General features: G+C 38.7%; 3 protein-coding genes across 9 annotated transcripts; 1 reads left to right on the top strand and 2 right to left on the bottom strand.

Annotated features, from left to right (window-relative positions):
• Positions 1-196,413: 196,413 nt before the first annotated feature.
• TENM1 (teneurin transmembrane protein 1) lies at positions 196,414-441,317 on the top strand (the record flags this gene model as incomplete). 4 transcript variants are annotated; one of them, XM_084293821.1, is made up of 31 exons in its annotated part: positions 196,414-196,630; positions 224,567-224,827; positions 279,611-279,881; positions 293,034-293,272; positions 304,201-304,350; positions 309,565-309,764; positions 311,223-311,433; positions 314,872-314,973; positions 316,103-316,297; positions 319,608-319,808; positions 339,200-339,385; positions 340,509-340,532; positions 342,377-342,523; positions 356,282-356,498; positions 363,329-363,448; positions 365,200-365,461; positions 368,606-368,873; positions 375,111-375,254; positions 379,978-380,227; positions 381,166-381,186; positions 385,353-385,585; positions 397,190-397,344; positions 414,523-414,889; positions 416,681-417,191; positions 421,833-422,005; positions 425,585-425,820; positions 431,873-432,169; positions 436,240-436,627; positions 437,294-438,514; positions 439,023-439,165; positions 440,559-441,317. In XM_084293821.1, the coding sequence occupies 31 exons, from the start codon at positions 196,414-196,416 to the stop codon at positions 441,315-441,317; spliced, it is 8,169 nt and encodes a 2,722-aa protein (XP_084149947.1). The 4 variants fall into 4 exon arrangements, with proteins under 4 accessions (XP_084149947.1, XP_084149945.1, XP_084149948.1 ...); XM_084293819.1 differs by having other exon boundaries at positions 304,198-304,350; XM_084293822.1 differs by lacking the exon at positions 340,509-340,532 and having other exon boundaries at positions 279,641-279,881; positions 304,198-304,350.
• Positions 441,318-449,094: 7,777 nt separating this feature from the next.
• On the bottom strand, positions 449,095-463,509 carry SH2D1A (SH2 domain containing 1A; the record flags this gene model as incomplete). The annotated part of the gene is made up of 4 exons (XM_084294039.1): positions 449,095-449,223; positions 449,550-449,685; positions 451,087-451,150; positions 463,373-463,509. 4 exons carry the CDS (start codon positions 463,507-463,509, stop codon positions 449,165-449,167), a joined length of 396 nt encoding a protein of 131 aa, XP_084150165.1. The 3' UTR covers positions 449,095-449,164.
• Positions 463,510-499,973: 36,464 nt separating this feature from the next.
• STAG2 (STAG2 cohesin complex component) lies at positions 499,974-575,165 on the bottom strand. 4 transcript variants are annotated; one of them, XM_084294154.1, is made up of 34 exons: positions 574,967-575,165; positions 539,968-540,112; positions 538,141-538,219; positions 537,292-537,453; positions 534,725-534,821; positions 533,338-533,414; positions 531,618-531,822; positions 529,339-529,490; positions 526,988-527,061; positions 526,749-526,872; positions 525,505-525,603; positions 525,321-525,400; positions 524,701-524,808; positions 523,813-523,924; positions 522,788-522,905; positions 521,992-522,095; positions 521,016-521,108; positions 520,715-520,804; positions 519,496-519,699; positions 517,968-518,038; positions 517,540-517,627; positions 517,360-517,440; positions 514,888-514,980; positions 512,123-512,297; positions 511,557-511,696; positions 510,353-510,454; positions 508,353-508,501; positions 507,682-507,810; positions 507,127-507,332; positions 506,521-506,710; positions 506,324-506,437; positions 505,125-505,251; positions 504,715-504,792; positions 499,974-501,873 (listed from the first exon to the last, which is right to left on the bottom strand). In XM_084294154.1, exons 2-34 carry the CDS (start codon positions 540,009-540,011, stop codon positions 501,850-501,852), a joined length of 3,789 nt encoding a protein of 1,262 aa, XP_084150280.1. In that variant the 5' UTR covers positions 540,012-540,112; positions 574,967-575,165; the 3' UTR covers positions 499,974-501,849. The 4 variants fall into 4 exon arrangements, with proteins under 4 accessions (XP_084150280.1, XP_084150283.1, XP_084150281.1 ...); XM_084294157.1 differs by having other exon boundaries at positions 506,324-506,407; XM_084294155.1 differs by lacking the exon at positions 574,967-575,165 and adding an exon at positions 543,454-543,479.
• Positions 575,166-576,716: the final 1,551 nt, after the last annotated feature.

Raw genomic sequence — 576,716 nt, 5'->3', positions numbered from 1 at the left:
CTCTTTACAATTGTCTGTCTTAATCAAGAGAATGCAATGTCATGCTGCGTGCTATCCTATTTGGGGTTTCCTGATAGCAGGAAACTCAAAACTGATTTTATTGCTGCTGTTTGACACAGAAGTGAGAAAGATTGAACAGCTGAGGTTATGGCTTCATCCACCAAAATAAGAATCTTCTGGCCAAACTGAGATTCGGAATAATTCATATTCGTAATATCATGTGAAATGCTGACATTACTCTTTGATCAGGAGAGCAAGTAAGGAACTGTTCTGCAAATGGAAGCCTATTTTATCAACAGGGCAGGTCATGAAATCTTTCCAAGATTGACAAACTTCAAAGCATTTCCATTTGGGGGCTTATGTCCTTTCCACTTTTGTGTGCTTAAGATCTCCTAAGTCTCATCACTGTTAGTACCATAAAATACTGAGCAGGTTGCACCAATTCAGAGCAGTTCGGAATTAGTGATACAGCTATGCTGGTGAGGGACAAGATCTAACTGTCCTGACAGATGTATGTTGGAGGTAGTGAAAGATCTGCAATTTTGAGAAACAAGGATGGCTGAAAACTGTAGGATTACACTTATGAGGAAAAGTTTTCATAAGCCTCAAATTGACTTAAGTGCTCAAGTATTGCTTTCAGGCATGATTTACTCACTTACCAGAAACCAAACCTGAACTAGGTGCCTGAGTAACATTTTAAAAATTACTTTTAAGCTCCATGCATAATTTAGCAGTTTTAGAAAATTTAGCTAGAAGTACTCAAGGGAAACATATGTTTCTGTAATGTCAAAACTTTATTATTACAAGCACAATGTTCTATTTTGATTCTGTTGCATTTTTCACCTTGCTCTATAAAAACTTTCATATACATGCTGCTTGGCTTATGATATTTGCAGCCTACTGACAGATGCCTAGTCTCAACTGCTTCATTTGCATTTGTTATCTTAAAAAAAAAAAAAGTGTTTTACAACTGATCTTAAGGCATTCTGAGAAGGTAATTATTATGGTGAATAGGCAACTTGTATCAATTTACTCCATAAAATATATAAAACTGTTTTATATAAAACTTTATAAATCAGTTCAGAAAATGACCCTTCAAGTGTACCTGCCTCACATGGTGAGAATGGTTTCTCAGGAGAAAGCTGAAATAAAGCCTAATGGTTCATTTAACATTTTTATACCTGCCTGCCCAAAGGGGACATCCACCTATGGTGAACATGAAAATATAAGTGCATGTATGCACTTGTCTAAGTAATTAGGATACTGCAGTATTTACATTACTTCCCGATCTTTTCAAATAATTAAACTAATAAGCAAGTTCATATATAGTAGATTAATTGAGAAATGTTTGGATGTGGTATTTAAGGTACAGGCAATTGAAGGCAGAAAGGTAAACTGAACAGACCTGCAAAGGTAGTCTTTCAAAATCTTTTTCAAAATCTTTTTATTCATTTAGATATTCAAAATGCACTCAATTCCATATTTTTTTTTCCATTAAATATATTCCATTCTATTCAGCTCTAAATTTTTGTATGTTTTCCTATTGAAATTAATCTCTTTATGCATTTTGACCTTTTCAAGAAAGCCTGCTTCATTGTGAATTGTGGGTGCATTAGGAAGGTATATGCATTCAGTACTTGTTATCAATGAGTTTGGATTCGGAAAGTCATTGTCAATAGGTTAATCCTTTTGTACAGACAGTCTCTTTGGCTAAGAGGCATCTTAAACAAAGAAAGGTTTTACCAAAATGCTAATTTCTGTGTCTTTCTGTCAATTGTCAAAGAACAAATCTCATCGGAGGTCTTAAAATTGGTTATTTCTAGCTTACATTCACTTCATGTAAGCACAGTTTCAAAAAAACTTTTGTATACAGAAGTATAGTCACAGACTATTTGTTGCTCTGCTCAAGAAATCATTAAAACCTAGGATTTTCTTGGAGTGCTTTATGAGGATGAAGAAAAGGATAAGTTTATCTGCCTTCAACAAATATTTACAAACATCATGAATAGCAAGGATAGCAAATTCAGCAGCAGATTTGCTAGGCACTTTAAAAGAAAAGAATTTAGCTCAGTCTGTTTAAACATCAAGTAGCTCTTGAACTCCATATCACATTATCATTTTAGACTACTAGTTAAAATATGGGAGTAGAAATTAGGGATTCTAAGAGAGAACTGACATAAAACACCTATTTAATTTTCAAAAATCATGCACACAAGTTCTGAAATAGCTAAGGTGAGGCTGCATATTCAAGTTTTATTTCAGCTGGTCCGAGAAATCTTTCATTGCTTCACACTATACCTGCAGCTTCAGTAGTTCTGTTTATTTCTACTTTGGAAATGACAGGCAGCAATACTGCTGAGGAATATGTCCACCCATCCTGGTATGCATTTAAGAGAGTCCTGATGAAATACAAAATGCCAGCAATTGTTTTATATTCCTAGGATGAACAATCCCAGGAAACATAACCTGAGGTCATGAGTGAGAGCCACAGGAGACCAAAGTTACAGTGAAGATGCTCCTCACTGGAGCTTTTTCTAGATGCTGTTCTCCATGAGCTACATATAGATGATGTCCCCCTACATGTCCACAAATTTTCAGTTTCTTTTCAGTTTCAGGGTAAAGTTCTCAAATTTCCCTCCCACACGTTTTTTCCCTTTTTAAAAGAGGACATACATCTTCTCCAGAAATTGAATGAGTCTGTAGGCATGCATTTTAAAAGATTTTTTAGACGTTTCTTACATGAAAACAGGGTTTTCCATATCGTGTTCTTATCCAATCCATAGCTCTTGCATTAAACACCCTATTTTAAATACAGTTTGCATGCAATAAGGTACTTCAACAGACAGAGCTTTCTTCTTAAAAATTGCAGTACTTAATACTTATATTTTTTCTAAATTAATAATGTGTTATACATAAGATACGCATTTATTGCAAAGTTTATGACTGTCAGTGCTCTGTTAAGATGTAGTAAATATTAGAATTTATGTATTAGTTGGTCAAAAAAATCAAGCAGTTCCTGAACTGCTTCAACCTTTGGATTGATGAAGGCAAGCTGGAGTAAAGTCAGATGACATTTGCTGAGGATGTGATCTATTGCCTTCTCTTGTATCAGTCTTCATGATTTATGTTTTCCTGGAGCTTTTCTTACCAGGTCATCATTTACTTATGGCTTTTTAGTATACTTCATATTTGCATGCACATTTAATTTTTTATTAAATAGTCAGGACTTCATACAGTATGGCTGGCTGAATGCTAAATGATTGACTAATTTGGAGGATAATGAGGTGGATTCAGCTGGTACTGGAACGTGCCTTTTCAAAAGTCAAGGTGCGTACCTGTAGCTGCTTTGCAGAGTTTGGACCCAATTAGCATCATAAAGGTCAAGAAGGTGCCAGTGCTTCTGGGAATAAAAACGTGCTTCATTTAGCTTCTAAAAATGTTTTTATACACCAGTAGATAGAATCTAAAGATGATTTCTGGGCATATTTTGTTTCCCCAAGGAACATTTTTACAGCATGGATTGACAGCTGACAGTTCCATAGTGGCAAGGGAAATAACTTAAAAAACAAAAACAGTGTGGAAACTGGTCTCTAGGCAGTTCAAATTGCTCTGTAAAGTGAGATTCTTCTGGAAAGTCTTGAAGCACTTAGCTTCTATTGGAATAGAGCACAGTCAATAATTTTATTAGTTCCACAAGCAGTGGCCATCTTCAATTTCAATATTTCTTCACAAACTTATTAACAGGTTAATCCAGAAATAATTATTGCAAATACAACAGGAATTTCCATTAGTAAAGCTGAGGGCTGTACTGATTGTATGGTTCCTGATCCGTCTGTCTCTTGAGCTGTGTATGTGATCATTTTCAGGTGGTTGTTGTTTTTTGTTTGTTTGTTTGTTTGTTTTTTGGATTTCTAAAGCACGCAAGCAGTAGCTACACAAGAAAATAGAAGAAAGTCAGTCCCAGAGCTGACCTACTGAATGCTGGGCTAACTTTTAGTTTGCTTCCCTTGACAGAGCAGATAAAGGAAGAATGGGCTGTATTTTTGTCCCAGAAACTGCTTTCCTGAGGGAGGCATTTGTTAACAGCCTATATAGCAGCAGGTCATGATCAAAATGATGTTCTAGTGAGAATGTCAATAGCAATAGATATATTAATAATTAGGTCAGTGATAAGTAGGGATAACTTGAGCATGATAACAGGCACAGAAATAGTCTGAGATCTGGGTGCACAGTTTGAAACAATATGGCCCCTGGAAATATGAAGAAAAAAAAAAAGTATTATTTATTTTTTTATTTAAAGTATGCATAAGTAGATCAGTGTATTGAAATTTATTTATTTAATGTTTGTATTGTGTGAATTCAGCCAATAGTTTTACAGAACAAAGAGACAGAAGTAAATCAATAGAATATTGTTTAAAATCACAGCTTTCTGAGCGTGATAAAACAGATAATCTGGTGTTTGCTCTGAATTCTGTTTATTGACTCGATCAGTGCAGAACTTTTGCTCATGGTTGCCACTTTTCAGAGCAGGCACTATACATTCACACAGAGAATATGCCTATATTAAATATAGGCATGAGTACACAGATAAGAAAATGTTATGAAAAATATCTGCTTATTTTTTTGTTTGTTTTTAAGTATGAAATATTAACAGGTTAAAAAGCTGTGGAGAAAGGAACAGTACAATTAAACATTAATTCTAATTTGAGTGAATGAAAATCGATTAACTGAAGACAACAGAGAATGGTTGGCTATAGAATTTTAATAGCATTAAAACAGTATTTCTGGGTACACCTTCACCACCTTCCTGCAAGCTCTTCCTTATGTGCCTTTCTTAAATGTGTGATGTCTCATTGACTTCAGTGTGGACCCACTTGCCCTTTAAGATGAGGCAATACCTAATTTTAGGATCTTGGAGAGTTAATATAATATTTTGATTTTTGAAACAAAACTGTTTCCAAAGTTTTGGTCTAACTAGTAATGTTCCTTTTTTCTTTTCTTTCTTTCTTTCTTTTTTTTTTTTTAATTAATATACTATTTAAATAGAAAAAGAGTTGGAAGAAAATGGTGATTCATATTAAGCTGGAGATAGCCTGCAAAAATAACTAAAAGTTTGCATACCACCTACTTGCAAGCAGACCAAGGAATTTAGAAACATCCCAAAGATCAGAGAAATGTTTGATTTGAGAAGACATATAAAGAGATGTTTGAAATCTAGACATCTCAAAATAAAGAATAGTCAGACCAAGATAGCTATCTAGTCAACAAAAATCATACTACAGACTATTTTATTTTTTCTGATTAGTATCACAGTTGCTGCTGAATGTTCAGCTGAAACAGAAGATTTGGCATAGTTTTAATATGAGATGATAAATATCTGAGTGTTTTGTTCCAGGCTTTAAGCTTGTAAACCAAATATATTACTCAGGATGCATACTAAACATGTTTTCATCATAAATACCAGAAACTGTGCTACTAAAGGATGCTGAGTCCAGTACATAGAAGCTAAGTCTTTTCATCTTAATAAAATTCTCTATCCACATGCAACATTAATAATAACAGGTATTGGTTATGTTTGCAGTTAAGTCACTTGGCTGCAAAATCCACAGAAGCTGGCAAATATGGTGGCAACCCATCAGTACTGTTTTGCAGCCAGTTATTTCAAGCTATATTGGTGTGTACCTGCTAGATCACAGAAGCATTACAGATGCATCTTTTACATCTGAGGTTTTATATTTACCTATAGAGAGACCTCTTGTATGTTTACCAATATAGCAGCACTTGCAACCCATCCTAGGAAAGATAATGACTGTAATGGCAAAATACTTCTTTTTCTGGTGTGGGTTATAATACAGTTGGGTGTAACCAGTGCAGGGATGGACAGGGCTGCACAAAAGTTCAGCCACTGACTTGTCATGGTGCAAGCTGTATGCTTTGCACCACACAGAGCTAATGCGTGGGAACCTCTCAGCCCAGCTGGTGAATCCAGCAGTGATTTGTGCCTTGCCTCGCTCCAGTCAAAGACTACTGTTTTGGTGTAATAACAGCTGGAATACTGCATTATTTATTATGTAAAACTTTATCTATACATACTCAAATTTAGCCAATTTAAACACTTATGAATTGTTAAGGACTTAACCAAATATATTGAACAGGAAAAAAAATGCTTTAAATTTCAGAAAAACTCTCCATATTCTGTTAAGCTCCATCTCTATACAAAGTTCTTGTTGCATGAGTAAATTTACATAACCAAACCATAATCTCATCTATTTTGGTAACGGTGAAGAAATGACAGTGCGAACATCAGCCCAGGCTAACTGTTTCAGTAAGTACTTTAGGTTCTTAGTATGCTCAAGGGTTGCTCTTGCTATATCTTCACAGCTCTTGTTATCTAATCTAAGTTGCATATGTCTAACCATGCTGTTGACAAGTCTCCTGAATGTATTGGAATCATACCAAGATGCAAAGTGAACTTTAAATAATCTTGAGCTAGCAAATGAAAAATTAGTCTTTAAAATTAAGCTTCCATAATTCACTTTCACTGTGTAGCTTTGACTTTCCTTCCTCAGGCAGAGACCGTGTGTCAAATGCAATGTATATTTGAAGCACGAATATATTGATGGGTGTTTCTGGTAATCTATAAAATTGTAGATTTAGAAATGGTTAAAAAATACAGAGAAGCAAGATGAGAAATATTTTCATTTTTGACTTTCAAAATGAAATGGAGATACAAGAGGTGTTTTAACTTGAAATTGAGGGTTTCTAGGCTGTTGGGAGCACCACAAAATTTAAACCTGGACCTCAATTGCTTTTTCTTTTCAGTCAATTATTTAAAGGTTTTGACCACTTTTAGGCCCGATCTTTTTCTAAAAGGCACAGAAACTGTTTCCCACAGACTAGCGATTTGTCCTCACTGCTCACTAATCTACAGATAGGACGGGACAGTTGTATTAGTAGATTCCAATGCACTTCATCATAGTATTTAATAGGATATATTGTTTGTTGGATCTTGAAGAATAGGGTAGAAGTAAGTTGTGCAGAAGAAGGTAGTGGAGCTAAACAGGGATCCATAATGACAATTCCAAACTAGAACAATATCACTTTGTCATACTCCTTGACAGATGCATTTTTCCTTTTTTAAGGAACTGAATATATATGCTGTAAATCACTTGACAGACACCAGGAAACTCAGTTCATGTCTTCCCTAGGATATAAACCTCTGCCCAACACATGATTTTACACTGCTTGAAAAATGTCAATTATATAAATAAAAGTAAATACCATGCAATTTTACAGTTAGGTTTTTCATGGAGGACACGTTATGACAACTCAATCAGCTCTTAATAGTTTGATCACCATAGTCTAATATGCTACAGTAATATGAACCAAACACAATTTTCTTTCTCATTCTTTCACCATGCTTCTCCAATCTTTTTTCAGCTAGTGATCTCAAAATACTGCCATATGCCTACCACTGCATATGATTGTATTTTGCATATGCCATGTCATGCATATGCCATAAATCATATGCCAGCTTTGTCAAAATTATTTAATTCTTGTTATCTGGGATTTCAGTGAAGATCTAAAGATACTCTGGGAACACTTGTATTAGTAGAGTCAAACCTCCACACCATTAACATCTTCCTGCCTTTATCTTAGGATGTGTTTGTATTCACCCTGTTCTGTCAAATATGAATACGTGGGTTGGCATTCGCTCTCCAAGTCCTGAGAAAGCAGGTTAGATGAAAATGGATCGTGATTTAGTCCTGTGGTTAAGGTTCAGCTAGGAAAGCGTAATTAAAACAGTTGAAAAGAATTTCAATGATGATCTAAGTTCAGGAGGGAAAACTTAATAAATCCTTCTATCTTATCAATGAATCCAAGCATTTAATGATCCCTGAGGTGAGAAACATGTTTGAAACAAAAAATTGACTCTCTCTTTAAGTACTCTAATAGATGGGTTTGTGCCTTTCAGATGGACAGAAATTTAAAAGAGAGAGACAGAAAAGGGACCCCCTGTTCATTCTGAGAGCTCCACTGTACAGCCACTTCTCCTATACATGATGCTCCATGAAAGGATTGTAATGATTGCAGACATTAGCAACACACTGTTGAGTGCATGCTCTAATTTTGATGAAATTGATACTGCATGACCTGAATGAGAAAAGTGACATTTAATTCAGGTGCACTTGAAAAGATAAATTGTTTAACTCCTTAGAGTTCTTAGCAGAGGGACGCTCCTAACTCACTAGATGATCCTTCAAAGAAGTGGCAACATATATATATATATATATTTTTTTTTCCATCATCTTTGATCCTTTAGCGTAAGAGATGCGTTAACTATAAGTGAATGAGCTATGTTTTATGAAAGTCAATATTTTAGAAAGCAGAATGGTAAACAGTGCTATCATAAAGAATTTTGTTACTGACTTATGAAAACAGCACAGTATTCGGTTAGCAAGGGGCTAATGCTGTTGAGATTAAATAAATCTTCATTATGGTTGCAAGGAAAAATGATATAATGGTAATAAATCTGAATGTGCAGGAGCGATATTTACTATGTAAATGTTGACTAAATAAAGATGGCAGTAAATCCAAAAAAACAGAGAGCAACTCCAGTGAAAGCCAATGTTTTATACAAGTAATTACTGGCCATTACTGTGGCATATATGTTATAGCATATTTCCTTTGAGATAGTACGAAGGTGAAAGATTTTGAAAGATTGCTTTTCTGCAGAAGCCCTGACAAAAGATGCATCAATATTTGGTCAACTGGGAGAGTTTCGGAATAGAAAACTTTGTGAGTTGCAGTTCTGAGAGCTTTCTAGGTGCTAATGACTTTGAGAGGGCAAGACAGGGCAGAGCGAGAGGGCAGGATTGTCCATCAGCATTCTCAAAAGAGCTAAAAGGCCCCTAGAGAGATGACATTTGGCTTCTTAAAATGCAGTTCATGTGTTATCACCAATGTGGTGACATACATGCCCTGGGAAGACTAACAAGGGTTGCCAGATATGCTGCAAGGTAAACGTACATTGTCAGATCTTAACCAGGCTTGGAATGATGTCAAGTACAGATGTGCGCTCGAAAGATCCTTCCTGAAATCAGTCACAGCTAATTTGATGTTCTTAATCCTTTTTCTGATATCTGTGCTGAGAGCCATGTCAGTATTTCAGCCTGCAGTCTTTTCAAGGTGATTTGGACTGTTAAAAAGATGCAGCATAAGAGAGGTGCTTAATTATAGATAAGCACATGAACAAAGGATGATGTAAAGCAATAGAGTTAATAAAAGAGTGGTGACTAACACAATAATAGCGATATGAGTTTGTGATCCGTGTCCAGTAGACTTCAGATATGGTTGATAAAGATCCTAAATTAGTTTTCTAATTAATTGTTTGGAAACAAAATATTTTCATTTTGCTTCCTACTACTTTTGCTTGATTGCCATGTTTTCGTTTCAATTCCATGTTTCCACTTTTCTGCTCTATTTCTTCTTTGCAATAATTGCTTCTGCTTCTTTTCCTTTTGCTTCCTTTCTGCAATTTTACATTGCAGCTGGTCTTCAGCTAGAATAACACACAGTGTATCCACTTATATAACAAATGCCACCAATCCCTTGCATTGTCACAGAGGCTGGTGCCAACACAGAAATTTTGTGTTTTTTATTGACCACGGGGCGCTTTACTCGGTACCCAGCCCCCTAACTGCAGATGGGTCCCACCTGTTTCGAAGGGGAAAACAGACACTAGCACAGGAGCTGGCAGGGCTTACTGAGAGGGCTTTAAACTAGGTAGGAAGGGGGACAGGGAGGGAATAAGGCTCATTAGAGGCATGCCAGGGAGAGCAATGTCAGGGTGGGGGTAGCAGGCAATGGCCTAGCTGAAGTGCATCTACACTTATGCATGCAGCATGGGCAACAAACAGGAGCTGGAAGCAATCGTGCAGCAGGCAGGCTATGATTTGCTTGCCATCACTGAAATGCAGTGGGACCACTCCCATAACTGGAGTGCCGCAATGACTCCATAGTCTCTTAGGCTCTTCAGAAGGCTCTTCAGAAGGGACAGGCAGCACAGAAGGGATGGTGGTGTGGCTCTATATCAGAGAGTGTTTTGATGTTGTAGAACTCGAGGCTGAGTCTGGGAATGATAAGGTTGAATCCGTATGGGCTAGGATCGTCAGGAAGGCCAACAAGGCAGGCATCCAACAAGGCAGACTGCCAAACCAGGATGAGGAGACGGATGAGGAATTCTATAGGCAGCTGGCAAAAGTTGCAAAATTGTCAGCTCTTGTCCTCGTGGGGGACTTCAACTTCCCAGACATATCCTGGACATGCAATGCAGCTCAGAGGAAGCAGTCTAGGAGTTTTCTGGAGAGCGTGGAAGATAGTTTCCTGACGCAGCTGGTTAGTGAGCCTACCAGGGGAGGTGTCCTGCTGGACCTTCTGTTCACAAACAGAGAAGGAGTGGTGGGAGATGTGGTGGTCGGGAGCTGTCTTGGGCAGAGTGACCATGAAATGGTAGAGTTCTCTATTCTTGGTGAAGTCAGGAGGGGGACCAGTAAAACTGCTGTCTTGGGCGGAGTTCGTGCTGTTCAGGACACAGGTTGGCAGAGTCCCTTGGGAGGCAGTTCTGAAGGGCAGAGGAGTCCAGGAAGTCTGGGCGCCCCTCAAGAGGGAAATCTTAAAAGCTCAGGAGCAGTCTGTCCCCATGTGCCCAAAGACCAGCTGGCGTGGAAGAAGACCAGGCTGGCTGAACAGAGACCTCTGGCTAGAGCTTAAGGAAAAAAAAAATAAAAAAAAATAGGGCTTATGATCTTTGGAAAAGAGGGCAGGCCACTCAGAAGGATTATGAGGATGTTGTAAGGATGTGTAGGGACAAAATTAGAAAGGCCAAAGCTCATCTGGATCTCAGTCTGGCTACTGCTGTTAAAGACAACAGAAAATGTTTTTATAAATATGTTAACTGGAAAAGGAGGACTAAGGAGAATCTCCATCCTTTACTGGATGCGGGGGGAAACAGTGATGAGAGATGAGGAGAAGGCTGAGGTGCTTAATACCTTCTTTGCCTCAGTCTTTAGCGGCAAGAGCAGTTGTTCTCTGGATACCCATTACCCTGAGCTGGTGGAAGGGGATGGGGAGCAGGATGTGGCCCTCACTATCCACGAGGAAATGGTTGGTGACCTGCTACAGGACTTGGATGTACGCGAGTCGATGGGGCCCGACGGGATCCACCCGAGGGTACTGCGAGACATGGCAGAGGAGCTGACCAAGCCACTATCCATCATTTATCAGCAGTCCTGGCTATCGGGGGAGGTCCCAGTTGACTGGCGGCTAGCAAACGTGACGCCCATCTACAAGAAGGGCCAGAAGGCAGACCCAGGGAACTATAGGCCTGTCAGTTTGACCTCAGTGCCAGGAAAGCTCATGGAGCAGATTATCTTGAGTGTCATCATGCGGCACTTACAGGGCAAGCAGGCGATCAGGCCCAGTCAGCATGGGTTTATGAAAGGCAGGTCCTGCTTGACGAACCTGATCTCTTTCTGTGACAAAGTGACGCGCTTGGTGGATGAGGGAAAGGCTGTGGATGTGGTCTACCTTGACTTCAGTAAGGCTTTTGACACCGTTTCCCAAAGCATTCTCCTCAAGAAACTGGCTGCTCATGGCTTGGACTGGCGTATGCTTCGTTGGGTTAGAAACTGGCTGGATAGCCGGGCCCAAAGAGTCGTGGTGAATGGAGTCAAATCCAGTTGGAAGCCAGTCACTAGTGGTGTCCCCCAGGGCTCAGTACTGGGGCCAGTCCTCTTTAATATCTTTATCGATGATCTGGATGAGGAGATCGAGTGCACCCTCAACAAGTTTGCAGACAAGACCAAGTTAGGTGCGTGTGTCAATCTGCTCGAGGGTAGGAAGGCTCTGCAGGAGGATCTGGATAGGCTGGACCGATGGGCTGAGGTCAACTGTATGAAGTTCAGTATAAAGGTATAAAAGGCAAGTAAACAGTGCTGGGTGTGCGGGGAGTCTATGCTCGACCAACACACACACACGAACATCAAACATTCTAAATACATGTATACAGAACATTGCTGTACATAATAACCCGAGTATGCCTATACATATATACAATCAGGATAGGTAACAAACAATCCTTTAAGTTCCATAACTTAAGTCTCCATTTTCCATTCCTTTTCTTGACACAAACAACAGTCTCCATTTTCCATTCCTTTTCTTGCTTCAGGCCTTATGTATCCCGTTCTTCCCAGATTGAAGAAAATCTTGTCCATCTCCTTGTGAAGGCCAAGAGGCCTGGGTCAAAAGGCACATCCAGGTCAGCAGGGGGCATAACAGCAAAAGCCTTCGATGGCTGTAGCAGCAGAGAGGCCGATGGCGATGGCATAGCAGTCAGATCAGTAAAGGAGCCCGCAGCTCCCTCACTGTCTGGCAAGCCACACGTTTGTGATTGTGGTCCCACATGGCTCTTTAAGGCCTCAGAGATTGCTCGCCAGGTGCCGAGCAGTCCCACGGCAACCTTGTCATTTTTAGTTGCAGAGTCCCACACCTTGACCTCAGTTTGGTCCCATACTTCAGGCTCATAAACTGTCCAACTGTTAAGAAGGAGAATAAGCTGTAAGGTTACCAGGACAGTCTTTGTTCCTAAGGACGTATGATTCCCCATAATGCGCAGCTGCTTACCAACGAGAGGCAGTTGTGTGCATGGGTCCGCTTCTCTCAGCTCGAGCTTCTCTCCAGCTCCAGTGCGCCTATTTCCAGCGACTTTCTGTACGAGCTTCTCTGAGCAGTTTGCTGAGTTTGGCCGAACCCATCTTCATGAGGCAATCAAAGTGCCTGTTCCCGTCCTGGTCTCCATTCTGCCAGCCTGTTCCTCTTCACTTCTTTTTCCTGCTTCTTTATTGATGTAACTTCATCGTGTTGCCTTTTTCTTTTTTTATATTGAGGGCAGGCTCCCCTCTTATACCCTTCTCTCCACAGCAGTTCTTTTCCAAACAACTTTTCATTGGTCAGACAACTTTGAATGTAACAACAACAGCAAACACCCAGAAACATCCATGCCTTAAAGGCTGGAGAACAAGAGAACCAGCTGGGGAACAAGAAACCCGAGACTGCATGGAGTCTCCTGAATCACCCTTCTTTGTCCCCTCTAAACTCTTTTATATTCCTGATGGCCTTGTTGTTAAGAGTCTAATGTTATCTTAACCATAGGGTTTTCCAACCCCCATGGCCACATTCCTAAATCTCCCCCTTCTTTATTAATATCAACAATTTTCTCGACACGAATTACCACTCCATATATAACAATCCCATTGTGAACTATTATTATGATAGGAATTTTAATTTTCTCTATCTTATCCTTTAGAAAGTACATGTCTATACATTTTTTCAGCCCACAGAATAATTTTCTACTGGGGGGGGGGGTGGGGTGGGGAAGGGGAGGGGACGAACATTTTAAGGGTTGATAGTTTGGCTTCCTCAGATGTTGTGGTTGATAGTCGCTGTCTGAAAATCAATTAACATCTCTTCATTTTAAGAAAAGGATTTTTTTAAAGGTTTGCATATTGGCACTTCTGATTTCAGTTTATGAGAAGTACTTATGCCAGTGCAATGGGAGGGATGTGGGGCAGAGACTGGGCAGCAGCTCACCCCTGTCACTGTGCCTCGCATAAGGAATGCAGCACCACTGTTTTGAAAAAGCTGAGGACTCTGAATTAAACGTACAGACATTTTATATGTAAACTTGTTTTCCCATGGAAATATTTTCTTCTAGAAGCAAAAATTGTTAATCTCCTGATTGCATAAACCTTGTGTGAGCCCTGGGTACAGGTTGCTTTGTTCATCTTTAAAAAATGTGATGTAATCGTACAGGGCCATGAGGGAGCTCCTTAGCTGGATGTGCAGTCAGAGGTCATTGAATGGGTTAATTGCCTGCACTTACCTTTTAAAGCAGAGACATAATGTTTAGACTAAACCCTTTTATAAAATTCAGTTCTTCACAAAGTTGGTAGAGCTTTTAGTTTCCAAATGTACTAGTGCCAAGAAACTTTATGGCCTAACAAAATTAAAGTGCCGTATCTCATAATAGTCTTATTTATTTATTTATTTATTTATTTATTTATTAACCTCTGTAAACTGTAAATATTAAAAATCCATTTATATTATAAAATGTTATAAAACACTTATTTTTTTGCCCTAGAGATATTCCAAACTCTACAAATTCATTCACTGTGTCAAAATAAAGATGGGATTGGTGTAATTTGGCCTTCCTCTTGTAACTCATGATATTTTCTTAAACTGAATTTAAAATTGTAGGTTGCTATTGTTCCATTCTTCTTTTCTTGAAAGGTATATTCCTGGCCTCAACCCACATTCTTTTATGCACCAATTCTTATCATAGGCAAGCCTTTTTATTTTCAAAAAGCCATTTGAAGTTAGTGGTAAAGTGCTTCTCCCTTGTTAAATGTAGTGTCTGAACGACCCAGCTTGAGTTTTGTAAGACAGGTATAAGTTGAATTGTTGATCTGTTGTTCTCTCAATGTTACGCTCTGCTATCAATATTAAGGAACAAAACTATAGGACAATATACTTGATTATTTTCCTAACATCAATTAGTTGTTAGCTTGCAAGGTATTTTTTCCATAAACACACTTAACTATTGGTATGGTACTCATTGCAAAGTCAAGAGTTAAATACTATTGTACTTCAAATGGAGTTTGATAAAATTGATTTAGCCAACAAAATGGGCTGTGTGCTCAAAAGAGCAAAATTTTAAAACTTGAGATATCATTCCGTTTTATAATCACGGAGCTTTTGGCGTTAAGTATCCTGGAGAATTAGAAAATAAGACACTTATAGAAAGCTGTTGGATGGTATGAGCCCTCCAAGACTTGAATGACTTGAAAATGAATCCTGCATTTTCTTCAAAGAATAATTTTCATAAAGATAATGCAAGTTCACAGTCTAACTCCCAGTTTTTATCTGATAAGAGATAACAGAAACATCGTACTTATACTAGTTCTGGTCTTCTAAAGGCAATGCTGTTCATGCCAGCTGTGTATGAGTTATAATGTCCTGAAGGCTTTCGATTTATTTTAACTTTTTTCATATATTAGCCCATTTCATTTTTTTAGACTTTTGGCATAACCAGTTTTCTTTGAATTATTATAGAACAAACAGCTAGTGGCAGGTAAATTATTCAGAAGAAATTAAGCGGTACCAGAGAATTTAAAAAGACCTTTTGGCTTTCTTTGTTGTAAATTTGCAAAAGTAATGCAACTGTGGAATTGGAAATGAAACTTGAATACTAATGTGTTATTTACTCTCCCAGTGTTTGATGAAACTTTTTCTTTGTGTCTCTTCGTAAGAGTTTCTTACAGTCGCTAAGCCCATCCATGAAAGTGGATTCTTACAAAATAAAAAGGAAAAAGAGAGAGAGGGGAAATTGAACGAATGGAAAGATACTCAAGAACTCGGCTTGTTTGGTGATTTTTTTTTCTTTGACTGTAGTTTGTCTTTCAAGCTGTCAGTGCACAGTATTGCAAACCATTGTCCTTGCTTCTCTGCCTAGCCAGGATGTTATTAATTACTATTATTGACTATTGCTTAAGCCCATGGTTTGCTTTATGCTGTTCATATATAGGATATGGCTCCTAGGAGTGCTAGATTTGGAGGAAAACCAAGATGTTGGTGCATGCACATGAAGACCTAAGCATATTTTTGTCTCTTTCCTTCAGAAGCATAGCTGAAAAGGTAAAACACATGAGAGTGAAAGGCAACAGAATAATGGTGACCCTAACACATAGTTTAGGGCTTTTAGTCATCTCCTCATTGCTTCCTGCTCCCAGGCCTGCCAAGGATCTCACATATATTTCACTGCTTCCTTGCTAGAACTCAATAATGAACTACTGGGGTAGTTCTACTGAGAATTTGGCTTGTCTGCTTCACTAATGTATAGAGATAATGGGCACCAGCAGTTGAATACTTTTTTTTTTCTCTCTTTTTAATTATTAAATGGGGTGGGAACATTAAATTAGAAAGAATAAGAAGTTTGAATGAAAAGCTGATTTTTTTTTTCTTTTATTCCTCCTCTCCCCCCAGTAAATTAAAGCTAAAACATTTGGAAGCTGTAAAACCTTTTGCTTGGGCCAACTCTACATCTTTTGGCAATATCAGTTCCCTCTCCTTCCCTCACCCCAGTTTCCACTATAGCACTATCTTTATAAGGTTGCTTATCAACTTCTGACCCCAGTGATTACCCCCGCAGTTTCCCCCAGCAATCTCAGAGTTGAGAGAGGTCAGAGTTTGCTCTTGTACTTAAGGAGCGTGTTGGAACAGTCATTTTAGGCTGGAGAAGTCATAATGAAGGCCAGAAGCTAACAGCGGGGTGCTGTCTTAACTGTCTGCCTGGTCTCTTGTATTGGGTATCCATCAGCATGGGTATATTTATGAAAGCAATGAGTTCTCCCCATTTTGTTGCCTGGGGTGTTTCCGCATATGACCTGAGTGATTTTTGTTGGGTTGATGCTGTTATAAAACACCAATTACATTTATGTCAAAGCAGAGAACCACCACTTCTTGTCCCTTTTCCATCAGATCACACTGCCTCCTGGGAACTGAGCATGAAATGAAACAGGTACCAAGAGGTTTCAGTAACGGGCATGGTGAATGGAAATGAAAGCTATGAACATACAAAGGCGGAGAATATGGCTTTTCTGAAATGTAAACAATGTTCTGTGTTGATAAATAACTTTCAAAGGGATGGAGTGTTAACACCTTGTTAGTAAGCTTTTAATCCTCTGCTGGAAAAGCAAGGTGAACTGCCAATACCTATATGCAGCCAGCCTGTGCTTTACTACAGATGTGAAATGAGGATTTTAGATTACACCAGTATTACTTGCTTGTCTCTTAGGCAAATGGATCTTGTGGCTTTTGAGTTAAAATGCAAGAATCCTAAGAAAGTAGGCTCCTATCCCACCATCAGCCCAGGAAGAGCAATGTCTATCCTTGTAGCAGCTGAGCAATTTGAAGAAAAAATTCCTAACCCCCAGAATGATATAGAATGTGTCGTTTTCCTGAATGCTCTTTTACAGGGTGATCAAGAGGCTTTCATTTAGTGAATACATTTGCTCACTCAGTTTTGGAGAGTCGCCCTTCATTTATTCTTTCCCTTTGGAAGTACTTTCGAGTGCAAATTACTGCTATCAGAAGCCTTGAACTGAGAGGCTATTATTCTCCATGCTCAGATTAAATTAATTTTGAACAGTTTAATGCAGCATGTCCAAGCTGCAAGTCCAAGTGGTGTCAAATCTATTTCTCTGCTTTTTTAAGCTGCACCTTCAAGGGCAGTATGATTCATGGTGAATGTGTTCTTCTAATGTCTTTTGCTAAGCATTATTATTTTCTTTCATTTGCAAGTCATGAGGCAAGCATGTTAACCATTTTCCTCCTAAAATTATATAAAGAATGCTTGATTTTATAGCAGCTTAATTTTCCAAAAGAAGCTTATTATATTTGCTTGCTATACATGATATAAAGGACAAATTGACATGATGAAAGAAAGAAGCTTAAAAAAAATAATGGAGAAAAAGGAGGCATTTCAAGACCCTGCAACGTTCTCATTGTGTTTGAAAGAAATTATCTTGATCGAGGCCCCTGTAATAAAATTAAGTGTTTTTTTTTTTGTTTGTTGTTTGTTTTTTAATGATTGGCTATATAACTCTATTTGTGTTTTGCAAGCTGCAAAAACAAAGTGTGACATAAATCTAGTTATCTTTTATCTTCAAGATGGAGCAATCTACTGTCTCTTCACTGCTCCTTATTGCTAAAGTGTCATTGAAAGGCAGTAATGAAGCTTTCCGCATGTTTTTGGACTGTAAATAGTCAAAAAAATGACATTCAGTTTTCTGCAGGGTAGAAGTGGAGTATTTGTGAGGCTGACAGATCCAATGTACTTGCTGTGAAGGGTACTTAATGGCCAAATACATGTACAAACCTGGATTTTAAAACCCAGTCTCTAGCTTAGCAATTGCAGTTAGTGTTTCCAGTCTTGCGTGCTCAGATATTGTTGTATTCTGATATCTACATATATCAGTACTTTCTTGTGCGTTGGAATACTTTTTCAATATCATGTTGACATATGGTGTCCCTATTTTTACTTCATCTTACATGTCAACTGTTTCCATGATTGTATGAATCTTTAACATTTTTGTAAGACTGATAAAGAATATATTTGCATAGTCCTAAATAGCTGCTTGGCTACTTCATAGCCTCACTATAAAATGGGGTATATACACAATTACATTATGAACATAAGATGAATATGACAGTCTGACAATCAAAATAAGTAACTGGTATTATGAGGGACCTGTTGTAGTGATAACTCCTGTAGTAACTGAACAAAGGGTATATGTAGTTCTGCTGAAAAGTAACTCTTCCTTTTTGAAGAGTGTCAAGGATGTATTTCTCTGAAAAGTCCAGATGAATTTTTATGGGCTGGGAAGAGAAACTGTTCACATTGAGCAACAGAAGACTTAAATGTAACAAGGAGAAGAATCTGTTGTATAAATTACATGATACGAGTTGCCAAGATCTGGTCCTATATTTGTTGCCAGAGGAATAGCTATTTACCTGATCTATACCTTTAAATGCATTTATTTTTAATGGATTACATCACCAGTGTTACAGTGTTTATGGGTTGTGTATTATTCACACAAGCTGACAAGTAAAAACGTTTCACTTCAGTAAGCTGTTTTTTATCCATTAAACATTGGATCAAATAGTTCTGTGTATGATTTTTAGTATATAGCTATGATATTGGCAAAGTCCTAGAATTCTTCTAGGACAAGGATAAACCATGCAACAGTCGATAACATTTGGACATTTTATCCACCATGTATTTTGTTTTTATATTAGGATGAATATTAATAGTTTCAAAATACCATAATCATCCATGACATCAGAATATCTGCAATATCTCTTCTTTATATTTTTCTTTCACTTCTCTCTCTATGATGTTTCATTTATCTTAACCTTTTTTTGAAAGAGAGAGGCAGGGGGAGGGAGTTTATTATAAGGAATTGAATCAAGAGCAGGTCAGACAATCTGATTATTTGGTTTGCACATGAAAAGTTGAGTTCCAAGATAATTTGGCAGTATCATGGGATGTTAATTGCTTGGACAAGAAAAGCTGCAAGGGCACCTTTTGTGTTGCAAGTGCGGAGTGATTTGCATCATACCAGAATCAAGGGTTTGCTGATTGTGATACAGCACTGTAGTAAGAAATCTGTTGCTGTCAAGAAATAAGAGAAGAGACAGTACACAGTGCTTATGAGAGTGGTTCTAAGAATAAAACCAAGGTACAAATACCTTGGTAAGACCTTTAATTTTCATGATTTTGAAGAAAAGCAGGAAAGTAAAATGAGACAATACCATGAAAAATTACACCAGTGCTAGCCACAGATAGAGATATTGAAGAAGTAGCTGAAACCACAGTTGTTACACCAAAATAAGGTAATGGATGACAAACAGTGGATGCATTCCTGCTGTATTTACTGCAACCTATAACAGAGATGTTGCTCAGACTGTTCTAAAGCAGTTTGAAGTATACTTACAGTACATTTATGGTCCTTGGCCAAGTGAATTTTCAGGCACCTAGTAATTAGGAAATTAATACAGGTAAAATGAATAAAATAAAAGTTTTGATAGGAGGGCTGTATGTAAGACTGCTGGGACTTTCTACAGACTAATTCTTTAAATTCTTTATTTTCCTCCTCCATTAAATTCTTGTTATCTTTTAAATAATTCTCTGTATTTTGTGGGAAGCTAACCTGGATTCATCTGGGCATGCCAACTGAAGCACACTCAAATGCATTTTGCTTAGGTGCCATGGTAAAATGTTCAGTTTCCAGGATGTACTATAACATTTTTTATCAGAGAGATGCCAGGGACTGTTTTGCAGTTCAGCAGTGCCAGGGTCTGTTTTGCACTTCAGCAATGACGTCCCAGTTCATCAATTCAAGGAGAGAAGACTACTGAACAGGCTACTATGATCCTGTGTATCGTAACAAACCTAATTAATGTTCTCTATGCAATAATATTCAGTGTATCAGCTAGTCTGTATTTTCCTTTCCTGTGTTGAGTGCTGCAGTTATTCCCTACCTTCCTGCTCTAGATAGTCTCTTCTAATAGCATCCACAAAACAGGCTTTAGTTAGAAAACTAACAAAGAGCGGTACTTCTGATCTGTCCAGGATGAGAAAATTTTGTATTTCATTTAAATCCTGTCTGCCACTTTTGCAGTTTTGCACTTTTTTGACTGTCAAAATACAGGAAAGATTAAGTCAAATGTCTGTTTCTATCTTTGCCCATCTCGTACCACAAAGGAGTTCTGGATATCTCAAAAAAGAAATCAGTTCATTCTCCCTTGGGATGATTGGATGCTTTTTGTTAGGATAACCTATATGAAGAAAATCCCGAATGGAATCTTCCCGTGCCTTGTGAGTTAATATTGATGACTGAGATTTCCTTTTCTCATACACAGTTCTGACATCTCTCCTCCATTACGGAGGAGACAGCACAGTTAGAGTAGAAGTTCACTTTGTCTTCCCTTTTAAAAATATGTCTGAGTGAAAACATTAAGGTTTAAAAGACAGATCAGCAGTTTGTATTTCACATCACAGAGAGACTGCTCCAATTTCTGTTAAAGGCACTGGACACAGACCCTTGGTTTCGTAATTGCATTTGGGACATAGACTGAAATCCCTCGAGTCTGGTTGTGAGGCTCCATTTAAAACAAAGGAAAAGACTCAGACTTACCTTCCCAAGTCTGACTTCTGCCTGGATTCCAAGCCTCATTTTGTGTGTGTGTGTATGTGTTTTATTTTTCCTTATGCTGTTTTGTTGATATCGTACTATTCTCTTCTCTACCCTTTAGTGGATAAAGATACAAAAGTGAAACAAACACCATCTATTTCTCACAGTCCATTCACAAAAAAAAAGTCATCAAAATTATTTACTATCTTAGAGCTTTTCTCTCAGCTTTTCAACTGAAAGTCTGAAGCTGAGTGCACAAGTGTCAAATAAGACTTTGTAATAGCCAAAATAACCCATATTTTTTTCATTTTCTTATATTTCAAGTAGAAACAAAGATTGTGGTAAGGACAAGAAAATATAGCTACAGTGATAATTGGTAAAAGTACTTTTTACACTTTCATTGAAGATTCAGTGTCCAAGTATGTAAGCAATACATGCGTATTTGTAATCACACTTTTTCTTATCATAGTTTTACCCAAGTTATTGGATTACTCTGCTACAAAAGGTGGTAGAGTTTTTGTTGTTGTTGTTGTTGTTGTTTTCTCATTAATGATTGAGCTGCTCTTGGCTCACATCTTCATAAGAGAACTCATCTTGAAAGAACTCAAGCATGTAATTTTCTAAATGTATATGCATTTCAGAATTTATTTGGGCTTACTAATGGTACGTAGTTTTTGTAGTCATTTTTGCTACTCAGATTGGATTTATATTTGCCCATAGATGTAGGTAAGTCACAATAGCTCTCTGCTGTTAAAGAAAGTCCTTTAAGGAAAAGTGGTTTGGGATGTCTCCAAAAGGTGACTTTTTAATATTTTTATTTTTGAAGGATTTGATAAACAGGAGATGAGATCATCTGGCAGTTGAAGCTAGGCAGAGAGACCATGTACAAGCATAGCAGAAAAAAATAATTATATTAAAGAGATGGAAAGAGGAGAATGTCAATGAATGCAAATGAAGAAATTAAAAATTATTATTGACAAGTGAAAAAATAAATTAAAAAAAAAGGCACAAGAAAGTCTTAGAAGGATATTCTGATTAGTTGTTAACATTCCTCTAACCTTGCTGCAGCCCTCTCTCAACCTGACTATGGAAAGACACCATCATGAACATTGGGCTGCACATGACTTTTCGTGTCTGAATAGTCAAAGAATATTTGTTCTAGATTTTCTTAATCCACTGGGATTTTTGAGGTTCCCTTTTGGATATTCCTTTATCTAGTTGGAAACTTTCTGTGCTTTCAAAGAGTCTGGGCCTTTCCCAGTCATGACTGAGCTGTTCTGTTCACTCTGATGTCCACACTGCTCCAGCACACTGTTTCAGGGTGTACCTGAAGCACAAGCACAGTGCACCCATGGGGTGCTGGTGTCCTGGAAAAGTCAGACGCCAGAACAGGTTCTAGAATAAAATCATGGGATGTAAACAGGTTCACCTGTGTGAATTGGAGTCCAAAAGGGTGTTCAAATGCTAACTACAGGGTGTGTCTGTATTCTTGTGACATCATATAATTCCTGTGCTGTTAACATGATGTGAGTCTGATTTATAGCAGCAATTTTCACAGGGCATTTTTGAGCTCCATACCATTCTAAAAGGTTTGGTCTCTAGGAACAGCATAATGAAATCACTAATATGATCAGAAAATCTCTAACAACATAAACAGAATTCTCATTCTTCTTCCTGTCGCTAGCAGTGTTGAAAATGTTTGTGTTGCCCTCCTCATCAACCTGCTCTCATCTCACAGGGGGTATATTTGGCAGCTTCAGAAGCTGTGTGCCAAGTCTGGGAGTGCATTTTTCATGTGTTAGTAACTAGGTCTAGTGCTGGCTGTGTGAGAGCTGAGACACTCATTTATGTAAATCATATGTGATTTGTGAGGAATTTAGTCACTGTTGCATTCTCAAGACTACAGTTTTTCACAAAATCCCTCATGAGCTCAGCTTACAAGGTCATGTGAGAGCACTTAATCATGGGAAGATATTGTTTCTGATGCTAACATTTGATGCAGAGACATGCGGCTGAGTCTTTAAGCCACCAGTGCCCCTTTTACAGTTTACCTAAAGACTGAGTTTTTGTTTTAGTATGAACTTGAAAAAGACATTTATTTTGGTGCTCTGGCATGAATCCCAAGGAGACCAAAGAGCAAAAAGCATAAAAAATACAAATACAAAGATTATCTGAATAGAAAGCACAGTCAAGCTGATATAATATGGCATGACACTACATTAAGAATCTAATTAATGTGTCCTCTCATGGTGCAGCTGAAGCAGCTTCTGAAAGCTATGTCTCAACAGAAGTCAGAATGAAACAAATTACAAGGTGTGCAGGCACCAGAGGCCAGCCGCTGTGCTAATCACTTGGCTATGAGCTAATCACTTGGCTTGGGGTGTCTGAGAGAAACGCGTCCCGAAGAGATGGCGAGGTAAAGTGTTGACTTTACTCCCATTTACTAGGACAGCCCTCCTGTCCCCCAGCCTGTGGGAGTGATCCTGGGACACACTTGTGCCAGAGCCAGGAAGAATCTCTAGGGTGTATTTCCATTGGGACACACATCTCTGAGAGGGGCTTGACCAAAGATACTGTGAAGGGGTTTCAGAGTGAGTGTGGCTTGCAGGTATCATGGTTCTGTGGATGATGACCTATTGGAGGAAGGCAGAGATGAAGCAGGGATGGCTGGAGCATAATGCAGCATGGGCAAGGAATTTAAGAGAAGCTGCGAGCTGCTGCTCAGCTGCTAGGTGTGCAATAGGCTGAGGAAAATGGGTTTCATTAGCACAACTGTGTACAGTACTACTTGCTTCCTGAGGCACCTTCTTTTAAGTAAATCATATCCCAGTTACCTCATTACCTCTTCCATGAGATGTTGGAATTGCAGAATAAAATCTTGCAAAGTCAGAAGCTATAAACATACCAGATCACTTTTTTCCCCCAGACTAATTAACTCAATGTTTTGCTGCAATCATAGATTGAAAGTATCTTCTGATCTCTTAGTGCTTAAGTGATAATAATACCAACCAGAAATATGACTTGCTTAAAGCCACTTTTAATGTTGATTTAAAAAAAATCTGTAATTAAAATATTTTAAATGTCTTTATATATGAGTTGAGACATCCAATAAAATAGGGGAAAAATAGATACACTGACTTGTTTTTAAATACCAACATCATATTGTGATTTTAGATGTTGAGAGAATTGTTTACATGCATGTAAAATATGTCTGGAATCATATGCTTGTGTACACATGGTTTGTCTGTTTTTTTTGTTTGGTTGGTTGGTTGTTTTTTTTGTTTGTTTGTTTGTTTGTTTGCTTGCTTGCTTGTTTGTTTTTCTCTACAATATAACTAAAACCTCATTTTTTTAATAGCTTTTTGCCTCCTTACTTTTCTTCTGGGAAACAACATTAGGAATTATGTAAATAAGAGTAAGAAAATCTTGTGTCCTGAAAATGAAAATCATAGAATCATAGAATGGCTTGGGTTGGAAGTGACCTTAAAGAGCATCTAGTTCCAATCCCCCTGCCATAGGAAGGGAAATCTCTTTCCCCTACCATAAATTATGTTCAGATCATTTCACTAAAACCTTTTTCATTGTTGAATGTGAATGGCCTGGTCCCCTCCACTGAGTTAATCTTCATATTCCAACCATGCAGCACCAACAGAATTGTTTCATATCAGGGACTCCTATGGGGATAAATTCAAAGTGTAGTTAAAGAAATAAAGAATAGTTTGTAAAATACAATCTCTCTCCATTATCTTACCAACATGTAAATTGATTTACAGCTAGGCTGAAAGTCTTGCCCCCATTTTCTTGCTAACCCGTCTGCTCTACACAAATTGTTCTGATGCAGATTTTGGTGAGGTAAAAAGTATAGTCTGCATGCCAACTGGAGATTCCTCTTTTCTACTGCTGATTTTTTTAGGGGCAACCTGAAATAAACAATCTTTTTGTCCAGTGCAGATTAGAAGTCAGCAATGGTTTTGCAGTTTAAAGAGACACTATAAGCTTGATGCAATTCTATACATACAGAAAGTGATAGGAGCAGCTTGTCTCTTAGTTAAAAATTCTTCTAGTTGGCAAAAATAATTTGCTGCTTTGTTAAAATTTTGTGAGGGTGAATCTTCCTGTCAGTTTTGACACTGGAGTATCTCTACTTTTAAGAAAATCTTGACTTGTTTTTAGGAGGTGCCAAGAACTAGCAGTGTATGTGTTGGGAAATGAGTGAGGGGGAAGCTTATGTGCCGTTTGTAATTTCTCTTCACATTCCACACAATTTTGCTCTTGTGGTGAAAGAGAGGATAGGAAATGGGAGACAAATTAGAAGGCAGGCCTGACTCTGAACCTGACGTTCAGAAAGATGTACATAGACACTACAACAATGAACCCAAATTGACTCGTCACTTTTTATCACCTTTGAAAAGGAAAGTAAATGAGAACTTTACCCTGCTAGTCATATTTTGAATATATTCTGTAAGAAGGATCTGAGTCAACTTTGTTCCCCTTTCACAAACCTATTTCAGCTCCTAGTTCTGCATTCTGAGATCAGAATAAAGTATGTTGTTTAAATAAGGAAAAAAACAAAACCAAAAACAAACAAACAAACAAAAACTTCAAAGCAGCAGTTACATAATGAAAACATAAGCTTAAAACTAAAAAAAAAATAAATCTTTGCATAGAGGTTTATTTTAAAAACAGTATGAATTGTCACTCATCAGGAACCATTGAGATTATATTGAACACCTTCAAAAGATCAAAGAACTTCCATATTCTGTCAATTCTGCAGTTTTAGCTTAACAAGTACATCAAATAAATTATTCTTTGGCTTTTATTTGAGTGTGAAGTACAGTAATCGGTGCTCTAAAGCAAATCTGATTATGTGGCTTATTTCACAGAAGCTGTTCTATCTCTTTCAGTGAAGATTGGTGAAAAAATCACCAAATTAGTAAAAGTCTAATCTTTTTCATGAACAAATGTTGCAAAAAGCAGCAGGTATGGTAATTTCCTTCTGTATTATTTTGGGGGCTTATGCTATGGGTAAAAATGCTATGAAAATGCAAATGAATTACTAGAGTACTTAAGTTATGCATAGCATACAGCTATTCTTTCAGAGGGAAATTTGCTTTCCTTCCTCATCACACATCTGTTTTTTGTTCTACACAGTTTTGTGTAAGATTTGTATAAAATGCCTTTTGGATTTTGAACATCGCATTTGTAAACCAAATGCATCTACAGTTCTGAAATTGTTGAAGTTCATCTTTTGGAAAATAGGAATTTTCCTACCCTCTTTTAGTAGTCTTAGCATAATGCCAGCATGGGAAGATATTACAAAGAATATTTCTTTGGTTTGGCCACAGATGAAGGTGTATTTACTTTTTTTATTTCTTTCTGCTTCCCTTATCATGAGAAGCAGGAATTCCAGCCTTGTTACTCCATTAAAAATACTAATATGGTGCAGTCATGCAATTGTATATGTCATGAGTTTTTTTCCAGTGTATAACTAGAAATTTCTCTTTAGATCATGATTTTTTTGTGTTCTGTTTAGTTTTCATGTTTCAGGGGCTGATGTGGAAATTACCCAACAAAATGCTATGGCCTGTCTTATGCAAAACAGCAGATAATTGTAATGATCCCTTCTGACCAGAAAACCTTTGGGATGCTTTGCTCTGGCTGTCCTGAAACTGTTCTTCTCTTCTTCATCCAAAAATGAGCACATCTGCTCTCATTGAAGTGGGTGCCCTGCTGTGTGGCAGAGAATTTACATTCATGATAGAGCTTAGCAGGGTACTTCCTGCTCTGCATCACATTCCAGCTGTGTTCTAGTTACCAACACTGGAACTAGTTTTCCTTTTCAACTCCTTCAGGGCTGTGTTTTGACAGGAGAGAAGGATCATCTCCCTGTTTGCTTACCTTGTGTTCTTAGGTGCTGGTGGGTACCAATCCAAACAGCCTGAAGTTTGCTTCCATTCTGTTATTGCTCAACCTTCAATGACTCCAGTGAGTAGTTACTGATATGCCCTTACATTTCACACATGTGACATGTAGCAATAATTTATCTTATCCCCCTACATGCTCAGAGCTTTGTGGGAGAAGGCTGAAAAAGACCCTTTAGTATGGCTGTCTCCTGCAAATTCACTGATCCACTTTTAAAGGCTCACCGTTGGCCTAACAGAGGTTAAGGTTTGGATGAGTGCTGCCAGAAACATGACATACGAAGAGTGAAATATTGGCATGCTACCCAGAATGTGGAGAATAAGGGAAATTAAAATATATCCAGTGCAAACAAAAATAGAGAGAGAAATTGGTGGGGAACATTCATTTTACCATCTGATGCTTTTCAGACACCGGGGCTGTGCCTCCAAGGGCAAGCTGCACCTGAGACACTGCTGCAGGCGCAGGTTGGCGGTGCCCAGCCCTGCCTGGCCCTGGCAGCAGCCACCCTTCTTCTGAGCCCTGACGCCTCTGAAACAAGGCATCTATCTCCCCTCTACCTCCTGCTCTGTAGGACTGGGGAAGGAAATGGCTGAGCTGAAACTAATTGTTAACCCTTTGGGAAATAATGAGGTGATGGAGAAAGGATTAAAGCTCACAAAAGGAACATCATCACTTCTCACTAGGTCTGGCCATCACATGGAGGATTTGATTCCTACCTTCTGGTCCTTCTGTTGAGCTTGTCAAGACTGCGTTATCATCTGTGGACACTGTCCTTTGTCTTCTCTGGTGGACAGTTGTTTTAATGCCTCTCACACTTTTTGATCAGAGTTTCGGAGTGGAACCGTACCACTCTTCAGTGACGGCACACTGCAGGAATTGCACTTCAGACATTGCTAACGCGCTTTCCTGTCTGTGTGGGCACTGGCTGTTATGTCCATCTGTGTCTGCCTGGGGAGGCTGATGCAAGATTTGGCTGATAAGTATCATTTAGACAGCCAATGCACATATGTATAGGCAACTTCACAGTGCTCATGTATTTCACAGCTGGAATTTCTTTTTCAGGCATGTTTTATTTATAACACTTTGAATTATTCTGTCCTTTTGTGTCTGTAATAATGGGTAATTTCTGATGTGCATCCTTTGGCAGAATTTCCTTTTGTCTTTGGTCACATATGCTTCATACAGGGTAAGGAGGTATCACCTCCTCAAATAAGTCAGAATATAGAAGTTGCCAAGCAGAGCAGTGGCTCATCTTCTTGGGTATCCTTTTCTTTGGCAGTAGACAGTGCCAGATGCTGCAGAAGAAAATAATTTGTTCCAAACCTCATCTGGGATCAAGCTTATGCCCTGAAGTTCATCATTTTCACAACATGTGTCCTTTGAAATGTCGCATTTGCTTTCTCTACTTATGGTTTTAGAGTTGTGTCAGCTCTGTAAATCATCTTTGCTTGTCTGAGTTTCAGGTTTTTTAATACCCTGTGTTTTTCGTAGTTTGCGCCCTTGATAACCTTGAGTACTTTTTGTTAGTTTTTAAAGTGGTTGTTGTCTTTGCCGTAATAGTTAAAGTGCAATTTTCCTACAACACAGGTCAAGCTTTTACAGTGAGTGTTTCTCTCTTGTGCATGTAGCACTTAATATGAAGTTTCTCTGCATGCTGACATACCTCTATGTTAAGAAGTGGGGGGGGGGCCCTGAGACATTTAATGGTAGCAAATCCTTTAAAGCACACTATTGATTTAGACAACCATGCTTTTACTTTCAAAGAATTTGCACTTCTTGCTTTAAAAAAAATAAAAAAAAAAAAAGGGTTTACAATCTGGAGTTTCCCTCATGCCATTTCTAGAGAAGGAGCCAGGGGAGCCAAATTATGAAATTAGGCAGGATAAGTATGTTAGGCAGGATAAGTATGTGCTTGTGTCCAGTGCTATAGTAGCTGAGATCGCTTTTATAATTTGCTTATATTAAATAAACAAAATAGGTGAAAACAACAGGAATTCAATGTTGCTAGGAGACCATGCATGCGGATTCCCCAAACTTTCCTCTGGCGCAAATTACAAGTGTATAACTGTCATAAGTTTGCACTTATAGCAAATACTATCAGATATTCTGCAGCTTAATGTCAGAAATAACGGATGTTTAAAAATAGGTGGTCTTAAAATTAGTATTTGCCTACCTAATAAATAAAAGTAAAGCCTGTTCCAGTTTTGCCTATTGGCTGTATACTGAGTATGGTCAACTTCTTCTGGAGAAAAAAAAAAAAAAAAATCAGTTGAGAAGTTTTAGTGCTTGCCTGAAGAGTCTCTTTTCTCACTAGATTAAATATTGAGAAATAAAAACAAAATATGTAAATATAGTATACCCCAAAGCAAAAAATTATTTTCCAACACAGATGGGTTTAGGGAGGTTGGCTGCCAAAAGATTTTAAAATTCTTGTGCCAGGGGGCAATTTGCTTGCAACAGAAGAAAATGTATCCAATTACCCTTATGAAATTATGAGTTTTGCTCCCTAACCAGCCATTTGATGGGGTATTTGAAATTAAGGTACAAGCACTGGCTATCTTTCTCATACTCTTGAGAGAATAAAAGGTTCAGTCTATTTTGTTTTCCTATGTCCCCAAAATATAAGGAAAATAGGCAATAAGTATCAGAACTTGACAAACATTACACTGCAGATAAAAATTAGTATTTTTTTTCCCTGTATCTGCTATACTGTCATTAAAAATTAACCTTGCCAGACAAGATGATACCTGCTATACAATGTGTTTCATTCCATCCCATAATCTTTTGGATTTGCTGAATGAAATCAGTCCCTTTGTTATACATCATATTCCCTACAGTCAGGGAAAGCGACAAAGCAGAAATGTTTACATGGGCATGTTGGGTGGGTATGTGAATAAATGGTGGGTATGTGAATAATACTTGGTAAGCTTTGGGTCTTTCCTCCATGAAATTATTCTTGCTTGGCTTCTCTGTTGCTCATCCAAATCAAACCTATGCCATTCCCATGCAAGTGAAAGTTCGTTAAAAGCTTATTCTGATAGCAGATGTGTAAGTGAAGTTGGCCTGCACACAGTCCATGTCTATTTTAACTTGACCTCCTTTCTGCTGCTGTGGTTTTTAGTAGTCAGATCCTGGCACTAAAATTCCATTTTTAGAAGTAATTTATCAGTCCTTCCACTGAAAACCCTGAGTATGGAATATAATCACACAAGATGTTTTCATATTGATTTCCTTGTAAAAAATCATGAATTCCCCACACTATGGCTTTGTACAGGCTTGAGAGAACCACAGAGTAATGGTGGTTTTGTAGAAGACGGTTGTCAAGCTGCCACCAAGAATAGCAGAGTCCCAGAGCAGCAGCTGTATATACTTGTGTGACTGTTCTACTTACGGAATGCGGAACACTGTTAAGGGATATCTGTGCCCTGATAGCACCTCAGGTTTTGAATTCTCCATGGGTCTGGTCAAACTAATTAGACTTTCTTCCCTTAATTTTACCTATCTATCAGACACTGTCATTCAATGTGAGTCTCATATGAATTTTGTGATGGTTAATTAGCAAAAATTGTGGAATCAGAAAGGACTTGGCAATGGAGAGGAGGAAAACATACAGAAAAATGAACAGAATTGGGAGCAGGAAAAAGAGCACAGAAGAAATGGGACAGAAATGAAACATAGGAGAGAATCCAAAGACCAAGTATAACCAAAGGGTGGAGGGCATTGTATGTATGGCAGAAGTTGAATGAGAGACCTGAAGAGCTTGTTTTACAAATAAAGACTTAATCACTGAACATGAATGAGGGAAGAGGCGGTTTTATACAGATGGCCTGAATGAGCTCAGAAGATTTCAAGTGCGTTAGGCATTAAGGTTTGAATAGATTATTGTTATTCTTTGTCAGACAGTTTTGAGCAATAGGGTTAGTTTGCTTAACTTTGCTGTATTGATGTGTTGAAGTATTCTGTTCTAAAATAATTGCAGAAAAATGGAATAGCAGACACAAAAGTATAATATATATAAAATCTTCCTATTGTATAACTTGCATACAGGTAGTCCCCATGTATCACACATATATGAGATACACAAATTCTATGTATTTGCTTAAACTTACAATGACTCAGTTTGGAGCTTTACTCCCTGCACACACACACACACACCCCTTGCATTCCTCCTGTTCTGATTTAATTTTGTTGACGAGGTCTCCCACATCTTTAATATGGATCATTGTTGGAAAAATGTGATGGATAGATAAAATGGCTGGTCAGCACAGAAAGTCGTCTCAGATAAGCATTAAAAAGTGAAGAAAATCCTTTCTTTTATTAAACCCTCATAGGATACAGGTGGTCCAGAACATATACTGGAACATTCCAAGTCTACAAAACACTGCAGAAACTGATGAGAACTGTTGATTCGCTACTTAGTGTGAAGAATGATTTCTTGCATGTTTCTTTATAGTTCAATTTGTCATTTCATTGCGTCTACTGGCAAAGTGGTTTAAGAGTCTGACAAACCCATTAACCTCTTAATAAAAATTTCCTCAAGTTCCCTTTTCAAGTGTTTCTTTTTGAAAGGACTAGAACATATTATAAATCTAGTTTCATTATGACTTCACTTTATTCTCCCTCCTAACTTGATACATTTATGTTTGTCTGAACTTTGTTGAAAGACAACAAGGGGTGATTATCTAAATGGACAGAGAAACTTTCATGTTTCACCTGACAAGGCTCACTAGGCTTCTGTCCAGGTAATTTTCAGAAAGAAAATTTCCTTTCATGGACAGAAACAAAAGACTCCTAAGCCAATGTTAAAGATTGAGTGCTTGCAGCATTTTATATAAAGCAAGCAATCCATGCCATAAGATATACTTGACTTAAATATTGTAAGATCTCAGAGAAAAGTGTACTAACCTGAACCAGAGCTTTCTCTTATACCATTAACTTGCATCTTGATCTGGATTTTACCATTAAATTTTAAGCAATTTATGAAGTCATATGTAACACTAACTTGCATTTGCGTGACACATTTTCCATCCTCTGTATTAGTTTCGTTGTGAAAGTTTAATTTATTCCTTTGGAAATTCTTAATAAATCAGTTACTTCATTCACATGGCTCCAAAGGGATCCAGTTCTGTCCCCTTCAGCATTCACAGAAGAACAGCAAGAGTAAGAACTTTGGGGAACAGAATTTAGCTGAACTGAAAAGTGGAGAAAACAGACAATAAATAAATAAATAAATGCTACCAGTAAAAGAATCAAGCACTGCAAGAGCTTTCCAAAACTCATGGTAGCTTTAAATCAAGACTGGAAGATTTTTGTAAAGCTCACTGTTTTCACGAAAAGAATACTTCAAGGAATCCAGTGTTTGTGTCATTCAGGAAATCAAAGTAAATTATAACAGTGGCTCCCCTTATTTATAATTTGTCATTTTAGAAAATATATCAATGATTTTGCAATCAAAAGAATTACATTGATGATAGTTAAATAGGAGGTAGAATTGCAAAGGAAAAGTTTACTTGCTTATGAGACATTTGTCAGGAAATAAATAAATAAATAAATAAATAAATAAAGAGCTGCGTTGAAAGAAAGCTTTCAGAGTTCCTGGAGATAATCCATTGTGCGTCTCCTCCCTCTTCCCACACAAATTGGGATGCTATGGCCCACATTTATTCTGAGATCCTGGGCAACCAGAGGTAGTAGCTATCTGCCCTTCTCACAGCAAATTGTTATGAAGTTTGCTTTAAAAAGATTCTGCTCCACAAAAAAGTGGGTAGTCTTGCATAGTTCCCTTTGCTGATAAAATTGTCATTGACTTGTGAAAGATTAAAGATCCATCCTTTACTTAGTTTTGAGAAGAACACCGTATTTCTCCTATTAGGAATATATTTTAAGTTGAGGGTGAGAGGGTTTCATATAGTGACAATTATTTCATGTATGTCCTACAACATTCCTTTCTTCTTGTGCCACCAGGTTTGACCCTAGTTTGTCTCCTAGTGATAACACTATAAAATATATATTTTGTAGCAGGTATTTAGAATAGGAACAGCTAGAATTTAAAGAGAGTATAGCAGATGGCTTCAGATTGCCACTCAGTCTTCATCTGCTAATTTGAAAAGATCTTCATTCAAACCTTCTCTGCATACAGAAATCAGATTTGGTGCTGTAGTTAGATCATGTAACATAAATTTCTGTGGATGATGCTAGGAAGGTATACAACTCAATAACAGGACACATTTGAAACACTGGTAGTCAGCCTCTGCTTCTGCAATACATGCCTCTCAAGCGTAACGTGTTCGACATTACAGTACAATGAGAATGTACCAAGCTTAGAGACGGAAGTGGTGTAATCTACTCACATGGGTGATGTGAGAAATAATTATTTAATGTTCATGAAGCAGACAGAAAATTAAAAGTGCTAGAGTGGTTGCTATTAAAAATCTTTACAATTTGATTTCACAATTAGATTATGTTACCACAGCATTCCCCACTTACTCAGTATAGGGACATCTAGGGAATACTACAAATCCAGGAATGCAGCAATGGCATTAATTACTTGAAAATGTAATTAGAAAAAAATCTAGTGATCTCTAATGCTCACGAAGTACATATTTACTAGAGCAACTAGAAATTGGGGCTGAAAAGATGGCATTTTATAATATGATTTTATATGTCAGTTACAAATTATACAAAACCTTACACTTGAGACATTTCTGGTGGTATTTCTGTAGAAGATTAAAAAAAAGAATCAGATTAGGAAGTACTACACACATTTAAAGTAGCCCTGAAATACCCTTTGATGTTAGTAGACAAAGTTTCATCCTTAGTCACTTGCCAAAAGCTATGTAGCTATCTGCCACAGAACTGGTGAGTATTCTGGTTACAGCTGTGTGGAATATTTGCAGGGTAATTCAGAATTCTTAAAATGTTCCAGTTATCAACCAAAGACCTGAAAGTAGATGGATTTTGAAGTCTATCTTAGTAAAAGAATGTGTGACATCTTAAGAAAATATTCATGTTTTCACAGAATCACAGAATTTCTAGGTTGGAAGAGACCTCAAGATCATTGAGTCCAACCTCTACCTAACGCTAACAATCCCCACTAAACCATATCCCTAAGCTCTACATCTAAATGTCTTTTGAAGACTTCCAGGGATGGTAACTCCACCACGTCCCTGGGCAGCCTGTTCCAGTGTCTAACAACCCTTTCGGTAAAGAAGTTCTTCCTAACATCTAACCTAAAACTCCCCTGGCGCAACTTTAGCCCATTCCCCCTCGTCCTGTCACCAGGCACGTGGGAGAACAGACCAACCCCCACCTCACTACAGCCTCCTTTAAGGTATCTGTAGAGAGCAATAAGGTCGCCCCTGAGCCTCCTTTTCTCCAGGCTGAACAAGCCCAGCTCCCTCAGCCGCTCCTCGTAGGACTTGTTCTCCAGGCCCCTCACCAGCTTCGTTGCCCTTCTCTGGACCCGCTCAAGCACCTCGATGTCCTTCTTGTAGCGAGGGGCCCAAAACTGAACACAGTACTCGAGGTGCGGCCTCACCAGAGCTGAGTACAGGGGGACGATCACCTCCCTAGCCCTGCTGGTCACACTGTTTCTGATACAAGCCAGGATGCCGTTGGCCTTCTTGGCTACCTGAGCACACTGCTGGCTCATATTCAGCCGACTATCCACCATCACTCCCAGGTCCTTCTCTGCCTGGCAGCTCTCCAACCATTCCTCTCCCAGTCTGTAGCTCTGCTTGGGGTTATTGCGCCCCAGGTGCAGGACCCGGCACTTGGCCTTGTTGAACTTCATGCAGTTGACCTCAGCCCATCGGTGCAGCCTATCCAGATCCTCCTGCAGAGCTTTCCTACCCTCGAGCAGATCGACACACGCGCATAGCTTGGTGTCATCTGCAAACTTACTGAGGGTGCACTTAATGCCCTCATCCAGATCATCGATGAAGATATTAAACAGGACTGGCCCCAGCACCGAGCCCTGGGGAACGCCACTAGTGACTGGCCTCCAACTGGACTTGGCTCCATTCACCACGACTCTTTGGGCCCGGCTATCCAGCCAGTTTCTAACCCAACGAAGCGTGTGCCAGTCCAAGCCAAGAGCAGCCAGTTTCTTGAGGAGAATGCTGTGGGAAACAGTGTCAAAAGCCTTGCGGAAGTCAAGGTAGACCACATCCACAGCCTTTCCCTCATCCACCAAGCGCGTCACTTTGTCATAGAAGGAGATCAGGTTCGTCAAGCAGGACCTGCCTTTCATAAACCCATGCTGACTGGGCCTGATCGCCTGCTTGCCCTGCAAGTGCTGCGTGATGACTCTCAGGAGGATCTGCTCCATGAGCTTCCCTGGCACTGAGGTCAAACTGACAGGCCTGTAGTTCCCCGGGTCTGCCCTCCGGCCCTTCTTGTAGATGGGCGTCACGTTTGCTAGCCTCCAGTCAACTGGGACCTCCCCCGATAGCCAGGACTGCTGATAGATGATTGAAAGTGGCTTGGCCAGCTCCTCTGCCAGTTCACTCAGTACCCTTGGGTGGATCCCATCTGGCCCCATCGACTTGTGCACATCCAAGTGCCGTAGCAGGTCACCAACCAGTTCTTCGTGGATGGTGAGGGCCACATCCTGCTCCCCATCCCCTTCCACCTTTTTTGCACCTTTTGGAGAAAAAACTTTGATCTCACTTTTCACCTTTCTCCATTTTTTTTTTCTCTTCCTGGTATTTTATTCCTAAAGCAGAATTTGGAAGCCTGGAGTGAAATAAGATCTTAGTGATTTTCACATCATTCAACTTTTAGTTAATTTATGTGATCGCTTGACCATGACTTTTTCTAATTTTAAACAGAGACCTGTGCTTCAGTTCACAGTATTTCAAGGGAACATATACCTTGATCTGAACGTTTTTGATTCCACACACCCCTAGCACAAAATCAGCAAATTTAAGATACCAATGTGGTACATGTGCTTTCTGATATGATCCAGTGACTGCACAGTGGAAACAAGTCTGTAGGGCTTGTACATGTTATCTGCTATATAGTCCAAATAAAAGTCTACTAATTTGCACTTTTAAATTAATTACACTATACAATTAATTATACAAGGACAGGTAAATCTGACCTGTGGACACAGGGTGGTTATGGTTCACAGCAAAGGTTCTGCTGGCACCATAAGTTATAAAATACAAACAGAAAATATAAATGCAACTTAAGGAGCTGAGGGTGAGGGTGAAGGGAACAAGCACAAATTACATCTGTATTTTTAGATGGTAGTATTCATAGTTATTTTTGACATACTAAGAGTCTTTGAAACATTTTGAGTAACTCTATTGATGTTTCACTGCTACTGCCAAGGCCCAGGCGCAGCTGCTTGGATGCTGTGCCATGCTAACAATGCCATTTCTCTCTCAGCAGTTTCCTGCTCTGCAAAATTTAATGTGCATGTCTTTGGGGTGATGTTTCTTTGCATTGGTTCAACTTCCAATGGCTTCTAACAATTTAGTTATCAGAGGCTGCCAGGCAGGAATAGGGCTTGTTATTAAGACAACGGCACAGCGTTCGGGGCTTGTTTGTGGCTGGTGACTGCCAGAACATGTCTTTTAGAGCACTAGAGCAGGTGGAAGAGCAGGAAGGTGAAATGTAGTGTTGCACTGGAGGCAGTGGGTAAGCCATTTGTGTTCTAATGTGTGCCTCTCTGTAACCTATTTGATATTCAGAGTGGTGTTGTGGGCAGATATGGGACTCATTCATCTGAATGCTGTCCACACACATATGTTTACATTTGCAGGAACTTGCATTGTTTTATGAATTTAGACATAAAGTATTTATTGTCTGATGCCATAGAGGTTCCCGAGGTATTTAGAGTATTAAACTGCAGACGAAAATTTCCCAGAGAGCTGCAGTACCCTGAGCCACACAGGCTGCCTACCCATTTTGCTGCTCAGGGAGGTAAAAGCTCTGCATTGTGTGGAGTGATGCTGTGGATTGACTTCACTGTGCTTGCTCAAGGATTACTATGCAATACTCCCTAGGATCAGCAGCAAGCTTATTTAAGTTTTTCTCCATTTGAAAATGAATCAGAGAGCTATGCCGTTCAGTAATGCTTCACATAATGTTAGTTGCTTCTGGCTGTTGTGAAGATTTTTTCTTTTTCTTTTTTTTTTTTTTTTTCCCCCACTAAATACAGCATGTGAGAAGCAGTAATGCTGCCGGTAACAATAGCATAAGCATAACCTTCGATTAAGCAAAAACACTAGAATACAGAACTTCACCAGTTTTGCATTATGAGTTAAAATATTCTTTGTTATACTTTCTTAAGAAGGCCTTTAAGCTTGTACTTAACATGAGCAAATTAGTAGCTGCTTTCGAAGAAACAGTTTATGGTTTAACCTTTGTGTATTAGCTCCCACGCTATCAGTTTGCTTGAATAGCTTGTCATCTACCCACTCTCTAGAGTGTGCGCCAATTCTTTACTGAGAACTTTTACAGTAGCTTAAGAGTCAATATGAAGGTCAGGGTTTATCAGTAGCATAAGAAAGGCAAGATTTTCACAAGTCCCTGAAATTGATTGACAGTTGCCTTATGGCACCACACATATCATTTATAATTCCTATGGTACATATTTCTGCAGTACCCTGCAACAAAACAGCAGTCTAGCACATCAAGGGTGCTATGATTTTTTCTGATGCTTCTTGTCAAGTTTCTTATTTAACAAGAATGAATTAAGCACACATACATCTAAAATCAATGCATGAGCATTCTGATATTCATAGATAAGCTTTCTGAGCACCTTCTGCATATTTACACACATTCTTAAGCATCCACATAAAGAGACAAAAGCTGGAGATAAAATTATTCTCAGTATTGTGCACCTTGATTATCTTTTGAGTTATTGTTGTGTATTTCAGCTGAATGCTAAGCAGTTACGTTTAGCATGCAACTTTGATCTGGTTTCTGTATGCAGTTAACTTACAGTTTGTTGCTGAAATGTGAGGAGATCCTGGGGATAGGAGTGCAGTGTGCAGTTGTGCCTTCAGCCGCTAATGGTGTTTACAATTAGAAATTTACACTTCCACATTTTTCCCGTTTTCCTGTCTTTGGCATACAGGAGTGATATCAGTCCACTAACTGCAGTATTGACAGTCTTGCATTCAATCTGCCAATTAATCCATCTCCTTCGGTGTAACACTAAACAATTGCACACACCTTTAAATAGATTCCACATGTTACAAATGAAGTCTCAACACAATCTGAATTTTGTAATATTTATACTTATAAAATGTCAAAATAAAGGTATAAAAGGCAAGTAAACAGTGCTGGGTGTGCAGGGAGTCTACGCTCCACCAACACGCATACGCGAACATCAAATATTCTAAATATACAGAACATTGCTTTACATACTAAACCCGAGTATGCCTATACAATCAGAAAAGGTAACAAACAATCCTTAATAAGTTCCAGGACTCAAAAGTCTCCATTTTCCACTCCTTTTCTTGATTACATACAAGTCTCCATTTTCCATTCCCTTTGAACAATATGTCTTGCTTTAAGTTGTCAAGCAACTCGGTCTTCAGGCCTTATGTATTCTGTTCTTCCCGGATCGAAGAAAAGCATATCCATCTCCTTTTCATGGCCAATAGGCCTGGGTCAAAAGGCACATTCAGGTCAACAGGGGGCATAACAGCAAAGGCCTTCGATGGCTGTAGCAGCAGAGGGGCCCATGGCGTAGCAGTCGGATCAGTAAAGGAGCCCGCAGCTCCCTCACTATCTGGCAAACCACATCTTTGTGATTGTGGTCCCACATGGCTCTTTAAGGCCTCAGAGATTGCTCGCCAATCCCACTGCAACCTTGTCATTTTTAGTTGCAGAGTCCCACACCTTGACCTCAGTTTGGTCCCATACTTCAGGCTCATAAACTGTCTGATTGTTAAGAAGGAGAATAAGCTGTAAGGTTACCAGGACAGTCTTTATTCCTAAGGACGTATGATTCCCCATAATGCGCAGCTGCTTACCAGCTTGGGGCAGTTGTGTGCACAGGTCCGCTTCTCTCAGCTCGAGCTTCTCTCCAGCTCCGGTGCGCCTATTTCCAGCGACTTTCTGTACGAGCTTCTCTGAGCAGTTTGCTGAGTTTGGCCGAACCCATCTTCATGAGGCAATCAAAGTGCCTGTTCCTGTCCTGGTCTCCATTCTGCCAGCCTGTTCCTCTTCACTTCTTTTTCCTGCTTCGTTATTGATGTAGCTTCATCGTGTTGCCTTTTTCTTTTTTTATCTTGAGGGCAGGCTCCCCTCTTATACCCTTCTCTCCACAGCAGTTCTTTTCCAAACAACTTTTCATTGGTCAGACAACTTTGAATGTAACAACAACAGCAAACACCCAGAAACTTCCATGCCTTAATGGCTGGAGAACAAGAAACCCGAGACTGCATGGAGTCTCCTGAATCACCCTTCTTTGTTCCCTCTAAACTCTTTTAGGCATCCTGCTCTGAGGAACCTGCTTTGGCAGGGGGGTTGGACCTAATGATCTTTCGAGGTCCCTTCCAACCCCTACAGTTCTGTGATTCTGTGATTCTGTGATATTCCTGATGGCCTCATTGTTAAGAGTCTAATGTTATCAAAACCATGGGGCTTTCCAAACCCCATGGCCACATTCCCAAATCTCCCCCTTCTTTATTAATATCAACCATTTTCTCGACACGAATTACCACTCCATATATAACACACAGTTTTAAAGAATTGCTATGTACAGCTAAAAAAAAAAAAAAGTCCAAAAAAATTTTCAAACCTTTACTTTAAAAAGTGAAAAAGAACATGTCATAATGCTGGAAGGGTGTAAGACTGTGTGAGGTGAGAAAGATTTGCATTAGAATGACCTGCAAACTTCCAGGAACAGTGATGACTATTTATTATAATAAATAGTCACTTTGTTTTTAAATTGTTAAAACTAATTAAAAGTTGGGGGATCCTTATTTCAGATCCCAATCATTGCACAGAACAATTCTACCAGAAAAGCTTTCAAACTGATTGCATTCGTGTTTGACCTGTAGTAATGGCTAAGCAGCTATTTAGAATCCTGTCGAACGCTACTTCCAGCAATATTTATGGTTTTTAGCTGCTGAAAGTGTGTCCATTTATATGTGCCAAGCTGGCTTGCATTTTTTCTATAAATATCTGAATTGCTCTGGGCATCAACCCTACTCTTATGTATTTAGTAACTAGCATCAGCATTTACACACCATAAATGTCTGTACTTTGATTAAATTATAAATAAACATTATCAGTATTTTACTACAAGTTAACACCTACATTATCAGTATTTTACTACAAGTTAACACCTGAAAAAGTAGTTTTCTTTCTCTTTCAAGTGACCACAGTATTTTAATGTTTCAAGTAAGTACATTAGCTAACATGCTCATAGATATGAAGCATTTATCTCATGGTAGAAATACAGAAATAATGGAGTAGTACATGGTCATGACTTGCAAATATCACATTAAATGCCATTTGAACTCAAGGGTTTTGCTGTTCTTGACTCAAGCAAAGGGTTGATCATTTCTTTTATTCTTCATTTTCTTTGTGTAAGATTCTTCTTAACTGTTACATGTTAGGACATTTAAAAGAAGTAATAACAAGAGGGTTTTTCAGAGGGTTTGGGCAAGGATATAAGACAACACCTGGAGAGACCTCAGCACATAGTGAGATCCATAGCAATATTAGGTTTTTAGCAGTTGTTTTTTTTTTTTTTTTCCTCTTTAATTTTTTTTTTTTTTATGTATGTAATTTCAATATTTTGATATAAACAAAACCTTTCTTCCTAAATGATTGACCTTTTTTGTTCTGTCTGCTCACTTTGCAGTATCATGTTTGGTACCTTCTTGCAGTAAATATAGCTACTATGGGACTGATTAGAGCATCACAAAAACTGGATATATAAACAACTGAATGAAAATCCCTATAATCGATAAATTATTCTCTGTGCCATTTAATGCTAAAAGAGACAATACAAGGCAGCATTATATTCCCATGCTCTTTCTTTCTTACAAAATGATGTAAACTACAAAAAATAAGTTGAAATCGATCTTAATTTCAGTTATTTTTATCATTATTTCTGCTCAATCCTTTCTTTTTTATTTTCCAATTTTTTTTTGGCCTTGGATAGTTTCTAAGCATTTCTGTATAACAGCAATTAATTTGTGTTAGTACACTGGATGAGGCACAAATTGGTCCAGTCTTGGTGTTATTTTTCTTATTAAGTTACGGATGATCTGGAGGAAGTTGTATGAACTCTGTTCACTTCTGATTTCCCATCTGCATGCAGAAAATACTTAACGTTGTAGAGAATTTTTGAAGTTAGAGAGAAAAACTCAGGTGTCAGTGTGCACACGAGTAGTGCTGTTACTATTGGCCTGAACAGAAATATTCACTCCCTGTAACAAAATATAATGACATTTTTACTCATCAGCTAATAAGACAAGGTGAGATATGTCTGGAATAATGTGAATTTTAAGGATAGGAAATGGCTTTCATGTTCTCACCTGAGAGCAAGTGAGGTGTCTTCTCCAGAGATAACAGCGAATGTTCACAATTGATAAAAAAAAACAAAACACAGTTTATAGAAGTGATAAACTTTGTTGGTGTCACTTGTGCCTGCCCCACATGATATTATTAGCTTACAATTTTAATAGGGTCAGCACCATACGTAGATGAAAAGTACAGAATATTTTAGTAATTCCCTTGTGCAATTAGTTTTGTTTTTATTTCAGTAGATACGTATTTCACGTCTGACTTGAAAACCAAAGTCAAATAAATAAGTCATTTTGACCTTATATAACAAGTATGCTTTACTGGTAAAACTATAGCAGTTCAAATTATAAAAAGAAAATTAAAAAAGGCAGAAAAACAATTCTTCACTTCTTCAGCCTGTCTTTGGTGGTTGCTGGAAGATGATGCTAATTTTACCACTACTGATCTTACCACAAACTATATCAAAACAGTTTAATTAGCACTAACATACTCAGTTCTCCCATGAAAGATATTTATTGAAGTGTAAAAATGAATTTTCTCTAGGCTCATACAATATGGATAAGTATAACAACAATCTTTTTTCAATGTATCTTTTTGCATATCTAAAAGTACATTTTTAGTGCCTATATTCATTGGTCTTTGGAAATCTCAATGAAAACACAAATCAGTTATGTTTTTATTTAATTAATGCATGTATTCTGAAAAAAAAAAAGAAAAAAAAAAAAAAAAGCTAAACTCATTGCATAGCTCAGCAAACAGCATTTAGATTGCATATTTTTCAAGTTACTGTGGGTATCCAGTTTGCAGTGAAGCATTTTCATTGCCAGCACATTAAGCTACCAAAGCATCCTACTATGACAGTGTCTGGCTCCCTAGGTCACAACAAAGCCATTTAAACTATTTTCTTAGATTCTTAGTGAAAAATAGATGCATCTTTTCTTCTGTCTTTTGATTGTGTCTTGTATCATTGAGTCCCCAAGTATTAGGCCATTACTAGCTTTGTAATACATTTATTTTATTTCATGAGCCGTACGTTGAGATTAACCACCTAACCAAACTGCACATGAAGTTTCACCAGAAGAGAAAAGCATAAACTTTTGAGTTGAAAGATGCTTTTGGTTGACAGGGACACTCACCTGAATAAAACTTTATTTTTAATTTGCTGACTTTAAAAATAAGTCAGTGAGCGTAGAGCTTAGTATTCCACCGATAGTCCCAGACTAATGATGTAGAAACTAAAACCCATTGATACAATTCAACACTCATTAGGTCTGCTAGATGTTATCTTGAAAGATCATTCTGAAAAAAAATATGTTCTACTCTGCTGAAGATGCAGGGTTGGAGTGAGATGCTGCTGTAGGAAAGAAATGTGTACAGACCTGAAAAAATTTTGTAGCAAATAGTTAATCGCTCCTGTTAGTGTTTGCTGCCCTAAAATATTTGTTCAAGGATTTATGTGATGAGACTGCATCCTCCACTTCTTTTCTTTTTGCAGTCTGATTCTCTTCATCTGATGTTTATTGTTCATAATTAGCTGTTCATTGATGTTAATTAGTCGCATATTTCTTACGTGCTGTTCTTTCTTGCTCTGTAAACTCCATGTGCATGAAAATTGATTACCATTTCCCAAAAGTGCAGATAGATGAGAGAAAGTTTGCTATCAATGTTAATTTTGGGGTTTTATTGAAATATATTCCTTAGATTTTTCTTTTCATACTCCACACATGCCTTGTATTGGTTCTGGGTATATAGTGGGTAATTAAAGTTGGGCTGGCTTTAATGAATAGGCTGATTAATACAGAATATGCTACAGACAGACAACTTTACAGTAAGTAAAGAATTATAAGGTAAATGTAAGAAATTAGGTCAGTGCCAAATCAGTTTGGCATCTCTTTGGCATCTGCATAGCATGCATTGTTTTCCTGTGTAATGACTGAAATTGTTGGACTCAGATCCAGCAACACTCCCCGAGCTCTGGAGGGAAGTGCCTGGTTAAGATGCATGAATCAGTGCCATACCGTAAACTAGAAATGGAATGAGACTGCATGGCTCTGATGACAGCATTAGGGCAAAGTGATGGATTGAGCTAGTGTAACCGAGGTAGGGAAAGCTTTATATCATGAACGAATGGGTAGGTAAGGAGATAAAACAATGCTGTGCATTGTGTAAACAAGAACTGTGAAATGTGTGAGGAAATACTTAGAATAATTAAAAAATAATATATATGTATGTTTTAATGAATTTTCTCTTTAGCATGCTAGTCTATATCAATTCTGTTGGTTACTGCTTGATGCAAGACTTTTCATATATAGTTTTTCTTACGATTTTCTTATATGCTCTGTTTGGTCATATGTTTAAATCTCAGTCCTTCAAACATTTAGTGCTTTGTAACATGAAATGATGTCTGCTGTGGCAATACTGGCAATAGCAAGCAGTAGGCTTGAGGAGTAAGGGATTCCTAGACTGTGTTCCTCCACTTTATTTTGAAAAGTTCATGCACCAGTGTGTCATTTTTTCTTTTAGAGTGACAATCACATTATAATTAAATAACATACAAGTATAGAGTGACTGTGTGCCGAGAAATACTGCTATAATGATTGCTATGCAGTCTGCACGTTTGTTTTATGATTGCTAAGATGCATCACATTACAGATGTCTCCGAGTGCTCATCATAGAAGGTTAGACCTGAAAGTGGTCTCAAGAGATCCTCTAGTTGATTCTGGTATCCTAAGAACAACTGTGCCACAATTATTCCTGAATAATATTTGCCTAACTTTACACTCTGAGTAAAAGAAAAAAGGAAAAACGGGGGTGAGGGGTGGAGGGGTGGGGAGAAAGAAATGTGGAGTCTATTAACTTATTTAATTATTTATTTGGGGAGGGGGGAGGGAATAGTTTATTAATTATCTAATGAACAAGACAAGGAAAAATAACTGACATTTATTAAATCACAAACTAAACTGAAAATTTTTCCTTTCCTCTTTCTCCCTCTTCTTGTCCCTGTGTTTTTTTTTCAGTCAGATTTCACAAACTGTACTTCTATATATGTTCCCTAGTGATGTTCAAATAGTTTCTATACAATTTTCATCTGTTGCACTATTTAATCTGAAATATTCATCATTTTAATTAAAGCATTACTGCTTTTCAGAGTTCGTTGTATTTCAGTTTTTTTTCTGTAGTTGAATTTTCAAACACAACTCACTACATATATTTTTCTGCAAATTTCCATGAAACTATTTAAATATTGATAAACTTAATGATATTAATTAATATTAAGCTTACTGATAAGCTTAAATGTCAATTTTAGTATAATTTAGTGACAATCTAAAGAGAAGCCAAGTGTGTGGACAAATGTACAGGCATCCTTTTTCTATTGTAAGTGGGTCAGAAAGCATCCCCCAAGTCAACATTACCCAGCTCCACAGTCAGACCTAGTTTTTGCATCTGTATCACTCCTCTTAAACTACTCACACTGAATTTTTACATAGAAACTCTCTGCCTCCATCTGAATTTGCTTTAAAAAATGTCAGAAAAAAATACTATACATGTCCAGAATGAGACAAGGGGAAAATATATTGGTTTGCTCAACTAAACGATAATCTGACATCTCATAAATGCCTTCCTCAAATATTCCTAGAAGTAGGCAGGAGGAAGAGTGGCTGTTGTATCCAGGGTGTCAGTGTTGAATACTTAATATGAAACTCTGAAAATTAAATCAACTTTAAAACTTTCTGGTAAATTCTGTTTTCTCAGACTTCATTTTTGCAGCTAACTTTGTAGAAGTTTTATTCACAGTGGGTATGATCCAGCCCTGGAGCCAAACAAGACTTTTTTTTGTTTGTTTTCCTTTTTTTTTTTTTTTTTTTTTTTGCAACTGCAGCTTTTGATTGTGTAGGTTTTGCCAGAAGAGACAGCATGTAAGGAAAACTCTCCCTCCTGTGTCCTCAGTAGCCCCTAAGCAGACTGGATGAAATAGCTGAATTTTCCTATTCTTCAGCTGTCAGCAAATGCCTGAAACCCAGCATGGTAGTTTTGGATCCTTTTCCAGAAATGGTCCACAAAGAACACGACAGCTCTTGGATTTATGTGATGGACATACTTCCTAACAAGTACTGGGACATTATATGGTTGCAAAGATGATAGCCTGTAATAAGGGAATTTAAGGGAGTTTTGGCCCAATAAGGAAGTCTTTTTTTATTTGATTGATTGTTTTTTAAGAAAACATAAGGAAGTACTTTCTGAGTCAAGAAAGGGGCTGATCTTGGCCAATATCCTCTGCAAAGGGTTGTTTAGGGAAGAGCTGAGCAGGAGTACGCAGTGATGCTCCTCTAGAAAACTCCAATTCTGTAGCGTTTTGTGGTCCACTGATTTCTGCAGAAGTAAAAACTGTTTGGTTTCCTTGTCTTATTTATTTCAGCAGTTGAATAGGTTTCAGTGAATGAGGCAAGGTGTTACAGGAAGAAAAAAGATGGCCTCATGGTTAGTGACCTGGAGAATTGGTTTTCTTCATGCTCCTGACACACAGTAATGCTATGCTGGTTACTAAACCAACGCTTGATAAGGAGTTTACCTTAGCTGCGTATTTTCTGGACATCTGACTTGGGATTGTAATATATACTGGTGCTAAGACCTCACGTCTACAAGTGAAGTAAATTGCTCTGCCTCAGATATATATAATGTACAATATAACACTAAATCAGATTTTAGATTTCTGACATTATGTCTCTTTAGAATAACAATATGCACTTATCTCAGATGGTTGTTATGAATGTGCTGTGAAGGAGCTAAATACTGAATTGATGAGTGTCACAGAAAGGCTCTGAAGAAATTAATCATTTAGTCCATGGGGTTTGAATAGCATACAATAAACAAGGCATGACACCATACAGTAAACAGTGGGGATAAAAACATAATATTGAGCAAGTATCACAAGGTGATTTATTCCCATCTTGTGCACTGATTGAGGGCATTTATTTCTGAGACTATGAGCTGTGTAGGATATATGAAAGTTGCCTATCCAAATCATGATGCTTCCTAATTTTTGAGTGTTTGATTTTGAAACTTCAGTAATGTGTGTTTCTTTGCACATAATTTATTTCTAGAAGAGGAATACCTTTTGTTCATCTGACCTTGTGGAGCATGCAATCATTTTATATGCTTTGAAATATATCTATTATTTATTATTTGAGCTGTTACTTTTATCACCTATGAAAGCAAATCTTTTAAGACTCTAGAGAACAATTTTATTGAGAGATGATATGTACATGCAAGTCCTAAAGACTTTACTGGATGGTGTGTCAACTTTGACATCATCACCACCACCAGTTTTTCTTCTCAGTCAAGGGGAAAAAGAAAAATCTAAAATGGGAAACAGGTCAAATTTGAGCAGTAAGATCCCAGTTATTCTCTTATGACTCTGTTATAGTCAAGCAGTAACAAGAGAAGAGTATGATGTTTTATCTGCATGTAGACAAGTGACTTTCTCTGTGAATCATGCTTGGGAAGAGAACTTAACAGCTGTCAGTAAAGTAGCATTTTATTGAGCAGGTCTGTTGGCTTTTTCATACAAGAAGTGTGAATTTCCCAAAGGCCTGGTGATTTGGAGGCACTATTTAGATTCATTATGTTAGACTCAGTCTGTGTCATGCAGACAGGCCCCAGGTAAAATGTGAGCTTTCTGTGGGAAAGTCAGGAGGCTGATGAGTTTCAGGAGCTTATTTGCCGATATTCACTTCTCTGGTGAATAGACCTCTAGAGCTGCAGTATTTATTTTTGTATTGTCAAAAAAAAAAAAAAAAGAAAACAAGAAAAGCAATAAAATGCACATTAAAGTCCCCAGAAGATACCAGACATTGGCTTTGTCTCCATTTGCTCTCAGTGTGGAACCCAGCAGGGTTTGCAGACCTGTATTTCTTTTTACCATTCTGAAGCCAAATTCAGGGAGAAGGGAGGTATGGTATTGTTTGTGGTGTTTTGTTGTTGTTTTTTTTTTTTTCACCACAACACAGATTCATTCGTAAAACAATACAGAAATTCAGTATTTACCACCAAGCATTTTATACAAAGTTGTATGCTTTTCATTTGGGTCTTGTCTACAGCAAGCAGGTAAGTTGATTTTTAAACTATGTTAGCTAACATTTTTTATTAATACAACAGTCAAGAACCTGTAGTGAATATACACAGATCAATTTGTGTTCAAAGTATACTGAGCTCCTTGGAGCCACAATAATGTTGATAAACTCAAAGAAGCTGCCAAGCCATCTAAAATAAACTGCAGAGATTAATAAATAAATAAATAAATAAATAAGATCATCACTTTATTTGAAATATTGTAATTTTAATAATAAAATGTTCCCTCTTGTCTTGTTATTGCCTTAAACATTCTGTTTATTCTGATATGACTTTTTATAAAAAGAATTTATTGAAGCTTAGTTCAAAACCCAATGAAGTAAAAAAATTTTACATTGACCTCATTGGGCATTGCTCCTTTACTATTCTTGAAAGTGATGTGAAGCTTAGCACTGTGCAATAATTTCCCCCTAAACACTTCTGAGTCCTTCCAAGTGAAAGTATATTGCCTTTAAAGTTGCCTTTCCAGAGCTCAGTGTGAACAGCTTTATTCATTATGGCCCAAGTAAAACTGATGTGTATTTGTCACTTTATTTATTTAACAAGTTAACGAGGATTGAAGGTGATTTTTGGATGACTATGAAAATCACACACACATATATATATATATATTTTTTTTTTAATATAAGACTTGGGATTGGATTAGAGCAGCTTGAGTCAACTCCTGCTGATGCAAGCAATTGTTCACAGCAGAGCCAGCTCCTCTACCAAGCATCCAGCACAAAGGAAAATGGTATAGCATGAGGGTGCCAGGTATTGCATACCATGAGTATGGGCAGTAATATATTTTTCAGTTCTGTATTTAGACACTATGATCTTGGTCTAAATAAATGCTGTTGCATTTCTTGGTTCAAATGTATGTAGTATGTTGGACAACCTGTAAAAACTTGTGTAGATTTCAGTCTCAATCTTTTGTTGCTTTGCTTGTAATCTATCCACAGTGTAGTAACTGTTAGCTACACTGATAATGGCATGTAACAGATGGCTGCTTGTGAATATAGGGTGAAAATTATTTTGAAAAATTTAAAAGTATGTGGAATTATAGTTGTCCACAGATTTTTCAGATTAAAGCTGACAAACACACCTGCACACACATACATGTACATAAATACCTTGCAGTATGAATTAACCTAGCTGTTTATGCCCCTGTCCCCTTATAGTACATATACTGATACTGTTACCCAGTTAGGGTATTCCAGATTAAATGAAATGGTCCAAACGTCTTACAGTAATTATGAATCATTCTTTCTCTATGTAATGTGCAGTACCAATAAATATATTTTGCCTTTTTAAAAATAAACGTAGCATGTGGCAGTAGTTAGAAGACCACGCTGTTTGGATTTTAGAGCCAATATAATCTCTCTCTACTGATTAAGTACTGTAATGTCTTCTGAGGATCTGAAAAGACATTCAGTCAATACCCCAGAACTATAAACCTTTTGCATTGCATTTATCTCAACAAAACTCTACAGCACTCTGCAGTATGTGGAAATCCTTGGAGCCAGTTTATAATTGTAGTAAACCCTTTCTGCTGTCAAGGAATTTCTATACAGCTATTTCAGTCACTGATGCAGAGAAAGCTGTGTTGAGCATTACTGAGTGTTGCAATGGTAGTAAATAGTTTCAAGAAATCAAGTGTTATATTTAAAAAATATTAGTCTATTTTTGTTGTTGTTGTTATATAATTAAATTTCAGTAGTAAAGCTTCAGTGATTTGTATTTTTTTCTTAGGAAGAAAGGAGAGAAAATATGGAGTTATTAATTTTTAATCATAAATTAGGAAGGTGTGTTGACTAGTAAAAAGGAGTTTCTATCATCCATCTAAAGTTCTTCCCATACAGAAGGCATCCACTAAGCCTGAATAGCCTAAACATTTTGAAAAGAAAATTCCTACAGGTAAAACATGTTGGAACATGGCAATTAAGAAAATAATTTTAGAATATTGGCAAATATATGTCAACATATGTTGCAGGCTTTCTGCACCACCTTGAGCAGGAAAGGATTCCCTGTGGACAAATAATTGCCCTGCCAACAAATCTTACTTGCTTCGAAATAAAATGTTTTCAAAAATAAACACAGAATTGCTGGAGTATGTGAGCAGAACACTGCTCTATAGTAAGCTTATTGGACCTTAATGTCAGTAATCTGTTACTTTTAATTTCCTTGCTTTATTTCCCCCTGGACATGAGTTTATTTACATTCTTCCCATTGGAAGAATATAGGGATAATTGAGGAAAATATTTTTTTCTTCTTTTCTTCCTTACTTTGACTGTCCTGTAATTTCCCTTTCCAAAAGGAGAAAAGAATTTATCAAAATCAACAAAGATTATTTCCAATTTTGTTAACACCTTCATAGATCTGTGGAAGCTCTATGGATGTCACTTGTGTTACAGTGATAAAAAAGAAAGCAAATTTTGATATATTGGGGACAGATGCTGAGTGAGGATAACAAGAAAAGGCAAAATAGCACAGTACTTATGGTTGAACAGATTATTTAGGTGTACTGTGTTCTGTGAGCAGGGTGAACAAGAATAAAGAATTGGAGATATCCCCAGGTACTCTGCAGAACAATGCGGGGTTTACTTGGCCTGGAGGAGAAAGGCAGATTCAGTTTCCTCTTCTGCCAAAGAGCATTCAAGTTTTCAGCAGCAATCTCACAGGAAAATCTGAATATTGAATGCTTGTTGAGAATATGTGGAGTGATTCACATCAAGTTGTTTTCAGTCTGTACTGTTGATACTCTGCTATGTTGTATAAAATACTTAAATATTTAATAAAGCAGAAACCAGGACCATATCCACTAGGCACTAAGTAAAAATAAGTCCCAGGGCCATCATTTTTAATTTCATGTTGCAAATGGTGTTTTAGATTCATTTTAACTACTTTTGGTTTTGTTAATAGTGTCAAAAATTACATATTTCATTTAATCTTTATTTATTTATTTATCTATTTATTTAGTCAGGAGGAAAAATCATTCTGGTTTTCCTCAAATTTACCCTATTTTTTCACATGACAGGACAACCCTTTATTATTTAGAAATACAATTTCCAAGTGCCTTTTCCCCCCTTTGGCCAATCTAATGGATTAATCCTCATTTTTAGAATTTCTGCTTGTATGTTAGTGCCATTAACACTTTACTTTTTACTGCCATTACACACTTCTGCTCAGAATAGAAATAAAAATAAGATGCTACTTCTGCACATTTCATTAATGAAGCTAAATATGTGACTGTATAAGTCTTAGAATCCCTCTGCACTATGTAAGTGATCTTTATTTTTGCATACATACTTCTTCAATTAATTTTACATATTACTTAATTAAAAATGCTTGATGCTTTTCAGTTTGAGGAACTTAAAAGTTTTCTACAATCTATACAAATCTTTCAAAGCGGTATACATACAAATTAACAAATATGTTTATAGATGTTTCTTTTCAAGTGCCATCTAAATAATCCTAAATTACCTTTATTTACTTTATATCTAATGACTAGTTAGAAGTTTGCCAAACATACAGAAGTGTAGAATACCTCTAATAGGTCTTTGTTAGCAATTGAGAACAACAGATATTTTTCACCAAACACAATACATTGCCAGTACTTGGAAATTATTTATCTGGACTCAACTCTTTGACTTTTACTTTGATTTCATTTTCTCAAGATATACTGTCTCCTGAATATATTTTGGGATCCTGCATTGTAAATTTTTTTAGACTAGTCCTCCTAAACAATATTTAAAATGACATTTTTATTAAGTTGGCATGACGCATGTTGCTGAATTGCTTTTAATATGATAATGTTTGCAGTGTACTATGCTATAAGTGCAGCTTGGCACTGGAGTTTACATGAATATTTCATCCAGAAAAGGCCATGAGTTTGTAATTAGAAATAGACCTGCTCAACAGAAAGAGATGGATGATTCCATAGCTACAAGGAAATGATAGCCAATTGAAAACCAGAGGCAGAGATTTCCAGCTGCAGAGAGACATTTGCGGATAGGTTTAAACAATATTATAGAGCTGTAGCTAGTTCTCATAGCAGGATTCTTGGGGTTGGTTGTGATGCTCACATTTTGGTGTCTTGGCTTCTCCAGCTGTTTTTGCAAAAGTACTGGCTCATCAAGGAGGTAATGGAAGGCCTTCTTCATCCTCAAGCCTTATTTTATTCACCAGCCCACTTTGCTTTACCTACCTAACTCTAATCTCTGTATCAATTATTTCAATACTTTAAAAATATAATGCTTGTAGATATATGGGAAAGATTTTCCTGATTGTTACTTGTTACTTAAAGCAAAGTAAAATTAATTTTAACTTGTTGAATAACTGTGGTTTCTTAAATGCCATTAAGGGATGAACATGCTAAGAAACCTGAGTGTTCAGTTAGAAATTCTGCTGCTATCTCTAGAATAGGTATTGCAGCACACACAACACGATCAGTATAATGGAAACTGTTGTGTAAGTTCTCTGAAATCCCTACAGTGCATCAAGGGGAAAAAACAAACAAACAAACAAACAAACAAAACTCAACCATACCATCTTACTTTGCTGCAACTGTGCCCAGTTACGCTCAATGGTCAGATTTGCTTCTTTACACTCCAAAATCCTTACCTTGTTATTAAACTATATTTAGCTTTGATGTCAATCTTTCTTTAAGTTTTAAAATTTCGAGAGAGAGCTAAAACTGAACTGTAATCAAGACTAAATAATAAATGCTAAAGCTGCAAAAATGTATTTACATTCATGATTAATCCTATTGTAATCTATTGTTTTAATGTTTTTATTTTTGTTTTTGCTCTGCTATTATGAAAGAAAATTTAGTGCCAGCTCTTCCAAGCACACACTCAAGTGACTTTACTTATTATGTGAATTCAGCCCACTGTAGACAGTGCTACACATCAGCAAGATTACCTCTGATGCCTTTGGCACATTGCTAGGACTGTCCCTAAAGTACCTGGTAAAAGAAGTTTAGGTAAGATATACTGAGAGAATGAAGCACCATGAGCATGCCACTGTGGTTATTGATAGGGGAAAAATCCAGGGCAATTTTATCTGACAGCTGTGGTATTAATTGCTATGGATACATACAAGAGATACTGAAGCTGTACTGTAATGCTATCTGTGACCATGTTGTATTTGCCATAAAGTACTCTGCTGTGGCTTCCAGCTCTGTTAAAGCCCAAAATTTTGCCCTTGGTTGTACTTGTGCAATTCCCTAGAAGTTAATAGAGTTCTCTTATAGTCCTTGAGAGGTTTCTATAATATCACATATGAGCACTGAGAAATGAACAACTGTGGCAAGAACATCTTTAGGTGTTTCCAGATAGTCATTTCCAAATATTATTAAAATAAAAAAAAATATATAAAATAATAAAAAAGACTTTTAATATGGAGAAAGAAGCTAGAAGAAAACTTGGAAAGGAAATTAATGAAATGGGAGGAATATACTGTATGTGTTTCTGTATATGTTTGACAGCTATATAAATAAGGAATAAAGAGCTATAAGAGTTGAATTCTCTTCTGAAAGAACTAAACAGAGTAGAGAGGTTAGAGGTTAATATTCCACTAATGTTAATGGTGAGGCATCCTTTAACTTTAATAAGAGCTAGATTAGCCTCGGAAGTAGTTAAATAACGATAGCAGGTAAATACGGTGATTGTGGAAGAAAAGACAGTGTACTGGAAGGATACTGACTGTGCAGGTATGTTAGTATGAAAAGAAGGAAGGAAAAAATATAAAGTATTTTCAAATATCATCCCTGGTTTTTAAATGGAAGAGAGGGAAATGGAAGAAAAGACAGAAGAAGGGCGGGGAAGTTGAGATGTACACTTTGGGTTGAAGCACGGCAGGAAGGAGTAAGATTCAACAGTCTCGGGTTGATGGCTGATAGAAAATTTTTCAAACACCTCTGCAGTAGATTTACATTGAGTACCATGGGAAAATTAGTGTACCAACCTCAAAAACTGAGATGTTATATTATACACACACTCAAAGAAAAAAAAAAAAAAAAAAAAAGGCACAAAAATATCAAAAGTTTTAGCTTAGCTTTCCAAATTGCTATGTGGTCTTTAGCAAACAAAATAACCTCTCCTGTCTTGGATCTCTAACAATATTTGGCTGTTTCATACATTAAATATTAATGTTTTTCAGTGGTTTGAAAAGCATAAATTGCTAGAAGAATGCTTGTTTATTGTTTGATTGTATTCCCAAACCTAGAAAAAATTTAGACTCTATACCATATTTTTCCTAAAGCAAAAGAGAGTGTGCTGCTATAGTGTGAAGTGGAAATAAAAAGCATTATTTTATTTAATTAACTGTTCCCTTTTATTAGTATTTTTAATTCATGTGAGTTAATGCAAAATAAAAACACAGGAAAAATATTTTGCTGTTTTATATGACAAATCAAAAAAAAAAAAAAAATCCTTACAGAAACTCTCACTAAATGTTTTGGTTATCTATATCTATTTGTATGCATCCACTTGGTAATATTTCTTGAATGTTTTTGAATTTCAGCAAAGCTTTCAATACTGTTTCTCAGAGTAATCTTCCTTGAGAAAATGTCCAGCAGACAGCTAGGCAAATAGATAACATGATGAGTGAACAATTGGCTGACGGGTTGGGCTTAAAGGGCAGCTGTAGATGGTGGCCAGTCACAAGGGGGTTCCACTTTAGGGACAGTTCTCTTCAGTGTTTTCATACTTGCCTAGGATGCAGGACTTTAAAGTATGCTAAGTTTGCAGATGACACTAAATTGCAAGGATCTATTGAGGGTAGAAAGGCCTTGCAGAGAGATCTTGACAAATTGGAGGGCTGGGCCATCACCAAATGCATAAAGTTTAACAAGAGCAAGTGCTGGATTCTGCACCTGGGACAGGGCAACCCTGGCCATACGTACAGACTGGGGGGTGAGAGGCTGGAGAGCAGCCCCACAGAAAGGGGTCTGGGGGTTCTGGTTAAAGGTGAGCTGAACATGAGCTAGGAGGGCCAACAGTGCCTGGCTAGCCAGAAGTGATCATGCCACTCTGCCCAGCCCTGCTGCGGCCTCATGGCGGCCTGCAGCTCCCTCACGAGGGGAGCAGAGGGATGGCGCTGAGCTCTGCTCTCGGGACTGCAACAGGACTCGAGGGAACGGCATGGAGCTGGGACAGGGGAGGGTCAGGCTGGCGTTAGGAGAAGATTCTTCACAGAGGGGTGGATGGGCACTGGGACAGGCTTCCCAGGTCAGTGGTCATGGCACCAAGCCTTACAGAGCTCAAGGAGTGTTTTCAGACACATGACCTGACCATGTGGTCCTGTGCGGAGCCAGGAGTTGGACTCAAGGATCCTTGTCAAGGGATTAAATATCCCTTCCTATGTGTAATGTTCTGTGATTCTATGTTTTTCCCCTACATCCCTTTTCTGTTTTAATCCCATTTATGCCAAGTGTTTGAACTCAAAGCCAGAAATACTTTGTATCTCATCCTTTTCTCCTGCCTTCTGAATTCATTCATTGATGTCTTCATGGGCATATTTTCTTTATCCATAATGAATGTACACTTGATTTAATCTTCTTTGAATGTCTCTGCTTTTCATAAATATGCCTTTTTGTAAATGAAGGATTTTTTTCTGAAAGAATTGACTTTTAATTTGCTCAAAGACTTTACTGTGAAAGCGTCTTGTCAGAAATACTGTAGAAATGTTTCTTTTTTTCCTGTTTCTAAATGTTCTTCTCCAATAAATGTTTGCATTAATACAGCTGGAAAAATAGTTTCTTAATTTTAATAGACTGACTGCATATGGAAAACAAAAAACAGGTATCTTAAAAACAGCTAATAACCAAAACAAACTTGCAGTGTAGGTCAGGAGTTCTCAGATGATTCATTTTTATTTCATTAAAGAGCAGGAAACTGTCAAGGCAAATTCAAAGAGATTCTGAAAATGGAAGGCCTGACTCTGCTTTGATTTACATTTTACAAAGCAGAGGCTTGAAATTTGGCAGGAGAAGGGAAATCTTTGTGTTAGAAATATGTTTTGCTATTTCTGTGAAAATCCATCCATAGTTGGTGAAATACTAATGCTTTGAAAAGTTTCTGTGCATGCTCAGAAGAGATTTGTTAGATGTGAAAAGGAAACACATGGCTCTGAAGCTTCTCCTTTGACCGCCGTGGGCAACTCCTGCAACCTAACACTGCCCAGCTCCAGTTTCCATCAAGCGATTGGCCATATTTCACCTCCAGTCTGTTGCTCCTAACTGCAACATGCTGTTGAACTGGTCATGTTTTCCAAAGAGATGCTCAAAAAGTGAGGAAAACTGTTCTTTTTCATGTTCCATAACGTTGGTTTGGGGATTCTCTTCAGACTTCATGCTGAGCTACGGATGCACTTGCAATGCAGAGGCAGGGAGGGAAGGTGGTTCTCCATATAACTCATAGCACGCATACTTCAGTAGGCTGTATTGATGGGTGGGGTGAAGTCTTTTTAACAGGAAAAATTAAAGAAGGCAATCTTGAATCTTTCTGAGGGCTTCCTAGCAATTTTTCTGTGGTGAAGTCAATCTGACCAAAAGTGACATGCCCTTCAACTGATAATAATACATTTTTAAAATATCTACAACCAATGAAAATTTATATGTGTTACCCATACAAGGAGTAAAACAACCTTTTTCAAAATGTAGTGTACTTTTCCTGAGAGAATCTTAAAATGTGTTTTATGTTGCATTCTTTCTAATGCTGTTTTCTTATGCTGCCATCCATAACTGCTGTTGGTGCATTAGGCTACAACTTTGCGAGACTAAGTTCAGGTCCATACACTGCCGTTGGTTTTCTGTGGGAACATTGACCAAATCAATGATCCCTTCTGTATTTTAGTTTCCACCCATAAAATAGAGCTGTTACCTTGAGGACTACTATGACATTAAATACATTAAATTTATTTATATTCTTACATAAAAGGCACCAGTCAGGTTTTTGGATAAAAAGCAGAAATAATCAATGCTTTTGTAATCATGTGAAAGACATTCTGTAGTAAAACTGACATCAGTTTTTACAAACAACTAGTTTGAGTGCATATTGTAGTTCTGCTATTAAGAAAACATAGAATATATCATGTCAAAGAACGATACAGTAATTGTATTGCTGGGCTAGGATTGCTACTCAGGCTTCTCAAGAAGTTTCTGTAGACATACAGAGAGAAAGAACAAAGTTGCTGGTGACTTATTAATGTTATTATAAACAGTCCAAGTGTTTTAGGGAAGGAGATACAGCTTCCAGCTTTTTGTGATAATAAATCCTTGAAAAATTACATCAAAAGCATGTGATGTGCCACAGACCTCCCCTGTGATTTCTTTTCCATCCAGTTTGAAGGAAAAATTATGAAGAATAGTTTTTTTCTTCAAGCATAACCTATACCTTCTACTCCTTGTAAAATGTGGTTAGCTACTCGTACTGTGCTGAGATCAAAATCCATTTGGGTCATCTAGGCAGCTACTGAATCATCTGAACGGTACTTAACAGATTTATCTAATTCCACATTTAATCAGCATGTGAATTTATTAGCTAACCTGTAACTAACTAGCACTTAAGAAAGCTAGCGTACACATTATCAAGGATTCAGAGCAAGCTGTGCATTCTGGTGTAAACCAGAAAAAGCCTGAGAGGATCCAGTGGGTTGTCAATGGGAAAGCTGGAGTGCTGCAGATGAGCAGAGATTTCATTCCCACACTGTTTACTGTGACAAGTGAAAAAAAATTAAAATGCAATGTGCTTTTAAGTCAGAGTCATGTCTGTTTTTTGTCTGCCATAAAAAAAGAATAAAAAAAAAAAGAATAACAAACACTGTGTTCACTTTTAGTTGTTGTTCATTATATGCAACAAAGATGAAATACAGCTTTTTCCAATAGTTGTCTGATACTTATTACTACCCTTTGTAGTTTGTTCATCTCTGGTCTAACACTTGTTAAGTAAAGAGAGGGAGGCAGTAACTTGATGGAAAGACCTTGCACGTACAGTTCAGAGACCTAATTATGAAATCTTATAAATACATGCCCACATATTTCGAGCTTGTGAATTTCTAGCTTGCATCACAGAGTTCAACCTTAAACCTCTTTTTTTTTTTTTTTTTTTTTTTTTAAATAGAGTGCAAAAAATCATAGAAACAAAAGATTTTTGTTTGTTTCTCTTAAACCAAAAACCTGTACTGTGCTTATGTACCCTTGTATCAGAGGACAGGACCATATCTCAGTTCGGTTTCCTACATAGAAACCAACCTTCGTGTAATCTGTCCTTGTCAAAGTTACTCTGAGGAGTACACATGTCAGTGGCTTCTCCTTAGCTGCAATGGGCCCATTCATGTGTAATGGATGCTCCCAACTACTTCACTCAAATCTAGGAGCTAAAATTTAAATGCTCTTTAGTGTGCTGCTTGCCCTCATGTATACATAAAATTGCTCGCTAGCATCTGGAATACTCTATTTATTTTGCTTCCAGTCTAAATTCATGCATTTGACACCTGATGGGTATTTTTTTATGTCCAGTCTTCAACTGAATAAACTGTATTTCTGATTTTTAGAATGTTTATCAGTTTTAGTTAATTGTTGAAACAAAGGAAACCATTATGAATCCCAGTAACTGCTAACATTCCTACCACAAATAAGTTTACCAGTAATTTTTTTATGGGTTCCTGCACTGTTTAAAATAGGTTTCTCAATATGCTCAAGGCAGGGCAGAGGAATGCAGTATACTCTACATTATTTTTTGATGATTACTTATGCTGAGAAAACATAGGAATGCTTGCACTATGAAAGATCAGAAATCAGTTATAAAACAAACAAACAAACAAACAAAAAAACACGAAGGGACATGTTTTCTCAGGTATCTACGACATCTGTGCATTTATGTTCATTTCCTGCCTTTGGAGAGATTTCTACTGAGGTTATACTATTGGATCAAGTCTCTCTATTGTCTCATGTCATTGTTTGCTGAAGAAACAGAGGGAAGTATGGGCAAAGGTGGCTTGCAGGCAGTTTACATTCTCGGGGGTTTTCAGACAATTTTAGGGATGAGTGGGGTGTCACTTTTCATCAGCTAAGAAAAAACTAGAGGCAGCATGCATCCCCAAAGGCTGCTTGTGCCTCCTGCACACATGTGACAGCAGGGACAAGGGTGCGTTGTGTGCAGGGTGCTGGGTTTGTGCCTCGTGTGTGTGTATGTGCGCATCTGAAACTGGAAGCTGGCATTCAGCTGCACTGATGTTAAACTCAAAAACTGTGGTTAGAGTCTGTAATGTGTCATTTGATAGTGATTTTTATACAGGATGCTATGTATGGTAATTCTATTGATGCATGATGGGTTTATTAAACTAAAATGGTTCCATACACAAGGTTTTTTCAGTGTAATTATTCTTCTGTCTTGTCAAGTAGAGGAAATTTTGTTTGAAATGAGAGATCCTGCATGTTATTATTTCACATCTACCCAAACAATTTAAGTCCATTATTTATTGTGCATCCAACACATTTTCATAGAAAAAAATGTTACTACATTTTACAAGCAAATCCCAAGGTCTCAAATATTGTTTTGTATTTTATGAACAGTATTTTCTGGAAGAGATGCAGCTGACTCCCTTAAATAAATAAAATTAAAAAAAAAAAAAAAAAAAGAAAGAAAGAAAGAAAGAAAAAAAGCAACTGTGTTGAATGACTGTAAACCATCATTAAGTGATGAGAAGTGCCTGACTGAAGTCAACAGAGGTGCTTTAACATTCATATATATGTCTTCTTCCTGAGGAAGCGCTATCTTTTGCTTCTTCTACTACTAGGTGTAGACAGCAACGTAGTTCTGGTAAGCAAAAAAGGGTCCTGGTTGGCCATGATCATGAGAATTGTCGTAAACGTGTGGTTTCTACAGACAGAAATATATATATTAATATTCATAAGTGTGTTATGCAAGTGCTTTCCTTTGCTAATAGCTGGACTTAAGCTTGATGCTCAAGAATTCTAAGTTGAATTATTCTCTTGATATTAAATGAACTGTGATATGAAAGTTGGAGCAGGATAGAGATATGAAAGGCATTAAGTGTTAGTCTAAGGTGTAAGATTAGCTTTTATTGCAGTCTTTATCTGAATTTTAATTAACCTCATAGGGTGCCTAGGAGAAGCTACATGCTTCTCCTGTGAGGATATGGAAAACCCCACCAAAAGTAGCAACCCCCCAAATCAGCAGCTGGAGGCATATTGTGTTATATATTTGAATCCTAAAACTGTATGGATGACTTCTTAAAAGCAATGCTATGGGAAAAGACTTCCTTTGAGTTATTTACTTGCCAGGTTTCACAAAATATGAAGTGATTTACCCTGTCAAAGGATAAACTCTGTTTTAGAGAGCATTAAATGTGAAAATTATATGCAAATGAATGAAAATTCTCTTCCTGATTGAACATATCACTTGCTTTTACTTTACCCTTTTCTTCTTCTGTGATTACTGATGTCAGTTGTTCAAATGTGTATTTGGAAAAGTAGAGGAATGATTTTATGTGTTTTGTGTTCATGCAAATTACAGAATAGCCAGCATACAGTGCAGTCCTGGAATTGTGAGCCAGGCTTTTCTAGGATAGGATGATTTCTGGGTGATATTTTTTTTTGATTGGACACTTCTAATCTTATTTTGTGGTAAAGGTTTCTTATACCATGAAGTAGCATAGCAGTTTTTAGTAATATGTTCAGTATGTTCTTTGTTGCAATAAAATAGTGGGGTGTGAAAAAATCTTAATTGCTTTATGTCATTCTATTCCAGAAATAGTTAACTTCATTGAGTAACTTAGCAGCACTGTGCAATAGTATAGTTGGGTTCTTTTACAACCCTGCCTTTTCTATTTGCATTTTTTGCTTGCTATATCGTATGCTTAACAGGAAATTCTTCAGAGGGAGTGGACCATAATGGACTATAATTTCATACAATAGGATCTGTAATGTGTTTTCCTTCAGTATTTCTTGGTATAAATATAAATGGCAAATAATTAAAAGTACTGAGATTTTAAGATAAGGGTGTAGTGTTCTATAGAGAGAATGGTTCTTTTATGATGTGGATTCAGTTCTGAAGATTCCTTTAAAAACCTAATTTATTCAGTGGTGCTTAGAACAAATGTTTTGCTTCTTTGCTAAATACTGTTGGCTTTCATAATGAACACACACAGCTTTTTATTTCTGAATTTCACGACTTTAAGACCTTTTTTATGTTTTAAAGAAGTATTTTTGCCTAAAATAAAGAATACATAAGTTTCTCATTGAATTAGGCAAATAAATTAAAGAAGCTTTTAACCTATAATTTTTACTTTTTTACTGTATATGTCACGTGTTAAACATATATGGTTTTCAATAACAATTCTTAATTCGTTCCTCTCACTCTAAACTTGATAGTACTAGCTGTGTTAGTAAGTCATTTGGGAAAGAAAGAAAAAAAAAGGAGAGAAAAAAGGTATTTATTTAACTACCTTTGACTTGAAATTTCTCTCTGTGTAACTCTAACACAGCCTTATTGCTTTGTCTTTAGTTTTCTAACAGCTAGTATTGCTGCAGGATATTTGGGAAAAGGTAGAGAAAAAAATGAGTGGAAATGGAAGAGAAAAACAGAGAAAGAAATGATACCAAATGATGAGATGAAGACCATTTTTCTCCTTTCATTCATAGTGAATTTCAAACTTGTACACAATGACTTAAAAAAAAAAAAAAAAAAAAAAGGTGAAATTAATTCTGAAAGGAGATTTTTTTTTTTTCTTTTTTTTTTTTTTCAGAATACTGTACAGTTTGAATTACTTAAGATTAAAAATTTAGGTGTAAGCTGATGCCTAATGTAACTTTGTATGATTATATCAAAGGATACCTTATTAAATTCAAAACGCCAAAGTAACATTTTTTATTGAGTAGAATTTGACATTAGAATGCTGGGACTTTTTTCAGTTGCATGTGGTAGCTAATCTAGACTGCTCTGGTAATTTAGTTCTTCTGTAGCTGTGTGATAGATATTAATAAATAAATGCAATCTATTAAGATCATGTGAAGTCTTTCCAAAAGATAGAGAGAAATGAGGGCTGCTGAGGGCATTAATTTTATTTAGAATAGTGATTCCAACTGGTCATTCTTGTTCAAGAGAAATGGATTTAAATGAGAAAAGATGGAAAGAAGCACAATTACAGTGATTAAGCAAACCGAATCTATCTTATAAAAATAAATTAAAGTGCTTTATATAATAGTATGTACTTGTTTAGCCTAGTAAAATGAAGGCAGAAGTACACAATCCATCTTTGTAAATAGAATCAAGGGTTAAACGCAAGGAAGGAGAGGAGGATACTGCTGGCACTTGAATACATACTTAAATACTAGCAGGAATGATTGTAAAATAGAAGTGTCAGAAGTCCTTCAGAAACATATCTTGGATGCTGGAAGACCACCATGCATTTCTAAAGTATTCTGGAAAGAAACAGGTGTCACCACCTGTTCTTCATCCCATTTCCAGGCAGCAGCCCAAGTCAGGGCTCCATCTAACTTAGTACAGTAAGTGTAAGCCAGAAAACTGTGACATCAGAGGGACTACCAAAAATTTTAATAAGGATCGTTCTGTTAATAAGTTTTCTCTTTATGGTATTGCCTCAGGTGGTTGGGGGTGATGGTGTGCTTTTTTAGTTTAATGTTTTGTGTAACATTGCTAACAGAAAAATATTACATCAAATATTTGAAGAAGTGTTAGAAAAAAAATACATATATATATTAAGGCAACCTAAAATTAAGTGTAGTATAGAAACAGACTATACCTATCCTTTATACTTTATATAGTAAAAATTTATATACTCTACTTTTTATAGTAAAAGTAAATTGTTGATGCAATTTTTACTGTTCTAATGCATCTTTGATACCAAAATCTCCAGGAGGTTAAAAACTGTCAATTTACTTACTGTTCTTAAAATGAGAGCATCCATCAACAGGTTGAAAATTAGAGCCCTGTTAAGTGTGATGCGTTTAGTATGCTAGCAAAAAAATATTATTTTATGGATGTCAAAAGGATACATTTAGAAAATTACATCTTAAAGAGCATGAGTCAGCAAGGATTTCTGAAAGGTGAATCATATTAAGCAATTAAATTACTTCTTTAAAAGTGAATGGAAAAAGAGAAAACGCAAGGTTTGATATTTCTCAATTTTGAGAAAGCTTTCTTTTTCTGAAGTTTCATACAACAGATTTTTTGTATAACCTGTCTGAACATGGGATGAATGCTTATGATACGGAATAGTGATAAGTAACCATACAGTATGGCACAGAAAGCTGCTTTCTTTGTTGGAATTTTTCAGTTTAGTATTTCAATTATTGGATTAGTTGAAGTCAAAACATGTAAGACAATAAATATTTCAAGTGATACAGAAGTAAATAGATTGTTTAAGTGGCAGGTGGTTGTAGTTGCTTTACAGTATAATTTTGATAAATTAAATGAACAGACCAGGAGGTGGAAAATTAAATGCCATACATCTAACTGTTAAGTGTGCTCCTGGGTTGGAATATTACACAAGTGTAGTTGAACTAGATATTGAGTTAGGTGATAGCTAGGAAGTTATGGTCAATACATGCTTATTGACAGATTCAGTGTTGAATGCTTACTTCGTTGTGTAGCAGCAATAAAGGCTAAAGTGTCAAAATGGACATTTAATATGAAATAGAAATTTATAAACCAGTTCATATAGAACAATCATTAGACCAAATTTCCCTAAATTCCAAATTTGGTCATCTAACAAAAGCTGAAATATCAGGAAATAAAATAGAAGCATATTCAGAAGTGCAGTTGATAAACGTGGGAATATTTGGTCTAGGAGGTGGAAGTAAACTAATATTCAGTGAGGTTGAGTGTGGTCCCATGTGGACTGTGAAATTAATAGGAACAATTGTAAATCCTGCTTTGAGGACAGAGTCTTTGAGAGAGGACTGGATTTTTTTTTTTTCTACTTATAGTTCTGTCATATAGTTCTGTCATATATCTTGTCTGGAGCCAAGTCCAGTTGGAGGCCAGTCACTAGTGGCGTCCCCCAGGGCTCGGTGCTGGGGCCGGTCCTCTTTAATATCTTCATCGATGATCTGGACGAGGGCATCGAGTGCACCCTCAGTAAGTTCGCAGATGACACCAAGTTAGGTGCGTGTGTCGATCTGCTCGAGGGTAGGAAAGCTCTGCAGGAGGATCTGGATAGGCTGCACCGATGGGCTGAGGTCAACTGCATGAAGTTCAACAAGGCCAAGTGCCGGGTCCTGCACCTGGGGCGCAATAACCCCAAGCAGAGCTACAGACTGGGAGAGGAATGGTTGGAGAGCTGCCAGGCAGAGAAGGACCTGGGAGTGATGGTGGATAGTCAGCTGAATATGAGCCAGCAGTGTGCTCAGGTGGCCAAGAAGGCCAACGGCATCCTGGCTTGTATCAGGAACAGCGTGACCAGCAGGGCGAGGGAGGTGATCATCCCCCTGTACTCAGCTCTGGTGAGGCCGCACCTCGAGTACTGTGTTCAGTTTTGGGCCCCTCGCTACAAGAAGGACATCGAGGTGCTTGAGCGGGTGCAGAGAAGGGCGACGAAGCTGGTGAGGGGCCTGGAGAACAAGTCCTACGAGGAGCGGCTGAGGGAGCTGGGCTTGTTCAGCCTGGAGAAGAGGAGGCTCAGGGGTGACCTTATCGCTCTTTTTAGGTACCTCAAGGGAGGCTGTAGCGAGGTGGGGGTTGGCCTGTTCTCCCATGTGCCTGGTGACAGGACGAGAGGGAATGGGCTTAAGTTGAGCCAGGGGAGTTTTAGGTTAGATGTTAGGAAGAACTTCTTCACTGAAAGGGTTGTGAGGCACTGGAACAGGCTGCCCAGGGAAGTGGTGGAGTCACCATCCCTGGAAGTCTTCAAAAGACGTTTAGATGTAGAGCTTAGGGATATGGTTTAGTGGAGGGCTGTTAGCGTTAGGTTGGAGGTTGGACTCGATGACCTTGAGGTCTCTTCCAACCTAGAAATTCTGTGTGATTCTGTGATTCTGTGATTCTGTGATATTATATTCTATGACAAAACTTCACACCTTCCTGAAGTCCTCGAATGTGAATCTCAAGGAAAAGACAGTGTTGCTACATTTTAATCCCCTTACTACGTTGTGTTTAGTTTAATGCATGAGTTACCTTTCTAAGATTACTGCCACACCTTGTATATCTAAAGTTCCTGGCATGCCTATGTGTTGGCAGAATCAGGTGTCACTGATGAGCATTGTATTTAGATGTAACCACTAACCCTTTCTGTGAGTTGGTAGGACTCTTTCCCACTGCTTGTGGAATTTGATGTATCTATCAGGAAGGCAGACCATTGAAAACATAAACTAGTTTTAAAATGTGCTTCTTCCTTATCAAACTGCCCAGTTCTCTGAATTTAATTCCCTGGGAGATGAGTGAACCTGGCAGGGTTAGCCACGTGACAGATGGGATGGTGTCCCGCAGAGAGAGACCATCCTCTCCATGCAGGCGGGGAGGCAGTGAGGCTGGTGTCCTGCAGTCGGTGGGAAATGTAGAGTTCAGACATGGCCAAAGCCGTCTCGTGTTGTGAGCAGCAAAGTAGGCTTATGCTTTTCTTCTGAACTCAAAAGAGGTTTTCTCTTTGTAACTATCTAAAAAGCTGAGAATGACTCTTTTAAAAAGGATATTATTGTGGACCCAAGAGATCAAGCATCATGATCCCAGTCAACCTATGCTGACAATTACTTGGAAAAAATGAGTATGAATAATGAAACACTTGTTGCAGCTATAGGCAGTGTTATTTCAATTGATCTATTTGTCTTTATTTCAATTGATCTATTTGTCTCCTTCTATAACTTGTTTGGAAATTTGTATCCCTTGTATATTAGAAATTTAGTTCTGTTCAGAAGGAATGTATGACAAGATAAGATCTTGAGGGTAGGATTTTCAAAATGAATGTTTGCCTATGTAGCTCAAGATAAAATCAGATGCTAAATAATAATTTCTTCCTTTGATTACATGAAATACAAAGGTGTTTTGAGCTAAGCTGTTGGCAGTATCAATGTGAATTCTTCATAGGTCTTTTCTGTCTTATTTAAGCTTTATTGAAGATGGTCTGCGATAAAGCAATGCCTATGCTTTACTATTTTGTATGTCTGATCTGGTTTTCCTGATTTTTCTCAGGGATTAGTGATCATTACAAAATGATAGCATGAACAAAATGTGCTGCCATATTTATATATGCAGTACTGTTAAATATCTATTTTTTTTCCTGTTAATGCTGCACGTACTATTTGAATGTATGTCTTTGATTTAGATAGTAACAATCTACAACATATTTAGTATTACTTATTAGAAAAAATATTTTTAAGATACCATTACTGTGTTCAGTGGCTTGGAAAAATATTATAAGCATGCAAACTCACCATTCAAGTTTGATTCTTCAATGTTTTACTGTCCACTGGCAGAAAAACAAGTGAATTGCAGCATGACATGGCTTTATTTTACTACTGTTCAGCAATTCTTATATACTGTTTCTTTTTATAATTTGAGACATGATAATGATTTTTTTTTTTTTTCCCCCTAAGAATTCTTACTGATGTATGATGCATTTATTTAAGCATCAGTGGACAAATAAAGTTATCCACAGGTGACTAACAACCTTGAATAAATACCATTTCACTCAGCAGCTATCCATAGTACCTTAGCAATGCAATTACATGCTGGGACCTATTATCCCAATTAATGGACTGTTTTATATTCACTGTGCATTATACTTGAAACTCTTTAGAGGCCTGGCCTTCACTTAGCCAGAGGCAAAAAAAGAGAAATGTGTAACAAATCACCAAGAAACAGCTTTCATTTACTTTCTGAGATATGTAGCGTGTAATTATACTTTAAGCATAACTAGAAAAGCCTCAGAAATGCCCTTTGATTTAAGTTACAGTAAAGCCATATATTAAAACCATGATTAGATATAGCTATCTTGTTTTCCAAGGTTATTGTTGGTAACTGCAAAAGTAGGTATTTTGCTATCATCTTCCAATATCTTTTATTTGTAAGCGCTTTCCAATGGTTAAGTTTGATTACTTTAAAGATTCCTATAGCTTCCTTGTTTCCAAGCATATGAGATAAGAGCAGCACATCATGGGGGCGTTGTATTTGCTGGATGGGTGAATAAATAAAGGAGTCTACTAAGAAGTGTGCAACCAGTACTGTGTTGCCTGTTTGTAAAACATCAGCCCTGAGCGATTCTTTGCCAGGCTGGACTCTGACCACGGGAGTTTCACTTGACTCCCTCTGGTGGTTTCCAAAGCTGCATTACCAAAGCGATAAAAGCAAAGCACAGCTGTATTTCTTCTCCTTATTGTAAGGAGCATTGATTGCTTCTCATTGTATATTATAGCAAAGGGGCAGTCTATTACATAAATTTATTGCATTTTCTTCATGATAATTACTGGAAGTTATTGAACAAGGCAGGGAGTTATGACCAGTAAGTTCCTGCTAGAGCTGAGGAAGCAAATCCACAGATATTTAGTGGATCTAAACAGCTGTAAACAACACATCCTGTTTACAGTGTAGTAGGAATTTACAACTTACAGTGTATTTGAGGATTTTTTAGGAATCCTGCTCCCACTACTACAAATTCAGGCTTGAAATATGAACTGCTGTAAAAAGGCATGTTATGTTGTACCATGTAGGTACTTTTTGTCAAGCAATTTGACAGCAGTTAAAATGACCACTAGGTTCACCATTTCCCTTATTCAAAAATGGCATTACTATTTCATGACAGCTGGTTAGGGAGCCTCATGAAATCTGCATGCATACATTAATGCCCAATCACTCGCTTTACCATTCTAAAAGGAATCTATCCACGGAAAAAAATCAATAATGTAAGTGTCCCAGTAGGTCTGTGAATTCCCATAAAATACAATCACCAAGTCATCTTTCTATAATGTCTTTTCAGAAATAATTTGTTCATATATTTAGTGTCCATTGGCAACTGTGTCCTGCCAGCTGTGGGCCCCACACCTTTTGCACGCCAGACTTCCCTCGTACAGCACAGCAGCACTGCCTGCAGAGCAACTCCAGACAGCTCCTGCTCTGCCTGCAGCCCTGCTGTACCTGTTTAAGTCCATGGCTTTGCTACGTGTGCACATTTCTATCACCTATATCCAGGTGCCACCCTTCCTCAATGCAGTCTGACTCACCTAGTAGCCAGAGGAGCTCTGAGGAAGAGGTTAGTTGCAACAGCCAGAGCAATCACCAAACACTGTTCCCAGATTTTCTGGGGGAGCCTCGTTTCCTCAGTCCCTTCCCCGCAGAGTGGCTGGATGTGTCCCAACAGCGATCTGGAGAGCCCCCAGTAAAAGAGGCTGAGCAGGTGCCTGCTGCCTGCTGGTTGTAGCCATCACCTATGCTGCCTACAAGTCTGATTTTAAATGATAAATGCCCACCTACAAAGTGTACAAATTCCAGTTTCTGTAATAGTTTTTTCTACCCTGGGTGAGAGAAGGGCCTGATCTGTGAGATTGTTTCAGATCCCAGCACCTTCACTGTACTCTCGAGTCCTGAGGCATCAGTTAACATGGTGCTCGGGATAACTGAGACACTTAGATTTATTGCTGAATTCAAACAACCCTTAAATTCATGCCTCGAAAAAAGACCCTGAGTGGAGTTGTAGCTCAAGCCAGTGTTATAATTGTCTAACTATTGCGTAAACATAAAGCAATGGTCCATAAACATATGTAGATTAAGTGTTTTTACTGACTTAAAATTCCAAAATTCTAGGTTTTATTACTTGTATTACTTCTAAGACATAAGAGAGGTTTTGTTAAAATGCAGGCCCACTATAGCAAGTGTCAGTGCATTAACAAAGCAGCTCAGCTGGCCCACCATAGGAGTGCTACAGGTATAATCCAAGTATACATTTGAAGATGGTGAATAAAAGCCAAAAAGAAATTAAAATATAAACCAGTAAATCTAGAACTTTGTCCCTAAATATATGAACAAACTTGTACAGTAGATAGAAGAGCTGGCAAGTATATTAACTCCAATTAAATGTTGACGACTTTGATAAATGTTGCAATCTGAATAAATATATAAGCGATCTTCACATTACTCTTCATTTATTGACATTCTTGTACTATTTTGAAGAAGATTCATATTCCACCAAAGACTTTTATTGCTATAATATTTCACAACTGACTAGCCAATTTCTTCCATTATCTTAATATTCACAGACAAAATAAAGAAATAATGGTTTCCCTAATGACTATCTTTGTCAGATATGAAGACAGCGAGGGGAAAAAATAAAACTTGGTAAAGAAGATTTGTAGCTATTGGTCACTGTTTCTTACTTTGGTTTCAGATATAGCACTGAAGTGGGTTCAGATTTTTTTTTTTTTAATTTCCTCCTATGTATTTTTTTCTGGTGTTCCTCTCAGCTTTTTGCTTTTTGAAGGACAGAAGCTGAAGGTGGCCTTTACTGAGTCTCCAAAGTACTTAATGTTTTTTCTACTCCCTAGGTAGAAGTGTAGGCAATTTAAGCACTTTAATTTCCAGAATTTTATTGGAAGAAAAATCATTTACAAAAATGAAAAATTACTTGTTCCTATTTAATTTTGAAGCTGAAACAAAGATTTAAGTTATCTTTGGCAGTGGCGATAGAGCTGGACTAGAACATCAGTTTCTCAGTTTTAGCCACCTGTCAGAGAAGAAAGGAAGAGGAGGGAATAATGTGGTTGGCCTTCTGCTGGACGGAGTCAAGTCTTTCATGTCTGGTTCCACCACTGCTGTACAGGCACATGCCCTTGATATGTACTCTGATGTATGGCTAAAATCAATAGGATCATAAATGTCAAAACTTCTTCCTGTCTTGCAGTGATTCATTACTTTCTGAGCTTCTTAGTTACAATAGTCTAGACGGAATATATTTTTGTTGTCTCCAAGTATTAATTTTAGAGCACTATGCATAATAAGAAAACTTAGTATCACTAGTATTGGTAATTGTCCAGTAGAAAGAATTCGGTAATAACAGCAGAAAGGATTTCTGGAAAAAAGTTTACGGACATATAAATAAATTGTGATTTCTTTTCCTCCTTCCATGGTATTACCAATTTTACTAATACAGAAAGGGTGCCAGCCTCCTGTCCAGAATTTTACTGGAAACTGAGAGAGCAATTAATGTATTTCTGGTACACAGCAATGTGGTCAATATATATATATAATGCATTTTATAACTATCAAATATTATTACATTACACAGTTAATATTCATATTAAATAATTCATTGGGTGTTTCTCTGCTTGTACCTCAGAATAATAGGAATGTTGGTTATTTTTCACTTACAATCATGCAGAAATACTCAGAGTATGTAGATGAAAACAGCTGTTCTATAACAAAATGAGCTTTGGTGCTGTTTCATTATCACAATAAGACATTTCCAAGAGTGTGGTATTGTAAGATAGTCCTTTTATTGGATCATTTGAGGCTAGTGGGGCATGTGTTATCTCATTTTAACACACACCTTGTGTTTTTTTTTTTTTTTTTTTTGTTTAAGTAAATGATGGATGTTTCCAGTCCAACAGTTTTTTTGTGTACAGAGCAAACTAAAGAAAGTGAATAATGTGACCGTGGGAATCTTTTAATTTAGAAAGAAATGTTTCTTAATTACAGATAATCACAGAAGCTTGGCAGGAATGCTCACTGTATGAGCAAATCTCACCAGCTGCATTGTGCCTATATGGAGCAAGTACTATTTATAATACACTGCTTTTTCCTAGCTCACTTTTTTTTTTTTTTTTTTTTTTTTTGTAGTGATTTCTTCTTACTACCTCTTCGATACTGACTTTTTTAAGTCTATGCTTGCACAAACTTCATTAATATTTATGTTAAATAAATATATCTAAGTGTAGATATAGCAGTTAAAGAAACTCTCCTCTCCTCAGGGAATTGAGGTTGAGAGAGGAAAAAAAGATAAAATATATATCTAAGTATTTAAAAAAGAAAAAAAGCCCCAAGTGCTGTGCTGCTGGGAAGCTAGTACAACTTTACCCCATGCTTAGTCTTCACTTGCTCTGATCTAATTCAGCTCTAGAAATGTTCGGAGAACTTTTGTTTCTCCATCTACCTTCTACTTAACAACCCCTTCTGCTCCAAGTAACACCTTCAGGCTCAGCATCTCATTTCCCACCTTGCAGCTGCACAGTGCTTTTGTTCAAGCATGATAGGTAGAGCGATGGCTGATCCAGAGCTCTGCTTATAATCTTTCTTCAGTTACCGAAGATACTAGCTTCTGCCTCTGATTGCTGAGGGATGCTCTGCTATGTGTTTTCTTTCATGCTCACTATTGAATTTGGGGCGGAGCTTTTTTTTTTGTAAACATCTGTGAAGCCACATTGTAATTCTGCCTCAGATCCTTACTGCTTTGTATTGTGCAGTCACAAAAACAAACAAACAAACAAACAAACAAAACTTGGAGTGCTTTGGCTACTCGTATTCTAAATCCACCACCTACTACTATTCTGACCTCATTTTTTTTTTTTTTTTCTGTGACCATCTGTTGTATTTTGTGTAATATTCAGAGTGCTAGCTCTTTGCATATCTTCCTCCAAGTGGAAATTGAAAAAACAAGGCTGTGACGTGCTTCCGAGCTTTAAATTGGGAATTATTAACTTCTTGAAGTTTATGAAGTGTAATTGATATCTGTGAAATTTGTGAACTATATATTCACAAGGAAAAGCAGGGATGTCCAGTAGTTATATAATATACAATTACATTTAGCATTGTAACTGATGTCTTTCATTGCAAAGCTTGGAGTATCACTTCTTCCTTTTATTTTATAGTATTCTTTATTATATTCTGTCAGAGGGTTAAGGCAGAAAAATGTGAACTATTGTAAAAAGAAATTGAGGCTGTGAGTGGAGTTGTCCCCTGCTCGCACTTCCTTTAAAAGTACTCTGATTTGTTGCAGCTATAAATAACTTTGAAAATTCCTTTGAAAATATTCCTTCCACTTTGCCATTACATAGTAGTGAATTGCATGCAGCCTTCATATTTGAAGGAAAATAATGAAAAGGAAGATACAATGCTCACAGAAGAAACAAAATGTATCAGGACTTTTTCTCGTTCTGTTTTGGGGAGAGGTTTTTTTTGTTGTTGTTTATTTTCATGTGAGTGTGTTTGTGTTTTTTAGAAAGTACAGCTACAGTACTGGTCAAAATCTATTACCGTCAAACTTCTCACTTCAGATAAAAAATAACAAAATATCAAAAATAGAAGTAACTGCACATGGAAAAACATATTATATATGTTCATCACTTGATAAAGCAGCCGAACCCAGTATTAATAGAGATTGCTATTCATTATCTGAATTTGTATGATTGACCGCTTAGAGAAATTGCTAGTGCTATGGAAAGGCTTGCAACTAAAAGGGAAAAGTCATTTAGTTCAGGGAGGTCTTGTAGGCCTCATAAAATAACTGTTGATTATAATTATACACTAATCTCTGAAATATTCTCTTGGGAAGTAGACAGATAATGAACAGGAAAAAAGAAATGAGCTCAAGCTGATACACTTTACTGTTATCAAGAATACAATTTTGCAGCCTATTGCATATTGTGAGAAGCTCTTCAAAGCTTGTTTTTTGCTAACCTCTTATTTCATCTATCTAGTTACTTATACTGTGTAAGGCAGAAAAATGTGCATTTTCAAAGTCACTTATATAGACAAACAAAACTATTTTTGCATTTTCTCAGTTGATGTGCTTTAGAAAAAAAAAGGGGGGGGGGGGAAGGAAGGCAAGGCAAGGCAAGGCAAGGAAAAAAGTTTTAGCTGAGTGTTTAGACCTAATATATATAAAAAAATAAAAAATAAAAAATAAAAAATAATAAAAATAAAAACAAAAAATAAAAAAGACCATAAGAACAGATCTGACCGTAATCATTACCATGACTTTCAATGGTATATTTTCCACTGGCAGCATTACGATTCTGTGTCGTGAGAAAAATATAGCTAGTATAAAGATTGCATGTGATTTTAACATCTTACAAATTTAATGATTTGCCCTGCTGCTTATATAGAACCAGAAGGGCAAATTTATTTCTGCTCTGGTGCAACACAGAAGGAGCTTTTCCAGTTTTGACATGGAAAATTTGAAGTCATGCTGAAAGTCAAAGTAGGGAATAATCTCAGCTCTCCCTGATCTCGGAGTCAACTGTGTTGACACATCAAAGGCATGTGCCTGCATTATTTTCTTATTAATTAGAAAGTGTTCACGAAGAAATGGAGCTAGTGAACACTGATCTGATGCTACCATCTCTGATGTGTTATTGGAATTTCAGGGTAATGTTGTGCACATCTGGGAGAGTATAACAATCTTGTGTGCTTCCTGCAGAATTAAACCTATAGCGGAGAGAACCATGGATACATTTATGATGTTCTCATTGCTTTAGATGTTCTTACTTTGCTTGGCTGTAGAATTTCTGAAATTTATAAATAAATATCCTATTTCAAGAAACGAAAATGCCCAGCCACTCTATAGCCTTAAGAATTGTGTAATTTTAGCAAAATGGATGACAATCTTCACATTTAAAGTATCTTTAGCATCTGTTTTAAGCATTGTTGAAATGAAAGCAAATTCAGTAGGGCATCACTGTATGTGTTGCTTGAAACAAATTTCAGGTGGCAGACCTTCTTCTGTCTCTGACAACTAGGATCTTCTGCCTTTCAAAGAAATGGAAAGAGCCTGGAAAGCAGTTGCCCAATACTTCTCAGCATAGTGCTCTGTATAAACTATGGGCAGTATCGCAAGTGCTGTCTCTTAAATATAAAAATAGAAACTCTTAAGTTTGATCAAAGTCTCTCTTACTTCCTTTCATATTTTCTAGAATTGCCAGTCTTGTATAATGTTACAGCTTGAAAAAAAAAAATAATCAATTTTAGCTGTGCTAATTTTATAGATTAAGATACTATATTTTCATGATTTACAATTTTATTGCTGCTACTCAAAATATCCCGTAAGAAAAATAATGTTCAGTGAGCTCGTATCCATGGAGTTATACTTTTAGCTATATTCAAATCCTTGTATTTTATACTTCTGCCTCAGAAATATTTATGTGTATTAGTGTATATTTTAACCTTCACAGGATAGCATGGCTCTTCTTTGCCCATTGACCAATGATGACTAAATGATGTGGAAGATACACAGGCACAACCCCCAAAATCATCTACGTTGACTTGGTTCTTTTACAGTTTTGTTTCAAAATTTATGAAAGGATCTAAACATACATATAGTATCTGTCAAAAGTATATTGTGGATTAGAAGTTCACTTCCCATAAAAGCATTTTTTCTGCCTATAGGATTCAGTGCTGTAGCAGGCCGAGTGCTTCAGTTGGATGCTGAGCACTTTCATTATGACTCATGGCATGGTGCTCCTCAAAAACCATGAAAGATTAGGTCTTTAATGTGAAATCCAAATGGAGTTCGCTGCCTCCCAGGTACAACTTTATACTTCAGTGCAGTTTTAACACAATTGACCTCAGGACACTGACAGTGGGGATGAATTTAGTCACTTCAGATGTGTTGTGTGATTTCCAAAAAGGAACAATGAATTCCAGAGGCTGAGCTATTTTATTTACAAAGTGCCATACTTTACATTAACTATCTATTTTGATTTGTGGTCAAGTAGATGTTAATATTGTAAATCATATGTATTTATATGTATCCATAGCAAAACTATATTTAACTAGTGTAAATAACTATATATCTTATCTATAGTGCCAATGTATCTTACATATAGTGGAACTTAAACTGTGTTAAAATCTGATATGACTGGGTAAACAAGAAGTGTACGCTGAAAAAGTTGAAAGTAGAGGAATGTTCTGGCTTTTTGCAGAGGTCAAGTGTGATTGGCCACAAACCAAAAACTAGCTAGAAGTGAACTAAGATTCACCACCACCAGACTGATTTGCTAGAAGTGAATTTGCATGTGTTGCACATGTCCAGATGTTCTTTCCAGTTTGTTATTGGCAAACAGCCCAACTTCTCTAAATCACATCTAATATACAGCAGTTTGTGGTAGGTAGAAAGAAAAATACATATTTTGTAAAGTTCCCATAGGAATCTCTCTAATTGTGATTGTCATTTAGAATGACCTTTAGAGCATAAAAAAAAAAAGGATGGGAGAGGAAGAATTAAATTGGTTGTAAGCAATTATTAACAAATTCTGAACCTATTGCATGCAGTTTTCCTGTGCTCAACTTTGAAAGATACTGGTCAAAGAAATTAAAGGAAGAGATTCTACAGTTATTATGAATCCACTTATTCAATGTATTCTTTATGGCTCGCATGAATTGTCAGCAAGGGTCACTTTTTGATTTTAATAGTCATAGTCAACAGTTGAAATGCAATGTGTAGGATGAAGACTGAGTTTGACCAGCAGTCTTATGGTGTTTTAGTTCCCTTCCTGGTATAATTATCAGTGCCATAACCATCTACTGACTGTACAGTATCAGAATAAGAGCTCCACTGGAAAAGCACCAATACCTTGTGAGCCTACAAACATGTGCTGCCTGTGCAAAGGCTACTTAAACTCATGCAGCTCTTACCTAGAGCTCTATATTTGGAACAACACACATTGTGAGATCTCTGGCTTGATTGAAGCTGTCCTTTCTTGTACATAAGAGGCATTGTACATGTATATGTTTCCTTGGAAGATAAGTGCTGTTTGGCACCCAGCTACTTTTAGTAGTGCTCATGTAATGGACAGAACAGTGAACCAGGACTTGAGACGTCTCTGTGCCTGCCTCAAAAGTGAGGATACTGGTACTCATCTCTTTGCAAAGTTCTTTGAGATGGGGGAAATGAAAACCTCCGAATATTAGCTAGTGGATAGTATTGCCATTATTCAGTGAGGAGATGCAGTTCCAATTATTGAATTAAGAAGTATGTAGCAGATTACAGTGCAAATTAAGGATGCAGTTTTCTATTTATGTGCACTTCAGAAATTCTCTGTGATGTTTCATACAGTGTAAGAATAAAGTAGAACATAGGAAAAATATTGAGTTAGATATTTTTAATACATTGATGAAAGTATGAGCATACAGTGAGATAATTTTTAATCAAACTTACATTTTTGACTACAGAATTACATGAACTCATCTTACACCCTTATAAAGGGAGATGGATTATGTGTGCTGCTTGAGAGGTAGGAGCTTGACACCATGGCTGAGCCCTGTTGGTCTGCATACATCTTTAGTTAGCATGGTGATACTCTGTACAATTGACTTACCTTTTCATGGCTTTGAGCCAGATGTAAAGTACTGAACTAGGCAGAACTGTCATTAATATTGAACAAATACAGGTGTAGTACCTTGTCTGAATGTTGATTCAACCTATTTCTCTAGAAGGAATAATTTGAATTTCTACTGCACTAGCAACAGCAGGCTGTTTGGAAAGAGACTTTAAGGTCAGATATGCTACCTGGCTAGCAATGTAGAAGTTAGTTGGGAAAATACACCAAAATTACAGGGGATTCTTTTGTGGGGACAGAATATCACATAAGTGCTCTTGCTTTTTTTTTTCTTTTTTTTTTTTCTTCTTTTTTTTTACTTTTTTCATCAGAAAAGTTAGCATTTGTAAAAAATAAAAAAAAATAATAATATTTTCATCTCAATTTCTGTGCACTAAGCATAGTGTTAGAGTATAAATGCATTTGTATTGAAACTCGTAAAGACATGCTAGGTAAGGGAGCTTTTTGGTAGTGGTCAGATAGCCATCCTGTTCCTCTGCTGCATATAAGAAATAAAGATATCTTCTCTAGGGCTGTCCAGCAAATTAAATCTTCAGCAAGCAATCAGGTGTTATGCTCTGAGCTTATTCCACTGGAGCTCTCTGCTTCACAACCCTGCTGTGATTGGACAGCTCTCAGAGTACCCAGAGTGTTAAACTCTGTAGAAGCAGCACATATCATTCACTGCCTGGACTTCTGGAGTAATATTTAATATACTCAGGGAAAGTGTCAGATTTATGTTGATTTATACCCTTTTTCAACTACACTCTGGCTTATTTTCTCCAAATTCAAATTTAGCAATATTCCTGTATCTGTATTAAGGGAAATGCACAGAAAACATTTTCTGTTACACTATTTCAATAAATAGTTTTCTACAAAAAGAATATAAGCTTTTTGTGATCATCTGTTGCTTCTGGAATCAGCATGGTTAAGGCCATTTTATGTTTAGTAATCCAGAAATTCCTTTTTTTTTTTTTTTTTTTTTTTTGTTAAAGCATAATTGTTTGTTATTCCATGTACAAGATGTATAGTCTTGTTTTGGTCATGATTGCTCATGCTACCATATGGGAGTTTGTTCATATTCTAGTTGAGCTAAAATCTGTTGCCATGTGTTTGACTACTCGTATTTTTTTTAAGGCCTGTCTGTTTTTCACAGCTACATTTGAGTTTAATTTCTTGCTTTTTATTTCTTTTCATAAAAGATAAGAGATGAAGTCAGATGTAATGATAGGATAGTAAAAAGGATAGTAAAAAAAAAAAAAAAAAGAGAGAGAAGTTCCTTACTTCACAGTATTGCTTCTTATATAACCAGTTTCAAAAACTATTTCAGAAACAGGAATGAATACTTTTTCTGAAAGCCACTGTTAATGCACTCAGCTAATTACAAAGCAGGCATGGCCAGATGTGGCCGTACTTGAAATATCCCAGAGCCATTGACTTCTTATATTCCTGAGATTAACAGCTGATTTTTCACATATCCTTAAACCTGGCCGAGCTTTAGAGTTGTGTGTGGTCCACATTCCAGGGAGGAGTGTGGAAGTACTGGGAATGGACAGAGATGCAGTGGTCAGACCCACTGATGCTGTGCAGTAAGTAGGATCATGATGAAATTCACCACTGTTTTCTTTCGTAAATGTTCTTTTGGTATTACTGTGTTAGATAAATCAAACAATTCAGTGTGCGTGTGTGGGGGGAAATGATGCGATTCTTGTTTTGTTTTCTTTGCTTCCTAGCAGCTACACTAACAACAGATTATAGAAGACATGCTGATATTAGATGTATATTGGCTTTGTTTCCCAAACATTCTGCAAGAATAATTCTCAACTTTTTAAATATAGCTTTTTTATTTGTCTTCTCACCTATATATGTGAAGGAAGAGCTTTTTTAATTCAGTTTATTGTTGTTCTGATACACTGCTGTTATTCAAGAAATCTGGTTCTGGTAGAGTTTTGTGAGGGTTTTGTGTGGCATCTAGGCATAAGTTGGAAGAGCCTATCTGTGGGAGTGTTGCAATGCAATGCTCATACTTACTAGTTTCCTTTGCAATTCAATGAGCTCAGCTAGACTGAAAATAGGTCTGTCAAACAAAACATGAAACTGATGACTGAAAAACAGTTTAAAGGAAGGCAGAAGAAAGATATTCCCAATCAGGTACCTAAGCTAACTATATTATCCCTAGCTTGCCATATCACAATGTAACATCACAATTCTCTGCTGCTTTCTTAGGCCTAGGATGAGACAAAAGTACTTAAACAGAGTTATAGGTAGTGAAGACAACTTTGAAAATTATATGAACAGAATGGAATAGAAGGATAAAAATAAACCTGAAAACAAACAAAAAATAAGGACTGGATATTTTGCTTTTAGAATAAGAGTCTTGAGATCTAGTGAGCGCTGCTTTTGAGAGCTAAGGGTGCTTTGATGTTTAATTTTATTCAGGTCTTACAGAAATATGTGTCAAGAGATTGTACAGATATTTCCGTATTATACAACATTGCTGTGGATGTGGTTTCATCCACCCCATGCTGATGGACCCCAAACCAGGTGGAGAGCAACACTGCCAGTACCAGTACCTCATGAAATCTTTGTGAATCTCATAAAATCCCCTTATTCCAACCAATTCTGCCTTTTTGTTTTGTGGAATCAGAGATTTTTTCTATTGAGAAAATAATTACAAGAAGACATTGAGTGATTGTTTTTTTCCCTTAATTAAGACTGCTTCCATTTATCTAGAGCAATTTAACCTGAAATTAGGTATGAGGAAACACTGTCTGTACCTTTTTTTTTTTTTTTTTTTTTTTGTGCTAGTGTTTTTTTGTTTGGTTTGTTTGTTTGTTTTTGTCTTCTTTTGTGTTTTTTTTTTGTTTTTTTTTTCAAATAGTCTTTCTACTCTAGACCCCTCTGGAAGCACAGATTATTTTGCTAGCAGTGATTAACAGTAAGAAACTTTGTGAGTTAATGACCAACAATCCCTACCTTCTATTCATTGCAGCTCTGCTACACAGTCCTCTGACTTTTCTGCCACAGACCTGACATGAAAAGAACCAGAGCGCCTTTGACCACTGTGAATTTTTATAGCATGTCACGATTGCAGAAACATCTGTGCACATAAACATATTAAAAATTTGCTGACAAGACCATAAATCACTGAAATGCTAAACACCAAAATATCAGTTTTGCAGTCAGTCATTAAACAAAACTCATAATCTATGCAATTATACATTCCAGTATAAAATCCAATATTTCACCTCACATTTGTAAATCTAGATGTGCACTGCTCCTTTTATTTGCAAACACAAAGCTAATCAACAGAGATATTTCTGTTGAGGTAAATAAAGTGGCTCTATCCATCATTCTCTTGTCAGAAATAGATACATTTCTAGTTAAACCTTATTTTTCTCATACAGATTGTCAAATCCAAGGGACACAGTCTACATTAGTTCTGCTTATCTGAATCCCAGGCACATCAGTAATAAGCACATCAGCACATGGATAGCGTGCACAATGTTTCTTTAGGAAGGAGTTCAGGAGCTAAATTTTTCAAATTGATAGAGGACCTGTTTTGAGCTCAAGACTGTATTCATCCCACCATTCACGCTCTTTACTGAGTCATTAATATCCTGTGCTCTGTAAGTCAGTTCTGCTGGTGCATTCCAAGAAAAAACTTGGGTGCAACCTCGATTTGAGAAAAGATTCAAGGGCATACTTACAGTCTGGTGGTCTTCTACCTGGCTTTGCTGTTTTCAGGTATCTCTTCTGTCCTCAAATCAATGTCATTAGGACTGGAAGTCTTTCCAAGAAGGTGTTTTGATATCATCTGCCACAAAAACAGGTTCCATCAGTATCCCATGTTAAGGTGGATGAGTTTTTTTATGAGAAACATGCTTTTAAGGCACTAACTCTCTTACACTTGTGGGATGGAAGTGCAACACATTGCCCCTGTGTTAGGTATCTACTATACATTGAATGTTACAACATTTCTGCCTAAATCAATCTATGTGCGTTAACATATCTATGTATTTTCATGAAGCGTAAAATTACCAGATAAAATTACCTTTGTTAGAACTTTCTTTTTTTAAGTATCATCAAATGTATCATCTAGTTTAATCCAGTAGCTGCCCATAGGTAGTAAGTCATAGTCTGACTGTAACATGCAAACTGAAAAATTGTTAACTAATTAGTAAAAACTGTAGCTGCTTCTTGCATCTCATCTGAAACCTTATGGGTGAGGTCATTTGAAATAAAAATGTTATTTTTTTCATCCTTTAGTAGAATTTCACTCTCTATAAAACAGGTTTTAGTTCTGGGACGAGTGTCAGAAGGTCTGCTTCTGAAACAATAAATGTAGAAGAGCATATCAGAGTATATGACTTGCCATCCTGACCTGCAAGTCTCGTGTAATTTCGCAGTGTAAATGTGAGTCAGTTTAGTATTTGATTGAAAAGAAACTTATTTGAGGTAGCATGCAAGATTCAGGGTTGTAACATCAGGAGAAGATACAAGGGAGTTAGCTCAGCCTCCACTGGTGCTTCTCAAGTATTGCTGTGAGGCTAGGGATAAACTGTTACTTGGAGGATTTTCTGGATTTCATAAAACTAAGCAATTATTTCAGTTACTGTAAGAATCTTGGGAGAAAAATCAGTTTACATGTAGGCAATCTTCTCCCTTCTTTCCCTCTGTTACAGTTTCCTTTTTCTCACTTCGGATAGGCTGCAAAATGTAATTTTACAAGAAACAGACTAAGGAGAAAAAAAGTTTCTGTAAAAATTCTATCTTGCCTTTGGGGAAGAGGGCTTGGGTGGTGGAAGAGCTGAGATTCTCAACAACTGCAGTCAGTAAAACACCACTGAAACTTTTCACTACTAAAGCTACATTAGGCTAGGTACGTTCATCACATTCCAATATGCTGTTTAGTTTTTCTTGCTCTTCCATCAGATGTAATATTCTGCTTTACTTTTTCCCAGAACTGTTGTCATCGACTTCTGTGCTGTTGGATGCATTTCATCTCGTAGGTAGTAGTATTGGAGAAAGTGGGGGAAAAACAATGCCACTGCATTTACAAATTCAGCTTTCCCTCCCTCTACCCCCCCCAGGATATCCATACCCAAATGTAGATACAGTTCCGCAGTGGGAATGAAGCATGTGTTCAGTAGGGAAATCTTGAACTTTTCAGGAAGCATACCAACTGATGTTGAAGAACATACTATGTTACTAAATGAAATTAAAGACTAGAGAAGAGAATACATCTTTCTAAGTATTTTCTTCGTCCTGAACTAAAAGCGAAATGATAGAATAAACTTAAAATAAATGAGATTATACCATAAGTTATAAAAGATATAAGATATAAAAGATATAAGATATAGAAGATTCCCACTGGAGGGAATTCTACATTTTTGTATATTTTAAAAATCCTCATCTCTGTTTAGAATCCCAGTTACAAGCCTGATTACTGCTGCACACTAACTCTGTATCTTTGCACTCTGTTTAGTTTAATGTCAGATTGTAGACTTGCACACAAAATATATAATGGAGCATTTCTGAATCCCTTGCATGCTGGGATTTCAATGTCCTGAATTAATAGGAGGGGCTTGCCTGAGGTGATAAAATAAGAAAATGAATCACCCCAGAACATTCAAATTAGTTGCATGTCTCCATAAAGCAGAACAAAAATAAGAGGTAACTGTCATGAAAGTAAACTCTGTCTATGTTGATTCCTCAAGTAGATTATAAATACAGGAAAAAAAAATATGCATTCAATTAATGGAATGCTTTACGTCTTGAAGGACTTTGTAATCACAAAGTGAAAAGACCTAGAAATGGGATGAGTGATCAAAGCTGTTCAAGAGGGTATTCAGGTAATCTCTGAGTTCTATTAACCCTCAATAACTGAGTCTGCTTATCACTCTTTTCAATTATTCTGTTTTTCTTGGGTTTGGTGGTTCTTGTTTTAAAGCAAGTTTGAACATGGAAGCAAAAAAGTCAAAGGATCATAGGATAGGCCAGGTTGGACGGGAGCTCGGGAGGTCACGGAGTCCAGCTTCCCACCAAAGCAGGGTCGGTTATGAGGACTAACCAGGCAGCTCAGAGCTTTATCACTGGGTCTCAAAAACCTCTGAGACAGAAACTGTGCAATCAGTTTGGGCCCCTCTTCCCCTCCTTGACTGTCAACCCGTGCCCTGAATCTTCTAGTTGATCTTACCCTTTCTGCTTTCCAGCATTGGAAAATTCAGTCTGCGAGTGAAGTGATGAACTTTCTTGTGCTTTGTTTTGTAAAAAGGTTTATGTACTATGCAGAATAAAAATGCATGAGATTTCATTAATTAGAGTACTCCACAGAGAACTGGAGAGGTGTTTGTTTCCAAAAAGATAGATAAAAGCTAGTCTTTGACAGCTGGCGAGAGACTATTATGGCTTGGAGAAAAAGGCAAAGGAAGATTTTGGAGTTTTAAAAATAAGTAGGAAAAGGTCTCTTTTTCTTTGTTTTCTTAAAGGTAGAGGTTTTTGTAACCAAAATAACTGAACGTTAAATCTATGTTCTACACAGCCTATGTTGTCCAATCAGTCTTTTCCAGACAGCATTTTTTTCACTTTTCCTCACTGTAGGACTTGTCACTCTGTTTGACTGCAGGCAAACTCCATAGTCATAGGTCTCTGAAAATACTCTGAGGTACAGCAGTTGACAATGTCAATGTTTTAAATGTTCTCATTAAGTTCCAGTCTTTGGTATACTGAGGAAGCACGGAAAGCTCTGGGACATTTGTTTCAGACTTTTCACGCTGAACAAAAGAGCCTATTAATGTTAGGGTCCAGGTCAAACATTTCTTTCATAATAAGACAAGACACTTAAATATATATGTGTATACGTGTATATGCCCATATATATACACGTGTAAGAATAACATAAAACAACTGATTTAGCGTTTTCTGAGTCCTGCTTCACCACTTTAAGCCTGTGGTATCCATGAGAGTTTTTCAGAGGTGGTTTTGGTTTTCTGCAAGTCACCAGGAATAGTTTTGTTTCACTTCAGTCTAAGCAGCAGCTCTCAGCATATTTCCTGTGTCGAATATTTTTTTTTTTTTTTGGGGGGGGGGTTGGGGCGGTGAGAAAGAAGTTGCTTTTCTGTCATTCAGTGGCAGATTTGGGGTCTCTTACATTTATGTTCACTTTAAAAAATAAGAAAGTGAGCATTTAATTCACCTTAACTGAGTTTAAGGTAACAGACAGGCAGCCTTACTTGGCTGCAGAGGCTCCCTCTGTTATTAATAAGTATCTCCAAAAATAGCCTTCCTTTGTGTGCTTATGCACTCACGCATCCTGAATAACATTTCTATAGCAAAGTATCTGTGCTGGGGAGTTCTATTTCACAACAGCATGATTCTGCTGTTCAGCGTACTGGCATGAATTAGTTCTCCTAGGCCCAGTTCAAATAGTAATCGCAATTCTGTGTAGCATGTTGTAGTCAAAATGCATAAAACCCATGAATTGTATAGATATGTTGTACTTGACTTTGCTGATAGCTTGGTACCAGTAGCTATAGCCATTTTGCACTGGACAAAAGCAAATCAATAGATTCTGTGTGCATTGCAGTGTTGTTTTTCCTTGGCTTGTGATTATCACCTGCAAATAATGTTTCTGCTAAGCACCTCATTTATAAAACCCTACGTGACTTACAGATTATCAAGGTTTAAAGAGAAGATTGAGAATAGTGATGAAAATAATGCAGTGCTGGCAAAGATGGACTAGGTGACCTAAATAGGTCTTTTACATTTCTAACTACACTGTCCTATGAATTATATATTTAAATCTAAGCAAGCATATGAAAGGAAGTAATTGAAGAAGTTAATGTAATATTCTTGTTCAGGTAATGGCTATCTTTTTTGTTACTCTTTTCACTGGAGCTTAATAGAAAAGTATATTTATGTCATTTTGAGGTCAAAATTTTTAAAGCATTTCCAGCAAAGGACTGCAGCTAGGCTGGTCCTTTTGGAAGGAGGTAGCAGTGCCCTCCCAGAGAAGTCAGAAAACTTGCATGTCCTAGCAGGATTAGACATCAGTGCTGAAACCTTTGTTACTACTTGGGTAGGTAGACCTACAGGGATCCTAACAAATCTACATGTAACTGCAGCACACGTGGCAACTATGCAGAAAGCTGGTGTTTCTGCCTCATTTCTTACATGACAAAGTGGGTTGTTTTGGCAGAACAATCATGTTTGAGCTACATCTCACTGGCTTTTCCCTCACCCAGCCTGAGCCAGGTGAGCATCCCTGCTCCCTCTACAGCCCTGACTTACTCCAACAGTGCTCTTTATACTGAAAGAGAAACCTAAAAGTTTCTGCTCCCCAACATGCATTCCCCGAGCTCTCCAATTTGGATTTGCCCTTCATGTCTCAAATGGGGAGGAGAAAAAATAATTAATTTTTCACCAGGCTGAAATCATATTAGATATTACTTAATGTCATGCTGGAATTAATGACCATTGCTGAATTGCTTTATAGGCACAAGGGTATTCCCCACCCAAGCATGCACACAGAAGTCCTCCTTCTGAGAGCTGAATGAGTAGCTCATATCTAGTTTCCTATAAGATGAAGGGAGGATTGCTCATATATACATACCCTAAAATATCCTCTGCATATGAATGTTTGTAAGGGAAGACTTTCTTGACTGACTTGCCATTCTGCAAACTTCAGGCCCTGCTTCTAGGAGCACACTGGGGTGCTGGCTTCAAGCAGTTTGGCAGAGCTGCCAGCACAGCCAGAGCATGGGTCAGCCTTGAGCCAGCACCCCAAAGCTGCAACTGCAGGGTGAGGTGCCTGAGAAACCTCTGATGAGCTGCTTTCCCAGCTTCTACTTGGTAAGAGTCCTTGGGTCTCTCTTACCATGATGAGGCTGTTACACTTAGAAATAATAGGAGACTAGACTACATTTTCTATGCAATTTAAGGAGATGAAGTCTGCAGGGATGATGTCTTGGTCACCAGGCTACAGGATAGACAAACAGGCAGGTCATAATGCCAGAACTGGACGAGCAGAAGACTTGACCAGTTTCGACAGCTATAAATAACAGTAAGATTTTCTGTAGCTTTGAGGTCTTTACTGGCTTTAATAATCTAAAGTGATTCTGTGGAAACTGTAGTGCCAAACATTAATGTCTCCTGGAATTGCTCAATCGACGAAATATCATAGAATCATAGAATCATAGAATATCCTGAGTTGGAAGGGACCCTTAAGGATCATCAAGTCCAACTCTTGACACCGCACAGGTCTACCCAAAAGTTCAGACCATGTGACTAAGTGCACAGTCCAATCTCTTCTTAAATTCAGCCAGGCTCGGTGCAGTGATCACTTCCCTGGGGAGCCTGTTCCAGTGTGCAACCACCCTCTCTGTGAAGAACCCCCTCCTGATGTCAAGCCTAAATTTCCCCTGCCTCAGCTTAACCCCGTTCCCACGGGTCCTGTCACTGGTGTTAATGGAGAAAAGGTCTCCTGCCTCTCGACACCCCCTTACGAGGAAGTTGTAGACTGTGATGAGGTCCCCCCTCAGCCTCCTCTTCTCCAGGCTGAACAGGCCCAGTGACCTCAGCCGTTCTTCGTACGTCTTCCCCTCCAGGCCTTTCACCATCTTCGTAGCCCTCCTCTGGACACTCTCCAACAGTTTCATGTCCTTTTTATACTGTGGTGCCCAGAACTGCACACAGTACTCGAGGTGAGGCCGCACCAGCGCAGAGTAGAGCGGGACAATCACCTCCCTTGACCTACTAGCGATGCCGTGCTTGATGCACGGCATGACTTTATACTGCAAGGAACTGGCAAGTATGTGTGTACGCCACTGTCCTTCCCTGGCAGGCAGTGTCTCCTCTTCTGTAAGACATAATGAGATTCTCCTCTGACTTTGGTGACAGAGATCTGTGCCTCTGTTGGGGAGAGTTCCTGAAGATGTGGTATGCAGCATAGCTGGGAAAGAAGATATAGATGGGTAACATGTAGAAGATACCATTAAGAATTGTTCATGCACATGCAAACTATGATAATAAATATACGCTGCAAATTAAGGACTTGAAGGCTGGTTAGAAACTGCTTCTAGTCTGGCTGCCGATGAAAGGAAGGATTCCTGCTGGGGTCTCTAACAGAAGGAGTAGACTTGAATCTTTTTACAATTGGAAACAAATTCCTGTGTTTTAACAATAGTGATGCAGATGTCCATTGGGTTGATGTAGCTCTAGAAGATCTATGTTCAAAGAATAATAATGGCAGCACATTCAGACAGCTGAATAATCCTATCAGCAGAACATTCGAATTATTTTATGATGAAATATAATGTACGATTTATATTGATGCAGCAGGTGCTTAAAGACCTCCAAATTCACTGCCCTTGGATATATACAGAATTACAATGACAAGAGCATGGCAAATGTTAAAATTTTAATGGTACCCACTGCACTTGTAATCGTGTAAATTCTATTAATACTGAGAAAAAACTCAAGTCTGTTCTGAGCAGCAATGTTTTGTAATATCACCTCTCACTTATATTTTAGTTCTTATTTGTTGGTATTAGTAACTAGCATGCTAATATATAGTAATATATACTATAGTAATATAGAATAGTGGTATTTCAGTACTTCAGTTGATGCATGTGAAGGGGCATATGGACTATTTTTATTCGGACTTTGTCTTGTTGATAATAAATTTTATAGCTTGATCACTGAAAAAAAAATAATCATTTAAATTGGTTGTCCAAAGTATTTGACTCTGTAACCTTTTAAGTGTAAGTTTAGAGATCATATAAAATGACCAGAAGAGTTTCAGATAGCACTATCAATATTCATTTGACTTTATCGTTGTCTATCAGGGTTAGTTTACATAACAGTTTTTCAGTTTCTTTAGCAAATTTCTGTTTATATGGAAATAAGAATTAGCATGTAGTTACAGATGCTACAGTAAATAGAAGTCTTTTGCAAGACGTAGCTGAAGACTGCTGCAATTAAACAATGTTAACGGAAAGGCACACAAATAACCTTACATTGGATAAAGGCATAGTTAGAAAAGCTAGAGATCTGTCCCATAGAGTTTACAGTTTTTGCAATTAATTAGAGAACATTAACATAAAATTATTCTGGCTATACTCCTGTGATAGTCTGTTCTCTGACCTGTAAAAGACTTTTGCTCTTTCATATAAGTTACTTAGTGAAGTATAAACAGTCAAGATATGCTTGTACTAGTGCTGAGTATGTTCACTGTAATATTGCTTATAACTGGAGGAAATACTAACATTATATTCCATGCTAGTATAAGTTCAGTCTGTTATGCTGGTATGTTTAGTGTGTACAAGAAATACAGTGTTTCTGTGCTTGTTTCACATCACAGGTTTAATTTTTACTGCTGCAATTAGGGCTGAGCATAGGATCCAAAATGGGGAGGTAATCCTCTCTTATTTTCTGTCTAACAATTAGTTTGCCTGTGAGGGAAATGCACCCAGTTTAAGTTTGCTTATCAACAGAAAAATGAAAATGTCATAGTTGCATTAAATTTGTAGATTTAAAAGAAGTATATAACACTACAGTATTTAAAATGCTTTCAGCCACATTGTTTAAAGTGCTTTTGGTTATAAAAATGCTACTTTTAGTAATTTTGAAGGGAGTTTGCAAACATGTTTTTTTATTTTTGAAATTAGCTTGAACATTGGGAATGTCACATTGAATGCCACAGGCAATGTAAAGGATCTTATTAAAGAAGTACTAATAATAACTCTTACCTTAATTATATTTTCTTTTTGAAAAACAAACAACCAACAACAAAAACTGCTTTATCATCCTTGAACACCCTTTAAATCAGGACACCACTGACACTTTGTTTCCAATTAACAGTAAAAACCTTCTTTGATCCTTTGACTTTTTTATGAGATGAATTTATATTTTCTAGACTAACATGCATGACAACATAATTCTCCACACTCATTAATATTCGACTTCTTTGCTTTAATGAGGGAAATGAAGAGGAATGGAATGTCATCTGCTTATCTAAAGCAGCAAGAACTTTGTTAATATTCACAAAGAAACCGTACATTTAAATAACATTAAAGCTGGGACACATTTGGCCAAAATCAGGTCATTCAAACTTAAGCCTGACATTTGGAAATCTTTGTGTATGGTTTTCCAACATAAAAAGTTTGAAAATCTGATTCTACTCACTGATTTTTCTTTCATATTCTTTAGGATTTGTAGACAGGGTAGTGAGTTTATTCCTATGAATTTCTGGCATCTGCTTATTTCTGTATATTTTCCAGATATTCAGTGACCAAGCCTCAGTGGATTCCTTAGAGGTTAAGAATAGGCGCAACACCTTATTTCAACTGGACTTCTTGACCCTATGTATCTCTATGGTAAAATCTATGGTAAAATGTGAAATAGAAGGCACATTTTAGCTTTGTCCCCATTAAGACAGTTCATGAGAATTCATGTAATCCAAATGTTAGTGTTAATAGGTATTACTGCTGCATGTCCCCTGTAACTTGATTCAAACAATGCATATACACATCTTATATTCAGTCTGCAGTGGCATAAAAGTTTTCATTGGTAATTTTGCATTTAGTTTAAATGCCAAATGTTTTGTCAAAATTAATCTAAAATCACCTTTTGGAGTATTTAGATTAAATGGAAGATGTCCATCCAGAATCCCAGTTTCTCACTATTAATAACAGATTTTATAGAACAAGAATATGAATTTTCTGTCGCAAGTTCTTAAAGCTCCAATTTAGAAGGCTGGCTATCTAAAAGTACCCTTTAGTTATTCCATAAAACTCAGCCTATTTAAATGCTAGTACTAATACTCCAGTAATATTTTAATAAGAGTTCAGTTAACCCATGTTGATTTTAGCAGTTCTAGAATGATTTTCTCTTTTGTGATAGAAACTGTAATTTTTCCATGGCTGTGAGAATTTTTTGTCATGGAATATTATGAATCTTTCTAAAGAAACAGAGATCTATACTAGTAATACCTTTTTAGTGCATGATGGAAAGTCTTAGGTCAGTAGCATTACAACTAAAATGAAAAACGCTGTACAAAACTGTCAGAAAAATTATCCATTAACAGCAAGCTTGAAAACCTGAAAATAGATTTGACACTATTAGTATACAGATGGAGTTAAAAGGAATCCACAAAGCTTGAAGTAAGCTAGGGACAAAATAAATGAATGTTGAGATGTAGTTGAATAAAAAAAAAATCAAAATTTAAGTCACTAACACCCATCTTAGATATTGTTAGTGTACTGGAATCTTTTTTTTTTTTTTTTTCTTTTCAATATCAGAGAAGTATAGACAAAAAGAAACTGTTTTTCTTTCTTAGTGAAATATCCTTCTGGGGATGTCTATTTTGCAGCAGTTTTCCTCATACTGGATGCTCTTCATTTTATGATCATCATCTCCTGATATCATCAAAATCTGCAAGCTTCTAGAAAAAATAATGCTGATTAAGAACTGTAATCATATTTTGAATACTTCAAAAAGTAGTGAATTCATTTGTTGTTTTTCTAAGAAGTGTAATCATATTTGAAATACTTCGAAAAGTAGTGAATTCATTCGTTGTCTTTTGATATCCCTTTTTATACAGCTGACACTTCTAGTATTGTAATGTTGGACTTTTACAAACAGTTGTGACCAAATCTTCCACCTTACAAAATCACTGAATCAATCAGAAGCATGCTAGCAGTTGAGGTATACACAGAGGTCCAGTTTCAGAAATGCCTTATTTTTTGATGGATGGAGGGACATGGCTGAGTTGACTGGGAGAAAGTCTGAAGTATGTGCTGCAGACAGGGTTATTCTCAAAGAGCGTTGCAGACAGTTTTGTTGTGTGTGAAGATATCTTCAGCTTTCTGACATGTAACTAATTTGTCAGTTAACTTTACGTTACTTATGGGATGCTAGGATAGGAAAGAGGTGAGAAAGTGCCATGAGAGGGAGCCTGGAGATGTAGGTGGAGTGCTAGAAATGGAGGAAGGGGAGATGCTATGCTGAGCATCTCAGTTGTTTTTTATGTCTACACATAGAGATCCATGCCTCCAAAGTAGTAAATAATAATAATAATTTAAAAAAAAAAAAAGCAGAAAATGCCTTATTAGTCATTATCATACATCTCATACCTGTATGAAGGATTTGCCTGAGGTTGTCCTAGGCCCAAGATACTATTCTGCTGTGCTCAACATGCAGCAAAATAGGGTCTTAATTTTGGGTGATTCATTGGCCAACCGGAGAAAAAGCTATGTAAATATATTGCTGCAAAACAATTCAGTATTGTTCATCCTCTTTTTTTACCTCAGGGTTTCAGTGTAATATCTTCCATGATATGACATGGACAACAAATTTAGGGGGGAAGCAAAAGATATAACAAATAGATTTTAAAGCAGGAGCTATCAAAACGCTGTGAATCCTGGAATCCATTCAGTAAGGGTAAAGAAATACAGATCAGAATTCTTAGATAAAAAAAAAAGGAATAAGCTGAGTAGAGTAATGAAATGATATTCACTCCTCAGTATTCATTGGCACCATATCAAGCTAAAAGACCTATTTATATTTACAGATTTAAGCATATTTCAGATGATATACTTATCTTCTAAAAGTAAACTTTAATGCTGTGAGAAGTCTATATTTGCAGCACTGAAAGGCATGTTTTCTGAAGAGCTGACATAGCACAGGTTGCAGCAATGGAGCTTTCTCAACACTAGTATGCTAGGACCTTAAAGTGTCATCACTTACAAAACAGGATAAAGTTTCACATTATCTCCTTTTGTATTTTTGCCTCTTTAATAGTAGTTACTATACTGTGAATGATGTGGATATCTACATCTCCAAGCATTGCTGTGATATGGGCAGCTCATGGTCAACTGGCATAGTTGCAGTGAGAATGATGGAGCTTTGGGCTATTGCTGAATTCCTAATTTTCATTGCATGTTACAGTAACAACTATTTTTTTTTCTCAGTTGTTCTTCTTTTGTGCAGCTTAAAAGGAATACAGTACATCTCAATGTACAGAAAGAACCTGTATGTGCAGGGCTCTTGTTATCTGAGGTGGTGGCACACCATTGTTAGACATAGAAGCAAGGCGTGTTTATGCCAGCCATGTGACTTTAGTCACGCTTATGCCTGATATTAGCATGGTGCTGCTTCTCTGTATTCGAAATGTCCTCTGGATAAAAATTTCCATCAAAGCTGCCTCAACCAGTTGACAGAATGTTCCACCTGAGGGTGCAGATGTGCAGCTCACAGAGCTGAGATGGATGGCTTCTTTCAGCACTGAAGAAAATGAGCATTTATTCCAGCCGTAAACTGAAAGATACTGTCATCAGAGATGAGGTTCACCAGTTCCTAGGAAGAAAGGGGTTCCTTTTTTACACTGATAAATTCCTATTCTTGATGTAGTCTACATACCTAAAGCCACACTATGAAGAGTACCTTTCTACATGGAAATTAATGATAATAGTTTATTGGATATCTTCAGTAGACAGCAAGCAAAGAATGGTAGTAGGAAATTCTGTAATAAGCAGATTAGCTTCTGTAGAAAATTAAATAATCAAAGAGTATGTATTTTCGCATGTGTTGTAAAGGGATGCCAGAATAAACCTTTCCTTGTCTACTATGCCTTTTCTTTTGTATATCCTATCAGATAAGATACTTTGCAAAAAAAAAAAAGTGTAGTAAATAGTAGAGAACTTGACAGAGATCTGCATATTGTAGATCTTCCATGGCAGTAGAATTGCAAATAGTGTGAACAATACGTGGGTTATATATAGAACTTGCAGAGGTACTGCAAATCAATGGGGTTTTCCAAAAGGAACACAAATTGCAAGACAAAGCACCGTAAAGAAACTAAAGGACTAAAGGGAAAGTGTGGTACATGCAAGAATGTCACTTAAAAAGTAACCATTGTTTTAGTGAGCTATACATTTTATTATGCGCCACTTATGAATCCAGGAGCATATCCAGGTCATTATAAATGTGATGTTTGCTTACTCAGCAGTACTGCTTTCTGTGCATATCTCAGTGACAAAAATAATTCTCCTAGTTAGGAGAACAACAAAAGCTCAAAGATTGAACTGAATTTTATTCTGGATATTGGATTAGAAATGTAGTTGCTGATTCTTGCTTAGTTCTTTCCAGATAATTCATAGCTGAAAAGTCATGCAAAGGCCAGAGTTCTGTGTAAAATACAGAAACTCACAGAATGAAAATCCAAGATATAAAGATGTTTCTGAAATCTCTTCTCAAAACATAGGCTGTCATGTGCAGCTTTACAATTTCCTGTTGAAGTAGAAGGCTTGGTACTTCTCACATTAGTAACAGAAATACAAGCGCTACATTAAACATTTTCATTATAAAATATTTCCTTCCTAATAGTGTTCCAAAAGGGTAGATTAAATTGGTGATATAATTTTAAAACAGTGGGATTATAAAATAATAAATGATGTGTCATTTTCTTCCTCTACAATCTCTGGGTAGATTATGGTATGATGTTTTGAGAGGTTGATCTTTGGACCACAAAATTAATTTTGTTCCTGATAAACATACACCATTTTACTTACAGTAAAGGAATATAATCTGGAATCATTGTGGAAAGATAAAAATACCACAATGTTATTTAAGGAACCATTTTTCAGAGTTGCTTGCTTTCTGAGATGCCCAAATTAAATTAATTCCACATAATGCATGGTAGTACCAAAGAATTCCTCTGTATGAAGGTTTGGAATTTGGTGAAATTATGAAGGTCAGTATTGCTAAAGTGAGAATGAAATGGATAATACTTTGGGACATTATATTATTATATAAGTAATAAAATTCTTATTTGGGGCCTTTCTCATGCACAAATACACCCTTTTGCTTTTGAATACTAACAATACATAAGAAAACAATGGACTTTTTTTTTTTTTCTTTAAATTCCTTATTCTTAACATAGTATAAACTGTAGTAACTGTCACATTTTTAAAGGTCATAACTCAGAAGGCTTGTGAAAGTTGGATGCTCATAGAAAAGTGTGTCTATAACTGCTCTTCCATCACAGTCCCTTAAGAAAGACAGCTGTTCTTACAGGAACAGTTCTCTTGCTTTCCCTTTACAGATCCTGGCTGTTTTAAAAACACTTATTAAAACTATATTTTCTGTTACTTTCCTATTTCATTCTTTGTGTTTTCTGGTGGTCAGGCACTGGAACAGGCTCCCAAGGGCAGTGGTCACAGCACTGAGCCTGCTGGAGTTCAAGAAGCATTTGGACAACACTCTCAGACACTTGGTCTGATTTATTTATTTATTTATTTATTTTTTGGGGGGGAGGGGTGGTTGTGGTGGTCCTTTGGGGACCCAAGAGTTGGACTCGATGTGGGTCCGTCCCTTCCCTCGAGGCTGGGAATGACAAGGTCGAGTCCCTTTGGGTTAGGATCGGCAGGGACAACAAGGCTAGTATCCTGGTCGAGGTTTGCTATAGACCACCCAACCAGGATGAGGAGACGGATGAGGAGTTCTACAGGCAGCTGACAGAAGTTGCGAAATCGTCAGCTCTTGTACTTGTGGGGGACTTCAACTTCCCTGACATATCCTGGAAGCACAACACAGCCCTGAGAAAGCAGTCTAGGAGGTTTCTGGAGAGCGTGGAAGATAGCTTCCTGACGCAGCTGGTTAGTAAACCTACCAGGGGTGGTGCCCCGCTAGACCTTCTCTTCACAAACAGAGAAGGACTGGTGGAGGATGTGATTGTCGGGAGCTGTCTTGGGCAGAGTGACCACGAAATAGTGGAGTTCACTATTCTTGGCGAGGCCAGGAAGGGGACCAGTAAAACCGCTGTATTGGACTTCCGGAGGGCTGACTTTGAGCTGCTCAGGACGCTAGTTGGTAGAATCCCTTGGGAGGCGGTTCTGAAGGGCAGAGGGGTCCAGGAAGGCTGGGCGCTCTTCAAGAGGGAAATCTTAATGGCGCAGGAACGGTCTGTCCCCACGTGCCCAAAGACGAGCTGGCGGGGAAGAAGACCAGCCTGGCTCAACAGAGAACTGTGGCTTGATCTTAGGAGAAAAAAGAGGGTTTATAATCTTTGGAAAAGTGGGCAGGCCACTAGGGAGGACTATAAGGATGTAGCGAGGCTGTGCAGGGACAAAATTAGGAAGGCCAAAGCTCATCTGGAGCTCAATCTGGCTACTGCCGTTAAAGATAACAAAAAATGTTTTTATAAATACATCAACACAAAAAGGAGGACTAAGGAGAATCTCCATCCTTTACTGGATGCGGGGGGAAACTTAGTTACAAGAGATGAGGAAAAGGCGGAGGTGCTCAATGCCTTCTTTGCCTCAGTCTTTAGCAGCAATACCGGATGTTCTCTGGATACCCAGTACCCTGAGCTGGTGGAAGGGGATGGGGAGCAGGATGTGGCCCTCACCACCCATGAAGAACTGGTTGGTGACCTGCTATGGCACTTGGATGTGCACAAGTCGATGGGGCCAGATGGGATCCACCCAAGGGTACTGAGAGAACTGGCAGAGGAGCTGGCCAAGCCACTTTCCATCATTTATCAGCAGTCCTGGCTATCGGGGGAGGTCCCAGTTGACTGGCAGCTAGCAAACATGACGCCCATCTACAAGAAGGGCTGGAGGGCAGACCCAGGAAACTACAGGCCTGTCAGTTTGACCTCAGTACCAGGGAAGCTCATGGAGCAGATCCTCTTGAGAGTCATCACGCAGCACTTGCAGGGCAAGCAGGCGATCAGGCCCAGTCAGCATGGCTTTATGAAAGGCAGGTCCTGCTTGACGAACCTGATCTCCTTCTATGACAAAGTGACGCGCTTGGTGGATGAGGGAAAGGCTGTGGATGTGGTCTACCTTGACTTCAGCAAGGCTTTTGACACTGTTTCCCACAGCATTCTCCTCAAGAAACTGGCTGCTCTTGGCTTGGACTGGCGCACGCTTCATTGGGTTAGAAACTGGCTGGATAGCCGGGCCCAAAGAGTTGTGGTGAATGGAGCCAAGTCCAGTTGGAGGCAGGTCACTAGTGGCGTCCCCCAGGGCTCGGTGCTGGGGCCGGTCCTCTTTAATATCTTCATCGATGATCTGGATGAGGGCATTGAGTGCACCCTCAGTAAGTTTGCAGATGACACCAAGCTATGCGCGTGTGTTGATCTGCTCGAGGGTAGGAAAGCTCTGCAGGAGGATCTGGATAGGCTGCACCGATGGGCTGAGGTCAACTGCATGAAGTTCAACAAGGCCAAGTGCCGGGTCCTGCACCTGGGGCGCAATAACCCCAAGCAGAGCTACAGGCTGGGAGAGGAATTGTTGGAGAGCTGCCAGGCAGAGAAGGACCTGGGAGTGATGGTGGATAGTCGGCTGAATATGAGCCAGCAGTGTGCTCAGGTGGCCAAGAAGGCCAACAGCATCCTGGCTTGTATCAGAAGCAGTGTGGCCAGCAGGTGTAGGGGAGTGATCGTCCCCCTGTACTTGGCTCTGGTGAGGCCACACCTCGAGTACTGTGTTCAGTTTTGGGCCCCTCGCTACAAGAAGGACATCGAGGTGCTTGAGCGGGTACAGAGAAGGGCGACGAAGCTGGTGAGGGGTCTGGAGAACAAGTCCTATGAGGAGCGGCTGAGGGAGCTGGGCTTGTTCAGCCTGGAGAAAAGGAGGCTCAGGGGCGACCTTATTGCTCTTTACAGATACCTTAAAGGAGGCTGTAGTGAGGTGGGGGTTGGCCTGTTCTCCCACGTGCCTGGTGACAGGACGAGGGGGAATGGGCTAAAGTTGCGCCAGGGGAGTTTTAGGTTAGATGTTAGGAAGAACTTCTTCACTGAAAGGGTTGTGAGGCATTGGAACAGGCTGCCCAGGGAAGTGGTGGAGTCACCATCCCTGGAAGTCTTTAAAAGACGTTTAGATGTAGAGCTTAGGGATATGGTTTAGTGGGGATTGTTAGCGTTAGGTCAGAGGTTAGACTCGATGATCTTGAGGTCTCTTCCAACGTAGAAATTCTGTGATTCTGTGATTCTGTGATTCCAACTCAGATATTCTATGATTCTGTGAATAGCTTTCTTTCCTGTTACCTTTTTACAATACATTAATTTTACAAGAGATACTCCTGCCATTTTTATGTAGAATTTCTTGGTATTTTCATCTCTGTTTGTGTGCTTGGAGGTAAAGTACAGGGACCAAAGGGGATTTTGCTTGAACTTTATCATTTCTGTTGTTCCAGTCATTAATGTTTTTCCTGCATCTTTTTGTAACACTCTTGCATTAAAAATATATACACAACATCAGCTTATTTTAAAAGCTGCACCTGATGTTACTGATCTGAAATGGAAATCAGGGTTTTATGTTTGCATTTTAAAATCTTAATAGTTTTCATGCAAATACATTAGTCCTTTACTTAAACATAGAGTTTTCCACCTTTTCCCAACTTCATTTTTTTTTTTTTTTTTTTTTTTTTTATAAAGCAGTTATGAATGATTCCCTTTAGCTTGCCTGTGCAGCATGGGAAAATAAGATTTTTTCCACTTGGGATTGGAAAAGATAACTTCAATCTTTTATTGCCACTCTACACGCTAGATTTTGAAATGGTATGTTTTCTAATGTAAATTGGAAATTTTATCATATTTGTGGAGTATTTCCTTCTTTTTATACTTTCATTGTGGAAAACACTTCTCTATACTCATACCATCTGTGTGTATAATATATTTTATAATATAAATTGTAGAAGACAATAACAGGTTTAGATACTGTTGATTAAAGGCTGCAGTGCTAACACCACCTCAGAAGAAATGTCCTAAAATGTACTTTGATCTTACATTTGAAATCTCAGGCACTGGAGATGAGCAAAGTGATTACTTATTTCTGCTAAGTATCTGGAAATCGTAATGTAGAAGATTCTGAAGGACAGCAGAGAGGAAGAGGGGTTTTGCACAGCCAGTGCTATTGTAACCTGTGGAACATGTGGTTTCAAATGCTGTCCAGCAAGACCAGGCAACCCAGGCAAATGATTTAATATGAGATTTTTGGAGATTTAGCTCTCTATTGGCCCTTAATTATGCACCTGCAGAATAGGCTCATCAATGTTTGCTGATGTGTTTTTATCTGATTTGTACAATCTAGATTAGTGAAATGAGAAGATATTCCTTTTTCTCAGTCAATCAAATTATTCCATTGACTTTACATAATTTTTAGGATTACAATTCTCCTTCTACTTCAAGAGAAACAGTTTACACTGAAATAATATATTCAGTGATATTTTACAATGGCATTAAATAAAATGTTGCTTCCTTTAAATGAATTATCAGAAAGAACCAGAAAGAAAGGGCAAAAGAAAGGGGGAAAAGTAAATAAAATTATACCTTATGGAAAGAGAAAGCTCTTGATAAAAAGAAAATAAATTTTTGATTCATGACAACCATCTGAACAGAAAACACACTAGAATAAGATGAATCAGAACACCCTAGGCAAAGCAGCAAAATGCCCATCTGAAAGCATGTACTTCTTGAAGAAGAAAACCCTACAAAATCAAGAAGCAAGATAAATAATTGTAGGAATCAAAGTCCTTATTATGTACATTAAAATCAACTTACAGAAGAAAGTTCCTAATTCACAAACACTTGTCATTTATCAAAATGCTCAACAAATATGAAGCATTTCTTAATGGAATTATTAATGCTCCAAGATGATAGATTTATGGCAGATAGATAAATATATGGCCAATCACCATCAGAATTTCACTTGGCTTTTAAATAACAAAACTTGATTGGATTCAAAACTAAATTAGTTTTGTTTGTTTGCTTGCTTGTTTTTTTTTTTGTTTTGTTTTTCTTTCTTACTCTAGAATTAACACACAATAAAATATTGAGAAACTTCAGAGCTACCTAGGGTTGTAATGATACACCTAATTTCAGCTTTCTTATATTTCCATCATAGTCATGTGAAAATATGAAGCTAATGTACTTGTTCTTCAGGACTTCAAAGTATATAAAGTAAAAATTGTCTGCTTTTCACTGCCATGCCATAATTAATATAATTACTTCCTAGCTCATCCTCTGTTGCTAATTCTAAATGAATTTTGACAAATTATAAAGTATATATTGTTGTTAATATAGTCTATGGTTATTATATTATATGTTAATACTGTGTATTAATGGTGTTAAATACCCAGAGGTGTAAACTCCGTGTAAGGGAGTATGAACACTATAAAACAGATGTGATAGATAACTGTCCTGGTTTCAGTTAGGATAGAGTTAATTTTCCTCCTAGTAGCTGGTAGGGTGCTATGTTTTGGATTAGGATGAGAAGAGTGCTGATAATACGCTGATGTTTTAATTGTTGCAGAGCAGTGCTTACACCAAACCAAGGACGTTTCAGCTTCTCACTCTGTCCTGCCAGCAGGCAGGCTGGGGGTGCAGCAGGAGCTGGGAGGGGACAGACCCAGGACAGCTGACCCAAACAGGACAAAGGGGTATTCCATCCCATCTGGGGTCATGCTAACAATAGATAGGGGTGGCTAGCTGGGGTGGGGTGGGAGGGTGGGGGATGGTGGGCAGCTGCTCTGGGAGAGGCTGGTCAGTGGGTGGTGAGCAATTGCATTGTGCATCACTTGTTTGTACACGTTATTATTAGTACTATCACTATTATTATTTTCCTGTCTTAATAAACTGTCTATCTCAACTCACAAGCTTCACTTTCCTGTTTCTCTCCCACATGCCAGAGAGTGAGGGGGGAGGGTGAGTGAACGGCTTTGTGGTGTTTAGCTGCCAACCGGGTTAAACCACAACAATAACTAAATTAAAAAATGTCTATTGATGTAGGCTTGAAAATGCTTTTCATATAAATTGAATATATCTTTCTAAGTTAAGATATCTAAATAATCTAAAAGGTCAGATAGTGGCTTTATGTAACATCTTGGCTTCTTTGTCTCTACATTAATTCCTGTGAACAGTCAGTCCACTTTCTTTAGGGTCCAATCTTCCAAAGTGCTGCATGCTACACAGAAAGGGTTACATGCTCTCACTTTGTACCTTGAAGACGACAGAGGAAGTGTTCAACACTTTGTAAGCTCACATCTTGAATAATCAAACTTATTGATATCAGTAGCCTTATTCAATATTTAGAATTGCAGTTTAGAAATGTACTCATTTTTCATGTGAAGAAAAGAATCTGATGAAAGTCTACAGGGCACTGATGTGCCTCAGAAATCATTCTACTGAAATGAATTACTTTTTTTTGACTGAGTAACTTCAGAAGGCATTCACATCAATATGGTTTATAACATGTGGAACGGACAATTGACTAGAATTCTTTGGAAAATAGAGGCAGTACTTCCTTGCTACTTCATAAACACTGAAGGGGCTGGTACTTTCCATGCCACCCAGCCTTTTCAAATGAATCAATCTTAATGAAAACCACAGAGATGCAAAGGTATTAAATGTTTGAGGAAAGGACGTGGTTGAGTTTGGACTGCATTGTAACAGAAGCAGAGGAGCACATTAGGACAAGCTCTTCTCCATACCGCTTTTAGTAGGTGTCCTTTCTAGAAGATTGCTTCACTCAGCCCATTTGACAACCAGTTCCTTCCCTTTGCTTTTGACAATGCATTGACATTTGCCCTTATTTCTGGAAGCACCCACACAAATCCAATAGACTGGGGCCAAGTATGGAAAACAGCAGTGTCATAAAGCTTAATTTCAATAACAAGCTTCAGCAGCTCAGAAAATGCATACTCTTCATTCCTCTTACAATGGGAAGTATCATTTAGCCTCTAACAAGGAAAGAGGTAATGAGTTAAAGATTTAATGCTAGTGTTTATGGGAGGCCTGTGTGAGATTATCAATTCACTCAGGGGCAAAGTTTGGTTTTGTTTGATGGTTTCTTAAAGCATTTTTCCAGTCATGTTGTAAAAACTTAAATGTATCAGAAATAGCTTACTGTCAATTGCTTTTTCTTTACTTTCTTGGTCCAGCAAACATTTTATATATATATCTTCATATGTATATATATCCATAGAGCTAAATACCCCAAACGTTTTTTCTAAATTTCTAGAGTGATTGATAATTACATTTTTCTCCACTGTTCTTCCACACAATACCAATAGAGCCTTTTCCCAGTCATACTACATACATTTCATTAGTAGAGGCTAATGCTCTTTGTAAAGGTCAGTGTTGTTCTCAAAAATGAAAAAATTAGGTCCAGAATATGGTCTGGTTTTCAAAGTGGGAGTAGAATCTAATTTGCAGAGACCTAATTTAGTGCTTGTTCCCAAGCCAGTGCGTCCCAGTGACGTAGTGACTTTACTTATTTTTGCATTATTCCCACATCATCAGTCAGAAAGAAAGCAAGTAGCTATAGGGCAAGTCAGACTTTTTCTTTTTCTTTTTCTTTTTCTTTTTCTTTTTCTTTTTCTTTTTCTTTTTCTTTTTCTTTTTCTTTTTCTTTTTCTTTTTCTTTTTCTTTTTCTTTTTCTTTTTCTTTTTCTTTTTCTTTTTCTTTTTCTTTTTCTTTTCCTTTTCCTTTTTCTTTTTCTTTTTCTTTTTCTTTTTCTTTCTTTTTCTTTTTCTTTTTTTCTTTTTCTTTTTCTTTTTCTTTTTCTTTTTTCTTCTTTTTCTGTTACTATTCTTTTTCTTTTTCTTTTACTATTCTTTTTCTTTTTCTTTTTCTTTTTCTTTTTCTTTTTCTTTTTCTTTTTCTTTTTCTTTTTCTTTTTCTTTTTCTTTTTCTTTTTCTTTTTCTTTTTCTTTCTCTTTTTCTTTTTCTTTTATTTGCTATTCTTGCCAAGATTGATTCCAGCACAACTCAGTGCAGTAACTCCCTTGATCCTTGCAGGTTGCATCCCAAGCAGTCCTGGTGTTGCTGCTTCTTACCTCCATCAAGGACTGAGGGAATAGGATTCAGAAAGATTGTCAGCAGTGAATCTTGCTCCAAAAAGGTTGAAAACCATTGCAGTTACTGAAAAGCTTGACTAGTTGTCACTTTTACTAGTTTTGAGAGTACATAAATGCCTGTAATTCTTTGTTCTCCATGATCACTGAGAGATTCATGGAAGAGAAGCTCTTTTTGCATATGATAGGTTATCTAGCAAAAGGATAACTATCTTTGATGAGGTCTTCAAAAAAATTTATTCCCTTTTTGCAACAACTTTTGTGAAATTGTTAAATAATGGAGAAGCATGACAGAGTAATGCAAGATATGTGAAGGAGAAAAAAAATGAATTTAAAACCAAAAGGTATAATCTTCAGTTGTAAAAATTTGGTCAGACACATACTGCTTAGCTATGTTGTATTGCAAAGCACAGCTTCAAGGAGTATTAACGTGCTTTTTCATTTATCTTTCAACTAGGACTATAGCTCACTATTATTTCTCCTTGTGAGTCATAGTATTTCTATATTTTTCTACTTAAATTGATATATCTGATTTATGCTCACACCAAAAACAGTTCCTATGCATTTCCACAGACAGATATTAGTCTCTTTTAAATAGTATATAGGTTTAATTTAAGGTCCTGTCATCCCAAATTCTATAATTCAAAGTTCAAAGAGCTTCTTTATGTATATTCTAGTTGTAGACCATAAGATGTGCAGTAATTCTACACTACCTTACTGCTACCTATTATGTGTATACATGTGCCTATCAACATACAAACAGGTAAATGGAATGTAATTCACTCAAACTGACCTCTCAGCCAGTCATTAGTTTTTATACCGCATATTAAGCTGGATTGGTTAGGAAGAGTAGAATCAGTGTGAAACACTGTGCAAATAATGTAATGAAGCCTCAGGTTAAAGGAGCATGAGGAGCTCTAGAGTATTTCAGTTCTATTTCTCAAGAGGCTGTTTCTTAACCATTGCTGTAGAGTGAAAATTACAATTAAAGATTTTGCAGTTAGGATGAATAACACAAAGGTTAAACTTTACCTCAGCTACAGCAAAATTGTAGGTTTAACATAGTGTCCCATATCTCCACACATTATGTAGTCAGGTTTACATACTTAACATATTTTCCCAATGGCTATTGCAGATTTACATTACAGTCTGCTTTCTTGAAGTACTTGTGTGTCTGCAAAGTACTACTGATAAAAATTATATATCAAACAAACAAGATGCATGTCAGAAACCTATAAATAATGAATTAAATACTAGTATACTCATAAATATTACAAAAAAGACCAATAGGTTCCAAAAGAGTATTTCCCTCATAACTTCTTACTTAAACCGCAAGGGCATGATGCTGTTTAGGAGACTAAATTATATATATCTGGATTTATAATTAGTTCAGCTATTAACCTTTTCTTCAGTTTCTCTCTTTGGTGATATACTGTACTATAAATTTCATAAGAGATTACCTTGCAGAAAATACGCTTTTATATAAATGCCCCATGCATATTTTATAATCATTTTTAATTAATTTATTCTAGGTCTGATTCTCTACAGTCTTGTACTGGTGCAGTCTTATCTGTGCAAGATGAATATGAACTGGACAAAACCAGAACTTTCTGATCACTTATAACAAACACGCTTTATGTATTTTTGAATAGATTTGCTTTAGGTAGGTTCCACAGGGTTGAGGCAAAAATTAAGTTTGGGGTAATGTACTGTCATAAATTGCAAACCTAATAGTGCTACATCATTGTACAACAAAAGCAGTAAATCTCATTCATCCCGAGCTAATTAGTGCCTATCCATGTGTGTAGATTGGTATGACTTCACTCTGTTTTATAAAAATAGGCTGTGTTCACCTTTGCAGTTCTGTGTTTACACATATGCTGGGATTTCTGCCTATGACCAGTATTTCTGCATGCAGTTCTCTAAATTCTTTTTAAGGAAGTTGTATCAGAACCTTCTGCACAGTGCTGATGACAGCCAGTAAATGGGTGCACGTTAATGCTGCATTAGCATTGTAAAACTGCAGCGCTTCACAAAAGCCTGCCAGAACATAACCCAATCGGACTGTTAAAATGCACATTGGTAATTTGTCATCCACTCACAAGCCAAGAAGAGAGAGTAAATTATCTAACATTTTACAGAAACTTTGCCTGAAAAAGCCACATGATATTGTTATGCACTAACAATTTAAAACATATTTGCAAACAAGCGTTAGAATCTAAAACATGTTGGAAAGATATTTTAATTCATGACTGTTATTTTATATTTTTAACTTTTAGAATAGTAGGTTTATGTCTATAGGGATTTCAGAAGTCAAAACTGACAGTACATATTTAACTATCATAACCACCCGGCAATTATGTTTTGCTTCTGCATTCTCCTTTAACTAGCCTCGCAATCTAGGAACTTCTGTGCATACTGGGATTTCTGTAGAAGTTAGCATTAATGAAATAAAGTATTAAATTTCCCTAGGCTCAACCTAGACATTAAGAATATAAATGTAAATTAGCAGAGAAGAACTAGCAGCCTTGAATACTAACACTTTCATCATGTTACCTTTAGTTAAAAAAGTTCTAAAGACTGTGGAAACTAGTGTTGTGCACCTGGTACCCCCAAACAGCTTAAATATTGCAATCAGTTATCATCTATATGTTATAATGCTTTAAGACCCAAGCAGCTTCTGATGACCAATTAGTATTTGCTGTCTGATAAATAACAGCTCTCCAGTTCAGTTCTGTCTTGAAGTTTGCCTCTTGTATATATATATATCTTTGCTCTAAAAGCAGTGTCAGAACAGAGGTGGCCACAATATTCTTCCTATTTTGTTTTTGACTGGCAATACAAATCCTAAAAATTCATTGCTGCTTCTTTACACTTATATAGGCACTGCAATATTAATTTTCATTGCAGTATGATTTCTATGATTGGGTGTCTGTGCTTCATTTTACTCTTTGCTTGACTCTCTACCCTGTCATTGCAGCTAGTGTGTTCTGATGGTTAGCAAATGAGAATAAGATAAACAGTGAGAATACGAACCTGTTACAGGTGCTATTATTAGCTTTAAACTATTGTCATGAGTACTACCAAGCTGTCAGTTCTAGTTATAACAATTTAGATTTGTATTCCAAAGGAACTTATCCTTTTAAAGCTTTAAGCCATGACATGCATTGTTGTTATGGCCAATTATATGTTTTAATTCATACTGATTTAGAGTGGTTCACCTCTTTAAAAATATGCTGATAGTAATGACCCGTATTGGAAGACAGTAATTCACTGAAAGGGTGGTGGTGATGTAAACTGTACTCTTTGAAGTTCAAGAGATGTGCTGAAGTTCAGGTTTCTGGATGAAATTTTTGTTGTTGTTGTTTTTGTGGATATTCAGGACGATTATCTCACCAGAAGAATGGGTTGAAATGATAGGTTTTGTTTTGAATTTGTCTAGAATAGTTTTTTTGTTGTTGTTTTTTTTTTGTGTGTGTGTGTATTTTTGTTTTGTTTTGTTTTGTTTTGTTTTTGGTTTTGGTTTTGGTTTTGGTGTGTGTGTGTGAATGTGTGTGTCATGAAAAAATCGATCAATTTTCGAATCATAAAATAACTTAAGTTGGAAGGCATCTCTGGAGATCTTTGGTCAAACTCCCCACTGGAGGGGTTGGATGGTCCTATTAAGTTTGAATATTTTCAAAGACCCATAGTCTCTTTGCACAGCCTGTTCCCATATTTGAGGATTCCATGGTGAAAAAATTCCTCCTAGTATGTCATTCAAATTTCTCACATCCCAACATGAGTCTTCCCTCTTGTCTGCTCCCATCTTTCTAAGCTCACTTCAGTAAATCCATGTCTTTCTTGTACTGGGGAGCTTTTTCCTTTATTGAACTTGACAAGGTTTCTGCAAGCCCTGGTACATGTAAGGACCACTCATCATAGCTTGGTACTATCTGCAAACTTGCTGAGTGCATGCTCTTGGCCATTGTGTGGTTTGTTAATAGACATTAAATGTTCTTCCACCGTGAATATTCAGTAATCAAGTAAAGAATCTGACAGGCAACTATGTGGAATGCTGTGTTTTTCTGTATCTCCAAAGTGAACTGTATAAATTGTCGCTATTTTAAAAGATGAAAAACTGGAACTTCTCAATGAATCTTGAATAAATCAAAATAAATGCAGAAGTTCCTAGGCACCTGACTGATAACTAAGCAAAATATCAAACAAGTTTTTGCTGTGAATTATGGTATCTTAAGATACTATCTCAAAGAAGGTATACTAACCAGTCTCACAGGTATATTATTGACCTGAGGATTTTGTGGGGGTCAGACGATCGAAGTTGATAATGGACATAAAATTGAAAGAAAAATGGAGTTCATTTTACAATTTGAGATTGTTTGCTCCAGTATACATAGTGCTATCTAAGAGATGAAGTGCTATCTAAGGGGCAATTTACTACAGTGACTTTGGAAATTTTCCACAAATATTCCAGAATTTTGCCCATACTATGGACTTTTTAATAGATTCTTTTATAAAGTTGTTTATTTTAAAAGATGATACATTTTCAGTGTAGCATCCTTTTTTATTTTTTTTTTTTTGTTGTCACTTATCAATGCTCTGATAGTTTAGGCCTCAGTTCTGAAGAGTTCTGTCTTCATATCAAGTAAATTTTGGATTTGGATTTTGAAGTTGCTAGAGAATGGTAGCAAATCAGGACTGCGATGCTTCATTACCTTCATTATAGGACACTTAGGATACTAACTTAAACCATAAACTTTATTACTGTTTCTTGCTAAACTGGAGGCAAACAAGAAAATTCAAGGCATAAGAATTTTTAGTGAGATGACCCTTAAAAATTAGTCATTTAGTTTAAAAGTGTTCGACATTATTTAAAGGTATTTTTTGCAAGCTTGCCTCCTGGGAAGTACTTGGGTAGTCTAAGTAAAATTTGAATGTTTATGTTTTAAAGCACTTTTAATGCAAGAAATCTGTGTATAATTATCTCTAATTAGTCGTCTCTTCCACTGAGATTTCTACTAAGCATTTAGTTTTCTCTTCTCTACATTAGCTCTACATCCCAGGCTTCTTTAAGAACTAGGACTGTCTGACAAGCCGATCTCTGGATACGATTTCAAACTCAACTGATTCTATTTTACCTGTTGCTTTAGGACATTTCTTAATGAGGCCAGAGTTACTTTCATGTCTAATTAAGCTGAAGAGATTAAGATATCAAGGTCTTTTTTTTTTTGTATATTTTCCTAAGGGAAAAGTAAATACATGAGCAACAGCAATCAGCACAAAAAAATACAAGAAAAAAAAGAAAAGCAGCAGACACACTGGGGAGTATTATGTAATAAAAAGGAATGGGAAAAGGAAGCAGCAGGTTGGGTAGATGATATTTCATAAAGTATGTCCACTTTCAAATGCCTTAAAAATACTGCACATTGCTGAGTCAGAATTCCTCTCTAACATTGTAAAACACAATAATTAGGTAATTATCAGATGAACCTGACAAGAAATGTGGAAGAAGGCACTTTGTACACTATATCTGAAAAATACCCTCCTATATCATTCCTATGAAATGAATTACACTGTAGACTAACCACGAGTTTGAAACAATTGATCCAAAATCCTCTATGAAACATGACTTTGTTTTTTATGTTCCTTATCTTCTTCAGTGTCAGCTTTCAATGCAATGAGAAGTTTTATTATTATTTTATTTAGGAAGGAAATGATATCTGCTATTTGGAAGTTTAATCTATCTTGAATTGTGCTTTACCTTAGTTCCACTCTAACGGGTAGGTTGATAGACGCAGACCTCTTTTAGCATGTACTCATATTCAGGGATAAAAAAAAATAAAAATTAAATAGTTTTCATCATTTGTTTTGTGTAAATTTCTACTTTAGATGCACCTTTTTGCAGTACCAAAGGATTTCCCCCCCAAGAGCAGGAAGGCATTTAAACTGATCTTTTCCCATCTATAGCTCTTTTCAATGATCTGGGAAAATACTTGTTTATATATTTGTTAGTTTCATGTAAATATATTTTTTTAATCCTTTCTTGAGAACTGAAAAAATACTGATGCTCTTAAGATTTCTTCTTTTTTTCTTGACCAGGGCATACAACCAGTCTGTTTGTCCAATTCAAGCCAAATCAACAAAGAAAATATTTCTCTATGAATTGGAAATTGATTTTTTTTTTTCAGTTTGCAAAAACAAGTGCTTATACTAATTTTAATCAATTTCTTTTATTTTATTGGCTGTTACTACTTTTAATTAATTTAAAGAAAATATCAGGTAGACCTGCTGTGCACCAGCTACCATCACTCAGGTAAGTCTTAGTGGGCAAGAGGAGAATCAGTACTGGTGACAGGAGCAGTAGCACCACCTTGTGTTCATGTGATAGGAAAATAATAAGTAACACCCCACTTCAGCCATTAAAATCGCAACACTTTTGTTCTCTCTGCTGCATATTAACGAGGGAGCCATATTTGTGGAAAAGGCGCATATTTTTGGACGTCATAAGTTTAGAACCACCAAAAATCAATACATCCATATAGATGGGAAATTACTGGGCAACAAGTTTGCGGTTTTGGACAACATGCTAGGCAGTGGACATAGCATAAAAACAGCTTAATTATTGCCATGTTTTTGGTAGGCATCTTTTGAACAAGATTGTTTAGAGGTGAATTTGGAAAAAAGGTTTGCACTTGTGTACAGGAGTTCTTTCTGAATGTGAGAGACAAGGTTGTTAAAACTTTGAAGGTGTTTTCTTTGAAAATTTAAAAAGTGAGCAAAATAGACAGGCATCATTAGATGATGGAAAGCCTTAGACAGGTAGTCAATATCGTAGGTATGCATTATTTTTTCCAAAGTGTGTAAACGTGGCACAAGGCAGGTTTTCTTTCTTCAGTCTTTTGTGTAGTAGAAAATGTTTTGTAAACAAATCTGTTCTGGTACACTTTTCATGAAGATGACTTCCAAAATACATTGTTTTACATTTCTTTTTAAAAATATCTACGTCTCTTTAGTCATTTTCTTGTCTCTTGGGGTGACATTTCTGAAGAATGGTATTCCATCAAAAATTGCAATTACTTCTTTCTTAGCTCTACTATGACACACTGTTTCTGGTGGACAGTCTGGGGCAAAAATTGTTCTTGCCTGGAACTGGTAATAATACAGGATTGCAATTCATATATATTTTTCTCTGTTTATGTTATTTAGCCTAGCTTAAAATACTCAATTTTTCTCAGTGAAAGGGAAATAGCAGAACAAATTCCCCTTTCTGGACCCTTCTTTTGGTCCAGAAAGTAAAAACTTCAGCTGTTTCCTACATCACTTTCTTCTTCGTAATCTTTTACAAATTTGACTATTCCCAGACTAAGGGCAAGACTGTGCATGTGTGTCACTTCAGTGGAATGGATCCTTTTTCTGTTCAATAGGAACATAACTATAAAAATATATAATCATATATTCAAAACTAATAAAAAGTGATCCTGATTTTCCTTTCCATTTCAGTTTCTGTAATGATCTGTGCCTTGTCACAGTGAATGAGCATGAGGTGCAGCTAGAATTTTGTAGTTTTGATCATGCTTTTATCCACATCTCATAAACATCTACATCAGACAGATGTAAGGTATCATTAAAAAAAATGGCAATGTTCTAAAACCACCGTGCACAACTACAAATGATGAATCAACTTCATTAGCTTTATCAGGTGTAAACAACAGGATTTTAAAAATAACTTAAGCTTTTGCCATATGCTTGGGATCCCATGTTGATGTATGCAGGAAAGAAGAACTATCTCAGTGGTGTCCTTTCAGAGTCTGTCTCAAATAACTTTTTTGGTTTTGTTTTGGTTTTGCCTGTTACATAAAAGCAGGGCAATGTTAGTACTACTCACCTACTTCTGTCACTTTCTGGCAGACAGTTTGGATCTCAATGCCCTTCATATTAGCATAGTTTTCTACCAGTATTACCAGTATGAAGGGACTTAATGTAAACGTTTTGTCTCCTTTTCCAAGTAGTTTACTCTTAGTTGAAAAGACCAAAAGAAGTCAATCCTTGTATTTCAAACAAACTGTGTTATATAGGATAAACAGTACAGGAATCCAGCTGACTTCACGCCCCTGTTTTTTAAAACCTGTTAGCTGTGTGAAGGAGTGATTTCCATAAATGGCACACCAGACAACCACTTCAATTGTATGGGGAAGTATCTCATCCTTTCTTAAACCTTTACTTATCCTTTCTGTGTCCAGAAAACAGACACATAGACTAGGAAAATTCCCCTAAAGTTCACAGGTAAGTTTTTGAGGACTTCATCTGATTGTAAGAATAAAATGCCAAAAATAGTAAGTTTGTCAACATTGTTCTCAGAATCACATTACAGAACCCCTCTACGCGTGGTGACACCCTATCCTGGGCTGGTTGAAAATGTCCTGTTCAGCAGTGGGACCAGCAGCTGGGTCTCAGGTCTCACCAGGGATTGTTTTAATGCAGGCAACAATTACTATTCCCACAGGAGGCACAATGATACATTAAAACCAGTGCTTCAGCATAACTCTGTTACCAATAAAGCAAAAGACACTGAATCACTGGAGACTTTTCTGAACTGGAACTAGCCAGAAGGTGTAAAGCCAGTCCTAGGCATCAGTAGAGCACTGAATATTATTGCAGCTGTGCACTGCAGGTACTATGCTTTGCCACTCCAAAAAAACTTTTAGTGCAGGGAGCTGCAATACTAAAAAACCTGCATGCATTTTCATTCAAGGGAGTTCCATTCAGCACCAGCGTGTCTAACCATTTTTTATCTATAGTTTTCTTCTCAGCCAGCTTAGAATACATTTTTTTTCTCTCTTTTTTTTTTTTTTCTTTTTTCTTTTTTTCCCCTCAATGCACTTCTGATACATTAAAGTGCTTAAGGGCCCTCATTTCCAGTTACAAATATCAGTGTTATAATTCTTGGAACAATCTGTGACTGTTCTTTCTACAGGGATAATTCCTCCACAAGAAAGTCTGTCATCCAGTTGGTGTCATCTCTCTTTGGAATCTGCTCCTAGTTCTGTTGGAGTATGCACATAGCAAACCTGAACCATCACACCTTCCAGTATATATTTCTCATGGACTAACATGCAATACCTGCATAGTCCTCAAAGTAGACCTGTTTGGTTTCCCAACATCCAACTCACTAGGGAGCATCCCATGGGTATCTGAAATTACTGTATATGCCAGATCTTCCAGTTGATATCTGGCAATGATTTTCCACTATCAAGACTACCAACTTTGGGTCATTTATCTCAGTAGTGGTTTAGGGAGACAAAGGTATGGCTGATTGTCCGCCTTCACTGTTAGTCTTTTTATATCTTTTCTTGATGAAATTACAATCTTTTTATGACTACCATGTGTTAGTGAGTACAATGGGCAACTTCAAAGCACTGCAAACACAAGGCCTAATAGTAATTTGTGATCTTTATGTCTACTAAGAGTGAGGCAATATTTAGCTGAATAAGATAGAACCTAAAAATAAAAATAATAAAAATAAAATATTCCTGGACTGGTCAGCTGCCCTGCTTTGTTTCTTTGACTAACACATCAATTTCATTCTAAACCACCTTCTGGTTTTGGATTTGAACTATTTCTATGTTCAAGCTGTACCATCTCATTTTTGTGTTAATGAAAAGCAAATGTTAAAGTCTATCCAAAGAGAGAAGAAACCAAAACAACCACATCTCCTAGGAAGGAAAATTTACTCTTTCCTCTAGACTCAGGATTGTTCGTGACTCTTCTATATTGCTGAAGAATTATTCCACCTACTGGAACTAAGTCACAGACATTTGAGACAGACTTCTGACAGATGACAGTTCTGACTTGAAATGGCTGATTTTTAGATTCAGTTCATAATGATGTTTGTTTAAGGACTTCAGGATTCACAAGAAATGCATTTGGGTTTTTACTTTTGGCCTTTCTTAGAAAGTAATGTATAGGCAGTAGTTCAACACTTCCTTTCTGCTGCGTAGGATACTTTAAATCCAAGAAAGAGAGAATGTACTCCCTAAAGTACGCTATATTTACCTTAGCATCTTTACAGCTGTGCTTTCTTTAGGGAGAGGCAGATTTAGATTTCTGAAATGTTTTTCAAAGGAGATTTCCTTCTGAAGGACTAGACCAACTTCTTCATTTTACATAGTTTGGATTTGCATCTTTAGAAATCTGTAGAATAGAAGTGAGCATTTATCTTCTAGAAAGGAAGGTACAAAGTCAGTATTTAACCTTGTTATTCATGCAAATAATATTTTTTGATGCTAGATTTGAAGACTTGATCCTTCTTCCCATCTTTTCCATCCTTTGTTTTTCAAGGAGGCTATCTTTGGAATTACTATAATAACCTCACAAGATTTCTCAGAATTGGGTTACAGCCTACAAACCGCATCTACATTTCATATTTATGCAGATTGCAATATACACATTTTGGAAAGGGGGTTGTATTTTGAGCCACTTTCTTCATCATCTTTTTAATGCTGTTCAGAGTGCCCTAGAAACTAATTTCATTAGCAGAAAAATTGTTTTGTATATGAAAACCCTATCTTGGAGGTGTTTTACCTGTTGGACCAAGACATTAATGACTCAGTAAGATTTCTTGTAGGCACCTAAATGTTATTTCTCTGATGGAGCAAAGTCAGAACAGGGTTGTGTCCAAGAGCAAAGATTAAAAATGACAGAAAATTTCCATACTAGCAGTATGTTGGAACCATGGATGGCCTTACCTGGCTAATTCTATTTTATGTATGCACTGCAACACATTCCATTGGCAAAATTGTAATTTCTTTTTAATTAAAAAACAGTTTTTAAGTTCCCTTTATATTTTTTTTCCTACAAATATTTATGTAAACAGCATAAGCCAACTTCCTAAGTGAAATATATCCCCGGACCAGAGTAGGAAGAGGAACTGGACTTTAGGACTTTTTGGACTTTTATGTATGTGGACATCCTATGCCTTCTTTATATGCAAACAAATAACAGGACTTAATAACTTGTGTCCCCTGTTGCTGTATACACAGGCTAAGCAACATAGGTGACCACAGTGTTTTTTTAAGGGGTTAACGGGTGCGTGGAATGCAACATGGGCTCAGGCTGGAGACTGCCTGACAGGCAGGGTCCAGGCTGGGATGTGCACTGTTCCCAGTCCCTCGATTCTTCTGGAAAAAGAAAAACCTTTACAATAACTGCAGATTTGACTGTTGTATGTCAAAAAAAAAAAAAAAAAAAAAAAAAGCAGGTGGTAATCACCTTAACGCCAGTGTGTATCCTCCTGAGGATACCTAGTGTCTAAATGGTGACAGCACGGAGATGTTCCCCTGCTCCGCGACCGGGGGTGGCCGCCGGGGACGCCCCCGTTCGCCAACTCAGCTCGGGAACCAGCAGCAGCACCGACGAACCGACATCTCCCCTTCCGCCCCGATCTCTGATGCCGCTGCCGGCCTCGCAAGGTAAATCACCTCAGCGGGAGGCGTGCCGCCGTCCTGCCGAAGGCGGGCAGAGCCGCCGGGGGAGTGGGCTCCGCTGCCCTGCTCCCTGCTCCGCTCCCTCAGGCGGGGGCAGCCCGTCGACCCCCTTCCCGGGCTGTGAGGGGGCTGTGGTGGGCTGTGAGGGAGATGCGAAGGGCTGCGAGGGGATAAGAGGAGGCGCTAAGGGGGCTGTGAGAAGGCGCCGGCAGCTGCCGGATCGGGCCCCGCCGCCTCCCCTCACAGCCCGCAGCTGCGGTCGGCGCGAGGCGACTCGAGGCGCGGCGGCCGTGAAGGCGCCTGCGCGGCTCTCCCCGGGCATGCTCATTAACGGCGAAGGAGCCAAGAAAAAAAAAAAAAAAAAAAAAAAAAAGGGGAAGGCAAAAAAAAAAAAAAACGGAAAAAAAATCCACCACCCTGACAGCGAGCGGCGGCGCCGCTGACACTGAGAGGAGCGGCTCCGGCAGCGGGTCTGCGCCTGGCCCCGCTTCCCCTCGCACCTCGGGCAGAGCCGCGGCGGGGGGGACCCGGCGCTGCCCCCTCAGCGGGCTGCGGGTGGGGGGCGATGGCAATGAGGATTTACCGCCGGAGAGCGGGACGCGGGCACCGCGCCTAGAGGCGATGGGGGGCGAGAAGCCGTCTGCGGGGCTGAGCATGGGGCGCCGCTGAAAGTTGAGCCCGGTGGCCGCGCTCGGTAAGTTTCAGGCGAGAGGCGGGAGCGGCGCCGCGGGTTCCCCAACTTCGCCTCACGGCGGCGGGGCGGGGAGCCTCAAGGGGTAAGGGGGGGAGTTCGGGGGTGCCGGTTGGGGTCGGTGTGGGTTTGGGGTTGCTTTGGGGTTGGGGCGCGGTGCGGGCGGCGGCTGCTGTCCCCCCCCGGCCGGTGCTGCAGCGGCGGGCGGGGACCGCGGGGCGGCTCCGCTCCGGGCTCGGAGCGCGGGGACGGTTCCTGAGGGCGATGCCGGCGGGGTTGGGCGACCGAGCCCTCCCTCCGAGTATTTCTGGCCGCCACGAAGCCCCGTGGCCGTATTCCGGCTGTGAGCGGGGGATCGGGGACGCCGAGCGCGGCCTCCCCGTGCTGCGGGGACGGAGCCAGGCAGAGCCGTGGGTTGCTCCCGGGGCGCCCCTCCTCAGAGAAAACGGCGGCTCCTTAATAACTTAATCAATTTTTCCCCTCTCTCCGGCACGCATCGAGCAAATCGTCCACGGGGGTTGATGTATTTGCGATCCAGCTCGCTTCCAGGAGCTCCTAACGGCTTGGGTTTACAGGAATCGCCGTGGGTGTTATCTTGCGTGTGTTGTGGCACGATTGTGTTTCAGGGAATGATTAAAAGTTTTCTGAATAACGTGTTCCCGAGGGGTTTGGGGCTGTGAATGGCTGGTCTTTTAGAAGAGGAAGATAACTACAATTAATGCGCTTAAGTACAGATCTTTCCTTTTAAAGAGAGATGTGCGTTCCACTTGCCACGTTTGAGAACATGTAAATGACGCGTATAAATCAAAAAAAAAAAAAAAAAAAAAAAAAGAAAAAAAAAAGAAAACTTGCTAAAAACATCTCTTAGGAACGTGGGAATGCCAATTCCTCTTTCCTCCTCGGAGCAATCAGGTGTGGAAGCAAATGAATGCATTGTATTGATGGCTATATATAAAAAAGCTATTGAAATGTATTCAGAGTCCTATAAAGGCAGCATCACGTGAGAAAAGATGCAGCAAAGGAAATGTATTATTGCTCATCCGACGTGGTGTTATAATTTGGAATGGTAGTTTTTAAAAGCAGAGAGGGCTTGGTTTTAAAAACAGGCATGGCTCGGCTGCACACACGTGTGCCCACCATCACGCGTGTGCAGAGACGCGCGGCGGCTTTGCCGTGCCTTGTGGTCTTGGGACCAGGTAAGTGCCTACTCTCTTCATACAGAGGAAGAAAATGCTGAGCCTTGGCATCGATGCTGATTGCAGCAGGCAGGACGTTAGCTCAGCATCACTCGTCAGGTCCAAATGGTATGAATTTGATTTTTAAATGACTGTAATTTGAAAACACTACTTGAAAAATGCAAAAGGAATAATGTCACCTACCTAATTGTTTGCTCAGGGCTTTGATTATGGAAAATCAGTCATCTCCATGTAGTTAGTAATATTTCCCGTTCCCATTTTACAGACTGGGGAACAGTGTGCCCCATCTTGGCATCCCTCAGTGTATCTGCCAGCACCTCACTATGGTTCTAGCGGGGCTTTAAATGCTTTAGCAACTGAATAAGAAACAGGCGATGGCCTGCAATGGAGCTTGAGGCGTTTCTGCTTTCTCGTCTGCCACTTGCTCATCTGGAGTCTGTCTGCTGGCTGTGTTTCGCAGTTTCAACAGAACAGAGCTGATGTTCGGCACCGCACAACTGCAAAAAGCACCAAGTCAGGGCAAGTCCCGCAGCAGGGCTGCATCCTGCTGCCCGGGTGGTCCCGTGTCCTGTGCACTTTACAGGGCATTTGGGGCTGAGGGAGGCTGAGAATCTGCAGTGGTGTTACCTCACCTGAAATTCACAGGTCTTAAGAACAAGATCTGTTGCAACTACTCTTTATAACTTAGAGAAATACATATATGCATCTATATTCCTATAAAAACTTGAATACGAGTAGTCTGTTTTTTTTTAATGAGAACCTGTCTTTCATTAAACTTTCCAGTAAAATACTGAGGTTACACAAAAACTCAACTGCAGAAAAGTTTACTAAATACTCAGTGCACTAATCTGTACAGGGAAAACAAGTCAGTTTCTATTGTGCTTCCATTTCTGCTTTTCATTTATTCTATGAACAGTGTTTAAAGGGTTCTAAGCTGCAGCTTTGTATTTTTTTTAATAAATTTTCTACGCTACAGATTTGAACTTCAGCCCATGTATTATTGACAAAAAACTTTCCTTCTGTTGCAGTGATTTGTTTTTATTTTTTTATCTGTATTTTTTAGAAAAAACAAAGATATATGTTGAGTATTGATCTCTTTGGCTGAAACTACTGTGCAAAGCTGTTGTGTTGTTTCCTACTTTCCAATACAAAATTCTTCTCACTTCTGAGTTTTAGAAAGTGAGTAGTGTGTGACATTGGAGGGAAAAGATCCCTTCTGGTTAAACGTTGTCTGAAGCACGCTGAAATCAAAATGACCATTTTGAGTTGTGCTTAGTATTGGCTTCTTGCTTTGGAAGCCTTCAGCCAGCAGTTCTTGTTTTCTGTAGCCTTGATGAGCAATTACTGCACCCTTCCAGTTCAGAGCCTCTGTTAAGTAGATATTGCTGCTCGTTCCAAACCGTAGATGTATTTTTCTGGTTTTCCCATAGCTTGGTGGGGCACTGGGTATATCTATTTCACTGAGTGCACACAGATGTTTGCCAAGGGTTATGAAGAATCCATAAACTCATATTTTTTTTTAATTTTTTTTTTTAATTTTCTTTTTTTCTGAGGTGTAGCAAAGGCATTTGGGGTCTTAGGTGTGACATTCTGCTGTGGTGTCTGAGTGGATCTCTGTCTTCAACAATTGGCAGTGTTTTGACATGTTTTGAAGAGTTCATGGTTCTGTTACAGAAGTGTTAGTTTTTAAATCTGAAATGGGCGGTGAGCACGTAGTCCTTCCTGTAGCTTGGTTTCAGGCAGAGGAACAGTTTTTGGAATGCAATTTTGGATGATGTTTCCATGCAGTCACTCCTGCATCACTTTGTGCTCTAAGCGCTGATTGGTTGAAGCATAATTCGTGTGAATGCCCACAGGCTGAGAGAGGATGCTTGGGTTGCAGGGGAGGCTGCTGCATATCAAAGTGACCTCTAAAGAAGCATCTACTGAAAGAGAGGTCTCCTGTGGTTTGAGTAGCCCTTAATGGACTACTGACTGCAGTGTGTGCATGTGCCTGGTCTGCCAAAGACCTCAGAGTTGGGTCACCTTAACTGCAGACACTGAGAGTTGGGCAATTGGGTGGTGAAGATCTTTGGGTGGCGTCCGTGAGCATTGACTTCACTTTGAGTAATGTGTCGCTAACTTGACCAGTCCTTCTAAGGGTGCTGCGATTAAATGCTACCATTACTTTAGTTTTTCTCCTGCTAAATCAAGTTATTAATTATTCTAAACCCAACTTCCCAAGTTTCTCTCATTTCTGTGGTAACAGGTGATGGGTGGGCAGTTGTTGGATCCAAACTGAGCTGTGCTCCCCTGCCTGGTTTGGGGCTTATTTTGCACGGACGGCGCAAGGCAGCAGCTGGAGCAGGGGCTGTCCTGGGAAGGCATGGGGCAGAGGAGGTGTTGTTCATCATGGGCTTCCCAGTGGCCAGGTAGAAGCCTTCCTGCTGCTTCCTGGAGACGTCAACAGCAGCAGTTTCTTACTCCTCATAAACACATACCTTCTTTCAGTCTGTCCTACACCCATGTAGCACCAGCTGCAGGGCCTTTTCTACCTCTTGCAGATCATGCTGCCTTCCTGTAGATAGGTGCTCCTGGTGCTTCTTTCACCAGCTGCTTCCTTGCTCCCAACCAGTGCTGAGTAGGGGGAAAGTCAGAAAACACACCAGAGGCGTTTTCCTGATCCTTTTCAGGTTCCTCCTACTCCAACTTCTGCACAGTGCTTATCCGTTCCTGTTCAGATTTGTTTTGTTCAATGTGTTTTATCATCACAAAATTCTGATCCCTTCTGTCTCAGAACTAGGCTCACAGCTCTAGTTTTTCCATAAATACCTGACATGGTTTCTAAACCATAACCACCGAATATCCCTCACCTGTATGCCCGTGCTACAGAGGCACCTATGACCTTACTTTAATTTCTTTTCATTTTGCTCAATTGCTTCTCCAGCTCTTTTCTCACAGCTTCCACTTTACCCAAAATCTCGTTAGCTCTTCTGCAGAGCTCTGTATCATCTTGTCTAGCCCTGCTAGTCTTTCATGAAGTTCAGCAAATTGAAATCCACGCAGTTCCACTTCCAACTGTTTTCTTCACAATTTTGATCTTACCCATGGACAGCCTGGTGTTGTTTCTTCTTCATTCTCCTTTTAATTGAAGTGACCAATTAGTTACAGAACAAAAGCCCTGTAGTCAAAGTAATAGTCAAATCCTGGATCTTTCCTCTTCTAGGACAAGATGGGTTTTAGAGCATATAGGCTAGCTGCTATTCTTGGCAAAGATGACCTTTTTGGTTTTTGCACAGAACAGAATTTTTGTCATTACTAAAGTTTTTAGGTACATGGGAACTCTCAGGGATACAGCAAATCTTCTGAAGTTATTCAGCGTATTGTTGTAAAAGATGCCTCTGGCATTTGGCCGATAATGTGGTGTTTATGAAGGGCTCCTTATCTGCGCAGTGTGTTTTCGTGCCTGCTTGCTAGTGTGGGAGAGCCAACCTCTCTTACAGTGCAATTACTGCGTTATAACGCTTGGGCTTGTGTCAGCCCATTAGCTGTACTCCAGATCTCCATAACTTCCACAGATTTCAATAAATCGTAGTCAACATGGACCTAACATCTTCGATGTGTGAAAGAGTAAAGGTTAGTAGTAGCAACTATTTTGGGTATTAAAAATGCCCAAAGATGGCAGATGAGGGTGGGAGCTTTACCTTTACCGCTGGCTGCTGTTTGGAGCATTAATAGTTCGGTGGTGCTTATTATCAAAAGCATTAGGTGAGAGGTGTAAAGAGGCACATGTCCACAGAGTACTGGTGAAGTTGTACCAAGTGGTGCAGCTGAGGATCTGATCGCAATGTGCTTGCCTAATTAATAGCTTGAGCAGGGAGCAAGAGGAAAGGGATGAGATGGCTTTCATCGGAGCTTCTGTAAATGCAGATGGATAGCCATCATTTCTGTGACATGCTGTGCTGTTTCACTGGGGATCCAGAGCGGATTCTTACCTCTGCAGACATACTGGAGGGAAGAGTTAATGTGGACATAATTCAACCATAATTCAATTGCGCAACCTTTTAGCGTTTCATTAGCACACTTTATTTAAAGTTACGCCGTCTTTCTTTGGAACTGTTGGATTAAATTGGCTGCTTAGATTAAGCGACTTTAAGTCTATAAAGCACGATAATTCTACTTATGGTCAGCAACTTTAGCAATCACCATAAAATATACCAATTGTTTTAATTTCAACAGACTAAGTTGTCAGTTGATAAGTAGTCAATAGTAAGAAGAAATTGCCTTTTAATGTTCCTCATATTCAGTTTGTAATATTTTTGTAGTTGATTACGAGTTAGAAAATTGAATTTTGGAGTCACAAAGCATATGTGAGCTATATTGAGCTACTCTGAGCAATTCATACTAAGCTTTCTAGAGTATCAGCTACAGACCAGGAGAAATTGTTTTATATGTTGATGTTTCCATTCCTGAATGCAAGCCTGTAAAGTATGCAAGAGATGACCGTAAATTACTGTACTGCTATTTTGAGCCTTCATTTAGATAATATATCAACAAGGTCAGTGCTGTTAGCAATTGAGTTATGTTGGGTTTCTTATTTTTTATTTATTTGTTGTTCGTTTGTTTTTTTCTTACTTTGCTTGGCAATTTGCTTTTTTTATGGTAAGCATAGAAGCTATAGGTTGTTTTTGTGTTTGTTTTGGTTGTCTTTTTTCTTGATAAAAACAAGTGGTATAAAACAAGACTTATCTTAAGCACTTAACTCCAGGTCAGAGAAATAACTGTCCAGTGCATATGGTAAAACTTAGGGTAAATGTTCTGTTTTCTCTTTTTTTTTTTTTCTTCCCTCTTCTTCCTCTTCCTCTTCTTCCTGTGTTTCTGTTGTTGTTTTTGTGTGGAGGAGGATCTGGCATCCTACGTCCAATGCCAGTTCTTTACGTGAAAATTGAGAATAGAACCCAAAGCAGGAATGATTTGAAGTTTATTTCATGAACAAATTAAGAAAATAAAAAAATTGGGACGTTTGGTGGTGATGTAAAATGAAAAACTAGAAAAGTTTCAAAAGCATTTTTATTTTTTTTCTTGGCCAATATCTAAAGAAGTAATATCTTTTTGTAAATATATATATATATATAATAAAAAATACCAAATTGTGTCAGAATTTACCAAGAGGTTTTTATCAGTAGCAAATTGCAGAATTCGGTGCTGGGACCATTCAGTGATGCAGCTGCCCAGCTCAACCAGCCAGCCCGAGGTTGTGGTGGAACACAATACAGCTTCAGAATGAATCTCCTAGGTATTAGGAAGCGTGTTTTATTCTTAGTACAAACTGTATTTACTGCCTTTAGCTGTGTGTACAGGAGCCATCACCACACCTAATGCATGGTAGCCCGGTGTGGTAATCTAATGGAACTGCAGCAAGCGGTAGCTAGTAAATCAGCATCCCAACCACTGCCCTCAAGTAAATGGTTCTGGGCTTCTTGGGACCTCAGCAACTAAAGCCAATCACAGAAGACTTGGGAAGTGGATTTATTATAATCCTAAAAATATTTTTAATGGCTTAGTTATTGCTTTGAAATTGTTGGTCATAATATTAGAAAAAAAAGAAAAAGCCAGTGCTTCTGTATGTGATATTATTTATTTTCACTGTAGTACTGAATCATTGAGAGAGTTTTGTTTCATGTTTTATGTTTAGTTGTTTCCATTTGTGATATTGACATGCAGGACCAGTAGTGGAAACCAACTTTGTTTTCGTGAAGCCAAACAGACTTTTAATACAGTTTTGCTTTCTTGCTAAAGCCAGAATCACAGTCCCACTGATTTGAATTACAGGGTTTTTTGCATTTGAAATTAGTGAAAATGGGATAAAGACAGACTGCAGTTCAGGAAAGACTGGTGTAAGCAATTTTACACATAGTAGTCACCGTCGCCAGGTGGCAAAGACACTGGGCATGGAAACACTTTCGCAGCTCCAGCGGGGCAGGGAGAGGAGATGCAGCCAGGCTTTGCCTCATCTCTGAGCCCTGTCAGCAGCTTCCCATTCCTGGCATTTGTGTGCTCCTCTCTTAGCAAATCCTGGCCTTGCTCTATTACACGCTGCACGTGCAAAAGCCATGCAGGGCTTACCAGTACAGGCCACGATGTAAAAACTGGTCAATTTGAGCCCTTTGTGTTGATTCCAGTGTTTGACTACAGCCTGCTCTACTGAGTGAGAAGGAAAAGAAAGGTTGTTGTCTGAAAAACTGGAATGTTTTGCTTGAGAAATCGTGTTGAAGATGAGACTTGCAATGGCTTTGGCTAAGGAATAGAATATTACGTTTTGAATTTGGGGGGATTTTTATTGTGTAGGGTCAATTAGAATCCTAGGTGTGCTCACCTTAAATTAACTTTGTTGTTCCCTAACAGAGGTTGATTTGTAGTACACCCATCTCAAAACAATGTCGCTGATTCTGAAGTCCATCACTCACTACCAGTGCTGTGCTTATGTTGGGTATGATACGCGTTTGTAGTTGACTAAATAGAGATCCCTCTGCAGAACAGGCTGGTGGGACTCTAGCTTCAATCTCAGCAGTACTTGAGCCAAATCACTTGAGTCAGTGATTCTGCAGTGCCGTGGGATAAGCCAGCCGCTGGCATGTCAGCCTCTCTGGTAGCTCCGCCAGACCAGGGCAGCGTTACTGAGTGCCTTTACACCTTCACCGTGCTGGGATGCCGCTCACCAAGAGCTCCATCTTGGGTTTCCTAGGTAGAGAGCTATTCTGAATGGTCAGAAGTCTCATTGAAGCACTGGTAAGTGGCACATTCAAAGTTATTAAAAACAGTTAAAAGTTAAAACAGTTAACACAGTTAACTGTTAACACAGTTAAAACACAGTTAAAAGTTAAACAGTTAACAGTTAAAAACAGAGATGGGCTTTGTCCCCCCCAGTGTACCAACTGCTTCTATTATTTCTCGGCCAAGGGTACAGTGTAGTAATACTTGTGCAATTATTCCACACATGCTACTTATTACACACATTCCACTACATTGCTGTAGTGTGTTTCAGCCGCTGTGCTGGAGATGTTGCGATGCCTCCTTGTGCAAGCTGTGCACCAGCCTCACTGCATCGCGCCATGGTTCTGCTTTCCATGAGTCAAACAATTAGCCAAGACAGGGGCATAAAAGTGCAAAGTGTAAATGGGTCTCCATGAATAAAATAAGAGGGAAATTATGTTAAATGGTTCTTCTACCAGAAGGAAAATAAGATTTTCATGCTGCTTAAGTAAAACAGAGAGGCTTTTTAAGGTCCTAGTCATGTTCCAATCTTAGCACCTTGGCTAAGTCTGTTCTTGAGAATTTTCCATTGCATTTTATGATGAGAGACTGTATGCTTCAATTAAGACATTTCAATACTACATAAATATTAGTCCTTTTAAAATATACATACATCTTTACTGGTAGGCTTACAAAGCTAGTTCATGTGGATAAAGCTAATGTCTGCTATCACAGACAAACTTTGGAAAAACTCTATTTTTATTTGTTGATGTTTTGGCCTCTGTTTATTGACAGGTATTTGCTTGAAAGCTCTTATCCAACTTAAAATTTGGTTTAATATAATGTGGAAATCTTTGTGTATAAATTATGGCTGCAGTTGGCATTCTGTAGCACAGTAATGTCACCAGTATTTACACTTGACAGAAGATGTAATTTAGATGCTCCTCTGCTTTTGAAATAGCTTGTAGGTGTTACGTGTTCAGTTAATTCACTGCATTAAATGCTATTGGTTTTACCTTAATATATCTTTAATAAATTTAAAAACCTGTTTGAGAAACAAAAAAAACAGCAGAAATGTAACGTTAGTGGAAATTGAAATATTAATATCAATGATACAAGGTTAATTAAATGTCAGGAAAAAATACTATCCAAAGGATGAAAAATGCTAACTCCTTTCTTGTAACTTGTGTGTTGAGAGCAATTTCAAGGTATTTAAAAAGCTGAAATGAGTTCTAAAATGGTGGGGGAAATGCATCCTAGAATGTAGTTTGTAACTTAACTGTTAGCGTTATATTTGAGTAGGAAATCTAAAGCACTTTCCTGAATAATAATGAAATAAGGCATAGAAATTAATCTCCATAAAAAGTTCCCTGGGGGAAAAAATGACAGACGACTTTGTGACGAGTGTTCTGCTGTGCGAGAAGACACGACATTTCTCGTCTTCATGTGGCTGAGCAGTCCTTATTTTCTTGCCTGAAGTAAGTTTTCCTTTTCCTTTCTTGAGTCAAGGAGGATTGCCCTTCTGCACAGAATGGGCTTGTTAGTTGGGTGCTGTTCTTTCCAGCCTTGCTAGATCCTGACTGCATGTCAGTACCTTACCAGTGTTTTCAGTGTTTCCCTGCCAAAGCTCCAGTTAGATTGAAAGAATAAATTGTTTTCTGCCAAATTTGCTCACCAATAGCACTAAAACCTTGTCTGTTCTTGATTTTGAAGCTTCTAGATTGAACTGAACTTGTTTCCATTTTCTCTTGAGCAGAACAAAATCAGCACAAATGTGATGTTTAGATTTAATGGCTGGGAATGAGGTTGGAGTGTTGTGGAAGGGAACTGAGATGTAGAAGATGTTTCTGTGTTCTGAATTATTTGAATGTTGGATTTCTGGAGTTTGAGTGAGAAGTGAAAGGAGCAGCTTCTCAAGCCCCATCACGTGTTCCCCATGTAGCACTTTGGGCTTTTAGCTGTATAGCCTTACCTATAGCCTGATGTTTGGATATTCAGCAGTACTGGTAGTATTGTACATGTGTGTATGTACACGTGCTGTTACATTAATCTGAGGTCTTAAGCTCAAATTTATGAGAATAATCCAATACAAAAGTGATTTTATATCAGAATTCTCATAAGGTGCATACTACAAGGTAGACATCTGTGTCACTGATGTTAAAATTTTCTTGAGGTTTTCAGCACCCAGAATTTTTTACAGACTTCTGGCTGCGTTGTATTTTATCGTTAGTTGTTCCTCCAGTGCTCTAAGTCATCAAGGCAGTACAAACAGGGGCCTTGAAGCGTTAGTCATTCCAGTCCCATTCTTCATGAGTAACTGTTGACATTTCAGTGAACATCATCGTGCTGGATGCTAGATGTACTGTCTCTATTGTTATCAGATGGAGACAAGTTATGTTCTCATGTTTAAAAGAAATTACTCGAGGTCAAATGCAGGAATGATGCAAGAGAAATGGGTATTGCCCACTCCTCCTCCTCCTCCACATGTGCTTTTTTGTGGATAAGTAAAGGGCTTTAAATGTTTCAAACAAACAAACAAACAAACAAAAAACAACAACTAACCAAGAAAAAAAACAAACGTGAGCAAATGTTTGCAAGCTTTTATTTCATCATAACAATAGCTGTGTGAATACAGGGTGAACTAGTATCTGGGGTAATGACCAAGAATACGGCTGTCAGCCAGCCAGAGAAGCCTGGCACCTTTATTGGAGCTTAAAATGTTAAACCTTGTTAATTTGGACCATACAGGAACCCTTCCTGCATATGTAATGTAGTACTAATCTGTTACCGTAAAAAGGCAGGACATTATGAAGTATAAACAATTGTAGTGCGAAATGACGGTGGACTCCATATCAGAACATGGAAAGGAGCAGTAAATCTAAACCATGAGTTCATATTTTAGTAATGTTTTTACCTTATTGATTGGAAATGCAGTGTAAATAAGAGTCACACATTTTAGGTTAGCAGATCTTCGTTGCTCATCATCTTGCTGATCAATGGCCTAATTTAGGAAGAATAAAATATGTCTCTGACATCTGTTTAAAATAGATTGCTTAAATACTGTGTGTTCAGCTTTTTTGTTTTGCTTTGCCTTTTTAACGGTGGGGATTACCGTGCACCTAAGGGATAAGTGTAGAGCTGCAGATTAAATCAGAAATGTAATGTAAATGCATCAAAGCATTCTGCAAGCATAAGCACCATATCAGTTAAAAATATTGCATTAGAAGAATATTAGGGATCTGGCTTGTACTCCCAAATGAAGTCACTGAGGACCTAATGTTCTGTACGAAGGGGCACGGCAGTTCTACCAGGGTACCCCAGTAGCTGTCTTTTGTTTCAAATAAAAGTGAACAAAAAAACCTCCAGATCTTTCTTTTTTATTATTATTTTTGTTGTACATTTGTACTTCCTACATGTGAAAATGAAGATGGTAGCTTTCAGGAAGAGTTTTAAATCAGGTCTGAATGCTTTTTTTTTTTTGGCACTGTGTACCACAAACAGTATATATTCAAAATAAAAAGCCTCAATGAAATAACACTCCTCTTCTGCATATGATAGTACTTTATGAAAAATCTACAGTGGCCCTTTCTCCTAAGTGTTTGTAACATCAAAAAAAAAAAAAAAAAAAAAAAAAAAGCAAGGGAAATAAAAGGGAAATAACAGGTGAGATTTAAGGACACAAAGGGAAAATGCTCGTAGAAGAGTGTTATTGCTTGCTGTCTGTCCTCTGAAACCACCTCCTGTTTTTATTTGTGAGAAGAGCTGAGGGCTCAGGTTGGGCATCAGTTAGAGGAGCCTGGGGGAGAAAGGAGCAGTGAGAAACAGACTAGAAGGGAAGGAAATCAGCTGCATTTGTAGGCCTGTGCAAAAGCAAAGATGCTTAAGGTGATCTGAAAACAGCACAGAAGGAAGAGGAGAGGTGAGGTGGAGCTGAGGAGTGTGGCGGCAGAGCTGGAGCAGTAGAAAGGGCGGGTGGCTTTGGCTGCTGTGTTCCAGATGGGCTGCAGCAGGCAGATCCGTGCTGCCTGTTTCCTGATGTCACTTGATAGAAAAGTACTTTTGGCAGATGTGAACAATTCCAAATTTGCCTTGACTGATGTAATCAAACGCTGAACTGCTTGTTTGCAGTGACATGTATGCGCGCTTCCACTAGCTCTGAGTTTGGGTAACAGCGTGATCTATAATTTTTTGTGTATTTTCTGTGTCTGTGAAAGCTAATGGAAAGATTCGTGGCAACAGTGTCAGTGACATCGACAAACTCGACAGCTTTTTTTGGAACTAGCATTAAATTGAAATATACATTGATAAATCAACTGTGATTTGCTCCAGCTGGAGTTTTGCTGGTCTTTGTTCTCTTCTTTAGGTGGCTTCATTTTATCTTGGATTCTAAATTTGAGTTTCAGTGTCACAAATTCTCACCATTTTAAACAACTTTTTTTTGCTCTTAGAAGTGCTATGAAACTTGAAGACGAAAGGGGAAGTGGAAGGCATTTTTCTATTTTGTTTACTGGAACATCATTACTTACGGGTACATGTGCGTATTTTGTAAGAGGACTGCTAATAACTTCCAGTCTAGTAGCTAGGTAGGTAGGAAAGTAATTCCAGTTTTTCACAACAAATGAGAGCAATTTCCTTGAGCTGATGGCTCACTTGTGTGTTCTGGTGAGGGTTGTTTTCTGTCATAGAGGGCTTGAGATTTCCCAAGGCGCTTTGCAACTGTTGTCTTCTGTTAGAGTAAAAACTACAAAGGTATGTTGTACAATCTATCCATCATCAGCTGAGATTGCTGTGATTTTTAAGGGAAAAACTACATTTTGTTAAGTGCAGGAGTTCTATTTGTTTTAAATGAAGTGTGACCTGCTTCACAGATTTCATATGAAGAGTGAGGGAGTCTGAAGGAGGAGAGCAAATCTCTTACCAATGTTCTGCATTGTTATTTGGAGCATGAGTTCAAGACTAAACGATGATATTCCTCAGAAAATATATAGATATACTAATGGGAATCCTATAAGTGACAAAGTTGGAAATAATTATAAGTGGAAATGGTATTTTACAAATAGAGAGAGTGCTACAGTCCATGTCTGTTCATACTAGAAACTGATACCCAGAAACCACTTCAGTACTCATTTCCTACAGTGACAAAGAATGGGATCAATTCAAGACTATCATGCCTTGAATCTACAGGCAGCTCATGATAATTAAAAGTAAACCTTAAAGTTCGTCTCTCAGTTCGTCTCTGTTGCCTCGCCTGGGGGTCAGAAATGTCTTTACTGTCTTCAGATCTTGGCACTGGAAGACTTAAGTGGAATCACTCCTATTAACAGAAGTTGTTTGTTTGCATTTGAGCAAAATGCCCTTCCAAAGCACAAGTGATTAGTGTTGCAGCATAAAAGGGCTGTGGGATGAGAAGGCTGTTAATAGATGAGAAGATGGCTCTGTGCACCATGAAGAAGACTATGACTACAGGAAATTCAAATCAAAATGCTTTAGGACATAATTGTGTAGCATGCAAACTTTTATAAGGTTATTTCCATAAACTGTTAACAAAGCTTGTCTTCTATTATAGTTTCAGCTATTAGGAACAAAAAAACTTACTATGGTGTCTGCTTTGTCTGCAGAGCAAAGCAGGAGCTCTGCTCCTCCCTGTTATCCTGGGAGCTGAACATGCTGGTACATTCGAGTTAAAATACGGGGTAGGAACAGATTCTGAGGTGGCAGGGTTGTAAAGCATCACATGGAGTCTTTGCTTATAAACAGAGCAAAAGAAACATATAAATGCTTTGTTGAAGCCTGAAGCTCTTGGGACAACTTGTGAACCTTTGCAAGGAGATTGGGACGGTGGAAGTAGTTTTAGGACCAGAGACCCGCAGTACCAAACAGGCGTCCAGTTCTGCATTTGTAGTCATGACTGAAAGACTGAAGAGATCCCTTTTAATTCTTTCCTCTGACAATTTCCCAAATAGCTTTGAGCTGATGAACTGATGAAATTCTTTGCTCCAGGGAAACAAACAGTTTTACATGGGTAGGGGGATAAAATTAGGGTCAGATGTAGGGTTTGCCATACCAGATCAAAAAAGTAGATGACCTAGTTCAGTGTGGTGCTTCCTGACTGCAGTTATCTGACATGGTCATTGAAACTGAAACACAAGAAATGGCTGGAAAAGCAGATGGAGTATGCTGCTCTATGGAAATGAAAATCTTAACAATGCTGCTTGTAGAACCAGGCTCTGGACTCGATATGTCTATATGAACTCTTATGTCCTTTAAGGTATATGAATCTGTATTTGTGTGTGATGGTGACATGTTACAGTGGATCTCTTCCAAGTTCCTATAGGTCCTCAGGCAATCGTTTTTGTAAATCAGGATTGGGGCGGGGGTGGTTGTTTTACCTACTGCTGGGTTGACTGCAGAGGCAGACACACCAGGGCTCTATTTAATGGGGTGCCCTGTTGTTAATAGACCTCTGCTCTGAACAAGCACGTATTTATAAAATATAAATACATGCATTTAGAGAACATACCCTTAAATAAACAACCATGTATTTAAATGATAAATCCAAGGATAGATATAATTGGCTAAAGACTATAATTCCCCCAGAGATTATTTTTTTAACAAATGGTGTTTGAGATGACAATTGTCAGTTTGAATTCCAGATACTGTAGATATTTGCCCAGAATTTTATCTCACTGAAAAATTAATTAAAAGCAGTTCATTCTCCTTTATATAGACAAAAGAATTTCAGTGGATGTCAGAAAAAAAAATGTTTTCATAGTAAAAGGTTGAAAGCTGTTTGTATGATGAGTGAAGGGAACTTAGCAACGAGTGGTTTTGAACATTTATAAAACAAACAAATAAATAAGAAAGACGTGAGGAGGTTGGTTGCTGCAGTACAATTTCATCTTCTCTTCAAGTTGCCTGATAGAACTGAAGCTGCAGTTGGTAATGATAAGGTGACTGACTGGCATTTAAAGCCCCTTTTCTAAGGGAATTTTAAAGGTAAGACTTATCTGCGTAGTTCTTGAGGCAGTAGACTTTCAACTTTTTATTCTAACATAAAAGAATGTCAATATATTTTTCAGGTTTGGATAAGAGAGAAAAAATATGTATTGAGCCTTCAGGAACAGAGTAGTAACTTGTCTGGGAGGTACACCAGGCAAATAGCCCTAACTTCTGCAGGCTTTTGATTTTACATGATGTGCAGCAGCATACTGCAGCTCACAGACCTCACGTCTATGTAAATTAAAATATATATATATATTAAAAAAATGCCAGAGAACTTCTGCTCTTTGTTTTGAGGGTCACTGACACTACTCCCATTGTTCTTCTTGAGCACCTAGTATTTAGCATGCAACACAGAAAACACTTTTTATGTTAAGCAGAGGAACTGTCCAGCAGGAAGTGCTGTTGCGTACTTGTGCCATCATCACCAGAATTTGCTGCTGTTTCAACACACAATATCTAGACTGTTTCACAATTATTCATGCAGTTAATTTTAAAAGCATGTATCGCTGATTCTTTGCTTTGTGCATTTCTAGGATTTGCAGCCCTGAGGGTTGCCCAGCTACCTCTGCCTCTGTGTTTTGCAAGCCTTCCCTCAACCTGTCTGCTCCTTTGCTCTGTCTTGTTTCGTCTTCAAGCCCTTCTGTTCAACTTCAGTGTGAGCCCTTTTGTGTGGCAAGTGCCTCTTAACACTTGTGTGGCATGGAGCAGGGGTGGTAAGCAGTGCACTGTCGTAAGGCCCGTCTCTGAAGCATCACCTCTGCAAAGCCACTACATTTTCTGTTTCTAATCTACTCTGTAATGGCTGCGTTATGGTTCTTGAAGCCAATTTCAACGGCAAACCTTAATTTTATCTGGGGAAAGGGAGGACATGGGAGGAAATCCTACTGAGTATACATATTCCGATGCTGGACCCTGACATTTATTTTTCCTCCTTTTTGTTGTTTTGATACCAGCGTATTCTAAGACTGCCGATAGGCTTTGTTGTGTTGCAGGGTCTGGTGCTGTTATTTCTCATCTTAAAATGAAAGGGACTGTATGGGTATCATAAAGGCAGTTTAGGGCTGATCTTGTGGTCTTTCTGCTGGAACTGCAAAACTCCTGTTAGGGATTGTGTGGTAACTACTTACTCATGCATTAACATTTGAAACTAGGTTAGTAATTATTTAACCACTAAATAGCTTCAACTTGTATGGAGGAATATTCTAAATGATTGTTACGCTGTTATACTCATGAACACAGGAAGGCATGTGGAAGGAACAATTTCAGTCCCACGCTACTGATTGTGAGTAGCAGGTCTTGCTCAAGGTTTGTCCTCCTCCATCTTGTTAGTCAGTTTTTTTTTCCTTTAATTTCTATACTTCTTTCCATAGTTGTCCACCTATTTGACTTCTCTGTATTGCTATATTGTTACTCCTAAAATTTCACTAGCATTTTTCACTTGTGCTATTATATCTGTCTTTGCAGCTTTGCAAAGCTGGACTTTTGGGCTATCTTGTATGCTTCCCCCCATGATGTTCTAGTCACTGTATGGATCAGTTTGAGCAAGAGGCTCTCTGCAACAGGAAGGAAGGTTATTGACACTTTGCAAAGGAATACAGCAAACATCCTTGGAATCCTATATTGAATATTTGTGGAAAAACAATATATACCATATTATTTGTGATTTGCCTTTTCTGGCACTTGTGTGGCACTCTTCTGGCACTTTCTGCTTTGGCAGGGGGGTTGGACCTGATGATCTTTCGAGGTCCCTTCCAACCCCTACAAGTCCGTGATTCTGTTAGTATTTGCAAATCTTGTAGACGGAATTCCTTTTTTGTCTTTATTTTAATCGCTATTTATTATAGAGCTGTGTTGCTTTATTAACAGTAATATTTTGCATTTCCATTGATGGCAACTTTTCTTTGACAAGCTTAGTGTTCTTTACAAATGCTAGGTAGCTGTTGAATTCTAGCTCAGAATTTGAATTGTGTGCCAGTCATGTTGTTACGTGCAAGTTGTTCTGGAGAGGCTACGGGACCCAAAGGTTAATGGGAATTAGGCACTTGCATGCCTTAAAAATAATCTGTCTTTAAATATTTTGTTCAAGAATTTCTGAGAAGTTAGGGGAAGGCTCTGAATATAGCTCTTACATTTCTCATCATGGGCTAACTCCTGTTCACAAGATGGTTTCACAGAGGAAGACCAGTCTGTCAAACTCCTTCCTTGTTTTTTCCTAGGCCGTAATTAACTTTGTAGTTCAGTATTCAAACAGCATATCCTGTGGGCACTGGATATACTTCTGCTAAATACTAAAGATTTGTGATCACAAAGTGAAAGTGTGTGCACTTTGATATACTTGCCATCAATAATATAGCTGGCATTGGTGCTGAACTGAGTGCAGAATTACTGTGAAATGATTGATATGTTGATATGTTGATTTGATAACAACATTAACTGATGAAATGATTTTTCAGCATAATTTGGAAATAGATACAGACTTTATTTTCAGTTGTCATAATATTCCAATTTAAAATAAATATACCACCCGGCAATGATAAATGCCATTTGTACTCTCATACTCTCATTTTGAGTCATCCTGGTATTATTTTCATGTATCACTTGTGTTTTAAGCCCCATCTTAAAGGCAAACCTTTCCTTGCTTTATGCTTTGTCTTTTAATTTGGGGAACCCTTTGTGCTGAGTGTTGAATAGTACAGTTTGTTGGTGGCTAGGTAGAGTATGTAGGAATAACTAATACAAATAATACCAGGTGCCTGACTTTAAGTAGTGTGTTTTGCGTTTTATTTAGTGGCAGTTTCACAAAGAACCATTATTTTTAAATCAGTAGATGTTAAAAGAAACCCATAAGTTTTGGACTCTAATTGTCTGGAACACTACCCAAGGTATTTGCCTGGCATCTTTTTAAACTTGGGCACTGGCAAACTAACACAAAAGGTACTTTGGACTAACAGGATCATCAGAAGTCTAACAGTCCGTTTTTTCATTCCAGGTTATGTAGAGTGATGCTTTCCTACCTCTTCCTTCAGACTGCAGCAAGGCTAGTTCTGCTTTTTGCCTGGTACTGGACATGGCACCTGGGATTGTTGGTCAGGGCTGTATCTTAAAGAGGAGCTCTAGCCAGAGCTCTGTTTGGCTCTTCTCTTTTCTGTGTCATCTCATTGGATCTTGTTTTCCAAAAGACTGAAATGTCCTTTTCCCACAAATTGTATGTGGTTCCTATGACGTTCTTTTCCTCTACTGTCTTTGCTTTGTCACTAAATTGTGATTTTGTACTAGAAATTTGGGTGACATGGAAGGAAAGAGTTTATACTTTTCCATCTCATTCACCTACACCTCATTTTTTCTGTTTCTGTAGAAATAATCTGTCTATAGTCCATTCTGACCCACTCTTTACAACTCCAAAGGCTTAAACTTTAGGAAAGCGGTGTTCTTCAAATGGGGTTTCATACCTATTTCTTGGTTTTAGAAGAAAAAGAATATAAGATAACAGCCTTTTTTAAGATAAAAGGAAAATGAAGTTTTGTGTATGTCTCCAATAAAGTATTAGTTTTTCCTGAAGTGAAGAAAAGATTCATTTACATGGAGTTAAATGTGGTTTATAAAAGGAGAGAGAATTTACTTACTACACTTTTGTTACCACTTGCACATTAGGATTGAAATTTATGAACACAAATGCAAAGCAGTTGTCTTCCTCTAGATTGAAATTCCTTTTATTTTTAATATTACTATATAAATATTTGGTAAATAAGCAAATATTTAGTTCTGATTTCTGGCAGACTTTGGTGGGAAGGATGTTGGCTCACTTCTAATTAGAAAAAGCCCTCCTACAGAACTGTAAAAGGTATTCTCAGTCTTTTTCAGCTTTTGAATGTACATTATACAAGTGACAATGGCCCACGTTCTTATTAGCCTTCTGTTTGCTTATGAGCATCTCTCAGCTCCCATTCCTCTCCATTTTGTGTCAGCAATAATATTGTTTTTATAGAAGAAGTTTACTGGTAGTTTTTTATACCTGATGTTTTTTTCCTTTTTTTTTTTTTTTTTTTTTTTCCCATAAATTGAGTTAAATGCAATAGCCTCCCCTTTTATCTGCTCTTTTCCAACTCATAGTAAAATTTCAGGGAAGTTTTGTGCCATGCTTCATGGATGGAAGGATTAGGATTCATACAGTGACTCCTGTTTTCTGGGTACACCCATGTTAGATATATGGCTGCTGAGATTTCTGCTGTAGCAGACCGCAGTGACAATTATGTCTTGAATTTTAGTCTTGGACTCTGGGAAAATATTTGGGTGCTTTGGTCTGATGGAAAGCAGCTTCTCTAAAATGCATCTTTGTACCGTAGATACTGCAAGCAGCTGCTTCCCTTCTATCTTTCAGGATTTTTTTTCCTTCATGGCACTGGATTACCCATATGTTCATATTCACAAATAAACAGATAGAGATGCACACTCATCCACAAACATAGCAGCACACGCAAGTATTTTTTTTTTAAATTCTATCTGCATTTAGCTATTTTAATTCAAAACTGATGAAGAAAACATCATAGAACAATGTCTTAAAAACAAACAAACCACTAAACTATCACTGTGATAACCCCACAGAATGACTGAAGTATCAACAGATAACCCCACTAACCCCCTGTGCTGTTTCTTGCTGTTTGTGTAAAGCTCTTAAGAAGGACTGCAAACCTGAAAGCAGGAGTGTGACAGTTCCTGGGGTGCTTCCAGATGGGTCTCAGGACTCCGATTAAGTGAAACACTTTAATATTGAAATTCAGTCCTGAATGGCAGAGCTACCTTACACTGTATTTGTTTAATTTTTATCTTTAGGGTTGAGCTTACTGAAAAGTTTTAAATACGGTTTTGTGTAAGACTGTAATACTCTAGCAGTTTTAGAAATTCAGATTTACTTTTTTTAAGGTCTGGTATTTTTTCCTTACTTTTAGACTCAACCAATTTGACATGATTGTAAGAAATAAGGCCATGTGGCCTAGAGAAACTATGAATCAGTAACAATACTGCATGGGCAGTCTTAAAGATTTAATAAATATAACTAGTTATCCAGTGTGTCAGGTTTTTAGTGCCCATTTTTTCTGTCATGTTGGGAAGGGAGTTTAAACTACAATGTTCTTCGCATTGTTTGGTTGATAATATATGTGTGTGTGTATACATGTATATTCAAGTATATACACATTTGTTTGAAAGATGTGAACTTTGATATGCGTATTTTTTTCCTGTGTCCTTTTGAAATAGGTAGGTGTAGGTACTTCTGAGGGGGAAAGGCTGTGTGCTGGGCTACGTGCGACACTTGCTCATCTATTTGTAGGTTCGTGTCTCGAAGCAGCAAGACTAAATACAATTTAATAAATTCTTAGAACTTGTTCTCTCTGAGGACAAAAGAAATAGGAGTGATTTCCTGAAAACTGTGTGTTATTCTCTGTTATGGCTGATACTGACAGATATTCTATGATCTTTTTTTCATCATAAAAATACCCAAGAGCAGGCTGAGTTTTTTCCTGTGGTCTCCAGGGAATCCTTGCTTTTCTGTTGTTCCTTTACCTCTCTTGTTCCGGACTTGCCAGATGTGACCGTGGTTTTAGTGGCTGCTCTGAATGCATGGGTTTATCAAGCTGGTTAGAGAGAAGTGTTTGGTGTGGGAGCACTGGTTAGACTTGTCTTACATCCAGGTGGGAGTTTTTTCATGGAACTTCTGGGCACCTGATGGTATAATTTCAGGTTGAAACCTTTGAATATTTTCAACCAAATTTAACTCAATAAACTCATAAATATGATAAGGGAAGACTGGGACTGATAGTCCAATGAAGTCGTGCAAATCTCCTTTATTTGGGTAAGTTATTACCTTGATTTCATGTCTGATAAACACGGAAAGAAATACCTGATGGCTAATGTGAATGATAAACTTCTAAATAAAAAGTGTAAATACTGGTGGGAAAAAATGAACCAAAATTTGGAGTTGAGGGTTGTGTGCATTGCAGGCTAAGCTCTGCAGAGTTTGAGCCATCATCAAACAAATAATAATTACCACTAATTCTACTACGTACTAATGGCACTACATATACATTCTCCTGACAAAGGTATAAGTTCTCAGTCAAGTGACACTGAGGAGAAAAAAGTACAGTTTTCCTTTTAAGAAGTTTGTGCATGTGATAGTTATAACGAGTGCTTTAACTTTTATTTGTTTAAGGTGTTCCAGTTCTTCATACATGTTCCATCCCAAAACATCCCAAAGCAGTGTCCACACTGATCACTGCTTTTTTTTTTACATCAGTGCTTTTTTTTTTTTTTTTTTTTACAAATTAGTGCTGTCTTTTGGGCAGCTCAAAGCAAAGCTTTTGGCTTTGTCTGCCTAGGCCATTTGGTCTTTTTGTGGGTGCTTCCTTCCTGTTTAGGAAAAAGTATCCATCCACTCGATAAAGTATCCATATTTTTGTATATTATTTGATTTTCATACATATTCACCTTATTTGGTAGAATATTGTTATCCATTTGTACAGGTTGTTGTAAAAATATATGTATACTGAGAACCTTATATTAATTTCTATATAACTTCTGGGTTTATCTGTGTAAGTGTATCAGGATGTTTATCAGTTGCTGTATATAACTAGATATGTGGCATAGCTATAGAGCAGCTGAGTTAATTTCCCATTTTTACTAATTCCAGGTGAATTGATTGTTTTCATATTCAAGTATTTATTGTGGCAATGTGATCTTTATGTTGAATAGATATTTCTTCCACTGGCATGTAATAATCAGGTTTGGCTAAGTTGACATGTACTTTTGAACGTATCCTTGTAGGATACATCCTTGTAGCAGTCCCAAGTCATCCTGCAGTGCCAGGCCAATGAAGCAGTTGCAGGGAGAGGTCTTTAATGTACTATCTTAGCAAGAGTTGGTAATTAGCTGGGCCTGTAATAAATGTATGTAATCCCAGTCAATATCCTATTTGACTGTGTTTCAAATGAAGTGCAAAGTATTAAATGTCCTCCCTCACCCTCCTTCTTTGTGAAATGATTATAATGAAAATACTGGTATTAAAGAGCTCACATTTAACTGATACGTGGTGAGGGGATGTGAGCCTGTTGCGTCACTTCCTACACCAGTGTACCCAGAAAGTACCAGCACGGGCACCAGGGATGCTGGTTACGGCAGGCTTGCTTTGTTCTGAATGGCCTGGGAAGCCGCTACACAGGTGTGGAGCCAGCAGCACTAGGTAAATTGTGCAGGGACTTCTTTTCAAATGTAACCTTCATTAAATGTATTTAAAACAAATAGCCAACAAATAGCCAGGAAATATATTTTGGAGAAACACATCTGGCCATTGGAGGTATTGAGCTATTTACAGACAGGTGGATATTCCAGGCTTTGCATGAACTTCACAGTGCTGTTTAAGTTACAGATGCCACTGTACATACCTGTATGTTCGTCTGGTTGACTTTCTTTGTGTCCAGAACTGATAAAAATAATGGTGTCAGACACCAAATCGTGATTGTACTGAATCTTTTTTTTTTTTTTTTTTTTTTTTTAAGGCTTTTGTTGCACATATTTTGTTACCAGCAGCTTCCAGAGTTGATAAGATAAAAGTGACAGAGCCTTACTCCTGCCCCTGTTTTTAGGTAGCCCTTCACACATGGGTGATTCAGAGCATTTTTTCTCTGGAGTATTTGAGGGACTTGAGCTGAACATGCCATCTTACATGGTCACTGTAGAAACAGCTAGGTGGCAATGTTCTTCTTGTTTCTTATCATTGTGCTAGTCCATGATTAAGATGTTTATTAATAAAGAGTAGTACCTTATAGACTTTGTGTGGAGAATGAAGTTAATTAAAATAGTTTTTCAGAAATAGTGATCTCACAGAGATTTGACAAGAAACCTGCTTGGAAAACTATTTATACTGTTTGTACATATGCTAGCTAAGAGACTAAGAAAAAGCTAAGAATGAAATCACAATAATCTCCATTGTTGTAAGTAAGTCTGCCATATCTGGAAGTCCAAGTATTTATGTACTTAAATATTTCAATTAATACAGTAACAATGAGACCTGAAATAATTTCTAGTAATAATTTGTTTATTTTTTCAAGGTTAGTTATTTGATTGACTCGTTGGATTGACTGATCGGACCTTGCAGCTGAAGTGCTGGTTAGGAGAGGAGCTGTAGGACCTCCCAGCCTCCCTCTCCTGCCGCTGCTGTGTTGGCCTCTTTTAAGTCTGCTCTAAATTGGCAAAGGAAAAGTAGTTGTGCCACTCTATGAGCTTTAACTTCAAGGAGTGGAAAATGTTGTGGTCTTCTTATGCTTAAAGTCCAGCTTTATTTACTATATGTAACTTTACTATATAGCCAAGCAGATCACTGTCAGTTGAGTAGGATGCAGAGAATGACTTGTTATTGTTAGCTGTTGTGCTGTTAATCTTCATTTCTCACAGGAACCTCACTGATTTTATCAGTGACACAGGAAATGGCTGCAAATGAGGATGGGAGGTGGGTTTGAATGCTTTCGATGTGCATGCTGTGCTTCAATGGAAGTTTTTGTCTTTGAAATATGTTCCCAGCTTAGTTTTTGGTAAAAACCAACAGCGGCTAGATTAACCATCCCCGTTGACTGAAAGCAGTATACAGCAGTATTTTTTATCTGATTTTTTTTTGTAGACACATTTTAGCAAAATCTCTCATTCTGTAACGAGAGGGTATGATATAAGACTATTTTCTTTTGAGCAAATATAGCATATAAGATATGTATTTACTCCAGCAGAAGAAAATTAGGACTTATTAATTCATATATTTAAAACTGTGGTTTCTCATAAAGAGTATTTCCTTAAAAAAACTTCTGCAGGTGAATTGTTTGTCTCGAAGAAAATAACATTGCTGTTAATCTTGTGGCGATTATAAGAGGATGTGTGAAATCTTCTTTATTGCCTTTCTGTAGTAATGAGTATACAAAAAGAAAGAATTGTTCAAAGGAAATCTATTTTCCTGTAGTATTTGGATTAAGAAACTTTTTGCATTGAAAAAGAAGTAATGTTTTGTTGTTATTATGCATGGGGTACTTAAACTGCTTTGTTATAAAGAGGTGAAGCTTGTTTTAGGATTTGAAGGGTGTTAGGATTTGCTGATGTTTCGTTTTCCAGTTTGTAAACCTCCCATACCTGTTGAATTACTGCTGTCTCCTTTGAAGAGAAAAGATATTAAAGCAGACCTTTAAAGCAGACCTTTGAGAAATGGCTGAAACCCGCGAAGGACTGTGTGTGCAGTGTCAGGGCATGAAAAGCCACCCTCACACTTCTGGAGGCACGAGGGGTGGGTGCAGTGCTGAAGTGCTTCTATGTGGTGTCCCCACAGCCCTTTGCTCTGTCTCATTCCAGACACTATTTGCTGGAAGTTTTGATGAACACGCCTAGCATTTCGGATACTCTCAGTTAGTCCAAAAGTTAAAATGGAATTATTCCCCAAGACCTGAATTTAGAATAACTTTGTCAATGGCTCTTCTAATTAAAAATGTGGTTTGTTTTGTAACTGACTACGGCAATCTTCTTGTATTTATTTTTTCTTTATAGATTGAAGTAAGTGGAACTATTGTAACCCAGACTTTAAACAGCAATTGAAGGCTACGAGGCAAAATGTAAGGGTATTTTCGCTCTCATAGCAGTGCTCTTTCTGGTTGCAATTGCTACTCAGTGCTCTGGCTCCAGTGTGAAGTTTTGAAAGATCTCAGACTTTTGTAGTAGCCACAGTGATTTTTTCACAGAGGGAAGTGCTGCAGCTTCCTTTCAAGCACCCTTTAAGATAAGATTCATGATACAATGCAAAGTTACTTCAGTTTCTGAACCATACATAATTTAAGCTGGACCAATACTCTGTTTTGTGAAGGCATGCATACCTTATGGCTTCTACATGTTTATTTGCTTTTGTAATAAAATGGATGGCAAATTTTAATTCCTTTCTCTTTTCATATACAAAAAGATACTTGACATTGCATCAGTTTATCAGTCCTGTTAATAAAAAGATGAGTTTTATTAATATTGCCTGTAATGAAATAGTATAGGGTGAATATGAGTTTGTGCAATGCGTTATAGTTGAATATTACAGAGTGCTTAGGGGAGGCAAACCATACATATGCATTAGAAACTGGTGTATTGTAACAACATCGGGTTTTGTTTAGACTAAACAAACCTTAAATATTGCACAAAGGAAACAAACACTTGAGTCTGCTTATCTGCAAAAAAAGCATTAGTCAGTATGTAAGCAGCTTCTTTAGAAGAACGCTAAGGAATGGGACTGATTTGCTAGTTGTACTTAGAATTTGGCCTTTTTTTTTGTTTAGCATGAAGAGCTGTCATAATTTTGCACATATTTTTGTGTTAGTTTTGAGGAATATTTTGAAACTTGCAAGAGTCAAAAAAAAATCTTGTAAACTTCTGTTTTATTATTTTGGTTAACTCTGTATGAAGTCCTCGTATCTATACCACTACGCTAAGTTACAGTAGGATATTACAGCAGAGCAGTAAAAATAAAAACTTTATTTCCCCAAATATTTAACTCTAATGTGAAATAATTAACATAAAATCACCAGTCTGAGAAGATTTAATTAGCATATTCAAATACTACTGTTAACCTTCACTTGTGATGAGAATCCTGCTCCAGCCAGAACAAAAGAAATACTGGAAAACTCCATCCAGTATGCAGTCATGTAACGTTGTTCTGCTGGGAATGGGTGTGTTTCTGATTTGGAGGCTAATCTTATTTGCTAATGGGCAAGCATACTGTAGTTAGCCAGAAGAACACTTCTTTTTTCAGTTTCAGAAGGATTCACAAATAGTAAGTTCTCTCCATTAGGAGTTATCAGCCTTTTTATGAGCTGATCAAATTCCCCCCTTTTTTTCCCTCTTGTGGTGACCATATTGATTATTTTCAAATGTTTATTTGTTTATTTATTTATTATTATTGTTATTATTGTTGTTCTGTACAGATCTAGTAGGTGAAACAATCCTTAATTTGGTGACTGTGTCTTGGTTAATTTGGTGTTCTAGTTTGGCTTTGTGAGAGATTGAAAAGTTAGACACTTACTCTAAGTAGTACGCTACTACTTAATGGTAGTTTTACAAATACACCATTTTGAAAAATAATGGGAGAGTTGTAATTATCATTGTGGGAATTTCTAAATGTCCCTTTCATGTCGTAGGAAGCCAGTCCCAGCACACTAAGTAGTGAATGTTATGTGAGATGTCTCCTAATGCAATAGATTGTTATTTTTGTTTGTCTCTTTGTAATACAACACTTCTTTAGAAATCATGTATATGTCTTTTTACATCACGTTAAGTCACTTGAATCCTTAAAAATTTCCATATATCAAAATTCTGTTTATATTGAATTTTGGAAGCAATGGCTCTGATTCAAAGGTGTCTTGTAGAATAATAGGTCTAATACAGGGGAGCAGGAGTTGTTTTGCTTCCCTTCCCATTTTTAAATTAAAATAATAACAATGATAATATTTTTCCTAGAAGCTATGCTGATTCCTGAATTTTGAGGTGAAGTTGTGCTGGCAAATTCTCAGAATTAGGCATATTACAGTTCCACATTGTGTGACCGCGTCTGTTGCTTTACTGTGCCTTCAAACCAGTGGTGAATTGCAGTGCCACTCTACGTACATTTTAATATTCAGCATGCCATGAAACAATAGCCTCTGAAAATGACTGTATTATGCAGCTGAAGATCTGAGTTTTACTTTGATATTCTTCAAACCTTTTGGTAAGTGTGTTCTTCCCAGATGAAAAATCCAAAGGGGAAAAAATAAGCACCTGCTTTCCTTTCTTCTTCTACATATTTCATGCAAACAGTGCTATTAAGTAAGAAGAAAGATCTGGCTAGCTTATGTTGCTTTTCAAACTGACAGTCAAAGAAATAGAGTATCATGGGTTTTAAATTAAACAGAAGCAAGCTACAGTGCAAAGCAGTTTTTCCAAAATTTGAATCGTTATTTGAATAGACAAAGAAGAGTCTGTAATTAAACACAGTCTTGTGAGCCTCTTAATGAAAAGCATGTTAGAAAACAAGGTAAATTTTATGTGCAAGCGTTATATGAATATGGTAATAGCAGAAGAGAAGATGTACTAAACTAGATGGTTTCTTGGGAAGAAGAAGGCTCTGTAGAACTGGCGATGTTTACATTTGTATATCAACACTGTGCCTTGGAAGCATGAAAAGTTTTTTTTTGTTTGTTTGTTTGTTTTTTTTTTTTTATCAAGAGCCCCAAGGCAAGGTTTTTGATAGAGGTCCTGCTAAATCAAACCTAAAACTGAAGCACAAGTGAACTTGTACTCCTGTGACCACTGGGAGGGATTCTGTGCACTCCGTTGTACCAGCATCAGCGCTAGAAATCCTGGTGCACAGAGAAGTAATGTTTTGGTTGTTTTCTGTAGAAGCAGAGAAAGCTGTGAGCAAATGTGCTATTATATCATGGCAGAGTAACAGTACTCTGGAAGATGTTTGGCTGTCTGATGTTATCAGAGTGTCCAGGTCATATTCACTGGACAGAAGGTACTTGTGTGCTAGCAGGAGGCACTGATGCACTCTGTTTGTATGTGAGGTTTCTGTTTGTTTGTTTTGTAGCGAGACCATACATAAAATATTAAGCACAGAAAATGAGGATATGCAAGGCAGTTAGATGAAAGGAGGTTTTTGCTTGTTGTTTAAAGGTTCATGCTAAATCCAATCTTGAAGTCTTAAAGTTCAAGCTGCTGCATTCCTGTTTTCCAAACGACTTCACTGAAGTGCTATTGAAACATGAAGTTACAGCAGTATTTGGTTCCCTTGATATCCTTTTCCCAATTTTATGGGAAAAGATATTTAGATAAATGTATGCTAATTTAACGTTCCTTCTGATAGTAATAGTTGGTTACCAGACAAGTTTTCAATTTGTTTTTGGTATCTAACTAGATTTCAGAAAAAATTTGAAAATTCTTAAAATGTAAAAAATAAAATTAAAAAAGTTATTTTTAAAATGTTGGTTGTAGCACCCTCTGTACATCAGTAGAAACCGATGAATTATCATTCTGTGCAGTAACTTCTGTCCATACACCCTTTCTTCTTAGAGAGGTGAATGTTCAGGTAACGGGGCTTGGGGTTTTGGGTCTGTTTTAATTTCTGTTAAGACTGCTGCTGGAAAAGGCTATGACTTAATGTTAAAATCTTTTCTATAACATCCTTCTTGAACTCTGTAGCATTCTTTGAACCTTACAGTTCAGTATCTGTATAAACCTTAGATTTGGCAATGCATTTGATTGCATATTCTTCTAAACAACAAATCAGAGCAATATGTCTTTCATCTTCAATTGAATATTTTATCTAACTGCTTTTGGTAATATTTAGGTGTAAATAACATTGGTGAGGTTTTATTTGGGGAGATCGGTTATTTCTAGAAAGCTTTAAGGATAGGGCTCTGGGTATTTTAGAGAGATAAGATGTTTCATTTATTTATATGCAATTGTTGTTAAATGTTTCTTATTAGCAGAATGTTTTTTCTTAATATATCTGAGTGCTTATGAAAATGAAGAGCTAATAGTGTTAGCAGGAGTCTGGCATGGTGTATACAGGCCATCTTTATGAGCTTCTGGGCTCTCTTCTGCATGCACTTCTGCCCAAGCCAACACTGCCTGCTCCAGTTGTAAGCTTTTCTTTGAGCACATATTTCTAGTCGTCCTGAGTTGAGCCAAATTAAATGGCGTATTTTTAATGAGAAAAAGAGGCTGGATTCCTATCCATATGCTTTAGCTGATGTTAAATCCTACTTTAAACAGATGCTGACCTCTATATTACCAAGGCATAAGGGCTAATTATGCTTGAACAAATTTCCAGTTTCAGCCATTTGTAAGAAGCTGGTCTTTGCATTTCCAAGGGAATATATATTTTGTTAGATCTGTATAATATGCGTAGCAGTATTTGCAATATAACATAACTGTTAAATCTGTTAGGTTGTGTAATGCTCAAAAGTCAAATACCTTGAAAACATAGAATTGAGAAGTCAAGCATTTGTAAAAGGTTTGCACTTCATTCATCTTTACCATGTTTTGAATCTGCTGCAGATTAATCATCAAGAAGATAATTGTGCTTTCTGCTTAAAAATTGTATGCAGTCTTATTTCGAGAAGCTTACCTTCCAGCTGTTAGCCAGCCATTCCCTATGCACCAGTTACAAATGGTTCAATCTGGCATTAGTAACTGGGAGAGCTGGTAGCTCTATCTGTTACCCGCAGAAGGCTTTGAAGCTACACAGATGGCCATATCCTCTTTCCTCCTTTGAGTCAAAATGTGTAAATGTAAATCATGCACGGTTAGGATTATTCTTTAGAAAGCCTGTAAGTAGCTCTCACGTAAAAATCAGTTAAGAGCTTGAGGCATTTATATGAAAAGGATATATGTAAAGGATTCCTGAGTCGTTCTCTCTCCTTTTCTTTCTTTTATTAAAATTATATTTGTAGAACCATGTGTACCTGAGAAAGTATACCATATAGTAAGTGCAAAAGGCTAAATAGGTGATCACGAATGAGTCAGGGTGGTAGAGCATTTGGCCTGTAATGAATAGCATTATATTTCATATAAATTTCTGGTTGAAGCTTTGTTTTAAAGAGAAGTCTGCTTTTCTGAAAGTGCACATATGGCTAAGTCAGAGTTCACAGATAAAGATAATACAACATTAGGGTTTTAGCTGGCAATGTTGATAGTAACAGTCATATGGATAAAGCCTGTCATACAGGTCCTGTAACACCCAGTAATCTGAGAAAAGACAGAAATCAAACTCATAGAACTGAATTAGAGATGTGTGGGTATTAAAATACTCGATTCGCTCCCATTTAAATGCAGACCATCTGTTGTTTCCAGATGCAGTGCTTCCTGCAGCAACACACTGGGAATGCCATCGCAGCACCAGCAGCCCATGTCCCTCTGGCTCACTGGTGGTGCTCCCAGCCCCACACCACCAACCTTTGGCATGGCTTCCTTGAGCATCCCCTGGGTAGTTGGTACTAAGGGTGGCAAAAGTACTATGGGACATAATGCCGGATGTTTGGAAGGCTCTGGTGTATGTTTGAAACCACGTACAGTGCAACACCTTAATCTGCTGCTGTTGGTAAAGCAATGGGCTGTCACCTCCCTCAAGACCACTGCTTGCCTCATTAATATCGCTGGAACAAATTATCACTTCACAGCCCAGAAATCTTCTGTAGCAGTTGTGGTGATTGATGTAACAAGGCTAAAAAGTAATGATGAAATGCATGTTCCAGAAGACAGATTCAAATGGCAGGATCTTCAAAGGCAATTAAATGTGACACAGGAGGAGTCTTCCTGGAATAATGTATTTTCAAATAAATGGCAAGATAACTATGATAGTCTATTGTTATTATACTTAAACTAGTTTTGTGTACAGTAATTATCTCTGAAAATTAAGCATGCAGACATAAAATGAAATAAGTTTTAATATGTTTAAATATGTGGACAGCAGAAAGTGAATTGTAATGAGAAATAATTTCACTGAGTATTTCTAGTTTCCTTCTGAATTACATACTTTGTCATATGCATGCACTTAGGAATTTATATTTAAATAAACCATGTCAGGGCTTCTGAGCATCTATTTTATAGCAAACTATCTAGAGCTGCTATTACTCTAATTCACAGCTACATCGTTATCAAATAATTAGGTAATTTTGTTGGCTCACTGGCTTCTGAATCAAAACAAGAGTTGTAAGTAGTAAACTTAGTACAAAAGGGTTCATACATTTCTAAATGAAGGGCAAAGCTTCTGCGCACGTGGGTAACTTCATGCATGCAAACTTCACAGAGCAGTCTCTGATCACAGCTGTGGGAGGGAGCCTGTGTTTTTGTCTCTTGTGATTTCCCACATTTCAGGGGAGCTGCTCCTATAAATAGGAGCTGCAGGACTTAGGGGGGTTCCTGCCCAGCGCTGGGATGTTTTTTCATACAAGAAAAGTAATCCCTGCTCTCCTGCAGAGTGCCAGAGTACCTTTAACGTTAGACTCGCTTTCAGTAGACAGTTGAGTTTAAGGGAAGCAGTAGTGTACTATTCCATCGGGATTGCTTATTGCAGCACTCCACCTTTCCTTGAAAACCAAGTGTCTCAGTGCTGCCTGTGCTTGTAGCAGCACAGTGTAACCCGAGGTTGCCTGTGGGACTCCAGCGTGTCTGCGTTTACACGTGGCTGGCGGAGCACCCTGTGTGTTCAGGGCAACTCTACAGCTGCACCTTCTGGGAAGGAAATAACCGCATGTGAAGAATTTGATAATGTTTTAGGCAAATATTTTACCTTTTTTTTTTTTTTTTTTTTTTTTTTTTTTTTTTTTTTTAGCAATCAGGTAGGTAACTGTGAGTACCTGTATTTGTTTTATTTGTTTTCCCAAATTTCAGTTTCAGTGTTTTTTTTTTGGTTTTGGTTTGTTTTGAATCTGTTTTGTAAAACTGTCAGGAAACTGTCACTCTTCTTGGCAGCAGTGCATAAATACTTTTATTTTATGATAGATTTTATTACCATGCTTTTAGGGATGATGAGGTGCATTCTAGGAAAATTTAAGGAAAAAAAAAGTGCATTTTTTTCCCCAGTTTTAATTAAAATTCAGATTAGAAGTTTTATGTTCTCACAGTGACTATCTCAACAGACAAAAGCTGTTTTTCTTCCATAAACCAATGGAGGATTTTATGTTGGGGTTTCCACGTGTAGATCAGCTCCTCCCCCAACAGCAGTGGACACGCACTTCTAATTGCGTTTCAGCTCCCCGAGGTCTGATGGTCCTTCTATTCAATTCTAATAGAAGAGCCACTTCTGAAGGAATTGGAAATTGAAATTAAAAAAAAAAAAAAAGTGTAATAGAAATGTTGATGAATTCTTTCATGTTCCTTAATCTTGGAGAAAACACAATGCAGTCAGAAGCAGCACTGTAGTGAAAAATGAAGTGATCGGAAAAGTCTCAAGCCCAATGATTTCAAAGATTTGAAAACATTTTAAAATGTGATACAAAGCATGGGATATGAGAAACAATAGAGGAAAATTGAGCATAGTTAAAAACAGTCATTATAAGAATACTGCTTTAAAGTTTATTATAAAATCATTAATAAATGAGTCGAGGTGATACATTCAGAACTGCTATCGTGAGCAGTCTTGACCTTCGTTCTGTGCTAGGAGTTCTCATACCCACCTGGTTTGTTTAGCACTTGGCTCCTGAAACGCTAATTCCTGTGAAACTTAGATTATTATTTTTTTTATGGTGTTAGTGTAATTTGATAAAGAAGCCTGTTATGCAATAAAATACAAGATTGCTGCAAAGGATCAGCCACTGTATTTAGTAGCCCTGCATCTACAAAAAAAATTAAAAAAGTTTAGTCAGTGAAGCAAGGGTCTGTCTGTGCGCATCTTTGCAACACTAGGGTCAGAAGACATACTTTCAAATCAATTAAAAGATTTGTGCTGACTTTGGTGGCCCTTAGGTCACGATGCTGTTGAAATAGGAGAATTTTTTTTTACTGTTTCCAGTCTTCCAGGGTACAGTCACCTAAAGAAAATGCTCACGGTAGCCTTTGTTTAAACCATACAATTAATCTAGGTCAGTTCAGAAGGGCTGTCTCCTTCCATTGCGAAACAGTTAAAAGTGGGACGTGCAAATGAAGATACCAAACTGAAAACTTGATAGTTTGTAGTGTTTTCCATTTCTTATGATGGAGAATGTGCGATGAACAATTTTAATAAGAAGGCTGTGATTGACCCCCTTTTTTCTTAGCGGTTTCAGATTTGGGGTCAAGGATCAGGTGCTTTTGTTTACATTCCAAGTACTGGTCAACAAATTACTATCCTGAAACTTTCTGATATAAATAATAATAAAAATAAAATAAATAATTTCAAAAATAAAAATAATTTTCTGAACTTGTAACTGTTCAAAAATTTGCAAGAGTGAATTTTCCAGCTATCCGTGGCTGTTTCATTTCTCAATTAAAAAAATAATATTGACACTTAAGAATCTGACTAAATCTAGATTGTCGTAACGCAGAGAGTTCTGGACTTTTTAATTTTGGAATTACTCAAGCCATCTGTTGCCTTGAAGCAGAGAGATTTAGTAATCAAGTACAACAGTAAGAAGGAATTTATCTAGGGAGGCTATTAATTAACAAAGTTGGATAAGGTTCAGTGTCTTCTTGCCTTTAAAAGTCAAGTCACTCCTGACAAATTGGTTGGACAATTAGATATTGAGGCCAGTATTGGGTTACGTGTTTTTGTTTTCATTGCACTCCTACCTTAGAGGAGAGTAACTGGGTGAAAAATAAAATATTAATTATATTTTTTATTAAAAAAAAGAAAGAAAAGAAACTTAGCTTCATCTATCTGTGTGCATGTGTGCATATCTGTATGTGTGTGTATATATATATATATGTATATATATATATATAAAATTCAGCTCAAGCAACAAAGGCATCTCATAGTTTGAGTCTTGCTCTCCACTCCCTTAATTCAAAGTCTATTTCCCAGTGTTTACAGTATGGAGAGGAAAAAAAAAAAAAGATATCTTAAAACATTAAAACATGGGCTCATACTGCTCCTCAGTTTTTATGTAGGAACATCACTGGCCTTCACTTATTTTACTCCTTCTTAGGTATAAATAGCCTATACAGGTGACTGAATTTAGTTGTCAGTGTCGTGTGGAATTCCTGCTGAATCCTCCTGTGGCGGAGGACAGGTCTGTAGTGTTTGAGGTCACTGGAAGCTGAATGGGATGGGAGCCTTTATGTCCTGTCAGTTGCTGTTCTTCCATGTTAGTGCTCCTAGGAGCTGTAAGTACGAATACAAATACATTCTCAAGCTTGTTTTTGTGAAGTCTAATAATTAATAACATTTTTTTGAAGTAGGGAGCTACTGGGAGAAACCTCATTGGGAGGACTTCAAGTGACAGAGCGTTTTGGTAGTTCGTTAGGAGTCCTATGACAGTAGTTGGGGGTGGTGGTGGTATGCTGAGTGACTTTTATTTTGCTTAGGCAGTAATACCAAAGAAAGTAATACCAAAGAAAAGGTCAGAACAAAACCCATTTATCCTCTGAAAGCCATTGCATGCCCTTAACATTTCATACCACATTTCATTCCTGAAATCCTTTTCCTCCTTGGACTTTGATGGCTCAGCTCTTTCTTGATCATCTGCTTGTCTCTAATCCTTTCTTTGATATCACTCCTCCTCTTACCTTTACAGCTGAATTTTCTCTGTCTTCCCCAGCTTCTGTTATTGTTGTTTCTCTTCATACAACTTTTATCCGGGCAGTCTTGACAATACAAGACCCACACTGGCAAAGTCGAGTGTGCTGTTGTAGTTGCATTCTGAGATAAAATCACTCATCTGAAAGGGAAAATCTCAACCTTGTTCTGTCATTCTTGTGGCCATTTTCTCTAGGCTTCCCTTATCATGTTCCCTTTATGGCCATTGAAAGCTGTTCCACAAAAACTAGATTTCTGGCTTGTCATTCCAACATCTACTCTGAGTCACTTACTCTGCCTCATCACATGTAAATTGGTTGACTTTTCTCTTTTTCAGTCTTCTAGAAGAGAAGACAACTCATACCCAAAGCAACATGTGCAAAGCTTTGTCTCTGTCTAGCAAAGTGTTTAGGAAATCACCTCTGTCACTTTTATTCAACAAAAATCTTTGCCCACAAATGTCTGCCAAGTTAGTTCATCATCCTCAAATGCCTTTATACAGCTCTGCACTCATAATATCTACAAAATGTTTAACCCCAATCGCTTCAGATTATGTTCCAAGGCTGCCTTTAACCAGTATTGTCTTATTGTTTCCATTTTCTTTTCCCATCTGTTTCCCGTATTCATCTGTTGTCTCTTGTCTCATTCTTGATTTTTAAACTGTTTGACTCAGGTCACTTATACTTGATATGTGCAGTGTCTGCTAGTAAAGGAGTTTGCAAATTCTTCTCAAGTGATGGCTCTAAGGGAAAGCTATTGCTGTTTGGTGCATCATTAATCTAGGCATATGGGGTGTTTGAAGAGAACATGTTGTAGAGAAGCTGTTGCTTCTACTCTTTTGCCTTCTCCTTGTTGCCCCTTCACTCTGCAGTTATGCTTGATATGTTCTTTGGAGCTTAGGGACAGAGCATAAAGCTCTTCTCCCAGTGGCACAGGATCCTCCAAACTTGTTTCTACTTTTTACCTGGCAGCAAAACTGCAGGGGTACGTCTCCTCAGCACTATTTATTTAGTGATTCTGAGCCAAGTTGTAATTGTTCAGATATTTCACTGAAATTTGCTGATTTTTAAAGTGTGACTAATTGTGTTTGATGTCATTTATAAAGAAATAATGAATGGCCAAATTCCGAGTACCAGAACATGAAGTCAGGATTGCTGTCCATGGTAGTGTTTCTGACACCAGAACTCTCTCTTTACATAAGCTTTATGATTTTGTTCTAAACAGGAACAGTAAATGCACACATTTGGGACTGAAGCTATGATTTTAAGTTGCAAACATTCTGTATAAAGTGTCGGTCAGTAATCCAGAGGGAGAAATCTAATGTATTCCAGTCTTAAATATTCGTATTTCCTAAGAAGTCAGATCTAACCACTGAAGGAGTGTCAGAGCACATGATGGCTGTGCCCACGTTGGCATGGAGGTACGTTCAGGTTAGCTGCTGGCTTAGCTTTGTGCAGAAGCAGCCTGGGCTGTGCTGGGCTGTGCCCAGCTGCAGCACAGAGCACAGGGAGGGGGCTGTGCCAGGGAGCTGGCTTGAAAGCCCGAGTTGCTGTTATCAGCTAAATGCACACGATGGCCAAGAGTGATTTCTTTCAGGACTGCATATAATGCACCAGCCTAGAAAGCTGGAGCTAGGGAAAAAAAGAAACAAAACAAAACAAAACAAAACAAAACAAAACAAAACAAACAAAAAAAAAACAAACAAACAAAAAAAAAAAAACACAAGTGGAGGGAACAGAACTTTCCTTGCTGCGTTTTTAGTACTGGAAGAAACTCTGGCCTGGATTGTCAGTGATATATTTGATGTTGAACAAAAGTACAATTACAATGTTTGAGACGTCTTAACACCTATGCTTTCTCAAATGCTAAGTGTTTCTCTGTTTCTCTTTATCTTTTTTTTTTTTTTCAAGCTGAATTTTTACATATGTGATAAACTGCTCTGAAGAGCCTGAAAATAACTTCTAGCTCTTCTCTCTTCCATTTGTCGTTGTGCTTACATGGAGAAAGATAAATGTATGTGTTTATATTCCCTTTCTTTTCTAGCAGCACTGAGCAATTAGGCATAGCTGAGAGCATTACTGAGCTCATCGCTGGGAGTTTTGGAGATTGTCTTTTGTTTTAGTCAGGCTGCTTCAGGGAGCAAAAGTGGTAACACATGTCTGTAAGGTACAGTATTACAGTTCGGAAGTATTTGGCATTGGCTACAAAATAGTCCTTTATTTTTAATTGGGATTTTTCGATGCTTTTTGATGCTTCAACCAAATATTTAGCTCTTTGAGTTTTATTGCTATCACTCATTAGAACTGACATTACACAATTCGTTTTTATCTCAGCTGTCTTCTACCGTATGGTTACTGTGGCATTTACTACTCAACTTGCCAGACTGACAGTGAGAAATGGAGCACAGGAAATGTTTGAATATATTTTGGTTCAGGAGAGAAGGGTTCTAAGATGTGAAAGAGAACTTCTCTTCTGCTGGATGTCAAAGAAACATCCCCATAACATGCCATCTTTTTCTGACTCCTTCATCAGTCAGGGTGACTTTGCAGAGAAGCAAAACATCTAAATCCCAGCAGGATCCTTCAGAACATTTATCACTCTCAGTTACTAAGTATGTTGCATTTAAGGAATGTTGCATTTGTAGTGGTGGGTTACCATTTTTTTGGACCAATTCTGTTGAAATCTCTGCTTGAATCACCAAGAATATTAACAGAAATAGAGAGTTGTTATGGAAGGGTGAACACGAATAGAGAAAACCAGGCCTCCTGTGGGAAGAGAATTCATTCTCCTGATGTTGCCCAGCTGATGAGTTAGTAGCCACATAACCTTGTGAAAACTGGAGCCCTGCCTGTCGGATTTGCTGTCCTGGGAAGGGGTTGTTGATATGGATATATCAACTTCTCCTATGCCTAAACCCCCCTTAGGTTTTTATAGAGATTAAAATTTGTCCTCTCCCTTTCTCTGGGTTTTACTAATTAATTTAATTAGAAGGGAACGTTAAGCCTCTTCCTCCTCCAGCACTGCTGAAAGTCCTAGAGCTTCACTGCACTGTTAACGAGTTGCTCATCTAAATGCAAGAAGGGGAAAGAGCACTTTGCTGGTTGGTAAGACAGTGTTTGCATTCGGTGTGTGAAAAGCCTGTGCAGTGCATTACATTTCCTATAAACACTGCGTTTTCTCTAGTGCACACGTTGTTAATTCTATTTGTAAATTGCATACGTACAGCTATTAATGGGCTCTTGGGGATTTGAAGTGGGTTGACCTTGTTCCAGGCTTGTGAAAGACACAATAACATCCCTGTTAGCGCAGGCTAAATTTGTGTTTTGTGTGCTGTATTTGCACCTGTATGGTCTTCCTGGCCCCCTGTTATCCTCATGGCCCTGCAGCTGGGGCTGCAGCCATCTGTCCAAAGGATATGGAATATAAAACACATGAAAGGCGTTCTTTCTACAACAACAAGAAGATGATATAAATAGTGGCTTGAAAACAATTTTTGTGTTCAGATGCCTATTTTTTTCCTTGGAAAAAATAAAGGGAAATACAGGGAGATACTTTGAGGAGATGAGGTAGAAAGTTTTTAATTTAGTTTTCTTAGTCTGTCATTAGCATCTCATGCAAAATCTTCTGCCATACTCTGCTCTAGTGAATTAAAAAAGAAAGATTAACTATTTTTACAAGCCAGAATAATTTTTCTCATTGAGGTTGATAAACATTCCTAGCAGTATGATGTTATGTTTCCAAACCTGCTAGAATCAGGATTTAAGGCTTGTTTATTACATTAATGCAACTTTCTGCTGGAATCCAGTCAGCTTTAAAGCATTCAGAGATGCTGTGGCAGCAGCGTCACCAGGGGCCAGCCACAGCCTGGGGAGGGGAGCAGCAGGGCAAAGGGCTGCCTTGCAGCACCTCTGGCCCTTCACTGTGACAGCAAGCTCTGTTTCTGGAACTCTGCTGGTAATGGGATTTCATTGCTGGCTGAATGGTTACCTTACTGTAAATTTAAAATAAAAAAGCTATTCTTTGTCAACAGCTGTTTGCACTGTACACTTATACCATAGCTGGTTGGTTGTAGACACTGAAATAAGTTTTTCAGGGCTTCCTACTGATTGTCCCAGTTGCTGTCATATTACTGAATATTCTTTCTAACATATTACTTACATTTTGCTTTGTTATTTGCAAACATTATTTCAGCATTTTCCTAACCTTACAGTTGTTAATCATTCTGTTAGAATTATTTATGGGTTTGACCAGTAAATTTCTGTGTGTGTCTTGAAATGTAGATAAAATATTGCGGTAATTCTCAGTCACTAAGGAAAAGCTGCTTTTACTGTATGTTCTAGACTTCACTGGTGAAGTTGTACCATGATTCAAATCGGTGGACCTGTAGGATTCACTGTGGATCCACAGGGAGCCCTCCCAGAGCTGCTCCCCAGGCAGGTTGCTCTGTAAACAGGAGGTCTAATGCCAGTGCGGTTACCGGCTGCTGGAAATGATGATCTAATTGCAGTGCTGGTTCTGCTTTGGGAGGAGGTGGGCTGAGATATTTTATCAGGTTTGACTGCAGTAGTCTTTTTTAGGAATATATTCCCATTTTACATAGTTGGATCTAGATTATTCTTTTCACTCTTTTATTGTATTTCTGTGGAAAAAGACTGATAGTCAAAGAGGAGATAACAGATATCTCACACATATACAATAAGTCATGTTTGTACTTATATATACACCTATAAATACACACTTGTGTCTAATTATTATTAGGCCAAATCTGTCAGGTGCAAGATCTGGTGATATATACCTGATTTTGTCCTTTTCATCAGAAGAAACATTTTGACAACACAGAGTGTTATGAAGAAATAAAAGTACTTTACAGACCTTCATCCACTCCTACTTAAAAAATTAAAGAAAATCATTCAGGTGGACAAAAATAATCAGCTTGCCAGGAATCACAGAGCACGGAAGGCTTCATCCTTTTTCCCTATAACTTATAAGTGGACAACAGATTGGGCCTGCAATACACGAAGCAGCAAAAGAAGACATTTTTGATCTGTTCAATAGTATTTTCAGCTAGCAGACTGGTAGGCAGGAACTTCCATAAACATTCGGTGGTAGCTCAGGAGTGGGAGCAGTGAGAAGCAGGAGCGGAAGGGCTGCCTTCAGCTGTCACCTATGGCCTCCCACTTGTCCATGGTAGCTCTCAGGTGCACAGACCCGGGATAAGGGCTGATGGCCACAAGGAGCATGGGCATAACAGGCTTCCTGAGGGCAGTGAAGGACCTGGGGACCCATGGCCTGGAGAAGGTGTAGGATACTTGGAGGGTTTCAGAACTGGACTGAATAAGGCTGGGGGGAACCTTATCAAACTTTGAAGTTGGTCCAGCTTTGAGTAGGATGCTGGATCTGCAGAGGCCCCTTCCAAATAAAAAATGTTATAGCTTTTGTATTACGTAATTGTCATTGTTTTTTATTTCATTTATATTTTTCTTTAATGCTTTATGTATATATATAATTGTTCTGGGAATAGCCCTGTCAGTTTTCAACATGTTTTATGTCAAGTTTTTTCCTGTAGGGAGTTTTTTGTTTTGTTTTGTTTTGTTTTTAAATTAGTGACCAGCCAGCTTAACATCAAAAGTAGGTGTTTTCATTAGACTTTAAACCCACATTCAGTGCTCATAGGGTTCTTTCTCCCTCCAGAATACACAACTGCAGCTAATAATAAGAAAAACAATAAATATTAGTTATCTTTCTAGCAGCATTTTGAGTTGGGGCATTTCTTGCAAGTACCTAAATCCAAAGCTCCACCTTGGCACACATAGGAGGTGGAGCACAGAGCTGAGGAGCCTCACACGGGCCCAGCCTGTGTGCTCAGCGGGCACATCACCGAGTCACCTCGGCCCACCTTGCTGCGTCTAGAAGAAGAACCAGATTACCAGTGCTAATGCCTGTCTATTGACCCCCACCATGTTTATGCTTAAAATCAGAGATGCCTGCTAATGCAGGTGTCTGGATACCTTTGTTAAGGCTTTTGGATAAAACCATTCAATAAGTGCCTCGATTCTTGTCATGTTCTAATTAAACAGCAGCGCTGTGAATGAAAGAAAGGTCATCTAAATCCCAGTATCGCTGCTGTTTTATGTTAGCTTGCACTGGGTACTTGAGTTAAATATGAGCTGTTGGGATACAGCTGAAAGGCCCAGTTGTTGTTTTCTAGTTGGCCTTAACAGTTAGAAAAGTTTATGTTTATTGAGTGCACTGAATTAGTTGTGCTTATTTTAAGTAATTAATGTTGTGAATACCTTAATCGAAACACTGAATTAGAAAATGCAGTGCTGCTCTTTGGTACATGGAGCAAAGAGGTCTGAGGTGCTTTGATGCCTTAGGAATTTACGTGTTGTAACCATGGAGTGAGTATTGAATGAAGATGGGAGACAGCATCTGTTGGTAAGGATGTGCCTCAGCCTTGCTCTCTTTGCCCCTCAGTGGGGCAGAGGACTAAAGAATAAAAGGATTAGGGATTATTCATCTTCCTACTAATATTATAAGGCTGTGCAGTCTGTGAATGTCAAAGTTTGTTCAAAAACTTGCGAAGAATGGGAAAAGACTGATAACAATGAGAAGGGGAGGTAAATTTGAACAGTGAAGGCTGTGATTATAGGTTCAAGGAATCCTGTGATAAATGCATGAGTCTGAGTTGGGTGAGAGTCAGAAGAGGGTTGAAGGAAAGTTTACAACTGTGTTCATGTGTTATTAGCTGAAATTCATTAATACGTAACAAATCCAGCCAGCTGGGGTTCAGGCTGGTTAACCAATTCTTTTTCTGCTATTAAAGAATAATATATCGGTATTTATTTTACTTCTTTTATTAAACAGGGGAATATTTCCAGAGTAATTGAAACCCAAGAAGAATAGTTTTGAAATGAAAATTCTACCAAGTTCTTCCTTGTCTCCCTTCCATTTAAGCTTCAGTGATAAATATATATATCTGATTACATATATATAAATATATATATTATATATATAAATATGTATTTATATTATATTAATATATAAATATATAATATATATAATATATATTTATTTATAATAAATATAAATTTTATTTAAATATATTTAATATATTTATATATTTTATATTTTATATATTTTATATTTATATATATATTATATTATAATATATATATTATATATCATATATATAAATATATATATGATTACAACATATTACAGTGACAATGAACATGAAATAGAACGCTTGGTTTTCCCTTCACAATCATATTTCTGGTAAAATGGCCATCCTAAACAATGATGTTGTGTTTTATTTTATCTGTCTTTAGTAGGCCTGTGCCTTGCTTTACTGTTCATGCAATAGACACATGGTCTTTCTCCCCCATTTTGGGTGCTTTTTCTCTAACTCAGAAGAGTACAAGTCCCAGAATATTCCCGTAAGTGCTTACAGATAAGCTCAGTTCTTACTAGGGATGGATTCTGCAGAGCTCACAGGACCCAGAAATGCCTTCTAATGTGTTACTTTTGTGCTATGTATGTATGAAATTACTCACCCTCTACTCAACAATCAGCACTCCAGTTGGTTTCATTATGAGTTGGATGAAACCTTTTCCCTCTGCCTGTCCATCCTCCCTCCTCTAGCATCTTGGTCTTAGGACTGGGGCTCCAGTCCAAGCTTCTGAGAGGAGAGCACTGGATGTTCATGGCTGATACCTTCCTTCCTGCTTATGTTCCCAGTCAGGTTTTGTATTGAAGGAGTATAAGCACTCTGAAAGTATCATAGATCTAACCCCCTAAACATTTCTGTTCCCTATTACCTCTTCTGAGTTTTTCTTTTCAACAAACTCTTCAAATTGTTGCTTATCTAACAGCTGCTGGGAAGAAATCATTAAAATGGCTAGTTGTAGCAGTAGTAGTCAGTAGTTGTTTTGACTTTTCCCCCCATGTTTTCTCTAGACTTCCTGGTTTTATTTTAAATCTTCAGAAAAATACAAAGAAGTCATTTTCTTCAGTCTGGCCATGCGTTTCAAGGAATTGAAATAGTCAAAAAGATGGCATGAGGAGGCAAGCAGGGAACATGCAGCTTATTTGCGCTTATCTTTATAGGCTTGCTTTTCTGGGCAGACTCCAAAGGTTGTTGCTTAATGTAAAACAAACATACAGAAAAAAATCTCCATTCCAAAATGTAATGTGTATTTGTCAATGTGTTTCCAGTTATAGCAATGCTTTTCAGCATCTTCTCCAAGAGAATTTGTGAGGGTGATAATCATGACATTCATGATGGCAAAGTTAGTAATATTTGCTATGGGAATTGCCTTTGGGAACAAAGTCAAATTTGTGGGATGTTAGCTTCATGGGCTTTTATACCTGATGATAGGCATATGTTAAATGGCATGTATTTTATTAGTTTTACATGTCCAATTGTTAGATACAGTTGGTAAATTTGGGAATAGAGACAGAATAAAGTATTTTGTTCCATTCTTACAAAAACATAATTTTTAGTTCCTTGTAAATGCAGCCGTGCCTTGGACTTCCACAAATATTTTCCTGAATGCTGATAACAACAACGTAAGAGCTTAATTGAAGTCCTTGTTTGACTGACTTCTATGGTTTCATCGTAGTTTTTGCCCCTGGATTCTTAGCCGGCCAGTCCTGTGTTTGTTTGGTCTTGTTGTATGAAAAGAGGCCCTGATTTCCTCCTACCTAGATTCACTTATCTGTCATAGGCTGATTTGATGAACCTCTAAGACTAAAAAGGAGACAAGTGGTTGGGAGGCTTGCTGGATTCAGAGCACTTTGTTTTGTTTGTGTAGAGTGAGCCCATACTGCCATGGACCAGGTGCTTGCCATAGATTCAACCATACGTGGATGGTGGGGCAGGGAAGTTTACTGAATTTCATGTGATTTTTTTATTCCCATGTTTACTCCTTGAAAGATTTGGAACATGCTTTTATCATCAGCTAATTGTCAAAAACGAATCTATGAAAGAATACTAATGTGAGTTTAATGAAAGCATTTGATCTGCCTGTTTTGAGGCATGCTTCCTTGTTGTTCATTTTATTTGAAGATTACTTTGTAGTCCTGTTCAAAGACCTCCTCCTTCTTGTCATCAAGTAGGTTGCAAAGTTTATCTCATTTTTTCACTGGCAGCAAAACAAAAATGTATGTGGTTGTAACGAACCACATGCAGCAGTACTGAGATTTCTGATTAGCATTGAGTAAAAGCTCAGTTCAGGTATCTTGATCATTTTTATTTCCTGGGTGGCCAAGCAGGTGGTGGGGAAGGAGCAGGGCGGGAATGGCTGTGAGAGTGGGTTGGATGGTGGTGCTTGTGCTCGGCAGAGCTGTGGGGGAGCAGGGAGAGCCCCAAGATGTCAGCACCATGGGTCTGGTGGGCTCTCATGGGAAGAGCTTGTTCCTGGGCAGGTAGGTGTGGTGTCACAGTAGGTGTGCCTTCTCCACTGAGGTGTCCAGGAAGCCCACAGCATCCACACAGCTTTTTCACTTCTAACCACATTTAACGCTGCTCTCCTAGCATCAATCTCTTGCTCTTACTGGTTCCTGATAAGCTAAGTGCCATATAAGGCCGACTGTGTCAAGCCCTGTAAAATCTGTTCTGTCAATAATCTGCTTTAATTTGGTTAAATATTTAGTCTTTTTTGTGGATACTACGTGATCAGAATGGGCTGTTGTGTTCTGGGAAGGGAAAAGCTTGTAAATGAGACTCAGCACAGCAGATGCTGATATCCATGGAGTTCAAAATACTGCCTTAACTCTATGCTTGCTATATAAGAGTAGTTATTTTTTACTTAGTCTTTGACCATTCTTGGAAGCTGTAGGAAAATTGTAAATGAGGAATTTTAAAAGAAATGCCATATACTCTTTTATTGTTTTTTTGTTTGTTTGTTTTTTGCTGCAAACATAGGCAGTGTGATATTCATAGAAGTATTACAGCGTGTAAGAGATTTTCCCTTCAAAATGGTTTTAATTTACATAGAAATAAAATCTTTTTTATCTCTTTAAGACATCTTATGTATAGAAAGCAAAGGAATTCTGTTTAGTTTGGGTTGCTCCTAGATATGACTTGTCACAACAGCAATCTGAGCGTGCCTATGCCTTTTCCTTGGTTATTCATTAACTGTCAGGATACTTGCTGATACACTTGCCTACTACATTTTTATCAGTGTATTTTATTTCACTCTTAAAAATCACAGTTATGAGGAATTCACAAACTGGAAAATAATGATATTTTTTTGTTTCTTCACTTAACATTTAACAAAGCCCTTGCAGTTTGTTAAAATTCAACGCCATGTTAAAATGTATTATTCTGCTGTGTTCCAAGGATCAGTGTCACAAAGATTTAGCCTTTTTCCTCTTCAGAGCTCCCCAGCATAATATCACTTTCTTATTAGAAACAAACCTGATTATGTATTTTCTTTCCAGCAACTTTCTCTTTAAAGGCCTGCAGCATGATTATTTATCCCTTTTTTTTTTTTTTTTCCCTTGTTGTACTGATCTTTTCCCTCCATCCAAGTTGGCTCCCTGTGTTAGCCCATGGTTCTTTTTGGCAGCATCAAGCGATCAAGTCCTTACACTTAGCAGTGGATTTCCAGGCAGCTCGCCAACAACATCCAAACTAATGCTTCACCAAGTCATGGGCCCCAGCACAGAGGAAATGCGGAACCACGGGGAGGGCATTTGGTAGCAAATCTGTAGCATGATTTTGTTGTCTTTTACATCTTTCTCAAATTCATTTTTATCTTTAAGGAACATTTCAGTCATTGTAATGGACTGCTTTGGTGTTCACGCAGGTAACTTGGATGGCCTGTAAGATATCTTGGGGTAAGCAGTCACCTGTTAAGGAGGCATCCGTATGCTATAGTACTGGCACAGAGGGAAAATGCCCTGCATATCTGTAACCCTGTCATGTGAGCAAAGGAAGTGAAACACTAAGGTGTGTTACGTGTGTCACACTCCACTGCAGTGGGAGGCAGGATGGTGACAGAGTCCATTTGTGTCTCTTATCGTCATCACAAACTTGAGGTGGTGAAGAGCTGTTATCCATGGATCTAGAGATACATCCACGCCCCAGAAAAATCTGGGATACTCCTGTTTATTTTCTGTTGGTAGACCATGAGCTCTAACTAGAGCTCTTCAGATAAATTTATTTATGTTAATTATTCAGAACTGGACCTGGGTTATCATTAGGCCTGACACAGCTGCCAAGCTCCGACCAGTTGCAAAGATAAATCCGAGGACATCATTCCTGGGTTAATGATGCTACCTTTTGAATCCAGAGAAAATATCTTTTTGTTGTTGTTTGGTTTGTGTATGTGTGCATTTGTGTTTCTTCTGTGCAGTCCCAGTTGCAAGTGCATGGAGGTTGCACCTATATGAAGTAAGCAAGTCCCAGATAAATCGATGCCAATAAAGGCACTTGCTAAAGTTGATAACCTGGTCAGTCCTTGAGCAAAGGGGAGTGGGAAGCTGAGGTCCGCCTGGGACAGTCTGCCTCCCTTTTTACTGCTGGCCCTTGTCAGGTTTCAAGGCATCAACAAATTGATTTGTACAAAAGTGTCAAAACAATATCTATCTTCACAAAATTAAACTAGTCGCTGTTGCTATGAGGCACCTGGAAATACAAGAAAAGAAATAATTCTTCCCAGTCGTCTGCCTGTTCCTGCTATACCTGAATTTGACAATGGGTTGTTGTGTAAATGGAGACTAATCTCTCTATGCAGTTTTTCTGATTGTAGCTTCCCTGCAATTTGTACTCCTTAACATATTTATCCACCAAATACTCTTATGACGTAGAGAAGGGCTGTTATCTCCGTCTCGCACACTGAAAAGTGATTTGAGCAAGATTGCATGGCCAGCGTGTGACGGAGCGGAGAGCTGAACTTGCTGCTTGAGCCACAAGCTGGAGGGGTGCGTCCTGGATGGCTTTCCTTAAATGGCAAAATTCAGATGAAAGTGTATTTGCAGCTAAACTACGTAGGACTGCCTTCATTGCAGAAATAAAACATTACTTCTATGTACAGCTCAAACTACAGCTCAGATTGTTTAGCAATGTGATATTTGGTACTGGTTTAAAATGCAAAAAAGAAGTGGAAAGCAATACCAAAACTGTGTATTACTGCATACCACCCAAATTTGCTAATGAACAGCAATCATTCAAATTAAGGAGAATGTAAAATATCGACAGCTGTCTGCGTCTGCAGGTACTGAGTTAATGTTCTAACTAGAATATTGACTTTTTCTTATTTCTTTATAAAGCTTTTTGATCTCTGTTTGAGAATCATTAGTGCAACAGTAGCTACACACTGCAGAACCTGTGCAATGGTTTATACTCTGTTTACTCATGTGAAGTTCATGAGATATTTGTTGTTCAGTGTAAATTGGAATATGCAGATATGGATTGGTTGGCAGAGGTTTTAATTCTCTTTATGCTTGCATTGTAGATTTCAAATGCCTTTCTGTTGGAATTATTTTGATTTAGGTCACAATATTTTAGTTATTGTGGATATTATGATTGTTGAATTTGCACAAAACTCTGGATGTTTTCATTCTTGAATTGCACAAAACATACAAGAAGTATGTTTATTGCTGAGGTTGTTACAACAGAACAATTGTATAGTGTGCTGAAAGTTATGGTAATGCAGTCACTTTTGCAAAATGACGGTAAATAAATTCACCTCTAATTCTAAATATCCATTCAATGTTACTGCAGTGCCATTTGTAACACCATTGTAGATGGCTTGATCCAGAAAACATCCTCATGGAGAAATAATTGTGGGCTGGCTCACTGTATCTGCTGGATTTAATCAGAAGTGTGAAAGAGCTTTAAAGACACATTTTTTGTCAACTGTGAGAGTTAGCTGAAACTGAAGCTCTTGAAGCACTGTCTAGATTGTCTTTTTAGAAACCCTTCCTGGCTTTAGCTGACAAATTATGATAGATGAAATATGATATGTCAACTGGCAACTTTCTTCCCTTCCCTAGGTAGCTAGTGGTTACCCTTACAAAAATCAGCATTTGGCATTGCCTGCCATCCAGTCATGCTTGAAATTCTAGGAAATATATAACTGCCGTGGTGCAGCTGAATTACTCTGATGGCTTCTTTTGAATTTGCTGGAGAAAGGGATGAGTCAGAGATTGCTTTGAGGCTGCAGATTTCAAAAGTGCTAAAACAAACTTAAAGCAAAGATGACTTGAAAATGCACGGGGTCTCTTTTCCCTGCATGGTACAGCTGGGGTTCTGTGCCCCAGGGAGGCTTTCAGAATCCATTTCAGGTGGCATCTGAGAAATGACAAGTGATTGCTTAAATACACAAAGGTATTTTTTGTTATGTCTAAACAAAACAGTCTGTATTAATGGTGAAAATTCTTGCTCTCTGGCTTGATGGTTAAAGTGACTGCAAGATACTAGATGAGAAAAGACTTTACCAAGGGCACGTTGTCAAGAAGACTGAACGTTATTTACCTGTTTCTAGAATTTGGCTCTAAGTCCATTGGTATACTGCACAAGCTGCAACAGAGAGCATCCTTCCTTCCAGATCTGTGGTTTTTATAATAAGCACCAGGTGAGTGTAGTTTCCCATCTAACTTGGAAAAAAATTCAAATGCCTGCCACAAGGAGTTCCCCCAGGGTATTAGAGAGCCCTGGTTACTCTGGGGTGAGCAAACTGTCCTGTCCCTACTAAAAGGATGAGATTTATCAGTGTCAAAGCATTACAGACCTGGGAACAGATTTCTTGCTCTCTTTTGCTCTTCTCAGAATTGTGTATTTATGAACACTTACATTATTTTTACTTCACAGTTTACTCATTTTTCCATCCTCTTTTATTTGATCAAGCTGAAGATCAAGTTTCAAACGTATTCTTCTAATAATTTTTGTAATAGCTTTGTGAGGCATAGAATATTAGTACTATGAAATATAAGTAATATCTTAAACTATTGATTTTTTAGGAAAATAATTCTGGATTAAGGTCTTTAAACAGTAATACATTGTTTACTATGTACAATACAACAGTACATTGATACGATTTATTTTTAAATGCTTGCTGTGGGTTTCAAATAAAGGACATGAGAAACTTAGTCCTAGCATTTAGCTGATACTGAGTAAAAATAATGGATAGTAACTTTGGGTATGATTTGCAAATATAAACCTATTTTCCTTCTGCATCTTGAATTTTAGCATAGCTATAGGCTATGCAGTCATTGTAAATACCCCATGATTTCCAAGTTTTTGAATATTTTGTTAGTATATCAGGGCATGTAGACGTTATTTGAGCTATTTACTTGCACTAGTTAGGCTTTCCTTTGCTGCTAAGCATATGAAAACTTAGCGGGCATTGTCCTTTTAGTACTTTCATAGTTTTAGGCTAAAATCAACATTTGTATCCTTCCTTAAAGAAAAAAAAAAAAAAAAAGATGTATGAAGTACTTCCTGGTTTGTTATAAGCTGATACTTCTGTGCCTGGAAAAATGCACACGATGTGGAAGCATTTTGATAATATAATGCTATTTTCTTACTGGCTCAGACATCATTATTGTAATTAGGGTATCATATTTAGCACAGCAGCTAAGAACAAGCTGTTATAGTTGAATTGCATTGCATCAGGTCAGTGTGTGTATTTATGTAAAATTTAGTTTCATAGCACTTGAAATGACCGTTTATATATATGTTTACATGCACACACGACCCGTCATTAACTCCATGAGTGACGTTTTCCATACAGGAATGCTCTACGTGGACATAGCCCATACAGAAGTTCAGTTAAAAGTGAAACAGGCTGGCTGTGCCAGTCTGACAGCTGTCAAATGACACGGTTGAAAACTATTGTGTTAAGATTGTTTCAGACCTATTTAAATTTAATACCAGACTTTAGACAAATGCTTTCATAACAGGAAAAAAATGGATACATGATGGCTTAAATCTTCTTTCTATAAAATTATATGTTTCTCAGAGGATAGTTGTAATTGAATTATAGAATGCCTTGTGAGTATCCCTGTCGGTGGTTCCAAAAATATAAAGGGAAGTGTAGAGACTCTTTCACAAACCTTCATGTGGAAGAGACACCCTATAATTCAGTTATATGAAGCCCCCAGCAATCATCTAATTATACTATAAATGCAATTTGGGAGGAATGAAAAGCAGCATTTATTTAAAACATTAAGAAAAATTACTTCATTGTATGAGAGGTGCTTTTTATCTATGTTATTCAATGAAGTCTTTCTTTTCTGCCCCATCTAACATGCTTCCCTCCACTGTTGTCACACTGTGGTTGTCTGTTATTATAAGCCTCTAATGTGCAGGGAGGAGATCAGCTTTTGGGAGCCGTGTTAGAATCCAGGCACCAAAGGGATAATGGTGCTAGGAGAGCTGAGGCATTATTTCTGCCGGAGGCAATGGAGTTGGAGTTTTGTTTGTCTGTGTAAGGTTTAGTACAGCTGGCTAAAAAGAAAATTGAGAAATTCTATCCTCTTGTGCACACGTGAATTACCAGAGAATTGCTTGTGATGCTTTGTATTGGAAATTCTCTCAAAGAATTACTCTCTTTTCTAGAGCTTTATCTCAAATCTTTTTTTTTTCTTTTTTTTTTTTTTAAATCTTTTTCAGACGGGAGTTGGAAAAATATTAATTAGATAAATGTTTTCAGAACAACAAATGCATTTAGCAACTGGATATCAAGGTGATTCTTAAATTAAAATCAAGACGTTCTAAGTAAATCAATAGACAATATTTACTGTTTATATGGGGGCAGTATTTACTCCGTAGGTTTGCAGATAGCTCAGGATACCTGCCGAGTTCTTGGTGCAGTCTGAACACCCTGAAACACCACGTATGTGAACTTTCCCAAGAGCAACTGATTTGATGAACTTTGTGTTGCATTGCACTTGTCTTTTCCAGAACCTGCATCTGGGATTTCTTTAATAGGCACCTGTATGAAGCTTACAACTGCAGCATCCAGGAGCTGTAAGTAGTGGTTGAAGGGATGGAGCCACTCTGGAGGATCAGGAAAATTATTTTCCTATTTTATTGGTAGAAATATAAAAGATCTTTTCAAGGCTTATATAGGAGGATTATCCTGGTACAAAGAGCAGAATCCCCTGTCCTTTGTCAGATCATGAAAAACTTCTGTAGTCATGCCCAATAACAGAATTCTGATGTTATTCTGGAAGAGATCAAGCTATGGGTTTTGGGTGAAGGGGTTCCTGTTTGGTTTTCAGTTTAGCACAACACTAATGGGGTTGTAACTGTGAAAGAGAATCTTGTAATGCATACAATATTATGGCCTTATTGCAAAGATAAAAATATGAACCTAATTTCCAGTCTCATAGCCTTGCAAGCAATACTAAAGCTGTTAAGTAAGTAGCTGAGCAACTGTGATCCGATTTATCAGCCCTAACCTATCAGCTAACCTGGGCAGAAGGGAAATCATCAGAAAAAGCAGGCAGAAATCTGCAGAGCACTCAGCAGGAAATGATACCACGACAGCTGCAGGAGCTCTGACACCTCCGTGGTTCTCCTAATGGGAAGCTTTTGAGTTTTCTGCAACAGATTTGAATGCATGTTATCCTGAATGCATTATTGTCTTTGTGAAACACAGGCTTCAGTATTAGATACTATGTATAACAAAGGGGCTGCAATCTTTTAAAATGTGTTACTTTTTAAGAAATAAAGGAAGAAGGAAAGATTTTTCCAAGAGAGACAAATAACATGTGACTTTCAGTAACATTATGACTTCAATGATCTGCCTCTGATTTCTCTGAAAAATTAAGGTTAAAGACTTAGTAGCTTAATCCGCTATTGATTTTGAGATCAGTTTTCTGATTAGGTTTATTTTTCGGACAGTGATTGGTGACATTACAGGGAGAAAACTGAAGTGCATACTAGTTATGTACCATCATTTTGATTTTCAAGGTATGGTGCAAAAGCAAGATAATATGGCAACTAAAGAAACATGGAAGTCCATGATGTCTTTCAGACCATCATTTTCTTGTTTGGATAGAAATCTGTGTGGAGTAGACCTGGAAGTTTATGGAGTAGACAAAAGGAATACTTCACGCTGATGCATTCATAGACATTGCTACTATATAAGTACCTATATATATGTGTGTTATGTACAGTGAGAAGGCAAAGTATATCAGTATTTTCAGGGTATGCATCTCCCAGCTTCGCTTTACACTCAAATGTATCTAATGCCACACATGGAGAATGAAAGAGAAGCATAACAGAAGGGCTGGAGCCATCATGGCTAATCTGTACTCCATGGTTAAGAAATTGAAGGCTGTTGGATTGTAGAGGTCTGAGTTGATGCCTGTAAGTGTGCAGTGAGCAATATGGAAAGATTGGGTGAAACTGGAGCAAAGGGCTGGGCAGAGGCCCTGCCTCTGAAAGAGAGAAAAACAGAAACTATTCCACACTAATTATCATTAGCTCAGTCAGGATTTGAGTTCTGGCAATGAAGATAAACAGAAAGAACTCAAAATCCCAAGGCAAAATGCACTCCTGGATGAAGCAACATGAAATAGAATCATAGAATCATAGAATATCCTGAGTTGGAAGGGACCCTTAAGGATCATCAAGTCCAACTCTTGACACCGCACAGGTCTACCCAAAAGTTCAGACCATGTGCCTAAGTGCACAGTCCAATCTCTTCTTAAATTCAGACAGGCTCGGTGCAGTGACTGCTTCCCTGGGGAGCCTGTTCCAGTGTGCAACCACCCTCTCTGTGAAGAACCCCCTCCTGATGTCAAGCCTAAATTTCCCCTGCCTCAGCTTAACCCCGTTCCCGCGGGTCCTGTCACTGGTGTTAATGGAGAAAAGGTCTCCTGCCTCTCGACACCCCCTTACGAGGAAGTTGTAGACTGTGATGAGGTCCCCCCTCAGCCTCCTCTTCTCCAGGCTGCACAGGCCCAGTGACCTCAGCCGTTCCTCGTACGTCTTCCCCTCCAGGCCTTTCACCATCTTCGTAGCCCTCCTCTGGACACTCTCCAACAGTTTCATGTCCTTTTTATACTGTGGTGCCCAGAACTGCACACAGTACTCGAGGTGAGGCCGCACCAGCGCAGAGTAGAGCAGGACAATCACCTCCCTTGACCTACTAGCGATGCCGTGCTTGATGCACCCCAGGACACGTACATCATATTTTAAAGTATTCTCTTTTGGTGAATAAAGGTTTTGTTTTGCTTGTTTATGATACCATCTCTAAAGTTTCCATTTGTTGATATATAGTGTTATTTCTAGAATCTTTCAGATCAGAAAAAGTGGATTTGTTTTTTTGTTTTTTTCAATTTTTGCCACCTGAATCCTCTGTAGGACACACACAGGATGATGTATGACTGAGGAGTTTTAGAGAACTTCTTGACATTATTTTGAAATAATGATAAATGCTTTTAGACTGAAACCATTTTTTTTTTCTGCAAATTTGACAGGGACTGCAGAATACACTAAAATTGTTCAGGTTGTGCACTTGTATGTTTCCCTGTTCTAAAATACCAGGTTTTCTGTCGTCTGTCCATAAAATGTTGAGATATAGACCTAGATGCCACCTCACAGACAGTCTACTCAGACTCCCTATACTTCTTACAAAGTAGAATTTTCCTTGGCATTTTAGCAAGGTTTCAAAGCCCATAGCATCAAGATATTACGTTTTGCCAATGTTTTACACAATACCCGCTTTGTTAGTCAAATATGAAGCAAGGGTATTGCCTTCTACTCCCAGAATTGCATCTAGCCCATTGATTTCAGTCTGTCTTGCCTCTTGAATACATTATTTATGTGTACTTTAATCTTATACATCTCTAAATGCTGCGGATGCATGCACGGTGCACCTATACCTGGCAGATGTCTTTGCTTACTGGTGTAGTATAAGAGGGGAAGATTTCAATTTCTTGTTACTCTTCTTTGCAAAAGAGTTCTCGGTTGAGAGACTAAGCAAGGTTTGATGTGGAGCTAAATATAGCTCCTGAAGTTGGCCATTGATCTTTTTTCTGCACTGTTGATAGTTGGGTATTGTCATTTCTCATCTTCAGGTTTTAACTTCAGAAAATTCTTTTTGCTGATTTTTCAAATTCATAGCTTTTGTTGCTCAAAGTTTCTAACTGTGCAGCTTTAGAAGAGGAGCTGTTTTTTTGCCTACAAGTTATCATAGAGTCATTAGTCTATAATATATCTCATGACTTAAAGAAAATGCATAATAAATATAAAACAGTGTAATACAGTATTTACTGCTGGAGGCTATTATGTTTGGGAAGGCTCCTTGACAGTTCAGTCTCAGTCAGGCTCTACAACAAGCACCAAAATGTATTCTTATTTGAACCCTAGAGCTGAGCTTTTCCTACTTGCCCAAGTGTTTGGTAAATTCATGTTTCACAGAAGTTGCAAGTTGTGGCATATTAAAACATGTTCTAAATAAAAACAAATAAATAAATAAAGCAAAACATTAACTTTTTTGTTAGCATTAAGTTATTTAAGGATTTATTTTTAATAATTTTTGATCTGTAAATAATTTATTTTAGTAATTCCTATAAAAATTAAAGTAATGCTGCATTACTGTTTTAGAGATATTTGTCACAGAATCACAGAATTTCTAGGTTGGAAGAGACCTCAAGATCATTGAGTCCAACCTCTGATCTGACACTAACAAGTCCTCCACTAAACCATATCACTAAATCAGTTTATCAGTGTTTGAAGTCAAATAACTCCTGTGCTCGTGGTAGTCAGTTTTCTTTAGTCAACGTAGACACTATAATCTCTTGGAGCTGAAATGGGATCAGCATTTTACCAGAATCTGTAAAAACATCTTCTGGTTTTTAGGTGAATGTTTCTGTGAGCCCTTATTGGTCACCTGAGTTAATTTTGTTTGTGCATCTGTTTAATTTTTTGCAATCTTCTTTCTTCCCTCCAAATGACTGGAACGATTTGGCCAGATATCTCCATGGTGTTTCTATATCTTTACCTATATATAATGTATTGCTCTTCCTCATTTCTTGGCACTCGTTGGTAGGGAAGCAATGGTTCCTCTCACTGGAAACGCCAGGAACTATGGAAGCCAGTCTTTCATATTTGTATATACACTATCTTAGGTTATTGTTCACACAGGTTTATTTGTGTGTGAGGACTTGTTGGTGCTCCTGAGCTAATAAAGGAAAGAAGACACCACCGCTAGATTTTATGCAGTGAGTCTTTGACATAGTAATTTTAAGGCAAACTCCTTTTTTCTGATTTTGTCAGTTAAAGTTCATATACTGCAATGCTCTTAGGTGGATATTTCAGGTTTGTCTGGTCTAAGAGGAAAACTTTGTATACTTTTTCCATGCATATCTGCACACAGAGAGAAAGAAATTCTGAATGTTTTTGTTCGGTTTGGTTTTCCTGTTTCTGTGCATGCATTTACTTTCTGCATATTGAATATTTGGAAGCTAACTAGTTTAGAGATGCTTTTATTTTGGTTGTTCTGGAACACTTGTGCTCATTCTGTTTGATCCCAGAGAACTTGTGCTCAGCACAAGGTGCATGAGATGCATTCTGTCTGCTGTTGTATGTGCACGTTTGGGCTGAATACAGGTGAGGACTGATCTCCTGGAAAGAGTGTTTCAGAGAGGAAATTGTAAGCCTAAAGCATACAAAGAAAACCTCAGTTATAGTTTCAGTTATAGTTTGGGAAACTGTGGTGAGTTCAGACATGGTTAAAAGAACTCAATCTGCGTGAAATGCCAATGAAAGTGGCTGTTGTGAGGAAAAAGCCATAGTTTTGTAGGAGGGGTTCGTTGCTGTGGAGCCAGAAGCCCGTGGTGCACTGAGGTACAGGCCACAATCAGGCCTCAGGGTTGGCATGATGAAGTAGGCGTTAGACCTTCCCTTGTGGAAATACACCCAGAAAGGAGAGACATAAGATGCAAATTTTCCGGGCAGCTCCAGAAAGATGGGTCTGCTGAAGCTTCCGGTGTGCTCTACAACACAGCACATGCAATAACAGGCTTCCAAGAGGAAGCTGAGCCTTTTATTTTTTTTCAGAATATCCCAAGAGATATTTCAATGACTTTGTCATTTCTAGATATCTAACTGAGATTGGGTAAGTGATATGAGCTCTCAGGCTCAGAGATATTTCTGAACCATGAGACACTGATCTGGATGGAAATTTGCCATCATCTTTCAGAGACATTCTAGACTTCCCTTTCAGTGATTTTTGTTTGTTTGTTTTTGTTTTGTTTTGTTTTGTTTTGTTTTGTTTTTTGGGGCCACAGGTATGGTTTATGGCTGAATAGAAAAGTGAACTAGCTTGTGATCAATACTGCACAGTCCCACAAATCCAGAATCCTCACTTGATAGCCACAGTTAAGACACCCACACAAGTTCAAAACCTGAAGGATATTTATTGTAATCATAATTTTCATTACCTGTTTCTGAATCCGTCTCCCTTTTGCTATAGAAGAAGTAAGATTGTATTGCAGGAAAAGGCATAGCATGGGCTGAATGCTTCATGTCACTCAGAATATTTAGTCATTTACGTTGTGCTTTCACTTTTTAATGCACCCTAGTATTTTTGTGTTATTTTTCATTGTCAGGATATGAAAGTGGCAATGTCCATTAAGTTGTCTGTGGTAATAGTAAGGTCTTTCTCCTGAGTAAATGCATTTTATTTAGAGCCCAGTTTTATAAATGCATTGCCTGGCATTTGTCAACAATAAAATTAATCTGAATCTACTAATAGCTTCCCTCTCCTCCAAATTTAATATCCAGCTTGTCCATAAAAGTATTTCTGTTGCCAGAAACATCTGCTCTTGTAAGCATAAATGAGAAAATATATCCATATGTTGCTTTTATCTGAATAACAAAGTTTTTGTGTATTTTTTTCATCTTTAATTTTTTCCCCATGACATACATGGTGGCAACAAATAAATAGAAAAACATCAAAACAGAAAATAGAAAATGAAGATGTGTTCTGAGTGAAGATGTGTGCTGAGATCACTCGGCAACAAAGATGTAAATTTGAATGGTTGTTTGTCTCCATCGAAAACAGAGTGGATCCAAGTGGATCCATTCTGGGGCTCATGTTTAGCATCCACAGTAACTCAGTTGAAATAAACTGTATCAATGTAGAAAGTGAAGATGAGAGCACTAGCATGTCTGCTAAGTTTTGATACAGGTGGAAACTAATTTTGTGAATGAAATGGATCCAGTGGATCCAATTATCCAATTTGGATATTAAAAAATAAATAAATAAATAAGTGTCTGCTGTAGCCTTCATACATTAAACCCTACCAAAAAAAAAAATAAATAAAGAGGAACAAGTTCATTCCTTTGAAATACACAATTGGATCTTTTAAATGAAATAAAATAAAAAAATAAAAAAATATTTTTTTCTTTTTTCTTTCATTTGGCAAAACAAGCTGACTTGACAGAGATATGAGAGAAATTCAGTCATGGTCGCTTAATTAACAATTTCTTAAACTACAAAAATATTCTGAAGTATTCTGTAATGTTTTGCTCCAAAGTGGCAAGAAATATGGTGTCTGCCTTTTGCTCTCCTTGTAATCCATAGAACAATTTATGTATGCATACGTGTGTAGACCAAGGTCATGAGCTTAGAAAAGTATCTTCATCATACTTAGGAAGTTGAGAGGTAAAATTAAATTATTTGATGCCTGATTCAGTAGATGCTGACTTTTCAGGTACTTGTGCTCTTCCTGGAAGGTTTCCCACCCTGTCTGAAATCAGACTGGATTTAGGTTATACCAAATACTTTATTGCTAAGTGGTGAGAGTAAGTGAACTACAAGCATTACTTCTCAGTAGCTCACTCTGGGAACAAGATTGTGAGGAATGCAGAAGCTGTGAACTGTACTGGCCAAGCAATGATGCCTGTGGCTGACATTTGCTATCAGTTGTAGGACGCAGGTTTGCATATTGTTTGATGTTTCATCTTGGAAAGAATCTGGGTTCAGATTCAATCTCTAGTTCTGACTGCAGCTGAGCATTACAGAATTCTGGTTTGGGGGAAGTCTGTGTGCTTACATGAGATAAATACAACCCGGGCTTTGGTGCCTGTTGCTGCTGCATGAGTTTGTATTGTCCTGAGACAAATGGAGAGACTGTATCTCTGTCATTCCTGTGAGGAGAGGTTTGCATTGCTGAGATTGCTTTCTTGCGTCCTTACTTTCTGTATGTGCCTCCAGAAAGGACTTAAATGACAGTGCAGTTCTTTGGATCCTTACCATCTCTCAGATCCACAATGCTAAATGCTGTAGGGAGGTCTAGGAGCATGAGAACAGATGCCTGTTTACCATTCATCGCTGGAGCGAGATTTGTGCATCAGTGTTACTGAGGCTCATTTCTTCCTTCATGACTTTAACAGAATCTTGACTTTGTTTCTATCTGGGAGAGCAGCTGGTCATCAGGCTTTGGCTGGTGCTTCTGCTTTCTGAATAGCAGGTTGCTGTCCAATAGTAGTTAGAAACCTCCAGGAGACATTGATACTGCTTTCAGTATTGGTGGACTAAAGTGTGCTCGAAGAACACGGGAAAAGGGCTGCTTGTTCTCCCACCCTGTTTGAGGCACTGAGTGTTTCAGCCACAAGGGACAAGATGAGTGTGATTCTTCGATCAACTAGAAAACACATTGAACGGGTTCAGAAGATTTTGTGTTTTTCTTTGAACATGGAGAGGATCCCTGCACAGCTCAGCTGCGTTTCTCCCCTGCACATGGACGGGGTTGAGCTGGGAAGGAATTGAGAGGCTCTGGTCCTGCCACCACCTCCAAAAGCTGTAATGGTGAAGACTCAGGGGCAGCCTTTCACCCAGGCCCTGAAAATTTCCTCATCTTGGTATTTTGTGCTTTGGAAGATCTTTGTCCTCAAATTAGTGTGAAGAAAAAGTCAAGTATCTTTCACTTTTGCACTTTTTTTTCCAGCTCTCAATCAAAATAACTTGACAGAAAAAAGGGATGAATGCTAAATTTTATTTTTGCTTGTCTAATGCCAGTTATGAAGTGGGATCAAAGCTCTCAGGGCAGGGAGCAGAGGAGAATCCTGGACTTTGGGGGGTGGTTTCATTTTGTGTTCCATCTTGTAGCACGTTTGCTGCATGGCAGAAAACAGCAATCACATTTCCACCCTGGTGGTACCTGTAAGTCAACTGTGCCTCGGGGATCTTTCACCATGAAAGGTACTATATAAATGCAAGGCAATGATATTATCTTTATTATCAATTAAAGTTTTAGTGCTCTGACAATCTGGCATGCAAGGTGCATCAATTGAAATCTAGCTGTGATTATTTCTAAACAAGCAGATCTTGCTAGATTAATCAAATTGAAAAGGAACAAGAGGGCAGCTCAGTTATACCAGGATAAAATCAAATCAGTATATTAGAATCTGCATAGAAATGTTGTCATGTTTCATATCTGTTTTGTTTGTTTGTTTGTTTGTTTTTTCCAAGAAACTTCTCTTCATTTGCAAAATCTGCGTTTATATAGCAGGATCATGGATGGCATTTATGTAAGAAATTTTACTGGAGTTAGGACTGTGAATATTGTCTTCTGTTCCAAGAGCTTGAGACTTCATTTTGTAAGAGTAAATATGAGTATGCAGTATTTTAAGGCGATTATTCTTTACGCTTCTGTTTATGTCAAGATATTCTAATCACTGTTTTATTTCTAGAGCTGTTCTCTATGCCTGTCTTCGGTTGTATGTATGTGAGTGTTTCACCTGTATTTTTAGTGCTTCTATATATTTTACACAATCCTGGTCTTAATAGCAGATTTTCTGTGGAATTGTTTTGCCCATCTTTATCCCATCCTGAAATATGTGTTAGCGGACCTGCAGAAATGGAGACGTAGCATATCTGATTAGTTCCTGGATCACTCTGAAAAAAGAGGATCAATATATTGAGTTTTTATTGACTGTATGTTACTGCTATCTTTATGCTAAGCTAACTCTCCTGAGCACCTTCAAGTGGATAGCCAAGAAAGAGCTGTCTAGTGATACGTTATTTTATGCATTTTCAGGTAAATCAAAGATAAAAAGGAAAGTCTAGCAGTTAAGACATTATGTAGACTTATGGCATGCTTAGAGAACTTTGGATTCTTTTGTAAAATAGTGACTAGTTTGTGAATGATAATCCGGTAGGGTCACTTCAATAGGTTGTTACTAGGTGTTGTTGGTAAGTTACCACTGATAGCTTTCTGGTCAGGAGTACCTAGATAGGTACTATCTGCCTATGCTGGAAGGTGGGCTGCATGAGAACACAAATGTGTCCTGTGGGGAAAATGTAGATGTGGTTTTTATTCTACAGGCTGATTTTTGGCTGGCTGTTTTACCTAGGAGGCAAAAAATAAACAAATGGCCATACTAAAACTGAATAAATCTGAATAGATTCTGCAAGGAATACAAGAACTTTGCAGACTGACTGCAAAAAACCCCTATGGCTTCCCTCTGACAGATGTGTTTTACCAAAGCTTTGTTTTCACAAAATATCATGATTGCTGTCCTAGAGCCATCATTTTTCATTATTTGCAAACATGGAAATGACTTCAATAAAGACAGCGGCCTGATGGCCAGCTAATGCTGCCATCTCAGCATGTGTATCATCTGTATCCATGTTTACAAAACAAGTGAAAAAGAAGAAAAGACAGAGGAAAGACTTAAATTTGGTGGCATTTTTTAAATGAACAAAGAAAATATTTCTCACCAGATGGAAGTGGAGTTGAGCAGATCACTGACAGCTAGAAATAACACCATCCTTCACCCCCATTTTAAAGCTGACCAGCAATATTGCTGCTGTATGCACATGTGTGTTTTGAGGTTTAGTGATTTAGTCTGGAGATGTTTGCATTATACTATCAATTAAAACATTTATTCAGTCTTTTTGCATTGTCTTAGAACAAAAGCATTTCTCCCATATGAGAGTTTTGCAGCACTGCAGAAACAGCACTTGAGACAAAAACTGGGATGTGGGTCTTGGTGTGAAGACACAGAAACGCAGAAATTCCAACACAGAAATTTCGTGTTTTTTTGACCACGGGGCGCTTTACTCGGTACCCAGCCCACTAACTGCACGTGGGTCCCACCTGTCTCGAAGGGGAAAACAGACACTAGCACAGGAGCTGGCAGGGCTCACTGAGAGGGCTTTAAACTAGGTAGGAAGGGGGACGGGGAGGGAATAAGGCTCGTTAGAGGCGTGCCAGGGAAAGAAATGTCAGGGCAGGGGTAGCAGGCACTGGCCCAGCTGAGTGCATCTACAGTTGTGCATGCAGCATGGGCAACAAACAGGAGGAGCTGGAAGCCATCGTGCAGCAGGCAGGCTATGATTTGCTTGCCATCACTGAAATGCGGTGGGACCACTCCCATAACTGGAGTGCTGCAATGACTCCATAGTCTCTTAAGCTCTTCAGAAGGCTCTTCAGAAGGGACAGGCAGCACAGAAGGGATGGTGGTGTGGCTCTATATCAGAGAGTGTTTTGATGTTGTAGAACTCGAGGCTGAGTCTGGGAATGATAAGGTTGAATCCGTATGGGCTAGGATCGTCGGGAAGGCCAACAAGGCAGGCATCCAACAAGGCAGACTGCCAAACCAGGATGAGGAGACGGATGAGGAATTCTATAGGCAGCTGGCAAAAGTTGCAAAATTGTCAGCTCTTGTCCTCGTGGGGGACTTCAACTTCCCAGACATATCCTGGACATGCAATGCAGCTCAGAGGAAGCAGTCTAGGAGTTTTCTGGAGAGCGTGGAAGATAGTTTCCTGACGCAGCTGGTTAGTGAGCCTACCAGGGGAGGTGTCCTGCTGGACCTTCTGTTCACAAACAGAGAAGGAGTGGTGGGAGATGTGGTGGTTGGGAGCTGTCTTGGGCAGAGTGACCATGAAATGGTAGAGTTCTCTATTCTTGGTGAAGTCAGGAGGGGGACCAGTAAAACTGCTGTCTTGGGCGGAGTTCGTGCTGTTCAGGACACTGGTTGGCAGAGTCCCTTGGGAGGCAGTTCTGAAGGGCAGAGGAGTCCAGGAAGTCTGGGCGCCCCTCAAGAGGGAAATCTTAAAAGCTCAGGAGCAGTCTGTCCCCATGTGCCCAAAGACCAGCTGGCGTGGAAGAAGACCAGGCTGGCTGAACAGAGACCTCTGGCTAGAGCTTAAGGAAAAAAAAAATAAAAAAAAATAGGGCTTATGATCTTTGGAAAAGAGGGCAGGCCACTCAGAAGGATTATGAGGATGTTGTAAGGATGTGTAGGGACAAAATTAGAAAGGCCAAAGCTCATCTGGATCTCAGTCTGGCTACTGCTGTTAAAGACAACAGAAAATGTTTTTATAAATATGTTAACTGGAAAAGGAGGACTAAGGAGAATCTCCATCCTTTACTGGATGCGGGGGGAAACAGTGATGAGAGATGAGGAGAAGGCTGAGGTGCTTAATACCTTCTTTGCCTCAGTCATTAGCGACAAGAGCAGTTGTTCTCTGGATACCCATTACCCTGAGCTGGTGGAAGGGGATGGGGAGCAGGATGTGGCCCTCACTATCCACGAGGAAATGGTTGGTGACCTGCTACAGGACTTGGATGTACGCGAGTCGATGGGGCCCGACGGGATCCACCCGAGGGTACTGCGAGACATGGCAGAGGAGCTGACCAAGCCACTATCCATCATTTATCAGCAGTCCTGGCTATCGGGGGAGGTCCCAGTTGACTGGCGGCTAGCAAACGTGACGCCCATCTACAAGAAGGGCCAGAAGGCAGACCCAGGGAACTATAGGCCTGTCAGTTTGACCTCAGTGCCAGGAAAGCTCATGGAGCAGATTATCTTGAGTGTCATCATGCGGCACTTACAGGGCCACCAGGTGATCAGGCCCAGTCAGCATGGGTTTATGAAAGGCAGGTCCTGCTTGACGAACCTGATCTCCTTCTATGACAAAGTGACGTGCTTGGTGGATGAGGGAAAGGCTGTGGATGTGGTCTACCTTGACTTCAGCAAGGCTTTTGACACTGTTTCCCACAGCATTCTCCTCAAGAAACGGGCTGCTCTTGGCTTGGACTGGCGCACGCTTCATTGGGTTAGAAACTGGCTGGATAGCCGGGCCCAAAGAGTCGTGGTGAATGGAGCCAAGTCCAGTTGGAGGCCAGTCACTAGTGGCGTCCCCCAGGGCTCAGTACTGGGGCCAGTCCTCTTTAATATCTTCATCGATGATCTGGATGAGGGGATTGAGTGCACCCTGAGAAAGTTTGCAGACAAGACCAAGTTAGGTGCGTGTGTCAATCTGCTCGAGGGTAGGAAGGCTCTGCAGGAGGATCTGGATAGGCTGCACCGATGGGCTGAGGCCAACTGTTCAACAAGGCCAAGTGCCAGGTCCTGCACCTGGGGCACAACAACCCCAAGCAGCGCTACAGGCAGTCTTATGAGGAGCAGCTGAGGGAGCTGGGCTTGTTCAGCCTGGAGAAGAGGAGGCTCAGGGGCGACCTTATCGCTCTCTACAGGGACCTTAAAGGAGGCTGTAGCAAGGTGGGGGTTGGTCTGTTCTCCCATGTGCCTGGTGACAGGACGAGGGGGAATGGGCTAAAGTTGCACCAGGGGAGGTTTGGGTTGGATGTTAGGAAGAACTTCTTTACTGAAAGGGTTGTGAGGCATTGGGATGGGCTGCCTAGGGAAGTGGTGGAGTCACCATCCCTCGAAGTCTTTAAAAGACGATTAGATGTAGAGCTCAGTGATATGGTTTAGTGGAGGACTTGTTAGTGTTAGGTCACAGGTTGGACTCGGTGGTGTTGAAGGTCTCTTCCAGTTTAGATAATTCTGTGTGATTCTTTGTATGTGTGTATTGAGATATATCTGTATTTATGGGCGTGAATGCATGATTTTGTATAATATTCAGATGTTAGTCCTGATAGATTTTAACTGTCCTAATACTGTTAGAAGTTGTTTAAATTATGATACCTCTTTTAATGTTATCTAAGTAATCTGTACCTCTCTTCCATTTATATGACTCTTTTATCATATTTGAATCTTAGCCAGCATGTGACATTGCTGTTAAACTGAAAATTTATGGAGTATCCAAAGATAAGTAGTACAGAAAGCCTCCTTCTCTGGTCAGCTGTAACCATGGTATCTGAAACACTGTCTGACATTACCTCTTTGATGCTTTTTTTTTTTTTTTTTTTTTTTTTTTTTTTCCAGAAAGAGCTTTTATCAAAATTTCTACAGCTTTCCTGTTGCACTGACACCCAAATTCACTTCTTATCTGTCGGGAATACCCTGTTAGATTTTTCTTTAGTAAATAAAAAAAAAAAGTTCCTGCTGAAAAAGAAGATGAATGTAGTTCAGAAAATAACAAAAGAATATGTGCGTGTTGAGCTGCTGTCTCATTGTATAATCCTGTCTCTTTGAAGCTTTAGCTTTTCTCTATAGACCAACAGCATATACAGAAATGTAGGTTTAGCAGCACTAGGCTTTAAAGTGCTATTCATGTTTGGTCTGATAAAATTAAAAATATATATATATCATTTGAAAAGAGAATTAATTAGTGCGTTGTGCTGCGGGATGGTGAGCTGCTGTGAAGGTGTCAGGGCACAAACAGAGGGTGCAGTTTTCTGGCTGGAGAGCATGGTGTGAGGGGCAAGGTGGCCCCTGTGTGTTCCTGGGAGCTCTGGCAGGGCAGGAGCAGGGTCAGGGGACAGGTTCCCTTTCTGGTTTCCCACAGCTAGTCTCTGATCTCCAGCAAATCCCATTGTCCTGATGCTACCTTAGGGGCTTTAACCATAAAGCAGCAATTTTACACCCCCAACTGGCACGGTGTCCCTCCAGTGCACTTTTGTATTTGAGACTCAACCTAAAACGCACCGAAAGAAGAGCCGTGTTTAAAGTTTTCTGTTCAGAAATTGGACTTTTTCTGCATCCCACTGCAATCTTAGATATATTTGGACTCCTGAAATCCTACCCGTGCCCCCGCAGCCAGGTTGGCTCCACCAGGGCCAGAAACAACTCTTCAGTCTGCCTGAAAAATCTTCAGATTCCCTTGGAGCAGTCGTGTTATACGTTACCCAGCTGACCATATAAGAATTCACGTGTTGCCTCCTAGCCCAACTGGTGTGTTTTGCAGTTTGTCAGGGAGAATTACTAAAATTAAGCATCACGATGATCCATGTGTTCTATAAAAACAAACCAGACAAACCAGACAGTTTATACTTGTATGGTGTTGAAAAATGGCATTGGGTTACATTTGAAAGGAAAAAAAAAATGAAGCACAGTATCAAAAAAATGGCATAGTGAGGTAGAAAATATCTGGACATGTGCATGCACGTAAACATGTATGCTTCATATGTCACACAACAGTATTGCCACCTATTGTTGGAAATTCAGACTTCACACATGTTCAGGTTATGTGTTTTTTTTTCCAGTATAACTCAGGTCTTCTCCTGCTGGTGAGACTGGCAAAGGAACTGAGAGTACTATTAAGAGGAAGAGTAGCTCTTAGAGGCTCTGGTAATGGCACAGGGCTATAAAGTGATGGGCGCTCTTCAGAAATCAAGAGAGGATAAACATTATCAAAGAAATCTAAAGCTGCTGATGCTTTTACATAACTTAGATGTATAAGCCCATTGTCAGTGGCATCTCTTTGATGAACGAAGGAGTGAATGTGTCTGGTGTGCACATCTCAAGCTTATCTCTGTAATTTTCATAGGGATGATTTGAACAGTGAAATAACCAGTTAAATGAATTGAGACAATATTTATAAATGTATGGCTGCTTGAACTGTACTTCAAAAATGTATGCAGAGTCAAGTTGTTGTCCATTAATTGTACTGAGGAGTGATACAGTTTTATTTGGATAATAAATACCCATTGGCATAAAATCTGATACTTGCATTGTTCTCTGGAGTAGTGTTGGAGAATAAGAAGTTGGTTAATTTACATTCCTGTTTGAGAGGATTGTTTTGTTCAAAATAAAAGTTATTTTTCTTTTTTTTTCTTTTTTTCTTTTTGGTTTTGTTTTATTTGGAAAACAAAGGAAAATGAATCAGAAGTTGTCCAATACTCAGAGCATTTCTGTGAAAAATGAATGGGAGAATGTGAGTACTGTCTTACAGTCAGAAAAAAAAAAGACCAATGGAGTATCGTTTGCATAGCCCTTCACTCCAAATACATATGGGCAATTATGTGTCATTCTTTTAAGCAATCTGCTATCCACATTTATTCTTTATTAGGGCTTTTTTTCATTATTTATCATTCACCTCTTGGATATGCCCTCAGATTTTGGAGGTGTGAAGTGAAATGTAGGACTAATCCAGCCTGTGAGATCTCAGGTATGAGCGAGCATCTTCCCCTGCAGGGGTCAGTCTGAAAAACCTGGAGCAGATCTGGCCACTTCAGGAGACACACTGCAGCTGGGGCTATGTCCCTGCCATGTTCCTGTTTCTTTGCAGAAATTTTGTTTGGTTTCACTGGGGAGTCTGTGATGCTTCTGCTGTGCATGTGCAAGCCTCCAGCACGTGTCCCAGGCAGGAGGTTTGTGCAGCAGGCAAGCTTGATGTATCCGAAGATGGTAGATTCATGGCACGTTGCATGGATTGACTGTGTGGTGTGGGTACAATAGGTCTAATGTTTCCAGAAGCTTCAGGCTCATTGCGCGAGTGTGGCATAAGCACGGTATTTCTGCTCGGGGAGGTGCAGACAGAAAAGCAGCAGCCCTTGTCCTGCTGTCCATAAAGATCTCTGCTTGCCAGGGTATCAGTCCTGGGAGAAGTCTGTCCCGGAACAGTTCTCAGATAGTAGCATGATAAACTTTTTCAATTTTATAATAAATACTGCTTTTATTTGACAATTCCTCTCTAAAAAGCCCCCTGGAGAAACAGAGACCATGATACCTCTCTGCTACTGCCTTGGTTTCTTTTTCCTGTCACCTGAGGCTCTGTGTTTAAGGATGTCCCCAGGTTAGGGGGTAGGAAAACATAGCCACATATGAGTGTTCTCCTTCCCCTGAACTTTGTGGTGGGAGGACTCTATTGTTTCTAAGAGTACGTCAGGAACAATGACTACTGTGTATTTTGCAATATCCAAATACCAAAATGCAAACTCTGAAGCCTTCAAAGATTATCCGTTTCTATTCCAAAATTGCATGTTCTCAAAACACATTTTATTTCATTGTAAATTGAGCAGGTTTATGCATGAATTGTCTGATTAGCTTTTTTCAGTGCCATGAAATTTTACTGCTTTTCTGCAGGGGGCTGAGATAAATCTCAGGGCTGGTAGACAAGAGTTCCTGTCACTCTTTCAGGTGAAGCATAAGCAAAAATTAACCTCTATTATAGAGTATGGTAGCTGAAATGTGGAATGTTAGCACTTGTTCTGAACACGTTGTGTAGCAGCGTGCAGCTATTTGAGCTATCTACAGGCACTGTACCAGCAGTTGGGCTGAGCATGCACAGGGAGGCACTTAGAGCATGCATTGGCATAGAAAGCCAAATGAGGAACATGAGAGCAGCACTGGGAAGAACACTTCTAGGTTTTGGGGTAAAGAGCTACAAAAAAATAAACTTGTGGGTGAAAGAGATTGCTACTCAATTCAGGGAAGTATGATTTTGTGCATTCATTGTAAAATAGATAGATAGGTGTAAAATAGGTAGATAGCTTTGGACTACTTAGGTGACCCTAAATCTTTATTTCTATGGCAAATGTCATGTATTAGAATGGCCTTTGCATTTGTGATTATTTGTAATTTGCAGCTTTTTAGCTGCAGACTGAGTTGAATCATATGGTAGAGGTTTAATTTCTGCATGATGATGTAAACAGTTTGTTGTACAGATACCAGCATGTCAAAATCCACAGCTCATGAGAACTGTATGGCCTTATCTCTCTCTCAATTGTCAAGAGTTGATAGGAAACATCTGCAGGCCTTGCTCAATCTGTTAACTGTATGTGTTCATCCAAGCTGACAAGTAGAATGTACCCAGTAAGATTAGACAATGGGGATGACCTTTGCTAATTAGGCAATCTAAGTTACATCACCCTTGGTGTACACTAAGCCACTTGTAATGAAAGGGTATTTTGAAATGATTCTGTACTATTTCATCCCAATATTAATCAGTATGGGTAAGGACAAATAAGGATATTTTTTTGAAAGTAATGTTATACTTCACAGAAAGTAACTCAAGGAAGAGTTAACATGGAAAGAATTCTTTTGTTGGGCATTAACGATATTTTTACATTGAGTCTTACCTTATGGATTGTGGATGCAGTAGTGGGAAACCTTGCTACTTGTATGCCCCGAAGTTGTTAGGCATCTAACACAGCTTGTTCAGGGAACTGATTTTGTTTATTAGGAATATACAGCATTATAATTTACTGTTACCCATAAAAATAAGTGGAAAAATTTAGCATTCCTTGGTAATATGTGACAGCTGATATTTCATGCACATACTTTTGAAAAATCTGTTGTATATGTGTGTCAGACCTTGAACAGACCTGTGATCAGACCTCAGTGTCGTATCAGCAGTCTCAAAGGCAGAGCACCCTTCTGTGAAGTGAGAGGAAAAGGGTTATGGTAGCTTTGGGATGAAAGGAGAGATGCAGAATGGAGCATGAAGTTCTGTAGAAATTTGCATGAATCACAAACTGTCCATGGCAGAGGAGGAACAGTTTCGTGCCCTTGTTAATTGGCCTGTCTTGGAAATGTGGGTGCTGAAACGTAGTTTTTAAAATTAATTGTTAGTTGAAGTTGCTGTATGAAGGGAAGACTTTAATATATTCCCAGTGAAATATTTAGTTATCTTAAGTGACACTGAGCTTGAATACCCAAAGAAATATGTTTGTGGAATGAAAAAGGATTAACACGGCAACAGTTGTAGCCCTTGATAGCTTGCTTAAAGATCTTGGTTAAATCTCTTATTAGATTTCGCAAAGATATTTGTTGCCACTACCGAAATGATAGGTTTAGTGTCTTCCAAGGGAATATTTAATAGCAATGCTTTGTATCGTATTATCCACTTGTGGATTAAGCTTGCTGAGCTGCTGGAAAACACTGTGGTAGTCCAGAGTTCACAACCTTAATCTGATTAGGCTGTTTCTGATGATTAACTTGGGCTTCCTTATTTATTTATTTTAAATCTGGGAGACCTTAACTTCTTAGGAATTTGCGCATCTCTGCTGAGATCAGCCTAATCCTGTTGACAGAGCTCCGAATTACACAATCTAAACCGACCGTGGAGTTCAGTGCTTAACGTGACTCAATCAGAAATAATCTTACACCGGCTGGGAATTGAGAGCAGTGGGTTCTGAACTGAAAAACTGGCAGTTGGGAGAACTGTTCTTTATTTCTTTAATGATGTTTTTGGAATAATAAAGACCTGGTAAAAGGGACCACGATACAGGGTGTGCAGTACCGCTGTCCCCATGGTAATGGCCCTGGCAGTGGGAGTCAGCTGCATGTGTGTGGCAGTGACAGATTTCTGCAGATTTTTGTCATCATTTCTTATGCTTTTTCTCTATTGGTTCGTGTTTTCTGAGCAGGATACTTCTCAGAGTGCTTCAATATTTGCATGATGCTTAAATGCGTCAGATAACTTTTACGAATGTTTTTTCTCAGTTTATCAGTTAAATTTGTGATAATAAAATTAATATTCATTAGCTAAAATCCAAACTAATACTATTAAAATCAGCTACGCAGAGATCACTAAATGGCCATTACCATTGCTTTCTTACCGTTTCCATGCAAACAACACAATTTTCTGATAAAATATTATTCATTATTATAAGCAGCAGTATCCCAAGCAGACCCGTTTTCCTTTTTTGTGTATTCCTGAAGCTAATGAAACTGTATGTCTTGTTATGTTTTGGTTATTTATTCTGATGTAAAAATGTATATGTTTTGGTTTTGGTTTGGTTTGGTTGATGTAAAAAGGTGTTTGTTTTGTAAAAAGGTGATGTTTTTGTTACTTGTCTGATGTAAAAAGGTGTTTGTTCATTATTAACCATTTATTGACTACTACTCATAACCATTTGACGTGGAAAATGATGATTGGGCTAGATTGTTAGCAAGCTGAAATTAGGTAGATAAATGCATGGTACTCACTAATTTAAGTCTTTAACTTTCAGTAAATATGATAATGTTGATTACCTTCCAGATTTCACCCTGGCTATTTATGCTATAAGTATTCAATTTCTCCTGTTTCCTTTTTTGTTTAAACTCAACAGGGAGATAAATTTACTTGGTGTTCTGGTCAGCTGATTAACTTGAGATCTCCAACATTTGGATGTTACCCTAATAATGTTTAAATTCCAGATTTACTTTTTAACATCTTGTGTGCCCCATGTCTTCAATAGAATATGAACTTCTCTTTTCCTTCCCTTGTCACAAATAGATTAAGGAGGGTTTTTAATTCCAAACTCAACTAATGCTGTTTGTTATACAAATTACTTTTGGGCTGAAATACAGTTTAAGATGGTTTAAAGCCAAGCTATTGAAGCCTGCAAACATCTGTGGTTGTAAAATGGACATGCTCAAACAGCTAAGACAGGTTTTGTCAGTTTCTCCCAGCGCTTTTGTGATGGTTATCATGGCCCTCTTACTTGGACAGAAGAAATGACATTACATTGTGCAGTTGGAGGCTGAGCTCAATTACGCCACTGTGAGTCAGCGTAGTTCCCGACAGAGTTCAGAGCATGTGTGCTCCATACTGGCACAGGCTCCCAGCAAAAGGAAATGTGCCTCTGACTTAATTTTTCAATATTAAGATGGTAATGCTAAGGATGACCTTTCCTGTACAGTATATGTTTGTAATTTTAGTGAGCTCGTTTTCCAATCATAAATTATAAAACTATCAAGTAATAAACCAGTGGATGCAAGGAGGTTACAAATGTGTAGTTTACAATGTAGTCTGGAACAGGAGTTGTTGTGTTTCTGTTTTTATTAAAGTATACATTATGTTTAAAGAAGTCTAACCAAAAAGCAGTATTTTTCAGTATGTCACATGGACTATAATAATTGTCTGCTTACCAAATGTTCAGTGGTTAGCAGTAACACTAACTGAACTCATTTGTTTGCTTTTTATTGTCTTTTTTTATTATTTTAAATTAATAAAATTGAAACACAAGGGGAAAGAAAAGTATAAAAAGTTTCTACTTTGTTCTTCCCTGTAGACATTTTTGCTGACAAGCATAGCATACTTAATAGTGATTATTGGGCTGAGAACGCTGACATAGCAAAAGATGATGAATTCTGCCAAGTTGTTTTAAATACTTTGACTTTATACCTGAGTTTGTTTCAGGCAAGAAAAAAATCCCAATGCATTTCACTTACTAGCAGGACTTTGAGTGAGAGATGGGCAGAATTAGGTTGGTGCTGTGCTGTGCTGTTTGACAAGAGCTGGATGGAAATGGTGCCTCCTTCTCAGCAGTTCTCGGTGCTGAACAAAGTTTCTTTACTCCAGCTATTCAGCTGTTTCCAGTAATAAGTTGACTATTGTATTCTTTTTGTAGATATGATACTCACTCTACCACGTTCATGTAGGGAACGCTCTCATTCCCTAAACACAGATCAGCTGAAGCCACTGGAAAGATAACTGCTGTTCCTTCAGAGTGCTCTGTCTGGGATGTCCACCCAGGGACCAGATCCTGCTGTTCTCAGAAGAGCACCACAGAGCAGCGCAGAATCAGAGCCTCTTCGTTTCTATCCTTGTTTATTTCTGGAGACATCTTCACCACGCGTAGTTCAAAGTCAGCTGTTGTAAGAGCTGTATGTACCAGCAAAGAATAAAGGTTTCTTTTGTGTGTATCTGAACAGTGATTAGGTCTCCAGTCCTGATCAAAGCTTAGCTGGAAGTCTATTAATAACGGGGTTGGGAATTGTTGGAGCTGAAATGAGAAATAGACCCTTTAATGATTGCTTTAGTAGCAAATTTCATGCTAATGTTTAGTGTTCAGCCTGCAGGTTTGTGTTGCATGTAATTCTATAAAGCCGAGATATAAAAATATAACTAGAATCTATGTGTGGGAGGAATTTCTGCATTTTTTTCCCTAGAAAGTAAAAATTTGCATAGATTAAAACAATTCTACTTGTACTATTTTTGAAGCCAAAAATATATGTGTTTGTAAAAACCATAAATGAGACACACCCTTTGAGAGCCAGATGTTTACTAAGGGAATGCAGTGACAGGACTCATGCTCTATGAGCATATTCAGACCTGTGCTTTTAGGAAATGGATTGCATCTACAGTGTTTGGTGGGTTTGCTTTTAGGAAATGGATTGCATCTACAGGGTTTGGTGGGTATTTTGTTTGGTTGTTTTGTTTATTGTGGACAGTGCATCTTCATTCCATAACTATACAGTATACTGTAGGTGGCCATAAAGCCTGTATTTTATTAGGTCATCTTAAAAGGTATTAATGCAGTTATTTCTCTATTTTTTTCCCCTGTTTTTGATAATGGAGATCTTTAACCTTAATTTACATCAAATTCCAAAGCCAGTATCAATTTTCAAAGAAAATTTTCTTGACAGGTAAAGATGTTGATGTAGGTAAATGTTTAGACAATTTGTCAATGTATTTTCACTTTAAAAAAAAAAATAGAGTTTTGTCCTTTTAAAGGTTGGCATAGGATGTCCATCTCACATGCAAGTATTCCTTGTATAGCTGATACAGAGCAATGTTCCTATTCACAGGATTCTGGGAATGCCCTAGCTATGTGTAGCCCCAGGCATTTCACAAAGCAGCATTTCTTGGGCATGGTGTGCTTCCAGATGTAGGCACAGGACTTAATTTCGTCTTTCTGATATATACCAAAATGTCTTTTACTATGGAACAAGAAATGACCGTTTCATCTTACTATCAGCATTTGCTTCCTCCTGTTTGTTTTCAGTGCAGTGCAATAGCAGTAACTCAGGGCTCAGCTTGTAAGAGGCCAGAGTTCATCCCGAAATTGATGCAATGCATGTCACTGGCCTGTCTCCTTTGGCGTCTGCAGTCACATTTTACCTCCGTGTTAATAGTGCCTGCAGTGTTAACAAACAGCGTGTTGGTAAAATGGTAGCGTTTAGAAAGGTGTCCTTAAGCTATGCAACCTTCCTTCTTAGGCAGAGGGGAGATTAATCTGAGTCATCCTTAATAACAGTTGACAGAAGACTTCTTGTCACATGCCAAACTGCCGAACCTTCGAGCTCCTGCTCACCTAGAAGCATTAACATAAATATTTACAATATGTGAGGCAGGGAATTCTCTGCAGATCTATTGATGCTGAGTGCTTTTCTAGGGTAGCTTATTTCTGTGGCTACTTGTGACTCGAGCTGTGTGTATATATAATAATTTCTGCGGTGTTCTTTTGTCTCTGAACTTTCTTAATTTTCTAGCAGCACACTCCATTACAGCTGTACAGTGCAATTTTCTTCAGCAATGATATTTGTCATTCAGCATCATGTTCACAAATCCTTCGCTGCTGACTTGCTCTCTTGTGCAGATCAGCAGTGGCTTACTTCATTAATGTCACAGCTACTTTCTTCTGCTTCCCCAAGCAGTAAACCCAAGCACAGATGTAGTGGGGACCTGTGTAGTGGGGACCATCTCTTTCCTTTCCATACCGAGCTACCCATAAAACAGGGCAGATAAGATGTGTAGTTTGTGGAGTGGAGGAGAAACGTGGGGACTCTCAGAACACCATTATCCTGCACAAGACCACTGCAAGATGTGGAGTGAGTGAGTGTACGTGGGATGTTTCTTCCTGACCTTTTAGTGCAGCAGCCAGTAACCACATCATGCTGGCAGAGGCTTCTTACCAGCTCTGAACGTTTTCAGGTATTTACAAACGCAGCAAACCAGTGAATGAAGGGTGGGATGAGAGTAAACATCCCTCCTGAAAGGAAGGGTTTTTTTGGAAAGCATGAGATCACTGGCAGTTGTAGAAGGCAGGTTCCCATTTCCTAACCTCAGTAAGAAGGCACTTGATACAGGAGAATATAAAAAAGGATGTTCACTGAACTGAATATAATGCAATTCAGCCATAGGTTAAAGAAAGGTCATTTTCTTGCCTTGTTGGCTGGAAAGAGACAGCAGAGCCCTAACATATAATTGTGTTCTGTCACAGTAAAAGGAGCCTCTTGGTGCTTTGGGAAAGGGAAGTGACATTTTACTTGCTCATGAAACAAACAGAGCTTCACATTAAACGTCTATTACAGTCCTCCTACTTTTCCCAATGTAAATAAAATTAACAGGAGCTGAATTGTTATCCGCACATTGTCTCCAAGGAAAAATGATTCACCAAGACAACAGCAGATCCTAATATTAAGGCAGGGATAATGGTTCTGATTTTTTTTTTTTTAAAGGCTGCTAGTGTGTGTACATATATATATATATATACACACACACATACATCTGTGTGTTTGTGTGTATGTGTGTATGCATAGATACGTGTAAAGGCAACAGATAAAAGCCACATGCACCTGTTTCTTCCTTCTTTTTCCTTTTTCTTTCATCTGAAGAAAGCAAACTGAGCTAAATGGAGTAGTTACGCGGGGGCTAAGGAGAATATGTTCCTGCAAGTGCTGTGGCAGGGTAATCACCGGAGATACTTGTGTATCAGGTATGCAATACATGGCCTTAAGTAGCTCAGAGTTTTGAGATCTTATTCCAACGAGTAGAGAGTGGCACAGATTCATTCCTCCTAGCCGGTGGACCTAGGTGGTTGTGGTCATCCTGCTCTCCTGGGGTTGTCCCTGGGGACACAGAGGCTATTGACTCTGTTTTTGGAGGTTCATCAAAATTAGTTGTTGCAGAATACCAGTTTCCAAACAATTTGTTGCCTTCAGTCCCTCCTCTAGTGTTCTTGAAAAGCCTGTTGTTGATAGTGATGCCTAAATTCAGAGAAAAAGCAATATCCGTATCAGCAGCACCTACACTGAAAAAAAGACATGGCAAACAGGAATTGGCCAGTAACTCCTCACTGAAAAGCTTTTTAACCTGTCTGGAAGTGTTTAGAGGCCCCACTGAGAAGATGCTTTATGTAGTGATGGCTTAGTAAATACAACAGCCACCCGGTTTGAAGAAGTATTTCTGAGTGGAAATGACTAGTTTCTAGTGAGGCTGAGGAATTTTTTTATTTTTTTTCTTAACTTGCTCATGCTTTAATGCAGTTGCAGTGTATTTTACACAGATAGTTGAACAAATTCATGTTCAACATTGAACTTCTGTCTGAATTAGCATTGTATCTTTATCTACCTAAAATGTTTTCCCTAGTGTGTTATCGGAAATAAATGGCCAAGATGTTCATAAAGCCATAAGAAAAAATGGCTGCATCCCCGTGTCTGTCTTCTGTCTTCCATCACAGAGGTAAAGTTGAACACAAAAAGAAAAAAAAATAGTTTAGCTAAATTAGTTCTACCAACAGGAAAGAAAAAAAAAAAAGATTTTAGAAAGTGATTTTAAAAACAGGTGAGAAGATTTCAATTGCAATTTGCGAGGTTAGTTGTTTAAAAATGAAATCATTGTATACCTGTTAATGATTTTTTCCTGAAGAGATGCTACATTTTATGGAAAACAACGCTTACTAAGATGCAGGTAAGGGGCTATTTGTAGTGAGAAAACTAAAGATTTCCATAATGTTAAAAGGCAGAATAAGTAGAAATGTGAATAATGTTCAATCAACAGAGGAAATTATTTCCTGTTCTTAAGTCCAATTAAAAGAATGCCGTGACATAAAGAGGTTGAATTCCACAAGAACAAGGAGGCATAACTGTATGGTTTTAGTCTGTGACATTTCCTTGTGGAGGTGAACCTTTAGACACAAAGATGGGGAACGTTCCTACTCTCCAGGGCCAGCAGAACATTTTACTGCACTTTGTGAAGTGCTGAAGAAAATGGTATAATCAATTTGCAAAAAGCATAAGGTTGTGGATGGAGAACTTATCTTAAATTTGTCTCTGCCAAGAAGACTCCAATACTTACAAGTGGTAAAAATGGATAGAAGCATAATGTATTTCCAGTTTGCACTACAGAAGATTCTCGGTACTTGCAGGAGAAATTTCTAGCAAACATCTATTACAAAAGATTCTCTATTGAAATGAGAACAAAGGTTCCACTCAAAAGATCTCAGAGGATTCAAATGTACCTTTTCATAGGTGACATGCTGATACAAGCCAGTTCTCGAGGGGTTGCGTCACGGCATAAATCAGCAGTAATTTCAACCCTGTAAGATCATAGCATTATCATGAACAGGAAGAAAATCGATCTGACACCAGCTAAAATAATAGCACTTCTGGAAGTCACACTATATAGTACAAGTCCATTGGGAGGGTCTGCTTGTCAGAACAGTGGCACTTGAAGACACTGAATACTTTGGCAGACATCAAAGCAAGAAGAAAAGGAGTAGTAAGATGAGTTCACAGGCATGATGGTGTCAGGCATGCAAATGGCAACCAGAGTGGTGATACTTCAAATGAAGGTGGTGCGGATGTTGGTTGTGTGGTCAGGCAGTAGTCAGGTTTTCTTGTAAAAATAAATAAATAAATAAATAATAATAATAAAATATATACACACACACACACACACACTTCAAATGCCTGAAATATATATATACACACACACACACACTTCAAATGCCTGAATAGCTTTTTAAGCTGTAACTTAGATGATGTCAGAACTGCACAATTATTCATGGCATTTCTTCCTAGAGTTAGAAAAGCAAAAGTTAAGAAAACCAAGTATTTAGGAAAAAAGTGGAAAGTTAATTTTTTGTGTATATTGAATAGTGGTAGCTTCATAAGTAGTTCTTCTTACACAGCTGCTGTGATAACTTGTTTGAATATTTGTCTACTTGTTAGACACGAAAGTGTGGATCACATGCCTAATATAAGTACTCTGACATTTTAGGCTATACTGGAAACAAACCTGACACTAAATCAGTGCTGCTTCTAGAAATCCTTGAAGTCCTAATGCAGCGAAAATAAATGAAGAAGCAGTTCCTTACCCAGAACACAGTCAATGAGAAGAGCAAGCCACAACAAAGCTGAGGAGTAGGCAAGACTACAGAGATCCCAATAATATTTAAGATACCGTGACCCATTGGCAAAATTGAGTTGTGACCCTTCAGCATTTTGTTTCAGAGATTTTTGTTTGGTAGGTTTTTCGGTTCTTTAAGTGGGAAAGAAAATTGCTGAGCCCCCCTGGGATGTTCCATGATGTCTTGTGGGATCTTTCTTAGACAGGAGAAAGAAAACATAAGAACAGTGCCAGCAAGAAATAACCTCAACCAGTAAAATTCCCTTTTTGTGCTTTTGTTCACTGTGATGTCAACTGATCAAAGCTTTTGTTTCATCAGGTATGATGATGCTTAAACATGGCCTTGTGCTTTGATATGTCCATAAGTACTCTGGTGAATATGTCTGTTTGTTCAATGAAGGCTTCTTCCCTTATTCTAACTGAAAAAAGGAAAAATGGGAATGGAGACAAAATTCTCAGCTCGATATTTCAAACGCCATTGCCAAGGCAACTAGTATCAGTGACAAACAATCTAATACTTTGTTTTCTTAGATGGTCCATGGTATTGATGCATTGTAAATTATTCTCATGCGCTGACCTTATTATACTTCAAAATTTAAATTGGTATCTCAAGAAATTAATAATATCTGAATAGAACATGTTATTTTCAATTTTTGTAATTTCACAGATACTAAATTGGGTTTTAAAAATTACATTGTTGCTAATTAGGGCTTACTGGGTCTTCTTAATTAAGCACACAGTTGGAAAAGAGACACAGCAATAATTATCTCAATTTGATGGCCATGCAATTTTCATTATCATCAAATAGCCAAAAAACAATTCCGTTTTTTCTTGTCACATGTAAATGAATATAATATATTTCCTCTATGTCTGTGTATTTTAAAACAGCACGCCTCACAAAAGACAATGCATGTTTACTAAGTTAAGATGCCATTTCTCCTACTGGCATACACATAAGTACATGTACACTGCAGTTTATTGTGTTCTGTTGTTAGAGAAATGATACCACTTGCATAGTATGTGCGCGTGTATATAATGTATATAGCATATATTTATACACACTAAAAAATACTTTTTTTTTTAACCTCTAGTTCAGAAGAAATCCAAGTGAAACTATATTTTCATAAAACTCAGTTATTAAAAGGAGTCTCCTAATTTCATATTTTAAAAATGCAACATTTTGCCCTTGACTGCAAAACAGTAACCGTAGCACTGGAGAGCAACCAGAGCTTCCACTGAAGAGAATTTGATTGCTTCATCTGGATACATTCAGTACAAACAAGTGTCTGGTGTATATTGGAAACGTCCTGTGTGATGGCAGTAAGCTTAGCTGTCCCAAGCATACTTGAATGTGAAAGGCAATGACCCTTTCTTCAATTCTAGTCTCATTTTAAAACATCTTTTACTAAGAAAATACAACCTTGACCATACATATGTTTTTACTCCCTGGAGTGAAAAATGACTTTTGCAGAATCCATATAGAAATAACGATGCCATAAACTCAACCTACACTCTCATACAGGGTAAACTTTACCTCTTTCCCTATATCATCCCTGCTTTGCAGTTAGGAAGTAGTTAGAAAGTTGCAAAGGCAACTTTCACAAGGGTGATGTTCCTGTGTGTTCTGTACTGCATCAAGAGACGTCAGGTTAGTGTTAATTAAACACAGGCTTTCTTCACATTCTGCAGCATTCCCAGATGAAGCTTTGAGATGCAGAAATACTTTACAACACCTCTCATGGTGATTTCATTATTTGAAATTAAAAGTTCTCACCAGGAGTTATCCTGCAATAAGACCAGGAATTGTATTACCTAAAGCACAGTTTTCCAGAAAGACTTAGAGTTTAGAGGATATTCTGAACCTGGCCAGGATGTATTGCCCTGAGTCATGGATGTGCTTCATACCTTGGCAGCAGAGCCTGATCTTTTGTGCTTGAACCCCCATTGACCTAAGCTCTCTAACTGATCTGACCAGCTCTCTCGTCTGGTTTCCGAAAGCAAGCATGAGGGAGTTGTGTCATTTTGCAGTCAGTGGTGATTCTCCAAGTAAAGTGAAGGGTACATCTTGGCCAAGAGTTGGGTATTGCACTTGAGTAGCTGCCATAACGTATGCGTCTCAGTTCACTGTCAGGCTTTCTGTATGTCACATTCTGCCACAACCTGACTTACCTTCTTTATGATTTTATTCTCTAGTGTTTTCTCTGTGAAATTTTTGATAAAATGAACGACTCTCTGAACCACCTTGTTAACAAGAATTGAATGAGACTTTGACTAATTTTAAATGAAGACCATTAGATGTGAAAATGAACCTTATCCCTCTTGTGTCTGTCACGACATAAAAATGTATGAAGAATTGTAATCCACCCATACATTAAAACCACATGCCCTCTAGGGAGCATTTTTAACGTGTGGTATTTCCCTGAAAACTGCATTTTGAACTTCCATGTCTGATGTACTCCACTTTAAGGCAGGAATATTTCATTGTCTCAATATTTCCAATTCTTATACACAGAAATACTGGCCACATCATACTCAATGGTTCCTATGTCATTCAAAGGTATCACATTGCCTTTGAATATCTTTTGATGTGCTTCTATTTTACAGTCCACTAAGAACATTTGCCTAAATTTTGTTTGCTTCTTGTTTTGTTTTGTTTTTTTAATTCCTCTGAGTCTTTCCTCAGTTGTTTGTGGGTTGCTTCAATTGCTTTTTCTTGGTTAGTGTATGACTTTTTTTTCTTCCAGTGAAAAGTAGTACCTGCTTCCATTCTGCAAACTTAAATAGTCTTTCTAGATGTCTTCCTATTGCTGCCTAATTTCATACACCGTCTAGATACTGATTTGTTCCTACTCTATGGCTGCTCAGCCATTTTGACTGATATCCTTCTCTATGTGTATAACTGTTCTGTAAAATGTAGAACTTGAAGGATGAAAGGACTTCCATTGTTTATAATACCCAAACAAATATTTGAGGGATATAGTATTGATGGTCTGCACAAGGTCACAAGATTGTTCTGCTTTGTTGTTTTGCTATTTGTTTGTTTGTTTGTTTGTTTTTCTTCTTGGTATTGCATTTCTCAAAGATTTATATCAGGAGTATTTGCTTTTGTTTTGCCTTTTGTATTTTATAGTTTTATATATCAGAATAGACTTGCAGAATAACAGTACTGTTGTTTTTGCCTTAAGCTATCCAGCGATGCAATTTCTGCTTAGTTGTTCGTTTTCAGAAATCAGTGGTCTGAAGATGTAATAGGCAAATGATAACTTTCAGCTAACAGTATATGTTGAATGGAAAGAAATGTGTGAGGGAATTGAGCAAATGTGCAGGTGGGGTTGATAAAACAGCCCTCTGAGAGTGCAAAATGGAATTACACAAGGCTGTCTTCTGAATTTAGGTTGCAAACAATTACACTTTCCTGGTTATATTTCAGCATCATAACTGCAATTACATTTTAATTCTGTGTATTTTGGAGTAAGTGAGTATTGGACCTAATGCTCAGTTGAGGCCAAAACAGGTTACAGTGCTTCATGTTCTTGTTCCTGACCTCTAAATAAGTCTGGTTTACTGGTAGCCAGCTGGATATACCACTGACAATTAATACTGATGGGGTTGATCGTGGGTAGTCAGTATGGAGATCTTATGAAATGGGCACCTGATAAGAGCATCCTGATGGGAATTTATACAAAGCCATGTGGTTTCTGTGGTGTTGCTGTGCTTGAGTGCAGAGCTTCTGTGCAGGATAGCTGCATACCCCGAGTTTTCTCATAAAATACCTATTGATCAGTATGTGCAAACATCCTCGGCATAGGCTGTCTGGTAAGCCACAGCTGTCCTGATTTTGTTGTGTTTCTAAGCAAGCAGGATCTGGAATTAGATGGTCTATAAGGTCCCTTCCAACCCAAACCATTCTGTGATTCTGTGATCCTGATCTATGGGGAACGTGAAAATGGGCGAGTGATGTAAGAGGGTTTGCAAGTGGAATGTGAAAATCATTTCTGAACAGACGTACAACATGCGTTTAAAACAACATACGCATAAAACATACATTAAAACCATAAATCCATATACACATCTGTATTAGTTCAATGACTTAATGTGGTGTTCTCCCATCTATTAGAGCTTTTTGATGGCTTTGGAAACAGTGTTTCATTGGGAATTAAAATTAGTTGTGTATTCCATAAATCTAACTGTAAACTGTGTGATCTGTTTTAAAGTATGGTTGAGTATTATCTGCATTTTAACATCTAAATAAATGCATTATTTCTATGTTTTATGTATTAAGTGTAACATGGTAACGTATCTTTATAAAAACTATATTTTGTTAAATATTCTGTTCAGCATTTCAATGAAAGAACACTAATGAAAAGATCAAAAAAGCGGTCTGTGAGGAGGAGAGCATTAAGACACTCATACAAAGGTCACTTAGAGGAACTGTAAGCTTTGATGAGACTTTATTATTTTGCTGACAAGGTCAATTTGATATTGATCGGCTGGGTGTTTTGTTTAGTTACTTGAAGTCCAGTTATTTGAAGAAACCCTTGTAAACATCCAGGCAATATTCTTTAAATTCCTGGTTTACTCCAGCATTTTGGGTTGTTTATTGAGTTGTCTTTCTCCAAAAAAATATGGAATAAGGTCAAGTATTTGATTGCCAGTGTTTAAATTCAACTTACCATAACTCACCATCATTCATTAAATGCAAAGGAATCTCTTGCTGTAGAAAAGCTTGAAGACGTGGTCAGTATTTTGTTGCATGTTCCTGGTTTGTAAAAGCATTTTGTGTTGAAAAATTTTATGAAGTATTTTTCCAGCTCTTGCAAATGATTTATCACCTCCTTGCACATCAGGCCAGGAAGCTGTGGCTTTATGGCATATTAATGCCTTAAGGAAAACTAAAAGAAGCATAAGCACAGTCATCATGTGGAAGGAGGCCAGAGCTTCCCGTGACACCCGAGGCTCTGGGCTGTTGGTGCCAGTAGCACTGGCATGGGTTGGGAAGGGGAGAGTTGGCTGGACAGGCTGCAATTGGTCTTCCTTCTGACTTTTTTTTCTATTGTTGTTATTTTACACCAGTGTGCTCTAAAACTGCCCTGATGAGCTCAGTTTGTCAGGTTTGCGGTGCTTTCTGAAGAGGGACACACTGCATGTGTCTGAGGCACCGCGCTTGCAGCTCCATGGCAAAATTTCTCTCGTCTCCTGCATCTTCTTGGTAGAGGCCCTTATAATTCCTCCTCATTTTTCCCTGAGTTCTCCAGCATCATTTCCATGTGTTGTGTCAGACAGGATGTGTGTGGAGGCTTTTCCCTGTCAGTAACCATCTCTACAGAGCCATCAGGTAATCTTTTAAGCCCACCTTGTGCCTCTAAGTCACGACACCTTTCCACTCTCCTATCGCAGGTGAGAGTATTAAAGCAACTCATAAAGTAAGTACTTCTTTGGGAAATGTTGGCAAATAACAGCGAATTATTTAGGCATATAGCTTTTGAAAAGCAAATAGCACTTAGTAGGAACTTGTCTACAAAAGCATCTTAACACCAACTTGATACAGTGCAATCAATCCTGAGCGCAAAACCTTGAGCTTGTTGTTGAAACCCCAGCACGTTTGCCCACCAGCTTGTCTCTAGCAGACAGGCAGCTTGCTCAGCTTGGCTCTTTAGTTCTCCTTTTCTTTCTTGAGGAGCTTTAATTGACTTGGGTGCTTTGAAACCGACTTTGTTGTGTAAGAGATCTGAACTTTATATATACATGTACATTTGTACAATATATATATGCTAAAGCTCTTTATTCAGTTGCTGTGTTGCATTTATTTCTGGAGAGCTTTTCCATCTCAGGTTAAACAACAGGATAACCTCCCTGAGAGTCTGTTTCAAGCAAAGCCATATCTTTAACCTCTTTCTGCACGTGGTGGGTGTAAGAGCAGGGCAGGGCAGGCTCACCACACTGCCCCCACTGGAGAGCTCTCCCCTCCTGCCATGCCACCGGGATCAGCAGGCCTGGCTTTTGTGCTCCTGTTTCTGTGTCAGAAGCCTTATTTGTTCCCTCCTTGCTCCATGCACTGTGTTTTTGCCACTCCTGCTCGGGATGCCAATCCTTTCACAAGCACTGGGAGCCCACACAAGCAGGAGATGAACTTTTGCTGTGCTAGAACACAGTAACAGCTGCCATCAGTGATTTTTCAAGACTTCAGTCAATTTCAGAAGTTAAATTCATCTCTGTAGTCCTCTAACAAAACGTGCTTTCTGTAATATTTTTGTTTCTTTTTTGTCTCTTTTCTCTTTTTCTGTGGTCACTTTTTGGAGTTTCAGGTAGCACACTCGCAGCTGGGGACATGCGGAGTTACAGGTCCCTGGAGCACCTGGGGGCAGTTGGGCTGGTACCAGATCAGGCATTAAATGACTTCTCTCTGCTGCTGATCTTACAATCATTACAAAGCTGCCAGCAATTGCTTTTTTATTAAGCAAAATCTCTGAATTTCTATGGTTTTGGTCCGTCAGCATTGATATTTACAGCTGCCTTTCTTGTTATGTTTAGTTTTCTAGGTTAACAGCATCAGTTAATATATAAAGAAAAAACAAACAAACAAACAAACAAAAAAACAAGCTTGCTTTACCAGAGCTAACTGCCTGTGAACTGTACTTCTGCTGTAGAAGGTGTTCCATGCACCCCTGTCACCATGCACCCCTGTCATCTCATCGCAGAGTTGGCATTAAAATGCGCGATGGGAACAGCTTCATGAAAGCAAGGTTGCAGAGCAAGTGCACAGGTTGCATGTGCATCTGCAGGCCACTTATTTATAATGATATTGGATTTGAACATCATTTCAATGATATTCCCAACTGCAAGCTGCATCTTGGAAGGTTTCACTGAGGATCAGTGTGGCCCCCATGTCAGTAAGAGTTTCGATGGGATGTGGAGGAAAAAGAGGGTTGTGCTTCAGGGTGGAAGCTTCTTCTTGAAATGGCCACACAATCTGAAAGGGCAATGACCTCCTTCACACAATGACTACTGTGTGCTCTCGCAGAGTAACAGGGGGCATATTACTTGTTTTTACTAAGTCTTGATGGTTTTCTAAACTGTGAAGCCTATTATTATTCACTAAATGTAATTTTATTTACAGGAGAGTACTTCAAAACAATTAACTTCCTGGTTTCTATACTTCATATTTTAAAAGACATTAAGATGTTATTTTCACTTAAGATGAATGTCCACCTCTTTAGAGAAGTAGTAACTGTTCCATCCTAGCTTTAATACCAAATAGGTGGTTTTGTAACATACTCTATGCAATAACTGTGCACAGTTATTGCTTGGTGTAGTGCGATAGTACTTAAGATTTGGGGGTTTTGTTTGTTTGTTTCTCAAGTTATTGTTATTTTAATATCATTTTTAAACAGTAAGACAGTAAAATTAGACATATTCAGATTCTTTCCTTGGTTGTGGTGATATAAATACAATTTAATTGGTTCATATCTACTAAAAATAAAATTGGGCCTTTGAGAGCTAAATATTTATATGTGATATCTGAAACTGATTGTTGTTTGTATTTTTTCCCCAGGACTATTTCCTTAAGGATTTCCAGTTGCTTGTTTTCATGACTTTGAGCCTATTTAATGAGAGATGGAGCAGATGGACTGCAAACCCTACCAGCCACTGTCAAAAGTTAAACATGAAGTGGATTTAACTTACACAAGTTCTTCAGATGAAAGTGAAGATGGCAGAAAGCAAAGACAATCTTATGACTCAAGAGAAACTCTGAATGAATATAGCCAAGAGCTAAGACTTAATTATAACAGTCAGAGCAGAAAAAGAAAAACTATTGACCAATCCACGCAAGGTAAATCATTTATTTTACCTACTAATTACAATAATGGCTTTTGATTACTCGCTATGAAGCATATAATGATGTCAGCAGGCAAGCAGCCATTTTGTTTTCAAAAGCATGTGGTGATAACATACTTCTTACTGTATTTTTTTTAACCATACTGCAATGTTAGAAGTATAGGAGTTTTTTTCAGGTAGAAGAGCTTTTGTAGCAGTATGGACCAAGTGGCATTCAGCAGACCATCACGTGATAGCTACAGATAATTTTTTCTTTAGGAGTGGCTACTTTTCTCACTAGCATTGCCTAGTTAATTATTTACTACCTTTGCATGTGTTATGTGGATTTGGGTACAAAATCAAAGTTGATTTTGTAGGTTATCTCTGCATTATGTCTGCAATGAATTCAAATACAACAATCCTCTTAACAAAATATGTAATCTTATAAGTAACCTGAAATATATAAAGTTTTATGAGTAAAACTAAAAATTATTGTATATTGCAAGAAAAAAGCAGATGGTTGAGTTCTTTTTGGTTGGTTGGTTTTAGCCTTTTGCAAGGTATGGACAGAACTCTGGAATAAACACTTGAGAGCTTCTGATGTTGCAGCCAAGGATAGGAAAAGCTCCCGTTTAGATAAAGATATAGGCTGAAAACAGATTAAAGTGGAAGGAAATGGGAAGAATTTACTGCAGCACTCCCTGACTGCTTCTCGTGGTAGTCCGTATGCTGCATTTAACACATTTTGTACAGCAAAGTGGCTTATCTGTTGCCTTTAGCTCCATCACAAATTCAGGAAGGGTGGTGGTGCAAGAAGAGTATTTTTAAGAATTGGTGTACTTGTTGGAAGCATAGAGTCTGTCCCCTTAAAGATAAAAGGTCTCTGAGCAACCCCTGCCTGCTCTTCAAGGAAGTGGTTAAATTGATCCATTTTAGTGTGGCCACTATTTCTCAGCTAATAATTTCTGTACTTACTTTAAAAAAAAAAAGTCTTCCACTCCTGAGGCAGCCAAGTCTCTCCCAGATTTTCTGAGTATTAAAATAATTATTATTTTTTTTTGACAAACAAATCACAAATATGCTTTTGAAGATGGAAAAAAATGTTTCCTCTGTGATGTGTAAATTAATGCAAAAAATGAGAATAGTTGTGCTACATTTCTCTTACAGCCTTTCTGGTTTTATGACAGATATTCTGAATCAAGCTACATTTGTAGTGCTGATGTTGTCTGAAGGTACCTGTAATTCATGGAAGAAATGATAGCTAGCTGCTAGAGATAGCCTCCATACATGTATATATGGTCCCTCCAGAGAGCTACAAAACTGCAGTATTGGGAAACAAAAAGTCACGAATACAAATCTCAACAAAGTAGTCTGTAGAAAACTTCACCACCATGTTTGGCTCATGACAAATGATCTTGCATTTGTCAGGAGAGTTTGGTTAACTAAGATGCGTCTGTGCTGCTGTGCTGGAGATGATGCAAATGTACTTCTAGACCTACTTAAAGTAACTACCTTGCTCCTGACAACTCGAGCACTGAAAGCATTGCCTCTGCATTGTCAGGCCTCTGAAGAGCTCCTTGAGGACAGAGCTTTACTGATGCTGGGACCTGTGCTAGCTATAGCTCCACCAACTCGGACAAGTATGTAAGGGTCGTGATCGCTCTGCTCAGGCATAGGAAACCAGTCTGTGTGGCCTATGCTGAATTTATTCTTCCAGAACAGTGCCTCTGAAAGCAATCATGTTAATAATTTTGGAGAAGTGGATAAATTAGTGTGCATTTCTGCAAGAAATTGTCAGGCATAAACTTACCTCATTTATTCAGGACTGGTGTATTAGGAACCAGATGGATGCTTTAGCATACCAAGTATTTTACACTCAACGTTCTAAAATGATTTTATTGGAAATACATGGGCCAAGATTTTTCCAGGCAAATTAATTTTTAGGAGATATCACACGAATTTGCAGGTCTTCTGTTTTACAAACGTTTGTATTTTCCTTCTTAGAAGCAACGCAGTCTTGTACTGGCTCAAATAAGAGTATGAGGCTTGATGCTTACTTTTGCAGCAAAACTCTTGAGCCTATGCAGTAGTCTGTCAGTACATAGGGCAGTGCTTAAATACTTGCTTACCTTGAGGCATCTTCTTACCTTAATTAAGTCTAGGTCTGTATGTTTTAAAGTAATATTTATTGAGCACAAAAGATCTTTTTTAAAACATACACGTGTATATTGGTTTGTGAGGTTGCAGTCAAACGTTGCTGTGCCAGAAGTCATGGTATTGTCCTCTGACAAATTCAGTTTGTTGCAACTGAGTTAGTAACTGCACTGCTAGATATATCTGTTCAGCTTTCCACAAATTCATCTCTGTATCTCTGTGTTGATTTAAATCATATAGATTTGTCCTGCCACAAATTGAGCCCAAAGGCTTGGCCTGGCAAGCATCATTGCTTTGAAATGTAAAATGTGTTGAGTTCAAAATTCATGCAAGAGCAAAGAAAGTTGTAAAGCTGAGTGTAAAATTTCAGGCTGCAGCCAGAATTTGATTTGATTGCAGTTCTAATGTGCTGTTTCCAAAAGGACAGCCAAAGTTCCTGGTGATTCTTAGTATTTGCTCAGTCAGTATTGAGAGGTTTAAAAAAAAAAAAAAAAAAAAAAAAAAAAAAGCAGGTTCTGTTATGGACTATGCAGCTGGCATAGTATATAGTAGTATATAGTAGTATATAGTAGTATATAGTAGTTAAACTGTATGTGGAATTTGTTTTTTATGCATTCTTTTCTAAAATTCCTCCTCAGCACCATTAACAAACTTTTTCTCATGGTTGGCACATCCTTGGAATGTAAAAAAAAACCAACAACAAACCAACCAACCAACCAAACAAAACAAAACAAACAAAAAAACAGAAAACAGAAAACCCATGGTCCCTCAAAAAGGATTGTTCTGCAAGGAGAAAGCTGTAACGTGAAATTGCTTCAGACCATCATTATCTGAAGAAAGACTTAAGGCTGAGAAAATTCTAAATGTTAAAAATTCTATTTTTTTATTTATTTTTTTTTAAGTTAAAGGGGCATCCCCAGTTTATCTGAAGGTATTCTTCTGTAGCTGCAAGCTGCAGTTGAAATAGTACCCAGTATTTGATGGATTGCAAAATTAGGGTAAAATCCATGAACTTCATGCATGAAAGGTGTGAGAATAGTTGAGAAAACAGGCACGTAGTAACAGTCATGAATAAAGTGATAATGGTGATGAGTGAGACAGCAGTCAAACATGAATTCTAATGATGGAATATGAGAAGAACACTTCAGAGTAAAAAATTAGAGAGAAGCTTGTACCAGGAACAAATATAGGTGTACATGTTTGTGCTGATTTTGTTTTTGTGAAAAGAATCATTAATTTAAATGTTTATGGAAACTGGAAGAATTTGTATCTGCATTAATGTCCATAAGGACGTTTGTATTCTGCTACCTAACCACAGTAGCTTATATAGAATAGACCGGGCACTTTTGAATGTAGTAAATAGCTTCAGAATTAAATGTGATTTATAGCTCAAAATATTGATACAGCTCAGCAATTTCTTGAAGGTTTTTGTTTGTTTTGTTACATATACGAGCAGTTTGACTACTTCATTGTTACTGTCAATATTCAGGATTTATTTCTATGAAAACTTTTGATTGTAATCTGAGGTTATGTTAATTTATGATGTGTGGTATTTGTGTTTGCATATATAGACAATCTGCATAAACCAGAACTCTGCATAATGTGAATTCAAAGGAAATGTTTACAAAGGTCTCAGATATATCCTGCAGTATTGACCAACATTGCTAGTATTTTTGAAAACATATTTTCATGTCAAAGCTTTGTTTGAGAAGCTATGTGATCTTGGAAATTATAAGTTTCTTGGTTTTAAACATTGCAAACAATACCCAAATACAAAATACTTAACTTTTGCACTATTCTTATATTCCTTGCAATTCCTGAAGTTTTAGATCAAATCTTAACTCCTCAAAGATTTCTTAGTCATTTTTCACGAATATAATAGATAGCAATATGAAAGAAAAATTCAGCAGCCAATATGGAATCTATCACAAGCTTCATCTAGAACTTAATCTAATCTATTAATCATTTAAGCAATGATTCCTATACAGTATTCCTGAGGTCTAATATTGATGTCCATCCTGAAGCATGCAATACAAGATCAGTTGCATCTCTGGGGTTATTTGTGTCAGAACCTTGTAGTTAGCTGACAATTTAGACCTAACAAATGACACCACAGACTGTTCCAAGATGAGTCAAGATTTGCTGGCCGAAGAACTCGGTATGAACAGGTACAAAATTCTCCCAACAGTGTCATTCTCTCCTGAAGATTCAGTGCTAATTGTATAATGAGAGCATCTTAAAATACATTTTTTTAATCACTGGAATGTTCAAACTCCTTTTTATCTGAAGATATGTAAATCTACAGTATCTCATCCTGGCAAGATGATGTTATGAAGTGATTTCCTGGCAGACCCAGTATCATATAGCTTGTGGATATTGGCAAACACAGCAAATTAACTCTAGGAAGAATTGGTAACACAGTGTTTTGTACTTGAAAGAGATGGGGTAGAATTGGCAAAAAACACCAGAAATGTTCTTGGTAGAAAACTCATTGATGGACCTGGCTGCGAGGAAGAAAATTCTCACAAATGTACCAAACACATTTTCACATTGATCTTATTTGTGACACATTTACATCATTAAAACTCTGTTTTCTTCTACAGCTTTCTGTGTTTCCACCAAAGTAAATATGAAAAGAGTTGTATTCCACAAATATTGGCCCTACAAAGGCTTTATTGCTTTTAGGATAATTATAGATTTGTAGAAAACACTGGTTTAGAGGAATGAATCCCTGATAGGATAAGCATCTGGGATTGAGTCATTGGCATGATCAAGTTTATTGATCGTTAACAAAATGAGCATACGGCAGTAAATTTCTGGTTAGACAAACGTGTATTTCCTGGCAAGATACATTGAACTGCATTATGGGCAAGGCAAACTGGATTTATTCCTAGGAAGAGAATCCAACAGCAAACATCTTACGTTAAATGTGTCTGGAAAAAGTCAGCATTGCTAGTATTCTGGGAAAGGACATTTTACAGTGCTTCATAAAAAATGTACGTTTTATGCTTTTAGTTCAAGAACTGAGGAAAACTCATCTTTGTAGGACGAGCTGAAGATTGGTAGATGTGTTGGAGAAGTTATATGAAATTGTCTTAAGGAGCAAGAGGTAAATAGATCAAGCTGATGTTCAAAATCTTCCTTGAACAAAGCCTATGGGCTTCACGAAGAGGTGTAGGTTACAAATGTCTTTTCAGCATGAACCCAATTCTGTTTCATCCCTGATTTATTTTTTTTTAGCTCACTGCTGTTGCCATAAGATTCTCATTCTTGCACTCCGTAGCATTGCATCTCAAATGTGGATATGTAGGTAACAGACATGTCCTGGTGCTGAATAGCGATTTCTTTCCTTAGGAAGGAGAAACTATATGTGGAGTGCAGGAACCAGTGGGTTGCTTTGTTATGCTCCACAGTTCTGCAAATTTAAGCTTACCAGGAAGGCAGATGTAAACACATGCTACTTTTAACTTCATGTGACCAGTCAAAACACTTTTATTTATCATCAGAGAAATAAATATGAGGCATGCTAACAAGGACAGGTAGAAATTGTCCTGTCAGGAAAATGTCATGGCGTTTTTTGTTCATCTGCAAAGAAGCAAAAACTTTTTGCATAATACCCATATTATTTTCTGATTTAAGAATTATGGAAGTCCACTTGGGCCTGCAGATCTGTTTTGTGTTTCTACCAGAGCCATGGAGGGTAGAATTTGGGCTGTATATAGCACTTGTTCTTTGTTTCAATTACTTTATTATTAAATGACCTATAAGGGTAAAGATGCCAATTTTTATCAGCTTTTTCCCTTCTATGAAACACTAGAATAATAGTTAAGCATAGCATAAGTTCATGGTCTCAGGAGCCCTCTGAGACGAGATGGATGCCAGCAGAATGGCTGTGAGGTTCGGCATTTCTAGTAGACATTTGGAGCAGTTGATTACTTGACACTCATATTTACAGCCTGTGCAATTTGGCATAACAGGAGCTTGGAAAGCTGAGTCTTATCTGCATGAATATGGACTTGGTGCTTTGAAACTTCCATGAAGGCAGTGTAAGAAGGGAAAATGTTGTGTCAGGGGCATCCCCAAACTCTGGTTGGTATTAAGAAGGCAGCACATTGTTGGTGCTGAACTGGTGTTGGACAGAGCAGGGTAGAAGAGTTCAATAAAGCTCCTACGTGCTAGTTGCATATTTTGGAGCCCTTGACAGTATTATTCAGTGAATAAAGACTATCAAAATACAGAGCATCATAATGGTTACTGACATGTAGACAGGACACGGTAAAGTGCATTTTTAATGTTTGCACCTGGATGGGAGAACAGTAGTTTTGAAAAGGAGAAGCAAAAATGTAAAATGGAAAGGAAAAATCTCCCTTAGAAGAACCACTGCTACGCAGTCTTGTAGAAGTGAGGTAGTTTTGAACACTTAGGTTGTTTGATTCTGCTCCCAGTAATTTCTGTATGATGAGAATTGTGGGTTATTGAAGGGTGAAATTTATAATTTTTATTTTTTTTTAATTTAAAGTGCATAATTTGTTTAGAGCTGCATATTGACATGTTGTGGGAGGTGATTGTATTGTCATGGAATGAAGCATTCCCAAGGTTTGGAAGGAGAAGGTAGGAAAAGGTTAACTGCAGAGGAAACCAATTATTTTTGTGAGCAATCTCCTGGAAACTCCACCATTTAAAAAAACAGAGCAGATTTCTTTGGTAATACATTATTATTAGATAGGTCTTGTATCAAAAATGTCTAGGTACTTCACATCATCAGGTTTATTTTCTCTTGTTTGTAAATGCCAGACATATAACTTTTGGCCTTTTAATGTTGTCTACAATGTTATTTCACTAATTTAGGAAGTCTCCGCGGAAGTTAATGGAAGCAGCTTTTGTACCTGTGCACTTCAGAGCAGCAACCTGAAGCACAGCACAGGAATGGTGTCTGCGTGATGATGCACACGCAGCCTGTACCATGTGCTCTTCTTGAGAAAGGGACTCAGCTGTCAGCAGAGCGTGGTTTAGAGGTCCTGGAGGTTTCTGGGCTGTACGCTAATGGACAGAAGTGATAGCTAATAAGCTCCATCTCGTGCTGCTGTGTTACACCATCTGGTCTGAGTGTTTATGAGCTTCACGTTCCCCCAAAAATGGCTACCTGTGAGCCAGAGTAAAAGTATCCACACTCCTAAAGCTTTAGCCTGTTGTCTCCTCCTGTATTCCCTCCCAAAAATACAGATTCCTGTTGTGCTGCACTGTGCTTTCTTTGGCTCGTTGTGGTCTAATGATGATGATGTTACTGTCTCCCAGAGAAAAACAGCGTGATGAGTGCTTCCCTGTGGCTGCCTGGACTTCAGCCTTCTCTTCTGCACGGGGAGTATCTGCAGACTCTAAGGAAAGAAAAAGAAGCACTTAGTTTCAGGCCTCCTCAGGACAGTCTTTCTTGATTTGCCAATTGGAAATTTCTCTCTTTGGAATAATTGGGGTGAGGAAACTGCATTTTGAGGCTCATTTAAAACCTTATGGAGGGAATACTTTTCCTTCCCCTCATCAAATCAAAGTCCACAAGTAAAACTGAATGTACAAAGAGAGTTTTCCCCCAAGACTCGAGTGGGTGCTCCCTTACAGGATCTCAAATGTGTTACAAAACCTTGTAACCTGCTGGCACCATTCCTGTAGTGCTGCTTCCAACCTTACAGTGTGTACCGTCATCTTAGTGAAAAAATGCCTTGTAGTATCAAAAGTAGCTTCATTCTCATCAGTAATTCTTTTGATTTTAAAAGTGAATATCAGACAAAGAGGAAAAATGAGAGAAAACTGCTGAGAAAGGAAATAAATGAGAGAAGGATCACAGCGCGTTTCCAATCCCCCGCTAACAAATCTCATCTAAGGAATAAAAAAATATTCTCTAGACATTACACAAGCTTAACAATCCATTTGTCGGTGTACAGATACAAAAGGCAATCCTGATTCCCATTCTCTTCTCTGAATCACTGATTTTCCACGGTGTAAAATGCCAGGAATCATAGAAATAAAAATCATAAGGGGAGAATATCTGTAAGAGAAACCAAGATATAGCAATCCTTACAGTACCTAATCCTTACTGTACCTAATACTACTGGAATACCTACAGTAGAAGCTTAAGCTTTTGAGTTAATGTATTGCATACTCTGGCTTGGAGTTCTGCTTCTCAGAGCCTGAAATGACACCTGCAAAATGCTCTTGCTATATTAATACTGCCTCTTCCTGTAACATTTAAAAATGTCCATGATCTGTTGTAAGGTAAAAAAAAAAAAAAAAAAAAAAAAAAAAGATATGAACAAACATAAGGAATTTAGGGCTAAGCAAGTATTACAGAACATGGGAGCAAGCGAACAGCTCTGCATTTGTCCTGCAAGCCATTTTATTGTAGGTACTCTTGCTGTGTCTTTTACGTCACTCTTGAAACAAAGAAGAACCATTTTACTTTCTGGGAGGAAAAAAAAAAAAAAAGTCTAGTTTGCTTATGTTCATTTATAGAGCAGATACTGAAACAAAATAACATTTCTTCCTAGGGTTTCTCAATTATGTATCTGTCAGAAGATTTTGTGAAATAAAGAATTGTCAAGAAGTAGCTCAGTGTGTTGATAACATTGCTGGGAATGTGGTTAAGCAGCAGGATGGGTATATTCTAACTCATTTAGAACTTGCATTAGTTTTTCTTTTGAGAATTAGACTCAAATACTTTTGAACTTTGTTCTAAAGGCATTATATGTGAAATAAATTGTGGATGTGATTTAAAATCTAAGGTTCTTCTTTCAAAGCTTCAGTTTTATTGGAAGCTGCTCAAAAATCAGTTTCCTGCTGACTGCCACTCATTAGGAATGTTCCGCAAGTGGATGAAGCATCTTTAGCTCAGATGGAAAAAACAGCATGAAAGGAATAAGGTAATGTTGAACACCACAGATTGATTCTTTCACCACCCCAAGCATCAGTTACACAATAAAACAGCGAGTGCTGACAATTCCAGCTGCAGCCTGTCTGAGAGCAGAAAAGCAGCATCAGATTATGCTGCCCATGGTCCCTGGAAGTGGGGCAAATCTGTCTCTAAAACCAAAGTGCCAAAAACATCCTTCCTGCATGCCTGGCAGTGGAGAAGACTCTGTACCTCCCTTCTGCGAGCACTTTCCACTTTCTTAACACAGATGTGTGATACAAACTCGGCAGAGCTTTCCTTGCAAAGCAGATAAATGGGAGTGCTATATTTCACGATCAAACAGTCTTCAAAGTACTTTACTTAGTAAAGTGCCTTTCCTGGAATTTTTACAATGCTTCCTAACAGTAGGAGTAAAATAATAGAAATCAAATAATAAAGATCAATCGATCACCTTTAAAATCCTACAGATGTTCAAGGTCATTACACTTTCCTGTAGATGCCATCCCTATGCATCACGAAGTATGTATGCATGGTATGCCCCCATGAACATGATGCTGCCTCTTGGACAAGTAGCCAGGCAATAGCGGTGCCTTGCTAGAATTTTTGCACTTGAAAAAAATATGTAGCCTTTTCATTTAGAAGGCTACCACAAAATGAAAAATTAATGTAGTCTCAAACACTGAGAAAAAAATGCTGTAGATCATGACATAGTCTGCAAAACTTCTGTTGACAAGGTTGGGTTTAGCTGAGCTCGCTGAGATGAATTTATTCTTATTTTCATCTGATCTTTAAATTTATTTTAATTCTCCCACTGAATGGTGAATTCTTTGTTCTCTGGATTTGCTACACTCTTTCTCACTTGATGAGACACAATTTACGATTACTTTTATTATACAGATGAAGATACAATGGTCTAAAAGTGACCAAAATAAGAGAATAATATGGCCCAGTGTGCTTAAACTACATGATTTATTGGGAGAGTTTTAAGATATCTAGCTTTTCTCCATTATTGATGGTTTTGGGTTTCATTGCTTACAGTTCTTATGGACAGCAACATAAGCAGCAGAATAATTGCCAGAAATGCTTAAGGCTCCCTCACTTCCAAATATTTTTAAATGATGAAAGCAGTTGGTGTTTAGAAGTGTGTGAAAACATGATTTCCTGTTCATTTTAAATTACAGAAAAAAAAAAATAAATTCATGTGAGATTTTCTACATAGCCTAATTTAATAAAATGTAGCCAAGAAGTAGATTTTGTTATGTATAAAAGTTCTAGAAATTGAAATTCATATCACGTAGTGAATAATCATTCACTATTATATTCATTTCTAAATTCATTTGATATATTAGTAGTTTCTTGTTTTCTTTTTCTGATTCCAAAAAAATAGAAGCTCACTTGCACTTAGACTGATTAACTTTAGAATTCTGTACCTCTGGCATTTGATCAAGGGGCTTGCGCAATTGTTTCAATATTGTTTGAAAGAGGTAAACAATACAGGTAAGCATTCATAACTAGAAATATAATTAACAATAAAAGTTCAGGAAAAAGTTTTATTTCTCCAGACATATTTCTATGGCCTGTGAAAGATGCATTCAGTTTTTTAAGGGATGAGAATTCTTGAAACCTGATCAAAGAGAATCTCCAAATATTTTTTAAAACATTTACATTTGATTAGATTTGAACATATTTTTTCCTTCCTTTCAAACACTTGCATAAAATTAATGATATTTACTAGCTTGACCTCTTTATTTCACCATCCATTGGTGTGAAGAAAAATACAAAATATTTTAAGAAAAATAAAAAAATATATATTTTTATTCACACATTAAAAATAAAAATAAAAAAGCATAAGTTCTTATGCTGTTTTTTTTTTTTTAAATAAAAGTAGATCAGGACACTGGTAATCTGATCTTCTGGAATGTAATTTTGGTACAGACATTTAAGCCACCTAGTAAAGAAATTAAAGAAGTTCATGTTTATGTAATTATTTCTAGTAGGAGTCAAAGGATCATATATTGACGTACATACATTGAATTCTTCTGTTTGGGTGGTGGAGACACGAATTAATTTTAAATTTTGTCAATAATATCCTATTATTAATAGGATTATTAATCTCACTTCTGTGAGAGTTTTCAAATACTTTACTACAAATGTGTGTGTAAATGCAGAAGGGTATGTGTTTAGTAGTAGCATAGTACAATGCAATTTCTTTTAAAAAAGAATAGTGGATTTTTGGCACGCAAACCTTTTTTTTTTTTTTTTCCTGGCTTTTTTGAATCTGATGACTTTTTTTTTATGCTCATAAATAAAAATAAACTCTCTTCCTTCAGCCCCACCGTGGTGGCCATTGTTCCTCTGAGTCAGTTGCCAGGTGTTTGCCTCAGCTAGACAGAGGGTTGTGCCACTAGTAAAGACATCAGCAGACAGGCTCTATATTTGAAATGGCTGCCTCTGAAAATTTTTGTTATTCTAAACAAGATGGTCTGTGACAAGAGATGTTGGAGTTGGGGAGAAAAGGAGAGGGTGACATTGGACACCTCCATGCTATTTACTTCTTCCAGAAACAACAGAAGCAACATATTTATTGCAGTAGGGCTGAGCATGCCTTCAGATATATAAAAGCTTATTTAGCTAATTTTCTGCTTTGTATTTTCTGCTTTGTTGGTAAGACTAACATAGGGGACAGGTCTGCTTACTGCAGGCTGTTTCTCCAGTTCATGAATTCCTGGCACCCATCTGTATATCCTCCAGCTGCACTAGAGCTCAATGCAGAGCAAGCCGTGTCTGCTTTGGCGAACTTCTCCATAGCATTGTCCCCGCTCTATAGTGAAGTATTACTCAGCCTTGGATTCACCCGTGTGATGAATATTCATTTGACAGATAATTATCGTCATCCCCAAACAGCTCCACTCGAACCAAACTTCTCACACCACTAGTCATTTCTGGCACTGTTCTGGCAGCGTGAAGCTTATGGTTCCTCATGCTTTATTAATGCTCGGGTATCAGATGGGGTCAGATGACCATGACGAGGATTAAAAAACACTGCCTTTATACACTTGTGGATGTTTCAGGAAAAAGAAAAAGAGGCATCTGCCACTCATGTTTACACATGCTACCTTAAACTGCACACCAGACTGGGGGGAAAGAATGCAATGGGCAGAAACAAGGTGATGCTTTGCTGGAACTTGGTTCTCCGATTTAGAATGCGTATTGCAATCGAGTGTTCAGACATAATATTCCAATATTTTCAAGTTTTTCTCAATGATTATAGGTACTAAAAGAAAAGTCAGTCTTTAAATTGGCTATAGGAATGGATTGGTCTGGACTTTCAGTTGGTATAATGTTGGTCTTTCTTTTGTGTAATTATTATATTAAACTTTAAAAGTAGCTGCAGCAGCAGTGGCAAGAGATCAGTCAGAATCTGAAATGGTCAGACTTCAGTAATGTGTGCTTTGCAAGTGATGTATTTACTGACTTCGTGTCGTTGGCAATATGCAAGATAATTTTATGGTGTTTGTATCATTTTGAAAAAAAAATCCTCAAACTTGCTTAACAAATCTGCCTGCTGTAATTTTAGCAAACTAGCCTAAGCAAGAAGGCAGGTCTGTAAAACAGAAAAACACTGATTTGTGAAGTTTTCTGGCCAGTATCTTAAATTTTTCTGTACCAGTACATCATCAGGTTGCTTTTCACTTGATGCTCTAATTTCTATCATGGAGTTCACCCATTTGTTCCTTGCTGTTTGTGCATTGCCCATTTTCAAATGAAATAAACCAGAGAGATGAGGGAATATTTCATTGATGCGTGATGTACATACTCTTCTGAATGTACTTGTTGTTGAAAAGATGGTTCAGAGGAGTATCTTTTGTTAGCATGGAGAAAAAGGTTCTTTGTACTGTGCTTGCTTTCTTCATTACAGCACTGCAACTCCCTGTTCATCATTGGTGGTATTGAGTCTTCCTTCTGTTCAAAGCCACAAAGCCCAAGCCTTTTCTTCCTTCTTCTCCACTCCACTGTAAGTTCTGCCATTGAAGGGCATCTCATCCTAACTCATTGATCAGTTCTTCATGTATTGACCGAAATAAGTCAGACTGCTTTGCAAGACCAGTACTGTCAGAGGGGATCTTGCTATGTTTCTAGAGAGAAGTGATTTAAGCTTCTACAAACAAATGCGTGGTGTTTTTTTCCTCACAGCCACTTCTCGATATACTGCTTGCAGCCTGTGCTAGTCGTCCTGCTTGGCTGTGCTGGTTGTTTCCTATTTGTGCTGTCACTGCCATATCTCATATCAGGCACAGTACAAGGTGGTGCAGCTGGGGAAATCATGAAGCAGCTGACAGCGAAATGAGACCGTACTGAATGGTAGATAACACCAAGAAAGGCAAAACCCAAACGGGACTTGTGCCCTATAGAGGGACGCTGTTACTCATGAAGACTGAACTCAGGAGGTTTGCATGAAACAAATTTATTAGGAAAAAGCAAAGGAAAAGGGCTTTAAGGTCTATTTAAACATAAAACTGTTAGATAACAGAAAGCTTTGTACAAAAGGATGTTTAAGCATTTCCTTTCTTGTTACAGGGCTAGGTAGTAGCTTGTGTTTTTTCTGATGCATTTATTTCTGTAAAACAGCTAAGGCTGAAGGGAAATAGGGACTTAATTCTGTAGGCTTTCACTTTAAGCCTCTCTATTCTGCAGATTTTGTTATAAAAGGAATGCTTGTTGTATGTCTGAGGTCAAAACTGTAATATTTATAATTACATATTTTTACTCTTCTTTTTGTTTGTTTTCCCCTCCTTTATATAGTAGGTATACGCTTGAGCTGTGCATTTCACAATATGAAACAGCAGCTGCTGCAATCCTTCCAGAGCAGCAAAAAGCAGAACTAAAGCAAAGCACGCTTCTAAAGAATGAAGCCAAACAAATCAAGACGCTGATCCTGCAGTGTTCTTCTGCGATCCCCTGTGTGGTTCAGAATCCCTCAGGTGCAGGATAGGGCCCTTTTCAAGTCAGAACACCTGTCTCTATGGGGCACATTAAAGCTAATGAAGTTTATCTAAAATGACTGCACATTTCCTTTTTTTTTTTTTTTTTTTTTTTTTAATTCCCTGTATATGGAAATGTCTTTGTGGTTCAATACACAGTTGCTCTCATTTGTGCTTGAATCTGGTATCCCCTGGAGTCTCTATTTTGAGTGCTTTCTCCCTTCTGTGTCCCTTTTCTGATCATGGCTTAATTACATTTTAAATGCCTTCTGTGTTACTGTCTCCACCACCTCAATTAGTTCACCTCCAACTGTGTGAATTTTTTAATAAGGAGGCACAAAGCGTTTCCAGCAGTACTGAACTTGAGCTTTGCTTATCTGCCTGTGGCAAGCCTACCTTCAGGGCTTCGAAGACTTTCCAGGGCTGCTGTAGGCTAATCTGGTAGTGAGCTATCTCGCTCTTTTGGTTTCATTCACTTTCCCTGGGCTGACAGAGTACTGTCAGCTGCTGGGGAGGCTCCTACCTTCAGCTCTCCCAAGCTCATCGATCAGGCAGCAGCTTTGCAGAACCAGGAGCTGTGGTACACAGACTTTGCTTCCCCCTGCTGAGCTGTGGGCCCTGAGAGCAGAGCACAAGGGATGGAGGCCACTGGTGTGCATTTTGTGTTCCACCCAAAAAACGTCTCAAAGGCAGATGCTAGGAAGCTTTAGAAGCTCTGTCTATGCAGAACGCTAACACTGTGGGTTGTTCCTCCTGTACTTTTCAGCCTGTTAAGACCTAAACAAATTATTTCATTTTCTAATTTACTTTTTTTGGGGGGAAATTTGTCCAACAAGGTTGTTTAGTTACCAGCTTCTAGCTCTCCCATGTTAGGGAGCCAGCCTCCCAGCCATTCATAGACATCAGCAATACGAATGTGCCCATTTATTTGCTGATAACGGGGACTTTGTTTTACTCCTGGATAGGCAACATTATCTGTGATTTGCATTAGAAAGAGCAGGTGCTTACCTGCTCATTTTCAAAGGAGAGCAATCACATTTTAATGCTTACCTGTCAGTGGCTTGTTATTTGCTAGGTATCAATTAGATGGCTGTGTCTCTGTGAAAGGTAAAGATGCTATGTGGTTAAACCCCGGGCTGGTGTTTTCAAAGTCAGCGATTAGAATAGCTGCTAAAACGAGCGTTATATGCCCAAATAAACCGTTTAGTATATCAAAACAATTGGAACTTACGTTAAGAAAGGGCAAGGGAACTGATGAGGTCTAGAGCTAGGAAAAATGCAGCCAAGTGCTCCTACCCCCATAAAAACACTGGAGGTATTTCTAAGTGCAGTGGCATTGTTCCCAAAGCTTGGATATGTTTTTGGTGACAGATGGCAGAGACTTGCAGCACTTCATCAAACTTTGTGAAAACGTACCAAGATCTTTTGATTTGGTGTGCATTGAAATTCTTCTCATCCTTTATTCCCTTTGGCACAGTACAGGAATGATGGTACTTATTCCCTCTTTTGGAGCTCTACAAATCTTGAGGTGAAAAATGAGATGAAAACAGATCTTGGTATCCTAAACAAATATTCACAGAATCACAGAATCGTCTAGGTTGGAAGAGACCTTCAAGATCACCTAGTCCAACCTCTGACCTAACACTAACCAGTCCTCCACTAAACCATATCCCTGAGCTCTACATCTAAATATCTTTTAAAGACCTCCAGGGATGGTGAGTGAACCACTTCCCTAGGCAGCCCATTCCAATGCCTAACAACCCTTTCGGTAAAGAAGTTCTTCCTAAGATCCAACCCAAACCTCCCCTGGTGCAACTTTAGCCCATTCCCCCTTGTCCTGTCACCAGGCACATGGGAGAACAGACCAACCCCCACCTCGCTACAGCCTCCCTTGAGGTACCTAAAAAGAGCGATAAGGTCACCCCTGAGCCTCCTCTTCTCCAGGCTGAACAAGCCCAGCTCCCTCAGCCGCTCCTCGTAGGACTTGTTCTCCAGGCCCCTCACCAGCTTTGTCGCCCTTCTCTGGACTCTCTTGAGCACCTCCATGTCCTTCTTGTAGCGAGGGACCCAAAACTGAACACAGTACTCGAGGTGCGGCCTCACCAGAGCCGAGTACAGGGGGACGATCACCTCCCTAGCCCTGCTGGCCACACTGCTTCTAATACAAGCCAGGATGCCGTTGGCCTTCTTGGCCACCTGAGCACACTGCTGGCTCATATTCAGCTGACTATCAACCATCACTCCCAGGTCCTTCTCTGCCAGGCAGCTCTCCAACCACTCATCTCCCAGCCTGTAGCTCTGCTTGGGGTTGTTGCACCCCAGGTGCAGGACCTGGCACTTGGCCTTGTTGAACTTCATACAGTTGGCCTCAGCCCATCGGTCCAGCCTATCCAGATCCTCCTGCAGAATTAGAATCCCTCCTAATATACACGGAATTGGGCATCTTGTAGTACCTATTTAAATAGCTTAACAGCATAAAGACAAATGCTATTGAAATAATTTTGGAAAATGTTATTGGAGGTACACTGTTCCCTTCTGTAATCAATTTCTCCACTTTAACAACCCTGAATTTTGTAGATCCTATGCTTAGGAGCTTTATTATGTTGACATAAATGGCTGAGATTTTCATCTTTTCTTTGTAACCACGATGTGCATTTTAGGGTGAAATATGTTTTAAGAACAGTTTATTTAACTTAAATAGTAATGATGCTGGGTGATATTTAAGCAGGATTACCACAGTGTGTTTTCTGGGCATGCATGCCTGCAATAACTGCACCATTTTCAGCTGGGATACCTTATTCCATCTTAATATGAGAATATGATTCTTTTAAAGTTAAATAACTTATTAATGGAATGTAGTGTAAAGAAATAATATCTGGAAATATTAGAAAAATCTTGGAGGGATATCTTGGGGAGGGATATGAGTTAAATAGTTGGAAAATGGTTTCTGTGATCATGCCTATTAAAATGAGATATGCAAAAACAATTATTTCCATTAAATTGTTTTAAACTGCAGCATAGCTGACCTTCACATCTGACTGCTGTTATCGAAATCTCTACGGTAAACTGAACGCTTGAAAAAAGAAGGGAGCAGAAATGGTCAGAATTTTTTTTGAAGGGATTTTAATCTCCCATTTCTTGATCACATGGAACATTTGATGACAAACCTCTCGAGGTTTTTGGGGAAAGAGGGGTTATTTGACTGACAATCTGTATCCCCAGTTGGCTAATCAAATGCAACGGATGTGCCAAATTGTCTTTCATATGTTCTCATCGATGTCAGGTTGGCAGCCAGATGTAATTGGACTTGAATGGAAGTACTGAAGAGCTTGCATGCATGCTTTCTCTCTTTCCTGTTCCAGGATTAATCAGAAGAGTGTATTTGTTGGTTTAAATGTTCCTTAATTGTTTAATCTAAATTAAGGTATACATGTATACTGCATCCCTAGTAGATGTTCATGTGTTGAGATCATCTACACCACAAGTAAATTTTTCAAAGATCTGGAAAAAAGGGGGTGGGGAAGTGCAAATGTGTGCACTTGTAATCCTAAATAGTTCAAAGTTTCACTGTCCTAAACTCTGAAGCAGGAAGTGTCTCACAGTTTGTGTTGATTTTTAGTGGAAAAGGTGATCACACGTTAAAAACTGTTATTGAATGTACAGGGAAATGGGATATTTTAACAGTGAAAAATGAATCAGTGTGGATTGGATTTTCAAAATCATGAAAAGAAGATTGGATTTCTAGGTTTATTGTTAGAGCATAACCTGCTGTCTCTTGAAAACCTCACCTAGGAGATGGTTTTAAAATGCTTTGTTGTGCTCTGATACTCTTCATTGAAGGCACTGAGCAACCTGATCTAACTTGGCCTAGCTCTGAGAATGGGAACAGGCTGCCTAAAATCCTTTCAAGTTTAGTTATTTTAAGGTTGTACAATTCTATATTTAAATAGTTCTGTGTCAGTATTTATGTATATGTAATATTTCACACTCGTGTATTTATATATATAAAGAGAAAGAAGTACAAAATTAGGTATATTTTTCTGCCAATCTTTGACATTCCACTAAAAAAAGGATGGATGAAAATTTCAAATTTTGTCACCATTTGACAGTCTTTTCAGCTGTGGGAGCTTGAGAGAGGAATTGGATGTACTTCCAGCTTACAGCATTTATGCTGCTGATTCCTAAGGTATGAAGGGGCTGGTTGGTAGCAAGTGCTCTGACCAGCGCACTTGGTGATGCTGGAAGCTTGCAGGCTGGAGTTTGTCAAGCTTTAACCAATCTAATCAGAAAGAGACAAATATTTATGTCTCTAAAGAGCTATGTAACACTTGTTTTGGTTTGTTATGTTTCTTGACTTCTCAAAAATCACAACAAATAGTTCACCCTTCAGAGCCAGCAAGTGTCTGTCAAGATTTACAAAGCTGTCCTGATGCTGTCTTTTCTCTCTCACTAGCAGCTTTTTAATTTCTGATCTGTTGGTAAATTCTCTGCCCTGAATTTCCAGCAGATTCACAACAAGAAGGAAAGGATACATATGCTAATCCTGTCAGAGGTTTGTTGGTTTGGGTTAGGGTGATAGGAGCTATTGCTCCTCTGTTTCTCCTGTTCCTGTGGTGGCAGGACTGTGACAGCAGTGACCATCTCCTGTTTTTTGTCTGCTGAATGCAGAGCCTGGGGAGAGCCTTACGCCTCACCCATTCCTTTCAAGCGATTCTGCCTCCAGATGCTTACTCTAATTGCAAATATTCAAATTGCAAATACTCTATTGCAAATACTTCTTCCTAATTTTCGGGATTTTTAAAGATTCAAGAGTTGGAATGTGATCTTCGTCAGTGGATGAAAGTCCTACAGAAGCCTTGCTCCCGTTTGTGTTGTTTCAGACCTGAAATAACTCTTAGGTGTGTTTGCTGGGTGACCCAGGGTGACACAAACCACCTTCCTCCACTCCAGCCTGCCTCTGGGCACTGTCAGACCTCTAACTTAAAAGGACAATGGGTGATAGATTCTCTTTTAAGCAAATTTTAAGTGACAGTAGACCTCCGTACCTTTTGGTGGAAGTCAAGGTGAGACAGTTGTGCTGACCTGTGCCCACATGCTTTATTGCCCACATTCTTTATGTGACCCACTGGCATCATAGACAACTTTTCTGGATTTACAGTAATGTAAATGAATTCAATTATGATGTGCTTTGGTTGTTTTTAATATATTGTCATCTAACACTTTCTAAGCCAATTAAAATTGTACAGATATCTGCAGTTTTATATTCAAAAAAAGCTTTGGTATTCACTCATGTCAATGGTTCTTCTAGAATTTTAAAAGAAAACAAATTCAGTACTTTTAGAAACAAAACGTGTATTTTAAAAAAATTTTACAAACCAAAATAAAAACTGTTGGTAGAAATTAATTTCATATTTCCATCCTGAGTTCTATTAGAAAGCAATACCTATCATGAAATCTCTAAGATTGATATTTGAATGAAAGTGATTCTGCTTTAAATGTAATTGTGTTCAGAAATTACTTCCAGAAGTTTGTAGATATGTAGCAACAATCTGAGGATAATTTCACATTAAAAATTGGTAGTATACAATTTATACTCTGGTAAAAAAAAAAATTGTCCATCAATCTTCTCTTAAATGAGAAAGAGGCTTCCAAACTGGAACCGCTGCCTTATCTATGCCTGGTAAGTTATAAGTAGACAGGACTAAAGCTATCAGTACTCCACTGCTTCGCTTTCTGTTGTTAATCTTGAGGAAGAATATTAATTCATATGAAACTTTCAAAGAGAAACATTAGTGTTTTTTTTTTTCTAGATTATTTGATTCATAGTTTTGCTGTACTTCATAAAAGTCTTTTTTCTTTTTTAGTAAAAAAATAAATAAATAAAACTACAGACTAAGACTATAACCAGCTTTAATTTTGAAAATTTAATGACAAGAAGAAAAGATCTATTATGAATTGCTTCCTTTAAACACATACACAAATGCCAGAACTTGTAAGTGACAAATGATTTTAGAACCAAGGAGACTTTAAAAATTCTTGAAAGAAAATAGAAGTGCATCTCTTATAATGCACCGTTTGGAAACAACAGATCTTTTTTTCTGAAAATTCTTTCTTTTGTAATATATTTTTGCATATGGAAAATGAAATTGTAATTGAATGTATTGTAAGACAACTTTTCCAAAATCTATTTCAACTCTAGATTACAAGAACGTCATTTATTCTCACAAATGATGCTGAGGTTCTTTCTTGTCTGTGGTAATTAGATTTTTTCCCTCTTGCCTTTAATAGGGTAGAGTTAGTGTGGTCATTATTTGAGACTAAGTACGTTTCTTTTATCAGAAATTTAGGTTAAATGCTAACTCCTGGCATTTGCTGTGGTTTTATAACTCCAAAATTCATTAAAGGAGATATGTTTATGAGTGCCTGCAATAGAAATTCCTCTTTAACAGAGTCTGTGTAAAGGGAAGTATTTTACATCATAAAGCTGCACTTTAAGAACAGGGAAGGCATTAGCCAGCAATATTTAAGATGTATTTGAACTTGAAGGATTAAATTCCTGATCTATCGGAAAATGATAATGTTTCTTTCTAAATTAAACTGAGACCTACTGCATCCACATTGTATCTCTAGAAGCCTTATCTCTGACGTTTTGCTAGTTACTCTTGAAAACACGATCTCCAGTGTTGTAGATTTCCAGTGGTCTACAAAAAGGATTTTCCTCTTCTTGGAAGAAAGGATGTTTGTTCATGTCTTCCTAAAATTAGGATGATTTCTATGCAAAATTTGAGAACTATGTTTCCTTATACATGTTGGATTTTAATAGTAATTTAAAAAAAATAAATAAATCTGCTCTAAGAACTCCAGGCACATTTTTAAAATTGGTGCAGTCTACTCCTGACAGTCTGCTTCTGCCCTATTTCTATGTTTGAAGAATTAGTTTGAAGAAGAGACTTCGAAGGGTGTTTGCCATGAGGCATGGCTTGGAACCTCATCCTCTGCTTCCTCTGGGGAAAGACCTGAGAAATAGTTTCTTTCCTTCTCGTAAATTTTACAAGCCTAAGGGTTTTGTGAAAGTGCAAACTTCTTCTGTAATCCCTTAGTTGCCTAATCTGCAAATTTCATGAAATTTCTCAGTGTTATAGCAGACTCTGATTCCCATTTTAATTCTTCCTTATTTGTTATTACTTTTATTTTTAATTTATTAGTATCTCTGATGGTAACTGGAGATTAATATAAGAAAGTAAACCATAGAGATAAGGGAATCATAAAATCATAGAATGGCTCGGGTTGGAAGGGACCTTAAAGATCATTTAGTTCCAACCCCACTGCCATAGGCAAGGACGCCACCCACTGGATGAGGTTGCTCAGGGCCTCATCTACCCTGATCTTGGAATGTAAGGAAAAGTTGAAGTACAGTAAAAGAAAGCGTGCAATACTGTATCTTTGATATATGCATAAAAACGCAAATGATACCTTCTATGTGCAGATTACTTATGTGATTATTTTCTTCCTGAAATAAATGCAGCTGAATGTTTTGGACTGTGATAATAGTGTAGCAAGTGATAAGTGGTTTATAAAAAAAAAAAAAAAAAAAAAACAGTGTAAAGTGCTTTTGCAAAATATTTGACTTTTTTACGTCTTCCTCATTGATTTTTGTATGAAAGGTTGCTGAAGTTTAATGTCCTTAAATAATATTGTCCCAGGAAAAAAGTAGTATGTTCTCAACATGGAAACAAGAAAAAATAATAATAAAATGAAACTTTAATAAATCAAATGTGAATGCACAGAAAAAAAAAAAAAAAAAAAAAAAGAAAAGAAAAAGAGAAAAAAAAAAAAAAACGTTCACTGAGTTATCTAGCAGGTTATGTCACATGAATGACTTTATAAAACAGACTTAAAATGTCTACACATTTACTTCTCAAGTCCAGTATAAAGCCAGTAAACCATAGTGCTGAGGTGAGAAATGAGAAATTTTCAGGGCTATTGAACACACTGAATTTAGTAGAGTGCTCAATAGCCCTCAAAATTTCTCATTTAGGAGGGTGCATATGTATTGCTTCAAAAACTGGACATTAATTTCTTTCCCCATTTGATTTACTTTCTCCTCCCCTCTCCTCCTTCCTCCTCGTATCTATCTTTTGCCACGAGTAGCTGGCCTTACCTTCTCATTTTGAAGCATATGAAATGCACTTGCTGATTAAACTATTGGTGGTAGTTCAAAGTGTGAAATTCACCACGTAGTACTGGAAAATCCCATGCCATACAGCAACCTCAATTACTGCATGTTTGGGGTATTTTTTCCCCTGCATTCGTACATTAGCTTGGTAACTTCTGTAACTGTGATGCTATTTGTGTTAATGTATATTATTTGCCTGTGTGGAATTGCTTCCAATTTTCTTCAGATTATTCCCATAGGATCTGCTCCCTAGAGTGACATTCCTGGTATTCTCAAATAACCTCTAGTGTTAAAAAAAAAAAAAAAAGGCAGACTGACATCAGATGAGTATTGTATAACTAGTATATATAGTATAAACTTCCAAACTTCCAATACACTGACATTTTCTCCCTCCGTCAGAGCTACTCAGGCTCCCCCCAAGTTAATGCACAAAATTTTCTTTATAGTTTTGCATTAGCAAACATAGAGCAATTTGTACATTTCCACATGGAGAACTGATTTTGTGTGCATTTGGGTGGGGAGATTTCTCAGAATAAGAAGAACCCTATACCAAGACTTAAGGATAAAATAAATTTCTGAATCAATGATATTCAAAGAGACTTTTAAAATATATAAATCCAAATGGCTTTATTAGGATTCAGACAAGGCATGCAATAGCAACTGGTCAAACTATTTCAGTTTATAATAATTGTCCATTTTTCTGTAAGTTCTTTCTCTAGTCAAACGGATAAATAAGTATTTTAAATAGGTATTATTATTTGTCATTTTGTTATTTATACTAAATTACATTTTTCCATAAGGGAGTATGAATATTTGAAAGGATTTGTGCTCATCTCTTCTTGAACAGTTGTTTTGTTTGTTGTTTTTTTTTTATTATTATCATTTTAAATATTTATTTATTAAAAAAATAATAATAATAAAAAAACATAACTACTCCCCTAGTTAGTTTTTTTAAAATTAGCAATATTCTTGGCAAACAGAAGCAATGTGGAAATTCCACAAGTCCTGCAAGTCCACTAAGGTCTGCAGAAATCCTCAACTGAAGAGCGGAGCCCCACGTTGTTGGTATGTGCGCCTGGCAGGTATGAAGGACAATGAGATTGTCCTGAATGTGCCCTGGGATAAATGCTTTGTATACGCATGAAAATGCAATTAAGTTTTTAACTCTACTGGTAGTTAAATTAATGTTGTAGTAATATCCCAAATAATGGGTGGGTGTATCTGGAGAGAGAAGGCAGAAGTTTTCAGTAGCTCTTGTTTGGTAGGAGCGGTGTTAGAGCTGGCTGCCTGTTCAGCTACACCATTCTTGTTTCAACTTGAACTTCTTAAAGAAGAGAAAATGCACCGTTGTCCAATGAGGTCAAATTTCTCTTTAACTGCTCCTCTCTGAAGATTTTTTTTTTTCCCCAGGAAAACTAAGTTTTGTAAAAGTAGAAAAGTAGAAAGAAAGGAATCTGTTAATTGAAATGCTGATGAGTTTTTGTAATGCACCCAGCCTTCTTTCCATTTTCTGTTCATAAAATATTTGACGTTTCTTTATGTTTTCTTTGTTTTCTTTTATATTTCTTTTAATTTTTTATATCAACTTCTCTTAATGAGAGTAAGGGATAAAAAACCTGCTTTTAATAGTTCAGCTACAATGGCTACAAAGCTCAAGAGTTTAATATTCTGATATGATCTTCCATATACATTCGTAACAGAAGCCTTTTTTTCCTCTTTCCACAGTTCATGCAAAAATTTGAATTTCATGTTAATGTTCCCTCATTTCTCTTGTGACTGTCTTTTTGGTAAGACTAAATCTGTCATAAATCCACTTGAACTTTATCTCCTTGTGGAAATGTGTAGTATTTTAGGTAACAAGGTTAGATATGCTGGCTAAACCAGACACTCCAGGCACACTAAGTACTTTTCAGAAAATGCAGCCCATGGGAGTTACTACAAAGGCTTGTATACTCAAGGAATAGGTTATTAAGGCAGTATATTGAGTTGGACCGTGGTTGGCTATGAGTTGTAGCATAAAAAGTCACTTTATTTTTCTCTGCCAAAAAAATAGCTAAATATTGAAAATGCTAGCTGCTACATTTTGAATTAACATACAGACTGAAGGGTAAATTCTGTGTTTCTTAAACATGTGTGATCTAATTAGCATTTGTGAGATTCACTGTGATGAATTTTCCCACTGGCATACGCAATTGCAAATGGCAAGACTGTAGGCTGCAGGCTGCCTCTGGTGGACATCCATGGAGGGAAGTGCCTGCATCCTTGCTCCCTGAGGGCCTGGCATCAGCTGACATGGCTCATGAAGTTTCCAGAGTATTTTCAATTGCAGGAAAGTTTCTTTGCTGCTGAAAATAAGTAAAAATTGGCTTTGAAGGGAAAGGGGGTTCAGAAGGTGCTTAATGTGTTGTTATTTAGTTGACAAGGAGAGACATAACCTGAGAAATCTGCTTTGCTGTAGTGCTTCACAGAAATCTAAGTTTGAAAATGAAAATAAGACTGCTTTTTGAGAGAATGATATAAGTGTTAGGGAATTGTTCCAGTGGAGGTTATTTCTGAAGTATGGGCCTTGACCAAAATGTGAGTGAATATTAAGTCTGGTAATTAATTCTTTTGGTTCTTATTCCATGAGGTTATAAATAAGTGTGTTTTTCAATATAAATATTTCTTGAGGTACATCAATGAACCATAATTCTTTGGGAATACTTTCCCTCCAGTTCTTAGGATAAGCACTGCAGACCTGCTGGTCTTCTTAAACACACTTGTCCAAATGCATTAGTCTAATTTACTTTCTTTGAATTTTGTATGACTTCAGCAGATAAATCTTTTTTTTTTTTTTTTTTTTGATAATATACTTCTTTAAATGGCAGTATCTGCTTATTCCTCCTTTTCATGTTATTTGCTAAAGCGTGTGCTGACCATCAGAATTTTCTGTTGGAGTGGACGATGTGGACGTGACCCCTGCATGTGACAAGCTGGTGCCAGCCACTGGCCAGCACGATTTAGAAGGCAGCATGTGGAGTGAAGCTCTTGTCACTTTTTTATAGTAGCTCAGCTCATTTAAGTGGAACTTTAAATCAGTTATTTTACAAGGGAGCATTCACTCACTTTTTGTTAATGAAAGTGTTTGTGAACTAGTGGCATCTACAACCTCCTTTTAAAAGAACAATTCAGTCCTGTCAGGGTGGAACAGCATCAGCCTGTTTATGGGATTCACTCTTTATTGCATTGATGCTAGGCGCTGGGTTAGTTGTCCAGCTCCTTTGTTGGTTTTTATTTGGGTTATATACATGTCCTTTTCTGGATTTGGTCAAGAAAAATAAGAGTGACCACATATCATTTGGAACTGTACTTTGTATAAAGGTGGCTTTATTCATTTATGTTCTCAGAAGGAAAGCAAAATTTAGGAGTGTAATTCAGTTGCGATGGTTGTGTCCAGCATCAATATCTGCACTGTTCGTGTCATAAAAAAGTTTGGTCCATGCTGTCTAATTAAACCAAGTGGAACTAGTTCATCATGTATATAATACATAATTAAAATGAGAGTTACAAATAAGTCATTATATGAACAATGCTGCATTTAGTTATATCCGGTAACCTGCTCTGAGATGCCCTCTGTGTATGTCTCCAATGCCCAATGAGCTTCAAAAATCTCAGAAAAGCAAGGCTTTTCTGGAGACTGAATGTTTTGTGTTTACTGTCCTAGCCACAGGGGAAGGAGAGTTTTCTCCAGAGGGTCTCAGTGGAGCTCAAATCTCTCTTGCAGGCATCTGGATAGGATTGAGAACCAGCATCCAGCACAGAGTCTCATCCCAACTGCACAGTTTGCATTTGCATCCCCAAGTTCTGCATTGAAACACTCTTCTTCCTTCCTTCTGCCAGGCAGCCCAGGGACAATTTTGACAGGTCCCAGGCAGCATGAAGGAGGATGGCATTGGAGACATAGATCAAGAGATACTTGCTCAAGTGCCAGCTGTTCCCTCTAGTGCAGAAACTATGCAGCCACCTCCCAACATCTCACCTGCTTTCTCCTAGCCATCTCCATCAAACCTCAGAGCCCACCTCAAGGCATTTGAAAGACTTGGAGACAGAGCTAGTGAACTAGTGATTTTGCAGCTTCCCAAGTGGAGATCTGAGATCAAGTCCTCCTCCTGTGAGCCTGGAGAAGAGATGAGGGTACCGTGGAGGGTGCCATGGCTGCCCTGGCGTGTGAGAGGAGCAGGAGCAGTGATGGTCAGTGCTGCTGCAATGGGCTGGTCCCTGCAGTAGCAACACCAGGGAGCCGGGATGACCTTCCGGGGCTCTTGCACAGGAAAGTGAGGCCATGGCCACTTCTCTCTATTTGCTGTCCGCCCTTTCCCTGCTCTCTAGGAAACACATTGCAATTGCCCAAGCTCAAAGCCCATGTAGGCTCTTGCCACAACAGAGAACTTCAGGAACATTTTTATGGCAAAGAGATTTGGTTTACAGAGGTAGATGATTTGAAAACTGAGCCACTTCAGTCTGTTATATCGTAGCATTTGGTTTGTAGGTTTTGGTCAATGCCTTCAAGAAAATACCAGGGCTTTTAGTTATTTCTGAGAGTAAGCTTAAAATAATAACCGATCCTTTCACTGGCTGGTAAGTGGATTAGTTTGGCAAATTGAGGCTTTAGTTAGGATGACAGTAGAAGCAAATATTTGTCCTCAGTCTCTCTCAATGACCCTTGTCTCTGATGTTTCTTCTCTAGAAATTGAAAGAATACTGTATATGTGTCTGATATTGTATTTAGTCTCTCAAGATGGCATCCCAGGTCTGATGTTCAATTAGGGAGTGCAGTTCTGTAATCCTTATTTAATTAGAACTCCTTGTCTGACTCCCTGGGAGTTGCATTGGTAATTGGATTCTCACAAGTGAGAATATGCAGAGGCCACCTCAAAGGAAAGTTATAATTTGCTAATGCGTCTTACTTACCTGTAGTTCTTCGAGAATGTTTCCTCTGCATATTCACATGGTTTCTGTCCACCTTCTGTTTGTCCTTGGATTGCCCTACAGTTGTGGTGTTTAATAAGAATAACAGAAGTATTGAGCACTGTACAACTCTCCCAAATCTCTGATCACTTGGTGTTATGAGATAGCACTTGTACAGTCCTAGTAGTCACTGCTCTTCTAGGAAGTTCCTGTAGTTCACCAGCACTGGAGAACCAAAACCCACTGGTGTGAATATGCAAGGGCAGCACTCTCAAAGAGCAAGTCAATGGTAAGTAGCCTTTCTTTGCTTTCTGTGATTAACCAAATATTTCTGTCATTATTTTGTAAATTCTATATTTGTAAATTATCTGTGCTTTTCTTATCATAAAATCCTGTTAGATAGCTTTCTGATTTGTGAGATTAATTTTAAAACTGTTATCTTTCTGACAAAAAACAAAAATATCTGTATTTTTAAGGTTTTGATATTAACTCACTTCAGTTGTAAATTGATATGTTGCTATCGGTGTGTACACATTTGAATTACATATTTCTATCTGACAAAGACACAATTGCAGTACAGTATTATATACTTTAGAATGGCACTCTTAAAGAATTATGTTATCGTAGATTAGATAGCAGAGTGAGTCATTGACCAAAAAAGGGTTCTAATAGTGTTAACAATATTAATTTTCAAAACATATTCTCCTAAAGAACACCAAATGTACATTGTTTTTCACTTTTTTTTTTTTCCTAAACACTTCTGTGTTGTGTTTTGTTTGTTTTTTTTTCCAGACATGGAATTCTGTGAGACTCCCCATATTCTGTGCTCTGGCTACCAAACAGATTTACATGGTGTATCTGAGCACAGCTACCCACTAGAGGTGGGTTCAGATGTGGATACTGAAACCGAAGGTGGAGCATCACCAGATCACGCCCTGAGGATGTGGATGAGGGGGGTGAAATCAGAGCACAGCTCCTGTTTGTCAAGCCGGGCAAACTCAGCATTGTCCCTGACTGACACTGACCACGAAAGGAAGTCTGATGGGGAGAATGGTAATAAAGAAATGCATTGAATGTACTGATTAGAAGTAGTAATTCATTGAGACTTTCTTATTCTCCTTTCTTTTCATTTCTTTTCTTTTTTTTCTCTCCTTCCTCCTTAGGTTTATATATTATATGAAAGTTGAAAAGACTGTTTAGTATTTGGATTGTGTTTATAGTGTAGATGGAAAATACGACAAAAAATGAGACCAAATTTCTGTTAAAATACATTATTCTAAAGAGCAATTACTTTCCTATATTCTCTGTTTTTATGCAACAGGGAGATTATCACTTAATTTTAGTGGCCTATGCATTAGGTTCTAAATTAAATCTTTGTGAGTATGCTTAAGTCACACGTTTTGTGTGCAATCCATCCTGCATGTGCTGGCTTCTGGTTGTAGCTTGAAGTCTCCAGAGTTAGGCTAAGCCCTTAGATGCCTTAATAAACAGGGCTGGCTGAGCATATCTCTGTCAAATCTCCGTTCTATGTTCCTCTGGATATGGAGGGGGGGATTCCTGGGTCAGCAGTACTTTTTGTTTTTTGTTTGTTTCAAGTATTCATTCTCTTTTGGGATTTTTTTTGTTTATTTGTTTGCCTTATATTTTAGAAGGGCAAAATGTGTATTAAATTGAGTAACAAAGGGAAAAGAGTCAAATTATTTATCTCAATGCATCATAATCAATGAAAATCTGCTCTCAATGTTTCCTTAAGTGTAATAGTAAGAATATGTAAACAATTTTATCGTCTTGGTATCAACAAGCTTAGCTCATCTCTCAATTTCTGTTTAACAGCTACATGTCAGAGTTGGACTTGATGATAAGGAACTGGACATAAGGATCCTTGTGGGTCCCTTCCAACTCAGGATATTCTATGGTTCTGTGTAGTTAATGTAATTAACTAAGTGGTTAACAATGTTAATAGTTAAAAGTAGTTAGATAAGTGTGGTTTGGTTTGTGTCTTGGTTTTTTACTGGTTAAGAGATCAGGGAAACAGTGAAAGTGGCAGATAGCACTTCAATGTTGACAGTGATATATTATAGTGAATCTATAGTAGTAACATCAAAGAGTTTAATCTTGAATGTCCATTCTGCAGAATGTCCATTCTGTAGTTAAAATATGGGGTTTACACTTGTTAAATATGAACCTGGAAATATATTTAATATATATAATTTATATTATATATATATAATTTCAATGAAATACTCATTTGAGGATTAAGTTTTCTGTGTTATCACATTGTATCATGTTGCAAGAACCAGTTAATCTTCAGATGGCATCCCCCATTTGCATGAAGATCAGCAGATGCCTGCCTTCTTGTAGCATCCTACTTCTGCAAAATTCTGTGTAGGAGTCATCCTATGTAAAGTCTTGTTGTGTAGGGGGGTTTGTTTGTTTTATTTTATGTTTTCCTAAGGCATTTCATTTTTAGATGACAGTTGAAGGAATTGAATCTGGCCTGTCTAAAATCAGTTGGACTATGGAAATGGTTAAAGGGGATGTTATCTTAGAAAGGAATGTGCATGCTTTTACTCTTCAGACTAAGAAATGCACGTGGTCATTTATTTTTCAAGTGGATGGGAATTTGACATAATGAATCAGGATTAAGCATACAACTAAGTTATGTATGTAATACAAGTTATGTATTTCATTGAATGCAATGGTGCAGCTGGGTATTCATGATGTTTTGCTAGCCATACAAGTTGCACTAAGTATGTCAATCTTGCTGTAGATTAAAATTATTGTAGGTAGTAAAGGAAATGCTTTTGTTACCTTCCTCATCCTGCATTGCAGGATCCGTGGGTTAAGGGTTGTTAAGATGGAGACATAAGCATTAGGTTTCATCAGCAAAGAATGGAGTGGTTTCTTCTAAATGCTTTTCTTACAGAATGAATTTAATCACTTTAAACTCATTTCTTACATGGCCTAGAATGGAACAGAGTAGTGTTTCTGCATGTAGATTTACTATTTGGTTCTTTGTAAGCTTTATAACAAGTTTTTAATTAAAATGATTCTGTGGGTTAGGTATTTGAATATAATTTTTAAGTAAGCAGTTGGGAGAGAAAAGTGAATGCAAAATTAAGTTGGAAGAGAGAGCTGTGACCACAAGCTTATTTGAAATCCTAGTTGTCTTGGGGCAGGATAAAAACGGAGTGGGCATCAGTGCTTCTTATGGAGTTGAGTAATTATATTTATAGTCTTAAAAGTTAATGTGGATAAATTTGAAGACAGTGTTTCAAGCTATATTCATTTATATTGTGTAGACCTTCACAGGTAAGTTCACAGTCAAAAATTCTGATCCAGAGAGCAGTGTTTTCCGTCTGGGTTGGCACTCAGTAACAAAGAATTCCTTGAGCACAGACATTCTTAAATCTGTACTTAAATGAAGTAATAAATGACAAAGCTTTCCCTTTTTATGCAGTCATTTGCGCAAAGTGCTTTAGCAGAAAGCCACAAGTGCTACATTTATCCATGTCAGCTACTGCCATGAAAGTAGACTTTCTTTATGCCAACCAGCAACTTCTGTGGTGTGAAAATGATTGAGCACATTAGAGCAGTTGCTGGAAACTCACAAAATGCTGGTTTCCATGATACTGTGCCATTGCTGTAAAAGTAGATGTTCAGAAATTCTGGCTTTAGAAGGGTTATCCAAATGGCATGTGAAGACAGTTAATTTGAAATGGAAATAAAATTAATGAGGAAGATACAGTTGTTGCATTGTTTGAGAAAACTAATTGCTACTACTGTCTATATTTTGAAAAGGTCTGTTGATTTTTGCTGTGTTATTTTTTTTGCTCTGTGAGCACATGTCTGGTACAAATGCAGAATAGCTTCTCTGTGATGATGTTAGGGCAGCCAAATGTGTAGACTCTGGTAAACCGGTTCTTGGGATTTTTTTTTGCTTTACATTGATCCACAAATATACTTCCTCAAATTTTATTCTGTTAAGATATTCCTTGAGTTTTTCTTACTCATTCAAAGCTCTAGCAGATGTTACCCAACACAAGATATATCTGTACCTGTAGTACTGTTTAGAACGAAGATCATACTCACTTAAAAGGGACAAGGTGGACTAACTTAAAAGGACTAAGCTGATCAGGATATAAGGAGGTAGCATGGACTAACCAAAATTCTTGTGTGGTTTGAGAGCTGAAAGTAGTAGAATAAGATAATTGAATGGTTATTTGCATAGATCTGTTCTATAGTGCTGTTACTACTGTGCAGACATAATTGGAAGATTGAATAAATAGAAATTCCAGACAAGACAAAAACTGATCTGCACTGCCTTGAGATTGTCTTTTTTCTTTTTTTTTTTTACCTGAGGTCATCAAAGACAGGTTTTTATTTTTTTTTTTTTATTCCAGATGTGCAGAATTCCAGTAAGTCTGTACTTACACCATTCTGGATGGACATACTTCTAGTTCTGCAGAACAATTGTGTTCTAAAGAACAGGTGAACAGGCAAAGCACAACCCTTACTTCAAATCCTTGGTCTTTGTGAGACCAGTGGTTTGAGTGGGTGTAACTAGGAACTTTATCCCTATAGCTATAAAAATGACCTGATGCATTTATTTTAAATCTTTTTCAAGCCCCATGTGTCAGTAATCAAGGTATGTGCCTCCTCCATGTGTTGCCTATTACTCTGAGAATATATATTTCTAACGTAGAAAGATGAACAATGACCAGGTTACTTAAAAATGTTATATGTGCTAAACTTGTACCCAAATCTAGTGGAAAAATTTAAGCATACTATACCAATAGCTAGTGCCATTAGGAGATTTCAGATACTGGGTCAAACAATTCTGGTTTTTAGTCTTTGGCCTATATAGTTCATAGTGCCTTCTTACTCCAAGTAGCAAATAGAGGTTGTCACTTTTCTCTTGAATGTACTTTGATCATAGTCAGTGTGCTTTATCATGTTTTCTGACTACTCAAATAAGAGAATTTATTTGAGGATTATTTTCCTTCATAGACATACTGACTTTTGTCATTATCACTGTTTAAACATATTCTGGTTGTTCTGAAAGCATTGAACAGATTGTGTGAAAAACCAACATTCCCATTTAAATTAGTGTTGTCAACGTTAATGGCAACTAATAATAGCCTATTAGTGCACAAACTGCCTGAGGCTTTGCCTGAGGCTAAGCAAAATATATATTAATGGCAAGTAATGAATGACCAATTTCATGGGGATCATTGCTTATCTCTGGTATAGTATAAATATTTATATTTTAACCAGAAAAGTGCTACTCTATGGTACGTGAATGTAAATTTTGGACAGAAATGCTTCAAAATAACAATATTAAAAACAGTTATTTTCTTCCATTGAAGAAGAGTGCATTTACCCTCAATTCAATGAAACAAAGGTATCTGTCATTGCAGAATACCAGAACATTCAGTTCAGTGGTTTAGTCTGCCAGAATACTGAGCTGGCATATTTCTTTTTTTTCTTTTTTTATTTCCTTTTTTTGGTGTACAAGGTATGGTCCAGGTGAGGACACAACCCTGATGTACAAAAAGGCTGGTCTTGGAACATACAGCTGAAACTACATGGTATGGCACGGAACTGCATCCTTCTCTAGCTTGTGAGCTGACAAGAAGACTCAAGTCCATTTTCTATCCTCTTCCCCACTGAATTGGTTATGCAGTTCTTGGGTTTTGCTTTACAGGATGTCTGTGCGGATGTAAAGCAGGGTGTTTTTTTGTTTTTGTTTTTTACCACATGTCAGTTGAACTCTAGTAAGAAACTCAAGCCATTTCTCCAACACCACAATTTTTAACATATGTCAGGTTGTCAGATTGCTATAACGTGGTTGGTGTTGCTTACTCCTGAAACAGACTTAATGTGTTTATGCAAGTAGATAGACTTTCTCTCTCAAGTAGAGAGAACCAGCAGCAGAGTGCTGGTTTCTCATGTAGCATGAAATGCACCCTCTGACTTCGAGTGTTCAGTTCCTGTGGCTGCGTTATTTTATGACACCTTGACTTTGGCTATACTTGACAATAGCATCTTTCAGATTTACAGACTAGAAATTAAGGTGTTACTACATGCTGAAATACGACTAGATTGATCATGGGATATAGCTTTAGAGTGCTTGAGGCCAGGGGATTATTATTTTTTTAATAACAAACTTGTCTTTTTAAAAACAAAGCAAGAAAAAAAAAGTGTTTCCTTTTTCCCACAGAAATTATGGGGAAGGCTCTTTCTCAGCATCAGTGTCCAGGATCAGATTCTAGTTGGTGTGATAAACTTTAATAATATCAATAATTTTAAACTGTTTAAATAATTTTAAACTGCAAAGACAAAATAAGATTAGCCATGTATAAGTGGAAGGGAAATGAGGAACTCTGACTATGAGGCATTTGCCCATGTTCACCCAGTGAATCAGTAAGTGTAAGATGGTCCCTAATTCTCAGTCCTGGGACTAAGTTTTGATTTGAAATATGCCACCTTAAATCGTGCACAGCTTCACTGGTGTCAATACAGATCAATTCTGATGAGATCAGAATTCATTTCCTCTATTCTAGCTGGATTAACACGCACTTTCCTTTACAAATCCATGCAAGGCTACAGATCAAAGCTGAGTTTAATGACATAGAAACATGTAAGATTAATATTGTGTAAGTCACCCAAGTATTTGTTTTATACCTTGGGAGCAGTGGCCCATTTAATAGAGCTTTTGTCTCTGCCTAAATCTTTGTGGGTCTTTCACTTTGATGGCTGGGTAGACGCCTGACTTTTGGGCAAGTCACCTCAGCTCTTTGCACTTCATGCTCAGTATCATACCTGTGTCTGTTAAAGGGATAAGGATGCTCAATTAGTAAAAGAAATACTGGAATTGCTGCTGCAGTGTGAGAAGAGCAGCTCTGTGATAACTGTAGTTACTCAGACATGGGGAGGATTTAACTAAGGACAAGGTTCTGATTTAATTTATAGTGTGTGTCAATAGACCTACTGTGAATTCACACCTGTTTAAATTAAACCTGAATTTAGCTCTTCATAAAAGTCCTGTACTTTAATGCAAGAAATGGAGAGCATAGGGATTAATGTTGCCATTATTTACTGGTATTTTGTAAACAAGCCAGTCATTAGGCTGATCGCTCACCTTCTCATTTCTCCGGGAAATTACTACCAAGAGCTACATTATAATAACAATGCCTGTTCTGAGAAGAGCATGTGATTCTCTGTGCAGGAATTTTGCTTGTAATAACAAAGGCTGAAGTATTTCTATTAGCTACTGTCCTGTCACTCTCTATTTACAATGGTGCAATTAGGAAATGGAGTTACTAATTTGCAGGTAGAAGAGTCAGGTCAAATACGTGCATGTAGCCTTGAAAATATAAAGGTAAACATCAGTCTTAATCCCATTGTGTGTGTGTCATTTAATATTTTCCTCTCCACTCCTAGTGTGCTTTACTTTGACTTTCTATTGTGGCAAGGATTGCCTGTAAAATCATGGCTGTAGATGACTGTTGGATCATTTTAGACACCTAATGGATTTGTGCAACCACAAAACTTGCACAAAATACAAAGCCCCATTGTGAAATTCCTTGCATTTTCAGAGTTTGCTGTAGCTTGTGAGGTATTTGATATATGATGCTTTTGGATGTTTGACAGAAACAGGTCAGTGATCCTCACCTAATGAAAGATTTCTTTTGCTTTTGTTGTGTTTTTTCTCTCTTAGCGTTTAAATAGTATTTATACTGCTTGCTTCTACTATTCTTTCAAAGAAGCCTCCTCAGTGTCAAAGGCAGTGCATGAATCTCTGCAGTAGCACAGCAAGGCTTTTTGCAGTTTTGGAGTCAATATACTCCGACATTGCAACTCCTTTGCTGGACTTGTTAAGAGTGTAAGATGCTTTTGTTGACCTCAGAGTGGCTCCTCTGGAAATGTTCCTGTCTCAGAGGAAGTGTGTAAGTCATCTGAATTGTTTTGTATAATGTGAGGTGCTTCTGTAAGCACTGTCATGGAATTCTTGAGTTTGTGCCCCTGGTATTTAAGCCCGTTATGAAATTGCTTGTGTATTGAGACTTAGCTAATGATGAGTTGTTGTTTGTCAGTGTTGTGGGGAAAATTCTGCCTTTTAAAATGACTGTCTTCATTGCTTTCGCTGACTGACATGGGTATTACATCTGCCTATCTGTTGTTTTAATCTTTACACATATGGTATTTTAAAATCAGGACACAGTGTTGTTAAAACATTCCCTTTATTGTATTTGTCTTGTAAGCGAAATGAACTAATTTAAAGACAAATATCAAACAGTATTTAGTATTTTGCATTAAAGATAATGATTTTACATTAAAGATAATGAAACTATATATAGAACGTTGCAGATGTATTTTTGATATTCTGTAATCCAGATGACCTTTGCCCACAGCATAGCAAAATGTAGCTGTGCATTTGCACAATATCGTGTAATCTTTTTATCCCTGCAGTTTTGTTTTCTTTCATTGGTAGCTCAAACCAGGGAGGGAGGGAAGCTTGAGGAGAGCAGTCAGGTCTAATTTTTATCTCAGAGATGAATAACTTGGCTGTAGAGTTAAAAAACAAACAAAAAAAAAAAACAACAAAAAAAAAAAACTTGGCTTTCCTCCTGTGTTACGCAGAAGGGACAGTGAATGTGGCTTAAGGAGCCTGTAGCAATACAACTTATTATTATACAACTTGCTCCTTGTTTCTTTTAAATCTTTTTGACTTTCTCAGATGGAAATGAGAGTGCAGGGGAAGTATTTCCACAAATATGTTACAATGCAGAATGATGTTGCTCTTTGGGAACCCAGTTATCTAGGCTGCCACCACAGGAAGCTGGAAGGTGGGAGAGGCATCCTGCCTCTGCCTGCTGTCGGAGAGCTGCAGTGCAGAAGTGTGAGGATTTGACCCCTCCTTTAGGCACCCTGAGTGAGAACAAATACCAAATACTTCTGGTTTGGAACATCTCATGAATTGTACATGAGGACAGCTCTGGGCTGGGAATAGTTCCATTCTACACAATAGACACGTCTGTCCCAATGGTTTATTCATGTTGTTTTATTAATAAATTTATAATGTTTTATTTCTCATCTTTTTTGGTTAAAGTTTAAAATGTATTTGAAGATCAGAAGGCTGCTTTGCAGAAACAACCTGCAGTCATTTTATCTGTATTTCATTTGTAGTAAAATATTTATTACAGTTTAATGCTGGCACTTTCACTTTTGTGTACTTATTTGGAAATGCAAGTAATTCTTGCTTATATGTCTTAACATGCAAGTGTTCCTTACGGTTGGAACCTGGTTTTCATCAAGGTTTAGGATGTTGTGCTGAAAGCTGCAAGTTGCATTAGTTCAAAACAAGGCTAACAAGAAAACTTGGGAACTCTGATCAGAGGAGATTATAGTTAAGGCTACTAGATACACAAGATGAATTTACTTGTGTGTCTTTACACCCTCAACCAACAGGATACGGAGATATCTAGAGCTTCTATTTCCCCCAGCAAGATTCTTTTCAGCAATTTCACATTGTAATACCATCAGATAAAAGTAGGGGATCTAGCAAATGAGTACAGCATTGGTAGAAAAGTGGAATACTGACAAATTATCTTTTTAGAGTTTAGCAAGGTTTAATCTAAATAGAATTTTTTTTCTTGATAATAGGAGAAATTCTAAGAATTTATTATTTTGTCCTACCATAGATGACAAAGATTGCTTGTTCTTCCTATTCAACTTTTTTTTTATTATTACTATTTTTCTGATTTAATTCATTGTGTATTAAATTACATGGGAAACTCTTATCTTCAATTTTCAGATTTGCTAGTATTTCATCTCCTGTTGGTAAGTATGATGCAGATCGGCATAAATCTGTATTATTCAAAATCAAAAATATTAGCATATCTCATCTTACAAATGGGAATTATTAATAGCAGCAAATAGCTTTGGTCAGACCATCTAGAAGAAACATAGAAAATGGAAAAAGTGGATGCTTTCTGTGGTTGTAACCTCTACAGTCTTCTAAAAATGAAAGATAAAACAAATGTATTAGACTATTTTGTCTTTCTGCAGTAGAGAATAAGATAAGAATGGGAAGTTGTATGTGAAATTACAGTTAGTTTATACAGAATAATGCAGATTTGAATACTGCTTGTTTCAGCTTGCTTTTGTATGCAGCTCATATGAAATGAAATGTAGTATGGTGGATACTAATTTTGTTTTCTTCAAGTGTACCTAGCTCTATTCCCCCATTTTTTATTTTGTAATATGAGCATAAGAGAAAGTGAATAATTAGCTCTTCTAGAACATAGGTCTAGGAGCACTAAATAACTCCTGCAGGCTGCTTCCTCTCCCTAACAGATGTTTTTGAGTAATATTTTAATTACATTCACATATTCTGATGACTAATTATGTTGCCAGTGTTGTTTCTTTATCTTAAGTTTCTACTCCAAATGATTTGCAATGGAGATTTTACATAGTGCTTCCCAGCGCTGACAACGAATTGAGCAGCACGTCTGCATCTGATTGTTGAATAACTATTAAACAGGAGATGTAGTGAGAGCAGCCCTTTGGCAGCAGAAGCCAAATGTTTTAAAGTAGCTGTATTCCTTCACCTTGGGTGGTTTCCAGAAAAGGAGCTGGGGGGAAGTTAGTGATCCTGAGGCTCTCATGTACTGCAATACCAAGTCTGCTAAAAGACCTGTATGCTGGAGGAGATGTCTGCAAGCGAGGATGGCTTAGGTCATTAGGACATCAGGTCAGAGTTGCTCAGCTTTATCCACTGGAAACCTTTATAAAAGCTACCAAAAGAATGTAAGAAACCCAAGGGACAAAAGTTCAGGCTGTTCCTAAGCTGTAATAGTGTTTAGTGTGGTTTGTCTTCAGTTTTATATGCCCTACGGTTATATCTCCTTTGGCACCATTAGAAAAGTAATCAAGAGAGCATGGTGTACTAGATCTAAAATAAGAGAAAATATCACTATTTTAGCAAAAGCCAAGTTAAAAGAGAGAAATGTTTGTATCTGTTAAATGTCCTCCTATCCCCAAATGATAAGTACATTATACAGATTTGAACACATGAATATCAATGATTGTGAATTTCTGTGACTCCAGCCACCGGGCTTTTTCTCTGTTTTTCTTTCACTGAAAATACTTTTAGTGTTGGTTGTCCAATAATACTGCAGAGTATGATTCTAGTTTCATGCAGCCGATGTAGTTTCATTTTAGGGCTATATTTTGAAACAGCTGAATATTATTGATGAATTGTTAATTTTCTTTTGGCTTTTGAATCCAGTCATCATAATGAGCATCACTGAATGTTGCTTTGGGCTTGTTTACAACGATTTAGTAAGCATGCCACTTGTTTTGAAGCTGGAATGAAGTCACATTTGTAAATGGGTTTGAAATATTTTGTTGTGGTTTATCTTTATATTTTCCAAAATAGTGTTACACTTCCTGTTGTACATATACCATGGCCAAGGTAGAATGGCTACAACTATCTTTTTGTCTTTGCCTGTGGGGAAAAATATAATTGAGTCCTTCTTCCTCAAGCCTGTGTGGCTGCATGTTCAGTCAGCTCAATGGTTATCCCAACAGTCCTATTGATGATTGCATTGATCATTTTTCTTCTAGCCTGTGATTATGTCTCCATTCTAGCTTTATGATTTTTATAGTTCACTTCCTCCTGAGCAGCAAATTCAGCTGTGTTTGGTTGCGTGCATATTTTGCTAGGACTATAATCGCCTGGATACAGATTTCGCTATAGTACCTAATAACCTGCAGTACTTGAAAGCTCCTTCTTCTTTTTATAACCTATCTTTTTCCAATACATTTTCTGATTACTACACTACAGTTCAATTTTTATTGGATCATTTTAGAGCATAATAATTCATTTCTGATCCCTAGTACCTCTCATCCATGTCTGAAGTGATCCACATTATTTCAGTCACTTATTTTTGTTTACATCTTTCCTCTGCAGACAGTCTTCTGCATTTTGTCTCAAAATATCTTACTGGCTGGCATCACCATTTTACTCTTGTGATATCCAATTTCCTTATAATACAGAATCAAAATGCATTTTTGGTACTTTACCAGTCAACTCTAGCTGAATTTTTTGAGCTCTCTCGTAGGTAACTTATAAATTAGTTGGTGGCTAATACCATCAAAAAAGCTATATCAGAAAGATCTGGAAAAAGAAGTAGGAAGACTGTTTTATGCTGAATGCTTAAAAAAAATAACATCTATAAATACAATAAAACATGTATATGCAATTACATTAGAATTTAAGCAATATTAAATTTAAATAAAATTTAAATAAAGAGCAGCAATAAGTAAATAGTCCAAATCAACTGCTTTTTTGTTTGTGTTGGTTTTATTTTGTTTTTGTGTAAGTCTTTGTTGAATTATTTTTTCATTCCTAGCTTCTATAATAGATTAGAAAGACTGATTATCTTCTGTTTGGTAGAAAGAAAGAAGAAAAAAACTATATCCCTTCACATTGCAGAAACCTGTGGTTTGAGTTAGGTTTCTCTGTCAGGCTTGGTAGGAATTGATGAGGTACTGAATCATGATTACTGAATCAGACGTTAACTGGGAGTGCCACACGGCTGACACGAGCAAGTCCAGGAGGTTCATGAAGCACCTAGATGATAACTTCTTGGTGCAGGTGCTAACGGAGCCAACTAGGAAAGGTGCCCTCCTAGACCTGTTGCTAGAAAACAGAGAGGGTCTGGTGGGAGATGTGGTGATTGGTGGCCGCCTTGGTCATAGTGACCATGAAGTGGTTGAGTTCAAAATTTACGGTGACAGAAGGGAAAGTGCCACCAAAACCTCATCCCTAGATATGGGGAAAGCGGACTTCAGGCTGCTCAGGGAACTAGTCAGCAAGGTGCCCTGGGAAACTGCTCTTGAAGGCCTCGATGTCCACCAGTGCTGGTCATTCTTTAAGCGATGCCTCCTAGAAGCACAAGATCAGGCAATTCCTAAATATCGCAAGTCAGGCAGGCGGGGCAGGAGGCCGGTGTGGCTGACCAGGAACATTCTAATGGAGATTAGGCGGAAACAGAGAGTGTTTCGCTACTGGAAGGAGGGCCAGGTGTCATGGAAAGAATACAGGGATGCTGTTCGTGTTTGTAGGGAGAAAATTCGTGTGGCCAAAGCACACCTAGAGTTGAAGCTGGCTGTGTCTGTGAGAGAAAATAAAAAGGGTTTTTTTAGATATGTGAATGGAAAAAGGAGAACTAAAGAATACATAGGGCCGCTCCTTGATAGGGAAGGTCTCCTCACAGACAATGACATAGGCAAAGCAGAGATGCTTAACGCCTTCTTTGCCTCTGTCTTCAATGCCGATGATGGGCTTCGGGACCCAGGGTGCCCTGAGCTGGAGGACCGGGACGGTGGGGATGACAAACTCCCAACCGACCCTGAACGTGTGCGGGATTTGCTACTCCACCTGGATCCCTACAAGTCCATGGGTCCGGATGGGATTCATCCCCGGGTGCTGAAAGAGCTGGCAGACGTCATCGCGGAACCTCTCTCAATTATTTTTCAACGATCCTGGGAATTTGGAGAAGTCCCGGTAGACTGGGAGCTGGCAAATGTTTTGCCGATTTTCAAGAAGGGTCAGAAAGAAGACCCTAGCAATTACAGGCCTGTCAGTCTCACGTCAGTGCCTGGTAAAATCATGGAGAAGATGGTTCTCGAACTTACTGAGGCGCACCTGGGAGACAAAGCAGTCATTGGTCCCAGCCAGCATGGGTTTGTGAAGGGTAGGTCCTGCCTAATTAACCTGATTTCCTTTTATGATAAGGTCACCCGTATGGTGGACCAAGGGAAACCAGCTGAATGGGATTCGTGCTGGGGAGAGTAACCAAAAATAAAACATCAAATAGGATCTCATTTCAAAAGCTGTAATGCTGAAAGGGACCTTAAGGGGCAGTAAATGAAACAACTGGAGCCAACAAGTCAAGTGCTACCTTGGGCTGCCTGTGTACATTGGTCTTGTCTGGGGTCTGTGAAATAAAGCAGATGCTGCTAAGGCTCTTGTGAGCAGTCAGTGCTGAGCATTTCAACACCAGGTGTGTATTGAGGTGAAGAGCTTCTCAAAGGAGTGCAAAATATCATTACGTCTTCGGGACTTGTTAGTCATCTTTAACAGCACTGAACGTGTTGAGAATGGCCAAGTGACACATAAGAAGGGGCAGTGATAACTCCGAAACAGGCATGGACTGAGAGGGAGGAGAATATTGAAGGTCACTAAGAGGCAAATGGTGTCAGGCGCACATAGAGTATGGTACGGAATAAATGGGAGAATGTATCTTTGCCAGCAGGCAAAGACCAGCAATGTGGTACTTGGTAACTGTAATCTGCAGGCTGAGATATTTAAATAAGAAATAAAATATAGTTTTAGAGTGATTTAGTCATTCAGCATGGGGATAATTTGCCAAGCAGAACACTTGGAGCCCTTAGGGACTGAATGTTTTTCAAAACATGCATAAGCTAAACCTTGCATCATTAGGGCTAACATGGGGGTCGCTGTGTGAAACTGGTTCTGATGGTGAAAGTGATGAGATCGGATGGGCACATCAGCTCTTGCTTTGCCTCATGCTCTGTGAAGCTATTGTTTTTACTGACTGTTACATTTTTCAAACATGTCTGTTTAGAGTACTATGAAGCAATAAATGAGGTGGTGGAGGTTTTGTGGCTGCAGCTGTTTAAAACAAGCCAACACAATTGAGTATATATGATAGAGGACATGACAGGCATGTGATTCATTGATTGTAGTTCTTCATCAGTTTGTAGTCAAAGAAAATTACCTAATAGATCTTTCCATCTCTGACTTGTGTGATACTGTCTATAGTTCTAGTTGCTGCCCTATACATTTGGCAACTGAAAAAATTGTGTTAACCGAAAAATTAACACTAAGAAATTAATTTTCTATCAGCAAAGAAGGATAAAGGCCATTCAGTTTGTTGTTTACGCATAAAGCTTATTGAATCTGAAGACTGTACATCTGGGAATGAGCTGGTAGGATCCATTTGTAAAATGATAATGCCAAAACAGCAGAGAAGTACTTGCACAGTAGTCAGGTGTAAGGGAAGGGGAGTTCAGGCAGAATGCAAGTCAAGGTATTTGGGATATCCCAAGTAGACAAATGTTTATTACAGGTGTAAGTGAAGAAATCAAAGAAAAACAAATCTGATTGAATTGTACCAAGACCAAATCAAATTTTTCTTGCCATTATCCTACTGCATCACTGCCCTCCCCTGATGAGGTACTAATCACAGTTTCCTTTTCTCATATCTGGCAGGCTCTGTCTCCTATTAAAATTTTCCATCTCCTCAAGCATGCTGGCTCTTCTAGCTCAGTTGGAGTTTGTAGTCTGGTGGATACAGGCAGATTTAATTTTTCTGTCCCCAGAGCTCTTGATTAAGAGTGGACACTGCTAATTAACCCACTTTGCATTTTGAGTGACTGATCCCCAGCATGTCTGTCAATGTGGTTTGTCTCACCTGTGATTACTTTTCACCTCCTTCATCAGAACCAGGCTCTGCTCAATACTAGCTTTGGAAAAATCCAAATTGGGGATTTTGTAAATATCTTGGGCATTTCTCTGTTTCTTGCCAAACACTTGATACAGGCAGTGAACGTTTTCTGTTATCCTTTCTGTCTTTACTTCAGAAATTTGGCACCAATCTCCCCATAACAAAAAACCTTGAACCTAAAACTAATGTGAAGAAATAGTTCTGCTCATCTAAGCCTTACAGAGTATTTCATTAGAAGGAAACTAGCAGTAATGTTTCTTATCCATGACCTGATATGTGACTAGTTTAATCGCAGTGAAGAAAAAAATAAATTGCTGTGAAACAGGTTGTAAATCAGGTGCTGTCACTGCTAATTGAGAGCTAGAGGGACTGGACTGAAATGTGAGTATTAAACAGTACGTTAACTTTACAGCAACGGGTCAGTGTTTTAAATGAGTTTACACAAGCATTTGGAGTATGTAACTGGATACCTTCTTTTTATTATCCATCGCCCTCATAGGCGGCTTTTCTTTTGTCATAGCTGCATCCAGTGTGGCAGAGGAATGCGCCAAGGACATTTTGTTACCCAACGCAGGAGCGCTATACATCGTGACTGCCCTATCAACATTAAATCATATGAAACAATGACCCTTGGCATAGAATTTTTTTAATGAGGTCCACAATTCGAGTCAGACGTCAGTGTGGTTTTGTCTGTGGAGTGCAGCGATCAGAGACGGGCAGTGCACGCCACAAGCAGGAAGCAGCAGCCTGCTGAGCAGCTCGGTCCAGCTCTGAGCTGGTGGCAGAGCCAATGGAGACTTGTTTGGAAACTAGCCTTACTTTCATTTGATTTCTGCCTTTTTCCTTGTGAGAAAACATTTGTTTGGCCTGGGGTTTTTACCTGAGGAATGCCTATGTGATTGAGCATGTCGTGAGTGAGCTGCCAAAATAGGAACCAAGGTGATCTTGCAGTTTTGTAGAAGTTACTTTCAGAGGCCAAGCACTTTGCTAACATCATCGTCCTTAGTGTGGTTGCCTTGTTATGATTTAGCTTAAATGTGCTACTAATAGATCATGGTGAAGGCACTCATTCTGTGTAAATACATGACTAAACTAATTTATTATTGTTTTTGCTTGTATGCTAGGTAATCCGTACATTTTATGAATGAGAAGGTTTCAGTCCTGCTCTATAAATCCTATTTGAGAGCAGAACTTGTTTCATCACGTTGTTAAAGCAAATACTGAAATCCATACTTAATTATCTTTATTCTTCATATAGACAAAGATCACAGAGGAGTGAATAGATGAATGAGCAGGAGTGTGCATTATTGTGCAATTTATTATGCCATGAAATTAAACAAAATATGTTCCTGAAGAAGCTGGAGAAATGATCTTCTGTAGTTGTGTGGAGATGTTCGTGCAGAGAGAAGAGGATCTAGAACAGAGGAAACTCATGTGTTCCTGTGTTCATCAGTTATAAGAAATGTTCATGTATAAATTAAGAGGTTCAAGCAAGAAAAATTTTACCATGTGTCATTACCTTTGTTAAACCTTAATCTTTACAGCAGTACTGAATATTGCTCACTGCCCAAAGGTACATTTTTGGTGTTGTTTACCTTTTCTTGTGAACAGTGCTGCCTTTCTGTATTTATGCTCTCTTTCAGTGATGATATTGATCATTATTCTATGAATAGCAAGTCTACTTGTCAACAAATTTCTAGTGTCAGAATTAAAGGTGTGTATGTACACGCATTAAGTTTCAGGCACTGCTTGTCTTTTCTGTTCCTGCCCTCTCTCTCAGCATCCTTCATGTATTGAGTGTACAGAATAGGCTGTGACAATGTGATGACAAGCCATTCAATATTTTAGTGTATTTTCATTGTTCAATATATAGAGTTGCCTTATTTATTACCACTATTCAGACCTTGTTCTTACAACAATATTAATTTCCTGTTGGCAATTCTGTGGTGCTTATCACTGTAGTGTTCAAGTATTTCACAAATGCTAATGTATTTCTATTTGTAATGATACTGGGAAATGATGAGGGTATTACCTCCATTTTGTGGATGGTGAATTCACATACATGCAAATAAAAGTAAAAAAAAAAAAAAAAAACAACTGCTAAACTTAAACTTGAACATCTAATTAGAAATGCTCAACACTTGACTTTTTTTCAGAATATTTCAAACACTAGTACAATATAATACTAAGAATTCATATTGAATTGTTACAGCTGGTTATGCTTATAAAAAGGCAAAAATAAGAAATTATTTTGTGGCATCGGTTTTTAAGCAGTTTCTAACATGTAGGTTCAATGTAAAGATTTACACTACTTGAGTTGAAGAACTATTGATAGCAGCAGCAAGCTGTCATCTCTTTGAAACCAACACTGAGAGGAAAAGAAATCGATATATTGTTTTTTTCCTCTTTCTTTGAAGCTTCTTTCCCTGGTCTGGTCCCAATCACTTTCTTCCAAAGCCTGAGCTTTACCCCAGGCTTTTTCTCCCACTTAATATTAATTTATTCTTTCTGGGCTTTGCATTCAGATTCTAGTCCTCTTACCATAGCAGTAATCAAGAGGCCTGATCTCACTATTTCTGCTAAATAATTCTCATATTCTCCCACTTTCTCTCCTTTTGCATTTGTCTACATAAAAATAAAAAAATACCAAAGCTTCTTGTTTCTAACCATCTTCTTTCCCTGGTTTGGTTCCCATCCATCCCTGTCCAGATGGTTTCATTGCATCCTCTGTCTTTTGCAGGAGTTCACATCAGCTGCCTCAGCTGCCTGTCTTCTCCATCATGCTTAAGTACCGTTTAGCTGAGGTCTTTAGAAGTGTAGGAGGAGGAAACCTCTGGCTCTCAGACTCGTTCCCCAGCACTGTCCCCGCTGGATAAGGAGATGCGGCAGTGAGAACAGAGACCCCTGTCTGACCGCTGTCGCCCTGGGCTGATGAATTCTCAGCCTCTCTACAATGTGGTTCCAGCACTTTCTGGTCACACAGAGGCCTCTGAGGGCTTCTGTGTGTTTGGTTTGGATGCAAGACTGACAGAAAGGCTAATGCTATGACAGTTTGCAAAGCTCTTGTTCTAACAACAGCTTAGGAGCCTTGGAACATAGTGGAGGAAAAGGATCCAGCAATATATGTAAAACACTTTGTCCCTAACACCGTTCTCAGGGATGGATGGGTGAATCTGAATAACCTTCCCCACTTCCCTGAACACCCTGGGGTAGACACCTGGTGGGAGAGGTTAATTCTGAAAGGCTGAAATTTAAGGCGAGGGGGGGGAACAAAAACAAATGCCATATTGCAATAAAGAATGTTTCAAGAAGGTTAGAATAAGAGCCTAATAAACCAGCTTCCTAAAATTTTTCACTGGAAATAAAGCATTCAAAAACAATCCAAGATATTGTACATTCCATAACATTAAATTTGTGGTCTGCACCATACCACCCTCAATAAGTAATTTATTCTGCAACCCTTTTGGCCCAAAACTTCTGGTTTAATCACTGTTACATGGGCCTGATTTGAGTGACATTTGTGATTGGATCAAAATGATGGACTTGTGCCCTGACATTTGTGCACACCTGGGCATATGCTGAATGCATACATATATCAGCTCATGAGTTTTGGCATTTCCAGTCATGGAATGTGACTACATGGGATCATCATGTAGGCAAAAGATGGATATCTGTCTCTACACAATAATAGAGCCTTGATTTGTACAAAGATTTTATGCTTGTCCTGCTAAAAACGTTTTTCAAAGACAGTCAGTTAATGTTCTAAATGAAGTGTGAAGAAAGTTATGAAGGAAGACCCTGGAGTATTTTCTGGATTTCTTTTTTCCTGTTATAGGAGGATGGATTTAAATTTTCACTGTATATCAAATTTAAAAGAATATATTAATGTAAACTTTGTAAGTTTGATTTTTTTTTTTTGTCAGCAGATATTTAGAGTTGTCCGTTATAAAACTGAAACTTCTTTAGGATAGCTTTTTTTGTGAGTTTTTTAGGGTTTCCTAAGACAGCGTTGTCATTCCTACTGTTATATATGTGCAATTACCATGCCACTATGGTGTTTCTCTGGAAAGTTAGCAAACTTTTCTTTCTTTTCCCATTCTGCTTGCTTCAGCAATGGAAATGTGCTTGTGGATCACGTTCCCCGGCTGCTCAGATGTGTTTGTAGGAGCAGCTGGGCAGCGGCTCCCCTTGTGGGATTTACAGGTGGATGTTCCCTCTGGGAGTGATGCAGGTTTTGCTGGTTGGTGTTTTGTCCTCCTTGTCTGGTTTGGATTTGGAGGAATATGCTTGGTTAGTTCTGGAGTTAAGACTGTGCCATAGCAGTTGGGCAGTACTGCATTCAGAAGCTCGTTTCGACTTGCTTTGTAAATTCTTGCATTGGTTGATGTAATTTCTGCATGCAGTACATAATAATTGATTGACAGTGTTAAGAATGTGTGTGTACATATAGATCTTGATTCAGTAAAAGACGTGATATGCAGCCTGAGGCATTTTTAATTTACAGGTAATGTGATTGTTGTTTGTCTATTTTCAGCTTCACAGTGGTTATTGTTTACCATAATTTCAATTTTAAATAACAGTCAGTGAACTAATGGTCATATTACAATGTATTTCATTAGTGTCTGCTACTTGAAATATTCTGCTAGCCTAAAAACATTCACCAAACAGTCACTTTGATTGCACACCAAGTAACTCAGCTGCTCTGCTGGAGCATTACATGAAATCCTGACTGGCATTTCCTTCCTTCTGAATTGGACATTATCCAAAGTGCACCGAAGAGATCTCTCTTCTTAATGAGTGTGGATAGCACACACGATCTAATTTTGGGATTATGAATCCTTCTTTTGCATTATCTTAATTTGTTTCAATATGCGTTTGATGGCTGGAGAAATACAGTATCCTGTAGAACCCATCTTATCATTTTTTTGGGGGGAAAAAAAAACACAAGCAAACAGTTTATTCTTGGTGTAATCAAATGTCTATAGGTGTATGGAGGAGAGTGATATCAAATGAAAGAAAACAACTGTCTGTCTTTTAATTTGTATTTCCAAGACATCTGAACTTACCTGTAGTTCAGCTGCAGCCCGTTCTACCCTGCTCCTGTTCTGAAATTGTGACTCAGCTAAATGTTATCTTACCATGCAGTGTCACACTTAAGTTGCAAAGAACGCTATGTAGTAACCTGTTTTATCTATAGTGATGCCCTCAGAAAATATGCATTTAATGAATATCAATGTAATCATTCCCAAGGGTACTAATATTTTATACTGCTGGCTGTGCATCCTATAGAAAGCACCATTTTTGCTAATAATTTCTTTAAAGTTAATACTTCCATTAGCTTGAATTATTAATGAAAATAAACATGTGCTACTACTTAGTGACCAGACAAATTGCGAAAACATCTTTGATCTTCAGTTTTATTGGTTGTTATGCTCTTAGAAATTGAAAATCTTTCATTCACTATGTTGTGTGGTTACTAAAAGCTACAAACTAATACCCTAATGAACAAATGCATACTCCTCCTGCATGTTTTAGCCTATATCCAAGGGGCTGACTTAGGATTCACAACAACTGTTCCACCATTATTTGGCATGCAGCCTTGGTTCCAGAGGGAAGAGCAGAGACCCACTGACATCTCTCCACCTTTGAAAAGAGGTCTGGGGGGGATTTGTTCTCTTATTGGTTTGTTTTCTCCCCAGTCTCCAGGTTTCAGGAAGGAAGTAAACAGTCTTTGTATTTCTGCCTTCGGCCTTCCTTCAACCTGGAGGCTCTTTCCTTCCTCTCTTGCACACTTCATTTAAGAAAATAGAGGTTCTCCTATTTCACACCTCTGTTTTGCTGGTCTGTGATTTTAAACTTTGTTTTGTGATATTTTCCTTCAACAGTAATGCAGTTCCTGAACACATGCCCAAAGTGGACTGTGGCGTCTTTATATTCCTCTAGAATTCGGAATTGAAATTCATTGGCTATAATGCTTCCTTCCACCCAACCTGCTTTGCAGCTTTCTGACTTAACAGTTTCACGGTAGTGCTTAAATCTTTTCAGTTTATAATTTTTGCTATGTTTTCCAGACTGCTGAAATAATTTTTAAAAGGTGTCCTGTAAGAGGTTTTCAATATATAGTTCTCACAGAACTCCGGGGGCTTCAGATAATTTTGAGGTCTTCCTGAAGGTTAGATATGATGCATTAATAATATCAGGGAAGAACAGATGGGGCTACCACTGTGAGAAACACTCCGTAGCCAATAACTTAGGCTCAGGCGAGGATCTCAGTGAAGTAGTAATTTATTCGCGATTGCAATGGCGGGCGCCCCACAAGCAGGAGAGAGCGCATCTACTAGTTCCAAAACACAGTTTATATACCTTTTGATGGCAGGACCCTCCCCTGTTTCCCCACTGAGTGGGTAATCCAGGTTCACAATCTATCTGATGCTTCACAAACAATGCATGGCCTTCAGTTGCCGGCCTGTTAAATTTCAAATTTCTTTTGACATTTTTACTGCTTGAAGTGGTAATGTTTCTTCACTTATCTGACTTGACTTGACACCGTGATTTTCACCTAATTGTCCTAAGGAGTCTGGTTGCCTGCATTTTACAAGGTCGCCTGCTAAGCTTTCTTATCACTGTAAGCATATCTCAGTACCACATTCCCTCCTTCTAAACAATGTAACTCTGCAAAAACATTCCTATTCCCACACCACCAAGTCTATCTACACCACTTCTATTAATTTTATTAGTTAATGCCCTTGTAAAACTAACAGAAAAAGATCTATAAATACATGCAAAACTTCTTCCTCTGCATGAGGATTTTTCTCCCATGCCTTTTAAGTACAAGAGACACAGTATTCCAGTGGTTTAGTGATAGATTTGTAATCTGTTAGGATCCACTGGAGTTAGAAATGCTTGTCTTTCTAGCGCCTGCAGGGGAAAATGAGCACTTCTTGACTTGGAGGGCATCCTGGCTTCCAGCTGGGTAGATAAGAAGATACAGGACTTGAGACAGTCTGATGGTCTTCACCAAGAGCTGTGCATTTTGATTATAAACCAAATTAACATATTTTAAAGTAGTTCAACGAGATTAAATTAATAATTGAAAAGACTTCTCATTAGATTCAAAACTGTTGAATAAGGTATGTGAATGTCCATATATTGGTATTACTTTAATTAAGAAGTGGAAAATTCTTCCTGTATATACTTGGAAACTAACTTTAAATACTACTACTCTGTATTTGTGAATAGGAAAAACTTATGCACTCATGGAGAAGCTGCCTTTAGAATATGAGAAATTTTTCTCTTACTAAGTTGTCATTTAAAAAATTGTTTTCACCAGACACGTAATTGTTTTCCCTTACAAGTTTCCAGTTTCCATCACAAGTAGAGTGCATTCATCATGCACAAACTATTCTGTTTGGTTAAGCTGTAGTTTAAATGTCTTTGTTATTTAAAAGACAGCTTCAAATAATTGTAATAGTACCCTGAATGCTGTCTTTGTCTGAGGAGCTGTGCAAGCATTGTAATGAGTTACTGGAGTACACTTGTAGATGTATGTATGTGTACAAAAGTAAAATAGTTAGAAACTAGCATCATTAGTTTTATACCAAAAATAACTTTAATAAAGTTCCCTACTTGGAGGTGGTACATTTTCAAAGTTGTAATGTGATCTTTAAAATAAGAATTAACAAAGGTTGGCGGCAATTTTTTGCAGTGATCCACTCAAATCTTGTAGGTGACCCACAGGTTACACAGTTTCCACGTGTTGCTGCCTCGTACTGATAACGCAGGTATGTGGCAGCAGCCCAACACTGCATTGGGTGCTGTGGTTAGCTCCTGAGCCATGCAGCCGTGTGTGCCTGCCCTCCCTGCAGCAGAGAGATGCTTTTCAATGCCATGCTAGAGTGAGTGGCCACACAGCATGAATGACAGTGAAGATGTGTTGTGGGCACATGGCAGAGGGAGCAGGGTTATTTTTGATGCCCCAAATTTTTAATACTCAAATGGTTAAGTAGATGCAATCTGTAATTGTGGAAAGAGGTTGCTATGAGACACTAGTATGAAGAGTATGGAGCTTCTGGAAGCCCACCTTAAAGGAAACCAGTGCTGCTGCTGCTGCTGAAAATGTTGTAGGAAACAAGACGCTCTCTTATGCTGTGCACTTTTGATCCTAGATGAGCTATTAAAGTGATCCACTCTTTTTTCATTTATGAAGTGTATGGGAAATGTTTTTGTTCCACCCAGCATTCACCAAACAACGTTGCTCAGCCATCAAACATTGCTCAAGCAGTGGCTTCTCTGAGCTGACACCTGTCTGAAGTTTCACAATCATACTTAGAGATGCTGCCAAGAAGACATATGGTATGAACTTGGTTCTCACAGAACATCTTCCCAAATGAATGAAAGGTCGGGACATGAGAGGAAGACTTTGTTGCATTAGAAATACATTACCTTAATTTTGCTGTTATGCAGTTCTAAAGTGAATTGGTTAATAAGGGATCTTGGCGTTTAAGTGCTCGTAATTAGCCATCTGGGCTCCCTACCAGAAAACCGCAGTTGGCACTAATGGGTGCCCTAGCTTGCAGTGTCAGCCCCAGGCCAGGCGTGAGCGGGGAGCAGGGAGGATTCGCTGTGTGCGTGCGGAGGTGCTCAGCCAGGGGCACAGCTGTGGCTTCATGGCTGGCAGCCGGATACAGCCCCTAAGCACTGTAGGCTTTTCAAACAAGTCTGCAAAACTGGAGTTTAATTACAGCATATTAATAGGAATGATAGCTGCAACTTTTAGTCTTTGTTTAAGAGAGAAGTCCTAAGTTTAAGAGAGAAGTTCCTTCCCTGCGTTTGGCACAAAACAGAGCCCATTTCAGACTAAAAATGTGTTGTTTCGTATTTAGGGAATGTAGGAAAAATGGCTGAATCATAGCATTACCAATTTCATGTGTTTTATTACTATTGCAGATTTTTTTTTCCCTAATCTGCTTCTGGCTGTTTGCCCAGGATGACAAAAACACGTAGTGAGATGATTAAATAAAGAGAAATCATCTTCCTTTAAAATGCATTTTTATGAAACCATTTCTACTGAAGGGTCCCTGGCTCACCAGCTCACACACAGAAAGCTGCGATTGACTTCAGCGGGTGTTCTGCTGATGTAAAACACTTACAGGATGAGGCCACCTATTTCCATCTGTATTTGCATAGTGAATGGAATAGCAAGGAGGGCTCAGGGGGAAAGGGAAAAGAAAAGGTACAACTTCACATAGTAATTAATTGTGGTTCCAATTCTATCAGCCTTTATTCCGCAGATAGTCTGTGGTTCATTAAATTCATTTTTTTATTTTTTCCTTTGGTAAACATCATGAAGTTGAATAATCAAATACATACGTATGTGCCAGCTGACTTTGATGCTTTTTCTTCAACTTTTGTTCTTAAATACATTTTCAATTACTGTGACATGATTAGAAGTCAGTTCTTAGGTGTTTGCAGGCTTCTGACTGACACCACTGGGTGGTGGTGGTTTGGGGTGGGAAGGATGCTCTTACATTTCCCTGAGGCTGTTCTTTCGTTGCTCAAATGCAGTTACACCATAGATAAAGCTGACTGCTCCAATCCTGCAATCTCCTTGATGCTAGCCCAGTGCCCCCATCTTACACAAAAAATAATCAGTGTTTTTTCTAGCTTGATTCTCCATGCAGCACCCTGAACCCATTTGCAATGCAACTGCACAGCGGGGCCAGGACCAGCAGAGTAAGCAGAGAGGGGAAGCAAGAATTATGGCTTCCCTGAGTTGCTTTTGCTTAAATTGCCAGGCAGCTAAACCTTCACTATTAAGATGGGTGAATGGTGTAAGAAAAAGCAGTGTCACCAACTTCTCTTATTCACGTTAAATTAATTTGCAGCATCCAGCTTGTTTGCAGGCTTATTAATTGTCATGTGATAGCTGATAGCAAATTGAAGACCTGCTGATGGATCCTGAAAAGTTGGCAGGTATTAAATAAACAAAAAAAAATAGAGTTGTAGCAACATGTACTGACAAAGTTGTATTTGGAAGGCATAGTAGATTTTGTTTTCAACACAGTTTGATTTGCATTTAATTGTTTTGTTGAATATTTCAATTTATTTTTATTCTAGCACAGCTAATAAAATTGTAAGCACTTGCAGGAAGATTTGACTCACCTAATAGATCCTCAAGGTGTAAAATGTTACAGGCTCAGTTTTGCAGCATTAGTCCTGACTGCACGTTGCCTGTGCAAGCAGCTCTGTTCTCAGCAAGACGCGGGTTCACTTGGGGCATCTGAAGCTCATGCAGCACTTTCAGGCTTGACTGTGTTCTTTACTAGTAAGTTGCATACAGTGAAATTTCTTTTTTAAATACAGTTTACCCTAACAAAGCTTACTCTTCACACTACCATGTTACCATTTTTAAGATCAGCTTATTACTTTGGATTTCCTTTGTTTTTTGAGAGGTGGACCATGGAGGAATCTAGCCCTATCTTTGGCTTTTGATGCAAGTCGCACTTTGCCCCTGTAAGTTCAACATTTGTCATAATTATTTGCATTAAGGTTATTTTTCACAATTGAAACAGAAAGGAAGAGATCAACCTAACTTTTTTTTTTTTTGTCTTATATTCAACAGTTATGTTTGTTGATGCACTCTGCCTTTCTCCTCCCTACAACCATGTTAGAGCCAAAGGTTTGGAAGTGGCTACTGGAGACTGAGTGCAGAGTTCCAGCTCCCTGGTACTGCTCAGATAGTTTATGGACACTTTCTGTAGTTGGCTGTCATTGCCTCACTGGCACTTACTGCACGCACATACATTTTAGTTTTGCTGGATAATTTCTCTCTGATGTCTCGTTCCAGATTCAGGCCTTTATTTTTGCAAGCAAGATAAGCTTGCATAAAGTTTTATACATCTGAAATCAATAGTGCTGCTTTCAGTATATGACAGGACATGGGTAACATCCATGGAACTAAGTTCTGGCCATAGTTTATACAATATTTGTCCCACTAAAATCTCCCAAGTCAAAGAAACTTTTATTTTTTCTTCATAGTGAACAGAGCCATGCAAGTGCACCTGACTGACTCAGGAAGAGATGCTATATAATATAAATAAGTCTTGGGAAGGTGGGAACTGTCTCTGCTACTAGTTAATCTTTGAGATTAACTATTATGAGGCCTCTATTCTGATGTGTTTTTTTAAAAGGTCAGTTGGGGAAAGCAGATAGGACTGTGTTTGGAGCACTGCCAGCTTGTCCCTTACCTCTGTGGATCATGGCAGCTCCAGAACATGAAGCCATCTCACATCTGTCTTGTACATAGGTACCTCATATGCAATTTTATGCTATGGCTAAGCAAATCATATTAATAACAGGAAAGTTACCTCAAGCCTTATTAATAAAGAAATTGGAAAAAAATGCATATTAAATTCAAAAGTCAGTCTAAAATGTCAGACAAGGATTTTTTGTGATATTTACTGATGCAAGCTTTATTTCATGACTAGGTACAGTGATAGAAAGGGTAATTAAAGGTACAGCTGTAAAAACATCATGACTAACATCTTAAGAGGAAAATTGGTGTTTCAAGATGGAAAATATTACCCATCTAATCTGATTTACCATTGTTAATCTATTAGGTATATGGGTTGTCAGGCTGCTCTGAGCCCTTATGTCAAAATGCTAACCTAATTTCTTAAAGATTTGCATTCTTAGGAAATGGTAGACTTGAGCAAGATAATGAGAAGAGTTAAATTACCTCGGTGATATTAATTGAATGTGTTTTGCTACAAAATCTAGCCTTCTAAGATAATAATAATTTTCTAAAGAGCCAAAGCAAGATCCTGTTGTGTGTTTTTGTTGTTGTTGTTGTTGTTGTTGTTGTTGTTTTTTTTTTTAAATTCAATATATACATTTAACTCCTCCTGCATAGGATCTTTTTCCTTATTCCATCAGTTCTTGTATAGTTGAGCATACATATTTCATGTTTTTGAGTTGTATTTTTCTTCTGATATAAGAAGATTGTAATGTACAGAAGCGAGGAACATAGTTTTCTCTTCCAAATGCAAATCTACTTTAAACAACATAAGCAAGAAAAAATAACTTGAGTAATCAAAGAAAAGGAAATGCTGTACTCTGTAAAGTATCAATTGGAAAAATAAGTAGAGGTGCTTTAGGGCGTAAAACAACATCCAGAAAGGTCTGTTGTTTATGAAGAGGAAGGAGTTGAAGAGAATTTCTAACAAAGACAGTAAAGAAAAATTGATAGCCTCCAACTATCCCCAGTTACTCTGAAACTTGGTTCAATATTAAAATTGTACTTCTCCCATTGTCAGATTTAAGTGTATGTAATGACCACTGCTGGCTCTGGTTTCCTTTGGGAAAGAAGCTGCATCAACACTTGTGTTTGCTGATCTATGTTACAAATCAATATTTCAGTAACCATAAGCACAATACAATTTTAGCTTTCAAAAAAAGAGAAATTTTCAAAATGAGTCGTGATTTTAAAATTCAAATAAATAAAAGAGCAGTAACTTAAATTGACAAAAAGTGAGAAATTAAGTTCAAATGCTAAATCTATACCTATTTGTCCCGATAAAAAAATTCTCTCCTATAAAATGTGGTAGATTCAGATATGAGTTACAAAGGCATTCATTATAGAATGTCACCCTTAAATGTAATTAATTTCTGTCATTCTGTTTCACTTGCATGAATGCTTAAGTTGCTATTTGTTTTCAAATTTATTTTCCCTATTGATTTCTCACAACCATAACTACTATTTTTTTGTGTCATTATATATTATATGAAATGTTGCCTCTCATCTCACATTCAATCTTTTCTCCCCCCAAACCTGGGGGAACCACACACCTTTTAGAATGCTCCTGATGTTCTGCTGCAGCCTTAGATTTTTCTTCCTGAACTCTCATAAAGTTGTGGGGCTTTTTTTCCTGGTTGATTGATGGGGCTCTGAATTTCATGAAGATTGCAATTCATATTTTTTGCTGTTGTTGCCAAATCCTGTTACTAAAAATCAGAGTAAGAATGAAAGTTTTTGTTGTTTTTTTTTCAAGAATTTAATTATCCCATGCATACAATGCATAAGTTCCTATACTGTTATTTTATAGATGGTATGGGTGTATGTGTTTCTAGTACATATATGTACGATATATCTATACAAAATTTAAAATTAGCCTTTGGCTGAGAAATGACTTTAGTCCTTTCCTTTTCCAGCAGCATGGTATATAATTTGTATTGTTCCCTGCCTTAGTCTAGTGTTTCTACACCTCTCTTCTACTGGTACTTTCTAGAACTGTCTGTATGTTTATCTGTGTGGAGGAATCAGGCCCATTAATTTGCTTTTCTAGCAAGTACTAGTAATACACAACAAATTGTGTAACAGACAACTGGAGAACAGGCTACTTGCAAATTAATTTTTGTTTGTTTTTTTTTCTATGAAATATGTCTGTATTTCTGTAAATGAACATTCACAGCCTATAATACATGTTTTATTGTGTTAGATGGCAACCGGATTGAAATAACTTCCCTATGGTATGATGTTACTGGAAAAATTATTGGGGTAAAGGTTATATCATGTTTAAGAGGAAAGCTTTGATCAGCATGAGCTGAGCTGGGATGTGTTTGTTACTTGAGAGAGGAAACAGCTGATGTGAAAGCCAGTACACACCAGAGGAGGAATGCAGAAGAGTCAGTGATGTTGTCACTCTGTGTATGCACAAAGGTCTCACTCAGGTGTTCAGGTGGGAGCACAATTTCTTTATCTCATCATTGGAGTGAGATGGAGCTACAAAATTTGAAGTCTTAAGTGTCATTGGGAAGGATGTACCTAGGGAATCAGTATCCTTTTTCGTTGTTAAAAGGCTAAATTTAGATAAATTTGACTCAGTCTGAACTGCTTGTGTTTTTTTCATAGTTTTTTTTTTTTTTTTTTTTTTCCAACTGTAGGTCTTCACTTGCTAATGTGTATTTTTGTCCCTGTAATGATGACTTTGCAGCAACCTTCCTCATTAGGTATTATATTAATTGCACAAGTGTCCTCGGGTTTTCTCCTCGCTTTCACCTCATCAGCTGCAGAGACAATAAAAGGCTACTGACAGCTTCTTAGGATGAAAACTAAGAGGCACACTCAACTCTCAGTGTCCCAGGTACAACCTAAAGCCAAACTTACCTGTGGCGTTAAAAGCATCTCCCTTGGAGAAGCATCCAGGAAAGCTGATCGCTCTGGCTTTCACTGATGTTCCATGTGAGTGGTGTATCTACCCTTTTGTTACCTATTTCATCCATCTTTGTTCTTTCTTCTTCTTTCTTTGTTCTTTCTTGTTCTACCAAAGCCATCTTTGTTCCATCTTTTTCTACCAAAGCTGGTACTATACAAATTCTTCCTATGCCTTCTCCATTTGCTCCAGCAGTTTTTATTTTCCCTCCAACATCTATGTCATTTTGTGTATTTATTAATTATTGTATCATAAGCCTTGTTTACAGGTCGTACTATTTCCTAGTAGTTCGGTAGAATGACCAAGTGAGCCATGTTTTTTCCCATATTGTCTATCTCTCCTTTATATGCATCATGATTTGTAGTCCTTAAAACTTATCAGTAAACCCCAACTGAAGTATATCTATTAAGATGTAACTTCGGACTTGTGACACATCTTTTCTAAATTAAACATGGCAATTCTTCTTCCACCAGGGCTTGGCCCTTTCTTTTAACTATATTTTCTTTTCCTGTCCTTCATTCGAAGCATGATCAGAGCAAGTCCTTTAGGTTATGTTCCATTTGTGAGACTGATGCCTTGCAGAATTTGCTTTTATTCTGTGGCATACAATACTGTTAAGTTATATTTAGTTACTCTGAATAAAATTGACATAAGCCAACTTTTATTATATGCAAATATTTTCTAACATATAAATTCTATCTGCATGACTGTAATAACGGATTGGTTTGGGTTGTTTATACCAAATACTGGTATTGAAGGGATTTAGCTTTTCTGCATTTTTTTTTCTGACAAATAACCATATGGGACAATAGTTATTTGAGCTATAATAATGCTTAGAATTTTACTAAGTAGAACATTAAGAAAAATCAACAATTGAAGCTGTATTTTTAAAACAACATGAATTTAACAACATGTAGCTAATTATATGTTACTTATATTTCTGTTCAAGAGGATATGTCTATGTTTTTGAAGTAAAACAGAATTAAAAATTAAACCTCAGCTAAGTATTTTCTGAATGTATTTGCTGTATAAATACTGTTAGAATGGTTAAGGAATCAGTCAGGACAAACATCACATCGCTACATCACATCCAAGTGATTGTATTTTCTCTGATCTACAGAAGCCAGGTAGAATCCTTCAGGCTGTCCTATAATGTGAATGTTAGTTGGAAAAGGGTGGATTCATTGGAATTGGATAAGGTATCTGTTAACATTTAGTTGTCTGGCTTTTGTTATGCTTTCAAGTTGTGAGCTGCTGAAGAACTGGAATTGTGAAATATATTTCAGAGATGTGGTAGTTAGCAAGAATAAATGAGCATTTTCAGGAGCTGTGCTTGTATAGCATCTGTAATTTTGTTGAAAAAGTGCATGTTTAAAAGAGAGAAAGCAAATTAAGTCGGGTATTTTTACAGTAGCTCTTTTGGAAGTGGCTTGCTGCTTAAACAAAAGTAAGAAGCAATGTGGTTTTCAGTTTATCCAGGTCAACTGTATGAAGTTAAAAACAAGGTTAAAAACAAGGTAGACAGAAGTTTCGAGCTTCATCACTACTATGTTATTATCACTGTTGAAGTTGTCTGAGGGTGCTTGCCTGTGTAAATCCTGCAGTATACTGGCTTTTATTATAAGGGTAATATAGGACAGTCCATTAATAATTCAGAATGAATTTGCACTTGTTTGGAGTATGTGAATAAATGAAATTGCTTTTACATTACCCTAATTATTGATGCCTTAAATTTGACAAGCCTATCTCTGCAAAAATGTACAAGTTTGATTCCTTGTTGCTGAGGTGAGAGGAAAATGTTATCAACCTCTTTATATCCAGCTGAGGCCAGGTGTTGTTCATTATCATGTAAATAGTGCAATTAGTGCCAGTTATGATTTAAAAAGAAACGTTAAAATCTAAGAGAATACAGTTGTGCCACCCATACTTTTTTGGTGAGTTTTACTACTTTAGCTTCTTTTTTTAGGCATCTGTTACCACTTTCAGGCTTGATTACTATAGGGCTTCAAGCTGATGTTTGCTTCCAAATGCTCAGATGTTTGGAGAGAAGAGACTGGATGATAATGCAGGAACAGGAACTCAGGTCAGATTGCATTTAATCACCTTGTGTGACTCAGGTCTGTGTGTTGTATATCTAAAGGACACGAGGCATGCTCCAAAACTCACTGATCACAGGGAAACTGGGGTCCTCTCTTCTACAGTCGATAATATGCGTATACATATTCATCATTTAGGGAATTAGATTACTGTGGTGAGATTATTTAGAAGCCTGATAAGTCTTCTGATAAGTCCATTTTAGTCTTCAAAACAAAGCTTTACTAGATTTATCCACTGACAATGCACTTCATGCTAAGGCTGTCCTGTCAGTTTGCAATACCTTGGTTTTGTCCTGTTAATTTAGTATGCACATGTTTGAGCTTAAGACAAGTTAATATTGATTTTATCCTGATTAGCGTTCTTAAACCATATAGGACTCTGCTTGGACTACATCACAGAAACCTCTGCAATGGTCGTGGTGTCCCTCATAGGTCCTCCAGGATCCTTCTTCCCTTGCTAGGGAGCTCTTCCCTGCCCAGTAGTAGTTGGGGTTAAGGTGTAAGCGCATTGTGTAGCATGCTGCCTAAACATTGCATGCAAGGTGTTTGCCAAATTGTGCACAAACTGCTGAAGGAAGATACTTTTTATCAGGTACCACTTCTCATAGAAAAAACAGTATGTAAGAGCAAGCACTGGCACATGCAGTTTTGAGCAGCCAGATGCCACTTCTGGGCAGTGGTGCTCCAGTATTGTCCCACCTGTTTCTACAGCTTCAGAATCTTTGACCTCTTCAGCTGCTGTTGATCTCACATGTCAGGTCTCACTTTCTACTTGTGGCAGGAAGTTCTGCTACTTCTTCAGGTATGTGCTCTCAAGAACTCATTTCAAGTATCTGAAATCTTGGAGTTTCTTCATTTTAATACCCCATGAGGCAAAAGACAGTGGATTCTGACTAAAACAGATGAGGGTACTTGCTGTGATGTTTGAGTTTATACATGTTTGCGGCAGGAATACAAATAAGATGTGCATCTTCGATAAGAGTTGTATTCTCAATTGTATTGTGATGTGTCATTTAATATTGACATCAGTCTTACATCTGTTTCATACTGTGATCCCTTATAGGAAAGAAATGCAATAAGTAGTTGAATAGTAGTACAGTTTATTTCATATTAATATTTAATCTGATATCAAAAGCACTTAAAGGATCTGGGGATGTGAGTCTTCTATTAGAAATGCCTTCTTTGTTGCACTGAGCAATTACCATCCAAGTAAATGAAACCAAGAAGTTTTTTCTAGTATCACTAAGTTTTGAATATTGTTCTGTTGGGAAAGCTTTGATTTGCTAGTTTCTGTTTTTAAGGGTTTTTTCTTCAGAATCAATCAAAAAGTAACTTCCTAGATGTTAAACACAAGGGTGCAAATTAAGACTAATAAACTGATTTGAGGTGCGTCAGAGGAGTAATGATAAAAACGAATGCTTTGGGGAGCATCCTGCAACTCTTAGCTGTGGAAGAACTGTACAACTTCCTAAAGAAAATAACCAAATCAATGGAACATCAATTATTAATGTTCTGTATTGCCAGAAAGCTGGGAAGGCTAAAAGAAAATCAGTATGCTGCTCCAAGTCCAGAGAATGATATAGGTAGAGTATGCCCAAGATTCTTCTAAAATGTGGACCAGTCTGGAAGCAGAGCCTTCCCCATCTTTGCCTGCTCCCCTAATAACATGTGGAGGCGACACTCATGATGATGTGAGGATTTTGGCTTTCTTCTCAAGTAAAATAGTGTTCATCTCAGTTGTGCAAAAGCATGAGATAGTTCTCTTTGGTTCTCAAAGAGCTTCCAGGGAAATGGATAAATGGGTTTGAGAATATCTTATAATTTAGATTTGGCACATTTTTACTGGGGCTTTTTTCGTTATTTCTGAACAGTTGGGTCAAAAATACTGTTTGCATTACTGCATTCCATGTTGCATTGATTTAAGCTATCAAAATGTTGGGTTTGACCAGTTTGGCAGCATCTCAGGCCCACACCTTGCAGTCTTTTAGTACAAAGGCAAGCTACCTTAGATTTTGCTAAGCAGCACTATCGCCACTAGCTATAGTTTGTTCACAAATCAGTTACTTGGTGATCTCCAGGGGGAGAAAAAGCAGGTATTAATGCTTGAAGCAGTCTCCCCAGTGCTATTGGCCTCTCCCATATTATACAAGCAGCTGAATGGTGCCATGTATTGGTGTATTGGAATAGGTACTTCATTGCCCATTATAGATTGCTTCATGTTGTGCAGCATCTGCATGTGCCACCTTTTTTTTTTTCTTTTTCAGTTTCTAGGAATTTTCTCTCAGAGGCTTCCAAATCACCTTTACTAAAGTCACAAAGTTGTTCAAATATTTTAAACTGAGAACCTCCAGTCTGAAAGAAACCAGGTGCTCATTCTTAAATGGACTTATCACAGTTTCCTTGGTGTTCTGCTATCTAAATTCTTAGATGTATGTGTTCATGCTATACAGAACATTACTTTCACTGTTAGGAGGGAAGTAAGGCTCCAATGCTAACTGCAGGCCATACAATTTAGACATGCTGTTCTTGAGTACCACTATGAAAATCAGTGAGGTGATTCCATTTGAGTCCATCTGAGAATCTTTTTCTTCAGTTCTTATGCAGACAGATGGTCTTCCATATAGCTGGAGCAGTGTTTCATGCTAGTATCTTAGTTCTCTGGAATTTAAAGGAGGTAGTTTTTATGTTTTCAGTTGTCTTTTAATGAGTTTCATCGTGTTGAGCAGCACCTTGGGTGAGTCGATGATGTGGGGACTTTATATACTAATTTTTTCAGTAACACTTAGCAGCAGCACTTTAAATGCCTAGTGCTGTTATTGATTGGCACTCTATTATTTTTAAATATTGATAAGAAATTATTCTTTTACTTAATGCATAATTTTTGTCACCTTGTTTTTTGTGTGGAAAGGACTGATCTGTTAACTACAGGTGCAATATTTGCAGATAAAATCCTTCAGCTGTAGAATTAAAAGTAATTAGCTGTTGTCACAGTACTAATTATTGCACATGCAATATCAGCAGGGCTATAATCTATCTGTCCAATATGCGTTCTACTCAAATTGCATTAATCATAACTTGCTTAAATGTTAGCAAATGACTCTACAAAGTGCTCACAGTAGTGATTCTTACAGTTTAGAAATAATGAAGATGTAAATCACTTCTACGCATCATAGCCATAATATTCATGATAGGATATGAAACTGCTGCATCCACTTTTATACTAATATTCAAGGTAGTTATTCTTTGTGACGGTGGCATGGTATAATACTTCAGTTTATTTCCAACTGTGCAGAGCCACATTGTAACCAACTGCATTAGTGAATTTCGAGTTACCCTTTCAAACTAGTCATGAAAGTCAATACTGTGTGAGTGTACTTTAAATTCATGGTAACATAGAATTTATCTTATGAAATTGTACATTTTGAGTATAATAGCTTTCCTTTTTTAGTGTAAATATTAGGTTTTCACTTAGTGCAAATTGTTATCATTTACTCACTTCAGCAGAGGTGTGCAATTTTGTATGACAGTGTATTGCTTCAGGACTTGATTTTGCATAAGCTTGTTTATATTATGGAATTTGCTTGATTCTTGTTCTGCTTTCCTTTGGCTCAATTGTGTATTCCTTTGCACATTAGCAATAGCAGCTGCAACATGTTGTGATATCTGGGAAGTTAAGCATAATTTATTGAGGAGAGCACCAGCTCAAAGCCTCTATCCATATCTTTCCCAATGGAAAAGTGCTGTAAAACCTTTTTCTTGTTGTGCACATTTCACTTGAGAAGCCTCTGAGTATCACAGCCATGATCAACCTGAGCAGCCGCACCAGCAGTTGAGTCATGGTACCCGTGGGGGCAAGAGAGGAAGCATGAAACTGAGCTTTGCTTATCTCCTGTGCTTTATTACTCCTTCAAACACAATTTGTATGTTAAATTACCAATCTATGCTGTAATTCCCACACAGAATTTAGTAAATATTCAGAAAATGGATACTCTTCTAAAATGAATTAGAGTGGGAATATTTAGGTGAATTTTTCAATTTCTTCTAATATAAACTTAGTACTGGCTTTGACAATTGTTGCAGGCTGTAAATTTCAGTTGTTTCTTTGGAGAGTGGCAGTACTTAGAAGGCTTGAGACCATCCCTGAGTTTTGTTTATTACAAGGTTATCAACCATTTGAAGGCTATCGTCGTTCCTGAGACTCTCGGGAGAAGGAGATTTAAAAAGTGTTTTTATAAACAAAATAAATAAAAGTGAGACAGAGTAATAATGAGGAGCTGCATTTGTCAGCTGCTTTGTGAAGTGTGCCATTCTTGCTGCTATGATAATGGAGCAAATTAATACATCCTGTCAGGACCACATGACAGGAACACAGAAAAGCTGTGAAGTGACTGTACACAGTGGAATAAAGGAAATCCACTTTGATCTACCATTTTTGATGTTTTATAATTGCACTTATTATCAGGTCCTTTCCTCTCTTCTTATTTGACACAAGATCCATTATCAGTGACAGCGTGAGTGTGAACATGGACTCCATTTGAAAAACTACTTAAGATGATGTAATGGGGAAAAAGCTTTTTGTTCCTAACTGTTGAAAAAAAAAATAATAATTTATGTTAGTGCTATCAGCTAGTATCTTCCCAGAAATGCTCCCTTTTATGTGTAATATTGTTTATATGCTGCATTTGAGTGCAGCCTGTTTAATTAGTTCCCTAATGAAATATTGGATAACAAAATGGAACTTGCATCATTCGCTTTTATGCTTTTGTTCAGCTACAAACTGAGGCAGGTCACCGTGCCCAGCCTGAACTAGACACCATTTTCTTTCGTGCTGCATTTGAATAGAAACCATTTAATTTTTTTGAAAATGCTATTGAAATTTTCAAACAAAGGCTAAAGTGCTCTCCTTTTAGCTTTCCATGCTGTCTCTTATCTCTCCTGTATGAGATTAGAGGGAGCACTGCTTGACAAAGAGGCAGATTACTGGGTATCTGACTTTTATTGGGCTCTGTAGTAGATTAGCCTGTCTTTATAGCATCAGCCGTGTGTGAATATATTCAGAATTCATGGAGTCTTTCTCTTACATATGAAGAAAAACTGGTAAATTAGTTGTTCACTGTTCTAAATGGATGTGAAATTACACACTCCAAGTTTTCCTCAATTTCCACTGAAATCAACAAGAAGCTCCTGTTGGCTATCTTAAGGCTACGTTTCATTTGTGTTGGTTTTGGTAGGTAAAGACATGACAAGAGGAAGAGCTGGTGAACTTCCCAGATGGGCAGGCATGAGAACAGCTTCATCTCACCATAGAAGTCCTCTCTGCTTGCAACTCCGGCTGCTGCTTCTGAAAGAGAAGACTTCTACTGTGACTTAAGGCTCGCCTCAAAGGGTTGCCTGTATTTCTGTGGCAGAGTTTTAAAATCCAAAATCAGATTTCCTTGCAAATGTGCTGAAACCCAAACATTTCAGGAAATGTGTCAATTCCAGTGACACTTCCCCAAAGAAGAGTTCTCTGTTTCGAAGTGAAATTCCTCATCAGAGCACAAGGTTCACAGAGGCAAGGCACTTGTCAAGGTACTCACCTGGAAAGTCAAATAATGGGGAAAAAGATGATTGAGAATGATATCCCAGCACCTGGTACGCAATTAGTCATCTGTCTTTCTCATTCTCTCTCCTGATCTCTTTGGAGCTACTTCAGGGCATATAAATAATCAAATATTTATTGGACCAGCGAGACAGACGCTGACTTGCTCTGTAGCGCAGTGGCCAGGGAATCAGTCATGTTATATGACTGATACAAGTTCAAATCCTTCTGCTAACTAAATTTTAAGGATGCGGTCTGGCGCGTCTCAGCAGTAGGTATCTGATATGAGGGGCTTGGATCCAAGTCCCATTTCTGTGTCAGGCAGAGCAAATAAAGCTGAGCCTCCCATGCTTAGATGAAAGCCGTAAGAATGGGATTTCTAGCTTTGTGAGGCTGAGCACTTCCATTCTTTTCTACCCCTAAGTATTATCTGCAGTGCCTGGTTATGCCTATATGCATTGGAGTCTTCTGGTGAGCAATACTGTCAAGTCGAGGAAAGCTGTCACCTTGCATTCGCTATTGCCAAGCCTAATAAGACTTGGGACTTCCATAGTGCATTCTTATGTTCAAAGTGTTACAGGGATATTAAATCAAATTCTCCTCTCAGCTGAAGTGCATCCTCATTCATTGCTCAGTTTTGCTTGACAATAAGAACTCAGGACAGAAAATCAAGAGCTTTGTTGTGCCAGTGGAAGCACCAGGAGAGACTGGGGGAGAACGACGGTGTTGCTATGCCCAGCAAGAGTGCACTTTGCAGTTTGCTTGTGTTCAGCTGCCTTATGTGAAAGCAAAATAAGGCACTGTCTCACTTCATCATCATTTATCAACAGTCCTGGCTATCGGGGGAGGTCCCAGTTGACTGGCAGCTAGCAAACGTGACGCCCATCTACAAGATGGGCTGGAGGGCAGACCTGGGAAACTACAGGCCTGTCAGTTTGACCTCAGTACCAGGGAAGCTCATGGAGCAGATCCTCTTGAGAGTCATCACGCAGCACTTGCAGGGCAAGCAGGCAATCAGGCCCAGTCAGCATGGATTTATGAAAGGCAGGTCCTGCTTGACGAACCTGATCTCCTTCTATGACAAAGTGACACGCTGGGTGGATGAGGGAAAGGCTGTGGATGTGGTCTACCTTGACTTCAGCAAGGCTTTTGACACCGTCTCCCACAGCATTCTCCTCAAGAAACTGGCTGCTCTTGGCTTGGACTGGCACACGCTTCATTGGGTTAGAAACTGGCTGGATAGTTGGGCCCAAAGAGATGTGGTGAATGGAGTCAAATCCAGTTGGAGGCCAGTCACTAGTGGCGTTCCCCAGGGCTTGGTGCTGCGGCTGGTCCTCTTTAATATCTTCATCGATGATCTGGACGAGGGCATTGAGTGCACCCTCAGTAAGTTTGCAGATGACACCAAGCTAAGTGCGTGTGTCGATCTGCTTGAGGATAGGAAGGCTCTGCAGGAGGATCTGGATAGGCTGCACCGATGGGCTGAGGTCAACTGCATGAAGTTTAACAAGGCCAAGTGCCGGGTCCTGCACCTGGGGCGCAATAACCCCAAGCAGAGCTACAGGCTGGGAGAGGAATGGTTAGAGAGCTGCCAGGCAGAGAAGGACCTGGGAGTGATGGTGAATAGTCGGCTGAATATGAGCCAGCAGTGTGCTCAGGTGGCCAAGAAGGCCAACAGCATCCTGGCTTGTATCAGAAGCAGTGTGGCCAGCAGGGCTAGGGAAGTGATTGTCCCCCTGTACTCGGCTCTGGTGAGGCTGCACCTCGAGTACTGTGTTCAGTTTTGGGCCCCTCGCTACAAGAAGGACATCGAGGTGCTTGAGCGGGTCCAGAGAAGGGTGACAAAGCTGGTGAGGGGCCTGGAGAACAAGTCCTACGAGGAGCGGCTGAGGGAGCTGGGCTTGTTCAGCCTGGAGAAGAGGAGGCTCAGGGGTGACCTTATCGCTCTTTTTAGGTACCTCAAGGGAGGCTGTAGCGAGGTGGGGGTTGGCCTGTTCTCCCACGTGCCTGGTGACAGGACGAGGGGGAATGGGCTTAAGTTGAGCCAGGGGTGTTTTAGGTTGGATGTTAGGAAGAACTTCTTTACCGAAAGGGTTGTTAGGCATTGGAACAGGCTGCCCAGGGAAGTGGTGGAGTCACCATCCCTGGAAGTCTTTAAAAGACGTTTAGATGTAGAGCTTAGGGAAATGGTTTAGTGGGGACTGTTAGCGTTAGGTCAGAGGTTGGACTCGATGATCTTGAGGTCTCTTCCAACCTAGAAATTCTGTGATTCTGTGATTCATCAGTGCGTCTCACTTTTGGGAAGGGAGCATCTCAGAGAGTTGGCTGTGCCCCAGGGACAAGAGCTTGTCCCTGTTTGTGCTGCCTCGTGTGCTTGTACTCGCTGTATACTCTACAGAGCAGCTGAGTGCAGTTCTGCTCTGCCTGCAGTTTGTGGTGTAGCTGAGTGCAGAATTTTCTCGTCATTCACAGAGTCTGTGCCAGAAATCTTCCAGGTGATTTTATGTATTCAGTGATTTAATGGGCAAAATTTAACATCAGCCATTCAAGGATTCTCTGCTAATTCAATCCAATAGAACAGATTCTTCTTTGACTAAAGCCTTAGGGGGTCTCATCTAAATTAAAAGACAGGAAGTTTGTGAAGTTGTTATGGGGTCTGTTTTGTTTGTGTTTTTTTTTTTAGTGGTGGTGTTTCTTGTTGCTCTTTTGTTTTGTTTCATTTTCAGGGCAGTAGAGTCATTTTGAAAGCAGCAGAAAGTAGTTTTGTACAGTTAAAGCACAGTAATTTCAGTGCTGCCTTTATGGTATGTTAAATGGAGCTAATACTTCACAGTGAAAGGTAAGGAAAGCAAACATACACAGTGCTGCCACACTCAGAGATCATATGGAAGGAGGTGAATCACTGATCAGTAAATGGATAAACTTCCCAAGCCTTTTTACTTTGTGTTAACATTGGAGTCTGATCAATAAATGTCAACTACAGGTTTGGTCATTTAGTTCAGACTCATGAAGTAAAAGTTGTTTTTGCATTAGCTGTGTTGTCACGTGTAGCATATAGCAATGTTTTTAGTGTACATGATAGCAATATAATCATATTTGTGCTATCAGTTTGCAAGGATAAGGTGAATTTTGGCTTCGCAGAAAAAAATGGTCCCAGCCAATGGTCTTCTGTCTTCACAGCCTCTTTGGCACCAGTGCTGTTCCTTTGCAGAAAGCAGGGCCAGGATGGGTGCTGGCACATGCAGTGCAGAACTGAACTGGTGACAGATCTTTGCCCTTCCCTCTCCTTTTTGCAGTTTAACCGAAAGGACAGAATTAGGGCTTTGGAGATCACTATAGGCTGTAAACTAGCCTTGGAGTGTCTCTGCAAGCCATCTGGTGTTCCCTCCTACAACAGGCAAAATTTTCATCCCAAGGATCTCAATTTGGACTGTGAAGTACTATACAGATGTCTTATCCTATATCTCTGTACTCAGTACTTCTTTCTTCATTTGGAACCGATTTACTGACATGTTTACTCATACATTTTTCAGCAGGGTAATTTTTCCTGCAATAGGATATGCTTTATTTTCATGGATATACGGTGTGTTGCTTTATTGTCGGTGCAAGATTGTAGAAACTAGACAGGAGGAGGAGGAAGAAAACTGTATCTGACTGGTTCTTGCTTATTGATATATATAATGCAGTTTTCTTCATTGTTTCTACTTTGTAAGTGTGTGGAATTCCAAAGAGTTCAATTTCAGCAAAATGCTACAACTCTGCTCTACTAATTATGTTTAAAAGGTCATTTTGAAATTGCATAAGCTGAAACTGCCTTCTGATCTTCACCCTCTGATCTGTCCACCCTCCTTAGCAAAAGGGAACTATAGCATGGTATTATTAAGGCCTTCCTTTGCCCCCGTGATACATTTGCTTGTTTGCATTCAGCCTGCATATTCTGTAACAGAGAAAGGCAGGTGGACAGAGCACACTGGAAATGTATAAAAAGAACTATTTGGTCTATCCTAGTTTCCTCGGTTATCCTGTTATTCAGTACTGGGAGATGAGTTTGTCATAGAGTACTTTGTTACATGGTTATTGCATCATTGGGGTATGAGTGCAGTATTCCCATTGGTACCATTCACAAAATCTGAGCTAGGTTCTTTACAGTATTTGCTAAGAGTCATATATTTCAGAAGGCTGCAAGTAAGCATCAAAATCAGAATTGAAACATCAGGATGGGGAACAGATCAAGGCTGGAATTGCTTCTCTGTTCTGGACAATAAATCCTATAGAAGTGGTTTCATAGGTTCCTTATGTATGGTGAATTTCAAAGTGCTACTGTAAGTGTCGATACCTAGCTCACTCTGAGATCTACAAATCAAGTATTGCATCCCTAGGTTTTGCATTATTGGTGGTAGAAGACTTAAGACTGTTCTTTTTCAGCCATGAGAATGGATTGCCTTAAACTTTTTTCATCAGTTGGCTGAGTAAATGACATACTCTTCTTGTTTTCCCCAAATGTCTTTTGACTAGAACAGGGTTGACCTGATCAGATAGGAAGAAAAATCACCAATGGCTGGAATTTGGTTCTTGTTCTCTGGCTGGCATGGGAAGCAAGCAGTAAGTGCAGTTTTGCTCCATGTTGTTATATTAAGGTCTATGAAATGAAATCCTTCAAGGTGATAAAAAGTTAGCCTTGTAAAGAAACTGAGCAAATATCAGTCTAAATTTTATTCTTTCCATTGTAATTTGAATTCAGTGGATTTTTTTTGTATGCACAAAGGGTACATATATATAATATACACATAAAACTGCTTCCTCTTTATACTTACACTTTATTCTTAGGTATACTTAGGTTTGTGTGTATATTGCCTGCTTAATCTGTGTGGATGAATAATTGCCTGTGTAAAATGTATAAAATCATAAAATACTCACAACCTCTTCATCTCAGTGATAGCTTGTAGCAACAAGTTCCTAGGTTAAATGTTTAAAAAAAAAAAAAAAAAAAAAAAGTTTTTCCTTTTATCAGTTTTAAATGTCTCCTAACAGTTTCATTTAGTTATCTACCTTGTTTTATTTATGAGTGTGAATAATTGGTTACCTATTGAGTTCTAATTGTTTTGTTTCTCCATCATTTGCACCTTGCTTGTCTCTAAACTACACAGTCAGTTTAGTGTCTCCTGACGTAGTGGGTTTTCCACATCATTAATCCAGTCACCTGTTTGAAAATTCCCTTCTATTTTTACCAAAGTGTTCTGAAAAAAAGTGTCAAGAACAGAACAACACACTCTGCCTCATGTATATGTAATGATTTAGCATCATTTGCCTTTTTATTTTCTGTCCAATTTTCTTTCATTTCCATGCTGTTACATTCTATTAGTAAAGCTGTAAACAGCAAAGAGGTTTACACTGAGCTGCTCACAGACATAACACAGGTCCATTTTCTGAGTACATGGAGTTATTGTAGACCTCAGCAATCAGTTTGAGGTACGTTGCATTTGTCAGTGTAAATTTTCATCTGTTGATGCACGGTCCATTCTCAGACCTCTCCTGGCCTTCCTGATATTTATAGATTTAAAAAGTTGTGCCAACCTATCCTGTAGTTGTTTGGTGGTCATCCCTTTCTGAATCACAAATGCAATAGCCCCATTCATGGAATAGAGTCGTGTGGTGCTCCACAGCTGGGGGTTTGAAGTGGCAAATTTCCTGTTTCTAAATATATATGAAATATATGTTTAGATAAAAAATGGATATGTCCTATCAGAGTTAGGCTGTTAGCTTCTCTGGTTACAGCTAGCAAACCCAAGGCACAATAGCATAATTGAAATCAATGGAGTTAATCCCATGTTGTGCTGTTGTAACTGAGAAAAGAGATGGGTCCTCAATTTACCCCTAAATCTTTCAAATAAAGCCATCTGCTCAAAAGTTTGGTCAGAACAGGTTTTAGGCCATCATCATGGCAATAAAAGGAAAATGAATGATTCTGTGAGGAATACAGCTTTTTGTACATAAAAATGAAGCAACCTTGAAAATCTATTGACTTTCCAGTAGGTTAATATTTTCTACTAGGTGGCTATAGCCTATAAAAGTCAAGCCTGAAAACAGATGAACGCAAGTTCTTCTAAGTTGCTATAAATTGCTGAAATTTTCCTGAATACTTACCAAATGCATAACACGATAAAGTCTGGTATTTGACCTTTGAGGTCTAAGTTTAATGGGAATCCATAAACATACCAGCTCAGTTTATGGAGCCACTGTTTCGTAGGCACCCTATCCCAAATTTTATACTGGAGATGTGCTTATTAGTAAGACAGTGAAAACTCTGAAAATCTATTCCTTGGATGGTGGTTTTTCCCTCAACTTTATAGGTGTCAAAACATGAGAAATACCAACTTCTTTTCAACGTTGAGGAGTTCAAATGCCTTCAGAAAATTGCTATCAATGTCAGATGGCCAAAACCATAAGCGGTGGAATTCTCCAGAAAGCCCCCAACCTCTTGAACTCCATTTCAGCAGAACGAGGAGGCACAGCCCTGCTCTGTGAGTCATTGGTTCTGGTTTCACTTCCATGGATATGTCGCCTTTTCAAAAAGTTATCTTTGTAAAGCTATTTGGGGCTCTAACTCTTAGAAATTCTGAAATATGTAGGAATTTTGCATGGGATTCAGAACTGAAAGAAAAATAATAGTTGTTTTTCTTTCAAGAATCTGAGTTTCTGCTAAGTTAGTGGGCTTGTTTTTCTTTGATTGTAAGCACTGTAACTTTCAGTGGAAGTATAATTATTGTTGTATTTTAGGATGATTATTATAAAAGCAGCTTTGCGTGGTCTGGAAAACAAATACAAATCGCTAATAATGAATACTGAACAATTTTGAGTCAATTTTAAAACCCATAAGTAAAGACTTACTGCAGTGAGCTTTCAAACTCTGCATCACAGAAAGAGAAATTTCTTCTGTAGCCCTGGATTTGGAAAAGATGCAGAAAACTTTTTCCCTTATCACCAACTTCTGCACTGTTAGCCCTCAAAACATTAACTATTTTTTAATTAATAACAAGTGTCTTGAAAACTCTTTATGTCTTTAATAAATGTGTTCCTCTTTGGTATTCTGTTTTGTTTAGGTTTCAATTATTTAATTACAGATCCTGATATGAAACTAATCATGCATGCGTCCATATGAAGCTGGCATACTGACAGGATAAAATCATTAAACAGTCATTACTATAAACTGACGTCGGCCTGTAATTTTTGCAGTTAACGGGGGAGTTGATGCTTGGTGAACAATCCAATTAAAACTGGAAACAAAAGACTTAAAATGTCAGCCAAATTGCTTTTTAATAGTCAATGCAGCCGTCACAAAACATAAACATTAAAGTCCCTGTAGTAGCATAAAGCTTCATGGTGAAACAATTCTAGAAAATGAATAATAATTACAGCATCCTGAGAATTCTCTTAATAGATGTGTACTCATTAAAATACTTTGTTGGTTAGATTCATATGAAAAAGTATGTTACCCTTGATACTTCTTTATGCTTTTGTTTTGAAGGTTTTATTCGATATTTTATAGGTGTAATTTCTAGTAATATTAAAAAATGTGTGTCTTATTTACAAAGAGTTTAAATAACTGCATATAGAGAAGCTTTGAATGAAAAGCACCTTAGTAATGTGTCGAGGTTAACCAAGAAAATGGCCACAGAGAACTTTTATAACCTATTAATGCAGTAAATAATGTCATCTTTATTAATTTTGAATTGCACCAGATTTCCTTTTGAAGTTGAGCACGAGTAATGGGAGAAGCTTGTCAAAGCTCATTTCCTGAAGTTGTCCGTCTAAATTAGTTTATATGGAAGTGGCCTGAATGGTACTTGATGGATGCTCACCTCAGATCTTCCAAGGTGTTTAAGAGTGCGGAGTAGTGTTAAAAGTCCTAAACCATTCTGGAGAAGTAGGGCACAGCCTCTGCTTCAGTGGAGTGGTGTCAGCCTGTTGGTGTTTCTGAAAAACTATGTGCTTGCTTGCAAAAGCCTAAATAGACTGACTTGAAAGCTGTGGTTTTGTGCCTGGGCCACTACATTCATTTTCAGGCATTACATTCACTGTTTGTGTGTTGTGATTTGGTCTTTCCCTACAGGAGTTTTTCTCTTCTTTAAAAAAATAATCGATTTGTTGTTTACCATCAGTTACACGTGTAACATTGTCTTTCCTCCAAGCAAGCTTAGTACTATAGGAGAAGTGTCAACATTCCTAAATAAAATGTTAGCAAACATCAATGGCAGGAATAGATCTTTTTGTAAAAGTAATTCTTTTATTTGTGGATTAAGCTGAGAGGGACAGGACTTTGCTAGCTACCTCTAGGGATAAAAGGCAGAAGCAGTCAGTCAGGTCATTCTGCACTGAAGTATATTCTTTAATTAATTTATTGTAATCTGTATGCCATGTAAAATCATTAGGTGAGTGACAAATACTTTTCTGTTGTGCTATCTGGCAATTACATGCGACTTTCTTCTTAAATGTACTTCCTTCTACATACTTCTAAGGATAACTAAGAAGACATCGATAACTATCCTACAGCTAAGGTTTTCATGTTTCTTGTATTTAAAAAAAAATGTTTCTCTTAATTGGAACAATAGTTAAGAATTAAAAGGAACATTTAAAATTATTCTATGTTTAAAAAAAAATCTTCCTCTTCAGTCATGAAACTTCAGAGGAGCATATATATATTCTAAAACTATAATTTATCTTAACTCTTTTTTAAGAAATCTGTCAACTGATCATTGACAGACATTATATGTGAAGGAGAATAAAAGTGAAGCTGAAGGAAATAGCCCTCTGCTCTGACCAACAGGGAACTGGTAATGTTGTTGAACAAAATATGTCCTACTACAACTTGTATATTAGTTGCAAATTATTTTATCGATTATACTGCTCATAGGGTAGGATGGGAGGAGCCACATGTACTTGCAATAAAAATCTGCCATCAGTATCCCTTATCTGATTATAAGCACACATATTTGATGCTTGTAAATTCTTCAACTATGTTTAAAACTAACCTCTACTAAGACAAAGTCTCTTCTTACCTTCAGGAAGAGCAATGGATCATATTCCTAATTTATCTGACTAGTATGAATGTGTATGGATGTATTCAGGAAGAGAGAAAAAAGCATTTATTTATAAAAATATTACTGAATATTATTTTGATGAAGTTTAATTTAAGATATATATGCACATTGGCATATAAAGCCACAGTTACATTAAGCATATTTGCATACTATAGATACATTTGACAGCTCTTTCCCACACACACAGGTTGCTATATAACAACAGTTATATATTTTTTTTAATACTCCAAATAGTCATATAACAGTCACTGAACATATTTGTGAAGATGTTCATATCAAGCAATTTGGTGTCAGTGTGAAATCCATAACAAAAACATATGGGGGTACTGTTTTATTGGATAGAACAAGACAAGTTCATTTTCTTGTATAAGCTATAAGCGTTCTTCAGAATATTATGAATGTGGAAACTAGTCAGTATCTCTCCCAATGCTCCCTTATTAATATATTTCTAAAAGGATTGTCTTTAAAATGAAGTAAGTGCGTGGGGATAGAAGCACAATAACTGAGTGAGCCAGAAAAGCTTCAAGCCTCTATGTCTGAACGTGTTGTTGATAATAAAAACAGATTGAGTATTTTCAATTATGCTCTACAAAATGATGTCAGGAGACATGCTGGGTATCTGGATTTGATGCAGTAATCTGGAGTGCAGGGCATCAGGTGTCTCATGGCCTTTGTATATCGAGGTGGAAGAAACTGAAGCTGGGATTTGTCCATGAATCCAGAATCTTCAGACACTTCAGGCTTTAGGAGGCAAGTAGTCAAATAGGAGTCCTCACCTTGGCCAGCCCTGTACGATGAGCTCAAATGCTGCAGGGACTTGTACATTTTTGGGGCCTGTAATGTGGCTTGACCACAAGCAGTCAAGTTTCCTGAAAACGCTGCAAAGTAGCTGAAACACATATGGAGCAGGTAAGAGGTAGTTGGGCAAGGTTATCATCTCTTGTGGAGAGGTTGATAACAAAGTGGCTTAATCCATCTGTATTTGTGATACTTCCACTGAACTGCTGGGCTAAATACATTGTGTATTCAGTATGATTTATATTCCCTAATTCCATTACCCATAGATCCCTTTTAAAAAGCCCTCACAGCTAATGAATTTAATGACACAAAGGCCAAAGCTTGAATATATATCACTGCCAAAACCATCAATAACTGGGGAAACATTAATTTTTACAGCCGTGGTTGCTTGCAGCCTATTTTACCAATCATAAACTGCTCTTTAATCAAAATCTGTTCGCCTGTAAGGTCATCAAAATTTGCTGCTAGGCTACTTGTAATTGTCTGGCTTTTGTAAACTTGGATGATAGGCTTACTGTGTAAGCTGTAATCTCCTTCACTTTGTTCAGAGTTTTAGGATAGTGATTGTACTGTCCCCCGTGAGTTGCCACTGACAGAAGATACAACTCGGGATATTGACTGAACCCACCACTTTTAAGTAAAGGCAGGAATTATGCATTCTCCTGAAATACCACCTTTAAGCTGGCTGGGAGCTGTCAGTCTGCACTGCTATGAACACTGTGATGTTAATTGTACCAGTAGCTGCTTCATCTGCCAAAAAAAAACATGGGAAGCCCTAGCTAGTTTTTTAGGTTGTTCTCTTGGTTGGTCTCCATCATAACTGCAGCGCTTCACTTCTCCCTCCATGTTTTTCCCTTGACCTCTGTGACTCCCCCACCAATGGGCCTGTCTTGTGTCAGAACTTGTAGTAGTGATTTAAAAGAAATCCTGTCTGAACTGGACGTTGATTTGAGGGACTCTGATGGATCCATTCTAGTGCGCTTTTGTTCTATCTGCAGCGGAGGAGATGAAGGGACTGAGTAAGAGATTTTCATTCCTAGCTTGTCATATTAATTGATGTATACGTGAGCATTTCACATAAATGTGATAATGTTTTTCACATAAATATTACACAGAGTACGCTAGTATTTATAGATATATATGAAGTACTAGAGAGCAAAGCTGTAATTCAAGCAATTCAGCAGAATAAAAGCACCTCAGGAGCTCTGGTTGTACGCATCCCTTTGGCAATGTTGTTTTTTTTGTGTGTGTGTTTGTTTTATGCTTTTTATGAACACACATCAGCGTGATTATATTGTCAGGTGCTTCTGCATGAAAACATTTAAAACTTGCATATTATCCACAGTACACAGTGTTATAACATGGAGCTCATTGCAGGTTACAAACTACAGAATTGAGAAGGCATCTTACAGTGTAGTGTTTATGTCCAAAATTATTCTACTTCAGCAGTCAGACTCCCAAGTTAAAACACTGAGTGATGGAGTTAATTAAGGAGGAGTAGTGCTGTTAGAGCCCTAATGGTCTACTGATATAAGTGCCTCTAAGTGAGGGAAAGTTTGTCAGGAAAGGTAATGCCTTTTATTGCACCAGCTGATACAGCTGGAAAAGAGAAAAAAAAAAAAATTGCTTTGGGCCCACAGACCCTTCTTTTTGGTTTGAGTATATTAACAATTGTTAATCAGAAAAAAAACAACTCTTCACACACACCTAAAAAAAAATGTATCAGTCTTATTTTTATTTCAAGAATTTTACACAGTAAAAATTGACAAGCTAAGCATTTGGTAGACAAAAAACACAGATGCCAGAATCTTTTGAATCTTGAAAGGCAGAATACTATTAAATGAGTCCTATCAGCAAAGTTAGGAAGGGCTGCCATGTGATAGTTCCCTAGTGATAAATCACTGCCTTTCCTTCCCTAATGAGTTCAAACCTCCATTCTCCTTCATCTTTCTGCAGCTATGCAAAGAGTTTGTTTGCAGAAACACTTCTGAGGAAGCTGGTTTTTATTTTCCAAAACACTGTGAAGTGTCCAGTTGTTTTTTTTCCTGCTTTTTTCATGTTACTAATTGATGTCTTACCAGAAAAGGAGCCCAGCAGCATTACCATCCTGATGTGCAACAGCAATTGCCCAATTACAGAAGTTCTGCTAATGAGAATTCTTTACACTTTCTTTTGCTACAAGTTTTAAGTTTTTGATATTAAATATCAATATTATATGCAGATAAGAAAGTAATTTATACTGTTTGACTTGCAAAGATTTCCTAGTAAACTTTAAGTAATGCAGCATCTATTTATTTGAAATAGTCCAAAAATGAAAATTAAAATAATGGGAAAATATTAGGCTTATATTAATCTTCCTAAATACATATGGACTTCAGAAAGAATTTTAGGTGAATATACCACTGTTTTCACAAGAGAGTATATTAAACAGAATTAAAGAAACAGGAAATACTTATTCTGTAAGGCAAAAAAGTTTTAAATAGAGATCTGCTGCTAATGCTCCCAGCTTTTCTTTCTACTCTGCAGTTCAAAACCAGTTAATTGTGTTTTCATAATGTTTGCTAGAATTAAGTTCATTATGAGTGTTTATAAAATATAGCCACTTTAGTCTTACAGGAGAAGTTTTGACTATTGTATTCATGTAAAAATAAAAGATGTGCTGCAAGTAGTTCATAAGAAGTCCTTTTCTTCCTCATAGCCTATATACAGTTGTTTGTTTTTTTTGCTGTATAGTTAAACCATACATCATTCAATGTAAACGTTATTTGCATGTGTAAAGTGTTGAATTGCCATTGTATTTCATTTCTAAATATGGCTCAACTTGAATATCCTGAAGAAAAGCAGCAGAAGTGAATTAGCATTAGGAAACTGTTAGAATTCTTATTTTATCTTTTTTTGTGTGTGTTAAAATGATCCACAAATGATAAGCTGGAAGCTGTTGATGTGTGTTGTATACTGTAAGGGATTCAAGTGAATTGAACATATGTAGTACTAAGAACATTAAGGAAACATTTAATGGGATCCATATGAACATATTGGACTGAGTGTTTAAGTATTGTGAAGTTGTTTGATATCATAAAATGTAACTCCAGCTGTATTTTATGCTCATTTATGCTGTTCAAAATACATGGTCTAAGACCTCCATTAATTTATCCTTGGAAGTGAAGTGCTGTATTTTCAGCACAGCCCCTAAATAATCATTTGTAGGGTTCATTCTACTCTTACAGTGGTGGTGTGGTATAAAATTGATAGGGGCCCAGAACCCCTATCAGATTATCCATATTGCTTAATTGTTCCCTCCTTCCATCAGGCTGTCCAGCACCGTCCCAGCCAGCTCACCCAGGCAAACTGGCTTTGGTGGGGGTGAGTTCAGGGCTCGTGGGTGCAAGGCAGCAGCCTGTGGTGGGCAAGAGGGCTGGTCTCTGAAGGTCTCTACATCTCTCTTCCTTCGTATGTGAACTTTGAGTCCGTGTGACCTTTAGTTTGCAAGCGTTCATTGAATTGTAATTTTATTTTGCACAAAACCATATGGTTTGTAGAATTCTTCAGGGATGTTTGATATTTTATGTTCTGGAAGATTTACTCTGCAAAAGACTGAGGACAAAAAAAAATTATATGTAGCAAAACTATAATATAATGGTAAATTGGCATTAAAGGTACTGGTTGGATACTTTCATATCCTAGTGGTCTGACAAAGCACTAGAAGCAAAGCATTTTACACGTAAGGTAAGCCAGCTAAATACTGAGCTATGTCAGAAAGAGCAAGTGCAAAACAGATTATTGAATGGAACAGAAATGTATACATCAACAGAACAGTCCCATACACAATTATTTTTCATATTTACCTTTTTTCAAAATAGGTCACAATAAAAATAAAAGGAATTCAAAGACAACAACTAATTATGGTTTGGAAAGGTCATTGGGGCATACATAGAAAAAAAATAAAGATGTAGTCTCATAAAATCAAATTGAGAATGGAAGGAAAGGGTGTAAAGATCAATAAGTGTATTAACATGTAGCAGAGCCAGCACTCTGCAACAGTGGGACTTGCATGTAATTCTTAGTTTGTCTGCCCAAACCTAGCATAAATCTCATTGAAAATTTGATTTTTTTTTTTAATTCTGTGCCTTTTAGCTGTAGTCTTAAGCATTAAGATACTTTGTCTTCCCTGCACTGAATGTCTTCAGTGCCCATCTATGTAAATTGTGCACAATGCTCTTGGCTTGATCCTTCTCCTCTTGGTTTGTAACTGAGTAGTAGTATGCCCATAGAATAGGAACCTAAATGAAAAATCTCTGAACATGTGCTGCTATTTAGTTCATTAAATAATAGCTTGCAAGCTAATTCATACTCAGATGAGACAAGTCTGGAAAAAAAAAAAAAAAATACCAATAAATAATGAATTTAGGAACTGAAAAAATTAAAATATCTCAAAAACACTATAGGTTAGATGCAAACCTTTTAAGGTTCATTACTTTTTAATATATTCTCTCTGATACACTTCACTTAGTACTGATGCAGGCTGTTGTAGTCTTGTCAGTGAATGATAAAACAGTTCAATTACCCTTTCTTTGTGGATCTGGAAAGTATAGCAAAGTGTGCTTCAGAACTGCTAGGAGAAAGGTTTAGCAAAAGTTCTGGTTTATTGTCAAAAATAATTTTATTGGGAGCTAACTAGTTGATAAAGCGTCTTACTTCATTTTTGTCAGGCGATAAAGCAATTCTGCTGCATCTTTATGAAGGTATTTTAGCATGACTCTTAAGCTGAGAAGTTGATGCTCATGTTTTCCACTGGTTTGTGCCTCCAGTAGCTCTTGAAGAGAATGGCAGCACTCAACCAAACGTCGCCGAGGAGGGGAAGTTTCCAAGTCAGTGACCTTTGTGCTCGCTAAGAAGCATGTGTCTAGGAGAAAAGAAAGATCTGAATAGTTGTGTTCCCTGAAGGAAAAAGCAAGAGCAGAACTTGACAGCTGAAAAGGGGCTGTTCGGGTCTGCACCCATAGCTGGACGTACCAAGCAGTATTCCACTGCCATGGGGCAGCCTGTGTTCAGTATTGATCAAGGGCCTTCCAAAAGAATGAGGCAGAACCAAAGATGAACAAACATTTAGGACAAAACTAGAACTCCCCCTTTCAAGCTTCAAAGAAAGGAGAGCAAGTAGAAACCCTACAAATGAGCAGAATTACCAGAAATGTTTTCCTCTTTTGTAGCTAGCATCAATACAGCATTGTCTCCTTTGGGGTGAGTGCCTCGTGTTTGTGAGATGTCTTGGAAGAAAAAAAGCTGAACAAATTAACACTGTTACCAAAGAATGAAATAAAACCCCTAGAAAAAGGAATTGAAAAGAAGTTTAAGTGGAGTTTATGGAGTGGATGGGGAATGTGCGAGTTAAAGCAGATCTGATATACAATAAAGAAGTGCAAAGAAAGCAGAAATGTCCTATTTATTTCTTCAGGAAGCATTAACATTGTGTGCTCTGTGGAGATGGGAGAACTCTAAAAACAATCAACTTTTAGGGGAATGAATTTAGACGTTTTCTAAACTGCTCCTCCTGACTATAAAAAAAAAAAAAAAAAAAAAAAGGAGGGGAGGGGGTGAGGTCTAAATGCAAGTGCGGGTGGGGACAGTGCCTCTTCCACATGAGAAGACCAACAGCGAGGCCCAGGAGCATTTATTCTGGCTTCGCATGTTGCTCAGCCAAGAAGCTGATCTGTAGCAAATTATTGTAAATGTAAACTCTGAGCTGAAATCTTGTTAGTAGCTACAATTTTAGATTAATGGAAACTCCTAACATGTCAATAAACACTTTGAAAATAAATAATGTTATATTTGCATAATATGCATAAACTTTTTTGTCTAAAAAATTTTTAAAAATCTGAACATTGTAAGCAGCTGTTCCAAGTAAAAGCAGGTGTTGTCCTGGGTAGGTAGCGTCATGCTGCAATAGGGTAAAAATTCACAGCTAAGTTAACTTCTGTAGCACTCCTGTGCACTTCAGAAATTTGGAAATTTTAGACAAATTTGTGTAATTATTTTCTTCTTTTCTTTCTTTTTTGGTATTTGAAGTTATTTTACAGTCTACTGTTTGCTCGGAGCCCCGAAGAATCGTGAGCATGCAGATTTAGATACAATGCTGTTTTATATCCTAAGCAACATTTTTTTGTGGTATAAAAATAAAGTTAATGGGACGTAGACTTAGTTTCGAGCAAAATAAAAATAAGTTTGATAAATTAGAAAGTCTGTAAGAACTAATTGGAAACTCAGGCCAGATTCTCAGCTTGATGACTTTACTACGCTTCGTTGAAGTGAAGGGCTGATGCAGAAGACCTGTTTTTAAATCACCAAAATACCTCAGAATGTGATGTGAGGTTTTCTGCGATGCCAAGAGCTGCAGGAAGGGGTGATGAGTGTGATAATTAAAAAGGAATCCCCCGTGAAATCTGGTGCATTAAAGTATTGTGAGAAATAGCACTGAGAAATACAAGGTACCCTACTGACCAGAAATGCTTCATGGTTCACAAAGCAGAACCAGTCTATCACATGGAACAAACTAGACTATTTGTCAGATAATTGCATGCTATTGACAGGATAGGGACGGTAAAAGGAGGAGAAAGGAACTCAAGAGGTGCGTTGCCATACAGATCCTATAGATTTTCCCATATGCCTAGAGAAGCAGCCGCCTTGGTTGCTCAACATTTACCACAGAGCTTTTGAAGTACCTTGCAGTGCCTGACTGTGTTACTGGCAAAGATCGGTAATTTTCTAACTGATGGGACAGTGGTACAACCATTAAAATGGTTTGTCATGCAAACGATTGGATGTGTAGTAATCCTGCAAATCTTCTGTAGAGTGCATTTCAGACTGATACCGCTAAGTAAGAGAAAGTCACTGATCACATCCTAGAGGATGCTGGACATCAAATAATATGTCCAAAATTTTGGTAGATTTCCCTTCTAAAATAGCAGGATATAGGATTTACTGAGATTAATTATTATATGAAAGTGCCTTAGCAGATTATTTCAAAGCTCTGGACTGTTGACTCCAGTGATTTAATTTACTGAGGTCTCCAGTTTTCTAATATGCTTCAAAATGCTTTTCTGGTATATGCAAACTACTATTGCAGTGTAAACCTTAATGCAACTGTAAGAATGCTGCCTTGATAAAAGATCAATGAAATTAAAAGGATTAAGCTTGGGCCAAATCCGTGACAGCTTTGCTTACTGCAGCACAGAGGAGCTTATGTGGAGCACTAAACAACCTTGTTACTCCAGTTGGGGCAAATTGTGGCTGTCACAGAGGAAAAAAAAGTGCTTTTTTTTTTTTTTTTTTTTTTTTCCTGCCAGCCATTCCAAGAAGGGAAAGGGCACACTTTCATCTTTCACCTTGAAGACAAACTATGTCATAATTTGAAGAAAGCACATGTTGTAATGGAAGGCAACAGTAGTTCCTTGCAGGGAATTTTTTCAGGTTTATCAGAGCTCTGCTCCAGCTGGTTTTATGCAAATGCAACTGGATGTCAGCTGAGGGGACAGGGAGAGCGAGGGTGAGTTTAGGAACGGGATGAAGACATACTAAGCTGGAGGAAATTAGCTGGAGGAGTTTCAGGTTAATAGCTTCACAGCTCACCCAATCCAGCAGTAATGTTTATCAGCATCTTCTTCGCAAATTATTTGTTACTGTTCATTTAGAAAGGGATTTCTTGCTTCCATAGCTCCATAGCTGCATCTCATATTGCACTGAGAGGTCTTGGATGCTCTTGTGGGAAATGAACATGGTTTCATTGTCCCTTCCAAGCTCTGCTGCACAGTAGAGTACATCTGTATTTGCATGGGGCAGGGCCATTGGTGCCCCCTATGCACTACTCATCACGTACCCGTCACCCATCCCAGCCTCTCCTGCAGCTAGAGCTCCTGGCCAGCCTGCACGCTGCCATGAGCCCTTTTCTCCAGGTATCTGGATCATTCAGGTAGTCTTTCAGAGAGCCTTTTCCCAGCACTCAGTTAACAAATGCAGTACCACAGTAGTAGAAATGCATTGATCTTATTTTATGGAAGGTATTTATTAGGCGGTAGGAATTAATTCGGTTATATTCTTTCTTGATTTTAAGTGAGAGGATAGTTCTTGTACCATGTCTATTTCTTTTGCAACTCTTCTTAAATGAGATTTATACCTGATGAAATCAGTTGGTATCTGTGCAGCAATTCAATGTCAACTTGATTTATTTGTTCTTTACCCTCCTCCCCAAAAAATCCTATGACAAATTAAGTGAAGGTTATATCTTCGTCTACTTTTTGTTGTTGTTGTTGTTGTTGCTCTAACTTCAGTGCCAGAGGGTACATCTGTGTCTAATATTCATCATTTCAGTAAAGTATTACACCCTGAATTATTTCACACCGCACCAACATTTTACAGACACACGAGTTAATAACATGATCAGTTGCACAATGCTCTAATCCCATCAAATGCTATATCATCCTCATGCTCTCCCTGTCCTTTCAAAACAATAAGCCTCTGGGTCTCCCTCCTGTGTCGTTTCAGACATGCCAGGGAGCCCACACAACCAGTTCACGTTCAGACCCCTGCCGCCGCCGCCGCCGCCACCACACGCGTGCACCTGCACCAGGAAACCGCCGCCAGCAGCTGACACACTCCAGAGGAGGTCGATGACGACCCGCAGCCAGCCCAGCCCTGCTGCCCCCACTCCCCCCACCAGTACACAAGATTCGGTGCATCTCCATAACAGCTGGGTCTTGAACAGCAACATACCACTGGAAACCAGGTATGGACCAACCTGCTCTATACAGGTTAAAAAACGTTAAAAAAGAAGGGTTGGAGGCCCGATGTTGGTGTGTGAAGATGGTGGGGAATGCAAGGTCATCATTTGGGACATGCCAAAGCATTTAGATTTGAGGCATGTAGTATAGCCATGCAAGATCGTTCTTAATTGATTCATCTAGATTGTCAATGCTTGTAAAAGCATGTATTTTGCAAAGTTTGGGAAGAGATTGATTTCCTTAATGTGCATAGGTTATGTAACCATAAGTATGTTAGATGTGTGTGCAGCAAAGATTTGTACTCCTGTACTTGTATGACCATCCCACATTCTCCCAGGGACGTTTTGTAATCAACAAACAGAAGGTTTGTTTAGTTGGTATATTCTGACACTCCTGGTGTAGGTCAGTGTTCCGGACTTGGCTTCTTGTTGATAAGAAACAAAGTAATAAAAATAATACTAAGATAATACATAATAATACTAAAATAATATTTCCATCAAGGCATATTTAAACATTTTATTGCACATGTACATAAAGAACATCATTTGATGACCATTTGATAATAGAGGAGTGATACAGGTCCAAGACGTGTGGAGCATGAAGAGCCTTACATTTAGGAACTAGGGAGGAAGGGTTCAACTGCAGGATCAGCAATAATTTACACTAATACTCTGTTCTGAAAAATAATGTAAAGCAAATACATTATGTATTCAGCAAACCTGTGATTCGGTACCCAAAATTCTACCTGCAGAGATACATGAACACCTTCCTCTGAGTCTTCGACCATAAGCTTTTTCATTCCTGTGAAGTATTAGCTAATTTGATGGCTTTTAACTACTGCTGTGTTTGCTGACTTTATCCCTAAAACAAGCCCTTGAACAACCTTCTTCCTCTTTATTGTGAGCAGAGTTTGGACTAGGGTTTCCTTTAGGTTTTAGCACTGTCAAACACAGGAAGTGCATAACTGTCTGTTAACATGGTGGTTGGTGACACGCAGATGAATGTCTGACATTCAAGTAATCTGAACTAGAGAATGTAAGGCAATATGCATAGAAGCATTTTGTTGTTAATGCACACATGTCCAATGGCCATTTATCACAATTAATCACTGGGACCTATTTTTTTTTCCTTTATAGGGAGTTTGTTTTTATTTTATTACATAATTTAATTTTAATATATGTCTTTAAACATTTACCTGCTGCTAATTAGAAGTGTCAAATTAAGTGTTTTTTCTCTGATAGGCTGTTAAGTTGAGATTCAAGAATAAGCTGATTCATTCTGCAATAAAACTTTCTTTATTTGTCCTAAGGACAAATCACAAAAAGAATGAAGGAGGATGAAAACTTTTTCCCCAAAAGTGAACATGAACAAAATTTTAGTTCAGCTAGTTCCTCATCTCACTGTGTTTACTCAAAATAAAATCAGAGAGACAAACTGAACGTAGTTTTGCAAATACTTGTATTACATTCATTCTTAACTACATTTGTCCAGATTTCAGAACAGAAATTTGTCATTTAAAGTTGAGTCAAAGGAGAACATATTTACCTTATTTACACTGAGGAGTTAAGGATGAAAAGAACAAAAATCAGATAACAGAATAATGGTGAAGTAATATACATTGAAAATAATAAAAAGTACAAATTTAAAATGCAAATACTCAATAAGTATCATTGAAATTCTATTTCTTATTAAATGTACTTGAAAAAAAAATCAATATTCAATAGATGGTTGGAATCAGAGCTTCTGTTTACATAATCTTTATAAAGATATATGTCTGCCATTCATGATGTCACAAGCTTATCTATCTATACTGTCTGCTACACAGAAGACTGCTCATTAAGCATTCTGTACCCACTAAGTACCTTTTGATTGTCTTCAGTCAACACTGAAATAGATCTTATTTAGCCCTTCTGCATCTCTATTCACTATTTTCTCTTCAAACCTCCTTGCTGGGAAAAATACTTTGCAATTTTAAGTGTTCACTTCTGTGTTTTTTTGTTTTTGTTTTGTTTGTTTGTTTGTTTTGCTGTTTTCTTTGTTATTATTTTTACAGATTTTAAACTTCTCATAAAGTACATTTTCTAGTGTAATATCTGTATATCTACTTGCTTCTGTAATCTATATAATTGGATACTGATGAAAGGGCTGTGCAATGGATTAATTTTTCAGACTGGAAACCATACTAGGGGCAACCCTTTGGCAATTCACTAACTGGGAATTTTCCATGTTCCTAACCTTCAGTGGTTGTTTCAGCTGATTTCATGCACCCTCCAGCAGCTCGCTGCAGCCTCCCCTGAAGCTGGCTGAAAGGCTGCATAATCTGAAAGTAGAATCTGCAAGACTGTTCCCAAGATGTACCTGCAGTATATGTGGAGACAAGTGATACAGCAGGGGAACTTTGTAATAAAAGACATCTGTGATCACCACTTCTCAGAAGTCTCTAGTACATGGCATAGCCTTAGAGAAAAAGAAGGGCTCGCTGTTTGTTTTTTCTGCCTTTAACAGGGAGTGATTCAGCCAGAATTGAACAAATACTTTGGTCTAATACCTGGATTCTCTTGCTTTCCTCCTGCATTAATGTTTAGCTGTCCATTAAAAATAATCCTGCAAAATAAAGGGAAGCATGTCAATGGCAGCTGTATTTCTGCGCTAAATCTTTAATAGTACAAAATCTACCTAATATGTGCATACTAATATGTCCAAGCAGAATTTTTTGTTATTGTTGTTTTTTAATTTGGAACATTTGCAATCAAAAAGACGATTTAGAGACAGTAATTTATTCCCTACTGTAATAACTGGACAAAAATCAGAATGCACATGTTCAGCTTTTCTATCCAACCGTATCTCCTGTTAATCCACAAACAGCACATGTGTTTGTATGGTTTAGCTCCAGCCACGTAGTATGAGACACTTTCCAGGCAGGCACAGATGCCCTAGAACTAATCATGTGACTGTAAATCCTGTTCACCCTAGATAATGAGAAGTGAAACAAGTTTATGAGGCTGCTCGTGAAGATAATGCATCGTATTTATATAACAGAAAATCCTGTAGTTCTGAAAATGTTTAACATACTCTGATTAGAGATGTATTTGTTCACAATTGGTTTTTGAAACCTACATTAGGTGAAAGGGGCTGTAGTAAAGACGTTTAATGAGGTCTGTGTTCTAAGAGTTTTTTTGTAGAGTAAAACCTGGTTATATTTTAATTGAAAAGGGCAAATTAGGAGCTCAGTTTCATCTAGAGGTGTTATATGCATGGACCGATCCACAAACCAGTCATGTCAGGACTCGACTTTCTGGCCCTGCTGTTCACTGAGGACACTGACTTGGAAAATGGCAATGGCTTGTTGGAGTTCACACAAGCCTTTGGTAAAGCCACGCCCAGTCTTGAGCTCTATCATTGCCAAGGCCAGTTCTCGGCCTGGTGGTGCTTCTGATTGTAAGCAGCCTAAATGATCACAGGAATTAGGAACACCTTAAAACTTCAGAATACAAGTCATAGAGTACATGTAGCTCTAGAAATTGGAGAAAAGCTGGATCTGCAGGAGATGTCCCAGCCCACGCTGCCGGCTGACCATGCTGCAGCCTTGGGCACTGCAACGTGCCCATAAATGCAGATGCAGGCTCCGTCTGTATATATGCACGCCATTTTGAAAACTACTTACTCATTATTAAAATGACTTACGAGAATGTAGCAATTTCATTGTGTCACACAGAAAACTAATTTGTAAGTGTGGACGGAAAAAGACTGCAAGGATCTCTCGCACTACATGAAAACACAGGAAACATCAATTCTCTGTTTTAGGATAATGCTATTGGGTTCTTACATAAATTGACTTTTTTCTACGTTCCCAGAATAGAGTACTCGCAACCTATTGCCTATTCTCTCCATTTCCACTAAAATAATTGTTTTTTCAGGTTTCATAGATACTTTGCTCTAATGTTTCAAATCTTATGATTTACAGTGTAATATATTGTCATTATGTGTGACAGCCCCATCTGAACGTAGCTTACTGCATTTTATGCAGTATGTATTAAATCCTGACAATTCAAAGGAGTGTTTTTCATTTTCTCCATGCCCTTTTAGTTGACTCAGTGTTTGTTTCCATATATCTCGCATTTTTGCGTTTGTCTGTTCTGGTGCTTGCTTTTTTTGTTTGTTTGTTTGTTTGTTTGTTTTCACTTAAATCTAATTCCCAAATTAGGAAAAATAAATGTAACATCAAATATGGATTATTATCTGGCATTACTCCTGATGCTCCTTACAGTATGTTACATTCCCCTCATAGATAAACCATTGGATGTGCTTATTTTGAGGAAAGTTACGTTTTGCATTTATATCACCCAACCATTAGATATTTTTTTTTTTCTGTCTAAATACCAAAATTTCCCTCATGTTGATTTTATGTCAATACGTTCAATTTTAGTCCTGTTTTGTGCTTCAGTGTTTTACATATTTGCTTGTTCCTTCCTTTTTTAAATCAAATTTCTTTCTAGTTCCCCTAACCCATTTAGCAGCGTTGGCAGTAAGGTTAATGCTGTGCTGAATGGACTGAAATCTCCCTTCAATGCACTGGTGATGAGCCAAATACTGTGAAGAAGACAGCTTAATTTAAGCAATCTTATCACCATGGTAATAGCTCCTCTAAAGGGACAGTAAGGTACCAGACCATGAACCTGAGATTCAATTATCATTAATTTATATAAAACTTTGAAGTACTAAAATACTAGATTAATAGGAGAAGCATTTGGGGTTCAAGGCAGTTGTGATTTTTAGTTACTCTTCAGCAATATTTCAGAACCCTAAAGTTTGATTATGTCTTTAAATGCTTAAAGACTTAGACGGTTTTAGAATTAAAAAGTGTATTTAGCTTCTCATATAGATGAGGTCCTTCAGTTTTGTATTATATAGTTATTTAAGGTGCCTAGTTAAGACTCTGGGTTTCTGTTTTCCTAAAAATATCATCTTGATAATGATACTTTTTAGAACCAGGAAGATCTTAGCAACTTAGCAAGAGACACATTCAGTAGTATGGTTTTCCCTTGTTCTTTTTTAATCAAGCTCATAATTACTTGTGCCCTTCAAAATTAATATTGATAGGCTTTCAAACTACAAAAACCTGTGCATATTGACTCTCCATTTAAGCTGAAGTAGTGCGAAAAGCAGAAATAATTACAGAAAATACATATATATAAATGTGCACACACAAAAGCAGATAAGAATGAGCTCTTGAAGATTTATTCTTTCTCCTTGCTCTCTTATTTGAGCAGCCTGTGAATTTAGCCCCCGATGCAGAGATACAGAAAGCACTTTTATGCCTTCCTTTTTTTTTTTTTTCCCAGTTCAAGGTTTCCATAGCAAACAGAATGGCTTTTATAGCTCCTGTGGCACACAGGTGTTGATGATCATAAACCACCAAGCAGGGAAACAATTACTATTACAGCAATGCAATTCATTAGGAACTTGTTTGTGAATGGAGACTTATCCTGAGTTAAATAACCACTCTTGTGGTTATTCCAAAAACATAAATGCAGGGGGAGCTTCATTTATGATCCTTCCTTCCAACAGTCTTCTTCAGTATTTTTTGTTTTGACATTTCTCTTGTATTTTGTCATTTTCTACCTAATTAAACAATAAATCTAGCCTGTAGAGAAGCTGATCATATTAAAAAACAAGCATGTGGCAAGGGGTTTAAATCCAGTCCAAGTCCCATGTGTTTCCACTATACAGAAAAAAAATAATAAAAAAAAAAGACTTCTGAACTGTAAAAGATGAATTGGAAATGTTAAATATGACAATGAACTTAAAATAAAAGCTGTAAATATGACCTTAACTTTAATAATGCAGGAAAGATACCATCCTACATGGAAATAAAAATATAAACATTTGTCAGCTACAATGAATTACAATTTTAATGTTGGCAGCTATGCTACTTGAGGGTCCTTCTTTTGAATAATTTGAGATCCAGTCACTTTGGCTGATGAGGCAACTTAAATTGTTCGTGTATTCTCCTGTTACTTTTCTTTGGGAAAAGCTCTGGTTTGTCTTTCTCTGGAACAGTGTGGTAGTATTTGTATGTATAAATGTTTTTGTACATATAAATGTCTTTGTGCTGCCTTATTATAGTAACCTGGGTCATCATGCTGCAGATAGTCTTCACTCATTATTTTGAATAACAGAAAGTAAGTTTTATTATAGAAAGTAATAAATAAAAGTAAAGATGTGTTGATATTTTATGGCCAGCAATAAGCAAGCAGGCCTGTTAGCTTTCTGTGAAGAACATTATTTTCATTTACAAAAACTGAAAGAGAATGAGTATAAATTTGGAAAGAGAAAAATAATTACATATTAATAGGTCTAGGCTGATTTGGAAAACAGAGACTATAGTAGTAGAAAGGGTCATAAATCTGCTGAGTACCTTATCTTTTTATTTTTAAGATATGTATATTTGGAATGTTATTGCCTGAAAATGTGTATCTATTCCCTGGATAGCTATTTCTAGGAAATCTGTTTTGGATGACTAGATAGAATTTTCCATAGGAAATATGCTCCTGTCATCCAGTAAAATTTGTTGAGTGAGTGGCATTTGTCGCTTTACACTTTGGCATTTGACAATATGTATGGGAGTGCGGATATTTGGAAATAGACTCAAATTCTGGTAATAAATTCAGTTGGAATATGCATGAATTCCCACAGGAGGAAATTCATGGCAAAGAGAACTACGGGCAACTCTGTCTACTTTAGTTATCTCATTTTCATTTCTCTGTTTTAAGCCATGCTTCTAACCAGAGAATACAAGCAAAAAAATCACAATATTAGTAATTTTTCTTTCGTTTTTATGGTTTTACAGTATTCTGCAAATATTACACACTATTCTTTATAGAAATTATGTAAATATTATTGTAAGTACGATTTTGATTTTACAAGTCACAAATTAATATACTACTGAAAATGCAGATTAAACCACGAGCTCCCTTATTCCTTCCTTACCCCACTAACATCTGTGTATTTAGATCAGTTTCACTCAGAGGTCACTTGATTTGTAGTAAAAAGGAAAGTCCTAAGCCACAGAAAAGCATTTTTTAAAAATACTAGATTAATATAGCAGAGTCAAAGTGTATCATACTAATAAAGCACATACTGATCTATACAAGAGTAATTGCTGCCTTCAGCATGGTAGTTTTTATCTTTTTTTGTTAAACAATCAATGAAACCAGAAGACAATTGTACTTTTGACAACTGTTCCATATTAGAAGCTGTTCTTGATTGATCTTGGCACCATCCTGTATTTATATAATTATATAAATATAATATAATATTATATATTTCCAGATTTCTGCCAGGAACTTTAGTCACCTGATTGGCAGACTTAGCTTGCCTACAGCAATGACAGACAAGTGAGTCAACATCATGTCACTGCTGTTGTGCTGTACTGAAGCACTAAGTAAGGGATACAGGTTCTCTTACATCCTTTCACATCCAGAGTCATGGGGCTAGGTTTTCAAACACTATGTAAAATAACTAAGAATGAATACAGGGAAGCAGCTCTAAGTGAGTGATTCAAAAGACAAGTCCTGCTTAAAAGAGGAAATTTTAACAAAGCGGTTGTATTCCAAAATACAATGCCCTGGTGGGATTTAAATGTGTTTCAATTATACACATAAAAATAGAATGATAAGTTAGATAATTATTGTTCATGGCAATTTCCCTCTTCTTTCATGCTTGTACTTTGTTTTTCCTGTGGTTCTTGTACGCAGAAAGATAAAACAGGGCATAGCATTGCACCAGGTAAAATTATGGGTTAGATTTTAACTATAATTATAAGTCATGTCTTATAATTTCCATACAGTTTTGCTGGGTAGATTTTAAAGAAGACAGTATGGTTCATATATCTTCTTTTGCTAAATAGGTGTGTTGTTTTCCCTTAGCATAGCTGCCTTGTTTTTATGCCAAATGGTTTGCTCAGGATGGGAGATAAAGGAATCATTCATAAACAGATGTTTATTATCTTAAATTATCTGATTACTAACTATTGCCAACTAGCTGATTATTATCTAAGTTTAGATGTTCATGTGTTTTTGGTGTTGTTTTTTTTTCTCCCTCTCCCATTTCTTGTATGTAATAGAATAGATAAAAAATCAGTAAAGAGCAAGTTTCTGCTTCTTGCCAGTGTCACAGGAAGTATTAACTGTTTTAGAAGAGTCAGCTAACAGTGGGCTTGTTTGATGTTTACCAAAGTAGGACAACTGTTTCAGTTCCAAATCCCTTTTGGCTTTCATCTTTACGTATTTTCTGGATTTCACAAAAATCAGAGTTGTTCCTATGTTTCAACTGCTATGCCTCTGAAAAAATCCCTTTGCACGTCTTTTGACATCTAAATCAAATTTTATTTCAATTGCCTACTTAAGCGTTGGTATAGAGATACAGTTAAATATATATAAACACACAGTTACAGAACTGTTTGAAAAGACGTTGAAAAATTTACATGATCAAACTGGAGGCTTCTTAGCTTTCCTATCACTTAGCTAAGTAGTAATTTATTATGCTTTAGTAACTATTTCTTTAATGTGATATGGGTACAAATGTGTATCTACTTGGTTTACCCAGGAGAAATGCAGACTAATTTTTTGGTATTGCAAGATTTCTGGCATTTGTGTTTTTGCTAACTCCTGCAGTGGATTGCTTTTCAAATCTTCTTTTGTTCTTCATTTTTCCTCTTACAAATCTGTAACTTTTAATGAAAATGAAGGTTGTAGGTACAAATCAAAGTGGATTTCTAGGCCTACAGGTGCCAGGCACAGGGCAAATACATAGAACTTAGAGAAGCAGTATCAAGCCCTCGACAAAGCTGAGGGACATTACTACAGTATTGGGATGTCAAAATATTTTCTTGGAATTTAATTAAGAAATTCTGTGTGGGGTTAATCTAGTTTCTGTAATCGAATTATTTATTTAAGTAAATTTGTTGGGGATGCTGCTTCATGTGTAGCTTTTACAGGACTACTACTCCAAAGAAGAAGCCAGAAGTATGTAACAAAACATCCAGATAGAGAAGGGTGTGAAGAAAGAAATGAACTCCCCTTCTCTCACCTTCTCCTAGCTGAGAATTCATCGTTTTTCTATGAGTTTCACTCTTGGAGTTATATACCATTCCTCTTATTGCTGAAAAAGAGCACTTAGATGAGCCCCATGAAACTTCATCTTTACAGAAAGCACGCTATTCTGTGATCAGCGGGACTAAGAGGTCTGATTTCATGCCTTATGTCACCTGAACTACCCAGCAGCTCCCTTCCTTGGTCCCTATCTCTCTACTGGGCATCTCAACGTAGCAGATTTACACTTCGCTATTGATCAGTCGATGCCTCTTCTGCACAAGGGGCTGGATGGCTGCTGTAGTGTCTTAGGGAGCATGACCCAAGTTTGTAAGCAGCTCATTAAGGCTTTGGTTCCAGATCAAGTTGCTGAATTTTATGAGTCCGGGAGAGTCTTTTCCTTTCTGTCAGTTTTGCTTTTGAAAGAGTTCAAAGTTTGGAATTTTTGTCAAGATGAACAAATGGACAGATAGGTAGATAGACATTGTGGTTACTTTTAAAAAGAATGAATATTTTCCAACTGTGTTTTTTAGATGGTGAAATTATTACTGAGCCTTGAATATTTTTATGTCTTGGAATTATCAGTGTAATAAGTGACTTTATTTCGCGGACAGATGCTTTGCAGATTATGTCTTGTACTTCTCCTTTTAAAAGAATATTGTCTTCATCTTTTCGAATGGCTTTGATGGTTTTTGGAATATTTTATAACTTCCCCCTCTTAAAATGAATAGTCTTATCAATTGTTCTTAAAAATTCTATGATTTTTTTTTTTATTTCAATTAAAAAAAAAAAAAGCCTTAGCTTTTCTCTTAGATTGAGTATTAAAGCACATACTAGTCACATATAAACTTGTGAACTGCAATTTTTATTATTTTCCTCTTTAGAGAGCCTGATTCTATAGAACTGATAGCAACAGTTTAGCATGTCCTAATGCGCTTTGGGAACAGTGTTGTGCTTAGACAGATGAGTAGTCGTCTGTGTTTATGAGAACATAGTTGTAGTCTAGCTTTGGAAATTTGTCTTTATGCCACTAGTGTTTTTCAAATTCTATAGAAATATCTTTGGGTACTCGATATACTCTCCCCTAGAAAAAAATGAAATGCATAAACAGTTGTGATTTTTAACATTTCCTCAACATTATTTCACTGGTAGCTCACTTTCAGTGTAGCATTGCACCATAATCTTAGTTTCATTAGAACAAGTTAGGGCAGTGTAAATTCTCCTCTGTGTCAGCATAGTCATCTATCTACAAAGGTATGAGCTGGATCCAGCTTGTTTGTACTCTTCTGCTATTAAAGAAGTCCATCTGCACCCTAGTACTTTACCATCAGGCTATGAAGCCACATTTATAAATCCTTGTGCAAGAGAATGAAAATATTCCTGGCTATTGATTGCAAGTCTATTAGAGCCCTAATAATAACTTGATAACTTTCAGTTCAGCATTTCCTTGCCTTTACTTTCATACCTTTCAGCTATGCACCATGAAGGACAATCAATGCTGCCAATATCAGACCATATTGCAGTAATTTCCAAAAAACTTAAAGGAAAAATTATCAAATAATTAGGGTTTCTACATCATGTCTTCAGAAAGCAATTAAAGAACTATTGACTGGTTAATACATGATTTTTTTAATCTGTATGTATATGCGTTTGTGTATGTATGTATGTATATATATGCACAATATAATAATACGTTTTTTGCTTTATATGATGAGTCTGCTCAGTCAAATATCAGTAGGAATTTTTCTGTGATATTCTTTTCTACTGAACGTCTAAGTGACTACAAATTTCATAACTGCTGACTAAAAAGACCTCATGTACTTTCAAAAGTCTTCATGTGTGACAATGAAGTATTGAAACCAAAATAGCCAACTGTGTTCTGATGGCTTGATAGGAGTGAAACAGAATTATACAGTCCTGTAGACAGTTAGGGTATTTCATTGGAGTTTATTATGTTCCTGTATTTGAATTTAGCATTTTTGAACTCAAATGGTTATAGGTAACATTACTTTGTTCAGAGCATTGCCATCTATTAAATAAGGGTCATAATAGATGTATCTACAGCTATAGAAAAAGGAGAGGAAATTACAATGAGCCTAATATCACTGCAGGGTGCTGTACTCAGTCAAGTGCAGTCGTCCTCTTTTTTTGGCTGAATGCTGATTCCTTGTGCAAGAAGTACGAAGCAGGAATAACTAGTATACTCACCACAGCTAAGGCAAAATTTCCTTCTCGTGGTTCATCAGAACAGTCCTGCTATGTAGGCACTGTGAACAGCAAGCTTACCACTGTTCTCATTTACTTTCTTTTTTATGCAACTGCCCGAATAAAAGGCCTTTTGAAATATAAAACTGCCCTGTAATACCTTTTTATTTTCTATAGTCTGGCATTTTGGAGAACCGCAACCTTTCTTTTAAAATCTTCTAATGGAAATACATAATATGATACTCATTACACCTTTTTGGAAATTACCTTTCCAGGAACATGTATTTACAATATTCTTAAAGTCAAATGTCACAGTCTAATCACGTTTCATACTCTTGAGTGTTTGATCAATTCCACCGTGAATGCAGCGGAGAAATTTGACCAGCATGCATTGATTGATCCACATATATTTCCTGGCAGTCCCAGCACACGTGGCATGGTGGTGCTTGCCCAGGACCACAGAGCAACTCCACGTTCCTCTGCTGATGGAAGAATGGGGACGTGGGTTGTACAAGAACCAGCAGCAGCAGTCCCAGATGCTCTTACTCATCCTGGAGCTTGCAAGAACGGGGCTCAGTTCAAAGCACCTGACCTGCAAATGGGTCGCTGTTTTGCAACAGCATCTTGCTTCCACAGCAAAGAGCTGGCAAGCTCCAGGGAGCTGAATTCTGTTCTCTAGGAAATGCCTTTCTGAGTCAGAGCTACTTGGTTAAATACAAAGGCTGGGGAGATTCAGGCAGAAGCAATACTCCAGTGCCAGCTCTATGGCCAGGGCAGTCCTTGTTCTTGCCAGCTGTGTAGAGCCTCTGTCCCTTCACTTCTCCCCTCTGACCTCATGGGTTGAGGCAGAGAAGTGAGCTAACAGGCTCCCAGAGAGGCTTAGATCTAGATGACAGGAGATCTAGATGCACATCTGTCAGAAAAGAGCATGCTCAAGAAGTTTGACCACGTACATAAAAGAAAGAGGGGCCAAAAAATACTGGTTTTCGAAATATTTGGTGTGGTCAGTCCTGGATGTGTCCCTTTCTGCCACAATTTCTGAGCACACAATGTCGTAAATTATTGTTTAAAGTTAAATATTTTTCCCTAATCCTCTTGGGGAGCACTTGTCAGTCCTAAAAACCGTCCATCTTCCTCCAGTTAACTATTCTGTGTTTCTGCACCAGTGCCTGTACTGCAAGGCACGTTCTGTGCCTTATTTTTGTGCTGATGGAGATGTTCGCTATTTTTTCTTGAAGTCAATCAGTTTTCCAGCCCATGCTGAAATAGCTCCCCAAATGAATTCTTTCTTAGTATGATGAGAGTCACCGTAGTAAACAAAAATATTTGAAGAAAAACTGTTCGCAAAATAGCTCAATTAAGAATACTGAAGAAATTGTACTTGCCTATACAGTAACTAAAATCCTTCAAATTTAGCTTTAATTTTCTAGTAAGTAATCTCTTTTTTTGTGTGTGTCCTCCTGGTGAGACGAACACCCCTGGCTGTGTTTGTGGGCAGAGTGAGTGCTGCTGGCCAAAGTCTCCCCATTGCTCACAGCCCTGATGAGGTGCACAGGGCTGCGGGTCCTGGAGGAGCCCTGGGCATGGCGCTGCCAAAAGCCCCATCCTCCATGCTGCTTGGACATCCTGTAAGGGATGTTAAGATGTGTTTGTGTTGTTTCACTGAAAAGTTACTGGAAACCTTGCAGTGGTTAAAAAGTTACACTTCTAGGACAGAAGATGTTCAAATATACCTTTTCCTGTCTTTTATATTTTCCATACGCTGCATGCAATATTTATTGTGCAATGCTTAATAGTTCCTTTCACTTCTTACAGTGCAAACTGGTTTTTACAATGTGGTTCTTTGTCTTCTTTTTGTAGGCATTTCCTATTTAAACATGGATCGGGGTCTTCAGCTATCTTCAGTGCAGCCAGTCAGAACTATCCTTTAACATCCAATACTGTTTACTCTCCACCTCCTAGGCCTCTTCCTAGAAGTACCTTTTCTAGACCTGCCTTCACTTTTAACAAACCTTACAGGTGTTGCAACTGGAAGTGCACTGCTTTGAGTGCTACTGCCATTACAGTTACGCTGGCGTTGTTGCTAGCCTATGTTATCGGTAAGCCTCTGTTTCTTTTCTATGCTGAATTATTCGTTACCTTTTCTGCTCTGTTGTCATGCTTGCTTTTACACTAACACACGTTGTGATTTACCAGTGGTGTTTGGCAGTGGGTCCTTTGTAAATTCTGGCAAGTAAAATGCTATGTTGGCCAGAGGTTGAATACAATGTGGAGCTCTCATTAACTTTCTACTGCGTTAACCTCACTACTGTCTACTAGAGAAAGAAATATTATTCAAGATGACATGTTTATACTAGCAGAGGATTCCTACTGATTTTAATTGCTGTGGTATTTTTCTTAAATTAAACATCTGATTTTCATATCAAGGCTTACAACATTGTTGCTCTTATATAATTATGCTGAAAAAATATCGGTAACTCTAAGTTGTCTTTTGCTGGGCTACCTTATTTCATTTCTTCAATCTGGTCACAGTTTAAATCTTTCCTGTTTTCCCTTTAATATGTATTTCATTGGATAGACTTGCAACTAGCTCTGAAATTAAGGCATTTTAAGCCACATTTTCTATGATATATTTTGCTGTCCCTATATTGAATTTATGTTTTAGAAAAATGTTACATAAATTGAAGTGCACTAACTTAATTTCAAGCTCATTTTTGGTAAGTAAATTTGCAGTTTTGTTATCACAATAGGTTGCCAGCATTTATCACAATAGCTAGAAACTCCTTCCTTTTCTTTTTTTTGGTAGATATATTGAAGGTGGGCTTGGAGTCACTGTGATTAAAACTGTATGTGGAAGAGCAAATCTTTTTGACTTACTATATGGGATTTTGGCTGAACATTAATTGTTGCACATTTTCTATATGAATTGAAAATATTATGGAACATTAATTTTGTTGAATCTTAGAGTGTGACTGTGGCTTCTGTACACATGAAAGTCTAATGACTTTTTGCTAATGTGATGCATTTTTTCACACACACGCTGTTGATTTAGTTGCCAATTTTCATATGAGCAGGAGCCAGAGTATCTCTCCAACATCTTATAACTTGGGTAGGAATAACTCTGGGCTTGCATGGAAGGTCATACTCGGTAAAACTAGTATAGAGATACTGAGATATACCTCCAAACAGAAAAGCAACCATTGGTTTTCTGTATTCCCTGAATAAACATCTTTATGATTAAAATTATGAAAATTCCAGTCACTTATATTTTCCAGTGTACTTTTTGTCCCGTAGTGACAAAGTTCTTGTTATTCTCAGTGAGATGCTCATCAGAAGTTGTTTTTTTTTCCTGACATCGTGATCTAATGCAGATGGGAAAGCAGATTTGATGAAAGCAGATCTGGTGTATTATTATTTGATAGCACCTAAGGATCTAGTAAGCTACATTAATTGCAGATTTACATAACAGCTGGTGAGCATATGCCCTCAGTTAGGACTGGCTGTATAATTTTTGCAGCCTCATCTGTTTGCTACATATATATCCCACCCACACCATTTCAATTTTATCTGGATGAAGCATTGCCTGCTTAGATTTCAGTCTGCCACTGAAAAAATTCTAACTTTTTGAGATGTTCTGCTGTATGTCATCAGCCTGAGAAAGCTGCAAGTGCTCCATATCACTAATTTAAAAAGCTCTGTATGAACTTCTTGTAGACACATCTGTATTTCTCTTAACTTGGTAACATAAAGGTATAACACGTGTTTTCTTGATTTAGGCAGAACTAGGTAAAATTAATGTACTTTTGAATTTTAAAAATTATTGGTAGTTCTAGTGTTTCAGGTTTTTTAATAGCACAATCTATATCTCGGAACCAGAAATTCTGATTTAAAAGATTTTCTAAGATGCAGCTATTTGCCCTTATTTGCCCCAGAAATTATTCAGTTTACTAAGTTTTTCTGCAAATGCATGTATTAGCTAGCTTCTCGCAAATTAACTATCTGCTGTCCATTTCTGATTGGTGAAATACTTAATTGTGTTCATGGTCCATTCCTATGTCAGGTACCTTAATTCTTTCAATTTTGTTAGGTATGAAGAACAGCATATAAACTATTTTCTAAGTTTGGTCTCTCTTTATGGTTTCATATTTTGTATATTTTTCCATGTCCAGAATTTAAATGTGGATGTTTGAAATGGGAGTAACTGAATATACGAAATCAAACTGTATGTAATACTGAGGTTAAAATTCACTCCAGCAATTACTTTGCTCACCATGGGTCTGACCCCTCATGGGTCTGGGTCTGACCCCTCATTCCTCCCTCCAGGAGTGCTTCCTTAATGGCAAATGGAGTTAGGTCTGAGCAATAATACAGACTTGGGTCTAAGTTGTAAAACAGAACTCATAATAATCCCAGGGGCAGAGTTACCTGCGATCAACTCCATCATTGTTACTGGAAGAATAGGGGAGAGATTGTAACGGCAGATTTGTTTTCAACATTATATTTTATGTTATAGTCTGCATTAAACAATAATGATCTGTGATTTTTGGCCAATTGAACATAGATCAAATTTAAGATTTTTCTTCCCCTTATCTGGTAACTTAAATGCATTTTCTAAAATATCTTGCACTGCTGTTAGATGCAACAGATATTGCTACTGTCAAAAATAAATCCAGATCTTAGCCTCAAGTTAGACCATTCACAAAGTCCTGGAAATCCAGTCCTTATTCCAGATCAAAAATTTGCAAGTAGTCTTGTATTTGTGTTGAACTGAGACCTGCACCAAAGTGCTCCAAGCTGTGATTTCTTTTCAGTCAAGAGGTGAAGTATCAAAATATTTTTTGTTCTTTTATTTTTTAGCCTTTCCCTATTATCAGCAAGACTCAGTAGAGAAGCTTTTACTTGAGAACACATACTTCTCTATTTTCCCTCCTTTGAAGTACTAGTCAGTTTAAAAAAAAAATCTGTTTCCATTTTTGCTCTATAATCAGCATGTTTATTATTTGCTACTTGCTGAAATGAATCTGACTACTACATGAACAGTAAGAAAATTATAGAACTTCACAAATGGTTGTATAACAGCTGATTTATTGAAAATCTGTAGTCATAATATTTAGTTTATCAAGTAAAACACATTTTCACTTCAGTAAGAGTAATTTCTGTGAATAGGTTTTAGAGTCATAGTAGTTACTACAAGAAATGCTCAATTTATAGTTCATATGCTTGGTCTCCTCACCATAAATGTCTTGAATTATCTTCTATTGAATAAAAGCATATATGCTTTTATATTTCTTTTACACTTTCATATATGTTGACAACTTTAATGCATTCATGCCAATCTGAGCCCCATTGCTCAACTTTTCTCACAAAGAGGTCAGTAAGTCAGGTGAGAGCTGTCCCAGCAGGACACTGATGCTGGGGCACGTCCTTGGTGTGTCCAAGCACTGTGGCAGCTTCACCTGTGGATCCCAGAAGATCCATCCAGGGCTTTCTGAAGCCAGCAGAGCACTGGATTAAGGCAGAGTGAAATTGCCACTGGAGTGAAAGACTGACTAGGGGAAACAAGTTATCTACTCATGCAATGGAAATGTGGAATGGGCAGAGTCTGCCTGCTAGCACTCGTTGTGTCTGGAGGGCATACAAGCTATGTGTGTTTTAAAGATTTATGCAAATCTGCAAATGAATGCTCATATTGGGGAAAAAATCTGACTACTATAGGGAAAATTATTGAAATACATAAGCATTTCATATTCATATTACATAAACTGCCTTAAAGGTTTTCTATTTTTGAGTGTAAAACAGAAGCAGATAAATTCTGGCTGTTTGTTGATATGTATTTTTCTGGCATGATGCGTTTCAAAGGACTGAGATGGATACATGTCCCTAGTCTAGGCTCAGATATATTTATGGAGATGACACCTTGCAAAAGGGCAGTGTGGAAACGAAAAGTGGAATTTCTTTAACAGTACTGCAAACTACTTTTGAAATAGCGTTCAAATCTGGTAAGTAAAATGAGGACTAGCAAACTGTAAGCTATAGTCAAGTCTATAATGTAGATTCCTAATTATCCCACAAAATATGAGACCATATCTGTTTGATCCAATGCAGTCAATACTTCTGTCTCTCTGCTCATCTATTGGTCTGTGTTAATATAAACAGTATAAAATAGTTTACCGTTGTGTACTAAATATTCTCTTTTCTTTAATCTCATTGTAATAAAAGCCTAGGAAGGTATCAATAATTAAAGAAGAAATTCAACCAAAATTTAAGAGTTTACAAGGCAAATACAGGAGATAAAATAAGAAATACAATATTTTTCTGCAGTTTTCATACCATGACATTTTCTTTAAAAAAAAAAAAAAAAAAAAACAACATGATGTTTGATGATATGACTGCTCATCTAGTCAGTCATTTTTTGCTCATTATTAAGTAGGATTTTTCTCCATGATAGCTTCCCTTTTTATCAGCTGCTGATTTGGGCTTGCAAATCACTGGTCGTATTGATTAAAGGTGCTGAACTCCCATGGTTCTTATTGATTTCAGCGGGAGATGCAAATGTTCTGTGCCTCTGAAAATTGGATGATATGTTCTTAGGTGTAACCATGCCTGACTATGAAATGACTATTTTATACACACATGAGTTCTCAAGTACGAAAATTAAGTTGTCCCTATTCTTTGTGGTATTATCTCTATTTCTGGGTATGCACTGGAGATGGGTGTTGGGTCTTAAATTATATTCATACAGAGGGTAAAGAAATTAAAACCTCACTGCTGTTTGCCATTGTGACCTACCATTTCTTGAAGTGTCCAAGGCAGAAGAGTGATGGCTTCAGCACTGGGAAAGGCTAGGCCAAACTTAGGGGGTGTATATATCTCACAGGATAGATTTATAATATCAGTTACATAGCTTTAAAAGGCTGAAGGGGTTAATATGCTGATTTCACACTGAAGAGTATCGTGTTATGGTACACATTGCTAAATGGTTCAGGCCTAAGTAAAAGCTATGACAGAGATGTGCAACTCTTTGTAACACTGCTGAGCTCGTCACTGAGATTGCTGTCGGTGAGACAAGTCCATTAGGGTTTCACAGCTGGAAACAATGGCCTCTGTTCTCTGGGAGCCTGGGTCCCTTTGATGAGCTTGATATTGTCACAGGTCTTTAAGTACGCTGAGGAGGAAGTCTGACAGCATTGTACTGTTGTCTGAGATTAGGTTTTGTTTGTTCCTAAGGCTAACGGATGGCTTAGTAATGAAAAGTGAAACCAGGCTGGTCATTATATGTCTGAGTAGGAGGACTGCAGGAGTGGGGGGTGGTTATTTTTGCTCTCAGGTATAAAAATATGTTGTGTGTAAAGAGAAGACTGCTTGAGATAGAGGAGATAGCTTGAGCTGAGACAGGTATAGCAACTATGTGGAAAAATCCTTACCTTATGAAAGGATATGTAGATGATCCAGAATAATGTAGTGCCTCAACACAAATAAAAAAATAAAAATAAAACAAGGTTTCTTATGCTGAATTAAATGTTAACAGTCTCAAATTTTCAGATTTGCTTAGAGCAGAATGATGCTAGCATTTTATTTACAAAATGAACTTGCAAGAGAACTCCCCTTTTGTAGGTCAGGATCAGAACCTCAATTCTGACTCTTAGTTGTATTCACGTATTTTTATACCTATCCACCTTTATAGTGCCAAGCTGCAACTGAAGAACTTTATGCACCATGGGCTTCATGCCATTTATAAGTTGAACCTGCTAGCAGCTAGAGAAAATAAATATTTCTCTGGCACTTCATCAGAGCAGGTGCAGAAAGAGTAGTCAGCTGCTGAGATAGTTTGTACTACAGCTCTTCTGTGGGGTAGGCTTCAGGGGGATGATCTACTGAGATTTTCCAAAATAACTTGAAACAGCACAGAAAGCTAAACAGAAGTCTTTCGTAGAGGTCAGCAATTTGGAGAGAGTTCACATTTGTAGGATTTTTGTCCTCTGAAGTTTGTCTTGGGGGTTAATAAGTACTTACTGCACAGGACTTTTCTAACATCTCCTCACTATTGAGAGTCTGTTTTGCACTGGAGCCAAGCCTCTTACTCATATTCTGCCAAACGTGTAGCACAGGAGTTGACAAGCTGTGCTTACACAGAAGGTAGATAAGAATAAATTAAATTAGATCATTGGCTTAGTAGCAGATGGCAGGTTAATCCAGTTTACAAAGTGAGTTCTGAAGAAAAAGAAATGCTTATAAATTTGTGAATATTTACTTGAGTATGTGGTGGAGTTGCAGGGACTGAGTTACTTTATCTGGAAGCGTCATTTGTTTTATTTAGATGATGAACAAAATAAGCAACGTGTTCATTTACTTCAGAGATAAAGCCCCAAGCTTTGGTTCCAAACAGAGCCCAAGTGGTTCCAATTACAGCAGCAACATGAATTAACCAGAAACTGCCCCTGGACAGAGAAAATCCCTTAGACAGCATAAAGCCATATTAGCCTTTCTTGTCTTTGTTCTATGAAGGAAAATTATAGGTAGGGTGGAAGATACAGGTCTTTAATTTATATTCTTCTGCAAGAGATCTGTTTTATACCTAATAATTACTTTTTACCTAAGAAGCATAACACATTAGCCAAGAAAAGCTCTGCACTGCAGGTAGAGTCTTCTGTATTTGAGATCGGCCATTTCAAGCTGCCCTGAGCAGCTCCCCCTTGCAGCTGGCTGACTGAGGGAGAAGCTTAGTTTCATCCTGTTCATGTGGTATCCTCCATTGTCTTTAGCTCCACTGAATACAGACTCTTCCACATTTAGCATCTAGACTAACATTCATAATGCATGCAGTAAACAAAAAAGTGTATGTCCAGTCTTATGTTACAATTTCATCTGAAACCTTGAATTAAACAGGACTATCCAATAAAACACAGGTAAGGTGGCATGCATTGTATAAGCTCTATCTCCAAATATTATGTAAAGAGGGTCAGATTTTGCCTTCAGATATATTTGCCTGCCTCCAAATCACCTCAGTTAGTGCAGTGTATAACTCTGCTTGTGGCAGAATGCAACTCATAAATACCAAAGGGATCAAGTCACGGCAGAGGGGTGAATATGCTGGAGGTTCAAGCAACCGGGAAAGAATATCTTTTCAGATGAGATTTGCAGTAAGATGGAAGAATCAAGGAAACAGAAGTCAAGTGGGATGTTCAAGAATGCCAGGTAAAGTGTGGTCACTACAAGCAGTGACAGTGTTAGCACTCAAGTTTCCAGACGAGAGGCTTGTGTTAGGTCCGGATGAGGGGACATTATAGTGACTCACTTCTGGTGACTCACTGAAGCCCTTCCTAGCTTTAAGTAGGAAATTTGTAGTTGTGAAGCATACTGATGCTGCCAACAAGCTGGTTAAACTTACCTCCTTAACTTAAACTTACCTCCACTTACCTCCTAGTCTTTGGTTTTGCTTGAAACTGTAGCAGTTCACCAGTGGTTTTAGGCACCCCACCAGCAGCTGAGGTATTTTAGGTGATGCACAACACAGTGTATCTGATGCTAGGATTTTTCTGGAATGCCAGGTAGCCACAGTCAAAGCAATTGTTGCTTTTTCTGTAGTATCAGTATCTTCATCATACCTTGAGGGCTGTTTTTGGTTTTTATGGGAGACTGAGCTGCATCTAGTAACACATCTTTAGTTGTAAAGATGGATTTTGATGTTCTTAGCAACCAACCCTCAAAAACACTGTGGTTATATTCTATTTATATAAACATCAGTCCAGAAGACTCAACTTTGAAGAAAGGAGTGATACCTCGATCAGAAACCAGATCTCAGACTGAGGTCTGGTGTCATCTTCTAATTGGTCTAGGGAGTAGGGTCTTGTACCTGTGTGCTACACATGGGAACTAGAGCTAAGCATCTTACAGATGGATTTATGCTGTGGTAAATAATGCGGTGGCCCACTGTTCAATTCCACAGCTCTATCTGTGCCCCTTTGTGTGAAGGGAGAACAGCAAAGCCAGAAATGTACTAGAAAAATCAGAAAGAATGACTCAAAAGAAATCTTTTGAGGTTTTAATGGAATTCAGTACATGCCTACTTACTTCTTAACAGATTTGGGGGAGAGAGAGAGAGATTTGAAAATTTTATTTAATCTTATTTGGAGAACTATTTATATATTTAAAATATGATGTATGTATGTATGTTGTAGGAAACAGAGGCTTTATATAAGTAATATTTACCTTACATAAAATAAAAGTATCACAGAAAAAGAAGAGGCAAGCTAAGGCCTCTGTGTCTGCTAAATAAAAATGTATCACTCCCTGTAGTTAACTTCTGAAAAAGGTAATTCTAAGAATTAATGGCTTTACGGTGGTACCTGGTCTTTTTACTGCTAGAGTGATACTTGGATCCAAAGGTAATTTGTCAAGAGCTACAGTCTGCATACATACCAATTTGATAGCTAATGTAATGAAAGTCAGATTTATTTTAACGTTGCAAGATGACCAGGTTTCTGCAGTGGTAGTAGTCATTTAGTTTAATTCAGGTAGATCTTACTTTCACAGCCATGTGCTGTGTTGTTCAAATACTCGGTCTTGAACATAATTTAATGTGAATCCGGACTACCAATATCACATATAATCTCCCGCAGACTGGAAGTCAAGAGTACAAGGCTGGCAGAGACCACCATCTCCGCAATGTAGTTGGTGTTTCTTGGGGAGAAAACAGTCTGTCAAACATGCATACAAACAGCTTTGCTAGCTTGCCAAGCTTTGGCACAAGCTATAAAAACAAAAGCACTTCCCCTGCCTGAAGGGAAGGAAAAGCTCTTCGAATTGGTACGAATGGATGACAAAATGCATAGTGTATGTAATCTGGAAAAGACATACAGTAAGGAAAAATGTGCATTACATATTCAATCCTTGCTTCAGTGATGTACCCTCTGCAGCACATGCAAATACTGTTTTAGGAAATGAATAATAGTGATAATGGAAATAACATAAGAAAGCAGCTAGACTATGCTCATGATTGTATAACCACTAAAAGCTTATTTATGTTATGTTTTGCACCTGGTGTTGATCTGTTTCAAGAGCTCATATAATTATTTGCATTAGTATAAAGAAACGTACACTCATTAGTTATCAGTCCCATTGCACTTTGTTCCTTTCTGTTGTTATTAACTCTTTAAATCATAATAATGCCCAGAATCTCAAGCCAGGAGCAAGAGCTGCCTGCTCTAGAGATGTCAAGGCATACAGATTTTTTTTGTACCTTCTGTAAGGAGAAGTAATCTGTCTTGCATTAATAAGCTTGACTATCAGAGCTTAGGTCTTTGTGATTTGGCTGCAAGGCCGTTTTCAAATTATAAGCACAGTCCCTTGATGGTTTCAAGTCCATGGTTTCAAGTCCAACAATCCAACAAATGTCCAGCTTGGGAAGTCTCCACTAGCACTGTAGTAACCCTCTAGCATCTTTTCTGGGGAGTGGGAATTTACAGCCCCGTGGTGCTTCCAGATCTGGTGCTGGGGTAGTGCTAAATAAAAATATAAATGTGGCACAAATTCTGACAGTGTCGCCTCACTAATGCAATCGAAATGCTGTAATTTGCTTGATTTGGATCATGTATCTATGCTGGGTGATCCAGGAGTGCACAGATCTGAAAATAATGATCGTAGATTGACAGCTTTGCATTCCTGTAGTAGTTTGGCAAGGCCTTGCAGGAACCCATTGAAGGCATGCTTTTTTGCATTATAGTTTAGGTTTTAAGTGTGTAAGCGAGACTTGGGAGCAAACATAGAAAATAGATAATGAACTCTAGGTTTCCTGTTTATATCAAGTTTTTTTGTTTGTTTGTTTGTTTGTTTGTTTTTTTCTTAAAATAGTACAAAGGAAAAGAATTTACTTTCTCAATGCAAGATCTCATTCTAGATCCCACTTCTCTTGAAGGTTCTTACTTCTCTGAGGTTCATACCCAATTCAGGAAGAGCAGATTAATTGCCTTTGAGGCTCCCACTGTGGGCAGATCCTACTCACTGCAAAATTCTGTGTGTGGCTAAAGAGTCTGTTACTCAATTTTTGCTCTTTTTGTGATGATTTCAGCTCCTCTGTGGGGAGTATCCTCAATCAATATTTTAGTGGGTCATCAGTCCTCCCTGCTGAGTTACTTCTTTGCTAAGGCAATGTCTTCCTTGGAAGAATAAGCCTTCCTCTAGAATGTCTAATTGTCTAGAATGACTGCAGTACTATCACAGTATGCTTAAAATAAGATCCTCTGTTTCTGTCTTTCTCCTACAAGGTTTCGATGCCTCAAATTACAAAGAACAGAAAGGCAAGCAGAAAAAGTGAATGGCTGTATAGCCAAAATAAATGTCGGCAGCCCCCATGTACAGAGATAAATTTGTAAAAAATTGATTTAATAGATTTCCCAATGTATACATAAATAAAAATTATATTTTCAATAACATGTTACAAACTAATTGCATATATTTTAGATCTGAAGCCAGGTGTTTTATTTTTGGTTTGTTTTTTTTTTTTTTAATCTGCAATGAAATTCTAGGGCAAATCTATGAAGTCAGTGTTTTTAGTAATGTTCAAAATGATCTAAATGATAACGTTTGGGAATGCAGAGGGCACAATTTCACTTAGAACTGGGTTAGAAAGGTGGAAATTTTACATGGTGGCTGTACTTTAATCCAACAAACTCTGAGCTCCGTGACAGCTGAAAATTGAGGGAGGTTGATGTAGCATTAGAATCTGTCACACAATATTTAAGGCAGTCAACTGTTATCCTTTTAATTGCAAGTATTTCCATTAATTGCTGTAGAAATTCATCACCATGACCTGGCTGAGCTCCAAAAGAAAGTGTGGAAACTAATTAAACATTGAGTTTTAAGGTAAAATAGTAAATTGCTCATTAGAATGCTTGAAATTCTGATTTATTGCTAACAGAACTAAATAATACTTGACTTTGCAGAAACTGGGTCATAGCATTTTTCCTTAGTGTAACTGAAGGTGCTGTTGCTTAGACATCAATTAATTGGTCTTCATTTTTTGCAGCAGTACACTTGTTTGGTTTAACCTGGCAACTACAGCCTGTTGAAGGGCAGCTGTACGAAAATGGAGTTAGCAAAGGAAATAGAGGAACAGAGTCCGTGGATACTACTTACTCACCAATCGGAGGAAAAGTTTCTGATAAAACAGAAAAAAAAGGTATGTGTGAAGAAGCAGACAGACAAAGTAGGAATATTTAAACATTTCTACAGTTCAGATTCTGTATTTGCTAAAGTTTGGCAGTATTTCTATTTTCTCTAGAAAAAAAAAAAAAAAGAAAAAAAAAAAAAAGAAAATAGGTATTAAAATCCCATATCCAGATTGTGTTATTTAGCAGAAGTCTCACTGAAATGAGCAACCAGCCCAAGCCATTAAGGAGGTAATGTTCAATAGCAAAATGACTGTGTTTCCTGTGTGAGAGAGGAGAGATCAGAGAGCTGCCTCTTGTCTTAAGACAGAAGAGATGAGAGCATATTTGCCATGTCCCCTCGTTGTGCTAAGGGCTCGTTGCTGTGCCTGTGTCTTGCAGACCAGAGTCACTCTTAGCAAAGTGAAAATCTTTGTGCTGACAAGTCAGAATATGCAGAAGGGCAGAAATCCTAATGCTTTTAAATGCATCCAGTTCTTGAAGGCGTAAGCTAAAATACAGCATCCTGTCACATCCTGCTATAACCAGTCATACCGAATCAGCTTGCAGGAACCACCTGGGGTTTCAGAAAATGTCTGAGCCAGTCTGGCAGTGGGGGACAGCCCACAGCACCTCTCCCTGTAGCCCTGTGCCTGCTTCAGGAATCATCTCAGGAATGAGTAAAGCACCTCAGCTTACTGGTGGCAGGAAATGGCTTTGGTGAAATGGTGAATAGTTTTCTGCTGTTTTAGTTGATGAACCAGCTGTTCTGAAGTGGCAGAGACATGCCAGAGCTGGCAAAGGAAAGGAGTGTGCAGCCAGCAGCGTGAAACAGAGCAGGGCTGCCAAGAGGACTCAAAATTCCTTTCTCTCAAGTCCCATTGTTCAATGCTGTTAACTCACCTACACCAATACTATCTAGAAGACTTTATACCTATTTCCCGTTGACCACCACATAACACCACGATGATTTTTGACCCTAAAAAGCAGATAGCCATCCCATTTCTTTTTATGATACTCAGAAAAAGTGGATAAATCAAATAGATTAGATCAGAGAAAGGTGAATGGGAATAAAACGTGAACTCTACTCTTCCAGCTGTTAGGAGGAAGGTAAAATTTTACTGAGTTCTGCAATGATGGGAGAGTTCCAGAGTTTTCAACTTTTGTATCAGAGCAGTGATGATTCTGTGTCTGCCAGGTAAGAGCTATGACTCTAAATATGAGACAAGGTGGGACATGGTTGTACCAGTCCCTCCAGAAGGAAAATTGCATCTCAGTCAATAGTCTTACAAATCAATGTGGCACAGCTGGATAGAGATCATATTAGATAAATGAGCAATAGAAATATATGTGAGGAGGCAATGATATTGTTATCCATTATTTCTTCTCTTAGAATGGATTGATAGTGAATTACAGTAAATGTTTTACACACTTTTGTATTTTTGTCCTGGTGCACCATGGAAAATGTCTAAGCTATCTCAAGTAGTTCTTCTAAGCTGCAGTAAATCATTTTGTCAATATATTACAGATTTAATAAAAGCTCATCCAAAGCATTTGGCTTCCAAAGGAGGCAGTACAGGAAAAACATCAAAACATGATCCTAAAAATTAGTTTTTTGAGAACAGAGAAGAGCATATGTGAGTCAATAGAGAACTCAGTGTAGCAGGTAAAAACATCCACCACCACCAACAACAGAAAAAAACAGTTCCCTCACCCCAAGCAATCCTAATGTCATGCGTAGCCACACGATTCCCCCAGAGCACTAAAGCAAGGAGAGCCGTGACACCAGAGCTCCTTCACTGAAGGCTTATCTAACAGTTTCAGAGATCAGTCTTAAATATAGCAAGCCTGTTTTCTGACTTGTCATCTTCCACCTTCCGGGGTATGCTAATCCAGGGTATGCTAATAAGAATTATACACTTCAGAAAACACGAGAAAAGCAATGTGGACTTAGGACCAGGCATTGGTATGTGTATCATCTGGATCTGACTAACTTCTGCTGTCTCTCTCCCTCCCTCCCTTATTTCCTTGCTTCCTTCCCTTTCCTTTTAATATACGTAAGTCATTCTTCCCCCTGTGTTTGTACCAAATATTCCATGTTAATGCGCTGGGAAGGAGGACTTAGAAATAGCCCTTCAGCAGCGTGCCATGAAAAGTTGATACTTTGCCTATAAACTTGAAGCCTCTAATGTGATTTCACAGGGATACTGTCAGATATTATGACCTCCCATTTTCCCAACTCTATGCAGCAGCACGAGATACTTTGCCAGACTTTGAAAGCATATATTTTAACTAATCTTTTAATGGAAATCAAGTTTATAAACCAGCAAGTCAGATTTCTTTAAGAAGTCATTTTATGACACAGTGACCCATGGCTATGAGTTAACATTTTAATATGTAGCAATGTGATTAAAAACTCAGACGTCCTATTGATGCTGGTATTACCAGGGGAGTACACGGAGATTGATTGTTTCAGGATCAGTAATAATCAGCATATGGGTACTTCCTTGTGAAGATAATTGGCACCATGCTGTTCAGAGCTTTACTTTCTTGAAGCCAAAAGAAACCTGTGATTAGGAATCTATCTTCTGTTTTAGAACTGCAGAGAAAGTGTGCTTAGAAAGAATGGGGAGAAATTAATACCAGTTGATAAGACTGGGAGCTGTACTAGGAATTGAATGTAGGTAATTAAATAAGACTTTGTCATAGGAAAAACGTTGTAAGAAAGATGTTTTTAGAGCAAGTGCAGAAATTGTATTGCAGCACTGTAATTTTAAAAGCTTATCTATGACTTTTCTAAGAAAGAGTAAGAAAAATATATGAGATAGTCTGTGAATAGCATATCCTCAGATGACTTACCTGTATGGCCAAATACCTGCTTCATTCAATTAAGCAAAGAAACAGAGCTAAATTATTTTTTTCTATAAAGGAGTCACAATGGCTCACTGAATATGAAAGCATGTACTTCAGACACAGTGCTTACAGTCAGCTTTTCATGCTGTATGGTTGCCTGAAAAAAACAGTATTTGAAAGGTAGGGGTGCAGCGAGTACTACTTTCAGCAGATAATATGTGTTTTTTCATGTCAGCATTGTGAACAGCAGCATGCACTTCTTTCAGATATAATGAGATAATAGGAAATCTAAGTATATGTATGTTTTTTTTAAGATTACATGAAATTATTACTAAAACATTTTCATCCCAATGTAGAAAAACTTCTCACAGATACGTTGTTTTGAGCCTAGCAACAGTAACGTGCTATTCAGCATAATCTGATAACACCAATTAGTGAAAATACTTCCTCAAAGGACATGTATGCCACAACTAAAGTCCTGATGCTTGTTCTTTTCAAATAAGAACCAGGTCTTCTCACTTCAACAAACTCAAAATCAGTTAGTGCATTTTAAAGGACCTTGAACACAGACCAATAATTCCATTAACTTCCAAAATGATACCGTATCCTTGACTTTTTACTTATTGCTCTACCGTCTTGTAATTGAATCACATTAATTACCATGTGTCAATATCATCAAAAAGTTCCTTAGTGTTTTACTTAACCTGGGGTAATTGCTTGCAATGAATCATTAAGATTTAATATCTCTGGAGTACTGGAAATAGGGGGAAAGGTTTTTAAATTTATGTCAGCCAACAGGATCTGATGCATGTCATGGGGTGGGAGGGATCCACTTTCTTTGCCCAACTACATTAGAAGTTTAAATTTCTACTCAAAACTCCACATGGAGGACTTGATTCTCAAAGAAAATTGGACAAAAGTAGTCTCACCTTGAACATTGCTAAAGCAGGGATTTGGAAATAGTTAGTTTATGTACTAAGGTTCAAGGTGGCTTTTTAGAGTTCTGTGCTCTAAAAACGTATGCTTTTATGTGATAAGGTGTTAAAAGTCAGCTCCTGGTTCTTGCTGTAGCTTTGTTACTGGTGACACAAAGCAGCTGTAAAGCTGGAAGATCCAGTACCCTGAGAATTGCTCCGGCCTTCTAAACGAAATCTGTATTCATTAAGAATGCTAAGTACTCCCTACACTAGTTAAAGCCAATGAAGGATCCCACTGAGGATCTCTGTTATTATGTTTAGGAAAAATCTGGCCCTAGCTTTGCTACTGCTGCAAAGGCAATTTATAAAATTTCCTGGGCATTAAGTTGCATTAGATATTTTTATGCATTATTGTGAAAGGTAAGGCTCCAGTCACTTTGATTGCTTCTCTTTATCCTTCACCACAACATTGGAATGAAATGACACATAAATGGCTATGGCTGCTGAATTCAATCTTCTTCTCGTGGTTCCTCCTCCTTTGTAGCATGCTCTCCTTCTTTTTTTCTAGTTGAGAGAAAGTTTGCATATGGGCTTGAGGGTTTTGCAGAACTTAGGGTGGAATTACCTCAGATGTTAGCAGGATTGGATCTGTGGCTTGCAGCATGTCAGGATGCTGATCACAAGCAGGCATTAAAATAGATAAAGATGGTGATACATGCCAGCAAAGCAAGCCAGCTCTGATTTAGTTTGGCAATGGCTTTTTTAGACGTTGCATTTCCCTTTCTATTTCAGCTTTCTCATAGGCATGGTTGAAGTTACATGCTGTAGATGTCTGCAGATGTATTGTTAGGCACTACAAAACGCTGCCAGTTTTCTCTTTAGATTGCCTCTCCCTATCCTTATGCCCCTGTTAGGCTTTTATGCAGAAAGTCCAAGCAAAAACAGATGTTCTTTATTTCTCTAGGACTATATTTTCATTGCCATAATATGAATGTTGGAAATGGTGATTAATAGAAATCCAGGCATGGACATGGGCTCTGACCTACCAGGTCTGATGGATTTTCTGTCTTCGCCGGTGTCCATTTGTGTAGCTTAAGCAATGCCCGCTCAGCGGTGGCTGGGGCCCTGTGCCAGAGGAAGTTGTCCCGCTGTGCATTCTCTGCACTCGCAGTCGAATGGGGTTTGTTTCAACAGCTGATAGGTGTAGATGTAAAGCCTGTGGTTTCCACAGCAGCACCAATACATTTTTGCAGTCAAGAAAGCATTCCAAGATTTCCGGGGGGAAAAAAAAAAACTCTGTGACGTCTATTTTGGTAAATATTGCACACCACCTGTATTTTTCAATTAGTTGAATAAAAAAATACAATGATTTTGGTGAAATCTCCTCAGTTTAGAGGCTATTTATTATACATGACCCAGTATCTTTGCCAACTGTGAATATGCAACTGATTGTTTCCTTTGTTTCTGGACAATTAGTGTTTCAGAAGGGACGGACCATAGACACAGGAGAAGTTGAGATCGGAGCACAAGTTATGCAAATGATCCCACCCGGTTTATTCTGGCGCTTTCAGATCACCATACATCACCCCATGTACCTGAAATTCAACATTTCACTGGCGAAGGACTCTCTGCTGGGAATTTATGGCAGAAGAAACATTCCACCTACTCACACTCAGGTAATTAGTAATAATGCTAATTACATCATGCTTTACAGTTTCAAACAGCAGTGGCTGCTAATGTTCACAATACACTTTTAAAGCAGGGAGGAAGGAAGGAACTGGCTGTAACCACAGAAAGCAGTCTGTTTATCCCATTCTTATACTGAAGTCTAGCTACACCCCCAAACCATGCCCTCCCCAATGGAGAGGCAGTGTTGTACCAGCAAGATCAGCCATTCTGCCCACTGCCACATGGCTGTGGGAGGCAGGACTGCTGCACGCTGTTTTTTGGGGGGCAGTGGGGCAGTGAAATACTAGATCATTTGAAAATTCTTTAGTCTTTCTAGGACTTCATCAAAACAACCAGACTACAGCAGTCAGTATAAAGAGATAATAGGAAAAAAAACTGTTAGTTTCTGATACAAAGATCATTTCAGACCATTTACTGATGGGGATATTGCAGGAGAAAACCTAGCTAGGCATTAAGAATATGCAGTATTGCTGGTTACATTCAACCTTTTTTTTTTTTTTTTTTTTGCTTGCTGTGTTTGGCATATGAAGCTATCATTTCAATGGATTAAAATGCTGTCTTATAGCAGGATCACAGCATAACATATGTGATAAACTTGTATACAGAATCGTGGAAAGATTGTTTAGAAGGGACCTGTGGAGGTCATCTAGTCTAATCTCAACAATGATTTACTGAAGGTTTGATCTTAGAAATAAGTGATTCTAGCCGTCGTTGGCTTTGACTGGGTCTTCAGTCAAGCTGAACTTGAACTTTACTGAAAATCAGTCTGGAGAATGCCAGGGGGAAAAAAATGAAAAGAAAAAAAAAAAAAAAAAGAGAGAGAGAAATATGTACATTTCTTTTAGAAAAGTTTACATCTTTTCTGATGCTTTCAAATTAACTGTTCTTGAAGTTGTTGGCATCAGCTTGATTAGGTATTACTAGTTTCCATGTCACAAAGTAGCCACTTAATCGCATTAATAAAATTAAATATAAATAAAAGACGTAAGAAGGTTTTGATATGTGATAGTGATACTAAGGAACAAGCACTGAAAATTCTGGTATGAAACAATAGCTTATTTAATCTGGTTTTGTCATTTGAGATGAGTCACTGCATAAAGCAAGGCACTAGAGCTTGGAAATTTTGGAATTATTCCCATTAAAGAGATATAACGTTGAAGTACCCCTGCTGCATTTAGTGAAGCAAGCCTGAATTTACCCTGCCATAGCAAAAAGCAAGTTTTGATGCCAAATTTCTGACCTACCATAATGCTTTCTGTATGGAATAAAGAACTGAAGCTACATGGACTAGGTTATATGCAACTGCGGTCCATGTTGATGCATTCTTAGTCAGACAGGCAATTCCTCTCAAGATTTCAGCTGCTTTTTGCTGTTTGAATGAGACATGCAGAGTAGAGTCCATAAAAATTTACTAGGTGGTTAATTGTTGCTCATTATTATTTCAGTTTGATTTTGTAAAATTGATGGATGGAAAGCAGTTAATTAAACAGGAACCAAAAAACTCAGAGGAGCCACAGCAAGCTCCCAGGAATCTGATCTTAACTTCACTGCAAGAGACGGGCTTCATCGAGTACATGGATCAAGGAGCTTGGCATATGGCATTTTACAACGATGGAAAGAAAATGGAGCAAGTGTTCGTACTAACCACAGCGATTGGTAAGAACAATTACAGTAAAACTGTTATTCTGATTACTGCATTGGAAAGCTGCATTTGGAAAGATATTATCGATGTTGATTACAGTGTCTCTTAAATATTCTCTTAAATATTTTTTATTTCAGTTTAGTTTAATTAACCTCAGTGGAATAACTTCATGTTTATGCCAATATTAGGCAAATAGCAACATTCATATATTAAAGATGGGTGTTAGCAAATTAATTAGGCGTGAAGTTGTCATGTGTTTTAAAATCTTTATGTGATAGTTTAAATGCCTGAGTAATTTCTGGTGTTATTTCGCTCAAAACAAAAGAGAATATGTCTGCCCTCTCTATTTACACAGGAACCATAAATCCTACAAAAATTAACCATGCTTTTGGTTCATATTTCAGTATTTTAATCAGTTAGAAAATCTAAAAGGGTGCTTTTGTGGGTTTGGTTGTTGTTGTTTGATGGGTATTTGCTGTTATTTTATAAACTTGTTCAACTGCACCATTCTGTTTGGAACTCAGAAGGCAAATACAGGGGACGCTGCTCTGGTGGGATATCAATTCCCTTTTGCCTCGTTAATAAATAAAACTGGACAAATGTTTGCAACTCTAGGTATTGTTGCAGAGAAGTGCTCACGCATAGGGTTTGTTTGGAATTTCATTTCAGGTGTTCTATTTATGACAGTCTTGGTTTGCTGCAAGACTTTAACCACTTTGCCCTTTAGTTAACCTGTTCTGCCATATGTTTAGCAAGATGTCTTTACTAGTAATGGACATGCCATCTGCTCTTGAGAACAATTGAATGCTATTTTTACTTGGTGGTAAAACACCTTGCAGAGCAGGACAGTGATTCAAATACCAACATTGGTGCAAGATTTGCAGGAAAAATATTTTAAAATGAGGTAAAATTGCAATTAGAATATTTTGTTTAAAAGTTCATATTTGCTTTGTGTAGAAAAGTAAATCTTTTACAAGTGGGAGAAATACCATTATTCATCGTCATGTGAGAAAATAATATTCAAGCAATTTATGGAGCATCTTCACAGATGTTCTATGAGGAGCATAAAACCTGGCCAAACTCCAATCCAGATCAGAATCCAAAGATCTGCCCCCTTGTTTGTTTCTACTGTAACAGCAGATTTTTTTTCTACAATAGCAATATTTATACAAGGAAGTATAAACAGTATTTCATCATTAAGTAGCACACCATCTTAAATATATATATATAAATGCAATTGAATGTTTCAGTTAGGTTCCTGTTAAATTTGGTGAAGAAGAAGGTGTTTATCCCTACTCTGGCCAATACAGAACAAGCAGAACAAGCTGGGTCTTACAGGGGGAAGCAGTGAGGGCCACAGGGCAGGCAGGAATCCTTATGTTTAATTTGAGAAATGTCCATGAGAAGACATATTGAGCAAAAAGAGGTTTCATACAGCAACAATCTACTGCTGGTGGATTTGAAAATACTGCTAGCTATTGTGTTTTCATGGCCTGTATATTTTCTTATACTTTTCTTTGCATAATCATTCTTGTTTTTATCTTGGGGGGGGGAACACTACAAAAATTTAAAAACAAAAACTAAATCATTTTCTGATCCTTGAGCAATGCTCCTTACCCCAGACTTTGGGGTGTGTCTAGGGCTGGAGTTGTATTTTATTTCCCTGCTGACAAAGGAATCAACCAGGAACACAGACTGAAATAGTCAGCATATAGCAAAAGCTTGCATGCCTCTGCTGTATGTCGGTGTGGGCTGTGTGATGAGCATCTCTTAGGTAGTCCGTTCAGTTGCTCGATGTCAGTGGCATACTAGTTTGATTTTGCTGACCTGTTAACTAAACTTCTGATCACATTTTCCCTGTTGGGGGGTTATTTGCCTGCAAAATCTAACATATCTAGAGTATTTTCATAGCCTGAATAAAGGCTGGCCCAAACTGGACATTGCATCCAGGGGAATTGTTCAAACCATTAATTCTCCATTTCAAGTCAGTGTAGGGATCATTTATCATGTGATTCTAGAAAACTGAGAAGACAGGCAAGTGTACACATAGAACAAGAGAAGAGCTGATAAGGAACAGTAATATGTGAAAGTTAATAATGAGCAGCATATCTGTGAAAAAACTTACTTCTGGAAAAAAAAAAAAAAAAAAAAAAAAAAAAGATTATTTGACCTTGAAACAAACATCCACGTCTAGGTTGTAAATATCTGATGAACAGATACATATCAAATGCCTGTTCTTTGGTATAAACTGATAGTCTGAAAGGAAATGAATGTTTTTAAGTATCAGTAGAGGTTTTCAAGAGGAACCGATCCTTATCTGTCCAAGTGCCCATAAATAAGATTAAAATAAACTTACTTCAGTTATTCATATTAGTTGTAGGATAAGCTTATAATCCATCCTTTGAAAAGTTTGAGTTTAAAAGTATATCAGATTTGATTAGATTAAATAGTCCGGTGGTATGCACTTCCCCGAGAAAAGTTTTTCCTCACAAATCACTTGCCAAGGACGAGGATCTGGGTTTTCTTTTTTTCTCCAAAATTTTTATATTGTGGAAAATGAGCTGTTTCCCATCTTCAGATAGGCAAAGGTACTTGTACATGCCTATTTGTGCTTATGCCCATAAAATAGGCTGCTCAGTTCCCACTGCTCTTCAGCCCTGATTCCACCCTGCAAAGAACCTGCTGGTGCTGTGGCATCTTCAGTCCTAGTGCTGCCATGGTACTTACCTACTCTGCGTGGGAGCATTTGAATCAGTAAATCCACCGAATTCCTGAAGGAATTACACATGTAGATTTAGAACAGCTAACAAATATACAGACATGAGCCGGCCCTGCAACATGTAAGGTTAAGCGGTTTGCTATCCAAAGCTGTATGATGAAACATGCATAAGTTTAAGACCACAATCGAAGGTGTTATTTTTTTCTTCAAATTTTGTTCTTAGGCCATTATTGCATTGGGTTTCATCACTTTATGAAAGACTTCTTTTCATCTTATTTTACAGAAGTGGAAATCCTACCCTCCCCCAAAGAATTCAATTCACATGGTTCAAACAAATACCATGGAAGACAATTTACTCTATAAATAGGTTTCCAATAAATTGCTTCAACAATAAAAGGAAGTGTTTAAGGTGGACATTTCTCAGCAAATACTTTGGTTCTTGTAGTGCTTTTAATGGTGGTAAATTTTACATGAACACTTACTTTAAAAGCTTTCTGGTGTAATATAAATGATGCACTTGTTATCTCAAAGCTGTCAAGACAAAATCTAATATTTGTAAGCTGCTTGAACAGGAATTTTGTTTTATTCTCCCTATGAATGGAAATGGGCCTTTTTCTGCTTCCACATCTATTTATATGTTGAGATGTGTCCTGCAGAGCGGGGTGAAGATGCCATTCATTTCAAATTCAACAAATTTGTGTTTTTCTTTGTGCACAACTCTCTGAATAAATAGAAGTTCTGGATGACTGCTCTACTAATTGCAATGGGAATGGAGAATGCATCTCAGGCCACTGCCACTGTTTCCCAGGATTCCTTGGTCCCGATTGTGCAAAAGGTAATCTCATATCAGCTAACCTAATGTACAGGACTGGGTTCAAGATTATGGTGTGTGACTGCTGGGCTTACAAAGATTCAAAGTGATTAATGGAGATTAAATTCCTTCTTCCAGGCAGATGGCAAACACAAGTGCAGGCATAGAAAGATTTTTATGCTGTACTTAGTTGAGATGCCTCAACCACTTCTCTCTCCCTGACTTTCAGAATCAAGAGACTTCTCCATCCCCCTTTGCACCCATTTTGTGATTTTAAAATATTTTTTAATAAGAGTGTCAGTTGAGTGTAGTGTTTACAGTTACTTAAAAGTGACAATCTGTTTCACTTCAGAATACATCACATCTCAGTAAATGTCAGTAATATGATTTAAATTGGAAAGGGTTAGAAAAGAAAACTAAAGCAACTTAGAGACTAGCAAAAACTAGAGAAACTAGAGGCTAGACTTTTTTTTTTTCCTAGAGAAAAATAGAGTTTCTCTAATGAAAACTCGTGTTTTTTTCTAGAGAAAACTAGAGTTTTCTAGCATTTGGACCAAAATCTTGCTAAAAAGATTATAAGCGATCTTAATTTTATTAGTATTATCCATCATCCACTGAATATTATATATGGAGGTTCTCATTCTTTTCTGTTGTTTCCTCAGATTTAGGGTTGTCTATATTTTAAGATTGATAAGCTCAGAAATTGGTACTGGATTGTAAAACTAAGCTTCTGCATCACTAGGTTAGATCAGTAATGGCTAAAACTTCAGTAGTGGTAGGTCTGCTTAGAAAAAGAAAAGGGCAGTGTCTTGCTTCAGGTCCCAAGGAACAAATATTAATGTTACAGAAAATGATAAGCAGGCATCACTGTGCAAACTCTCTCCAAAGGCCTGTCAAGGAGAGAAATTTTTGTCTTCCAAGATGTCCCATTTCAGGTCAAAATTAAGGTATGTTAATAAAGCAGGTTGAGGACACTAGGATGCCTGTATTACTGTTGTGCTATCTGGTTCAAAGATTTCAGCCTGTCACAACCTTCAAGTGAAGGATTGGGAGGGCTGGAGTGGAAAAATGATTTTACAGAATGATAAATGCAATAAATGTTAATCTACGTAGGTATGTAAGTACATTAAAAAGGTCAATCTACCTTCTTCAGATTCCTGTCCAGTGCTCTGCAGTGGAAATGGAGAATATGAGAAAGGTCACTGTGTGTGTCGAAATGGGTGGAAAGGACCAGAGTGCGATGTTCCCGAAGAACAGTGTATTGATCCAACCTGCTTTGGCCATGGCACCTGTATCATGGGAGTCTGCATCTGTGTGCCTGGGTACAAAGGAGAGATCTGTGAGGAAGGTTTGTGAAGTTTCCCTCTTTATGGTTAGGGGAGGTGGGGGAAGGGGGTTGGCCTTTAATCTCCTAACCTTTTTTAAGGTAGTTAGGAGCTCACATGGATGTGAAGCAATACTGCTTTTCAAGCACCTTTTAAAGCCTCATGGAAAGGAATGTTAAGATAGAAACTATTCAAAGATAAAGGCATTCAGATCTCAGTGACAGTCAGTGGGAGTTGATCACATAATTTCCGAGATTCACATTTTTATTCTAAAAGATTAGAAGTATTTAACATTGGCTAATAAGAATATCTAGTAATATCAGTAGGGCAGTCCTTTGAAATGCTGAGTTTCTTGTGCAGTCTTTCAGTTTCCTCCCTCTGCTGAATCTCAATGGCAAGAGCCAGGAGGAATTTTTTGCCTTTCAGCATGCAGTGGCTTCTCAGTACTCCAAGGAAAAATTTATCAGCATGCAAGGATTCCCTTTCTGGGGGCAGGTTTTGAGACCATCCTGATTCTTCCCTGCTTTTCTTCTCTCAGACCCCAGACATGTTTTTTCAGGAAGAGTGGCTGGCATCACCAGGCATCATCTGGCATCATGCCAGAAACCTCAGTCATTTAAGTGTGCACCATCAAAGACTCTTTCACTTGGCCAAAAGCTAATGGTAAGACAGTCAGAAGATCATCTAAACAAAATAAGATCTAGGATTTCTCTGAAGTAATCAGCAGAGCGTAATCATCTCTTCCCTTTCTTCATTCTGTTGCATCTTAGATTTTTCTGTGAAGAATGTACAGACTATATGAAGCCACGAGAGCAGCAAACAGTTTCAATTTAGCAGAGCATGCTGTGTAATTCTGTTGTCAATATGTCATTTTTACTGTGAGCCTATATTCAGGGTACTAAACCACCATCCTTTAAAGCTTGCCTAATAAAAAGTGGGAAATTACAAGAACAAGTAATTGTACTTCAGCTGCTTATAATACCAATGCGTCTCTGCCCTCATCTACAGAAAGAAACAGTTGTTATTTGGCTGCTAGCATTTCTGAGGTAGCTCATCAGCTACGGCTTTCTTCCCCTGTGCATAGGCTCGGAAAGCAGAGCAGTTCTTCATGCTTGCCCTGATTTGATGATTTTTCAGTAGTCCCCTTAGCCTGAAGCTAGTGCCAGCATATATTGTGCTTTGTGCTATATAGGTTTTAGGTAATTCTTCTGAGTAGCACACAAAGGAAGCTCTTATGTGGCCTGAATTCTCTAATCAGAAAAATGCCCAGGATGGATTTGGTGGATTTGACATATCTGATATGTTTCTTAAAGGGAGGATCAAGAGAATGTTTCTTACGTTCTCAGCTGTTGGTAGTTTCAGAAATGGACAAAAACAAGAAAACCCAAATGAGAAAAAGCAAGTAATACACAGATTTCCTCACTGAGGTCATGATACTGAACAAGCGTGGAGCTGGTGAGAAGCTGACTGCCATTTACAGTTACTTTGCTTGTTGGGATAATGTGGTCCTGCAAAATGATTGAAAAAATAATTGAGATAAATGTACTCAGACAGCTATTGAAGCTAAGAGCATGAAAACGATTTTTTTTAAAGTAGTATTTAAACTTTAAAAAAATAAGTGGAATCATAGAAATAGGGTGAATGAAACAACCCTGTACAGAGGATTTTTATTGTAATAGTGTGTGCAATGACACAAATGCTCAGTTTACTGTATTGTGCAATGTAACTTGTACACTACTGGAAGCAATTCTGTCAGGGATTGGATTGGAATTACATTATTGTGTGCAAATATAAGTTTAATATTATAGCCATACCTGTATTAACACAGCAGACAGTAACAGATGCACTATCCAGGGAACACCAGTAGCTATAGGTATTCGCTGCTATGGGCATCCTTTGAATTCATCCTGTCAGATTATCATTTGTAAAAGAAGTGTTGCTTTTTAACCTGTTTGTGGAGTCACTCAGTTTTCAAAGATCGACAAAATCAAGAGCTGTCTTTCAGGATAAGAGGAAATTGCCAAGTATTTTGTCCTGTGCTTAGCAAGATACACTTTGTCCAGAAACACTGATTCCTCTTTTTCAGACTTACATTGTGCTGTGCACAAGCCTGGAAGGCTGAAAAAGATAGAAAATAAATCTTGAAATAAAATCTTGAACTGGTGGCATAGCAGCTCAAAGATAAAGCATCTCTTCTTTATTCTTAGGTCAAAAGGTGCTGTAAACTGGATGCTCTTAATCTCTAAGTCTGAAGTATTTAGTCTTCTGTTACTGAAACAGAGAACATCTCTTCATTTGTGTAACACAGAACACCATTTCTTAAGTTTACAATTTAATTACTAACTCAGTACTTGGGCTAATACTTAAAAAAAAAATTCATACAAGAACTTCCAAAGTGCATTTTTAACATTAGTTTGAAGCACGATCTAACACAAATAGGCTTTTGGCTAATTGTTTTGCATACTCAAACACCCCACAAATTACTCTCCAGCTCTGCAGTCTTACTGAAGCCCCCAGAGAAGGCAGGCTGTGTTCTCCTCAAAGTCTGTCTTGTTAAAGAAATGCTGGATCTTGATGAAGGAATATACTGATTATGCAGGACTAACCATCTGATTTAAATTCTTCTACAGAGCTCCTGAATTTTTCACTAAGAAGAGTTTAATCCAAATTGAGAATAAATTTAGCTCTTTGTCTGTTTGCAAATTGTTCATCAGTACGTTATGACTTCTATGAATCTGTTCATTATCTGCAATTGCCCAGCACATACTTTTTATGAGTGTATGAGATTTCTTTACAGTGAGTATTCAGAGACTCATGATTCAGGGCTTAGTGGATGACCTTTTTTTTTTGTATCAGGTTCCCAGCTGTAGTGATAGTTTTGCAGAGAAACATGAAAGAATAAATCTTTTCCCAGATGTGAATAAAACATAAAGCACAAATAACTGAATGGAAACACAATGCACAGTTGTAGAAATTTAATTGTTAATTGCTCCAGTTCTTTCCCAGCTCTGCTACTGAAACACAAACTTCCCTAAGATCAATAGACCTGTCCAGGGAATCTGCTTTTTAACAGTTAGACAATATCCAAGATAAGTATAATCATATGATCTCCACCAGTCTGTGCATTTGCTTTTTGTCTTGTTTTTAGTTTATAATTTTGCAGAGATGTTAGCATGGACTATTTTTCCATGTGCATTTGTTAACATCATTTCAGTTGGAGTATTTGCACAAAAATCACCAAATTAATCTGAATCCCTGATGCTGTATGTCACTAGGAAACCCCTGCAAGGCTGGAAACTTAATGCTCTAAACTGTGTATTCACTGCTTTCCAGAGGACTGCTTGGATCCAATGTGCTCGGGCCACGGTGTCTGTGTTCAAGGGGAATGCCACTGCTCCGCGGGCTGGGGCGGTGTGAACTGCGAGACGTCGCTGCCAGTCTGCCAGGAGCAGTGCTCAGGGCACGGCACGTTCCTCCTGGATGCAGGACTCTGCAGCTGTGAGCCACAGTGGACGGGTTCAGACTGCTCAACAGGTATGCTGGAGATTTTCCTTTTTCAAAAAGCCTATTAAAAGCTTAGGCTTTCTGTTTGGCTTGTGAAAGTAGTTATTATTGCTGTGCTGGTGTTAATTTGAAAAACAACATAGGGATGAAGCAGGGGTGCTATGGCATCACAGTCCCCTTTATTTGGAGATATACCTATCGGTTTGGCAGCAGCTGTTTTCTGTTGACAAGGATAAAATGGCTTTTTCTTTGCAACAAGAATGCTGACTGCCTGATGTGTGACAGCAAGAACGGTAGTCCTGCAAGTGTGCAAGTAGCTCCTAGCTTCGACTGAAGTTAAGCAGGATTCTTTCATGAGATGTTGAGCATTTATCAGGATCATTCATGGAGGGAACCCACAACTCTGAGAGAGACTGGGAGGATATAAAAAAAATCCAGTGACTCATGAGTAAGAAACCTCTGTCAAAAATATTTAAACAGGAATGGCCAACCATTCTCTCATGCTGAGATAAAAAATCTGTTCTTTCTTAGAGGACCATCAAAGTTTAATCCCACTGAATTTGATTAAGAGTCGAAATGGATTTTTTATGTGCTTTGTACATTTACATTTCGTTTTCTTGAAATGAGTGCACTCAGGACATTTTACTCTGTAATAGAGCATATCATTACTAAAGTACATACTACCTTTTTTTCTTCTGAAGCTCACTAAATGAGAATCTCAGATGATGAGTTACATATCCGTGTACAAAGTAGATCCAAGTGACAGATTTGCTGAATACTGTGAAATACAACTAGTGGTCCAAGTCACCAGTTTTTCTTAGAAATCATCATTCAAAGGAACACTTGTACCAGTGTAAATTTCCTTTTAGATATTTAAAATCCATAATTATAATCACCTCATGCCAACATTTTAAGCAACAAAATATTGACCTGCTGATAATTTTGAGTGTTTATTACAAAGACCCTGTATTCATTCCCTACTCCAAAATTAAAACCTGTAATTTCAGTCTGATACTGTTAGATATGGTACTGCTTTAATAAGAACTGACTTTGTGCTGGCTTTCAGCAGAACCTCACTTACTTGCATTTTTATCATGTATTTTATTATTTGTTAAAAATATTCCCTAAAGGACAGTAGTGCAGTAGTACTTCCATTGATGAAGCAAATAATTAGGAAAGGTGCTAGCAATTTACTAGTTGTTTTTCCCTTAAAAAATATGGAAATTAATTCTGTTCTAGTATGAAGTTACTGTAGCTCAAAGAGAGCTGTTAAACTCCAACAGTTCTGTCAAGTCAGCTGCATGGGGCAATTAGATACTAAGTAAGGGAACAAAGATAAAATAAATAACTGTGATAAAGAAACTTTTATCTTGTGTGCTGGGATCACAGTTCTCATGTTTGTCTTACTTTCAAAGCTGTTTTGATGAAGTCTTTGAAGAAAAATGACTTCTTTTTCCTTACCTGCACCAACCAATGGGGAAAATACCCCTCTGCATGCATACTGTCTTCTGCGTTATCAGAGAAGGGTGGTTTCATGACCACGGGCAGGCATGCTCATGTCTCTCATACTATCTTGTTCATCAGTTCCCTCACACAGTTTTAGTTTATTACTATTTTAGGCGTCCTATGGCAACTCACACAACAAGCCCTGGGGTGGGCATGTTCACGTGGGGATCACAGCCTACCAGGGCTTCTGGAGTCAGGAGCACCTGGGGAGCACAGAGCCCCTCTGGGGGACACACAGCTACCTCTGCACCTCCACGGGCAGCCCTAGGGACCATGGGGTGTCAGTCCAGGAGGTGCAGAGCAGGGCGGCCTCGCATGGCCAGTTCAGACAGCCATTGCTGTATGCTCTCAAGGAGCTCCAGTCATGGTGTCCACCCAGCAGAAAGCATCCTCTGTGTCCCCTGTGCCCACAGGAGCCAATGCAGCTGTCCAGACAGAGCTCCTGAGGGGACAGGTGACCGTCTAGGCCTCGGGTCACGGCATGCCTGACTTTTCTGTCAGTGTCTGAGGGCAGCAGTGAGCACACCTGGAGGAGGTGCACCCAGGCACAATAGCTGCTCAGCCTCGTGGCAGAGCTCCATGCAGAGGCAAGTTGGTTTAAGTGTGTCATGGAACCTGAGAAGATGAGCTGGTGGAGTTGTACTCTGCCGTCCCTGGGACAGGGTGTCACCCAGTCATGACACACGACACAGAGGGTCCCCTGCCCTCTCACCAACAGGCAGAAGGCAGTGACTGAAGAGTTGGTGGGAAATGGAGACAGATTTGTGTTCAGAGCAACAGGCCTAACCCCTCCCGGCCTGCCTCACCGTCCCAGGTACCCCTGTAAAATGTACCCCTGTGGTCAGTCAAACAGTGATGCAGATGATGATCTGGGTTGGAGGCATCAAAAAATGTTTGGTCAGCCTAACCCTCACATCACAACCACTTCTGTTGAGATAAAAAAGGTGAGTTACTGTCATCAGTGACTCTTCTGAGGGAAGCAGAGGGCCTGATATGTCAACCAGACCCACTTGTATAGGGAATTTTGCTGCCTCCTCGGAACCCTGATAAAAAATCTTACAAGAAAACTTGCTAGCCTGGTACTGCCCCCACGTTCTTACCCATTATTTTTTCATCTAGGCAGTGATGAAGCTGGGACAAGAAGTCAGAGGGTGATCAAAAGAGACTTCAGGGCAAAATAATATAGTAGAATGGAAGACTGATAGTACGCTATTTTAATCTCACCAGCAAATCAGTATAGTCAACTTACTACTTACTGTCTGTGGGTCTATGTTGCTTTATTTATAGACTGTCATCCAAAATCCCTTGATGTTAATGAGTCATTTCCCTTTGAGGGAAATAGGAGTATGTTTCAGAAAGACAAAATCAAGCTTGTGAATACTGACTGTTCATTGTCAGGTAGAAGAGGGAAACTGGCAAATTGAAGATGCATCATAAACGAACTGAAGAAAAAAACTCACCCTCTGTTCTCAGATCTGTGACAGAGCTGATGCCTCTGACATCCTGTCCTGTATTCATTTCTCTGGACTCTTCAGCCAAAGTAGGCCAGTTTCTGTCCTCCAGGACATTTGTCATCATTCCACTGAATCCATTTATACTGCTGAAGCAACCTAATTATGATCAGGAAAAGAATACTGGCAGTTCTAAGTCACAGAAACATTCATCCTAAAATGATTATATGTAGATGGTATATATTTAGCATATCTATTTTTGGTTAAGCTCTCTAGCAAGATCGGTGGTAATTTTACAAAGGGTAAAAATGGATCAGCAGCCTCTTCCTTCAGTATCTTGCAAAGCATAAAACCTCTTTAAAACTGAAGTACTTTGAAAAATGCAAAATGTTGTAATTGTTGTAAATTGATATGTGCAGAGTGGAGTAATTTAAAAATCATTAGAAGTATGCATTTTTTAAAGTGAAGTGCTTCAGAAAGAAATGAAGGCATAATACAGTGTGTTAATATAGTTCAAGACATCTCAAATTGATTTCAAAATTAAACATCAAAAACTGCAACTTGAAAAAATAATTAGGTAAAACCATTTCATCGCAATCAGAAAACTCTTCAGGTTTAGGAAATTGCAAATTATGGGTGTCAGTCATTCTGATTTGCCAAGGACAAGGGTATTCACTACAACTCACAGTAGTGAAAGTATCCTTGAAATTTCTTCCATATGTGATGTAACCTATGCTACATTTTCTGTAGACTGTTTCTGTAGACTTTTCCATGTTGGCACTTTTACTCCCTATTTCTGACAAATCTCAAGAACTTTTAAATTACGCTATAACCATCCTTTGTTGTTGTGTTCTGAAGAAATGATGGACTTACTTGATTTCATCTATCTGTCCTCTTTCTTTAATTTGTGAGGAGCTTTGATTATTACTGCTCAGCTAATTAAAAGGATGATTGAAGTTTCTCCTGATGTATGTTGTTTGACATTGTAGAAAGACTCTTCTTACTACTGTATATTTCATTTAAAACAAAAAAAGTGATGTGTGACTAGTTTGATTTGTATCTCCTGTAGAGTTGCAAGAGTTTGCAAAAAGATGTCTGGTGAGCAAGATTTCTATTAAAAACTTAGTAGTTAGTGATTGGAACATCTAATATGTGTTACTAGAGAATTTAAAACATGAGAAATTTAAGGCAGTGAAGAAGCACTCCAATAAAAATTAATTCTCCTACATGTTGAAATCAGTCCAGTGGGAACCAGAAAGACCTGATGTAGTCATGTATTGATTTAAGAAATAGGATAAGTCAAGGGTATGAGAGATACAGTGCGGAAGCCTGGGTTGTTTTTCAAATGATTGCTGCTTATTTTGCAGATATGCCAGAAATAATGGCTCTTTCCTTCCCTTTTCCCTCTTGAAAATTAAGATCCTTCATCTATTGTTATCTGCACCTTGTGCAGCAATTACTGGAAATATTCCTCATTCAAATGTAAACATAATTTACTTAAATCAAGTTTGTGAATCCTGATCTGTCCACAAGCAGGTATTATTTATTCCCCTGGGTGGCATCCCCAGACCTAAGTCTGGATTCTCCTATTCCAGGAGCTCTTCCCTTATCCAGGACCAAGGTATGTGAACAGTTGTGGCAATAACAAGGGCCTTGTCTGTCCTCCCTTTTAGGTAGTTGGCAGAGCTTTTCCTCTCTGTGTTTAACATAGCAACTATATAGGTAGTCCATTGTGCGCAAGAAATTTCAACCTCAGTATGTTTTGTGCTAGGCTTAATCCAGTAGATCTGTTTTGAGGGTAACACTGATTAGGAGCTATAGACAACAACTTTGTAAGGATCTTGTGGACTGTGAAACTAGAGAGATTGAAACAAGGCTGTATAATCTTAGGTGTTCATCTAGTAGGAAAACATGGAAAATATGTGGGATTTTAGTAGCAGTTCAAGTGCCAAAGTGTTTTAAGCATATCCAGATTGAGGTAAACTGAGCAAAAATTTTGGATTTAGACACTTAAAGTTGTAGTTAGGTGCCTGCATCCTTTTGTGCATCGCATATTTATCACCTACGTGGTAGTCCATCTAATACAAAAATCTATTTTGTAGTAAAACAACTGACAGGATATCATATGGGAAGGACTTATGAGAACACTCTATGCAAGCAAATATCAAGATGGAGATTATGAATATGAAAGAATCATGCTCCACAAAAACATTTATAAAGTAAGGAAGTTGTAGGAAGCTTCTGCTGCTGCTGTATATGCTATAGCGGAGGGAAAATAAAAAGGCCTAGGTGGACAAGAGAGCACTATCTCTTATAAAATCTTCAACTTTTGATTCGCTAAGCCAAGTCCAGTGATTAAACTGACAAGTTACCAATGCCACTAGCATTGAAAGAAAGGAGCTCGTAGCAGGAGACAGCTTCTCTTCTTCACAGCTGGAAAAGCACAGATGGGATTTACTAGAGCAAGAGCACAAAAACGCACTAGGACAGCTAGAGTTTTTGTCCTTCAGTGAATTTCAGAACGTTTATTATGCAAAATGTGTTGCATAGATCCCTGAAAAGCAGGTATTTAAAATGTTTTTTTTTATTGTCATGGTAAGAGTTCTACAAAAATAGATGCTGCATTTCAATACACTTATCCAGCAGACTTTCTGTAAGTTTAATTTACCTTTGAAAATAAAAAATTGCTATTGATAGAAGTAAAAATTATGGAAACCTTCTTTTCTCCTGCATATTGCATTTTTAAGCTTTTTGATTGTGTAGATTGTTGCAAGGTTAATATATGTAGACGTCTAAGGAATTCCTGGTCTCTGCCCTCTTTAAGCAAGGATTTTTCACAGAATCACAGAATTTCTAGGTTGGAAGAGACCTCAAGATCATCGAGTCCAACCTCTGACCTAACACTAACAGTCCCCACTAAACCATTTCCCTAAGCTCTACATCTAAATGTCTTTTAAAGACTTCCAGGGATGGTGACTCCACCACTTCCCTGGGCAGCCCATTCCAATGCCTCACAACCCTCTCAGTAAAGAAGTTCTTCCTAACATCCAGCCTAAACCTCCCCTGGCGCAACTTAAGCCCATTCCCCCTCGTCCTGTCATCAGGCACATGGGAGAATAGACCAACCCCCACCTCACTACAGCCTCCTTTAAGGTATCTGTAAAGAGCAATAAAGTCACCCCTGAGCCTCCTCTTCTCCAGGCTGAACAAGCCCAGCTCCCTCAGCCACTCCTCGTAGGACTTGTTCTCCAGGCCCCTCCCCAGCTTCGTCACCCTTCTCTGGACCCACTCAAGCACCTCGATGTCCTTCTTGTAGCGAGGGGCCCAAAACGGAACACAGTACTCGAGGTGCGGCCTCACCAGAGCCGAGTACAGGGGGACAATCACCTCCCTAGCCCTGCTGGTCACACTGTTTCTTATGCAAGCCAGGATGCTGTTGGCCTTCTTGGCCACCTGAGCACACTGCTGGCTCATATTCAGCTGACTATCCACCATCACTCCCAGGTCCTTCTCTGCCTGGCGGCTCTCCAACCACTCATCTCCCAGCCTGTAGCTCTGCTTGGGGTTGTTGTGCCCCAGGTGCAGGACCCGGCACTTGGCCTTGTTAAACTTCATGCAGTTGACCTCAGCCCATCAGTGCAGCCTATCCAGATCCTCCTGCAGAGCTTTCCTACCCTCGAGCAGATCAACACACGCGCATAGCTTGGTGTCATCTGCAAACTTACTGAGGGTGCACTCAATGCCCTCATCCAGATCATCGATGAAGATATTAAAGAGGACCGGCCGCAGCACCGAGCCCTGGGGAACGCCACTAGTGACCTGCCTCCAACTGGACTTGACTCCATTCACCACGACTCTTTGGGCCTGGCTATCCAGCCAGTTTCTAACCCAATGAAGCGTGCGCCAGTCCAAGTCAAGAGCAGCCAGTTTCTTGAGGAGAATGCTGTGGGAGACGGTGTCAAAAGCCTTGCTGAAGTCAAGGTAGACCACATCCACAGCCTTTTCCTCATCCACCCAGCGTGTCACTTTGCCATAGAAGGAGATCAGGTTTGTCAAGCAGGACCTGCCTTTCATAAATCCATGCTGACTGGGCCTGATCGCCTGCTTCCTCTGCAAGTGCTGCGTGATGACTCTCAAGAGGATCTGCTCCATGAGCTTCCCTGGCACTGAGGTCAAACTGACAGGCCTGTAGTTTCCCAGGTCTGCCCTCCGGCCCTTCTTGTAGATGGGCATCACGTTTGCTAGCTGCCAGTCAACTGGGACCTCCCCCGATAGCCAGGACTGCTGATAAATGATGGAAAGTGGCTTGGCCAGCTCCTCTGCCAGTTCTCTCAGTACCCTCGGGTGGATCCCATCTAGCCCCATTGACTTGTGCACATCCAAGTGCCATAGCAGGTCACCAACCATTTCTTCGTGGATAGTGAGGGCCACATCCTGCTCCCCATCCCCTTCCACCAGCTCAGGGTACTGGGTATCCAGAGAACAACCGGTATTGCCGCTAAAGACTGAGGCAAAGAAGGCATTAAGTACCTCCGCCTTTTCCTCATCTCTTGTAACTAAGTTTCCCCCCGCATCCAGTAAAGGATGGAGATTCTCCTTAGTCCTCCTTTTTGTGTTGATGTATTTATAAAAACATTTTTTGTTATCTTTAACGGCAGTAGCCAGATTGAGCTCCAGATGATCTTTGGCCTTCCTAATTTTGTCCCTGCACAGCCTCGCTACATCCTTATAGTCCTCCCTAGTGGCCTGCCCTCTTTTCCAAAGATTATAAACCCTCTTTTTTCTCCTAAGATCAAGCCACAATTCTCTGTTGAGCCAGGCTGGTCTTCTTCCCCGCCAGCTTGTCTTTGGGCACGTGGGGACAGACCATTCCTGCGCCGCTAAGATTTCTCTCTTGAAGAGCGCCCAGCCTTCCTGGACCCCTCTGCCCTTCAGAACCGCCTCCCAAGGGATTCTACCAACTAGTGTCCTGAGCAGCTCAAAGTCAGCCCTCCGGAAGTCCAATACAGCGGTTTTACTGGTCCCCTTCCTGGCCTCGCCAAGAATAGTGAACTCCACTATTTCGTGGTCACTCTGCCCAAGACAGCTCCCGACAATCATATCCTCCACCAGTCCTTCTCTGTTTGTGAAGAGAAGGTCTAGCGGGGCACCACCCCTGGTAGGTTCACTAACCAGCTGCGTCAGGAAGTTATCTTCCATGCTCTCCAGAAACCTCCTAGACTGCTTTCTCAGGGCTGTGTTGTGCTTCCAGGATATGTCAGGGAAGTTGAAGTCCCCCACGAGTACAAGAGCTGATGATTTTGCAACCTCTGTCAGCTGCCTGTAGAACTCCTCATCAGTCTCCTCATCCTGGTTCGGCGGTCTATAGCAGACCCCGACCAGGATACTAGCCTTGTTGTCCCTGCCGATCCTAACCCAAAGGGACTCAACCTTGTCATTCCCAGCCTCGAGTTCTACAACATCGAAAGACTCTCTAATATAGAGAGCCACACCACCACCCCTTCTGTGCTGCCTGTCCCTTCTGAAGAGCTTATAGCCAGGCATTGCAGCACTCCAGTCATGAGACTGGTCCCACCACGTCTCCGTGATGGCAACCAAGTCGTAGCCTGCCTGCTGCACAATGGCTTCCAGCTCCTCCTGTTTGTTACCCATGCTGCGTGCATTGGTGTAGATGCACTTCAGCTGGGCCATTACCTTATCCTCCGGCCTTGCCATTGTTCCCCCTGGCACAGCCCCAACAATCCTTGCTTCAGCCCCATCCCCCTTCTTACCTAGTTTAAAGCCCTCTCAATGAGCCCTGCCAGCTCCTGGCCCAGGATCCTTTTTCCCCTAAAAGATAGGGACCCGTCTGGGGCCATCAGGCCAGGTGCTGAGTAAAGTGCCCCATGGTCGAAAAACCCAAGATTTCTGCGTTGGCACCCGCCCCAGAGCCACGTGTTTAACAGGTGGGCTTTCTGTGTCCTCTCTGTACCCCTCCCTGCCACCGTAGGGGTGGATGAAAGCACCACCTGCACTCCCACTCCATCCACTAACCGTCCCAGCCCCCTAAAGTCTCGTTTGATAGCCTTCAGGCTTCTCTCTTCAATGTTGTCACTGCCCGCCTGGACTATCAAAAGAGGATAATAATCAGAGGGGCGTACCAGGTTGGGAAGCTTCCTGGCAACATCCCTGACCCTGGCCCCAGGGAGGCAGCAGACTTCCCTACGGGTAGAGTCAGGCCGACAAATAGGGCCCTCTGTTCCCCTAAGAATAGAGTCTCCAACAACAATAACCCTCCTGTCTTTCTTGGTGGAGGCAGTCCTGAGGCGTGGAATCGACCTCCTCGCCCTAGGCATCCTCCTGGGAACACTTGCTACCTCTTCCTCAGCTACTGGTCTGTCGAGCTCCAGGGCCTCAAACCTGTTGTGTAAGGGCACCTGGGAAGGTGGGGCCGGAAGGGGAGGGCATTTTACTTAAATGTTTAGGCTCAAGTAACACTTTTTAAATAAAATTAGGCTTGCTGTAATTATGCAAGACCCTTTTAGGGCTCTAAACTCCTTTTAGGAGTTTTTTTAGCAAAAACTCCTTGTGTATTGTAGCTGCAGCATACCTTCAGGCACGTTGCTCTTCAATTTAGGAAGCTCTGGCAATTTTACAAACAGATTATTAAAATGTTATCTGTGACCTTGTGATCCAAAATCATTTTCTGATGGACAGCAGAAAACAGATTGTTCACAGGATACATTTTATTTTCAGCTCCATCTCTGGTCACCCGTGCTCCTCACTACCAAACAGCCAGGCTGTGCACCTGGCAGCTGTGCTGAGCAAGGAGCAGCAGTGGAGGGGCCACTTCCCTTGGAGCTCCTCATGCCTGGGGATGACGGGGCTGCCTCAGCAAAGATGTGTTTGCATGGGCAAGGAGGAAAGTGGGAGAAGTGATGAGTTAGTGAAAAATACGTATAGCACAGAGGGGAGAGCTAAATAATGAAAGCCACTCTTACAGTTCTTAATATCTACAAAGCACTACTGCAGTTGTGCCAGGGATGCTGAGTAGGAAGGCAGCTCTCCCTTAAGATCCACGGTTACCCGCACAGTGTGCTGCTTCTTCCTGGTGCCTGAAAAGTGCAAGTCATGAGCTGCATCTTCACTTTAGCAGCAACAAAGCAGAACAGCAGCTGCCAGATGCATGTTGCTATTTCTGTTTGTGATGCTGACACAGAGGAAGTTACAGTTTATTTGCTGGAAGCTGCTTCATCTCTGCACTCATCTTCACAAACACGGCAATGAACATAGAATTGTCTCCTCTTTGCCCATGTAACTAGGGTTGATAGTAAGTTGTTGAGCACTGTATGACTTGTGCTAATTGAGGCTGCATTCCCAGCTTCTGTTGGAAGGACTTGGTACATTTGGCTATTAAATATGCCCAAGAAACTCTTCATTTGTGCTAAAAATAAAGGAGGCAATTCCAGCCTCTTCAGTTGATTTTTATTTGTGATTGTGAAACTGAGGTGCTGCTCAGAAGCTGGTAATGGCCTTTGATTTTTCCTCTTAATCTTTTACTGTGGTACAAATTGTTTGTTGGGAACACAATATTCCTATATTCCTAAGACTTGTTTTACTCAATCTATTATTTCTGTCTGTTGATAAAATCTGGCTCTTCACTGAAAAAAAAAAAAAAAAAAAGTTGTGAAAATGAATGCATGGCCTTTTGAAAACACCCATCCTGACATATTGATTTCAGTTCTTCAAACCATTGTCCCCTTTCCTTCATGGGGCCAGCTCTGTGTCTGGTTTGGTCAACAAGGCTGTGCTGCTTTTGGGCTGCCATTGCCTTTACACAGGTGTATCAGGATAGATGTTTCTGCAATATATTGAGAAATAGGATCAGTGCCGAACCTTTTGGAGGTATTATAAGTAAAATATATCTTCATTGCTGAAGTCAGTAGATACCCCTACTATACAGAACACATGGCCTGGGTGAGGCAAGCACTCACTGGGGCAATTTTGTGTATTGACTCGTATTCCAAGGTTGGCCAGTAAGCCAGTGAATTAAAGATGGTGCCTTCTCTTTGCAAACAGTGCTTAAATAAATCATTACTACTTCACTGAATATTACTAATCAAATTTACTATTAAATAATTGTGGAAACTTTATGCCATGAGCAGAGACACATTTTGTGTTAATACTTCTGTGCATCACGAAAGACCTGGTGCTTGTATAAAGATGTACCCTGATCCACTTGGGCAATCTTATGAACCTTTGCTGAAATTAGCTGTCTCAAAATCTGTGTTTTCATTTGGTGCTGTGCCTGTGAAGAAGCTTTATTAAATGTACCTACTGAGCCATCTCTTTGCTCATTTCCTTTTTCCCTACAAAACCATTTGGTTGCTCTCCATATTTCTCATCGTTATCGTATATTGCCTTGTGCCCATCCTGTTTCTTATCAGTCCTTCACTTACGCTTATTTCCCTATACAACTGCTTTATGGCCCAAGGAACTGGGGATTGCATTTTCCTCTGTGAGTGGACACAAAGGCAAAGCTTTCATAGCCTTCATCTCATTCATTATTGCTCAGGATAGATCATTCTGGACTGCTTTTTCTTACTAGTCTCCTAGTGTCAAGGTGACATTGTGAGGCATTTCCTTTTGTGGTTCTCAGTATGTTGCAAAGGATCTCAGAGCTTATTAGTCAGAGTATGATTCTCCAGTGACGACTGTAATTTCGCTGCTTTACAACATGTACAAGTTGAAGTCAAATAGTGGAGACAAATTATAAAACAGGACTAAAATTGACAAGGAAACATTTACTTGGGAAACAGGGTATTAAAAAAAAAGAGTGCTGGTCAGAGTACTGTGTGGTTCTCCTCACCCTTGTGTCAGTCTAATCTGCCTTGCTATTAGGTTGCACTTCTCTTCATTTATTTTAAACATTTCCCACAAAGGCTTTATCTGACCTACCAACCTGTATCATCTCTAAGGAGGAGACAGGTTCTGCAGCTTAAGTCTCCTTTGTGTCAAGCACAGCGTAATTGTATTCTGCTTTACGCCAATACTGTGGCTGGGTAAACAGAGATATACCCAGTGGCAAATGAGTAATTCTTTTCAGGAGTATCAATTTGGCTCCCTGAAATGAAATATCTGTTAGTGTGTTTACCATTACCAGTCCAGATTCATAAGATTGTATTGATTAGATTTTTGCACTGTAAAAATACCATTTTTAACCACAGTGAAATCAATAAAGGGTGAGGTTTTCTATGTATACAAATTGGATTTGGATCAGGAAGAAAATATTCTTCATCAGATGAAAAATAAAGCTGAAAAAAAAGAAGTGTGATAAAAGATCCAAGAAAGGGAAAAAGTTTTTCTGCTGTTTCCCCCCTGCCTCTGCTGTAACTGCCTCTTGGACCTTTCTATCTGCTCGCTGATTACTTTTCACAGAAGTAAATTTTCAAGCACATTGAGGATCCCCAGTGCGGAAAAGACACTTTCAGAATAGGTATAATATTATCAGAAGTTATATTACATGGCTTTTTTTTAATCAAATTACATTCATATATTTGGAAGTACACAATAATGCTAATGGCGACATTCATACTCGAAGCCAGAATCGCTATTTATAGAGTACTTAATGCATTACACCCAAGTTCAGTGAGATGATGGTAGGATTATTTCTGGAAAGCAATTAAAACCAGCACTAGATTGATGGCAAAACATCGTGAGTAACAAACAGCGAGGGTATGTCATTTTAGTTCCAGTGGTTTAATTTTGTGTGTTGTGGACTCTGCTAAGAAGATAAGAAAGGGAGTTGGGTATCTGTGTAGCAGCATGCCAAAAAGGTTCACTGCATAAAATGTGCAGTGAAAACGTTTAAAATGAAACAATGTGTGGAGAAGTTTAACCTTTGGTAGAAATATGTGAGTGTTGTGTGTTAATGTGTTAATAAAACTACTGGAAAGACATATTTTTGCTATTTTGAACTTGATCTGGATTTTCCATAAACTATTAAACTATAAACTATTTCAGATACAGATGTCACAAGTTGGGTAAGGTGAATCTGAATCTTTGTGCCTTTTACTGGGATGGGCACATGTCCAACTTAGTCCAAGAGCAAAATCCTTGGAAATGGTTGTGGAAATGCTTTTGGAGGTGTGTGTGAAAATAAATTCCGTGCAATAGTTTTAGTGTTCATATAATTAATATTAATGTGTTGCTTTGAAGTCACTCAAATAAAATAAATCCAAAATGCACAAATTGCTGGGATATTATGATAATATGATAATTATTATGATAATTATTATGATATTATGGTAATAATATCCCAGCAATTATTAAAAATTAAATTAAAAATAAATTTAAAATATTAACCTTTAATATTTAATTCCATTATCAGATGTAAGCATATGATCCATGGAGAAAAGGACAAGAAGTATTGCAGCAAAAAAGTGAAATTTAGATAGAGAAAATATTTGTCAGGGCAGTCTGATGATGGTATGGATTACTCGGTGCTGTTGTAGGTCCTCTGTTGCTGGGAGCTTTTTAAGGGATGCCAGTTATAATTGAATTTGGAAAAAGTATGGGCTAGAGATTATCACATGAAATCCTTTGCAGCACTATCATCTTTAAATTTACATTAAAGTAGGTAAACTGTGCTGTGTGCATAAATACAAGTCAGGACTGTGCGTGTTGGTTTAGTATTCTGACAGCAGAGGCTATTTTTTTGCTACAAACAGTTGTCCATCATTCAGTGATGACCTGTCACACTGATTTTTTTCGATTTTACCAAATTTCACACAAGTTCCTGTGAAGTGTTGATCAGTAGTGTGAAGGACAGGGAGAACATGTAGCAGAAATTGCTCAGGAATGCGCGTTTGATGCCTCCTGCACACAGAAACCCCATTTCTGTTTGCTGGAGGAAGCACATTCTGTGCCATAAAAATAGCATGTTTTCTTATCACAGGTTTGTAAAACTTGGTATCCACATTAAACGTCTGTACTGCACTCTGCCAGGTAACCAGTGAGGACAGCTTTCCATTAGGTTTCACTGGAAAAAAATAGCTTGAGTGCCTCTAAAACTTTCAAAACTTGAAATTTTGGGACTTTTTGATGGTGTAAAATTTTATATTAATAAAGTCGGTTGCTGAAAATGAAAGCTGGAACAGAGTTGTCTCCAGGACACAGTAGGAAGGTAATTTAAAAAGCTCAGGAACATTGTTGAAATTATCATGCAAGCTTATTAAATGCAATGTATATTTAAATTGAAAAAACTTTCTTTATTAGGTCTGGATAGGTGATTTTTGCTGCCTCCAGCAGTTAAGCATATTGGGTGAAAGTCATGTTAGATTAATTTCTAATCTTTATGGAAATCCACTTATTAAAAAATGGACAGCAAGGTTATGAATATGATACTTAAGGGTTTAGACAGAACTCACCATTGAATGTGAAAAAAAAGTAAAATGAAAGTGTTTTCATATTTTTTGACCCTTTTGGTTTACATATATTTTTGTATTCATAGCATGGTTTTCTGAGTTATTCCTGAAATGTGTTGAATTAACATTAAAATCTTCCCTTATCATTGCAAATTATAAAATATTTAGCTTTAATTTCCCTTTTCATATCACATAAGTAGAAACTTATTATAAAACACGTTTAAAAGAACTCATTGTTGACTTACATAATTAAAATGATGAGTGTGGAGTGAATTTTTAATGCTTTTTCGATTGGCTCAGGAATGATCAACATATTTGTCTCATTCTCAAGAATATGTACAAATAATGCTTCACAGCTCGTATTTGCCTTCTTCCAAGAAAATTAATGAATGTTCAGAATTAGGAACATGTCAGTAAAGATTCCAGACTGCTCGAGTTGAAATTTTTTTAAGTGTCTTATTCATTAATTGATTTAAGTCTGAGGAATCTGAATTTTAGATTTGATAAGGACTGTATTTCATGAAAGTCTATAAGAAACTGCAGGGGTCGGCTGAGGCTAGCTACCAGCAATTTGCCAGCACCTTACTCACAGTCAATCTGCACAGCTGAGATTTATTTAAATAAGGAAATTAACTTTCCAGCTCTACACTTAGAGAACCTGGGTTTGATTGCCAAGTATGCAGGTACAAAAACTGAAACGTGGCCCTTAATTAGTGTGAATTAGGGTGACTCTGTTGGTTTCATGGGAGCAGAGAAAATTCACAGCTATGGCGGAGCTGGTCTCCAGGCCACAGAGCAGCCTCCAGCCCTCTGCAAGCGCTCAAGATCTGCCTGGAGCTCAGGCAGGCATCAGGCAGGAGTATGTCCCACTAACTGTGGTAAAGAGCAGGAGAGAAGAGAGAAGGCTTTTACACAAGTCCACAAACCTGACCACCAATTGAGGGACTTGCAAATTGTGCACTGCACCATGCACTGTGAGAACTATTGACAATTGATCTAAAAGCCTAAGTAAAGGCTTGCAATACAATATGCCCCAGAGTCCCCTTTACTAATCCAAATTGTAATCTCTTGTCATTTGCCTCCTGCATTACCTTAAATACCTCCCCCTTGCTCTTGTCCTTTGTAGTCTTGTCTGGGGGCATAGCTGTGGCTCTCAGCAGGGCAGTCCCCATTCAAGCTAGTATCTGTACGTCTTCCCTTCCCCTACCTGTGCTGCTCCTCTGATCCCTCAGTGGGTTGATTCAGCTCAGCAAGCTGTCAGGTATTAACCCATAAAAATAAAGTGAATAATTATCTGCCAGTATGATGATATGAATCAGCTCACCACAGTTTCAGATAATAAGTTCCAGACAGAGCCCACGGAGCCAGGAGATGGGTGGAGAGGAGGGGGAGTGCAATAACTGTTTCCAGAAGAGGTAAAATCTTTGAGTGGCTCAGCTGCTGCACCTACCCATAGCTCAAAGCCATTGCCTTGCTGATCTGACTCCTTGCTGAGCACCCACTGCATTTTGGGGTGCTTCTGAATCCTATAGGGCCAGCTGCTACACAAAGAGGAAGATGCTCCAATAAGCAGAGCAGTTGCATGATGTCTGATGTCTTATTGTCTGATTTCAATGCTGTCTGAATTTTTACCTCATCAGCTTGTGTTGAAGCCATTTACCTAATTCAAGTTGTTGTTTTGTTTCCTGCATGGTAAATATCCACTCAGTGTCTCATTGTGTCTAGTTTGCTGTAGAAACCCAGACTGGGCTTCTTGGTACAAACACAGATGCTAACGTGACTCCCTACTATTCAGATATTTTTGTACTTGCTTATCTACAGGAGGAACTAACGAATTCTTTAATTCTTTTGCATTTAAAAACGGAACAACTTGAATTAATAACGCCTTAAAAAAAAAAAAAACTCAGTTATTTGTATCAGTTGTGAATTAAAGCTGTGTGTACTACCATGGCATAAATAGAATGATGTTAGGCTTGGTTTCCTTGCTTTGCATGAGAAGTCTGGGGAGAATCTGGGATTTGCTTGGCAGAAGACAGCATTATCACAGTAAACATCACAGTAAAACCTTGTATTAAATCATTGAAAATTGGCCTCGGTGACCATAAAGAATGAGTGGGCTGAGCAGCTGGATGACTAGGGGCACTGAGAAAAGTGTCTGTTCCAAACTAAGAAACTAAACACTTCTTTTTCTTTTTTCTTTTTCCTTTTTCCTTTTTTTTTTTTTTTTTTTTTTTTTTCTAATCTGGTGCTTACGGTATATACTGAGTGGTCTAGGTTGTTCTTTGAAGAGAGAGGAAGTCTTTTATCTCCACTTTATTAATCTAATTGAATTCATGGGCTTAAGTAGTGTGTAAACATTTTATTCCTTGTTTGAAGTAGATAAATTAGTCTGAAAACATGGGGAAAACAATGGAAAAGTGTAAAGAAAATGTGAAGTCCATTTCCTTGGATTATAAAATGGAAATGTGCTCAAGGTCTACATCCCCATAGTAGGGATGTGCCTTCATCTCCTCCTGCTGCCATTTCTTTGGTTCCTTTGGATGATGCAGACCAGACTGCTGGGTAGGCAGACAGAGGGAAGGCAGATGTGCATGCCAGGTACAGGAACGTGTTCAGAATTTTCCGCAGCTGATTCTTTGATTTATATACAGTTAGAGAAGTGGAGGTAGCTGCTTGAGCTGCTGACAAGATCACTTAGTTGCTCCAGTTCAACCTTTCCAGCCTACACTGCCATGAATACACGTGTGTGTGCTGATGCCTAGAGTGTTCCCTGGAGTTTTGGCATTGGTTGAACTAAGCCAGTCCCACAACTGCACAACACTAGTAGGCACTCAATCCAGAAGAGTCAAAAAAAAAAAAAAAATCACTACTCCACTTATCCTGGTATAGTATAAGCCACAGAACATTTCTTAAAATCCTCTTAACAATCTATGCCACTTAGAGTAAAATACCAAAAGCTATAATTATAATGAACTACAGGGAGATGAGGAGAGATCAAAGGCATCCCTCTAGCAGTCTAAATCCGTGATGCAGCTGGTAATTTGTTAGATTTAATTCTCAGGAGTTTGCCTCTGCCCTGGGCTGTAAAGGTAAGTCAAAGTAATGCCAGTGGTCCTCTGCCAGGCTGGCCAAGGGGCATGGATTGAGGGGCAGATGTTTCTGTGATCCCAGATCTCATGGGATCGGTTTATTTCCTGATCCTAGGACCAAGAAGCGTTTGAGTGAATTTAATACCAAGGAAGTACCAAAACAAGTCCTCCTCTGCAGTACTTTGCCCTCTGAGCACACTCCCAGCTTTCCACGGACCAAACAAGTAACAAAATAAAAAATCAAGCCAAATTATGCAGCAAGGGATAAGAAATCCTGCCCGGTACCTGAAGGCACGTGGCCCAAGACAGGAAGGATTAGATTAATACATGATCAGCAGGTAGCAATCAAGTCTTTCTAGAGTGTAATTCCCCAGCCTCAGCAGAGATTTTTCATTTGAGGCATCTTTGTAGTGGAGTGTAGCAGACCGGTCTCTTTCCTTGTCTTACATACAAAAGGGCATATAACTTACTCTTTTGTGGGAATAGCAACAGATAATTGTGTTTATCTGGCAATCCCATATAACTCAGGTCCCTGTCTGAATAGTAAAATTAATTATTTTTATGTAGTTGATTATGACTTTCTCAGGCACACTACTTTGCAATTGCTTTCATTGTATTTTATCTCAGGTTCTTTACCACATCTGGAGCTTCTGAAAGCGATTTCGAGTTTGACCCCACTCTGCCAGTTTGTACCTCACAAATCTTTCAATTGCACTCCGTGCATCACTCAGGCTGGTAACAAAAAGAGGGCCCAGGACCTGACTTGAGATAGAGCCCAGGCACATCTGCGCTGTCATGGTGTGGTTCGGTTTCTGTGCTGCTTTCCTCTTTATGTTGAAATGATAAAAATTGATCAGATTTCAATTTCAACTTTAAAAACTTGGCTTGGTATGTTCAGTGACAGCATTTGTCACTACAAATGCTTTTAAGAATGTTTATATACAATAGTTCCAGGATATAAATGATTATTGTTTAAGATCTGTCAAGGGAAAAATCTTTCCACAACTAAATATGTAACACTGACATTTGAAATCAGAGCAGACACAGTTATTTGGCTCACACTTGTACTATCAGCTGCTCTGCGAGAGGAAGAAGGAGGAAACGTTTCTGTGGCAGGTTAATTGCAGAATAACAAGCAAGTTCTGTCTCCTGACACTAATTATTCTAAATAAATTCAAACTGCACAGAACTCTTTTATAATGAAGCCATTCTTTTTGCAGAACAACGTTAGTCTAAGTGGAAGTAGAATCGCAATTGGCATATGGTGATGTATTGAAACAATTCAGGACTTTTTTTCCACTTCGCTGTAAGCACTGTTCTGCTCTGCCCAGGTAGGGGAATTGCTCATAGCGCAGTGCAGGAGGTGCTCCTGGCTCCCTGAAACAGCCTCTCGGCCTTCCTAGCAGGTGTCTTGTGACAGTCAGGAAGGGGGAAAAAGACAAAAAAGACCTTGAAAGCTGTCTCAGAACTAGGCAGAGCTGTGGGTGGCCTGCAAGTCATGATGCTGTATGCTGTCATGGTCATGGGTGCTGTCACCTTCCTGGTGGCTCTTTCTACTGAAAGAGAACTCCATTTTACCACCATTACAGACATTTGAATATCTAAAAGACTGTTTTGCTTTCATGTATTTAGCAGGCCACTCATCCTACTGGTGGTGTTTGAGTTTATAAGAGATTTCAGAAATGAGCCAGTGGGCCCTGGGAATGTGCCACTGATGGTCCGTTTGAGACCTCCCATATGCAAAACTATCATTTGCAGTCCCCAGCCCAAGCAAATAAATGACCTGACAAGTAACTGCTAAAGAAGGATGCAGCCAGATTGTGTAAAGTCTCTACCAGGTGACAAAATCCCGTTTGATCCAGCTGATGATTGGTGTTAATACAGAAGTGATTATATTTCATGTCAGTGAAAAGCGTATTTGCAGTATGAAATTGCTTGTTTCACATTATGTATTTTGTAATCCTCTGCAGAGCTGTGTACCCTGGACTGTGGCAGCCATGGGGTCTGTTCAAGAGGGATATGCCAGTGTGAAGAGGGCTGGGTGGGACCCACCTGCGAGGAGCGCACTTGCCACTCGCACTGTGCTGAGCACGGCCAGTGCAAAGACGGGAAGTGTGAGTGCAGCCCTGGATGGGAAGGGGACCACTGCACCATCGGTAAGGGTTTCGTTTTACCTCTAGAAATAAATTTAATAAAGCCTTAACCAGTTATACAACAATCTGAAAGAGCCACCAGTGTGATTTAAGTCATATTCTGGAAAAACAGAGAGCCAGAGTCGGGAACGGAGTGGCAAATCGGTGGAGCATTCTATTAAGAGGAATTAACATTGAAGAATTAATAATATTTTTTTAAAAAGCACACAAAGTGTGTAACATATCGCTGGGTTATGCTCATATAGGAACCTTTAGTCGTGGATGAAAAAGGGAAAAATGTGTAAGAAATAGAAGGTGTGAGGGGATGAAGCTGTTATTCAGCTTAAGTAAGTCTTGCATTAAATCTTTTGCCTTCATGTCTGAGGATTTACATATTTTACGTATTACTAGAGGTGGTTTTTCTATAGCTGGCTTCTAACAATACTCCTAATAAGGTAAAACTTTCAAATCTTTTCAAAAGTCATTTCTCTACTGCACAAATGTAATAGTTATATTTCTAATGAAATGCAACAGTTGTTTTGTTGTGTGTTTTTTTTTCAAAAATCTAACAGTGTTTCTCTCTAAAGTGACCCACAGCAATATTATTTGTTAATATTTTAATTGCTTATACGAATAGGGTATATAATTTTCAGAAATACGCAGCGTAAGCTTTTAGGCTTGCTTCTTGAATAAAGTAGATTGTTTAATCTTTATCATTTTAAAATAATTAATAATTAAGATAATTAATTTGCCATTCAGGCTCTAGAATTAACAAAATCATATTTTCTAAATCTGGATTTAGATCTGTGAAGAAGAAATGGCATAATTTTGTAGAGGTTGTGTAAAGCAGATCCAGAAAGAACAAATCTATAATAAGAGAAAAAGAGCTCTTTGTCCCCGTTACTCACATTGTAGACTCTGCCATGAGGGGCCCAAGCTGTCCTCTGCATGCTTGTCATCAAATGGAGAACGATCACATTGCACACAGTGTGTTTTGATCACAGTAGTAGGAATAGGTATGACTGCAGTACAAGGGAGACACTTTATGTCTAACCAACAGGTGGCAAGCCATAAGCAAACGGTTTCTGTATTTTCATTTTGATACAGAAGTTCAATCCATCTCAGTTTTGTTCTTTTCTTTTTTAAGCTCACTACTTAGATGCTGTTCGAGGTAAGTTTTTCATATCAGCATTGCAAAAGATTAATGAAAAGCTACAAAAGTATTGGGAATGGAGTGTTTTATCTGTTTTGTCCAAGCTTCTGTACTATTAACTTGCCAAAATAGATCAACTGTTTGTTCATGGAGATATATGTATATACAGAGAGAGATTTACAGAAAAATGTGCAGTTTTTAACAAATAAAGTGTTCAACTCATTTGCAAAGTATAAGCACACATATTTGAAATATAAGCATATTTCATGTGGCCATCTGATTGTAGGTAAATCAGGTTTTTGCTCTTACTTGCCATTCCAAAGTAATGACAGAGCTGAGGACTTGCTAAAAAAAAATGTGTTGATCCTGTCTTCTGTGAGAAGAAAAAAATACATTTTTTTTGTCAGTTGTGTTTGAAGTTTCTTTAGATAGAGGACAAATCCCATCCTTTCTCCCAGCTCCACAGAAGAGGCAAATAATAGGGTTTTATGGTATATCTGGTGGTTGCTGACCTCATGCTGTTTTAAAGCAGTGAGTTCCAGTGTGACAAAATGATGCCACCTGTCTCCAGCTCCTCCTAGCAGGAGGCTCAGACTCTCCTCTCTCCTTTTTTGCAGATGTGGTAGATAAACTGTTCGGAGGAGGAGAGAGATGATGTGTCTAGTGTGAAGTTGCTGGGAAATGTGCTACATTCTGGTGTTTAAGCTGCAACCCACCAGATCACTTGTAAATATTCTCTGACTCTCTGGTCAGCTTCTTCCAAGTCCTGTTGGAGCATCTCTGAGGCCTTTTCTTTCTTCCTCAAAACAAATTCCCCCGGTAACACCTAAGTGTCAATATTCACTCTCAAGTACAGGAGAGCATTTGAGTCCTGTAAATCCATGCTACCAAAGAGAGAGGAGAACACTTAGGAGGGGTGCTGCTTGCATTGTTAAGATGGGCTTTATCCATTGCCCTTTGGCTCCGTGTGTGATATGGTGAGGATTTGACAAATGTCTGTGTTGGCACTAATCTATGAAAGCGGGACATGAGTGTACACATCCAAGAGACGACTCTTCAGTCACTGTTATAGGCAAGAGATCTAGCTGAAAATGTCCAAACTACTATTAATTCAGAGCTTAAAGGCATACAATCCAGGGGATGCTGCAGTCGCTGCTCTAGTTTTGATCTAGAACCAGAACCACTGAAGGGCAAGCGTTTGTCATATTTGAATCGTCTGTAATGCGAAGGAGGTAGAAATGGACTTTGAAAGGAAATGCTCCCTTGTTTTCCTTCTGTAGGAAGAGTTACTGCATTGTAGAATGAATCTAATTGCCTTTTTCTCATTCATCTCAATCTTTATGGTAAGAATAAAAAGATCACCTCCACTCCCTGCAGTGTATAGGCTTATGTTCCAAAATGCCACTTTGTCATTTAAATAATATTTTCCATGTATACCTTTGATAGCAACATTGAGTATAGTGCATGTATATACATTCTCTTGTGTTATACATCTTTCCATACACAGAGAAAGGGATGGATACAGGGATGGGCTGTTAAGTAATTTCTTATACATGTACATACTTTTTTTCATGTGCACATGCTAAAAAAATCCTCATTTCTCAATGAGAAGTGATTTCTGGGCAAGCAAAAAGAGTGAGCAGGATGGGGATTTTTCCATATTTAGGTAAGAGTATGAATGGCTTGCAAAGGATCTGTGTTGCTGTTGTTGGAAGGCAGCAAGTGTAATACTACATTAAAGAGTGTTACTGAATAATTGCAACTTTAAAAGAAGAGAAGAAAATGAGAAGAAAATTCCTCCATGATGAAGGAGATTTTTGGGTTTTTTTTTTTTTGCTTTTTGCTTTTTTTACTTCTTCTAGATGGCTGCCCAGGTCTCTGTTATGGAAATGGCAGGTGCACTCTTGATCAGAATGGATGGCACTGTGTTTGTCAAGTGGGCTGGAGTGGCTCAGGATGTAACGTTGTCATGGAAATGGTGTGTGGAGATAACCTGGACAATGATGGAGGTATGATACATAATTCATGTCTCTGTTTATTTGTCACATCCTCAATTCCCACATGAATCTATAGTTTTGGTGTATGTTTTCCTTTTTATCACAGACTGCTGATGTTGTGTTTGTTTACACAAGACGGTTGCTCCACTGACTTGATCTGAACCAGTGCAGTGAGGGAATATACCTGTGTGTTAGGTGTTCTTCAAGGCAGAATATATGTATATGCCACACCCATCATTCTAGCACTTGAATGTTTTCTGGGAAAAAAAAATAAATAAATAATAAAATAAATAATAATAAAAAACCACCCCTTTTAACAAGTCATTTGGCTGCACGTACAGACTGGGCGATGAGACGCTGGAGAGCAGCCTAGAAGAGAGGGATCTGGGGGTCGTGGTAGACAGCAAGTTGAATATGAGCCAGCAGTGTGCCCTGGCAGCCAGGAGGGCCAACCGTATCCTGGGGTGCATCAAGCACGGCATCGCTAGTAGGTCAAGGGAGGTGATTATCCCGCTCTACTCTGCGCTGGTGCGGCCTCACCTCGAGTACTGTGTGCAGTTCTGGGCACCACAGTATAAAAAGGACATGAAACTGTTGGAGAGTGTCCAGAGGAGGGCTACGAAGATGGTGAAAGGCCTGGAGGGGAAGACATATGAAGAACGGCTGAGATCACTGGGCCTGTTCAGCCTGGAGAAGAGGAGGCTGAGGGGAGACCTCATCACAATCTACAACTTCCTCGTAAGGGGGTGTCGAGAGGCAGGAGACCTTTTCTCCATTAACACCAGTGACAGGACCCACGGGAACAGGGTTAAGCTGAGGCAGGGGAAATTTAGGCTTGACATCAGGAGGGGGTTCTTCACGGAGAGGGTGGTTGCACACTGGAACAGGCTCCCCAGGGAAGTGGTCACTGCACCGAGCCTGTCTGAATTTAAGAAGAGATCATGGTCTGACCTTTTGGGTAGACCTGTGCGGTGTCAAGAGTTGGACTTGATGATCCTTAAGGGTCCCTTCCAACTCAGGATATTCTATGATTCTATGATTCTATGATTTCTTTCACCTCCTTTCCACTATACCCACTATACCTCATGTACAGAGATATCCAATGGATAGGCAAATGAAAAACACTATCTTAATAGTCCATGCCTGTCAAAATGCATCCTCAATTTACTCTTATGTTAATATAAGTGAATGTATTTGCAAACATAAAGCATACATTCAGAGATTATTTTTGTTATTGTTAATCTGTTTCTTAATGTTACGTTTGAGACACAGCACAGTTCTTGCAATTATCCGGACCTATATTTGAATGACTGATGAATAAGCTAATGCAGAAGATAATGCATAAGTAATTTTTTGAAAGTACTATAAAGAGAGTCCTGTGCTAAAATAATCACTCACTCTTTTCCACCAATTGAACCAGGTCATTTGCTGCTAGGTGCTCCCTACCTCTGATCTCTGTAGCCTTGATTCATTTCAGAGCTGTGTAAATTTTAGGATTAGTGGGAAAAACACATTTCTTTCATGATTAGTTTTTGCCTCATTTCCAGAAGTTCATTCTAGTACATTCTAATGTGTTTTTTTCAGGATAAACATCCAGTCTTTATTTCAAACTTTCCAGTGGCAGAAAAGTCATAATATTCCTCATTGGCTGTTTTCAGATTAAGTATTCTTCCAATCTTTTTTAGGAACGCTTGATTTACTGGACAGTCAAGAAGGGCTATTGCTTTCCTATTCTTCACTTGTTACCATCCTTCACAGCAGGCTTGCCCCCTTTCCTGAAGCTGTGCAGGTTTCTCATTCAGTGTATAAATGCATCTGCCCCAAACATGCTTATGTTTTTTTTCCTTAGACTGTATACTGGAATGTGTTGAAATGTAGTCTATTTTACTGTGTCACGCTTACAGACCATCTCAGTGTCTTGGGTGAGGTCTCATGGCCCAACATCGTATCAAAAGTTAATATGATTGTCTGTTTTCTTCTAGGTCATTGATAAACTAGGCTTGATTGCGGGCCAAGAGCTGAGGTCACTATGGGACCTCAATAGAAACACTCTGACTCAGTGATGATTCCTCATTTACAGATATATTTTGAGACCTTCTGATTTTGTTTCCTGTGGGCTCTAATACCACACTGTCCTTTGGCAAAGGCATCCTCTTTTCTGAATCCTATTCAAAATTGCCTTATTTCTCCCTCATCCTTCCTTTTTTACCTTATTTCCAAGGCCGCTGACAGCCATGTCTCTGCCCACTCTCCCGGCTCCTCTATGCCACTGTGTATCCCTTTCACACAAGGTCCCACAGCTGGGATCACTGCCCCCCACCTGCTTTCCCATCTGTCTCGTACTCTCGCCTGCTGTCCAAGCCACTGACTCACTTGCATACCTTCTTAAACCTGCCCACAAAAATTCTGTTTTCGCTGTAATGTGTGTAAACCATTTTCTGATACACTCTGTGAACCGGCTGTATATAAACAGCTCTGTATTGTGATTTTCTATGCTTTACATGTATATTCTGCAGTAATGGTGAGTTACTGAAAGAGCTGGCAGTCTTAACTCTAAATCTCCTTGAATTTGTCAGTTTAAGGCAGACTTAACATCATTTCACTGCAGGTTTTTAAAGTAATTTTCTTTTTCTTTTTTAATGGCAACATAACGTACTAGGACAGCTCTGTTGACATTACAATTAGAGATAAGTGCAGAGAGAAATATTTAATTAATCTGACAACTACAGATGGGCTAAATGTAATTAAGTTTCCTTTGCAATCAATTTTATATAAGAAAAGGAAATTATATCTACATATTAAAACCACTTCTCTTTATATATGAAGTTCATAAGACCTGATTTGGCATAAGTGTAAATTAGAAAAATTCCCCTAAAGTCATTGAAGTTACACCAGTTTTAAGTTAATGTGAAATCAGAAGCTGATTCCTAGTGTTTCAGAGTTTGTATACATATATAAAAACAGAAATTAGGAAGGAGACATGACATTATCTGTTAAGCCCTACTTGCCGGGAGGTTGTGCCTTGGACTAGGAGAATATTACGGTGGCATAACGAGTTCCCATCCATCAAGCTCCATAACTCATTTAGGCTTATAAAGATGAAAGCTATTACGTTTTTGCCTGCAGTTGTGGTGAGCTGAGAGCATGCACTTAGCTGAGTTTCCAAAACTCCGCTGACAGGTAGTCGCTGCTGAAGCTGTTACCATGTGATCAGTCAGTCAGCAGCATGTAGCCTGAAAGGTCATGCTCCAGACCTAATTTAGTGCCACCTACAGTCCATCTCGTGGTATTCTTACCTAGGAAAGGTCTTATTTATTCCAATTATGTTTAAATCAAGCTTTTGTGTATCAGTCCTTAAGAGATGTTTTATGCTTTGAATTCATTTGGAGGAAGTCATAACCAAAGAACAAAGTTGTGGTAGTATTGAATAAATATAACTTCAAACAAACTCTACTTCCAGGAGTTAGGCAGCATGATAATTTTCTGTAGCTTCCAATTGATTTATTATATGCTACTTTCAGAGACTGGAACCCTAAAATTTTTACTATGTAAAAATACATTCAAATACATGGTAGAAAAAATGTGTAACTTTAATATAGAAATACAGAAGAATACTTGTTCTAGCAGTTCCAACTGCAGGGATCAACTAGTGTAATTTATTTAGCATGGGGAAGTGTTAGCATTACTGTGTGGTCTGTAGCAACAGCACAAAAGCTTTGGGAAGGAGGAAGCTTTGATTTCTTCTTTCAAGGACTGCTGCACTACTATAAACATCAGCCACAAGCATATTTACGGATTCCAGCTCTGCAGACGATGAAGCACTGAGTTATCCATGGTGGTGAGGTTAAACACATGCAGAAACACTTTCCTGAGCAGGGAGAGAGAGCACTGTTTCTTTCAGAGCCCTGTTAGTATGCACAGTACTTGTGCCCTGACTGTACCAGAGCTGTCTTTGCCATTCCCTCTCAATAATTCTCTGTTAGCTTTTTCCTTCTTGCAGACTTAAGGGCATGTTTACCTGCTCAAATATCACTACAAATATCATTGGAAAGGTCTTAGCATTAGAACAGATGTACGACGACATGGTTTGTACTTGCTCTTGTGGAGTACATCTGCAGTCTGTTAGCAGGGTGATGTCCATTAAATAATGCCATGATGTCGAGCAGATGTCCTTTATAGTGAGGTATGCCTTTCCCTTGCCATGGCTTTCCTCAGCTTTGCAGGATTCCCCATTTCTTATTCTCAGTCTTTCATTGTCATGACTGACATGATTTCATTTTCAGTTTATAAGATGAGCATTCAGCTCATTTAAGCAGCTCATTTTCTCCTGTCCTGCCATTATTTAGACTCTCTTTGGAAACTTCAGTAGCTGCAGGAGACTTCTTGGAAATGCTTTGCTGAGCTCTGTGCACATGAGCATCCATGTCCCGTGGCTGCAGAGGCTGAGCACTGGGACGTGCAGGGTGCTCAGCACCAGCATGCAGCTGAGCTCACTGCCCTTTCAACCCCCCTGCAGCTACTCTTCCTACATTGTTCTTGCATGTACAGGTTGTTGTCTTAAGGTCAAAGGTGCAGCCTGTCATTCCCTTTAATTTATTTGGTACTGGTCTCTGTTTTAAGTTTGCTTGGATCACTTTTCATCTTCTTTTTCTTTCATGAATCAATATTGACTGTTTTTAAGGAAAATACTATTTACTGCAGGCTTTGAATTCCCTTCCAAATATCCCTTCAGTCACTTCAGACAGTTATTGCAGCTTTCTCCAGGCTTTTCCATGCACAAGAAAACATATGATTCAGCATAGCCTTGGTAGATAGCCAGCGCTGCTAAAATATTGATGTATTCCTGACCTATCCATTGGTATTTTAATAACCTATTCATCACAGGGATATTGAGTCCATATATAAGTAATATGCTATTATTACACAATATAAATAATACTGATGGGAATGGTTTTCATTGTTGCTGAGCAGCGAGGGCTCCCCAGGGATGCCTAGTTTCTGAAAATCATACCTTGATATATTTGTAGTCTTCTGTGTATGGAAGGCCAAACACCACCGTTGCCCATTGAACAAAAAACTCTGTGCAGCCTTTCCACAGACCCAAGGGTGGGTTTGTACTTACACAACACCAGCATTCTCTGCTAACAGCTTCACTGTTTGGTGCATGCTATGTATTACGGCTAAAATTTTAGAAGCCACTTGGATTAATGCATACAAATAAGCAGTAGAGTCTCATCAATGTTGCTGTTGCTTAGTCTCTTCCAAAGTTCCTCTTTGATTCAGTTTGCTCAGATTCCTAGCAACCCTAATTGGGCTTAACTGAGCCTGCAGTGAAACAAGTTGGCACAGGCATTGTTTAATGCTTATTTGAAAACTGTAAAAGCAAGCAAGCAAATATAAGTTGAAGACTCCTGTGGAATTATTTTTTTTTCAGAAATCACAGCAGTGTTCAGCAATTGACTGTGTGAGTGTAACTACTGAAAAGCCCAAATCCCTCAAGAGTTCAGAGTTCTGGTATCGAGTGTTTTATGTTGTCCTGCATAAGGAGCTCAGAGAACAAAATCTGCTTACCGAAAGGAGAAACTTACAGCTCATTTTGCTTTCTGTGCAAATGTTCTAGATATTCATTCTCACAGCTTCATCCCTACCTTGCATTAATTGGGATCTGTATGGAGAGGTACAGCACTGACACAGGCACTGCTGGGTTGCTCTGAAGCAGTGAAAGCGAAAGGCATTGGTATTATTTATACTAAATACAATATATTGCTTGGGGATGGTCCTAATTATCATGTGAGTGAGCATGTGTGTTTCTTAGTAACATATGTTTGTGAATATGTCTGCATACATGTATATGCAAGTAAAGCATAAGCATATATAGGAAGACGTACGAAGAACGAAGAACGGCTGAGGTCACTGGGCCTGTTCAGCCTGGAGAAGAGGAGGCTGAGGGGAGACCTCATCACAGTCTACAACTTCCTCGTAAGGGGGTGTCGAGAGGCAGGAGACCTTTTCTCCATTAACACCAGTGACAGGACCCGCGGGAACGGGGTTAAGCTGAGGCAGGGGAAATTTAGGCTTGACATCAGGAGGGGGTTCTTCACAGAGAGGGTGGTTGCACACTGGAACAGGCTCCCCAGGGAAGTGGTCACTGCACCGAGCCTGTCTGAATTTAAGAAGAGATTGGACTGTGCACTTAGTCACATGGTCTGACCTTTTGGGTAGACCTGTGCGGTGTCAAGAGTTGGACTTGATGATCCTTAAGGGTCCCTTCCAACTCAGGATATTCTATGATTCTATGATTCTATGATTCATATAGGCTGCTACTTGTAGCGTTCTGGTTTTGGTGTTAACCAGAGAACTTCAAACCTACTGTAGTTAACAGTAGGTTAGTTAGCAGTGCCTTCTCCACATGTGACAAAGCCTGAAGAGGTGAGAACTTTAAAGTTTCTATGAACTTTACAGCAGAAAAATGGCAATTTTAAATATTACTCCTGTGTACATTTTGCTTGCCAGCATTTGATGATAGGGGTAGTTTATTAAATGAATTAATGAACCTAGTAATGTGGGAGGTAGAGTTCAATTGAATTTATCATTTCCTTATCCAGTCAATAAAGCTTCTCAGTGGTTTAGTAGAAAAGAAGCTGTAGCGAAAAGTTGCTGTAGGCTGCACTGGTGAGCTGGGGGAGGTAATGCTGCGGCAGCGGGAACTGCTTTGTTCTTTGCTTCCTTCTTGGTGATCTCCCTGGTGCCTCTCCAATGTCCTTGTGGTGTTCCACCTAGAAAACCGGTACCAACTGTGATCACCAACCTGTTTTCAGCAGTGTGTTACCGTGACATTCCCTGTATTTGCAGCCCTGAATTGCAAGTGATTCAAGGGTAGAAGAGCAGACTAGGAAAGCCAGGATTTGAGAAGTAGATGGCATAGAGATATTCATACCAGGCCCCAAATATTTGACTTGTTCTTGTTCCATGGTCTTTCTCTTAGTTAGCAATATGGTTTAGTGGAGCTTAGCGATATGGTTTAGTGGAGGACTTGTTAGTGTTAGGTCAGAGGTTAGACTAGGTGATCTTGGAGGTCTCTTCCAACCTAGGTGATTCTGTGACTCTGTGATTTACCCAAATCTGGTAAGCAAATAGTTAGGCTCTTGGAGAGTAACCAAGGAAGAAGCGGATCCATAGAACTCCATACAGTTCATTTCATCATATTTGTATCTTCTTCCTACCACATTAAATACCAAAAAAAATTGTGTAACCAAGAAAGTTTATATTGTTTGTTGAACAACATTGTGTGATTACATTGACACAAATTCCTGACACGGTAAATAATAATATAATTCTTTATTGAAAGTTTCCCAAAAGGATCTCTTCACTAGCAAGGAATGGGAAAATCTTGTCCTAACACTGCTACAGCAGTGCGGGGAGGAGTGCTGTGACTGAAAAGAGAGCAGCTTGTTTTGGCATGCTCTGCCCTCTCTTTGAAGTTGTTTAAATTATTTAGGAGTTCTATGAAGTGCTTTTTATCATCAAGTTGGTCTTTCTGGATTTGATTTTAGCAGTAATATTAAAAATATTTTGATTGTCTAGTTTACTGTAAAAAAAAAAAAAAGAAAAGAAAAAAAAAGAAAAGTCTGTCATTACCTCTTACTTACAGAACAAGGTACCTGTTAAGTTGTGAAACTGTAACACTTGCTGTCCCGTGAATTTAAAATTTGTCTCACTAAAATCTGAATCACTTTATTATATAATCACTGTGAAGGTGCCTGACTGCCTTTTATATAAAATATATTTTAAAAACACTAATAACAAACCTAAGTTATTTACACCCCTGTTATGCATTTTAGCCTACACCTATGCTGTGATGCACTGTTTGTAATTGTCAGTAAAAACTTCAGCATGCAGGCTCCCCTGCTGTATGAATTACAGTTTTTGCTATTTGTAGTGGTTTGTCCATACTCTTTACTGTTGTCTCCTGAGATTTAGTAGAAACCCTTCTGTTTTCTTAACACACTGAGCTTTTAATAGTTGGTTCCTGATATGAAAACTTAACTAAAAGAAAATGTGACCATTGGTTGAGAATTGAAAATAAGGCATTTGTAGCATTTTCAAGTGAATGAGTTCGATTATAAACAAGAGCTTATAAACAAGATATTTTTTTTTCTGGGTTATTCTACTGGATTAAAAATCTCATTTTAAATATGATTGACTTGTTGGAAATGGTATCCTCACATATACTTACTAACATGATTTGTGTTGTCATAAACTGCCTCCATATGTAACTTGTGATTCTGTACCAGTTTGTTTACCAAGTTTCTTTTAACGGGCATCATGCTGAATTACGGTAGTAAACAGCCCAATAATAGCTAAAGAGAACATTTATAGGAGGCAGGAATATCTGATTTAGGAAATACTCTGCAAGTGGAGGCTTAAACCTGTATATCTTCACTTTTCTGTGTTACTCAATCCAAATAAGACAAGCTATGTATGTGCAAAGGCTGGAACAAGATGCCCTCAATAATTTGTATTGGAATAGTTCTGTTCCGAAATCTCAGAACAGTTCACGTGCATGTGTTCAACGTGAAATGTTTGTTTGGGGGGTTAGTTTTTTTTAATTCCTCTAAGTTAAAACAAGGCTTCAATGAGCCTAATGTGGAACAAACAATTTATTTTGGATTAAAGGTTCCACATTGCCCCCAAAGTAGGTATTTTATTCTTTTACTTCAGCAAAGAGTGAAAAATATTTTTCAGTTTCACATGACCTGTTTTCTTTTTCTAAATTCTGTTTGATTGTTTGGAGAAAAAGCTAAAGTTGTGCTATTGTGACAATTCTAGTTAAAAATTCTTAAATAGCTGCAGTACATAAATTCATGGTGCTTTTAGGACAAATACCACCCTGGGTTACTCAGAAAGGCTTCTAGGACTTCACACCCTCAATAGAGGGAAACACCCTTTCATAGCCCTGAGAGCCTGGTGAGGAAGATGACACCAGGTGCAAGTAATTGAAGCCAAAATAACTCCATTAGCAGAATCTGTATGAGTTTGTAAGATAGTCATTTTGCAACGAAAAGATGAAAATAGAGCCTGGCTGGAAAATGGAAAACTGCTTCCCCTTTGCCTGGTTTCTTTATGTATACAGCATGTATGCAGAGTGCTTGTTGCCAAGCATGTAAGCTGTTGACCGATGCAAAAGACAATGAGGATTCCATTAGAGGAAGCTATTGTAAAGTATTTAATTGTCATTTCAATATCTATTTCTCTTCTAAGGAAATCTTCAGATTCTAATACTTATGTGAATTTTCACTTTTGCTTCTTACATAAATGAGAGAATCAGGTCAGCTCAGTTCCCACACCTAATAGCTTGTTGACAAGGAAAAAATTAATCAGAGTAGCTACAGCAGAATTACTCCAAAATAGCTTCCCCATGGATGCTGTTATTCTGGAATAAGTACGTCTTTTTCACGATTAGTACTTATTCTGCCCAACCAATGTTTTTCAAATTTCCCAGGTAGACAGAAGTCAGCTTTTTAGAAGTTAGTTCCTTCCAGAAAATACCTGGGCTCCTTGAAGAAGACTTGTCACTGCTGCAGCCATTTACCAGCAGAGATCTGTCCTGAGTGGTTACATCTAACCGCATCAGAGCCTCCATGGGAATCTTCATCAGTACAGAGTAAAAGCAAAGGATTTTATTTCCTTCATCGTCTTTTCAAGTCTGGTAGAAATCTTTAATATTTACAGACTTGGAGAACATGGTAGTAATTTGATGTTTTTCAGTTCACTTGTTAAGAATATTGTGTTTCATTCCTTGGACAAAAAAAAAAAAAAAAAAAAAAAAAGGAGAAACAATAAGAAGACTTTTTTTTTCTTTGCAGTTCCAAGCTTGCTTTTGAGGTTTCAACCCCCAAAAAAACTTTTTTTTTTTTTTTTACTTTTTTTTTTTTTTTTTCCTGTCAGAACACAATGCAAGCCCCCTGGCTTCGTATTGCTAACTCCTCCATCTGTTTCATGTATGCCTTTGTTTAGACAGGAGGTCCCTTACTGTTTCAGCTTGCTGATTTCATGCAGATTTCAATAGCATTTTAGGTTTTCTTTAATATAAATTGACTATTACACTCAAAGTCAATAAACTCAACATTGCCCTGTGAAGCTCTTCTCCCAGTGCTGGCATATGCCTGTTGTTTTCCAGGACTGGGGGAATGCAAAAGCACTGACCTGTAGCTATGCCAGCTTTGCTAGACCTGAAGTGCTCACATTATTGCTGTTAGCTATCTACAGTTGCTTTGGCTCATCATTACACAAACTAGCCTGATCTATCTGATTTCCCAGCTGCAATAGGATGGATCTGTTAATATTTTTTGTGTAGCCAAACAATCACCTTGTTCAAGGTCAGGCAAGGATTTTCAGATTCCAGGAAAGCCCATTCCATTATACTTGTTTGTTCAGATGAAGGGCTTTTTCTTTCCTTTCGAAGTGAATATTTTATGCTGTTATTTACTGAGTACTCAAACAGTGCAGCGTGCTCTGTTGAGAAAAGAGCAGAGCTGTCTGAGGGTTGGTCTTGCGCCCATTAAAGTCAATGACAAAGCTACAGCAGCTTTGATAATGCAGTTTGCCCTGAGGAGGTAGGGTTTTATAGACACAAAGTGTTGGTATGAACAGAGCAGGAAAAGTCAAAGTTTGAAGTGAAAATGTCTGACAGTATGTTGATGCTGTAGCATTCCAATTTTAACACAAGGGAAATCCATACAGTGATATGATGACTCCACATTAATACAGACTGACCTTGTTAAAAATACAAAGAAGAGATGTCTTTTTTTGAAGGTTAAAAAATATGATGCCTTAATCTTGCTGTATATGCATTACTGTGCTTGTCAGTCCAAGGAAGTTAGCAACTGGTAAATCATAAAATGGATGTTTAAGGAGATACTTGGGCATTTCAACGTACCTTATTAAGTCTGACTGTTTCTGGTAGAGTATGTAATTTAGGCAATTTGGACATCTAAGCTGCCAATAGATGGATTAAATGCCGATAGTCCAATTTTAAAATTTATTTAGGTGCTTAATTTAGATTTACTTCAGTGCTTCACTGTTCTAATCACAAGATTTGGATGTTTAAGTAAATTACATTCACCCCCAAACAGAGCTGTAAGTTTGTCCCTGAAGAAATGTAGATTTTTGAAAAATCAATTATTTCTCCTGTTCATGCTTGAAGAATGGAGGGAAGAGAAATAGGTTTGTTTTCATTTCTCATATTTGCTTTCCTTGGGCAAACATCCATGGAGAAGACTGTACCTGTCAGGTCACTGGGACAGAGCCTGCATCAGGATGGGGGTTTGTTTATCACCAACTGCAAAAGGACTATAGTCATGATTCTGCCTTTTTGGATCATTCTAGTAACATGACCAATAAATGAAAATAAACATCTTAAAGCACATATAAAACTATTGTAGTTCTTAAATAAAAGTCAGAAAACTGCAACAAGGATCTTTTTATTATAATTATTACTACAGTAAGGATGCTTATGAGACTTGGATAACATTTCAGATTGTGTTATTGCAGACTGGTTAGTGAATATTCTTCACAGGTATGAATAGACAGTAGGGATAGTGAAGGTCTATTAGAGAGATCAGCTGCACAGGGTGGGTCATGCACTTGGTGGACTAACAAGTGTGTAGTGCAGTCCTGCTCTTCCACAGTCACTTAGTTCAGAGCTTCTGTTTTGTCATTGTTCTGTGGGGACATTATGAGGTGATACAATGTTAAAGACTAGAGAGAAACACCCACCCGGAATTAAGCATGTATGTAAATCACAGAATCACACAGAATCACAGAATTTCTAGGTTGGAAGAGACCTCAAGATCATCGAGTCCAACCTAACACTAACAAGTCCTCCACTAAACCATATCACTAAGTTCAACATTTAAACGTCTTTCAAAGACCTCCAGGGATGGTGACTCCACCACTTCCCTGGGCAGCCCACTCCAATGCCTCACAACCCTCTCAGTAAAGAAGTTCTTCCTAACATCCAACCTAAAACTCCCCTGGTGCAACTTAAGCCCATTCCCCCTCATCCTGTCACCAGGCACGTGGGAGAACAGACCAACCCCCACCTCGCTACAGCTTCCTTTAAGGTACCTGTAGAGTGAGATAAGGTCGCCCCTGAGCCTCCTCTTCCCCAGGCTGAACAACGCCAGCTCCCTCAGCCACTCCTCATAAGACTTGTTCTCCAGACCCCTCACCAGCTTCATTGCCCTTCTCTGGACTCACTCAAGCACCTCGATGTCCTTCTTGTAGCGAGGGGCCCAAAACTGAACACAGTACTCGAGGTGCAGCCTCACCAGAGCCGAGTACAGGGGGACAATCACTTCCCTAGCCCTGCTGGCCACACTGCTTCTGATACAAGCCAGGATGCTGTTGGCCTTCTTGGCCACCTGAGCACACTGCTGGCTCATATTCAGCCGACTATTCACCATCACTCCCAGGTCCTTCTCTGCCTGGCAGCTCTCCAACCACTCATCTCCCAGCCTGTAGCTCTGCTTGGGGTTATTGCACCCCAGGTGCAGGACCCGGCACTTGGCCTTGTTGAACTTCATACAGTTGGCCTCAGCCCATCGGTGCAGCCTATCCAGATCCTCCTGTAGAGCCTTCCTACTCTCGAGCCGATCGACACATGCAGCTAACTTGGTGTCATCTGCAAACTTACTGAGGGTGCACTCAATCCCCTCATCCAGATCATCGATGAAGATATTAAAGAGGACTGGCCCCCATACTGAGCCCTGGGGAACGCTACTAGTGACCTGCCTCCAACTGGATTTGACTCCATTCACCACAACTCTTTGGGACCAGCTACCCAGCCAGTTTCTAACCTAACAAAGCGTGCGCCAGTCCAAGTCAAGAGCAGCCAGTTTCTTGAGGAGAATGCTGTGGGAAACAGTGTCAAAAGCCTTGCTGAAGTCAAGGTAGACCACATCCACAGCCTTTCCCTCATCCACCCAGCGTGTCACTTTGTCACAGAAGGAGATCAGGTTTGTCAAGCAGGACCTGCCTTTCATAAACCCATGCTGACTGGGCCTGATCGCCTGCTTGCCCTGCAAGTGCCGCATGATGACACTCAAGATAATCTGCTCCATGAGCTTCCCTGGCACTGAGGTCAAACTGACGGGCCTATAGTTCCCCAGGTCTGCCCTCCGGCCCTTCTTGTAGATGGGTGCCACGCTAGCTGCCAGTCAACTGGGACCTCCCCCGATAGCCAGGACTGCCGATAAATGATGGAAAGCGGCTTGGCCAGCTCCTCTGCCAGTTCTCTCAGTACCCTCGGGTGGATCCCATCCGGCCCCATCGACTTGCGCACATCCAAGTGCTGTAGCAGGTCACCAACCATTTCCTCATGGATAGTGAAGGCCACATATTTCTCCCCATCCTCTTCCACCAGCCCAGGGTACTGGGTATCTAGAGAACAACCGGTATTGCCGCTAAAGACTGAGGCAAAGAAGGCATTAAGCACCTCAGCCTTTTCCTCATCTTTTGTAACAAGGTTTCCCCCCGCATCCAGTAAAGGATGGAGATTCTCCTTAGTCCTCCGTTTTGTGTTGATGTATTTGTAAAAAGATTTTTTGTTGTCTTTAACATGCTTTAAATGCTTTATTGAATTTGAATGTGTCATAATCAGCATGCCTTCCAATTGATTAAATACCTCCCGTGCTTTCCAATAGCAAACACTGTGCTTTGTTCTCAGAATCACTCAATTTCCTGAAGTTTCTATTCTCTCTGTTTTAGATGGCTTGACAGACTGTGTAGACCCTGACTGTTGTCAGCAAAACAATTGTTATGCAAGTCCTCTCTGCCAGGGTTCACCTGATCCTCTTGACCTTATACAACACAGCCAACCGCCTTTCTCTCAGCATCCTCCAAGGCTCTTTTATGATCGAATCAGATTCCTTATTGGGAAGGAAAGCACTCATGTGATCCCTGGAGATGTCTCATTTGAGAGCAGGTAAGGTTTGTTCTAGACATAAAAGCAATGAAATAAGTCAACTACTACTAAGTCAACTACTGAGAGTCTTACATATCGTATTCCCATTATCACCCAGCTAGTTTATAAAAGTGTCACAGTAACAAACACTACTACTCATTATCAAGACTTTGACTGCTGTGGAAGGTAATCCATCTTGTACTTGAAAAATAAGTGGGGGGAAGTTCAGGTATTCATGCTTTAGATGTGTGTAAGGGCAGTAAGCAGAAAGATGAGTTGGATTCATACATGCTGTATGTAGTCACCTTTCTGCCCAACAGAGTTTGTGTTATTTAACATGTTATTTACATATAATCTGGTTATCTAATTAACAAACTTTTTTAAAAACTTTAGATGGATTGAACAGTGTGAAGTTTACTATTTTGTGCTGCAAGTTATTCTTAAACTGTCATGCAAACAGTAGTGTGTGATTGTTGAGCATGCAATTGGTTTGCACTTTAACAGGAAAAGACTGTGCAATAGGAAAGGGGCACTCACTTGCTTGGAAACCTGGAAATACATATTTTCTTGAACATTTGAAATATAAGGACATATAAGTTTTTATGCTGTAGTTCACCTGGGAAGCTATAACTTACATGCTGACAAAGAGATCTACAAATCATCCACATCACCTAACTACTACCCTGTCAACTAGGCCTATATATTAGATAAACCATGTTCCAGTAATAAGGGCATAAGATTTTTTTTTCACAGCACAGTAGATAGCACTTAGGTTGCAACCTCAACTTCATTCCATAGCTGCACACAAATTCAGTGCACTCTGTCTTTGTAACTTATTTATTTTTAATAAAGTAAATATGTAAACAGTCTTTATTGATCTAAAATACCTAACCATTTAATCACTATTAAAAATGGAACAGGATATTATAAATACGTAGGACAATAGGGCATGAAAATGAACTACATTGTCAGGTGGGTACAAAAGCACCTACCTGACAATGCTGGGTCTCTCGGAGTGTACATCGCTAATGGAAAATGGTGCCATTGCACCTAGTGCAAGATCCTTGGTTGGCTGTATACACTGCACAGCAGACTGCAGTTTAAAATACTAGTCACCAGTGGAAGATTTCCCTCATCAAAATGCCTTCCAGTGAGGTGTTTTCTCAAAGGAGGTGAGCACTCGAGTCACCTGTACAGTGTTCTGTGACACTGCGAATGTTAGCAGCCAGATTGCAAGTAATATCATCAGCGTGCTCTTATAGATATAAGGAACTGATCTTTTAAAGCTATCATTGATGGGATTTAACTTGGATTCAAAAGCTTTTTCTGAGTATTTTGTTTCTTTACCCTTATGTCCGGCATGCTTTTGGAGAACCAAGAACATTGAAGGCTTGGGTGTGAGCAGCAGCCCATCTTCGCCATGGTTTGATACTTCAGACTTTATAATACAAAGGAATACAATTTGTAGTTGGGTTGTTGCATTGTTTGCACCCCAGATATTATTTCCTCCTACAGTAAAGAAATCAGTTGGTTTGCTGAAAAGATCTTAGTGATTCAAATGGGGCTGTCTGTATCTTCAGAATGAGGACAGTGCCTTAAGACTCGCACTGTGCCATGTCTCCTGGGTTTTGTCAACAGTAATCTGCAATGTACTGGGCACCCTAAGGAGATCATCGGTCCACACTTCGCTTGATCCTCAAGCCTTCCAGGCTGTTGAAAAATTGCTCATCCATAAGTCAAACATTATTAAAAACTGCCAGGATTTTCCTTAAGGATGACAGAATAGCAGAGTCTCAGGAGGCAATGCTTAGCTGCGCTGTCTCTGTTCAGAAATCTTACCCTGACATAGTCAATCTGGCTGTCATCTAGTGTCTGTTCATCTCCTGGGAGTTAAGATTATTGAAAAAAAAAAAAAAAAACATAGGAAGAAAACAGTTACTACAGTAAATACATCAGAAATCTGTGATCCCGCTGATCTGGTAAAGACCAAAGAATGCTTGGGTTTTTTAATCTCCTTTTGGCTACTGCTGAAGAAGTCATCTCCATGCAGATAATATTAACTCTTGGCTGCCTGCAATGCCACTTATTTTATAACACTGGTGATTCAGCAAGAAGCACTGGAAGGATCAGATGAAATAGTACCATTCATTTATTTTGGAGCATTGGCATCCATTCCCACTGGTGCTCAATTTACAGAATTTTGCAAAGGTCCTTTGTAAGTCTCTGAGATCATTAGGAGGATTAAAGAAGAAACATCTATCTGATGTTTTCAGTCTTCTGACTCAAATGACATTGTGCAGTGTTTTACTGTAGCGTATGTCAGTGGAACTCCAATATGGGTGATGTTTGCATGAATCTCACTGTAGATAAAGCCAATTTGATATTGAATGGCTTTGGGAAAGCTATCAAAAAAAACATAGAAGATTATCTTTGTACTTCAGACAGACCATGTTTGGTCTCTGCCATATCCTGGCAATTTCAACATCACCTCACATACTGAAATTAGTTGTTCTGACAACTGCTGTGATATCTATCCTTTTGCATTTGCATCTTAGACTTTAGATTAGATACGATTTTTAAACACTTGGCTTCTACAACATAGTCAGTGTGTTAGCTCAATGCATAGACCAAAATTAATGTTAAGGAACTGAATGTTTTCAAAATATATTTTACTTCTTTTTTATGTCAAAACTGTCATTTGTACAGGGTTTTTGACTTGCTCCCAACCTAAACAGTAACATGCTTAAAGGCAGATTAGACAAATTCTGAATAAATGGAAACATACTTGCTTACATCAGGAATGATTTTGACCCACTGCATGTAGCACGATGTAGCGGATTAAAATGTTTTTATCAACTTCCCTTCTCAGGAAGGTTTTCAGCTTGTTTCTTTGCGGAGTATTTTTAATGCATGCTGCTGGCAAGCTATTTGACTCACTGCAAATTGCCTACAAAAAGGGTCCAGTGCATGGTACTGAATTAATTACCCTTCAAAGGCTGCTTACAGCAACATTGTCAGCAGGAAGAAATAAATGTACCTTACTAGCCTTTAGCTTAATTTCTCTGATTGAAGGTTTTAATCAGAAATGTAATACAATAAATGGCATCTCCTGGTAAGGTGACACTTGCGAATTCACAAGTTGCTTTACAGAGTTCCACATCTGAACCTAATGTCTCAGCTGGAGGTGCTCAGAGAATATTGGAAAGTCAGCACACAAAACAAGAGCAGAAAAATAACAAATAAGAAGTAGTAGAGCAAGACAGGATGGTGGCAGAATAATAAAATGCTTTACAAGCAGTGAAAGAATGTATCTAGAATTTTAAACTCCTATTTATTTTTAAATTAGAGATGTCAAACTGCCTGATGGCAGAGATCAGACATTCACAGAGCTAAGCTCCTCAGTTACATGTGGAATGACCCATTAAATGTTTATAGAGAAATCCTACTTTTTTTAGGCCACCTGCAATCCAGAGGAATTTCTGCTTTCTCTCAAAAAGCTGACTGCTCCCTCTGGAGCTGCAGGCTTAGTACAACATACCAAGGGACTTGAAACATTTTTAATAAATTTGAAAACACCAAGGCAATTTATAAGGGACATGTTCCTTCCCAGATGCACTAAATTGGAAAAGACATTTTTGCACTCACTATAAAGTTAAAACATTTGGGCAGCCTTAGTCCAAGATTATGCAATCTTTGCAAGTTAAGTGACTGTTGGGCAGATAGCATGAGCTGTTATCACAGATGAGAAATAAAAGCAGGCCAGTCACAAGTGTGTAGAGTAAGTCCTAGAGGCTGAGAATAAAAGAGGAAAAAACAACACATCAGAGAGACATAATGATCTTTAGAGGTTTCTCTGTTAAAATTAAGAAAAGCAGTGAGCAGTAGCAAAGGTCTAAGGCTCATCTAGAAAAAGGGTGAACACTGAAGCAAGGAAACTGTGAAATGAGTTAAAAGTGACATCACTGCAGGGAAAGGGCTCTAAAAGTTCTAGTAAGAAAAGGAATGAAGTGAAGTCTTCTGCAAGCAGTAAAGCTGCAGGGACTCTGCAAACCAGTGTGCCTCCCTTCAGAGCCTGGCTGTCCACTCTGTGAGCTGTCAGGGAAGTGGGAAAGGAGAGGCAGCCTGCTGCAACCTCGGGGTGGTTTGTTACTTCCCAGAGCCCTTGATATTAGTGCCAGCCATAAAGTAACCAAAAAAGGTTTTAATACCTGCAGTAAATGCAAAAAATAAAAGTAATTCTGATCAAATGCCTCGTTGGAGACTTAGTAGGTGCTAGTAATTCAAGAAGAGGCCAAAGAGTAAAGACTCTTCGACTTGAGTGGGTAGTAAAAAGACAGTAAATAATGAGGACAAATGTAGCAACACACAGGAAGGCTTGGAACATTTGAAATCTAAATGATTGGAAAGACAGTTCTATACAGATAAATGTAGAATAATGAGGTTTATGAGTCTTTATCACATGTTGTAAATATGTGTGGCTTGTAAAATATGACAAATAAAAAAAAGAGAAAGTTGAAAAATAAGTCTCTTAATATTATTTATGAATAACAAGAAGTGAATAAGTAGAGGAAAGAGACTATGGATGAAATAATGAAGACTTTGATGAGTTGTTATCACACGAATCTGTGTGCTTGATAAAATATGAGGAAGGAGTAGAGTCAGAAGACGTTTTTTTGTGGAAGAATCAGTGAATGAACAAACAGGAGTTCTAGAATAATATACTAAATAATGATGACTCTTAGGGCTCTCTCAGACCAATATGCTTTTTAAACAAATGGAGTGCACTAATTAAAGGGATTAGAAAGGGAAAGGCAGGTCTATTGATGGCAGAAGCATGAGAAAAAAAATAGAAATTAGTAGTTTCTATTCTAATAAATCAAGGAGTAATTGAACCTGGCTGTTCTATTTCAGCGAGTCTTGTGAGTCTGTTGAGATGCACAAGAGCTTGATTGCCTCCACTGGAGCAGCAAGTTTTGCCCACAAAGAAAGCCACAACCAACTTAGTTAGTGTAGAAGATGAAAAGGTGGTACATCGGAGCTCTGTTTTGTATACTTGTGTTCATGCAGCTTCTCCCATTCCTCTGGGAATTCTCAGCACCTTTGCTGATATCCTGGGAGCACAGAATTCCTACTAGCGACTGTGGTGAATGGTGCACTCACGAATGGGTTAATTTGTACTGGTTACATTTTGTCACAGTCAGTTGTGTTTGGTGATATCATAGTGATAAATTAATGTTCTGTCAAGTGGCTCTGGATCTTAGGAAACAATTCAAAACTTTCAGAAATTTATGGTCTCCAACTTGTGTACATGATTTCATGATCAGTTAGTCTATCAAGGGATATTTTTAAGTTTACATACAGACTCTTAAATAATTTTCATTTGATGAGCTGTTTTTTCTTTAGGATACATATTCACTTCACAAAGGTAGGGTGTGTCTATTGAGGTCTAATGTGAACTTTCAACTTGAGGGGACAACATAACAATGTTTAAATATGTTGCCTATAGTAATTAATAACAGTTGCTGCTATAGGCATCCTAATGTTTTTGACCCTACACACCTTAACGTTATCAAAAGGCTTCTGACTACATTGCTCACTTCATCATTTGAAACCATATTTCCAGGAAATATGTACTATTGTATCATTAGTTCCCAAAACCTGAATCCTTGCAGCCAGAAGAGGTGTACTAATGTAGAGTACCTGAGGGCATGGGGCAAAATGCTGAAAGGTATTTTAGTGGAATGTAGCTGTGTAAGTAAGCCGTTAGTAAATCTCCCTAGGTCCTAATCTGCACCATTAGAGTATTTCACTTATTATTCTTCATCCTTGGTGAGATTTGTCTCCTTTATGTTTCAGTCTTCAAATACATAAAAGGCCAAAGCTGCAAAAGAGAGAGAAACTTCTTCACCACGTCCATTCTAGGGTGAAAGTAACAGTTTTGAAGGACAACAGTTCAGATTTAGATTGGATGGTCTGAAGAAGTTATCATGAGTAAAGCACTCACACAAAAGCATTGGAATGGGTTACTTGGAGAGGATATAGAGTTAGACAAACATCTGTCTGGAGTAATGTAGGTATACCTGATCTTACTGAGGCAAAGGAATGGACAAGATAAACTCCTGTACTTCCTTTCAGCTCTTGTTTTCTATGATTCTGTCAGCCTTCAATTAGACCCACTTAGTAATGAGTTCACTTTCCTGCCTCTTGATTTTGATGTATTCTGTTGCGCTGCCATGTTCCAACCTCTATACTAGAATGGGAAGATTTTTATGCTGGAAAGAGTGTACAAATCCGATATGTCCTAGAGGAAATTTAAAAGGACACAACCTGTGATGGAGGATTCAGAAAATATGCTATGCCTGTTTAGGCGCTCTTTAGATCTACCTACATAACTTTCTGAAGTTCAGCAAAGACCATGTGTCTCACTGCTGCCTTATCACATTAGTTCAGCTTTTTTTTCTAACAGACAGCAATGCCCTATTCTTAGCAGCAAAGAATGAGGTTTCGTTCTCTTCTTTCACAAATCATCACCACTAGAGCTGCAGCAAGCTAAATCATGCCATCAGTGAAACCTTTGTATTGGTATTCAATGGCAGAACAAATGGTGTCCTGAAATATGGCTGGAAATGGAAATATAGTCTTGATACACCAGCGATTCATAGGACAGCCTGTGTGTCTTCTTCATGAGATAATGGTTTTCCAAATCAATCTTTTGGGCTTGTTTGAATTTTCTTTCAAAATCAAGTCACGATGAAATCACAGTAGTTCTGTCTGGGAATGTGTAGCACCAATTTTGAAGTCAGTACCCTTCTCATCCTCCTGATGTCCTCATGTTGCCCTTTCTGTTACAGGCGTGCATGTGTCATTCGAGGCCAGGTGCTAGCAATAGATGGAACACCTTTGGTTGGAGTGAATGTCAGTTTTCTACACCACAATGAGTATGGATACACCATCAGTCGACAAGATGGAAGGTGAGATGTTTTTGTCACTGTGTAACATTTTTATAGTTAGGACCATGTACCACCACATGTGCATAAGCCAAATTCTCATGGAGATCGCTGTTCATAGTGTGGACTCAGGATGGCAACTGACCCTCTGCTCTGGGAGCACACTTACTTAGAGCTTGGTGTGGTAAAGGAACTAATGAAGAAAGGGAAAAGAGAAAAAAATGTACAGCAACAAGATTAGTGACATTCAAACACCTGGAGTCAAATTCTGACAGTACTGCTGTACCAACACTTCCTTGACATTTTCAGTTTTCCCTGTCTTCCCTCTCTTTTTTTTCTGTCTTCAGATGTAAATCTTGCAAGTAGTTTATTGAGGTGTCAACAAAGTTAACTACTTTAGCTGATCACCTGAGCCATACAAGTAAAAGTGGGAACAGACTCCTCCCAGAGCCAGAATGGTTAAATTGCTGCTCTGCAGCTAGTCCTGCACAATTCCGTCTTCCTTTGTCTTCCCCAACCTTGCAGGACTGAGATGAGTTCTCAGAAAGATAAGTTCCTGTATGTTCTATACTGCACTCCAGGGTTCATCATCCATTGCCAGTAGGGTCATGATTTGTTCCTGAACTTCAGTTGGGTTAAACTGCTAAAAGCTACATAAGACTTCATCTCTCTTGGCTGTGTTGTGAATGACAAGAAGTCAGAAGCTATCTTCCAGCAGGGAAAGAGTATAATTTGTAACTATTTCTACAGGCTTTTTTTGATGTTGTTGTTTATTTGTTTGCCTTAGTCAGTTTATAATCATAAAGAGCATGCATATTTATTTTACCTTAGTTTCTTGACTTTCAAATCGCACTACTGAAAGTTAATAATTACCATTTCCTATTTACTCTAGTCTGGAAATAGTTGTTGCATTAAAATATGCTACCTGTATTTTGCTGTGAATATAATCGGTATCATTTGGGAAATGTAATGAAATATGCATAATTAGGTCTGATTTCTTATCACAGATTGTTACCATCAAAAGTCTCCATAATAGATGCATTCAGTAATACAGACGGTGAAGTATCTATTTACATATTACCTTCTGTTGCTTGACTGTGGATGTCAGAAGCTCAGAAAATTGAGACCATGTATATTTTACCTTCTGTGTCTCACTGCTTTGCAGCCCATATTTGCCGAAGGTTCCTCATGATAGCTCCCAGATCACCTGCCTTACTTACAAGAGGTGATTCAGTGCTCACTGCAATTAATCAGCATCTTTCCCAAAATCTTCATATCCTGCACAGAGGGGTCACCTGCTCAGTGTACTCAAGCTTTTTCTCCTGCAACTTCTAGAAAAAGGAAAAAGAATATGTCAAGAAAGAAAAGTCCTACCGGGATGTTAGACTTATCCTGTCTATTGTACCTTCATAGACTATAAGCATCCCTTTCTTGGCCAGGAATTTTTTGTATAATCCAAAGTGACTGGGTCCACACTTATTTTGTTACAGATGACTTGTTAATATTCTGGTTGATAAATAGAGGAGAGAAGGGAAAAATAACAGTGAAGTGCTATACCTTGCTATTGATGCATACAGGGAGAAAGCACAGAGAGGTAAATCTTCTTCACTGAATACTAAGGGGACATCAGGAAGATATACTTGAATGATTTTACATGGTAAATTAAGGGCCGTAATGAGCAATATAAAGTTTTTGTTTGTGTTTTTTTTTTCTACACTGAAAGTTGTAGAAATGGGATAAAATGAGAACAAAGCATTTTGTTTTGTCTTTTCCAGTTTTGACCTTGTGGCTGTTGGAGGCATCTCTGTCACTCTAGTTTTTGACAGATCTCCTTTCATATCTGAAAAAAGGACACTTTGGTTGCCTTGGAATAGATTTATCATTGTTGACAAAGTTGTGATGCAAAGAACAGAGTCAGACATACCATCTTGTGACATCAGTAGTTTTATCAGCCCAAATCCAATTGTACTCCCTTCACCCTTGACAGCATTTGGAGGATCCTGCCCAGAAAGAGGAACCGTTATTCCAGAGCTACAGGTAATGAAATTACTTTCAAATGAACAATTTTATTGTTTGCTGAACAAGTTCTAGACAATGTTGAAGGTTACCATTAATTGACTTAATTAAATGAAAACTACATAATTATTTGGTAATGGTGACAAAATATCTCTAGCATGGAAACATTTGGTTATAATGCAAGTAACAATGAATTTTGACACTGAAAGTCAAACAAATCCATTCATGTTAAATTTGCCCCCCATTATTCATATCCCCAAATTATTCATATAATTGTGGTATCATTAAAGTTTTGCCCATCATTTCTGCCCAAGGCATGTAGACTTCTATTCGATATGTGTGAACACAAAGACACATAGACACCAAATGTACACATGCTAAAAAATTAACCGAAATCAGTGGTTACAATTTGAATTCAAAATTTGCAGTCTCAGACTTTAAAACTAAATTGTAGAGATGGTGTATGTTGAGTATTCACTGTAGACTTGATATATCCCTTTGTCTTCCCTTTGTTCCTAGAAAGTTCTGAAAGCACTGCTGTGAAAAAGATGGTAGCAAATAGTGAGCAATTAACTCCTGTGATGTTACTCACTTATCACAATGACACCAATGTAGATCTCTTTACTACTGTTATGCAAGACGTTTTTCACTTTCTTTACATTTTGTTAATATTTTAAGATACATGATACCTTACCTCAAAATAGAAGGAGGAGGTGGGGAATCCTACCATGATTTATTATTGAAATCATGATTCATTTATAGTGATGCACAAAACCATTCCTAAGTTACAGATAAACAGTGCAACTTCTCCATACATCCGTGTGAGACATGACCCAATATCCTATGAAGACTCCAAGGGATTTTTCCTCCATTCACATCTAGTTCTTTGCAACAGCATCTCCAGCTATATGTTAGCTGCTTGTCTTTACTACTTTCTACACACTAACACAAAGCAATTTGAACATGATCTTTTGGATTGTATATATTTAAATGTCTTTTTTTTTTTTCTTGAGACTCCCTTGAGTGTTTAGAACCGCTTTGTAATTAACTTTGCATTTAACTGGTCTTTTATTTGGGACTTAAAAGAGGTTATCTAAGTGGTATGCGCAACACAATACAACTACACCTGTTTCAGATCGTGTGAGTCCCCACAGTTTTTTTTATGTTGTTTGAACACTTAGAGTTCAAGCAATAAGACCTCTTTTGATTTCTCTTTTAATTTCACTAAGCAAGTATGGAGAGTATTTTTAGGCTAGGTACAGATATGAATATTTCCATCCTTGTTACTTTTTTCTCTTCCAAGTGTTGAAGAAAACAATGAAGGGTCTCTCTGTAAGAGACTTCTGATTGAACTCTGTGATGTTTAAACATCTGTGTATGTGTAAAAACATTATCATGGTTCAGCCAGCTGATGGCCACAGGGTTGCTTCACAGAACATACTAAGTGGCACTAAGAATGTTAGTTAAGAATAACTGATGTGCATCAGTAAGAAAAAAATGGGTTACATTCCTTCACATGAGGTTGTCTTGTTTTTGTTTTTGTTTTTTGTTTGTTTGTTTGAAAATGGAGGTACCCAAAGATGCAGTCTACTCAGAGAGAAATTGATCCCAGTCCTTTTTTTGGCATTGGAGGGTCCTTAGATTGTCAGCTTGTATTGTACAGTACTGGGAAAAGAATGAAAAATAACCCAGAATAATAGGAGAAGGAGACGCATTAACGTGTATTAATGCATGAATATTTCTTCCTGCTTTTCTGTTAAAAATAAGAAGAGATGTCGTCAAATGCATGACAGAGGGGGCAGCTGGGATGTCAGCAGGAAAGAAGGGGAACACTGCAAATCAGGAACAATAAAGGGAGCAGGATTTCCCTGGCAACACTACATTTCATATGTTGAAAGGACAAGTGCTGGCAGGCCTCCAGCTGTACTGCAGCAATCCTAGACAGTTATACTGTTGCAGTATGTAAATAAGAGTGTTTGGAAAGTGAAAAAATATATTGTTAAACAAGAACTATAGGAAAATGGGAATACAAACAAAACAGTTTGTGTTTTTCCAAGCTTGACTAATGTAACATTGTGACAGGTTGGTTTGTTATTACTGAAATACACTAAAATCATTAACCTTATTAAGGTTTTTAGTGGGTTTTGAGTGACTGTGCTGGTATTCTCCAAGAAGCCACTCTCTTCTCCTGTCTGTTCCACGTCAGTCATCCCCATAAAAGCTCATTTCCCTCAAGATCACAAGAGCTAGCTCCCTTTTTGTAGCTCCGAGGTCCAACATTCAAAAGGTCAAGGCCAAGCTTCTCTTTTTCCCACACAAGTTCACAGTCTTGCAGTGCCTCTCATTGCTGGGGGCTTAACTTCATTGCAGCCAGGAACTGATACTACCCCACCATGGGCCGAGCCATGCCAGCTTGAATCCAAGTGATTCAGACAATGGCACTGACAGCAGTGCTGCGGGATGTGAACTCCGTTGCACATCCTGGGCACTCACCTGTTAGCGAGACGACGACACCCGTGCTGCTTCATCTTCTCTGCTATGTGTCACCAGTTATCTCATTAGGTTTCCAATGCTGTGCCTTCTTAGGCCATGCCCTCTCTGGCTGGAGTTTAGCCTTACTGCCAGCACTTCTGTGCAGAAACTGCTTTAGCAGGAAGGTTTGTTTTCTTTCTTAGCTCTCCCCAGATTAGAGTTATTGCCTCCAAAGCAGGATAGTGTCTTCAAATCAAGAAGTAATGTATGAAGTGTGTGCATATTTAAAATATATATATATAATTGTTTTTGATTGTATTTGGGTTTACAACACTCATCAAGTAAACCAAATAATAAAATGTAATGCTCATAGAGAGCATTATGAGCTTTAATGCTTATATGACCACAGAGGTAGTATTTGTTCCTCAGCAGATAAACATAAAGAATTAGAGGAAAAGGTTCTTTATCAAAATAGATGGACTGCCATCCAGTAAGTTTTCATTTTTGTACATTTTGTAATATGCCTGGCTACTGCATTGCTCAAGAAATCATCATTGTAAGTGGTACTGTGTTCACATCATGATTGTGAAAACTAAAGCAAGCATCTGTTGTTATTACAAATAAACATAATTGTACTTTTTTCCTGGCTATAGATATAATAATGTTTTCATATTGTTGTTTTTTTTTCCCAAGGTGGTCCAGGAGGAAATCCCAATCCCTTCAAGTTTTGTGAAGCTGAGTTATCTGAGCAGTCGAACACCAGGATATAAAACTTTGCTGCGCATTATTCTGACACACGCAACCATCCCTTCTGGAATGACAAAAGTACATCTGATAGTTGCTGTTGAAGGACGTCTGCTTCAGAAATGGTTTCCTGCTGCAGCCAATTTGGTATACACATTTGCCTGGAATAAGACAGATATATATGGACAGAAGGTTTCTGGTCTGGCAGAGGCTATGGGTACGTAGAATTACCTTAATATAAGCAGAAGCACTAACATGCACTAAGCCAGGAAAATAGAGCTTATAAATTTTGTTACCATACTTGCATTGTTTTTACATCAAATGCCTCTTTAGCTTAGTTGACCCATGTGATATGGGGACAGGACGAGGGGGAATGGGCTTAAGTTGAGCCAGGGGAGTTTTAGGTTAGATGTTAGGAAGAACTTCTTCACTGAAAGGGTTGTGAGGCATTGGAACAGGCTGCCCAGGGAAGTGGTGGAGTCACCATCCCTGGAAGTCTTCAAAAGACGTTTAGATGTAGAGCTTAGGGATATGGTTTAGTGGGGACTGCTAGCGTTAGGTCAGAGGTTGGACTCGATGATCTTGAGGTCTCTTCCAACCTAGAAATTCTGTGATTCTATGATTCTGTGATATCCTAGAAACATTTATTTTCTTGTTCCTCTGATGTCATCTTTCCAATTTAATCAATTTGAAAATCCCTGTTTCCCTCTGAGAATGGTTATGTACTAATGGCATTATATTCAGCTGTCTTTGTTTTTGAATGTTACTTTGAATATGACCTTTGGTGTGTCATTGCTTCTGTCATTTTTTGGCTGTGACATTTAAAATGTCATTTCCACTTAGGGTTTACAAAATTCTAACTTTGAGGCACACTTTCTTTCTCCATTTCATATCCCTAACAGTTAGGACTTCTTGATTTGTTGTTTAAAAGTATTTCTGAGAAAAATACTACGTTTCATCATCTATTTTACCAAGCAGCACAAACAGCAATTTTGAGAATTGCAACAGAAAAGTTGTCAGTGAAAATACAATTTAGCCAGCCATTGTTGGCATGAATTTCATTATTTGGTTTCTAAAAGACATGCTATTTCTTTTAATTGATTCTGGGATTATATTCCTTAATGGACTAATTTTACAGATACTTTCTATCAAGGTTATTTATTTTACCAGTGGAGCTTAGTACTGTGAATAAGCCTTATTCACTTCTGTAGGAGTTCTGATTTGCTTTTTAAGTCAGAAGGATTATAGCAAGAAGCATTGGCAGGATCAGGCTGTAAAATAAGAATAGCAAGGGCTACATGAAGCCAACCTTCCTCACAAGGAATGCATAGCCAGAAGCTGCGTTAAGGACCTGTTGTGTCATCCTTGCAGTTAGTGTGCCTACAAATTGGCCAGTGCAAAGACAAAGGTGCCATCCAGGCTGTGCTAGCTCTGGCAGCTCCCAGCACATCTGCACTTGCCTGTTATCATGTGCTCCCAGACAGGTAGTCTGTGAAGCATCTGTGCGTAGAGGAGACGGGAGAAAGAAGGACAATAGCACTTTCTTTCCTACCTAGAGAATGGTGTAGATGTAACCATTGTTGTCAGCAAAGGATAATGTTAGAATCAAAAATAGAGAGTATGATTTATATCATGAGTTGTACACAGGAATATACCAGAAAACAAGGAGCTTATTTTAGGGCTGTGGTCTTGCAGCCTATTTAAACAGACAGAAGTGCAGGCTGCTGCCAGAGGGGATGTTCCTGTGTTCCCTCCTTCTCCCATGGGCCACCATTCACATACATTTGATCATGAAATGAGCCAGATCAGGAACAAATTCAGCTAAAAACTGAAGCAACCAGAAAATAATTGATAAATTTTCAGCTTCTTTAGTTTCCTGATCTGCTTTGAATGCTAGTGGAGCAGCATGGGTCTTCTCATTTCAGCTGTAGCTCACACGTTACAATTGGCCTAAAGAGATTAAATTCACCTTTAGCATGAGGCATTCTGAGTTGCTGCATTATCCCACCTGCCTCCAATCTACCACATCCAGCTCACATCTGCAGAAGTGTGGACAGCTTTACAAAGGGGACAGTAGGTGCTGGCACTGACACAGCGCTCTGGACCCCTGGGTTTGGCATGTGGCAGGGAACAGGAGCATCCTTTTCAGCTCATCCCATGGAACCTCATTGTTCGGGGGCAAATCTAGCCCTAGCTCATTACAGATACAGCTTCCTGCTTGTACTTTGCAGTGACAGAAGGTATTAAATGAGTTGTTGCCTTCACATACACATATTTCTGCAAATCCAGAACAAAAGCAAAACTCAAGCATGCCTTTTGGGCACCCACTGGTGATCAGGCAGGACCAGCAATGTTACAGGAGGCACTTGCAGCTTTCTTTGTCTCATTTACACAAGCCCTGCATTCACGCTCTGTCAATACATGTTAACGCTAACATGTTTGAGATGGAAAAGTTAGGTACACCAGCTCCCTCTCCATCATTGGATAGTCGGCTGAATATGAGCCAGCAGTGCGCTCAGGTGGCCAAGAAGGCCAACAGCATCCTGGCTTGTATCAGGAACAGTGTGACCAGCAGGGCTAGGGAGGTGATCGTCCCCCTGTACTCAGCTCTGGTGAGGCCGCACCTCGAGTACTGTGTTCAGTTTTGGGCCCCTGGCTACAAGAAGGACATGGAGGTGCTTGAGCGGGTACAGAGAAGGGCAACGAAGCTGGTGAGGGGCCTGGAGAACAAGTCCTACGAGGAGCGGCTGAGGGAGCTGGGCTTGTTCAGCCTGGAGAAGAGGAGGCTCAGGGGTGACCTTATCGCTCTCTATGGGTACCTCAAGGGAGGCTGTAGCGAGGTGGGGGTTGGCCTGTTCTCCCACGTGCCTGGTGACAGGACGAGGGGGAATGGGTTTAAGTTGAGCCAGGGGAGTTTTAGGTTAGATGTTAGGAAGAACTTCTTTACTGAAAGGGTTGTGAGGCATTGGAATGGGCTGCCCAGGGAAGTGGTGGAGTCACCATCCCTGGAAGTCTTTAAAAGACGTTTAGATGTAGAGCTTAGGGAAATGGTTTAGTGGGGACTGTTAGCGTTAGGTCAGAGGTTGGACTCGATGATCTTGAGGTCTCTTCCATCCTAGAAAATTCTGTGATTCTGTGATTTAAGAGTCTTCTTATGATCATCAGGTCTAATACATGCCTAGAATTTAAAACAACTCAAATCAAATACATAACATCTTCTAAATGAAACTGTAGTTATAGTAGACTGTAGATGTTTGTAGATTCCCAAATTAGAAGCAGATGAGTTATATGTTTAAATATGCTTAAAGCTTATACAATGGTGCTGGGTAACAACTTTTTAATTGTTTAATTGGTGTTGTGTTGATTTTTTTGCTTTTGCTTAATTTAGTTTAACCATGCTTCTTGCAAAACTGAAACAAAAATCATTATATTTTAAGTGCATTTTTAGAATAGTTTGTTAGATTCTAATAAAGGTTTAATTTGACACTGTAGTACTCAGGGACCTTTATCTGCATCCATTATATAAATTTTGTCAAAATAATTTTCTCTTCCAGTATATTACCAATATTTAATAATGCATTCTGTTCAAATTTCATTTTAATTAAATTAAATTGCAGCAGGTTGAAGTCGTGGAACTCAGGAATACAACTGTCTGCCTCTGGTTTTATAACTCCTATAAACATCTTTATTCTTCTTCAGGATTGTTGACAGAAATGATCATGTAACCAGTTATAGAAAAGGAGACTTTGAGCATATTTCAACACAAAAATGGTTTTGTTTAAATTTGTATAGAAAATGTTAGCTGGTGTTTATCTATTCCAGAAGTCTAACACACCACCATTTTCTTTTCTCAAAGGAACAGCAGAAATGATAAAGTAGCAATTTTTTGTTCTAAATAAAAGAAAGGTCACATGAATGTTGCCACAAAATCTTCATGGTATAGTTTGCATGCTCTTGTAACCTAACATAGGAAAAGGAGAGATTTCAATACAAACCTCAGTAAATACTCCTGTATAACTCCCTACATGCTCAATCTTTCTCCTGAAAGTCCTTGAATTCCCCACAGCAGGAGGAAGTGGAATGCAAGGATTTACCCTTCCAGATGCAAATATAAACTCTTGAGAAGAATAGTCTTAGGTCTTCTCAGTTTATTATTCTACTTATTACTTTAGCTGAGTTCCTTATATTCATTGTTCAGAGTAAGATGCTGATAAGTACAAATACTTTAGAAGTTGAAGTAGAGGTCACTGTCATGTTTAATCATGTCTTTTATTTTTAACCTCTATTTTGGAAGAGCAGCAGGAGAAACAGCAACAGCCCTTAAACCATGATATGCTGGCTGTAGTAACAGATTATTCTTGATTCTTCTAAAAATTTTTGTGAAAAGTGTAGATTGTTGGCTGTTAATGTCCAAAGATTTAACAGTTCTCCTTCATGCAGTGAAATCTCAGTCAACTAAAAAAAAAGGGCAATAAATGAATTTAACCAGAAAGTAACACCCCACAATGAGGTTAAGTGGAGATTGTCAGTTCACTTACAAAATCAGTGTTTTTGCAAACCTTCTAGACACAAAATATTTATTATTCAAGTAGCACTGTAGTTGCTTGGCTGACTTTATAATTGTTACACTTCACCTTGACTATTTTGCATGCAAAACAATTGATAGGAAATTTTCATGGATGGCAGATAAGTGCTTCCCTTTAGATGGTTTGGGATATCCAGTGTTAAAATTACTCAAAAGTTCCTTTTTGAAGCCTAAATTGTCAGAAGGAAATTTTTAGTGTGCAGAATAGATTTTGTTCTTAAATATAAGTATGCATAGAAACATATTTGTAAATATGAAGTGAATGTTTGTCTAAGTGTCGCTTACTGATGGGAAGGTACAAAAAGGCAGCCACTAACTGTGAGCATGGAAGAAAGAACTTTTAAGAAAGGGGACTGTAATCTCTAGAGGGTATTTGGCAGCTATAGGCAGAGAATAGCAGGCACTTTACAGCGTTAGCTACAGTGCTGGTAAGCGTGCCACTGTGGATCCATTGGCACAGATTCTCAGTTGGTGAAAATTGTTATGCCTCCCTTGACCTAAATATCAGTATGGTACCTTACAGCAGCTGAAGGTCTGTCCTGTGGGTCTGTAATGGTTCACTTAGCAAGGCTGAGTGATACTGTATTATAGGTCTTTACTCTTCTCAAGTACATACATCTGACACAGGATTGAGCGTGTTAAGTGCATGAATGGAGTAAAGATACTAACGTGTAGGTGAGCATGAGGTTGCTTTGTAGGAAAAATCAGCCCTTTATTTTCTCCCTGCATTAACACCTAGAAAATAGCATGTTCAGTTACTGAACCTTGATGGCTCATCCCAGCACAGGAGGTCAGTGGCTGTTCTGGAGGAGGCTCCATGCCTGCAGCTGGGCACTCAGACAAGGGAGTCACCTTGAAAGGTTGCAGATTTTAGACAAAAGTGCTCCTGTAAGTGAAAAATTGAACAGAGCATGCAGACTGAAACCTGTAAGTTTTAAATGTACAGTATGTACAGTACTTGAGATATGATTGTTACAAGTCAAAGTTTAGCTCCAAAAGCATGTTCTTTTTACTGAATTGATGAAGCAGCTCTGCTAAATAAAATTGATGTAAGGAACAGCTTTCAGTTTCGCATTGAATATTTATCTTAAAAACAAAAATGTTCCATACTATAGAGCTGGTCAAAATATTTTGATTGAATCTAGTAGCAGAATTTTGATTATATTAAAACTATTTGCGGTTCAGGTAAAACATACCTAGAATTGCTAGGTAGAAAAATGAGATGAAAATATTGAAAATGTCAGAAAAGAGTGTTTCTTAAAATATTTTTGTATTTCTTCTTAAAATATTTTTGAAGGCATTTTTATTTTGGAAAGGTTAAAATGTGTTAATATTTCCTAGATCAAACTTCTGGGATCTGATGTCAAAACATAACTTTCAGTTTGGCAATCCACTTCTGCCCAGCTACATTCCTTATAATTACAGCACGATCTTTAGGTTAAAGATTGCTACATTTCAAAAATATCCAGTGTATGAGAATTCAATATCAATATGCTCACACTTAGAAAAAAAGAAAGCCAGATTGTTTTAACCTGGATTTTGTTTTTCTGTTTAGGCTACTGCTCAGAGAATTCACAGAAATACAATAAACTATCAAGTCAGAAGTCATTGGAGGAGATTTATGTTCTTAAGACAATCTGTAACTGATAACACAAAGTTCTCTGCTTTGAAACTGTAGTAACCATAGCTGTCGTAACATACTAATCCCTTAAACTCTGTTTAAAAATTCCATTTGACAGTAGCAATCTGGCAGAGGTAAATTAATGACATCATTACTTGAAAGGTGAATATCAAAACCTAGAATGAAAATTACTTAGTAGTTCACAGAGAAAAAAATAAACTGATAGATCTTTAATTATTTGGTTACAGTGTCCGTGGGTTATGAATATGAAACATGTCCTGATTTTATTCTGTGGGAGAAAAGAACAGTAACCCTTCAAGGCTTTGAAATGGATGCTTCAAATCTGGGAGGCTGGTCAATAAACAAACACCATGTATTAAATCCACAAAGTGGTAAGTCCTTCCTTTATTAACTGGCCACACAGAAGAATACAAATTTTAAAGGAATTAATTGTTCAGATTTTCAGTATTACTATTTCTAACATTTAATCCTCTTTCTTTGAATCTGCACTATCCTTTATTCAGAAATGAACTGTAAATGCCATCTGAAAGCCTGTTTTTAATGTTCTGGCTCCCAGGTATTAAACACTAATATCCCTAACTCTTGTGATTATGAGCACAGTTTAGTCATTTGGGTGGGAAAAGGGCATGCTCATTTAAGTTTGTTTTCACACTGCTTGTATGGAAGTACTACATTTTAGGTCAGTTTATGGTGTGTTATATTCTCAGTGAAGTGCCTACATTCCTAATTCATCCTATGACTAACCTTGATTAGTAGCAGCGTTGGTGGTCACAGCTCTAGGGAGACAAAACATGCATGGAAATGGAACAGCTGAGTAAGAGGTGGCCCTTCTAAAACCACCTTGCCAGTCTGCTGAGCAGAAGCTTTCGTTGCTGCCCACTTTTCAGAGAAGTTCAGTTACTCTTTGGGATAAGCAATCTATTCAAATCCAATCAAAGCATTAGGAAAAAAAAAATGGAAATGCTTTTTATGTCACATCATTAACGCTGCATACAGATTCTTCAAGCATGGAGACTTGAATCTGTTTTTTCATTGCTTTTATTTTATTCCTGGTTTGTTTGTGGTGTGTTTTTTTTTTCTTCCCCTAACTTCTTTAATCAGGAATAAAGTCTTAGTGAGATTAAACTATTAAAACAATACTTATAAATGAAGCTAACTGAAAAAAAAAGTATGATTTTGCAGATAAATAACTCACTTTGCTTGGGAGACTTGGGGTCAGATTTCAGATCACAGAAATCATTTTAGTGCTGGATTCAGTGAAGTTCTCTCAATTTTCTCCTACTGGGAGTCTGTCCACTGAAATCTGTTTCCATCTACAAACTTCTGTAATGAAGATTCATGTACAGAGGTATGTCTGCTAGGTTTTTACAAGTTCTGTTGTTGAATGCACAACTACAGTATAAATATTCCAAATACAAAAGGTCAGATTTAGTTTGTAAATTATCTGGATTTCTGTTTTGATTTAAAATAGTTTGACATTTTAAATAGCAGTTCTTTCATGCCCTGTCTTACTGGTTTGTATAGATTGTCTCTTTTAAATGCCAGCTATTGACATTTAACACAAAGAGAAATCTGACCTCAGTCAGCTCAGCCCCCAGCTGTGTGCCCTATAGCCTCCTCTTTAGTGCCAATTTACCACTTACATAGTTTAATTTCAAGACTAAATTGCTGGCACTAAGTCCAGTTTATATATAGTTTATATAACTATCTGCTAACTGCAGTGGTTACTACTATCATTCACCATATAGGCACTAGCATGTTCTCAGACTCTGTAAAACAGACAATTACAACGCAAGTGAGGCTAAACCACTGCCTTCCAGAGCACGGGGTGTATGGTGACAAATTGCTTGCTGGCCCATCACAGCTGTGTGGCACAGCCTCTCAGGAAATCTGACGAGCAGTGACCACAGTGCCTCCTCTGAAATCCTGTGAAGAGGCCTGTGCCCTCTTCCCCACCCCAACAGTGAGAATGGCGAATGTACAGCCTCTCATACACACTCCTCTTCCTCTCGTGTTCTCAGTGCGCTGGGCACTGTCAAGGCTGAAATCGGAGGGAAGGTGTTTGGATCTTCATCCATTATGCACAGAGATGCAGCTGGGCAGGGTGTAAGCACACGCTTGATTTGCAGTCTGCGAGTCTCCTTTGTGCACAGGTTGCGTATGAGGGCATCTCCAGCGAGGAACACAAAGCCCAGGTAGAGCAGTGCCTTGCCTATTTCTCATGACCATAATAGGCTTTATTACGCATAATCAAGCACACCTCACTCAGCCATATATGAATTAGAAAAGCAGTTAGGAACAGACAAACAATAACTGTATCATAGCTAGGACACACCTAACAGAGCAGCCTGCAGGCCCATAGTAAAGCAGCAAAACTAAATAGTCAACTTTATCACCAAAAAAAGATAAAAATAACTAGTGCACTTTTGATCTTGAAACTAGTGAACTGCTTGTTGATTTCAGATAAATAAACCATACTTATAATGAGGAGGATATGATTCAAACCTAGAATTATACAATTCAGACTTATCTCCATACAACTGTGAGTGAAATGAAAAGCATGAGGAGCCTTCTCAAGTATGAATATATTCAGATTTTCATTTTTAATTAAAGCATTTCTCTGTGCATATGGAGAGCTGCACTTCTGAGAAGCATGAAATTTATCCAGTTTTGAAACACTGTCACTGGATTAACTACAGAAATAGCATTGGACAATAACATAAATGTCTTTCTAAAAATTCTCTGTTGCAAAGTGCAATTTTGTTTTCAGACTAAAACCACTTTGCTTCCTGAGTTAACTAGTCCTGAAGAACTTATATTTAACTTCAGCCACTAAGCCATGTTTCCAGTAGCTCTGCTGATGTGTGCGCTGTTCCTGCTCAGAGACGAGGTGGCTACGCTTATCTCCCTCTCCATAAAAGCTATTCCTCTCAGAGAGGTTACAAAATAAATAGAATAGAAAAGTTGTGGAATGAATAGATACAATTATACAGACTTGGATTTAACAGCACAGTCTGAGCTTTGGAGGGACAAGAACTGACATGCAGAAACCATACCAATTACAAGCAATGCTATAGTGCCACATGTTAATTATCTTTAAAAAAAATAAATAAATAAAATCTGATTCTTGCAGTTTAGCTGTGAAAAATATGTATTCCAATGCATGGCTGTCACCGCAAGCTTAAGATTTTAAATGTATATTTTTTTGCATCAATATGAAGCTCACATTGACAGAGGATCCCATCCTTTTCTCAGCTATACTGAACTCCTTTTCTACTTTTCCTTCAGTCCAGAGGGTCAATCTCTTACAATTCATTACATGATCTGAGTTGAATGTTTTGTTTTCTAACAGAAAGGTGTCAGTCAGTTTGGAAGATCTTCAGGGTATTTCTCATAATCCAGAGGAGAACACATACCAGAAATGCTAGTTCCTATATGTAGTCCTTGTAAAAATGCAGATGAATACAAGCAAATGCACTATTAACCAATTTTTCAGAGTATTCTCTGAATTAAATTTTTCTTCTGATGGGCAAGTATATTGATTTCAGTTTTTATTTATCTGGGGGAAAGAGGAGTACTTTTAAAGGGACTTTATGCTTTACAGTAACTCTAGCCCCAGTGCAACACAGCACTGGCTAAAATTAAAGCAGCAGCTCGAGAGCCTGAAATTAAGTACATGGTTACATTTATTGACAGCAAAAAAGATATTCTCCAGAGCCCTAATTATTTACTGGCATTTGTATGAGGCAGTTGAACGATTACCTTTACACTGTTAATTTCAGACAAAGGGCAGCATCTTCATTTAGCTGCATTTTTATCCGGTACATAAGGGAGGATATTGCCATTAATTTTGCTGGCATATTTCTAAGATGCCCTTTTTTTAAGCAAATGTTCAACCAAATACAAGTATTCTGTCCTTTATTGTTCAGATTTTTTTTTTTAATAGAATTCTCTTGAAAACAGCTGTGGCAACACTTAAATAATTCCACCGAGAATTTTAATTTGGCTTACCTGAGAGCCACAAAAAGAGTTTTACAAAAGTGGAGAGAGACAGCACACACACAGGTACATCCACTCTACTTCATGAAAACACTGAAGTGTCTCAATGTATCCTTACTGCAGCACCCCAGTTCTCGGAGTATCAGGAAGAGTCCTGCAAAAGTATATTCCCTTGTGTTTATTCCTTTAATTATGCTACTTTTTTTTCCTGATGAAATGCTGGGATTTCTAAGGGGAATATGAATGCTTTAATGCTCAACTTTCACTCAGAAAAAGTCAAAATTTTACAATAATATGCCATTTAAAATGTACTTCTTAAATATATTATTACATTGCTGTTTAAAATAAACACTGCAGATATCTACCCGAGAAAATGCATGTTTGCACTGGATCTGGTGCTAACAACCTAGTAGCTGGGAAGAGTCAACAATGTATGCCCCAGAGCAGTACTGAAATAACTGACATTTTGGAAACTTGTTTTAAACTTTATGGCAGCACATAATATATTCCTGTTGGTAAGAAATTTGCTTGTGCCTCAGTTACTTCTAGCTTGGCTTTGCTGCAGTCTGCACCATTTTTATATACCATGAAGGACTCACATTTACGTTTGAATATTGATTTTGTACTGCCACTCAGTGCTCTTTTGTGAAAAATGCATAGTAGTCCTGCTATTAATCTCCTTTAATTAAATATTCAAACTGCCTCAGAAATTCCTCTGCTACCTAATAAAAATTTATGAATAAAATGAATATTAAAGTAGTAATCCCTGAGAAATCAGATAGCACTGCAATTAACAGTCAATTTGTTAGAGCATTAAGCAACCATGAGTTCTCCTCATGATGTTGGCTTTTAAAATAGCCACTCACCACTAATTGACAAAGCAGCGATGGTGAAACTTGGGACTGAACAAAATTGGAAGAGATTAGTGGAACCCTGTGACACAGCCTTCAACAGATCAGGTGGCTTTTGCTATTTTGCCAATCTGCTGTTCTGTAGGATTTCAAAAGCCCAAATTGCAGAATAGTTTAAGCACTATACATTTGCTTTTTTTTTTTTTTTTTTGTCTCCTGTTTTCTCCCCCTTCCTTCCCCTTAGGAATTGTACACAAAGGAAATGGTGAAAACATGTTCATTTCCCAGCAGCCACCAGTCATCTCCACTGTGATGGGCAATGGACACCAGAGGAGTGTCTCCTGCTCCAACTGCAATGGTCTTGCACTCAACAGTAAACTCTTTGCCCCAGTTGCTCTTGCTTCTGGGCCTGATGGGAGTTTGTACATTGGAGACTTCAATTTTGTCAGACGGATCTTTCCCTCTGGAAACTCTATTGGCATATTAGAATTAAGGTAAAAGAAAATATGGTTACCTTTGGCTAGTGTTCCCTATCCTGGCTGTGATACACCTATGAAAACTACATTTTTTCTTCGTGCTTTAAAGAGGCATCTGCATTTGGCTGCTTCCTGAACATGTGTCTCACTGACTGTCAAACCTGGTCATTAGAAAACGTATGCATTGTTTCAAGTCGTCAGTTTAAAAAGGCATCCTAAGAGGCATTTAGAACAGATATTGCATAATGAATTTCTACAGAGTGCAGAATTAATAGAGCTAATTATTCTTCTTGTGGGTATTTTCATGCAATCCCCCCAAAAAGTTGAAAATCCCCTTCTCATATGGGCTTTTCATGCAATTTTCCCCAAAAAAGGTTTCAAATTCCATGAAGCTTTTAGAAAAACACCCCACCCCTATTCAATAGCAAATATTCAAAGTGTCACATCAGATCACAGCACTGAGGCTGCAGACAGACTTACCATGTTTGAAATTAATACAATTAAATTGTTCTTTATCTGTAACAGGATCTGGCTGGGTTTAAGCAGATGAGCAAACCTGGCATTGCAGACTGATGTGTCCCAGGCTGGGCCAGTGCCACTCTTAACAACTTCCCTGCAACTGACTCCTGCTTTGGATTCCCTTTCAAGGCATAGGGGAAGGCAGGAAAGGTTTTGGACACCGATGCACTAAATTTCTTTTACTTAGCACCCATGAATTTCTAACTAGCTAGCATTGCAGGCAATGAAATTGTGGGTTGATTGTTCAGAATGAACTTGAAAATGTGAAGGTGGTGGGTGGTGAAAAGGAAACAGATTTTGAGAGAAAGAAACGAATGCCAGGAAAAACAATGTTTTATTTGTATACAGCAGTTAGACAAAGAACACCGTGTTGTGGAGTACTAATATTTCTTGTCTTTTTTTTTTTTTTTTAAACCTGAACCGGTCTGTCTTACTAGGAATAGAGACACAAGACACAGGTGAGTAAAAAACACTAACAGTAATACGTGAAACATGTCAAACATGTCTTACAAAAGACCTGACTAGTGGAAGTTCTTATTTAGGAAAACACTTTGAGTTTCATAAATACAAATGTAAATCAAATTCACCTTTAGGGTGATTTGGTTTGTTCCCTTTGAAGGAATCAAATCAGTTGATCAACTGATTGATCTAAAAACCTGTTTGCTGATCACCAAGCAGCAATGGAGAGGTTTGAACTTGCAAGCTGGGAATGCTGTTCATAGCTGTCCTATGCTTTTCATAATATGCTCATATGATGATAGATATAGCCAGCCAAGCAAACTGGGGTTTGGCAAGGAATAAGACAAAAGGCTTCTGAATTCCCCAAGAGCCTGTGCTTTCATGGTTCTAGTATACTTGAACTTTAAAATCTGCTTTAGTTATGAGGGGGTGCACTAAGAGCACAACAGATCCAAAGCTGAGGGTAGCACATCACAGCTTGGTCCTTGCTTCCTCCAGCTACAGCATACGCAAGTTACTTTTCCCATTTCTATTAAACATTTTAACATTACAATGCAAGTTGTTAAAAAAAAAAAATAGTGTTGGACATGAGGCTTCTGCAATAGACTGTGGGATTTGTAACAGTCCACCTGCAGAAATGACGTTGCTGGCTAGGAAGAGACAGTGAGGCACCAAGACACTGTGTACCCTTAGAAACAAACTTCTTGGCATCTAAGTACATAAATGAGATAAATAAATGAGCTAAGCTAATGACTGCGTGGCATAGCAGGAAGTGTTTCATGAACGGAACATGTGTTCTGCAGGCTGAGATTACTGGTCAGAATTACTTGGTATAACCACTAGAATGCTATTGAATACTATAGGTTATTTGCCATCCTGCTTATAGATGTATTTCATATGTTTTACAATAAAAGGTTAATAAAAATGGAATAATTCCTAGCACAAGGTTTTATATTTTAACTGAAGGATCATTTCCTTTTTCCTTTATACTAAGCCGATCAGTATCTTTGTACACTAATGAAAAGAAGTAAATTGAATGTACTTTGTAATGCATTCAGAACTTCAGTCAGGTTTTTAATTTGGGCGTTTCTTTTGTAAAGTAGATTTTTTTTTTAATAACTAGTCATTATAATTGTTGGATGTTTTTTTGTTTTGTTTTGTTTTGAGATAAGCTTAAGCCTTAATTAATTCAATTTGTGAAAATATACAAGTGTCCCAGTCCTATTAATCAGAAAATCATAGTTGCTTCTATCCATATCCTACCCAAGTGAAATCCATGGAAGACCTGAGGAAGTAACTTGAAGTTACTGTAGTCTTTGAGGGTACAGAGGAGCACTCATCAGTCCCAGTCTATGGTGTTCTGTTCAGGCTGTAAAGACCACAGCAAGGATAAATACTGGGTTATGCATGTCTTGGAGATTTCTAGGATGCTCACATGGAAGCAACAACTGGATGTTTTCATGTAACAGGCCAGGAAAGAAAAGGCTCAAAATCCAAATCCTCAGCACAATCTTTAGTCTCCAAAACAGCAGGAAAAAAGGTTTTGCCAGGAAAAAGAAAACAGTGGGGAAAAAAAAAAAAAAAAAAAAAAAAAAAAGTGTAGTTTGGAGAGTAGGATACAGAAGACACTGATCTTGTTTTTTTGACTGTTTAAAAAACAACTCATCCTATGTGGTTTTCTAAATTTTATTGCCTTCAAGATTTTAATAAGATCTAGGGGCATCTAAAGGCATCTGATAACCGGTCAAATGAAAACTAGACTTTGAGGTTACAGGGATAAATTGTACTACAGGCCTGTTACCATTTTTTCTGGAAAGATTCATCATAAATCCTAGGCTACTTCCTGTAGTTTTTAATAGGATAATTTAAATAACCTCTGATTTAGATTTGATTGCAAACTTCTACAAAGATGAGGAGCATTTGATTTTTTTCCATTTTTACTCAAATTCTGTAAAAATTTCAGTATTCAAGGCTTTTAAGCATATATAACATTGAGTTTTTTTAACAAACAGTCTTATTAAATGTAATGACAAGTGTGACAGAAAATGTGTCTACAAGGAGGGTATATCATGACTCCTGGTTCTCTACAGTTTCTGCATGACAGAGAAAATGTTTATTTAACATTGTGAATTCTCCTTGCAACTTTTTCCATGGGAGTATTTTATTAAAGAGTAATCTTTTAGCTGGTCAGTCTCTTCAGAGATCACTCCAGAGAGCATAAATGATTCTCAATGTTTTTAACAAACAATTCTATAGTAATGGTGATACGCAATTCAGCATCAATTGCCTTTAGCTCATCCACTTATTCTCTTGCATCATACTGTGGTCCTCTCTCATTCCCTGAATTTCCTTGGACTGGGTTTCACATCTGTTCCCCAACTGTAAAAATACCTCATTGCTTATATATTCCCACCTTTTGTAGAAGCTTATGACTAAGGTCAGCTTTAAGCTAGTCTAGCTTGTGACCCACTCCTCAGAGGTGCTGAGTAGTTTGTCCCCTTTTGAATGGAGAATGACAAATGAAACAGGCCCAAGTTCTGTCACATTTACCGTGGTACAGCATCGGCCTGATTGCTAAGAAATCAAAGATTTCAACTGATTGTCTGTTAGAGGTTTCTTAGCTATATAGAGAGAGTACTCAGATTGATAAAATAAAAAGATATGTTGAGTATTTTACATTTGCTTGCAACATTGCTTAGCAAGGTAGAGCTGTCTAATTGATGATTAATAAAGCTTAGTATCTACTTCAAACAAGCAAAAGCTTCATATTTAAAGAGACTACATCAACCTGAAATCTAGTCAGCAAAATAAGTCAGTGTCACTTCAGGCATTGCATATCTGTCCTGGAGCCTCTACCAGTTCTTCAGCACTGTACTGTCTGAATTCGTCCTTTCCTGATTTGTGGTGGCATAAAAACCTGGGTCTGCAGAAGATCATCGCCATATCTAGCATACAACAAGACTGACAAATCTGAGAGAAGTAAATCTTGTTTTGTAACCTTGTTGCAGAAATCTTAATTGTTAAGGTATTAACATTTGCACAATTAAGTAACAAAAAGATACCAATTTGTCAGTCTTACAGATCTGCATAGCAATACCTGAGTGTATTTGTACAGGACAGTTCCATAAAGAGTTACAGGGAGGTCATCTCACACAGCCAACAGTCAGAAATCACCTCCTTCCCCAGAAGAAACTTGGCAGTGGTAAAAGTACTGCCCGAGACCTGGATGCTCTGCCAAGCAGTGAGCACATCTCTGCCTCTGCCCATCTCTTCCATTTTCAGTAACAGACTGAGTGATTTGAAGGATCTACACCTATCCAGGGTTTGATTCTATTTTATAACCAGGACTACAGCACAAGCCCATCAGTTTTGGGGCACTGGTGAGGTATGCCACATGCCTAGGTGATTTCCTCAAAATGGAAATTAACTCTGCATTCAAAAAGATACAAAATGTCTTACTTGCTAAAAAGATGCAGCCCAGTGCTCTGATTAGAATTTATGATCCTCACCATTTAATTAACGTATGTAAATATTTTTTAATAACATTTTATAAGCTCAATAAGGCACTTCAGTGCATGAATTATGGTGCATTAATTCATGCCTAGTTGCACTGACAGTGCTTGGCCTTCTGCCTCTCTCCTGACAATACAGTCAGCATGAATTAAGGCACCATATTTCATACCTTCATATTTCCTAAGGTTTAGAAACAGATAAAAATAACCAAGAGTGGGTATTAGTACCCATGCAGAAGAGTCAGTGATTCACTTTGCTGCAAGTCATAGATTTGTTTTCAGTGCCAAGACTACTAAGAATTAATATAGAAAAAATGACCTTGCTTTTGGAAGTAGTAATTATTAAATAAGCTGAAGTCAATCCAGTTAGCTTTATACTGGCCAGACCAACACCAGCAATACCACTCTCTGCATAAACTCTGCACCTGACACTAAGCTGGCTGGACAAGCCTTACAGCCACTGCTAATTGCTTCTTCCTCAGCAGTGGTGCTTGGATGAGCACCGTGATAACTGGTGTCACTTATGCCTTCCCATCCCCAAATCATTGAAGAGCCACCTGGAGATAAATAGGAGAATACAAGTGCCAGGCTAGCATGACCAAAGATGAGTAAGAAAAACAATTTAACTTTGATGTTCTTCTGTTCTCTTTTAGTACAAGTCCTGCACATAAATATTACTTGGCTGTTGACCCAGTGTCAGAATCCCTTTACTTGTCTGATACCAACACCAGAAAAATTTACAAAGCAAAATCACTTGTTGAAACAAAGGATCTGGCCAAAAATGCTGATGTGGTGGCAGGAACAGGTGATCAGTGCCTTCCGTTTGACCAGAGTCACTGTGGAGATGGTGGGAAGGCATCAGAGGCATCTCTCAACAGTCCAAGAGGTAAGAAAAGTATTTGAACTACTTGGGGAATCAGCTTTCATCCTCCTACATTACTTAGAAATTCAGATGCAACTGGATATGCAAAAACTGGTCCCAGGTGATATGATGTGATTAACCATAGTAGAGCTAAATAATATTATAAAGCTCATTCATCTTTTGAATACCAAGAACACTCTGGCTAGAATCAGCTGAAGTGGAATGCCAAATTCTTTCACTCCCTTTTTGTGAGAGTCCTAAATGGAGTTTGAGTTCAACCTGAGTACTGTTTAGGGTTCGGTTTAGAGTGGTTAGGTTTTGGAAAGAGGAAAAGAGCAGAGCACTAGAGTGAAAGGGACTGCTGAAATGAGGCTGCCCAAACCTTTCAGTCCTGGCCAATTTTTTGGGGAGCCCTACGTGGGATTGTGTTGGACCTGGGCAGTGTGTAAAGTTAGGGTTCAGAGCAAGAAAATGCACAGACACCCAGCCTTAGTGATGCTGCAAATATGCTGCCAAGATAAGGTTAGGGCTGTCCAAACGATTCTGTCCTATCCCCTTCTTGTGGGAGGGCTAGGTGGGATTCTAACTGGATGATATTCCTTGCTATGGGGTGGTAGACAGTGGAATGGGTTTTCTAGATATTTTTGTTTCCCCATCCCTAGACGTGTTCACGGCTAGGTTGGATGGGCTTTGGGCAACCTGATCTAGTGAAGGATTTCCCTGCCCATAGCAGGGAGTTGGAACTAGATGGTCTTTAATGTCCCTTCCAACCCACACCATTCTGTGATTATAAATAATCTTTTCTTGTATGGCAGCACTCCTATTTAATTAGCTTTCTATTGCAAGGTGTCAGCATTTAATTATATTTAACTTCTAAGCAAATAGTGTTGTTGTAAAGTCCATTTTTTGTGTATTTGGATGACTGTGGTAACGTTAGTGGGGCTTACACATTTTAAGTCAGGGCTCTTCAAATGAAACAGCTAGTAAGATCAAATATATGGAGAAATCTCGTTTGTCCTTCCTCATTAAGTTTGCTTTTTAAAATACAAGCATCTCACTTGCTCCCTTTGAAGTAAGCATTTTGCTGAAGCCTTTCTGGGTACATCCTATATTGTCACAGGCAAAATGCACGTGAATCCTGAATCCTCACTAGTGGCACAATTAATCTTGCAGTGTGCATTAGAACTGCAGTTTGAATTAGAACTGAGATAATACGTCTCTTTAATATCTTTATCGATGATCTGGATGAGGGCATCGAGTGCACCGTCAGTAAGTTTGCAGACAACACCAAGCTATGCGCATGTGTCGATCTGCTCGAGGGTAGGAAAGCTCTGCAGGAGGATCTAGATAGGTTGGACCAATGGGCTGAGGTCAACTGTATGAAGCTCAACAAGGCCAAGTGCCGGGTCCTGCGCCTGGGGCGCAACAACCCCAAGCAGAGCTACAGGCTGGGAGATGAGTGGTTGGAGAGCTGCCAGGCAGAGAAGGACCTGGGAGTGATGGTTGATAGTCGGCTGAATATGAGCCAGCAGTGTGCTCAGGTGGCCAAGAAGGCCAACAGTGTCCTGGCTTGTATCAGAAGCAGTGTGGCCAGCAGGTGTAGGGAAGTGATTGTCCCCCTGTACTGGGCTCTGGTGAGGCAGCACCTTGAGTATTATGTTCAGTTTTGGGCTACAAGAAGGACATGGAGGTGCTTGAGCGAGTCCAGAGAAGGGCAATGAAGCTGGTGAGGGGTCTGGAGAACAAGTCTTATGAGGCTCAGGGGCAACCTTATCCCACTCTACGGGTACCTTAAAGGAAGCTGTAGCAAGGTGGGGGTTGGTCTATTCTCCCACGTGCCTGGTGACAGGACAAGGAGGAATGGGCTAAAGTTGCACCAGGGGAGGTTTAGGTTGGATGTTCGGTGAAGCTTCTTTACTGAAAGGGTGGTTATGCATTGGAGTGGGCTGCCCAGGGAAGTGGTGGAATCACTATCCCTGGAGGTCTTTAAAAGATGTTTAGATGTAGAGCTCAGTGACATGGTTTAGTGGAGGACTAGTTATTGTTAGGTCAGAGGTTGGACCAAATGATCTTGAAGGTCTCTTCCAACGTAGACAATTCTGTGATTCTCTAACGCAGCTGATCAACTCCCAGTAATATCCCTGGAACAAAGGGTAAACGACAGCTCCAGTGGCAGAGGCCTATGTGGGCTTTTAACAAGACCCCCTTCTAGCACACTGCTCACTACTAACGACTGGCTCTAAGGAAGTTTTGATTGTTTTTCTTGAGCTAATGAAGGAAGGCTGTGTAGCAGTAGGAAATTTGAATGTATATACAGACAAACATTTCTAGGACAAGCAAATAATCCTGTTTTAAGGCTTAGCAAGTGACACAATTATAGGTAGAGCAATCTCAACATGTCTTTAATGATGGAAGTTATGTGTGAGGTAAGTGCAAATAAATGTTGATCTTCACGTAGCTTATTGTTATGAATCAATTATAAAAATAGATGAAAGATTTTCAGTCCTTTAGCAGGAACATAATGTATTACTACAACTGATCATATCAAATTACAATATAATTAGTGGTTTCATCTTTCTTACTGGCAAAATATCTTTGAAAATTTGTAATATGCTATCTACTTTTTAAATATTCATGCATAGCTGGCTTCTTCAACAGGTGCTAATCATAGAGATATTAAGTGGAATAAAAAGTACAATTCATGAGTGCTGGGGCAGCCGTCAAAAATTAAAAAAATAACTGTAAGCTGACAATGGCAAATACATTGGCAAATACATTGCATACATTGGCAAATTCAGGTAATGGATCCCAGATGATTTATGAACCTAAAGTATATCAGTTTAAATTGAAATTGTTTGTCATTTTCTGTGCTCCTTTAATTTCAAGGAATTGTGGACTGTGGAATTGTGGACCCTTTTTGTGCAGGGCCTAGCATAATGCAGCACCAACCCTGCCACCAGGGAAGCACAAACTATTAATTGTGCATTATCATGATGGCCTTACAAATGCACACCTTTGTTTGCTTCTACACTAAAACACTGGGTAACCTTGAAAGCAGTACGAAGTATTTGCCTGGTACCTATAGATTTAGGTATTTATTAAGTATATATGAGTTTTTTCTAATTTAAATAGAATTTGGTGATTATTTTCAATCACTTATTTTGTTTGTTAATGGACTAATTATTAATTTAGATGTCACACTTCTACTGAAAATACATTCACAACGTACATGCAAGTATTTTTTTTTCTAGAAGACAGGAAAAACTGACAAAGAATCTCTGGTGAGTCCAGAGATTCAGCAACATCTTATCCACATCTAAAGATACTTGAATACAAAGCAACACAGCGTTATGTAGTATTTGATCACAGGACTAAATGAATTGATGTAACTTTTCATCTGAGATTTTTACAATCCAAAAGTGTATACCTCATAATGCAGATAAAGTAATTGTCAAAATATTTAATATATTCAAATGCATTCCTCAGTGACCATGCAAGATTAACATTTATTTTTAAGCTGATGTAGAACTTACTTTTGGCTCCATTTTTTCCATCTGCCTCATTTTTTTCCAAACATTCCCTTTTTCTGCAATAAATAACAAATGTCTTGTTACTTGGTAGAAAGGTTGTATCTGAGAAGGAACTGCTTAGTAGCTGTCTGACCTTGGTTAGTTACTCCTCAGATGTTGTATTCTTACTTCTGCTCCTGGCTGCTTGTGACTTTGAATGGAGGCTTATCTATATGACTCAAGTTTATCCATTTGTAAAATTGATAAGAAATACCTACTGTGTAACACTGTTGTGAAACTTAATCCTGTTTGGTAAAGTCCTCAGAACTCTGCAACTGGAAATTCATATACTTATTTTTCTGAATGAAAGTTGCTTCAAATACTGTTTTAACTTTTTTGAACTCAGATTTTTCTCTTTTGGTAGGCAGGTAGGTTATTTATTGTTATTTGGAGTATTGTTTTTGGAGTCCCATAGATTTTTGACTATTTAAGGCTTTCAGCTGCTTTCATCTCTCATTATTTGGCAAGTCTGTCTTTGCCAAGTGACCAGGAATTGAATGCCAGACAGTAAAACATCGTGAAGTCACACTGGTCACTTATGATTTGATCTTACCCCAGCTTTCATTTTGCAGTTAGCAAATGTGTGGGGCTTTGTTCGGTCTGTGAAGGACTAGAGATGGGACTTCACGAACATCTATCTTGCACAATTGTGTGTTTGAGCTGACTTTGAAAGATGCATTTAAACATGCATGGGTGATGTAGTTGAAACTTGAACTTCAATATATTATTTTTACTGCAACTTTAATTCTGTGTAGAACTCAGACTAATGAGTCATGTAATAGATGACCAAGTACTTAAGCAAAATGTGAAATGGTACAAGGTGGGAACATAAAATAAGAGCTGTGACAAGCTGAACACATTTATTACACAAGAAGATATTGAAAATGAAGAAGTAACTACACAAGATATTAATCACTGAGTTCTAATATCTTGAACTTTACTAAGCAACAGATTTTAATTTGGGGGTGGGGAATTCTGGTGGGTAGGGGAATTTTTTTGATTAAAAGGTATTTATGGCATATCTAGTCACCAACATTATCATTTGAACAGTCTGCATTAATATTTATAAGGCACTAAGGGATAGTGTCCTGATTTTACTAGATTAGTCACTGAATACTGGAGCAGCAAGCACTACAATTAATAGAAATACCTGGGGGTTGCTCTATTTAACAGTGAAAAGCCAATACCTGGATCAAAGGCATTAAACACTTACCCTGCCTTTCTGAAACCACTGGGCTTTTAGACATGTAAATAATTGCATCTTTCCAGGCTTAACTGACAGAGGCAGTGAGAGGCTGAGACAAACAAGTTACCAGATCTCAGCTGAGATAGTGTTTCCCAGTCAGTACACCAAGAAAAGTGACTTAGATTAACATCTGATTTAAATTACTCTATCTTGGGGCAGCCTCAGAACATACACACAGGAAAGCTAGTGTGGAAGAACAAGCTAAGTAACTTTTCTTAAGCCACCAAGTCCCTCCAATGATTGAACCTCAAGGTACAGAGGTGACTTACAACATTTGGAAGCCCAAGCACTAAATCTGAAGATTTAAGCATCTAAGGCCCTGCAGTGTCTGCTTTTTGACTCCTGGGTCCAAACCAGATTCTAGACCTGGAAGGTCATCTGTGCAAGCTATGTGGAGAGCCACTGTTGCAGAAGAAATTAAGAACTGCACACTGAGTACAGACTACCTGAATACAGTGCAGTGACCTCACTACAGAGGCAGTGACCTTTAAGCAAGCACAAGGGAAACTTAAAAGGCTGGAGTAAATTCTAAATCCCATGCATAAAATGCTTTTTCCACTCAGATGTATGACTACGAACTAGCAACACAGTTTAGCTTAAACTAAAAATCAGTTCTGCAACATAGCTTTATTCATTTTGCTTGAAATTATCCTAAGCAAACACTACTAAAAAAATCATGGTTTTAAAAACACTTTCACCCCAGCAGCTTACATCCTGAAATAATCACTCTTCTTGTTCACCATCTGCAGCACTTCTTGCTAAAGTAAATAAAGCTGCAAGAACAACTGCTCAGACTAAACCTTTACATTTTTCAAATGACAGTAGGCCATTTACAGCCTGATCCTGCTCAGCTAAAAGATTCCTGTTGGCTTCAACAGGATGAACACCAAATTCCTAATACAGCTTTTCATGAAAACAGGATGCCCTTGCCACATGTAATGAAACCACTATTCACTCAGCAATCTTTGCCATTTTATAAATTCATAAGCTTTTGAATCCTCCTATACAATTCAAAAAGGAAAGCAAAATGTAGTGAGCTGTTTCAGTAGTACCATGTAAAGTGAGAAAAATAAACCAACTTTCAGCCTCAAATGATTGTCATTTGTGCATCAGAAACAACAAAAAATTCATTTCATGCAATTTTTGATTTGGCAAAATATATTCCTTTTTTTTCCCCAGTTGCCTTAGTTACCTATGATTTCAGAGGCCTGTAAAACGTAAGTGAACTTTCTGTGAAAAGTAGGTTTTCCTAAACTTCCTCCAACCTTCATCTGAATGCATACATTTGCTTTTCTGCTAACTGTTGTCAGCAGTAAGTATGACCCTAGTCATCATGTCTCAGACCAGAAGCAGGATGTTTTCAGTCAGTAGTTGAAATGTTGTTTGCTCCAGCTCTGCTGTTAGGCATCTCCAAAGAGAACAACACTGAAGCACTGGTACTGAAATCATGTTCCAGCTGACAAAGAATTGTTAAACATTTTGCTGCTAGTACTGAGACAGTAATGAAGTAAAGATGACAAAGATCACAAAGCACCAGACTGCAAATCACTTGAATCATATTTTGAGTGGTATATTATGGTAACCTATAAATAACTAATTGCATAAAATTGCTTTAGTAGTTTCTAGATGGCAGCTTTAATTAAAAGCACCAGAGACATTTAGAAGTTTAGAAATAGATGGCATGTAATTTGCCCTTTTACCAACCATAAAATGGTAATTAACCAATTTGATTCACTTCTTCCTATTAAAAGTTTTATGAGAATCACAACTTTTCTAAATACAGTCTTTCTTCAGCAGAAGGTGGCATTCTCTTTTATGCATCTTCAACAGTAGTTTTAGATGTTCATATATGAAAACTAAAACTTCTGAAGAATTTAACATAAAATACTCATTTGCAGTTTTTAGCTGAGAAGTGTAAATTTTCACAAGTGTACATCATATTGCTCCGCTATTCATTAACATGTTCAAAAAAAGAATTTGTTCCAAAAAAGTCTCTTAAAATGCAAGTGTGGGCTATGATGTAGGGCAAAAATAATCTGTTTTAATGGGGAACTTGCTTTATTAATTTTAATCCATATTTTCTAATTTAATTACAAATCTACAATGAGCTATGATTTGATAACAATCATAAGAGCTACTGTTTTTACATTCAGGGACAAATTATGGTCCTATGTAAGACAGTCCCAGTGACTAAACATGACTAAAACTTGTACTTCAGTACAAGCACATTACTGAAAAACAGGTTGTGCTCAGCTCTGAATCAAAGAGCAAGACTAAATATTTGCACCTGTTAATTTTGCCATGACTCAGGTGTCAGTGTTTAAGGAAAAATCTTACATCCAAGCAAGCTAATTGTCATTTGGGCAATAGGCCACATCTGTCTGCCTGCCACTGTCTCTGGGCACAGTTTGCTACTACAGTTCCTTAGAAAACTGGACCCAGACTGAGAACCTAATACAAACTACATTTCATTCTCAGTGCAAACAAAAGCAATAACTAAAAAAGGATCATTTCCACTCAGTGAGTGAGCAGTGTTGAAATTTGCACCCAGAGCTATTCATTACACTTGGCATGTGCATGATTCCTCTCCAAGTTCCTCAGTGATTAAACACAATGAAGTGCTGCGTGTGATTCAATTCTGTATTACACTGTACATCAGAAAAGGATTAAAATAAACTCTTGGAGTACAGATTATGAGAGGCATCATGCAGGATGTGACAGGAACATTAATGCACCCAACAGTAATAAATTGGGACAGTTTAGCCATGAATTTGTATTTTGTTTTCTAACAGATGACGTATTTGGCATTTGTCAACAGGACTTAAATACATATTTTTTTTCAAATGGGTAAAATTATTTTAGTATACAGGAAAAAACATTAGTTCATTGTTCAACATATATACTCTGGTACTTGAAGAAACTTAGCTAATTAGGAAGTACCAGATATTTATTGCCTTTAGTTCAATAGGGGTTGTTTATGCCCCACTGGCATATATACTTCTCCTGCAGATAGATTGCTTTCTGCCATGGCTGGAGAGGCAAATACATACTCTTATTGCTAGATCTTTGGTTTTCTTATACAGTCAGTATTTGAAGTCCATTCAGCAACACAATCAAGCATCTTTCAGTGCTGCTTAATTTTTGACTTTTATATAATGACTGGTTTGAAGCCAATATAGCCATCTGTTCACAGGGAAGTTGCATACAACAAGATGCACTTGCCTTGTGTTTTCTGTGGCATGGATCTGGCTGTGCCACCCAGGTGAGAAGCATAGCTCCTTGCTGCCCATGCAGCTCCCTCCCCTTGCAGTGGAAGGTCCCAAGACAATACCTGTGCTGTAGGTCCCACACACATCAGCTCTCTCACTTGAGCTTGAGAGCTACAATGGGAAGCAAATCAAATCCCATCTAGTATTGCTATGTCTGATACACCCCCATCTGATACAGCTCCACAATGCATTATCACTAAGGTTAAGGACACCCCCAACAATCATAGCTCCATTCACATGTGTTCCTTGCTCCTTGCACCATCCACATCACAGTAATCCAGCATGACTAAGAAGTCATGCTTCTGAGTCTTCCCTCAGAAGGAGTCTTGAGGAGACTACCAAGAAAGTACTAAGAGTTAAGAAGCTGGATCTGAAGAGATTTTTGTCACCAACCTCCTCACATCCAAGAAGTCCTAGCATGGCTTACTAGCACCTTCTGTATTTTATTTCATTTCATCCATAAACATGCTTTAACCTCACCATTTACAGCTGCTGAGAGCAGTGCAGAGTCCAGGCAGGATGGCAAGGAGTGTCCCCACAGAAGGTGCCCAAGAGCCCTGGCTGTGCTTGTTCTGTGACCCCACACTGCCGTGGGGGTGTCAACATAACCCTTCTCATTTTTTAAAGAGAAAATGTACACATGTACAAACTAAACTGCAAGTCATAGTTTGAGCCTTCAGGAATTACTGTCAGGAAAACCTCTACAGACCAGCTCTGAAGGTACAGTCACTTCAGCATGGTTTATTCTGTTGGTTACCATCTAGTGCATTGCCTTAGAATAACATTTTGGAAAAAAAAAAATTGTAAAATCAATTCCTTATTTACACAGTTATTAATAACCAAATGGGATTTATTCTTGCTTCAGTTGGAGTTTTAGCAGCTCACTTCTGTCAAGAGATTTTACAGTTTATTTTGCATATCTAGGCTTTGTGTCTGACCTGGCTCCTAGGCCCCAACTCACTTGCACCTCACAGCCTGGCCTTTTGTATACATGGGTCTTTTAAGCATGAGGGAGAGACAGATGGGGTGCAGCCCTTCCCAGCAACTGGGACACATGGTTCATCCCACACACCAGAATAAACCCCTTTGGTTTTCAGACACACCCTTTCTATCAACTCACCTTCAAACCTTCAGCCTTTTGGGCTATGATTTAACTTATTAGAAGCAGATGGCAGACAAGTTTGCCAGTCACCCAGAAGTTTCTAAACACACCCTAGCTTCCCAATGAAAGAGCAAAAATCCTCTGAGGGCACCACAACCAGACAGATATGCTTCAGGAGCTCACAGGAGGCCAGCCCCTAAAGCAGGGATGCTTGCTTCCTCCTTTTTATAACCTTCCAACTGAATGGCCCCAGGTGATTTCAGTCCCCCAGGTGATCTCTGTTCCTGAAGAATTTGATGTTTCACTGATCAGCAGTTTAACATAACAGACCGATGTAGTCTTACCCTGTATCCTGTGGCACTTCAACAGTCCACAGGTGTTTTTTGTCCAAGGAGAAGGAGATAGGGCAGTGAATATCTGTCTCCTCACAGTAGTTTGCAGCCAGATGAATACACTGTATCCCCAATTTCAAACAATTAATTTCAACTACCAGCACTATGCTGATAGCCTGAAAACTGGACCTAGTAGGAGTGCTAGGCACTAAAAACTTAACAGCTGTGACCTTTGGATATTTTCGTGAGGAGGCCTTTGCGCACTGCCTCAACATCACACCAAGCACAGCAGCGCCTGAGCGGGGTGCTGTGGTGGGGAGCACCTGAGACCTGGCCCCACAAGACCTTCACCCTCCTCGTCCAGAGAAAGGGAGGGAAACCCTCTGTCATGGGGGAGAGGCAAGCCCTCGCTATCCTACTGGCCTCTCTGTAGAAATTGGTGTTGACATTATTCCCCCTCTCTGTTAGAAAAGTGGTCATGGGCAATTTATTTTGTGGCCCTGCTACTGGGTAGTAACACTCTAAGAGACAGCCTATAGACTCAAACACGTTTCCAGCTGCTGCATATAGATGTACACAAGGGTCTGGGGACACTGTCCCCCTCTCAGCCCCAAAGAGATATGTGTTGCCCATCAGGACTACCTGGTCCTGCCCCTGTCCCCTGCACTGCTTATTCCCCCTCATCCTGAGGTACAGCTGGTCCTATGTATTTAAAGAAATTAAATTAAATATAAGGAAATGGGTTTGGGAGGTGGGGGAATTCTTATTTATTTATTTATTTATTTACCTTTTCTTATATAATGTCATATGGAATTGCTGTGTGATATCCTAAACTAGCGTGCAGACAAGTGTTTTGTAAATTCAGAGAGCATGCGGCCTTCAGTTGTGGTAAATGCAGGGGACAAAAATCAAGAACCATATAAGCCACCATCCAAACCATCTGTTCAAGTCCTTTGCCTTTCATTTCTGTGTAGCAGAACATAAATTCATTATTAAAATAGCTTGGCTGTGCACAGCAGCTGCTATAATTGCAAAGTTATGCAACTTAAATGGGAAATTATGAAGTAGTTTAAAGCAAGAAATTGGACGGGTTCAGTAGAAAAGATTTCACAAACCTAACATGAATACAAGTGCTTTTCTAGCTATTTTCAACATTTCATGGAAAAAAGATCTTATATTTCATGCAATATAGAAAAGTCTGACAAATATTGAATGCAGGAAGAACTGGGGAGAAAGTGGTAGACTAGGACAGACCAGGGTCAGGCACAGGTTGTGACACAGCGGATACCATGCACTGCCAGTGGGAGACAGCAAGCACTCTGTGCCCTAGTTTCCCCACTGAAATACAGAAGACCAATAACTTTCCTTTGCAGAGCCCTCATGTTTGTTTCAGGGGCAATCTCTCCTTTGCCATATGGTGGTGGTAAAGCTATTGCAGACCCAGCAGTGGCAGAGCAGCATTAGCTCCTGCTGAAGCCTGGTGTTGCCATGAGACTGTTTCCAGTATGTGACTGTGTCTTGGGCAACACTGCAATGCAATTCATTCTGCAGCACAGGTACTCCTTCAGCCTGGTAAGCAGACCTTGTTTTGTACCACTGGTATGTATAACCTCCAGACTGCAGAAGTCGTTCTTGCTTTCTGTGTGTGCTTCCTACTTTTTCAGTACGTTTCCAGTAAGTCACACAATACAGTAATACAAAAAAATTGCTTCTGCTTGAGAATGAAGAAAGTTAAAATGAAGAAAAATGAAGTGGAAGATAAGCTTTTAGAAAAGCTAATCTTTTCCCACTCTGTGATGATAGCCATGAAGTTGTTGAAGAGCATAATTTTATGTATATACATTACAAGAAAAGCATCTGCTGCTTTGTTCTGTTTCTTGCTTGTATCTTCCCTCTTTCTATGTGAGTCAAAGACAGTCTGATCTTTGGAAAGATAGGATCTTCCCATATACAATTTGTATAAGCCACAAATAAGTAATAGATAGAAAAAAATTGACTCATACTTTTTTAATCATCGTATTTTCAGAGCCTTAAGAGGAGAAGAAACATTTTTTTTAATCCAGCAAATGTCAATGTTAACACGCTTTTTTTTTTTTTTTTTTTCATCCAGGTATCACTGTAGATAAGCATGGATTTATTTATTTCGTTGATGGTACCATGATTCGGAAAATTGATGAGAATGGTGTGATCACAACAATAATAGGTTCGAATGGCCTCACATCAACCCAGCCATTGAGCTGTGACTCTGGAATGGACATCACTCAGGTAGACACCTGGTTTTCAAGTGTTGTCACTTTTCTGCATTGTGGAGACAGATGGATTGATTTCTCATACAACAGTTATATATCAGAATATGCCAGATGAATCAGATTATTCTGAACCGTGCAGTATGGAGTGGATCTTCCATTCACACTACTATTATAAGGTGTATTATATAAATTCAAAACTACACAGTTGATTTTATCCAGGAGGTTGCATGTGGATTTGTAGAGGTGCTTATATAATGAATATATACTGCTTCAGAAAGTTGCTTGCTACTTTGAGATATAGCTTCCAAGGAGTTTATGAGAAGTTTAGAGTGCTTTCCTTTAGTCCAGCATTCAGACTTATTTGCTTCAACTACTAAATGGAAAAAATATATATTCTGTTGACATCTAAGTCTATTCTAAATCATGGAAGAGCATTACAGTAAGTAATTACAAAATAGCAGTGCTGTAGTGAAGCTACTGCATTCCAATACATTTCTCAAAGTGCTTTTCAGTTCTTATTTCAAAAGCAGTGTAAAAGAAATTGGACTAAAACACACTTACTGCCTCTCTAGTTTATACTAAAAAAGATATATAGATAAGCATGAAGAAACACAAATGGTACTCCTGAGTAGTCCTATCCTGTAGATAGCACAAGGAAGGGATTGGCCTTTCCCAATAACAATCAGACTCAAAATGAGGGAAAAGCTGTACTTGAAGAAAACTTTAAGCATTCATGTAGCATACAGAAGGTATATTATGGACTGTGTAAGCTAATAACCAGGATCCAGTTATTTTACACTGTATTTTCTCCCTGCCCTTTCTTCAATCCTTCACAATTGCAAAATCACTTAAAATATGCTGCATAGCGATTGCAAGATATTGTTCCTAGTTTCTGAGTAGTGTTTGAATAATAGCAGCTTACTGTGATCTTGTAATCACATACATGTGGAATACAGGGTCAATGTTTTGGGTAGTTTTTAACAAATTTCACAGGGACAAACAATGGAATATGATGCTACCATCACAGCAGCACTTGGGGATTGTATTGCTAGAGTCAAAATTGAAAATCATGTCCTTGTTCCACTTCACATGTCACTAAGTATTTGGAAATACAGGGAGGGGAACTGATAGACAAGCATCCTTATTCTCTCTGGTCCAGTAGATATATAATTTTTCCATGTAAAGCAGAACAGGGTCAAGTGGCTTAGCTGTGCTAAACCCGATCTTACACTAGCCTACTAATTGTCTTAAAGTCATATCACTTCTGGGCACATTGGCTTCTGCTCTGGCACCTCTTCTTGCAGGATAGTCAGTCCTGCAGATGATAAGCAGGAACCCAGTGAAGCAACCCGTGCTCCTCAGCTGCAGGCATTGTGACTCTCAGCTCCCCTGCTGGCGGGAGTGATGCTTCATGGAACTTAGAGCTGCCTGAAGCATATTTATTCGCTTCTTGGATACACATAACATCTGCCGGGGGCATCAGTAACCAGATTAAAGATCTCTGAGGTGAAAGAAGTAGTGTCAGGTGCAATGCCTGCTTCCTGCCTTCTCCTTGTGATCTGTATCTAGGGCTGTACATGTACTTTTTTTCCTGGTCATGTAAAGTGTGACTCTATTTATGTGCAAATGTTGCTCATTTTCCTCATTTTGCTCAGTAACAAAATGTCTCACTAAATCTGAAATGTGACACTTCATTTTGATGCTTTTCAATTCCTTTTAAAAAATGCAAACACCCTTTAGCAAATAACTTACAACAGGGGGTCTGGCAAATGTGGAAATAAAATGGTTTTATTTTTAAAATGAAAATATAATTTAAAAGGTAAACTTTTGGGGCTGAAATCAAACATACCAAAGTTTTAAATCTCTCTGTCCCCTAAAATCCTGTTTTATGGTGGGCTGGCTACTTGCCAGAAAAAGATTTAGTTTACTTTACTCTACAACGTAGTTCCAGTGCCATGGAGAAAGAATTTTTGCAAAATCATAGATAAGAAAAAGCTTGTCATAAAACAAATTCTTCTTCATTTTGCTCTTAGGACATCGGCATTCAGCTCGGATAGGGTCTTTTGTGGGTTCTTTAGTGATTCTTTGTATTGAAATTTTTCAGAAAATATAGAATTTTGACTATTCACACATACCCAGTAAAACACAGATGCTAAACAAATGTCCAGAGTGCATGTTCTGAAAAGTAGGTATACTTGATACTGTTTGTTTTTCAAAATTGTTGCTGATAACCAGAAAGCTCTATGAAATAACCACATCCAATTGAAGTCAGGCTTGTTAATCTGAAATTATATCATTGAAAATAAGGGAATGATATTTTCACTTAGAAACAATTGTATAACCTTGCAAGACTGCTGAGTTTTTTTCCAGAATGGCATAAACATAAATGAAAAATGAATTTGGCCATCTCCACTTAAATTTTTTTTTTGGCTAAATTACAAGTGGCATTTACATCAAGAGAATGTGAGTTGCTCACAAACTGTGTGTTGAGAGGGACTTATGAAATAGATTAATAAAATCAATTCTCAAAGCTAAATTTGCTCTGACAATAAAATCAATGACTTGCTCAAAATCAATATTTCTTGATTTACTGAAATACAAAAATGTACTCTTGAAGTAAACACATAGAATAACTGCCCGTTGCGAAAACTACTATAAATGACAAGCTTTCAATTCAAGGCATTCAGTTTAATATATGAGCTGATTATGACGGGTTTAATCATTTATTCCAATATCAGTTTTGACAGAAACACTTCTTATTAATCATTCTGTGTTTGTTATTCACTGCCTTCTCATTCTTAAGCATAGTATTCTGCATTCATGAAGGAGAGGGGTGAGGGTAAGGACAGCTGGGGTTGAAAAGATGTGTTGTGGCAAATAAAGCACCAAACTCTGACTAATTACTTTGATCTCATACTTCACTGTGATGGTGTTAATCTGAATTGAGAAGGAAAAGGACATTTATATGGTATGTGCAAGTGTTCTCAGTGTTATTTCTGCATGTACAAAACTTGGATGACTTTTCTTCTCAGCGCCATGCAAGTCCAATTATTTTAGTGTTCTTCAATTAGTTAATAAGGAGAAACTTGGAAGAAAATGGCTTTTCAGAACCAGATCTGTGAATATGCCTGTATTCCTGTATGCATGTAGATATCCTCAGCACTCACCATAGGTGCCAGGATTTCAGCAGTCACTTACATTGGTATCAGCTATCCAGTAGCTTCCTTTGTGGTAGAGCTGTTCATATTAGGCATAAATGCTGTCCACAAAACCCTGAATACCATCACATGAGCAAGAGCTAAACTTTAAAGGCAAAACATTTTTCAAGAATATCAAAAGGGGATGTTGGTATTCATTTGATTTGTGAATTTAAATATTCACCTCACTAATTTATAGCCAGAATCTGAATGCTGGACTTTTCAGATGAGTACCTCTGCAGCTTGGTCCTTGGCTTCTTCTAGGACTGGCTCCCATTCTACCAAAGTTCTTTGAATTAAGTTCTTTGAAAGCTGTTTTGTTGTAGGTTAAGTGAATAGTTAAGTGAACAATAAACCTGTGTTGAACCTTATATATTTGCATCTAATCTGGAGGTTACATGGATTGACTCATCTCATAGCTTTATGTTCTACCAAAAATTTCCTTTAGAAGCCCAACCAAAGAGAACAAAATTACCTGCTACAGCACCTAACTTCCCAATTTCCTTTGGATAGAAAGACTATTAGAGGTACTCTAAATCGCAGACATAAGTTTTGGTCTGAAATACTCGTACTGACTTCTCACATTGCTGCCCTGCTGGCTGGTCTCTGAATGTGCACCAGCTATGGGCAGGCTGGGGATGGTCACCCCCCAGCAGGACCTCTATTGGGGTCTCCTGGGCATGAGCCATGACAGTACTAAGGGAGAAGACTGGAGTGGAGAGTGAAAGGAGAAGAGAGGATCCTCAGTCTGTTTCTCTGCCTGATGAATCTGGATTCAGTTCTGGTCTAGATCAAAGTCAAAGGGGTTGCTCTTTTCCACAGATGTGCCCACTTTCATAGTGTTTGCTGCATCCCTAGGGTGTATAACAATTTTTAGCCTAGTTATTAATAGCAAATGAGAATGCATTGCTTGTGTGGGAACGTCTGTCTGTCCATCTGTCAGTATTCTTTTCCTACCACTAAATCAAAATCTTTGGCTGATTTCCAACAAATCTGTAGAGGAATACCAGCTTTCACAGCAATTAAATTCCTACAAGTTCCATAAAAATATTAATCCAGTTGCAGGAGAAAGGCCTAAACTGCCCTTTCAAAAGGAAATATTGCAGCATGTGTTTTTTTTTATTAAACTCCAGAGATTCCACTCAGGATCTAGTAAATGCCCCATTCAGAGGAGAAGCTTCATTTGGTGCTTGGATCTTATTAAACTCCCAAGTCAGTCAGCCATGAGATAGAAGTCCTTAGGAAAACGGACTTCATTAGATCCAGTGATCATAGAAGTTATATTGACATTGTGGGAGGCTTTGTGTGAAAGGAAAAAACACTTCAGCTCAGCTTGAGCGATAAACTTTGTTTCTCTTCTGCCTCCATTGCTGTGGTGAGAACTGAGGAGGGAATTAGGAGCTATTTTGACCATCTTGCAATTTCGTCCCCTATCTTTCCTCCCCTGAGAAATACGTGGGCTGAATTTCCACCACTGTGAACCTCAAGTCATTTATATCTGTGCAGTTAGTGTTTGGGAATAGTTTAAACCAATCTTGAGCATATTCCCTGCAAATGGAGAGACTAAACATTTGCAAGGGAACAGAAAATGTATCCCAAGAGCTTACTCTTAGCCTGTAACCACGGCCTTGTTCTCAAGCTGATGTCAGTCCCACTAGGCATGAGTCTGTGCCAAAGCAATAGCTCCAGCCTGATTTATAATGTTAATAACTGTCACTGCTGTGTTCCAAAATGAAAGGTCTGGTTCGAAGACTTTTTCTTGACATTTGCACTTCATCAACCTTTGTTCAGCAGTTCGCCATGTGAGGGAACCATCTATATGGTGTTGCTTCACATAAACTTCAGTGACACTGCAAAATGTTTTGCTCCCTCGTAAAAAATGTGACAGCATTTCTTATGTGGGCAATTTGCTTACACAGGTCAAATTAAAAGGCACATTTCTAGAGTAGCGTTTAAAGGGGAGTGACTGGACAGGGACCCACACATGGCAAGAATGCCACGTACTGGGCAGCCTGCCTTGAATGACTGGTGCGGAGGAGAGCAGTAAGTAGTTCTGTCAAAGACCTCCATGAAATAGTGAAGTGAGGAACAGAATGCTGCAAAATGGGAGTTAAGATGAACAGAATCACTTTAAAATGTAGTTTATTTCTCAATAAAGCAAACACTGACATTGCTCCCGCAGTCACAAGAGCTGCAGGCATTACCCACCTGCGTCTGCGTGGGCACAATATGCTTCAGTGGCAATGTGGAAGCCTTTTGAGCAGAACAAAAAGCTGCCCGGACGTGGTGACCTCACTTGAGAGCAGTGATGAGGGGCTGCTCATTGGAGCAAGCGGCCTGAACAGGACTTTCCCTGGGTGCATTTGGAGACAGGAAAGGAAAATGTGAAGACAGAAACATGATCTGATGAGTGGGTAGAAGAAGGGGGAGTGAGCTGCCGGTAGAAAACCCAAATGATTCTAGGCTGAAGTACTGTCAAGCCAGGGTGAGAGCAGGATAGCAACTGCAGGATTACAGAGAGCCAATTAATTCATTAGTATTACAGGCTGGAGGACCACTCACTTTCTTTTTAGGCATTTCTCTACAAACGTGACAGTTTAAACTGCATTCTTGAAAAAGTGGAAAGCAGAAAATGTTTTCTTCTTGTCTTGTTTTAGCACCAGGTACTTAGTATTGTCATTGTGTTAGAAAGTTACATCCCATCAAAAAGCAGCAGCTTGGTTTGCAAAGCAAAGCATTGCAAAACTACTGCTCTTCATTTGCTTTTAGTCCTCTACCTGGGTGAGGCTTTTTGCCATGCTCTTCTAGTTAAGCATAATTAATGCATCTCAAATATTCAGAATCCTTGGGCTGTGTATCTCAGTGCTTTGCAGAAGCATGTTTTATATGTATGCTTGAAATTGCCGAACAGAAAGTACACAAAGCAAAAACAATGATTTATTAGTCCTTTATTTGTGGTCTTCCTCACAGGAGACTTCCAGAGCTTTATTGTTATTTTTTCTAATTCTTGATGTATGAAGTAGTCCAGAAAAGCTGTTATTTTTTTCCAGTATAAAGTTGTCCTATCCTCTGGTTCTTCTTACTCCACTGCTTAATTTCTTGTCCTTTCTTCTCTGCCCTTGCTGGAGTACCAGAGAAACTAACAAGAGTGGAAGTTGTGGCCCCAGCAAAATCAGCAGCTGCTTTGCCACTGACTTCAGTGGAACCAGGGCTTCTCTTCGGGTGCTTTGCCAAGCTTAATTGAAAGGGTAGTGGGTGGCAAGTGAGTAGAAAGGAGCAACTATCCTAAGAGGATGTATGTGCTTCTGAAGGACAGACCAAGGCAGGTCATGGCCAGAGCCTCTATGGAGTCATTTTCAAACTTTTTCTGAAATGAGGCCCCCTCGAATAATTTAAGTTAGTCTTTGGTAACCAGAAACCTGTACAAAATAATTCCAGTGATAATAGCATATGCAGGAAAAAGCAGTCACTAGTATCCACACTTCGAAGAAAAAAACAAGCTGAAAACCTTTTTAAAAAAGGATCTTCAAATAGAAGATGAAATAATATTTTCCCGGGGATGGAGGAGAGGTTAAGTACCCTCCCTTTAACAGGAACTGAGAGAAAGGATTAGGACCTCGGGTGGAAAAGAATCTGCGAAAGCTCATGAATCAAACTTGTAGGTGTATAATGTGATTTTTAGAATATCAAACAGAAAGCAGGATGGTTTCATCACAGCTAATTTATATTCTAATCAAATTATTCTATCACTGAACTTGAAATGTTAGTCACAGAAGCAAGATACCATGCGATGAAGTCATGCTGCAGTTTCTTCCTTAAAGTCCCAAGTGCTCTTCTTCTATTGGTCACCTGTAGAACAGCAATTTATTTCAATTATCTTCCATAAATAATGCATTACTACTGAGTAAAAGTTCTGTGTACATATTAATCAGCTTTCAGCAATCGAATCCTTTTTCTTGACTGTTGAGAAATGGAGCATTGTACACTTTGTGTGATCCAAGGTGAAGAGGAGACCTGACAGACTGCTGCTCATGATTTTTATCTGACTTTTTGCTATTCACAGGCAGGGTTTTTTTTTCTAATGACAAACTGCAAGAAGTAAGAAATGTCTGCAAGAAGTAGATGGCTGGCAAGAAGGTAACAGCTCAGCCCTGTGTCAGTGTTCTTGGGTGCAACCAGGGCTGGCTAGTTCCGAGGTTCTCCTGTCATTTCCTCAAGCACCCAATTCCTCTGGTTGCTTCACATTTTAGTCTGTATGTACAAGTAGCCTTCTGATTAAATATGGTTTCAGCATGATGGAGTCTGGTGATGAGTTATTTATGGCAGAGGTCCCATATCTGCATTGCTGAATGACTCTGCTGTAAATTTTTAGCACAGCTTTGCCAGGCTGGTGAGAATCTGCAGTGGGTTGAGATACATTGGTGACTATATCTGATATTTTCATCTGCTGAGGAGACATAGTGGACAAAATGTATGCATGAAGAATATATTTATACTTAATAGATACCTGCATATGCACATGTAACTATGTCTATATACATACATGTATGTATATGTGTTTTTACATGTCCTGCAGAGCTACCATAAGTAGTCAGATAGTGAAAGCCCAGTCCCTGTCTTCCAGCAGTCCAAGTCCACTGATGAGAAGGGAATGTGGGTATCGAAGGAAGCATGTGGAGGCAAGCCAAGTAGGCAGTGTCCCTCCTTTTCTTTCAATCCAGTTGTTCACCTACATCCACTAGTAATAATGCCTACCTGTAATTTAAGAAATATTTGCTTTGATGGAGGTGATTGCTACTTCAGCCATTTTTCTAAGATTGTCAGGGCTGATACTGAGAGTGTATGTGTCTCATCCTCTTGCCAATCAACCCAACACAATCTGTGGAGTAAAAGGCTCAGATCCAGCAAGTTTTGTGAGTTATAAAGTGAATAACTTCACTTGAAGCTGGCTTTATTGTCTCTGTTCCAAATCTTTCGGGTTGCCCAGTGTGTTCTGCTTTGGGCATTTGGAGATGTAGCACAGAAATAGGGTGAGGGAGACCAAATAAGTCTGGAGCTTGAATACAGGAGAGTTTTGAGGCCCACAGTCACCAGAGGTGATGGTGTGCTTCCTTCAGAGATGTTTTGTGCTGCAGGGAAAGAAATTAGTGCACTAAGTCGCAGTTAGATTGTCCTACCAGAGTGGGAGCTGGTCTTTGTACTCTTGGTCTCTCCATGGCAGGTCAGGTGAAAGCTTACTGAAATTACACAAACCAGTGTAAGTGAAAAATAAAAACATGTAGGCATTTAATTTTATTGTCAGGTTATTGAAATTTTACATAGCTGCAAACTGCTGCATTTGAAACTATAAAAGCAAATGTGGGAATGGTTGCATGACTGAAAGCATTGCACCACACCAACTGCTGGGAGGGGGTTCAGAAAAGCCAGCACAGCGATCAGTCTGGCCTGCAAATTGCTCCAGGTGCTAAGGGGAACCTGAAAGTCTGTAGATCCTGTCAAAACAACCCTGTAATAATAACTGCTTACAAAGAGCAGGACTTTGAAGCATGTCAGCATGAGGGAACTCTAGAGGGTGTTGTTCCCTTGCTGTCTGGGTATTTCTTGGGTCTCAAAGCTAGTTATAAACAAAGGCTGAAAAGGTTTTAATACCGGGAAGTGTTGCTTTGGAGGTATTAGTGATATCTCCAGTATTACTGTTAGGACTCAAACAGAAGCAAGCTGTGGCAACCACAGAAGTAAGGGGCTGTGCCTGAGAGATGGCAGTGAGGAACACCTGACTTCTCCTCTTCATGATGAAGGTTTGGCTTCAGCATCTTTTCTACCATTGTTTCTGCCAAGTAAAAATGAATGAATAGGCATTGTGTTAGTGGAGAGGGAAAAAAAAAAAAAAAAAAAAAGCAAATTTTAAGACAGAAATTGGTTATATCCATTTGTAGCATGCCATACAGAGGTTGAATTTATAGCTGTGCATTCTCAAGTTTGGGCACAGAGAGATGCAAACAGAATGATAGAGAGTAGCACTTTTTGCAGAATGTTACTCTGACTATAGAGCTCACATTTACAAACAAATTAGCTAAAAATGTCTGAAGGACATGCAGCTTTTACAAACCAGGCCTCATCTCCTGATGATAGATTCCACTGGGATGGGAACGGCATGCAAAATGATACACTGCCTTGGAGGATAAATTCATGAAGTTTAGCAATGTAGGTCACATTGCAGGAAAATCATAAGCATCTGAATATCACTCGGTAGCCATTCAATCAACTGCTCAAAGCAAAATGGAAAACTGAACAGCATGTAGATGTAGGTGAAAACTGGAGAAAGTCATGATATGATGTAAAACCCTCTAGGTCTTCCATCCATATGTATTTCTTTTTTCTTCAATTTTTCTTGCCAGTTCATAGTTAGATTTCTGTGTCCGTATCAATGGTAACAACAAAGCCAACTTTTTTTGCTATTCCTAGTATGAACTATAATAAGCACATTGAATGGTTCATGAAGGGTATGTCAAAAATTCAGGGAATCAGGAGAGATCATATGATTGAAATTTGATATAAGTAGCCTAATTGTAAGCCAGTCATTTCGTTGTGAAATTGTTTTTGCATGCTCCCATCCAGGAGGATTCATAACATATACTATTTGTTTCACTGTTCTTGGGTTTTAAGGAATAAAGGAAAATAGAAGTTTTATAAAACGGTTTCAGAAGTCTCTAAATCTAGCATTGTGTAGAGAGACTCCTGTTGCTTTCTAGATCTAGAAAATACTGAGAACCTGAGATCCAGGATATGCTAGAGAAGTTGAGAGCCTTTCTGAATACATCTTGAATTTTTCTTGGGAACATTAGTCCTAAACTTTATCATTGTATGCTTTTCTGGCACAATCTGATAATGCAAATCTAAATATGCATCACAGCAATAACCAATGCCCTTAGCTGACAAAAATTTAAAATAGAGTGCCTGCTTGTAATCTTAGACAAGGATCAAATACTCTCCAGTGAGTTTTCATGCAAGTATCTACTCAATATAAATGATAGTTACGTAGGATTTCTGCAAGGAGTACAGTTTTCTTGTTTGTTCTGCAAAATGCAGGATGCCTAAGTACTTTTATTAGCTTTTTGAAGTCTAAGAGCAGTATGAATTTGCTTTCTATGCAAGATGACAGCTAGTTGGATTACACTGATTCTGCTCATTTTAAGTATCTATTGTGTAAATACTTGAGAAAAATCGATGGCAGAAAATCATGTTATGATAACAATTAATCTTGGTGATAATTTCTGAAAAAGTAAGGACTCAAATTATTTCAATTGCTTTTCGTGTCTAGAATTTTTTTTATCCATAAAAAATATATGTATTATTTGCAGGAAAAAAAAAAGTCAAAACTTGTCTGTATTGGTTTTGCATTAACTCTCTGCTCCAGTTTCGTGAAGAACTAGTTTGTTCTTCATCGGTGTCACCTCCTGCCCAGCCCAGGGCCAGGGGAGTAGCACCACTGTCACATCTCACGATTCTGCAGAGACAGAATCACAGAATTCTGGGCACAAGCCTGTAGGAAGGTTTAATTAATAAAAAAAAAAAAAAAAAAAAAAAAAAAGTCTTGAGTTTGACTCAGTGTTCAGGGCAGAGCCAGAATATTTGGGCGATGTGTTCACAGCAGCTGGTGTTGTTCTCAGGAAGGGTTTTTGTTTTCATTGTGAGCTGGAGTTACTTTCAGATTTGAAAATTTAATTTTGGTGTATCCTCTCTTCTCAGTTTTCAGGCTAGATGCTTTCATAAACCTCAGGAGTTATTGAAAGCAAAAGACATTGCAATATACTAGCTCCCACCTCTCACTATTCTCAAACAGCTTTTAATTACTGTCTCAGTTTAAGCTTTTCAAGATCTTTTTCCCACCTTTTCTGCATTCATAAATTCTGGACCCAGAATGGGAAGCTGAGGCCAAAATTAGTGAGAGATGTATTGAGATTTATGTAATCTTACTTCTGTGCCATCTCATCTACCCAGCACAGGACCTGGCAGTACAAGTTAGAAAGTGAGGCACAGCAGTGTTAGTCTTGTTAGCTGGATTACCAGCTACTCCCTCTCCCTCCTTTTGGTTATGCAAATTAACTGTAGAGGCATGTTTGGAGGACATCTATTCCCACTTCAGCACTGGGGACACGTTTGGGTTAGATTCAGATTCATGGTCTATTTTCAGACATTTTAATTGAAGAGTCTGAGATTCCTCCTCTCAGAGGTACCAGCCTGCTAGAAATACGTCTTAAATTCCTTCTGGGTGTTTAAGAAAGTATTTTTTTCGTAACCTGCATAAACCATGGATACCATGTTTAAACAGACTTAAATGGCTTAGGAATCTAAGTCCCATTGATTTTCATAGTCAATGGGCTTATGTGTTTCTGGATAATCTTCTATTATTAAATAGAGGCAGCGTGAAACCTGTCCCCATGGAAATCAACTCTTCCTATCAATTTAGTAGACCCAAGATTCCTCATACAGTCTTTGAAGTTGTGAAACAGAAGAAAAAATCATAAAAAAAAGAAATTATGAAACAACAAGAGAGCTGGAAACAGAACACAACAAAGCTTGCAGCAAGTGAAGGAAGACGAGCAGTGAAAACCAGTGGTGTGGTCCTTGCCTTTGCACTCCTCCGCTGCTCCCTCATCCACTGCAGATAATTGACAGCAGAGGTAGGCTGGCAGGCAGAGTACTCAGGCCATGATCCCAGGGAGCTGGTGGCCTTAAACCTCTAAGCTGCATCTGTAAATGTGCCACAGCTGCTTTCCCAGTCTAGGGTAGAAAAAAACAGTCATTGGGCTGCAAAACTCATTTATTTTGGTTTTGCACTTGGGAACAATGAACGGAGAGAAAGCAAGATTTGTAAAGCTTAGAGCAGGGGCTGCTACAGCTGAACTGCATAATTCCGAATTTTATAATATGCAGCATCAGGAGCATGAGAAACAAAGGCTCATTCAGCGTGGGAGGAAGCTGCAATCCCACCGTGGGGAAGTGTTCCCCTGTGTCAGACCACATGAGCTGAATTATGGCTCTGTGTGCCATTAAGGAAGAAGCTAAGCTGCTGAGGGGAGCTGACAGTGTCAGTGTCAACAAAGGAAAGAGCCCAGAAGTGAGACCAAACTGACAGAAGATGATGAAAAAATATCTGTGGTTGTCAACTGTGAGAAAATAGAGAGAAATATATGTAATGAGACATCCTGTAAAACGTTCAGGGAAGCAGAACCAGTCTCCTTCAGCCTTGCAAACTACATGCTCATCCCTAATAGACCACCTGGGCAAGTCCTTTCTCCAAGCCTTTTCTCACAGAGGGAAAGAGAAGAAAAATGAAGAGGTTAGACAGAAAAGTGAAAAATGGTAAAACACCAGTTAGAATAACGCTGTGGTGTGAAACAGGGGTAGGACTGGAAACAGCAGCTGAAGTGAGTATACATAGGAGGAGATGAGAAAACGAATTTAGCAGCAACAGAGAAATATGGAGGAGGTTGTGATCAGGTCTGCGAATGCATATCATAGAGCTGAACGCACACAAAGTTAGCATAAATAAAAGTGCTTGACGCTGAGCAGTACAGATAGGAAGTAATCCATCAGTAAGGACTATCAGAAAAAAATTGGCATGAATTTCATGCTACTACATGAAATTGAACCAAAACATACAAGCAATGCATGGCAAGAAATCAAAGCAATGGTGAGGCTTTTTTATGGATTTGTGCAGCTTCTTTTAATCCACAATAAATTAAGTTTATCCTATTGAAATAGGCCCCGGCATCTCAAACAGTTAAGCTCTTGAAATCTGCATCTGGGTACAAGGATAAACTTTTTCCCTCATTACTTCTCTTACTTTGATATGAACTGTAGAGTGTGTTTGGTCTGTTTTCCTTCAAATAACACCAAAAATGCCACAGTTGTAAATTATTGTGCAAAATGTGCACAAGTTTTAGCCATATGGTCAAAACCAAAAGCAAAATGGTATTCTTCATGAACTAGCACTGAAATGTTCGCCCTTGTGTATGTTCAAGAAGTATATTAGTGAATGCTGCTTTACAAAAAAAAACTCACATTATTCATTTAATTTTAATCCTTTACTATGGGAGGAATATTTCAAGTTTTCAAAACCAGATAGATAGGTAGGTAGGTAGTTATACAAACACATAAATGTATTTGCAAGAAAGGAAAAAATATCAATAAGGTCTGAGAGCTATTTATCTACCTAAATGTAGATCTCCCCGTGGAAATTCATTTAAATTGAAATCATCTTAGTGTACTTTGTGTTTTCCAGCACACTTGACATGAAAAAATGTATTAGAAAGTACATCAGTACACCTACATCAGTAGGTGTTAATTTTGCACTTCTCAATCCAGACATTGATTATTAGATATAGCGGGAGCCTTTATGTTGACAGTTAAATGCTGAATTCCCAGAAAAGTTGACATGTTAATACTTATATGCAAAAGGTCTCATTGCTCAAGGGTTCACTTGTTTCCGCAGTGATTTCCATTGCATATGCTCAATCTCCGGTGAACTAAAACAGGATTGTCACCTGAGAATTTCAATCTGTAAAGTAACGTGCTGACTGCTACTGAACAAATCTTGTCTCTTTGTTTATAATGGGGTAATCCGCAATGCCATTTCTGTACACTGCTTAAAAAAAGAAGCCATCATGTATCAGAAAAAAACATTTGTGGTTGGAGCAATTTTTGGTTATAAAAAAAATACATATATGGGAGACAGCTTTCTATGGGGGCTTGTGAAGTTCTGCTTCAGATTAAACGTATATTAACTGATTTAATATTCTAACCCTAACTGAGTTTTTTATCTGGAAAAACTTTTAAATAGGCACAGTCATATCAGATGAGAATTGAAGTGCTTCTCTGTAATATGTTTATTGGCTTTGAATGAAGCACAACTGATGGTTTGGTCACAGAAATCTGCCAGAGGGCAGCTTGCTCGCAAAGAAAAGAAACAACCAGTGACTTTTCAAGGTAACAGTGAACCTAAGGGTGCACTTACACTTCAGCTTAAGCTGATTGAGGTGATTAGTTTTTAGCCAGCAACGTGTAACCACAGACGGCAGGAGCACTAAAAGAGCAGTCCTGCTGCAGGGGCTGCAGGGGGAGAAGGGCTGGGTGGAACGGCAGCAGCCCCAGCTCACACAGGTTTAAGATGCCATGAAGCTAGATCCTGACAAGAACAATGCAGGTGTTTTTCCAAATCTGTGAAATTCTTCCGCAGATCTAGAATGCTCAGCATTTTGTATTTGTTTCTATGTTTGATTGCTTTACTTGGCCTCTTTTTCCCTCCAGTTGCACTAGCATGAGCTTGCAGTGAGCAGCAGTTGTTTTTATGCTGCAGCCTCCAGACAGGTACATGCTAGCTTTAATATTTCACCTGGAATTAGACCATTAATACATCCATGACTGCTTTAAACCCAGGAATGAGAAGCTGTAGCCATTCTTCTGTGAGCTTTGCAAAAAGCTAGGTGACAGGTCAGGTGTAGTAACCAGAATTATTTACATGATGTCCCCAGCTCTAATTTTATCTATTTTTATCATAATGCAGCTAGATTTACAGAAGTGATCAGTAGAAAAGCAAATGTGCTTCCAGATAATGACAGCTGTTAAGACTCAACCTCTTCATGGGTTGTAGGCACCTCACTGCAAGTGAAATGGACATTTCCATAAAAGCTTATTCTACCTCAATAAACAAAACCAGCCTCAAATCAATCAGAGAAAAAGTTGTTTTGGTCCAAATCAGTCTCTGTTTATCTGCAAGACACCAGACATACCTTCACAGTGGGAGGAATTCAATTTAATCACTGGGGCAAAGATAACGTGCCTGGTCCATGAAGGAAAACCATGTATTAAGACATGGCAGGTGTTATGCAGAGTCATTATGGTAAAAATAGGTAATTTCAGTCCGAAGTTTTTCTCACTAATAATCTAGTTATGGTTTTACAGCAAAGTGATCTATGAAGGAGGCACTGCAGTTAAGGATGTCTTTTTGCTATTAAAAATAATCCATTTGCTTTGATAGAGCAATCAAATGTTCAGCATTAAAGGTACATTGCAGATATGTTTCTTCCAATTTTCCTGCAAATAGCCTTGCAGAGGGTTCAGCTTCCTAGTGAGCTCTCAGCTGAAGCAAGGAAAACTAACTAGCAGCTCTGTGTACAGCAGCCCTAACACACTGGGTGAAATCCAGGCAATCTCACATGCCCAGAATTCAGCACCTTTATGGGAGGAATCTGTTTCCAACTGTTTCACCACATTTATCATAATTTGGAATGACTCCACCACCTGGTTCAGAAGAGATCCTGAACTCAACAGCATTAGTCTTAATGTCAGTTATTATGCTGTCTAGTAAAATGGACTGGGCACAAGGAGGAGTTCGATTATTCCATGAGCCTTCATAATTATGTGGTGCACCATGTAACCACGCAGGGCGAGACACAGTAGCCACAGTGCCCTCGCTTTATTAAAGCATCAATTATCAAACCAGAAATGTACTCGTGGAAATGAGGTTGTTCAGGAAATACCGATACTCGCAAAAGGCAGAGACTTGGCCTTCAGCCTGGTGCTTGAGCTGACCCCAGGCGAGCAGGTGTCTTGCAATGGCCACACACTCCACCATATGTTATTCTGCAGCACTGAACATTGTATTAGCATCTGCAGTCTCTACGTTCATAGATCTTTTAATTAGTGCATTGGGAAAATGAACAAAAAAAGCAACCAAATCGGTAAATGAAATAGTGGAAGCTTCTGTGACAACTGTGTATAAATCCACTGCATTTCAGCCTGGCATTTGTTCTCTTCTGATAGCTGAAATATTTAGTCCAGAAAAATTCCACTCAGATAAAAGCAGCCACCTCTTCGCAAAGCACCCTGAGACAGACAAAAATAGACTGTGTTGCAATCTCTGCAACTCACTTGTTCTCTGACCTTTCCGCAGACAAGTTGCAACCCAAATCCTCCATCAGCCATTAGCTGGGGAGCGGGACCAGTCTCCTCCGTTGCTGTTTCCCAGTCCACCTCCACCACTTACTGAGCTTTCTCAATAGGAGCAGTTCAAAGCTGTGGCAAGCACGCACTGCAGACATCATCCTCCATACCAGTTGTCTTTCAGGGTGACGGACTGCCCCACCTCTAACTGGGAACATGCTATATTTCTGCAGATCCTGATGCAGCAAGCATCAGGCAAGTGAGGTCATTCTTCTAGCATCTCAGAAAACTTGGAAACTTTGCTTGGTTGGTGCTCTCACTTGCATGGAAAAAGACAAAAAGCTCACCTTAAGTATGAAGAATATCCTTAATACATGACTGAAATATTGAATTGACAAACCAAAATCATTATAAGTAATTATGGCTCAGCTACTGTATTATGTGAAGTCTGATATATTGGTGTATTACTGTGTTATAAAGAATTAATGAGCTTGTATTTCTTATGGCACATCAGTCTTATTAACGTTTCTGGCCTGGTAACTAAATTGTGGCAATGTGTCGTACTCTCCTACTGTGTCATTTTCCTTTTGCGCTAACGGTCAATTAGAGTGTTAGGACATTGACAACCTCTAACTGTTTTCCACTCTGCCAGTGTTGACTACAGCCTTGGAACAATAACGCTCAGACCTGGAGAATTTCCTGGCTGATATGGCGTGACATGAAGTGTATGCTTTTATTTGCATGAGTGCATAGGTATAATAAAGTTCCGTCCTTAATAGACTTGTGCAAATACATTTCAGAGGGTGCAAAATTACTTTCAAAATCAAGTTTAGTTCCACATTGGTGCTGGATCTCAGAAAAGAGTATGCTTGTAGAAACTTCTTCTGCCAAAAGCAGTAGCCCATAGTAGCATAGCAGCAGTGGGCAAATCCACTGAGTGCCTTGATGACACGGTCATCAGAGATGGTTGAACAAAACTGTCTTATTGTCGTAATCATCCTTTTTTCTTGTCTTCTTTTTCCTGCCTTCCTCTCAATTTGTTTTCCCAGGTGCGGCTAGAGTGGCCAACAGACCTCACAGTGAACCCCCTAGACAACTCACTGTACGTCCTGGACAACAACATCGTCCTGCAGATCTCTGAGAACAGGCGTGTGCGCATCATTGCAGGGCGCCCCATTCACTGCCAGGTGCCAGGCATCGACCACTTCATCATCAGCAAGGTGGCCATCCATTCCACCCTGGAGTCAGCCAGAGCCATCGCTGTATCTCACAGTGGGATCCTCTACATTGCAGAGACAGATGAAAGAAAGATCAATCGTATACAACAGGTCACAACCAACGGTGAGATCTCCATAATCGCTGGAACCCCATCAGATTGTGACTGCAAGATTGATCCTAATTGTGACTGTTTTTCAGGTAAGACAACACTTTTTGCTTTCCTGTCCCTGGTCTGTTGAGACCTTCTGGCACAGCTGCAGACCAGCAAAGTGATAGAAGGAAGGAGAACTGAGCAATAGTTCAGTTTTCTTGGAAAACTGAAAACCTTTTCAGCAGCTCTTTGTTTAACCCATTGGGTGCAGAGATGTTAGTCTTTCAGTTGTCACTGGAACCTCTGGGTGGCTTTAGATTTTCCTGTTTGAATATAGACATTACAAACAATTCGAAATGATCTCCAAGAATGTTTTTTTGTGTCAGCTTTACTCATGCTGAAGACAGTATCAGCCCCAGTGCAGATTGCACCTAAATGCTACTGGATCAGGCAGCCTTCTTCACCATGGAGAGTACCAGAATGTTCCACATCCAGTGAAAAGCACTAGCTCACACCTTGCCATTGTTTGTGTCCCATGGCACACCTAGCTAAATGATGCAAACACATGTTATTCAAAATTTCTGCTTCCTTGTGCTTTTCAAACTGGGCCCACCAGTGCCAGACCCACACCACACCTCCTGGTCATTCTCAGCAGCACAGCTCTCCCCTCAATGCAACAAAACTAATTTTGACTTTTTTTTTCATACAATCGTATTTAATGATGGAACAAAGGAGAGTGTTCCCATCTACAGAGGAATGCGGTATGTTGTCATCTTGTCATCTCCAAGAACCACTTTGTTCAGTTTCGTAATACCATCATAATTCTTAAGCCTTCTATTTCAAACAAAAGGTTAATTACTGACAAGAAAACATTAAGTATGTCAAGAAATGAGAAAAAAAAATGTCAATGGTCTTCCACAGGAGGCGAGTTCCTGACCCAGAGTTGCTAATCAAAGTCTCATGAGCTTTGCCACGTGCTGCCAGCTTCAGTTACAGCTCTGTTGGACAAGCGCTGAATAGGATCCTGTCCAGTGTTCCTATTGAGGGACTCTCTCCTCAGTGCAAAAAATAAAACCTTCGGCAAATCTAATGATTGTGCCAGTGCTGGGTTGGTGAAAGGCAGGGTCAGGCTGGCAGAAAGACCAGCTAATTTGTCTGTTTCCAAGGCAGCAAAGGGTGTGCTGAAAATTTCCATCAAATTGCATTTTTCAGTCAGGAGAAGGGGAGCAATAGAAACAGTAACACATTGTTCCCTAAGAGTGAGGCTTAATAGGCTTTCTTGTTAGTTACACAAAATCCTGGCCATGTGAAGTCATTTAGATATGCATATACAGCCCACGATCATGCAAATATCCTCCCTGAACCTTGAAATACACAGTATTTATGTATACCAAGTAAATTATCAAGTAATATCAGAAGGGGTGATTTTGAGGGCCCTTTTTGGCTATTATAATTTATTTTCCTGTAGTGTGAGCTTTTAATAAGTACAAACTAATCTTTGGTTCACTGTCATTTTAACTGAATTACTGATTTTTATTTTCTGTTTTATTTATATCACAATTCTACTCAGACTACATACCAACAGACAAGAAACAGGAAACAAAACTTACCTGTCATAATTTTTTTTCCTTCACGTTTTGCCACACAATACTTCCCTGAGCAACAGGGTTTTGGAGTTAACAGAAATGATGTAAATTAGATAATTTATAGTTTGTTTGTCTTTACTGAGACTGATCTAGAATTGCACCAACTTTAGATAATGGGGGTTTAGGTAATGGGAAGAAGATACTATTTTATTGACAAGCAAATGATCCTGAGGAGAAGCAGTGTGGCAGGCTTCGAGGTTCAGCTTAAATACAGATACTACAGATTACTAAAACTACCATTTTTTCCCACAGGTGATGGTGGATATGCCAAAGATGCAAAGCTGAAAGCTCCTTCTTCCCTAGCAGTCTCTCCTGATGACACGCTGTATGTAGCAGACCTTGGAAATGTTCGCATCCGCTCAGTCAGCCGGAACAAGGCTCACCTCAGTGACACAAACATGTACGAGATTGCCTCACCAGCAGATCAAGAACTGTATCAGTTCACCATCAACGGCACCCACCTGCACACACTGAACCTCATCACGAGGGACTATATTTACAATTTCACCTACAGCAGTGAAGGGGATATTGGCACGATCACCAGCAGTAATGGGAATTCAGTGCACATCCGCAGAGACACGAGCGGCTTGCCCCTGTGGATTGTGGTGCCGGGCGGCCAGGTGTACTGGCTGACAATAAGCAGCAATGGGGTTCTGAAAAGGGTTTATGCCCAAGGCTACAACCTGGCTCTGATGACATATCCCGGAAACACAGGACTTCTAGCAACCAAAAGCGATGAAAATGGATGGACAACTGTGTATGAGTAAGTCCATGACATTAAGTGCCTGGTGTAAGGAACACTGTTTTAAACATACATTGAAATTTTTTGAGTCAGTTCTAGTAATTTCAGAAGACACCCTGCTACTAACACTGTATGGAAAGGACAAGCAGTGCTGTTGTACAAGCTTTTACAATATGAAACACTATCATTTCTTAAGTGCTTGTCATATGTAAAAGCTCTGTGCATAGTGCCCATTATATGTAGCAAAAAAATGCCTGAAATTATACTTCATTCATAATTCATTACTGTGAGTCTCTGTTTCTCTAAATGCAAATGTGGTTTTGGAATTTTTGGTATCTAAAGAAGTAGGGGTAAGTTGTGATATGAATCACAGATTTGCAAAATTCTTGAGGAAGGCAAAAAAGGGAAAATTACTATATTCATAGGAAAAAGGAATGTTACAAAAGAAATTTAGAATCTCAGTGGAAGGAATGTTCAAACACAGGAGTGGATTTGTCCTATCAGCAGGGAAACAGGATATATAAGGAAAAAAAAAAAAAAAAGGTATGTAATAGCAAAAGGATATGTATCAGGAGTGGCCTTACAAGCAAGATGTTGAGACATTTGACAGGGCTCCTTAAGAGCAAGACAAGACAGTAAAGATACAGTAAGAACTTCCCAGACTGGTCCCAGAGAGAGTGCAACCCAAGAGAAAATTCATGTTTGATTCATAAAGAGGTGTGAAGTATCAGGATTTCTCATTATTTATAATTAATCATCATAATCCCTCTTAGAGGAAGTGACAAGTGATTGATGGAAGTCATATGTTAACATTGCACTATCAGTTCACAGTTCAAGGAGAATTATGCCTGCTTTCTGTAGGGCATGGGAGTTTATCATTAAAAACAAAAGTGAAAAGACGTCCAGGTGAGATATGAACAGAACACACATTGAGGAGAATTAAGTTACTGCATAAGTCACCTGGAGAGGCAATTGAGTCACCATCATTACAGTTTTTTTAGAATTACATTTTATTAAAATGGTAGGATAGCAGGTAGGATAAAAGCAGAGAAAACTGCTGCCTAGAGTGTGGGATTTGTTATTCAAGGGAATGTTTTTCTATTCTGCCTTCCATTATTCTGCCAAAACCAGGCTGAATTGACAGAGTTGATCTAAGTATAAGGAATTAGGGCCATTTTTGACAATAAGCAGGAATACAAAACCATACAGGACCTTCCCGGTTCCGTTCTCATGATCAGGCACCTACTGATAGCAGTGAAAAGTATTGTGCAAAAATACAAAGCTCACTGTTGTGCTGGTGCTGTTTAAACATTGACTGAAGAGTGGTACCTATTATATGCAGAACTGAATTCAAATATGTGCTTACTTGGAATAACTTCAGCACCAGGATTGATCCATTTAAATCCGTACCTGAGGATGGGATCAATCCCAACCATGGACACTTTCAAAAGCTTTCACAGTAGCTCCAAGTCACATCTATTACTTCTTAAAATGCTGAACAACATGTATCGTTGCAGGGCCTTGATTGTTTGAGCATGTTAGAGCAGATTATGTGCAGTCATGTGCTTCTCAGTGGGCTTAGTATCAGTACTCTTACTCTGTCCAACAGACCCTGAGTGTAAATCTTTTCAGACAATTATTGATCATGCCTGTTGTCTTCTGGCAAGCAGTTTGTTAAAGTAGGACTCATGCTTAGTGAGATTTTCTTTTAAAGTATTTTGCCTGTTTGCAAGTGCCTGCCATTGTAAGTAATACTGATTTTTTCATGCAAAGATACTTGGAAAGACACTGTCCTTTCAGTTGTACCAACTGCGTGACGGTGTACTTCTACCAATCTAGATCAGTCGGTAGAATTAAGAGAATTACAGCTGTTAACATTACAAAAATAACAGCAAGATTAAATAGTGAAGTCATTTTTTAGTGAAGTAATATTTATAATATTACTAGTGAAGTAATATTTATTACTTATATTATATTATATTATATTATATTATATTATATTATATTATATTATATTATATTATATTATATTACATACATTATTAGTATTAATAGTGAAGTAATATTTATAACAGTGAAGTAATATTTATTGTTCAGGCCAATATTTCACATCATCTTCATAACATATTACAACTTCCTGAGTGGTTGAGATACCAGTGTCACCCAAGCTGCTGCAGTCAGAGAGACAATTGACTATTAAGAATGCTGTGCTGAATAGATGGGTTTTCAGGACTTGATTTTCCCTTTTTGCTATTAATAGGTCATAGGGGATGATGGTCCTTAGTCATCCTTTAAGCAAACATTACTTTCCAGTAATGTAATTTAAAAATTGGTAAGGGTAACTTAGATATGAATTGCTTCAAGTCATGTATAAACACAGTATTGAAGTCGAGAAGATTAAGAGATGAACAACTCTCCAATTGCTTAGAATCACCTTTTCTGTTTAAACTAGTTTTGCATTCACATCCAAAAGTTCAACCCATAGTACTGTCAAGCTGACATAGGGATAAGTTTGTTTAACAACACATATCACATGTACTTGGGAATATGAGCAAAGATAATGAACTATTCAGAACATCTACCTAGATGTCAGATTCACTCACAGAGGGAGATTATTAAGAGGTAGAAAACTACCTACAAAAGTACTCGTCATCCATCTACTCTAATCTGATGGAATGGAAGTACTGAAAGACCTCTTGCATAAAATTATAGCTAATGTACAATTTCAGTCATCTAAGTTGTTTTTGTTTGTTTGTTTGTTTGCTTTAATATTATATCATTAAAGCCATAAAAGGGGGGGGCGGGGGGGGGGGGGCACTGGGCCTCTATTAAATCAAGAACAAGAAAACACCTGCGAGAAACAACCCTCTCTGAAAAAATTAAATAGACCGCTTTCCCTTTGAAATGATACAAATCTTAATTGTGCTACACATCGAAATGCAAATAGATTGTGAAGCTCTATCCCCAAGCGTGCATTTCTAATATTGGTGAGCACTTCCTCATGTGAGTACTGAAATCTATGCAATTATTTGCATGATTAAATGGTCACTGGCATGATTAACAGTGGCATAACTGGGCACCAAATTAACATTAAGAAATATGTCGTGATTCTGCCCCTATTAGTATGGGTAGGACATTCCCCTACAAGAACAGAGCCCAAGTGTGCTATTATCCATCATGTGAAAGATGGCAGAATCTGTCCTCAGAGGGCTGGTTTCTTGGAGCAATCTGGAATAAAAAAGCCCTTTAGATGGTCAAACTATTACTGAGACACTGAGCGTTCTCCTTGAAGTTAGTGGGACCATCTTGGCATGTGCTCTGCAGCCTCATTTTAATTGTTCAGCACCTTATCTAGTCTATGATTCTGTATTTCTGGGTGCTCCTGTGCAGAGCCAGGAGTTGGACTCGATGACTGTTGGTCCATTCTAACTCAGGATATTGTATGATTCTTATGATTCCCATTTTCAGCTACATGGACGGTTGTGTATCTCATCATTAGCAGCATCCAGCAGCAAAAGCAGATTCTTAGCAGAGGTGCATCCTGACTTCTAAGCACAACTACATTCCAATAAACTGTCTGCATTTATGCCTTAAAAATGCATAATTTGAGGATTTTTCTATGGTATGGTAGAAAACTCACATAACTTAGCAAGCTGTCATATCTGTTTCATCAAGCAGTAAATGAAATGTAATTGCCCAACATTCATGGAGTTTTCTAATGATGAAAAGTAGTGCTCTGAATCAGTTTTAATCACTGGGTGTGGCGCCCAGTCAATTGGCACAGAATGGCACGAGGGAGGAATGTGAGGAAATCGCGTGATATATGAGGGCAGGAAGAGACGAAAGAGAGAGAGATCGTATTGTATTTAACATTTAATGAATTTATTTGTCAAAAAAAAAAAAAAAAAAAAAAAAAGCAAGATGTTCACTAGGTTCATTCTCCACTGTTTCATTTGAAAGGAACAGCTGCTCTATTTTTCTTTTTTATATCATGTGGAAAAGAAAATTCCTGATTTTGTTCACCAATACTTTTTGTGATATACAGATTATGTATGAGTAATTAGGGGTAAACAAGGGTCCTAAAGAAAGGATGCCAGCACATGAAAGTGAAAGACATGGCCAGCTCATCTGCTGATGTGAATTGAAAGAGCTCCCCATTGGAGGCAACAGGGCTTTACCAGTTGATACACCAGCTGAGAAATGCTTTGTGAGTGAGGGGAGACAGTTAATAAAACGTGAAAACCTACTTATGCTTTCCTACCTGCATGAGTAGGCTTATATTTTATGAACAGGGGTTGGTTTTACTCATGCAAATACGTCTGCAGTATCAGTGAGCTCTTTTGGATGAGTAAAGATGTGTTTGGATCAATAAGATTTTGAATATGGGAGTCATTAATATGGAACAGTATCAAGCACCAACCATTGTTCTGTATCGTTTTCTTTGTGAACCATCAGAAAGAACAAACTGTTTATCTGTGGAACTGAAGAGACACATTAGAAACAGTGCTCCAGAGGTTTTGAATTACTTACTGACTTTTTCATAACGTGTTGACAGTATCCCCCCCACTTTTTTTTTTTTTTTTTTTTTTATTTTATTTTAGTAGCATCTACAAGACAACAGTGATGTATTTTCGTGGCTCACTTTAACATCATGTGTTGCAGGTATGACTCTGATGGCCACCTGACCAATGCGACATTCCCAACTGGGGAAGTCAGCAGCTTCCACAGTGATGTTGAAAAACTGACAAGAGTGGAACTTGATACTTCAAACCGAGAGAACGTGATCACGGCCACAAACTTCTCAGCTACCTCTACAATATATACCTTAAAACAAGGTAATTAAGGCGTTTATGTTATTTCTTCCTTTAGAATTATATTTAAAACTCTAAACATTGCATTCTTAATTGTTTGACAAAAAGACAATAAAATTAGTTCGTTTGTTTCTTCCTTGCTTCAGTTCAAATACCTAGATACTACTTACATTTCTCATGGTGTTCCTTTTAGGAGCAAACCACCAGTGAATGCTTTTCCTCCTAGAAAAGTCCCATTGGTAGATTCCAGTTACTAAAATCTCTGAAGGATGCATTCTATTTCCCACATTGGTATTCAGGGGAATTGGACCGATCCATAATACACTGAGCTTTGTTATTCTGAGAAATACTGACCAAAAAGTGCCCTGCTCCACTGTTGTTTTAGTAGTGAAATGCTTTGTTTGGCCAATGCCATGAATTCACAGAATCACAGAACGGTTTTGGTTGGCAGGGACCTTAAAGCCCATCCAGCTCCAACCCCCTGTCATGGGCAGGGACACTTCCCACCAGTTCAGGCTGCCCAGAGCCCCATCCAGCCTGGCCTTGAACACCTCCAGGAATGGGGCATCCACAGCTTCCATGGGCAGCCTGTTCAGTGCCTCACTACCCTCTGAGTAAAGACTTTCCTCCAAACATCTAATCTAAATCTCCCCTCTTTTAGTACAATGCCATGCATCAGTCTCTCACTTGGATTCCTGGATCCTATGCTGCCTGCTAAGCTCCTCTTGCAGCATGGGAACTTGGCTCGAAAAATTTGTCCAGCTGGGCACACTGTCACCCATGACACCCATCTCTGTCTTCAGTCTGTAGAGGAACTTCCAGATTCTGGAGTTCCCTGCAACTGAGGGTCTGGGCAGCTCTTTCAGTCCTTGGGAGGTCTGTCTGGGTGTAGGTGCCTGCATGGGGAGGTTGTTGCCCCTCTCTCTGGGTTTTAGCCTTAGCCAGGCAGTTGCAGCGGGTGGTGTGGTGGTTTTACTCAGGTGGGCAGCCGAGCTCCACCACAACCGCTCTCTCACTCCCCCTCTCCTCAAAGAGGAAGGGGGAGAAAATACAACACAGAGAACTCAAGGTTTGAGATGAGAAAGGTTTAATTAAAGGGAAAGGGAATGGGGAGGAAAAACAGAAAGAAAAGAAACAATCAGTCCGCATGGAAGCAGAGAGAGAGAAAAAATTATTCTCTACTTCCCATCAGCGAGCGGTGTTCAGCCACGTCCTGGGAAGCAGGGCCTCAAACGCATAGTGGTTGTTCAGGAGGAACAGCACCGTCCCCCACGAGAGCCCCCCCTTTTATTGCTGAGTGTGACATCAGGTGTTATGGAATATCCCTTTGGTTGGTTTAGGTCAGCTGCCCCAGCAATGTCCCCTCCCCATCACTTGCCCACCCCCAGCCTGCTGGCTCTTGGGGGCTTGGAAGGAGTCCTGATGCTGTGCCAGCACTACGCAGCAATAGATACAACACTGGAGTGATATCAGTGCTGTTCCAGCTACGAGTGCAGAGCACAGCACTGTGCGGGCTGCTGCAGGAAAAAGGTGACTCCAGCTCAGACAGACCCAACACAGTTGGACACCATTTTTGTTTCAGCAGACAGCTGCTTCTTGTTGTTCCCAACATAGAAGAAAGTGGCCTGCCTTCCTCCTTCACTGTGCATGCTCTCCAATTCTTTCTGGTAATGCTGTGACCTGGCTCCTTGGAAGGAGGAAGGCATGACCCATGTCTGCTGGTGGCTGCCTCGGCACTGAGATTTTAACTCAACCCCTGTGCACATGTCATTTTAACTCAACCCCTGGCAGCTTCAGTCTGCTGGTGTACTGGATCTTTTGAGAAGAACTTGCTCTCTGCCTAATGGAAGTGCCACAGCGTCTTCCTTCAGATTGTGCAGATTCATCCCCTAAGTTTTGAGTTTACATAATTTAATCGATCTGTTTTTTCCTCTATGTTAATTTTTCTGTAGCAAGTGCGTTGTTCAGCAAGAAGGGAAGAAGCTTTGGGAGCTGGTGCTGGGAAATAGGTCTGCATTTCTTGCAGGCCTGCTACAGAGAAGGTCTGCTTTGTAACTTGGAGCAATTCACCGATGTTTATCATTCTCAGCTTTAGTTCTATGAGGAAAAAATAGGAAGAACTCACAAGATACTCACTCATCCCTTTTCACTACTGCATTGCAGAGACAACACTGAATAAATGGAAAGAATTATATTATATTGCAGTATCACTTGTTAGTATTTCTCCAAGTGATCCCACCTGCTCTCTGCATCATCTGCTGACTGCCCAATTGTGTTTGTCTTAAATGCAAAGCTTCTCAAAGAAGGGATATTACTGCTTTGTGTCTCAGAACAGTGAGCTAGCACACTACCAGCAGCACCAGAAATGAACAGCTATAGTTGTTATTATACCTATCCTATTTATGAATTTATATAGTTTGCATATTTCCATATCTCTGTAAAACTACTGTGAAGCAATCTGTGAACAAACAACAGACATTTTATCCTTACCTCTGAGTCAAAAAGTCTCTTTTAATGCAATATCCATTATCTTCACTTTCTGACATACCCAACTGTTGTCCATATATTCGCGCCTGAAGATCTGGCCCAATTACTTCAGCTGGTGTGCAACAGCTAAGAAAAAGATACTTTTCCTTAATATCACTAAAAAAAAAGTCGCTAGCTGGTAGGTGTTCAGTTATATTTTAAAGGCTTTGTCCCTTAACCCTAAACATGCAGATTCATAAAGTGCCCCCTGGCAGCTGAGCCACAATAGCCTCCTGTGTGCACGTCCCTTTCCTGTGCCAAATGCAAGGCAGTGTGGCAGAGCTGTGCCTGCAGTGAAGGCATTACAGTGCACAGGCAAGAGGCAGGAAGCGTATGGTGGCAGTGTGGCTTTGCATCATTTCACTGGAGACCTGCTGTGGACCCTCAGTGTGATTCTGGCAGTGTTTGGAGGAGGAATAAGCTGTTGTCCCAGCTGCCCTCTGCAGCATAGTGCTGAGCCTCTGGAGCTGCCTGCTGTGCCACCCTTGCTGGGCCATTCGATTTTCTGCCAACAACTGGCTCTCTCCTAGTGCATCTCTCACACCAGCCCATGGGCTCATGGCTGGCTGGCACTGCGCCTCTGCCTCAGGGTCCTGCTGCTAATGGGGAATGGGTGAAAGTTTCAGTACAGGGATATTGGGAAAAGTGGCAGAACAGCAGACTGGCCATCATCTTAAGACATTTTGAAAACAGTTTTCCTGATTGATCTCAGAAACCCCTTACATTCATTCAAGCAGTGAGCTATTCTGTTAACAGATCCTAACATGTTAAAATCATCAGAGTATCTGTGATCAAAACCCAGCCCGTGAGTTTATGTACTGTTAGGCTAAAAGCAAAAACTCTTCAGTCCTCCTGCAGGGAACTTTCACAATGTAAATCATCAGGACAAATGTAATAAAAAGCTTTTAAGACACATGAAGACCTCCAGGTTCCAAAAATGACACTGCTGTTGCTGTTTGGTCAGTGATCAGGCAAACAAGGGGCAAAGAAGGCTTGACATTGCACCTGACGTTTGCTTCATAAAGCTGGAGATCTGAAATTTTCTGTTCCCTGTTTTGGGTTGTTGTTTTTTGACAGATAACATGCAGAATATCTACCGGGTCAGCCTAGATGGGTCTCTGAGAGTCACCTTTGCCAGCGGAATGGAAATCACACTTAACACGGAGCCTCATATCCTAGCAGGAGTCATCAGCCCCACTCTGGGGAAGTGCAATATCTCCCTTCCTGGAGAGCATAACTCAAACCTCATTGAATGGAGGCAAAGGAGGGAGCAGACCAAAGGCAATATCTCCACGTTTGAGAGAAGGCTAAGGGTAAGGCTTCCTCTTGTGTAAAGTGCAGCATTCCCTTTGAAAGCCATTGAACTAAAATTGGGTTGAAATGTTCTACTTTGTAAGAAGTGCGATGGAAAGTTTGTATCAATGGTGGGTCCTAGCCATGAATTTCAAAACCAAACTCCTCCAACACTCGACAGGATGTTTGATCTCTGTTTGATTTTAGTTGTTAGACTTGACCTCAAGACATAATTACTTTTTTTTCTTCCTCTTCTTTTTCAACTAAGAACTTAATTATGTCTTTGGGACAAGCTGTGAGCAAAGGACAATGCATAGTTACTGCAGCACAGCAGCAGACTTGGAGCCAGATTCTGCCTCTCAGATCTAACTACCCTCTTTGTGCTGCGGTGAATAACAGGTGCCAGCCTCTGCCCAGTGCAGAGAGGATCTCCTGGGGCACACCTTGGGTGGTTGGGCCACGGCATCTCCTGCAAGCCATGGTATTTCAGAGCCTCCACATGTATCCAGACAGGCTGTGGATTCTGCCCTTCACCACACATGTTCAGACACCCTCACTCCCTCTGGCTGGGTTACTGTATGGCTCTAATAAGAATGATTTTAACAGTGCATATGTGGTTTATATTTATTTTCAGGAGAAATCACAGATTACAAAGACAGATGGTCAACATTCAGCATTTAATTAGGTAACACTAAGGCTCAAAGAGACTGCTACCTTGCAGAACAGGTTTTTTTATGAAATCCGTTCTGTTTTTCACATGAATACTCCATAAAATGTCTGTACCAGTAGTACAGATGCGAATTTGGGCCTTTAAAATATTGCATTATTAACTACATCAGGTCTGGATAAGTATTATCTCTGAAGGTACATCTGTTAGCTCTGAAAATACAGAGATAGTTATTTAAATCTTTGGATTTCTTTTTGGTTATCATATCTCATGTATTTTTTATTTTAAAAGTGTGTCAGTTTGGTTTTCAACTGTGCTTATCAATCAGAAACCCAAGGCTTGGATGATATGGCCAGACTGATTACCACGTGTAAAGAAACCATTTGAAAGGACATCTTTCAGACTTGGCAGTCACAATTACTTTACGAGGATCTTGCAAGTGCGAAAAAGCTCTATGTGTTTTTTCTTTCCCATCCTCTGACTGCCTCCTTTCTATCCTAGTTCACACACATTTAGCCCTGTCCAGAGAGGTTGCTGAACTTATTACAATAGCAAAGATGTGTTGTTAAAATGGCAGGATTAAAGCTGTGACCTCCGCGGTTCACTTTACCTAATCAATTGACTTCTGTATGATTTTATGCTTAAGTAACTGTACGGTGCATACTTTTTAAGGGTCTTGCAGAATAAAAGTCTTAAATGGAAAGGTCATAGTCAGTCATCTATTCTGCTTACCTTGCCAGGGCCAAGTTGTTCATCACAGTTACATTTTAAAGTACTTCATCCTGCAGTTTTCCTGTTATGCAGTTTATATTTTCTGTTGTTGAAATTGATTGCCAGATCTTTTAACTCATTTTCACTTGCTTCTGCACGATGCTTAGTATTACCTGCCAAAAAAAAAATAGGGAGGAAATTCACAAGTTAGTCAGGATTAGATGGATTCTGGCTGAAGGCATAAAATGTTCAGTGAAATATTGCAAACCTGAAGCTATGCAAAGCTCTGCTGATTGACCTGCCTCTGGGTCAGTCTGCTGGTGCATAAAAGCCCTCGTGCACTCCTCCTCCTCCCCCTTCACTTTCCATCCAGCAAGGGTATGCAGTGTAGGAATGACTTTGGCGTGCCTTTGTCCTATATTCTCTGTCCTTTCAAAGGTGTCTGCTAGATCACAGGAGTTGATCATTGCATTGTTATTTCTGTAAATTATAAGTTTCTTTTGGTACCTACCAGAAAGAAACCAACCTTCATACCTACCACGATCAAAGGAGCTTTATGGAGTGTTCTTGCCTACCCAGAAGGACGTCAGCTTGCCAACATTACAGTGTTTTCCAACCCCCTGGAACAAAGGATGGTGGGACAACATTATGTGAGGATTTTGTAGTGGAAAGGAGAAATATTCTGTGCATGGGATACACCATGCAAATAAGCACAAGAGAAAGGGACAAATGGATTTGCTGCTGTTGCCAATAAAAAGGACCTTGGATAGTAGGTGAGATATGTGTGTCCCAGAGTTCAGCTTTAGGAAGATGAAATGTTTGCATGGGATGCTGATGCTGATGGAGTGGGGAGCAGGTGAAGGTGTAAGGAGTTGGAGCAGTCTAGCTGGGAAGGAAAACAAAGGAGCAGCAGGATGTACCTAGAGACACTGTCTTTCCTTGGTGACTTGGTTATTAGAAGAAATATGCAGTACATCAGGAGCAAAAATACCATCTTATACTCTGTTTGAATGAGTAAGCCAATAATGAAAGGGATTTAATGCTTGCTGTTGACGAATCCTTGAGTACTACTGGGAAAAAAGATGTAGCATCAATAGCAGCCCTTATCCTGGATAAGGTTCTAGTGATACCTTCTGAAAACTTATAGCGAGTTATATTTTAGAAATAAAATTGTTAAGCACTTAATATGCCATAATTGGCCCAATAGGACGTGTGTTAGAAAGCTTGCAATGTAGGGCAGAAAGAACTATGCTGAACTTTGAAAATGTATGTAAAGGGGATTGGACCAGTTCTCAGTGGAAATGAGCAGACTTTTAGGAGCCCTTAGTTAAAGGAGGAAAAAAAGAAGAAAGAAAAAAAAAAAAAAAGCACAATGGAAGAGTTTTCTGGGGAAAAAAGGTAGAAATCTAGTTTAAAGATGTCACTTAAAGATCAGTCCTGATACCATCACTGAAACAAATGGCTTTGAATGCTAAGAGGTATAAATTAGAAGGCAGGTAACTGGGAGTGAGATGAAGGATGACCTAGTTGAAAAGACGAAAGCTTTTCTTTCTCTGCTAGTTCCTCACATTTTTAATTCTTAATTGCAATTAACAACCATTTTAAAGTCATGTCACTGTATTAGTATAAAATGCATACAATTTTTGGATAGAGGCCACTGTTAGCATGTTCTGATTAATGCTGTAAACATTGTATTTTAAAGAGTGGAACTTTTGCATGGTGTGAATTTCCTACTCTTTAAATAGAACAGAAATGAGTAAGTTAACGGAAATGCTAGAAGAGACATCTAACTTTATCTCAGTATCTAAATCAATGTGGGAAACAGGAATTAATCAGTTTTCCTTTAAGTGCAGAACTGCCAGCCCTGGCGCTTCCAGAAAGTATATAAAACAGTCTGTAGGCATGTATGCATTTTATATTAATAATAAATCTATGTACAATCAGGCATTTTAACATCAATCTTAATCTAACAAGATTTCTTTTTTATCAATTGAACTGCTATTTTAATTGACTTCTAAAAATGAAGCAAAGCTGTTGTTAAAATCAATGAGCATGATGCATAGTAATATACTGATTGGAATTCAGCTCTGCTCCCTCCTGTCTCTTGCATAACTTAGAGGAACTTGGTGTTGGATGCTATCCAGGTTTTATAACTGAGTATCTACAAAATTGAAAACTTGAATGCTTGGCCAGTCTTACTTGTTTTTACCTTTTTTTTTTTTTTTTAAATAACAAAAATGGAAGCAAATCATTGGCCTCAATTCAAGTCAGAAGTCCTGTAGATATAGGCTTTGACAGCTTTGTTTATTATCATATTTAGCAAATTATCTCCTTTTATTTACCAGCCTTGTAGCAAGTTCTAATGATAGGGTCAAATCCTCAGCCACTGTGTATCAGTTTACATTGACTCAAGTCAAAACACAGACAGGGAAATATACAATCAGCTCATCTGATTTCACATTTTAGACAGTTTACATTTGAGAATGAAAGTCAAGCGAAGTGCACATTTATGTGTTTATTTACATCTGCAAAATTTCTGGCCATAAAAGCAATGGAAGTAGAGCCAAAGAGTGTTTAAAATAAATAATAGATATATCTTTTTATGAACTACTAAAATTATTATTGAAGTCAGCTGAATTTTCTCCCTATTTTTGTCAGCTGAAATTTTGAACCAATATTGCTTTCAGAACCAGTTTTTACTGGCTTGTAACTGAGCACATGAGCTCCAGTCTCTCACAGGGGCTCCTTACTGACTTGCATGTACATTGGAGGAGCCATCTCTAAGAAGCCACTGGGATTTGAAATCAGCATTTCAATGACAGCATTGAAATGCAGCCTGCTACCCATGTGTCATTGCATCTTGTCTTAAGAAGGGTGCTAAATTGAACTTAAATCTAATATAAGAAAGTAAACAAATGAGACATAAAATATGGAATATAAAGGAAATAATGATGTCCCCAAAAACCTTATTTTAACTGTGTGAGCCTTTAAATACTGCTGCTATCCTCTTTACTGCTAATTCTGCCTCTGTGTGATTTTCATTCATATTCGTTATCTCATTCCTGAAAATTAGATTGCAAGCAATTTGTATTCAAGACTTTCTTTTCTCCTAGCTGTATACTATGGCAATAATAATAATAGCAATAAGAACATTAAATATGTACATAGACAGCAAATGAATATGAGGCAGGGTGTATCTTCTGCTTGCTTCTGAGTTATTTTACCACCAAGAGGACTGATTTTTTTTGTTGTTTTGTTTTTTCAGAAATTGCAATAAGTTTGCAAAGAAATATATTATCATAAACTAATCCATCAGACTGTATACAAGCAAATATAGTTGAGCTGAACATCACATTTTACTTGGGCTCCTTAACTATCATTAGAGCATAAATTGTAATAGTTACAGCAGTCTACAGGGGTATGTAGGTATTTTACAGCTATTGTAAATGAACAGTATTAGAGTTAGACATGTATGTATAAAAAACCGCAGGAATGGTAGTTGAAGAAAGAACACCTGCTTCTTCTAGATTTTCAGATTATTTTGTATCTAAAAACAGAAAGAGGAAAGAAAAAAAATGTTCTTTCTAATCACAACCACCATATGATCACAGCTTGAATTATTAAACAGGTATTCTTAACCATTTACTTTACTGCTATGCCTCCAGGTCTCAGGAAGGAGCAAGCACTGTGTTGTACAGCGCTAACACCTGAACTAACATCATTTCTGCTGTAAGGAATGTATTAATTGGAATAGACTAATACAAGTGATTAGATAAAACTCAGTCCATTAATACAATGAGCACATTGGGCATTGATCTGAAAAAGACAAGTCAGTGAACAATGTTTTATGGCTTTCTAAATTATAGCTTGGATTTAAATGGAGTTTAAGAGTGACTGCCCAGTGACTGAATGATGAAAGCACTGGGTAAGCATATTTTGTCTTCAGAAATATGGCTCAGCTTTGAGCTTCATTTCTAATCGAAAATTTTGAACCACAAGCACTAGCAGGTCGAAGCAGTCAACCTGTTCCCTTGCCAAAGGACACGATGAGGTTAGCAAATGCTGCAGGTCCCAAATATGCTCCGAGACCTGCAGCAAGGAGTACGGCTGGCAGCAGGCACTTCTGCCACTGCCTTTCACAAGCTCTGGGAGTAGGCTGCTTTTGGGAAGAAGTGTGAGGACACTGGTGAGTAGGGTTTTTGGGAGCTCCAAGCACAACTCTTCCCTCTTCGGCATCAGTATGCAACCTAGCATGGGCTATCCCACAGCAGCAGCTGACCTATTGATATTAATGGAGCCTAAGAGAGAGAAGGTGAGTTAGGATTAATTCTGTTAATTTTGGGGTTTAACTACACATCTTTGACTGGAATCAAACAGTCTGTCTATAGATCACTTTTGAGAAAAAAGAAGAAAATCTTAGGAAAAGAAGAGTGGCAATGAAAGTTTAGTGTGTGGATATAGAAAGCATCCAGCTATATGATGCAACACTGAATGCAAACAACATTTTGTTTCTTGGTCCTCCTGTTTCCCATCTGAATGTTCTTCTATGTATGAATGTTCTCCTTTAGTATGCCCTAAATTCTCAGTCCTACTGTTAAGCCATTGCATATTTTGATTAGAGCTGACACAGAAATGTTTCTGTCATATGTAATTAAGGTACATTGTCTTCTTACCTTCCTGTATCTTGTGTTTAGGCCCACAATAGAAATCTGCTCTCCATTGATTTCGATCATGTAACCAGAACAGGAAAGATTTATGATGATCATCGAAAATTCACTCTTCGGATTATGTATGACCAGACAGGCCGCCCAGTTTTGTGGTCACCCATCAGCAAATACAATGAGGTCAATATCACTTATTCACACTCTGGATTAGTGACCTACATCCAAAGAGGAACCTGGACTGAGAAAATGGAGTATGATCCAAGTGGGAACATAATTTCCAGAACATGGGCAGATGGCAAAATATGGAGTTACACGTATTTAGAAAAGGTAAGTCATTTTAGAAGTAGATTATTTTACCAAGGCAAGAATATTTGTTCTTTATGCAGATACTAAGAGATACTATATTGTGAGTTATGTTATGATGCTATATCATAAGATTATATAAGATTATATCATAAGAGTATATAAGATTTATAGAAAATGCATACAATTACAATAACCAGAGAAAAATGTGTCTGGAGGTGCTTAGACCTATAGTCATCACTTCAAACCTGTCATAATTTAATTCTGAAGAAAGTTATTAGCAGCTCAGATCTGTTCAATCGGTAGGTAAGAAGACTTCTTTGTCCCACTCCAAGTGCAAGTGAACAAAGGACACAACCAACTACTGAAAAATGTTTTGCCATTCTGTAGTAAATAAAAATAGTCAAAGAAATAAGTCATCAAAACGGAACTGTTTCATCCCCCAAAACACACTTCTTTTAAGCCAAAATTATGCACCAGTGAGTGCAAGCTAGCACTTGTTCGGTGCTATGCTGTAAGAAATGGACTAATCCTTCGAGGAGACAAATTACTTTAGTATTTATGATGCCCATTTGGGGGAAAACCCATAAACTAATATGAAATGAGTTATTGCCCTGCTTTTATAGTGACTTCATGTCTAAATTACCTGAGTGTTCTAATTTTCAGTTATGTGTGTGGTCATGAAATGACAGCATAAATGCTGTACAGTCTCAGAAACAGCATCTCATTTGTCTGTACAAGCATCTCATTTGTTATTTTGTCTCTCAAATCCAAAAAGCCAATCTGTATTTTAAAGCTTCCAGAACTAAGTGTGAAATTATATTCAAACAGTGTCCTTCAAAACTTTTTTTTTTAAATAGCAACATCTGTGACTATCCATTATACCCTGAGTTTGCAGAACATTTTTCTGAACCTGTTAACCACAGGGAAAGGATAGGAGGGGGTAGGTGAGGTAAAACTGATAGAGGGTGTTACACACAAGGAATCCAGTGACTTTGAAGTTAGTTCGATATATAAAAGTTCCAAATGTGTACTTTTAAGATAAACTTTGCTATACTTATTTTGAATGTATTTAAGCCTGATCCTCAAAAAAAAATTAAATCTAACCCAGAGAAAAAAATGTGATGCATAAAAATATGATTCCTTCCTTGTCTGCATGCAGTATGGTTCTTTCACTTGTTAACAAGATTGGCAAACCCTGGAAGCTTCAGAAGTTTAGTTCAGATAAGTTTGTCAGGGCTCCTTTTGTCTGTATGCTCTTCTTCAGATTGCAAGTAAACAGGCATTTAGCACAGCTTTCAAATATTTGGCAACGTGCCTTTTGGAATCTTTTATTTTTTCTTCGGGCCTAATGGACCGTAATTTTGGAAAGATGTATGCTTTTTATCTTTCCAACCACTTTGCTTGCTCATAGTTTATGATGAGCTTATAAATAAAGTCATATGATTTAAACCTGTCATTCTGGAATTCTGCACAAGTGGACAAATCCTGATCTTGTAGGAGCAAATGACAAAAGACTACTGGCTCAGGTAGCAGCAGGCTTGACTTATACTGTAACTTGTCACTAAATTATTGAAAGCCATACACACTATAGACATAATCTCCCAGCTATTTAATGTGCTTTCCTCACAATTTGTTACTTGTGCCAAAGAAAGATGAATTCACTGTCAAAATTAGACATTGAGATATCATTTTGTAGCCCATTAAAGTCAATAGCTCGTTGTGTTAATTATGTAATGTTGTCTGAAACCTCATAAGACCCAATAATTCCTTTTATCAAAAAATCAATTATATAGTTTGCTTCCAACTCCTAGTTATTTACTTTTCCATTTATTACCACTCGATGAGTTAATTGTATGTCTTCTAAAAGCTCTCCTTCCAGGGTTAGTCCCAGTAAGTTTTCAAGAGCCCTGTAATGGTAGTACTGGAATTAATTCTCACTGATGACATTGGGCTTCTCTTGATTTGGTCGCTCTCCTCAATTAGCTGATGGCGTTATAAAACCTGAATACTTCCAGTTTACATCCCAAATCCCGCTGTTTACCTCCAGACAAACTCGCTGAGCAGCTGTGTGCGTGTGTTGGACAGAAATGACATCTAGTGGCCGTGCCCAGCAGTTGCGTGTTCCCAGGAGAGCCCCCAGTTCTTGGCACTGGCTTTGGTGTCGTCGCATCAGTCATTACGTGGCTGATCAGGCTTTGGCTGTTCTTATAACATGGATGTTTTACCAGCTCCCCTCTGAAATCCTCTAAAATGATTAGGATCCAATTTGTGCAGATAGTGCAAAAATCTATTGTAATATTATCAGGATGAATAGGGAATTAATTTTGTTTTCTCTTTATAGTGTCCCTAATAGGCTAGATAGGACAGTAAGTCTCCAACCCTTCTACTGTCTAGCCTTTTACTATCCTGGACAAAAGTGGAAAAGCCACAAAGTGCTGTAAAATGGCACACAGGGGCACTAAAATTATATTAGAGATGTTTCTGATCTTGTTATTCATACTCTGTCAATGGCAGACAGTTTAAAAATAGGCCCGGGAGCAGTATATAGAGAGCAGCATCACATCAGTGCTAGGAGAGAGTTCAGCCCATGGTTTACTGCAGTCTGGGGACTGTTGACTGAAGGTGAAGCTAAAATAAACTCCATGTGTGTTAGAAGTGCTTGGCAGACCAGCAGTAAAGCGATCAGAAAAAAGCTTGGTGTCTAGGTCTGTTGGCACACATTGGGATGTGTTGGGGCTCCTGGGCTGGCAAGCAGGTGGTGGGTGCCCATCAGCAAGGGCAGGAGGGCACACACCTTACAAGTCGGGGGGCAAGAGAGTCTGGTCTGGGCTTAGCTGTTTTCTCTCCTCTGAATGAGCACTCTGGTTATTTGTCAGAGCACAGTGCCTTACAAACAAAGTTACTTAACACATCACAGGGCTGAGCTCTTGGTATTTTCTTCCCACAGAGGAGTTTGGAGGTAAAAAGGAAAAAATAATTTTCTTTTTTAAAAAGCCTTTTTCCTGATTTCTTTTCCCAATGCTCTATGAAAAAGCACAATCACACATTCCTTGTAAAACTTTGTTTTGCATGGTGTCTCAGTTTAGAAAAGACCAACAAATTTGCTTACAGGGCCATGAGCTCAGAACTGCTCAGAATATACTCTCCATTTGAGATCAGGCACTGGAGCAAGGATGCGCAGCGCTCTGAAACATCCAGGCCACTCATCAGGGCTGCAGGAAGGCTACAAAGTTCTCCCATACATTTTCACTCTGTGCTTTCATTCTGCTTGTTTCAACAGTGACTGTTCACCAGCAGCGTTGTATGCTGCATGCTGTGACCTTGCACGGGACTGGTGGAGAGGTTTACAGAACCCAAACAGAAACACTTGCAAAGAAAAATGCTTGCTTGCCATGCTTGCATACTCATCTGCCAAAAAAAAAAAAAAAAGGGGGGGAAAGAAAAACATATTTCATTGACTGGCCACAATTAACCAACCTGGGGCAAAATATCTAGTACCTGTGTAGAAAATTTATTCTTTTTAAACATTAAAAAACAGAGAGAGAACCTTCTCTAAGCACAGGGATACTGGGGCCTCTGGGGTGGTCTTTCATAGAAGACATACAGAAGAAGGGGTAGGTCTGTGCTAGAGCTATGCAGAATACCAATAAAAGCTAAACACCACAAACACACCACTGTATGGTTTGCCTTTCCACCTCCTGTAGAAACATCTGTTGGTACAGATGCTCTACCTGTGATTGAAGAAGTGGTTCCCTCTGTTTTAGCTTCCTGGGAGGATGACCTAAATATTTCAAAGCAACATGGCAAGTCAGCATGAGGCTGAAACGCCACTGAGAGCCACATCTGCCTTCTAGTTTGGGGGTCCTTACCTCTAGCCTTATTATCATTCTCCTTCTGCTTTATGCCACCTTGCGTTGCTGGCCAGGTCTGCCGAAGCTGAAAGCTTTACCCGCAGTTACACAGACAGTAAGAGCAACCTACAAGAGTGGGTGGTTGTTTCAGCATTTCCTTAATCTTCAGGCACTCACCAGATGAATGAATAATAATTTGCTTGATCAACCACTTACACTGCCCTTCCTGTTTGATTGCAGTCCGTGATGCTCCTGTTGCACAGCCAGCGCCGCTACATCTTCGAGTACGACCAGTCAGACTACCTGCTTTCGGTCACCATGCCCAGCATGGTGCGCCATGCCTTGCAGACCATGCTGTCTGTTGGGTACTACCGCAACATCTACACCCCACCGGACAGCACTGCAGCTTTCATCCAGGACATCACCAGAGACGGACGGCTCCTGCAAACATTGTATCCCGGGACAGGTCGCAGGGTCCTTTACAAGTACACCAAGCAATCCCGGCTTTCCGAGATCCTTTACGATACTACTCAGGTCACATTTACCTATGAGGAATCTTCTGGGGTTATTAAAACCATACACTTAATGCATGATGGGTTCATCTGTACCATCAGATACAGGCAAACAGGTTTGTGTAACTATAACTACTTTGCTAAAGTTTTTGGTTCTGATCCTGCACTTACCTGGCATGAAATTCCATTATTTTTATGTCTTCTTATTTTTTATGTTTCAATAGAAAAAAATGTGTATATATGTCTATGTCTGAGTCCATGGGCATATATAGCTGTCCAGTTTGAAATACAGTTTTCTTTTTACTGCTTGGTTTGGAATAGCGCTTACAATGTTTGATTGTTTTTATTCCACTGTGTGGATATTTGCTAAATACTAAATCAAGTTGGTTTATTGTTTGTGTTTGTAAGTTTCCCTGTTTATACCAAAATGTAACATAAATTCAAAAGGACTATTTATATGAGGAAGGAAATCACCATGTAAAATAAATTCAGTTTAGAATTATCTTGTAAGTAAAAAGGAATCATAATTATGAATAAAATAGCATTCATTTAAACAAATGTTAATAAAATACAAATATTTTGTAGAGCAAACATTAATAAAGGTTTGTGAGAGAATAATCAAACATACTCTTAGTTAATGTACTGTCTGAGACAGTCAAGTAGCAATGAGGCAAGGGTATATTTGAGTTCATAGCTTTTCTGTGCTTATTCTGTGAAGTGTACTATGGACATAATTCATTTCTTTTCTTGCTTTTCCTCTTTCCTCTGTTTCTTGTGGACAGGTCCACTTATCAGTCGCCAGATCTTCAGGTTTAGTGAAGAAGGGCTTGTAAATGCCAGATTTGACTACAGCTACAACAATTTCCGTGTCACAAGTATGCAGGCCATGATAAATGAGACACCTCTGCCCATTGATCTGTACCGTTACGTTGATGTCTCTGGCAGGACAGAACAATTTGGGAAATTCAGTGTGATTAATTATGATTTAAACCAAGTTATAACCACCACTGTGATGAAACATACGAAAATTTTTAGTGCCAACGGTCAGGTGATCGAAGTACAGTATGAAATTCTAAAGTCTATTGCCTACTGGATGACCATTCAGTATGATAATATGGGTCGTATGGTGATCTGCGATACACGCGTAGGTGTGGATGCCAACATAACTAGGTATTTTTACGAGTATGATGCTGATGGTCAACTTCAGACTGTGTCTGTGAATGATAAAACCCAGTGGCGCTACAGCTATGACCTTAATGGCAACATAAATTTGCTGAGCCATGGAAACAGCGCACGCCTCACTCCTCTGAGATACGATCTTAGAGATCGCATTACCAGACTTGGAGAAATTCAATATAAAATGGATGAAGATGGTTTTCTCAGGCAAAGAGGCAATGAGATCTTTGAGTACAACTCTAATGGTCTGTTGAACAAAGCATACAACAAAGTGTCTGGCTGGACTGTGCAATACTGCTATGATGGTCTTGGAAGACGAGTTGCAAGTAAATCAAGCCTGGGACAACACCTACAGTTCTTTTATGCTGATCTCTCCAACCCAATACGAGTTACTCACTTGTACAATCATACTAGCTCAGAAATAACATCCCTATATTATGATCTTCAAGGTCATCTCATTGCAATGGAATTAAGCAGTGGGGAAGAATATTATGTTGCTTGTGATAACACTGGAACACCACTAGCAGTGTTTAGCAGTCGGGGACAAGTTATAAAAGAAATTTTGTACACACCATATGGAGAGATCTACCAGGACACTAATCCAGATTTCCAGGTTATCATTGGTTTTCATGGAGGGCTCTATGATTCTCTCACTAAATTGGTTCATCTGGGCCAGCGGGACTATGATGTCATTGCTGGTCGGTGGACAACTCCAAACCATCACATATGGAAACACCTGAATGCTGTCCCACAACCATTTAATCTCTACTCATTTGAAAATAACTACCCAGTTGGCAGGATCCAAGATGTCGCTAAGTATACAACAGGTAAAAGTAACACATTTCTTACAAAAATACAGGTTTTGGTCAGATTCTGGTATGGATTTAATCCTCCAGAAATCCTTTATATACATCCAAAGTTAGTATTTGGCTCTAGTCTTAGATATATTAAAGTTATTTCTTTGATAGCTAACAACTTACAGAGCTTCATCTGTTTTTATAGTCTTCTGGTAATCAGTAAAATAATTAATAGCTTCATCTGCTTCTTTTCTAAGTGCTAAAAATGGGGGAAGAATGGAGGCAGCATAATTCTAATTTTTTTCCATTATAAGTAGGAAGCGGGTACACAATCGATTAGAGTATTGCTATGCTTTGTAATCAGATAATTTGTTTTCTAAAATAAATGCTATAACGAGTACTAAAAACAAAAATTGATGTGAAATCATTATTTCTGAATAGCTTGAATTTCTGTAAACTACACGCACTTTTTCTAGGATTTATATGTCTCATTGCCTGAATATTTATTTATTTATTTACTTATTTATTTATTTTGTAGATATTGGAAGTTGGCTAGAGCTGTTTGGTTTCCAGTTGCACAATGTACTACCTGGGTTCCCAAAACCGGAGATAGAAGCTTTGGAGACAACATATGAACTTCTACAGCTTCAAACAAAAACCCAAGAGTGGGATCCTGGAAAGGTTAGCATAAACTCTGTTCAACTGCTTCTATTTCTGAAGTGAGCAATTTGGTTAGAAAATGCTGATTAACAAGGAAACAATGTAACTGTTTTTTCAACATGATAGACAAGGCAAATAATAGTCTAACTATGCATTATTTACTGGCATCAGATTCGAGTTTTAAAGAGAAACTTCTAGGAACACAGTGAAGAAACTTCAAAGCAAAATGATAAAACGTTTGTGCACAAATTGAACTGCAAAATTTTATGGAATTAAAGAATTAAAACACCAAGTTTTTGTCTTTGATAGCAAAGAAGCCATAGAGAGCAAAGAAGCCAAAATCACCAAGAGTAGAAACAGCTTTACAAGTCTGTTTCTCTGCATAGCCTTTGCAGGAAAACAGAAACCTTGCTGTGGATTTGAGGAGGAGTCTGTAAAACTCAAATCCCAGAGCTTGTTTTCACTAAGAAGAGACATGCAGCAGCTTACAGGGTCTAGCAATCAATGTGACTGCAACAAGACCAACTATGGATGTTCTGAGAAGGTGTTCATGTTTTGCATTTAACCATAAGAGCATCTGTTAACACAGAGGTATAATTTTACAAAGGAGAGAAAAGATGCCTTCCTCTAATGTAGTCAGGAAAAGGAAGTATAAATAGCTGTGAGTTCACATCAGCAGCATATAGTGCGCTTCTTTTCCCATTCAGAGATGACTGCACAGTGTGCAGAGGGCTGGAGAGTCAGAGCTGGTTCCAAATTTAGGAGCATGTCCAGGTAAAATTATCACTGAGATATTAAAGGAGCTATTACAAAGGCACAGGAAGATTATTGTGATAGGTATACTGTAAAAAGACAAATAGACAGTTGGAGGAAGATTTCTTTGCCACAATGGAGAGGAAGATCTACAGATCTGATGAACTTCCCTTGTTCCTATTGTTCTAGTGTCCTGAGACCTTCACAGCTTGATTTCCTTAAAGAATTGGCTATAAAACTGCTTCTGCTGTTTTACAGAAGACATAACGAGACACACAGAGACCTAGTGATTTGCCTAGAATCATGTGAGAGAGTACAGTTTTGAATTCAGGTTTCCCCTTGCCTATAAGTTGAAAGTCCAGCCATTAGAGTGACAATTCAAGAAGGGGAGGAAGAAAAAAGGAAGGATAAGAGTGAGAACAGCATTTGTGATAAACATGTTTTCCACTTGTTTTCTAGAAACTAAAGAGTCCAAGAGACAGAAAGTGATAGGTGATTAGAAAGCCTGTGCAAATACCCAGGCTCTGTAGATGCACAAGATGTTTTGTGAAAGAATTGGAGATCCATTTTAAGAAGCTAAGATATTGGTAGGAACTGTGACACACCATGAAGAACTACAAGATTCCTCTCCTGCAAACTTTGTTTGTGTTTTCTTTTCCAGACTATCCTTGGTATTCAGTGTGAGCTACAAAAACAACTCCGAAACTTTATATCCTTGGATCAACTTCCTATGACACCCAGTTATAGTGAAGGCAAGTGCTATGAGAGCGTGAAGCAACCAAGGTTTGCAGCTATTCCTTCAGTGTTTGGGAAAGGCATCAAATTTGCTATCAAGGATGGTATAGTGACAGCGGACATTATCGGTGTGGCCAATGAGGACAGCCGGCGCATCGCTGCCATACTCAACAACGCTCACTATCTGGAGAACCTGCACTTCACCATAGAGGGCCGAGACACGCACTACTTTATCAAGTTGGGGTCTCTGGAGGAAGATTTGGCCCTAATTGGCAACACCGGAGGACGACGCATCCTGGAGAATGGCATCAACGTCACAGTGTCACAGATGACTTCCGTGATCAATGGGAGGACTAGACGCTTCGCTGACATACAGCTCCAGCACGGCGCACTGTGCTTTAACGTTCGGTATGGAACAACAGTAGAAGAAGAAAAGAACCATGTCTTAGAGATAGCCAGGCAGAGAGCTGTGACTCAGGCCTGGACTAAGGAGCAGAGACGGCTGCAGGAAGGGGAAGAAGGGATTAGGGCATGGACAGACGGAGAGAAACAGCAGCTTCTAAGCACTGGGCGGGTACAAGGCTATGATGGATATTTTGTTTTGTCTGTGGAGCAGTATCTCGAACTTTCTGACAGTGCCAATAATATTCACTTTATGAGACAGAGTGAAATAGGCAGAAGGTAACAAAGAAAACCTCTGCCTTTGCGTCACCAAAGACTGCCTGTTTTTAAACGTAAAATGGTTTATTGTATTGGTTTTTCTAGATCAGAACTCTGTATATATAAATATAGAGGAAAAAAAACATATCCAACTGCCTTTAAATGTGACAGAAGATGGTATTTTAATATTGTTCGTTTAACTCTTTGAGAGACGACAGTGGAGATTTTTAGTTCTTGTGTGGCAGTATTCAAACCTTTCAGAAGCAGAGCTAATAGCTGCATGAGAGCACGAACAGCCCGGGGTGAGAGCACGCATCCAAGCAGGGCAGGTGAGAGCGCAGCGTGCTCTGCCTTCTTCTAAAGAAACACCACTTCTTTTCCGTTGCTGTTGATTTAGTAACTCACCAGTTATTTAAAAGGTTACAGAGCCCAATTCTGTAGCCTGTATTTACTGGGCAGTTTTATCCCATTGAGATCTCCCATAGGTTCAAGGGATTGCATACAAAACCCAGACTGTGTATGGAAACTTTGTCATTGCTCATCAACACTGCACATGTCATTTGTCACAGCTGTGATCTAAGGGATTTTCTAACCTGGAAAACCCAACTTTTATTAGACACAGTTTGTAAGTATTTTTATGGATACAGCTCATAAAGGCTGTACCATATGAGCTTCGCCTTTGCTAGATTGTGGCCACCTCTCATTCAGTCAGTGAAGAAAACCACGTTGCATCTCTGTTCACACACGGGAGTTTCTCTCCTGGTTCCCTTGGTGTGGGGTTGTGCTGGAGTCCAGCAACACAGTGCAGCTGCAGATCCTCCTGGCGGAGGGGAGCGGGGTCACACTGCAGCGTTGGGGTTCAGCCAGGTACCAGAGATGGCCAAAACAGCCCTGCGAGCACGGTAGTCAACAGGGGTCTCCCCCCTGACATCAGCAGGCTTTGGATTAGGCTTTATCTCAATGCTTTTGGGACAACCTCTGTTATTCAGCTGGGAGGGTTCGCATGTATGCAATTTGTAGCCGTGCAGGATCAGTCCTGCCTATAGTCATTGGGTCAGGACTCTTCTTCTCACAGATCATTTGGAAGTTATAGTGGTGTTGGGTTTAGGCATCATGTTATTTTCATCTCAAATTGATAATCCCGTTGTATTACTCATTTTGCGGAGTCTGAAGAAGATTGATGGGTTGGAAGTTGATGAACCTGTGTGGATAGTACATATGTTGATAAACGTAGAACATTTTGGGGATGACTCTTCACTTTTCAGCTCAATATCTAGAGCACATAGAAAAGCATTATATTGCATGGGCAGAAATTTTTATTTCCCAAGGTATCGTGCTGCTGGCACAGTTATTTCATAGCAGAGTAGGTGATCCTTCTTTTCGCTTGTCATTTTTAAAAGATCTGATTAGCTTGGGCGGGGGGCGGGCACATGGGGGGGATAGGTAACCACATTTCCTTTACTGACTTTCCAAGGAAGCTAGAAGTCTTGTTATAGAGCCTGTGTATCCGTAACAGTGATGTTATTGCACATTTCTTTCAAAACAGACTTAGTAAATATATTGAAACAATTTCTGCTCAGATTTCCTGAAGCCAACAAAGTGCTTTCTTTGTCTCCCTTTCTTTCCTTTTTCTTTTTTTTTTTTTTTCTCTTGTTTTTGGGCAGGTGGAGCAGACTGTACCAAAGTTAGAGATGAGCCTGAACTGGAACCTGAGACCTGGATCCTCCAGGATTTGGCCTCAGGTCCCAGCCTTGTGCCTCCAGCATCTCTTCCCTGACTCCCTCTGTTCCCCAGGGGAGCCAGACCAGCTTTGGGGGTCTGGGATGTGGCTGGGCGAGAGCCAGACCCAAAACCACCTTCTGCCCACAGCCAGGGGGGCCTGCGGACCAAAACCTGCACATACACACCTTGCTCAGGCTCATCACTAACAATTGTACAGAATTTGGAGCTGATGACATCCAGTTTTGACAGCTCTGATTGCTGCAATTTTCCATAAAAATCATGGAGAATTTGAATACCTCCACGCCAGCCTAAAAATGGACCTTAAAATCCTTACGCCTCTAATATGCTTTTAATCAATGGAAGAATAATTTATTAATTGTATATAGAGAGTGCATTCATAAACGTGATGATGTATTTTATCACTGATCCAAGATGTCAAATATTAGAGTCTATTTTACTTATATTTTAAGCAATTATACTTTTTTGCAATTCACTAATGACGTATCATTTTCAAACTGCTTTAAATATCCATTATAAACAAATATTTGAAGCTATTAGATTTACCTTGAACTGTGCATTTCTAGTATGTAATACATATTTAGTTAGTTGTGCCTTTAGTTTCTTAAAGTTATATTTGTATTATATGCAGGAAATGCACTTTGTATTACCTAAAGCTGTGTTTTTTAATACTGCCTTGATTACTGTTGTTCTCATATTATGCCAAAAGGTCAAAGAGTGAAATGTGTTTGTCTCTGAAAGTCAATTTGGCATTTTTCCAGTTCCTGGGTGGATATTTTTGAACAATATTTCTTACAAGCATATGGATGTCTAAAAAATTACATGATATTATGTGGCCCTGTTACAAAAGAAAAAAGGGCTTTCATCATAACAGTGTCAGTAATTTAGGAAGCTAAAAATAATGTTGTGTTGAGATGACAGTACTAAAGAAATAGTATTGATAAATGAGCACTGGAGACTGAAGTCATAGCTCCATGTGGGCCAGCCAGCAGTGAGTCGTGAGAACTGTAACTATAGCAAACAGCTTTGGACCATCTTATTCATGAACAACCTCAGATGGAGGCAGGGAATATTTCAGTCTCCATTTTCTTTTTCTAGTAGTTAGAATAATTTCTGAGTGTTGTTGTTTTGTAGTTTCCCTTTTTTATTTTCCTTTTTTGTTTGCTTTTTTACTATTATTATTTTGCACTATAGCCTAGAGATCCAAGTGAGAAAAAGCAAAAAAAAAAAAATAATGGCATGCAAATTTGTATTGTTCTTTAGATCAGATAATTTGATGCTAGCATTCTGCACTGCAAACAAGGTTCTGAAAGTGGAAAAAAATAAAATAATGAAATGAAATAAATTAAAATAAAATAACATAACAAAATAAAATAATCACTATTGCACACTATCCTGTAGCAAAGTACCTACCATGAGAAATATATGCTATATTTTTTATGACAGCCAAACCAGTAATGTGTGCAAGTAATGTTTCCTTTGTTTTCATATTTATTTAGCAAGTCTTGAACATTTCAAAGCTATAAATATATATATAGATATATATGTAGAGCATAGCCAAATAAATATATATGAACTGGTCAATGTGCAACTGGGTATACCCATTCTAGCCGTTTAGTTTGGGCTCCTCAAGGTCCTCTCAGTGGTGGCCGCTCCCTGCCCTGCAGTCCCGGCCGATTGTCTCGGGTGGTCGGTGGTGTTGGAAGCCAAGGCACAGATCCCGAGGCAAAAGCATTTAGGCAAAGGAACTGCTATTTCAGTGGAAGGAAAATGAGATGGGCAGAGTCCTGTCGAGGCATTAGTTTGCTCTGGGGAGCTGCCCAAGGAAGTGGTGTTTGGCTCAGGCTGCCGCAGCCGGCCATAAGGGTTTCCCCAGCAAATGCTGACTGTTACTCAAACCTGTCCTTGATGCAAACCATTACCAGATCAGACGCGTCCTGACCATAAGGAGAATCGCTTCTCAGCAGAAACAGGGAACGGTGGCGTCCGACGAATGTGGATGTGTCCAGGCATTCAGCGCCTGCCATTCTTTGTCTAAGGAAACGTGTTCGACAGTTATTGGTTTTTCCTTAGATCTCGTGGTGGACTTTAGCCTTTTAATAAATGTTAGTATATCAGATTGTGTCCTTGACAATATTTTACTTGTATGAACCATGATAACACATTAAAATCTTCATACTCTTCAGGCAGAAGTGTCAATAAAAGAGAAAGAGAAGCATAGCATACAATATATGTCAAAGTAATGTTCTTTTTTCGCTTTCTCATGAACAGTAAAATGTTTACAATGTATGCCAAGATCTTCAGTTTCTGTCTCACACCAGTTACAGGTTCTGATCTTACAGACATTGTGTTATAATGGCCTTGTTGCTAGGAAACAATAGGTCCCAATTTTTTAATTCCTGCTCTAACTCCTGTGCTGAATAGTGACTGGATACTGTACAGGTTTATGTTACATGGCTGCAGTTAAATGGTCTGATACATTTTGCTCTGGGTTTCAGGCCAGAAGCATGCATTTTCTACAAGAACATCCCAGCAACATGCTGTAAATATTAAAAGTTAATATATTATGTGTTGATATTTGAAAAAGAAAGTACTTTGACTATTTCATTTTTAAAAAATAAAGGTGCAAACTGATAACGTGTGACATTGTCTCTGTTGACACCGTGTCATTAAAAAGTGTACAGTAAAATAAGGGCTTCAAACAGCATTGCTTGATGTAAAAGCTGCAAGGGTGTTGCCAGCAATATCTAATTATACTTCTGATTCACCAAAGTTCATGCATATAACTCTGATAGCACTACCTGCAAAATCACAGCCTGTTTCTGCATACCATACAGTTTCCTAAACTTGATCAGAGTAAACGTGAGCATCAAAAAAAATGCTGCTCTATGCCTCTGCACTCCCCACAACTGCATGGATGAAGGTGGTAGGGGACAAGCAGCACAGCTGAAGCATCTGCATGTTCAGTAGCTCTGATTTCCTGGCCTCCTTCAAGTAGGTGGTGATGAATGTGTACGCACATAAGAAAAAATAAATAAATTAAAAATTAAATAACACATGCAGCCCAGAGGAGGAGAGAGTGAACTGGAGGGGCAGGAGGAGTGTTTAAGGCTGAAGGAAAAGGTATGTGGTGAAAATCAGATTGGAGCAGCTGGGCTGGGTGCTAACCCAGTGTGAGGGCAATGTTGGATGAGGAGGAAGCAAGGCCGAAGGGCTGCTGTAGTAGAAATGGGAAAAAAAAATAATACCCTGACAATGGTATTGGTTTATTGCTGCAGGTAGCCTGTCCCTGCCCCAGCCAGGGAGCAGGGGAGATTCTGGTAGAGGCTGAAGCAGGGGGATCAGCAGCAGCCTGCAGGGAGCAGCAGTATCACCTGTGCCAGCCCCCATTGAAGACACCAAACCAGTGGCAGAGGCAGGAGCACAAGGGCTGGACGAGGATAGGGCAGAGTAATGGGGCCGTATCCCTGTGTCGCGGAGCCCAAAGGGGCTGGCAGGAAGGAAAAAGGTCCTTCAGATGTTTCCCGATTAAATCGTGTCCACAAAATGGGGAGCTGCTTTTTAAAGGACCTGTAGATTTTCATACTAAAGTCAATGAATGAAATCTCGGTATTTTCCATATTACTGTTCTTATAACCAAATGCCAACGCCTTGTCTCATGGGTAGCATGAACTTTTCTGACTGTTTGCACCTTGATTAAGCCTACAGCAATTCCAGGCTCCTGGGAACCCAAAAGAAACAATACAAACAAGCCACTGTCTTAATAATTCACATCAGAAACTGAAACAAAATTCTCAGCTTTAAACAAAAAATGACATCTTCTGGCCTGTTTTATGTAGTATTTTTAAAATAACAATGCACTTCTGGATTCAGCCATAGTCAAGACAGTTAGCCTTAGCTCACTGCACCACAGAGCTGCTGTTGTATGGCAGGATTTGCACCACACAGCACCGACAGCCTTGGCTTGTGACATTTCTACAGGGAACAGCCCTTGGGCACAGTGCTTCCCACCGCATTTATCACCATGACAAAATCATCTGCCACTTCCAAGCACTCCTTTCTTGGTTCCTCTGTCCCAGGAGAGGCCAGCCTAAAGCAGGCTGTGTCCAGACACAGCACTTGGAAAGCAAAAGGGCTCTGCCAGGAAGCCCACGGGCCACGCACTCTGCTTACACGCCAGCGGGTCAGTTTGCACCAGGTTTGCAGGAACACAGAACCAGAGCAGCCACAGACTATCCGCCGCAGGTGTACAGCAAACCAGGAAACCTTCAAGGCACAGACAAGGAGTAAAACATTCAATCAGCACACCCGACAGAAAACCAGCTGGTGCTGGATGTTGCACTCAGTGCTGGTAATGTTCAGTTCAGAATCTCCATGGCTGACATCTGCTGAATTATGTAACAATATTTAAAAAAAATATATGTAACAAGGAGGCATAGTGCAAAACATATACACACACTGTAAAATATGATTTGAAGGGGAGGGGAGGCAGGACATCTCACTACAAATGAAATGTGGCCTTAATTTAGACAGACATTGAGTAATGAACTACAAGCATCACAAATTTGCAACAGCATTGTCCACTGCTTCCTGTTATCACAGGACTCTTTATTTATTGTATTTATTCCCATTCAGGGTTTACAAGGAGCATTTTGTCCTTCAAATGAATGTTTTATTGCTTGCACTTCTGTCTCTCTTTCATACACAGCCACTTATAAGAAGGGGAAAATAAAAATAAAAATAAATAATAATAATAAAAAAAACTTCTCAAATCCAAACATAAATGCTGCATGGAGCAGCCAAACCTTGCTGAATGCCCATGCCAGCAGCCTGTTTAGCTCTTTGCTAATAAGTAAAAACCTTTTTACCTATTAGCACAAGGTTCCAGTCTTCTAAGCTGCACAGAAGAACTTGGAAGTATACGCATTAAACATTTATCCAAAGCACCCTATGAGTGGTTATACAATGTTTACAGATGTTGTTTGGTTGTGGTTCTTTTTTTTTTTTCTTTTTTTTTTTTTTTTTTAATATATTTTTGTCATCCATTTGGTTGTGGTTCTTTTTTTTTTTTAATATATTTTTGTCATCCATTTGCAGTCACTGTAGTCTTGTGCTATGGAAAGAAGTGCAGGAGAATCACACTTTTTGATAGTTAGGACCATTTGAGCTAGTTAAAGCATGACTAACAGCAACACAAACCAACAGCGTTGTAGGACATCAAGTCTGTTCACAAGTGTTTCCTACTGTCTGACAATTCAGGCAGGACACTGAGTTTAAAAGGCAAGTGCTCCAATTCTGCAAGCTGACAAGTGCTGTGGATGTAAACCTTTCCCACAGGAGCTCAGCAGCAGCAGCATACAAACACACACAATGTGGAAAGAAACAAAAATATCATTCAAAAATAATTTATTTTTTAAAAATTATATGCAGTAGGTGGGGTTTTTTTCAAGTACAGAGAATATCTAAAAACCAAAGAATTATGTTCTTCACTACTTGTTCTCATCTACTCAGCACATTGCTAAAGCTTTCAAGTGTCTTCACAAGCTATAAATTTTGTATATGGAGGCAGTGCTGGCTGGTTCTGGTGATTTACAGAGTGCCCAGTAAGATGGGAGAAGTGGGGATCCTCCTGGGGCCACATCTAGAATATTTTTGGCCTTGTATGAATGAAAGTCACACAGACAGCAAGTCTGTGTTCAAGGCAAGGACACCTCAATATAAACCATTTTTCTAAGCCTACAGAAGGGGTGTTGCCCAGTTTTGCATAAATTTCAACCAGAACAAAGCACAGAAGAGTCCAAATTCAAGTCATGTAAAACAGAGGAAATAGTCTTGAGGTGAGAAAATATTTTGCACTTAGGATTACAAAGAGAAAAAAAAAAAAAAAAAGATATGACACCATTTAGTAGTTGATTTTTTTGTCTTCTCTCTTTAAAAAAAGAAAAAAAAATGAAAAGAAAAAAATAATTCAAAACATTCTGAAACCAAAAACTTCTAAACCTTGAGATAGAAATACTATGAAACACATTTCTGCAAATGTTACAGGAAAACTCACAGAGTTGTATTTACTATCGTATAGCTTGTTCTGTTCTAGAGCATGGACTAGAGGCAGCACTGGAAGGTACAGTCATGTCACTCTGGGAAATGGCTTCGTGCTGGCTGCAGGTAGAAGTCACGGCTGTCATTTCTCCCTAAAGAAAAATAATCACAAAAATACAGAAGGATGAACACTGCAAGAAAAAGGACAGATCAGATGAACCATCCCTACAAGAGCCACAGTGGTAGGGAGGGCAGGTAGTCACCTCCTGAGTTATCACTCAGGAATACATACACCAGAGTATCAGGAATACATATTCAAAAACAATTTTCTCATCACACTGACAGCCCCTAATAAGTCACATTTTTGGCAGTGCCCTGGTGCTGGCTCGTTTAGGCTAACACTGCAAACAGGCCCAAGACCTCCATCCCCACCATAGAGGGCCCTGCTCAGCTGAGTCTCCCTACACCCCATGGGTACCTGGGGGACATGCAACATTTGCATGGTTGATGACGGGGTGCTGCAGGGGTGTGATGATGCCTTGGTTAGGTTTCTGGAAGGCCGAAATGAGGTTGTGCACTTTCCGAAAGAGCCGCCGGTGGACCCCAGGCGCCGTCTGTGAAGCCAAAGGCAAGAGATGAGGGGACACCGGTGCTCAGGGTCATGATGCAGAACGTTTGTCCTCAGAAATGCAACTACATCCAGGGACAGAGCCAGCCCTTCCCTCAGCCCCCTCCGCCTGCCAGCTTAAAGCAAGCTAATGAGCTGTGGGTGCTCTCCTCCCACCCCGGTGCACAGTGGCCTCCCCACACCAGGAGAGGTTTCACGCTGTGGAGGTAGGAGGCTGGGAGAGGGATAATTTCCTAATCACCACAACAAGACAAACCCAGAGCCTGTGGTGCTTGTTAGGCACATTTCTGGACACCTGTGTTGTGAAACACAGATAAAGTTTTCCTCAACACAACCAGGAAAAGCCTAAGACCCATGTGCAGAAAGCCAGTAGAGGTCATAGGAGGAGCTGTAGCAGGCCTAACACTAGACACTGCAGTGACAGGGCCACACCACAGCCCTGCCCAGGGAACTCCCTCAGCAGTCAGAGGACCCTGGGGGTCCCAGCACCTGTCTGGGCACCAATGCTTGTCCCAGCCCTCCTGGGCAGCACAAACCCTCAGGGTTTGCTCCCAAGGCCTTACAGGAATAAATGAGTGAAATCTTCCTCACGCCGCTTCCAATGGTGAGGCGGATCATTAGGTACTCTGCAGTAATGTGAGTTGGTTTTATTCCCTGACCTGATTCTGAGTAACACCAGAGCACTACAGCCAATTCTGTTATCACAATGGCCAAGGCATTATGCCTGTCTAGCAACTTTTTATGTTTGCATATTGGTGTTCATTAAGGTGCAAACAGAAAAATAATTACAGAGTAATACGCTGACTACATACAAAGAACAAGACTTTCATAAAAGAAATAAAGCCAGCATCCAGATTCCAACAACCTCAATTGTTCTCTGTATTACAAATAGTGTCACGCTGCACCTGCACAACCAGTTTCTTATCGTGTGTGTGAAAACAGAATTTGTAACAAGTTTTGGCTACCATATATACCATATTGCACCTTTGATAAATTAATCTGAAGAGAAATTAAGTTTAAAACACTGTACATTGAAAAGTATTTCTTTAAATATGCTGGTGTTCATGGTATGTGAGATAGAAAGGAATTGAATATTGCTTGTGCTTGTCAAATTATAAAAACAATATTTTTGCAATTTAAAATGATGCAAAATAATGCACTAATGCATTATGCAATAGCTGAAATGTAAGAGGGAATTAATTTATGAGTTCAAAATTGTCAGAAGTGGCACCAAGACATCTTAGTGATGGGCTCATTCAAGATCATTACCTTCAACGAAAATCAGACTTTGCAGAAACATGAATAATTTGAATATATTTCATTCAATCAATACTAATACTAAACAGGATAGATAAGTTTTTTGGAAGAGAAAAAGAGAAGTACACACCTCAGCACTCCAGGACCCAGTTTCTGTCTTGGACACTCTGTAGGTATAAACGTAACCCTGATGCCTGCGAAAAACAAACAAAAAACAGATATTTATTACTCATTTCTACTGCTAGGTTTCACTCTAGTAGGGGGAATCGGTTCATCTGATGACCTTTCTTTAACAATAAGCTCACCCATAAACATTCTAGGCCAATAGAAAATTGAGACACAGACCAGAAACGATCTTCAGCCCACTGGTGTTTTTTGGTTTTTGGTTTTTGGATGAGGGAATTGGTCTGTCTCAGATCTATTTTAGCAATCTTCAGTTATTCCAAGTTAAGTGACAATGCTCCGATTCCTGCCTCAGTGTTTTTATTTATTTTATTTTTTTCAGTGACCTCCTTTTACGGACAAACACCAGGCATACTTTGCCTGGAAAAAAGAAAATGTGAATTATTGGCATATAATCTTGCTGGTCTATGATTTATTTAAATGCAGATGTTCCCAGAAGCAATAACATGACTGTAACTTATTTGGAAAGCTAGAACCACAAAATCCAGGTAAATTACTTTTTGCCTTATGAGTACATTCCTAATTCTCAAACACTGACAAAAGAGTTTTATAAGAGTGTGAAATCTTCTGTCTTTTCAAATCTAATTTGACTCCTTCGAGAATAAGGAGTCGTACATTAACAGCATAAGGCATACCGACATCCAGCCACAGTCCTGCTTCTTTTAAAAACTCAATACAGTGAATAATTTACATGGTAGATTATTACACCAATATCCAAAATTTAACTTGGAAGCAGAGAAAACTGATGGTAGTTCCAAAATTAGTTTAGATGATATCAGATAAAAAAGACCATGTATTATATTACATAGATTTACACTAATATACAGCAGGATTTTAGGGACTGTTCACTATTTCAGTATAAATTCTTATTCTTTAGGAAAAAAAAAAAAAAAGAAAGAAAGAAAGAAAAAGAAAAAAGAAAAAAGAAAAAAACTACATTTCTTTCCAATTATACAGAGTATTATAGTAGTTATTACAAAATAGCAGAAACCATCAATGACACAGATACCGTATGATTGTAATTACTTACACTCCATGTCACGGCTCCTGGATAAATTCTTGTTAAAAAGTCATTAAAGCAACCTCTGCAAAGCAGTCTCTGGTATAATTTACCTGAGCGGGAAGCTGTTAACAGTTGTCACACTGCTATAACCCTATGAAGCAGGAGCAAAAATCCCTGTCGTGATTTGTGAGCTCTCTCCACCACCGCTCAACTCCTGGCACGATGACATTCGGAGGCGTGCGACGTGCTGCCACTCCCTCCCGTCGGGGCTGCTGCGGGGGCAAGCTCCCCGTACACCAACGGAGGTGCCGGCCTCCTCCAGGTGCAACCACATCACCACCTCACACACCAATTGGTCTTGCGTCCCCACAGACACGGCTTTCTGCCTGTTGCCATGTGGACCTTAAAGGTGGCTGGCTGTGCTCACCTGTTGGGAACCGATGGAAGAAAACAGCTGCCTCTGCTTCCCCCAGCAAGCCCAGTTGCTTCAGCCCTTTGGGGACTTTTGGAGGGGCCCAAAAAGAGCCTTTGGTGTGAAAAACCCACTGGGGTTGCAAAATGAGGGAAGGATACAGAAGGACGGCACTGCTTGCCCATCTGTCCCATGGCACTGTAACTACCCTGGTCAGGCCTCACCTCAAGTACTGTGTCCAGTTCTGGGCTTCCCAGCACAAAAAAGACAGGGATCTCCTGGAGAGTCCAGCGGAGGGCCACAAAGATGATACAGGGCCTGGAGCATCTCCCCTATGAGGAGAGGCTGAGAGACCTGGGTCTGTTCAACCTTGAGAAAAGAAGACTGAGAGGGGGATTTTATCAATGTTTATAAATACCTTAAGTGTGGGAAACAAAAGGATATTGCCAACCTCATTTCAGTGGCTTGTGGGGACAAGACAAGGGGTAATGGCCACAAGATGGAGCGCAAGAAGTTCTGCACCAACATGGAAAAGAACTTCACGGTGAGGGTGACAGAGCACTGGAACAGGCAGGTTGTGGAGTCTCCTTCTCTGGAGATATTCAAGGCCCGTCTGGACGCCTACCTGGGCAACCTGCTGTAGGGAACCTGCTTTAGCAGGGAGATTGGACATGATGATCTCTTGAGGTCCCTTCCAACCCATACAATTCTGGGATTTCAGTCTCCCATTTTAGACAACTTTGTACTATCATGTCCTTTCTTAAAACCTCCGGGAGCCTATGTAGTCAGTGTTTCAAGAGCAGCCCTATCTGTCTGAAAATGACAAGGATCTTTCCTTCATCTGGGCACAGAGATCACCAGCCAAGCTGTGGTTACTGAAACTAGGATTTTACAGCCCACAGGGTGCTGGAAAATACCAGAGGCACCTTGGCATTTTGTCCCTTCTCTCTGAAGCAGCTATCTGACCAGCTCCACAATTTTTTTCTTTCAATCCTCAAAACAAGCAGGATCAGTTTGTAAAAAATCTAAACCTCACTCTCTTGCCTCCTGTTTTTGATAATACCCTGCATATTACCAGGCCTTGTTCTTGGTTGTCCTGAGGCCTGCCAACTGGCCTGCCAATTGGCCTGCCAATCTCTTTAAAATCTGATTTTTCCAGAAATGGCTCAGTTGTCCAGAAAGCTGCCATCTGTTGTTTCTTTCATTATTTTCTCTTCCTATGAGACTGCATAACTTGAATTGGTTGAGAGATTGGGGTGCTGCCCTGACTCTGAAATGTCTGATGGCCTTCAGCACTCTGCCAAGTGGGTTTGGTAAGCCAGACAAACTGAAAAATAAAGGCCAGATTAAGTAATATTCAGGACAAAGACGGGTGATATGCATATAGGTATGCAATAGATACCTATCATGTATAAAAAGAGTTCCAACTATACAATAATTCAATTAAGCCCAGAGAACACTCAAAGGATATCTCAGATAAAAGCCCCTGAGATACAGAGAAAGGAGCAAGACTTTGGGAACATGGAAGTACTGAGCACTGCATGGAGTATGGGAGGGGTATGACATTCCTATCACAGCCTTGCAAGCACAAGTGGGAGCTCTGCACTCATCTGGCAAATCTACATTTTTTCCCAGAAGAGGAAATAATGTGAGGCATGAAGGGGGGTTACTGCACTTAAGATGAAAAACACAATGTTATCATCTGTTGGCTCTGAAGCCATCAGCAAACAAAGCCAGAACAGAACAGAACAGTGATGGCCCAGGCCCACCACCTACCACGCCTGCTTTCTCTGAGGAAATGCACAAAGGATGCGTTTTGTGAAGAACATGAACAGCTAGATTTTCCCATTTTGCTACTTTCCATTGGTGTCTTTCTTTCCACAAAATGAGTTGCAGCTCTTCTGATAAGTACTCTCCTAACGAATGTGATCTTATCAAAACTTGCTGTTAAGCAGCAGGAACTTACTTCATTACCACTTCAAGGTGCTTTCTACCTTCCACGCACAAGCGAGCACACAAGCGAGCATCATGATTTTGGTATACCAAGTTCTTTTCAGTGCTACATGGGCACAGCCTCCTGCAAGAAAGCTTTTTATGATTTAAATTACCCAACTTTTACTGAGATCAGTGTGGGAAGAAGGCAGATCAAGCTGTTTTTCTTAAAAACAAAAATTAAACATAAAAATTAAAACTGAGGTTGTGTAGAACACTGCCTCCAAATAGCAAAATACATCAGGAAAAAGTATTTACTGGAGCTTAGACAGAAGAAAATCCCCAGCCACCATTAGGAGACAGCTCCGTTTTCTTTATTTTAGTCAATTCATGACACAAATGAAGGCTTCTAGTGTGACACAATGTTCCTGTATGTGGTGTGGGGACTAGCTATAACCAAAAGCCAGGTATTGGGTGACACCAGTCGCGTGGGGCCTCTCACACAGACCTCCTTTGAGGTCATTGCCTGGTCAGATGCAGGCCAGATCCACCTCAACCTGAGTATAGTGACCTAAACTTGTCTCCTTGCTGGAGAAAATCAACAAGAGGTAGACAGATGTAATTGAGAGAAGGATTTCAGAGAGCACTCTCACAGCGACACTTACTTCCCGGCATTTCTTGGACGATGAGCATCTCCTTACAGCCAGGAAAGGTCCAGCAGAAGGCTTCCCACATCCCTTCACTCGGCCCAAAGACTGCCACAAGCCTCACTCACAATTGCAAAGCTTCTCCTATGCGCCAGTGAAGTCCAAGGGATGGGAGCAATCATGAATTAATAGCATGATGAATGGGGCCCCATAGATTCGTGGTCAAAGGCAAAAAATGCCAAAATGGTGATGAAGGCAAGAAGAAAACATCAATTGCTATGAAAGTAATATTGGATAGCACTGACGAAACAGTGCTTTGGTCACCACTAATGACTTTTTTGACTTCATTTAACATTTTTCTTCTTTCCCGATGTGTAATACCCACGGGGAACTCTTCTATCACTGTCCCCATTGCAATACCACAACTGGGAAAACTTTGTCAAAGGAAATTCTCAAAAAAGTTGCTGTTGCAGGAAACAGTCCATTTTGTATGATAGCTTTCTTCTTCATAGCTAGATAATTCCTCCCAAAGAGCTACAAAGGCATCATTCACAGATGACATACTGAGACAGCATCTGTCTACCTGTCCTCTCCACTTCTCCTTTTCAACTGTGATCAGACTTGTTAAAGCAGCATTTGCTTTAACAGGTGAATAATTACAATCTTCTGTACCATTGAAATAGCCAGAGGTTATTAGCTGCATGCTGCAGCTTAAAATTAACCATGACATTTCAGCTGCATGGTGTATTTTAAAATCATTTCCAAATGTTTTGTATCTCAGTTGGGAAATTTTATTAAACTAATTTGTATTCATTTCTGGTTCCAAAATGGAACAAATATAAAGGGAGAAAGACAGAGAGATGGGGGAAAGCCATGTCAGCAATAAATGGCATCAATTTCTCCCTCTTCATATAACTTATTCTGATGTCTTTACACTGTACTAGTCAACTCCTCTTACCTGATGCATTTGTGTCTTGGACTTACCTGAGAATTTCCCTTTATGAAATTGGTTAGGGACACACAGTGGTATGGTTTATGAACAGAGGTCCAGAGCATTACATACTGCCCAAGCTCAGTTTATAACTTTGTTATAACTTTGTCACATCTCAGCCCTTTAGGCTGAAATTTTGTGTCTGGGGTGTTTGCCTTAGCCTTCTCTAAGGTACGGAGAATAGTGAAGTGCCAGTAAAGGCGACATGGTAGGAGAAACAATGCTTCATGGAAGGAAAGATGGGGAGCTGCCTCTGTGCAAGCTGGACAGGGAAATAGCGTTGAAAACTGAAGTCCTGGGAGAGTCCATCTGAGTAAGGAAGAGGGTAAAGGGAGGTGAAGCCTCAGGGGACTTTAACTAGGAGACGCATAAAAAGCGAGAGGTGAGAAGGGGTGAAGACAGGTGATTTGGAAGCAAAAGAATAAACAAGGGAACAGCCCTCAGCAATGCAAGCAAAGTCCACAGGCCATACAGCTGAATTCTGGGTATTATCAAAATGCTTTCCTGTCACCTTCACACTGGGAACCCAAAGGGTACTGCAGCCCTTAGCATCCTGTGTCACAGTTTCTCATGTGTGAAACAGAGTTAACAAACTCTTCATCTCACAAATTGAGATACTGTTTACACACCACATCATACTATGGAGATGAATGCTGCAAGAGAGCCCATAGGGGAATTACTACTCCTGTATTCAGAGCAGGATTTCAGTGGCACATAGCAAACAGCATGCAAGAGCCTGAGAGGGTCTGGCTACGGCTGTTTCTGCCTCACCCAAAGGATTTGGGCTGCAGATCTGCTCCTGAATTCCTGCTTGGAGAGACCAAGCCCAGGCAGGTGGTCCCATCCCAGGGAGCAACCCTGGTGTGGGCACATGGGCAATGGGAGTAGCTGCGGAGGTGGGAGCCCATGCTCCCACCAAGCTGCACGGCTTCCCTACTGTGGTGGTGGCGGCAGCCACTGAGAAGGCAAAACAGTTGAAGCCAGACATCCACTTAAAGTGCTTTCTTTTTCCTCTTTTAATTGTTATGTTTCTGCTTGGTTTATGAATCACAGAAAGACCAAAGGATCTTGTTAGTTAATGTAGAAGAAAATTCTGTTTAAACTTGTAGCTCCTCAGTCTGTCCTGGAATTTGCATTTTCTGGTTGACAAGCGGCCTGGTTCCTGCCTTATTTAGGTTTCAGATGCACAATCAAGGTACAGAAACTTAGCAATTACCACCCATCAGCTAACCCAAGCTGAAGAAATAGCATTCGCCTTGAGATGATATGCAAGACACAAGCTCTATGTCAGCAAGAGTGAATGAAATAGCTTAAATCAGTGTTTACATGGTCCGAAAAGTCTGACAGAGTTACTGGAGCTTAACTCACAGTAGCACTCTATACACACCTACCTGAGTTTACACTTCTGATTCCCCTACCAATGCTTTTCTGGTATTTACCCATGATACTGAATCTACTACTAGGGTGAGATACCATGATGCTAGGGCATGATAAAGAAACGCATTCTTTTGATTTTCTCTTCTGAAGTTAACAGCCTGAACGGACGTGTCAAGTATTGTGAAATGCCTGCGAGTTTGTGTATACGCAGTTTTCTGTGGAAGATTGTCAGCATCTTCACCTTTCACTACTGACAATCGGCAGAAGAGCTGCTGATTTTCCTACTGGGAGAGTGTGCAGCCTTGCTGAGCAGGTAAGATGCTCTGGTAGAAGCTGGTCCAGCCAAAAGCAATGCCTCAAACAGGAAAATGCCTTGAAATTTGGAAATAAAATAAGAATTGATTCAAATCTGAGACAGTAAAAGGAAGGAGCTTATTTTATGGTGAGCCATTAGCTAAGCTTCATGACTAATTATTTCCTCCAGAATAGTACCTCACAAGACAAAAAAAAAAAATCATGATAAAATGTTGTCTGGTGAAAATTCTTTCATTTTAGACCAAACTCACAAGAACTGCAATAGATAAAACACTGTCGATAGCACTGCAAATGATAGTTTCATATTTCTACAAAACATTTCTGGGTTTGCTTGGGAGTGATTCAGTGTAGCTCATTATTAGATTTCCTGTTTCTCTCCAGGCAAGGTAGGCAAAGTTCTGACCATAAAATCCCTGGACCTGAAATCACTGCTTGAACTAAATCCTCAAAACTCAATCCTGGAAAATCAAGGTAGAGCTAATCTAGGTTTTTTCATCTAACAATTTTACTCACTCTGTCATTTACGGATTGGTTAGCATAGTGACTATCCACCCTTCAGGCTGTCTACCTTTCTAAAATCTTTCCAGGAAAATCAGTGGAATACCTGAAGGCCTTTAGACAGGTTTTTCTTGGCAAAGATGAAGCTTACTCTGATGAGCAGGTAGCTGAAATACCTCCACTGTGCTGTAAAAGATTTTTTTTCAAAGCTGAAAATAGTGCACGGTATTTACACCACCAACCTTGAATTGGGAGGCTACTTCTCGGATAGAAGCTTTTGTTCCAAATAACATTTAAAATGATGATGATTATTATGTGCAATGTTATAATAAATGCAATTATTCTGCCACTTCTATCAAACATATTACATGGGAAACAAAAGAAATGCTAAGCCGAAGCTGACTCGTGATCCTGTACCACACCTTCGTGTTGTACACCTGATACATCTGCTGCATCAGAAAGTTTCAGCATGTTGCCTGAACTTGTGCACTGCGGTTATGGTGACAGAAAAAATAGCTTACGTAAAAGTCTGATGGGACTGCAGCCTATCCCCACTGCCATTACTGTTGCTTCAAGAGCTCTAAATAGTTTTCAATTCCAGCTTTTGATTATTCCCTGCAAATTGAATGCAGCACAGCATATGAATGGCTGATTTCAAACAAACGATCTGAACATACAGTTTGACAAGTATGTCATGTTTAGCTGAACGTTCACTGAGAAATATTAAAGGGTCTGAAACAACTACTAACATGCCAAGCATGCTCAAGTATATGAATCTCAAGACCCAAACTACAACTGCTTTAAATTTACCAATTCAGGCATGAGCTGCTTGTTTCTGCATGTGCCCTCATATATCTGTAAAGGAAAGTGGTGCTTTTGGCACTCTCAGGCATTTATTCATAAATTTTTCATGCACAGCTTAAGAGGCTGCTTCCCAACCTAGCCCCTGTTATCTTGTCCTGTGTCCCCCATTGACTTCATTAGGAGCAACATGCACAAAGGATTTCTGAGGGTGCTGAAAACATTAAGGGGGATAAGGGGGATATTGAGCAACAAGGAAACTGTACCAGTAAAGAAAGCTTCCCATAACAATTGTATGCTGTTATTAAAACCTCAGAGTGCTAAATATAGCATGTTTACAGGTAAAATGTGTAGTGTTTTTTTGTTTGTTTGTTTGTTTGTTTTTGTTTGTTTGTTTGTTTTTTTTTTTTTTTGGTTTTAAGAATACACATTTATTCTATCCCTGTTGTCAGGAACAGCAAAAATCTTCTTTCTATTCTAAACAACTCTAAACGAATTTCAGAAAATGATCCTGCTCCTCTGTTGACGCTTTCAAACACTAATGAGTGACATCTTTAAAGTATGTATTATCTATTTAATAATGGTATCCATACCACAAAGATCTTGGAAGTGTCTTGCCAAAAAAGCATTGCCAAAGGCTGCAGGCAGCATTTTCGTTTGCAAGAGCCCCGGGGGACCCTAGTCCAAATAAAAACCCTTCTATGCTTCCATGCATAGTTTAACTGTGGTCTTAAAATATTTCTAAAAGTGGGTTCTTTGTGTTTTGCCACAGCCACACCAAAAACTGTTCTCTCTTTGAAGGCTAGCAGGCACACCGTGACTTGGGGCAGTAGAAAACAGCACTCAAGGAAGATAAAGAATACTTCAGGAGAAACAAAGAAGAGAGAAAGCAGAGTTTTCCATACAAATGCGCTGACAACAGGGGCCTGGCTGCCACAGTTACCCATCTCTATAGGTCAGGTTTTATGCTACCACCTGTCTCTTTTATGTAAAATCAGTGTCAGTAGCAAGGGATTCCTGAAGTCTTTGACTCTTCTCCCTTTTAAAGGTCAGGGCTCTACTTTTTAATTGAAAAAGCAAAAGGCAAGTGAACCTGACTGTGAACACCACTGCCCTTATTACATGTGTTAGGAGGCTCAAAGACTGCCAAAATACTTTAGAGCTTTCTAGTGGTGGCCAGTGGGGGCTGGCATCACAAACTTACACCATCTTTCAGAAAGAGGAGGCATTGTTTGAGCCACAGCAATGCAGAGGCAATCACAGGACTTTCTAAATGCTGTACCTGGAGCTGGGCATGCAGGGCAACCACCTCCATCGTTCAAGCTGATCAAGTATTGTCATCCAAAATTTATTTTCTCATTATTGGAACTGTGATTTCAGTTTTGTCAAGTCCTTTCTCCCTTCCCCATGGTAAAAATAAAATAATAAAAATAAAATAAAATAAAATAAAATAAAATAAAATAAAATAAAATAAAATAAAATAAAATAAAATAAAATAAAATAAAATAAAATAAAATAAAATAAAATAAAATAAAATAAAATAAAATCCCTAAGATGGTTGGGGTCTGGGGAGCAGGGGCTTCTTAGATTTGTTTTGTCTTACTTCTCTAGGGAAGTGCAGGGAGAGGTGAAAGAAGACAGACTGAAAGCATTTTGGTTTTGGAAAGCGGGAACAGTTTTCTCTTTTTCTGTTCTACAAACAATAGAAACATCACTGTCAGTATGAAACATTTTCACTGCTGTTAAAAATTTTCACTGGGAAGATATTAATTTTTTTTTTTAGCTGTGATACTTTTTGCAATACATCTAGTGGTTCACCAGGCTTGTTTCTCAGGCTTCAAAAATTGCTTTAGTACTTCCAGTAAACACATGTTTTGCCGAGACTTGATATACCTAGGTATTTCTAGAGTGATCATCAGCATAGATTCTGAACAGAAATGTAAATTGCTGAACTATTTTGTTATTCCTCATAATTTCTGTTATCTATTAGGAAGTATGAAAAAGCAAAGAAGTACTTAACACTTTTTTCTGTTTTCTTTTCTTTTTAATAAACAGTGAATACAGCAACTGCTTGTTTCCTTCTTTGTTTTTACCAAAGCTCTCATGCGCATACGTGCTTGTCACCTGTTTCATCTCTGTGCATGCTGTTCAGACTTGAATTTGGAGGATTTGGTCAATTGCCAACACCAGGCTTAGCATCCTCCACTGAATACATATCTACATCTCTAATGCCTTCCGTATTTGCTCCTCCAGACTCTCTACCGAAGTGCTTTACTTTAGTAAATTTGCCTGTTAAAGCACTTCTGTAGTTTATGGCACACATTTCTCTAAGCTGTCATTGCTATCTCCAGTGTGAGACCATTTCCTGATATTTTTATGATACCTGTCTTCAAAGTTATTGTATGATACGTTGCTTACTGTATCCGCTATTTCTTACATAATACTCTAAACTGAAATATTAGGAAGTGTTCAAGCCAAGGCTTAACTCTACCATTTTTCAGCCACCTTACTGTCCGTATTAGATCATATTCATTGTAATATTTTTCATTTATTCTTTTTTTAATCTGGATTTATCCAAGATGATATTGAAAATTTCCATCATACATTGTGGCTTATATAAAAAAATAAAAAAGTTTTATATTCCAGAAGAAACCTGCATAGCATTCATCAGTTATATTTTTTGCTTTTCCCTTTTTCTTAGCATATACATGTTTGAATGTGACATAACATGAAGACAGGAGTGGTCCATAATTTCCAGAAACAGCTAGGTTGGTCTTTTTTCTTTTTTCTCCAAAGCTTGCTGTAGTTAGCAATCCTTTCTGTTCTTCCTATTTTCATTATATATATATATATTTTTTTTTTATATTTATATTTATATTTATATAATTTCATTCATGAAATTTCTTCCTAAAGATATTAATTACCATTAACATGGCAAAATTTCTAACTGATTGCACACAATTGAAAAACATTGTTATATACTTACAGCCTGATTTAGACTAATGGTGGATTTAATTTTAGGATTCTCTATTTTATGCAGCATTGTAACATTCTGCCTGACCCTTTCTCTAATGCCTTGGTGTTTTACCTGCACTGACTGACTTCTGAGTGTTAAAGGAGATATATCACCATTTCCTCTGATGGTTATTTAAAACAGATTCTGCTTTTATTGCCTATTGCCATCACTGGAATCATAGCACTACTTACCTCTTGCTCTGTCTATTGCATTTTCATTTAACTTGAGATGCTTCTTATGTCCCATTTTTCAGCTAGCTGTTAAGGGCTGAGGTATTTGTTAGCAGAGGCACCTCTCTTGGTTCACCTGATTTCATGAGAAGAAAGAATACATCTTCTTCCATGAAGACTTTCCACTAAAAGAAGGTAGTGTATTTTTGGATTGTGTATTACCTTCTTGCATCTCTCCATTTACTGCTCTACGACAGGGGAATAATAATGCTCACCCAGGGCTTAATTGCATATTGTTGGAAATGTATTCAAGACCTTTGGGGAAAACCTGACTTAGGACTCTTCCTCTGCTTTTTTCACAAGTACCAAAGTGCCCTCTCTCTTTGCTTGCCACTAGCTATTTTCTTTCTGGCCTTAACACAGTTTTCTCTTGCTTTTCTTCTCCTACTAAAGCAACACTCATCAGTCCGTGCAGGCCTGGCAGACATCTTTCTTCTGTTGGTGCTATGGTACTTTGTTGTATAGAAGTCTCTCTCAGGACTTCTCATTCCTCTGCCTATGCCAAACGTAGGGTAATTAAAATGCCTCATTAAAATGAGGTTCTGTGACTTTACAGAACCCAGTTCTCTTGAACAAACCTCTCTATCCCCACTCTGACAGACCATCCCACCAAATATTTTACCTTTTCATCCTATATGTTGAAACATTGCCACTTCATATTTCGCATACTTTAAAGGTAGTTCACTCCAAGCCCAATGGCTCGTGGGACACCCAGCCTGACCAAGAGGATTCCAAAGCAAAGGCACACTCTGCATGACAAAACACTTTGTGCTGCCCTCCCCAATATGGTGATGCTGGCAATGCTATGGGTGCACCCATGAGCGCACTGGAGGAGCAGAAGACAGCAGTCACAAAGACGAGCTGCTCAGCCCTTCATGGCATCTCACCCACCCTTCTATGTTCAGACACTGTTCAGACTCACAACACGGGACCATGCCACACCAAGGATGCCCAGGTTGGGATCCGCAGTGTCCCCACCACCCCTACCACTGCCCGTCCGCCCACACTCACAGCACGCAGAGGCAGTAGACCCCCGGGATGCTCTCACTGTCCCGCAGCAGGTAGCTGCCGTCAGTGCCTGCCGCCAGAAGCAGCTTCTCCCCGGCCTCACGGCTGATGCCCCCGTGGTAGATGGGCAGCGCCTCCATGGCAGGGCCGGCTCTCCCCGTGCCTCAGCTGGCTCCTTCGCTGCACGCTCCCCTCCACCACGCCAGCCGGGTGGCAGATGTAAACAGGATGTGTTCACACTTCTGCAGCCTCTGCACTGGGCGAGATAGCTCTGAGGGAAGAGTGAGGAACGAACACATTGTCTTTTCTTTCTGTCGGTGTGTTGTTGTGTGTTTTCTTTCTTTCTTTCTTTCTTTCTTTCTTTCTTTCTTTCTTTCTTTCTTTCTTTCTTTCTTTCTTTCTTTCTTTCTTTCTTTCTTTCTTTCTTTCTTTCTTTCTTTCCTTCATCCCTATTTTATTTTGCTGTTTCGCAGGCTGTGACATCCTTGCAGCATCGCAGCCCGCATGCCAAGGGACCATCTCAAGGCCTGCTCTGCCCAGGCGGCTCCCTGCTCGGCCAAGATGGGATGCAGTGAACCAGCATGAACAAAAGCAGGGGCAAAGAGGAGCGAGGCAGGACCCTGAAGGCCCTCTGCAAACCAGGGATGTGTTTTTTAACCTCTTATTTGTGAAATCCACGGGGGTAAGAAACCAAAGGCAGCAAGCTGGCCTCACAGCCCCACCAGGCCACTCACCTCAGTCCTCAGGTACGCTGCTCCACAGTGGCTGGCCTGGTGTCCAGAAAGGCTGACCCTGACTGATTTACCTAATGAAGAGTTACTTTTGTAGGCTTTTGTGGTGTTTAACCACTGCTAATGCTCATTGGTTTTGCTCAGAGGCAGGCAGCCTGAGTGTGGGCAGGGGGCCCCACACATCCTTCCTGATGCCATCCGCACTGCCGTCAACTGCACATGCAGGCAGCCGAAATCCAGACACCTCTGAGCAAAAGCTATTTATCTCAGCTGCTGTGGTCACAAATATATTCCTCAGCATGCCTGTCACCTGAGAGCCCCTGTACTCTTGGGCTTGCACATGGGTCTGTTTGCAAACAGGCTGAAAATGTGAATTTTTATCCCAAAGCAATTTCCACCCAACTGAGTGTGTTGCTGAAGCTGAGCAGTGCTGAAGTGGCCCTGCCCCTGCACCAGGCCAGCCCCACCAGGCTGCCACATACTCAGGGCTGAATTCATCCCTGGTTTGGCCATGTCCTCACAGCTGGGCATATGAGGATGACCAAACTAAAAATACAATGATTTAGTGATCGCTGCTTGTGACTGATTCATTCTGAATTGACCTTGCTGATGGGACCAGGTAAAATAAGATCATTTTACTGAGGTGTTCACCAAACAGTGTGTCCTGGTTGAAGTTTAGGACAGGTTAAAAAAAAATCTCTGTAGCTGCACACACTTAGGAACAAGAAACAATAGTTTAAGAATAAAATAAGGGTTGCTTCTTTTAAGTTTGAATCAATCTAAATATTTTCTCTTTGACCATTTCGAAGTTCATGTCTTTCATTTCTGACCTTTGACACTGTTCTCCCTTAAAAATACATTTTTCAAATTACTTTTATCTTTTCCCCCTGAGGGATGGGCATTTGCAGCCATTGTGTCACTGGGCAGCTTGTGGGTGAGTGCTACACCCCAGTCGCCTACAGCCAAGCTCCAGTGTCACCGTGTCCCCTGCAGGGACACCCCAGTGAGCCTCTCTGCCTGATACCAAAGGACTGAGACAGCTTTGGAAAAACCCAGCTGAAGAGGGACTGAAAACTTCCACTGCCGTGTTTATGGCTCTTTGGGCTGGTAACACAAGTGCTCATTACCCTCTTGATGTGAACCTAGGGACTCAGCTATCCTGCTCATTTTTTAAAATCAGTTGCTAAAGTATTTGCATAACAAAGTAGAGCTGCTGCCTACTGCAAATGTGATTAATGTGGATAGTGACAAGGTGTAAGCAAAGCACTGTTCCCTTGTGAATCTACTACCTATTTTTTCTCATTTTCTAAGCTACCTGTGCTCTTGGGGATTTCATCTAACTTTTCAATTTCTTAACCTATTTTTGCTATTAATTGCTGATTTCATAAAAGTTTGTGTGTAGTTAGCTGGAAAGGAAGAACAGCCAGAGCCACCCAGTGCTGCAGGTCTCATTTTCCCACTCTTTTCAACTGAACCATATGTAGAAAATCATAAAACTTTTGTCTACAAGAAACTCTCTTAATAAGGGAGTCACTGTACTACCAGGCCAACCTACATCCTCCCAGCTGCTTGATGAAGCTATTACTGAAAAATAAAAAGCTGTAAACACCCAGCTTTGCTTTTGTGGGTAAGGAACCCGCAAAAGTCCACTGGCCAAACCCTGAAGCCAGGGTTTCCGTACAAATCCATTTATAGCTATACTGTCTATGGAGATATGCAGCTTAAGGTGTAATGAAATGCTGGATTCAGGGACAAGGTACTGGTGATTTCCTTAAGCACCCCAGGCCTGGCCCTGTGGGATGCTGGATACCCCCTTTTCTTGCTTGGTTTGTAGAGTTTTCAGAATATGCTGAACAACAGAGTTTTGGTCCTTCACTAAATCAGTCCAGCAGTGCCTGAAGCATACTGTAAAAAATTATCTAAAAAATACATGAAGGAAAGGAAGCACTTAACAGTGCTCTGAATTACTTGGCCATGAAAAACAGGCTTAGAAAGACAGGACTGCAACAGACCTCTTGGGCCATCAAGTCCAGTTCCCTGCTATCTTAGTCAAACACATCATATAATCCCTTTCAGAAACTCATTATACTCTGTCTTAAAAGTAGTTCGGGGTTTTTGTTGTTGTTGTTTTTTCCACTGTTCTCATTGGAAAGCAATTACATAACATCACTATTCTGTTGTTTGGAAACCTGCTTCCAATTTCCATCCTAAATTTATTCATGGCCAATTTATACCATTTGTTCTTATGCCAATGTTGTCCTTTAGTTTAAATAGATGTTTTCTCTGCCTGGAGCTTATGCCTATGCAGTATTTATAGTAGCCTCCATCAGACTTCATTTTGCCAAGCTCCTCTCACACTTAAGGCTCTCCCTTCCTGTGGTCACTCTAATAATCTTTTTGGTAGCTTCCCAAGTGTGAAGCGAATCATTTGTGAACAGTGTGCACTATCCAGGCTGCAATCTAACCTGTGCTTCATACAGTGCTACTGGTGTATTTCATTACCCCAGGGAAAATTCTTTGCTTTGTGTGGTCTGTGTCTTTCCCCACCTTAGTCATTTCTTTCCCCTGAGCACCCAGGTGTAGTAGAAACCTGGTTAACAAGATCCAGCTGCATGATCCTGCACTCAATCCTTCTGAATCTCATCCAATTTATCTTATCCCAGTCCTCAAGGTCACTCAGTTCTTCCTAAATGATTTGTCTCTGCAGTGACAGTACCTCCCTCCCTTATGCCATCAGTAAACTCCAGTAGCACACACTTATTTTTTATGCCATCCCCATTAATAAAACAAAATGTTAAATAGTATCAGTCGCAAGACTGATGATTGGGAAACTCACTACTTCCCTCAGAATTGATCTTCTCCTCCTACTACTCACTTTGTTATCCGCTTTTCAATTTTTGTACTCATCTGCTTTTTTAGCTAATAATTTTACATATGGCACAGTACCAAATGCTGTACTTAAGTTTAAATAATTAGATCTAACCACTTCTTTTCTCTAGAAAAATCAAATAAGATGGTATTTCAGGTGCCGGAACTTGTAGAAGTGCCTGAGAAGTGGAGGTAGAGAAGACAAAATTAAATCACTTAAGTTTGTTGAACACCTGCAAAGACTGGAGCTGGTTTTCATTTTAAGATGAGCTGCTTCTTTCATACCTAGCGGTGACATTTTCACAGACTGTTGAATTTTGTAACAATTCTGGATATAATAACACTAATGCAAAGCATCATTAAAATTCTTGGATGTTTTTAATTGCCTGAAAATAAGAATGACCTTCAGGACCTTTACAAAATTAATGCTGCTGCAATACTGTTATAGGAAAGCCTTGTATAAAGACCTTTAAATAAAGATGAAAAGTGAAATATCTATATTGGTAGTTTTGCTGATACAGTGGTATTGTCATAAATGCCGTCTCTGTAGAAGTACTGAAAAAGCACCTTCAGAATCACTAGCTAGTGCAATGTTTTTAACTGGCAAAAAGCCACATTAAAACACAACTAACTTTAAATATGATTTTCATTATTTCGTGTCACTTTCGTTTTTAGTGTAATCTAACAAAATATTCAGAACAACTGTATAGAATAGCACTTGCAGGCAGTCTTGCTATTCAAATAAGAAAGTAATACTGAGATTCAGTAAAACATTGGTTATACTACAGAGTACCTGCAGAGTTACCATTATCACGTTACCTTTTTGTGCTGAAAAAAGCAGGCTATAGTTAACTAATGTGTTACAGGGCTCTGAGCATTGATACAGAAGGAGAATCCAAGGAAAGTTTGACTTAAGGTTTACACATTAGCATACATTTCTGCAGCCTTCATGTTACCATGTTACTGATATTCTATATATGTTGCTTGGAGGACAAAAAAAAAAAAAAAAAAAAAAAAAAAAAAAAAAAAGAGTTATAACAAAGTTTGGATTCAGGTGCAGGTTCCAAGCTTTATACTCCAGGATGCATAAATTGGACACATCTCACTCACTTTAGAGAAAGGCCAGCCTGTAAGACTGAATTGTCACAGAACTACCTGAATATTTGGGTAATTGTGAGGGAGGTTGCAGATCCAGGCTTTTGCCCCCTTCAAAATAGATAGCCCAGGGGAGCATTCCTCACCTGGCAATATTAATTCCTGCAGTGGAACATTAGGTGCTGTGTAGAGTTCTGTACAGGGCTCAGAATTTGAAAAAATAATTTTTCTCATCGCCTGGGAAGTGCATGTTTGGTGCTGTTGGTGGGGGTTGGTTCTGGGGGAGACTGAGAATCCAAAAGATTATGGACCTTTATGAATGAAATTCTTTATACTCATCAATTTTTGTCCTCTGAGCACAGGTAAACACACACATACCATAAATGATGACATATCAGTGAACTTTAACAGAGCTATTTCCCCTGTATGGCCTCACAGCTTACCTGTGCAGTTGTTTTGAATGTTTTTTGAGCAAGATAACACTAAAATTGAAAGCTACATAACATGATGAAATTCATATTAAAAATTATCTGTGTTTTAATGCGGTTTCTCTTACCAGTTACTATTTTGTATTTCTTTCTCCAGAAGCGGTGCAACAGCTGACTATTTCACAGGTGCATGTGCCTTACGCAAGCAGAGATGCCATTTATGATAATGTCAACATGAACAGCACTACTCATAGAAGCTTGCACTTTTTTATTTTCCGCTATTACTCTTTCAACAACCCTTTCCCGTAAAATTCGGCAATGCATGGGTAGTCATGAGCATTAGGCACCCAGCTGCTTTGGGGACCAGGACCTCCACATCTTTATGATTTAGCTGAACCAACTTCAAATTTGACAGGGCTAAGTCACATAACGACACTCTCTGGGTGGACTAAATGTCCACTCTGGAGCTCTTCCTGGATATATTCCTATGTGAGCAAGTCTGGATTCGAATATAAGCTTTAAAAACTAGATTTCCACATGACACACATGCACAGTAGTTAAAATTGATTTGCTGACATCCTACCCTCATTCCTAATGGATATTTATCTGAATTACAACAGCACCATGTAATTAGGCATAAATAAGGGCTTTTGTTCTGGAGGGGAGGAAAGTTTATCAATTCCAAACCATATGCAATTGCGTGTCTAATCTCTCTCTGCAATTATTTCAAATGCACATCCAGATGATAACATTTATATTCATTCTGAGATTCACTGAGTTTGAGACCAGAAGGGATCATTATACCATCTGGCCTGACCTCCTGGATATCACAGGCCATTACATTTCTCCAATTACCTCTATACTGAGCCCCCTAACATGTGTTTGACTAAAGCATAACTATTTTTGACTAAAGCTTATCTCCCAAAAAGGCATCTAGTCTTGATTTGAAGCCATCAAGAGGAGCAAATCCACTACTTTGTGGGTACTTTGTTCCAATGGTTAATCACACTCACTATTAAAAATGTAGGTCATGTTTCCAATTTGAATTTGTCTGGCTCCAGATTCTATCTGCTGGTTCTCATTACACTTTTCAGAGTTAAGTTAAAAAGCCCTTTGGTACCCATAATTCTTTCCCCTCTGTAAGTGTTTATTCTCTGGAGTCAAGTCACTTCTCAGATTTATTTATTTATTTATTTATTTATTTATTGTTAGGTTTTGCTTAACTCTGAAAAGTCACAGGGTAAAGAGTCTTCTCCTGCTCATCTTGTCTGTGTATTTTTATTTTGTCTGGTATCTGTTTCAGTAGTGCCCAGTCGCTTCTCGTGATGCCAATGAGGAACACAGGAGCTGCAAACACGCACTGCATTGCTCTCCTTGGATAAACCTCTGGTCTATAATGAAGCCTCTCCTTTCCACTGCATCACTCCCCATGCACAGGGTGAGGGAAATGACACCGTGCTGAAGTTTCATAAATACAGAATTCAGGACATAGCCTTTGATCCCAATGGAACCAGTTTATTGTATAATCCACATTTCTTTTACAACTGTGCTCACCTCCTCATACTCTAGTACCAATTTTGGTGACTTGCAAACTGTTTCACCTGAAACCAAACATTGCTCATGGCAAAATAAAACTGCTGTCTGCACATTCCTGTTTCTAGCTGGAGTGTATAGTATTTTGAAATTCAAGCAATAAGTCTACTTATAACAGCACACAGGGAAAATATACAAATAGATATTTTTCTCTTAATTTTTTTGGTTCTAGGTGCTTTATTAACATGTTTTAAAATAAAAGTTATAGCAAATAATCCAGTTCAGCCCTGCATTTGTTCCTCCTTATACTGAGAGATTTTTCATTTCATAAATTATTCCGAATCCATAGCAGTGATGTTGCATTGCTCTCAGTACAGAAAAACACATGCACACTTCCACTCCAAGCACTTTGCATAGGGTACATGAGCCGTGCTCTATCTCACCGCATGCTTATGGTACAAACAAGGCTGACAGCAAAGCAGACACAATCTCAAGAAAAGAAAAGGAAAAAAAAAAATCTACTAACTAGTCTTTGAAAGTTTTACCTTAGTATTTTGGACACAGATTGCATTTCTGGCCTACATCACTGACTGCAGCAGCAAGGACAATTAACAACATTTCTGTCCTAAAAAAAAATAAAATAATAAATTTAATTTAAAAAACAAACAAACAAAAAAAACCAGAACTGATGGCATGAGTATATACACACATACATGGTGCTTATGTATTTTAAAATACCTGCATGTATAATATTTCTTTTTTCTAACAGATCCTGAAAAACTCGCTCATTAATCTGTATCTTTTCACACCGACGAAGGACTGCAGTAGAGTTACTTTACTTAAGACCAGGGAAGAAAACCTGTCTTGGACACACTGACAGGTTGCATCATCATATCACAAGCCACACAGTTAGTGAAATGATTTGTAGGGCTAATCCCATTCTGACTGAAACCAACAGAACTGTCCTGCTCGTAGTGAGAGCTTGTGCAGGTGAAACTTTTCTCAGCAGATAACAGGAAGCGAGTGTTTTTGGAGAACAGTGATCTCTGGGCAAGGACTACCCAGCATTTGCCTGCTGGTTAGCCCCGTCCCATGCTGCATGCCTTGGCGAACGTTAGCAGAGCCCTACAGAGCCAGCAGCTCCAAGCAGCACAGTGAAAGTCTGTGGGTGGACTAAACCCATGTCCTTTTCATTTCTCTATTGATTGCAGGCTAAATCAAATACAGCGAGAGAAAAGAGCAAACGGAATTGAGCTGGCCAAGCCAAGAGAAGATCTTCCTCCTCCTATCATGGCTCTGTGCATTTAAGGCCTTTCTATAAGGCACAAGTGGGTTTTCCAAAGGCTGGACACTAACAGGATAGAGGCCAGCTGATGCAGAGGAGCCACATACATCCAGGTCAGTACCAGATGAGAGCCAGCACTGTCACACAAGTGCCCGCAGAAAGCTGCTCCCCCTTGACTGGTGTGTTTTGGCAGCCTCATTGGTTGGGAAGCTGTGGCCCAAAAGCATGGCTGAACCCCACACACACACCATGCCAGGGCTGAGGTAAATAAGCAGGACAAGATGCAGAAGATTGTGTGTGGTGGGTTGCTACTCTATTTTAAGATAAATAAAAATGTCTCTGGCACCAAGATGCAGAGTCTGAAAGGAAAGCCTTTGCCTCTCTTATGGGTCTCCTGGCCCACAGCTCACAATTTGGAGTGGCAATGGCCAGGAGGAGTAGGAAAAGGCTCAAGGCACCAAAGGTGTCATCCTCCTTAGTGTCAAAACAGAAGTGGAACCTGGAGATGAAACCTGCTGCCTGACTTGGCATAATATCCATGAGAAGTTGCTAGCAGGCCTACCTGACAAAGGTACCAATAGGTACCATTTACCACTGAGATAAAGAGCTCCTGCAAGGCCACTGTCCTTGTGGGACCAGCTCCTAAAAGCAAGGTATGAAGTACCTCACACCTGAGTCCTGTTTCAGTTGTGTGTAATCATCATGACTCCCGTGGGGATGGTGGCCATGCACCCTGGTGGTGTTTGGGAGCAGCAGCCTCATCCTGAGCTCCTCACTTGGGTGAGGTCAGACTCCCCGCTCCCTGGGACCTCATGCCTTTTTCCAAGGGAACTGCCCTCTAAAACACAACTGAGTCCCCTCACTTCTGGTAGTACAGGAAAAATTTTTTTTATTATTTTTTTTTTCCCCAGTGCTTACCACAAATTCCCTTATTGCAAGGATGTTAGCCATGTCTTAATGATTTGCACTCAGGCTTTCCAACCTGTAGTCCAAAAAATGTAAACACCAGGCCAGTAAGATTTAATTGCTTTTTCTCCATGGAAGCTTTTACTACGAACTATTCATAAGCACGGTTAGGGCTGTCAGAAAAAACACGTTAGGGCCTTGCTTACAGAGGAATGTGTTCTGGAACATTTTCAGGCATCAGGCTACAGTCACCTGTCTGCTGTAGAGACCCCAGCCCACCAGAGAAACCCCGGCCCACCGGGAGAAAAACGCAGCAGCAGCGGGGCAGCCAGAACCCACACTGGCACATGGTGTAGACAGGGTGCCTGTCCTTTGCCACTCAGACCATGTCAGGTGGCCCTTTACAGATGGACTCAGCACATTGTTCATTTGCTGCTAAATGTAGGTGTTTGACTTCAATTCCTGCTCTTATCTGACAGCTAAAACCAGCAGAAAACTCCTGTTGTTTTTTTTTTCCTACCCTAGAAATCTCTTCATCAAATAAGATTTTTTTTCCCCACCAAGGTGTTTTAGAGCAAATTTTTAAGCAAAATATATTCTAATTTTATCTTCATTTAGTTTATTTTTGCATAAATATTTCATTAAATATTTGCCTTTTTTTGTTGCTGAAACTCATTCTTCACCATTCTTGCTGCAATATTTTCACCCAGCAGTCCTAAAAAACACTGGGATGTTCCTGGCATATTTTAGGTTATCATATTTTTTTAATGCATTTTTCAAATTGTCGCCATTTTTACTAAAATTACAGAGATGTCAAACTAACTTCTTTACTCTGTGATAGCATGTATATTCTTTAACTGAAAAGCTGAGAAATTACTGAGTGAAAAAAGGAAAAGCAAATAAAAGTAACAGAAATGAGATAACTCTAGATACCACTCAGCATGTTTCACTTAACAGAAAAAGGGGCAAGCCCACAGAAAAGAAAAGAAAATCAAGATGTGTACTTGTCCCTTGACTGAGCCATGTCTGGATTACAAACCAATGAACCTCTAGGAATTTGGGGCCAGAGAGTTTCCTGGTACATCACATTTTTAGCCCACTCCTTTCTTATTAGTTTTTCCCCCTTGAAAGAGTAAGTTTATCTTACTTCTGTAGGAATGAAGGCATACCCTACACTTGGATAATTTTACAGTAATAACAGTATCACCATAGGTGTGAAACCCCTTCCATTTAAGCATCTGTAATCTGCCTTAATCAAGAAGAAAGTACAGATGCTTGACAAAAGTCTCCATTTTCCTATTTAGTCACAAGGAGGTGAAATTAACTCTTGTGGAGGTAAGATTATGCTCTTTCTTCACACGTGCTTGAAAGTCATTCTTCACTTCCAATGGTAAAGGTATGCAGAGACAAAGCATTTATGGTACCACCATAAAAAAGGTATCACCTTCACTTTGTTCTATACAGTTGGTGCTCGGTTAGTGCAGTATAATCGCTGCTGCCATGATGGGTGGAAATCTAATGACATGAAGCTAGATCACTAATTGTTGACCTCTTGGTTCTCAGTTTCCTTTGGGGCATAAAAAGCTGTTATACTGAAACCTTTTTAAATTACATTCAGTGAAAATTATACAGTAAAACTCATTCAGCAGGCTATTTCTTTCCATAGAAAATACAAAACCACCTAAGCCTCGAACAGCATCAGGAACAATACGATGAACCTTTAGTAGTGCAATCCAGATCAACTGCTCATAGAAAGCACCATTTCTCTGGAAAATGGCACTCACCAATATGCAACATGCATCCACTTTTCACTGCCCAAAGCTAAGATCTGTTTCCTTCCCTTCAGCTCATTTTCCCTTTTAGCATCAGCCCTGATTTTCCTCTGTCTCTTCCCCTCACTGAACATTACCTCCCACGCCTTTGCTGTGCTGTCCTCAGCTTCAGAGAAACAGAAACCTCCAGACAGCTGTAAGAAACAAAGCCAGTCCTCCAGCAACACCTGAGATGATGGCACCAGTGCATGTTTTCCTGATGTTTAGCAATCCTGGCTCTTCCCTGCCATAGACAACACATCCCTTTCCACCACGACACCTTAGAGCAGAGTGGAGGCATGACTGTTTTCTCTACCCCTACCTATTTATCAGAGTACTTTTATGGTCCCTGTCCAAATACTATCTCAGCACTACAAGCAATCAAAGGCTAGCTCAAGCAGAGAAGGGTTTAATATTGCAGGAGAACAAGTAGAAAACTGATATCACTCATGGACAACCGGCCCAGTCTATGCTGGGTGCTTGTCCCTCACTTTCATGAGCATGTTTTGTCTAGTTAGGTAAAACCAAGATCAAAACTGCATCCAGGCCAATGGATAAAGACTGCTATATCACCACTAAATGCAGAAGAAACACACTTTGGGTAAAACAATTCCAAAAAAACGTGTTGTGAAATAGTTTAAGATCCCTCCATGTGAGATGACACACGTAGTCTTGTATATACATTTCTAAAGAACTTAAAGATCATGTACAGATTTCAATCATCCCATAGCACTGTCACTCCATATTTCCAGCACATAGCATGCATTTATACATGTGAGTCTGCAGCACTTTCAGTATGCAACAAGTACAAGCTTAGCCTGATTTTACAGCCTGAGTCATGATGCCCATCCAGCAACCCGTGCTGCTTTACATGAAGAACAAGAAATTATTTCAGCTCTCAAGAAAACATAGGATCTTGCTGAACCCATTCATTTGTTTCATTTGTTCACCTTCCCCTAATGCAGTGGTTTTTTGGTCCTTTTTGTGTGCACATCTTTAGTAAAGACAAATTGAAACCCAAATTTTGCCTCAAATACAGAAGATTCATCTGCTCTGGCTGCTAAGAGATATCTGTCTACAACATCCTCTTGATTGTCTAGGCAGAAGATATGGGGACAAAGGATCCAAGGTTCCAGATGAACTATCAAATGTTGATTAGTGGCCCCATTATTATCCAAAAATTGAATAAGGTCAACAGCCCCACCCTAAACCTGGTTGGATTTTTTTATTTTTTTTCCCTCAAGCAGCAGTTTGGACATAATTTGCCAACTATCATAACCATAATGTTATTTAAATTGAGTTCCTTCTGAATGTAATTTACTGCCAAGGTTTATTGAGCTTACTTTAACACTCTATTGGGAGATAAAATATTAAACTATCATTTTAACTATTTTGTAAAGGTTACATTAGTACATTTTATTTCTTTATTACTTTATTGAATGTCAAGGTGCAGAGCACTTAGCACATCCTGACAGTGACTAGGAGATATAAAGGTCACGTCCCATACATGTGCTTCAAAGGTTCAACTTCTATTTTAACCAGAAAACTGCTCACCAATTAATGCCTACAACAAGTTAATAAAGTAGGGGTCATCTGCACCCAGAGCACCGGCAATGGTACAGTAAGTTTTGACACAGGGAATTCTGCGAGCCCTCAGGACTCTCCCATTTTGATGTTAGCTGAATTTGCCACCTGCACACAGAGCTCACCCCTGCCCACATGGAGCCAGGAATATTGTGGCTGCACTGGGTGTGCGGGTGGCTCCCTCTGCTCTCCAGAGCCCCAGCACGCTTCTGGGGGCCAGAGCAACTATAAATATTATTATGCAAAATAACTATTAACAATAATAAAATACATGACTGATGATTAACATAACAGGTGAAAATGGTAATAAATTTGCTTTGAAGAATGTGTCTGCGCTAGGCTTGCCCCGAGCACCCACACACGTCTTTTCTTTGTCATTACCGTATCTTAACATAATATTTTTAAAATGAAATTAAAATATACATCATCAGTTGAAAATATTTTTTGTCTGCTTCAAAAGACTGAATTTGTCATAGCAGGGTTTAAATTGAATTATGAAATGAAGTATTTGGTTAACAGGGCCCTTGACTTTTGTTACAGATGAGTCTATCACTGCTATTGTAGTTTTAATCTTCTCAGGTTTCTTTTAGAAGCAGACCTGAAGTTTTTAGTACTTGGGGGTGTTTAAAATTCAGGATGTGAGTAAAAGCAGGGCAGGGTGACGAAGTATCATGGGGTGCCCTGCACCAGTGACCCCTTTGGGGCTGCTGTTTTTCACTAGCGAGGCTCTAGCACACGCTGTGAGTGCCATTCCCTCTGAGCCACTCACCACTCCAGCAAGAGGCACTGCATGGTCTGACGTGAGGCTTCAGCTGAAGAAAGAACTCATCTGCGATAGCTGTAGAGCAAGTCTTCTGCTGGAAGGAAGACCACACATAGTCAATGTGGGTAGGAGAACCCCACCTGGCTCCTTTCCTTCGAAGTTGCTGCCCTCCCTCCACACTGAGATCCAAAACTAGAGGCTCCACACTGCCATGGGAGGCCGAGGCACCAACCTACACACAGATGGCCTCACACAGGCACCTGAGAGCAGAGGGACCATCACCACCAGCAGGTCACTGTTTGCTGCATGCAACACGGCATGCCTGCAGCACCTCAAACAGCCGGAACAATGACCTGCCCACGGTGACCAGCCAAACCCCAACTATGTAGAGCTCCCCGAGCCCCGGTTTTAAAACAAACTATCAAAAAAAGATTTTCATGATAGAGATCATGAAGTGGGGCCCCAAGGAACTGCTCGGTAGGACGAGGTTTTTGGTCATTTCTCCCCTTGCACTGTCACCATGGGTACAATGGAGAGCAGAAATGAGAAACCTAGGGAATTTTGCACAAAATTCTGCTGAGTAAAACTCAGTGAGACGTAAAAAACCCAAGACCACAGGGCCAGATGACATTTTGGCTATGTGCTGTGACCACCCGTGCACTCCTCTCAGTGCATGCCACCCACAGTAGCAGCTTGCACACCTTGCTCTTCTGTGGTGTGGTTTATATAGGTTTGCTTTTAATTCTGGTGCTATGAGGTTTGACACAAATGTGGAGATGTTCAACCGAAAAAACAGAGTTCTGCACGTCCACATGACAGCGTGCAGAGCTTGGCCCCCTGAAAACCAGGGTGTTGCAACCTTTTAGCACTTTGGGTGGAAGAGAACATGTGAACACCTCCAAACACACCCAGCATAAACCAACTACAGCAGCTAAACCAATGCAGGACTATTCTGGACATATGCAGCATGGCTTCGCTGGAGCAGGGAGGGAGTATATGGTTCAGTATTTCCAATGATGCTTTTTTCCTTCCATTTTCTTTCTATATCTGGCTTATCTTTCTACTTTTCCTTCCTAATCTTCCATGAAAGTTTTCTAGTCTCTGGACATCTGTGCACCTTCCACAATACACTGGCTTGCCTCTCTTTAATGTGCTTAAACTTATGGTGCTTGTTCTCCATTTGAAATTTGGAATAACTCAAGATAAATTTCAGACAGAAGATTTTCTTGCTGAATTTCAAATATATAGAAGTCAGTCCAGTGTAATGCACAGGTCCCTAGAAATGCATGAGCCAAGAAGCTAAAATTCAGTTGGTGTTTTTTCTCCTGTACAATTTGCTTTTTATTATGACAATGCAAAACACTGGAAGTAAAAACAAAGAAGAAAAATTAGAATCTAGTTAGCAAGGGGAATATAACCTAATACAAGCCACTTCTATACTTCCATATGCTTCTTAATGAATCAATTCTGGCAGGAAAAAAGATTGCTGGAGCCTCAGGCACTTAATAACAGTGTGTAGCATAACCCATATTTCCCTTTAGATGTCACTCTAAAAAGTTGTATGTACAATCGTACAATCTTTAGTGCTAATGTAATAAGTGCAGAGGGTGATGCTGTCAAAATGAGGAATTGGAATTTTAGCAGGCTGTGCTGCCTGGCCAGGGGTGAGGCCAGCCTCCCATCACTGTGTTCAGGCTGAGGGCAGCGCTGGACCCCACCACCGGCAGCTGCGTGAGGCAGGGTTAGGAAAGGGTGGGTTAGCTACTCATACAAGACAGAGGTGTGCAAACTGCAACTGCTGCCGACAGAGCTAGTGCAGGCTGGAGACAAAAGGAGAAGTAGCATTAATAAATTGCAGGTCGTGGGGCTCCCTCCTGGTTAACAGAGATGCTGCAGGTGCCCCGTAGCACAAATAGCAGCTGTCTGAAAAAAAATATATATATATTGAGATTTGGCCCCATCTTCAAGCTGTATTACAGTGCACATACCCACCTGCCCCTTTTGACTTTTCTTTGGCCCCCACCCACAGGAGATTAGGATCCTACAGGTTTTGTGATCCCCCCCGTAATGCTGCTGTCCCTCCCCACCTGCAGTTGCTTCCTGAGTGCCCTCCAGAGCAGCCTTATTGGTATGTATAGGTGATAATCAGCAGTGAAATACTTTAGGATTCATTTTAGTGAAGGATGTAAGGCTTGAATTGTATTATATTGTCTGGTAATTAATACTAAGAAGGGATCCAGCATAGTGTAACAATAGCTATAAAATTGCTTCATCTACATGGGATGCAGAGAGAATAAATGATACCATATGAGCATTATTATTATTATTATTTTTAACTTTTGCTCTGTTAAATCCTGTAACATCCTTCACAAACTTAATTCCTTTCAGAACGACTTAGCAGAAAATAGAACCAAACCTCAAAGCAGGACATCAGATCCCATCAGCACGAGCCAGGGTCAGACAGTTCAGGTTTTGTGTCCCAACCCCTCCTCTGTTACCTGCTTACGCGAGAGATGCTCCCCATGCTGTGCCTGCTGCTGGATACCTTCTCTGTGCAAAGGAGAACAGATCAAAGACCTACTGCACAGTAACATAGCAACTTGACATGCTGGGGGGGGCAGGTTTAAAGACTAATTTCTTAACAGTTGAAGTGAGGGAATCTTAATAATGGCGGGGATGGCAAAGGAGCATGGCACAGCCACAAATCTCATGAGCTCTCATAAACACCCACCACAGCCACTGCTTCGTGTCCTTTGATGCCGAGCCAGTTTATGCAATTAATAATGCATCCCAGCCCCATCAACAGAGCGGTCTGTCCTTGCCCCCAGGTACTAATCATGTGTCAAGGCAATTAATTGCAGCAATGTACTATATGAGGAAGGCTGTCCTTAATGCAAAACATGGTGATTTTCTGAAGAGCCCTGGGCAGTGATCATCCAAAGACCGTCTCTCACAGGAATGCTGCTCTTTCTTCATGAGGGGAACATGGCCAGCACTAGCCTTCACAAACCTTCACCCTGGACTGAGCACTCTCCACCTCCTGCTCCTCAGCAAAGGTTATGGTTTTCCACTTTGATTGGATCACAAGCCTCTGAATTTAAAAGATGATTACCACAAAGAACTTTTAAGAAGCTTTTTTTTTTTTTTTTTTTTTCTTTTTTCTCCCACGCACTTTGCTAGTTCACAAGCAGCAGTTTCCTCATGAAAGCTTGGTCCTGCACCGGGGAGGGCTCACCATTGATTTTCACAAAGCAGTGATCAGATCTTCCATTAGTCACTGTCTCACTCAGCACGTAACTGAGGACAGTATGAGGAGAGAGAGCAAGGAGCCTGAGGACAGGGGCTTTGGACATGAAAATGAGTCGATACATAACGATGCATCTTCTTTTACTTGGCTTCCTCTTCCTCTTCTTTCTCAAGACGAAGTCAGGCCGGGTGTACCCTGAGAGGGCAGGCCCTGCAGCGAGCCCTAATCGCCCCGTGACAGGGCACAGCCTGCCCACCAGGCGTCCCCAGCACCCACAGCCAAGATCCGTGCTCCTGGGAGGGGCAGCAAGGTTGGCAGTGGAGTCACGGCCTCGCCTCATGTTGTGATATTCCGCTTTGAGTCATCAACCCCAGTTGTCGTCATCGATAGCGGGTGGTGCTGGGGCCCACATTAGCACCGCACTGCCCGTGAGTGGCCTGGCAGGCAGGAGGGGAGCCTGGCAGGCAGGAGGGCTGCTCTCCCTGCTGCACTGAGGCCTCGTGAGCCCTCATATGCAGCCTGCAGGGAGAAAATCCCTGACAGCACCGCAGCGATGGATCTGGCCTCACACATGGCACTGGGACCTGGCAGGGAGGCACAACAACCCTTCCCTGTGCTTCCACACCACTCCTTGGCTCATTCCCACCTGTGAGGGAACAGCCACTTCCTCCAGGACATGTATTGTGCTGCTTTCCTCCCCGTCCCGCTGTGAGGGCCACCATCCCCACCTCACTGCTCTTCCACATGCAGATGGTTCTCAGCATGGCAGAGCTCAGGCAGAATTCCCCTGAGAGGCTGAAATGTCATTTTTCAGGATCTGACAATAAAATTCCAGCTTCACCCTTTCAGTTAAGCTTTCACCCTTTGCATCAGAGAAATGAGTCGTCTTCCCCATTTCCCTTCTTAGTACCCTGTCTTAATCTTCCATTTTTCACTATCACCTGAAATAAATGCTCCTAAATCTCTAATATTACTTTGGGGGTGGGGAATAAAAAATAAATCACAGTTATAATGAGAAGCTTCCAAAGACTCTAACCCTGAAATACACTCCTATAGCAACATGTTGGGATCTCCACACTCAGTATTAAAATGATAATTTTTCAATGCACCCTCAGTTTAACAGATACACACAGCTCTTCATTTTCACCTGCAAATGACTCCAAATATTAACTGAGACACAAATCTCAATCAAGCACGTCTGTCATTGTTATTAAAACCTGGCTGTAAAGCAATTTCACAGAATGGGAGAGGACCATGATATCCCCATCACAGCTTAAAAGCCTTCCTGATTGCACCAGATTTACATAATTCTATTGAGAAGTTTGGATTAAAAATTTGAAAAAAATCATATTTGCCCACAGGGTTGGGAAATGAGCAAAGCATCACCCTTGGAGGAGGTTAATCATTTGAATTGGGTTTTGAACATGCAAAAGTGCCTTCCTCCCATGCAGTAATGTCTATGGGCATCCACAGACCCAGTGACTGTAGGGGACCATTTGTATATTTGTATCTTCTAACAAACAGAAGTTAAAAGCAAGTTGGGAAGGCTGAAATAGAGATGCTGGTATTTCAGTCTGTGACCCGGGCTCTGAAACTCAGTGGGCCAAATGCAGCCCCTAGCTCTCCTGAGGAAATGCACCATGATCCAGGCACTTCTCCCTGCCTGGAAATCTCCCAGGGCACCTTTAGGCATTCAAACACACAATCTCAGTGGCAGTTTTAAATACACATCCATCAATCCAGGCTGCCATGTCCAACCATTTTCAAATTCGGACACACCCTCCAACCCTAATTACAATTTTGAAGTATTTTCTGAAAATTTAACTGAGAAATCTTGTCATTTTAAATAAAATCTGAAATTCTTATTCCTAAGAAAACATGAAATGATGGAAGAACTGCCATCTCAGCAGTCCTGGCTCTGGCATGAGAGCTGATGCTTATTTTACCAGGGAACCAGTAGGTGTGCAAACATAAGCACCGAAGAGCCGACACAGTGGCAGGAGCAAAACTCCCCTTTGTCTGCACAAACCTGCCCTGCTGTTGGCTGCAGACCTGGTCTGTTTTTTTGAGGCTATGGAGATTATAACCAGCACATCAGTGTGAGGTGTTAAAAGCAGTGAGGAAGCAGCCAAAATAAGCTGGGTGGAGAAGCCCTCTGTCCTTCCCCAAAGAAAAAGAAAACTGGGGCATGATTTACAGTGAGAGTCTCTCCACACTGGCAAACTGAATATTTTACTTCAAAAATACCTTCCTAAACTCTATACTAAGCCTGTGCTTGCAGAATAGCCAGCCTTGATTTGGCTGAATCAATGCAACTGAAAGTAAGGCAGAGACTTTCTCACAGCTGTCCACGTGTTGCAAGGGACAGCTCAATCATGCCATTTTCAGAGAGAGACACAGTAATTTGTGTTGGTGTGCAGCATGTTCACAGAAAGCCAAGGCCGCATCCCCCTGCTCAGAGCTGCTGCTGGTTGCTCTTTGCTTGTGCATTCTTGAATCCCAGATGAAAAAGGGGTGCCGCTTCATTTCCTCTTTTTCCAGGATCCTGATTCTGCAAGGCTAAAGCCAAGCTCTCTTGGACTCTGATACTAAAAAAAGTATTAATTACTTTGCTGAATCAGGCCTTCTTAAAACAAGAGGAGGAAGACATTCAAGCTCCCTAATCCGGCAGCACAGCGGGGAACTGCTCATCTCTGCATGATTGTGTAATTGCTTTTTGAAGAGAAGCAAGTTTTTCTGTCCACATAGCGCTGATAAACCTCAGCAGTCACTCTGGTCTCCCAGCCCAGCTTTCAAGATTATTTGTTATGGATAAAAGGAAAGATGCTTCCATGTCCATAGCTGACAAGCTTTGCTGCAGGACATGCATTTATTTTCCATGCTGTTGGTCTGTTCATCCCTGTATCAGGCTAATTCATCAGATTAATAAAGGACGATTTAGCTTCCTGCAGGGCGTTATTGATCTCACAGGGAATGTAGTGGCTGTTTGCGATGCCACCTTTTCCCCAAGGAAAGGGGATGGTTTTAAAATATTTCTGATACTTGAAAGCAGCAGCAGGCTCTCACCGAGCAACCACAGAAGAGGAAAAGTCTGGGGCAGAGGGGCACAGCCCCTTAGTGTTTGTGATTTGCCCTGCTCCCAGCACTGCCTTCCCTGCAAGGCTGAAGCACATTCAGCAGTGGACATGTTCCAGGAATGTTCACATCACGTTTTCACTGTGTCTCTTTCCTAACGTGGCAATTACCCTCTTTATCCAGACAAAATTATTCCTATACCTTTAGGCTACAGCATTGGATGAAGAGTTTTAATTCTCCATAATCTCTCAGCTGTTCCCTTGATCCCTGCTTGTCTGGGCAGAAATCCCTGCCATGCAAACCAGCCTGCTGCTGCTTTCCAGGATGAGGGACTTGATGTTTGACCTTATTAAAAAACAAACGTTTTTTATTTGTGCCAAGATGCAACCCCTTGATGCTCAGCCTCAGTGACTTACTACCTCATTCTCCACCTTTCTTCTGGCTTAATGACATCTATGAACATTCCATTTTCTCCCCCAAACCACCAACAGACGTGTTAAATCATGAAAGAGAAAGGCCTGAGCCCCCAGGACCAGGAGGAAACAAGTTCTCCTGCTCCCTTGTTTGCAGCTGTGTTGTGAGGATTGTAAGCCAGCCACCTTGAAATCTGCTCAGCCCATACTGTATTAATTTCATATAATTCTAAATCCTTAATCAATACCTTGGAAGAACCAAATATCTCTGTAAATTACAACAACATTATTACCTTTAGCAGTCTAATTTGCAAGCTCATTAAAAAGATATAAAGCTGTTTTCTGTAACCCTACAGTGATGGAATAACTCTCCATCCTTCATTAGCCATACCCTGGCACATGCTGCCGCACATTTGTCTAGCAGTGGTGTCAAGCTGGGCTGTCCCCAGCAGATTTCCAGATCCCAGCACAGCAGCAGTGTGCTTTCCTCCCCGCCCAGCCATGACCCGAGCACCACTTACAATCAGCAGGAATGGTTTGGGGAGCAGCTGCACCAGTCCTGGTGCTGGTGCCCCATATAGGGGGCAGTGGTGGCCACACTGTGCCATGCCATATGCCTGAAGTCACTGTGGGAATCTCCGTCCCATGATATGACTACGGCCAAAACACATTTCCCCAAACATGACACATCTATGGCGTATTTCTACATTAACAACAGCTTTTCTGCAGTGCTTAGCTGGTAATTGCCAAAAATGCCTTTTCTGTCCAATACATTCTGAAAAGCACTGAGCTCTGCTTGCATCCTTTTCCTGACTATAAGAAACAAAAACTTGGTTTCTCAAATATGGGAGAGTTTGCCATATGGAGATGTTCAAGAGGAGGGCTAGGTGGATTTCTGCCAGCAGCAGTCTCTGCAGGCCGGCAAGCTGGATGCAGCCCACACCTGATGGGTGCCTCCACCCCCATTCAGACTCATTTCTCATCAGCAGCCTGTTACTCCAGAGTTTCCAGTCCTACCTCATAAGGCTGTATTTATTTATCCATCTTTTAGCAGAACAGACGAAACAGAGCTATGCCAAATTCTAGTTCATAAAGCCTAGGAAGGAGATTGGATGTGCCTAGATTACAAAGGAAAATAACTGTGTAGAACTTATTTTGGAAAGGAGAGAAGTGTTTTAAAAGTGCTGTGCTGACAAGGCAGACCTTGTATGTCATCTTCCTGTAAGTGGTTTATGATTGTTCTCACAAATGCTAAATGATATGCAAATTATCTGCCACATCCTCCTGTTTCGAGCTCCATCCATCTTCTTCCTCATCTTCTTTTCCCCTTCCTCAGGAGTCTACCAGAAGCTGATGAGAAGTGTTTGTCCACCCCTGATACCAGGGATGGAGAGAGTGGAAAAGGAAAATACTCAGCCTTCCTCCCAGCACTGCACGAGTGGCTCTGTGGGGAGTGGCTGCTGCTCCTAATTAAACAGCGCGGATCCATCCTGCTCATCAGCCTGGTGGCAGTAAGCCCTTCTCCCACCTCGGGTGCTGGAATTAATGCTGCTGAGAGACAACATAAATTGCAGCTTGAAAACAGCAGATGAGGTGCATGCTTGCTGCCATTAAAAGGCTGTAAAATTGGTTAAGGATGGAAAAAGAAAAAAACACCATAAAAGATCTGTATATGGCTGTAAAAGGCTGAATGCCAATGGCAGAGACAGTCTAAATTTGGTTAATTATTATTATTACACAAATAGCCTGTTACATGACAGCAAAGTGAATGCATATACATGTATATATTTACATGCATATATCTATATTTTTAGGTCTGAGAGCTACAATAACATTAAATAACAGCAATTTTTCTGAAATTCTTCAAGTTCAGGCTGCACAGAAACAGTGAATAGCCACTGGAAGAAAATGAGTGAGGAACTCTGACACAGAGGCTGGGGCCCAGCCTGCCTTTCCTCCAGGCCAGCCTGAACCCCCCAGCCGTGGCCATTCCCTCCTGACCTCATGAGCCTTCCTTCCCACCTCACCAGCCCTCCTACTCCTCAGGCAGGATGGGGGCACTGCGTGCAGGTGTCTCCCAGCTGGAGAAGACAAAAGCATGTTGTGGTGGGCCAGCCTCCTCCATCTTTCCAGCACAAGCTGTATCCTTCACTTTATTTTACCGATCTGTCTGGGAGATGAATGATTTTTGACTTTTTATCCCCACCTTTTTTCCTCTCCAAACTAAAGAGCAGCCCTGCATGCAGGAAATGCAGCCCAAAGGAGCACAGCCTGTTTTTTCTGCTCACCTGTTGTGGGAGGAAGCGAGCAGTACAGGACTGTGCAGAGGGAGGATGCAGGTCTGGAGCAAGGCACTGGAGCTGCCAGCTCCTCCTGCTGTTACAGAGAAGCAGAAGAATGATCCTGACCCCTTGTCTCAGTGTCGGGGACCCGCTCGCACAGTGGCCGTACCACTAGCTTCTCCCCTGGGGCAGCCTGTTCCAAGATGCCCTCCGGACACAAAATGAATGGCACCACTGGCATGTGCTGAAAAGCTGAAAGCAAGGAGGAAGGCTTGGAGAAACACTGCAGGAAAAAAATCAGGGAAAGCACAGGGGAAAGACCAGGAAAAACAGGCTTTGAGGGAGAGAAACCAGCCCAAGCAGTCCCAGGACAGCACCCAACCACTGTGCACCACTGTAGCATGGAGTAAGTGATCCTCACGGGGAGCTTTGTTCAAAAACATTAGCCTCACATGAAGATATTTCTCTGTGTGAATTATGAAGTGTTATTTCATGTTTAATTGCATTGATTTGCACTGAAAGTTTTAAACATCTGCCTAATAATTATCTTAAACTAATTTGTCATCCAGAACACAATAAACCATTATTTGTCAGCTCACGAGGAGCTAACTCTCCCATGTCAGAGGAACTGTAAGAAAACAAAACAGAAACACCTGAAATGCTGGAGTGTGCATCTAGGTTGTTGGGTTGTTGCATTTGGACAGGGGCAAAACAACCAGCACAGGTAGCCATAGCACTGAGACCTGAGCGAGTGATGGTGCTCAGTTACCCAGCACCACCAGCAGGGCTCCAGCCTGGCCCAGCATGGCAGCTCCAGCCCCCAGCCCCTGCCACAGCAGCAGGGAGGAAGCCACGCAGAGCTACAGCACAATGCATGCATTTGAAATTCCTTTGACAGCAGCGCAACATAGTGCATTTTATCTTTTTTGAGATCTTGCAGCAATCGAGAGCTCTACAGCTCCATCCCAGGGAGCAGATGTTATGCAGTTCTCAGTTTGCAGCATCGTGCCAAATTTTACTGCCACTGCAAAGCCTCCCTCTGGCCCTGGCCCTGCAGCTAGTTCCAGCTTAATGGTCTCTATTTTGCAGAAAGTGATTGTGAAACGCAGACAGCATTTTTTAGGGGCAGGACAAAAGGGTGCTGTGCCTCAGAGTGCTGCTGGTGGGGTGTCCCTGGGGTATCCTCACCAGGACATGTTGTCACTGGGGCTGCCCCAGGAGAGCCCCGCTGCCCTGCACTCCAGCAGCCCCTTCTTGGCCAGGAACAGGGCACACACTGAGGTGACTTCCCTGCAGTGGCATTTCCCTCCCTGCCTGGAGGCTCTTTGCTCTAAACCCCTCGCTGCTGCTGGGTTTGGACTTCACAGAGCCCTTGCGCTGCCCAGAAGGATGCAGGGCTGGCCTGCTGCAAGCAACTGCCGTGCAATGTGCAATGGGTTGGGAAAGCCATGCAGAAGAAATGTCCTCCATGAGGTTTGGGTCTCCCATCCTCCCCACTGCACCTGCCTCAGCCTGCAGCCCTCCTTAGGCACCATCACGTAACTTACAGGAGGTGTCAGCTGCAAGCCACAGCCAAAGAGAAGGTTTACTTAAGATACCCTGTGGATTTTTGTACACGATCCTGATGGATTATCCCTATCTGTGAATTTACAGATACAGCAGGAGCGCGGCCAACAATTTGGATTAATTTAGATTAAACCCAGGCTGGGTTGTTTTTTCTCCCTAAGGAAATCTCAGTCTTAGGTCTACAGATTTTTTTTCTAAAAGAAAGATGTCGACAAAAACAACTTCCATGCTTTCCAGCAGGCACCTAAAGTGCTTTTTCCATCAATCACCTTTGATATATGGAGGCAGAAGTGTGAGTTACTTCATTAAGAGCACTCACACATAGCTGGGTACATTTACATATTAATCAGACAGCTGAGCTGCTGATCTTCCCCTCTCACGCTCATCTGCAGTCAGAGCAGGAGTGCTGTGAAACACTCTGTGTCCTGCTACATGCTCCAGCCCCACAATGGGTGCTGTCGGCAGGGAGCGGCTCATGCTCAGCACTCCTGTGGAGCCCAGCACTGCTCACTCCATGACTGTCACATCACAACGGCACCGAAACCAGGGGTGGTAACCCCCAGAGCATCGGTCAGGGTGAAAGGGGCTGAAGCAGTGGTCCCCACATTTGGGTTCTCATCTGTTGCTGCCTGTGGAGTAAAGGGGCAGAGAGGTCAGCTTCCAGAGGCCTGGCTTGGACTGAGGGATGTGCCCAGGGTGACATTGTGCAGCACTCCTTTGGTTCAGGACCATCTATTCTTCACTTCATTTTCAAATATTAGCTTTAAGGTTGGTTTCCTACTTTTAGCATTTGCCTCTCCCAAGAGCATGGAAAGAGAAACACCACCACAAGTGCAGTGGGGCAAAACCCCTTTGACACCAGACCTTGGAGTGATGGTCACACTCATCAAGGTGAGTGCAGGGTAAGGACACCTCTTCTCCTTCCAGAATAGCAGTGTGGGGCATTACTGCAAGGAGGAACTGGTTAAACCAGAGAAAGGCCCCCATGCATGTGGTCTTACCATGGCCTGCTTGGGAGGCAGAAATTCAGACCCACCAGGAAGAGCCTTGAGTGTAGGGACAGGTTCACATGCCCCAAACCCTTACTCACACCACAATTTAGCCTCTCCATGCGCACAGACACAAGTCAGATTTCTTTCCCAATATGTTCCCATGAGCAGTGCTGTGCATGTTTTCTCCCCCAGCATTTAAAGGCATGAAATAATTATTAAAACATTCATCTAGATACTAAAATAATTAAAAATTAAAAAAATCAGCAACTACCAGCTTTGACTGAAGATGAACAGGTGTTTGGGCTTCCAAAGAGATGCTTCTTTGGCGTAAGGACATGATTGAACTGATAATTTTTATAAGACTGCTCCTCTGCTTTTTACTTGAATTAGAGGATACACTTCTAAAACCCCATCCTTGGGTGGGTTCTGGGCCCTTTTGAAAACCTGGTATAAAAGCACAAGACAGCTCTGAGTGACGAAACACAGTAATTGCTCACAAATTGCCATCGCTATAGCTTGCTGCTTTGAACATAGTTTGAAACAGAATTGCAAACGTATATATACGTACATATATACATATATATACACACATATATATTTTAAATGAGTGACCCAGCTCAGACCTCTTCAGTTTGATCTCAGAGATACAACAGGTTTATTGCAACAGAAAAGCATCATTTATGCAAGCACCTGAGAAGGATGGAGTACTCTGTACTGAGCAGGAAATAAGAAGGAAATGCTTTTCCCCCAAAAAGGATGATGAGGCCTTGCCAGTCCCACAACAACATGGCCTCCTCAGCTGTCCATGGCCCTAGCCCACCTGCCCACATTTGCCTGCTGCTGGCAGGATCAGGGCCTTCAGCCACCACCATGCCGACACCGAGGTCCCTGCAGAGCCAACATTTTGTGGTGGGACAGCTTCCAAAAGCTGCATTTGATCAGCCGTGACGAGCACAGACCCGCACAGGTCCCACCTGCAGCTCCCACTGCCTCACAGCGCAGGTGTCCATGGAGCTCTGCCACTTCCTCCTCCTCGCCACATCAGGTTCTCCACCCGGCACTGCAGCTTCCTCCAAAGCCCAGAATATAAGCGGCATCAGCAGCTTCCGCCTCAGTCGTTTCTCTCCGCTTGCTGGCGGGTTCATTTTTCTTACAGCTTCTTGTCCCGGGACCTGTGCAGCTCCACCCCATGGCCAGACAAACACCTTGACTGTCACTGACACATTCCCCTTGTCTCCCTCTGCTTCATGGTGTTATTTTCTAACCCGTACCTTACTGCCTCCCCCTGCTTGGCTCCCAACCCTCCTTTTCTCCACTTCCAGCTCCCCCCAGAGACCCTGCAGAAGACCCCAGCCCACACCAGAACTTCATACACACAGCCGAGGCCACAGCTCACCCTGCAGTCCCGCACTTCACACCACGTTCTCTACAGGTGTACAACCTGTTGGTTGTACAGGTCTACAACGTACGAGGCTCCCCCCTTCTTTTATTTACGGAGGCTATTCACAGAGCCCCACTAGAAAACAGCAGTGGGGATTCCAAAGGCTCATAAATGAAGCCTGCCACGTGAATTTGCTGCTTTCCCTCTGCCCTCAGCCCCCAAGTCATGTCCATCTGATCTCAGGTTGTACGTCTCCAGCCAGGGGGGCTGCCAGAGGCTGGGGCATTGCCAGCATGGGCTGGGGGACCACAGGCACCACAGCATCACAGAATGGTTTCGGTGGGAAGGAACCTCTAAAAACACCTACTCCAAGCCCCCCACCCACATTTATAAGCACGTGTCCATATGTTGGGAAGCAAAACCCAGATTTAGAGCTCGGCTGTGAGACATGGTGTTGTTACTTAGATGCACACGTGTGGCACTTGTTAAAGATGAAGTCTGATTTTAATTTACACGTAAACTTTTAAAAGCTGTAGAAAGTGGTCTTTTGTGATACACTGAAAGAGGTGATTAGGAAACCACATTTAGGTGAGATGCTTCATGTGGTTTCCATCAGCCTTACTGAGAATCACAGACTTGACTAACACTGCAACACACTGTAACAATTCAGGCAAATCTGTCAAACTGCTCAGACACCATCCTGTCAACAGAGATGCCTGGAAGTCGGACATCTGCCCTGCACTTCTCACAGCTCAGCCTTCTGTTAAGCAACTTCACCGCAGAGGAGCCCATTTTTGATAAAATTCACCTTTGTAGTGGGGTGGTTGAAAGCACACCCTTAGGGAACTATTAGTAGGAGCCTTTCCTAGCACACTCCCCACCATTTCACATAGGGTGGACACCAAGAGGAGCTCTTTGAACACGCCCCAACGGTGACAACCTCCACCACAGATGTCCTCCCAGAGCTCTCCTGGGCCTCAGGCTCCCTGCTGCCCCTGAGGATGCCCACTGCTGCACCATCACAGCTCATCAGCTGCTCCTGGTCCACCTCTAGCACAGTGATCTCTGTGTCTCCTCAGCCCAAGCCCACCTCCTCAGCACTTCCCCATGTACACAGGGATGCTGCCAGCCCAGAAAGAGAAGGTTTTGCTCTGGCTTCCCCTAACATTTCTTTTCACTGCTGCAACGACTCCTCACTGAGAGGAAGAGCAGCCTAGTATTTTTCTGGCTTAGAACAAATCCACCTATAGCACCAAATAGATTTAACTACAGTTGAGAGGGGATGGAGACAGAAACGTTTATATAGTGCAAAACATGCCAAATTTGATAGAAGTCAACTGCTTCTTTTATATGCTACTGATCAATTGTGACTAGTTGGGAGTTGGGGCAGGAGGTGGCATCAGGTAGATCCTGACAGCAGTTCAGAAGCTGAATGTGAAGTCAAATTCCAGCTTAAAAAGATTCAAATTATGAATACAAGAACATTTTTGACAACATGCCAATGAATTAAGAAAGTTTTAAGGAAAGAAATGTCCAAGTAAGGCAGTAAGAGCGGAGAATACTTCTTTGGATAGGCTGTTAATTTCATCCACATGCTGAAAAGAACTGAGTGACTGTTATTAATGAAACAATACACCTGTATATCTTATTTCATCATCTAATATATAGCATTAGCCACCTGGCTTGTCATGTTACTGCTTTTATGGTTTGCAGTTTCTTTCTTACCAAGATGTCCCCCACCTCGCAGTGCCTGCTGCCCAGAGATGTCCCAGCCAGTGACACAGGAGAAAAAATAATAATAATAAAAAAAAATAAATCAGTATCCTCCAGGCTGAAAAATTTCATAGCCATGATGAGACACCTCAGAAAAAAAGGAAATTTGAGTTAAGACATTAGAAGTTGGATTTGGCTGGCTTCTGGAGAACTGTTGTCCTAAATTCCTGCTGAACATGTAGAAGAAACAGTGGGAGTCCTCTCTATAATGGAAGTGGAAGCTTAGCAAGCATTCAAAATCCACTGATCCATAATAATGTATGTTCATAAGGAACTGAAATGAGCCCAAATACTTCCCCAGAAGGCATTACAGTAAGAGCATGGAATTAATGGTTTGGTTCAGGTCTCTTAAAGGAATCATTCTGGTGCCCATGGGTCTCTTGAAAGCCAGCAAGATGACCACAATACTGCAGTAGATCATTTTATGCTGCAGGAGCACAGGCGTCTATCAGGCAATTGGAGGATCTACAAGGGGAAATAAAGAATATCTGCACGGTGTAATGCATCACAACTCACACTTCTACGCTATTGTGGACCCTAGAATAAATTAAGCTGCACTTATGTTGCACTTAAGCCTGAACAAAAACTTCTCTCTTCCCCAGATTTCTGGCTAAATGTGAGAACTTTGAAGTCCTCTCTTCCCAGAAACCAAACACCACTTACCTGGCTTTATCTCCAGCTGTAAGGAAGTCTTCACCTCAGTGACAGTCCAGCACTTAAAACATTTTCCATTATACATCTAAACCAGAACATCTGTAAATCACATCCTGACAGTATTGAAAAGTACAAACTGTTCTGATATTTTGTAGCCACTAGAATCATGTAAACATTTATCTTTATACTCTGCTCGCTCTTTATTTCCATTAGAGGCTCTATATTTTAATATTTTCTTGAGACACAGAATTTGGCCCACTTTAATTGACCGATTAATTCCTTTTGGCTCTGCAAGCACTTGCCATTTTGTTCACTAACACAGAGGTAATCCTCCACCAGCTGAAGGGCAACAGTCTTTGGCAGAGGTTCAGGCTACTGCAGCGCACCACAGCTCTGTTCTGGGAGGAGAATGGCATCAAGCACTTTGTGCTGAAACCAGCCCTTCCAGAACTGGGCAGAAACCTCCACACACCTCCTCCTGTTGTCCTCTGGCCAGAAGGACAATTCCCTGGGCTGAAAGTCTATGCACACAGTCTGCAAAACAGATGAAAAGCCTCAGCTCTGCTCTCGCTGTGCAGACCCTGACGAATACCTTGAGAAGGGTATGTTCTTCATCTCTATTACTCTTCTATATAAACAGCCGCATTAATCAATTTTACCTTCACCCTGAAGTAGCTTATCATGACCTTTCTTCAAAAAAATTATTATTATTATATATATATATATATTTTTTTTTTTATTTTTTTTTTACCAGAAGGCAACATACATGTAAACAGCTCTGCTTATTTGTATGTTCTTGTGGAGATTTGTGGAGACTTGCAGGCACAACATAACAGGGAAGGAGAGCTTGTCCAAGGCTATGATAGCTATGAACCATGTGCAGCAGCAATAGTTGCTCCAGGAGGACTGGAACAATTCCTGCCCAGAGACCCGAACCACCTGCATGGAGGTGTAGGGACTCTGCACAAGCTGCCTGGGTTTACCAGCCCGCAACAACTGCATGGGATTGATCACCAGGTGTAGCTTGGGGGAAGCAGCACATTAAGAAAAGGCTGAGAAGGACATGAAGTGAGGAACAGCAGCAGTGAGAACCCCACAAAAGAAGAGACAGGAGAAACACATCTTGCATCTTGACTCCATACCCAGTCTCAGATATACCTTTACCATGAGTACATTCTTCCCACATGAAACCAAAAGTTAAAACCACCACTACCACTGAAAAAACATTTACCCCACCATGATAAGGTTGCAACAGGATTACATCTATACCTTAGTTTACTTATTAGGGAATTTCCAGTGAAGTTCCTGTGCCGCATGCCACTTTTCAGTTTTTCAGTGCCTGATTTCAGTTCTCCTTTTCCAACTATCAGCTTGTTTTAAGGGAATACACCGCATCTTTTACACTCTGCTATGTTAAGGTGCTGTACTTGGAGTTTATGCATAAGTACCAGAATTAACAGGAAATATTTGGAATGCAATTTGGGTATATAAGCCTCCACACACTTGTCAGCCTGACAGAAGCTCCCTCTAAGGGCTGGCAGGCTGGGGAAGCAGCACGCCTTTCTGCTCTAGCTCCTGGGGAGAGCCTCTCATCCCACCACAGTAACTCTCTAAGTGACTATAAGTGACTAAACAAGCACAGACAGCATATTAAGTACTCCCTAAAGCGGTCATGTATTAACAGGACGTACAATAAGACATATTTGCCTCATAATTCTGGAAGTGCCTGCTGAGAGTCAGCTGGATATTAAAATTGCTTGATCCTGGTTTGAGTAGATTAAATATGATCCTCCATTTCTTTGCAGTGGCCTGCCTGCTCTGGTGAGGTCTCATGGGCCTAGAAGGGAGTGTCAGATTCTGGGCTCTCCAACGGAGCAGGCCAAGGGTACGAGCGGGGCATAAGGCAGTGCCATGGGGGGAAGGGCAAAGGTAACCAGGCCTGGCACACTGGTCAAGCAGACAGCAGCTCAGCTAGCCAAACACAATGGGGTCAAGTTCCTCACAGCTGTGGCAACCAATATGAACAGGGCTAGAGAGACAAGCTGAGGCGGCTCAGCAAGGATATTATAAGATAACCAGGAGAACAGCATAGCCCTGTGCTTAGAGAGCAGGTGCAGCTGCCAACCCTGGCAGTTTTTAAAGCTCAGCTATGAAAAAGTCACTACCTGTAGGCTGGCTTAAACTGGTGCACGTGGCAGCCTAACTTTCAGAGGGGTGCTGGACAAGATGACTTCTAGAGATCCTTTCAAACCAATGTTTCTATGATCTTTATTAAAAAATTACAAGCAGGCTGTATGTTATAGCAAAAAATATTGTTATTGTATAACATTTTGCTGTTATAAGAACACTGTGGATGTTGTAAACAAATACTTGCAGCTTTACTGAGTCTGGTTGGAGATGCTAATACGAAGGTTACCTTCACTCATTACTGTGTTAGGTATTACAAGCTATACCAAAACATCATTAGAAAGCCTTGACTCTCCAAACAGGATATATATGTAAAAACACCACCATCCTCACTGGGGACCAAAGATAACTAGAAAAAGTCCCTGAATTTCAGAAGAGTGGCAGAAAGAAAAACTCTTTAAGTTCAGCAAGAGACGGATGCACTGGAAATAAAACAATTGGAAAAAGACCCAATGTTTGAATAAGTTTAAGAGGCCAAGTTCAATGAATAAGTTATCACAAATTATTGACCCATATCCGATGCTCAGAGCCACATGAATCTCACCCTTAAACAGCATGAGAATGGAAACAGAATTATGACTTCCATTTGACTTCATCAAAAGCTGCAAGCCATCACTTTGAAAATATCTTTGCACTGATTTGAACTGCATGGTATTTCTAACTTGAGCTTTACTTTGCATAATTGCTAGCATCATCTCTTGAAAGCAGATTTCTTTGTAATCAGTTGTACTATGAACATCAGTTTACTTAATAACATGCATCTGCCTTGAAAGACTGAGTTCTCCAAACGATTCTGTCCAAATCCCAAATCATTCAGTCCACATTCCTGGTGCACTTTCCTTTGTACCTTAAAATTGTAAGGAAAAAGCCTATCATTAAAAGCATCACTGTTCTTGAATTCAGAAAATAATCATTTTGCGGAATGTATGCAGGTTAAAGAGGGTGACTTGATAAAGCAGATTCCCCTGAATGCCTCTCTCTTGAATACCCCAGGACAAACACTTTTGTGCACTTTCCATTACCTACAGCACCGCCTTATGAGTGGAGTAAGAGGGCCCTTCTAAATTCATGCTGGGAGGGTAGAATGAAAGCAGTGACACTTAAAGCTGGAGGACCTCTTTGAAAATTAAATTGGAATGAGCTAGGACACTCTTATGAGCTTTTTGGAAAACATACCTCAAGTAAAATGTCGCTACTGGAAGTGTCCTCACTCCTCTCCCTCTGCATGGGTAAGAGGTGGAACTTGTGCTGATGCAGCAAACTTTGTCTTTTTATTCCTCAAATATAATACTCTGGAAGTCTTGGCCCAGAACCAGTTTTATTTCTCCATAATACACTTTTATGATGAAAAATGAATTATCTCACTGTGCAGGCATGTAAGACCTGCCTGCATTTGCCCACCTAAGCTGACCACCTGTATCAATTTAGAATGAGCTGGACAGCAGACACAACTTTATCGGTAATCATTTTACTGGGAGTCAGAAGGTGGCTGACCCAGGGTTACGTGATTGGCAAGGCCACTGGCAGCTTGGTGCCAAACTAATGTAGGAATAATAAATAATTTGCCCCTTCAGAGGGGGGTGGGCACCACACACACATCTGATACCATGTACAAGGCAGAGCCTGAGGAGAAATCACCATGCTGTCAGCCAGGCCCCAGCATGGTGGCTGCTCAGAGTATTTTGTTCTCCGGATCCACATAGTGCTGGTTAAGCTAGATGTGATGCTGGGATTTGTGCATACATGTTTGTGTTTTGTAGAACAGGAATCATTAACCACCTGCAAGATCCATCCTGCCAACACATTTTTGATTATACACCATTGAGCGGTGCGGTTTCATTATATCGATCACTCCACACACCATCCCTTTCTGTTAAGGGATAAGAGATGAACATCAATCTAATTAATTTTAAATATATATATATATATATATATATATATATAAAATCTAACTTTCCCTGTGGGCAGGGATTTAAAAAATGTCTAAATGATGTCTTTTGAACTTTAATAGTAGATTTTAACCTAAAAATCTAATAGTGCAGACAAAAAGAACAGCATATGAAGAAATGATGCTTCTGAGCTGTAAATCCACAGTATCTGTGGATCTGTCACAATCTGTGACAAAAAGAGTATTGCTCCACAGCAAACATAAACAAGATGTTCTCTTTGGCAAACGCAGCACAAAACCCAGAAAAAGAAAGGCAATGCAAACAGCTGAAATTCTCTCCTCAGGAGTCTCACTGTTATACAGTGCCACTGCTCGTCAGATCTACAAATCCAGCCCAGGTGAGCTAGGGAGCTATGCAAGTTAAAAGTCATTCTGAAGTGGGAGATGAAGTGTTGCAAGGCAAGAAGGAGGAAAGAAAGAAAAAGAATTTGTAACGAAAGCAACTTTAAATAGAACATCTGTTCCTTTTAGCTTCGTGACACTTCAAGCAAGCTGCTTGAAGTGAAAAAAAATTCAAGAAAAAGCTGCTTGAAAAAAAAAATCCTAAACAAGGAAAACTACTGATAATCCAAACATGTAGGCTTCTCCCGCTATGAATATTTACATAGTATGCCCTCCAACTATAGCCCCATCAGTACCTCCAACAGGATGAAAATGACAGTGTTTCACCAACAAAGCCACTGCCCTAGTCCATACTGGGCTTCATAAAGTACTGCAATTCCTGGCTGTAATGGAACAGATCAGGGAGGAAAAGAAAAAAAAAGAAAAAGAAAGACAGAATAAGAGAATCTGCTCTTCAAAATGCAGAAGACTTTAAGCCAGCAACAGAAATAATGAATCAACAGACTTCATCAATTGGTATGTAAAAAGTTGTGCAAAAGCTCAGTATTTTAAGATGAAAAATACAAAGAGCAGACTAAATAAGATGTGCCACATCTTTAAGTGCTTTTGTTCATGATATGAAAAACAAGTGGATGTGGTTTGTTTTTTTTTTTTTTTTCCTTTTGGTGGAGCTCAGCAGTCTAAGACGAAAACTGAATATAAACCTGCGAAGAGTGTGTTAAAATAATAAGAGATCTGTAAGTCACTCAAGAACTGTGGTTTAACTGCTGCTGCTTTTTAAATAGCAAATTGCATGCCTTCCTGGAATGGCCATATGGTGTGGTAAAATAGCAAGAGCTTTCACATGGAGTTGCTGACATCGTCCTCGAACTCTTAAGGCACTCTATCAAATGCTCAGACTGAGCAGCAAGATCAGAAAGCTGAAATGGAGCCCCAGCACCTGTACCACAGCCCTGAGCAAACCGACCCAGCCAGGAGCTGCAGTAATGATGGTACAGAGTCCACACCGCTGGCAGCTGTTGCAGGCAACACAGAGAAAGGCACAAGGAAAGGTGCTGATATTGAAGTCACAGGGAATGAATGAGCAGTCTAGAGAAGGGTTATGCACAAGCACATCATCCCAGCTAGAATTCTGACAAAGGCGTTGTAATGCTATCAGCATCCAGCACAAAGCTTTCTCAGAGACACTCTTACAGAATGGAAGTGGGACATTCACTGCTTCTTCAAGAACGCTCCAGGTGTGTCTATCAAACTTGAAACAAGCAGCTGCTGTCAGCATGGCCCTGTCAGCACCCACCTGTGTGTTGACACAAGAAACAATTTCATCTAGCTAAGTAAGCATTTTCTCCAAACTGTTCTGTTTTGTAACTTGAATGCTTTAATGAAACTACTACTGACATTGCATCCCCTTCTGTATTTGAGGGTACCCTCAGAGGATTTATTATTTTACTCTTAAAAGTTCAAATGTCTTTTTTTTTTTTTTTTTTAAAGACAGAAATAATTAATATTAGCAAAATATCATGGGCTTTCCCTTCTTTTCCAAATAAAATACACTCTGAAATTCTTTAGCAGGAACTACACACTTTTGGGAAGCATGATTACATTACAAAGAAGTGTACATATTCTCTAAAATAATAAAAAAGCTTTACTGTGGGGTTCTGTCAGACAACTACCAAAACCCTCACAAGCTTTGGATCATTTTGGGTGCGCAGTTTATAACTTATCACTGTATTGCTACTATGATATCCATCTATAAAATCGGGCAGTAGCAACAAAAAACAGAACAATAAAGCAGTTGAAGACAGGAAGGAAAATGACAGACACTGTTGACTTGTATTGGGGGGGGGGGGGGGGGGGGGGAGGGGTGTGTGTGTGTGTGTGTGTGTTTTAATAGAAACTTTTTTTATTGATGTCCTATGTTACTTTGTTTTTCAAGACTTTAACATCTTTCTCCTCTAAAGGCAGGACCCCTTTTGAATGCCAATAAATACCAGAAATTAAACAATCTCAGTACTATAGACCACTTACAGTAATGTACAATGATGTAATGAAATGTAATTTCAGTATCGTAAGTTGTATTTCAGTATCATAAATTGATTAAAGCTAAAGCAGTCAAAACATTTAAACAGGAATTAGTATATTTTTTAAGGAACCGACCAATTTGTATTTTAGTGAAGAATTCTGAAAAAATAACAGGCTTGACAAAAGCTTCAAAGGAACTAGCCCATGACATTATGCAGGCCAAAAAAAAAAAAAAAAAATCAAGTAGCTATAGGTTGAAAAGCAGCAAAAACACTATCATCAATTGAACCATCTCAAGTAAATATTTTATGAGTGGGAAGTTAACAGAACTGACACCCTGAAGTTTTGTGCTAAGATGAATATACACGTAAGCAATCTGGAAAACAGAGAAGATAATATATTTAAATTGGCTATTATCTAGTTAAACAGAACTTTGAGAAGAAAGGGATTTACTGGCCCTAACAAGCTATATGAATCAACAACACACCATCCAAAGGGGGAAAAAACAAAACCCAGCAGCAATCATTAGCCTCTTACATATTTTCTTTGGTTATTTAATATCAGGAAATATTTTTTTTTTAAACAGAACATCTAAGGACTATTCCTTTGAATTTCATTGTGTCAAAACCTTCTCTGTGGCCTCTTTGGTAAACTAGAGGACAGCCTTTACTTCTGTTTAAGTGTTTTTTTGTTGTTGTTGTTTTTCTTTTTTTTTTTTTTCCCCTCACATATCCTTTCAAAAATTGTATTTCTTTCATTTATGGGCAATCTGCACCAAAGGAGTCCAACTAGAACAAATTTTACATTGAATTGTGAAGATACTTTTCTTGTGATAAAAACTAGACATACTAAAACCATTTTCCACAAGATATTATTGATCAACAAAATTTAGAGACAGGAACGAACATTTGTAGTAAGGAAATGGAAAACCCCATCCCGAGTTGCACTAGCAAGAATTAGAAAAACTACCTGTAAGATTTTTACATGACTCCTTTAAAGGCTTGTAACAGAAAGGAGTTTTCAATATATAGCCAGAGCTGCACAGCAGCTATGGGGATGTGAGATGGGAGGCAAAGAAACTTGCCAAGATTTCCCCCCCCACCATTACCTTGCTGTTTTGCCAATTAAGTTTAGTATGCTTATCAGGTGTATGATAAAGGAATGGAAAGTAGTGTATACATTCAATGATTGCAACTGATGTTACCAAACAGCCTGATTTGACTACAATACCTCCAATATCAGGATCAAAAGCAGTCTGCATAATTTCTGATAAAAGTTAAGTTATTGATACACCTTTAAAAAAGGTAACACAAAAATAATTAACCATTGATTTCTTGGCATGTAAAAGTTCTATACAAATTTTAAAAATTTTATTTGCAGGTAACTAACCTCTTGAAAAGCTCACTCTGTATTTACACTAATTCTTTTAACAGGTTTAACTCAAATTAAAGCATATTTAAAACAATCATGATTGCATAACTTTTCTACTTTAAATTATTAACCCAATTAGTGCTTTATTCACATTTTAAAAACTTGTACAATTTATTACAAATATAAAACAGTGCAGTTTTCCATACATTATCTCAACTCTGAGACAAACACTTAAAAGACATGGAAAAAGATTTTGATTTCTATAAACATAACATTTGCATTATTCATAACCCTTTCTTCACTGTCCTCCCCATCCCCGATTTAAAAAGATCAAACATACAACATACTGTAGGTTTATTTTTATTCAAAAAGTTACTGTCTCAAGACATAAATACAAATCAGAAAACAGTACAATTAGGACAATAGAATGTGGAGGACAACAGGTTAAGGTAAATATATAAAACATTTTTAGCTGGTTGAAAACAAAGCTGTAAGAACTGCTTTCACAAAGAAACACTCCTTCAAGAGTAAGAAAATCAACTTAAGTTTAAAATCATATATACAGTCCTCTCAGCAGTTCTATTAAATGCAGTGGTGTGAAAAACAATATAGGCAGTACTTTTAGACATGAGTATTTATTTATGTAAAATGAGTTAGGCAGATCTAGTTTTGAGTTTGTTGTTACCCCATGACTTAGTAAAATAATTATATTTTATCATGATCCTTTAGATAATCTATGGTTTTTGGCTACCACAGCCGAATGTTTAATTTCTGAGTCTAAAAACAGGAAGCCTTTTTGTGTTCACCCATTTGGGGAGATTCTTGTATTGCAAGCATATTAAGGCATGGAATGATTAAAATAATATACCTCAAGAACTGAGAGACAACTGACAAAAAATATACATATGTAATATAAGTTAATATTTCCTTTAAAATGATGTCTAGCTGCCTAAGCCTTGCAAAATGAGTCGATGTCAAAATGGCATAGATCCACTTTCTGTTTTAGACCAAATTTAATTTATTTGTGAATGGACACAAAATGAAGTTTAAAGCTTAGCTTTCAAAGAATATTATGGGTTGTTTATGAATTTCTATTATCCAATCTAATTTACATACAGAGGAAATGTACTGTAACCTGTTAGAAGTATCTTTAACCTGAAGACTGCTTGCAAAGACAGATAGATAAAACAATATAAAATACAAATTTAAAAATCATTTTTAAAGCATGAATTCTCATGCTCTTCTATTTTTAAACATTGTTAAACTTTCAATATATTTCTGAAACCTCATAATTTTAAGTTGGAATTTAAAAGTAAGAAAAAACTAAACAAACTGCGCAATTATAAAATCAGCACCAATTTATATATATATATAATTTTATTTAAAATTTAGATCCCTATTCCCACACTCTAATAAGCTGTATAATTTTTGTTTAGAATTTTTCTGCAAACATACTACAATAAGCTTCTTTTATTTGGAGACAAAATACAGTGGCACTACTGGAAGGAATTTCACAACATTACATTTTTCTTAAAGGACAAGCAAACTTTCAGGGTTGGAAATGGGCAAGCATGACTGTTACTTTCTGGTACTTCATAGTTTCTGGACCTTTCTGAGAAGTCTAGCATGAAGTTTTTGGAATAGAAGTGTTTTAGATAAAAAAAAAAAAAAGCTGTTACAATTCTGCTTTACATATTTTTTTCATGATTAATTAATACAAACCTTCTGTTGCTGAAGTTTGCATTTAATTGAAAATACTGACGCTCTTCTGGTTCTATCACTGTAAGAAAATCAATCCACCTATCAATTCACTTCATGGATGTAAACAGCAATCCAGCACAGCTCATGATTATTTAGTATAGCCAGCAAATGTGTAAAGAGAGGGGCTCAAATCTGTACCGAACACCTCTCAGACTGTTAGATTAAAACTAAGAGGGAATACTTCTTATGATCTGGAAATGAACTGATAGCACATAAATAAAATATTGATTTTTCCAACAAAAAAGTGTAGCTTATCCTCAAATTGTTTACTTGTCCTTTACATTTCTTTTTTTTCAGGCAAACAAAACTGCCCCTTCAATGCACTTGATCTTGAAAGCATGTCATTCTCCTTAGAGAAAAATCTGTTCAGAATTTCACTGTATCTACCACAATTTTGTATTGAAAAACTTCCTCTTCCACTTAGAAAATGACTTCACCACTGATTTATTTGCTGCTCTGGTATTAAAACATTGACACCCCAAGAACCTAAAAAGAAAGTTAGAAATGGTGTCAATTCGTAGTCTACTACACATTTAACAAAAACAAAGCAATTAATATATGATTTAAGATTAAGACACTTCAAAATATGTTAAGGCATTGTAAGTTTTGTTTTTTTCCTCCAAACCAAATTCACCACACTTCTAATTCATGTAATAATATGAAAAGGGCTCCTCATTCATTAGAAAATGTTTTTCCACACTTGAAATTAACTAGATCCAGAAGGAATGTGTTAAAGACTGTGCTTTAATTATTTTAGATAATTGCAAAATCATTTAAAATTAGTTGCCTAACCTAGAATTCTTTGACAATGGTGATTCTATAGGCCTTAACCTGTAATCAAGTGTGCAGTTTCTAGCAACTAAGCCTGAGATAAAATACTCTATACACACACTGACTGCTGCCATGCTTGTGCTCATAAAAACAAAAGGTAATCTTGCAGCAGCAAGCCAGGACACAAACATAATGTTTTGTATAGAATACGTGATTTCTATCAGAAAGAGAATAGAAAACAAATCAAACAGTAAGCAGAAAAAAAAAAATAAAGTACTGTCCTTCAGGAGACTATGTGATTAAGTGAAGAAAAAGCTTTCCTCAAATGAAGAATCAGTTTCCATTCCCATGTGGGGACAAGCCATACGATTTTCTATGCCAATGAAAGCATGTATCATCACTGATAGGCCAAAAAGGAAGATTCCACATCTTGTGACTGTCCTACCTTTTATAGAACTCCCTAAACCAGAAAGAGACATGAGAGACTTAATTCTCCTGAATCTTAACACTGCTGTTCAATTTTATCTGTTTCCAAACCAATTTTTACTGTTCTTGGCATTAAATTCACTTCAGATGCATCATACAAATGTAGTGCACTGCCTGCCTCTGACAGTTAGTGCACTACAAAGTTGTGCCCAGCACAGCTGCCTCTGGCACCAGTAATGGACACCAAAATAAAGGATGGGCTAAAATTCTGATCATAAACTATGTGTATCTGAATAAATTTCATATATTTTGTCTACGTGTATTAGAAACAAGCGCCACAACTCCAGGAACGATGGACCTCAAACAAATTATATGAATAAAATAAAGTAACTTTACTCAAAGAAGGTTTTTTTGCATTTATGATTTGTGTGTTGGTTGGTTTATAAACATTTTAAATACCCAGTGACTTTTAGCTTTGCTTTAAGACAATTTAATGCTGTCTCTTAAATTATTAATAGAACTTTCCCACTTAGGCAGTTAAATTCATTTAGATGGAGTTTATGCTAAGGGGCAGCTCTCTGTGATGCAGCTGTTTTCTGTATTCCTGCAGAAATCACCCTTGCCGTGTCCTTACTGGGAGAAAGGTTTGCTAGATAATGCCCCCTTCACCATACCAACTTATTTAAAGCGTGCCACTTCTCCCTCCTTGCAGAGAAACAGACTATAGCTTCTTCTCCTGGCACATGGAGGCAGGACACTGATAGTCTCTCAGAATTGACTCCAAAATCTTGCAGAGCAATGCGACTGTAACCAGCTGCCATCATGTGGTGATACTCCCAAACTGCAGCTAAGGAGTGCCTAGCAAATCCTAGGCTCACGTGGCAAGGATGGTAACAAGAATGAGAAATAAAGTAATAGGAAAGAAAACTAGCTAACAGTAAGCAGAGTGAAAAGATTCATAACTAGCTTTTTGAAACTGAAAAGCTGAAAGGTTTCTGAAAAATCAGTGAGATGCACCTGTAGAGGACCAAATTTTCAGAGTCATCAGAATAAAAATGACTGGTATTTCACAGATCAATGAACTAAAATTAAGAAAAGGAAGGAAGAATTATTTTAAAACAAAGTTAGAAAACTGGTGATATACTTTCTAGGTGTTACTTCAAGAACAGAATACACAACAGCCAGATGCACAACCTAATCTGATTCATTAGTACTAGAAACAAAGGCCTACTGGCACAAAATATATGGATTTGCATTTAAAACAGTATTAAGACTTTTTTTCTCTCTCATAACAAGAACAGATTCGCGCTGCAACAATACTGTAAAAATATGTAATCGTCTTCCAAATTCCACCAAGCTGTCCAAGATTCCCAGGAAGCCTTGTTGTACTGTCCTCTGCTGGGTTGCTGCAGCTTGTTATTTCCAGTGTAATTTTGTACCAGCTACACAAGGTCAAAAATGGCTGCATACATTACAAGTGGTTCAAGACAGAAGGAATCCCTCATGCAGTTTTTTAAAAGAGAATAGAGACTGCAGATTTATGAAGTCGGATAAAAAGGGCAACTGCAAGCAGAAACTACAGACTTCGGATGTTTTGGACCTAAAACTATATATGGAAAGAAAAAATACCTCTCATCTCTATAAACATAGATCTGTATTGTCTCTATGATCTATATTCTCTATTATCTTACTTATAAATAAAAGTTAATATGGAAATTTATAAAAAACCAAATCATCCAACACTGACAATCGGTAATGTCACTAGAATCAACTGAGTTCATCACAACAGGAAACTTGCTTTAATATAGTGTATGCACAGATTTTTATTTTATTTTTATGCTCTTTGCTACCAACGTCCGCAATGCTCTTTTCCATACTAGAAGTGTACCTTCTCAGATTTAAAGGCTTTTGATTTTTACATAACTACATGTAAATATTAAGAACAAAAACCCTGTAAATTTGCAAAGAACATCAACTATCTTAGAATTTATAAAGCTGAATTACAGCATAAAGCATTTCATTGACTCAGTCTGCCATAATGGGCTACTCAAGACAGCCTAAAGATTGCATTCTTTCCATTTAAAATTTGAAGTAAGACTGATTATTTTCCTCTTACGTACGTTAACCTACCGATTCATCCATGATTGAAGCAGGGTCAAAGAAATCTGGTTTTAGTTCCGTTCTTTCTCTCCTGTTCTTTGACGGTGGCTACAAAAAGCAAGCAAATAAACACATTAATAGTAATTTCAGAACAGACACATTGAAATTTTAAACTATAATAAATGAAGCTGAAGTTTCAAGGGATAAGAATTTATGGGACACATATTTTCACACATCCTTATTGAAGCACGTTTGTCTTTAGTATGGCACTTTGGAAAAAAAAGATGTATGTATATACGTAGCGGCACAGCTATTTAAGAATGTAGAGATCAACATGAATTGTTTTCTGTTTCACCGAAAGGAAAAATTGATTCAAATATCCTACTTGAAAGCAGCAATACAAACCCAAAATTGACTGAAAGGACAAGGAAGTTTCTTACTAGGTCTATGTCCATGGTGTCAAAATCCATGCCTTCATTGAGATCTTCAATTCGCCCTTCTGATGACATCATCACGTCTTCAACAATTGGCTCTTCATCATCTTCCATTAGACTTGTGCCACGTCGACTGAATTTGAAAAAAAAAAAAAAAAAAAAAAAAAAAAGCATATTATTTAGCACTAGATCAAGTTACGTTTTATCTGAATATTTAACAAATTTATGTTCACTAATGAACTGCCAACAAATGACAGTTCCATTACACAGAAATTAAATAATTCAATAAATGTGTTAACTACTATTAAAAGAAGTATTCGATGAGCTAGAATATTCTAAGAGAGTAGGGGAGAATGACTTAATCAACTTAAGGAACTTTGTGGGACTTCTCCTAATTGGTATTCTGAGGTGCTGTAGGAACTGATAGGCAGATAAAAACTACACCCAATCCAATGATTTCCATGAAAATATTCATGCCCTACATAGAAAAGTCATAGGTTTGCCACCTAAATAGAATATGGATTTTAGTTTTTCTTGCCTGCCTTATGACAAGGCAACTAGGAGTGTCTGTTTGGGTTGAGAAGTTCTACATAAGCTTTTCATGACAATCAACATACACAACTGGACATCCAGTACTACAGGATTCATCTCAATTTTGATGTTAATTTTAGGTTAGACAAAACCCTTATTGATCACAGAAATGCTGAAGACAGCAGTTTCTTTAAAATGAGTATATATTTTTTTAAATAAAAAAGATCCTGAAATCTAAACTCAGAAGTAAAAGGAGGATGAAACAGTAAAAATAAACTTCTGAGCTTAAACTTCACTTCACACATGGAACACCTACTTTTAAAGTAATTTTAATGTTCTTTTCTAAAAAGGATTCTGCAGTTGAGAATACATAATAAAGGTGCTTTGCATGTTGCACTGACTATATGTATCTGCCACAGACAGCAGTTGGTTCAACACACCCAGTTCTCTTTATTACAAAGCTCACTACTGCTAATTTTTCTTAAGTTAAAAAATAAGACAGAAATCAGATCACGTGAATATATTATGCTAAATGTATCAGCATGCACTTTCACAAAAAAATAATACTACCAAAGAATTAGAACATGTATCCCTCTTAAAAAATATAGGAATAGTATTGCATTTAACATATGCTTCCCAATCCCTCCCCGTAGTAACATTTCACTCTCACTCACATAGCATGTTGCAAGTTGGTTCTCAGCTTGACGTAGTTCATCGCTGCCCTCTCCTGTTGTTGTCGTGCGGCTTCTTCCTGTTGCCTTTGAGCCAACATCCACGTTACTTGCGTGCTTAAAAAGACCATTATTCTATTTTAAACATGAACTGTTTTTGTGTATGAACTAGCACAATGCAGACCTACTCATTTACGTACTTGTAATCAAGCGGAGCTTGGTGGTGTTCAGGCTGCATAGGATAGACACCCATATAACTCTCTTCAGGTCGCAATCTCTTGGGCTCCCTCATTATTGTGGAAGTAAGTTGAGGTGTCTGCATCATGACTGGTGTGTGCATTGTTTGCTCCCTGTTCATCCACATACTGTCACTACTGCTGCTTTCTTCAGCTAGAAGAAAACACTGGGTATTAAGAAACTTTTTCAAACTAGTCTAAAATTGAATGTTTAAACAATTTAAACAAATGTACTTCCTGAGAATCAGTTTTACTTTTCACCACAAATTCTTACATGTGACCCCCAAAAGGCCTTAATTCGTAACCACTGGCTAGACTATTTAAAATGCTTTTATTTTCTGTAAGTTAGCACAGTGTAGTGCCCATTACTTCCTTTTGTGCCTCAGTGGTACATTATTCAGACTCCTCGGATGAACAGTTTTTCCACTAAACGCAGGCATGCACACAAAGTTATCCTATCTAAAGATATACATTAAAGCACACAAATTCTCTCAAGCTAAGAAATAGGGATCAACAAATGTGGCTTCTGAGTATCTACTCTAGTAAGTTTTAAAATGAGAGAAGTTCTACCTTCAGGTACTTTCCGTTTCCCTGTTGCTGGCTTTGTTTTCTTATTTCTTACTGTAGATCCTCGACTGCTGATTCCACTAATTACTGACATTGTATCATCATCCCCACCAGCTAATAAAGAGTTTCGGTAGGACATGAGAGGAAGCCACACATCTTCTCTTCGTAGAGACATCTGGAAGGTCATAAACTTCTCCAAGTAAACGTACCTTTAAATGGAAGAAAAAAAATTAGAAAGATGCAAGACATCTGTAACATGATGTTAACATGTCAAGATAAATAACTATTCAATATAACACGCACAGCTCCCCACCTAGTTAACAAAACCAACCGATAACAAATTCAGAATATGATTTCTGTTCATTCACCATAGAATGAGGAAACAAGGATGAATACAATTTACCCTTTATGACTATGCTTGACTACATCACTGTAAAGTTATATTTAAGTGCCAGAGATTCCATTCTGGGTGAATGTAATACACATACATACATATTCAAATAGATATTAACATCATTAATATTTGTAATGAAAAGAAAATGTAAAGAAAATACTTACACTGTTCTTTTGTCTTGTCTGAGAAGTTTGGAGGAAAACTCACTCAGAATATCAAGAAATGCCAAATTTAATGGTGGGTGGCTCTCACCTTGTGGATTAGGCTCCTTAAATGCAAATTCTATGCCATCCCTAAGGAAAAGTTAAAAATTCATTTACGTAAGGCATAAACTAAGGAAAAAGTTATCAGCACTAGAAGCTATCAAAACTAAACACCTTTCCCCTACTTCAAGGGAGCAACCATTCAGTGTTTCCATGTCCTAGCAAAAAAGTGTTCAAATTACGAATGAATTGTGTTCATGGACACACTTTTTATCCTAATGTTTCTAACTCATGTTTCAAGTTTTCTGCAGGTGGCAAAGATCGTAATTAAATGGATCTGTTCTTACTGTTATGTACATTAAAATGCTTTTTTATGGTGACAGCATCAACACTGCTTATCATTTACAGGCTTATACAATGATGCTAAAGAAAAACATGATTTAACATTTGGGTTTAATTCAGGAACAAAGACACGGTCACCTCCTAACTTATAAATGGGTTATAACTAAAATGAATTTCTTTAGTGCTGATGCAGTTTATATTAAACTAGTTTTGAAAGACTGAAAAGACATTTTAATGATGTTAGTCGAGAAGTGCTACAAAAATAGCAGTAACACAAAGCACACAATTACTTGTGTAACATAGCAATAGCTTCTCTTGTTTTCAACTGATCCAGTCCAAACGTTAAAGCAAAACGTCGAGCAAGTTCCTTTATGCCACTGAATGTCGGTGATGATCTATCAAAATTATAACCATTTTCTTGAATCATTTCATTGAAAAGCTGTATGAAATGAAAAAAAAAAAAAAAAAAAAAAAAAAGATTTTCATTTATTAAAAGATCATGACAAATTTTAGACCAAACAGCACATAATTCAGTTTCAGCAAAATGTGTTTTACAGCTTTATTTCTTAAATCAACAATCCAAAATGATACAAGTTTATGATCAGGAAGTTAAAGCTACTCTTGAAGGGTCTGTATGTTTGAGTTAAGCTTGGACAATATGTACACTTCAAGGAATGCGTCAAACTATGTTGGACTACAGATTTCAGCACTTCCTTAAGTGGGATGTCCCAGAGTTGAGAATACTGAAAATGAGTAAGATTCCCTGATGTGTACACTAACAGAGAAAAAATAAATGCAGTAAATTCTCACCTGGTCTTTATTATTACAGTTTGTCAAACTACTACTCCTATATAACTAATTTTGTTGTATTTGTATTTGGAAAATACACAAAAGAAATTCTAAAATGGAAACATGTCTTCAGGGAAGTTGCCAAAGCCACCAGAAGCTCTGCCACTGAGGATCAAAATCAACTCTTTATCAATAGCCAGCAAACTTGAATGCTCTGAACTTTATAATCTTTTTTTTTTTAGATCAGTTATTTCAACACCCTACTCAATTTGTCTGTAATTCTCTTCAACAGATTATTTTTCTATTATCTTCTAGTTTTGTGCAATACACGCATCCTTCCCCCACCCATGTAACAGAATAAACCAAAACCAGGTTCAGTCAGGCTATACACATTAACTTGCATTTATAGACACACTTTGGCCCACAGCTGCATCCTTCCTTTTAAGCTGGTGCAGCTCACTCCAACTTAGTTAATCCCTTTATCCCTTGTTACTTCTAGTATTCCTTGTCTGCTTGGTTTCTGTTTTTAGTTTTCATAGAAACATGCTAGTTCACGTTTAAATTTAAGGAGATTTGGCTTTCACATGTGCCCCTCTTCCCCCATTGGTCGTGGTTTGTTTGTTTTTGGATATTTATCAATACTTGGGTCCCCTTGTGTTACTATTCTTGTAGTTTTATTAGGCTTATGTAACTGCCTTCCTATTATGTGCGCAATTTCACATATTACATCCATTTTCTGTCTGCCCTTTAAAATATATGGGGCAGGCTGTTCATGAGACAGAAAAGATTAACAAGGACAGAATTTTCCTGGCATCACAAATACTTGCAAACTCTAGTGAAAAGTCAGCAGAATCAGTAAAAGGAGACCCTAGCCTTCAGCTGCATATTTTGTGCTGCAGTTCCATCAGCTAGTTAATGTCACACTGCTATCAAAAGGAAAGGTATCATCCTCCTCTTGTACTGGCAATAATATCCAGATGGATAAACCGTCTTAGGGGCTTCACTAAGGATTTTTTCTGGTTAGTTCACAACCAGATCCATGTAAGCTGTATGAACTCCAGTACTGACATAAAGGGGTGGAGAGAGAGGACAAATTGAGATACATTTTCCTTTCAACAGTAGCACACATCTATGTTAAATTGAAGTGGTTTGCAGAGATGTGCTTTACTGGTCTGATTCTCCTCAATCCTGTAAGATTTATGCAGATGGCTCATGTGAGCAGACAAATCCAACTCCTGACTGAATTCATAAGGTCTGCACACAGACAAGCTCATTTACTAAAGAGAGCACTAAAATATTTTAATTTCAAAGATAGGTGAAGCAACTACCAAACATTCAGAAATACTGAAAAACGAACTCACAACTGGTCTAAGTAATTGTTTGTTTTCAAACCTACCTTCCATAAGAGCTTTTTCATTAATACCTCACACTAGCTATTAAACAACAGCACATGATATACTGCATGGAACTTCATGCTTAGAAGACTGTAAATCATTCTTACCTGTTGCAAGCTAAGAATAAGTGTTTTAGCACACTGGATTTTGTCTATCTGTCTTGTTTTACTCATTGTTTCTTTAATAATATCACCATAGTCGTTGTAGTACTAGGAAAAATCCAAACAAAGTAGGTTAACTTTCCATTTTAGTTGAAAACATAACTATCGAATTCTTCAGAAAATTACATCTATGTTATGATACTTGAAAGAAAAAATCAGACACACTGAAAAGAAAAAACTGACAATGCTTATGCTTACACCATCAAAATTGTATCCTAAAATACCTCAAAAAACAGTATTTCCATTTATTTTCCTTCCTGTTTAATGTCATCGATATTACTTTAGAGGCAGAACGAGCTATTTATCTTGAAGGCCCTGACACACTTATTAATAGCACATATTCACCCCTTCAGGGTACAAGATTAGAATCTAATCTCTGATGGGGAGTTTTCTATTTTCTGTTTAAACTAAGCTCTTATGGACAACTTCATAATCATAATTTTTCCAATGGAGACAGCTGCCAGTTCAGTTTCAAAAGTAGTTGAAGTTTAATACAGTACTAAGTAGTTATTTAGTGATTCAGAATATAAATAAAGGGCACTCATACAAAAGCAGGCTGCCTGAATTTTTATTTTTATTTTTTAAATGTAATCATCAAGAAGCAAGTTTTTAACATGTTCACAAAATGAACTCATTATTGTGCAGCTGTGAATCCCAGGTGGCAAGGGATTTTATATTTAACAAAACTAGCAGCAGATACAAGGAACATGTTTTTTTCTAGGAGAAATGAAGGAAACTTGCAAAACAATTTTCTTCTCTTCTACAAAACTTAAGCTGAAATTATTTGATAAGGCTAGATGCCAAGTCAACCTGTGTGAGAAGATTTCTTAAAAAGCCTGAAACTTAAAGCTGAGGTGAAAATATACCATCAACCAGATATCCTTAAGAAAATAAAGTTATTAGAAACAAAGTAAAAACAATTATCAGGTTTTCTTCCTGCTCCCCCACTATACAGGAACTGTGAAACCCTCTCAGCTATTTTCCCCCCTCTTATGGTGGGAGAACAGCCCTTCTGCTGATACAGAGTTTTGTAGGCTTCATATTTCAAATCAGCTATCTCACAAGGAACAAAATAAATAACAATAAAAAAATCCACAGCTACTGTATTCTAATGCTTCTACTAAGTATAACCACTAGCCTTCTGACTTACCTTCATATATTGCTTGAAAATGTCTGCAGCAGTATTCATTTCCACCACAGTATATACAATGAGTTTACAGAAAGCTGCAAGTAGATTTCTTCTTTTGTGCAATGCTTCAATTTTGCTAGCTTCATCATCCTGCTGTCCATCTGCAATGAGTATGGAAGATGAAAACTGTCGGGTTTAAACACTTCAAGTTTAAGTATTGTATACAATGATGCGGGCTAGTGGTCAGGGTTTAGAAAAATGAAATTTCAATTCTGACAGCAATGCACTTTATTGACCACTGACAAGTCTCTCTTCCTGAGATATATAATATTTGTGCCTATGAAAACAAACCTTCATCATAATTACCCTACATGTCCCCAAACCATAAAGGGCTTTAAGTGGCTGCTGACATTAAAAAAAACAAACAAACAAACAAACAAACAAACAACCACAAACCTACCTCTTTGCTCATGCACATTTCTCATTGTTAGAAGGGAAAAAAAAAAAATAAAGGCACAAAATACCACAGGCAAACAAATGTATTAGCTAGAAGGCAAACAACATAAAATAAACAGTTTTGCACAAACCTGCACTATTATTATCATCATCCTGATCAATGAAGACATGATCTAAAATAAAACTGAGTAGTTCAGATTGTAATGAAGAATCAGGAGTGTAAACAAGAGGTTCCAACATATCACGTCCTCCTGTCATAATCTGATGGCTGAAGATCATCAACACGTCACACAGAATTGTGAAAGCCTATTAAAAAGAAGCCTTAATAAATATTTGGATTTTAATTTATTTAAATACAGAATAACATTTTCACTGAGCTAAGTATTTAAAGCCCAATGTATGATGGTGCCTCTTAAGTCCTTATCAACACGACAGGCCAACTGGAACTTAAAATGTGAATAGCTTCTTACATGAGGTTGCTGTATGACTCTCTAAATAAAAATGCTGCACAAATGTAGCCAACTAAATATAAAAAATATTTTAAGAATGAAACACGGAGAGCATGAAACTCTCAAATTCTGCTTGAAGGATGCCACATGAAGACACTAGAGAACTCTGCAGTCACCAGCCATAGAACATTCCACTTTTTTAATTGTTTTGATCACATCTGGAACACACATAGCATGGCTGAGGATATTCAATCCCTTCAGATCCTAAGGTCTGTCTTGCTCCCAAAAAACCAACCACCTCTTCACTATGCTGGCAAACACGTCTACATCAGATTTCAATGACATCAGATTTCAATGTCTGTACTACAACCACAAGAAGTCTGAATACAACAGTACCTAGACAGACATTCTTTAAACTAACTGGACAATACATTGCTTAATGCTGCACCTCATCGTTTTCACCGTAATCTCTTGGTAGTATTTACGAATTTTAGGGTATTTAAGTATTTTAGTGTAAACATCAGTTCTCAAACTCCTCAAAGGAAATGCTATCATTTTCATGGTCATGGAAATACATACGCTCCTCTTGAAATAACCTTCCAGCAGATTAGAATGGGAAAACACCTATGTGCCCTACGTGACTGAGGCAATTTGTTTCTAGGGCACACGCCTGAAACTAAGAGTAGATTTTTGAATAGACCTACTCAGAGCTTCAGTGATTTTTGTCATACTTTCAAACATTGCACCTTATGACTTTGATACTAATTAACTCTCAGACTTAAAACATGCCTAAGCAGTTCAAGGAAGAACTTATAACAAGATTCTTGTTATAGCAAGAGTTGCAAAACCTGCAATTGTATGACTAAGTGGACTAGATATTCAACTACAAGCTCAAGGTTCTTTTTTTAATCACCTTTTATAGCAAAAACACTCCTGGGCTTTCTATTTGTTTAAGTTAAAAGTACACCTATAGAAGATAGTTTGGTCCTTCTTCATAGAGAAATGCTAGACTTTTTTTTTGTTGTTGTTTTTAATCTTGTTTTAGCATTCTAAAGGTTTTTATGGCATTTACTTTGAATTAATCCTGCCATCAGTTACCAGTGCTCTTCAGTGGATCCTGAAATCCATACAAATGTCCTGGCTGAAGGACTATTTCAACACAGACTGGAAGAGACCCAGCCCCTACAGCTGACACAGTTACCCTCAGAACTCAAGGCAAGCATTTCCCAAGATATCTCAGTTCAAAAAGCAAGAAAAAAAATCCCAAAACCTTCATGCCTGTATTTGCTTTAAAAAAAACAGGACTTGTGTCTCCTACCTGAGATACCAGGCATTCCTGACATGGACTAAATGCCTATATATTTTACATTTGAATTATCTAAGGACTTGGTTTCAGCTAAAACTCTCAGCCACAAGGAACAACTACATGAGGGACTGACTACAAAATTGGTAAGACGAATAGGTCATCAGAATGCAATTCACTGGAACTCTAGTCAAATCTGAAGTTTTACTCAATGCCCTAACTCCTTAGATCTGAAGCTCCAATCACAACCTGAGCAGTACATCACTGCTGAGGCTTCCAAGCACTTGCTAGAGTAGTCTCCAAGCACCTCAAACCAATGCTGTTAACAATTCACCAGTGTGTATGTGTACTGAAAGGCGACCAAGAAAAATGAATGCCTCTTCCCAACAATGAAATCCCTCAGGTTACAGTGCATATATGTGTTTTCATTAACACACACACACACTAACTACTCATCTTTTTTCTTGATCCAGAGATGCACAAAATCCTAGGGTTCTGAAGTGAGGAACATACTCTGTATGCAGCAACATATCAAAAAGGAAGAGTAAAATTGACCATGTATGTCCCCATGTGTTTACAACAATGGGAGAGGAAGGTTGTTTTCTTCATGGGTCTTGAGTGCTTTGTTACATATATATAATAGTGGAAACCTGGCAATGTAAAAGCACTCTGAAAAATAAATAACCTGCATCTTCTATATAACTGTTCCCATCCCTTCCAACTCTGTCTACAAATCCACAAGCAGCTCCACTGGAGGTGTGTGACATGACAACTAAGAGTTTGAGATGTAACTCTCCAACCTAACATACAAGTTGTAATGCTTCTACAGTGCACCTGCCCATTGTTTAAATAAAGTAACAAGAACAATTGAAAAAAAAAAAAACCCTTCAAATCATTTATGCTGCCTAAAATTACTAGAAAGATTCAAGTTCAAATTGGTTTTGAAATCCCACCTACATTACTTAAAAGGGCACATATACAAAAACACAGTGTACACAGGAGACTCAAAGGGCATTAAGCCTAAGCATCCAAGACACTTATCCCACATCTTCACATAAACTTGAATAGTTCCTTTTGCTAGTATTTGACACTTCTTTAGAAGTATAATATTAGAAGACTATAAGGATAAACAACAATCACTAACCTGTTCCTTAACAGCAGTGTTTACATTGGTCAGGTAGTGTTGACAGATTTGACAGAACACTCTCATCTGCTTCTTCAGACGTAGAAGATCCTCCTTTAAAGAGAAAGATTCCATGTAACTGTTCAGCTTTTCCATTTCATATTCATATACAGTGCATGCATTTTCAGAGCTATCCACCACAGACCTCATACGTAGATGCGAATCAAAGTCCACTGCATTAGTTAAATTCACTATTACAAACAAAATTAGCAAGGAGCAATTTCCTCAATTTTGTCATCCTGTGTATTACAATAGAAATGGAAGTTGGGATGAAATTGGCAGAATTATTAAAAATAAATAGTAACAACAAAAAAACAGTGCACAAAGCATTTTCTTTTTAAAATATCTGTATTTTCAGCCCTAAGTACAGATTTTAGGTAGCTGTGTAGCTAAACCAGACACAGCTACGTAGTATACTTTTATTTCACTGCTTGGAGATAAAGCAAAGCATCAGATAGGAGTTGAGGTTTTCTTCCCCTTTTCTCTAAAAAATAAGTAATTTTAAAAGTAGCTTCAAAAATTTTCAATGACTTCCAGCAAAGTAAATTACTGAGCAAATAAAATATCAAACTGATACAAAAAACATCTGCATAGCATATTTGGTGTCCTATCTTCTAGTTACTCAACAAAATATGCAAAGATTCTAGTTCATGTAGAACTGGGGAAGTCCGATTACAAATTATCGTCAGGCCAGACAAAGAAATACCCCTGAGAAATGTAAAAACTATCCAAGTAATCTAAAACAAAACAAGTCTCTCCCTTCAAGAAAACAGGTAGCACACTGGTACAATGCATCATTTAATCTCAACAGGAGTCACAAAAGCAACAGCCACTTATCGGCTATGACTGTACAGAGTTTAAATATAATATGTTTTTAGAACGCTTTCACTACATACAAGGTTTTCTCTGAACATTTACCATTCAGATTGCTATACCAATCTCAAGAGAACTACACACAATAATACGTTCTTCCTTTTCTAGAGAATTATTCTTTTAAATTTAAATATATATGTATAATTAATTTGATATTTATTACTTTCAACAGCCTGTACCGTGAAGCCAATTCTCTTACTTAGTCAACCTGTTCACAGACAGCACAGGGCTAGAATTTAATTTTTGTTATGGAACAACGATCTTTAGGCACAGTACATTCCTGTCACTTCTGGTTCTGTGTGTCAAATTCTTTTGAACCTAAGTCAATGGAACTTCTGTACATACCTGGTATATATTTGGCAGCACTCAAGCAGTTAAATATAATAAAACAGGTCTAACTTCTCAACCACAACTGTAAAAGCCTTAATTTACCAAATATTATTATACTGGAGCAGAAATAGTATTAATAAAGGACTATTTTTTCCAAGTAAGTTATTTTCATTCCTGTTGGAAAGTATTACGAATTACATTTTACTGCACAATAGCTAAGTTAATCTTCATTTCTAACCTAACTTTTCAATATTTAGTTCAGCTTCTACAGTCAGGTTTGTGATAAAGTCTTAATCATTGCTACCAAAAACTCAGACTGCTGCTTCCCCTTAAAAGAATAAGCTAATAAATCTTCCAAATCCTTCACTCACATAAATAGTTCTCAATGATCTATGTATGCACTTTGTATCTGATATTCTGTTTTTAGTAATTGTTAAAAGCAAGATGATGAACTAGTTGACCAGCACGTGTTCAAGAATTTTGCATTTAGCAGAATTTCAGACTCTATGACTGAGTCAGAAAGGCCGCAATTACTCACTGAATTAATGAAGTCATAATATGATTAAAAATATAAAGAGAAGACACTATGATCTCATATAGGTGTTCTCTGTTATTAAAAAAAAAAAAGCACAAGTTACATATCACACTTCTCTACTCCTATGATATATTAAAGCCCACACACCATACCCAGAAACAAAGAAAAAAAGGCAAAAATATATACATCCTCACATTAAAACAAACTCATTGTAATAATTAATTGATAATCTATTAATTTAAAAAAATATAATACAATTCATCGATTGCAAATTGAGTCCTTTTCCCTTCAGTAAACTATGACAGATACCTACAGCATGTTAATTCCATGGACATAAGAAACTGCAATCCCTTCTCTGAGATTTTTAAAGAAGTAAAATTAGAAAAATGACATTTGCCAGAGGTTTGTCTTCCATGATTAAAACAGATATATTCAATTACTTAAGATTCTTTCAACTTAATGTGTGTGTCAATAATAAACATAACAATTTAGGGAAATATTATGATTTAAAAGTCAAGCACTTCATTGTTAAAATGATGAATTCTGAAGAATTTCTTAGGAATGTAGCTTTCAAAAGGTATACATATAATTTTTTTTTTTTTTGAGTTTTAATTGATTCCATCACATTTCCTGTTTAATGACACTGCAGGTACATACAAACATTTGTTTACTAACACATCTGGAACAAGGCATACCTTCGTGGAACTGCTTTCAGTAATTTTTGCTAGCTGCCAAAGGATTACATAATGAGTGCACTGCAGTGCATGAATAACAATCTGAAATCAAAAAGAAAAAATAAATAAATTAAAAAAGGCCAATAGAAGCAACAAAAGCTATTTACTGTTGTACCTAGAGAGCAGATTTTAGCTACAAACCTGTTCTGGCATGTCTCCATTTTCGATGCCAGTTTTCAATAACTTGTAGTTGCAGCCAAACAAGTCCCATCTTGATAGGTCGTGAGCACTAGAAGCATTAGAAATGAAACAGAGATATAAAAGAAACACCACTTCTGAAATTCAATGTTAACAACTACCAAAAGCTTCACATTTTTTTTTAAATATATATTTGTATGTGCATATATACACACACAACCCCCCCCCAAACCAAAACAGAAGACTTCAGTTTTGTATCTCCTTATATATTCAAGAGATGTGCCATGTTCTGCACAACACTCCACCATTCTCACTGAAACTAAGTTCCATAAAATTTTATAGCTCTAACATTTTAAAAACAAAACACAAACTACTACAAAAACAAATCATACAACACAAACCCTGACGGTTACATGCAGAAGCCTACTTACTTGTGGAAAGCAGTGATTCTCTTCAGTGTTGACAAGACCTGATAAGCATCATCTTCATCAGGTTCCTCCCCCTATTTAAAAGCCACATTGTAAGAAGTCACAAAGAAAAGGGGGGAAAAAGGGCAAAAATAACTTTATCTAAATTATTTATCAATGACATATTTGTTTTTAGAAGATGTGAAGGGGATTGAAAGAGAAAGTAATGCATTGCATGCCCCAAACTGCTGAAAAGGCAATCAGCTTTCATATCTAGATATAACACAGCAGCACAAGGAAAAATATGGTGAGGAATGCTGGAGGAAGGAAGAATGTATTCAAGCAGCCTAGATTTCTGTGTATGATGTAAGTGTTTCAATTTTCTCTAAAGAATCCAGCAGAGGCCACTGTCAGACAATAGATACTGGACTAGACAGGTCAGTACCTCAATCTTTAATCACAGACCTAAGTCTCTAAGAGGGGTAAAGGAAGTTCTGATGGTCCCACAGGGCCTGACAAATTTGTACTTGGAAAGAGAAAAGCAGTACAAAGAAAAGGTGCAAAATGGTATCTATTTAGGTACACAGGATAAGCCATCTGAGGTCACAGAACCCCCACCCCCCCTCAGTAAACCAGCTATATGCAAGTACTGGTGTATCAGTCACACTGCAACTGCCACACATTTTCCTGTTCTGTGGTGGCACGTGACCAAAGCACTATGGAGTTTAACAATTCTGCCAGAGTAGTTGTCATTTTCCTTCTAGTCAGCTAGACATTTTATTTCCTTCCTTTAACCCTCATTCTTTTTTTTTTTTTCCCTTCCTCACAAATAGGGAACTAAATGATTACTAGGCATATTTCCTATTTGGCCCACATACAACCAGTGATTTCAGGCCAATGAGCCTGAAGAGGCTCATTGGAAGGAAGCAAGAGGAGCAAAGCATGACCAAATAAGTCTGCTGCCAAGAGGCGTGGACAAAGAAGTTACCAACAAGATGCTTCTCGTGCTCCTTTTCACAGATAAGGAGGAAGGGAAACAAGTTTTGTCTGAATGTCCCATATGAATGTCTCAGTATCAGAGGAACCTAATCAAGTTAAATAACATACCAGGAAGTTCTTTGTCTCAAGCAGCAAAGAATAGGAATAAAATTATTTTTAACCTACAGAATACATTCAAGGATGGAAAGTGTTTTCCAGAGATTTTGCACATTGTTGTTGATAAAAGATCAATCACAGGCAAGACTGGCAACATTAGTACATCTGAGAATCCTAGCAGAACTACAATGCTACATCTCTCAAAATTACAATATTTATAACAAAGATGGAAAATTCAAACAATTTCATAGCTTATCTGAAATTTATCTCAAATTCCCCAAAAAATACTTGTCCAAAAACAGGCTAAAGAATCACTGTCCTGATGTAAAGAAACAGTCACAATCACAGTAATGATACTGCTGTATTATTATGCTTGACCTCAGAATTTCGCAAGTCAGAAAACCATGCTGGAAATATTTACAAGGGCAGAAAAAGTTGATCTTGCACATTAAAATACCTCTTGCAGGAAGTCTTCAAGAAGTCGATTAAACTTGTCTGCCAATTCATCTATTAACTGACTTCTTGCAATATCAACCCTGTTAAAGATTGTGAACTCTTCATTACAGAGAGCATGGTATGTTTTTGAACAGGCTTCCAAAACATCTATGTCTGTGTGCTTCTCCACAATATCCCGGATTTGTCGCAGTAAGGCATCCAAATGCTACAAGAACAACAAGGTGAAAAAAAAAAACACACACGCTTTTAATAATTGATAAAACACAGGGAGTTTTAAAATTCAATTTATTACTTTTTTTTTTTTTAAAGCTATGATACAGAATACAAAACAGTTCTAGAAACCTGGTGATACTTTGGGGTAAATTAACAGTGAGTTAAAATTAAGTAGGAGCTTGTCAAAGACTGAAAATTCAATCTATTTTTTAAAGAGTTATTAAAAATTTGCAGTTGTCGGCATGGGCTTATCTAACACTTAAATTTGAAATGATAGATAAATGACACAGAAGCCAACCCACAAAAACATTTATACATGGTCTTAAAAGCTGTATAAGTGGAGAACTAGTTTCATGTTAAGTGTTAGTACTGAAACCAACTTCAGTTGTTGCCTCTCCTCGCCCCAAGTCACTCAACTGCCCTCTAGGCTATACTGTCAACTAAATATTTTATTACTATTTTACCCTAATCATTTCCAGCTACTTGCTTCACAATGCAGCAAGTTAGTGCGTCTTAGAAGGAGAAAACACACAAGAACAGCTTACACCAGCTTCGTTACCACAGCTGATAAACAGAGCAGTAACCACGTAATTTGCATCTGGTGGTTTTCCACTTTTTCATGCAATGAAGATTGTGATTTACTGGCTTCAGTGATCAGAAAAAGAAGACTTAGCAAGCCATTACTATAAGCTTTCTCTATCAAACAGCACACCTCAAACGCGACCCTAACACAACAATAAACGCTTCTACATTAAGTTAATCTACCTGATGAGATTCTCTGTTACAACTGGCCAAAACAGGTCTTCTAAAGGTAAGAACAGCAGCCAGACACCTATGTTCAGGTCGTACCCTCAACGACGGTTTTGACAGAGCAAGTTACACTTAATGAAAAAAGTGGCACTTACAATAGCAACTGAAATTCCAATGAGGAGTCTAAATTCTGTTGTCATGTGTCCCTTTCCCCATCCACCCCACCCCACCTTTTCTTTTAAGGGATGTTACCTTACCTTTTCTAGCCGCCCTGTTGTATAAATTTCCAAATCAAAGTACTGTGGCAACTGCAACAAGTTGGTGACTTTTTCAGCATCTACAGAATACTGCAAAATTGACAAGGAAAAAATAAAGAGTTCAAATGAAAATAATCTTGGATATAATATCACACAATTCATCACAGAACAATCAAACATAAATAAAGACTCGTAGGAAAAAATGAAAACTTGTGTAAGCCATATAGTTAATTACAGAAATAATACTTTTTTTTGAACATTTTAACAGCATCTCATCAGCAAGAAATGGAATTAAACTTACCTTTGCTAACAACTGTGGAAGTGCCACTGCAAAAAGTTCTGTAATTTTTGTCCTGTCATCCAACTGGGTTTTCTTTTCCTTCGCTGTCAGAACCTAAATTATTGGTATTGTGAGAATTTTACAACTACAACTTTCTAACATCACTATAAAATATCAATGAAAAAAGGTCAATATAAAAATTTTCAGCACTCAGAAAATGCAATTAAGAGTTGCACCTAAAACTATTGAGATTATGCTCAAAACAGAACTGACAATCCAGACAAAAGGTTTACCTTCCTTGCAACAAAACACTGATCAGAATGTTTTTCTGGATTAGCAAAGAACAGCAATTTTTCCAGCTTGTTTACAATTTTTAATGATTAATATTTGTTCAATTCATATGCCAATCTGATCTTCATATCTGAGTAAACGTTCAGTCTGTACCTACACAGGTACAGACCAACAGCTTGTTGGCCTTGCTTGTTGTTCTTGCTTGTTGGAACAAGCAAGACTTGTGCACCAACAGCTGCACAAGTCTTGAAAGGCAGTTCCCTTCCCACCTTAATGTCTCAGTAAAAGAAGGCTGCCTAAACTTCATATAATCAGAAAGAAAGCCAATTGGTTGAACTGTGGTCCTTCCAAAGAGCCTATGGAATATACACCCTTCTCTCTTATTGTGTTTTTTTTAAATTGAAAATAGCTTTATAGTTTCTTCACATAATGCATTTGGTCTTCTTTCCAACCTTCTTTTAAAATCAATTTTGTAGTACTTTTAATAGCAAAACCAAAGACAGTAGCCCAAACAATATTAATTATGTGCCAAAGTCATGAACAAGTGAACAAAGCATGGCTGTTAGACACTGGAGGCTGTGGTAATAAACTCAATTTCTGAACTCAGTCCCTTCAGTAGCAACAGCCTATGAGTGTCTCCTTCTCCCCACGCTGTCCCCACAAAGCCACTTCCACATGTCTACATAAGTAGGTTTTTGGCTCCTACCCTTTTCCCTGTTCCTCTTCCCACCGGAGGATGACATTCAGCTGCTTGCCGAATTGTACAAAGCATTATTTCAATCAGTGCGCTTTCCTGTCTATCTGTTAGAGCTGAAATTTCAAGAAACAGGCATTATAATACAGCTGAATTTATTTGTGAGTTTCCACAAATACGAATAACCAACAAGCAAATTTTTTTTTTGAATGACAAATAAGTAAATAAATAAAGGGGGGTGAAGAGATGGAAAATATAAACACCTTTTAAAACAACACAGGAAAACGTTTAAAATTGAGGGGATATCAATGGACAAGTCATAGGGCAAGATGAAAAGACTATCAAGTTTTATAATCATTTTAGATCCTTCTCATTATTCTGAGGTCCATTTACTAGTACCCATAAATTACAGAACTATCTCAGCTGTTTTATTTTTACAGTCATTAAGAAAATGATGGTGTTTTCCCATATGATAGTTTTAACATTGAGTAAAAGAGCCAGTTTCACAAGCAATTAGTTTCTCTAAGCCCAAAAGTGAAGCCTGAACCTGTTGAACAACGTGACAAGTGGACACTGCATAGTTATTCCCTCTTTTTTCTCCCATACTCCGTGCCTCTCTTCTTCAGCATTTCGTTTCCATACCAGAAGTGATCTCTTTCTACTCTTCCTCACATTTCATAATTAATGATTACAGTCATTCAAAAATAGAGAATGTACATGTACTCATAAATGCAAGCATCTTGTTTCCTTATGAATCACACCCAATAGAAACTGCTTAGCAATATATAGAAGAACTGAAATCTCTTACGCTCTTCTCCATTGAGAGGTTCCTCCAACAGAAGACTGTTCATACATTCCCAGTCCTTCAAGAGATCTGTTGCACAGTCCCACATGCTGTCCACAAGATAAGCAGCATGTTCATGCAACTATAATACGAATATAAGTAAGAAAATAAGTATTTTTCTTCATTAACAATAAAGTTCATTCCATAAGTTGTTACAATACAGGGCACTTTTTTTGCTTGCTCTTGTCCATGGCAAAACAAACAAACAAACAAAAAATAATCCACAGAAATGTTGTGAGCTCTCTGATTCAACAGAAATCCTTCTTCCCCAGGTAATGTTAAGAGATAATACTTTGTAATAGTTGAGATGGATTTAAGTGCTGCAAGACCCATCAGAATCTGGAGGGGCTTTTTTGTGTGTGTGTTTGTTTCATTATTTTGTTTTACTTGCTTGTCTGGTTGAGTTTTCTTCCCCTATTTGACCTTTACAGAGTTACTTTTGCTAAGAGTATGAAACAGTAGAATACAAAAACATCTGCCTGCAGTTTCTCGAACAGGGTTAACACCATTGTTAACCATTGAAAGTTGTGTGACCAACTTTCAAAACCTGCAAGCCTAGCCCTAAGCAGTGATCCTAAGAAACAGCAAAAATCCTAAACTCTTTCACCTAAAGGAGGTTCGCAGCATCTGTTAGGATCTTTAGCATATTTGGTAACTTATTTTTGTATGCTTTTTTTTTTTGCCCCCTTTTTTTTTTTTTAACCTCTTTACAGAGTTCGAAACCACAATCTCTTTTCACCTGTATGTTACCATGAAGAATGGGAGGACAGTATTTGTCAGAGAACTTACTGCCTGTCTCAATGCTATGTACCTACTGAAACAGATCCTACAAATAAACACAAGCACACAGAACTGTCTCTTACGTCCTCTGGACTGCTCAAGCAATGGTGAAAAACTAGGACAGGTTCATAGTTATGAACTGAAGAGAGGGAGAGGGGGGGAATAAAAACAAAAAGCAAACTGAAAAAACACCCATGAAACCAACTTACTTCACTTTCCAAGAAGAAAAACACTAATGTCTTCACAAGATTAGCATTCGGACTTTGTCTTCCCCTTCTTTTAAGTATTCCATCATCTTCAGGATCTCTGCGGCTGAAAAGCCTAGAAGAAGAAAAAATTCAGGACAAATTTCTTCTTCATTGCCTTTGCCACAGTCATTTTTTATCTACATACTCTTTTTACAGATGGACACTTAGTATCTTAGTGCACAGCTCTAGACTTTATTTTGAATGGAAGTAATTTGGAACAAATGTTATTTGAACAATTTTGTATTTGCTGAGTTGGTATTTTACTGACAGCGTCCAGTGGAACATGTAATTATAAAAACAAATACTATACAAAATCAGCGATAATTGCAAATACTAGTGTTTATTGAACATCCCCACATGAGACTTTAAAGCAGCAAAGAAGTAGTAGGAAAAGGTCTAAAAAGTATTAGGTGGAAACTATCCTGTTTCCCTGAACATCTCATCAAGGTGTTGAACAAATTTTGTTTGTTGTACAGAAAAATACTTCATGAAATGGTCATCTGATCCAACTTTTTTGGGGAAAAAATGCTTATTATGGCAGAAGTACAAACTTTATCTACTACATGAGCATTTTTAAATGTCTCAAAAAACATAGTAAGGAAGGGAAAGAAGGAGACAGATGAATGTTTGCATTATCTATTCTGTACATTCTCTACTTTAAAATGTAGGCTTCAAAATTACTCCCGATCTCCTATTCAGAAAAACTACATCAGTATTACATTTTCTAGAAGTTATTTCTTAAGGCCACTTCATTATTCAGTTTTTCTTAATTAAAGCTAATCGGAATCATAGTATTAATGCACACATTAAAATCTACAAGAAAAGTAAAAAACTAATTTCCCCTCTTACTTTTTATAAAGAAATTCCCCTGCAGCAACTGCTACTGGCCGATGAGCTGAATACACCAGATGGTAGACGTTTTCACAGTCTTCTGCAGTCAGAACTTCTTCACTACTCCTAGGGGTGGGAATGGGATGAAGGAAAGAAAAAGAGGCTGACTCAAAAAAAAACATGAACTCTAGTGATGGGAGATAGAAATGAAGGAGAAGCTAAAGCTTTTCCTTCAAATGTGCATCCTAAAAATAAAACCAAAGTACCTTGGTTCCAAAATCTTGCTAAACAGAAGTTACCTATACAGTATGAGCGTTTGGTAAAAGGTTAGGCTCAGAAGTTCATCTACTGCTCAGGAGATGCTACATTTATTTTCTCCAGGTCAAATCTTCCACAACAGCTTCAGATTTGTGAGACTCAGTTTTACAACTCTTTACTTAACTGTGGTAGGTAAGTAACAACACTCTTTTAGCCAGATTACTTCCACAATTCTAATTTATTATAGTGTAAGAAACAGAGACACTTCTCTAGACTACAGATTATCTGAATTCTGCCAAGTTACTGTCCATGCCCATAGACCTCAGAAATACTTCTCTGCTTTAGTGTTTGTTTTAGGTCAGGTAAGGAGATATACTTACTGTAAAACAAGAGTGAGTAATTTTATTGCTTGGACTGCAACATCATATTCTTTGTCAAGAGTCATAGACACAATTCTATCCTAAGAACACAAAAGAAGGTTATTTTCAAAGAGCAAAGAAAGGAAATACAAATAAATATATAAATATATTTTTAATGTTCTTAAAAATATGAAGCCACACTAACCTTGAACCGACTGGTGAAGAGTTCCAATTTGGAATTAAGCTCTTTATTATAGTAAAGCCCTTGCAAAGCAGTTAGGCATTTCAGCCTTACTTCCCCTTGCTAAAATAAAATTAAGAACTGGATTAAAAGTCAAGTATAGAATACAGATGTAATCTTCAAATCAGACATGACAAGATTCTTTTGCAGTCTGAATTAATTCAAAGATTATATGTTGTCAAGATATACTATCAATATCATGTTAATAACATAAGAATATGTCCTTGTTTGTAACAAGTGAAGAAAAATCTGTCTTACTTCCGTTAGTATCTTTAAGTCAAGATACATCTTTAAAGACTGAAACAAGTATATTTTAAATCTCAAGACATTTTTGAAGCAGAATTCAACATATTTCCTTTCACTTAATTAAAACTGGCAACATGTATATCATTAATAACTATCTCTTGCTGGATCAGAATTACCAAGTAGATACAGGGATAAACAAGTATTCCTTCTGAAATACATTTTTTCCTGTAGCAGAGAACATGCTGTAAGGTACAGATACAAACACTTTACAGAAGTTTAGCGTTTAGACTTCAGTTTCTTATCACACCACTGCCAGTAGTTATTGTTTTGTGATGCCAAACCCATAAAAATCATGAGCGAAAATCCCTTATTTGTTTTACTTAAAGTTCAGGAGCTTGAAACAAATCTCCAATACAAGAGCTGAGACAATCTGCTGAGTCTACAATGAATCAAGTATCATTCATAAGCTATGTCTTTTGACCACTCCAAGCAGATATGAATCTTTAGCTTTTAAGTAACAGCTCGAGGCACTCATTACCAAAGGGGATTTCTTTTCACGTGCTTTTTAAGTTACCTGGCAATATCAGAATAGATTCTTAACTTGGCAAAACAGAGAAACTGTCTGGCTACACATGATTGGATTATTCCATATGAAATGCATTCAATTTAAATAGTTAATTATTACAGAATGAAAATCTGCATCAACAAAAAATAAGAAGATAAATAGAAAAGGCCATTTCCTTACAAGTAACATTTCCTTAAAAATCTGTACATGTTCTCTAAAACCATTCAAACCTTATTGGTATTTTATATATATGTTAAACACTAGTGCTTGTGAGTGATAAAAAAAAGTAGTGACTGATTAGAACAGCTAAGAGATCAGAACCTGATTTGGCAAGATCAACATCCAAAAACATGGACTTATGCTTGATATTCCATTCCTTATCTTCTGTGCAGCATACCTTATCATGCATAGTCCACCCTACATATTTTAAGTAGCTGTCATTGAGAAAGGCATCACTGTACATTTTCATCCATATTCCAATTTCTTCAATACAGATAGCTCTTATTTCAGCAATTGCATCTCTGTGGAGAGAAGCAGAACAATAGGAGCAAGCAGATGAATAAAAAAGATGAATAATAATAAAAAAAAAAGTAACTAGTCACCAGCTTCCAAAATAAATTAATAAGTAAAGCTTACCGGTATCTATGCACAAAAACACCTTTGAATATTGCATTCATCATGTTTTCTATTTCATCTTGATTTTCCTGAAGCTGAAAGAATGAACAGAGAACATAAACACGGAGCACCACTTCTGCAGTCAAGACCACATGGCGCTGATGCTAGACAAACTAAACTAAATGAACGTTTACTTTACAAGTACGGATGTTAAATCCCTTTCTGAAATATTTACAAATGTGTTTCTCAGTACAATACACTATAATTTAATAAATTTCATCTACCACAGCATGTAAGTTTTGGTAATTCTGACCACTGAAATTGTTCAACTGTGGCAAAGATAGCTAAGGTTTCTGCAGGTCCCTTCAGAAATTACTTGTAAGGAAATGTGATTTAATTTTCTACTGAGTGACTTACTAAGCCTAATATTTAGCCCAATTTTTAATATATATATATGCTATGTTCTTTATGGACCTGTATTACACTAGGTCAGTACCTAAATCATGTGAAATGCATAACAGAGAAACTGTTCTTTATCCTAAAAAATACAGGATCTATATAGAGAAAATATAGATCAAGCACTTGACAAGTGGCTGCATGAGCAGAATATACACCGTTTTGCACGCTTCTTTCCACCTTGACCATAACAGAGAGAAAAAAAAATCCAGAAACAAAGTAATGGCAGAAAAAGAGAATTTATGAATATGGAACTGAAAAGTAATGTAGGAGACAACACGCAAAGGATTTGAAAAGTGATCCATAATCTTTTAAAACACAGAAAGTTGCATTTACTTCGAAAGTGCAAGACAGTCAGTTGAAAGATCTGAAGTTAAGTAAATATTGTCAGAAGAGAAGCGCATTTTTTTTGCAGTTTGAACTATTAACGTGGAACAGAATAAGCCAATGTTAATGAGAATAGCCAATGACTGCAGATAGAGGCTTTCCAGTAAACCAAATTAACATTTATATAAAAAACAAAAATCAGACAAAAAACAACCACCAAATAAACCATAAAGAGACGTTATTCAGACAGAATACTGGAGTGGGTGGGTGTTACGAAAGATAAAGACCTCTCCCTACAGAATTTTAAGCAAAGAATATGAACCAACAGTTTCCATAGCATCACAAGATTTTGGAATTGGAAGCAAAAGTATAAAGAAATAAAGCAAGAATAAAAAGACTAACAAGCCAAAATATCTAACACTTATCTAATCTAACAAGACCTGTCTTCTGAAGTGGAGTGAGAGGGGGAAAAATATTAAAAATGAGAGACTTGAAAAAAATAAATATCAATGAATAAAATAAATTTCTGTACTAGATAAGGCTGTTATAAATGAAACAAACCTTGAAATTAAACATTTGTTTGAATGTTACTTTGAAGCTTACTTTCACTTAATACAAGAAAAACTGAAAATCACAACCAAAGCTAGAAAAGCTTGTAAGAAATCCTAAAGGCCAAAATACGTATGTACAATTGAGATTGGGAAAAAATCTCCACTTTCACATCACTGCATTTCTCTGTGTATCCATGTATTACCTATAATAGAACTAGTCCTGCACACACATCTAGCACAATTGCATTTAATGGTAGTGCTTGGGTATTTAAGAGATCAGTCTAAAACTGCAAGATCTTTGGGACATAAAAAACCTAAATTTTCGAGGCAGTAAAAATGCAACAAGTAACAACTCAAAATGTTGAATACCAAAGGAGAGATATTCCCCCCCTTTAATCATCAGAAAGTTATTTCTGATGTCTAAAAAGCAAAAAACTCACCCGTTCCCCAGAAAATAAAAACTAAAACCCGAATGAGCTAGAGCTTTCAACAAGACAACACTGTCAGCAATGAATCAGCAAATCCCTTACACACAGAAAGAAAGAAAATAGAAGTAGATAGCATTTTCAATTTGTTTAGTGACTTCTGTAGAAGGACCCTATCAGACGCCCTAAAACAGTTTATTCTGAGATTGATATTGACATCATAACAGCAGCATTTTGCACCATGATTGATAGGTTCTCTGGAACCCAAAAACAGTCAAGGCATGGAAATTGTTGAATATTTCAGCTGTTCAGGAAACTAGTCAGGAAATACAACAAAATGTTATCTATTACCAATTCCAGTCTCTCAATAATTTTAATGGCACTATCTGAAATTTAACTCTTTTTACAGAAAAACAAAAAGAAGCACTTTCTAAGTGACTAAGTTTTTCAAATATTAAAAATATGATGAAATTAAAGAATGAAAGAGGGACTTTTAACTACCTTTACAAAAACAACAAAAAACACACCTTACATCGCAAAAATCATTGTTTGTCATGTATCAACATTCATCCTTCAACAGTCATAAAGCACACGAGCAGACGATAGCACTAACCTCCTTTCTTTTCTGTAGTAAGAGTTCCAGCCTATCATTAGCTCGTTTCCCAATTATTTTATTTCTTTCTGCTTCATACTGCCGTTGCGTATTGTCCATGTTAATACTAAGATTTAATGCCACATTCACTAAAGCAGTCATCAGCTTCATGGCTACAAAACAGTAAAAAATAGTAAGGATTATTTATCAGTTACCTATATATGAAGGATGATAGATAAAAATCCTGATACTTCCCCTCCTGTCACCAGTTTTTGTATGTATGAAAGTCTGTTCACTGTAGATTTCATGATTCGCAAGCTTCAGGACTTCAGCACTGTTTTATGTAGTGCTACTCCTTTACTGAAATTGTTCTGCATGATTACTTAACAACACAGTAACCTTTTGTTTCTTTGTTATTTTTTAATACTATCAACATTTATTATTGAATGGATATATGGGACATGCTTCCTCCCAAAAAATACGTGGAATGTAAGATTTATAAAGGTAGCCCAGGAAACGTCGAAAGGATTCCATTACGAGAATCAGTCAAGAGTCATATTGCCCAATCATTCAACCTAAAACAAGCAACAAGCTTTTTTTCCTTCAAAAGGAAATGTTTTAGACACCATACTGAACCACTCTTTGCCCATCAATTTCATTTGAATTAGGCAGCTTTTAACTATTCCTTTACATGCAAAAGCAGAAAAGCAACATTAGCCAACTAAAAGACAACCAACCAAAATGTAAAAATACTTGGTTTTGTTTCTTTGTGTGTGATTTTACTTTTTAATCACCCCTTTTAAAAAGGGCACAGACAAATATGCCTACCCCATAAACAAGGAGGCAGACAACAGGACATAATGCAGAACATTGTTAAGTGTGTATCACAAACATAAAGTTGATGAGTGAGGCATAAAGACATACAGATATATCTAAATATTGTCACATGCTGTGATCTCTAAGGATATGAAGATGAAAAGAAGTAGTCTGAGCTAATCTTAGAAGCCAAATTACTGCAAATAACAGTAAATAGGAATACTACGATTCTGTTAGCTTTTTCTAACCTATATAAAACCCAATCATCAAGAATACAAGCTGTAATCATGTGAAATGCAGAAATAACTACAAAGAGTCAACAGAATTGACTACTGATGTGAACAAATGCAAACAAGACTACTAAAAAAATGTCGTGTGACAGAAATTAACGTGCAACAGGGCAATTTCAGCAACTTTCATTCAGGCACAACTCAAACTTAAAAAGGTACTCAAACCGTGGTTTTGAAGAGCTAAAGTTTGTATTTGCAGTATGGTGCAACAGTCAAATTGATGATACAGCAGAATCAGTATATTCACTTGAATTAAAAAGCAATTTTGTTCCTCCCTCCACAGTAAATGCTTTGGCTAGTGGGAATCTCAGAGCAGCAGCCTAATATGTAATGTTTTAATGTATACTCAAAGAAGATGGCCAATGAAATTTAGCAGCTGACCAGATACCCAGAGCTGAAATTTGCTGTAAATCTGACAGCTCCAGTGAACTAACAAGAACCATTTCTGGTGTGGCATAAACTCAGTTTCATGTGCAGTTTAAATTCACCTTGCTCAGATTAAAATTGCTACAATAAGCCTGACATAAGCAGACTGCTACCCGATGCCATCCAAGACCCTTCTTCATTAACCTCTGCAGATTGACAGGTTGCTTATCCAGTAAGCCTAATCATTGTCCATTATCACAGAGAGTTTTAAAGAAATGTCATATTTAGCTCATAACAGATATCTAGATAGCCTGACAGACTTGAAAATATTGAGTAAAATGAAAATTTAAAATCATACAGTAATTTAGTGACTGTATCACTGATGATTTCTTTAAAATTATTTCTAATGCAATGAATAGATATGCTATTTTCAACTACTTTATGCCATGGCCTCTATATAAAGCACAGTTTAAATGTGTAGTAAAATCGCATCCAATTTAAAATATGACTCTGGTTTGACTTAATGCAGAGCATACAGACAGAAGTTTGACTCTATTTTTGTAAAGTTTTTTTTCTATTTGCTTTTCTTAGTAGGATTAAAGATAACAAATGAAGTACTAGACAGCCAGTAAGGAAAGCTTTAAAGTAACTGAGTAACGTACTGTAAGCTGTACTAAAACTAGTTACATTAGAAAAGCATATCACACAAAGAAACATGAGCTGAACAATCAATATCAAGCCATTCTATTAGAACAACTTCTTGCTGTGCAACACAAAACATAACACAGGTAAATAAACAAATAAACAGGTAAATAAAAATTCACTGACCTGCCAGCGTGCTAGTGTGCCGAAATGCTCTGACTTGTGAGTCTGACAATCCCGTAAGCAGTGAAATGACAGTATCCATCATATATTCATCATATATGATGCTATATTGACATTGTCGGACGAGTACTCCAATGAACTCACAAAAACTGGATTTGAACTTCTTCCACTGGGGACCAGCCATAGTTAGCGGATAATCTCCACTATCCTATTTAAAAAAAAAAAAAAAAAGAGAAAGAGAGAGATACAAACAGGAAACTCTTTCAAATGTCTTTAGAATTATTTTTTAAATTAAGAATAAAAAGAGGAATAAGACTTCAGAACCAAAAAGATCTCAAAAAACAATCCATCAGAATAACCTTATGGCACAAATACACATCTACTCTAATTTACAGCTCAGGTTTGTTATATGCAGACGCAACATACTACAAGTCCTACAACAAAAGCTGCACAAAATCAGATATACCAAATTAGCAACTAATTTCTACTGCCTGAACTCTGCTTCAGGTTACACTAGAACAAAAAAAAAAAAAAAAAAAAAATCACATGCAGCGTTAGTTAATATTCACAAACACTCAGACCAGGACTTTAATGAAGTTTCTAGGGATATGTTTACGTATTAGACTGAAAATTCCTTAAGTCAAATGACAAACTAGTCTAACGCCTTGAAAATAAGAAGTGTGTACTCCTCTCCTGTTCTGGGTACCTTTATAAATAATGGTAAAATGACAGAAAAACAATTGATGATCATTTCTTTTAGTGTTTCTGTGATCAGCAACAATCAGATAAGTCATCAGCTGCAATCAGATAAGATGCCAAATTAAATTACAACTCAGAAACAAAAATCATATCCATGAAAAGGGATTAGAAATCCGAGAGTTGAGATGTTAATTAGAATTGTTACAAGAAAGAGTAAGCGTAACACAGTGATAAACAAAAATCTGAACAAATAATCCTAACTGAAGCTTTTTAAATTTCAGGTGACATGACAGTAATCAAATCCATTTATGAATTAATGTCAAAGAATAATAAAATACCTTTAAACCTTTATCTGTTAAAGTTCCAAATTTTCTTTGGATTTTAACTTAAGAGGAAAAAACCCTTACTAGACAAATTTGGGGAGGAAGATCTAGTTATCTTCACATTCTTTGGAATATAGGGTGAAATGAAAACAATACCAAAAAAAAACCACACAAACCCCCCAAAAATAAGAGTCCATCTTGTTTACCCCCCACTCAGTGGAACAGGAATAAATGAAAACTTGAAGGCAGAAAGACTACAGTTCCCATGAAATGCAAAGCATTGAAGTCTTCAACTAAAGAATAATCAAATTCAAATCTCCATGATTTGTAGAGTAATAGACATGTTGAAATAAATTCAACAAACATTTCACAAGTTCCTCAGAAGAGACTTAAGGGCCTCACGTACACAGAGGGGTATGGGGTACATTGGAGGAAGTATGCCATTTAACCCCAGCAGTAGAAGTTCCCACTGTTCAAAAACTGAAAGCGGACATTTATTTTATTAATAATTTAAGGAATCACATACACACATTTTTTATTTACTAGTCTTGTAAGTTCAAAATTAGAGAGTTTAAGATTTTCATTCATCAAAGTCTTGTCATTTTTACAGTTGTTACTTGAAGAAATCTGTAGGATTAGGACAGGTAAAATGGAAAAAAAAAAATCTAATATCAATAAATTCTCAGCACTCATTAAGTTACCTCATCGAATTCTTCAGTCATTTTTCGGATTATTTCAGAGTTCTGCATGTGTCGGAACATCTCTGCTGTGACTACTCCTACAATTCAGATTAGGTTATTATTAACACTTTTAAAATGAGAGGGGTAGATGGCAGATGACATATCTCCTACTACCATGTAAAAATGGTCAATTTACACCTAACCTACAGATTATACATGTTTTTTTTTTTGGTGGTGCTGTGTGGCTCTGTTGTTTTTGGCTTATTTTTCAAGTTGTTATACTCTTCATTTTACCTTTTGTAACAAGTGTGGGGCACTACAGTTTTTCGTATTATATAAAGCATTTGTTCACACCATCTAAAATTTACTCATTCGTTCATATCCAGAAGCCAATGATATTTGTTCCAGATGTCATCAGCTGAGAGACCATACTGCTCTGAAGTGACCTTCTAGTATTCAAGATACTAAATGGTGTAAGACTATTTTGAACAGTTCTATTGCAGTTTATCATCTACTTCAATATAATAAAACTCAATGATTTCATGCAATTTCTATTTCTCTTAGGCTCAATTTTTTCATGTGTAAAGGGTGATATAAAAATAAAGAGACCTCCTAAAGCTTACTACAACTGTACTGGAAAATTCATGACAAGCATCATCTCAGAAAGCATTAAAAGATTTTGTCATTTTGTCTGGTAACAATAATGAAAAGGTCACTGCTTTTGAAAGCATGACTAATATCTACTGAGGAATGCTGTTAGCTTTCTGGAGATTTATTCATGTTAAAAGTTTATCTGGAACGAGACACTATCAAATGCACTGATATTGTAGAGTAAGTTATCTTCTCTTCAAAACAAGATGAGAAGAAAAAGAATGGAGGATGTGGATTAGAGGAAAGATTCTGGAAAATCAGAAGCTCCCCAAAATAGAAAATAAACTATAGAGATACAGTTTTACTGTAGACAGGCTGCCATGGAACCACCCATTTTTTACATGAAACAACTCTAAAAGGCTATTAAATGACCATGGAATGCTCACTGATGTGAAGTAGATAAATTCAAACTTTGATTCCAAGACCAAGTTAAGCTATCAATACTGAAGACAGACGTTTTTCTAACATAATAGCAGCAGCAGAGGAAGATATGGGAAGTAATTAAGTACCAGTACTGCATTTTCTTCAGTGTGAATGCAAAAGGCTTAATCTACATTTTGAAGTGTTTCTGTAATATTTCTAAACCTCTTGCTCCCCTCGCTACCATCTTCAAAAATACTTGTTTGACTATAAGAACCTTATAATGCAGACTAGCCCCAGGGATGGAGCAGTCCTTCAGCACATGCAGCATAAAAGCAAAGAATGAAACATGCTGTAAAATTATATGAAGAGATGTGCAAATATTTCCGTATCTTACCTTTGCAGCCTGAACACTGAATAAAGAAGTTAATGAGATCAAGAAGTGCTATATCTCTGTCATGTTTGTATGACTCTATCCAGTCATCCACTACAGACTGAAAAGAAACAAATACAAAGTCAATTTTTAGTTTTTAATAAACTGAAGAATTAGTGTTATTTAAACTTCTTTCTAGTAAGCGATTCTTGCTCCTTCTGTAATTAACAGGAACTCTGGATTTTTTGACTGATACAGAACAAAATGTTTGAACGATCCTTTACTGTCATAATAACATTTTCAGGAAAAGAACTCATTTCCATTCTATAAACATATACAGGCACAAAACAGATGCTAAGACACGCAAGCACAGGAATACCACATAGTCACACTGTAACATTTTTTGAGGAAGAGTACAAAACACAATTAGTAGATTTTATAACAGCATTTTTTTGTGTGTTTGGTTTTGTTTTTGACTAGTGAAACTTCTCAAAAATATTATTTAGGCTTTTAGTTCCAACAGCTGCAACTCCCTATACTCTTCCTAAATTCTGCCCTTATGATGAATTGTGTTTCATGTACATGAGCTATAACAGGATGAACAGCATTGCCCTACGCTGTATGGACATTAATTGCTGTGTTAACTAAACCAAAACATAATGGCTAATAAAACGGAATAGCAGTAAGACAGTTTTACTACAGAATGTTAAAGGGAAGCAAATTAACAGGAAATCTGTGATTGTGGCTTTAAGAATTCACATGCAATTATCTACAAACCATCCATGTGTATAGCACAAACTGTCTACTGCAGAAATCATAAAAAGGCATACATTTAACATAAGCACAAGAGGATCGCTTTAGCGTCAAGCTCTCAGTTTTGAGTAGTTTAATATGTTGGTATCCTGCCCTAAAATCTAGATTAATTTTCAATAACAAGACATGATGAAATAGTTCAGGACTTCCATAAGAAAAACAGACTCCACAGCATCCCCTGTCAACTATTCTCAGTGCTTACTCTTACAAGCAATAACGGTGCGAGGGCAAATAAAATATACTGCCATAGGAAAAAAAATCTGAACAGAAATTCAGCTAAATCCCTCTTCCCTCAATGAAAGACTGCTTATAGTATGATATAACTTGTCAGCAAGATGAGAAGAATTAAAAATGCAAGTGAAACAGTCATTGTCTTCCCAGTAGGAGCAGAACCTACAAACTAGTACTGATTTGATTAATCATGGGGGAAGAAAGAAAAAGAAACCTAGGAGAAGTCTTAAATTAGGCTTATAAAGGTCACTGTGCAAAACCAAGATAATGCTAGGAAGGTGACAAATATTTCAGTTAGGAAATATTTGTTTTCAGAATTCATGTATTTTAAAGAACCTCCAGCAGAAAAGTAAATGTCCTGAAGCTTTTTGTCTCTGCAGATGAACAACCTGTTTCTCCCAGGGAGAACTGACATAAACTTGGAAGAATGTATGAAACAGAATTAAAGAAAATTTTGATTATCAAAATCTTTTGAGGTAAGCAAGTGCTAATGGCTACAGAGAAAAATTTTTACACCAAGTGCTGAACTAAAGACTTCATTTAACTTTATATGTACTTAAATATGTTAATTAAAATATGGACTCAGATTCATGCTGTTACCTAGGTATTGATTTCCCCACTTAACAGAGGTTTTGCAGGCAAAGGTCTATTTTTCTCTTGGAAAGCAAAAGATTTGACTGTTTATAGAGTTGACACGTCATGCAAATATAACCCGTGATAATTGGTTGGAAATGTAGCAATCAGAACAGTATAGTTTTTACTTACATTGAAATACGTCAGAATAAAATGAACAGAAGTATCAGAATTTCTCTGATCAAATATATTAAAGCAGTATGTATAAGTAGCAAGTACTGAAGTAGTATAAGTAGTATGTATAAATCTGAACTAAATGTCTCCCAAGGAATTCAGGCTTCAAGGTTCCCAGCTTGAAGCAGGAGCCTGCAAATCTCAAGAGGACTGCACATAGACCAAGCTTCCGGCACACATACCAGAGAAGCTGTAAACTGATTTTTAATCCCAAAGATAGTCTTTCTGCTAGGCTGCTGAGGAGTCACATGAGTGAGTCAGCAGGAACTCTTCACGGCTGGCAGGCTTACATTTTAACCCTCTCTTCACTGAAGATTCACAGAGTCAAGCAAAATCTGGTAATTTAAGATAATTTTCCATATTGCTAATGCTCTTAACAGGTTGACTTCAGTCCTATCAGTAAAAGCAGTGCCTAATGCATTAACTTCTACCAGCTTGAAATTTCCTAGACAGAATTCCAACCTTTCTTCATTCAGAATACTGGAATTCACTTTGAATAGTATTTTGAATTTCTTTATTATATACCCGATTATTCATGCCTTGCATTTAGCAATGAGAAGTCAGTTATTTTAAGTTCAAATCTTAGCAGTGCAAGAATTCTTATTCTAATCTGTAACTAAAAGCTACAAATGAAGAAAAAATTACCCTAGGCTTTATTTTCTTAAACTATATGTACAAGGAAATATTTTTATATTTAACTTGTATATTCATCCAAGTCTGAAGAACATCTCAAGTCTTACCTGCATAGCACTCTTGCCCATTTTCACTACCTCAAACAGCATCATGTTTTCCACACCATTCTGTTGGTGATGTCCATTCATCCGATTTGGACCACCAGGTTTCCCTCCTCCGTTTCCACTTTTCCCTTTTTCTGCTGGTCCTTTTTTACCTTTTTTACAGGTCTGCAATCATACACACACACACAAGTTTTAAATAGTTATTACATAGTAATTAGAATAAATTATTACTCATACCATGAAAATTATACACAAGACCTTATGTTTCCAAGAGCCAAACTTAAAATCAGAAGGTGAGATAAAATTAGCCAGGGCGGAATAGCTGATTCTGACTGATAGAGAAGATTAACAGAAACTCTACAGGTTCTGTATTTCCTTCTCTGGTTTAAAATCTTTTGGCAATTAAAAATGTAATTAGTGACAATGACACAAAAGGTTTTCCTTGCGTTTAAACTGTAAAACAAAATAATAAAATTTTAATTGAAATGTTGGTTTCTGTTCACTTTTCAAATGAAAAGAGCAAGAATCAATGACATCAACCAAAAGAGACTATATTAATACCAGGTTTAAGTATAAGAGGGCACACATGCAGACTAGTCAAATCAAAGCCCTCCCTTGTGCCTTCACAACACAAAGGAAATATCATGTAAATACTCAAGACTAAGTATTTCAATAAAAATACAAATATAAACTCTATTCACAGGACAGTTGCATTTAAAAAAAAAAAAAAAAAAAAAAAGTATAATAAGGAAATAAGAGTTAAGAATAAGGTAACTCAGCTCCAAAACAAGTGCTCAGCTCTTCATGCTTTAACAGTACAAGTATTTCACTGTCCCCGTAAACTGAACGTACTTTTCCTTTGCCTTGTTTTTGGTTTTTTCCTTCAATATCCTCAAAGTCCGTATCAGAAGAGAAGTGTGTTTCAGACTCCCTGCAAGGTTAAAAGACAAACCATTTATACATCTCACCAGAAACATTCTTAAATAAACTACATGAAGTCACGTTATATCCTCAGTCCAGTAAGTCAACTCCAACAGAAAAACTGTTGTTATCTCCTGTTTTTTTAAATCTACTGTGAAGGAACAAATCAGAGCAAATCCCCATGCTCACACCTTGCCTCAGCCAAAGAATAAAAAAATAATAATTTCTTTTACCTGTGAAAGCCATACAGTGCGGCTAAAAAGCATGAAAGTCAGCAGAAATGGCAACAGGTTAGGAACTTCATTTTTGGCATGTGACAAACATTACAAAATTTCAACTATCAAACACTATAAATGTCTGCCACAAATAGGGCAGTGCACAACAATGCCACTACCTTCCCTCACAACCAAAGTGTCTCAGCAGACATCATCATGCTGTCAAAAGAACTAGTTATGTCAAAATGTATGGGGAGAGAAGATATTTTAAACGAGATTTCTCCACCAAAAAGATAACCTAGAGGCTTATGTAAGGTAAAAAGAAAATAAGTAAAAAAAAAAAAAAAAAAAATTTGTTTTCCTACATTATTAACATATGCTGCATCAAAACACAAACCCTTTATTGCCTATGACAAAGTCAGGGGAAAAAATTCACCTGAATTACTACTAAGTAATCCTTAGTTTAAAATTTTTATTTCTATATTTCCTATAGCAGACATCATAAATGATGCTATTTTAACACATACATGCGGTACAATGAATTCCAGCTTACAAATTTCTGATACACATTTCCTGATTCAATTTAACAATGTAATCATAAAGATGACCTGAACGGGGGGAGAAGGAGCCATTCCTATTTATTTATTCATAACCTTCTGAAACAATCTAGAAACTTAAGGTTTCTCACTGTTGTGGAACTGTCTGAAAGGAAGTTTCTGCCTTGTAACATGTATTTTGCCATTTCTGATTTTGTCATCCATGTATTCTGCTACAGATTGAACACCCAACCTCCTTAACACAGAACCATTTTTTTGCATCTTTTGGGATTATTTTGAACCAGCTTAATTTACTCCAGACTGCTGAAATGTATTCATGCTGATTTCTTGGCAACTAAAAGGTGAGGAACTGCATTCTTCTGGTCTACTTTAATCATTTCATTTCTCTGTTCAAAATGTAAGCTATTTCTAAATTTAAATTTTCAAAATTCAGATACCTATTCTTAAAACTAGATCAGCAGACTAGTCAAATCAACACCCCAGGAACCAACACCTGAAGGGAAGCTAAGACTTCAGCTAGTTAAAGCGTTTGGCATTGGGCGCTTCAGATATAAGGCAACCTGCCCCAGTTATTCAGGGTAAATACCCTTATACAACTTCACCTCTCTCTATAAAGGAAGGAAGGAAGGAAACTTAGAATTTCTTTATTTCTAACCAAAGTTTCTTCTTCAATACTTTGATTCTGTAAAACCTTGACAAATACACCATGTAAACAAAGAAGTCTGTCATGATGGCTTCCTAGTAGCAAAGCTTAAAAATTGATTTAAAAATAATCTATAAAAAGGACTTTTAAAATATTTGTTTTAATTATCACTGAACAATCAAGAAATAATTCAAGCAGTGCTTTATTTTAAACTGGAAAAAAAATCCAGAACCATATTCAATCATTTTGTTTCCTTGTTTCAAAGAGAAAAACCAACCACATCTATTACCACTAAGAAGCACTAGTACATGTAAATGAAACCAGAAATTCTTAAAGCACTTACTGAAGGAGAGTAAAATCAGTTGGTATTTCTGGAGCTGCTATCATTTCTTTATCATCTTCTGGAACACCACTGTATTAGAAAGATATTCAAAAACCAGTCTGAAGTACGAGCTTCCTTTCCTTTCTTCCTTTGTAGCGGACAACTTCTGAAATAATAGTAATAATAAAAAATCACATTAGAAACATTTCCACATAAGGGATAAAAAAAAGTTGGAAACATAGAAAATATTAGTTCACACCACCTTATGTTTCCAGACAAGCTTTTTCCTGCTTAAATAAAGATTTTATATCTTTGACTCCTCCCATTATCTTATGAAAAAAAAAAAAAAAGTACATCCACAAATGTTAAAATCATCAAAGTAAAACGAAATAAAGCGCTTGGAAAATAAATGCTATTCTGAATAGCATGAGAAAATGGAATGGCTTTCATAAACACCTTGCAAATAACTTTTTTCTTCTAAATCTATACTAGACTAAAATTTGAACTGTAAGACCTTGTACTGTAAAGTCCAGACTCTACTACCAACACTATGATATTGTGGTTAACCAAACCAAAAAACAGATTTGATCTTAAACTTAAAGCAGTGTGTGCCCATTTAAGAACACTACGTATACCAACTTTGAATCTGATGTTTAAGTGCTCCTGATACTTAGCACAAAGATATGTTCTTCTGAGTTCTTACAATCTAACCAGCTATTTCACAACTCCCTGTCTTCCTAAATTGATAAACCAGGCTTACGAGTATTAACATTTAAAGCACTCAACATGTCTCTAGGAATATCGATGAAGATAATACTATCTACATATTATAAAGAAAAGTATCAGAAACAGCGTAGCATCTTATCAAGAAAATGTAAGATTGCAAAATATTTTCTTTTCCAGTTATTTATAATTAAGATTTTCCCATGTTTGGAGGCAGGGCAGACAATGAATGCTTCAAATGTGAAATTTAACCATGCATGCTAAAGCCTTCTGCGCCAATTTTCTGTCTCAAACTAAATTTTACACAGTGATGAAATTAAGAAAGCATGAGGTTCAGGTATTTTGAAGATACAATAGCACAGAGAAGAACCTTCAAAGTTGGGAACTCTGCTGATTCTACAGCTTGTCGGAGTAATTAAGTATTTGAGCAAAAGATACAATTTTAAGCTCCATGTGCTTAATATGCCAACGTCTGGTAGCAACACTTAAAAGCCTGCATTTCAATTGAGCACATAGAGGCTGTACATTTCTTTCCTGCAAGTGCTTCTTCTGAATGCTAGGGGCCACTGTAGCTTCCAAAATTTGGTGAGCTGAGAAAAAACACAAACCCTGAACTTAAATCGCTGTTTCTTCACATTTCACACAATTATATAAAGACAGAGAAACAAGAGTGGAAGTAAACAGTGGTGAAAGGAGAGGTTCAAGATAGGTAGGTGCATCTCAAGACAGTCCACAACTACTACATTACATGCCTTCCAGAGCACCGTGTAAGATCAAAAGTTTCACAAACTTTGTCACTGCAGAACAGCAAAAACCTTTGTCACCTGTTCTTCCCTTCCTTAAAACCACAAATGCACATTACTGGTGCATCACAGCCTCCCCTGCTGGGTTTATATGTAGTTTTTAGCAAATAGCTACTCACGGGCAGCAAAACATCCATTCATCATTTGGAGACTCTGCCATTCAGAATCACCCAATTTAATCCCCCAATAGAATGGGCAAAAATATACCTTGAGAACTTTATTCCCGGATTATCAAGTTAAACTGGTTCACCAGTGGGTACCCAGAGCAAACGCATGGGGAATATGTGACGGAGCAGCCAGGTGCAGGGGAGGGCCGAGCAATGCTCCTGCCTTGGAGGCGCAGAAGTATGATGACAGCCAGGCAGCCTGCATGGCTACCTGCTCCACTCGTGCTGTGCTGCAGTATCATCATTCCAAGTGTATCAGGTATAAAAAATAACAATAATCAAAAAAAAAAAAAATCCAAAGATTTTCTGTGATTCCTGTCAGCAATTGTAACTTGGAGAATCAGGCCGGCACCTCCTGGGAACGTACCTCAGCGAGGAGCAGGGCAAGGGGAAGCAAGAGGTGAGCAGCCAGCAAGCCACCCAAGTACCATTCAAGGCACACATGTGATTCTAAGCCAGCACAAAGTAAAGGTACAAACTTCAAAAGGCACACAGTTCTGTTTCAAGTTCAACCTGTCCACCAACGTGTTATTTGACTTTTGTAGTTTGAGTTTTTCAATGGTGAGAAGCACCGTAAGTACTGAAGACATGATCAAGAAGCTCAGATGCAAATTTCATATTATGTCTCATTAATACCACCTATTTACAGTAATAAAGTTACCTATTCCATAAAATTGATGGTACTGAGACAGAAATCAAGTTAACCATTTGTTTACACAATTAACACTTTTTCAGTCTCCTATAAAAAAAGGAAATTATCTTCCTACCAGTTCTTGCAAAAGTATTTCTCAAAAAGCAGTATAATACAATCACACAGGAATATTTTGAAGAAAAAATATAAAAACCATGTAAAATGACAGGCAAATGATTAAATTATGTCATTTCTAAATCAAAGAGTCAAATCACCTGATAAAACCAGCTGGCTGGAGTTTATATCCACTTGCACTTCTTGGAAAAAGCACTCATCTTAGGCCAAGCAACAGATGAAGAAAAAAAAATGTCATTGCTTGGGCATAACCACTTCATGAAAATAGTAAGTAAATATCTAGTAATTCAAGATGCTGTATAGAGTTTAGCTACTAAGATTTAAGTTTCAAGAATTGTTTTTATTGAAGGAAGTAGAAGAAACTTGGCCCTCATGAGCACAACTATATACTAGTATTAATGGAAGAGAGTAGTTTCAGGTGACTGCCCTGCAAGAATACAAGAGCTAAGGCTGTAAGGGATCTCCAGTACCAAGTTCAGGCCCCAGGAATGACCCAAAAAACACCTTGCATTAGTTCCAGTAAGGGCTCATTTTTAAAGTTTTACATACATAAAAATTGTAAGAAAGACCTTGAAGTCTTGCCAAGTAGGGTCAAGCTAACCCAGCACTTCCTCATGGGCAGATGCCGGCAGAAGCTGCCCAGGGAAGAACCCATTTGCTTTGTTTTTATTGGTGATGTTCTCCTTGACTTCTCCCCCCAACATCCACAAATAAGTCGGGGATTTTTTTCAGCCAAACACATTATTTCTGCATTTCATAGAACAGAATGAGTTTTTTTGTCATGAATATTCTATTACTTTTTTAACCCAATATTTAGCTGTCATGATATTCACACAAGAGCTTCCACAACCAAACTGTATAGTATAAAGAAGCACGTTCTTATCCTTGAGCTCAACATTTTCTAATTTTATTTGGTGTTCATGGGTTTTAGTATTGGGAAAGACTGGTACTGGCCATTCCCCTATTATGCTTGATCTCAGTAAACGCCTTTTAGAAATTCAGGGTGCCTGCCAACATGTATTCTTCACACACGGATCTGATGACTCACTCAAAGCACACTGTTTGGGAAGTTGATCAGAAGGAGGAAAACTGTCCGTACAAGCATCCTACCAGAACTTTTAAAAGATCAAATTCTTCATAGTGCAGTCTGAAAGGAGGAAAGTAAAATTTATGCAGATGCCATTCCAAGCAATGAAAGTCTACATTAGCTATTAATGTGCTCTAATAAGCATATTTTTTCAGTAAAATCAATACACCTAAACTGCATCATAAAATGCAGTTCTTCGGACTTTTTTGTTTGTTTTGTGTATTTGCATGTTCACAGCATTCTAACTTTAATTTTCCTAAGCATATACTGAAATCCCCCACTCTATGAGAAGTTTCAAAAGTCACTCAACTTTGTGAAGTCATAATTAAATTATTAACTATAAAAATAAAATGTATCCTGCTGAAAGATCACAAGGTGGAGCTCTAGCCTAAAGCTAACTGAAGAAACTCCAAAAAGACAGGTCATCCAGAGGCTGACCTAGTTATTTCTGTGCAATAAACTTTGTAAGAGATTGCTAAAACAGCAGTAATATTGTAGCACATTTCCTTAAGATTTATATATAAATTGCATAAGGACACTGGAAGACTCCTACATCTTTCCTGAAATTAATGCACGTAACACGTTTGATTCAGTGATTCTTCCAAAGACGGAAATGCATCTCGCTGCTGTAGTACAACCAGTCTCCTGTAAGTAGCTTTCGAAAGCAAGCAGAGGAATTTCAAAATACACTTTAATAGCAGAAATAACATAACCCCTTCCTGTATCTTGCTAGATTTTTGCAAACAGAATGTCAACAAACTAAAAAAGGTTAGAACAAGAAAAGTAGTCCAGGAACACTAATCATATATAACGTTGCTAACTCTAAATGTAACAGTTTCCATTTAAACTAATTTTACTCTTAAAAGAACTAAGCACGAACAACTACAATTAGAATGTGTCTTCACTGAAAAACAACTTCATTACATGCACAGGCTAAACAAACACAAATAAAAGCCAGCCAGAAGCCTTTGTTAAGTGTATGTGTATATACACAAACACAAAATACAAAAAATTACAAGGTCTGTCCATGAAACCTACGTTTCATGCTCTCATGTAAAAGCACTAACTTGAGTGTTATTGCATGAACTCGTGGCAGAACAATTCAGGTAGCTGGTTTTTGGTTTGAGATGGATTCCCCAAAGTACACACACAATTCCCACCCTATTATTTGGAGGCTTTCTTTTTTGGGGGAACACAGAGATCATAGAATCACGGTATATCCCAAGTTGGAAGGGACCCACAAGGACTGAGTCCAACTCCTGGATCCCCAGAGGAAAACGGCTACGTGAACAGGACAAAGATTTAGTAAATGCAGAATGACTGTTCAGAGGTGTATTGATTTTTCACTGTAATTCAGTTAATCATCTGTAAAAAAAAAAAAAAAACAACAGGGACCTCACTTTCTTTATTCAGAAAATCAGAACTTGTAAAATTGCAATGCACTCAGCTGTAGAAATGATAATGGCTGAAGAAGTTCATCCCTGAATTATTCATCTACCCATGAATGAGAGGTGCTGATGCTTCAGAACCAATTACACAGTAGTGACAGTTAAAATGCTAGCCAGATCATAGTTTAAATCAAGGACCAAAAGTATTCCCAATATTTTCCTACTTTAGTTTTCCAACTATTTCAGAAGAGAAAGCTGGTACAAACTACAGTGTTTCCCCTCACTCTTTTTCTGAGAAATCAGAATATGCTTCAACTTTTGTTTTTATAAAATACAGTTTGTTTGTTTGTTTGTTTGCAAATAAGTATGCTTCTCAACACTGCTGTTGCAGTCATCTCCACAAGCAAGACTAAACGGTGGATTTTTAGGCAAGATTTTGAGCAACTCCATGACATTCCCTACAGGCCTGCAGGAGCGTTATTTGTACTAATATTACACAACCTAGTATTTCAACGGCCAACAAGCTTTAAAGCAATCCTGTAATTTGAGTAAAATACAGAAAACATACTTCAAGTAGCATTCTGTATTGTAAAAATTGTACTTCAACATGATTTAGTTATAACTGTATCAGCAGTTTGATCATATTATCATAGCATAATCAAGACTAAGCTGAACAATAATGCAATTAAAACCTTTAGATGTGTGGTTATTTTTGTATTTTTTGCTTAGCAAGTAAGTCTCAAGCTTCCTTTACAAGACCACCTAGAATAACCATCAATCTACACTCCTCCATGCTCACCAGCAGACAGTGTACCTACACAGAAAATACCAAAAGGCAGTGAACAGTTAACAAGCCAACAAATAACCTAAATGACCTCATTTGTACTGGTCTTGTATTTTCAAACTATTTCTTCACTTTTTTTTTTTCTTTTCTGATTTTCCAGCTCGTATACCACCTCTACACCACTTTGTGAACATCTCTCAGTTCTTCTTCCATCTTTCAAAAACCAAAGAAGCGATCTTATGGTGGCCAGTACTGTCACACTGCCACTTTTATTCCCTGGCCTGCCGTTTATTCAATGTTTATAATATTTGCTCTTTAGCTGATGCAAATGGTTCACTGGTAAAGTGGTAAATTGCCACCCCAGAAGATGCTTTTGTGACACACCTACGATATTGTAACCACGGGCTGCTGCTGGAAGCAGTGGCCTTCCTTCCCACTCCACTCACCAAACACAGCAAGTTCCCACTCACTCCTCTCTTCTAGCACTCAATTGAGGCAGAAGCAAGAAAGGTCTGAAAACAAAACTGTATTTTCTTCTTGGCATGGTCAGCTCTCCACTGGACTGGACAACAGAACCATGTCACCCTGCAGCCACATGAGGCACCCACCAGGCATGTACCAGTGGCAGCTCAGACCCACCTGACAGAGCTCCCTCACTGCCTCCCTTGCAGCAGCAGCACCAAGAGGAGTAATGCCCAGCTGAAGTCCTTGTGACAGCTATTGCTAATTCTCCTACCTAACCTCGGTAGAGCCCACAGCAAGCCGACTGCTTGCAGCTCTGGGTGCCACAGCCTGCAAGAAGGGCTGGGTCCCTGCCAGACAGCACCCACCCACTAGTTGCCATGCTCTGAGGCCTACCCATGCCCATGATGCCTTCTCAAGGCGTTCTCCCTGCCTTTTTCCACACACAGTTCCTGCATTTCAGTCGGTAGCAGGCTGTGCTGTGACTGCGGGGCACCTTGCTCCTGCGGGAGGAGCGCAGCCATGAGGTGAAGGTGGCTGCCAGGCCTGCTGCTGGCCAGGAGAAAGCCAGGCACTGGGAGAAAACCAGTCCCCACTGACAATGCGCACACCACTAAACACTACAGCAAGTTTATTTCACAGTTTAATGTCTTTAAATAGGTTTTATTTGGGGGGTGGGAATATAAAAGACATGAAAAAGGCTAAAACCTAAAATAAAGGTTTAGACTTGAATATGAGTCTAGAAATTTGAAAAGAGAATTACAGACGAGGACCTCCATACCATCCTAATAACTGCCAACCCCAGTTTCACCATCAAATAGTCCACCCAACTCATTACAAATGATTTTTTGGATTTCTGCTTGTTTTATTACATAAGTAGGTGGAATATCTATTCTGGAAGGGAGAGTTTGCTATGGTGCTTCATGGGTCATACAATTACTCATGGAAATACCATTAATAACATCAATATCCTTAATACACTAAGTGAAATACTATTTCATGGTGTAAATATAGTTTTGGTATTGAACCATATGAAGTTTCTGTATCTGTACTTAGTAATTTATACTGTCAAGTAAATTGTTTGAAACAAAAGATACAGGCATTACAAAATACTGTAAAATGAGTTAACTGTACAATAAGAGCAACTGCTACTATTAAAGGAAAAAAAAAGTACCTGTAATACTTTTTAATTATTCCACCCAACGATATTCCTGAGCATCTCTAAAAGACACCTGAAAATCCCAGACATCTTTAAAATGTTTTGATTTCAGATGTCTTTTTAAAAAAGGTAAAGGTATGATAACAAAAGTAAAAGTTATACCTCGTTGTGTCAGTCACATCTTCTCCTGCCAAAGAAGAAATGGCTTCCAGATGTTGTAGTCTAACTGCGTGGAAAATGAGGCTCTTAGGATGAATAAAACCCAAGTCGGATGACAACCAAAATTAAAAAAAAAAAAAAAAAAAAAAGCCACATATGCCTACTTTAAAAAAGCCAAAAGAAGTACTAATTGATTTATGATACAAGGCCAGCACACCTCATCCGCCTAAATGCCCCAAGTTTCCAAACTGAACTGTAGAACACATGCCCCCTCACACATTGACTCTTCCAAAATGCATAACCCGTCAAAACCTTGGCTCTTGCATAAGTTACTGTCCACAGCAAGCAGGTAACCAGCTATATAAAAGACAGAACCAGCATTGTTCAAACAGCCCATGGTGACGAACGGCTTCAGTACCCTCTGCAGAGGTAGGGTTTTCCAACAGATGAGATATTCCATCTGGCAAGTTCTATTTTTTGTTCTCACACTGATCAATGCAAGCCTGCAAGTCGCCTCACTTTGTAGCAGCCTCAACTTCCACTCCTACCACACAGGTTTTCCTCTTTGAGAAGTCCAGGTCACTGGGGCTTTGTGCCCATGACTTTGTTTGGGCCTTTCTATGAGCAACTGCATTCAATTATAAACTCTGGCGGGAGGACCATATGGTACACGCTACATAGCATCAGCCACTGCTATAACACACTCGATATTAGATGACTCAAATATGGGAAAACCCCTTAAAATAAAACTACTGAAGAGCAGAAAGTAAAACCTCTCAAGCACATCTCAGAGTGAGCTCCTACCAGCCCAGGTCACACTGCACTTTGGCTAGCCCTTTGAAGAGCCCAATGTATTTCTCCGCGCTGCAATCCCAAGCCTTCTGAAATAAGAGAAAAAGAAAGAGCAGTTTGGTTCTGTGTTTTGTCAACTCAGATCCACCAGAGTTTATTAGCTGAAGCTTCAACACTACATAAAAACGGTTGAAATGTTTCCAGATGATAACTAAAAAGATTAAGTCCAGCACAGAAGCAAACACAAGAGTAAGCAGAAGTCAAACTGCATTTGGCTGACTGGGTCTAAATAAAAAAAAAAAAGTGAGGGGAAAAAAAAATAAAAAATAAAGAACCATCTGCTCAGAATGAACTGATATTTCTGGGTCTATAGGTGAGCTAATCTGCATCCTATTCAGGTGTAGTTGTAGCTCCAATATTCACCTGTAGCAGATCCCGTAGTTTTACTGGTCTCTACTTGTTCTAAAAGCCCACGTGCCTGTTCTCCCGCTGCTATCTCCACTGGTCACCACTGGCATCATCAGTCTCACAACAGTAGTGTAAAACTATTTATAGTAAAGCTCTGAAAACTGCCATTACACAAACAGCAATGTGACCAAACAAGAGCAGTGCCCTGTCCCTCCCTAACTCAAACGACAAGCCAACTAGTGCAGAAGACAACTAAGTGGCACAATTAAATCTATGCCATAAGAAAGGAAAAAGAAGTATTTAGCAAACAAGGAATAAATACGGTGCCATATCCAAACCAGGCGGCATGACAGCTAAAACCTAAGCCTTTCTTAAGTGGATTATGGCTCTTTCAAGGATCAATCTAATTAATTATTCTTAAAAAAAAAATAAAAAGAAAAATTCAAGCAACCACTCAAGTATGCAGAAGTTGATTTCACCTCTAAAACAGAAGAAATAAAGATAAAAATCTTGTAACTTCCATTAGAAACTTATCCCTGCAATCTGCCAGCCTCATAACATCTGTGCTCCATACATCCTCAGTCATAACTTAAAGATTTTTAATACCCAATATTTTGTTCCTGCTCTCCTTTGCAACATTTGAGCTAAAGTCCCAACTGGTTTATTTGGAGATTTGCAGCACTCAATACTAATTTTATATGAAACAGCAGTTGTGATATGCATGGCTTTCCCCCACACAATTTAGACAACTGAATATATCCACAATGCAGAAAGACAATAATCCATTAATGAGGTCATTACTAGATGAAAAAATACCTATTATTGACTGACCTAGAAAGCACCCTCTCTTCCTTTATTTATCCTAAAACCAGAGCCCTCTTAAAAGAATCTTGAAAGAGAGATGTCTGGTGCTGAAATCTCATTTATGGAGACCTACAGTTCGCTGTTGAAATCTATTAAACTTCCAGTGGAAACCAGCTTGGCCACTTGCACACATTCTAAAAACATTGCAAAAATATTGGCATTATTTGAATCAATAAGTTCTTTCAATTCTGTAATTGCTTACTTGTGGCAGGTAACAAATTACACTAAGAGAGCTATCACATACTATGCCTGCATTATAAAAGCTAACATGAACAAATATCAGAAACATTTCTTACAGACCAAACTCATTTAATAAGTAAGCTGACCAATAATGAGAAACTCTTGATGTGTATAAAATATTCTGAAGCAAAGGTCAGCAAGACTTGTCCTTTTGAAATTATCTTCCCACAAATCTCTCAAATACTGTGCATTAGGCACCTTAGGGATACACGGAAATCCATTCCACACAGATCTAAAATACAAAAACATACAGCTTGTAATCAACCAAAATTAAACCTCAGGTTTCTTCAAAAAGCTATATCATTACACATCTGTTCTCTAGTAAATTCAAGATGTAAATAAAGGTAGTAGTTGCCTCCTCCTCCAAAAGGCAGTTATAGCCTACAGCTAGATTTACATTTTGTTGAGAATTTACTGGTTGCATTATGAAAGTATCATGTTCTGTAACAAGTATTTCATTACTTGAGCAACGTTAAATACATAGAAAATGTTTTTAAAGCCACAACTGTTACACTTATTAGCTCAGCAACATAGTAGAGGCTATTGAGATAAGGTGGGTATGCCCTCTTTTCCCCTGCTTTTTGCTTTTAAAAAGGGAATAAAAAAAGGAGCAGTAGTGCTAGATCCCTCTTGAACAAGCTATGTGTGCTGTGATTCCCCCTCTCCCCCAGCGACACAGTACCCCATAGTATCAGGGAACTGCCCCATCCTCTGGGAATGGTGCGGCACCCGCAGAGACTTCCCAGGGAGGACTCGCAGGTACTGGTCCCGTGCGAACTAACCCCTCACCTCCACTGATGACAGAAGTCTCACATGCAAAAGGTTGGGTTGTTGGGGTTTTCTGTTTGTTTTTCCTGTCTTACAACCAAAACAAGAATGCAATTTTGGTGTAAGCAAAGAATTTGAACTGTCATTTTTTTTTTTTTATCACCTTAGGGAAAAAAACAACTAGACCAAGTATTAACATGCCATTAAAAAAAGAGAACAAGGTCGCACATGTCATATGCTCTGGTTTGTTTACAGTCAGATCTATCAACAACAGATCATCTCCGTTGTCAATTAAAGCTAACATGCTGAACCACAAATACGGAGAGCTAAAGAGCTGACAAATCCCATTTTGCCAACTTTCATCCCCAATGCGGTAACCTCCGAGAGAGGGATGGAAAACACAGCTGCCATGGCAGAAGTCACCAGAGGACAACTGTCAAAACCTAGAGCTGCCTAGCAATGGTATGACAAAATGCTTCTGTCACCCACCAGAGCTCATTATTGTTTATTATCTGGAATTTATCATCAGCTTGTGGTTTTCAGCTGGTGACCATGTTTGACTTACCAGTTTGAAATTATTTGTAATTATTGTCAGAAGAATTTGTTAGATTTCAAATGCTGTATCAGTCACTTCATCTTCACCAACCTTTTTTTTTTTTTTTTTTTTTTTTTTTAATTAACTGCATTCCTACCCTTAGCACACATTTCTCTTCCTCTGTTTTGTCTGAAATACATCTTTCCATCCCCTCACACTCAGCTCTGAAACGGGCAACCCAGCAGCAGAAAACCCAACATGCCGTTAAGTGTACAGGGCTTTTTCAGTTCTACTTTAGTTTCTCTAACTTTTTTCAGTAAATAACAGAATCACAGAATTTCTAGGTTGGAAGAGACCTCAAGATCATCGAGTCCAACCTCCAACCTAACGCTAACAGTCCCCACTAAACCATATTCCTAAGCTCTACATCTAAACGTCTTTTGAAGACCTCCAGGGATGGTGACTCCACCACTTCCCTGGGCAGCCTGTTCCAATGCCTCACAACCCTTTCAGTGAAGAAGTTCTTCCTAACATCTAACCTGAAACTCCCCTGGCTCAACTTTAGCCCATTCCCCCTCGTCCTGTCACCAGGCACGTGGGAGAACAGACCAACCCCCACCTCGCTACAGCCTCCCTTGAGGTACCTATAGAGAGCGATAAGGTCACCCCTGAGCCTCCTCTTCTCCAGGCTGAACAAGCCCAGCTCCCTCAGCCGCTCCTCGTAGGACTTGTTCTCCAGGCCCCTCACCAGCTTCGTCGCCCTTCTCTGCACCCGCTCAAGCACCTCGATGTCCTTCTTGTAGCGAGGGGCCCAAAACTGAACACAGTACTCGAGGTGCGGCCTCACCAGAGCTGAGTACAGGGGGAGACAATTCCAAGTATTTAAACCAGTTGTATAGACAATACTTCTTTTCAATTGCTTTGTTCTTTTTTTTTTTTTTTTTTTTTACACGTTAAACACTGTTAAAATTACACAATGCTTAAATAAGAAACAATACACTTTCTTCAAACCACATATTTAAGTTACTAAACTACAAAATTCATCTAGTTGAATTCCCCATATTGTTCTGGCAACTTATCCAAGAGTATTGTTTAACTTAATTAATTAGCCATCAATTATATAACTATTTCTTAGTCCTGTGTTGAACTCAGCAAATTTTGCTCCTACTTACAGCTAACAGATGTTGTTGGCAATGTATTTCTACCAATAGCTTGTGATCACTGCTCAGACTCTAACATCAAATCATAACATTTAATACAAATAAAAGGTTTTAACCCGGCCAGGATTCTGCCAAATTATTTGCTATTTATAGCAACTTCCCAGCTCCTGAATCCAAGATCTATTAAAAAAAAAAAAAAGTATTTAAAAAGATGATATAGTTTGGTATCAAGGAGCTAACTATTCATCACAGGAAAATGGAAAGGGATACAAAATAAAGTAAAAATGATTAAGATTCATGAATGTTTAAAATACCTTCATACAAAAATGAAACTAGCATACTGAAATATCATGAAGTAACTTCCCCCCGCCTCCCCACCCCAGCATGATTTTAATGCCCCAGACACAGATTTCAGAGCTTACTGCCAGTTTGGTGCACTTATACTATTCTGATCTCTGTATGTTAGTCATGCAAACTGCTGCCTTTGTATTTTGTTTACTCAAAAAGCCATTTATTTTTTACAATTGCTCTTACAATAAATCAAGAGTATAGAATTATCATCCTGTGGTAGCACTAATCAGGATTACAAGTCAAATGTCTTGTTTCAAATAGGTTTGCTCTTCAAGGTTTCAAGAATTTAAACAAAATTCCTATGTAGATGTCACCAGAAGTTAATGCCAGTTGACTATATAGCTGAACTTAACGTTTAGTTACTACAATGCAGTACTTTAACTAAAATATATTTACCACCTTTACTTTAGTTAGCCCAAACACAACTTAGAGCGTTTCACCATTTCAGGGTAACACATCAGATTTCACTCTTCAGGTAATCTATATGGGAAAACCTCTTTAGGAGTTTGGTTAGGACCTGTGACATTGGTGGAAAAAAACAGGTTACTCGTAAATCAATTCATAGGGAGAAGGAACTATAATAATTCTATTGAAACAAATGATTCAGATCTAGCAGGTATTCAAGTATTTACGTTCAAGGGGCTACATCTTCTCCAGATTTTTTCTTCCCTTGTTTCAACATCATTCATTACTACTTGCTTGAAGATGGCATATTAGGAAGAGTTTATGTTAAGAAGACATCCTATTTGGATTAAGGCTCCCATCCCCTCCAAAACAAGCACACAAGGGGCCATTAACACAGATACCTGATCCTGGGCAATTTTATAAGCTAATATTCCACTCAGAAGATAATTCCTTAGCATCAGACTGCCTTAGTCTTTAAACAATATAAACCAAATTTTAGTAGAAGTTAGGGGAAGAGGTAACAGCATTTAATCTAATTGTTAGACAAGAACATTTTTATCCTAGTGTAAATTAGGTCTGGCAGTTGTTCAGCTTGACCTCCACTTACTGTAATCTTGCCCTAGGGTATGAAAATCCTAGATCATTAAATGCTACGAATTTAGTCTTGCAAGCAACCTAAAATGAACCTGCAACCAGAGCCATGGTTTTTAACTGCTGTTAAAAGAACTGAACAGACAATTGTGATAATAGGTAACACCATGCCAATTTTTTTTTTTTGATTTTGTGTTTAAAAGAACTGTAACTACTACCTGCACCTTTAGAATACTATTGTCTAATTCGAAGATGTATTTGAGAAGAAGAGAGAGCAATTACCCTTTAAGTTCAGGGGTAAAGAGAAAAACAATCCACGAAAATAAAATTATTTTCATTTCAGTTGGAAGTTCTGAGAAAAAAATGAGCTAATGTGAAGCGGCCCACTTCTTTCTGTTTTAAGAAACATTTCTAAAATGCCAGCTTTCCTACAATTCTCTAGACAGTCAACAGACATTTTAGGAACTGCTACCAATTCATTACTGTGAAACAGATGCCTGCCAAAAAATTAATTACAGAACATAAATTTTATTACTATGTGAATTAACTTAAGACTTTATATGCTAAGTGCAAAAACTACTCTAGAACCACAGAATATTGTATAATACACAGCCCATGAAGAAAACAAGGCAGAATAAAACCCAGGGAGGTGTACCAGCTCTTCCTGCAGCTGATGCTAGCAAGACCTGATGTGGAGCTACAAGTGACACCCCACTTCTGCAGGGACAGGAAAGAATTGGGGTGAGCAGCACTATGGAAGGAGCCCTTGGGAAGATCAGAGAAACCCCATGCTGACCACAGAACAAGCAGCCACCAGCAAATTTGCTTACGTGGCAAGCGATGCTCCACCAATGCAGCTGGAGCAGTTGAAGGTCTACAGCACATGACTGGTGCAGACAGCTGTTCTACAACAGAATAAAATGGCATAAATACAAACACCTTCTGAGAGAGTAAAGAGCCTCAACAAGAACTGAGGATAGTGCTTGATTTACAGTCCCCCAGGGAACTGATTCCAATTAACTTCCACATATATTAGTAAGAATAAGAAAGCACACCAAGTGTTAAAAATTGGGTATTAAACCTTAGCATTCAATTTACACACAGTAAACACATACAGCCAGCAACAAGCTATAAAACAGCCTTTACCACTACCTGTAGTAGTGATACTGAGGAAGTACTCCATCAAAACTGCCATTCACGGCTTCCTCACAAATAAATGCGTAACAGTCTGACCACCTGAGACATGGTTAAGAAAATAATTCAAAGCAGTGTTTACAGAAAAGCCAATCCAGACAGGACACGTTACCAGCCCAGCCCTAAAAGAATGTCATCAGGTCCCTCTGTAGCACAGACGAATACTGACCTCTTCTTCCCAAGCAAAATCATTTTATACCATTCTCTATTAGACCATATAATGACATGGTTAAGTGTATGGTGATTACAAACTAAAGTAACAGTCGACAGCAGCGAAAGCAGAATCATTCTTCACATTACAGTATTTCTGTATGTATTTGTGTATTACAGCACAACTAAGCATACTCCAAAAGCACAAATCAGGGAGAAAATTAAAGTTGTCTTGACCCTGACATAATTTAATGATGTCAGCATCTGAGTTCCCCTAAAATCAGTTTCCTTAAGTTTAAATAGAAGGTAAAAATAATATTGAAGAGAAAAGGAAGACAAACATCCAGCATTATTTGTAGAAGCAGATACCAAAACATTTTTAATTCCTCCAATAACACTGAGGAAAGTGAAGTAACTCATTGAGCAATTCACTTCACTTGTGGGGTGATTCCTTGGAGCAACACAAGCAACCATTTCTAGCTCAAGACATCTCCAGGTATGTGCTAGATCAAAATACTTGCAAGTCTTCAAGTGTTAGCATAAAATGATGCCATTAGTTGGTTCCCCTTTACCAAAACAGTATTCTTGTTCAGAATGGAAGCCAGTATTTCAAGGGAGAGAAGACAAAGGAGCACCATGGCTGCCTATTTAAACCAAATATCTTACCAACACATCAAGGTTCATGCACCACCATGATTCCCTACGCAGAAATGGAAAGAACAAATTTTTCATTTTTGTACTTACCATTACCAAAATTTAGATTAAACTAACAGACAATACGTGGTTATTATCGCAATTCTGATTTAACAACCTCATTTTGCATAAGAAGCAATGGTTTGAAACATGTCTGCCTCCAGTAAGGCAGGCAAATGCAAAACATGGATGACTATACGTACAAAAAAAGATTTAAACCATCGGGGTTGAAATACCGTTTTGTGTGCTCGTATATCACATACGAATGTGCAACATGACATATTACTTGTTAACAGCTCTAATCTAAGCAACATGAAGGCAAAAGCCCAGAAGTCTGGATGTGATTTTTCAGTTTTCTACAGCATGCATTCAAAATTAAATGGGGGTGGGGTAGGGGTGAGATATTCAAATGATATAATATCCTGAATATCTAGCATCTTTTCCAAGACACTGACTGATCACCAGTAAAATTGCAGGAATTTTTATCTTACATAGGAAAATGAAGACAACATCACTTGATAGAAGAAAATAAACCCAACAACCTACCTACAGTTCTCTTAGCAAGACTAAGGGGGATTTATATTGGAACAGTGAGCACAGGAATAAACAAAGAGCATGAAAGGGGTGAGCAAAAAACAAACACACTAGAGAGGGATCCGTAATAGCATGCAGGATAGAAATAGCAGATGAGCGAGGAAACACTATGTAGTGACCACGTTCAAGTATTCAGTACTAATGGCTGATAATCATATTCTGTAAGCAGGAGGAACAGAGGTGTGATGTTGCAAATGCAATAAATCCCCAAGGAAACAATATGCCTCCAAGATGTTCTCTGGAAACTACTTATGGTTGATTAAAGCAGCATCAATAACACACATCCAGCTATGCATAGGTAGCTAACGAACACCCCACACTTTTCATAAGAGAGGAAAGAAGTGGAAGACAACATGACTTGTGTTAACCTCAGCAGCTCAAAGGAAATAACAAAAATCAAAGCAGCGATATGGTAATATTGCAGTCCCACCGCCACGTCAGAGAAGGGGTGCACGTGCATTTTGTAAAGAGTAAGAACCAACATGAAAAACAGTTGTTAATCCACAATTAGCAGGTCTCCCTTCTTACGCAGGAAATGTTAGTATTTCAGTATTTTTAATAACGAAAAAATCCCTCAGAATGAGCAGCACCTTAAGAAATATTGAAAATACAATTTCTCATACTAATTTCTAGCCATCTGAAACAAACTTTCCACAAACTTTTAAACATGAAAGAATTTCTCACACAGTGGATACAAGTTACCTATTTGCCAATAAAGCAGCTTGAAAACAGAATGAATAATGACCACCCACAACCCAAACCCCAAAGAAAGCTGCAGAGCTGGAAGAGAAAGTAGTTGCCTTCCTGGACTTCCCCCAGATATTTTACCAAAGACAAAATTTCCAGTGTGTCAGCCCCAGCGGTGCCTGTACTGTCACATGTGGGGAGAAAAAGTGAGGACGATGCACGGTAACAGGCATTAGCTCCCCAAACTGCTCGATTATTAATGTACACATGGCGCTCACAGCTGCTTCTTTACAACCACCTAGCTGCCCCTGTAACACAGGTTCCCGGCACCCTTTAGGATCCCCTACTGACCTGAAGAAAGGCACAAGCTACCCATTTCTACATCCTGGAAATCTCACTGTAATGCATAACAATTGTTTGGAGCTTCTGGGAGGCTTCCACAAGCCTTCTCCAATGAACTCTAAATCTTACAAGCGCATGGAGTAGGGGCAGTCAGAGGACAAATCCAGGCAATAACTCATCAGCTGAATTATCAGTGGTTAGTAAGAAAGGCTCTGCCATGGTTCTAATGCTACAAGCAAAATGCTATTCAGAGAAATCCACCTGCAGAACACACATATACTTATGTATACATATACAATATCTCATATACAGTGCATATGTTCAAAAAAACTATCAGATGCAAATATTAAGCCATTATTCATTAAAAATCACAGCACTTTAATTATACCAAACTTACGTCTGACAATAGGCTATTAACCTACCAGTTACCCTCCAGACAAGACAAGCTTTGTCCTGTTCCCTGAAAAAGCCATACTGTTCTCTATCAATGGTCCAAGACAAGAAAAATGAGTTTGGAAGTTTAAGCCACTGTCCCTAACTTTGTCCCCACTGTCACGTAAAAAACCATCAAGGATCCAAATTTACACTCTTCTCCCCACCAGGACCGGACACTAGCATACTCTTCAGAAAAAGGCTAGCAGTGCTAATGACAACAAATCATAGAACTTCTTGTATGGGTATTAGTTTCAAAATAGACCAGCCATAGAATTGTGTTAACAGAAGATTTCTTATAAACTTTGAGTGCAATACTCTTTTGGTCTCCAAAGTAATTAATTAGTTCAATTAAAGTTGGCTGGTCTACTGTGAAAACCTTTCCTGAGATAGTGAATAGCATTTGTTTGTGGTTTTTCCCCTGTTCCATCAATATATACACGAGCAAAATGAAGTTTTGGCCCCACAACTGCTTCCCAAGCCTGAATTTAGGACAAAGTTGATTTTTGGATTTCCTATTTCTGTAGGGAGAGAAACAGAGGGCTATCTAGGGATAACAATGTATCCCAAATAAATAAGACCTTTCTATTAATAAACACAAAATTGCACCTCTAACCAAACAATGATTGACAGAAACAAGGGAGAAAATATTTTGTTTTTCCTATTGTAGCCTTTTTTTTCCCAAACTCATACTAGGAGACCAAGTCTACTTGCACAAATATGAAGCATCCTTAAGAAAGTGTAACCCCTATGCTTTCTCCTTCTTCATCTTAACAGATTTTTTGAAAAAGTCTGGACTGAGGTCCCTATACCTCATCAGTGGTAGCTGCTAACGTGGATCCAATTAGCCCATATCTCCGTTATTGACAACCACCCTGTTTCTGCTTGCCACACTGCAGTCCGCTTGCCGCACGAGAAAAATTAGCGAACATCAAGGTCAGAAAGAGACTTTTTAACATTATTAAATGTTAAAAGGCTCCGCTGTGCCTCTCAGAGAATTCCTAAAGACATAGGAATTAACAGTGTTAATACAGACGCTGCTCATAAATCTAAATATGTGAGGGCAGGAACAAGGGTTAGGGAGGAGACAAATGGAAATGGCACGGATAGAGAATTACTTCAGGAAGGTAACTGTTACCAAATTAGAACAAGACAATTAATATTCAGCCCTAATGAAATGGACAGTATTTACCTATCAAATCATTTGGTCTTTATTAAGTGAAATTAGTAGCACTGACTTTTCTGCAATATTATCTGCCCTTATTTTAATCAGGTTATTAATGAAGAAGAATTTGGTCTTCTAGTAATGATTCACATTTATTAGAAACTTCAACAAAAAATAAAACATATAAAATTTCATTTTGTAGCCCATAAGGCAATACAGGTAGGTAACACAGCAACAGCCTCACATCTGTACTGTCATCACACACAGCCCTCAAAGAAAAATGCTCAGGGCAAGACTAATACAGTGTCTTCCAAATCACCGTGCAGGTTTTCCAGAATAAATAACTGTCTAATTCTGGAACTAAGTCACCAGATGAATGGTCTAAGCACAGGAATATCTAATTTACAGACATTTAAAAACTGTAGCAAGATGCTCAAATCACAGTTTCAGGTTTCTCCATAACCTGCCTTCAGTGCCAAGAGGGCACAGAAATGCTAACACATGGATTATTAACCCTTGGACAAAGCAGCACCAGGTCACACAGTCACAAAAACCTGATGCAGCTTAGACTGAGGCACACAGCTGCGTTTCTGGTAGCCAGGCAGGAACACACAACCCTGGGCCTAGCCCAGACACAGGAGACACATGATTCAACATTAAATCTGGTTTTAACCTAAAAATTCTCAAGCAGACAAAATTGGTTAGCACCTTTCTAACAGGTAGCCATGGCGTTTCTGATTTATTGACAACTCAAGTGCCGCCAGGCTTTTTTCACAAAGGATGGGCACCAAAGCATGATCATTTTGTGAATTATAACATGAACTGACATAATATTAAAACCATTATTATAGACCATCAAGGCCACCCTCTACGATTCTCCTGTTGAATTTAGTGCTCTTTGAAAGTATACTTGCGGGAGGAAAAAAAGCCAAGAAGGGAGAAAAAGGAAGGGGGAAATGCAAAAAGAAGGCACAGAGCACAAAGACAACTTCAAATGGCACTGCTACTCAAAGGTAACAAAGCTAAATACAGTAAGATTCTTGAAAGACTGTCAAGCCTAGCCAATGTAGCAGGACAAAGTATCTCCAAGAATAAAAATAAAGATGTTATTTATCCAGTAAATGCAACATGTTTCAAGTAACAAACCGAAATGCCACAGTATATACCCAATAGCAAGGAAAGATAGCATTTGCAATCATGTTACCTAAAACCCCCTACCCCCTTTTCTTAAAAGACCGCTTACTATCTTAACTTGGCATTTCCTTCAGTGCTGATACGCCTTTGTACTGTATCAAGAAAATATTCTTAACAAATATTTTCTTATCTAAATTTACCTTTTTTTTTTTTTTTTTGACAACTCTGTCTCCTGGTGGTTTGTTCCCCTCAAAATAAATCCCTTATTTTCCTCTCCTTTCAATCTCATTCCACATATGTATTCCATACCAAGCCATTCCCTAGCATTGTTTTCTCAATATTTAAAGATCTAGTTCACCACCAGCAAAATGGTTTTCAAGTAACATTTATTTTTCATACAATTAAGAACATTTTTTCCTTGTTCTTCACAATCATAAAAATATATTAATTGTTCTAACTCATTCGCTATAAAATATCGATTGTGAGCATAACAATTGCAATAGCTGAGCTTTCGTACAGTGCCCAAAATAGCAATATTTTTTGCAGCAACATGCCAGTTATGCTGTTTGAAGTCTACTCAACCGATTGATTCCTTCACCTACAAGTCTCTCTGAATAAACTGCACAGCCACCCTCCATATTATTTGGAGTATAATCTACTCCCAGATTAGCGTGTCCAGAGAACCACTTAAATAGATCCAGCAATGTGGTGATATTTTACCAGTCTGAGAATACAGATATCCCCCATTTCTATCACTGTAGACAAAATTCTACAATATCACGATACACAAGTGCCAGCCTGCAACATGCCCTGTCCAACTCTAAAGGTGTGAAGTCATTTGTGTAGGAGCTCCCTAATCCTTAAAGTGAAGTGGGTATTGGAAATCATCATGCTCTCCCCAGCACTTGCACGTTTTATGCTCACGTTATTACTGAAAGCTTAGTTAGAATACACATACATAGCATAAAACACCATTTTAAAACTTAAGCATTTCCATTACTTCCACTTACTTCCCTATTTCTGTCTGCTGTTTCTCTGTCTCCTCAAAATGCCTTTCACCTTTAGAAAAAGGAGCTGTTCAGTATATACAACCTGGCCAAGTACCAGTGATTTTTTTTCCCAATATTTATTTCTTTTTCTCCAATATTACTTTCGTTTACCAACTCAAAGAGCACTTTATACCAATCTGAATGAATTACATTAAATATATCCTTTTTTTTTTTTTTTTTCCTAAATCATGAATGACACTAGAAACAATAACCAAACACAAACAGTAGTTTGATAATGAAACAAAACAGATGAGCTGCTACCAGTGAAAGAACTGTTCCATGGCCCCTTCTTCTGCCCTGCATTACTTCTGGCCAAAATCTCATGGTCAAGGGTGCTTGTCAGACCTTTCCTTGTGCCTGTTGAGCAACAACCTATTAATCTTTCAGAATTAATTTGCTTTCTAGCAGATCAGTAAGTCGAGCTGGCTCAACAAGAGTCCTGTGGCTGGTGTTAAGGACCCCCTCTTTTCAAATCATTGAGACACTGCAGCAGGCTTTGACAAGCAGACAATTGACTGTCAAATGATGTAGAAAAAAAGCGTTGTCCATATCATTTTGGTAGACTACAGATACTTTAAACGTTGCCATAGGGTGTCCCAAACCTAGCTTATCCCCCCAGCTAGGGCACTGGGATGCAGTCAGTACAGCACTCAAACACTAAGTGTTACCCCACCAGTTATCACAGCAACCTGGCCCCAGTCCTGCTTTTCCTACAATAACAAAACCTCTCATGGGCTTGTTTTGTAGTCTTTGAACAAGCATTGTGACAACCAACAGGTATTCACCTTTACCTAAACCCTATATAAAATGGTAACAGAAGCAGCATAGATGTGACAGAAATAGAAACATGTTACATCCCTGCTGAACAAAGAAGCTATAGCTCATTTTACCAAATACAGCTAAGAGTGGTCTCACTCAGGTTCTCCAATCCATTACTATTACAATGTTTCTGCAGCGTATCAGACACAATTAGAATCTGCCATTACTCTATAGAAAGCTGGGACCAGCTTTATTCAATTACAGGCAGCACTCACTCCAAGTAGTTTAATACTGTATGCGTAAGTAATGAGAACTAGTTCTGTTTCTAATGATTTCTTCATTGATCTGTGTATCTTCTAAAACTCACGTTATTACCAGAAAATACATTTTTTTTATAGACTATGCTCATACCTGAGCTGTTTTGAGTAACACTTTGTCAGACAATAACCAAATAGAAATACACAGTTATTGTTTGTTTTACCTAAGATCAGAAGATTAAAACTTTTCAAACAGTACCAGGCCTCCATATGGTTTACTTAGGTATTCTTCTTATTATTTTTGTACTCAATGCTACTCTTCTTAAAAAGATACCTATATTTTAGACATTTAGTGAAGGTCAAAAGTTCTGAGTCATTCAATTTCTGAAGGTACTGAGTCTTATAACCAACAAAAAAAATCTCACAAACCAAAACCCTACAACAAATTAGTACCTAACAACTAACACTAATGAACTACTTGGCCAAAGACAAAAAGTTACCAGAAGTAAAGGATTTCACCTGCTTCTATAGGCTTTTCCCCCTGAAATTTGCAGTTGACTTTTAAAGTCACAATTCAAACTTGCTTAGAAACCAGTGATTTGTTCTTAAAATACAGCCAACTCTTCTCTACGTCCCCAGAGACCATACATCTCTGCCAGGCTGATTTTGCTCCACTCCATTTTCCCAAGCACTCTGCAGGTGTCTCCGAGACTCAAGGCAGCACCAGTCCTGATGTGGATAACAAGCACTGCTTCAGCACAGTGCCCTGACTGTCCTGGGACTGTCCCCAGTTCAGGATTCCTTCCTCACACTGCTTTGGACAGGCAGGTTACTGCATAGACACTTTTCTGTATTTTTTCCCTTTTATCTCTCTATGGAGAAGTTGGAACAACATCTTGAACCTTGAATAAGAACTGCTGAAGTCTCTTTAAAACGATGCTCGATACACCAAATCCAACTGCCATGCAAAGACGCACATTTGTAAACTCATTGCACAGTTGTAAACAACTTGGAAAAAAAAAACATATTTTTAAACTTCTTTATGAGGAAAAGCAGCAGTAGAAAATCTAGCTAATAGAAGCTAGAACTGCCTGACTTCCTGTAAAAACTGCCACTTGATAGGGGCACTTTTATGAGCTATAAATCTGTTTGCTTTAAATACATATGCTGTTTTTTTCAAACCCCGCAGCCGCAAACTACTTCCACAACACAACTAAAAACATTAGTTATGAACAGATGGTAAACAGCATAAACAAAAAGCCAACTTACTAGTAATGTTCGAAGTAGAGTACAGGACCCTAGTGAGGAAGTCCACAGCCACTTTGCTTCTAGTGTCGTGAGCACTTGACTGTGATCTAAACACTAGCGGCTTAATGAATTTGTCCTACTGGTTCCGTATAATGTGTATCAGTTATCCAATGCCACAACACCAACAGGGAAAGCCTTAGTGACTTTTCAGTAAGTATACAGTAAATAACTAAAATCAATTGCAACTTAAGACTGCTTTAAGACGAACGAATGACAGCCCTTAAGAAACAAGCTCAGAAAGAGCAATGTTCTCCCAGCATTATTTGTCATGAACATGCTATGTCTCCTCAGACTGGAAAAAAAATAAACATTAATAGAGCAGAAACAAAAACTAGCCCAGAAAGATTGAAACTGCACACACTACACGAACGCAACGCCATCCTTTGCAGCAGCCAGCATCCTAAAGGCATGGACCTCCCAAGGAGTAGCACTACATCTTATTCATAACTTTTTTCTCCATCACACTACGCCAGAACAGTAGTGACAAAAACAGTATGTTAATAAGATGGCAGAGATTATTCTTAACTGCCCTGGTTACAGCATTTCGTTCTTTTGACATCAAAAACACGGGTCATAACTGGCTGCTACTGATTTATAGTGACAGGAATTGGGCTCAAGTGTTAAATGAAGATTAGTTAATATTTGCAGATGACTTTGAACATACAAAATGCTATGTAAGCAGCAAGTATTAAGTCTTCCCACACACTCACTTTGGCATGCCTCCAAACAGGGAAGTCCCACAGAAACATTTTAACAGCAATAAAGAGAACCTGACATAGATCAAGCAATCACAGCTATATTTACAGCTGTCTTCCCCAAGGAGCACCTACAGAATTGGGGGAAACCAATGCCCACCAGCCATGCTCACTTGCTTCTACAGATTCAACACCAAAAAAAGCAACTCCTACTCCAACACGGTTTACATGAACAGGTAGTGAACCACCTGAACCTCAATAACCCTCTGTACAATCTAAAATGACTTACAAAACTCCCAATAGTTTGTACATGTGGTTTTTCTGTTGTCTATTTCTGACCAGACTACAACTTCACCAAGCAAAACACACAGCCTACAGCATAGCTGTCAGTTTGATTATTCATAAAGAAGCTTATTTTCAACAAATCACAGCTTCTGCCTAAAGCAGACCAGTTTCCTCATATCTGAAGTGCTGAGGAATTAAGCAATTGCTGTGCAAGCTCCTGATCAATTAACAGTGAAGCTCTTCCTGGACACATAAAGAAAAGCATAATAGTCTAGCTAGTATGATTCCACCTAGTAAAAAAACAAACAAACAAACAAACAAAAAAAAATTAGCCTAAAGAGGGGTAAAGGAGAGGCAAGGAAGTATGTTCAGGCATTATTTTGACTACTTCTCGGCATCTCTGACAAAAGATCTTTAAAGATCTTTAAAGATCTTTTTTTTTTTTTTTTTTTAAAGGCACATATCTGGTTTAATTGTCAGATGTTCCCGGAGACAATACGTGTAGCCTCGGCATGCCCACAAAACTCCAAAGCTGGGAAGATGATCTGGGAGGAACAGGACGTAAGATCAATGCACAGAATGGTCCACAAAGGGCCATCCCTGATGGCCTCTTTACAGAACGTGGACCTACGACAGACCTCAAGTACAGAGCTGGCACCGCAGCTTCCATAAACCACAGAAAACTCAAGAGTGCAAAGGCTTCTAATAAGGTCTAACCACAAGAGGCTGGTAAGCATCCAACTGAAGCAGAAGGTCTAGCAGGGTTCTCACAACTGCATGTGATTAACCACACCAAGGCCGAAAGAAAACCTTGTAGAGAGGTTCCTGCTTCCATGTTCCCAATGCCTCCATGTTCCTAAATCTTCCCCCTTCTGCCTCATTCCAAGCAGCACCTGCACAACTTCTCATCAGCGTGCAGACTGAAAGCAAAGAAAAACATACGTTATCTTCCTGCCTGCATAAATTAATGCAAATCAACAGCGGTCCTGAATATCCTTGCAGAGCTCTAACTGATCTATTAAAGACTGTGTAACATTTCAGACAAAAAAAAAAAAAAAAGATAAAAGGAAGATCACAGCAAAGATTATAGTATTACTTTTGCAACTGGCATACAGCCCAAATGGTTTTCAAGAGTATGAGCAGGTAGAGAAGTAGATGACAGTGGGAGCCAAGTTTTATTTGTGCAGCCCTACAGTTACTGAAAGCACTCCCACTACAGTTTGAGCAGAGCTGAGACACCGCTTCCAGGTGCTGAAAGGGACAGCCCCACTCAATCCCTATTCCTGCTGGCCCAAGTTACTGCGCCCTTCCATGCAGGGACAGCACAGCACCTTGCAACTCCAGAGGGATTTAATCAGGCAGGAAACTCCTCTCTTGTTGTTCAGTGGAGCTCCTTTAGCCAGCACGCCTGATGGGCTCACACAGGAAACACAGACACACGTGGCCACAGCACAGGACCGGGATCACTATGCTAGTGGCACCTGGCCACCGAACTGACCTGCCTGTGTCTTCCACTGCTGGAGAGGAAGCTCTACACAAGGGGAAGAGAAGGGAGGAAACTCTGCAGGCAGGGCTCTCTTCTGAAATGGCTCCCACTTACATAACTGCCCGGTTCTGGTCTCTCAGTCAGTTCCAGCAACCACCCATCAACACCCTCCTTATGTTAAAGAACAGCTCTGCTTTCAATCGATTACTTGCTTGGTCTCTCTCCTCCACCAGATCCCCTCAGAAGGTTTTAATTTTTCAAATCTTAACTTTTTTTACACATTTAAGACAAACATTTGCACCTTCCACACCTGATAGGACATGGTTCAGTCTTTACATAGAAGCAGTTAGTTTACTCGATGAAGCTAGTAGCTCAATGCCAACACATGCCACAACAGAAACAAGAGTGAAAGTGATGCATCTGGACACAGAACACACTTATCAAATGGTCCTACAGCAAGCATCAACACGTTCCTACACTTTTCTATCTTCCCCATTTCCTTGGCATTAACCTGGTAATCCTACTTCATGTTCTAGGATGCTTACATGTTAATTCCTTACATATTCTCAAATTATGCTTACTGAAAAAGAACTAAACAACTTCATTAAATCTCCTACATCTCCAGACTATTAAGATGAAATCTTGCATCCAGAAAAAAAATAATTCATCATTTTCCACACTCCTCTTCGGTGGAGACTGAGGAAGACTAAGCCCACTTGCAGGATTAAGCCAGAACACATTAATCCACTCTGTAAACAAAACTTACCCAAACAGTTCTGAATTCAAGGTATGCTTAATGTAGTTTGCATCCCCTTGGCACAAAGTGAGGAAAAACCAAGAATTAAAGTTTTGCAGAGATTGTTATTGTATTTGAAGAATCTTAATGCCTGACCTACTGCATGGGAACAGAATGACTTACTGTATTTTCTTCCATCCACTGTTATTGAACTGAAGATTTTTAATGTTTTTGTCATTATTTTTGTCTGTCTTGCCACATTAGTAAATTTTTGCTTTGCAGCAACAATACTGCTCTGAGGCACAGACTCTCATCTAAGTACAGAACTTTATTAACTTTCATAATACTATCACATCAGTGGGTAGAAAGTGAGCAGTATAACCAGAAAGACGATGCAGTGCAGCAAGAGGAATAAAATGCCTAAAGGCTGTTTTTTTTTTTCTCTGATTATTTCCAAACTGTCAAGCCACAGGTTTCTAGTTTACAAAATCAGTTCTATTTCATAGTAGTGCAGTAATATGGCATATGCATGTTGCTACATCAGCACTACATTGTAACTGATAAACTTTTTAAAAATTAAACAAATTCTGATATAAACACATCAGTCCAGAAATAATGTTTATCAATGCTGAATGGAAGCCCGATTAATAAAACAACAGTACTTTAAACATGCAATGTTGAAGACAAACGTAATCCAGCAGCTAGGGGGAAAGAAAAAAAAAAAAACATTTTTTTCCCTCCATCGTTGAAGCTCTTGCTTTAATAAACCCTTTCCATGTTTGGTATATCAATATGCAAAACCCAATTTCGGCTTTTTTGGCCACTAGTTTATCAGGGAAGTAATGACAGACCCATACCACAGATGCAACAGCTACTTGTGCAGCTTTCCTTTCTGGTTACCATAGTTTCCAATGAACTGTAGATTTCTAGAAATAATACTTACGAGAAGGAATAAAAATATCACCACTTAAATACGAAAACTGCAAGAAACAGTATTAAAGAATCATTTTGATTGGTGTATGAATGATGCTTTAGTGAACGGGCAACTCGGTTAGGAGAGGAAGTTTTATTTGTAAGACCTTTGCACAGTACTGAAGCCTAAGGGTGGACAGCAGGGGAAAAATAAAGATAGAAAACACAACCCAAGGGAAGAGGAAGATGGGCACTGGATGTTATTTCTCTCCTTTTCTCTCAATAATCACCAATAAAAAACACAATCAGCTCTAAAACAGGTCATTAGCTCCCAAAGCCTCCATCATCAAGGAATACTCCCCAAACATACAGCAGGGAATAGAGCATGGACAGGGAATTAATCTTGCTGGTATTGCAAGACAACTTTGGGCTTTCCAAATAAGAATAGTATGATTTGTAAGAGACAGGGGAAACTTTACTTTCTGAGGAGCTCAGAACTCAATCGGCCCAAGTCCCACAGGAGGAGGACAGGTTTAAGCAGGAGGCTGGCCAAGCCCTTCACAGGGCCCTTCCCTTGGCCCTTGTCCCCTCACCTAAAACACATCAGTTTTCCATTGTGCCAATGCTTCCAGGGAAGCAATTGCCAATTTGCAATGCAAAGCTTGCTTTTATGGGGGGATAAAGATACAGTGTTTTGGATCCAGTTTTCAGAAAGGTACCTAGAGCAATGATAAAAATAGAACAGCGCGTGGCAGCACGCCAGACTGGAACTTTCCTGCGAGAATGTGGTTCTCATACCTACAGAGTTCAAAATAACAAAATTTTAAATTACTTACATTGCTAATCTTAACTTATGAAGATCATACTCCTTCCTTTTCAACTTGACTTAAATGGAAGCAGCCACTTGGTATCAACTTTCAGTCCCGTTTGCCTGCCACGAGCATAGCACGGCCATATTTAGGCTGCAGTCACTTGTCATCCTTGCTTTTGAGTTTTTATCAAGTTTCTCCATTCTTTTTCCTTGGAGGAAACATCATAATTACTCAGCTGCCTGCTTCTAGGAAGATCAGAAGTGAAATGAAAATTACTGCCAGGGGTCAGAATGTAGAGTCTTACTACTCAAACAAATTAAATTATTTGGCCACTGTATCCATAACTATCCAAAATACCTTGTTCCAGGACTCATGTCACATAAAATCACCTTTAAATTAAAAACTAGACACCTCAGACACATGCTGCATGAACTAGAAAACTGCATTTCTGACATTTACTACTCACAGGATTTTTTTAAGACCCTTTGGCTATCTATATACTTAACTGCCCATAGTAAGGTAATAGAAACAGCATAAAAATATGGATATTGAATATTCCCTCTCAAATCACACCCCTACTCCATGCAAACTCCCCTCACACTGGACACTCTCCCAAATAACGTGCAAATAATATAATTGGCTGGTTTTATCTGCTTACTAAGACTTGATACAGGTCCAAACTTCCAGAGTTCATCTTTCTTAAGGGATAAACTGGGATTTTTACCTACAGGTAACTGCACAAATGAAAAGCCTCATCTTAAACCTCTTATTCTTATTTGCAAACAGAGCAAAAGTCCGACTTTTTTCCCAGATGAGATGCTGAATGAGAGGTGTTGCCTCACAAAGCTCAGGCTGAAATCCTACATTACATAAAAAGAAAATAATGCAATTTAGCCATAACCAAGAGCTGTAACGTTACCTCCAAACCCAAGATCCCCAGGTCTTTCCAGGCAGATGGCTCATGTTAAGCAGTAGGAAAATAACCGTATAAATGCCTGTTTGCTGTGTGACAACAGGTAGATCAGCACCCCTTGAAAAGGGGCACAGGAGGGACAGGCACGCCCAGGAAGGACGTCCACCCCGCAGCAGGTCCTTCACTGCCCGCAGGCTGAGCAACATCTCACCAAACCTCGGCAAAACCTCCAAGCCTGCTCTAAGGTACAATCCCAGCTGAATGAAGCACACATTCCTAAGGTCTGTTGTTTCTTTTGTTTCTTTTTTAAATAGCCACTATCTTTGGAAAGGTTTAGAGCTTTTTTGAAATGCATGTTTAATCTCTTTTCATGACTTGCCAATAAAAAACCCTTAAGTTTGGACTCTGGCTCTACTTGTTTGCGTCAATCTAAACCACTGCAGAAGAATGTATTACATGGTAAAATACATCAGTTGAGACTTCTCTTCCCAATACAAGCAAGAGTCATCATAAGCAAGTGTGTGAAATTTTGCTTGCCGTATCAACCCTGAAACATCAGGAACCAACACAAAAATACTTCCATTGCCAGGAGTCACACGGAAGCGCTTATGAAAAGCTGCTGTAAGGAACAAATCTTCTACTGAACTTCTCCTGTCATACACACCTCCCTTCTCCTACCCAGTAACTAACCTGTAGTGAAACAGAAGCATAGAAAAGTGAAACGTACAAGGGTGTGTAAGTGCAGGACAGATAAACCATCAGAATCAAAGCTGTAAGAAAACACAGGACCAATCCACCAAAACAATGGCATGCTCTCTTCTACATACTTGGTTTTGGGTGGGTATTGTGGTTAATTTCTCACAGACCACAACCAACCCTCTGATATATGCTAGTTTTCTCACATCTACTTATTCTAATCATATTTTTTTTTTTTTTTTAAAAAAAAAAAAAAGAACACCTCCCACAGGAAAAGTTATAGCAAACTACACAGTCAAAAAAAAAAAAAACGTACCAAGTAGACAATAAAATACAATACATACAAGGATAAAGCAGCTACAGGGAATCTAACTTTTAATTTCTCTCTGAAGTCATAATAAGACAAGAAGTATCTGCATACAAATGCAGTTCTATAGACACTTGGTTCTGACTCAGATTGGGATAAATAAGTTTAAAAATAGACAGCGCTCCTCCATGCAGCTCTGTAGCAAGTAAGGATTAGAAAAGAGCTAATTGCCACATGAAAGCCAAGGGGTTACCCGTGAAAAACATAGGAACAAATTTTTTTTGCATCCCTTTTTCCAAAACTGGGTGCCAGATCTCTCCTCAGCTCTGATCAGTTGAGGGAAATAAGTTAGTAAGATGAAAGAAGAGAACTGTTTCACTTTGTCTGTTTTTCTACCCAATATCTCACTGGTATGTGATTTTCTTAATAGAAAGTGTTGCAACTTGGAGATGAACAAATACTAAAAAAGGACAGAGTATATACTGTGAAACACTGCAACGGCATAACCCATCAAATTCAGAAATCTTTAGGAAGAGCCCAACCAACCAGTTTGCTCCGGAAAGAACCTTAAGAGAAAAAAAATAAAAATAAAAAATGCTAGCACAAGAGCTTCAGCTGCACTGACATAATACTGCAAAGCTTACCGAAGGTCCTCCCTCCCAAACGTACTTGGCCAAAGCAGAAGCTTGGGTCTGCCTACCTTCAAAGAGCCCCCCCAGAGTGGCCTCCCCCCCGCAGACCCTTCCCAGACCACTGCAAGTGCTGCGGCTGAAGTGCGGCCCCACAGCGCTCCAGGGCTTGCTCCAGAAGCTTCCTGTTTCCCAAGCCACAGCTCCAGTTACCAGTTTCCCAAGGGCTAGGTTATCAATAAATTCTCTCCTCCTTTGTCAATGACCCTCCAATAAGGAAGCTTAAGTTTTCAGAACATGGATACATTAAGCGATACTGGGAAAATGAGCAGGGCTTATTTAAGAATATTAAGCTGTTACGTTGATGGCTGCCATCAATCACTTCTTCCCATTACAAGACAGTTACTGAAGCAGATGAAGCTCTTAGAAATAACAGTATCTAGCTGACAGAGACACAATCCACAACACATCCCTTTCCCAATATGTTTTCTTGATTCCTCATCTGAAAATAGACGGATGGTACCATTCTGGAAATTCACACCTACAATATATTCCAAGGTTTTAAAATTACTCGGGGAAGAAATGGTCACACCGTAGTTAGAGATAACGCCAAGTTACAAACCTCATCTCATTTGACAACACATAGCACTCCAGGAACAAAACCAAGAAGCAAAAGTAACCAGCATAAATATTTGCTTACTTTGGGGGATTCACTTGACAAGAACGAGCAACTGAAGTGTTTAGGGTTTCTGTCAAACATCCAGCCTGCTTATGCTGGCACAAAAATGACAAAAAAAAGAAAAAAAAAACCAACACCCTAATCTCTCTTATATTTGCCTGCAGCAACACAACTGAGACATCACCGCAAATGAAAATGACAAATGACAAATCATCCTAAATTTCAACTGTGAATGACAAAGAGCAATCTAATAAAGTTCGTAACACTCTGACATGCTAACACCATTCCATGATTTGACTAAGTCTAATGTAGTTGCTTCCACCAACAAGAGCACTCACTTTCAAGTGGTTTGTAGCCTGCAGCTATTTTCTACAAGACTACAGGAGCATGTAATATCGAAGAGAATCTGTCTAGATTACTTTAAAAACAAAACAAAAGAATTTAGTTGCCATGGATAGATTGGACTGAAACAAAGTAAACCTAAGGAGACTGCTCATTATTTACACTGCTTCCAAGTGGAAATCATTTCATTCCATACATTTATGATTTAAATACTTTAAGATGTAAAGCAGAAATGTGCCATATTTATGGAATTAATTTAGATTAATGGCCAGCTAATTGAATACTTCTATATTTAAAATGGAATTCTCTCTAATCATGTAACACAGCAACTGTTTTAAACCAGGTATTTTAATAAGCTAGGAAGCAACCAACTTTTTGTCACTATGCAGATCTCAAATAAATATTATCTATATATTAGTATATCCAAATATTAATTTGAACCAACTTATTCAAAGCAGTAATTTCCGCTTTCAGTTGAGAAACATCAAGACTTTATGTCTAAAAGAAAAGACCTCTAGATAAATTTTAACTAGTCTTCTAAATACAAGACTAACGAGCCCTAATGTTGCTTACTGACTTGACTTCACATCACATTCCAGAAACCGTAAATGGACAAAAAAAAAAAATTTAAATACACAACTTTGGCACAAAGTTGTATGTCAAAGTATGTAACATGAGAGATACCTGAGTGCTAGGAAATTTAATGGGAAAATTACAGTCTCCCATCCTCCCATCTCCATGGCTACTTAACGTTTGTTTACCCAGTGATAAGTTCACCACAGTTAGGTTAATTGAAACAACAGCAAAAAAATAATAAAAGGACACGTTTCCCTCACAGATTGCTTAAAGACCACCTGTAGGTAATAAAGCAAAAAATGATTGGTTTTGCTAAAGATCAGCCACAAGAACCTCCCCGGTCAGAAAGCAAGAACTGTTAGAAATGGGAAATAATTCCTATTTTTCCCCTTCCGTTTTGAAGCTTGCTTTCTTTTTAACTCCTCAGAACAACGTGGGGATTCCAGCCCATCCAGCTCCAAGGCAAGAAGAAGGCAGTTGACGCCACCAACATGGTGGTTGCCTCCTGGCCCTGCTTTTATGGGAAGGGCTTTTGGGGCTGTAGGGGAACAGGGCAGGGGTACCCAGCCACGGTGAGCGTTGCGATTCTGTGACTCATCACTGCAAGGCTAATGAGAGTTGGGGCTAATGAGCAGACCAGGAAGGCAAAGATTAAGGTCCACCAATTGCACAACCACTCCTGGTATTTATTTACCCGTGGAGAGCAAAATATCCGCGTGCAGGCCGGCTGGTTGCGTCCCAGGCAGCTCAACAGTCATGAAGTGACTGGAAAAGGGACTGGGGGGGGAAAGAGTACGAAAAGGGGAAAAAGTTGTTCCCAAGGGCCTGTTTTTGGTATGAACGAGCCAAGAGCGGGGCAGAGCTCCCCCCGGAGCCCTCAGCCCCGCTCAGTGCCCGGCCCCGCAGCCCCTGAGGGCACGGAGCCGCCGCCTCCCGCCCGGGGCCGGCCAACGAGTGGCGGGCGGAGGCGGCGGCGAGGGCCCCGCCATGACGCACTTCGGGAGGCCCGGAGCCCGCCCCGCCGCCGGGCCCGGCCCTCCGCGGCTCCAGCCGGCCCGGGAAGGGGCCGAGGGGCCGGGGAAGGGCCCAGGGAGAGTTATGGGGATGCTGGGTGTGGGGCGCAGAAGGAGCGGGGGGGTTCCGCAAGGGTGCCCCGAGATAAAAGCCCAGCGCTGCCCGCGGTGTTCGCTGGAAGCGATAAATAAAAGGGTGAATCGAGGAGCGGCCAGTTGACCCGGGGAGCACCTCGCGTTCATGGGGAAGACGAAAAACACTCAAACACGCGTAAATAATAAAAAGTGCAGAGAGAAGTGGGAGGGGGGGAAGCGCGTCCCCCCAGCCCCTTCCCGCGGGGGGGGGGGGGGAGCGGGCGGCGAGCCCCAGCCGCCTACCTGGCACGGCCCGGCCCGAGCAGCGCTATCGAAAACAAAAGTGGCGCCAAAACCCCCCGGTACGGAGCGGCTCCTTCCTCCTCCTCCCCTTCCCTCCCCCCCGGCCGCCCAGCGGGGTCCCCACAACACGCGGCCCCCGGCGCCAGCCGCCCGCTGCCCTGTGCGGGGCTAAGAAAAGTCCCGACAAACGGCGGTAATAAGGATTAGCGATAAATCGCGCCCAAAGGGAAGCCGCCACAACTCCTTCCCGCAGCGGGCAGCCGCCGAAAAGAGTCGCTCGGAGGGCAAAAGCGAGTTCCACAAAAGCTTCCCCCTCGATTTTTATTTTTTATTTTTAATTCGGGGGAGGGGGGCACAACTCTTCGGGACGGGGCGGCGAGAGGAGGCTCGGCGGGGCCGCGTCCTGGCTGCGGCCGGGGGCAGCCGCAGTCGCCACAGCCCCCGCCGGAGCGCCCAGGAAGGGGCGAGCGGAGCTGCCCCGGCTCGGCGGCCGGAGAACCGAGGCACGGGGCCGAGAAGCCGGAGCCCGCAGCGGGACGGAGGGCGGGCGCTACCCGGGCACGGAGTCCCCCCCCCCCCCGGACCGGCCTCCCCCGGCCGCCCAGCCCGGGGCCCACCATTTTGGGCCGCGCGGCCCAGCGCCCTCCTCGCCGAGCCGCGGCTCCTCCGGCCCCGCCGCTTTCCCCCCGGGCCCCGACCCGCCGCCGCCACACGCACACACACAATGCCCCGGTCCTCCATCTTGCCGGCAGCCCCTGCTCGGCTCGGGAGAAGGGGGAGGAGGAGGCGGAGAAGGAGGTTCTCCATTTTAGCTCGTCGAGCGCCGGGCCTGCTCGCGGCGGGAGGAAAGGGGACAGCGGGGGGGGGGTGGGGGGTGTGCCCGCTTTCGGGACCCTCCGGGGCTCCCAAACAGCGCCGCCGCCGCCGCCCGCCCGCGTCCCCCCCGCTCCCCGCCGAGAAAAGCGGGGGTGGGGAAGCGGGGGGCCGGGAGTGTTTTCGCGGCTCGGCCCCGCCGTCCTCCATCTTGGCTGCGCCGAGGCCCCGCGGCCGGCCGGCCTGCCGCCCCGCGCCGGGCCCCGCAGCCCCCCGGGGACCGCGGGCCGCCAGCCGGCCCCACTCGGCCGCCGCGCTCCCCGATCCCCCCCTCCAAACTTCCAGAAGCTTCGCCGCCATTTTCTAACTTACCTTGCCCGAGCCGTCGGCGGAGGCGGCGAGGAAGGCCCGGGCCCGGAGCTCCGCTCCTCTGTCCCCGGCCCGGCCCCGAAGACTCGGCCGCGGGGAGGGGGGCCTCGGCGGGGGACTCGGGGCAGGGCGCTGGGAGCGGGCAGGTTATTTAATTTGGCGGCGGCGCTGGGGATTGTTTGGGGTGTTCGCTGCTCGGCGGCTGGCGAGCGAATGGAGGGCGCAGGCGCCACCTGGCGGCCACCGGGCGCGGGTCGCTCTCCTGGGCGTGGGGCGACATCTGCCGGCGGCCGGCCGCGGGGCCGGGCCGCGCCGAGCGGGGTAAACAAGGCCCCGCGCATGTCCGCGCTGCTCCCAGCCCCGCTCCTGCCCTTGCGCGGCCGGGCGCCGCGCCCCGGCGCGGAGGAGGGGGACGGCGCGGGGCCAGCTCGGTCTTCCCCGCCGTAAGCCCGTGTCGGTAGCGGGGCTGAGGAGAGCGGCGGCGGTAGTGGCACCGCGGCCGCCTCAGCCTCAACCCCAGCCCTTTCCCGCCGCCTCGGAGCTCCATCCCTCCGCCCCCCCGCAGCCTCGTACAAACTTCCGAGGGTCGCCCATGAGCAGTTTTCACTTCACGGAGATGAACGTACCACTCGTGTGTGGTTATTCCATTTCACAACGCAGCAGGGTGGTATGCTTTTTTTTTTTTTCCCCCTCTCTTGTGTAATGCTAAGCACATTACTCATGCTGGATAGTTGCACATAAGCTTATAGTTAGATTAGTCAGCACAAGAACATTTTTTTGTCCTGGTAATTAGCCTCTCATCGTCCCCTTGTGTTTATCTACTTTTAATTTTTGGGGGAGGGTTAGCATAACTAAGCCGGCGCTCAGCGGAGGAGCTCTGTGCACCCGCCTAACAAAGGCAGGACACTTAAGGGAAGAGCAACCAGCAGTTCCTGTCTATTCAAAGCTAAGGTGAGGCCTCACGGCGCAAACGACACCTACAATGGAAGTTGCGATCAGATAAGGAGTGGCTGAAATCAACTAGCAAAGATGGGTTGATGGCACGTAACAATGCTAGACTTACATGTAATGTTGCTGGGTATGTGTAGAAGACCTGAAATAAATTATATTCAACTTCAAGAACATTTTTTCACTTCCTGTCAACACCAAGGACTCAAGGGAGAGCAGATTTATGCATTTAGAAATAAAAATTTTAATTTTTGTTCCTGTCTACGTATATGCTAGGCACATTACTCATGCTGGATAGTTACGTGTAATCTACACATGCATTGTGTTACTTCTGTAGAAGGCTAGAAAGAAAACATAAGGGAAGAAAATCAGGAGAAAGATTTCCTTTCAGGCAACGCTTGAAAATAGCATCTTGAGTCATAAATCTATGTTCAAGGTTTCAGTTACAGCTACAGGGGCCGTTGCTGATCTTTAACGGGAACCTGCTAATGACTATCTGGAAGTTGCAAAAGAACTGTGAATAAAACATAGTCTGTTTAAAATTTAAAAAATAATAAAAAAAAAAAAGGTTTTAAACTTGCTGTGATGTAGATGGATGTTAAATTACACACAGAAAAAGATCAAGAAGAACTGGATCTATTTGTGTCTTCCCTGTACAGTCAGCTTCTGACAGCTGCCAGATAGACAGCTTTTCCATGAAAATAAACTGCACTCTTCCAAAACTAATATTTTACTTGCACACAGAATTTCAGTAACATATCTACTTGAGGTACAGTAGGGCTACTCATACTAAAACTCAAATCCC

Source organism: Netta rufina, assembly GCF_964035555.1.
Source record: "Netta rufina genome assembly, chromosome: 12".
In the NCBI taxonomy this organism is placed as follows: domain Eukaryota; kingdom Metazoa; phylum Chordata; class Aves; order Anseriformes; family Anatidae; genus Netta; species Netta rufina.
Note: the sequence above shows the minus strand (reverse complement) of the source record. Positions and strands in the feature narration are given on the sequence as shown.

Excerpts from the sequence above, each read along its gene's own strand:
- STAG2 (XM_084294154.1), bottom strand. The coding sequence starts at position 540,011 with ATGATAGCAGCTCCAGAAATACCAACTGATTTTACTCTCCTTCA. Across the intron at positions 517,441-517,539 it reads ATGGAGACATGCCAGAACAG|ATTGTTATTCATGCACTGCA; the intron begins GTTTGTAGCTAA and ends TTTTGATTTCAG. Across the intron at positions 511,697-512,122 it reads TGATGATAATAATAGTGCAG|ATGGACAGCAGGATGATGAA; the intron begins GTTTGTGCAAAA and ends TACTCATTGCAG.